General features: G+C 40.0%; 5 protein-coding genes and 1 non-coding gene across 25 annotated transcripts; 3 read left to right on the forward strand and 3 right to left on the reverse strand.

The window, feature by feature from the left end:
- The first annotated feature begins 7,009 nt into the window (after positions 1 to 7,009).
- GALNTL5 (polypeptide N-acetylgalactosaminyltransferase like 5) lies at positions 7,010 to 95,550 on the forward strand. The gene is made up of 10 exons (XM_058533832.1): positions 7,010 to 7,333; positions 43,683 to 43,759; positions 45,160 to 45,459; positions 48,687 to 48,807; positions 58,050 to 58,216; positions 60,888 to 61,010; positions 76,174 to 76,423; positions 81,782 to 81,899; positions 91,563 to 91,712; positions 95,350 to 95,550. The coding sequence occupies exons 3-10, from the start codon at positions 45,198 to 45,200 to the stop codon at positions 95,500 to 95,502; spliced, it is 1,344 nt and encodes a 447-aa protein (XP_058389815.1). The 5' UTR covers positions 7,010 to 7,333; positions 43,683 to 43,759; positions 45,160 to 45,197; the 3' UTR covers positions 95,503 to 95,550.
- A 4,316-nt stretch (positions 95,551 to 99,866) lies between these two features.
- On the forward strand, positions 99,867 to 165,972 carry GALNT11 (polypeptide N-acetylgalactosaminyltransferase 11). Of its 7 annotated transcripts, none has more exons than XM_058533783.1 (12): positions 99,867 to 99,989; positions 132,670 to 133,005; positions 138,489 to 138,612; positions 141,085 to 141,251; positions 143,513 to 143,638; positions 148,531 to 148,780; positions 155,743 to 155,860; positions 157,284 to 157,436; positions 161,071 to 161,289; positions 162,714 to 162,818; positions 164,861 to 164,998; positions 165,256 to 165,972. In XM_058533783.1, the coding sequence occupies exons 2-12, from the start codon at positions 132,708 to 132,710 to the stop codon at positions 165,382 to 165,384; spliced, it is 1,827 nt and encodes a 608-aa protein (XP_058389766.1). In that variant the 5' UTR covers positions 99,867 to 99,989; positions 132,670 to 132,707; the 3' UTR covers positions 165,385 to 165,972. The 7 variants fall into 7 exon arrangements, with proteins under 7 accessions (XP_058389766.1, XP_058389730.1, XP_058389776.1 ...); XM_058533747.1 differs by having other exon boundaries at positions 99,868 to 99,989; positions 165,253 to 165,972; XM_058533765.1 differs by lacking the exon at positions 99,867 to 99,989 and adding an exon at positions 101,224 to 101,317 and having other exon boundaries at positions 165,253 to 165,972.
- A 13,172-nt stretch (positions 165,973 to 179,144) lies between these two features.
- KMT2C (lysine methyltransferase 2C) lies at positions 179,145 to 461,054 on the reverse strand. 14 transcript variants are annotated; one of them, XM_058533674.1, is made up of 61 exons: positions 442,394 to 442,468; positions 432,653 to 432,776; positions 377,044 to 377,132; positions 362,131 to 362,272; positions 356,417 to 356,617; positions 352,729 to 352,877; positions 351,532 to 351,638; positions 317,555 to 317,717; positions 309,374 to 309,545; positions 307,350 to 307,464; positions 296,572 to 296,741; positions 295,959 to 296,110; positions 295,011 to 295,124; positions 293,754 to 293,831; positions 291,277 to 291,992; positions 280,183 to 280,302; positions 277,485 to 277,601; positions 271,837 to 271,938; positions 271,539 to 271,643; positions 266,754 to 266,935; positions 266,332 to 266,496; positions 265,195 to 265,304; positions 264,641 to 264,706; positions 263,219 to 263,431; positions 255,545 to 255,673; positions 254,643 to 254,762; positions 251,663 to 251,793; positions 247,546 to 247,726; positions 243,832 to 243,936; positions 242,313 to 242,450; positions 242,094 to 242,126; positions 241,870 to 241,995; positions 234,750 to 234,882; positions 234,291 to 234,505; positions 232,528 to 232,601; positions 230,887 to 231,069; positions 228,623 to 230,509; positions 227,293 to 227,585; positions 224,191 to 226,010; positions 222,962 to 223,073; positions 219,406 to 219,484; positions 217,794 to 217,857; positions 215,727 to 215,959; positions 210,167 to 211,885; positions 205,501 to 205,713; positions 204,625 to 204,789; positions 203,064 to 203,205; positions 202,768 to 202,915; positions 200,244 to 200,422; positions 199,973 to 200,109; positions 198,800 to 199,049; positions 197,397 to 197,536; positions 196,865 to 196,972; positions 190,957 to 192,076; positions 189,850 to 189,986; positions 188,200 to 188,342; positions 187,760 to 187,928; positions 183,089 to 183,205; positions 182,641 to 182,714; positions 182,276 to 182,384; positions 179,145 to 180,365 (listed from the first exon to the last, which is right to left on the reverse strand). In XM_058533674.1, the coding sequence occupies exons 2-61, from the start codon at positions 432,754 to 432,756 to the stop codon at positions 180,273 to 180,275; spliced, it is 14,871 nt and encodes a 4,956-aa protein (XP_058389657.1). In that variant the 5' UTR covers positions 432,757 to 432,776; positions 442,394 to 442,468; the 3' UTR covers positions 179,145 to 180,272. The 14 variants fall into 14 exon arrangements, with proteins under 14 accessions (XP_058389657.1, XP_058389699.1, XP_058389614.1 ...); XM_058533716.1 differs by lacking the exon at positions 442,394 to 442,468 and adding an exon at positions 430,955 to 431,038 and having other exon boundaries at positions 432,653 to 432,685; XM_058533631.1 differs by lacking the exons at positions 432,653 to 432,776; positions 442,394 to 442,468 and adding an exon at positions 460,655 to 461,054 and having other exon boundaries at positions 362,131 to 362,269.
- Positions 449,545 to 451,028, reverse strand: LOC131399491 (cyclin-dependent kinases regulatory subunit 2-like). The gene has a single exon (XM_058533817.1). The coding sequence runs from the start codon at positions 450,236 to 450,238 to the stop codon at positions 449,831 to 449,833; it is 408 nt and encodes a 135-aa protein (XP_058389800.1). The 5' UTR covers positions 450,239 to 451,028; the 3' UTR covers positions 449,545 to 449,830.
- Positions 461,055 to 469,107: 8,053 nt separating the features above from the next.
- CCT8L2 (chaperonin containing TCP1 subunit 8 like 2) lies at positions 469,108 to 470,972 on the forward strand. The gene has a single exon (XM_058570038.1). It carries the CDS (start codon positions 469,178 to 469,180, stop codon positions 470,846 to 470,848), a length of 1,671 nt encoding a protein of 556 aa, XP_058426021.1. The 5' UTR covers positions 469,108 to 469,177; the 3' UTR covers positions 470,849 to 470,972.
- Positions 470,973 to 508,124: 37,152 nt separating this feature from the next.
- Positions 508,125 to 508,197, reverse strand: TRNAK-UUU (transfer RNA lysine (anticodon UUU)). Its single transcript has one exon. It is a non-coding gene; the product is annotated as a tRNA-Lys (tRNA).
- Positions 508,198 to 576,716: the final 68,519 nt, after the last annotated feature.

The following is a 576,716-nucleotide window of genomic DNA, read 5'->3' on the forward strand; positions in this document are numbered from 1 at the left end:
GGTGCTGCTATTAATTCCGTTTTATAGATGACAAAACTGAGGCACAGAAAGGTTAAGTAAGTTGCTCAGGCCACAGAGTTAGCAGGTGGCAGAGCTGATTAAATCCAAGTTCTTCAGCACTGTGGTGCTTATGCTTCCTCCACTGAACAGAGGAAGAGGAAAGGCCCGCCAGGCTCAGGCGATGTCAGGGACGTGGAAGAACTGATTGACATCCAGAGAAATATACTGGACTTAGTTTTGCTTCTGACATGGCAGTTAAGCTGCTGAGAAAAGAATTTAAGTGAACAGCATGTTCATCACCACGTCTTCTTGAACAAGGACAGACATATGACTCTCTCCAAAGCCCTTGACACCACTCCCCATGCCAAATGCTTTGCGAAAAGGCCTATCTAAAGCCCGCCCACACACTGGGCCAACCTGGAAGGTTTGTGGAGCTTGGAAGAGGAAGAACTGGTTCCCAGCAGCCGTTCCCAATCCTCCAGTGAAGAGGAGAGGTCCTGGCGTCGGGACTCAAGGTTGCTCACTCATTCATGTACAACAGAGAAGTGTGCACGGGAAAGCCAAATGCCTAAGTCACGGACCCAGGCTGCAAGGTGAGAGTGTCCTCAGCAGCCACACTCGACTGTGATGACCATCTTGTCAGGGTCCACTGCACATATTTCAACCAGAGAGAATTTAATTAGAGCATCAAACCCAGCGCAGTCTCTGCACAGCTGCACGGCTGGCAAGCCCATGAAGCTAGCCCTGGCTGCTTCTGCTCTGAGGGCTGGGGGTCCAAGGGGAGGAGAGGTGATCTGAGGTGGTTCTACCAAAAGCCCCCAAACCAGGGCCATCTCACTGTCGCTTGGCCATCAAAGGAGGGCCATTCAGTGGGAGTGGAGCCAAGGAGGCAAGGCAGCTTCTTCCAAGGACACCCCAGAAAGCAGAGACAGAGCAGGTGAAACACTCTGGCCTCCTCCTACCTCCAGACTCTACTCCTCTTCCAGTGCCTCCATTGGGGCCAGTGCGGAGCTAGGGCTCAAAGGAGCCTGGGAAATGTAGTCCCTACAACGAGGATAGTGCAGGGAGCACAAGGATAGATCTGAGAGCAAATGGGGGTTGAGGGACATGCCATTAATCCCACATGGAATAGTCCTGGGTTATCCGGAATAATCTAATTTCAAATATACTGCCCTATTGTCCCCATAAACTGTTGACATTTCCTGAAAGTTTAAGTATCAGTCCCCCTTATGTACCTTTAGGGGAGGAAGAGATTTCCTTTACCCACTCTGGGTCCTTCTGGCGGGGCTATGAATTAAACTGGCATGAGACGGAATAAGAGGAGAAAATCAAACAAAGCTTTATAACATGTATACATGGCAGAGACTCAGGAAAACTGAGCAACTCAGCATCCTGGCCAAGGTTGTCATCTCAAACAGCACTTTCAGCTAAAGACAAAGGAGGATGTTGGGGGTAGTGGTTTGGGACTTCAAAGGGGAAGAAGGCAATTCACCTGGAAATGGAAAAGCAAATGTTTGGTAGATAAGAATGGGCTTAGCAAGGACCCTCCCAGTCTACCCATACCCAGAGTTATCCACGGTGATGGCCTGTCCTGGGGACAGGATTTTTATCTTAAATTCTTTTAGGCAGTTAGGGGGAAGGCCAAAGTTTCCTTCAGAGTCTTTTGTTCTTAAAAATAATCAAGCCAAGGCAAAGAGACACATTTTGGGGTGGCCAGTTCTAATCCCCCACACACCAGTATCAGATTTGTCTTCCTGATGCACAGCATCCCAGGCTCCACTCACTCCATGGGACCTGACTCGGAAGTCTGTCTGCAGAGTATTCATCTGAACACAGTCCAGCACTCTCCCCTGAATAAAAAAAATCCCTAGTAAAACAGTAATCAAATGTTATTTCCTTAACGTAATAAAAAATACCTAACAAAGTCATTGAAACAAAAGAGGTATTCTCATTAAATTTTGAATGGACCAAGAATTATAAACATTGAAAAGGAGACAAGGGGCCAGCCTGGTGGCGCAAGCAGTTAAATGCGCACACTCCAGTGCGTCGGCCCAGGGTTCGCTGGTTTGGATCCTGGGCGCGCACTGACGCACCGCTTGTTAAGCCATGCTGTGGCAGCGTCCCATATAAAGTAGAGGAAGATGGGCACAGATGTTAGCCTAGGGCCAATCTTCCTCAGCAAAAAAGAGGAGGATTGGCATTGGATGTTAGCTCAGGGCTGGTCCTCCTCACAAAAAAAAAAAAAAAAAAAAGAGAGACAAGAATTTGTTTGATGATATAATCACCTACCTAGAAAACAAAATCAACTGAAAAATGCTTAGAACTAGTAAGGTAATCCCATAAAATGACTAACTGGAAAATACTTAAAACTTAATGCTTTTCTTGTATAATAACAATAACCAGCTGGAAAATTAAAGGGAAGAAAGATGTGATTCACAAAAATCAATGTGCAGCTCCTATACAAAGAAAATGACGAAACCTCAGTACGAGACTTGAAGAAAACTAGAATGAGTGGAGAGGCAGTCACATTCTTGGAGAAGGAGACTCCGTGTAGCAGAGCCACCATTACTTCACAAAGTATATAGGAAGTGAGAAGAATCGAATCCTGTCACCCCCACAGGATTCTTAAAAATTGGAATGTGTACTTTTAAAGTGCCTCCAGAAGAATAAGAGAGGACAAAAGCCATTAATGGTTTTGGGGGAAAAATGCATAATGAGGGAGGCTTTCTTTAGCAGACTATACATATTACACAGTAATAATAAAAAAGACATAGCAGTGGTACAGCAGGAAACATGCAGGATGATGAAACCCCAAATGATCAAGTAACAGATGATGATTGCGACATTTTAAATCGTGGATGGTTATTTATATTATTCATTTAATAATGTGGTTGAGAAAGTTATACTTGCTGCTATCATTAAACTGCTTTCTCAGGCTAACACTGCTTTTCCAATTCTTTCCAAAGTGGATTATGGGAGGGGAGAGGAAGAAAAGAACATGAGACCTCTGGACCCCGGGAAGATGAAATCGACACCCTGGCAGGAACTCATGCTGGTTTCTTCCATTAAAACTAGTCTGCAGAAAGGACCACTGCAAAGTCATTACCAGCTCTGTGTGAACAGCATTACTGCCTCCCGGAAGGGTTTGCATTTTAATAAGCTTGAACCTGCAATGTGAAGAATCTGTGTTAAAAGATACAGAACAGTTTTGGGTGTGGGGTCTTTACCCCTGCACTCCATGCCATCGTCTTTGCTTAACTGCAGTATTCCCAAGGCCATCTCACAGAGGTATTCTTAGGCAAATACTACAAATACCACAGCAGATAGTAGTATAAGTCTGCAAAAAGGCAACATTTTCAGAAAGAATTTTAAACACATATTTCTAAGAAATGACTCCAGTATTTCAGATCTGCTCCAGGGAAACCTGCTATGAAAGCTTTCAGTTGTGAACTGCCATCATTTAGGTAATATCGAGTACCTTCCTAATACGAGATAGCTGGTCTCCATATTTAGTGCTTTAAAAACTGTGGCACCGCATCAAGTCACCAAATGTCAAACCTTGCAAATTGGATCAGTTATAAAATGTAGGGGCTCTTCACCTTGAAAAGCCACAGAGGTATGTGATATGGAGGCAAGCACCTAAGAATCAGTTAAAAAACTATTTTAAGTAGTTGCTTTCTAGAGAAAGTCGAGAGCAGACAGCTTTATTTATTTATTTATTTTAATAAGTCTTTGTCCAGTTTTTAAGTCCTTAAACTATTTGACCTTTTAACCAACTTGACTCTTGAAGCTATGTTTGTGTATAATTATGGTAAAAATAAAAACTAAATGAAATCCCCACAGAGCCTCATTCTCCCACTTCTGGCCTCTCACCTCCCAGTTTTCAGTTGCCTATGGTCACTGTCGCCAGCAGACAGCAGTCCCTGGCTCTTTGCTCTGCTGTCCTGGATTTCCTCTGACCACAGTGCCACGGGGACTGAAAGTTGGAGAAAAAGCTCCGGATTGTTCAGCCAAGGATGGAAGACTGGATGTTGGTGATGCCCTGTACCGCCAATGGGCTCAGTGAAAAAACTACATTTCATCACCAAAATGACGAGTAAAAATGGGAACAGAAAACAAACCTTTCAAGAATTCTAATGCTGAACTTCAGCAGTATAAAACTGGCAGACCAGAGGCCCTGCACCCAGTTCCGGGCATTCGAGCTACAAGGAGCTCCAGGTTGGGCTGGTGGGCTGCGGGGCGCTGAGGCATCGCTACTCCACTCCACGGAGAAATATTTGAAGGAACGGAGGCTGTTTAGCCTTGAGGAGAAAGGACTGGGCATGTGAGAAATAGCTTCAGATACCCAAAGGGCTGTCTGTGTTAGACACAATGGTGGCGTGAGGGTTGAGAAGCCAGGAATAGCAGATTCTGCTGCAGACCTTGGTCAACCCCTCCCCAGGAGGTTCCCAGGAAATATTGACTCACAAAGACCAGCGGCAAGATAAAGGAAAAGAGCTCTCTGTGATGGTTGCTCTCACCTGGTTTCTAACCCTGGTGCAGAGAATTTCTGTCAGCTGGGCTGGACCTCAGCAAACATTCCTTTTTCCTGGTTATTTGGGTTTCTGACTAAAGTAGGCCATGAAGCCTGCTCCTTTTCACCTCTCTGAGCCCAAGTCTAAATCTTTTTTTTTTTTTCTGCTGAGGAAGATTTGCCCTGAGCTAATATCTGTTGCCAATCTTCCTCTTTTTGTATGTGGGTCACCACCACAGCATGGCCACTTACAGACGAATGGTGTAGGTCTATGCCCAGAAACCGAACCCCGAGGTGGACCATGCCGAACTTAACCACTAGGCCACTGAGACTGGCCCCCAACCCTAAATCTTGATTGTACCAGGACCGGAGGCAGCAGAAGATGGTCATGAAATGCACAGGCTTAGAGCCAAACTTCAGAGCCTCGGCTAGAATCTTAGCTCGACCATTGAACTCATCGTATGACCATGGGCAAGTTTCTCAGTATCTCGTTTGTTAAACAGAGATAATAATAGTACCTACCTCATAGGGCTGGGGCAGGAACAAATGAGTTAACTCACGTAAAGCACTTACTGCAGTATCCGGTGCAGAGTAAACATGCAAAAATATTAGTTATGATTGTTAGTACTACCCTGTAGCAAGATGAAAGGAAGAGAGAGAGAGAGAGAGAGAGAGAAAGGAGGAGGGGGAGGGGGAGAAGGAGAGGAGTGAGAAGGGGAGGAGGAGGGGGAGGAAGGCAGGCAGGCAAGGCTACATCAGGCATTGCTTTTGCTGCCTAGCGGCACCACCCACCACCAAGAGTGGTCCTATTCCTAATTTTGAAAAGTCTGATTATTATTTTACCTCCTTGGGAAAAGCAAGATGGTGGACAGGAGAAAATCTGAGAACTACCTCCTACCTGGGCACCTACACGATGGAGAAGGGAACAGGCTTATTCTATGATGTTCCAGGGGCCTAAACTGGGCCAATAGGGGAAATATTTGTTCTCAGTGTAATTATGAACTGTCTACATTACAGTCGTTCTTGAGCAATGACGGGCAGGCAGGTTCAGGGCTCCCCTAGGGCGGCTCCCACCTGCTAGGAAACCAAGGAGGGGTGGTGCCTGGGCTAGACCTGGCCCCTGTCTCGGCACTTCCTCCCACACTTGTGAAACAGAACATGGGAAGCAGGACAGAGAGAAGCCTGTTCTACAGAAAGTCACCAGACTATTTTTTTGTACATAACATTTTATGTGTATTGACAGTGAACTTGTTCCAGGTGGTCGGAGGCACTTTCAATCTGTTATCGTACGTGATCATCGCATCAGCCCCAGGATGCAAGTGTTGTCTGTTCGTGAGGCTCACTGTTTCCCGAGTCCTCTGGGCCTCGGGAAGGGGGATTCTCCTTAACTGCCATGGGCTCATGCCTTATCCCTCTTCCTCCCATGAAGGAAGCAGGTTACCTGACATGTGAGCTCAGATCCTTCTTCCTCCTTTTCCCTGTGGGAGCCAGCTGACAAGAGGGAACATTCTTCCTGCTCTGCTCCTCTGTGCCAGAAGTTCTACTGGGCAGGCCCCCTGAGAGAGAGACCTTGAATGCCCAGCATGGCCTGTGAGGGCGTGGCCAAGTCTTCCTAATTCTGGGGCTTGGTATTAGCAACGCTTGGCCTACAGACCAAAAGCCAGGCCTTCCAAACTAGGTGTGTACCATGATCTGTTTCTATTCACAGAACACTTCTGATACCAAGTGTGTGGGTTCTCTCCACATCAACCAATCCTCCAACTCTCCAGGTACCAGCTGGGCGTCCTACAATTTAATTCAGTTCTGACACTAACTGCAGTTAATGCAGGTTAAGGGCTCAGTCCCACAAGACTGCCCCCACTTCAGATGCCAGTGGTAAGTCCCAAGTTGCCCCTTACTTCTGACTGACTGGCTATAAAGTCGAGGGGTTACCACACCCCCTCTTTGGGTTTAATAATTTGCTAGAACAACTCATAGAACTTAGCAAAACGCTTTACTTACACTTAGTTTATTATAAAGGATACAACTCAGAAGTATCCAAATGCAAATGAAAGAGATGCATAGGGCAAGAAAAATGAGTGCTTGGGGGGGCGTGGCACGGAGTTTCCACGCACTCTCCAGGCAGGCCACCCTCCGGGCACCTCAATGTACTCACCAACCCAGAAGCTCCCTAAATCTCACTGTTAAAAGGTTTAATGGAAGTTTCATTACGTAGGCATGATTAATTAACTCATTGGCCATTGGTGATTGATTCAATCACCAGCCCCTCTCTCCCTGGAGGTAGAGAGGTGGGGCTGAAAGTTCCAACCCTTTAATCCTGCCTTGGTCTTTCTGTTGACTAGCCCCCATCCTGAAGCTATCTAGGGGCCCCCACCCACCAGTCATCTCATTAGCATACAAAAGGTGGAGGAAGGGACCTTGAGCCGAGGAATGCAGGTAGCCTCTAGAAGGTGGGAAAGAGAAAGAAACAAAGCCTCGCCTTGAGCTTCCAGAGGGAATGCAGCCCTGACGTTTTTAGACTCTGACCTCCAGAACAGTTAGGTAATAAACTCGGCGTTGTTTTAAGCCACCACCTTTGTCATAATTTATTACAGCAACAATAGGAAACTGATACGCTCTCCATCCGTGTCTTTTACTTGGACAATTTACCTGTTGAAGAACTTTGGCCATTTGACCTGTAAAGTTTCCTAATTCAGGATTTTGCTGACTGCATACTTATGGTGCAGCTCTACATTTTCCTCCACCTCGTCGTGTCCTGCAAATTGGCAGCTGAGTCCAGCAGCTTGATCAGACTCAGATTCCATTCCTTTGGCAAAAACTGTAAGTGATGTACTTTTGTTCAGGAGGACTGGTTTTTGCTCTATTTCGATTTAGCAGCTATTGATGCTGAATGCTCAGATCTATTCATTCATCTGGAGTTGCAAACTGGTGATATTCTAATTATACAGTTTAAAAATCTTTGTTAGCTATAATAATTTAGAAGAGGATCCATCCTTCATCTACTATTTTGTTGTCCAGGGGTACTGTTCATATAGGACAGACAGGGTAAATGCTGGATTCTTTGCTTTTGTTTACTCAGTTTTCAAGATAATAAATTGGGTGCCTGTCCTCCTCAGAAGGTGATCAATTAGTTTTTATTTAAATATCATTATGAATTTATAGACTTAAACAAATTTGATGTGTTTCAATCCACTACAATTCCCACATTTATTGAGTTGCAAATTGTCCCATCTTTGGCCAGTGGGAACTCTTGAGTCATTCTGCCATGACCTTAATAGTCTTTGGTAGTTCTTTGCTATTTGAGATCTCAAGATATTCCAGACTCTTCTAGTACATTTCCTACCCCCAATCCAGAATCAGCCATTTCTCCTAGAATCTCTGGTTTCTTTTAATGGAGACTACAATCTAGAGGCTTTGGAAGATCATTGCATTCTGGTTGGTCATTGTTTCCAGAGTTTTGTCTATCTATGTATGAAATTTTATATGTTTATTTATGGAGATATCTGTCTATTTATCCACCATCTATCTGTCGATCTTGAGTTCATGCAGAATTTTTCAAGTCAAATTGAGAACAAGATTTTTACTTAACTGTTTCTATATTCCGTCTGTAACTTCTTTCTTCCACACTGAGAATCCTGGTTCTCAGTGATATGGAGAATAATAGAATTAGAATATCCCATAATTTCTCATTTCCTTAATCCCACAATGCACATACTACAGTCTCAGCACAACAATACTAAAACTGCCACATTAATTATGATTATTGAAAACACTTAAAAAGTTTGTCTGCATATAATGCTATCTCCATTCTCCCTGTATTTATGATTATATTATATTTATATTGTCAAATCAAAAGTCATCACATTCTATAATCTCTCCTTTTTAACTCTCACTTGTCTTAGTTTTATGAGTAACTATATATTTAATACTCACCACAGTCCTTATATTGATGTTTGCAGACACTTAGTTGTCTGAAGCTCATTCTCTAGTAGATTCCTTAGGAAGAGGTCAAGGGAACACTATTTCCTGAGTTCTTGCATGCTGACAAGAAGGTGTGCTCTTCATACATAAGAGTATTTTTGGTCAGTATAAAATCCATTGTTCCTATCTTTCCTTGAATACCTCAAATATATTACTCTGTGGCATAAAGAATTGCTGTTGAAAAGTCTGACAATAACTCAGTATTCATTATAAATCACTTTCTTTTTTTTTATCTAGATACTCAAGGTTTATTTTTTCTTTTTCCTTAAAGTCCTTTAATTTTACTAGAATATACTTTGGTATTGATCTTTTTGGGTCATTATTCCCAGGTACATTATGTTCTCTTTCAATATGTAGTTTTAAATCTTTCTTATTTCAGAAACATTCTCTTGAATTATAGTTTTTAGTATTTGTTCTGATCCCTTGCTTTGGTTTTTTTCTTCAGGGACTCCTGTTATTGATGTGTTGGATCTTCTTTGTCTATCTTCAATATTTTTCACACTCTCAAATACTTCCACATTTTTCTTTACTTTTTTTGGATTTTTCAAAATTTTCCTTCTTTTCTATTTTTTATTGTCATTATCTGTTATATTTATTTGTTTTTGTGTTTCTTATAATTTGGTCTTCATTTCTAAGATGGTTTGTTTCTAGTTCTTTTTCATTTCTGTCAACTTGATTCTGAGATTTTCTAATTTTGATTTATGTGGTTCTTTTTCATCTTTTGTCATTTTATTAATGTATTTTAGCTTTTTCTGAAATATCTTCCAAGATAGCCCCCAAGAGTCCAGCCACCTGGGGTATATGCCATGTATAATCCCCTTCCCTTGACTGTGGGCAGGACTTGTAAATATAAGGGATATTATTCCCATGATTAGGTTGCATTGTATGGCAAAGATGAGGGGATTTTTCAGCGGTAATTAAGATTCCTAATCAGTTGGCTTTAAGTTCATCAAGAAGGAGAGTATCCTAGGTGGGCCTGACCTAGTCAGTAGACTCATTTAAATGAGAGTCTAAAGGTCAGAGACACCAAAGTCAGAGCAATTCAAAGCAGCAAGTGACACACTCGCACTGGTCCTGAAAAGTCAAACTGCCATGTTGTGGAGAGGGTCATGTAGCTGGGAACAACAGGCAGCCTCTAGGAGCTGAGGTCTTAGTTCTACGCCCGGAAGGAATTGAATCCTACCAACAACCAGTGAGCTTGGAGGAGGCCTCTGAGCCTCAGATAAGATCACAGCCCCAGCCAACACCTTGATTTTAGCCTCATGAGACCCCGAGCAGAGGACCCAGCTAACCTGTGCTTGGACTTCTGGCCCATGAAAACTGTTAGATAATAAACATGTTTACATGCTAAGTCTGTAGTGATTTGTTATGCAGCAACAGAAAATGCACGCAGTCCGTTGCAGCCTTGCCCTGCTCAGTGAGCACCTCTTTCCAGGGTGCTCTACTCTTCGTAGGGATGCTGTTCTACTCCTTTCCCTCTTTTTCTAAATAGTAACTTTGCATGAGATTTGCTCTGGATATTTTTCTGCTGTTAATTTTTATATGAAGTTATTTTTCCTGAACTTTTACAAGAAGCTTTGTTCTAATTGCATTTTTTTTTTTTTAACTTAGAGATCCTTCTGTTGTTTTCATGTAGCAGTTGGCTTGGTGACGTTTATTGGCTTGCTTCTCAATTATCCGGGCATTCTCTTTTCTTCACTTCTGTTAACCCTATTCTCCTCAATCTTGATTTTACTCAGAGCAATTTGTCCTTAGTGTGGGCCCTGTCCAAGGAGGGAGCCCTGTGGGCCAGTTTCAAGAGCTCATAAGGTTGGATGATCTAGCCCTCTGAGGTTTTACTGCAGGACCCTCACATCCTCTATTGAAATGGGCGAAACCTCTCCTGGTTTCAGCCACTGTTGGCAAATTGGTCTGCAGGCTTCTACCTCTTGTTCTGTTAGGTGCCCCGTCACTTCCCTGCCTTCTCCCACACAGATGCTAAATCATTTAATGGCCTTTTATTTATCAGACTGGCCAGGCTCACAGCTTTGTTAACCAACCCTGAATGCATGGAGCTGAAGCAGCCTGCTTCCACAGTGATCACAACCACAGGTGGAGTCACATTGATGCACGTGTGCATTCAGCCAGCAATGTGCTGTGTCTTGCCAACATATTCCTCCAGCCTCCCTGGACCGATTTGAATCTAGACAACTTTGGCCCATCTCCCAGGGGACTCCATGGGCAGCTCCTCAGCTGCATCCTATCTGTTGTCCTACCTGGTGTGACACATGTCCCTCTTTCACTGGGGTGTCCCAATCCTTCTGTGACTCCTTCCCCAGCAGGCACCTGGTCTACAGGCTGCCGTGTACCTGTGAGGCTGAAGGAGCAGCCAGAGCCCCGAATGCCTGCTCCCTTAGGGTTTCATTTGCATTTCCACTTCGAAGCACTGGTGGTTTGTACACCGGCGGTTTGTAGTGGCTGTCCCGTGGGCTCTCATATATCCAGAACCTGCTTCTGTGCTGGTCACCTGAAGGCATATCTGTTCGGCAGACCATCACTGAGACATGTAAATATCACCTTCCATGTGCAAGACCTGTGCTAGGAGCTGCAGGGAATCTAAACAAGCATCGCCTTTCCTCGAACCTAAGACACAGTTGATTGGCGCAGTTATTTTATTTACCGCCACACAAGAAATGCCCTGACAGTTAAACTATGACATGCATCGATTTTAAGACATATCCCGATTTCAGAGTTCTTAAAATGCCAAAAGAGGTGTGTCTTAGAATTGACGAAATACTGGATGAGGCACTGTGTCTCCTTTTAAAGAGCTATAATCTTATTGGAGAGAAAATGCACACACACACACACACACACACACACACAGTCGCACTAACTGAGGCAGTGCCTGATTGACTGTCAACGGAGTTGTAGAGCTGAGACTGGAAGAGGTTGTTATTGGTTGGATCTTGAGTACAGATGGGAACAACGTCATCTAGGTGTTGTCGATGAGGGCACGCGAGAGGGGAGGAGAAATGTCAACACAGGGAGAGTGTGCAAAGGTGGAAAGGGGTCCAGGGGGAGAAATAGGAAATGATAAAGCAGGAAAGGCAATCTTATTTACAGATTACGGTCACCCCTAAGGAGTTTAGATGTTATTCCTTAAGCACGTGGAGCCACAGCAAGTTTTAGAGCAAGCGAGAAGCACACCAAGCAGTATTTTGGGAATATTAATCTAGTGATAACCATGCATCACACTGGGCAGAGTATATGGAAGGAATAGATTGCTGGCAGGGGGCCTGTGTAAGAGACAACGTCTGAAGTCCAGGACTGCAGCAAAGAGAAGAATAGTGGTATGAAATGAAAAGGAATGGGCAAAGGGACACTCACACAGAAAAGATAAACAAGTAGGACTCATTTGGAAGGAGGGCTGCGCCAGGGTACTTGAGTGTGGAGAGCTGAAGAGACATTGCCGGGGGAAGGGACTCCTGAGGCCCCGTCACTGCCACAAGCCTTCTTGATCAATGCGGAAGAAAGCCCTGCGCTCACCAGGTGACGAGGCACCCATGGGCACTCCAGCCTGAAATCAAATTACGGTTGCCATAGTTTTCTATTCTAGAAAGTGGGTTTATTGAAACTGACGTCTTTGGTGATACTATACTGGAACTAAAAGTACATCCTGTTATTATAAGTAGCTGAGACATTTCACAAACAGTCTCATTTGGTTTTGCAACCTCCCTGTGTAGTAAAGCAAGGGCAACTTTTACTCTATATGCATCAAGACATCCAACACCCTTTATAAAAATCATGTAAGTCAGAAGCCAACCTAGGAACAAATCCAAGGTTTCCTGATTCAACATTTGTGTCTACACATGTGTGTTTGCTCTGGACCTTGCCACCTTCAATAAAATAGAACAGAGTACTGTGTAAACATCAAGCACCCTATAAATGCTCTGTAGTGACCCAGAGAGATGGTTTATTCACAGGGAGAGAACTACCCTTGTTGACAGGGTCTACACCTACCCCTAATGCTGGGCAAGGTGTGGGCTGGAAGTGCTGTGGGCAGAGCTGGCCACCAGATGTGGCAGTGGTGCCCTTGACAGTGTACAGTCCCGGCTTTTATCTTGTTGGTTTTGGAGGCTCTCAGAGGAAGCACTTCTTGAAGTGAAGGTCCAGGGAAAACACTGTACAAGTGGAGTTTTTTCTTCTTGTTCTTCCAATGGAACTGTATATTCAAAGAGTAAGTCCAGTTTCATAGTATCTGCTCATAATGGACTTTGTCCTTCAGTGAACAAATGAATATTGAGAACCTTCCACCTAACAGAGTCCAGGCTCTGGTCTAGGGGCAGAGGTGCCACAGAAACAAAGCTGAGTCTTTGTCCCCAGGAAGCATCATTCCAGTAGACGGAGAGTGACTGAAGTAAGTAAAGAAGTAAGGAAGATCATTTCAGACACGGCCAGGGGCTATGAAGAAGACAACATAGGAACGTGGCACCGAGGGGCTGCTTCAGCTGCCTGCTCCGGCAGGGCCCCTCTGAAGACACCTGAGCAATGAGGAGGAGGGAGCCAGCAATGACCTGAGGGGAGCATTTGAAGAAGAATAAAGACCAAATACCTGGGCACCGAGGTTGGAACCAGCTTAACCTAGTGAGGAGACAGAGAAAAAACCATTATGGTAGTCGGGAGGGCAGAAAGTGGCAGCACATGGCCTGACATTCTTCATAAAGAGTTTGCCTTTTACCACAAGATTATTGAGAGTGGCCAAATCTGATTATTTTCTGTAAAACTAGCAGCTGTATCTGGGTGCCCTGTGTGTGAAGAGTAAGGGCAGAAGCTGGGACACAGGAAGTAGTTGAGGTGAGGGATGATGGTCAAGGTGAAGGATCATGGTTCACTTGAGGAATAACGGTGGTCTGGATTAGGGTTTTAGCATTAAAGATGGTAGAGCTAAGATATGGAGAACTTGGTGAGTTCGGGCTGAGAATTTGCATGGGTTTCATTTACTGAGTAGGGGGAAGACTTAGGGGAGCAGATTTAGAGGCAATCAGTAGTTCTCTTTTGGCCACGTTAAATTTGAGATGCCTTTTGACATCCAAGAGGTGACTCCAAGCAGACGGCCAGATAGTCCTGTGTGGGACTGAGATACCAAGTTTGGATTGGAGTTAGATATTTCAGAATCATAGTGCAGAGATGGTAGATGAAGTCGTGGGGCTGGCTAGGATTACTGTGTTAGTTTCCTGTGGTTGCCATAACAAAGTGCCACAAACTGGGTGGCTTAAAAAAACAGAAAAGTATTCACTCACGGTGCTGGAGGCCAGAAGTCTGAAATCAAGATGTCATCTCTGCCATGCTCCCTCTGAAAGCTCTAGGAGAGAATCCTTCCTGGACTCTTCCAGCTTCTGGCCAATCTTTGGCATCATTGGCTTTCCTTCGCTTGCAGCTACTTCACTCCCAATTTCTGCTGTAGTCGTCACATGACCTTCTCCCTTGTGTCTGTCTGTGTCCAAATCTCCCTCTCCTTGTAAGGACACCAGTCGTTGGATAAGGGCCCAGCCTACTCCAGTATGACCTCATCTTAATTGATTACATCTGCAAAGACCCTATTTCCAAATAAGGCCACATTCACAGGTTCCAGGTAGATGTGAATCTGGTGGGGACCCTATTCAACCCAGTACAGTTACCTAGGGACAGAGTGTAGCTAGAGAAGAAACCTGATGAGGCCAGAACCTTGGGGTCCCAATGTTGAGAGGACTGAGAGGGGAGGGAGCTGCCAAGTGAGGAGGGAGAGGAGAACACGGGCGAGAGCAGTGTCTCACCATCTGGAGAAGCGCTGTTCTAATGAAGGAGTGATCAACCATGGCACACGCTGCTGAGAGATGGAGGACAGAGGGCCTTTTGGGTATGGAAACATGGAAAATAATGGGCAACTTTAAAAAGGCTCTTTTCAGGGGCCGGCCCCGTGGCATAGCGGTCAAGTGCGTGGGCTCCGGTGCTGGCAGCCAGGGTTCAGATCCCAGGCACGCACCGACGCACTGCTTGTCAGGCCATGCTGTGGCGGCATCCCACATAAAGTGGAGGAAGATGGGCATGGATGTTAGCTCAGGGCTGATCTTCCTCACAAAAAAAAAAAAAAGACTTTTCAGTTAAACAGCAGGGCAAAAGCTTGATTAGACTGGATTGAAGACAGAGTGGGGACAGTGAAAAAAATACAAACAGTAAACGGAGACATCTTTTCCAATGAGACTTGGAAGTGGAGTACAGAAATGGGGTCAAGGGCCACTGGAAAGATGTGTGAAATTGCATGTTTATCTGAAGATGGTATACAGCAGAGTTTAGCAGGAGGGAGAAATTGACAATGTAGGAGAGAATGGGATGCCATCAGGAGTGAAGCCCTTGAGCACGTGAGGGGCTGGAATTCCGTAGACTTGAGATGGCTTCAGATAGGAGCAGGGACAGGCCAATCATTGTAACAGGAGGGAGGGCATGTTTCTGGGTACACGTGCAGGGACATCGGTGGGACCGTGTTGGGAAGATGATGAGTTCTCATTTGACTACATATATTTCATCTATCAATTTTGGTGAGAGTTGGGAAGTGGGGAAAGGATGTTGCAGGTTTTAGGTGAGCGTGGTTGTGAGGCAGACGACAGGAGAGAGGGAAGTGGATGCAGCAGTGACATCAGGTAGATGGTCAGGCTGTGTCAAGGGCCCATTTAAATTGATGTGGAAGGAGTGCGTTCAGCGGTCTCTCCAGTGATGTCTGGCAACGGATGTAGGGCGAGGGGTGGTTGGGTTTCATCATAGTTGGGGTTCTGCCAGAGGGAGAAATGAGCAAGGAAAGTTAGGGGGCTCCCGAAGGAGCAGTTATAGTGAAATTTAGGCTTGGCGAGGCAGGAAGTAGAAGTGTGGAGGGTTCCGGGAAGTGGAAAGACACAAGGCTGCAGATTAGAAGTCCCATTTGGGGAGGAGAGTTGTTGACACGAGAGTACAGAGCGAGCGAGCTGTGAGGCTATAAGGGGGTGCTGAGTGTGAGTTTGAGGTTTCAGGAGTGCTACAGTGTTCGCTTGTGACAAAGTCTAGCGTCAGGCCATGTGAGTGGGCGGAGTTGAGGAGGCGAAGGAACCGGGAGGCCAGGGCAGCATGCGGGAATCCACTGGGAATTGTGTTAGTGCAAGAAAAATATGGCTTATTTGATTTTCTTTCCCCCTAAATGGGGAATAAAAGACAAAGGAAAGAAAGCCAACATTCACTGCCAAGACCTGAGGGGCCAGAGGAAAAGGGGACGGTGGAGAAGGCAGCCGACACTCTGTTCCGCCTCCCAGGCTTCACGGCATCGCTCAGTCCCGACCGCATGGGGTGAGAGGCCCAGAAAGCAAGCAGAGGGCAGCTGCGCAGAGGTGGAGTGGACTTGCCAGCAGTCTCACAGAGCTGGGGGACAAAAAGGTGGAGTTCTGTGCCGGCCAGGGAGGAGGGCCCAGGGGGCACGTAAGCTTACCAGGAGGAAGGACCAACCAGAAATAGACCATCCCTCCAAAAGCTTGAAATGCAATTTGAGACGGGAGTGAGATCAGGAATGAAGGAGTCAGACATTAACAGAAGGAAATGGTTAACAGAAACAGGGGTCCAAATAATCCTCTAATTGCCCTAATAAAACCAGTGAGAATTTGCTCCCAGCTTAAAATTTCTGAGGCCCTGCCGACTGTTAATTTTAAGCTGGGAGAAAATTTTCCCTTGTTTTATTTGATCGTTAAGCTTGCACTATAAAAACATCTCACAGGATAAGATTTCCTCAGGTGAATCAGGGCTTTTCCAAGAGGTGGATTTGGTAAATATTGAACAATAAAGTGTTTGTAGAAACTAGAGGTGCAAGTGACAGATGTGTGTGTCTTGGCAAAGGGAGACCTCAGTCACAATTTCACTCCCTTGTCTCCTTCTGGTGACTCTGTCCTTTGTTTCTTTCCATTGTAATCTTAGACTTTCCTTGATCAAGAACTTAGCTTAACTTTTTTTTTTTTTTTTTCATTTTTCTCCTTTTCTACCTCTATGCAATTGCCTAACAAATTCGCAGGTAATAATGGCTACTGAGAATGGAGAGAGAGTAATGCCTGCAGGGTTGCAAGGATTAGAAACCCTGGGTAAAACCCCATAAGAACCCTAGCATCCTCATTTTGCAAAGAGGGAACTGAGGCAGAGAGATATTAAGTGACTTGCTCTTAAAACCTGGAAAGTATGTGAGCCATGAGTCAAATCCAAGTCTGACGATTCTCAAAGCCCAGCCCCTTTCCTGAGTAGCTGGTTGCCTCCTCACCAAGCTGGGGTGGCATATGTGGGCACATTCATCAGCACCCCTGGCGTTCATCAGAGACAAGAGGAATTCATAACACTGTGTTAGTATCCAGCCTTCGCTTAGCTGGCTAGTCACTCATTCATTTTTTTCTCCAGGAAATACTTGTTGAAGGCTCCTCTGTGCGACGAGCTGGGGCTTCAGAGATGAAGGAACTCAAGGAAGTCATGGTCTAGGAGGGAGGTGGACAGACAGCAAACCGTTACACTGCAGAGTGAGAACGGCTGTGAGAAAAGTACAGTGTGGTGTTCTGAGCAGACCCATTACCGAACCTAAGGGCTCAGGATGAAACACCAGAAACAACCCGAATGCTAAATAAGAGAATGGCGCATTGTCACAGCCAGATAATGGTATGTTAATCCGCCATTTGAAATAGTGTTTCTGGAGGCATGGAAAAATGTTCACACTATGACGTTCCCTGAAAAAGGCAGGCTGTGAAACTAAATCTAAGGTCTGCTACCAATGATGTCTTTTATAAACCAAATTCTATCGCAGGTTATCTAATGTGCTGAATATCTTCTGTTCGCCCCTCCAGATCCACTCTCCACCTTTCTCCACCTGTTCTGTGCCCTGGAGGCTGACCTATGTGGGCCTCTCGCCCTCTGGCTTCTGGTCGGCTTCCACCAATGGCAGGCGCGTGGATGGAGGGAAGAGAGTAAAGTCGCGAATGTGCTCCCCATGTCTCTCCCTGCAAGGCGGTCTCAGCTGGGTGGGTCCCCCCACCACAGCTCTCAGCTTCTGCAGGTTCTACCTGCTGCCCTGCACCTCTCCTGGCCTAGTGAGTAAAGGGGTCTTGCTGTTATCAACTCCAGGGGTCTGCACCATCTTTGGGGCTCCTCACATCCTGCCCACACCGTTGTAAATGGCCCGTGATTAATCTCTCCTCAGATGACTTGAGTTGTGCCAACTGGTTGGTGGGATTCTGGGTCATTTTTGTTGTTCTTTCATGTGTTTTGCTAGTTTCCTATAATAGTCACCTTTTGGGGCATCTGACCAACTTGTGACTCCTCATTTTCTTTGAGAACCATCTCCCAAATCACAAGGGTGGACCATAGCTGATTGGGCTGGAGTGGAGACCAGAGACCACTGGGCCAGCCAGATGCTCTTTCTCAGAATGCCCAATTAGGACATTGAAAAGAAGATGGTGGATAGACATCCTGGGGACAAAGAAAGAGGGATTAAAGAGAGCAAAAGGACAAGAGATGGCCCTGGACCCTAAAGTCCTTGCAGATCCTGTTCTAGCCCTTTCCTACAACCTGGCATCAAGGCTGTCTTTGAGGTCCTATAGCCTTGTAATAACCCCCCTTGTTAGCATAAATCAGCTTGAATTAGTTTCTGTTGCTTAGAGGCAAATAACCCCTAAAGATTACAATCATGAATTATTTTCACAATTAGAAAATAACTACAAAAGATCTATGTTTATTTTTGATAACTTTTTACTTTGAAGTAATTATAGACTCACAGGAAGTAGCTAATATAGTACAAAGAGTCTCATGTACTCTTCACCCAGCACCCCCTGGGGTGAATCCTGTGTAGCTGTAGGACCAGAGCAAAACCAGGAAATTTATGTGGCTGTATGATTGTCAACTAGACTACAGAAGCTCACTCACCATTTTTATACCTGCATTCATTTGTGTGTGTGTGTGTGTGTGTGTGTGTGTGTGTGTGTGTGTGTGTGCATAGTACTATGAAATTTTATCCCAAGAATAGATTCTTGTATCCGCCACCATGATCAAGGTACAGAACCGTCCTATCATCAAAAAAGAGCCCCTTAAGCTGCCTTTTTCTATTTGCACCTACCCCCCACTCCATCCCCTAGAAACCACTAATCTCTTCTCTGTGTCGGTATTTTTATTTTGAGAATGTGGTATAATGGAATTATACAATAGGTAACATTTTGAGACTGACTTTTTTACTCAGCATAATGCCCTTGAAGTCCTTCTAACCTGTTGTGTGTACCTTCTTATTGCAGAGTAATATTCCTTTGTGTGAATGTACCAGAGTTTGTTCAGCCATTCACCCATAAGAGGACATCTGGTTGTTTCCAGGATTTTGCTATTATCAATTAAGCTACTAGGAACTTTCACGTACAGGTTTCAGTGTGAACCTAAATTTTATATCTCAGAGATAAATGCCTAAGACTGATTGCTGGGTCATATGGTAAATGCATGTTTAGTTTCATAAGAAACTGCCAAACTATTTTCCAGATCGGCCATTGTGCATTGGCAATTGTTGCAACCATTTTGTATTCCCACCAGCAATGTGTGAGAGATCCAGATTCTCATTCCTCTGTTTCTCGTTTTTGGCCTTCGTGTGGGTTACTTGAACTTTTTTAGAATTCTGTTTTAATTTATCTCTGGCGTTTTTGAGGACTGAAAGACAGTCAGGCAGTTGGGTGTCAGCCTGGAAAGCAGAAAAGAACATGGATGTCGACAAGCACCTTGGAGACCTTGACATCTGGATGGTGTTTAAAATCACGGGAAAGATGAGGCCATCTAAGGAGAGAGAGGAAGGCTCAAAATGGGCCCTGAGTGAACAGAGCGCTCATGTCAGGGAGCCAAGGAGCGGGGAGCCAGCAAAGGAGCCCCAGGGCATAGGAGGAAAACCCCTTCAGTGCTTCTTCTGAGACACACTTAGAACTTTTTCAACCAAATTAAGGTAAAAGCATATACATTCTGTTCTGCCATCAGTTTTATAACTTGTGTATTGAGAATATTCTTCCTTGTCATCAAATATGGTTTTTCAACATAATTTTTAATGATTGTGTAGTTTTTCATTGTATGGACATATCATGATTTCCGTCTTTTAAAAGCTTCTCCTCGGGGCCGGCCCCGTGGCATAGCGGTTAAGTGCGCGAGCTCTGCTGCTAGCGGCCCGGGATCGGATCCCGGGCGTGCGCCAATGAACCGCTTGTCAGGCCACATTGTGGCCACGTCCCATATAAAGTGGAGGAAGATGGGCACAGATGTTAGCCCAGGGCCAGTCTTCCTCAGCAAAAAGAGGAGAATTGGCATGGATGTTAGCTCAGGGCTGGTCTTCCTCACACACACACAAAAAAAAGCTTCTCCTAGAACCTTGTCCAGGATCAAAATCAAATATTCTGGTCTATATTTTGTGGCAATACCTTCTGCTTTTTGGAACTCATGACTACACTTGCTTCTCCTTCATCCTCTTGCACTTTTGCTGGTTCCCACATTCTTTAAAGCACATCATACATTCCTCAGTGGCTTCTGTGCACTTTCCTCGTCCTGTGCAATATAATTTGTTCAAATCCGACGGTCATGTGGTCTCCTCAAGAAAAGTTAACGTTGGTTGAGCCTAGCCCCGTGCTAGATCCGTGTTACGTCGTTAATCCTCACAACATCCTCTTGTTTAACCTCGAGAACAACCCATGTGCTTGTTTTCGTCATCTCCCCTTAGAGATGAGGACACAGTCTCAGAGGGAGGGTGCTCCCGTTACAGCAGCTGGCCAGGGTAAACCCCAGGTCTTCTGACTCACAGTCTAGCATGACGCAGCCTCCCTCCGGCTGGCGTTTGCTCTGCCCTTCATGGTTTGGAGACCATGATCCCTGATAGAATAGAAGCCAAATACAAGTTCAGCAGGTCTGTGTTTTCATCTGTTCTATTTCACCATCTGTCCCACGCAGAGGCCCTCTTTCTTGTTGCTGTTGCTCTGAGCACAACGAAAATCCAGCACCATTTGTGAGCCTTAGTGCAGGGCAGCCGTTATTTATTGTCCCTCTTTATTGTGTCCTACCACCAGTCTAAGAGTCGTTGAGAATGTGAGTTTGAAGTGAGGCTGACCTGAGTTTGAATCTTGAATCTTGGCAAGGTACCAGCTCTTACTAGCTGTGTGAACTTGAGCCACTCCGTCTCTCTGTGCCTCAGTTTCCTCAGGTGACACTACTCCTCCCATTTTCCATGCCGTGTGTAGTCCCTTGCACTCTACATCTGGGCTGGTCCTGTGACTCGCTCTAGGAGTAGAAAGCGGCAGAAGTGATGCTGTCATTCCAGCTCTCGGCCATAAGGAGACCTGGTGGCCTCCTCTTTTGTGCTTTGGGGAGCTCTGAGCCATCGTGGAAGAAGTCTGGCTGCCCGCTAGCAAATTCATGTGGAAAAGCGATGTGGAGAAGCATGGAGAAGAGGGAGAGGCCCAGTCACTCCGGAATCCCAGCTTGGCCCAGCCCTCCAGCTGTCCCTGCCAGCAGCTGGAGGCTCCAGGGCAGGCCAGCCCCCAGGGGGAACAGAACGCCCAACTGAGTCTAGTCAACCCATAGAATTAAGACAGCGAATTGCACGGCTGTTGTTTTAAGCCACTGGGAGTTGAGATGGTTTGTACATAGCAATAGATCCTCAAAACATTTGTTAAATGTGGGGTGAATGGGGGGGTGAACTAATATAAGTCTAGTGTCCTGGAGCCAGGAACTTCTTGTAGGCTCTGAGCCACTGCGAAGGTGACCCTCTCTTGTGAGACACGCAGTCTTCTCCGCAGGACCCTGGGGAGATGCGGCCTGCCTGCCTGTGCAGGGGCGCTGAGGGGGAGGGTCTGCACTGTTCAACCTGTCCCTGTGCTTCACAAAGCATTTCTGTCTCCATCAGCGAGGTTAATTGTTCCTTGTCCTGCAGGTCTGGGCAAGGGAAAGGGTGGACCTGGGACTCCTGATCCAGCTCAGCCAGAGCCACTCAAGGAGAAGTGACAGGAAAAGACTCACTTTGTCTTAGTCCACTTGGGCTGCTGTAACCGAATACCATAGGCTGGGTGGCTTATAAACAACAGATATTTATCTCTCACAGTTCTGTTATAAATAATGGCCATAATAAACTCTTTTAAAACATAATCTTTGTTTAAATTTTAATATTTACTTAGGATAGATTTCTAAAAGTGGTCAAAATATGAAAAGATTTTAAGACTCTAAATATAGTAAAATGCATTTCAGAAACATTTTACTAATTGGCACTCCCACCAGCAGAATATAAAATTATTTAAATGACTGCACAATTTTTAACTATCCTGTTGTTGTTTTTTCTAAATTGATGCAAATCCATCTGGAAACCAGATTACAGTATTATAATATGATATATGATATGATGTAATATATAAATGTATGTGTGTACATAGCTACTCATAAATTTGTATATATACATATGTATATACCCACATATACATATAAATATCTTTCTCCAAATAATCTTAATGATCTGGGCACCAATGTAAATGCAAAAGACTTTTATCATCCCTTCTAAGGATAGTGAAAATGAAACGAATTACTTTTTCCCTTGCTTAGGGAAAGAGAAAAAGAAACTAACATTTGTGAAGCAAATTGTTGACCTGGTAGCCTGTGAGTTCTTAAAAATGCATCAATGAATGGTTCATTACCACCAGTACTTATTTCAATCCTAGAGCAACTGGCACATGATGTAAGTAATATTATCCCAAATTTACAAAGGAAAGAAACTGAGGCTTAATGAGATTAATTAACTTTTCTAAGACCATGTAATTAGTAGGTGGTAGAACCAGAATTCACACCCACTAGGTGCCTGTCTTAGTTGAAAGTCTGTGCTTTCTTTACTGTGAACTATACTGCAGTGAGACAGAGAGAGAGAGAGAGAGAGAGAGAGAGAGAGAGAGAGAGGGAGAGAGACGCCAGCCTTGGATGGCCAGGTCGTCTTGGTTCTTTCAAAGGACGACTTAGAGAGGGCTGGAGCCTGCTGTTTCCCAAGACTCACTCCTGGTTTCTGACTGCTTCTGTCTTGGGTGGAGACCCCTGACCCCCAGTAGGAAGCCCAACCTCCAAAGGCAGCCAGACACTGTCCCTCATCTCTGTCTGAACGTGTTTTAGAAAACCTCAGTCTTCCTCTTCTGTTTCTCCTTTACTCTCACACGGCTACCACGCTCACAACACTTTTGACACCAGATATGGGGGGGGGGGGGCGGGGTCCCACACCAAGCAATTCTCTGCGACATCAGCTGGGTGTCCTACAAGTTAACTCAATTCCAACACTATCTACCTGGAGATATCATCAGATCCACAGGCTAAGGACTTAGTCCCACAAGACTGCCCTCCACCCCCACTTCAGATGTCAATTGCAAGTCCAGGTTGTCACCTGTGCTTCTGACCAACGGGCTATACATCAGAGATTTCCAGAGCCTGCTCCTTGGGTTTGATTAATTTGCTAGAGCGACTTACAGAACTCAGAGAAAGGTTTTACTTACTAGATTACCAGTTTATTATAAAAGAACATAACTATGGAACAGCTCGATGGAAGAGATGCATATGGCAAGGTAGGTGGGAAGGGGTGAGGAGCTTCCGTCCCTCTCTGGGCTTGCACCACTCTCTCAGCACCTCCACATATCCACCATCCCAGAAGCTCTCCAAACACCATACTTTTGGGATTTTTATGGAGGCTTCATCGTATAGGCGTGGTTGATCATTAACTCCACTTCTAGCCCCTCTCCCCTCTCTGGAGAACGGGGAATGGGGCTGAAAATGCTAAGCTTCTTATCACTGCTATTGCCCAGGGAATTCCAAGGAATTTAGGAGCCCTGTGTCAGAACTGGAATCAAAGACCAAATGTTAGGACAAAAGATGCTCCTGGTTCTCTTATCACTTAGGAAATTACAAGGGTTTGAGGAGCTCTGTGCCAGGAACCAGGGGCAGAGACCAATATATGTATTTTCTATTATCTCACAGGGCGTCAGCCTGACATGTGTGGGATAAAAGCCAGCTCTCAGGTCATTGTTATTATATGACTGTGTAATAAAAACCCTTTACTAGTAAATTGGGTGGTTGGCAGCCTTCTGAGAATTCTGGAGGACTATGATTTTTCCCTGTGATACACTTTCCTTTGAGGAGGCCCTTTGTTCTGTGTCCTAGAATCTAGGACCTTGCCTGGAATCAGCATCTGAGTCACTAACGTATGGGTTGCAGGATCTGCCTTCTTCTCTTTCTGAAAATTAAGATATGCTAGGCCTGTAGTTTTTCTCTTTTTCTTTTCTTTTTTTTTTCTCTCTCTCTCCTCTCTTTTACTCATTCTTCCTCAGGTGTGGCAGGTGATCGTGTGCCCCTGGGAACCTGTGCCTTGGCAGGTCTGGGTGGCAGGAAGGAAGCCGTGACACGTGGCCTCGGCATAGAGACCTTTCTGTTCTTCCCTCACTATCCTCGGGCTGCTTGGTGGTTTCCGTGACCCCCCTTACCTGTGACACTTCAGCTCACCAGGCGGTTTCTTCCTTGGTTTCTGTTGGTCCCAGCTTCTCTTGCTGTTCAGCATGACTATGACTTGTGAGGGGCTGTGTTCAGGGAAGGCAGAACCGACGTGATTGACTTTGAGCCAAACCCTGATCTGACATTGGGGGAGGGCAAGCTTCAGAGCGGCTCCTCCCCGCTATGGAAGGGCCCATTAAGGAAACTGCACAACAGACCCCACATTACTTTGTAATTCCCATCATGTGGGCCAGGATGACCCACTTATCTAGTTTAGAACCATCCAGAGCCTTTCTACCCTGAACAGAGGCAATTTGACTCTCTGGTATTCTCTGTCTATAGTATTAATTTTTTTCCTCATCTATTTTTTAAATTGTGGTAAAATATATATAACATGAAATTTACCATTTTAATCATTTTTAATTGTACAGTTCAGTAGTGTTAAGTACATTCACATTGTTATGGGAACCGTCACTACCAGCCATCTCCAGAACTTTTCATCCTCCCAAACTGAAACTCTGTACTCCTTAAATACGAACTCCCCAGTCCCCCTCCCCCTAGCCCCTGGCACCCACCTTTCTACTTTCTATCTCTGAATTTGATGACTCTAGGTACCTCACATGAGTGGAATCATAGAGTATTTGTCTTTTCGTGAATGGTTTATTTTGTGTAGCATGTCAAGGTTCATCCATGTTGTAGCAGGTGTCAGGATTACCTTCCTTTTGAAGGCTGAATAATATTCCATTTATGTATAGACCACATTTTGCATATCCAGTCATCTGTCAATGGACACTTAACAAACATTTTTTGAGTGCCAATGATTTGGCCGGCACAGTGTTTGCTACTGAAGATAAGATTGCTATTGAGGTAGAATAGGTGGGTCCCTGCCCTCCCAGAGGTGAAGAGGCACTAAATAGTAATGGCCAAAAGTAATGGCAGTTTCTTCCCAGTTCAACAAGACACCAAAGAATAGACTATTTTTTTTGTGTGTGAGGAAGATCGGCCCTGAGCTAACATCTGCCAATCCTCCTCTTTTTTTTTTTTTTTTGCTGAGGAAGACTGGCCCTGTGCTAACATCCATGCCCATCTTCCTCCACTTTATATGGCACGCCCCCACAGCATGGCTGGCCAAGCTGTGCGTGGGTGTGTGCCCGGGATCAAACCTGGGAACCCCAGGCAGCCGCAGCAGAGCCGCGCACTTAACCGCTTGCGCCACTGGGCTGGGCCCCTAGACTATTCTTAATTTACGTATCCTCCACAATTTTTAATAAAACCATTGGCACTTGATTAAAAAATGAATAAAATAAGTAGCAGAAATATTAATGGAAAAGCTTGCAAATCACCATTCACAGTTTAAATCTTTGAGGGGGTGCTCCTAATGGCAAATTTAAGTGACAGCTTTAAGACAGCTGTGCTGTTCTACTGTTACATTGTTTCCAACTGCAGTGATAGGAATAGCTATCTCAGTATTTCTGTGTTCCACGGATACCCAGCGAGAGTCCCTGGTTTCCTGTGCTGCTCCAGGGAGCGGACACCAGCTCCTGGCCACGTTCCAGAGGGCGCCATCCGTCCCCCTCGTTTGCCTGCCCTCTGTTGATCTCTTTTCCTCTGGCTGCGGTTTGCTCTTCACTCTGCAAACATCTCATTAAATTGCATTTTTTAAACACTTCAGTTTATCACTGCATCCTGTGATGCGTCTTGACCATGAGTGGTTGCTACGCGTCGAAAGCGCCCCGCCTTAGACGGAGGGCAGACAGGAGCCTCCGACCATCCCTGGTCCAATGGCGCTCCGGCAAAGCTTCCCAAGATGCTGTTCGTCTTTATATACGTTTATATATTTATACATCTGGTTGCTGACCTGTTCTAGATCTCCCTCTTGTGGGCCATCTAGGAAATAAAACACACCAATTATTTTTAACAGATATGATGAAGAATCTTATAGATTACAAGGAATCGATTTCTGTGAATCTTGATCTGAACAGAATCTTTAATTGTTTTTATTACAAAATATTACAACATAACAAGTATACAGAAAATAATAAAATACCCATGCACCCACACACTAGCTTTAACAAATCTTAACATTTTGCCCCGTATTTACTTCAGATCTTTTAAAAAATAAAATACATACAGTTGGCAGGCCCTGTGTACCCTCTTTTTCTGCGCACGCCCCCTCCCCAAGATAACCATTATTCTGAATTTGTATTTATCACTCCGTACATATTTTATACTTCTCTACATGTATGCAGATCAGTACAATACAAATTCTTGTTTTACATTTTTTAAACTTTATGCGGATGTATCACACTGGATGGATTCTTTTCCAATCCGCTTTTCTCCCTTATTTTTACGCTGTGGACTTTTACCCTTGTGGCTCCGACTCATTCATTTTCCTCTTCTGTATCCTGTTGATTGTACGAATACCACAATCTATTTACCAATTCTCTTATGCTGGGATGCTTAGGTTATTTCGAATTTTCCTCTCGACAAACTACGCTGCACGGGACATTCTTGCGCTTGCCTCCCCGTAGCTGTGCGCGCCTTTCCCCAGCGTATACCCCACCGGCAGCTTGCTGAGTCATTGTGTTTGGTTTCCTCCGCTTTTCTGCATATCCTGAATTGCTCACGAAAGGATTCTATTACTTCACATCCCAGCAGCATCCAGCGCTCTTTATTTTCCTCTCTCTCGTCTGCCTGCCCGTGGGCAGCCGGGTGGAGGGAGCAGTCCCGCCATTAACTGGGCACCGTGTGATGAGCCTTGGCGTGGATGTCCGCGTTTAATAATGACAGCATCCTTATGAGGAGGCATTAGCATTTCTGTTTCACAGGGAATCAGAGAAGTGCAGGAATCTGCCCGAGGCCGCAAAGACAACAAACAGCAGAGCAGCCCTGAACCTGACACAGCGCCGCTGTCTGACCCCGGAGCTGCGCTGCGAAGGTCCTTAAAGACTCACACTGCGGGACACCCAGAGGTGGAGGGAAGACACCCCTTCCGCTGAAGCCTTTTAGCCTGGTTGCTGAGAGCTGAGAGAGAAAAGAACAAGAAAGGATATGCCGTTTAATGTTTTAAATTATGAAAATCATCATACGTGCAAAATATCTATTTAATGTTAAGGTATAATTAAGGAAAAACTAAAATTAACAGGTGGTAAGAAAGGAGTGAGAAAAACGGAAATTAAAGGCATCTAAGAAGAAAAGACTTCACTGTTAGAAAATAGCATTAGAAAACTTTATTTTTAAAATCAACTATTAGTTTTCCTTTTAATGACTAGGAATCGGCGATCATTTTATGACAGTGTAGGAACCTAAACGTGCTTCACCCTGTGCTCGGAACAGCTGACCTAAATACAGTGCGGTGGGAGAGAAGAGATAGAAACGAGAGAAGGTGGGGTGTGTATCTGACTAGAAACACAAGAAAAACAGAAATAGAGTAGGGCGGGAGAACAGAGGAAAAAGGAAGCGTCTTCTATAGCTGCTCTCTCCTCAGTCCCCAAAGGAGCGACAAATGGCTTCTGTACCCCCAGGGAGCTGTGTGTTGTGCGCGCGGTAGGTTTGACCAAGTCCTCCGGGGCACGTGGCTCTGCACGTTTTCTAAAGAAGCTTCCCTTCTTTATTTTTAAGAGGAGTTAAGTAATCCGCACATCAGCAGAGCCTGAGCTATCATCTAATGCTGACATCTACTTGGATTAAAGGAGAAAAACGCTAGGGTGCTTCTGGCTTTTGTTTTTACTAACACAAAAGCATGTAGGCTATATATTAGAGTTGTTAATGTTTGCTTTACTTAAAAAGAAAATGACATCCACAATAGAGCAGTCAAAGCAAACCAGAAGTGAAAGTTGACAAGCGGTACAGGAAGTCGACAGGAAGCAAGTGTGGGTATGGAAGTGAAACCTCTTTTTAAAAAGCGTGTGGAGAACACAGTGGGTGAGGGAGGAGGTTTTCCTAGCATGAGTCAAAGGATATAAATCACCTTATGTACATTTTTTCCCAATTTTTTTTTGTGGTAAAATACACATAACATAAAATTTATCATCTTAACCACATTAAACGTACAGTTCAGGGGTATAAAATACATTCATAATGTTGTGCAACCATCACCATCATCCATCTCCATGACGCTTGTCATCTTGTAAAACTAAACAATAACTTATTCCACCCCCACCACCCACCAGCCCCCGGCAACCACCATTCTACTTTCTCTCTCTATGATTTTGACTACTGTAAATATCTCATATAAGTGGAATCATACAGTATTTGTCGTTTTGTGACTGGCTTATTTCACTTAATATGATGACCTGAGGTTTCATCCATGTTGTAGCATATGTCAGAATGTTCTTCCCTTTTACTGTTGAATAATATTCCATTGTATGGATAGACCACATTTCACTTATCCACTCATCCATCAATGGACACTTGGGTTACTTCTACGTTTTAGCTATTATGAATAATGCTGCCTGAAAAGATTATTATTTGGCATGGAAACCAAGCTACCAACATCAAAAGCTCCAAATAAACAGTTTCTCATGAAATCATTAATATTTTGAATAACTAGCCTAGGGCCCTAGAGTGTACATAATTCTTGTCTTTAAAGCATCTTTGTCTGACAGATGTTCTTGGTATCCCAAAACCCAAGTTTTCTGGGTTTTTCATTAATTGAAGACAAAACTGATCTTTCACGCAAGAGGCCACTGATTAACATCTACCAAAAACAATTTTGGTATTATCCGGGGGAATTGGCCTCATTTGGCCAAATCCGTTCATGGAATTTGAGCCAATGTCTTGAACAATGTCTTTTTGCCTGTTGAAGACGTGAGCCACTCTAGGATAGGGACTATAGATTCTTTTTCTTCGTCCCTGATGTAGCCTAGCACAGGTCTCAGTACACAGTGCCTTTAGCTACCAGAAGTCACCTAAAGATGAAAAACAACATCTTCCCCCAGCCCCCAAATATTTACATTTGGCCATTGCTTACAAACTCTTCAGTCTTGTACTAAGTGTTATAACCTGAGTCAAATAAACAAAACACTGGTTTAGAATGGAAGCAGTCAGCAAAAGGTCTATCAAATAAGGTGGTCCATTTACTACCAGATTCTTCCTCCTCCCCAACCCCACACCCCAGCCCTGGGCCCACAATAATTCCCTCCCCCCCACCCCCAACTCTAAGACAATAAGTCATTGATTTCTAATGGGGAACCTCTTGAATTACAACCCTCCTTGTGAGTTTCCTAAGACAACTGCCCACTTCCATGGGAAAAGCTTACTACATGGTTATTGGGAGAAATGCTGCTTGTACCCTGAGATGATCAGATCCAAAATGATGGTAGCAATGGATTGTTTGAATGGTTGGGAACCAGAGTGGATGGGGACTGGATTCTTAGGAAGGATTTTTAAGACAAGGAAGAGCATAGGTTGGCAGGTTTGACCAATAGCATCTTGAGGATCTCGAGATAAGAGCACTGTGTTGGGAAGGTATGTAGGCCTTTTTCAGTGGAGCAAAGAATCAGACAGAATGGAGTTTTTGGATAAATGAGGCCAACCGGGCTGGTTGGAGGGAGCCAGGCAGGACTGAGACTAAGGTCACTTCATTAACTTCTAATTCCTTTTTTCCCTCCTCCATCCTTTTGTTTCCTTTTTCCCCCAAAAGATAATCGCATTTGGCATTACCATTTCCTTTGTCTTAAGTGTTATAATTATTTAAGAATTCATTTCGTGAATGTCTGCTAGCACCTATCACATGTCAGGTACAGTGTCATGGAACACAGAAATGGATGAGATGGGCCCTGCACTCCGAGAGCTTAGCACTCCCCAAAACACTTGGGATTGTTTGCAATAATTGGCAAATTTTATACTCAAGTGTTTTTGCTTGTTTTCTTTTAACTTGCATTCCCTATTTCTGCATCTCTGCACTTTGTTTTAAGCATTGCTTTTTCCCCTCAGGAGACACAGGACCAGAGAGAAGATGGTATTCCTGGCTCTCAGTTTGAAGTTTTACTGTCTTAACAAAACAATGCCTTCCCATCGTGTCCTTTCCTTTTCCTTCTCCATCTGAGAATAAAGCTCAGGGCTGCTTTGTTTCTCCTTGTAATTGTTTAATGAAAATCGAGCAGGATGAAACATGCCTACTAATTTGAGAGAAAATATGTACTGTTTCAGCCTCCTAATTTCCTTTTATCCACAGGGAAAGCTCCAGGCGTTCTGCTCACTCCCAAGGAGTTGACCTTCATTGTTGCACACGCACCTTGCTCTCTCCCCCGTGTCCCTGCCCTCCGTAAGTTTTACCTTCCTCCCTTCAGCTCCTGCCAGCCAAGTGCCTGCATCATGACTTTGTTCTATGCCTGTTGTTTTGTTTTGTACATTATCCTTTCCCCTTGTGAATTGATTCTGGAAACTGTACCCCTGACTCTTGGTCCAGTGTTCTTTCCTCAACACCAGCCTGTAGCAACTGAATGCACTTGTTATCTTGTGTCTTCCTCTAATTTCTCATGTGATTATTCTATCTCCCTGGTAACCCTTAAGCAACTCCTGGCTAGCATCCATGTCTTCTATGTCCTTTATATCTACAGAAAAATATGGAACATCTAGCATGTTCTCAGTTTGTACCTGTTTATTGTAACACTATTCACATCTTCTTTATCTTTATCCTTTTCTTTCATGTCTCTTATATTTGGGGTAGGCCAACCCCTGTTCAAGAATATCCAAAATACAATAAAACAACAAAATAAGAGTCTATTTCTTGCTCACTTAACTACCCAGGGTAAATATTCCAGGTTGCTTGCATGGTCATTCAGGAACCAGGTTGATGGGGCTCTGCCATCTTGAACATGTGGCTTCCAAGGCTGCATTGATTGCCGTCACCCCAGGCAGAGCATTGAGAGATGCTCCTGGGAAGCTTCTGGATCAGGCCTGGAAATGGGGCATATCATTTCTGCCCCATTCCTTTGGAGAGATCATAGTCATGGCCACATCCAACTGCACCAGACTGTGGACGAGGTGCCCAGCTATTACAGGAGAAGAGGAGAATAGATTAGGAGAGACAGATAGCATTCTCTTTCACACTCCTCATACTTTTCATTCCATCACTTTATTCCTTGCATTCTACAAAAGTATTATTCTTGAACTCAGTTCTATTGAGCAGAAGCATCTGAGATGTGTCTGCAATAGAGATGTGTATTAGTTTGCTAGGGCTGCTGTAACAAAGTGGTACAGACTGGGCAGCTTAAACAAAAGAGAGTGATTGTCTCATAGTTCTAGAGGCTGAAGTCTGAGATCAAGGTGTCGGCAGGATTGGTTTCTCCTGAGGCCTGTCTCCTTGGCTTGTAGATGGCCGTCTCTTCCCTGTGTCTTTACATGATCATCCCTCTGTATGTGTGTCCTAATCTCTTCTTATAATGAAACCAGTCATATTGGATTAGGAGCCACCCATAGACCTCATTTTAATTTAATCACCTGTTTAAAGACCACATCTCCAAATATAGTCACATCTGAGGTACTGGGGGTTAGGACTCTGACATATGGATTTTGGGGAGACACAATTCAGCGCCTAAAAAGATGATATCTAGAAGAATGAAATACAACTAGCATCAACAGGAAAAATGCTATTGACTTCTCCTCTTTCTCTCCTCCCTCTAGTCCTTTTACCTACAGACTACCTTGCTGATATTCTCCTCAAAGTTCTCTTTATGATAATTGTCCATAAGGCCCATTTAAATCAGCTTTGAAGGGAGGGCTGAGAAAAGAGCACACAGTCTAATTTACCCTGGCCATTCCTCAGAAGGGGTGGCAACTGGTCCTATCCCCAGGGAAGGCGAGGGGCCACACTACACCTTGGATTCTTTAGCGCCCATTCCCAGCGGGTGTAGAAGGAGATGACCTCGACTTCCATTACTCTGCTATTTTCAGGATTCAGGTCAGGATTCCTAGCTGTGTGCCAGAGTTCCAAGAATACAAAGATGAACAAGAGACAGTCTCTTCCCTCCTGGTGCTCACAGGCTGCTAGGAAAGAAAGATCAGCAATTACTATTGGTTTTGCAGTAAATTGGCAGCAATCACTCAAATCCTAATGGCTCAACAAACATTATGTTGGACCTTTTCCAAGTGTCCCCTGAAAAGACTGTCTTTCAGTGTTATTACATAGCCCTCTGTGATTATTCACCAGTTCCCCTTTTGTGGATTTTCTATGAATTATAATGTATCTGAAGACTTTTCCAAATGCTTCACCTACACAGCCACCTAGAGTCAACACTACCCTCCACCCGCAGAGATGAGCCAGCTGAGGCTCAGAGGGGATTACGTCACTCTTTTTCAAATGGAACGGAATCATATAGTGGTTCACTGGCTCTGCAGATGGCTTCTTAGATGAGGAATTTTTTCCTCAAATAAAGTCTTAAGTGGAAGCTGAATATGTAATCAGATAAAGGCAGAAGTGTTCTGGTTGAAGGAGGAATACTTTCTACTCTAAGATCCACACCCACTCCCAGGACCCAGAGGCACCCAGGAAAAGTCCCAAGCGACCCAAGGAAGGTTGGAATGTAGCCTCTAGCTGGGTGGCCATGGGCTAAGCAAAAACTATCATATTTTAGAGGTTTCATTTTAATTGGATTTGTTAAGTTTTGAGATGCTTCTTAGACAGTTGGATAAATTAGTTTGGAACCCAGAGGAGAGGTGGGACTTAGAGATATGAATTTGGGTGTCAGTGGCACACAAATGGTATCTTACTGTCTAGGGATCACTGAGGTCGTCTGGGAGGAAGTGTAGATAAAACATAATAGAGGATCCGGGACTGAACCCCACAGCACTCTGATCTTAGAGGTTGAGAAAACGAGGAAGATCCAGCAAAGAAGACTCAAAGGAGAGTCTGCTTCAGGCAAGCCAAGTGAAGAGAACGTTCCAAAAAGGAGGAGGTGACCGACTGTGCCAAACCTGCTGAAAGGCCAACAGATGAGGACATAATGGTGACTGTTGGATTTACACCTGTTCATTGGTCACTGTGATGAAAGCAGACTAGTGAAGTGGTCGGGATGGGAACTGATTAGATTGATTTGAGGAGGGTATAGTCAGAGTATTGCTAGATTGTGCTGGGGTAACAAATCACCCTTGAAATCTCAGGGGCTTAACACAATGAATGTTTATTTGTTGCTTAAATTAAGCCTGCTGTGGGTCTGGTGTCTTGTAATTATACCTTGTAGTATCTACATTCTCTATCTTGTAGCTACGCCATCTAGCATATTTCAAAGGTCACTCTGCAGGAAAAAAAAAAGAGAGAGAGAGAGAAAGAGAGAGAGATCTCTTACTTACTCTTAAATCCCCTACACCAGAACTAGGCCTTTGACCAGAACTAGTGGCACGGCCCTGCTTAACTGCAAAGGGCTGTAAATCTTCCTGTGTACCCAGGAATGAGAGGAGAACCAGCCCAGGAGACCTCTTGTAACTTTTACCACAGGGAGTAATGTATGTCAGAGATGGAGAGAGTGACCATAGAGGCTTCTTCCAAGATTTCCCATGAGGAGGACAGTGGCTGGATGGGGACAAAGAGTCAAGAAAGGGTATTTTAAAGATGTTCATGGAAAAGATTCAGTAGAGAGGGAGAAACTGATGGTGCAGGAAGACGAGATAAATGTAGATCTGAAGTCAGCCCTTGAGAAGGCAAGAGGATAGGATTCTGAGCTTAAGAGGAGGTTAGCCTACAGTAAGAACAGGGACCTTCCTTCTTTTTATTTTTTTATTTTATTTTATTTTGTGAGGAAGATCAGCCCTGTGCTAACATCTGCCAATCCTCCTCTTTTTTTGCTGAGGAAGACTGGCCCTGGGCTAACATCTGTGCCCATCTTCCTCCATTTTATATGGGAGGCCGCCACAGCATGGCTCGCCAAGCAGTACATCGGTGCGCGCCCGGGATTGAACCGACGATCCCCCAGCCTCCGCAGCGGAGCGCACGCACTTAACCACTTGCGCCACCGGGCCAGCCCCCTTTCTTCTTTTTAAAAAGAGAAGGCAGGGCCGGCCCCATGGCTTGGCGGTTGGGTGCTCGTGCTCGGCTGCTGGCGGGCCAGGTTCGGATCCTGGGCGCACACCAACGTACCGCTTCTCTGGCCATGCTGAGGCCGCGTCCCACATACAGCAACTGGAAGGATGTGCAGCTATGAAATGCAACTATCTACTGGGAAATAAATAAATAAATAAAATTATAAAAAAATAAAAAATAAAAAGAGAATGCAGAGAGTGTGCGTACAAATGTTGGTGGTTGGTGGAATAGATGGGGGGGAAAGATCAGGTAGTTCTCATCTGAGTGCTTCCATGTTCTCAGCCATCACCAAAAGAGAATGAGGGTGGGAGAGAGGGGAGGTTGGAGATTTGAGAAGACAGGTGAAGGTTGGCTGACTAATTTCTACCTACTCCTGGCTTGGATGTCATGATTTGAAACAGCCTTCTGTATAGGAGCCCTCTTCTGCCTCACTTTAGACACTCTTGGCCTTGCACAGTCTTGTCTTCGCTGCCGTGGAGTGATCGGTTCTCTGATGGGGTCTGACTGAGTTCATGTTAATGCACACGACAGAGCTCATCTCTGATCACCTCTCATCCCTCTTGTCTCCTGCCCTGAGGACTCCTCTTAGTGCTATGAATACCCAACTCAGAAGCATGGGGGAGCTACAAACATTCACCTAGTAGAAAACAAGAGCTGGTAGATAAATACTTTCCCTTTTTCTACTTGGACGAGCCTGACACGTAGTTGATGAGGGTTTATATATTTTCTCCCATTCTGTAGCTTGCCTTTTCACTCTGTTGATTGTGTCCTTTGATGCACAGAAGTTTTTAATTTTGCTGTAGTCTAGTGTATCTGTTTTTTCTTTTGTTACCTGTACTTTGGTGTCATATTCATGAACTCATTGCCAAATCCAATGTCATGAAGCTTTCTCCCTGTTTTCCTCTAAGAGTTTTTATGGTTTTATCTCCTAACATTTAAGTCTTTGATTCCTTCTGAGTGGAAACAGCCCAAATGTTCATCAACTGGTGAATGGATAAACAAAATGTGGTGTTTTCCCACAATAGATTATTATTCGAGTATAAAAAGGAAAGAAGTACTGATACATGCTACCCTATGGGTGAACTTTGAAAACGTTATGCTAAGTGAAAGAAGCCAAAAACAAAAACCACATATTGTATGATCTATTTATGTGAAATGTCCAGAATAGGTAAATCCATAGAGATAGAAAGTAGATTAGTAGTTGATGGAGGCAGGAGAGGAGGGTAAATGGGAGTGACTGTTAGGTGTTATGGGTTTCTTTTTAAGCTGATGAAAATATTCTGAAATTAGATAGTGGCGATGGTCGCACAACTTTGTGAATATACTAAAAAACACTGAAGTGTATACTTGAAAAGGGTGAATTTTATGGTATGTGAATTATTTCTTAATAAAAATTAAATAAAAATAGAATAAAATTCTACCTTGTCTATTGTCCTTGAATAAAGTCTATGTGCACCTTTCTCAGAAAGAAAGATTTGACTATTATAACAAACCAACCACATAATGCTTGCAAAACTCCCATGATAAATCTGTCCAAATATTGCACTAACTTTTTTCTCCTTAATTTTTTGAGTATATAACATACATACAATGAAGTGCACAACCTTTATTGAACAGCCCAATGAATGTTTGTATATGTAGGCTCCCTTCACCCGGATTGAGAGGATATAGAACGTTCTGGCACTGTGAAAGGCTCATCTTGGCCTCTCTCGGTAACAAGCACTCCCATCTCCACCCCCCCGCCCCAAAAGGTAACCACTGCTCTGTAACTCTAGACTAGTTTTGCCTCTTCTTGAGCTTCATAGAAATAGAATTATAAACTCTGGTATCTGGCTTCTATCGCTCAATATTATGTCTGTGAGATTCATCCGTGTTGTTGCGTGTGGCTTTAGCTCAGTCATTTCATTGCCTTTTTGCATTCTATTATATGAATAACCACATTTTATCCATTTTACTATTGATGACATTTGGGTTGTTTCCAGTTGGGGGCCATTATGAATAAATCTTACTTTTTAGTATTAATATTGTTATAAAAGGACAAAGAAGAATCTTCCCTTCGAGCCTGTCCAAAGGAGATTTGAACCTATGCTTGGAGGTCATTATTGCCCATCGTATCTGCCCCAGGAGAGGTATCAAAAGGCCCCAACCCACCCCTTGCCTCTCACATAATTTGAAGCAGGTGTCTGGTCCTAGCAAAACACTGTCAGCCTCTTCAACACGGGGAGGGACGAATCTGCTCACACATGTTAAGAAAGAAGAAATTTCACAAGCATTTGGCTGAACTCATGTACTAATATCTAAATGCTGAGTAACGTAGAGTAAAAAAATTAAAAGGCAGCCAAATAACACTTTGGCTCATTTTTAAGTCTCTTGAGGTGTTCTGAAAGCTCCTTTTTCTTAAGTTTATTTCAAACAAGGTGAACCTAGCAAGAAGGCTAGGATTTTGACTTGCCCAATACAAGGCTTTTCCTACTTATTCAGCTGAGGAGGGAGGATTCTAAGACTTTCTCTAAGGACCCTTTGAACTCTGGAAGTCCTAGCTTCCACCTGCTGATTGGAGCATCCAGGAGGGGCGTCTGGGAGCTGGCGACGCCCTGTTTGATGTCACAGGCCTTTGTGAGGCAGCCCGATGCTGCATTTTGATCTCTACCACACGGGCAGGGAAGCCAGGCACAATCAAGTATTTGCTCAGCATCCAGGCACCACAAAGTCAGCCATTCAGGAAAAAATCCACTTTTCAGATCATTTTGCATAGACTCCTGCCTTATTTTGCCTATGACTCAGCTTGGAAAATACGTCAACAACAAAGCAGCCAGCGCAATTGTCTCAGCGGTAGGGGGGTGAGCTCGGTGGGCTGAAAAAGTGGGACAAAGATGTCAGGGGGGCTCTTTCCACTTAGAATCAGTGGAAGCAGCGCATCAAATCACTGAATCTTGAATGGGAGGCTGGCTCTGGGGATCAGGATTAAGAAGATCTGATTTTCTGAAAGGGATTATGGCTATTGGGCTGGGTTATGCAACCCTAGAGGTGGACCGGGCATCATAATGGCTTTAGTTCTTGAAAATTGGGACCAATTCTCATTATAATCCCGTTTGTGCTTCTTAAGATTTATACCAAATGAATGTATTCCTTATTCAAAAACACTAAATAGAAAAAAGCCCTTCGTAGTATCAGAAAGTCATAGATCTTACATGGAGATCAGTATCAAGATCGCCCCAGGAAACCAAGAGGTTACAAATACTGATTTTCTCCAGAAAAATCAGTTATGACATTATCTAATGCATGGCCACGTTATCCTGACTCTAAAAACTCACATGTTAAAACAACCTAGATTACCGCAAATCCAGATTTAGTTCAGGGTTTGGGATTTCAGTGTGTGCATGTATGAGTGTGTGCGCATGTGTTAGTAATTACTAGCAGCATTCTTCTCTTCTTTCCTGGATTCTTTTAATTAACTCTCAGGGTTTTTTAATGCATTTAAATTTTCATTTGTACATGAAAGTAAATCATCATTGAAATGTGTTTTACAAATTAATTCTAGCATGTGAATTCAACATATTTTAGTGAAGAAAGTAATTGAACATGATCTCCTTCTGAGAATACAGAGTTGAAAGTTGCACCCCTCCTAGATCTATCTCCTCAAGATCTGTCTCTTGGTAAGAGATGTTTTCTGCATTTTGTGGGAGTGTGGGGGTGGGTATGGTGACTGCGGGAAAGATGAGGTGCATATTCCAGAGACCTAGGGGTCCTCTGCTTTAAGAAAATGTAATATAAGAAAACTTATATGGGGCTGGCCCTGTGGCATAGCGGTTAAGTTCGGGCACTCCACTTCGGTGGCCCGGGGTTCACAGGTTCCGATCCTCGGCACGCACTGACACACCACTTGTCAAGCCATGCTGTGGCAGCGTCCCATATAAAGTGGAGGAAGATGGGCACGGATGTTAGCCCAGGGCAAATCTTCCTCAGCAAAAAGAGGAGGATTGGCATCGGATGTTAGCTCAGGGCTAGTCTTCCTCACACAAACACACAAAAAAATAGAAAGAAAACTTATATTAGTGAAATAAGAAAATTGGGAGGAGGGGTATTTTCATAAGTGTTTACACATAAAGAGAATTTTCCCCTAAATTTTCTTTTTTTTAGGAAGATCAGCCCTGAGCTAACATTCATGCTAATCCTCCTCCTTTTGCTGAGGAAGACCGGCTCTGAGCTAACATCTATTGCCAATCCTCCTCCTTTTTTTTTTCCCCCCAAAGCCCCAGCAGATAGTTGTATGTCATAGTTGCACATTCTTCTAGTTGCTGTATGTGGGACGCGGCCTCAGCATGGCCGGATCCGAACCCGGGCCGCCAGTAGCAGAGCACGCGCACTTAACCGCTAAGCCACGGGGCTGGCCTACCCCTAAACTTTCTTAGTATAGTAGAAATCTTCTAAAGAATATGGATTTATTTTATTTTTCAGTAATAATCTTATCATACAAAGTCGTGTGTATATTTTGTGTATTAAATTTGGTTGCCTCCCTGTTATGAGAGGTTCGAGGATTCGATCGGAGACGTAAAAGACACTTTCCACTCCAAACAAACGGACTGAAGGTATATTTTATTATATAGAGGATAGTAAAGGCGATAGTCTGCAAACAGATCCAAATAGGTCAAATATTAAGAGGGAAAAAACATCAGCCCGACTGGAAAGGGAAAACACCCACATTGGCTCAAGAGAAATGACACAAATCAACCAGAAAGAGAAACACCAGGTTGACCGAAAAGAGAACACATCAAATCAATTACTTCATATCAAATCAATTACTTCATAGCAAATCAATTACTTACAACATCCACGCCCCACTGCCGGGAGAGCCCTGTCAATCGACGCGGCTGGGCAAGGATCACACGTCCTGGGCAAGGTGTCCCTTCCACAGGTGGAACTCTCACCAGGGCTCAGTTTCCAGCAGTTTTTATACCATCAGTAATTTTCAGAGTAAGCAATTACAGAGTTTGCAGAGCAAGCATTTAGTGTTCCCATGCACAAAATGGTTATCAGCGGCGTACGTGCACTGAGCCCCCTGGCTAACATCCCGGCCCAGTAGTTGTGTACGTGCATTGTTCTCTTTGGCTATCGTCCCAGCCCGGCACAGATGGCCAGTCCATCCCGTGCTACGACGCTCCAAGAGCCTTGAAATGTTACAACTTGCAACTCCCTCCGTGAGAGAAAGGCCAGTTCCCGGGAAAAGGCCAGTTCCCACCACACAGAAAGCAGCTTTTTTATATTTCTTTTTGTGCTGGTGGCTGTAGGTCAATGGAGCGGCCAAACATGGCTGTACTCATGTCAAGACACTCCCCTCACCTATTTTCTCCTTTAACTAGCTTCTAATTGCTTCTAGTTTTTGGAGAAAGTTAAAACAGAAGTCTCTCAAAATGTAGACATTTAATAGGAAGATGTGGTGGTGATATAAGTTAAAACAGCTTCATTCTCTTTTCAGCTGCTTTAATCCACCCATTTCCCCTAGTTAGAAGTTATCTTCCTCTTTTATACATTTGACACTTTTTCTTTGCATAATCAAAGATTTCATTTTTAAAGTGTTATTCATTCAATCAATGAGCCTTTACTGTGCAATCAAGATCTTGGTCAGGGTGTTAAATGCTGTGTCCTGGGAGAATGCCCCATATTCATAAACTCCACCTAATCCAACTTTCTATCCCATCCCCTCCTTGGATCCAGAATCCTCAGGACTCAGCCCATGCCCAGGCCCCCGACTCCTCCTGCATCGTGAGGCCTGGGTTCTACAGTCCCTTGGGGAACACTTTCTTTCCTCCCTGAGCAGGCTGTGCTGTAATCTGACCCTAGTCATTGATCTGGTGGCCAGGCAGGGACTTGAGGGTGATCCTGAGGGAAGATATGTGTTGCCTTGCAAATGCAGAGGCCTCTGTATCATCCTCAAGCAGAGAAGGAGAGCTAGCCTTTAACAGGGAGGAGTGGGCCATTTCTGTGGGCCCAGAGGGTCCCCATGGATCTCAAGTTTCAGGTGTGCCTCCACCCACACATCTCCATCGCAAGTCTCAGTGTCTCCCTCCTCCCCAGGCTGGAAGACTGGCCAGGGTTGAGAAGTCAACCTTCCCTGGAGCTCATCCACCCTCATGTCAAGCCCTGCACATGATTCCCAGCCTTCTCCACCGTTTGGTTGTAGATGAGAGTCTCTATAGGCTGCCCACTTACTATGATTTTTTGCCTTAAATTGGTGACTCATCACCCTCAGCCTTTCATTGCCTTTCTTAGCATCTAACAAGAGCCATCTGATTCCACGGTACTTATAATGACTCCTCCCTGCCCCCATTTCTCAAAGGCGCCAACCAGAACCTTCCTTTCCACCAGTATTCCCTCCCAGTTCACCACCAGTGAAGTTTTAACAAGTATACTGTCTCAGCATGCCGGGGCTATCAGAATGCTGCCTTTCCACCAGCAATGCGGGCCTCAGGGCCGGCTGCCGAGGGGTGACCCAGCAGCCCCCAAATCCCATTTTAGAGTCTGTTTCTCAGGACCACCCCCACTACCAAGTGTTGTAGGTCGAGTTCCCCAGGAAGCAGACTCTGAGACTGAGATTTGCAGGCAGGCATTTTACTGCCGTGGATTTGGGGACAACCTGCAAGTGAGGGAAACTGGATCAAGCAGAGGAAGAGGGTGGACTGTGAGTGGTTGCAAGAGGGGCCTCTGCCAATCCCATGGGCCGCCCTGGGCCTGATGGGTCTTCAGAGTCGTCCCACATTGAGACAAGGGGGTTGGGCCTATCGACCACTCTGAGTGGGAGTTCCCTCAGGGAAGGAGAACCTTGGGCAAAGCAGCTTGCCTGCACCAAAGGAAATTCTGGAGAAGGGACTCAGCTGTGAGCCTTCAGCAGCCCATACTCCGGGCAGTAGGGGGAAAGGGGGCCCAGTCCTGAGGGGCGACCTGGTGGCACTGCACAACACCACGCCTCAGACATTGTATCCAGGTGTGTTCAGGTCTCTTTGAGGGGCGAGGAGCTGTTCTGGTGGTTTGATGCCACGGAATTGTTCTGGGTACTGGGTTTTGTCGAGCGGTGCCAGTTTCCTGTGCGAGCAGGAACAGTAAGAGCTAGAACGCGTGTACAAGCTTGTTCCTAGGGAAGGCCTAAGGTCAAAACCGTAGAAGGCAGATTCTTTCCCCAGGTCAGAGAAAGAATGAAAACGGGAGACAACACTAAGTGCTCAAATGCCGGGAAGACTCTTGAAAGAATCAGGGCGTGAGGAGGAGGAGGACCAGGCCAGGAGGGCCTAGACGGAGGATGGAGCTAGACAGCTTGAGGCGCATTTCATTGATTACATTTTCCATGCGCTGGGGATGTCATGTGATCTAAAGGGACAGGGATGGGAGAGACAAACAGCTGCTCTAGTCCTGTGTTTACCAGTATTGATGCTATTGGATAGGCACAGCTTGTTTTCATTTTTAATCTTTGTTTTAAAAGTGTTTATCATAGTAATGCATACATGTAAAAAAAATAAAATCTTCAAAAGAAAGTCAGCAGGCTCCTGCCCAATTCCAGCCCTAACCCCCATTCTAGGAGGTATAACATTCAAGTAGGAAAAAGAGTTCCAAAAAATAATCAGAGAAAAATGGAGAAAAAATCCCTAAAAGCAATGACTTTGACTCTTTAATCTGTTTCTTATGACAATTACCTTCACATTGTAAATCATATTCCTTTTTTTTTTGCTGAGGAAGATTCACCCTGAGCTAACAGCCATTGCCAATCTTCCTCTTTTTGTATGTGAGCTGCCAGCATAGCATGGCCAGTGACAGACGAGTGGTGGAGGTCCGTGCCCCAGAACCAAACCTGGGCCACCAAAGCAGAGCACGCCGAACTTAACCACTAGGCTGCTGGGACTGGCCCTTAAATCTTATTCTTAGACTTCTATTTCTTGTTTTGTTTATTTTATACATCAACTTCATTTTTCTTACATGACTTCCATGTTTTTTTAGCTTTTTTCCCCAATAAATCTACGTGATTTTTTTGGTGAACACAGCAATCAGTGTTTAGATCTTTATCACTCTACTCCTTAATTTTTACCATCAGATGTGTCATCTACCTACACTTCTCCATCCCAAATAATCCACCAAATCTGATACTCTTTTGACCCATCTCTTTTTTGGGGTGGAGTTGGAGCCCCCACAGCTCACCAGCCTCTGTTCCAATCTCTCCGTTGCTCTCTAGGCCACTGCACAGCCGTCCTCAGAGACTTCTCTGCTTCTCTCTCGGGTGGGATCCACCATCCAGGGTCCTCGTCTTCTTTATTTACTCTTTGTTTCATTGGCATTTACAATCCACATGTAGTTTCCCAAAAAAGAACACAGGGAGTGTAATTTTTCTGAGTCCTTTACAGATCTGAAAATATCTTTATTCCACTCTCAAGCTTGATTAAATTTTGACTAGGTATAGAATTCTAGATGGAATATCATTTAGCTTAGAATTTTGAAGCCATTTCTCCATAGTCTTTCAGAATCCAGTGTTGCTGTTGAGAAGTTTGATATCATTCTGATTCTTTTCATATATGTCAGCTGTTTTTCCTGTCTCTGGAAGCTTTTAGGATCTTTTTACATTCATTGTGTTGGGCATTCTGTGGGCCCTTTTAGTTCTGGGGAAAATGTTTGTATTATTTATTTGATAATTTCCTCTCCTCCCTTTTTCTCTCATTTTTTGGAACTCTTTTTACTAGTTGAATGTTATACCTCCTAGAATGAAATAATCTTTCATTTTTTCTTGTTTTCCCTCTCTCTGTCATTTTGTTGTGCTTCCTGGAATATTCCTTTCACACTATTTTCCAACCTTCTAATGATTTTTAATTTTAACGATCATGTTTTAAGTTTCAACAGCCTCTTTTGTTCTTTAATTGTTCCTTTTTCATAGCCCTCTCTGGTTTTCTGAATGTAGTATCTTCCTAGCACTCTCTGAGCAATCAAAATCAGTGTTTTGATTTTTTGAAAGCTCTCATTTACTTGTTCCCCTTTTCTGGTTCTATTTATATTTTCTTTCTTTCTGGAGGCTTTCCTCAAATGCCTTGGTCAATCCTTGGTGTTTGTATTAGTTAACTGGGGCAGCCATAATAAAATACCATAGACTGGGTGGCTTCAACAACAGAAATTTATTTTCTCACAGGTCTGGAGCCTGGGACTCCAAGATCAAGGTGTTGGCAGGGTTGGTTTCTTCTGAGACCTTGTAGAAGGTCTTCTCTCTGTGTCTTCACATGGTCTTCTTCGTGTGTCTGTGTCCTAATCTTTTCTTATAAGGACACCAGTCAGACTGGATTAGTCTCCCACCCATATGACCTCATTTTAACTTAATCACCTCTTTAAAGACACTTTCTCCAAATATAGTCACATTGGGAGTTAGTACTTCAACATATGATTTTGGGGGACACAATTCAGTCCATAGCAGCATTCCACTCCAATTGAAAAAAGTGAGACACTAACCCACTGATTGGAATCTCTGCTGTTTGTCTACCCCAGCCGCAGGTGTGCTGCCTTCAAGGTGCCACTTGGGGAGTCGGCTGCTTCATCGGGCACTCCCACATTTAAGTATGTGGCAGTCTTTTCTCTGGGGCCTATCTTCTCTTCATAAAATAATTCTTCCATCTCCTCCCTCAGGGATAGCAACCTGGCTGCCGGGATCCCGTGTGTGAGGCAGGAAAGAGGATTGAGTGAGCCAAACGTTCCACATCCAGGTGACCCTCTGGACTTCAGCCCCAAGCTTCCCTCTCTAGAGGCTGGGCCTCTGCAGTCCCATTTCTCCAGAGAAGAAATTGCCAGGCTCCCATCTTGACTTTTCTGTGCAGGGAGGGGTGAAGAGAGCCGAGTGTTCTGTGTAGCCACTTGTCCTTTCCCAAAGCTCCCTGTGCGTCACCTGACACGCCTGTGCCTCCAAGCCCTGAGCTGCCCCAGACTCTGCTAGGCTTCTTTCCATCTCAGAGCCCTCTCACTGCACACTTGGAGTCGTGATGTCCTCTGTCCTTCCAAATCATTATCACACGTCTCATAGCTGCCAGTCTTCCAAACCTGTGTTGAAATCTCACATGCGTTGATGTTCCCTCTACCACTGTTTCCCCAGGAGGGTTTTTAGTTTTATTTTTATTTACAGTTGAGTCAAGAGGGAAAGGAGACAGACACATGTATTCAATCTACCGTCTTTGAAGGAAGCCTCTCAAGTCTTTCTTTTTCTTCTTTTTTGATAAATTATGAAATATTTCAAACATAAGGGAAATATAGAGAAAAATATCATGAACACTCTGTACACATCATCGAGCTTTATCAAACCTCATTATGTTGCTTCAAAGCTTTTTAAAAAATAAGTGTTGAGGACACAGTAGGAGCTCTTTACTCTCCTCCCCAAAGCCCTTCGCCGTGGAGGTCATCACTTTATTATAAAACAGACTTTGTGTAAGATGATTTTGCCCAACTGTAGGCCAAGCATGTTTAAGTCAGGCTAGACTAAGCTAAGATGTTCAGTAGGTTAGGTGTATTAAATGCATTTTCAACTTAGGATATGTTCAATTTATGATGGGTTTATCCAGATGTAACTCCATCATAAGTCAAGGAAGATCTATATACCATATGTATAAATTCCACTTAACTAGATATTGACAAAACGGCTGTACCATTTCACAGTCCCATTCGTGGTGCACCACAGTTCTCATTGCCACTTTCTTTCCAGCATGTGATAGTCTATGTTTTTACATTTTTAACAGTCTGATTGGTGTTAAATCAGATTTTTGAAATAGAGACCTATACCTCACTCCAAGATGGATTGAGCATGTATAAAGGATGAATAAGTCTTCTTTCCCATTATTTCCTTTAGCCGTTTGCTCAGGAGTAGGGGCCAATGACTTTAAATGATATTGTATGTTTTATAAGCATGTTATACATTTTGATGTTAAGTAATCTTATGAATATCAGTTTTGTTTTTGCTGATAGAAAAAAGATACACTTTATCTTATCAAAGTATATGATAAGAAGTGATATCAAAATGATTGTTCTCAAAGCACTGAAAATTGAATTTAAGCCAAATAGATGATCTACAAACCATTAAAATATCTAATATAGCTTCTCTTAAATCCTTCTGATTTAGGAAATTGAAAATGGACCTTCGAAAATCCTAGGTTTACAATGAGAAATGTCATAATTCAATGTTTATTCTATGGATCCTTGACATTTGGGATCTGGACAGCTCTGTTATCTATATATTTTCACCGTAATCACGTGAGCAACCAGCAGAAGAAAATACAAAAGCCTTCACCAATTTGGTCTCTTGAAAAAAAATTGCAACAAGAAATTAACCATGGCCCAAAGCCAATACCAAGACCGCCTGTAAGAGTTGAAAGGCCTACCAAAGAGGAAATTAAAGAACAGAGGCCATTTTTAAAATTAGGTGAGTATTTTTATTTTCTCTGTTAGCCATTTTAAGGGGAAAATATATCATAAATTTAATATTTAGAAGAATAAGAGAACGTCCTTTTTAGAGCAATTCAATTTTTAAATTATGAAATAATTCGTATATATACAGGCATACCTCAGAGATATTGGGGGTTTGGTTCCAGACTATTGCAGTAAAGCACATATTGCAATAAACTGAGTCACCTGAATTTTTGGTTTCCCAGCCATTATTTTCAGCCATTATTTCTTAGAGTACTTTTTCAGTCTCACTCTCTCTCCTGTCATCTGGGACTCCAACAATATCAATATTAGCTCTTTTGTTGTTAGTGCACAGGTCCCTGCGACTCTCCTCATTTTTTTTCAGTCTATTTTCTCTGTTGTTCAGATTAGGTGGATTCTATTGCTCTGTCATTGCCACTCTACCATTAAGCCCATTCAGCAAGTTTTTTATTTAGACTATGGTATTTTTTAGTTCTATAATTTCCATTTGGCTCTTTTTCTTTCTTTTTTTTATAACTTCTATTTCTTTGCTGAGATTTTTTTCATTTGTTTCCAAGCATTTTTCTGATGGCTGCTTTAACATCCTAGTCAGATCATTCTGACCTCTGATTCATCTTGGTCTGGGCGTCTATTGTCTTTTTTCACTCAATTTGAGATCTCCCTGGTTCTTAGTATGACAAGTGATTTTTTATTGTATTCTGGGCATTTTTGGTATTATGAAACTCTGGTCCTATTTAAACTTCTTTTTTAGTAGGCCTTGCCCTGTTAAGATGCAGCACAAGGGCTGGGTAGGTGAGTATGTTTGGCTTCCTGCTGGCCTGCCAAGACCACCCCGGCAACCATGGAGCACTGCCTCACTGTGGATGGTGGAGTGAAAGTTCAGCCCCTGACTTTGGTGAAATGGAGCACCAATTTGCATGACATTGTCACCTATGAGTTCAGCTACCTGATGAGCCTCACTGACACCAGGGTTATGTTACGGGGAAAGCCGAGTGTCAACTATCCTACCTCGCACAACCTGCTTCTCTCTTGTTGCCACGATGTAGGGGTGGAGGTTCAGCTCTCCACTGGGCCCCATGGACGTGAGGGGCAGGATGGTCATGGAGTAGTAACTAGCCCCACTTTGCACCACCTTGTTAACCCTTGTTGCTGCCAGGTGGGGTTGGAGGCTCAGCATGCCACTGACACGACCCTACCTTGGTGAGAATCTGAGCATCACCTGCTTCCATAGAGTGAGCTTATGGAGGACCAGCTCCCTGCTCAGTTGGCCCACAATGTTGGGTAATCAGAGCACTGCCCTCTTCTACCAGGAAGGAGGATGGAAGGGTAGGCTCTGCTCAGCACCACCAACACCACTGGGTGGGGAGAGGAGCACCGCCCTCTGCTCCCTTCAGGTGTGGTGGAAGACCTGCTCCCTGCCTGCCCCACTGAAGCTGCAGGAGGCAGTGTGGTTATCCCATTGGTGCTTGCCTAGAGTAGGCGCTGCCAAAGGTTTTCTGTGGTTGAGCCTCCCTTTTCCTGGCTCTGTGGTGAGCGGGAACAGGCTTGTCTTGGAGCTTTTTTGTCCATGCCTGTTGATGGTCCCACTGGGAGGCTTCTACAGCACCCTGTCTGGGATTTCTGGGAGGCAACAGGGAAATCGAGAGCTCCTTCCTCAAGTCCTCAGGCTCTGAGGTGATCTGCCTCCTTATTTCCACCTTTCAGAGCCCTCCTATGCTTATCTGTGCGTTATGTTCAGGATTTTTTAGGTGTAAGAGAAAGGTGCTAGGGGAAATGAGACTCCTGCTTCTTGATGGGAATCTCCTTTATATACAATATAGCCTTTTACATCAATTTTGGAAAACACTCCTTAGGCATTGGAAAAGAAAGTCTATTCTCTCAAAAAGAAAGCACAATATAAATCCACTAGGGAAACTTAACTAATCACATTATTCAAGCTCATTCTAACTTTTTCTCTGATTCAGAGTTGTTCTTAAAATAGTCCATTGCTGTTGATTTGTGGCAGTATATACCATTTTTCTTTAAGTATTTTGTCGCAGCATTATTTGATGTCTACAATCTTATAACTATTAAATCTTTATTGTGACTTATTCTTTTTTAAAATTAACTAATTAATTAATTTTTCTCAGCACCAGTAGTCTAGTTTTTTTTTTTTTCTTTTTTTTTTTTTTGTGAGGAAGATCAGCCCTGAGCTAACATCCATGCTAATCTTCCTCTTTTTGCTGAGGAAGACCAGCTCTGAGCTAACGTCCATTGCCAATCCTCCTCCTTTTTTTCCCCCAAAGCCCCAGTAGATAGTTGTATGTCATAGTTGCACATCCTTCTAGTTGCTGTATGTGAGATACGGCCTCAGCATGGCGGGAGAAGCGGTGCGTTGGTGCGCACCGGGGATCCGAACCCGGGCCGCCAGTAGCGGAGCATGCGCACTTAACCACTAAGCCACGGGGCCGGCCCAGTAGTCTAGTTTTTATCTGTCACCATACACATGTGCCCCTTCCCCCGCAACCTCCTTTTCCTCTGGTGACCACTAATCTATTCTCCTTATCTCTGTGTATGTTTGTTTATCTTCCACATGTGAGTGAAATCGTATTCGTATTTGTATTGTGACTTATTCTTAATGTGAGTATAAAATGACTCTCTGGATGCTCTTTCCAATGAATTCTATATTTTTTAAAATGATATTTTGACTCCCGTATTCTTTGACCATTCTTTCACTTTTATCCATTTTAATTCGTTCTGTTTATCTTTTATGATTACGTTTTGTTTTCTATTGCCGTCTGAGTTTTTATTTCTTATTATGAAATCTCCCCCAACTTCATTTATTGTTATGACTGATATGTTTGAGTTACCCTCTGTCATCTTGTTTTATTCCCTCTTATGGAATTTTGGAAGAGGGATTTCATCCTTTCACCTTCCCTAAATCCCTCAGTTACAATCATTTCACATGACAGTTGTGACTCATGATGGGACCAAGGAGGCTGAGCACTTCCTTCCCCGGAGAGACTCACTGACTGAAGACTAGCTCGTTGTTCATACTTTGCTAAGTAATCTGCTTTCATTTGTGTTAATACTTTGATTTTAAGTTTGTCATCTGGGTTCCAAGAAAGTGACTCAGACTCATTATAAAAGGAGTGAATTCAGGATATAGTTGTTCTTACTGTTCTTTATCAAAGTCGTGGTAGTAGTCTATATTTATGTAACTCTAATTACCTTTTCTTGTAGGTAAGGATTTTAACTTTTCAGACCCAGAAGTTTTTCATGGATTTTCAAAATATGGATTTAATACCATTATCAGTAAAATCTTGGGCAACGAGAGAGATGTGCCAGATACTAGGAATAAAATGTATGTTCCTTTTAATTATTTTATATTGAGGTATAATTGACATATAACATTATATTAGTTTCAAGTGTACAACAAAGTAATTTTATATTTGTATATATTGGAAAATGATTACCACCGTAAGTCTAGTTAACATTGATCACCATATAGAGTTACAAAAAAGTTTTTTTCTTATGATGAGAACTTTTAATATCTACTTGCTTAGCAACTTTCAAATATGCAATAGAGTATTACTAACTACAGTCACCACAGTATACATTACATCCCCATGATTTATTTATTTTATCATGGGAAGTTTGTACCTTTTGACCCTGTTCACCCATTTCACCCACCCCCTACCTCTGGCAAACACCAATCTGTTCTCTGTATCTGTGAGCTTGGTTTAGTTGTTGTTTTTTTTTCAGATTCCACCTGTAGGTGAGATCATACAGTATTTGTCTTTCTCTGTCTGGCTTATTTCACTTAACATAATGCCCTCAATGTCCATCCATGTTGTTGCAAACGACAAGATTTCCTTCTTTTTTATGACTAAACAATATTCCACTGTATGTATATATATATAACACATTTTCTTTACCCACTCATCCACTGATGGACACTTAGGTTGTTTCCATATCTTGGCTATTGTAAATAATGCTGCAATGAACATGGGGGTGCAGATATCTTTTCAAGTTAGTGTTTTTATTTTCTTCAGATAAATACCCAGGAGTGGAATTGCTGGATCATATGGTAGTTCTATTTTTAATTTTTTGAGGAACTTCCATATTGTTTTCCATAATGGCTGTACCAATTTACATTCCCACCAACGGTGTACAAGGGTTCCCTTTTCTCCACATCCTCACCAACACTTATTTTCTGTCTTTTTGGTGATAGCCATTCTGACTGGTGTGAGGTGATATCTCATTGTGGTTTTGATTTGCATTTCCTTGATGATTAGTGACGTTGAGCATCTTTTCGTGTACCTGTTGACCATCTGTATATCTTCTTTGGAAAAATGTCTCTTCAGATCTTCTGCCCATTTTTTGATTGGATTGTTTGGGGTTTTTTGTTTGTTTGTTTGTTTTGGTATTGAGTTGTATGAGTTCTTTGTATGTTTTAGATATTAACCCCTTATCAGATAGGTGATTTGCAAATATTTTCTCCCATTCAGTAAGTTGCCTTTTAATTTTGTTGATGGTTTCTTTTGCTCTGCAGAACTTTTTAGTTTGATGTAGTCCCACTTATTTATTTTTGCTTTGTTACCTTTGCTTTTGGTGTCAGATCCAAAAAACCATCATCATTTTAACTGCTAGGAATAACTACCACTATCTGGAGTCCAAGCAGATTTTCAGCCATTATTGTAATAATTGTATTATTCCATTACATGGAATTTTCATTTCAGCTTTGCCTTACTTTGAAGTTCACATGATTATTTTCACTAGCTATAGAAATATTTGATACAGATCTTTGAAGAGTAAATTTTTTGTGTTGCTTGGTCTTCTAATTTAATTTTTTATTTCTTAACTTTTCAATTTTGAAATAATTTCAGACATAAAATTGTTGTGAAAATATTTCAAAGAATTTTCATATAGCCTTTTTTTAAATTCCCTAAACGTTAATATCTTCCATACCTTCAGAACAAGAACAATGAACAAAATCAGGAAATTAACATTTATACAATACATTAGCCAATCTACCAACATTATTCAAATGTTTATATTGCCCAACTAGGGTCCTTTTTCTGGAAGGATCCAACCCAGGACCACAGGTTGCATGCAGTGTTCCCGTCCCCTTAGTTTCCTTTCATCTGAAACTGTTCCTAAGTCTTTATCTTTCATGAGTGTGACACAGTTGAAGAGATCTAACCAGTTATTTTCTAGAATGTTCCTCAATTTGAGTTTGATGTTTCCTCATGACTAAATGCATGTCATGCTTTTTTGGTAGGAATACCACAGAAGTGATGTTGTGTCCTTCTCAGAGCATCATGTTAAGAGGCACATGATGTCCACTCGTCTCATTACTGGTGAAGTTACTGGTGGTGAAGTTGCTTTTGATCACTTAATGAAAACAGCAGCTGTCAGATTTCTGCACTGTAAAATTACTATTTATCCTTTTGTAATTAATAAATGTGCAGATTTCTTTTAAATGTTAGTTACAAAAAACCTGAAAAATATTTAAAAAGCACAAAAGGGGAAAGTAAAAATACCCACAGTCTTACCACCGTTTCTTGTGTCATAATGCATAAAATATAACCTATCTTCTCCTGACCCAATACAGAGACCATCGTTCTCGATATTTTAGTGTATAGCCTTCCAGAATTTGTAGACACATGCACGTATTTATAAACAAACAGTAAACATACAGTATAATCATATACATTTTCTGATTTTTATATTTACTTTTTATATTGTTCTGCAATATGTGTTTCTTTCACTTAACATATCGTGGAGAACTTTTTCAAAGCATTTCACATAAAATTTGCCTCATTAATTTTAACAATTGAGAGCAGTTATCCATTGTATAAATGTACAATTTCCCTATAAGAGAAATCCTATTATTTCAAATTTTTCAACTTTTCAAAAATGATGTAATAAACATACTTGTACACATGTTTTTATGCATTCATGTCAATATTTATGGAGGAAAGATTTCTGGAATGAGATTTCTTAGTCATAGGGTTTGTTACATAGATTTGTTTTTCTTTTCCAGGATTTTTTATAAACGAAATTTGCTTAACATAATTATTTTGAAATTCAGTCATATTGTTGCAAGGAGTTCATTCCATTTTATTGCTGAGTAGTACTCCATTGTATGGATATACTACAATTTGTTTATCCATTCACTGTTGATAGATTGTTTCCAGTTTTTGTTACAAATAAAACTGGTATGAATATTCTTGTAAAGGTTTGTATGGACAGATACATTTTTCTTCTTGTGTAGATATTTAAAAGTGGAATGGCTAGATCTTAGTATGTATGTTTGACTTTTTAAGAAACCCACTTTTCCAAAGAAGTTGTATCATCTTACACTCCCACCAGCAAGGTATGATATTTCCAGTTGCTCCACATCTCCGCCAACATGTGGTATGGCCAGTCTTTTTAATTTTAGCCATTCTAATAGGTGTGTAGTGATATCTCATTGTGGTTTAATTTGCATTTTCCTGATGGCTAATGCTGTTGCAGATCTTTTCATATGTGTATTATCTTCTTTATTGAAGTTCAAATATTTTGCCCATTTTTAAATTGGATTGTTTTCTTATTATTGAGTGTTGAGAATTCTTTATATGTTCCAAATATAAGATCTTTGTCAGATATATGATTGCAAGTATTTTCTCTTAGTCCGTGGCTTGTTTTTTCATTCTCCTAACAGCGGCTTTTGAAAAGAAAAGTTTTAATTTTGACAGAGTCCAATTGATTAATTTTACTTTAAAAAATTTTTTATTTTGCTTTCACCTAACCCAAGATCACAAAGATTTCTCCACTGGATTTTCTATATAGATGGCTATGTCATCTGCAAATAAAGGTACTTTTACTTCTTCCTTTCCAATCTGGATGCTTTTCTTTTTCTTAACTTATTGCACTGGCTAAAACCTCCAATTCAGTGTTGAATAGTAGGAGTGGTAAGAATGGACAACCTTGTTGTGTTCTTGATTCTAACATTCAATCTTTCACCAGTATGATGTTATCTATACATTTTTTCATAGATGTTCTTTTTTAGGCTGAGGAAATTCCCTTCTGTTCCTAGTTTGTTGAGAGTTTTTTCATCAGAAATGGATGTTGGATTTTGGCACATCCTTTTCTGTATATATTAGATGATAGTATGGGTTTTCTTCTTTAGTGTGTAAAGATTGTAAATTACATTGCTTGATTTTCTAATGTTAAACCAAACCTCTATTTTGGGGATATCCTCCACTTGGTCATGATGTATTATCCTTTTTAATATTGTTGAATTTGGGGCCAGCCTGGTGGCATAGCAGTTAGGTTTGTATGTTCCACTTCGGCGGCCCGGGGTTCACTGGTTCAGATCTTGGGCACGGACCTACTCACTGCACATCAAGCCGTGCTGAGGCGGCATCCCACATAGAACAGCTACAACTCTACAACTATGATACACAACTATGTACTGGGGCTTTGGAGAGAAAAAAGAAAAAAAAAGAGGAAGATTGGCAACAGATGTTAGTGCAGGGCCAATCTTCCTCAAAAAAAATTACATTGCTGAATTTGGTTTGCTGAAATTTTTTTGGAATTCTATATTATTGTTCATGAGGGCTATCAATCTGTATTTTTCTTTAATGTCCTTGTCTGGTTTTGTTATCAGAGTAATGTTGGCCTTGTAGAATGAGTTGGGAATTATTCCTTTAATACTTAATTTTTTGATGTTTGTGGTTGACTTCTGATACATACTTTTGATTGCACTGAGGACATTTCTTTCTATTCTTTCACTTGAACTTTGCTCCCTTATTTTATTAACATTCATGTTCCTTTTCTTTCTTTAAAAACAATTCTTCTCGTGGGTGTGTCACATGAATGCCAGAGGATTCTGGCAGAGCAACAGAAGTGCTCTATTGGTGGGAAAGTCCACTTTTGGCATGTGCACTGACTGGCCAAAGCTGCATCAAGTGGGAGTGGGTTAATTTTGTTTTGGGATTTTATTTTAATCAGAAATGACTGCTAAGTTTTATCAAATGATTTCTCAGGACTGAATCAACATGATCATATGGCTTTCCTCCTTCCAATTATTGATAGCTTATGTTGAGCCATCCTTAACGTCCCTGAAATAAACTGACCTTAGTTATCCTATTCTCTTAAAATGCTGCTTTGTTTGATTTGCTAATATTTTAACTGTTTTGATCTGTATAAATGAGATTAGTCTGTATCAATGTTTCTCAAATTGAGATCCATGTATATATTCTCAGAGGTCTACAAATTCTCCAGGAGAATTTTAAAATTTTAAATATTACATAAAATTTTCCCATTTTTATGTAATATTTAAAAATTAATATATGTAGGGCTGGCCCAGTGGCATAGTGGTTAAGTTCGCTCACTCCGCTTTGGCAGCCCGGGGTTCACAGGTTTGGATGCCAGGCATGGACATACACACCGCTTATCAAACCATGCTGTGACAGGTGTCCCGAGTATAAGGTAGAGGATGATGGGCACGGATGTTAGCCCAGGGCCAATCTTCCTCAGCAAAAAGAGGAGGATTGGCAACAGATGTTAGTTCGAGGCTAATCTTCCTCACACACACACACAAAATTAATATATGTATATACAGGATGACAACCTTACTATAGGCACTCAGATTCAGTAGGTAATGAAAAAGAGTAGTGGTAGACTTAATAGATAAAGGATGTCAAACAGAGGCAGACTTAATACATAAATTATGTTAGTTATGCCAAATTACTTTACAGCGTGTTGTACCAATAAAGTCTTTTTTACAATATTTCAAACACAAAAAAAGTGCTGGGAGAGTTGAGCAGTCACATAATACACAGTAGTACAGTCTGGTCAAGTTTAAAGAAACTTTCCTGTAACAGGCAGTACAGAGGTTGTAAGTGGCGATTCATTTCAGCAAAACACAACCTGAAGTTAAAATTAGTTTATTAATTGGAATTTAACTGTTTTTAGCTGTATTTCACTATTTTAACTGTTTTCTTTATAGCTGTGTAAGAGCTTATAAACACAAAGAGATTCTACCTAATTTTGTTTGTTTGTTTAAGCACATTTAGGAAACATTCAAGTAATTTAAATCAACTCTGGAAGTTGAGATCTTACTTTCTCTTTAAAAGAAGTCTATGCATGGCTCAAGTTTAGGCAACTCGGGCTCATGTTTTTCTTTTTTGTGCCTCTGTATCAGATTTTGACATCAATTTACACCAGCTTCACAAAATGGATTTGGATGTCTTCCATTTATCTCTATGCTCTAAAATAGTTGAAATAATACAACTATCTATTCTCTATGTTGAAATAGAACTTGTCTGGTAATTATGTCACGGGTCCATTTTCTAGCGGCAGACGTTGAAAAACTTTTAGTTTCTTCTAAGGTTATTTATCGTTCTGCTCAGGCTTGCCACTTCTAGGGTCTATCTAGGACATTCTATTTCAATAAAAATCCATTTCACCTATTTTTCGATTTTATTGGCATAAAGTTACACATCCTAATTTCGTAATTCTTTTTATCTTCGCTGGTACCATAGTTTCTTTCTCATTCTTATTGTTGTACATTTTCCCTCTCTTTCTTAAGCTTATTAGGGGTTGGTCTATATTAGTCATCTTTTAAAATATCAACTTTTGGTTATATTTATCAATTTTACTTTTTTGTCTTCTAATTCATCAATTTCTAGCTACCTTTATTGGATCTTTGTTCTTTCTTTTGGTTCTTTTTGTAGTCTTTTTTACCAGTTTTTAAGGTTAAATAGTTTGATTATTTTATCTCTTTCTTATATAATAATAATACATTTATACGTATTCATTTTAATCTGATTAGGATTTTAGCCACATACCTTAGGTTTTAACATGGTGTGTTTTCATCTTTATTAATCTTTAAATAGTTTTCAATTTTTAATTTCCTCTTTGATCCAAGAATTATTTAGAAAAATGGGTTAAAATCAAATTTAAACAAATGAATAATACTTACAAATTTGTTTGTCATCTATGACCATGTTTTTCTAAAATGCTTGAAAGACTGTCATTTTGTCATTTTAAGTAGTGCCCCTGCCCACTAGACCCTTCCAACTCAAAGTGTGGTCTGAGGGCCAGCAGCACTGGCAGCCCTTGGGAGCTGGTTAGCCATGCTGAATCCCAGGCCCTACCCCAGATATACTGAATCAGAATCCGCATCTAGCAAGAAGCCCAGGAGATATGTATGCACATTAAAATTTAACATCCTTCTCTTGGTTTAGTAGGGCTGTTGTAACAAAGTACCATAAACTGGGTGGCTTAAATGACAGAAATGTCAGAAATCAAGGTGTTGGCAGGGTTGGTTCTTCTGAGGGCTATAAGGGAAGATCTGTTCTAGGCCTCTCTCCTTGGCTTGTAGATGGCCATCTTCTCCCTGTGAGCATCACCTTCCCTCTGTGAGCATCTGTCCTGGGTCCTAATTTTCATTTTTATAAAGATACCAGTCTTATTGGATTAGGGACACCCTAATGACATCATTACATCTGCAACAACCCCATTTCCAAATAAGGTCACATTCTGAGGCACTGGGGGTTAGGACTTCATCATATGAATTTGGGGGGGGACATAATTCAACCCATAATAGTCCTGTTTTATACTATATGGTTGGTAATCTATACAATCAGCAAAGAATAGATCAGCTAACCAACGACAGTCAAACTCAGGCCTTGTCCAAATTATTTTTACCCTGAAAAACGTGCTTATTTAGGTCAGAAAAGTTTTTCTATATAGATAGACCACAGCAACATTTGTCAATTAATTTTAGAAAAACCCATTCACACCGGGTTTCTCTTAGGGGTCTATAGAGTCCTCACGTGACATGGTTTCAGGCTACTTCACCATCCCTGTCTCATTCCTCCAAAGAGGCTTAGGTTATCTATAGTCTTCTTAAAATGATATACCCAGGACTGAATATAATATTAGAGATGTGATCTGAGTAGCACAAGTTCACCCTGGACCAGCATGTCTCTCATTCTTGGTGTTATCCTTTCATTCTCTTTCTCTCTCTCTCCCTCTCTCTCTCTGTCTTCCTCATTGATTTCCTCTTTGATAACTCAGTGATCTTACTGGAATTGAAGGCTTTTAATCATTTTCCTACATGTTTCTATGAAGCCTCATTTTCCCACTTGATGCTTTAGCCCCATGTACAGGATGTGGCACCCACCCCCTTTCCCGTGTCTCGGGTCTTTTATTGGTTTTCTCACCTCTCGTATTCTCATTCCTTCTAGCAGGATGTCAGCTTCTACTTGGTAGGCACACCTTCTATATTGTCGTCTCGTCTTGCATAAAAACGCTGACCAGGACAAGGCCCTCTTCTTCCTTGGTGACATCAAGCCATGAATACGCTGAAGGGCTGTCCAGGACCCCATTGGACTGCCTACCAGCACCTCCCTTCCCGTGCTTCCTGCCCCATTCCCCTTTCTACGTGGACGCAGTGGGAATAGTGACTTTCTATTTTGACCCCACTGTCTGGCCACAGTTGATTAGCCCAGGGATGGGCACCTGAGCCAGGTTGGGCTAATGAATCCTTTCCTGTGAGTTTTTGGGAAAGAGAAAATCTTACCAGTTTCTCCTTGGGTGCTGGACTCTAAGATATGCTGATGTCAGCCACATTTCCCACACTGGGGTAAAGAAGCGGAAACAAGCCAAGTTGCAGAGAGAGAATAAGAATCATATAATGAGCCTTATACAATACTTACTACCTGCCAGGCACTGTTCTGAGCATTTTACATGTATTAATTCATTGAATCCTCACAACCTATGAGAGGTTGATGTTGTTATTGTTATCATTATCATTATCCCCAGACATAAAGACAGAGCAGAAACGGAGAAAGTGTCCAGGTGGCTTTCAAGCCTCTAGTTCCAATCGCTCTCAGAGGCTCCGCCGCATGCCTGTCACTAGGTCCTGTGAGACATTTGGGTCCCCTTACAATATACCTCTTTTTCTTATGCTTAAGCTAGTTCCAGTGGATTTGTCATTTACAACCAAAATATTTCAAAATACAACAAAAAATGTAGCAATCCAAACAATACTTAACAGCTAATAACTAATCTTATTAGAATTCAGCTTCTATTTTTCTCTCAAGTCCACACACACAAAAAAACATTTTTATCATATCCTTGGAAGAAATCCAATTACACCATATCCACTACATTTCTTTGTTGCAACAGACTCACAAAATAAGAAAAAGCACATATTTTCTTTGAAGATAGTGCAATCAAGTTAATTTGAACCTTCTAATATGTATGTTTAATTCGTTTTTATAATAGAAACCAAAATATAGGTATAATTTGTGTTTACACTACGTTCAAAATAGAACTAATATCAAAACAGAGTCTTAAGAAGAGCAATTATCACTGACATTAAGAAGGAGGGAATGATTTAGAAAATATTAGAACAGCATAAGAAGTTAAAGAAATTTTTGTATCTTAATTTTTGTGTTTTTAAATATACTGTCACATTATTATCATAACCATCAATTAAAGAAATAAAGAGGAAAACCCTGCAAATAAAGATGTTTGAATGAGACCCCAAAACATCGAAGGCTTTTAGATGAATCTTTTTCTTCCTCTTATTTATGCCTGCAGGTGTCTTCAAAAATATTACCCAACCAGTCTGCCTACTGCCAGCATTGTCATTTGCTTCCACAATGAAGAATTTAATGCCTTGTTTCGGACAGTGTCCAGTATCATGAACCTCACTCCACACCATCTCCTTGAAGAAATTATTTTGGTAGATGACATGAGCGAATTTGGTAAGACAGAGCGCTAGTAATCCATCTAATCTACTTCGAAGGCAGTGCTGTCTCTGATGGTGCTCGAGTTATTTTATACAAAGGACGTTTTTCGCTGGGTTTTGAGGCAGGCGCTGTGCTGGATGCCATTGGTACGTTGGTGGATGGAAGAACTGGTCCCCGTCCTTATGGTATTGGGCTAATGGGGTGGTTAGTGCTTCCATGAGGTAGATGTAGGGCCACCAACCTGGTCTCTAGACATCATCAATGACGTTCAGGAATAAGTTACATCTAAACTGAGGTCTGAAGGGTGAGTTGGAGTTATCTAGATGGAGAGGAAGGAAAGGATGTTTTAGGCAGAAGAAGTAACATTGTAAAGGCTCAGAGGCAAGAGAAAACATGATGAGTTTGGAATAGTTCTATATATTATGTAGTTTATATATGAGTATAGTGTTGATGGGGAGGGGGTTGGCATAAAACCAAAGATATCAAAGGGCAACCACTCATGAAGGGCATTGTTTGAATTTTATCTGGAGAAAATGGGGAACTATTACAGGGCTTAATGCAGGTAAGTGACACGATCCAGGTACTTTATGTGAAAGAATTCTAATCAGACCAACCATAGTTAAGTGCTTGTTCCTCCATGCTCACTGGTTTTAAAGAGTCGTGAAACTGGTATAAAATCTGATTAACGACACAGCATTTGAAATTAGTTTTCTATTTTACATTTACAAGCCTGTGGCAAGCCAAGAGGATCCAGATTAGTGAAAAGATCTGTGGAGTCTGCAGGTCCCTGTGGGGTCCATTTCCCATGGAAGCAATGGATCAGTATTGCATAGGTTTCCTACCTAAAAGATTACCTAATCCACTGTGAATCTGATCCACTGTGGACTGGGAAAGAAAAAGAAGAGAGAAACAGTAGGAAGAGGAATAGGCAAGGGAAGAAAAGAAGACATCCCAGGAGGTTCACCCGTTGGGAAGTGACCCTAGGTGCATCAATTCAAAGGTGGACTGTAACTCAGCTAGTGTCAGCTATATTTAGGAATTTCACATGTTAGCCAGGCACTATCATATACGACATTATTTCAACAGGCGCCACCCATATTGGAGGGGTACAGTACTGTTTATTTCTAGTCCTGTGCATGGGAGGAGATGTGGAGAGATGATCAGAGTCCTTGTCTGATCAGTAGCACTGAGCAACACATTGGGCACATGCTGGGCGAGAAGTCCCCAGTGAAGCCATGAGCAGGAAACAGGGTAGGATCTTGTAAGAACAAGGGTCCTGCCATGGAGATGCAGTTCCAGGATGACCATAGGACACCTCCCCTAGCCTTTCAGAACCATGCCATGAGTTCAGAGACATACCTGCTGATCTGCTCATACTTTCTTTAGTCATCAGGGAAATCACTGCTGATGGCCAAGATATGGGTGTGCTGCCAGATCAGACACCTCTACTTCTTGATCCATGGTCACCTGGTTTGTGGTGATTTTACCCACCCCACCAAGGAACTTAGTCTTGGGCCCACATGGAAGCTCAAACACAGGAAATGCAGGAAGGGGGGTGTTCTGTGTTCTGATGGCACTCAGGATCAACACACTCCTGCTTATAATTCACAATGGTTTCATGTGGGCTCTAGGAGAACATTTTTGATCTGCAGCTAGTCTTTCCCAGCTGACACCAGTAGGCACTGCTGATGGACTCCCTCAGCCTAGGGAGCAGGGGATGGGGGCCCAAGGATCTGGCCCCATTGAGGGACACAAGAGGCATGCTCAGAGCTGACCTGCTGCCATCCACCTTTCTCATAGTCCTGGTCCCTCTTGACTACAAGCCAAATATGACCATCTTCTGAAAAACCCAAGCCCTCCACTTCATGTCAGCGATTACTGCTGCCAGAACTGCCTTTATTTCCTCCCAGATCTGGCTCACAGAGTTCCCCTGTGTCCTGGATGTTAGAGAGGTGTTTGCAGACATCTGAGCTGAGATCCTGCCCCCACTTTGCAAGTGAAGGTGGGCAACCTGCAGTCTGCCTCTGAGCAGGACCCTGGCACTCTTTTTAAAGACAAAGAAGGAGATCCCTCCTTCTGCCAAGATTACAATGAACCTGCTTCTGTTAATCCCCAACTTCCTGATCCAGAATCCTAGGACTTAGGAATTTATACTTCTGAGGCATCTGTATCCATCTCACCTGAGCCCAGCCTTCTTTATCATCATCACATTAACCTCCAAATATTGAGTGACTATTAGGTACCAAGCTCAGTGCTGAGTGGGGTATTTCTTCCTCTCACTACAGCACTGCAAGGAGTGTGGTGGATATCCCTTCTCACCAGTGAGGAAACTGAGACTCGAGTGGTCTGGTAACTTGCCTAAGAATTACTGCCAAGTTAGAAGCACAGTTGTTAGTAATAAAGTCAGATTGCTCCAAGGCACCATAACTCATGTTTTTTCTATTAAAATTTTAATAGTGATTTATTAAAATAGAAGTATTTCACTAGAAACATAGAAGAATATTTACAGTTCATTTCAATGCTGAATCACTTTTCTTTCTCTTTCTTACATAGGATAAAATTTTCTTTTTAAAGTTAGAACCTCTGGAGAATAGCATGATTTTTAGGAATCAATCAAAACTGTGATAAATTGTTTTAATTTCTGTAGTTATTGTCCATAAATAGTCAAGTGTTGGATTTTTTCCAGAGGATCTGAAAGAAAAACTAGACTATCACCTGGAATTTTTTCGGGGAAAGATTAAATTAATAAGAAACAAAAAGCAAGAGGGACTGATTCGAGCAAGGCTGATTGGAGCATCTCGTGCTTCAGGTATGAACTCGGGACAACGACCCAGTGTCTATGTCACAGAGATCTTCCTGCCCATGCAGAAATAATCGTCATGGAGGCCCTGTATGTCTCCACTGACAAAAACAGAAGAGTAGAAATATATTTCCGTCGTATGAGTCTTTAATCTTCTTTTGACTCTGAAAGTGTTCTACTTCAAAATGTCAATTTATTATTTCAAATAGAAGATACTCTTTTGCAGGGGCCGTAATGTCAGCCCCATCACAAGATGAGTTCCCCCAGATACAAACTCTGAGATGGAGTTGTACATGCAGGGAACCCACTGGGGTGCTCTTGGGAACCATGTCTGTAATGGAGTGAGGAAAGCAGGACGTTACAGGGAGAGTGGAGCTGTGGTGCAGCTGCCTATCCCACAGGAAACTCTGCCGCTAGGATGAGTGGCAGCTCAGGGCCTCCGGGAAACAGAGGCCAAGATGAAATGAGAAGAGAACAAGTTTACTAGGAGAAATGTTTGTGAAAGATAAAGGGGAGAAGAAGTGTGGGCCAGAAGCTTCTGACCTGACACCTGTCCAAGGACAGAGAGAAGGAAGGAGATTTGGGTTGAAAGAGCTTCAGTCTACTCTTTGGCTCTCAGAAAGGCTCCCTTGGGCTAGTGGGGAGCCCCAGATCACCCGTTAGAGAAGTCCTGCATTGGGCCCAAATGGCACAACTCTAGTCCTCTCCCCTTCCACCTCCCTCTCCCACTTCTGCCCCGCCCTCCCCAACACACACACTGCTTAGTCATTGGCTGGGAGCCCCTGGGGAGAGTGTGGCCTTGGTGTGAATACTGCAGTAGATCCCAAAGGTTTGGAAGCTGTCAGACCCACTCCTCACAGCAAGTTCTCTTAAAGGGAAATCTGAGCTCCCTGAGCCACCAAGAGCAGTGCAGAGAGGTCCCACATCCAGGTAAGAGGACCAGGCATGTATGAGGACACCCCCTGCCCCCTGGGGAAGGAGCATCACCTCCACCCAGGGCGGTTCCTGGGGAGGGACTCAGCTGTGAGCCCGAGCAGTCAGCACTGCTGGGAGATGAGTCCTGAGGGGGATCTGAGCCTTCCAACCATCAAGCTTCCTGGAAACTTGAATGGTCAGAAGGTCATTTGCAGAATATTAAACTACAACCAAAGGAGATGGGTAATGTTCAAGGGTATTTCATCAGGCCATGTTGCAATCTGACAAAACATCTCTGTTTCTTAGCAGAGGCACCTCCTTACTTAGTAGAAAGCCAAGTAAAAGCAAAATTCAGTTCTCTTTTTCTATGTTGGCCTGATCAATTGAGACATTCTCTTAACTACACAGATAATACATATTCATTGTGCAAAACACAATACAAACCGCTAACACAGCATGGTGTGTGTCTTTTCAGACTTCTGTTTTTATGTATTTATATACATGTGTGTATGTATGTATATACGCACATGTACACACATACATACACATATACATATCTTTAAAGATTTTTAAATGTATGGAATCATACTATCTTATTGTCCTGAGACTTACTCTTTTAATTTAATTTTAATGTTTTGGAATGGAATTTTTTCCATGATGGTACTTAAGACTTACCTCAATTTTTAATTGCTGCATACATAGTATGACATTCCATATGGATTCCATAATGGATTGTGGTCATTTGTTTAGCCATTTTTCAATTGGTGATTTTTATTTTATACTGTTACCATGCTGCACTGGCAATTTTTGTAATTCTTGGCAAATGTGTGCTTGTCCCTATGGGATAAATTGCTATAAGTGGAATTGCTGAGCAAAAGGGAATTCTTATTTTAGATTTTGATGGATACTGCCAAATTGTCCCAAAAACGACTGTACTAATTAACAGTCCCATCACAGTGTGCAAGAAGGCCCTTTCCCTGGAGCCTAGCCAGCACTGGATATTACCAATTATTCTAATGTTTGCCAAAATGGTCAAAATATGATATCCTTTATTTTCTTGGCATTTCCTTGATTACTAGCATTGTAGAGTATTTTTAAAATATTTTTGTAGGTTGTTGATAGATTTTTCTGTGAATTTTGTCTGTTCACATCCTTTGTCAATTTTTTGATTGGGTTGTTTGTATTGTTGTTATTGATTTCAAAGTGTCCTTTATGATACGAATCCTGTATTATATACACTGAGGATATCATTCCCCACTCTATGGCTTATCTTTCCATCCTTGTTGATGGTATCTTACGTTGAACAAAAGTCTTTAAGTCTTTCAGTTCACCAAAAAATCCATTTTCTCTTGCTGGGCACAGAGCTAGACTGAACTTTCTAGCCTCTCTTTCAGTAGCAATGGCCTCGTGACTACGTTTTAACTGCGGGATTTAAGTGCAAGTAATACATGCCATTTCTCCACCAAGGCTTTTAGGAGGTTGATTTGTCCCCCTCCACACTTTACGTCCCCTTCTGGCTGACAAGGGTGGAGATGACTAAGTAACTTTGGAGGCCATGAGGTTGAAGACGGAAGAGCCTCCATCAGCCTGAATGGTCCCATGGAGAAGAGCGCCCCTCAATCAGAAACACCTGCAAATGAGTAGAAATAAGCTTCTATTGCGTTTGAGGCGTCATACATTTTGGAGTCTTAGTATTATAATAGCAACTAGCTTTAACTTAAATAGTAAGAATCAGATTTATCAATATTTTTCTTCATGATTTTTGTGTCTTGTTTAAGAAATCCTTCCTTACTCTGAGATCATGATGATAGTCTATGTTTTAAAAAATTTTGCTTTTTACATCTTTAATTGACCTAGAATTGATTGTTTTGGGAATGCTGTAAGGTAAGAATCTAATGTAATTTATGGATAACCAGTTGTCCCCACACCATTCATTGAATAGTCCACTCTGTCTCCATGGATTGCAATGCTACTTCCATCACTTGTATCTATATATTCCTGGGTTTATTTCTGGCATCTCTCTTCTGCTCTATTATTGTGTTTGTATATTTCTAGGCTAATCACACCCTGTCTTGATTAGTATAGCTTGATAAGAAGTTTTTATATCTGGTAGGACAAATATTTCCACTTCATTCTGCAAAATTGTCTTAACTAGGATCATCTTATTAAGTTCCATGAAAAATCTATTGAAATTTTCATTGCAATTGCATTGAGTTTATAGTTAAATGTGGGAGAATTTACATCTTTTTGATTAGGTCTTCCCATCCATGGATATTTATTCAGATCTGCTTTCTTGTTCTTTCAATAATGTTTTATCATTTTCTCCATAGATGTCATATGAAAAGATTTATTCCTGTTTATCATGATTTTTTGTATTTTTTTAAATTGTGATCTTCCTGTTGTATTTTCTAATTATCATTGGTATATAGGAATGAGATACTTTTGTTTATTTGATTTTATAACCAGAAACCTCCATAAACTCTCTTAATTGTTAATGGTTAGTTGGTAGAGTCTCTTGCATTTTCTATCAACTGAAAATAGACAATTTTTTCCCTCTTCCTCTCTAACGTTGAATAGAAGTGGCGATAGTAGGCATCCTTTCCTTATTCCTAACTTTAATGGGAACAACAATACATTTTCACTTAAATATTATGTTTACCAGTATTAGTTTGCTAGGGCTGCCCTATAACAAAGTACTACAAACTGGGTGGCTTAAAACAAAAGAAATTTATTGTCTCACAGTTCTGGAGGCTAGAAGTTCAAAATCCAGGTGTCAGCAGGGTGGTGCTCTCCCTGGAAGCTATAGGAGAGAATCCTTCCTTGTTTCTTCCTAGCTTCTCGTGGTGGCTGTCAATCGTCACCTTGCTGCTGCATTACTCCAATCCCTGTCTCTGTCGTCACATGGCTTTCTCCCTGTGTGTCTGTCTGTGTCCAGAGCAACCTCTCCTTCTAAGGACACCAGTCGTATTGGATTAAGAGCCCACCCTGCACCAGTAAGACCTCATCCTAATTAATTACATCTGCAATGACACTATTTCCAAATAAAGTCACGTTCTGAGGTACTAGGGCGTAGGACTTGAATATATCTTTTTGAAGGACAAAATTCAACCCTTAATACTACCATAAAGTTTGTGTTTTTTTAAGGAGAAGGAGTAAAGAGTCTTATTAATTTTTTATTTTGAAAATTACCAAACACACAGAACAGTTATATAAACTCTCCCCTAGATTCACTAGATGTTAATATCTTACAATACCTACTCCGTACACACCCATACTCTCTCTCCCCCACCATCCTTACACACACACACACACACACACACACACATTGCATTTAGGTTTATAATTTTCTTTTTTTTCTACTGTTTTCTTATACTTTGTTTTACTAGACACATAGATTGAACTGTATGGTTTTCCTCTTTTCTGAATATCTACATAAAATGGATTATCAGTGTTTGGAAAGTTACACAAAATTGGCCTATAAACTGTCTAGGCACTGGTACCTTTTTGGTTTTCTCTTTAATCCAGGTATTTTTTAAGAAGTCAATTTTAAAGTTTCCAAACATAAGAAATTTTTTAAATTGTCTTTTAATTGTTGACTAGTAGCTTAATTGTATTGTGGTTAGAATCTGTGGTCTGTTTTGTTGAGATTTCCTTGTGTCTTAAAGTTGGGCCGATTTTTCAAAACTTCTATGCGTATTTAAAAAGAATGTAAATTTTCTCTGTTTGGTTGTAGGTTCTATATGTATATCATTTTGTTGTTCAAAGATTCTGTATTTTTATTCATCTAATTTGACTTGATTAATAAATTTCTGATAGAGTTATATTAAAATCTTCAACTAAGATTATAGATTTGTCCATTCATTTCTTCTTGTAATTTTGTCAGTACCCGCTACCTATCAATCTATCTATACTTGCCTGCTGCCCGCCTCCACGCCATGATGTGGGCTCCCTGGGCCAGGCATTGCTCCCAGCTTAGAAGCTGTGGGATCCTGTGGTGCAGGCAGGTGAGGCAGCAGCTGGTGACCCATCATTAACTCATTCATGTATTCACTCATCCAAACAAGGATTTATGTACTGCCTTCTATGGGCTGGCCGTGCACATTTATTCTTTTTTCATTTTTATCAACTCTATTGAGATACAATTTACATAAAATAAACTGTACCCATTGAACACAGACATGGGTTTTCATACAATGTTAATGTGTGCATGCACATTTAGAGTTGTGTTGTAGTTTGAGGAGTTGACATTTGCACTATCATGAAGGGACTCTCTTTATCTCTAGGAGAGCCTTCTGGATCTGTTCCCTCGCTATCACCTCTGACCTCCCCTTCACTCCACCCGAGATGCACTGACCTTCTCGCTGCTGCTCAAACTCACCACGTATACTCCTATCTCAGAACCTTTGCACATGATGTCTTCCCTCTGGAATGTTCTTCTTCCAGGTATCTGCATGACCTGCACCTCACTTTCTTCAGTTCTCTGTTCGAATGTCAATTTATCAGAGAGGTCTTTCGAAACCACACTGTGTAAGAGAGCAAGCCCCTATCCCTCTCGACCATCCTTACTCTCACTGATATTTAATTGTGGTATTTATTGCTGCCCGTCAACTTGTCTATGTTAGTGGTGCTGCCGGGGTGACTACTGAGGTTGCCCAGAAATTGCAGGAGCTGAGACAGAACATTGTGCCGAACTCTGTGCTGTGCCGAGGGAAGGAAGGAAAGTGACTGAGATGGGGAGATAACTCCATTAGGGAGAATTAGAAGGCGGGGGTTTTGCAAAATGGAGAACAGGTGAGAAAGAGAAAGCTATAAGCAGATGGCATGAATCTAAAGGAAAGGGGATTTTTTTTGCATGGAGCAGACATGTTATGGTTCAGAGGTAGCCATGAGTTAGGAGGAGACACTGATGTTGCCCAGGACCCAAGGACCCATGCAGCTTGAGGAGGAAGAGGAACTTTCTATCAGTAACGCTGCTGGGGAAGCAGCATGTTCTAGGGAGAGTCAGGGTTCACATAAGGCAAGAAGGCTGTAGGAGAATTTTGTGGAAAAAAATAGTGTAGGGAAATATGCTTCAAATGAGCGCCCTTTGGAAAGGGTAAGGGGGGGTCCACGGTGGAAGACAACGTTTGGGGGAATAAATACAGTGCAGTCTGGGAGGTGAGAACGCGGAGGAGGATCTTGCACTGAGTTAGCTCGGATGGTCAGCAGGCGGCCAAGAAGGCAGAGCTACGGGGCCAAGTTTAATCGACGTCCTAAAAGACAAAGCTTAACAAAACCTAACATGGCCTTGAGGGCTTGCCTTGTTGCTTGACAGTCGCGCGGAACGAGAGACTGTTCTGTTGTCTGATGTGGTAGACAGAACAACGCCCTCTCCCAAGGAGGTAGTCCTACTCCCTGCAACTGTTACTATGTTACCTACGTGGCACCTGCAGTTAAAGTTAAGGGCCTGGAGACGGGAGATTAGCCTGGATTAGACAGGTGGTCCACTCTAATCACGTGAGCCCTTAAGACTGGAGGACCTTCCAGGCTGTGGTCAGAGAGTCAGAGAGATGTGTGTGAGGACTCCATCCACTGAGGCTGGCTTTGAAGATAGAGGAAGAGAATCAAGGAATGTGGGCAGCTTCTAGAAACTGGAAGAGGCACAGAAACAAATTCTCCCCTAGAGCCCCCAGAAAGGAATTTAGCCCCGCCGACACCTTGATTTTAGGAAGGAAGACCTGTGTTGGACAGCTGACCTACAGAACTGTAAGAGAATACATTTGTGTTGTTTTAAACCACTACGTTGTGGTAAAGAACACTAACATGTCTAGAAAGAGACCTCTCTGTAGGTGGTTGACCTCGAGTTGGAGGGTGGTAATTATCTGACTTCCTGGCAGTTCACCTGCTGCTGGAACTGCAGCTGCTCGGGCTGACCAGGAAGTTTTGCAGGTGGGAGCAGAGAGGCCATGGTTTTGGGGAGAGGGGCTGTTGAGCAGAGCTCTCCAAAGGCAGCTGTGCAAAGGGCAGTGGCTGACTCTCCACCACAAACATCAAAGGGAGGAGACACAGGACAGATAGTGCAAGGAGCACTGGATTCTGAGCCAGAGCCTTGGTGTCAGGTTCTGTATGTGCCAATTACTAGCTATGGGATCTTGGGCAAGTCACTTCTCTGAGCCTCGGCTTCCTAATCCATGATATGGGAACAATGATATCTAACTAACGTGGTTGTTGCAATGATTAAATGAGGTAATTACAAATATTCTTTTTTTTAGCAGTAGGAAACAAATGCTTATTACAGAGTGATTAGTACAAGTAAATAAATAATTAAAATATAAACGTTGAATGCATATGCTTCAAAATGATAAACTACATAAAATAAAACTAGGAGAAATACAGGGCAAAAAAAATTTTAAAGATAGAACATTTTTATTTGGAAAATGTGGAAAGGCTCTTAGCGATTTTAGAACTCATCAGCCTCTTTTCCCAGTTAAAGAAGCTAAACTCCGGAAAGAGCAGGGACTTGTTACAGGTCACATGACTCAGGACGCAGACCCACGATTCTGATTTCCATTGCAGTAGACAGTGTCATCGCACCACCAGGTTATGGGAACGCAGCTAACAAACAAAAACGAGAAAGTCAAATAGTATACTCACTTGAACTGCTTTTTACAAAATCCAAATGGCTGTTTAACATTTATAGTGTGAATTAAATGGAAATACTTAGATATTTCACAGAAGTTGATCATACACTTAAGCACAAAAAGATTCTCTGTAAATTCCCCCCAAATAGATTTTGCACACCACATTCTTAAACATCAACACAAAAAAATTAAAAGATATAGCCAAAACATAAGGTGTAGGTTAATAAAAATGAAAACATTTTAAGACCTTAAAAATGATTGCTTTAGAAACCAAATCAAGGGTATTTTAATGTTATTTAGAATACATTAAATATAATGAGTAATGTTTAAATGTAAAAATATAGAAACTAACCAAAGAAAAGCAGAAAATAAAATAAGAAGAGAAAGAGACTGAAAATGTTAAGAGTGCAATGATACAGCATTTGTTGTTTTTCAAAAACAGGGCAACAAAACTTACAAACCACAATCTCCAGAGAAATTGTGCATAGATTGCTACAGAAACGCAGAGAGTAAGTTTCTACGCAGGGAAAGACACTTAGAGCACCCAACTTTTCACTTCAGTGAGCGATTGAGTTCTTTTGAACATTCCACAGATATTCTTTGGGAGGGAGTATGGAAAAGATCCTTTATCAGGCAGATTTGACCTCACGGGCCTCCACTCATTTTAGGCCTTAAGGCGAGGTTGGCTTATTCTGGGAAGACCCAGGGTTTTTGGGTAGGACACAGACGAATGTGTAACAGATTATCTCCATAAACAACAAATAGCACAATCCTTTCTATAACTGCTGAGGCCCACAGAAGTAGCACAACTGCTCCATTTCCTGGCAATAAACTTGAAATTCCTACAAAATACTCTTGTGAGTGTGGGAATCAGCCAAAGGGGACCCCAGTACTCCTTTGCTCTCATTATAGCATATAAATTTCCCCCATATAATGCTTTAAGATGAGTGAAAAAAATCAAGTTTTATTGAAATGCAGGTGCTAGGTGGCTTGTTCCCACAGGCTTTAGTTAGTTAATTCAGCTAGTTAATTTCAACTAATGCTCAGAAAAACTTGATATTATTTTGCATGTAGTATAATTTTAAATTATTTTGTGATTTATAATATTACATTTGTGATTGTGGGGGAAGAGGGAGAATCCTCTTCTGCCCTTTCCCTTAAGGTTCTTATGGCTGGCCAAATAATTAACAAGACAGGTTAGCAGGAGAAAATAATACCAAGTTTAATAACATGTATACATGGGAGAAACCAGGGACACTGCGTTTCTCAACACAATAGCATAAATTTTCGTCCTAAATACCATGTTCAGCTAAAGACAAAGGAGGGTCTTGGGGGTAGGGGGTGTCAGTTACAGGAGATTACCACCAAAGCACTGTAAACAAGGGTAACGTCATTATACAGATTTAAGGCCTCACTTTCCACATTGATAAGTTTCTAGAAATGAGGTCATCCCCCCTCTTCCCAATACAGAGAGGGAGATACCTTTACAAATGGAGATTTCCCTTATAAATGTAAATGTTTGTCTGGCAACTCCTCGCAGGGCCATCCAGAGAACGTGGCCAGAGAGACAGAACTTCAGATAAGATAGGCTTGTTGGTGCCTTTTCTATTGTAACATTTTACATTATGTTACAGATCTTCTATGTCAAATTCTTTAGGCAGTTAGTGGGGGAGGTCAAATGTCCGTCAGAGAAAACAATCAAGGTAAAGAGAGATATTTCAGGGTGGCCAAATCTTGATCTCCCGTATGGTCTTTCTGGGTCATTCAAATTGTCAGAGTTTAAAATATTTAAATCTTTAAATGCCATGTCAACGCAAAATAACCAATAACCATTCTATAGATGAGAGAAATAAGGTGAGTTTACTTGAGTCAAGACTGAGGATTATAACCCGAGAAGGCCTTAGATAGTGTTCCAGAGAAGCATGGTTTTCAGTACAGTCTTATATCTTTTTGGAACAAAAAACATATATTAAACACACCCAGGATACATTTTTATCCAAGTTTCAAAGAGGTATTTAGTTGCAAATTAGCAGGTCAACATGACCCTGATGTCAGGAAGGGAGCCAATCCAGGCGTTACCAAGAGGGTGTAGGAGGGGAAGTATGCATTCTTATCTTAATGGAGTGCATTCTTTACTTTAAAGCAGATGTGCAATGCATGTGTGATAGGCCATAAATCAGGCTTTTCATTTCAAGCCAAATCAATTTTAAATCCGGATAGTTCAAATAGTTTTGAACCCATATACCTAAACATGTGAAAATCTCTTATCACAAGGATACATCATATGTGAGAGAGAAGACACCATCAATCAGCATGGGAGGAAAGACAGTCTTTGTTTTTGTTGTGGTGGTGGTTTAATGGTGCTCAATTAGTTATTTGGGAAAAAATTTAATCTTCATCTCATACCACAACCCAAATAAATTCTAGCTGAATTAATAATTTTATTTTTTTAAATCAAACCATTAAATTATTATAAGAAAATTTTAAAAATAGAAAAAAAAACCCAAAAGATTAATACTTACCTGTTCTATGAATAAAGAAGAAATTTCAAGTCTTAAAACGGATAGATTTAAAAGTTCTCGTCACAAGAAAAAAAATTCTGCAACTATGTGTGGTGATGGATGTTAACTAGACTTATTTTTGTGATCATTTTGCAATATATACAAATATTGAATCATTATGTTGTACACCTGAAACTAACATAATGTTATATGTCAATTATACCTCAATAAAGAAAAAAACCCAACGGGAAAGACAGAGCTGACTACAAAGAATGAAAAACTCCTGTAAATAAAAAATGATAAAATTAAATGACAACAGACTAGGGAAAATAGTACAACTAAGATAGACAAAAAATTAATATTCTTAGTATGTATAATATATATACAAAGCCATTAAAAACATTTAAAAAACCCCCATGACTCCAATACCTAAATGGGCAAAGGGTATGAACATTTCATTTACAAATGGCTAATCACCTGAAAAAAGTTCAACCTCACCAGTAGTTAAAAAAAAATGTAACCAGATTAGTTATTTTTTTATTGAGGTGAGAGGTACATAACATGAGATTATAGTAAACAATTCAGAGGCATTTAGTATAGTCACAATGCTGAGCAATCACCACCTCTATCTGGTTCCAGAACATTTTCATCACCCCAAAAGAAAACCCCATACCCATTAAGCAGTTTCTCCCCATTTCCCCTTCTCCAGCCCCTGGCAACCACCAATCTACATTCTGTCTCTAGATTTACTTATTCTGGATATTTCATGTTAATGGAATCATACCTTTTGCTTCTGCCTCTTTCATTTTTCATGATGTTTTTGAGATTCATCTACCTGTAGCATGTATCAGCACTTCATTCCTTTTTATGGCTGAATAATATTCCATTGTATGGATATTGGCAATTTGTTTCTCCATTCATCTGCTGATGGATGTTTGGGCTGTTTCCACCTATTGGCTATTGTAAAGAGTACTGCTATGAGCATGTGCAAACGTGTTTGTTTGAGCTCTTTTGAATATGTACCTATGAGTGGAATTGCTGGGTCATATGGTAATTCTGTTTAACTTTTTGAGGAGATGCCAAATGGTTTTTCGTAGCAGCTTCACCGTTTACATTCCCACCAGCAATGTACAAGAGTTACAATTTTTCCACATTCTCACCCACACTCGTTATTTTCCATCTTTTAAATTTGGGTTTTTTTTTAATTCTAGCCATCTTAGTAGATATGAAGCAGTACCTCCCTGTAGTTTTAATTTGCATTTCCTTAATGACTAATGATGTTGAGCATCTTTTCATGTGCTTGTTTGGCCATTTGTATATCTTCTTTGGAGAACCAGATGTTATTTTTCACCTATCAAATTAGCAGACAAAATTTTTAAATGTTAATGTTATATAACATTATAGCAGCTATTTTTAAGTGAAATATGCAAAGTGTTGAACAGTGTGTGTGCTGCCAAGAGTATGAAAAATTATGTAAGTTCAAAATGGGACTCTTTTTAGCTCAGTTTTAATTGAGGCATGAAGACAACAGATGTATATTCCAGAGTAAGTTGTCAGACACACCACCACAAAGAAATTTTAAAATAGATATCTGAGAAGCAATGAGATAACTCAGCCTCGTTGAGTCAGATTATTAGACTTAGAGAGGATTTTTGGAGAAAGCTGCTCACTGAAGCCTGGTGAGAGGGACTTGATATGAGTTTCCTATATTGGGGATTAGGCATATTCTCAGACACCAATGCAACAAAATTAGAAACACCTTGGGGGTGAGGAGAAGTGAACTGATGTTGGCTTCTGCCTGGGAATCAAAAGGACAAAAGAAGAGCTGTAGCTAGCTGCAGAACTGAGGACACTTGTTTCTGTGTTAGTAGTTGTGGCCTGCTCTGGTTTGTAACCAAGGGCAGGGAAAAGACCATTCCTCCCTTTTTTTTTAAAGGAACAAAATAAAGTTGTTTTTCCCGAGTTCTGTCATTCAAGGAACTGGTAGAACAAATACACGTGCGCATTTGCTTATCCGTGTAGACACTGTTTTGGATGGATAGATAAGAAACCAGTGATGTGAGCTGAGGGATAAAGGTTATATGGTTTTTAATGATTTCAAATTATGTTATGAATTATATACGAGAATAGGTGTATTTTATAGTAAGATTTGGAGGGTGTACTCTTTCTTTCCAACGTGACTCTTTCTTTCTCGCCCCCCCCAAAGCCCCAGTAAATAGTTGTATGTCATAGACGCACATCCTTCTAGTTGCTGTACGTAGGACGCGGCCATGAGGCCGGAGAAGCGGTGTGTCGGTGCGCGCCGGGATGCGGGCCCGCGCCGCCAGCAGCGGAGCGCGCGCACTTAACCGCTAAGCCACGGGCCGGCCCAACATGACTCTTTCTTTCCTAAGGATTTTAACAGTTTTGTTGAGATATAATTCACATATCATACAATTCACCCATTTAAAGCATACAATGCAATGTATTTTTGTATATTCCCAGGGTTGTGCAACCATCGCCACCACCTAATTTTAGAACATTTTTGTCCCACTGCAAAGAAACCCCATACCCATTGGCAGTCACTCGCCATTCCCCCTCATCCCATTCCCCCTCCCCTCCATCACTAATTTAATTTCTATATACATAGATTTACCTATTCTTGACATTTCATTTAATGGAATTATACAATATGGGGTCTCTTGTGACTGGTTCCTTCCACCTAACATAATGTTTTCAAGGTTCATCCATGTCGTAGCACGTATCAGTACTTCATTCCTTTTTTACTGCCAAATAACATTCCATTGTGTGCATAGACCAAGTTTTGTTTATTCATCCCTTGATAGACTTGAGTTAGATTTGAGTTATTATCACTTTTTTACTATTAGGAATAATGCTGCTATGAACATTCATGTACCAGATTTTGTGTGATGCTGAGTTTTATTTCTCTTGGGTGTATGTATACTACCTAGGAGCAGAATTGTTGGGCTATATGGTAACTCTATATTTAACTTTTGGGGAACTGCCAAATAACTTTTGAAAGTGGCTGCAACGTTTTACATTCCCATCAGCAATGGACAAGGATTCCAATTTCTCCATAATCTCTCCAACACTTGCTATTGTCTGCCTTTTTGATTACAGCCATCCTAGTGGATGTGAAGTGATATCTCATTGTAATTTTGATTAGCATTTCCCTAATGAGTAACCATGTTGAGCACATGCTTATCAGCCATTTGTATAAGTTCTTTAAAGAAGTATCTATTCAAATCCTTTGCCTATTTTTAAATTATTTGTCTTTTTATTATTGAGACGTAAGAGTTCTTTATATATTCTGGATACAAGTCCTTTATCAGATACGTGATTTGCAAATAATTTTCACCCATTTTGTGGGTGTTTTTTTCACTTTCTTGATGGTGTCTGTTTTAAGCACAAAAGTTTTTTATTTTGATGAAGCCCAATTTATCTATTTTTTCTTTTGTCGTTTGTATTATTGGTGTCATATCTAAGAAACCATCTAACCCAGGGTCATGAAGTGTATGCCTATGTTTTCTTCTAAGAATTGCATAGTTTTAGCTCTTACCTTTTTAGGTCTAAGATCCATTTTGACTCAATTTTTGTGTTTGGCATGAGGTAGGGGGTCCAACTTCATTCTTTTTCGTGTGGATATTCAGTTGTCTCAGGACCATTTATTTACTTATTTGTATTTTTTTGAGGAAGATTAGCCCTGAGCTAACATCCCATGCCAATTCTCCTCTTTTTGATGAGGAGGATTGGCACTGGGCTAACATCCGTGCCCATCTTCCTCTACTTTATGTGGGATGCCACCACAGCATAGCTTGACAAGCAGTGCGTCGGTCCACGCCTGGGATCCAAACCTGCAAACCCTGGGCCACCGAAGCGGAGCGTGTGCACTTAACCGCTATGCCACTGGGCCAGCCCTTTAGGACCATTTATTGAAAAGACTGTTCTTTTCCCATTGAATTGTCTTGGCACCTTTGTCAAAAATCAATTGACTATAGATGTTTGATTTATTTCTGCACTCGTAATTCTATTCCTTTGGTCTATATGTCTATCCTTACGACCATATCATATTGTTTTGATTATTATAGCTTTGTAGTAAGTTTTGAAATCAGGAAGTCCTTCAACTTTGTTCTTCTTTTTCAAGATTGCTTTAGCTAACTCAGGTCCCTTGCATTTCCATATGAATTTTAGGATCAATTTCTGCAAAAAGAGCCAGCTGGGATTTTGATAAAGATTGCATCGAATCTGTAGATCAATTTGGGGATTATTGCCATTTTAACAATATTAAGTTTCTGATCTAAATATGGGATGTTTTTCATACTTTCATATGATTTTATGTTGGCTACAAGAAAAAAAAGCCTAAATTCTGTACCTGAATTTTGAGGTCCCTTCCAATTTGAGTCCATCTAATATACTTTAACAACACATGATCTTTATTTTGGCCTTGCATTTTCCTGTGTTCTCTAAGCAGAGTAGACCTTCATTAAATCTTGAACTCAAGAGCAAAAATAATTATGCATCTCTGCATCCCAAGCGCCAAACTAAATACCTAAGAAGGTATCCTCACAGTAAACATTTGGCCTTAGATCAAGGCCAAGCTAAAATTATATATATATATATATATATATATATATAATTTATAATAATATATAAATATACATATTTTTTTTTTTGGTGAGGAAGATTGTCCCTGAGCTAACATCTGTGCCAACCTTCCTCCATTTTGTATGGGACGCCGCCACAGCGCGGCTTGATGAGCAGTATGCCCGGGATCCGAACCTGCGAACCCCAGGCCACTGAAGCGGAGCGTGTGAACTTAACCGTTACGCCACTAGGCCGACCCCTAAAATGATATTTTTTAGTTGAAGGCCAGCTCGGTTCCCCTCCTTCTTCAAAATCTTCCCCAAGCCGCTCTCTAACCTACAGTTCACAGCTTCTTCTGAACATCTATGGCACATGAGCTCCTACATTTTTGGTACAAAACAAAGTATGTGTTTCTTGTCTCCCCAATGAAACTGAAACCACCTTAAGAGCCAAACACGTACTAAATGCTCGACAAATACTTGTGTTGAACTTCCATGTGTGTTGTTGGACATTTCATCCCTGTGCTCTAACGCTAGTCTGTTCCTGCCTCAGGGGATGTTCTGGTGTTCCTGGATAGCCACTGCGAGGTGAATAAAGTATGGCTGGAGCCCTTGCTGTACGCCATCGCCAAGGACCCCAAAATGGCGGTGTGTCCTCTGATAGATGTCATTGATTACATGACCCTGGAATACCAGCCCTCTCCTGTAGTAAGGGGAGCTTTCAACTGGCATCTACAATTTAAATGGGATAATGTTTTCTCTTATGAGATGGATGGACCAGAAGGACCCACTAGACCCATCCGGTAAGATTTCTTCTGATTATGGAGATATAGCGTATGTGTGTTGGGAAGTGTGAAGAAAAAAAAAAAGAAGCTTTCAGAGATTATTCCTTCGATTTCTTAGGCTTAATGAAGAGAATTTTGTTATCTATCTTGTTTCTAAAAATCTGTAATAATAGAATTTGGTAGGTTTTGAGTTTCTTCAATTGAAAATGAGCATCTCACCCCAGCTCAGAACACCACCATGGTTAGTATCTCTCTGATTCCAGATATCCATTTTAGAACGTGGGCTTGGTTCTCAGGAGCAAGTTGTATGTTGATCAATGAACAAAATAGCAGCTCTGTGGATAGCCCAGAAAAAGTAGGTATCTTGGCCAAATTCATTTATAAGATACTTATCCAAGTGTTTCCATCTGTAATTTTATGGTTGAGATGAACATGATTTTCCTAGATTATTTAGTCTTGGAAAATGTATTTCTAAATGTGAGAACAGTTTGAATGTTGTGACTCTTAACTGCATTTATGAGGCTATTTCTGAAGAGACTTCCTTCGGGTCAGTCCTTACATTGACTGATAACTTTGACACCAAGCTCACTTCTCTTCTTTTACTGTTACTCTCTTTGTTTCACAAACCACATGAGTAAACTTTCCAACACTATAGCCTAGCAAGTCCTGGATCTTCGCCTCTATTCTAATTTAGCTAGAGCTGTATGATCTTGTGCAAGTTACTTAAATTCTCTGTGCCTTATTTCTTTATCCGTAGAGTCTGGAGAATAATAATACTTCACAGAGCTGTTATAAGAATTAAATGACTTAATATATATCAAAGCTTAGAACAGTATCTGTCCATAGTAAGTGCTATATAAATGTTAGCTATTTTATCATTGTTAGCTATTATTATTCCTACAGCCATATCCTGCACCTTCATCTTCTAAATTACCAGATATCCCTCTCTTGGGCCACAACGTAGGAGCCTCCTGGCTTTTTCCTGCTCTGCCCCAGCTACACCTACCCTTGGACAGCATCAAGATCTCCAGTTCTTTGATTTCTCCTTTTACCCCTCATGGTTTTCTTTCTTCTTCTGTTGTCTAGACTTTCTAGTCTATAAATTCCCTTCTCTGCTTTCCAATATCTTCAGCTGCGGCATCCCACTGTACTTCTGCGCCCTATAGCGCGATAGCACCCCGCAAATCTCCACCTCTGGACCAGTTCCACCATCTGCTTTCTTTGTTCCTTTGTTCTACACATTGATGGTCTCCAACCTCATGCTGCTCTGCAATCCCTTTATCTATGCCTTCCCTGAAGTGAGTATCCCAAACCTTTATTACTTCCCTTAGTCCTGATACCTGCCCCTGCCCCGACCCCCTGCTCTTAGTAAGCAACTTGGCCTCCTAATTCAAGAATGAAATAAAGGCTAGCTAAGAATTGGGAGGAATAACTGGGAAATATTTACTACTTTATGCTAGAACTATAATGTGATACTATGCAGCCATTAAGCACGACCACATATGAACGCTGTATCGCCGTATCCAAATCTCCACTGCCTACTCTAATCCAGTGATTACCCAGTTCCCGGAGAACCATCCTTATGATGACTCACATCACCTCTGTCCATCTGTCTCCCTGGACCAGGTCCTCATTGCCCCAGGCTTAGACTCTACACCATAAGGGACAGTCTGGCCTACAGGCCCCCCTCCCTCATTCCAGTTTCTCTGTTGCTACATTAATTTTCTTAAAATCCTATTTTTCACATGTCACCAATCTTCCTTATTGTCTTTCCATTGCCTTTAGGATAACATACAGATTCCTTCACGCATCTTCCACTGTGTATGACCCTGATCTTTCCTCTGCTCCAGCCATTACTTGTTAGCTGTTTAGGACTGCCATGTACAGCTGCACAGGCTGTGCACTGCACATTTGCAGGAAGCACTGTTCACAGAGGCTATAGGTGATTAGCATCCCTGGGGTTGTGCATTAAGGCAACCCTCAGCTGGGCCAGTTACCTCTCTCATGGTGATGATAATAATAATATCTACCTCTCTAGATTATTGAGGGGATTAAATGAGCCAATACTTGTAAAGCATATAGCTTAAGGCCTGACAAAGAGGAAGTCATCAGTATAACAGTAGCTGTTGTTAATGTTACAGACTTCAGAATGAAAAAGAACAAAGATATACTTCATTTAAATAAAATGTAATATGTAAAAATCTTCATTTACTCAAAAATAACAAAAAATAAAGCATCAGTATTTTGAGTTCATTTCAAAATAATTTAAAATAAAGTTACTTTTAATAAGAAGTAGCTGTCATATTCCATTTACAAAAAAATTAACTTATAATTTTTGTAATATTTCCATATGTCACATATCAAGTATTTTCTAGGCTCTAACAACAGGGAAATTGCATTCTTAATATTTAAATGCTGAAAAGTAAAAGTTTGGAATTCTAATACACTGTTAGTGTATATACATTTGTACGTGATTTTGAAAACCATTTGGCAATATAAATTAAAAATCTTATAAATGTTCTTATTCTTTAATGCAATAATTTCACTTCTTGGAATTTATCCTTAAGAAGTTAATGAGAAATACGTACAGTCATGTATATTGTATCAGTATTTATATCAGGAAGAAAATCAAAACAACAAAAATGTTCAGTATTGAAATGGTTAACAAAGTGTATTCATGTTTTGTGGAATATCATATAGTTAAAGTTTTTGAAGGCTAATTAACTAAAAAGGAAAATTCTCACAATATGTTAAATAAAAAATCAGGCCATAAAAAACTTATGTCAGTATGATCCCAAATTGTGTGATTATACATGTGTGTGTATGTGTATATATATATATAGAATATATATTATACATATTATATGTGTTATAATATAATTTTAATATATCAATTATAATGTATAACAATATATGTAAGAAAAATAGGTTGTTTTAAAGAGTTAAAAGAAAAAATAAATTTTAGATATTAGCCATGGTATTAATTAGCATTCGTATCTGAAGGTACATTTTTTTCCCCACTTTCAATAGTTCTAATGACAAAAAAAAAAAAGTAGGTGCAATGAGTTTTGGAAAACTTAGAACAAGCAAGGAAAATTGTGGCGTTGCACGCACCCCATGGTGACTTGCGCTCCCGAAGAGAGGACAAGCAGGGTCACCACTACCAAGGGACATGCTGCTTCCGCTCCACCCAGGGCCTTGTCCAAGGACATATCACAGCCCTTTTCACTTTCTCCCTGCTGTCTCAGAGCTTTGCCCGAGTTACCACCACTACCCAACACTTCTGCCACTGAGAGACACATACACTTCCCAGGGATTTCAAGATTCTTAGGATAAAAGCTTTCTCTCTTGAGAAGAAGGTGTAACTTGAAATCTTTGAGCTGCATATATTTTTGCCCTATTTTCAATGGCACCTATGGCATAACTTTAAGAACTGTTTTGTGAAATTACTTAATGTCTATATTTAACAAGTATTTGTTGAGTACCTATTATGTGCCAGGCAGTGTATTGAAGATAGAAGACATGATCTCTGCCTTCAAATGTGTGTATTCTAGTGGGAAGGAAAGCAGGTAAAAATATAATTCCAATATAATGCAATGACAGGGGAGTAAGCATTTTCTACAAGGCCTTCTGGCCTGCCTGTAATCATAGTCTTCTAGTGTACCAGACAGGACGCACACCCTCCAGTGTACCAGACAGGACGCACGTCATCCAGTGTACCAGACAGGACGCACACCCTCCAGTGTACCAGACAGGACGCACGTCATCCAGTGTACCAGACAGGACGCACGTCATCCAGTGTACCAGACAGGACGCACGTCATCCAGTGTACCAGACAGGACGCACGTCATCCAGTGTACCAGACAGGACGCACACCCTCCAGTGTACCAGACAGGACGTACATCATCCAGTGTACCAGACAAGATCACTCCTATCAGAATGCAGACATGCTGTTATTTCTCGCAATTAAAAAAAGAAAATAACCTTATTTTATCAGCTACCTCTCTTTTCGTTTTCTCTAGAAAGCCCTTAGAAAGAGCTGTCTGTGTCACTGTCTCCAGTTCTCTTAAACTCTTAGTTCTTGTCTCGTAAACTCATTGTAATCAGGCTTTGCCCTTTCCTCTCCACCTCCCCACCCCCCGAAACTTGTTAATGGCCTTCACATTGTTAAATCCAATATTCTCCATCCTCATCTCACTTGGTCTATCAGCAGTGTTCCATGCTGCTGACCTCTCCCTTCTCCTTGACACGAGTTCTTCCCTTGGCCTGCAGACCACCACAGTCTCCTGGTCTTCCTCTTACCTCTCTGGTTGCTCCTTCTGATTGCCTTTGCTCATTCCTCCTCTTCTCTCTGACCTCTTACTGTTGAAGTGCCCAAGCCTCAGTCCTTTGTCCCCTCCTCCACTTCCCTCACTCCCAGAGTGATTTTCATTTATCTTATATTGATGACTCCCATATTTATGTCTCCAGCCCTGACCTCTCTCAGAGTGCCAGACTCATCTCTCCACCTGCCTTCTGGTATCTCCACTTGTATGCTGAAAAGACACCTCAAACATGTCCAGAACTGAATCTTCCCACCAAAAACCTGTTCCGCCCACAGCATTCCCCATCTCAGTGCATAGCAACTCCATATTCCAGGTACTCAGGCCCAAAACGTTGAAGGCAGCCTTGACTCTTCTCTTCTTCCAACATCACACATCCCACCCATAAGCAAATCCGCTGTCTCCGTCTTCAAAATATATCAAGAATTCGACCACATCTCACCACCACCTTCATTGCTATACCGTTATCCAAGATTCCATTGTTTTTCTCTGAGACCACTGCAGTAACCTCTGACTGGTGTCCCTACTTCTACCTTTGCCTGTTGATTCACTGATTTATCCTTAACACATCATAGATGCTTAATATATGCTTTTCGGAACAAATGAATGAACAAGTATTATTTTCAAACTACGTAGTTTGGTATTATTGAGCCCTGCTATTGGTGGACAAAAATGCTGCTTTGTAACATTACAGTTTTCCCAGAAGTCAATATTACGATTCACTTAATGCCCTTAGAAAGAAAGATCTCTAAACTCCTCTACCCAATTCAATTGTCATCTCCATGAAACTCACATTCTAAAGATAATTTTCCCTCTCACCAAGACAACATTTAGAATATATTGCTTACATAACTTGGTGAGCATTAAGTAAAAGTTATTGCCTACTTTTAGGTAGTTATAACTATATTATATTATATTATAGCTATATTAAGATAATTTTGGTATTAATATGATTTTTTAGTTTTTAACTGTTATCGCTAATATTCAATATAATTTTGGCAAAAATCCATAATGACTAAATCTGTGCAATTTAATATCTATGTGTCCTTTTTAGGTCACCTGCAATGGCTGGCGGAATTTTTGCTATAAATAGGCATTATTTTAATGAGATTGGACAGTACGACAAGGGCATGAATCTCTGGGGAGGAGAAAATTTGGAACTTTCACTGAGGGTAATTCAGACTTTGCTTTTTAAATAATTACCCTTGTACGTAGAGAGTGAAATGTAACTTTAAGTCACATAGTATGCTGTGGCAATTATGCCCTGTTTTCCTACATGAGCATCTGGTACCATTCTGGTGTCACATGCAATAAATGATTTATGGGACTCCTTACAAAAATTGAAAATATTTAATAAAATATTTTATTTTAAGAAAATAGATTTTCTTACCATGTTATTTCTAATGTACATATATCAAATTAATGTAATATTTTTAATCTATTTGTGGAATGTCTTTTTTATTATACTGATTGACTTGGTAGTCATGATGTGGTGGAGATAATATGAAATTCGGGGGTAGGAGACTTGGATGCCACTAAATATATGGGCTGTCTTAGGTCTCAGTTCTCCATCTATAAAGTGAGAGGATTTTGTAGAAGATGTGTAAGTTGTGTCCTAACTCTTAAATCCTGAGATACTTGCTTCACCATGGACGAAACTTGAAAATGTTACAGTGAGTAAAAGAAGCCAGACACAAAAGGCCGTATATTTATATGAGTCCATTCATATGAAATGCCCAGACTGAGCAAATCCATAGAAACAGAAAGTAGATTAGTGGTTGCCAGGGGCTAGGGGAAGGAGGGTGACTGCTAATGGGTACCAGGTTTCTTTTGGGGTCATGAAAATGTTCCAGAATTAGATAGTGGTGATGGCTGCACAACCTTGTGGAAATACTGAAAATCACTGAATTGTATGTTTTAAAAGAGTGAATTTCTTGTGGTATGTGAATTATATCTCAATGAAAAAAAATAGATGTAAGGGGCCGGCCTGATGGCGTAGTGGTTAAGTTCGCGTGCTCTGCTCCGGCGGCCCAGGGTTTACAGGTTCAGATCCCCGGTGCTGACTTACGCATCGCTTATCAAGCCATGCTGTGGTGGCGTCCCACATATAAAGTTGAGGAAGATGGGCACGGGTGTTAGCCTAGGTCCAATCTTCCTCAGCAAAAAGTGGAGGATTGGCAACAGATGTTAGTTCAGGTCTAATCTTCCTCACCAAAAAAAAAAAAAAATAGATTTAACTTTAAAGAAATCATGTGGTATAAGAACACTAGATATCAGCATTAGAATGAGTCCCAGCTCTACCATCGACTTGCTCTATGATCCTCAACAAGTCATTAATTTTTCTAGTCCTCACTTTCTTCACCTGTTAAATAGGAATAAATATAAATACCATTCTCAGAACTTTTTGAAGACTTAATGAAATAATTGGGGTAAAAAACAAAGTATGAAATAGATATTCCTGGAGAAAGTCCAAAGAAAACACTAAGATACTATTCAAGTGTTTATTGTATGTTTATCATAGGTAATTATTTGTTTTTGACTAAATTCAAATAGGTTTTTATAATGATCACTTTGAACTGTGCATAAAAATCTGGGCCGTGAGCTCATTATTTTCACCCTTCACATTTTTTCCTTACTTTTCTCTGCCTTGTTTGTCTCTTTTCCAAACAGAGACAACCTGGTGTAGAGAAAGCAGCTTTATCGATGACTAAGTTCATATTCTCTCTGAGCTTTAGTTTCCTTACAAGTAAAATGAAGAAAAACATGATGTCTATTCCAAGGTTGTTGTGAAGATCAGAGGTGATTTATAGGAGCTGACTGATAAGTGACAGCCACTACTCCTCTACTTGAACTGTTGCCGTCTGCTCCTTATGCTCTGTGAAGTCATCTGCAGAGATTGTACTTTTATTTGCATATATTATCTTAGCATGTATTAAAACGTTTACCATATTTGCTTTTTGTGTTTTCTTTTTCCAATTTTTTTTCTGTTTTGGATTTCCTCTCTCTCTTCCTTCCTTTTTTTGGCTGGTCACTTTCTGCATGTTTTAAAAGGTTATGTTAAACACAGACTTCTTTCATAATGCTTCCGATACTTTATTATGAATGCAGTAATATCTAGAGCCGTATCTTTTTCCTCCAAGCCTCTATTCGGCAGTATCCTGTAAGTTTGCTATTTTCATTGCTTATTTTTTTGTACTCATGTGTTCCCTTCTGATGCAGGAGTTATTACATTGCTCTCTGACATAGGGTATATGAGATTTCCCCCTTTCAGGACCTCATAACTTAATTAGCACATTCTCGTGTCTCAGAATAGGATCAATTTTGTGAATGATACATGCATATTTGAAAGTATATGACTGTATTCCTTTTCCTGGGTTTACATTCTCCGAGGTAGCAAACAATAGCTATCTTATTATTCAAATCTATTAATTATCCTTGCTTCAATATTTTCAGCTACTCCATTCCTAATGGCCCTTTCATATCTTTTGAGTACACTTGGGTCTCTCTCTTCATAAACAAACACGTAAATGAATAAACAGCTAGGCAGTCTCTTGACACTGGCAGCCGTCTCTAACCAAGATAAATAGCCCTGTCTTTCCTGAGAGAAGATCATCTACACCTGCAGATACTTCTTCATTTCCCACTTACTCTCCATCCCACTAACTCAGCATTCTGGGGGCCCTCCGCATCCTGTGACATCATTCAGGAACCTGTCACCAGTTTAACACCGATGTCCCTAATGACAGCTTTTGTTGTTCCATACACTTGCGGTTACTGCAGCATTTGACACTGTAGACCAGTCTTTTCCAGAAGTTTTCTTGAATTTTAGGACAGAATCCAAGAAAATCCCGTTCCATTGCTCAATCATGTCCAATTTCCTTCGCAGGAATTTTTCTTCTTCTGCGCTCTCTTAAACACTGTATTCCCAGGATCCAGAACCTTTTGCCAAACCTCTTCTCACCTCACGTTCTCTTCAGGGCTCAGGGCTGACACTCAGCCATTTTGTACCTGTGAAGCCATCCTGGTTGTTAATATAGTGCAATATTTCCTTATCTGGTGGGAAAGAACCTCTACTCTGAGCCAACCAAATAGCTCCCACGTGCAGCCCAAGCACCCCACCCTTCTCCAGGATCTCTGAGCCTTCGCTTGATCCATAAACTAAAGGGAGAGCACCTGGTGGGGCAGGGCTACCAGGACCTGCTGTAGTGCCTCTCTTCTGATCTGCTCAGTCTCTGCCATACCCTTGTTAATATTTTTCATAGCATACCTGCATCAGCTGCCACGGCCTGGTGACAAGACCCAAATCTATAGTTTCCATTTAGGACTCTCTCTGGAGTTCCAGTTAAGTTCAAAGTAGCCATCATTTAAGCAGCACCTCCTGCGTCAGGCTGTGCCACATGCTGGGCATTCAGAAGACGACACAATCCTCATTCGTTTATTCATTCAACAATATTTATTGTTATTCAACAATATTTATTGAGAATTTGTTGTGTGCCAAGCACTGTGCTGGGTTCTAAAATACAGCAGCACGCGACGCAAAAGTAGTTTCTAATGTCACGAAGCTTCTATTCTATTGAGGTAGAGTGGGATTATTAGTTATTTAATTTTATTTCTGATTAATGCAATGAAGGAGGAATGCAGAGTACTATAAGATCATCTAAAAGGGGAATCTAGCCTTGTCTTGGGGGTGGTTTGTGTCTTAGATGGCTTCCCTGCAGAAGTGGCATTTAAGTTAAGATGTAAAGGATAAAAATGTATTTCATTTATTTAACAAATTCTTATTATGTGTGACATGCACTGCTCTGAAATCTTACAGCTATTAAGTCACTTAATCCTCATAAAAAACCTGTGAGGTAGGTGCCACCGTTACTCCTATTTATAACGGGGAAACTAAGGCATAGAGAGGTTGAGTAACTTGCCCAAATGCACAGAATTCGTAAGTAGTATGCGCCAAACCTATTGCTTCTTGCCTTGTACTATCTACTCAACTTCAAGTCTTGAGACCCCCACCAGCTCAGTTCTACCCTATTTCTAAGTCACTTCTCTCCGGGGCTGGCAATGTATTGGAAGCCTCCAATGCTCTGGATTTGTTTTAGCTGCCCTGTGCTCAGTGGCTTCCATTGCTTGTGGAAAGTGGTGACTTGCTGGGTGCCCACGGAGCTGCAGTTTCACTCCCAACCTCAGAATGGTTCTCATAACCAGGCTTCAGACTGGCACTTCAGTTTCCCTGGCAGAGCAGAAGCTGGCCTTGAACAGTCCGTGACAACCTGCATCGTGGCTAGCCCCATCGCCCCAGGACCTGTGTTCCATCCTGGTGTCCCTGGATATGGGCAAGGTGCACTGCTCCAGGAACTGGGGCCCTGCCATACACTTCCAGGATCACCTGCCTCAAGAAGTCCATTTCTCTGCCTCACCTTCCAGCCTGAATCTCTTAGATATTGATGCTAGCTTGGATTCAGCCCAAGGTTGCTAAACCCCTTTGGACGCTATGATTTGAAAACAAACCACACGCTGGCAATAGAGAAAGGGTAAAGCAAACTCTGCTATGTCTACATAATGGAGGATTAGGCAAGTTCCTCAGGACCCCGCATTCCTGCTTGTGCCTCACTGGGTTACTTTCTTCGGCCCATCTGCTCAGAATTTCTGCTCCTTAGGGTTTTCCCCAAGTCTCTCTTTCTCTTCTCCCTCAACTTTATCAATAACTTTGTCCACTTTATGCTCCCGTGACTAACTTCATGCTGATAACACCAATTCTAGCTCTTTCCCACCTCCTTCTGAGTCACAAGCTTGTATGTCCAATTGCCTATAGGTTACCTTCATTTGGATGTCCCGTAGGTATGCTAAAACCAACATTTCAAAAACAGAATTATTTTCTACTCTCTCGAACCCATTCTTCCTCCTATGTTCCCTCTATGGGTGGATGACATGCTACCCCACCGACATACCTACACGCCTCACTCCCCGGCCCCGAGTACCTTCTTGGACTCCACTCTCCCTCTTATGCCCCATGTCACCTCACCATATCTGGTCAGTTCTACCTCTAAAACATCACTTGTCTCTGTCCACCTCCCTCTTTCACCACCACCGTAGTCCATAGTTACAGCTTAGATGTAATTTCTTAAGGACCACTTTCTTGACCTTGTCCTCCCTCCCCCTACACACACACACACACCCCCAAGTCCAGGATCAGTTCTCCTCCTATGCATGCTTCGCCTATTATAGCACTTATTGTGCTATATTGAGTTGTCTATTGACTGTGTGTGCAGGGCAGGTATGTGGTCACATGATCTGTGTGGTTGCACATAGTACTATGTTTATAAGGACGCTACACTTGGTTTAATGCTCTGCTATTGCCATCTTGAAATTTTTAATAATTTTTGAACCAGAGACTCCATTTTTATTTTGCTCTGGTCCCTGCCAATTGTGTGTTTCCACCTGGCTGTAAGCTCCATGAGGGCAGGGACAAGGTCTGACTTGTTCAAAACTGTCCTCAGCACCTGGTACACTGACCACGTAAAAAGTGGTCAAGCAATATTTGTTGAATGGTTGAACCACTCAGAGTCTAAGAGGCCTCATGTGTAAATGATCAGAATAATACACACCTTACAGTGTTACTGTGTGTGCGCACTGAGGCGACGTGCGTGAAGCCTCTGATACAGGGTCTGCCACCTCATGCACCCTCGGCCAATGTTTGTTCCCTTCTCTTTATGCTACAGCTGTGCAGAGTTCTAATTTAAAAAGGTGTCTTGCCAGCAGCTTCTCCTAGCTTTCTGCTAAAATGTTTATTGAGACAGGAAAAGATGAGATCCCACTAGAAATTAAAACTAATGGGCGGCCTGAATCTCGGAGGCACCCCCATAACTGCGAGGCCAATGGAAGGACTGAGAAAATCCTACCCCGGCTTTGTCACATGATGTATCCCTACTTCACCTCACCAATACAGATGACAGAAAAAGAGTAAGACAGTACTTAGTAATGCCCCGATTTCTGCCCACTGACTCAGAAAGTGGACAGCCTTCCAACTCCTATGTGTCAAGGGAGAAGGCCAGTGAGGATAGAACGCCAAGATAAGGCTGAAGAGAGACGCAGGGGCAGGACTCTGCAGGACCTTGTAAGGATTTAGATTGTATCTTACATGCAATGGAACCACGGATATGTTTTAAGTAGGGCAGTGACAGTGGCTGTGGAGACTAACATAGTGGAGGAAAAGCAGGGAGACCAGGAGTTTCCTGCAATAATCTGGTGACAGTGGATGGAACTAGAGCCATGGCAATGGAGGTGGAAAGAACTCGACAGATTCCAGGCATATTTATAAGTAGAAGGGACAGAACTTGGAGGCTGATAGGATGGATGTTGAGAAAAAGGGGTGTCATGGACTACCCAATTGTCAGTGAGTTAATGCCACGATGATGCTATGTTACAAAGTAGCTCAAAACTGAGTGGCTTAAAACAATAAGCATTTACTTTTTTCTTTCATATGTCTGTGGGTTGGCCAGGATGGCTCTGCCACAGAATTTAGATTGGCTGGGCTGGGCTCTAGTCTCTGAGTTTGGTTCAGGTCTGCTTATCACTCTAAGAGTAGCAGCAACTCAGGGCATATTCTTCTCATGTTGATGGGCAGAAATACAAAAGTCAGGCCAAATCACACAGCATATTTAAAGCTCTGCATGCGTTATGTCTGCTCACATTCCGTTGGTCAAAGCATATCAAATGGACAAGCCCAAAGTCAGTGCATCAGAGAAATATACTCTGCCCCATGGTGAGGGATGGGGAGTGAGATAATATTTGCTGAACAATATTTCAGTCTATCACACCAAGTTTCCGGAATGAGCAACTAAATGGATGGAGTTCTTAATTACTTAATGAGTAACCTTGCAGTTAAGAGAAAAATTTTCCCTCATGTATCAGTTAGCTTTTGCTGTATGACAAACTACCCCAAAACACAGTGGCTTAAAACAACAAACAATTGTTATTCCTCATAATTCATTGTGTTGCTAAAGTGGTTCTTCTGGTCATAACCAGTGTGGCTGATTTCTACCGGTGTTGCTTATATGTCTGCGTTCATCTGGAGGCTCAGCTGGTGCTGGCTAGCCTAGGATGGCCTCATTTATGTGGACACTGGCCCAGTGATAGCTGGGGCAGTGGGGATGATTTGGCCGTTTGTCTCTCATCTTTAGGCAGGCTAGCCCAGGCTCACTCACGCTGAAGTGGTCACAAGGTTCCCAAGAGTAGCAAGAGAAGGCGAGTTGCCAGCATGCTGCAAACACTTTTCAAGCATCTGTTTGCATCACATTTGTTAATGTCCCATCGGCCAAAGCAAATCATGAGGCCAAGACCAGATGCAAGAGATGGAGAAATAAACTTCACCTCTTGATGAAATGGAGTGCAAAGTTACATTGCAAAGAAGTGTGCATACAGGAAGGAAAAGAATCTGTGGCCACTCTTGCAACCTACCATACTTCACTACAGCACAGATACAGTCTCATTGTACAAAGACACCCTTGAAGCACTTTACAAGTATCAAATTATCTAATGCTCATAACAATCCCACGAGGTGGATTATTCTCATTTTACAGATGAGGAAACTGAGGCACAAATAGGTTGAGTAACTTCAGTTACTTGCCCCAGATCATACAGCTCAGGGAGGATTTGAACCATGCTGACTGGCCCCAGAGTCTGTGTTCTTTACTGCATTATATTCACTCTCAATGTGATGCTACTGCTAGTACTACTCTACTACTACTACTACTGCTACTGCTACTGCGACTGCTACTGCTGCTACTACTACTGCTACTACTAATAATAATACTAATAGAAACTGAGGGCTGGACAAACTACTTCCAACAGTATGTCTGAGGAAGAAAGCTAACTGTCACCTACCTGGACAATGAGCAGAGTAGAAGCCATGCCCAGATGGATCATATCCCTTTTGAGAACGAATCAGAGGAAAAGAGCGGCCACGAGGGCCCTACAAAGACTGGGTTAAATTGCTATAGTTTCCCTCAGTTGGATTTTTGAGAAAGTTTTTTAATAAAATTTTTATCTTTATTCTTCCTTTATCACTTTGCTTACTTGACTTTTGTTTTCTATTCTTTACTCATAACTAGATTTCTTTGTTAATCAAGAAACATTTCAAACATATAAGAATGTACCAAAAATAATAAACACTTCTGTATCTGTTCTAATTATTAAACAGATACTAATAATTTTCCAAATTTCCTTAAGTTCTCACTTTTAAGAAAGAGAACAAGACATTATAGATAGCTAGTATCAGTTAGTGTTTGCTGCATAACAAAGCACCCCCAAACAGTAGCTTAAATGAACAACTATTTAGTTCTCAATTCCAGATGAAAATGAGATCAGGAAAGGATATGTCTGATCGGAAGCATGTGGCAGAGCTGATAAAGGCACCTAATTCTTTGGACTTCTGGTCTAAAAGTTTTTCTACTGTGCCACCCATTTTAGAGAAAGAATTCAATGGATATTTTTCTAGACGTTCTGTGGGGATATTTCCGAGTATTTCTAAAGAACTCTAAAGGTTAGTTGCACCAGTCATTAGGTCTCATGTTATGTCAGATGTTCTGCTTTTCCATTTTCTGTAGCATAATCCCTCTGACTGTCTGAGTGATGTATTTCACCATAATACTTCTGAGTATTGTTTTCAGTGAGTCTCAATTTCCTATTATTGTTCCCTAAATGATTAGGTGGATTTCCTAAGAAAATATCTATAAAACTGGGATATATGATCTTGATCAATTAGAACAGTGGTTCTCAAACTTTAGCGTGCATCAGAATCACCTAAAGAGCTGGTTAAAATACAGATTACTGGACCCCAGCCCCAGAGTTCCTGGTTCAGTAGGTCCAGGTGTGCCCAAGGATTTGCATTTCTAAGTTCTCAAGTGATGCTGATACTGCTGGACTGGAGGCCATGCAAGAATCGCTGAATTAGAGTAAACAAAAAGAGTCATGGCAAGTACACTGTAAGATGTATAAATTGTGTGCATAAGATTTATATTATAAGCACATATATTATATGTGGTATTATTTATAATAATAAAAATTGGAAAATACCAAAGTGTACAAACAATATAAGGCTTTTAAAATAACTTCACATAACATCAAATAAAAAAAGAAAGTTATCTTAATGTTGTGTATATATGTGTATATATATACGTACCTGGATTAATATTGACTAACAAAGTGTTAAGAAGTGATTTTTATTTTCTTCTGTGTGCTTTTCTACATTTGCCAGTTTTTCAGTGGTCATATTTTACTTTTGAGTAATAAAAAAGTTATTAAAAGTAAGTGTTATAAAGTGTGTTAAGTACAAAAAAGATGAATAATTGAATTCAGCCATGATCAGCATTTCTCATTACTTACTTACATCCAGCGACACTTAATCATTTCAGAAAACATTACTCTCAGAATATTGTTTGAGAATATTTTAAGACAAAATATCTTGCCACTCTTCATACACAATCAGCATCAGAATTGGTTATGTGAGAGAGAGGCAGAATCACTTCAGAGCATTGAATCACTTCAGAGTATATTCAGAGTGCTGGCTATGGGGTCTGATTTCCTGGGTTTGAACACTGTGCCCTGCCGCTTACCAGCTCTGTGTCACTGGGCAAGCTTCTTAACCAATCTATGTATTAGTTTCTTCATCTATAAGATGGAGATAATCACAATATCTATATGATAGGGTTATTGTGAGGATTAAATGAAATAAGAAACTTAATAAACGTTAGGTCTTGTTATGTTTGTTAAAAAAATTCAGCAGTTGCCGGTTCCTAGCAAACATACATTAATATGTTTTCTGTTTTTCTTACATCTAGATCTGGATGTGTGGAGGCCAGCTCTTTATACTTCCCTGCTCTCGAGTGGGACATATTGATAAGCAACGTGTTGCAAAACAACCTGAAGTTACAAAAGCCATGATATATAACAGTCTCAGAATGGTGCACGTTTGGCTGGATGAATACAAGGTAAAGGATATATCTCTGATTTGGAAAGACGAGTGAGAGTACAGAGCAGGCTTGCTCTAAAGCAGCCTTCTACTGCCTTTCCAGATATTAATCTTTGTTCTTTTCTCTGTTTTCCTTAAATTAGCAGCACCCCTTCAACCACTCACCAACCCATCCCCAGACCCTATTCTCAATTAGTTAATTCTAAGCTGCTACATTTGCATCTTATTTTTTATTTTAATTTCTAGGAAAATCCACGTTTCTCGGAAGCAAATCAACCAACACAAGAAGTCCTTTTTTCGTTTGTTTTCCCATCCTCACAGGCAACTCTTTAGATTCTCTTCTTCCACTACCAAGCTCCCAAGTGATGTGGCTGCTGCTGGTCTGGGGACCATGCAAGAACCTCCACTACCTCTTTTCTACGCACAGCCAAAGATTTCTATATCAGAGCCATTCGTGCACCTCCCTAAGGTTAAAGCCCCTTGCCAGGACTTAAAAGGCTGCACATGCAGAGAACATGTAGTTGCAGTTCCATTTTAATTTGAAAGTCATTCGTCCAGAATCCATGCACAAACTAATAGGGACAGTAACCCCAATAAGACCTCATTTCAGATACATGGGTAGAAATATGTAAGAATCTCTCTGTGATATTATATGTCCTGGTCTTGACTTAATATTTCTTTTATTATTTTAAATTATAAAAGTAATAACACTCAATTTCTTTAGTAATAGAGGCAATGTGAATTAAAACCTTAATGAGATATTTCTACATAGCCACCTAGGTTCACAAAAAAATTTAAAGTCTGATAGGACCAAGTGTTGGCAAGCACGGGAATTCTCACACACTGCTGGTGGGAGTGTTAATTATTGCAGACTCACTTTGTAAAACAGTTTGGCAACATTAAGTAAAATAAAAAATATGAATATCCGCCGATCTAGCAATTCCATTCTAATTATACATTATAGAAATGCACGCTTTTGTGCACTAGAACACATGAACAAGAATGTTTATAAATAGCACTGTTTGTGTTAGCCAAAACTGAATACAACCCAAATGCTCATCAAGATTAGAATAGATAAATGTGATATATTTAATCAATATAATTATATACAGTAACAAAAATTAACCAACTGTAGATATACATACAACAGTATAGGTAAATCTTAAAGACATAATAGTGAACAAAAAGCAGCCAAACACTATAGAATATATACCGTATTATTCCATTTCTACCAAGTTAAAAATGGGTAAAATTAGACTATATAATCTTTGTATAATTAGATATTAAAGAAAGAAAAGCAAAGAAATGAATACATCATCAGGATAGCATTTAAAACTAAGGGCAAGGGTTTTGATCAGGAAGGGAAGGGCAGGGGGCTTCTGGGATGCTGGTAAGCCTCTATTTCTTGACCTAGTCAGAGTTACTGAGGTAGATTTTTCAACAATTTTTTAACTTGCACATTTAAGTTTTATGTATTTTTTGTATGTTTACTATAGTTCCTGATTTAAAAAAAATTATTTTAAAAAAGGTAAAACATACTCATTTAAAAAAGTCATACAATAATGAAGAGTATGAAGTCAAAAGTAAGCTTTCTAAGCCCATAATCCCACCCTCAGAAGTAATCATTAAACTAGTGTTTATAGTTTCTTATTAACACACACATACACACAAGTCAATACCCTTTTCTTTTACATAACTAGATTCCCACAATATTTTATTCTGCAATTTTTTTTTGTTAGTATATTTTAAAAACATACTTTCAAAGTCTTTCAAAATCAGAACATATAAATATATCATTCCTTTAAATATTTCCTTTGAGTGGGTCTACTAAAATTGATCCCATAAATAAATAGTCCTCCATTGATAAACATTCTGATCATCTTGGCTTTTAGTGATTCCCTAACACTGCTGAAATGAATATCTTTTACACATACCTTTTTGTGCATTTGTGCAGATATATCTCTGGAATAAATCTCAAGACATGGACTTGCGGGCCGGCCCTGTGGCTTGGTGGTTAAGTGCGCGCGCTGCGATGCTGGTGGCCCGGGTTCGGATCCCGGGTGCGCATCGAGGCACCACTTCTCCGTCCATCCTGAGGCTGAGTCCCACATACAGCAACTAGAAGGATGTGCAGCTATGACACACAACTATCTACTGGGGCTTTGGGGGGAAAAAATAAAATAAATAAAATCTTAAAAAAAAAAAAAAAAGACATGGACTTGCTGGGCCACGAGTTAGTGCATTTTAAAGCCTGACGAATAACGTCCAAACTGTTCTTCACTATCATCAAATGTCCATGAAAGTGCCTGTCTCCTCACAGCTTTTCCAACCCTGGCCTTAAACTTTATATTTCTTCTAATCTAATAGGTTAAAAATGGTATCTCATTGTTTAAAATTGCATTTATTAAATTATGAGAGATCTTGAGCTTATTTTTATGTTTGTTGATTTTGTTTTCTGTGAACTCTGGTCACAGTTTAAATGTTGACTTGAACACAGCCAAGACTGAGTAGTTTACTGAATTTCACAGAGGATATAGTGACAGAAAGTTTCATCTAACTTAAAAAGCAAATAACGTTTGGCATTAAATCATGGATTGTATGACACAGCACATTGGGAAATCTAGTGAGTGAGGCTGGACAAGAGAGGGCTTTGGGCCGGGAGATGTTGCCTAAGGTCTTCTCTGCCTTCACTCCAAAATGACAACACCCCTCCCCCAGCTCAGGCCCATCCCCTACGCCAATCTGCCCTGGGGAACTAGGAGTTGCAAGACATGATGGCAAAGACCTATAGTGGTCAAGGATTCTTGGGGAGAATCCAACATGGCATGCCATGTTGGATAAGCAAGCTTATCGAACAATTTGGATAAGCAAGCTCCTTCTCTCATTCAACAATATTACTATACTATATGCCGGGCACTGGGAATACACAGATGAAAATACAAGGGTTCTGCTTTCAAGGAGGCTTCCGTCTACCGCCTCTTCTAATGTGAGGCAGACTGATGTCCTTTAGACGCTCATACTTGGTGCTTCCTTAAATCAGAGGGCATAAAAGACTAACCAGGTGTGGTGATAATGACCAAAGCCGACCTGACACTTACTATGTGCCAGCCTTCGTCTCCCAAGGGCTTTGCATGTATTAAAGCGTTCAGTCCTCACAACAACCTCATGAGGGTAGGGACCAAGGTCACATTGTTAATAAGTAGCGGAGCCAGAGGCAGAATTTGAACCCAGGCTGTCTTCCTCCAGAGTCAATTTGCCTTCAGCCACCACACCATCCCCATTTCTCAAACCATGGAAGTTTTGATTGGGACTGGGGAGTGAGAGGTTTTGTTCTTGAGTATCACTGAGAGAACAGGAGAAAGGGGATATACTACAATAGGTGGCTGTGATTCTCGAGCTCCCGAGAAGCAGGGCCCAGCCTTCTTAGATCCCTCTACGACAGCCACCTCTGTTGTGGTCAGTCACAGCACATACTGTGAATATGTGTGGGGAAAATGCCAGGTCCTGTGTGTGTCTCTGCCCTTCCTACAGAGAGGATATCAGAGGTTTTTTTTTTTAGTTCCGATAATGAAAATTATATACTGCTATGTCAGATATCGTGATTTGATTACTAAAATTCATTTGGTTTAATAAAATGACTTTTTATTTCCATTTAGGAGCAGGTGTTTTTACGAAGACCTGGTCTGAAATCTGTTGCCTATGGAAACATTACTGAGCGTGTTGAATTAAGGAAACGATTGGGTTGCAAGTCATTTCAGTGGTATTTGGATAATATCTTCCCGGAATTGGAGACATCTAAGGGCAGCTGATGAAAGGAAAACAAACCATTTTCACTAATAAAGGGTTAAAAAGTCCCTTAGTCCTTCAACATAGAGAAGAATGCAAGTTTGGAACTTCATGAAATTATGTGAAATGCAATAAGAAATACAATGAAAGTGGTCTACAACAGGAGTGCCTTTTCTTTCCTCCTTTAATAATAGCTCTTAATACTTTGTTACTTGTCTGCCAGTAAATTTCTGGGGTGGCAAGATCTTGAACATTAGAAATATACGCTGTCACACAGTTAAGACTCTATCATACAGTTGATTGAGGTAAAGTGTATTATCTCCAGTTATTTGCCAAACTCACTTGGTCCTGGTAGACCATAGGCACTGCTCCACTCTTGGGGCCTTTGCCAACTCCATGCCTACTCCAGTCAAATGACATGGCCTGGTCGCCTTTCTCAGAAAGACCTTCACAGAGAGCATTGGTTGGTACACAATAACTTTGACTCAACTGTATCGAGCTCCTTTCTTGCTGCCAGTGTAGATGCTGGTGCTAACACCTTGCTTGGTTGGGTTCCTGAGTTTCTGATGTCCAGTCCACTTGCCTAGGTGTCCTGGTCCAGCTCTCCAGGCCAGTCTCTTTGTTTGTTCCTATTGGCTCTTCTGTCACTGGGAGACACTCCCTCTTCCCTGCTTCTGATTTTACCTTTTTCATATTTGTCCCCTCCTATGGCTCTGGCCTACAGCTCTCCTGACACTTCGTGGGCTATGTGCCTCGCTGATAATCTGACTCGAGAACTGTTTAGCTGGGATAGGGGAAGAAGTGGCTGGGTTCTATGTCTATCCCGTGTAAACACACTCCCAGATGTCTCAAGTACTTCTTTCAAGTTAGAGGGATGGCTGTTGCATTTACCCTGGTGAAGATGGCTAAGAAAGTGAAATATATTTAATTCACAACAAAGAGAATGACAAAATGAGGGAAGGAACACATTGAAAGGAATAAAAAGGAGTGGGGAGACTTAGGATAGGACCACTAAACATAGCCTATGCTGGAGAAAATATAAGCTGGTTTTTACAGCAGGAAACAACGTGACTCATCTATTATGCTCATTCAATCAATAATTGAGTGGTCATCCTGGGCCAGGTATCCTTCTAGGTGCTGGGATGCAGCAGACAATGGAGCAGACAAACATCCCTCCCTTCATGGATCTTGTGTTCTTTGAGAGAATATATACAATGTAAATAAAAAAGAATGAGTTTATAATCTCTGTATTTAACAAAATACTCTAAAATCTATTACTAGAAAGACATGGGAAAAACCTGTGCTCATATATTACAGATGGCCAGGATAACTTGATTGAGCCTTTAAAAGGTCAACTGGACAGCAGAAAATAAGCGTCACATTATGATTATACTCTTGGCCCATATTTATACCTTACCTGCTTCTAGAAAGTAATAAAAAAAATTATAACAAACCCATGAATCTATTAAAATCAGAGTGAAATACAAAATAGAAATTATGTAGCCAAAAGAAAAAAGAGAATTATAGTAGTACAAATATGGAGCATCTTCTTGAAGTAAACACTTTTTCTAGTTTTGAAATTTGAGTGTATATATATATATATATATTTTTTTTTTTTTTTGGTAAGCATAAAGAGGATGTTGTAAACAGCAGTTTTGTCAAAAGAAAAAGACAGAAATGTTCTTTTTCTTAGAGCCATGGGCCTAATATTGTCTTAGTTTTGTAATGTCGTTTAGTTCAGGTACTAGATAACATGGGTAAGTCGTAGAAATTATGTACCATGTTGATTAAACATCTCCTATTGAATATTGTGTCAGTTGACTCTGGAATAGAAAACAAATCAGAATCAACACCCAAGTATTTGGTATGATTGAAAAGAAGTCGATACTTGCCTGTAGGTGGCAATTTTTTGTTTTTGTATGGAAATTTAAAAATCTGATTTGTATTCTGGAGCTAGTTGAGAAGTATCTGCTAACCTGCCCAAAGCTTTTCACAAAACACAGTGTGGGTATGAACAAATGCTCAGATAAGTCTCAAATTAAGCCTGGGAGTTCTGTAACTAAAGCATACTTTTAGAAATTTATCCTAAGACATACCCGTATAAAATAATAATAATAGCTAACACTTATTGAGCTCTCATTATCCTTCATATCCTGTGGTAAGTACTCTGCACGGATTATCCCATTTCACCCACACAAGAGATAGGTCCTATTATTACCCCATTTCATAGAGGAGAAAACTAAAGTTAGAATTTGTCTGGAGTTAGGGTTGCCAGATTTAGCAAATAAAAGCACAGGATGTCCCATTAAATTTGAATTTTGGATAAACAATAATATTTTAGTATAAGTATATTCCACATATTCTACAGGATATACTTATACTACACAATTATTCTTTGTTTATCTGAAATTCAAATTTTAGGCCTATATTTCATCTGGCAACCACGTCTAGGGGTCAAACTAACATAGCCTACACTATCCTAATCAGTCCAGCCTCAAAGACCCTGGGTTTAACCACAAGGCTACACTGCAAAGAGCATAATATTGTCATTCTTTATAATAGTGAAAAACTATTTTCACTAAAGCTAAATCAAAACCTCAACTGCTAGAATTATACCATCGTACATTAATTTGGTGACATGGTATGAACTCACTTAAAATAACAGCTAGAAACAAAGAGATCCATTCCATACCCATCAAAATGGCAAATATTTAAATATCTGACACTATCAAGGGTCAGGAGAAGGTGTATTACTGAACCAGGTTTGTTTTTGCCTGTCACCCGGAAAGCCAAACACCAGAAATGACAAAATTGCAGCAGAGAGAGAGTTTTAATCACAAGGCAGCCAAGTGAGGAACTGGGAGAATGAGTATCAAATTCGCCTCCTAGAAAATGGGAACTCAGGGGTACTTATGGGGTAGGGGGCAAGGTGGTCTGAAGTGTGGACATAGAAGACTGGAGGCGAGGAGAGGTCAAACTTGATGGCTCTTCATAGGACGCATGTTCACAAAACTGTGGTATTAGTATGACCTGAGGGTGGAGTTTTTAGCCTCTCGATGTCAAAAGGTCACTTATCAGACATCTGCATGGGCCCAGTTGATGGGTTGGTGGTCTCAACCGGCCTGAACTGGACAAGGGTTTCTAATTCCTGAAAAACAGCTCAAACACTCATTACCCTTGTGAGCCAGGCCCCGGGGGGACATTATCTATAGGAACCTATGGGGAGTCAGATAGTATATTGCCTGAACAGCACAGTTAACAATGCACGCGGGCACAACTAAAAGCTATAATCAGTAATTGCAAAAAAGAAAAAAAACTTCAGTTACTAGCTACCTACTTATCAAGGGCTAACTGTTTACCTATTTCAGGTGAAGCAATGGAAGCTCTAATGCACTGACTGTACCCCAAGACTGATTTCAAACCTTAATTTGTATACTGACAAGAGAGTTTCACATATTGAGATATATGGGGTACCTATTCACGTTCAAAACTGATTCGGCTTGAACTAAAATGCCTGATTTATGCCCCGTTGCGCATGCATTATACATCTGCTTTGACCATTAAAGATAATGTTAAGATAAGAATGCATACTTCCTCTCCTATGACCCATTGGTAACGCCTATGTTAGTCGCTTTCCCAACATCAGGGTCATGTTCACCTGCTAATTTGCAACTAAATACCTCTTGGAAACTCTGAAAATGTGTCCTGGGTATGTTTAACTTATGCTCTTTGTTCTAAAAAGATATGACTGTATTGAAAACTGTGCTTCTCCAGAATGCTTTCTAAGGCCTTCCCAGGTTATAATCCTCACTCTGGCTTAAGTAAAACTCACCTAATTTCTCTAATCTATAGAATGGTTATTGGTTATCTTGCATGGACAATACAAATTGCCTGGAGATGTCAGTAACATGCAGGTTTCCGTTACTAAGCAGGTCTGCCTCGGGGCCTAAGCCTCTGCGTTTCTAACAAGCCCCAGGGACGCTGGTGTGGCTTCCCGTGGCTGTGGCTCCACAGGACTGCTGTACATCTGCACTGTCACCACCCACGTATGCGGTTTTCCCGCAGCTTCTCTGAAGAGCATATTGCCAAACCTTCACATTTTAACCTACATTTCTTTTATCACAAGTCAGGCTGAACATCTTGTAACATGTTTAAGCGCATTTGCCTTTCAAGAACTTCTTACATGAAGAAAAGACCCGAAGGCCACTCCTGACAAACCCCACGGGCAGACGCCACGCACAGAGCCTCGAGAACATTAGCCGCGCCAGCAGCGGACTGTGACGTCACCCACGACGGCGGGGGCGGGGCCACCCGTCACGTGACGCCGGCGGGCACGCGTGCTCGAGCCGAAGCTGTGGTGCGCGCACTGGGCGAGCCTGCGGCCGCCGCCGCCGCCGCCGCGCCCTCTGCTGCGTTTACTCTAATGCGGCTCGGACACGGGCTGTGGCGGGAGGGAAGATGCCACAGCCTGAGTCCCGGAAAGCCGGGATCCTGCGCTGCCGGCGTCGGGGTGAGTAGCGCGCGGCCCGGCGGCGTCTGAGCCCACTCGGCCTCCGTCGTTCCCTCAGCGCCTCAGGCGAGCGGCTCCGGCGCGCGGCCCCGCCCGAGGGCCCCGAGGGCTAGAGGCTGCGCCCGGGGCCGGGCGCCCTCCGCGGTGTCTGACCGGCAGGCGCGGCGTGCGCCCCGTGGGCGGCGGGGTGCGGAGCGAGCAGTCGCGGCAGACCGCGGCGCCGCCCCGAGGAACCGCCCGAGGGCCAGGGTCGGCCCTGGGGCCGGGGTGCGGGCCGCGCGCAGTGCGTGCGAGTGGCGGAGGTAGCCGTCGTGTCCGGCCCCGCCGCGCTGTCCGCGGGGGAGCCCAGCGCCGTGCGGCTCAGCCTGGAGACGAGAGCAAAGGGTAGTGGCCCGGAAATGATTGCGGAAAATTTCAGACCTGTGAAAAGCTGAGCGAATTGAGTAGTGCGCCTCCGGGACTCAACTCTCAGTGTCCGTCATGTTCAGGCTGTGTTCACGTTTCCCTGAAAGTCGCAATTTTTCTTTTTTATGATTGGATTGTGCGGGGTCAGGAGTTTGGCCGGGTCCGCACGTGGCTTTGGTCGTTGAGCCTTTCAAGTTTCCCTTTTCTTTTTCTTTGCAGTATGCTTGAAGAAATCAGGCCGTCTTGCACAGTTTCCCGCGTTGTTAAAATACCTGCCGTTTGGACGAATTAAAAATATCGAGTCTCCTCCCTCCAGTTCTGGTAGACGCACCCTTGCAGGAGTGTTGAAGTGCTCAGGACGGACTAGCTTTGCTTATTTTCATCTTCAGAGGAGATTTGGTCCAGCGTGCCTTTTTACTTTGTATGATGAAAATGGTTGTTTGGTTTTCCAAATATAAAATGAAATTGTAACTTGGAATGTGCTTTTCGAACGACTGCTACGTACCAGCAAAACTCGGTGCTGCTGCTCCTCCCCCAAAGCGCAGTGTTCCACCAGACTTTTCAGACTTTTTTTTTTTTCCTGCGCTCAGTTCTTTGCTTTTGCCTAGAAATTCCACATGTTGAGCTCTGCTCTGCCTTCAGAAAAATTGAAAGCAGAAAACTTCGCTCTACCCTCAAGATGTATCAGTTGAGCTTTTCAAGTTAAACGGTGGAAGTTTTCACGGCTTCTGTTGATAATTTCTGTGCTGCTCCTTGCATTTTGGGTTTTATCTTCTAAACTTAAACAAAATTATTGTGATAAAAAAAGTGTACAATTCAGAGGCGTGAAGTATATTCACAATATTGTGGCACCATCACCACTATTTCCCAAGAATTTCCCAATGTTTCTCATCAGCCCGCACAGAAACTCTAACCGTTAAGCAGTAAGTGCCCCTTCCTCCTCCCTCCAGCCCGTTCTGTCTTGTGAATTTGCCTATTCTAGATAACTCGTGGAAGTGGAATTAGACAGTACCTGTCCTTTTGTGTCTGGCTTATTTCACTGAATGTTTTCAAGGTTCATCAGTGTTGTAGCATGTATCAGGCACTATTCCTGTTTGTGGTTGAATAATATTCCGTTGTGTGGCCATATCACAATTTGTTTATCCGTTCATCTGTGATGGATAGTAGGCGGTTTCCAGCTTTTGGATACTGTGAATAATGCTGCTATGGACACGCGTTACATGTATCTGTTCGAGTCTCTGTTTTGGATTGTTTGGGGTATATACCTGTTAGCGCCCGAGAAGGGTAGGGGTCATCTGCCGGCCACAAGATGTGCCAATAGTCAAGAGGCAAGGAGGTAGGAAAGAAAGGACCTGACTACAGCTTGCAGTAAGGGGGAAGATGGCCAGCTAATGTCAGAAAGAACCATCTTACAGAACAAAGGCTACAGGCCAGTTGTATAGGTGCAGGTCTCCATGTGGGGCAGACATCTGCTCTTAGTTCCTGATAGTCTTCTGTGTTACTGGATATGCATCAGAGACCTGAGCGATGCACTACACCCTGATCTTTCAGTTGTCATTGATGGCTATCAGCATAGACTCTGCCCTGGGGTCACCACATTCTTAAGGAATGCAAAAGAACAAAGTTTATCAACTTATAGCAGCTGGGAGGGGCTGTAAAATCCACAGAGCATGTCTGGGTTAGTTAATCAGAGGTCATTCAAAGTTACAATATGGTTTCTGTTGTACAGTACGGCTTCCCTTGCGTCGACCTTGTGTTGAGCCGTGTCATGCCTAGGAGTGGAATTGCCGATTCATGTCGTAAGTCTATGTTTAACTTTTTGAGGAACTAACAAACTCTTCTTCACATTTGAAAAACTGCTTTCTTAAAGACTCTCGTGCCTTACTAATTGCTAAATCTTAGGGCCCCCCCTTCTTGACTCCAGCTGGCTTGATCTCTGTGTAAATCTTTGTGACACCTCACGTTGCTGGTCAGTGCACCCTCTTGAGGTTCTCTGGCTTTGTGATCCTTCTCATGTCCTTTATGAGCTCTTCCTTCTCCACACGGTCCTTAAATATGCATGTCCCTAGAGGTTCAGTGCTTGTTCCCTAATCTATTTTGAGCTCTTTGTTACTTAAACCCTCCTCTGCTATTATTTCCATGTAATTTAAACTATAATTTTGATGTCTATTTTTAACTCTGAGGCTTAGATTTGAATTTCAAGTAGTGGGCACCACCGTATCAGTATTCTCTGAATGCACCCTGTCCAAAAGAAAATTCATCTTCTATCAATCCTCCCAAACCTGTCCTCTCCCTGCTCCCAGCCCCTAAGACTTGAAAGCTGGGTGTTGTTTTTATTCCGCCTTTCTCCCTCAGCGTCCTGTGTCCAGCCAAGTTGCTGAGTACAGACAGTCCTGCCTCTGATCCTCCTTTCCACTGACGTCCACAGCTCTACATCAAGCTCTGATTGCCTCTTGGATGTCTTTGATTTCTTTTAATGTTTTCAATGTCTTTGTCTTATGTTTGTCTGTATAAAAGCTTGAATAATAGACTCGTTCTTAGTGAAGCAATTAATAAATTTTATATCAATAGGAACAGCCACCAGCTACTTGATTAACAGAGGTTGGCATTGGGGAATCACTAAGCTAAGATGGAACACTAGCAGAAAGGGAAGAGCTGAGAAAAGAAAACGAAGAACACTAAAAAAAACAACGGTAGGCAGGAATATCTTAAGAGCAAGAGAAAACTGAACAACAGAGGGGAAAAAAGAGTAACACAAAGGAGTTGAAACCATTTAATGACATATATTAACAGAAGTAAGAACCTATAAATCAGGCCAAGACAGCCTTGACATTCTCCTCAGCTTGACTAAGCTTTAGATAGGTTTCTTCCCGACTACAGGCCCCTGACCTCCCTTTTCTTAGAGAATTTAAACTTGCAATTATAAATACTTTCTCTGTTCCTTTGAGATGTAAATCTTCTCCTAGCTTGTTGCCAGCTTTACAACCCAACAACGTCTTTCTCAAGGATCTGGGAGCCATGTCTTTGAAATGCGATCATCAAGAAAAATAGTGCCTCTATTGCCCAGCCTCTGTGGGGGGGGGGGGGGGTAGGAACATAACTTCTGTGTGCGCCAATTAGCAAATATAGTTGTCCTAATCACAATGCCCAACCTCTCCCCTAATGTCCTCTAGTACTTTTTTACTGTTTCACCCCAGTGCTTAAAAACTCTCCCACCTTCTGTTTTAGTGGAGTTGAGTTCAATCTCTCTACCTTATTGCAATAGTCTTGACTCTATCACAATGTCGGATTGCCTCTTAGGCAATCAGTTTTCCTTAGGAAAACTTAGGTTTTCCTAACTGGACTCCCTGGTTCTAGATTTTTTTTTCTCTGTACCAAACCATTTTACACACTGCTCCTAGAGTTTTCTTCTTAAGACATGTTTGCTTAAAGACACTAGTTTTTGCGTGAAGAACAAGTTAATTCTCTTCCTCCGGGTCAGAGCCCCAGCCTGTCCACAAGAAATTAATCCCCTTCCACTAGCCTTATCCAGCCAGCGTGTGTTCATTATAGCCATCCATTCCACTTGCTATTCTATTTGGAAAACTAAAAACAAATACATGTTGCAGTTTCCCAAGGCCTGAGCTTTCTGTTTGAAATATTTCAGTATTTGGCCATTGAAGTCTTAATCTTTAAAGTCAAACTTAAATCTCAGCTTCTATGAAAAATTTTCTTCAAGTTTTTCATACAAAAGTAATTTCTCCTCCATACTTGTTTCTATATACTTTGTTTATATCTTTATTATAGCACTTTTAGAGTTTGCTTTAGGATATGCCCAAGTTTTTCACCCGATTTATTATTTCTTTTCTTTTTTTTTTTTTTTTTGAGGAAGATCAGCCCTGAGCTAACATCCATGCTAATCCCCCTCTTTTTGCTGAGGAAGACTGGCCCTGAGCTAACATCTGTGCCCATCTTCCTCTGCTTTATGTGGGATGCCGCCACAGCATGGCCTAACAAGCAGTGCCTCAGTGCGCACCTGAGATCCGAACCCAGGCCGCCAGCAGCGGAGCGTGTGCACTTAACTGCTACGCCACGGGGCTGGCCCCCGATTTATTATTTCTTTAGGGTTTTTGTTCTTAGAGAAAGTGAGATTACTGACTAAAGGGTATAAAGGTTTTTAAGGCTCCTCTGCCATTGTCAAACTGCTTTTTATTTTTATTTATTTATTTTTTTGGTGAAGAAGATCGGCCCTGAGCTAACATCCATGCCCATCTTCCTCTATTTTGTATATGGGATGCTACCACACCATGGCTTGATGAGCAGTGCGTAGGTCCGTGCCCAGGATTTGAACCTGCGAGTCCCGGGCCATCGAAGTGGAGTGTGCAAACTTAACCACTTTGCCTCCGAGCCGGCCCCTCAAACTGCTTTTTTAAAAGACCCTGCAATTTATAATTTCATCACTGAAAAATATATCATTTAACTACCGGTACTTCAGTGAGTATTAAAAACATTGCTAGAGCCAGCCCCTGTGGCCTAGTGGTTCAAGTTCAGCACTCACTGCTTTGGCAGCCCCCGGTTCACTTCCCAGTAGAGGAACCACACCACCCATCTGTCAGTCTGTCAGTTGCCGTGTGTGGCGGCAGCTCACATAGAAGAACCAGAACGACGTACAACTACGATATACAACCATGCAGTGGGGGGCTTGGGGAGGGGGAAAAAAAAAGGAAGACTGGCAACAGATGTTAGCTCAGGGCATATCTTTTCCTGCAAAAAAAAAAGTTGCTACTTTGAGAGTTAGAAAACAGTATCTTATTTTCATTTGCAAGTCTTTACCAATTTTTGAAACTGAAGACTTTTCCATATGTATTTCCAGTATTCATCCATGTTTTTCATTTATCAGTAGTTCGAAAAATGCTGTTTATAGGTAGAATCCCAGCCCTGGCATGACAGAATAGAGCAGGGTTTCTCAAACTTGGCATTGTTGACATTTTGGGTCAGATAATTCTTTGTTGCCAGGGACTGTCCTGTGCATTGTAGGATGTTTAATAGCATCCCTGACCTCTACCCACCAGATGCTAGTAGGATTCCCCCCAGTTATGACAACGAAAAACGTTTCCAAACATTGCCAAAAGACCCCAGGGGTTGCCAGATTTTCCCAGACATTGCCAGATTTTCCCAGACATTGCCAAATATCTCGGCCCCTGGCTAAGAACCACTGGAGTGAAGTATAGAGAGTGAACTTAGAGCTCCAACACTGTAACTTCACTGGCACAATCTACCCTTCTGACTACTTTGCATCTCTACACGCCTTTCAACACACATTTCCATGTGAACATTCTGTTATCTAGACTAAATTGTAAAGTTAACTCCAATGAAACTTGTATTAAATAATGAAGAGGAAGCAGGAGTGAGGAGAAAATAGTGCCTTTGACTCCATGGACAAGAATTAGTTGAGGACTAAATCGTATAAGGACATTATAGCCCCTAGAAGCCAACATATATACAGAGCTCAATACCTTAATATAAGAGTCGGAGCATTTTTTTGTTGGGTGATATATATGTATCTATACATCATGTGTGTGTGTGTATATTTAAAAGTTTTATTATGGAGAATTTCAGACTCTTAAAAAAATCTAATAGTCAATCTTTTTTCATCTATAACCCCACCTATCTTACCTCCTATTGGTTAATTAGAAGCAAATCTCAGATATCATAGGATTAGGTGACATTAGCAGGATAAAACAAGTTCCATTCTGACCTCCAATCTTTTTTTAATAAGCTTTTTATTTTAGACTTACAGAAAATTGCAAAGATAGTACTGAGAGTTCTTACAAATCCCATACTGAGTTTCCCCTGTTATTTCCAACTTACATTAATGTGGTACAGTTATCACAATTAATGAGCTAATATTGATACATTATTATTAAGTAATATCCATACTTACTCAGATTTTCTTAGTTTTTACCTAATGTCCTTTTTCTGTTCTAAGGACAATAGGTAATAACCAAGGGTCCCATCCAGGATACCACATTGCATGTAGTCATTGTGTCTCCTTAGACTCTTCTTGGCTGTGACCGTTTGTGAGACTTTCCTTGTTTTTGATGACCTTGACAGTTTTGAGGCATACTGGTCAGGTGTTTTGTAGAATGTCTGTCAACTGGGATTTGTCTGATGTTTTTATCACAATTGGGAATATGGATTTGGAGGAGGAAGACCACAGAGCTGCAGTGTCATTTTCATCACACCGGATACGGGTGTATACTATCATCATGTTGTTAATCTTTTTTTTTTTTTTGAGGAAGATTGGCCCTGAGCTGACATCTGTTGCCAATCTTCCTGTTTGTTTATTTTTTCTCCCCAAAGCACCCAATACATAGTTGTATATCCTAGTTGTAGGTCCTTCTAGTTCTTCTATGTGGGATGCCACCTCAGCATGGCTTAATGAACGGTAAGTAGGTCTGCGCCCAGGATCCAAACTGGCGAACCTCACCAAAGCGAAGCACTTGAACTTAACCGCTTTGCCACCAGGCCAGCCCCATCATGTTGTTAATCTTGATCACTTGGCTGAGGTAGTGTTTTTCAGGTTTCTCCACTGTGAAGTTACTCTTTTTCTGCTGTACTCTTTGAAAGGAAGTCTCTCTGCACGGCCCACACTTAAGGAGTGGAGGTTATGCTCCACTTTCTTGAGGACAAAGTATCTAAATAAATTATTTGGAACTCTATAGGGAGACATATTTTATTCTACCCTACTTATTATTTATTCAGTGATTTATGTTAGTATGAACTCACGGATATTTATCTTGTACTTTTGGTTGTAGTGCAATACCACTTTATTTTTGTTGCTCAGATTATTCTAGCTATGGCCATTGTGAGCTCTTTCAGTTGGTTCCATCTGTTCCTTTGGCATACCCCCATCATTGTGGGTTTGTATTTCTTTTTCTTTTTTTTTCTTTTTTTTGGCACTTCCTTTCTGGCAATACAGGGTGCTCCAGGTTTGTATTGTATATTTCCTGCCCCAGTCCTAGAATCAGTCATTTCTCCAAGGAGCCTTGGTTCCTTTTATTGGAGAATGCTATTAGAAACCAAGATTCGAGGGCCGGCCCGGTGGTGTAGCGGTTAAGTTTGTGTGCTCCAGTTCAGCGGCCCAGGGTTCCCAGGTTCGGATCCTGGGCATGGACCTACGCCTGGCTCATCAAGCCATGCTGAGGCAGTGTCCCACATAGAGCAACTAGAAGGATGTACAACTATGACATACACCTATCTACTGGGGCTTTGGGGAGAAAAAAGGAAAAAAGGAGCAAGATTGGCAACAGATGTTAGCTCAGGGCCAATCTTCCTCAAAAAAAGAGAAAAAACTTAAAAAAACAAACAAACCCACCCAGATTTGGGCACTCGGTGTGCTTGTTGTTACTGGGGTATCATTATTCCAGGACCTCTCAGCTGACAAGCAAGGAAATATATGTGTATGTACTAATCCTTGTATATACATATATGTAAATATTTATGTGTGTAACCATCTATATCTAAAGCTAACATATTAAGCTAAACGTGTTCATACTGATGTCTTGAACTCTAATTCATTACCACATGGATTATTCTAGCCTTCTGCCCTTGCTTATCTGTAACTTTCTACTCTATGGTGGTCCCATAAGATTAGTGCCACGTAGCCTGGGTGGGTAGTAGGCTACACCATCTAGGTTTGTGGAAGTAGACTCCGTGATGTTCGCATGACGAGGAAATCGCCTGAGGATGCCTTTCTCAGAACATATCCCTTTTGTTAAGTGACGCATGACTGTATATATATATAGTGTTTTCAGAATTGTTAACCTGTATTTTTTGGGGAAACAACTTTATTAACCTAGAGTACAGTGCATATGTACAGTTCTATTTGCCTTTAGTCTTACAGACTCCAATCATTTCCAAAGTTGTCAGTGCCTTTTCTGCCTACTCCCTTCAGTGAGGTTGTTTCATACATTTGTAATACAGTTAGTTTTTCTTTATCACATTTTGCATTGCATTCTAGGATCCCTTGAGCTCAGAAGTAATCTTTTCTTAATTTGCATATATTAAGGTTCACTCTTTGTTAGGTAAAGTTTTATGGGTTTTGACAAATGCACAGTGTCATGTATCCTCCTCTGGGATATCATACAGAATAGTTTAACTATCCTAAAAAAAAAATCTCCTGTGCTTCTCCTGTTCAACCCTCACCCTCCCCAGCCTTTGAGCCTCTGGCAACCACCAGTCTGTTCATCATCTCTGTAGTTTTGTCACAGCTAGATCTTAGGTTAGCATGAGGGAAGCCATCTCAGGGAAAGGAAGCAGTGTTGTAACTGATCCTGACTCACTAGTCTCTGAGTGCACTCTAGCCTGCACGTAGCCTGGATGATTAAACACCTCTCACTTTTGCAAAATACATGATCTGCTAGTTCTATGACTCTTGCTTATGTATATCTCCCAGCTGTGATAAGGATAACTGTTCTGTGAGTTCCCCAGGAATATGATGACCTCCAGAGAGAAAAACTCTGTGGTGGTACCTGTCACGAATGACAGAAGAAAGAGATAATAAGGTGGCTTAAAGTTTGTCACACTGGATGATGGACATCCCAAAACCCCCTCCTTCCCTGCCCATTTCCCCTATATAACTGCCTCAAGATTCTGTATGACTTTAAGATGGTTCTTTAGGACACTAGTCTAACATCTTCCGATTGTGCTAGCTAATCGTATAAATTTTCCCTTTTCAACCACTGACTCGTTTGCAGTTGATTGGCACTGGAATGCAGCAGGCAGAAGGGGGCCCTTTTTGCTTGGTTACAGTTTCACCTTTTCCAGAATGTCATATAATTGAAGTCATACAGTATGTAGCCTCTTCAAGCTGACTTTTTAATAAAATGCGCTTAAGATTCTTCCGTATCTTTGTGTGGCTTAATAGTTTCTTTCTTTCTTCTTTTTTTTTTTTTTGTAGAATAATATTCCATTGTACAGATGTACCACTGTTGGTTTATCCATTCACCTTTTGAGGGACATCTCGGTTGCTTCCAAGTTTTGGCAATTATGAATAAAGTTGTTATAAATGTGTGCAGGTTTTTGTGTGTGAGTTTTGGTAGTTTCAAGGAATTTGTTTATTTCATTTTAACTTATCATATGTGTAGGTATAGAGTTGTTTGTAGTATTTCTTTATTATCCTTTTAATGTCTATGGGATCAGTAGTGATGTTCCCTCCTTCATTTCTGATACTGGTGGTCTGCCCAGAGGTTTATCAGTTTCATTGATCTTTTTAACCAGCTTTTGGTTTCATTGATTTTTCTCTTATTGTTTTTCTGTTTTCCATTTCATTGGTTTCTGCTCTAATTTTTATTATGTATTTTCTTCTGGTAGCCTTGGGCTTAAATTGCTCTTTTTTCTCTGGTTTTCTAAGATAGAAGCTTAGGTTATTGATTTCAGATCTTTCTTCTTTTTTAATATATGCATTTAATGCTATAAATTTCCCTCTAAGCACTGCTTTTGCTGAATCTCACAAATTTTGATAAGTTGTATTTTTATTTCATTTAGTTCAAAAAAAATTTTTTTTTCTTTTTTGTGAGGAAGATCAGCCCTGAGCTAACATCCATGCCAATCCTCCTCTTTTTGCTGAGGAAGACTGGCCCTGGGCTAACATCTGTGCATCTGTGCCCATCTTCCTCCACTTTATTTTATTTTATTATTATTATTTTTTGTGAGAAATATTGGTCCTCAGCTAACATCTGCCAATCCTCCTCTTTTTGCTGAGGAAGACTGGCCCTGGGCTAACATCCATGCCCATCTTCCTCTACTTTATATGGGACGCCGCCACAGCACGGCTCCATGAGCGGTGTGTTGGTGCATGCCCGGGATCCGAACCGGTGAACCCCAGGCCACCACACTGGAGGGCATGCACTTAACCGCTTGTGCCACTGGGCCGACCCCTCTTCCTCCACTTTATATGGGACACTGCCACAGCATGACCTGACAAGCGGTGTGTCAGTGTGCACCCGGGATCCGAACCCGGGCTAACAGCAGCAGAGCGCGTGCACTAACCGCTACACCACGGAGCTGGCCCCAGTTCAAAAATATTTTTAAATTTCTCTTAAGACTTTAATTTCCACACATCTGGGGATTTTTTAGCTTTCTGTTACTGATTTCTAGTTTAATTCCATTGTGTTTAAGAACATACTTTGTATTTCTATTTGTTTAAATCTGTTAAAGTGTGTTTTATGGCCCAGAATGTGGTCTACATTGGTGAATGTGGGCTAGAAAAGAATGTGTATTCAGGTGTTGGATGGAGTTTTCTGTAAATGTCAATTAGATCAAGTTGATTGATAGTGCTATTCAGGTCATCTCTTTCCATATTGATTTTCTTTTGGCTTGATCCATCAATTACTGACAGTGTTGTTGAAGTCTCTGTAATAGTGGATTTGACTCTTTCTCTTCATTTTTCTCAGTTTTTGCTTCATGTGTTTCGATACCTTCTTGTTAGGTATCAGAGATAACGTTCAAGATTATGTCTTCTTGGAGGAATTGTCTTTATTGTTATATAATGACCCTCGTTATTCCTGATTATCAAAGTCTGCTTTGTCTCAATATAATTACTCCAGCTTTCTTTTGGTTAGTGTTAGAATGGTATATCTTCCCATCCCTTTACTTTTTTTTTTGGTTTCTTTTTTTTTTTTTTGAGGAAGATGGGCTCTGAGTTAACATCTGTTGCCAATCTTCCTCTTTTTTTTTCTCCCCAAAGCCACCATACATACTTGTATATCATAGTTGTAGAGTTATAGCTTTTCTATATGAAACACCACCTCAGCATGGCTTGATGAGTGGTGAATAGGTCTGCGCCCAGGATCCGAAGCGGAACGCGTGAACTTCACTGCTACGCCACCGGGCCGGCCCCATGTCTTTCCATCCCTTTACTTTTAACATATCTAAGTCTTTATATTTAAAGTTAGTTGCTTGTAGACAACATACAGTTGGATCATTTTTTGTTTTGTCCACTGTCACAATCTCTCTCTTTTGATTGGTGTATTTAGACCATTCACATTTGAAGTGATTATTGATATAATTGGATTAATATCTTCCGTGTTTGTAACTGTTTTGTATTCACTGGTTCTCCTTTTGTTTCTTTTTAATCAGGCATTTTATATTTTATAAAATTATAACTTTAATCTCCTCTCTTAGCCTGTATTAGTTTCCTATTGCTACTGTAACAAAATAACACAAACTTAGTGGTGTAAAACAACACAATTTAGTATCTTACAGTTCTGGAGGTCAGAGGTTTGAAATGGGTCTCAGTGGGCTAAACTCAAGGTGTTAGCAGGGCTGCGTTACTTTCTGGAGGCTCAAGGGGAGAATCCATTTCCTTACCCCTTTAAGTTTCTAGAAGCCACCCACAATCCTTGACTCATGTCCCTCTTCCTCTGTCTTCAAAGCTAGCAATAGTGGGTCGAGTTCCTCTTACATTGCATCATTCTAATCTTCTCTTTTGCCTCTCTCTTCCACATTTAAAGACCCCGTGATTACATTAGGCCCACCTAGATAATCTCTGTATTTTAAGGTCATATAATTAGGAACGTTAATTCCATCTGCTACCTTAATTCTGGGGGTTGGGACGTGGATATTTCTGGGGGAACATTATTCTGCATACCCCATAGCATATCAATTTTTATACCTCTCTTAAAAAACTTTTTCGTGATTGCCCTCGAGTTTACAATATACATTTTAAACTAATCTGAATCTGCCTTAAAGTAACACTGTGTTGCTTGACATATTGTACAGGTACCTTATTTTATTTTATTTTTTTTGTGTGAGGAAGATCAGCCCCGAGCTAACATCCATGCTAATCCTCCTCTTTTTGCTGAGGAAGACTGGCTCACAGCTAACATCTATTGCCAGTCCTCTTCCCCTTTTTCCCCAAAGCCCCAGTAGATAGCCGTTATGTCATAGTTGCACATCCTTCTAGTTGCTGTATGTGGGACGCGGCCTCAGCATGGCCGGAGAAGCGGTGCATCGGTGCGCGCCCGGAATTCGAACCTGGGCCGCCAGCAGTGGAGTGCATGCACTTAACCGCCATGCCACCGGGCCGGCCCCTGCAGGTACCTTATTAATTGAGTAGTCCCAATTTCTCCCTCCCATCTCTGTGACATTGCTGTCATTCATTCATTCACTTATCAGTATGCTGTGATCACCCAATACATTGTTAGTATTATTACTTTCAACAGATAGTTGTCTTTTAGATCAATTAAGAATAAAAAAAATAAAAGATATTATTTTCATTTAATTTATTTCTTCTCTGATGTTCTTTCATTTATGTAGATCTAGGTTTCTAACCTATATCATTTTCCTTTTGCTTGAATTTCTTTTACTGTTTCTTGCAGGGCAGGTCTGCTGGTGATGAATTCCTCAGTTTTTGTTTGGCTGAGAGAGTCTTGATTTCTCCTTCACATTTGAAGGATAATATCCGTGGATATAGAATTTTAAGGTGGTGGGTTTTTTTCTTTCATACTTTAAATATTTCACTCTGTTCTCTTCTTGCTTGCATGATTTCTGATGAGAAGTCCGTTATAATTCTGACTCGTTTTCCTCTGTAGATAAGGTGTTTTTCCCTCTCTGTGGCTTCTTTCAAGATTTTCTATTTGTGTTTGAGTTTCTGACTGTGGTATACCCAGATGAGGGTTTTGGGAGTATTTAATCTGCTTGGTGTTCTCTCATCTCCTGGAGTCTGTCATTAATTTTGGAAAATTCTTGGCCATTATTACTTCAAATATTTCTTCTGCTTCCTTTTTTCTTTCTTTTCCTTCTGATATGCCAATAATGTGTATGTAATACTTTCCGAGATTGTCCCACAATTCTTGGATGTGCTGTTTTTTTCATTCTTTTTCCTCTTTGTATTTCAGTTTGGGAAGTGTCTATTGACTTATATTCAAGCTCACTGATTCTTTCTTCAGCTGTGTGGAGTCTACTGATGAGCCCATGGCAGGCATTCTTCATTGCTGTTACAGTGTTCTTGATTTTTAGCATTTCCTTTTGATTCTTAAAGTTTCCATCTCTCTGTTTACAATATCCGTCTATTCTTGCATATTTTCTTTTTTCCATTAGAGCTCTTAATATATTATACAGATATTTTAAATTCCTTGTCTGATAATCCCAAAATTTGTGTCATCTGAGTCTGGTTCTAATGATTGCTTTGTTTCTTCAGACTGTCTTTTCTCTTGCCTTTTGGTATGCCTTGTATTTTTATTGTTGTTTTTGAAAGCCGGACATGTTCTATCAGGTGATAGGAACTAATAGGGATTTGGCTGTGCTGAATGTTTGCTGTAGCTGTAGGTGTCAGAGCCTTCAGATTCTCCTGGTGTCCTTGTTTTTATCTGCCCTCTTGACTTTGGGGTTTTCCAAGTACTCTTCCCCAGAGAGAGTCTATGTCTTGCAGCTCTTTCAGCTGTAACCCACCTTTATTATATTTGGAGCCCTGTTGGTGTGGTGCTAAAGTGTGGGGAAGTAAGAGTTCTATAATCTGATCAGATCTCAGCCTGTGTCTCAGGGCTATAACCTTCACAAGTGTTCTCCAGTGGTGTAGCTTGTTTTCCCCTGCAACCTACTCCCTTGCCTAGCTGCAGAGTTTCCAATCTGTTTCCTGGAAGCCTTGACCTTTGTTGATTAATCTTTTCCCCCTTAGGTTTGGCTGGAAGGCTAGAAGGGGCTGGAGTGGGAGGAATGCCTTTTCCCAACCAGGAGAAAGCTCTGACAATATCTTTTCCCCTGGAGCATATGCCTTGGTTATGGAGAAGGCTGTGGGTGTGTTTCACAATGTTTACTTTTCCCCTTCCCTAACAGTCAGGAGGAGCTCTTTCTGGGATCTTCACCTTCACTGTGAGGACCTGGTGGGGTTCGTTTAGGTAAAGTGCACAGAACTGTGCCCCCCACCCCCATCCCTGGCGTTCCTCTCTCTCACACCAGTTCCCACCCAGCCTCCAGCACCGGTTTATGGCTCCACCAGCTTCTGCTCCAGGTAGGCAGATCTCAGCGTGTCTCCAGATTTTCGGTGGCATTTTGCCCTATAACCTCAGTTCTCTAAGGGGTCCAAAGTGTCATTGATTGTCAGTTTGTCCAGCTTTTTCTTGCTGTAAGGATGGGAGTCACGGCTTCTAAGCTCTTTTCATGTTGGAGGTGAAAGCAGAAGTCACCCCCATTCTTTTTAACTTAGATTTTATGACTTATCATCTTGAGTGAACTAGATGCAGAGGTCCAGGACTGTGGTGTTGTATCTAGCTTTGATTATGTAGGGTAAATTTGCTATTTTATGTTTATCAGCTGATTAATAATGATTTCAAGCTACATTGCCTGATAGCTTTTGCTTTCCTTAGAAAAGCTTATCACTTTGAAATGTTCTTTTCTTGCAGGTATAAAAATATCTTGCAACTCTTCAGAAAAACTTTTTGTATGCATGCATTATTTTGTACTTTATAGGCAACAAAAACTATAAAAGCTCCATCTTTATTAAATTTTCTATTTACAAATAAAAAATTAGTACGTGTAAGAATTTGTCGAGTTGTCCTTTTTCTGCTGAAACCTGATTTTATGAGTTTGAGTTCCTCCAGAAGCAAATCTTGAGATAGAAATTCAAATCCAAGTTTATGTGTGAGGCAATCCCAGGACACACCAGTAGGGGAAGGAGTAAGTGAGAGAGGTAGGAAAGTCAGCCAGTAAAGGGTACGTTTTAAGCCAGTTTCCATTGTGGGCAACTAAAACTTAATCATGCTGGGGAACTCTGGGAGCCAGTGTAGAATACAGGTGCCAGAGTTATCCGAAGGGGAAGGGTATGGGGGAGCTGGGTGTTTTTACCAGTCCATTGTTGAGGGCTGCCTCCAGGGAGGTACATTCTCCCACACTTGTGGGCCTGCCCTGAGCGTGGGCAGATGGGCTCTACAGGCCAGAGATACGGGGGCTGGCAGTTGGAAGCCAGACCTGTGCAGGATGGTAAGGCTCAGGAGGATGTGCAAATGACAGTGTCTGCCATACTGATTTCCTGCAGCTTGATTGAACAGAATGAGCTAGGATAGAAATTGACCGTTTGCCAGATGGATTAGGTTTGTCAATTTTCTAAACCTCTTGAGGTGGTAGATTGCATTCAGAAATGAGTTTACTAAAAAAGGCCCAAGATTCTGTCACATTATGATTGGCTGATGGTCTCTTTTTGGCAATAACTAGCCTGTTCACTTTGTAATGCAAAATCAACAGTTTAGAACATAACCCTGGCCTTGTGCTTCTGGTAATGGCAGGCTGGATAACCTAGTTCAAGCCCGTTGATGCTTCTGAAAAGAATGAGAATTTTCAAGATAGTAAAGAATTACTGGGCTAAGATTTAGGAGATGATAGAAATCTAGAGAGCTGGACATCTTGCTTGGGGCCACTCTTGCCATTCATATTTGCTATTCTGGAAAAGCAGTTGAGAGGCTGAGCAGTGTAGTTGACAGACTCACAGGGTAGGAGAACAGAAGCTAGAGTCTAGGACTTGCCATAGGTGAGAATCCTGGTGAACCAACCATGGTTAATGTTGAAATCTTGAAAGGCTGCAGCCTGGAATACAAGTGGAGTGGGAGTACACTAGCCTTTGCCTGAACTGGAGCCCTGCTGAGTCATTTAGGGGAGTTTAGCAAATTTCAAATGCTGAATTGCATTCACGTGATCTCACATTGCTGGTGACCCCAGGTACCTAACAGAAGCAAATGAAAATCCTCTCTAGAGGAAAATAACATCATCTTAGGCCTCAAGTTATTTCTGAAATGATTTTTCAAATACAGTGTCCAGCACACAATCAAATCAGTGTAACTAGGCATGCCAGAAGACAACCTGAACAAGAACCAACACAGATAACAGACGGTAGAAACAGGCATTTTAGACAGTGGGAAAAGCACAGACCATAAAACATGTTTACTATGTTCATGGAGATAAAAGCTGAACTTAAATATTTCAGCAAGGAACTGGAAATTATATAAAGGGACAGAGCAGATTTGAAAAGGAATCAACTAAATACTAGATCTAAAAAATACAGCTGAAATTAAGAATTCAGTGGATTAATAGCAGATTAGAAAAGTAATGAACTGAAAGATCAGAAGACTTCCCTGAATGAAGTATGAGAGAGAAAAGGGATGGAAAACACTGAAGAGTGTGTAAGAAATATGGAGGATATAGTGAGAAAGTGTAACGTATATTTGATTGGAATCCTAGAAGGAGAGGAAGGAGAATGGAATAGAAGGAATATTTGAAGAAATAATGGCTGAGTATTTTGAAAACTGATGAAAAATAAGAATCCACAAAATAAGAGATCCTAAGCAGGATAAAGTGTTTTGTTTTTTTTTTTAAGTTTTCTATTTCTAAATAATAGTCTATGGCTCATTTTCTTTAGAGTGAGTTAGTTGCTTGCGTCCTGCCTGCCTGCCTGCTTTCCATCCTTCTTCCCACCCTCCCACCCTTCCCTCCTTCCTTCTCTTTCTTTCTTTTTTTTTTTTTTTGTGAGGAAGATCAGCCCTGAGCTAACATCTGCCAATCCTCCTCTTTTGCTGAGGAAGACTAGCCCTGGGCTAACATCTGGCTGATCTTCCTCCACTTTATTTGGGACGCCACCACAGCATGGCCTGACACGCGGTGCCGGTGCGCGCCCAGATCCAAACCCTGGCCGCAAGCAGTGGAGCGCGCGCACTTAATTGCTATGCCACTGGACTGGCCCCTCTCCTTCTCTTTCTTTCTGATTTTAGCAGTGGTTTTCAGTATTCTGCTGAGGATGTGTTTTTCTAACATGAAGAATTACACAGTCTTTTATCACATTTCTATAATTTATATATTGGACTTCCAAAGATTTTGATTGGAAAAAATGATGTAACTGCTATTTGAATTGAAATTCATTGAGATAGAAAAATATTAAAGACAAGATAGGCTTTCCAGACCTAATGATTCTATAATACAGGAATTTCGGGCAGAATATTTAGGGGACAAAGCCCCTCGCTAGCACCCCTCAGTCATGGTCACAGGTCGTCCCAATTCTGTCTGCCCTGGACAGCTAGGCAGAAAGCCTCTCACAAGTGAGGGGCATACTTAGGAATGGCAGAATGCTTAGGTTGCAAATGAGGACCTTTTAGAGTACAAGGGGGAACTATTAATAATTATGAGCAATAATTATCGATACCTGGACATGTGGTCATTCTAGGTAACCTCAAGGGGTGGTTACCCATATCATTAACCTTGTGGGAAACAAATTAATGTTAAAAAAAAAAAATCACTGGATGACTTATATTTTTTAAAGAATGGCAAACAGGAAATCATTGGACTCTTCCTATCCAGGTGGTATAACGAAGTGATTAAGGACGTAGGTCTCACGTCAGATGGCCAGGATTCAAATCTCAGTTTCTCTCCTTCTGGCTGTGTGTCCTTAAAGCAAGTTACTTAATTTCTCTAAGATCAAGAGGATAAAAAGATGAGAAGACTTGTTCTTTCTATTTTATACCCTGGACTAGTATTTTGTTCTTTTTTGGTTAGTTTTAATTTGCATATTTGATGTAAGCCACTTTGTCAGCACTCTGTACCCCAAGAGACTCATGACATGTTAGCAGAACACTCAACAGCCATTATTTAAGGGTAATCAACTCCACCAGTATTTCTTTGGGCGCTAGGACCAAGCTGGCTGTAAAAGGCCTTGTTGACCATGGATATATATTTGCTTGTTTATGTTAGCTGTCCTTAAAGCCATTTTAGTTGCTCAGTTCTTTGGATATCTCAGAACACTTATTTCTAGCAACCGTTTTTTTTTCTTGTTCATTTATTTCATCTTCATCTTATGTACTTTGGGTTTAATCCTTTTTATGGCCAGAAAGGGAACAAGAGATAATAGTTTCATAGTTTTTTGGGTTATAAGTGATTAGTACTGTTCATTTTATGCACCTCTCTCGGGAGTTGCAATCTGGAGGCTGATCAACAGAGCTTTCGCAGTTTTTAAATTTGAATTTCTTTAGGTGGGGGACATGCCCTGCCATTTCCCACCACTCTTATGTTTCCTCTCTCTCTCCTCATTTGTCTACTTGTCTTCTGACTGCATTTGATTTTATGACTCTGTGTTAACATGATATGGGCTGTTCTTGTTGGAACTGAGAAAAAGACAGTTGCAGTCAGGCCTCTTCCTGAGAATGCTTGACAATCTCGAGTGGACACATGGGGACAGAAATTAATGAATTAAAATATGACCGATCACAATAAAGAAGGTTTAATATATATAGTAGAATATATAGCTAGAAAGGTCTTGAATGGAATGATCCCATGAAATGAATGTTTGTTGCGCAGGCCCTTATGAGGCTATGGTCACTTTCTCCTTATTGTCTTCCGAAGGTCTTAACCAGGGAGAGCTGCTACTTTCTACTTGGGCATTTGATCAGAGAGGATATTAAACAATAATGGTCAGCCTCTACCAGCCCATATTCACTGGTCAACCAGGTGTCCCAAGTTTGGTTATTTTAGGTGCTTTGTCATTTGTCATGTTGTCTGTCCTTTTAGTTTCCTTTAGAGTTTAATTAAATTTGCTTCTTTCTCCCATCAACATTACCAGGTGGTTTTCCTCTGCATTTGAGACATAATATGTAGACACTATGTGCGTTTATGTTCTTCTTGATTTTCTTGTAGAGAGGACATTCATAAATATCTGAGGGATGTCAAAAGATTATTCCCAGGGAGCATATGATGTCTGGAATTTGTTCTGAATCTTTCCTAATTCAATAATCTCCTTATTTGTAATTATGAAATATGTTGGTGACAATGTTTTCTTCTAGTCTTCCGGTAAATAAGGAATGAGAAAGAATAACGTGTGTTTTTGTGTTGTCATCACCTGGTAATTTCACAGGGGTATGTAGGAAGGGCACTGTTGTAAATCAGTATTTGTACTCACATGACTGTAGCTGAGTGTGTCTCTTTTATGGAAAAAGCTAAAAAAGTTTGCTGTTTGACAGTTTGGAATATAGAGTATACTGATGAGAAAATAGCTGGAAACTACTGAAAGGTAAATACTTAACATTTAAAGAAAGACATTTTAAACTTCATTAAATATTATGAAAATTATTTTGTACTGAAGAAAAATGAAAGCTGTTCTGTTTAGTTAAATAGAATTGTCTTACTAGTCTTTTAGTAAAAAAAGATGGACCTTAAAAGAGGCATATGAGTTGCAGACTAGATAATTGTTCATAGAGGAAAAAGTTTTTTAATTGTGCTTTTAGAATATTTGTTCAGTGTTCAAATTTTGTTCTCAAATTTTTGACAAATTAATAGAATTAAAATATTTCTTCCTTTTGGTATGCTAAAATCCCATTTGCTTCTGAGATTAAAAGTAAAGGCCATCATATTTCTTCATTCAAAGCTTTAGAATATTTAATCATCTCCAAATTTGTTCCTATATTTTTAAATTAGGAAATTTTTTACCTTGATTATTAAAGAAATACATATTCTTTGTAAAAAAATGTTTTAAATAAAAGTAAATAGAAAATTATCCATAATGCCAGTAACCTGAGTCTGTTAAATTTATTTTTTGGTAATTGTCATTAGCATTATAACATTTTATAGATAGTGTAGAAAGATTAAAAATAAGTAGCAGGATTTACAGCAAAACATTAATAGTGGTGAGATTTGAAGTAGTTTTTAATTTTTAACTTTTTGCTCATCTGTATTTTCTGATTTTTTAGTGTAATAGCAGAGTTTAAAATACTAATCTCTAGCATCTTGCATGGTATCTAGCATATAGCTCCTACTGTGTTCCCAGTATTAGCCTTTTGTTTAGGGTTATTTAATGATTTTCAGAAGAAAAATGTTGGGTTGTTTAGTACATTTAATAAGCTATGAGTGGAAGACGTATGGAATGATTTAAAATATCTATAGAGTGACATTGCATAACAGGTATTGTCTTAGTGAACTTTACATAATTCACTTTATGGAGCATAATTTAGTAGCTAGTGTGTACTTTGTTTTTTGTTATTAGGAGATTACCATGAAAAGCATCTCAAAATGGGTCGTCTTACCACAAACTATTGTGCTCTTGAGAAATACCCCTCAATCTAATCTGGTAATGATGATGGAATTTAAATTGGGTGAGGTTTTGTGAGATTTTAGACCTCTGGGACCTAAGTAATTTGCCACAAAGCATTTTTGATATAACAACAGTAGATACTAACAGTAGCAATAGTAAGTTTGGTTTTTGAGTCGACTAAAGCTATGTGCTTAAATTGTTATTTGCATATTTTTGTATACACATTTTTCTAGTTTCCTGTGATTGCATAGTAGTACAGAGCTACTTGTTGCCTATAAAGATGAAGTCTAGCTTTTAATCCTGCCCCTCTGTTCTATTTTCTCCCTCTCCTAATGGGTATCAACTTTTTTATTTTTTATGGTTCATGGGAGAATGCTAGAAACCAACTCAATATTACGCTTTGTCCTTCCTTTGCTTTATCCTTCCTTTGTTTTATAATACGAGCAGTTGTGTGCGTGTATGTAGATGTATTTATATGGAGCATTCTGTATATACTCTTCTCCATCTAACTTTTTTCACCTGACAACATATCTTAGAGATTAAGCCACAGTAATATATAGAGATATTTCTATAGTGAGTAGCCTGGTACATACACTGTTTCCTATTTTTACCCTTTGTGGGATAGACTCTGAGGAGTGATATTGCTAGGTCAAATGGTAAATGCATATGTGATTTTACTAGATGTTGCCAGATTGCCCTGCATAGAAGCTATACCACATATAAGAGTTTCTCTATAGCCCCACTATCAGAATATGTTGTCACACTTTTAGATTTTTATAAATCTAACAAGTGGAAAATGGTATCTCAGTGTCATTTTAATTTGCATTTCCCTTATTATGAGCAAGATCGAGCATTTTTTCATATGGTTAAGAACCATTTGTATTTCTCTTTCTGTGAATGGTCTATAGGGCTGTTGGTACTTTTCTTTTCTGTTAGAATCTCTTTATTCGAGACTGGTGAGACCCTAAGGTGATCCCCAATAATTTCCTGTCACCTGATTCCCTTACTTTGTGTTATTCCTTCCCTGTGAGTGGGGGTGGGACCTAGGGCTTGGCTATTTAAAAACTTTTTTAATATATATATATTTTTTTATTGATGTCATAATAGTTTATAACATTGTGAAATTTCAGTTGTACATTGTACATTATTATTTGTCAGTCACCATATATGTGTGCCCCTTTACCCCCACCCCCCAGCCCCTTCCCCTCTGGTAACCACTAGTCTGTTCTCCCTGTATTTCTTTATCTTCCACATATGAGCGAAATCATAATAGTGTTTGTCTTTCTCTGTCTGGCTTATCTTGCTTAACATAATACCCTCAAGTTCCATCCATGTTGTGGAAAATGGGATGATTTTGTCTTTTTTTATGGCTGAGTAGTATTCCATTGTATATATATACCACATTTTCTTTATCCATTCATCATTCGATGGGCACTTGGGTTGCTTCCACATCTTGGCTATTGTGAATAATGCTGCAGTGAACATAGGGGTGCATAAAAGTCTCTTTGAATTGTTGATTTCAAGTTCTTTGGATAAATACCCAGTAGTGGAATAGCTGGGTCGTATGGTATTTTGATTTTTAATTTTTTGAGAAATCTCCATACTGTTCTTAATAGTGGCTGCACCAGTTTGCATTCCCACCAGCAGTGTATGAAGGTTCCTTTTTCTCCACATCCTCTCCAACATTTGTTGTTTTTTGTCTTGGTACTTATAGCCATTCTAAGAGGTGTAAGGTGATATCTCATTGTAGTTTTGATTTGCAGTTCCCTGATGATTAGTGATGTTGAACATCTTTTCATGTGCCTGTTGGCCATCCGTATATCTTCTTTGGAAAAATTTCTGTTTATATCCTCTGCCCACTTTTTGATCGGGTTGTTTGTTTTTTTGTTGTTGGGTTGTATGAGTTCTTTATGTATTTTGGAGATTAACCCCTTGTCGGATATATGATTTGCAAATATTTTGTCCCAGTCAGTGGGTTGTCTTTTCATTTTGTTCATGATTTCTTTTGCCTTGCAGAAGCTCTTTAGTCTGATTAAGTCCCATTTGTTTATTTTTTTTGTTTCCCTTGTCTGAGTAGATATGGTATTTAAAAAGATCCTTCTAAGACTGATGTCCAAGAGTGCCTATATTTTCTTCTAAGAGTTTTATGGTTTCACATCTTATCTTCATGACTTTAATCCGTTTTGAGTTAATTTTTGTGTATGGCGAAAGATAATGGTCTGTTCTTTTGCATGTGGTGTAGGACTTGCTTTTAACTAGTAGAACATGGCAAAGGTGATAGAATGTCAGTTTCTTGATAAGTTTAGGTTATATGGCAGAGATGATAGGATGTCACTCCTATGATCATATTACATTATATAAGACTCCATCGTAAGCAGACTGGAGTAGGGGACTCCTCATTGCCGGCTTGATGAAGTTAGGGGCCATACTGGTGAAGCCCACTTGGCAAGGAACTGCAGGTAACCTCTAGGGTCTGAGGGTGGCCTCCAGAAGACAGCCATTAAAAAGCCAGGTGCCCCCCACCGCCCCATACGGCTATAAGGAAATGAATTCCGCCAACAAATCTAGGTGAGTTTGGAAGCAGTTCTTCCCCAGTCAGGCCTCCAGATGAAAATGCAGCTTGACTGACACTTAGCTTGAAGCCTTGTGAGACCCTGAGCAGAGGCTCCCTTTAAGCTATGCTCAGACTCTTGATTCTCAGAAATTGTGAGATAATGAATGTGTGTTGTTTTAAGCCACTAAGTTTGTGGTAATCTGTAGTACAACAATAGATAACTGATACCAAGATACTACCTTTTTGTCTGTGAGACAAGTTGCAAGTATTTTTTCTATTTTCTCATTTTTTCTATTCTCTCGTTTTCTGTTTTCTCGTTTCTTTTAGTGTTTTTTGCTATCAAATTTGTTTTGTTTTGTTTTTATATAATCTAGTTTATCTGTTTTCCGATATTGCTTCTGAATTTGCAGTCATAGCTAGAAAAGTTGGCCCACTTCCATATAATAGAGGAATTTACCCTTATTTTCTTCTAGTACTTGTGTGGTTTCATCTTTTATATTTGAATACCGAATTCACATCAGATATATCTAGGTGAGTGGTGTGAGGGATGGACTCTAGTGTATCCTTTTCCATATGGCTAAGCAGTTGTCCCAACACCATTTAGCAGAAAGTCATTCATTTCCTCACTGGCTTGTGATATTATATTTATTTATACAATAGTCCCCCCTTATCTGCAGTTTCACTTTCCGCAGTTTCAGTTATCCTGGGTCAACCATGGTCCAACAATAACACTACCTTACAATGCCTACGTCATTCCCCTCGCTTCATCTCATCACATAGGCATTGTATCATCTCACATCATCACAAGAAGAAGGGTGAGTACAGTATAATAAGATATTTTGAGAGAGAGAGAAAGACCACATTCACATAACTTTTATTTTATTTTATTTTTATTTTTTTTGTGAGGGAGATCAGCCCTGAGCTAACATCCGTGCTAATCCTCCTCTTTTTGCTGAAGAAGACTGGCTCTGAGCTAACATCTATTGCCAATCCTCCTCCTTTGTTTTTTCTTCCCCAAAGCCCCAGTAGATAGTTGTATGTCATAGCTGCACATCCTTCTAGTTGCTGTATGTGGGACGCGGCCTCAGCATGGCCGGAGGAGTGGTGTGTCGGTGCGCGCCCGGGATCTGAACCCTGGCTGCCAGTAGCAGAGCGTGCGCACTTAACCTCTAAGCCACCGGGCCGGCCCTCACATAACTTTTATTACAGTATATTGTTATAATCGTTCTATTTTATTATTAGGTATTGTTGTTAATCTCTTACTCTGCCCAATTTATAAGTTAAACTTTATCATAGGTTTGTAGGTATAGGAAAAAAACATAGTTTATATAGAGTTTGGTACTCTCTGTGGTTTCAAGCATCCACTGGAAGTCTTAGAACATATCCCCCAAGGATAAGGGGGGACTACTGTCCTAGATTTCTAAATGTAATTGAGTCTTTCTCTCAGATTTTCTCATCCCATCCCATCAGTTTGTCAGTCTATGCATGTTGTCATGCTGTGCTATTTAGATATAAAAGCCCTGGAGTTTATAAGTTTGTTATCCAGTAGGGCTCACCCCCTCCTTGTTCTTTTTCAGGGTTTGCCTAGCTATTCCCTGCTTGTTCATTCTTTTCCAAGTGAACTTTATAATCAGCTTGTCTAGCTCCAGAAAAAAAAAAATCTGCTAGTATTTTTAACATGATTGTGTAACATTTATAAGTTAACTTAGGGAAAGCTGACATATTTATGATTTGAGGTCTTTCTATTTAAGAGTATAGTACATCTTTCCATTTGTTCAAGTCTTCTTTTGGGGCTTTCAGGAGTGACTCGTGGCTTTCCTTATACGTGTTTAGACATTTCTTGTTAAATTTGTGCTTAGTATTTTAAGATTTTTGCACTGATCTTCATAATGAGTTCTGTTTGGGCGGGGAGGGGAGGTTCAATCTTCATCAGGTTTTGCGATCAATATCATACTCATTTCATAAAACAAATTTGAAAGGTTTTTTTTTATGCTCTGAAATGCCTTAAGTAGCATTAGGATTACTAGATCTTTAAATGACTGGTAGAATTCCTCTGTGAAACTCCCTCTGTGCCTGGTGGTTTGTTTTTGTTGATTTTGGGTTTTTTTGAGGAACTTTTGTGACATTATTTCTTCTGAATATTAGTGATTGGTCTATTTGGATTTCTATTGGGACTGGGATCAGTTGGAGTAAATTGTATTTGCCTTAAAAGTTATTCTTTTCTTCTAGGTTTTCAAATTGATTTGTAGAGAATTGTATGAAGCCATCTCTTAATTTATAAAATTTCCTCTTGCAGTGTTTTCAAATTTATCAGTAAGAAATCATAGACTGAGAAAGGAAGACTTGGGACTTTTGCTACATGCTGAATATTTTGCTTAGTACTGACAACATCTAATGAAACCATCTGTTTAAACCAGTTAGCCATCTTCTCCTTCTTCCTCTCCTCCTTCTTAACAATAAACATTTATTTCCCAGAATGTGCTCTGCTCACATATTATATTCTTTTCTAGGATTTCACATTGCCCAGAATCTAAACAATGTCCTGTAACTTTTTCTGGAACAGAAATATACTTTTAAAAATTATACAATTATTTGTTAATTGTTAGTACTAGACACTGTGCTAAACATAATGAGTTTGAAAAGATGGAAATGACGCCTGTCCTCAGGGGATTTGCTTATAGTAAGTATAGCAATGCTTATACTATAGGCAGATTGTTTATTGGGATATTTCCAGTTCTTGGATCTGGAAAGGATTCTTTTTTTTTTTTTTAAAGATTTTATTTATTTATTTTTTCCCCAAAGCCCCAGTAGATAGTTGTATGTCATAGCTGCACATCCTTCTAGTTGCTGTACGTGGGACGCGGCCTCAGCATGGCTGGAGAAGCGGTGCGTCGGTGCGTGCCCAGGATCCGAACCCGGGCCACCAGCAGTGGAGCGTGAACACTTAACTGCTAAGCCACGGGGCCGGCCCTGGAAAGGATTCTTTTACTGTCACTAACTGTACCTCTCCAAAATATGAGTATTGGCATTTCATTTTCCAATCACAGCATTCAGTCTTTCCATGTAACTCTCTTTGGCAACATAACTCCAACAATTATTTAGCCACGCCAGGACCTCTAATCCATTGGCCCATCCACATTTTTTCATCCTGTCTCATTCTTCCACATCCTCACATTTCTCCTTGCCTGGCTTAAATCTACGGTCTGTCATTCTAATCATCACATTGCATATACCTCTCCCTATTCTTCTCTACCTCCCTGGCAAAACCCTGACCTCAGCTTACAAGGCACCTGTCCCTGAGCAGTTAGCAGACCATGACTAGAGAAAAACATAAAACCATATTGCCTTGTCTCAGTGAAAATTCATGTACACAGCTGGTTAGCCTTTTATTCATTTAACTTTTGAAAAATATATTACGTTGAAATCTGACTGCTGAAGTTTTGGTTTTATTAACTATTGAAGTTTATGATTGAAAGAATTTGTTCACTAGTTGTTTTGTATTAACTAACCTTAAATATTTCCTTTGACCCTCCTTTTAAAGGCTTTTAAAGGATATTGAAGCCATGGGTAATTGCTTATAGAAGGAATAGCAAGCAGTAAAAACAAAAAGACTTTATTGTGTAGTTGCTGGATTTATTATTTGTTAGCATAGATTAGATTAAAATTTCAGCTTTTGATTTTTGTTTGGATGTTTTAATTTCTTAAGCAATTAAGAAACTGTTATTTTATTAAATTGCTTTGCACTTCATATTTGGGTGTTAACTTCTTGACGTTGTCTAAAAACTGATAGCATCTTTGTTGCTTCTGAGGACTATTGTGGTTAAAAAGAAATGACCTGATTTTATAAATTTCTCTCATTTTTTGGTACTTTAATTTAGTATAATGATTCACTACATAAAAAATGTTCTCTAAAGAATTATCATAATATGGCTTGAGGAAAATAATCATATTTACTTGATAGGGTTGTTGAGAATTAATTACAGTTCAGGAAACAAGGACTCTTGATGTTGAACTGTTACAGACAGGTTGAGCCAGGGGTATTCTGTGAAGAATCTGAACAGAGTTGGCCATATCCCATGGGTAAGGTCTTGAGGAGAAAACTTTCATTTTCCCCTTAGGCGCTGGCAGCCAAGAGGGAACCTAAGATTGTGCAGTGACAAAATGGAAAGTAGCCTTCTGTTTCTATCACAAAGACCTTTATTTAATTTGTGAAGTTGGACAATGAGAGCCTGTTGTTTTTTGTACAGTGCAGATCATTGTGTTTGTGTATTAATCATCTCATATAATTCTAAGTATTTCATTTAAATCTAAGTATCCAATAAGCTAGACAGTATTCTTAATTTGGGATACAGTTGATGAAAATAAGGCTAAGAAAATTTGGTAATTTTTCCAAAGTTGCATAGCCAGTTTGTGCAGAATGGGATTAGAACTTAATCTTGTCTTTTCATTATACCATTGGTTCCCAAATCTGGCCGTTTATCAGAGTTAACTAGGAAGCTTATTAAAGCTACAGACTCCTTAACTTTACCTCTGCAAATTCAGGTTTAGCATATTTGGCACAGAGCTCCAGGAATCTGTATTTTTAATAAATACTCCAGGGATTCCTGTGTTTTGGAACTCTTGCGTCCAATATTATATTTCTGGTAGTGTAATACAGGTAGTGATATGGGCATCCTTATCTTGTTGCTGTTTTTAAAGAAAATAATTTTATCATTTCACCATTGAGTATCATTTTTGCTGTAAGATTTTCGGAGATTCTTGTTGTCAGGTTCAAGATTTCCACATTCCTAGTTTGCTGAGAATTGAGTGTTGAATTGTGATAAACTCTTTATCTCCACTGATCAATTCATATGTTTTTTTCCTTTAATTTTTTAAGATAGTGGATAATAATAGTAATAGGTTTTCAAATATTGAACCAGCCTTGTATTCCTGAGGTAAAGACAACTTGTTCGTGATGTATTCATTTTTAAAAACATTGTTGGTTTCAGTTTTAATGTTTTCGTTAAGATTTTTGTAATCTCTCTGAGATTGTCTTTAATATTGCTTCCTTATACTGTCCTTGTTTTGGTATCAGGGTGATAATAGCCTCAGAAAATGAGGTGGAGAACGTTTTCTCTTTTTCTGTTCTTTGCAGGTAGTCATACAAGACTGGAATCATTTGTTCCTCAAATGTTTGGTAGAACTCACTTGTAAAACTGTCTAGAAATGTTTTTGCAATGGTTTAATATTCAAAAGGACTATAAAGCCTTCCAAGTTTCCTGATTTTCCAGTCAGTGTTGTGCATTTATATTTTTCTAGGAGTTTATCCATTTTACCTAAATTTATGAACAACACTTTTATTTTTAAGCTACATCTATATTTATGCCCTCTTTTTCATTTTCAGTTTATTTCTGCTTTCTCTCTTTTTTCTCGATTAGTCTTGCCAGTGCTTAGTTAATTTTACTGATCTTTTAAAGAACCAACTTTTTGCTTATGAATAATACTTTTTATTTTTAATCTGCATCTATATTTATGTCCTCTTTTTCATTTTCGGTATTGTGTATTTCTACTTTCTCTCTTTCTTGATTAGTCTTGCCAGTACTTTCTTAATTTTATTGATCTTTTAAAGAATCAGCTTTTGCCTTTTATCATCTTATTTCATCTTTATTTTCTGTTACTTCCTGACATCGTTGTTATTGTTTTTGTCTTTCATTTTTGTTGGGTTTATTCAATTATATTTTTCTAAATTCATAGTTTGTGGGCTGTATTTTCTAATATTAGCATCCCAGGCTATAAATTTGGCTTTTGCTGTATCTCACAGGTTTTGAAAAGTAGTATTTTCACTATTTAGTTCTAAATACTTTCTAATTTCCACTTAGACGTTTTCTAATTTTTCTAGTTATCTTTTTGTCATTGATTGTTTTTTAACTTAGTTGTCTTGTGAGCAGAGCACATGGTCTATATGATGCAAACTCTTTGACCCCACTGCACACTGCTTCTTGAGGGCCTTTGCTTTTGCTCTGCCCTCTCGTGGATGGCTCTTCCCCAGATATTTGCAGTGCTCACTACTTTATTTTGTTCAGGCTTTGACTCGATTATCACTTTCTCAGTGAGGCCTTCCCTAGCCATCTACCAAAAATTTCACACACCCTCTTCTACTTCATATCACTCTTCCCTGCTTTATTTTTTCTCCTTACCACTTATCACTTTCTAATATTATCCAACATCACGTTCCAAACTGGATCTGGAAGGAAGTACAGTCATGTGCCACCTAAAAACCTTTTGGTTAACAACGGACCACATATACAATGGTGGTCCCGTAAGATTAGTGCCATATAGCCTAAGTGTATAGTTAGCTATACCATCTAGGTTTGTGTAAATACTGTAGGGGAGGAAGAAATTTTCCTCTACCCCTCCAGGTTCTTCTGGCTGGTCAACGGATTAAATGGACATGAGACAGATTAACAGGAGAAAAATGAACAAAAGTGTAACAACATGTGTACATGGGAGAAACCCAGGAAAACTGAGTAACTTGATAAAATGGCCAAAGCCCTCACCTTAAATCCTCAGCTAAAGACAAAAGATGTTGGAGTGGGGAGGGTCAGGGACTTCAAAGGGAAGGAAAGCACTTCACAGGTAGGTGAAAAGGAGCAAATGTTTGGAAAACTAGTGACTGAGGACACAAAAAAAACAGAAGAACAGAGGGGAGCCCAACAAACAGGCTTTTCTAGGTTCCTCCCTGTCTACCACCTAGTTCATGTTAGGCTAACTAAGGTGATAGCTTGCTTCCTGAGATGGGTTTTTTTATCTGAATTCTTTTAGGCAGTTAAAGGGGAGTTAATAAGAAAAACTTTGAGTCTTTTGTTTCTTAAAAATAATCAGCCTAAAATAATCTTCATGTTAAATAAGACACATTTTGAGGTGGCAAGTTTTGTTCCCCTTCATTGCACTCTGCTGTTCACACAAGGATGCAATCACCCAAAGCATATCTCAGAACATTTTCCCCTTGTAAGCAATGCATGACTGTAAAGCCACTAAGGGATTTGTGGCTGGGGACAGAAACGAAATGTAAGCTGTAAGAGAAGGGAAAGTTGAGTGTCCAGGCTTTGCCTGCAGTGAGATTGAAAAGTAGTGGTAGTGTGAGTAAGAATGACACAGCTGGGAAGTCAGGGTTGTGGTCAGATAGTGAGGTTTTAATTTAAGACTTAAGAGGTCATTAAATCATTTCTGGGTGATGATGAAGTCCAGGGTAGGGGCAGGGTTACTTAAGTAGAATATGGGTGAAAGTTATAGGAGGAACATGAATCAGATTTTGAAGCTAGGGTTTTGAAGGGTTCTGGACATTGCCCCACATGCTGGTGGGATTTAGAATGAAGAAAAAGATGTGAACCTAATGTCCGAGTGTCCACCTGTTGTTCAGAGCTGCTTGATGGAATAGCCCCTGATTTAGCATCCTCTGGCTTCCCAGTAATTGGAGAGGGAATTGGCTGGCTTTCTCTCTTGGTCCCTCTTGCATGGTTCCTTTCTGTGTTCAGGGTTAAGGAGGCCAAGATGGAAGTGGGAAGGTCTGGAGTTGTTTGAGGAAAACAATCTAAATAGAAATCTCGTTGTATATATGTTGAAGAGGGGATGGCTCCTTAGATGCTCAGTTCTTTATGGAATTGAGCAGCCTCTACAGTTAGTCTTGAACTTCAGGATTTCATGGCCTTTTGAGAAAGTAGTACTTTTATTTTTGATGTTCGTTTGCTTGGTTTTTGCCTACCCCCAAGGCAAATATTTTAGGAAGTTGTAATGTCTGTTTTAGGTGAAATCAAATGTTTTACCTAAATGTCTCTACTCTGTATTCTTTGCAACATTTTTATTGCAAGTTGCAAATTTGCAACTTTTTTTGTCCGTTCATTTGCTATCATGGCTCCATTCATTTTGCTTAGAGAACATTTTCTTCCACTTCTGCAGTTTTTGTGTGTGTGCATGTCTTTAAAAAGTGCTAACAGCTGACATGACAGCACTTTCATTGGTGTCTGACTTTCCCTTTGTGCTGTGGTCATTTCCAGCTGCCCCTCTGGTATTATTGTAGTGGGAGTTTTTGTTTGTTTGGGTGCTGGTGGTGGTTTCTTTTGTTTTTGAAGCTTTTGAATTGATATGCAGTGAAATCAATAATAGGGTTTTTTCTTTTTTTTTTTTTTTTTAAGGAAGATTGGCCCTGAGCTAACATCTGTTGCCAATCTTCCTCTTTTTTTTTTTTCTTTTTTCTCCCCAAAGCCCCAGTACGTAGTTGTGTATCATAGTTGTAGAGTTGTAGCTCTTCAGTATGGGACACTGCCAAAGCATGGCTTGATGAGCGGCGAGTAGGTCTGTGCCTAGGATCCGAACCAGGGAAACCCTGGCCGCCAAAGCGGACCATGAGAACTTAACTGCTACGCCACCGGGCCAGCCCCTAAATAATAGTTCTTGGTTGTCAGACAGTTAAGAAATTGAGCTGTTTACTGTCTTCTAGGCTTATGGCATAACATTGTACAAAACAGCTTAATTTTTGAAGTGGAGTTTACTGATGCTGATTTGCTTTGTCTTAACTTTGAGGGGGTGATAATATTTTTTAAATTATTTCATAGTGTAGAAATAAGAAATAATGTAGAAGCATCGCTTTGTACATTTCTTCTGTGTGTACATTACTTATATACGGTTTCTCTGCCTTAATGTTCAGTGAGACTATTTTATATGTGCATTGGGCTCTTTACAAAGATTCCTCAGGAAGTTCTGTGAGGCCTCTGTGAAGACCAAATATTATCAGAAAACATCGGAAAAAATTGCTGTTCAGTGCCACATTGTTTACAGGGCATCATAAGGAGAGGGAAAATAGAATTGTTTGAAGTCTTTCAGTTATAAATTTGAAATGTAACTCTAGATTTGTTGAATTGAGAGTAGGCATCAGGGCAGGTTTAATGTTTGATTGGAAAGTAGAACTATTTTTTCAAGTTACTTATTTTTAATGACAGATTTTAAGATCCTTGAGTTAAAAGAGTTGTAATTTTACAGTTGGAAGGGACCTTACATGTACTGTCACGACACATATATACTTAAATTTTCCTCATGAAAAGTTAGAACCTGAAAAAAATTACTAAACTTTCTGAAAGCAATCCAGAACAAAGGTGAAGAATTATCCATTAACATGAGCAAATGAATAAGTCAGCTGTTTTGCAGCTATTGGTTTTCTGAGCATTAACACATTGGCCTGTGGTTTTAATTGTTGAATCCTTTTTTTTTTTTTTTTTTTTTTTTGTGAGGAGATCAGCCCTGAGCTAACATCTGATGCCAATCCTCCTCTTTTTTTCTGAGGTAGACTGGCCCTGAGCTAACATCTGTGTCCGTCTTCCTCTACTTTATATGGGACGCCGCCACAGCATGGCTTGACAAGCGGTGCCTCGGTGCGCGCCCAGGATCCGAACTGGCGAACCCCGGGCCGCTGCAGCGGAGCGTGCGCACTTAACTGCTTGCGCCACCCGGCCGGCCCTTATTTTTTTGTTCAATGCTATCCGTATGTCTTCTTACATTTGAATCTTTATTAACGGTATGTATGCATAGGGGTCCTAAGTAAATAGTTCAGAAGTGCTACTTGGTGGTTTGGAAAACAGTAAATATGAACTTGGTGGATGATTTGTAAGTGTCCTAAAGTGTCTAACATATCTCTCCTTCTCTTTTAGGAAATTGAAAATGGCCCTTCAGCTATGCTAAGTCTATAATGGGAAGTGTCACAGTTCGATATTTCTGTTATGGATGCCTTTTTACATCTGCAACCTGGACGGTTTTGCTTTTTGTTTATTTCAACTTCAGTGAAGTGACTCAGCCACTTAGGAATGTGCCCATCAAGGGGTCTGGGCCCCATGGACCATTCCCCAAAAAATTCTATCCCCGTTTCACTCGAGGCCCAAGTCGAGTATTAGAATCACAGTTCAAAGTAAACAAAATTGATGATGTGATAGATAATAATCATATTGAAGATTCAGAAAAAGGCAATGTGAAATTGTCTTCTGAATTGGGTAAGTGTACTTGATTTTTACTAGTAGTATGTCAAAGTATTTAATCATTAGAAGTTTAATTATTCTTTAAATCATGTGTTGCTCAGGGGATTAGAAATGTATCATTTTTTTCCCCACTGATTTATTTCATTCATGAACTAGCTGAAGTCTTATGATTTTTGCCCTCAGTGGGGAGTTATATTCTAATTTGTCTCATTCTGACTTCAATATTTTATGACCACTTGGGAGAAACTAATAAGGTCCAGAATAGAAAAAAAAAAATGAAAAATTAAGTGGCTGGAAAGAAAATGGAACCTATGGGGGAAGATTTTAATAGCTAGCATTATTTCATAAGGGAAAGAAATGGTTGAAAGGTTACTTGACTATATTTAACATATTTTGAAAGGCAGAGTTAATTAAAACAGAACATAAACCAGGTTTAGAAATAAGCTGAGATTACTTATATTTGATAAGATTTCTACTCATAAGAATTATTAAGGTGCTGGAATATATTAAATATAGGAGTTTGTAAAATTTTAGTATAAAACAAACTTTTTTTTCTTCAAAAATATATTCTGTTCAATTTGGAAGCAAGAATCTACTGTATATGTCTTTGATTACTATAATAGTAGAGTCCTGGTTTTAACATATTTTAAGAGATAAATGAGCCATTTTGGTTCTTTAAAACTTAAAAAAAAGAACTTTGATCTTGTCATAAAAGCATCAAATAATAAGTAATTTAGGAGCAAAAGCGTATAGTAAGAGATTTTGAGGTCAAAAGATCCATAGAATATGAAGAAAGTGTTAAAACAGATTTTTAAAATTTGATCATAGTTTCAAAGAAATAAAATCAGTTTCTAGGGGCCGGCCCGGTGGCGCAAGCGGTTAAGTGCGCGCGCTCCGCTGCGGCGGCCCGGGGTTCGCTGGTTCGGATCCCGGGCGCGCACCGACGCACTGCTTGGTAAGCCATGCTGTGGCGGCGTCCCATATAAAGTGGAGGAAGATGGGCACCGATGTTAGCCCAGAGCCGTCTTCCTCAGCAAAAAAGGAGGAGGATTGGCGGATGTTAGCTCAGGGCTGATCTCCTCACAAAAAAAAAAAAAAAAAAAAAATCAGTTTCTAGGACTTAATGATTTTCTAATCCATGCAGTCGAAAGTATTTAAAATTATATGAGGAAATGGAAGCTAATACTTCAATTTTCATAAAATACACCTTCCAATCTTTTTCAAACAGCCATTTAGACATTTAAAAAGCATTAATGGGAAAATTTCTAGTTTTTTAATTTATTCATAATGATTTTGCTAAAACTTTTATAAAGAAATAACATTGAGTTTACCGTTTTGAATGGACTTTGTATTTGCCTTTGAAAGTAGTAATGAGAGAATTATAAATATTTGAAGTGACAAACCCAAATTGCCTAACTGAAAAACTAAATTCTTTATAAAAGATCCTAAAGAATACACAAAAAAATTGATTACAGCTAATAAATGAATTCAGCAAAGTTGCAGGGTACAAGATCAACACTCAAAAAGCCAGTTGCCTGTATACTAGCAGTACTTACCCAGAGCAATCCACAGATTGAATGCAAACCTTATCAAGATCCCAACAGCCTTTGTTGAAAAGATTCTAAAATTAATATGTAATTGCAAGAACAGCCAAAACAATCTTGAAAAAGAACCCAGTTAGAGGACTCACACTTCCCGATTTCAAAACTTCCTACAAATCTACAGTAATCAAAACAATGTGATACTGGCGTAAGGACAGACGTATAGATCAGTGGATAGACCAAGAGTCCACAATCTATGACATCTATGGTCAAGTGACATCTGTGGTCAATTGATTTTCAAAAAGGATGTAAGACCATTTAATGGAGAAAGAATAGTCTTTTCAACAAGTGATGCGGGGACAACTAGATACCTACATGCAAAAAAATGAAGTTGGACCCTTATATCATTCAAAAAAAATTAACTCAAAATGGTTCAAAGACCTAATTATAAGAGCTAAAATCATGATCATAGGGATAAATCTTCATGTCCTTCGATTTGGCAATGAGTTCTTAGATATGACACTGAAAGTACAAGCAACAAAAGAAAAAATAGATAAACTGGACTTCATTGAAATTAAAAATTTTTGAACATCAAAGAACACTATCAAGAAAGTGAAAAAAGACAACCCACAGAATTGAAAAAAATGTTTGCAAACCATATCTCTAATGGGTCCATTATCCAGAATATATAAAGAACTCTTACAACTCAACAATAAAGACAAATAGCCCAATTTAAAAATGGACAAAGGATGTGATAGACATTTTTCCAAAGAAGATATGCAAATGGCCAACAATCACATGAAAAGATGTTCAACATAATTAGTTATTACAGAAATGCAAACGAAAACCACAATGAGATACCATTTCGCATTTGCTAGGATGGTTGTGGTTTTTAAAAAATGGAAAGTAACAAGTGTTTGGTGAGAGTGTGGATAAATTGGAACCCTCATACATTGCTGGTGTGATTGTAAAATGGTGCAGCCACTGTGGAAAACAGTTTGGTGGTTCCTCAGTAAGTTAAACATGGAATTACCATATGACCCAGCAATTCCACCCCTGAATATATACGCAAAAGAATTGCAAACAGGTGTTCAAAACAAAAATTTGTACACAACTGTTCATAGCGCTATTCTCAATAGACAAAGGTGGAGACAACACAAAATGTCCATCAGCTGATGAAAGGACAAACAAAATGTGGGTGTATCTGTACAGTGGAATATTTCAGGCGTAGAAAAGAATGAAGTTATGATATATGCTACAACATAAATGAACCTTGAAAACATTGTGATAAGTGAAAGAAACAGGACACAAAGGTCAAATATTGTGTAATTACATTTATGTGAAATGTCTAGAATAGGGAAGTTCATAGAGACAGAAAGCAGATTCGTGGTTACCAGGGCCTTCGGGAGGGAGGAATGGGCAGTGACTGCTTTATTGGGTACAGAGTTTCTTTTGAGGGGTGGTGAAAATGTTCCGCAACAAGATAGTTTTGATGGTTGTACAACATCGTAAGTGTACTAAAGGTCACTAATGGTAGATTTTATGTTATGTACATTTTACCAAAATCCAAAAAGTGAAAAAAAAAACCCCACTAAATTTCTTAGAAAACTTAATTTAGAAGGAATTAATATAAATCAATGTAGTAAAAGTATGCTCATTTCTGAATAGGGCATTATCCTTAAACAGGGAAAAGAACCTGTTAAAAAGTACATTTTAGAGGGGCCGGCCCGGTGGCGCAAGCGGTTAAGTGCGCGCGCTCCGCTGCGGCGGCCCGGGGTTCGCTGGTTCGGATCCCGGGCGCGCACCGACGCACTGCTTGGTAAGCCATGCTGTGGCGGCGTCCCATATAAAGTGGAGGAAGATAGGCACAGATGTTAGCCCAGGGCCGTCTTCCTCAGCAAAAAAAGAGGAGGATTGGCGGATGTTAGCTCAGGGCTGATCTCCTCACAAAAAAAAAAAAAAAAAGAAAAAGTACATTTTAGAAAGATTATCAACAACAAATTTAAAATTAAAAATAGATTCTCTGATTTAATCTACAGTTATAAAATTAATTGAAATAGCTCCTCTGGCATGCTAATTAATTGAAATTTGTCTGTAATTTTATTTGAGCAGGGGAGGGAGAAAAAGTAAGCTAAAGTGATCTTTTTTCCCCAGTTTTATTGAGATACAATTGACTTATATAACATTCTATTAGTTTAAGGTGTACAACATAATGATTTCGTATTTGTATATATTGTAAAGTGATTACCACAATAGATTTAGTTAACGTCCATCACCTCACATAGTTACGAATGTTTTTTTCTTGTGATGAGAACTTTTAAGATCTATTATCTTAGCAACTTTCAGATATACAGTACAGTATTGTTAGCTATAGTCACCATGCTGTACATCACATACCCAGAATTTATTTATTTTTTAACTGGAAGTTTGTACGTTTTGACAAACTTCACCCAATCTGCTGCTTGCTGCCCCTCCCGCTGGCCTCTGGCAACCACAGATCTGCTCTGTTTCTATGAGTTTGCTTTTTTTAGATTCTACATATAAGTGAGATCATACAGTATTATAGTATTTGTTTTTCTCTGTCTGACTTATTTCACTTAGCATAATGCCCTCAAGGTCCATCCATGTTGTTGTAAATGGCAAGATTTCCTTCATTTTTATGGCTGAATAATATTTCACTGTATATATACCCCACATTTTCTTATTCATCTATCAAATGGACATAAACTAATCTTTATGGAATAATTTTTCAAGAGGTCTGTATTAGAAAATAATTCTTTCATTATTCAGTATGAGACAGTCCTCTTTGATATTCATTGAATCAAGGAATATTTATTGAGAATCTAATTCGTACAAGGCACCGTCCTAGGTTCTGGGTATTAAGCAATTTTTGTTTTATTTCTTTTATGTTTTGAACATAACCAAAGTCTCTGCTCTCATGGATTTTCCATTCTCATGTAAAATGCTAATAGAGCTTTGTTCTTTTGTATTTAAAAAAGGATGTCCACCAGCTTTAAAAGTTCCAGAGAGAAAGCATATTAAGAGGTGGGTTTCCCAAAGTGCAACTGGGGGCTCTAGTCGTCTGTGGTCAAATAAATTGGGGAAACACTTCATTCTGTATTCCATCCCCTTACACCTGGATATCCATAAAACATTATTAAAGGATCAGAGTTGTCCTGCCATAAAAAAAAATACCTTTTCGACTTTTAAAATCCGGTGTTTCCCTGCATTATTTGATTGTGAAATCCTTTTTCTTTTTAACGTCTATTAATGTCTGGTGGAATTAGTTTTCCATGACCAGACTTTGAGAAATGCAGTTACAAGGGAGTCATTCTGTGAGGAGAGGCTAAAGATTTGATACAGGAAAGAGAAAGCAAAAGGAGACTTTATTGTTCTATGTAAAGGTAAGATTTCTGACAGAATATTAGAGCAAGAATGTTAAGTTATGGTGATTTTGATTACATCTGTGGAGAACTTTCTTGACTGTGAAGCTGATTAAATTCTAGAGCCAGAGATTTTTTATAGAAAGATTTATCAATAGTCTTTTTTAGGGGAGGGGTTCATATAAAAGGTTGCCTATAATTGGGGCCTGTTGAGGTCTTTGTGGATTCTATAATCTATTGCTTTTATGGGAAGAATCGTCATTAAGTCTCTCTGTTCTTAGTCCTAGGTAAGCTTTATCTTGAAAATATTCTTAAGATTATGGCTAGTGAGCAGATGTCATTTATGGTTAAGGTACACTTGCTTACTTGCTTTTTGAGCTAGACTGATAAAAATATGACTTTAAGCTCAATTTACTTTTTTGAAACTAGAGACAATCTAGATTTGAGAAACATGGCTATTATCTGGTTATAAGAGGTTAAAGTCAGGATTTTCTTAAGATCATAATATCGTAATAGTAATTGTAGTAATCCTTTCTCGGTTTAATGCACTGACTGTAACTTCGCTCTTTTGCAGGTATGATTTTCAATGAACATGATCAAGAGTTGCGAGACTTGGGCTATCAGAAACATGCCTTCAATATGCTTATTAGTAACCGCTTGGGCTACCACAGAGATGTGCCCGATACAAGGAATGCAGCGTATGTTCCTTATTAGTTTCTGCTAATCCTTTTATAACACAGTGCTTTTAGTGCCAGTATAACAGGTCATGAGGATGGTGTTGATATTTTGCAGTTAGGCTTCATTATTCTGGATACTAGAAAACTTGAGACAGATTTCCATTCTTATAATTTTATTTATTTATTTATTTATTTTTCCCCCAAAGCCCCAGTAGATAGTTGTATGTCATAGTTGCACATCCTTCTAGTTGCTGTATGTGGGACGCGGCCTCAGCATGGCCGGAGAAGCGGTGCGTCGGCGCACGCCCAGAATCCGAACCCGGGCCGCCAGCAGCGGAGCGCGAGCACTTAACCACTAAGCCACGGGGCCGGCCCCAGATTTCCATTCTTACTACCTGAAGCCACATATTCTGAGACTGTACTGACAAAGTTCTAGAGCTTGCTGCGTCTCTTTTGAAATTTAAAATTGTAGGAAAAAGGAGGAAGGTGCTAACTGCACATAATTAAATAACCTTCTGAGCATAAGTTTGTTTTAAATATTTATTGGATTCAGGGCAAAAAGGCATTAAAATCAGTGAAGAATTTATTCATCATCTCGCTTTTCTGTTTTCATTATTTTTGTTTATTCAAAGGCTTTTCATTCGTATGCTTGCTCAATCAGTCACTCCCAGACAGATCTTTTTGAGTACCTTCTGTTTGCTAGACACTGTATTAAGCCCTTAAAATAAACAGAATAAGACATAGTCCCTGGGTTCGCAGGGCTTCGAGTCTAGCAGGGGAGGTAGATAAGGAAATGAGTAATTGCAGTAACACAAGAATGAAGGCTGTGATAGGAATTAGAGAAATGGGGCCTCCAAATCAGAGTGGTCAGGAAAGGCTTCACAGAGGGTGGTGACTGAGCTGTAATGCAAGGGAAGGTTTTTCCATGTACAGGAGTCCCCCATCTGCGGGGATATGTTCCAAGACCACTAGTGGATGCCTGAGACCGCAGAAAGTATGGAACCCTCTGTATTCTTACGTGTGTTCCTATACGTGCATATTTGAGGAGTGACAGCAAAACTAGCATGAATTTCTTTTTCTTTCTTCCCAGTTTCACGGGTAGAAGATTTGTTCTTACTGTAGATCTTAGCAACCTCAGCATACAATTCTTTTTCTTTACTTATTAAGTCAAGAACTTTCACCTTTTCACTTAAAGGAAGCACTTTATGGCTTCTCTTTGGTGTATCTGAATTGCCAGCATCACTACTCTTGCGCTTTACTTTTACTAAGTAAAATAAGGGTTACTCGAACAGAAGCATGATACCACAACAATCGATCTGATAACTGAGACAGCTACTAAGGGACTAATGGTTGGGTGGTAAATACAGTGTGGATACACTGGACAAAGGGATGAGTGGATACGCTGGATGTCCGAGGTGGAGAGCGATTTCATCATGCCACTCAGAATGGTGCTCAATTTAAAACTTAAGAATTGTTTATTTCTGGAATTTTCCATGTAATATTTTCCTACCATGGTTGACCATGTGTAACTGAAACTGTAGAAAGTGAAACTGTGGATAAGGGAGAGACTACTGTATAGGGAACAGATTCAGGCATAAAACTACAGTCATGTATTGCTTAATGATGGGTATATTCTGAGAAATGGGTCAAACGCATTGTCAGGTGATTTCGTTGTCCTGTGAACATCATAGAGTGTACTTACACAAACCTAGATGGTCTAGCCTCCTGTACACCTAGGCCGTATGGTACTAATCTTATGGGACCACTGTCGTATATACAGTCCATCGTTGACTGAAACGTTAGGTGGCACCTGACTGTGTATGGTTTGTCAGAGGGACTGAAACAGATCTCTTTGGCTGTAGTGGAAGAATGGCAAGAGGCTGGAGGTAGGCAGGGCCCAGACATTGGAAGAGTGTATGCCATGCAAGAGAATGTGGAATTCCAGATTTTAGTCTTTAGGTTAGTGTTTTTTTATTGTTGCTTGAAGTCACCTAACCCTTTTTATCAAACAGTGCTTACGTGGAAGCTCTTCCATTATCTTGATATATATCGTAGTTTACTCAAATCTTTTTCTGTTATTGGGCAAAAAATAAAATTTTCAAAGAAAGTTTTATATTTCTGTTATTTCCTTTTGAAACCTCATTGAAGGGAAGCTGAACATCAGCTTATGAGTGCTGCATTATAAACTTGCAGTGATTTCAGTAAAAAATAACACATTTTTATGTAACTTATGTACCGAAAAAAGAAAAAAAATTCAAAATTTTTAAATGTTGACCTAAAAAGAAGCAGAGTAGCAGGTATTGTTGGGGGAAATTATTGACAAATGTAAAACTCTTGAGTGAAAAACCACATTGTTTTCTTAAATCCTTTTTAAACAATTGTTGTTGCCGTAATGTAAAGAAGAGGCTGAACAAGGGGGCAGTTAATGTTTGGTGAACGCTAACACTTGAGCCTTTGAAAATGTTGGAATTTTCTCATAATGTGTTTTTACAGATGTAAAGACAAGTCTTACCCGACAGATCTGCCAGTTGCTAGTGTTGTTATCTGTTTCTACAACGAAGCCTTGTCTGCCTTGCTCCGGACCGTACACAGTGTCCTAGACCGCACGCCAGCCCGGCTTCTTCATGAAATCATCCTTGTGGACGATGATAGTGACTTCGGTAAGGAACGTTGTAACTGGTAACGTTGGATCGAGGCTGTTGTTCACTGTAGCATTGACAACATCAGCAGAGCTGACCATTCAATACATAGTGGATAGGAGGACCATAATTATGCGTGCAGTTGCAGTGGAGCCACCCACAAATAAATGCCTGTCCATTGATTATAGGATGATTTTGAAGAAACTGCAATACCTTTGTAACCTGTTTACAAACTGTGCTACCCAAATTTAGTCCTTGAAATTTTTTCCTTGGCTTACCTTTTTTAAAAAAATCTTTCTATTGCTAAATAACTGTAGATTCACAGTAAGTTACAAAGAAGTCCTGTGTACCCCTTCACCCAGTTTCCTCCATTGGTTACATCTTACATAATTAATAGTACAATATCAAAACCAGGAATTTGACTTTGGTACGATGTGTGTGTACAGTGCTCTGTCATTTTATTCCTTGAATAGATTCGTGTAGCCACCACTGCTATCAAGATACAGACTACGCCATCATCCCAAAGATCTCCCTCGTGCTACCCCTTTATATTCACACCCACCTCCCTCCCCCAACCACCCCTAATTCCTGCTAGCCCTAATCTCTATGCATTTTGTCGTTTCAAGAATATTATATAAATGGAATCATTCAGTATGTGACCTTTTGAGATTGGCTTTTTTCACTTGACATAATGCCTTGGCTTATGTTTATCTAGTAAGTCTGTTACACTGACTGTCCTCAGATAAAAGTGGATTGCATTCTGAGAGCTCTTAGATCTCTGAATGCTGCCAGTATTTTATGATTCAGTACATATTTTATATACCTTTCTTTAATTCAACATAGACTCTTCCTAAGAGTGGTTTCATGTACACACAGAAGGATAGAGGAGGGCTTTTTATTTAGGCTCTTCTCAACCTTATGAGATAGGTTGTATCGCCGTTTTATAGAGAAGGAGATATTAAATAATTTCTTCAAGATCCCATAGCTGTTAAGTGGTAGAGTTCAAATTACACCCCTTGTCCACATAGCCCCAAACCTTCTGCTCTTTTCATTACAGCAAGCTGCAGAGATACACTGATAAATTGTATGCCAATCACATATTTTTTCATAACTCTAGTTTTTATTAGGCACTTATTATATCAACAACAGAATTGGTATGCCAGTATACTTAAATATACAAAGTGAGGAAATGTACACTGAGACCATTGGGAGTAAAATTCTCAAACCTTGGTAAATATTGAAACCTCACAAGAGAAAATTTAGAAAGGTTAATATAAAACAAAACTTGGGGCTGGCCCTGTGGCCTAGTGGGTAAGTTCAGCATGTTCCACTTTGGCCGCTGGGTTTTGTTCCCAGGCATGGACCTACACCATTCGTCAGTGGCCATGCTATGGTGGCGACCCACATATAAACTAGGGGAAGACTGGCACAGATGTTAGCTCAGGGTGAATCTCCCTCAGCAAAAAACAAAAACAATAACAAAACTTAATTTCAAAAACGAATGATTAAGAAAACCAAGAACCTGAGTCTTGACCAAGTAGAAGGTTGGTTAAATATTAAATTCTAGAATTTATGGTGTTGAATTTTTTTTTTTATGTCAACTTGTATTTTGTTTTTCATTTAGTGGATATTTTATCTAAAAGGGAAAATTCCTGATAATTTACAATGGTGTATATACTAACTATGGAAAGAATTACTTCTTATTATCTTATATGATCTTTGCAGTTGTTATGAAATTTAAAGGTAAATGATCTAGAATTTATAAAAAATATTTAGTGCCCTTGGAAGGTGCTAAATTAATAAAAGGACATATTTACTGCTGCTAGTATGTAATTCTTGGTAGGGGCAGTAGAAGTTCTCTCTCAACTATTCTGAAATGGAGTAAGTTAATAAATTACTTTGAAGCAAAAGACATTTACATCTCATTTTCTTTATTTTAAATCTGATTTATATGCAGTCAGTTGAACATTCATTCACTCAAGATATCAATTTCAAATATTCTTTATGCAAAGCGTTGTGTTAGTTGCTATGGAAATGCAAATAAGTCTATAACTAAGGTAACTATTCCTCTTGGCTAGTAGTCCAACTCTTATCCTTCATCTCTTTCCTTTTTCTTCCTTACAGGATAAGCTGCCATCTTTTAAAAGAAAGCAGAAGAAGATTCTATAATTTACTTGATGATTTCTTGTTGCAAGTACCAGATACAACTTTAGAGTAGCTATAAAATGTCTTTTGTACATGTCTCCTGTGGTTTGAATAATTATGGGACTCTTTATTTTCAGATGATTTGAAAGGAGAACTAGATGAATATGTCCAAAAATACCTCCCTGGAAAAATTAAAGTAATAAGAAATACAAAGCGTGAGGGATTGATTCGAGGAAGAATGATCGGAGCAGCTCATGCAACAGGTATAACTCCCCGTTGGCTTTTCTCGGTGAGTGTTATGTGATGAGGGCTGTGTCCTTGGAGCCTTTCCTGAACCTGCAGAGGTCTGTGAAAAGTGGTGTCTTTTGTTGTTGTTGTTGTTGTTAGGAAGATCAGCCCTGGGCTAACATCCATGCCAATCCTCCTCTTTTTGCTGAGGAAGATTGGCCCTGGGCTAACATCTGTGCCCATCTTCCTCTACTTTATATGGGACGCTGCCACAGCATGGCCTGACAAGCAGTGCGCCGGTGCGCGCCCAGGATCTGAACCCGGGCCGGCAGCAGTGGAGCACGCGCACTTAACCGCTACGCCACGAGGCCGGCCCAAAAGTGGTGTCTTAAATGGGCATTGCCAGTAGGAGAGATTTGGCTTGTCCAGTTTGGGAAAGGCCTTTTCATAACTTTAACCCTGCTCTCCCAAAGTACAGACTCCAAGGAGGTGAAGTCTAAATTTAGTCCTCATTGGTGTATTTTCATAGTGGCCCTTATTGTCACTTATGGCCCCTCAAATGGGCTTATATCTTATTCACTTATATAAGCAGAAGAGTCCAAAATATAACTGAACTTTTGTAATTTTTTTAATACAAAATGTAAAATGTATGTGCCCAAATTGATTGAAGTATGCCAATAATTCTTAAAGTGCGAATGCATCTACCACTGGTGATATGAATCATGATTTTAGTTGGGTAAATGGACATAAGGTTAAAAATTGACTTACATAACTATAAAGGTATTTTCTTTAAAATTTCCTCAAATCTTCTGATTCCATCAAGGAGAAAGTCTCCATTATTACTAATATATCTTTAAAACCTTTCCAACATACGCTAATCTCCCCCTTTAAAAAGAAAGAATGAGTATCAAATTCAGAGTCTTCTGCTGAAAACTATATCTGGTTAGTCTTCAGTTTTTCCTGGTCAGGGAACCACACCACCTGTTTGTCAGTTGTCACCATCTGTGGAGGCTGCATGTTGCTATGATACTGAAAGCTGTGCCACCGATATTTCAAATACGAAAAGGGTCACCTGTGATGGACAGGTTTCAGCAGAGCTTCCAGACTAAGACAGACTTGGAAGAAGGACTTGGCCACCCACTTACAAAAAAATTGGCCGTGAAAACCCTATAAATAGCAGCAGAGCATTGTCTAATATAGCACCAGAAGGATGGTGCAAAAAGACTGGGCAAGGTCCCGTTCTGGGTCCCGTTCTGCTGTGCACAGGGTTGCTAGGAGTCGGAATTGACTCCTTGGCCCTAGCAATAGTAGTTTTCAGTTACATTATATCGATTCCATTGTATTTCTTTTTGTGGTTACCTCTATGTAAGGTTGGTGATTGTGATTTTCATTTATGATCTTGTTTTTTTCAATTTTTTTAAAATTTATTTTTCCCCCAAAACCCCAATAGATAGCTGTAGGTCATAGCTGCACATCCCTCCAGCTGCTGCACGTGGGACACAGCCCCAGCACGGCCGGAGAAGCAGCGCATCGGTGCGCGCCCGGGACCCGAACCCGGGCCACCAGTAGCGGAGCGTGTGCACCCAACCGCCAAGCCACGGTGCCAGCCCTCATTTATGATCTTGATAAAAAATTTTCCTTTTAAAATAAATTTAGAACAACAAAATGGACAGTATTGAAATTTCTGGAATTCTTTTGTAAAATGGGATTATTTAGGAATTTCTGATAAATGTGTTCTTATGTTTAAGCCTTTTCCTATTTTAAATATCCATTGCTCCATGTGAAAGAAACATTTAAAATTTCAAATTAATAAAAAAATGTTCTTCAGTAAACTATGAGCAAAGATGGATTGACATATCTCACTATACTGTCTACTGAACATGAATATGCAAAGAAGATCTATTTTAACAATGTGACAAATTTGCAGAAGCCTTGAAAACATATGGAAATTGTAATGCTATTATTCATTACTATGACATATAAGTTTTTCTTTTTTCAGAAAACATGTTAATGCAATCAATATGTTTTTTTGTTTTTGTGAGGAAGATCATCCCTGAGCTAACATCCACGCTCATCCTCCTCTTTTTGCTGAGGAAGATCGACTCTGAGCTAACATCTATTGCCAATCCTCCTCCTTTTTTTTTTTTCCCCAAAGCCCCAGTAGATAGTTGTATGTCATAGTTGCACATTCTTCTAGTTGCTGTATGTGGGACGCGGCCTCAGCATGGCCAGAGAAGCGGTGCGTCGGTGCGCGCCCGGGATCCAAACGCGGGCCGCCAGTAGCAGAGCGCTCACACTTAACCGCTAAGCCATGGGCCCGGCCCCAATCAATATGTTTTATCTATAGTTTTTCTCCTTTTGTACTATAATACTTAATTCATTCTTTAAATTTTCAATTTTATGTTTTTGCTGGCATGATTATATATACCAAGTTCAATTTAAAAAAAAATAAAATTAAGTTAAAACAAGTGAATTTGTTTAAAAATATTAGGTATATCATACTACATGTAGTCCATGGATATGGCAAAATAAAAATCATGAAGGTAAATTGAGAATTCTAGAACTTTAGGGGGGTATTCCCTAGTAGTGACAACATCTCCTACCTTCCTGTAGCCTGCTTTTCTCAAGATAACCAGTCACTGATGTTTAAGGTGGTTGGCACTGCTCGCTACCACCACCTGTCCTATACACCCACTATCCCATTTACTGGATTTAGCTGGGACTTCATTTTTAGAATCTTTCTTCTTCCTTCCTTTCTCTTAAACCTACAGGTTTCTGAAGCAATTAACAAAAAATGAGAAGGAGCTCCTCTCCATCTAGTCTGCAGTCATATGCAGTCTGAATTCAGGCTTATGATTTTTCTTCTTTAGAATTCTAGTCAAGTAAAGACTGACTGACTTCGCTCTATTGACTTACTGAAGGCAACGAGATAAAGAGAAAATTGTGGGGAATGGCAAGATTATGCCATTTGAAACATTGTACTGTTATAATATATTATTACTGAGAGTTTACTTTTTTTCAGATAACAATAGCCATTTAGCTTTTTTTTTTTTTTTTTTTTTTTGTCATCTGCCGGTCCTCGTTCAAATATAGTTTAGGATCTTTCAGAAACAAGCCAGTTTTGGGGAAGTCAGTCTCAGGTTCAATGTGACCATGTATAATCTTACTTCATGTAGTTAAACTGGCTTTAATTGGAAAAAGTAACAGTTTTAGAATTAAGAAAAGCTAGGAATTTATTTTCTCTTTAAAGGAACCTTGATTGAATTGACTTTTCTTCACATTGAATAGTGTACAGGTTGAGCACTTTGCCCTTCTGCATTAAATGACGTCTGGTGAGCTGTCTGCTGTTTACATCCTCATAATGTAGTTTACAGACATTGAGTAACATGACTAACTCACTGTCATCATAAAGAGCTTTCTTGTGTGAGGTATTTCTGCTATCATTAATTGAAAAATAGGATGCATCTGGTGTTTTAAGTAATTCAGGTAAAGTCTATATCGATACATTTCATGGATAAACCTTTTTGAATAATAATAATGCTATCTGATGATGAGATTCTAAGTTTCTCAGCTGCTCAGAATAACCATGAAGTTATCAAAGAAATTTGGAATTATCAAAGAAACCCTTATTCTTGCTACCATTTATCAAGAGGAGTTAAAAATGCAAGATAAAACCTTTATGATTTTTATTTTACTAACTGGAAGAAAAGTGTCTCCCATTGGCTGAGAGCCACTACAGCCAAGCAGGTTAGGGGAATTGGAAAGGAAAGGTGGAAGATGGAAGGAAAGACAGTGAGCACGTGGCAGTCCAGTGGTAAATCCAGGGGAGAGGGGAGCCGCCTCACTGACGTGACAAGAGGGGTACCTGCTTCTCTCACTCCTGAGAGAATTGCTGTGTTGTAGCAATAATCGATAATTGCAGTCATGTTTCTGAGTCACCAGTGAAAATGGAGTTATGCTCTCTATCCTCTGTTTACTAAGGCAGGGAAATGTATACTAAATTTAGAAATTGTGTGTGTGTGTGTATGTGTGTGTGTGTGTGTGTGTGTGAGGAAGATCAGCCCTGAGCTAACATCTGTTGCCAATCCTCCTCTTTTTGCTGAGGAAAATTGGCCCTGGGCTAACATCTGTGCCCATCTTCCTCTACTTTATATGTGGGATGCTGCCACAGCATGGCTTGATAAGCAGTACATAGGTCCGTGCCTGGGATCCGAACCTGAGAACCCCACGCTGCCGAAGCGGAGCATGCGAACTTAACCACTGTGCCACCGGGCACAATTTAGAAATATTTTGATTACAATAATTGTAATAAAAATATTAACACACAACTAGCCACTGTCATTGCACCACACTCTGTACTTGGCTATCCAAACAACTGAATTGTTCCTGTGAGACTTGGAATCTTTTTTTTTTTTTTGTGAGGAAGATCAGCCCTGAGCTAACATCTGTGCCAATCTTCCTCTTTTTTTTTTTTTTTTTTTTTTTGCTGAGGAAGACTGGCCCTGGGCTAACATCCGTGCCCGTCTTCCTCCACTTTATATGGGACGCTGCCACAGCGTGGCCTGGCAAGCAGTGCATCAGTGGGCGCAAACCTGGGCCTTCAGCAGCGGAGCTCGCACACTTAACTGCCACACCATGGGGCCGGCCCCTGGAATCTTTTCACTGAAGAGAATCTGAATTGTCTGTAGATTTTTTCAAGAGTTGTGCAGATTAATTCCTCAATCATAGCAGTACACTTCAGGCTGAATTCATGGCTAAAAGACTTCCCCTGTTTCTGATTGGCAATAAAGTAATGGTTTAATTATTTGGACTAGAAGGGTGGCACTTATATTTCATGCCATGTAAATGCATCATCCAGTTGAACTGGCAGCTGTACCTAAATTGAGTGCTGTGACACTCTTGGGGCCTATGTTGTTTGCCTCCTCAGGAGAAGCCCTGGTGTTCCTGGACAGCCACTGTGAAGTGAACGTGATGTGGCTGCAGCCCTTGCTGGCTGTCATCCAGGAGGACCGGCAGACGGTAGTGTGCCCGGTGATCGACATCATCAGTGCTGACACGCTTGCCTACAGCTCGTCCCCTGTGGTGCGGGGAGGATTCAACTGGGGGCTACACTTCAAATGGGATCTTGTTCCCCTTTCTGAACTCGGAGGACCAGAAGGAGCTACTGCACCAATCAAGTAAGATTTCTCCTGTGTATTTGAAAAATTCCCACCAGTACTTCTTCAGAAGAGAAAAAAATATTTTAAAGATAGTTTCTTCTTTGCAAGAATCAAAAGCGTTGGCTTAATTTGTTTGTCCATTAAAAATTCTCAAGTGCTTACCGAATTTTATGCACCCTGCCGAGTCCTAAGGAAGGATATATGAATGAGAAACTCCACACCCTCAAAGATTTATAGCTTAGTGAGAAAGGCAGACAAAGTCAGCAGTATCCTGGGATAATCGTTGCATGGGATACCATGGGAGTACCCCATGTGCTGTGTTATTCATGTCAAATGCCATGGTTTATTGCATTGGTTATTAACTTATCCTCAGTTGTTTGCTAGTATAAATTTAATATTTTATTTATTTATTTATTTTTTGTGAGGAAGATGAGCCCGAGCTAACATCTAATATACATCTGCTCTTATATGTTTTCTCCTTTCTTTTCTTTTAAATTTCTCGTGTAGATTTCAGAGAGGTTTGTTTGTATTTCTACTTTTTAAAGTTCTTGGACCTACTCTTTTTTTTTTTTTTTTAACTTTTTTACTGTGAAAAATAGCATACATAAAAAGTACTCATATACATGTATATATGCACACAATTTAATAAATGGTCATAATGTGAACACCTGTGTAACCACCACCCAGATCAAGAAACAGCACCCAGATGCCCCCTGTACACCCCTTCCTGGTCACAGCCCCTGCCCTTGTCCCTAGAGGTGTCATTACCTTGACCTAGTAATCATTTACTTGCTTTCCTGTAGAGTTTTACCACCTATGTATGCGTCTCTCAACAATATAGTTTAGTTTTGCCTGCTTTTGGACTTCATACAAATGAAGCCATGGGACTCATTATTTTGTTTTGCTTCTTTTACTCAATATTGCTTTAAAAATTCATCTGTTTTACAGTATATAGCTATAGTTGATTCATTTTCATTGCTGTATAATATTCTGCTATATTAATATATCATAACATCCAGTTTACTGTTGGTGGGCAATTGGGTTGCTTTAAGTTTTTTGGGGAGATTGCTTTAAGTTTTTTGTTTTCTTTTATATTACAGACAGTGCTGTAACCAACATTCTTGTTCATGACTTCTAGTTTACAGGAGTGAAACTGCTGGGTCACAGGGTATGCCTCTCTTTCCCTTTAGTAGATAATGTTTTCCCAACACTTCAGGTGACTAGAATGCGATTGGCTCCTCAGCTGGCCTCTGGGTCCTTTCCAGCTTCCCTTCATCTGAACCAGACATGGAGGGGAGGCTAATAGAGACCTTGGCCAGTTCCAGGTGCCTGATGTTATCTACTGGCAGGGCGGGGTCGTCTTCTGCTCTCTCAGGCTTTGTGTGGGAATCTGTTGCAGTTCTGTTTGAAGTCCATTAAAAAAGCACACCCAGCTCTCAGTTGTCTTCTTGTCTTCACATGCTTGCGGCTCTTCTTCTCACGTCACCTACCAGGGGATTCAGCGTGGGTCAGTACCCACCCTCCCCTCCCCAGCTCTGCAGATGGGAGTTGGGTGCTGAGGCACGTCTCTCAGGAGAGCAGGGCTGCCTCTGGGGACTGTCCATCTGTGTTTCTGGTCTCTATGACCTCACATCCTACAATTGAAGGCAGACAGTAGAGGTGACTCCATTTTTTCCTATCTCCTTTACGACTGCCCATGTTGTTCTTTTTCAGAAAGTGAGATATGTGTAGTCCAGTAAAGTATTTTTTGTTTTCCTTTGCTAGTGCGAGAAGAACATACCCCAGACTGTGAGATATATTCTCATTCTTAGCTTCAGTGCAGTTGCCAGTTTTTGCCTATTTCATTATCTTCATGGGTATTTGTTTTTCTTTGTTTATTTTATTTTATTTCTTTGGTGAGGAAGATTGGCCCAGAGCCAACATCTGTTGCCAATCTTCCTCAGCAAAAAGAGGAAGATTGTCTCTGAGCCAGTGTCTGTGCCTATCCTCCTCCATTTTGTATGCGGGATGCCGCCACAGCGTGGCTTGATGAATGGTGCATTGGTCCACGCCCAAGATTCCAGTCTGCGAACCCCAGGCCATCGAAGCAGAGCACTCAGCACGTGAACCCAACCACTATGCCACCTGGCCCATCCCTCATTATTTAATTTTTAGCAAATCAAATAGTATGGAAGAACTGAGGTTGAAAAGTAGCTGACTCCACCCCTTTCCTCCCTATTCTCAGTCCTCCCCAGAGGCAGATTCTTTTAATCATTTTTATTTTTGGTCCTCCGTTTCTTACTTCTTCCTTAACTCTAGATGATACGCATAGAGCTCTTTTCAGTTTCAAACCAACTTTAGGCCCTCTCTATGGGAGAAATGAAGAGTTAGCTCATTTACATCACTCCCTTGTACTCTATCGCCTGGTGTTGTGGTATGGTTTGTTTTAGTTATTGTATTGGTTCCTTTTGATACTTGAAGTCTGTTTCCTGTTCTACTGACTTTTGAGAACTTTTGACACCCCTCCTTGTACAGTGAGGACATTAGCACCCCTTTCTCCTTCCACTTTTTTCCTACTTTTTCTGCTCTTCTGTGAGCTGTTTCACTTTTACAATATGGCTGCTAACTCCTTGAGTTGAATGTTTAGATTTTTAAAATTTTCAGCCTTTTTTCTTTTCTAATACTTGTATTTAAGATGATAAATTTTCTTCTAACCACGGCTTTAGCTGCATCCCACAAATTATGATATTTTATATCATCATTTATTTCAAAATATTTTCATTATGATGTCTTCTCTGATGTGTAGGTTATTTAGCAGTGCATTTATTATTTCCCAGACATATGGAGATTTTATAGTTGTTGTTTATTCCTAGGTTAAGTACACTGTGGTCAGAAAACATTCTGTGTGATTTTAATTCTGTGGGAATTGGTGAGATTTGCTTTATGGGCTAGCATATGATGGATTTTTATAAATGGTCTTTGTGTGCCTAGAAAATTTGTATTTTCTGCTGTTGTCGAAGATGAGGTTCTGTATCTGTTTGGTCAAGTTTATTGCATTATTTGAGTACTCCATATTTTATTAATTTTTAATTCACATGTTCTATCAGTTTTTGAAAATGGTATATTAGTTTCCCACTACAATTGTGCATTTGTCTGTTTGTCCTTATAGTTCTTTTTTTTTTTTTTTTGTGAGGAGATCAGCCCTGTGCTAACATCTGCCAATCCTCCTTTTTTTTTTTTTTTTTTTTTTTGCTGGGGAAGACTGGCCCTGGGCTAACATCCGTGCCCATCTTCCTCCACTTTATATGGGACGCCACCATAGCATGGCCTGACGAGCGGTGCGTCGGTGCGCGCCTGGGATCCAAACTGGCGAACCCCGGGCCGCTGCAGCGGAGCGCGTGCACTTAACCGCTTGCACCACCGGGCTGGCCCCACCTTGTAGTTCTTTATATGTTTTCTTCATCTGTTTTGAGGCTGTGGTAATAGATGCATGAAAGGTTAGAATTATTAAATCTTCTGGTGAATGAAACCATTTATCTTTATGAATTGTCTCTCTTTTATTCTATACGTTTAGAATTGTGAGACTTGCTTTATAGTCTGACATTAATATGGCTGTTCCGGCTCTGTTTTGATTAGTATTTGCATTGTGTAACTTCTCTTCCCTTTTGCCGTCAATCTTTCTAGGGTCTTATATTTAGACATGTCCCTTGTAAGTAGCATGGAGTTGGCTTTTGTTTTATTATGTTTTGTTTTTAAACCAGTGTGAAAAACATTGTCTTAATTAGGGCATTTAGTTGATTACATTCAATAATATTGCTTATATTTTGTGTTTATGATTACTGTAGTACTATTTGCTTTTATCTGTTTTATATTCTTTTTTCTCTTCTCTTGCCTTCTTTTGGTTTGAGTTCCAATTTATTATTATTCTGTTCCCAATTGCCGCCCCATCACTAGATGTTAAACATTCTTACATACCGTTCTTTCGGTGGTTACCCTAGAGAACACAGCATTCATCCTTGACTTATCAAAGGGTAATATAAATTGGTACTTTCTCCAAAATGCAAGGATCTCAGAATGTTCCTACTCCAGGTATCCCCCCATAAGTTGTATTGTTGAACTATATATGTGTGTGTGTGCATGTATTTTTTAACCCTACAAGACATTTTTCATTGATGTCATAATAGTTTATAACATTGTGAAATTTCAGTTGTACGTCATTATTTGTCAGTCACCGTATATGTGTGCCCCTTTACCCCTTATGCCCACCCCCCAACCCCCTTCCCCTCTGGTAACCACTAATCTGTTCTCTTTGTCCCTGTATTTGTTTATCTTCCACATATGAGTGAAATCATAATGGTGTTTGTCCTTCTCTGTTTGGTTTATCTCACTTAACATAATACCCTCAAGTTCCATCCATGTTGCGGAAAATGGGATGATTTTGTCTTTTTTTTATGGCTGAGTAGTATTCCATTGTGTATATATATATATACACTGCATCTTCTTTATCCATCATTCAATGGGCACTTGGGTTGCTTCCATATCTTGGGTATTGTGAATAATGCTGCAGTGAACATAGGGGTGCATAAAAGTCTCTTTGAATTGTTGATTTCAAGTTCTTTGGATAAATACCCAGTAGTGGAATAGCTGGGTCGTATGGTATTTTGATTTTTAATTTTTTGAGAAATCTCCATACTAGTGGCTGCACCGTTTGCATTCCCACCAGCAGTGTATGAGGGTTCCCTTTTCTCCACATCCTCTCCAACATTTGTTGTTCTTGTCTTATTACTTATAGCCATTCTAAGAGGTGTAAGGTGATATCTCATTGTAGTTTTGATTTGCAGTTCCTTGATGATTAGTGATGTTGAACATCTTTTCATGTGCCTGTTGGCCATCCGTATATCTTCTTTGGAAAAATTTCTGTTTATATCCTCTGCCCACTTTTTGATCGGGTTGTTTGTTTTTTTGTTGTTGAGTTGTATGAGTTCTTTATGTATTTTGGAGATTAACCCCTTGTCGGATATATGATTTGCAAATATTTTGTCCCAGTCAGTGGGTTGTCTTTTCATTTTGTTCATGGTTTCCTTTGCCTTGCAGAAGCTCTTTAGTCTGATGAAGTCCCATTTGTTTATTTTTTCTTTTGTTTCCCTTGTCTGAGTAGATGTGGTATTCGAAAAGATCCTTCTAAGACGGATGTCAAAGAGTGTACTGCCTATATTTTCTTCTAGGAGTCCATACAAGACATTTTTTATGTAACGAGTATTCGTTTAGGTTTACCCACTTATTTCCCCTTTTACGTTACTCTTTATTCTTTCTGCATCTACAAACTTCCATCTGGGGTTATTTTCATTCTGACTAAAAAACACATTTAGTATTTCTTTTGGTTGGACTTTCCGGTGATTTCTCTTGCCTTTTTCTGAAAATGTTTTTATTTCACCATTATTGTGAAGGATAGTTTTACTCAATGTCCAGTTCTAGAGTGGCAGATACATTTTTCAGGACTTTGAAGGTATCATTCAAGAATGCTCTGGATTCCACTTTCTCTGGTGAGAAGTCAGCAAGTTTTATTTTTGTTTCGTTTCAAGGGAAGCTCTTTCATTGGCTGCTTAAAATTTTTTTCTGTTTTTACTTGTCAGAAGTGTTTTTCAGATATGCATGAATTTGGTTTCTTTTTCTTTCTTTCTTTCTTTTTCTTTTTTTTTTTTTTTTTTGCTGAGGAAGATTCGCCCTGAGCTAACGTCTGTTGCCAATCTTCCTCTTTTTGCTTGAGGAAGATTAGCCCTGAGCTAACACCCATGCCATTCTTCCTCTGTTTTGTATGTGGGTCGCTGCCACAGCATGGCCGCTGATGAGTGGTATAGGTCCGCGCCCAGGAACTGAACCCGGGCCACCGAAGTGGAGCACGCTGAACTTAAAACCACTAGGCCATGGGACCAGCCCCATGGTTTCTTTTTTAATAGTATCTAATTATCTGCCAAATTGTCAATTTTATCTTTAATGCTTGAACATATTGAACAGTTATTTTAAAGTCTCTGCCTACTCACTTCATTATTTGAAACCCCTGTACATCTGTTTCTGTTGTAGATTGTTTCTCTTGTTTTTCTTTCATGTGATTTATCTTCCTGATTGCCTGGTTATTTATTTGTTTGTTTGCTTATTTATTTTTGTTTAGCACCAGACATTGTATATGAAAAATTATAGAAATACATTCCTACCTGGCATGATGTTTTCTCCCTGCAGAGAGAATTTTGCTTCACTTTTGGCAGGCAGCTTGGGACGCTGGAATTCATGATCACCTAATCCAGTTACAGGAAGTGAGATGACTGGAAGCTGGGCTTGAGTCTCTGAGGGCCAGTCTACTTCAGACTCTCTCAACAATGCAGGGTTCCTCAACCTTCTCAGTATTGACATTTGGGGCCAGATAATTCTTTGTTGTGGGAGCTCTCTTGTGCATTTTAGGATATTTAGCAGTATACCTGGCCTCAACCCATCAGAAGCCAGTAGCACCCCCCCCACCCAGTTGTGACAGCTGAAAATATGTTCAGACATTAATGAAATGTTTGCTTAAAGACAAAATCATCCTATTTGAGAGCCACTGGTCTAACACATTTGAGTCCAATTTAAAGTGTGAAGTTTGTCTGGTCTCCCATTGGCAGGCCCTGGAGTCCATTTTTTATCCCAGTGGCTCTGTGATACTGTCAAAAGGAATTAAATAATTCATTTCAGGTAAATTTCTGTCAACAATGGTTATAATAAATAAGTACTTTGGATACTTAGAAAAAGTAGCCTTCATTTGCCAGGTATCTAGCATATCATTACCCATCTAGAAAATTCAGTTATGTGGCCCACTTCATCCCCTGATATTAGATAAAATATATTTCATAATAGTTAATCTAGTTTTTATTAGTAATGTTGCAGAGCGTCACTGAATTGTTTAAAACAAAAAGAGTAGATAAGATAATTACCTCTATAGATTCAGTGCAGTAATTATTTTCCTTTTCTAGGTCACCTACAATGGCTGGAGGATTGTTTGCTATGAACAGACACTATTTCAGTGAACTTGGGCAGTATGACAGTGGCATGGATATCTGGGGAGGAGAAAATTTAGAAATATCATTTCGGGTAATTTTATTTTTTTGCATGCTTAATTATTAACTGTGTGTAGTGGAATATAATTTTCATCCATGATCCCATATTTTCTGCAAATTCTCTTTGATTATGTTTATTAACAAATTGTCCTTAATGCTACTTTACCATAATTTATGATATGGATAATATCCATTCAAAATGTCAAAAGCATATAAGAAGCTTTATCTTCATTTTATAAGAATTTAAAAGGGATAGTTATAATGAATGGTTGGGTATAAATTTAGAATTCTTAATGTGCATTTAACGTAGAGTTTTGTTCTTTCTCTGTCAGTTTATTAACCTTATTTGATAACCCTGGATATATGTAGTTGGGGTGATCACATTTCCCTGATTGCCCAAGAGCATCCTGGTTCACACCTGTTCTCCTGGAGAAATTATTAATAGCTCCCCATTTCACTTTCAGAAGTAGCCCAGTTATATGATAAATTATATCATCACCCCATGTAGAGCTTGCTGAATCCTTTATATATACAGGCACCTCCAACCTGAGGAAGAAATTTGCCTTTCATAATCTCTCCTCTTTTCCAATTGCTAAGATTGGAAAGGTGACAGAATGGGTGGGGTCTGTGGCTCAGGGAGCTGTGGTGGTGGTAAGACAGTCTTTGGGAAAGGCAGAAAGAGGGCGAGGGAGAGAACTCAGACTGCTCCTTTCTAGCAGAGGTCCCCATTCCCTGCCTCCCATTTCCTGGTCTAGACAGCAGAATCCCCATTCAGATAATACCACAATACCTTGTTACGTATGTTATTTTGTATTTTTGCAAATATATTAACCACAGTGTTTTTAAAAGGTAGTTTTTCCTACATAATCTTTATAACTTTAACATTGAAAGGAATAATAGATATCATTAGTTCAGTCTTCTTATTTTGTAGGTAAGGTAAGTGAATCCCATGGTAATTGGAATAACTGTATAACGTAACTCAGATAGTCAAGGGCAAAATTTAGACCAGAACAAAGATCTTTTGAATCTTCATCTAGAGTTATTCTGTATATTTTATAAAAAACTTTTTTCTTAAAAAAAAAGTATGTATACATTTTATAAGAAAGTACCCGTAAAACTGAAATTAGAGGACCAGTTAGTAAGCGTTCCTTGTCCCTAAGTCTTGAAGATCAAGTCCCTTGATCTGTTAAAACAACAATGTATGGTAAGTGATTTTAGACACATGGTAGTAAAAGAATATTACATTGTTTTAGAATTTAGTTTCTTTTTAATCATAAAGATAATTTTTAAAATGTACCCTTTGACTCTCTTCTATTGAATAGTTATATCTAATAGGATAAAACATCTTGTGAAGTTTCACGAACACCTGCTTAATGAAGATAAGTTGCATGAAAATTCATACATTGATTTCACAGTACTGTGAGGCAACTATTAATACATATTTTGCTTCTGACCAGATTTGGATGTGTGGAGGTAAACTCTTCATCATCCCTTGCTCTAGAGTTGGACATATTTTCCGAAAAAGGCGACCATATGGTTCTCCTGAAGGCCAAGACACCATGACACACAACTCCTTGAGGCTGGCATATGTCTGGCTGGATGAATACAAGGTGAAATTCAATTTCTTACTGAGAAGGATGAACAATAGGCTGGTCAGTCCTTTGGGGATGGGGCTTTGGTTGCTTTTCACTCTTGCATATCTCTGTTTGGGTGACCTTCACTTTAGGGCCATCTCTTCCTAGGTTTCTTTTCTCTCTCTTCACCCAGTATTTCACTCATTTTTTGTTCTGACTCTTTTATTTTATTATTATTATTTTTTTTTTTGAGGAAGATTGGCCCTGAGCTAACATCTGTTGCCAATGTTCTTCTTTTTCTTGTTTCTCCCCAAAGCCCCAGTACACAGTTATATGTCCTAGTTGCAGGTCCTTCTAGTTCTTCTATGTGGGCCGCCGCCTCAGCATGGCTTGATGAGTGGTGAGTAGGTACATGCCGAGGATCCAAACCAGCGAACCCCGGGCTGCCAAAACGGAATGCATGAACTTACCCACCGTGCCACTGTGCCAGCTCCCTTTTCTGACTCTCTTAATTTTCCAAATGACCACTCTATAAAAGATGATACAGCCAACATCAGAAGAAATTGTTTCTCTCTAGTTTTTTTACTCCTTCACATCCCTCTCCTATGACTCCCACAGAACCTGGCTCCTTTGCTCATTGGGCTTCGCTGTGACCCAATCCCACTGCTTCCCCTGTTAGACTCTGCACATGTCATATTCCTTCCTGCCTTCTCTTCTGTCATACACGACTTTCAATGATGTTTTCTTTGTAACAGCTTTGAGATACAATTCACAAATCATTTTTAGAACATTCTGTCACCCTAAAAAGAAACTGTGTATTCTTCAGCTGTCACTCCCCTAATCTTCCCCAGCCCAAGACAACCACTAATCTACCTCCTGACTTTATAGATTTGCCTATTCTGGACATTTCATACAAATGGAACCATATAATATGTGGTCTTTTGTGACCGTCTTCTTTCTAAATTTAGCATGATGTTTTCAGGTTCACCCATATTATACCATGTATCAGTACTTCTTTCTTTTTTATTGCCAAATAACATTCCATTGTGTGACTATACCATATTTTATCCATTCATGAGTTGATGGACATTTGGGTTGTTTCCACTCCCCCCCTGCCAAAGCCCCAGTAGATAGTTGTATGTCATAGCTGCACAACCTTCTAGTTGCTGTATGTGGGACGCAGCCTCAGCATGGCCAGAGAAGTGGTGCGTCTGTGCGCGCCCGGGATCCGAACCTGGGCCGCCAGCAGCAGAGCGCACGCACTTAACCGCTAAGCCATGGGGCCGGCCCATCCACTTTTTAACAGTTACGAAAAATGCTGCTGTGGACATTTGTGTACAATTAATTTTTTTTAAACAAGCCTTTATCGAGCACCTATTATATTCCAGGCTCTGTGTTAGGTTTAGGGGGATACAAAGATGAATGAGGGGGAGCGCACAGTAATTTTTAACACTATAAGGTAAATGTAAGTGGAGGTACGTACCATGTGCTCTGGGATAATGAGGATGAAGCAACTAACTGTGCTTGGGGAGTTGAAGTGGGGACTCTATCACACTTCTCCTACAACATTGTTTATGTCCTCCCTTCTCCCTGTACTGGACTGTGAGCTCCTTGAGGAGCTAATCCTGTGAGATTAGCTCCTTCAACTCCATGCTTATCATCTTTGAATCATCACTGTCTAACAGCAGATCTCAAAATGTGGTCCACAAACCCATGGAAGTCCTGGCTAGCCTTTCAGGAGGTCTGCCAGGTCAAAGCTGTTTTCACAGTCAGATCAGCACGGTATTTGCCGGTTTTCACTGTGTTGACATTGCACCGAGGGTGCAAAAGCAATAGAGTAAAATGACTGGTGCCTTAGCATAAATCACAGCATTGGCACTAAATGGCATTCTTCACTGCCAGTCCATTCAGAAAAAAAAGAAAAAGCCAGTTTCATCTAAGAATGTCATTGATGAAGTAGTAAAAATAATTGTATTAAATCTCAACATCTCTTAGTATTCTGTGTGAGTGTGCATATCAAGTGTACACAGAAAGCACTTTTGCTGTATCCTGAAGTACAGAGAGTGAAGGAAAAACATCTGTGCAGTTGTTTGAGTTGAGAGTTGAAGTAATCACTTTTCTCCATGGAACACTCTTCATGTAAAAGAATGTCTCACAAACCATGGTTATTTGTATTTGGGTGTTAGGCAGACATTTTCTCAAAAATGAACCAACTGAGCCTCTCACTTCAAGGAGAACAACTGATTGTACTTGTTGCAAATTCAAACTTTCAAGTGAAAATTGGAATTTTGGAAAGCTTGTATCCACCACCATAAGCTTGATAGCTTCCTAGTACATAAAAACTTTTCTGATGAGCTCAGTAGTGTTATTTATGAATATGATTTTTTGGATATTGTATAGTGAAATTTGTCGATATTTGAAAGAACTTCACAGCCCAGTGGACCAGTATTTTCCAAATGACTAATGCATGATGTTGTAAAAATCTTGCATAGGTAAAAGATCCATTCAAAGAGCAAGGTAGACCAGAAGTTTTTGGGTTTTTTTTGTTTTTTTTTTTTGTGAGGAAGATCAGCCCTGAGCTAACATCCATGCTAAGCCTCCTCTTTTTTGCTGAGGAAAACCGGCTCTGAGCTAACATCTATTGCCAATCCTCCTCCTCTTTTTTTTTTTCCCTTTTTCTCCCCTAAGCCCCAGTAGATAGTTGTATGTCATAGTTGCACATCCTTCTAGTTGCTGTATGTGGGACACGGCCTCAGCATGGCTGGACAAGCGGTGCGTCGGTGCACGCCCGGGATCCGAACCCAGGCCGCCAGCAGCAGAGCGTGCGCACTTAACCACTAAGCCATGGAGCCGGCCCAAGACCAGAAGATTTTAATACAACAATTCAGAAAGCTCAGTGATATGATTTCATATTCCACATTGGAATTAACCTTTAAAAGCTACTGAGTTTGGTGCAGTATCAAAAAAGAAGAGCCGTAATTTTCTGAAACAGCTATTAAAATAGTCCTTCCATTTTAAACTACGTATTCTCATGAAGTTGTATTTTTTAAAATGTATTTAACCAAACAACACATAGTAACAGATTGAATGCAGAGACGACATTCAAGGTGACTTCCTTTCAGCCAGCGTTGAGAAGATTTGCGAATGTGAAAGCTGTGTCACTGTTCTCACTAAATGTTTTGTTTTTGTTCAAAACGTGTTCTTTATATTAATAGGTAGTAAGTTTATTGTTTTTAATGAATTAACAAATGTTCAGTTTTAACGTCTACGTGGTAAATGTCAGTAGATACAGCTCACACAAACAGAACCTCCTTGGAGTCTTCAATAATGTTTAAGAATATAGAGTCCTGACACCAAAGAGTTGGAGAACTGCTAATCTCATATGTAACCTGTTTGATTCTAAGATGCACATTTTTACATGTTTTGCCATTTTGGAAATTGGAGTGTATCTTACAATTTAAGTTGTCTCATTGTTAATGATGTATTAGGTAATTGTGTGAAACTTTACATTGACATTTTCTGGCAACATCAAGAAAACACTGGTGTAAAAAATATTTTTGCTCATGATCCATTTTTTCAGTTGTACTTTAAACCTCAGATATAATTGATAATCTTTATTTTAAACAAAAAATCCATTCTCTTGTTTTTCATTTTTCTTTTTTAAATTTAGGAGCAGTATTTTTCCTTAAGACCTGATCTGAGGACCAAAAGCTATGGAAATATCAGTGAGCGTGTTGAATTGAGGAAAAAGTTGGGTTGTAAATCATTTAAATGGTATTTGGATAATATTTACCCAGAGATGCAGATTTCTGGGCCCAATGCCAAACCCCAGCAGCCTATTTTTATCAATAGAGGGCCAAAACGTCCCAAAGTCCTTCAACGTGGAAGGGTAAGAAAGTAATCTTACTAAAGTGTGTCATTAAGAGTTGTGTGGTACAATAAGTGACACTGTAGACTTAAAATATTTAATGATAGACTTTAACTTGTTTTCCATTATATTCATTTTATGGGAATTTACTCAGGTGTAACGCCTTAGAAATTTTAATATCTTTATCTTCACTATTAATATTAAGATCCTTTACCTGCCGGTGTTAAAGAGAGCATGACTTCTCTAAGTTATATGCTAGATTCCAAGAGGATAGATGTAAATGTGAATATACAAATAAAGGCAATATAAGTGAGTGTAAAATTCACTGGGCAGAGACCAGTCCAAAAAAGAAAACAGAAGGAGAAGTGGGGCAGCTGTGTGCTGTTTGGCTACAGCTCTGGGAACTGACTCCAGACAGGAAGTGAAAGATGGTTAGGGTCTAAGTGGTGGCATGAAGTGAGATTTCACACTCAATGTTCCGAGCAATCATCTGAGCTTAGCAGAAAAGCCATTGATCAACCACATTCTTTAGATGTTCCTTTTTGTTTCTTATAGAATTTCTTCAGTTTTGTAATCACACTTAAATTTTAGGGGTCTAGCCATAAAGTCATAACTTTTTCCTGAATTGTTTCTTAGAATTTGCTTTCCGAAAGTGTAGATGTTATAATTGTTGCCCAGTTTTCCCTTCTTTTGTGTTACAAAGAAGGCACTCCTTTCAAAGTTCTTTCCCAATGCCAACAATTCTTCAGTGGTTAGAATGGAGCCTAGAGCTTTCCCCTTCTTGTTCTCTCTACTTTATAAGATATAAAAAAATCATTAATATATTTATTATTGTTTTCTCTTTAAGTGAAAATAGGCACCAGTGTAGGTGCACATAGTTGAAATCCTTTACCATTAGTATTCTTGCCTTGCACATCTAATCTCATTTAATACTTAAACTAATCCTTTTACCCAGACTAGACACCCTTTTCTTCTTTTATGTATCTGACCTTTGGAATTCCTATGGCATTTATCATCTGTATTTCTCTCCAGTTTAGCATGTATATTACATTTAATTAGGTACTGTCTGGTTTATACCTTTTGTTCTTATTTCCTCAGTTTCATTTTAAGGTTCTTTAGTGCAGGGGTGATATTTTAATTTCCTTCTTCCCCTATAGTAGATTAGTAAACTTGTAGATAGTATTAAGTAGAATTTCTCCTTGACACTGCTTGCATATATTGTTAAAATTGCCTATAACCTTGAAATCCCTATTGTGATGCTCCTGTGTACTGAAGCTAGAGTTTAAGAATAAAAAAATGCTTATCTTTTTGTGACCTTGGAATTCATACCTCTGGAACAATATTTTCATATTTTATCCAAAACCTTTTCTGGCATTCTAAGGCATCTTCTGACATTGGTCTCTCTTTGCTTGCTGGGTTGTCAAGAGCAATTTCTTCTTTTACAGCTCTATCACCTCCAGACCAACAAGTGTCTGGTGGCCCAGAGCCGCCCAAGTCAGAAGGGAGGCCTAGTAGTGCTTAAGGCGTGTGACTATGGTGACCCAAATCAGGTGAGTGATGCCTCTGGGCACAGCCAGTCCTTGGAACGTGTCCTTCAGTAAAGGGGAGCTGCCAGCAGTCGCTCCTGAGGAGGGAGGAGTAAACATCAAGATTTTAATGTGATTTTTCTTTATTATATGGTTTAAGTTGGGAATGATTTTAGAGATCATCTAATACAACTGTTTTTGTCTCCTTTGTATATTATTCCTACCTCTACTTATTATGTTTGTCATAGTAGCAATTATATAGAATGAATTTGAATTATATGGAATGAATTTGAATTATATAGAATGAATTGAAAGCTATATGAATTTGTTAGGAATGACAAAGAAAGTGTACCTTCTTTCTGGATAAGAACGTTAAATCTGCATTAGATGAATCAGAATATCTTTGGTAGAGTTTTCTCTGAAATTGTATTTTCCTAACTGACTTTTAGGAGTTCATCAGAGGAAACCACAACAAAATTTAAGTTCATTTCATTCACATAATTTAATCTGTTTGTACGTGTCTTTTGAATGATATTAAATGAACTTAAAAATAAGCGAAACTTACTTTGGTTTGGAACTGTAATTCAAACTGATTTATATCTGATAAAACAGCATAACCTAACAGCAATCTAATCTCCTAGCTGTAGTGCCTCAAGACTGCAGTGCTCAAAACAGGTCCTAAGTAAGTAATTTTCATTTCCACTTGAGTGGTGGGATGCTGTCATCCAAGAATGAAAAGAACACTTGGGCTTTTGGGATAGAGTCTCTCCTTTGAAATTTCATAGAACACATTTCTAGGAAAGTTTATGCACACTTTCTAAGATGTTATACCTACTGGAAAACATGATTTTTTTGTGCCATGTCTGGGGATGAGAGGCGTTAGTGTTGTAGACACTGAAGTGTTAAATTGTAGTGACATTTCGGTGGTTTAGATCACAGTGGCATGAGATTGTTGAAGTTCGTTCCAGAAAGTGTAAGAAGTTTGAGGAGATGGAGTTAAACTCTCTTATCCGTATTATGTTGTGACTAAACAGAGTCCCAGTGGCTAATACCGTAGCCACTAGCCACATGTGGCTATTTAAATTTTAATTAATTAAATGAAATAAAATTAACAGTTAATTTCCTCAGTCATACTAGCCACATTTCCAGTGCTCGATAGCCACATGTGGATTGTGGCTCCCATGTTGGACAACATAGATTATAAAACATTAGCATCATCACAGAAAGTTCTATTATAGCACCAGTGGAGAGTCTCGTCATGTTAATGGAGACAGCACACATACATTTTGGGCCTGTAGGTAGAAGTAGCAGTGAGTAAAATAATTCACAGAATAGAAGAAAATGTATTCCTTTTGGATTTGGTGATGGTACATGTTGGAGAATAAGTTCTTCATTGCATTTGACCACTTCAGCCGACTTCAGCTCTTTGTTCCTGAAAATAATCTGAGAGACCATGAAGAAGACTATCCTGTAAGATCATTTGTACATCTAACGAAAGTCCTGCTTCTGGGCTGTCAAGATGAAATCATAATCTCTGTCCAAATGTTATTATGATCTGGGGTTAGAGTCTAATATTCCACAGGATAATGTGATGTGACAGCTCCTGCACGTCATCACTGCCCAACATGAGGGAAATATGAACGTGAGAGCCTTGTGTGTTCTGTCTACAGAAGGCAAACTGGCAGGTTCATTGGGCTCCTCCAGTTCTTATGCAGTCTAGGAATTAAGAGCATTGTATGATTGTGAAATCTGAGAATTAGAAATGATCTACAATCATGTGCTCAATTAAATTCAGTCAATTACGTTAAATTCAATTAACAAAATTCAGCCACTGCTTAGGTTTCTTCCTGGAATTGTACCTTGCCTTTTCCTGCCTTCATTCCACTTTTGGATAACTAAGCTGATACTGCCTCCATGTAACTCTAGTACGTGAGTCTGTTCCCACTTTATGAGGCCATACAGAATAAATCCATTCTTCTTCCACAAATATATGAAGTGGTGTGCAGTCTGAATTTCAAAAATCTAAAGCAAAATTTGGGGTTTTGATCTTTTATTTTCTTCCTTAGATCTGGATTTATAATGAAGAGCATGAATTGGTTTTAAATAATCTCCTTTGCCTGGATATGTCAGAAACTCGCTCATCAGACCCACCACGTCTCATGAAGTGCCATGGGTCCGGAGGATCCCAGCAGTGGACCTTTGGGGTGAGGAACTTACATAGTGATGATGGGAGGATGTGAAGACACCAGCAAGGCTGAGTGAGGGAACATGGCAGATGGACTCATTCTGCCTTGTAGAAGGGAGTTCTGAGTTGGTAGTATCCCTCAAGTAAGTAATCTTAAATGTGCCAGATCTCTTCTGGATTTCTGTGTCGTCTTTACCATATTCTGGCAGTAAGTTTTTTAAGTTAAAGCAAATAATTGGTGGAATTTTTTTTCTTGCTACCTCTTTGTTTCAGAAGAATAATCGGCTATACCAGGTGTCAGTTGGACAGTGCCTGAGAGCGGTTGATCCACTGAGTCACAAAGGCTATGTTGCTATGGCAATCTGTGATGGCTCTTCCTCACAACAATGGCATTTGGAAGGTTAAAGTGGACACCATGGCTGGAATGGTGACTCATCATGCTTGTCCTCCTGTGGAGATGCCTGGGAAGATTAGCAGAGGTGAGATATCAGACAGCTCAAGATTGGAGCACCGAGTAACCATTAGGAGGTGAAGAAGTATGTTTCACCAAGGGATTAAGGTCATTTCTGAGCTGCTGTTAAGGAATTTCTTGCTTATGGTAGGAAACCAGAATTCAATTTTAACTCTTTATATAGAGTCAGCTTTGTACAGAAGGATGAAACCCAGGAAATTGAAATGTCTAATAATGTCAAATTTATTTATGCATCTTTTTAATCTCCTTTAATAATGGAATGGCATTTATCTGATCAGGAACTTGTCATGATTTCCTTTCTTAGAAGACTATGTAGGAGACAGTTAATTTTTTTTTACTTCTATTATCATGTTCTAAATAGATAATTTTAAACAAACTGGTTGAATCCACGTTACTTTTAACTTCAGAAGGCATCATTTATAAGATTATATTTAAGAGGCAGTTAACTATTATAAATTATTTTGATGAATTATGGTACTATCTACATTTAAAATAAAAGATCCTTTTGATTGTTTACCTAGGAGTTTTTTGTCTGCTCTTTTATCTTGTATTCGGTCCTCTGGTCTGAGTTGTCCTATGTATGTGATACATGGTAAGACATATACTTGGATTTGGCTGATGAACCAATAAACTAGGTAGCAGCCCTAAACTTAAGGAAGTTTCACAGTTTCTTAGCTTAAACTATGTGAGTTTGAAGCTGAAGGTATGTGAATTTGGATACTTTACATTAAACTTGCCTGTGGACCATCCAAGTAGAGTTGTTAATTAGGCAGTTGGATATAGAGATCAGGATCTCAGAAGATATATCTCAGCTAGAGAGATAAATTTAGGAATCGTCTGTATTTATTGTAAATGCCCAAATATAATGTGAGTTTTTCACCAAAATTACATCTCAGAGGAGACATAATCTCATGATATAGGGTACTTTCTCAGTTATTTTACCTTGAACCACAAAGCAGTTTAAGCATCATATAAAAAACATGTTGAAGAATAATATATCCTATATCCTAAGCATTTCATCTATCATTCAACTTTGGGGCCGGCCCCATGGCGCAGCGGTTAAGTGTGCGCGCTCCGCTGCTGGTGGCCTGGGTTCAGATCCCAGGCGTGCACCAACGCACCACTTGTCAGGCCATGCTGTGGCGGTGTGCCACATAAACTGGAGGAAGATAGGCACGGATGTTAGCTCAGGGCCAGTCTTCCTTGGCAAAAAAAGAGGAGGATTGGCATGGATGTTAGCTCAGGGCTGATCTTCCTCACATACATACATAAATACATACATACATACATATATACATACATACTCATTCAACTTCAAAGACCAGATGGTACATATAGAAAACAAAAAGCAGCAATATGGTAGATTTAATCCCAACAAAATCAATAATCACATTAAATGTAATTTGATTAAATGTAAATGGATCTAAATGCTCTAGTTAGAAGGCAGAGATTGTTAGAGTGGATAAAAATGCAAGACCCAACTGTCCTGCCTACAAGAAATTTACTTTAAATATGAAGACACGAGTAAGTTAAAAATAAAAAGATGGGAAAATATATGCATGTTGAATACTAATTTAAACACATCTAGAGTAGTTATATTAATATTAGACAAAGGAGATTTCAGAGCAAAGAATATTACTGGGGATAAAGAGAGTTGTTTCATAATGATAAAGGGGACAATTCATTAAGAGGAAATAATCCCAGACATTTATATACCTAGTAACAGAACTTCAAAGTACATGCCATCAAAATTGTTCTGTCAGAACTGCCAAGAGACATTATCTACAATTATAAGTAGAGATTTTAACATACCTCTCAATAATTGATAAAACAAGTACAGTCATGCGTCACTTAATGATGGGGATACGTTCTGAGAAATGCATTGTTAGGCGACTTTGTCATTGTGCGAACATCATAGAGTGTACTTACACAAACCTAGGTGGTATAGCGTACTACACACCTAGGCTCTGTGGTACTATTCTTATGGGACCACTGTCATATATGCAGTCTGTTGTTGACTGACATGTTGTTCTGTGGCACATGACTGTAGACAGAAGATCAAAATCAGTAGGTTATGGAAAACTTGAACAATACTGTCAACCAACTGGACATAATTAATATTTATGGAACACTCCCCCCAACAAGAACAGAATACACATTCTTTTCAAGTACACATGAAACGTACCAGGATAGATCATATTCCAAGATATTAAACAAGTCTCAATAAATTTATACAAATTTAGCTCATGCAAATTATATTAGAAATCAATAGCAATGATAACAGTGGTAGAAATCAATAATAAAAATATACCTGGAAAATCTTCAAATATTTGAAAATTTACCAATAACACACTTCCCAATACCCTGTGGGTTGGGTCAAAGAACAAATCAAAGCCTATTTTGAACTGACTGAAAATGAAAACACAACGTATCAAAGATTGTAGGATACAGCTAACTCAGTACTTGGAAATTTTATAGCACTAAGCACCTATATTAGAAAAAAATAAAAGTTTAAAATCAGTGACTTAAGCTTCCACCTTAAGAAAATATAAAAAGAAGAACAAGTTAGAAGGGCAAAGAAGCAGAAGAAATATTAAATATCAGAACGAATGAAATAGAAAACAAAAATAGAGAAAATTAATGAAACCAAAAGCTGGATTAAGAATATCAATAAAACTGATAAACCTCTAGTCAAAAACAAAAAAAGACAGAAATTATTAACATCAAGAATGAAAATGGCAAGTTCACTAGAGATTCTACAGGTATTAAAAAGGATAAGAAGGGGGCCAGCCCCGTGGCTTAGCGGTTAGGTGCGCGCGCTCCGCTGCTGGCGGCCCGGGTTCGGATCCCGGGCGCGCACCGACGCACAGCTTCTCCGGCCATGCTGAGGCGGCGTCCCACCTACAGCAACTAGAAGGATGTGCAACTATGACATACAACTATCTACTGGGGCTTTGGGGAGAAAAAAGGAGGAGGATTGGCAATAGATGTTAGCTCAGAGCCGGTCTTCCTCAGCAAAAAAAGAGGAGGATTAGCACGGATGTTAGCTCAGGGCTGATCTTCCTCACAAAAAAAAAAAATTGAAAATAATGGTATTGTAACTGCAGTTAACAATAGCATCAAACATATGAAAAGTATAAGACTTGTACAATGAAAAGTACAATACACTGCTAAGAGAAATTAAAGAAAACCTAAATAAGTGGAGAACTATCCTATATTCATGACTAGAAAACTCAATATAGGGGCCAGCCTGGTGGCTCAAGCAGTTAAGTGCGCGCACGCTTTGCTTCGGCACCCGGGTTCGGATCCTGGGTGCGCACCAATGCACCGCTTGTGACACCATGCTGTGGCGGTGTCCCATATAAAGTAGAGGAAGATGGGCACGGATGTTAGCCCAGGGCCAGTCTTCCTCAGCAAAAAGAGGAGGATCAGCATCAGATGTTAGCTCAGGGCTGATCTTCCTCACAGAAAAAAAAAAACAAACCTCAGTGTTGTTAGGATGTTGATTCTTCAGAGTTTGATCTACAGGTGTAATGGTATCCTCCATCAAAATCCCAGTAGGCTTTTTGTAGAAGTTGACAATCTAATTTTCAAATTTACATGGAAATGCGTAGGACTAAGAGTGGCCAAAATAATTTTGAAAAGAATGAAGTGGGAGGACTTGCGCCAATTCAAGACTGACTGTGGTATTGGCTTATGGGTAATGAATTGATCGGTGGAACAAAAATAGACCCACATGTGTATGGGCAATTGATTTTCAGCCAAGGAACCAGTACAATTCACCAGGGAAAGAGAGATATAACAAATGAGTGCTGGAAGAAGTTTATATCCCTGTGGACAAAAATGCAATCTGACCACTGCCTTATCCATACACAGAAAGTATTTCAAGATGGGTCAGATCTAGACAGAAAAACAAACTATAAAGATTTAGAGGAAAATGAAAGAGAATATCTTCATGACTTTAGGATAGGCAAAGATTTCTTAACTCATTAAAAGAACTAGTTATAAAAGTTTAATGCATTGGACTTAATCAAAGTTAAAGGCTTCTGCTCAAGACACCATTGAGAAAATGAAAAAGTAAGCCACAGACTTGCATCCAGAGTGTATAAACACTGCTTAAAATTTAATAAGAAAACGCAATTTTCAAAACGGACAAAATACTCAAATAGACCTTTCACCAAAGATGTATAAATGGGTCAGCATTATGAGGAGAGGTGTTCAGTGTCACAGTCATCAGGGAAGTGCAGATTAAAGCGACAGTCAGATACCACTTTATACTCATTAAAATGGCTAAGATCAAAAAGATGGACATGAGGGACTGGGAGGAAACAGCAGAGAAGGTTGTTGCAGCATCGCTTCTGGATCTCCCCACTCAATACCCATTACAGTGAGAGCAGCCAGACAGCCAGACCCAAGGGGAGCATTTTCAAAGTAGGTGACAAGGTAGCCTCACACTCTCCAAATTCAGTGGGCAGGGGAAACTCATAGTCTTAAGACCTGTGGGTTACTGACACGCGTGTGGCAGAAAGCAAAAGGAAGCACAACAGAGCATCTGTGATCCAAGAATAAGAGAACCCAAAATGGCAACAGGTATTAACTGGAAATGAGGTGGGTGAGTCTGAGACCAGCAACTGAGCCTGGGAGGATTTCCCCACCTGGGAGGAGTGGATGGGCGTGAGGGGCCGAAGCATCAGTTCCTCTGAACTCTTGAAACTTACTACCAGGGCTTCTTTCTAGCTCAGGGCCCCAGGCTGAGGAGAAACTTCTGGGAATGGAGTACAACTTGAGTAGGATAGGGATCCTAGAGAAAAAGGACAGATGAAACTTGGCCAGTGGAGGAGGGAAGCAAAGCCAGGCAGTCTCCGCAGCAGGCTACCGTGTTGAAGATCACACGAACCGGAGAGGAGGGAGCTCTGCGGGTTAGAAAGGCTGGATACGCCTCCTTCGAGTTCAGGAAAACTAACTTCTCATCACATGGGCAGTGGAAGAGGATCAAGGTCGAATCCCATACAGTTACTATGAAAAACCCAGTTGGGTCCATCTCCCGTGTAAGGAACAACCCAGTTCCTCCCTGCTGTATCTGTCCCTCCTGTGTGTCTCCTTGACTACTCTCGCAGAACACTTCACTTCCGACACTTCTGGTCCCCAAGTGTGGGGGCGGTTTTCCCCACACCGAGCAATTCTCTGTGACACCAGCTGGGTGTCCTACAGCTCAATTCAATTCTGACACTGTCTCCCGGGAGATAGCATCAGATTGCACAGGTTAAGGGCTCAGCTCCACAAGACTGCTACCACCCCACATTAGATGCCAGTCGCAAGTCCAGGTTGCCACCTGTGCTTCGGACCAACCAGCTATAAATTGGAGGTTCCCAGGACCCCCTCCTCGGGTTCGATTAGTTTGCTAGAGCGGCTCATGGGACTCAGACAAACAGTTCCCTTATGCTTACTGGTTTATTATAAAAGGATATGACAGAGGATACAGATGAACATCCAGACGGAAGAGATGAGTAGACCAAGGTATGTGGAAAGTGGCCTGGAGCCTCCATGCCCTGCTGGGCATGACACTCTCCCAGCACCTCCACGTGTCCGCCAAGCCGGGCCTAGTCCTGTCGGGTTTTCATGGAGGCTTCATGACGTAGGCCTGACTGATTAAATCACTGGCATTGGCAAGTGATTCAACCTCCAGCCCCTCTCCCCTCCCTGGAGGTCAGGGGGTGGGACTGAGAGTTCCAACCCTCGAATCACAAGGTTGGCTCTCCTGGCAACCAGCCCCCATCCTTAGATGGGGTCTAAGTCACTACATGAACATAACAAAAGATACCTTTATGGCTCTCTTCACTTAGGAAATTCCAAGCGTTTAGGAGCTCCGTGCCAGAAATGAGGACAAGACCAAATATATATTACTTATTACAGGACGAAGACCAAACGTATATTTCTTATTATAAATCACAATATCACTTACCCCCTGGTCCTCAAACATGGATCCGTAATAGCAAAACAACCATAAAAGTCAAAAGATGCTTGCACATTACTAGAATCTGATTCAGTCATTAATAACTATCTGGTCCATCATCGTATCGTATATAATGTCTCCCAGGGCGAGGCCACTCAGGTTTGCAGGCTTCTGTTCCATCTGATCAGGTTCCAAAAGCAGGAGTGGTCCCAGCAATATATGGCTTCTGTCCCTTCAGGCATCTGGTATAATCGAGCTAAGAGACAGTATCATCTCTTGCTCTGAGCCTCTTTTGAGGTGTTAATGTAATATTGGATTTCCCTCATTATATAACCATTATTCATTCCTTTACCCTCAGCTACTATTTTTCCTTCTTTCCATTTATAACCAAACTTTTTCACCTTTGGAAGGGTCATTAGCTCGGTCACTGTGCTGGTCTGCACTGCACGCAGCAATACTAGTCTAGTAAGTCCATCCCCCTCTGCATTCCCATTCACACAGGGTAAGGTTACACAGGTGCAGAGCTAGTGGGCTATCTTTAGCACCAGGCAATATAGCCGCATTCACTGTTAGCCCCACTTTTGCTAGATGGGGTTGAAGGTACATCCTGCCTCGGCAGGCCCTTAGAAATTCTGACGTAAAAGTTAAAAATATAGTTTCTTGTTTAGAAATCATCCCTGTTTACAGCCCTTGTACTTGCTACCACTGCATCAAATAGGGGGAAAAAAAATTGAGGTGATGTGGGGAAGAAAGAATGAAAGTACCCCAGAAAGATATGCTCACAGAACTGATCAAAACCGTAACATGCTTGTTCAAAACAAACCAAAAGACAGTAAGTAACATGAAATGATAATATAAAGCAGAATTTGAAAACAGAAACGTGACAGAACTCGAACTGAAGCAAAAATGTGAAATTTAAAAAATAATTTCAGAAATGAAGAATAAAGAGGAACACAGGGGCAAAGAAACATGATGAATAATGCTTTTAAAGAAAATAGACAAGAGGGAAGAATGTTTAAGTCAAAAAGAAAAGAGGAAAATTCTGCTTCTGGCCAAAAGGGAGTAAGAGGATCTGGGCTTGTCCTCCTGGGGTAAACTAGAAAAGTAGAAAAAAATACATGAAACAACTCTTTTCAGACATGGGATCACAGGGACTGCAGGACGGTATCCTGAGAAACAAAGTGGCCCAGACTCATCCCAGCTTTCTGCCCAGAGACAGTTTGCAGGCTACTGTGCAGGGAGGGGAACCCAACAAGAGCCTGGTGGTCTTGCTGAGTTGAGATGGAGAACAGAGATCAGGAGGCCCAAGTGGTAGAATGTGCAGCACAGAATGTAGGGGCGGAGGGGGCTACACAGAGAAAGGGCCCAGAAATGTGCATAGGGGTCTCCATTTGAGTCTGGCTGTGTACCAGTGTGTCCACAGGTAAAGTGTGACTCCATGAGACTGGGCCGAGAACAAGTTCCAAGGACAGAACAAGTACTGGGAAGCTATAAACTGAGCAACTCCCAGAGATCACACAGGCTAGGAATCATTTAAGCTACCACTAGCCAAGTGAAGACTCCTCACTGAAAACCCAGGGCATCCAGTGTGTTCCCCCAAAGGGCCATAACCTCAGAGGTGGGGCTAAATTAGACTCATCCTAAAAATGCTCTGAGAACAAGCTTCAAAAGGAGGAAACTGATTTTCAGGTAACTTTGCTGCCAGAATAAAGTCTAACACTCTAAAGGAATACAGCACAATCCAGCACTCAACATAAAAGCACAAATTCTGGAATCCAATAAAAATTACTAGACATGGAAAAGGCAGGAAATGTGACCTGTTACCAGGAGAAAAAGATCAATCAATTAATTAATTAAACAGGCACAGAGATGAAAAAGATGATAGAATTAGGAGACAACAGTATTAAAAAGAGCTGTTATAACTATGTTCGATGTGCTAAAAATTTTAAAGGAAAACGAGCATAATGAGGAATGAAACTGTCAAATCAAAACTGTCAAGTCACAGCAAACAAGGCAAACCTGAGTCACTGTCACATATCAGGAGACTAAGGAGACATGACGACCAAATGCAATGTGGTGTTGTGGAATCAATCCTGGAACAGAAAAGGGACGTTATCAAAAGAACGGGTGAATCGGAACAACGTCTACTTGAGTTAGTAGTGATGTAACAATGTCAATTTCTTAGTGTTGACAAATGTCCTGTAGTTATGCAAGATGTTAACGTTAGGGCAGATGGGGTGAGGGGTATTTGGGAACTCTGTATTATCATCTTTGCAACTTTTCTATAAATCTAAAATTATCCCCAAATAAGTCTATTTTCAAGTCCAGTAAATTTCTCTAATGCAGTTTACTTAATGTACATATCTGAAATGTTCATCACAGCATTATTCATGAGAAAAAAATTGTAAACTACCTAAACATCTTTTAGAGTTTTTTTTCTTTGTTCTCTTGACCTCTTTTGTTTTTAAGGATAAATATGTATATTTTAATCACAAAACATTAATCAAGTATTTTTACACAGTACTGTATTAATTTATACTGTGAAAAGTAATCTATTAATTTGCTTCAAGAATTGAGAGTCTTTCCTTCCTCTGTCCATTGGGGTCCCATCAGGAAACAGAAGGCATGCTTCTCTGGGATTTTGAAGGGACTTCCTGAGGGATGAGCGATGGTGGGGGCAGTCACCACTCAGCCTGAGGGCAAGAGGAGGAAACCTCCCCTGAGCCTGGGGGGAGATGGCGCCATGGGAGGCGCTGTAGTCCTGACAGGAGGCTCTCTCTCTCACACCAGCCAGCAGCCCTCCTGCCTCCCGCAGTGCTGCCCACTGGCTGAGCCCAAGCAGAAGCCAGGAGCCCGAAGCCCGGAGCCTCAGCCTCTGGACACAGCAGGGCGGGGAGGACTGCAGGGAGGGAAAGGTGACTGACTAACGGGCACACCTCCTTTTCTTTCTCTTTCTGTGCTGGAGAGACAGCTGGAAGATACAGTCCCTGCCCTCAGAGGAATTTTAGTGGGTGAGATTGTCAAGTAAAACGAAAGTTAAAAATGTACTTGTTGCTCACTCAGTGGGGCAAGAGGGTGGGAAGGACTTCCTGGGCAGTCAAGAAAGTCCGTGAGGGGAGGATTCCGGGCAGAAGGCACAGCCCACCGAGAGGCACCAGGCCTGCTCGTGCACGTCCAGTCAGGGAACAGCACATAGTTTTGTGCTGAAGGTGAAGGGTGTTCCCGGACCAGGACGGCAAGATGAGGCTGGGGCAGGAGTTTTAGAGCATGTCGGGTCTCTGGCTGGGCACCTGGGTGGAGGAACTGCCCCTGGGAGTTAGGAAATATTGGGGGAGCAGCTTTGTGGAAGAAGATAAAGATTGCGTCTTGGAAGTGTAGCTTTATGGTAATATGAGCAAGCTGTTGTAGTAATAACGAGTAGGCTGCTGTTTGTACCTGGGTTTGGAGCTAAGAGGGAAAGTTGTCACCATATTGGCTAAGTTGTAGGTTTGGATGAGGTCAGCTTAGAGAGCACAGAGGGTAAGAGCTGAGGATGGAAGCTTGCAGAGCGCTGACGTTTAAAAGGCAAAAGGAGATGAAGCTCTGGCTGGCAGCAATGGGAATGTTGTGAGCTGTGCGGGTGGATGTTTGGGGTGGCAGGAAATCGTGTATAAATGGCTCTGGGGCAAGAGGGTGAGTGTGCGCCGTGTGTGCATGACTCTGCTTTATGAAGCAGAGTAAGGAACGCTGCCATCAAAGAACAGGAAGTGAAGTACTTTTTACACTGCAGTGGTTGGAATAAGAACTGGGTTAAAAGAATTTCTGGGGCCCCAGAAAGCAGTCTTCAAATACGAGAACCCTACTCTGCAGGAATAGCGAGAACTTGAGAAACCAGACTGGGAGCAATCTGTAAGGGGGCCCGCGAGAGGCCCTGCTGGGAAAGGAGGGGTCCGGCCCACAGCAGAGAAACGATGAAGGGTCCTTTTCAGAACAGATGAATCTGACTTTGGAGATCTCTGCAATAGCAGCGTGGGGAATGAAACAGAACCCTGGGAAACGGGGGTGGAGCTGGCCAGTGAGACCTCACCCACCCCTGAAAGGCTTGAGTGGAACCCGCCACGGGGACTGAAGATTCCTGAAGAACTAACGAATGGCTCTTGATGACGGGGACTTGATTATGGGGAGAAGGAGCTATTCTGTCTTCCTACCAAGTAGACTGTGGGTTCCATTTTAGATTATGAAAAGTTTTAAGACACCTTCCGGAACTACAGATGAGGAGTGCGCTGTTCATGAGCTCAGGGCAGGAATGAAACGGTGCTTCCTGTGATGCTGGGCGTCCCGGCCAGCAGGAGGCTGAAGCCTGGCGCCGTGCTCCAGTCTGCGGAGCGCATCTGCCAGCGGGAGCGACGCTGGTCTACTCACGTCTCCACGAGAACCACCTTGCCTCGTTGCTTATTAGTCACCCGGTTTCCTTAGGTATTTGGCAAAGAGTTCTTCAGCTTTGCTAGAAGACGATGCGGTGGCTCCCCTTGCGCACTGTTAGAAGCCTGTGGGAGAGGCTGACAGCCGCCAGTCACCTTGGGAGCACGTTTGTTAAGAAACGCTCACCTCCTTCTTTGTAATAATGTACTTACAGAGTGCTAGGGCATAACAACAGAAATGAAGTTGTTTCTTTTCTATTTATTTGAACAGAAAATAAATGTAGCACTTCTCATTTCAGAGTTGTTGCCAGTGTTTGTGATGATGGACGGGGAGGAAACAGACCATGGGAGAAACTGCCTGCTTACGAAGCTGCTTGAACGCGGGTGACCGTTTTCGACACCGTACTTTTATAACACAATACGACAAGATGCTCGTGTTCTTAGTGCAGAGGGATTAGTTCAGTCTCTGTAACTTGGCTCTTTTCTTCTCATAGTGTTTGAAGTAAACAGGCCACTCTTCGGAATGTCTGTCTATATTGCTTTTGGGCATTTAAAAAGTTGAACTTGGGTGTTTTTTTTAGGGTGTTGGTATCTGAGCCTAATACATGTTTTCACATCGTAGAAGCCAAGGACTACCGCATAGCAGGGGCGTCCTGAAGAGTGATCCCTTAGAAGTTGTTTTTCAGAGTGATAATACGTACCTTTCTAAATTTAAAACAAGGTCGAGTCCTTTTAGGGAAAAGATTAAGCCCGAGAGATGGGAAGAAAACCAGGAAAGAGTGGACGTCCACAAAACAAGGGTTAGAGCGAGTTTCAAAGTGATCGATAATGGTCAACAGTCACCTGTGACAAGAAAACTCTACTGGCCAGAAAAACACCTGCTGCATCAGGAACCCCACGACCAGGCGAAGGGTGTTTCTACTTGGGGAGGGAGAAACTGAGAGGGGAGGGAGCGCACAGCCAGATGACAGTAGGCTACCGAGGATGGACAGGAGAGGCCAGGGACGACAGGGACCCGTCAGGAAGCAGGAGGGGGCTGGAGGGCGGGGGCAGGGGGCAGGCGGGGAGATTGTATTTCAAACAGCTGAGCGAGTCTATCTGCAGGACATGGGCCCATCGTCATGGCCATTGCCTCAGTCAGGCCACCACCAGCTCTTTGGACTAGTGCACGGCCTGCTCAGCCTTCTTCCCGCCCCGCAGCCCCACCATCGACCCTCCTCAGCAGCAGCACAAGTGTCTCTCGTTGGGTCAGGTCACAGCACAGGTCCTCCAGTGGCTTCCCACTGCACTGAGGTCATCCGAACCCAAGATGTGCTCCAGCCACGCGCGCCTTAGTGTTTCCCACACATCAGCCCCTCTCAAACCTCAGGACTCTTGCAAGTGCTAGGAAGGCCTTGCCTTCGTCCCTCCGTGGCTGTCTCCTCTTCATTCCTCAGGGCTTAGCTTAAACGTCACCTCCCCAGGGATGCCTCTCCTGACTCCCAGCCCACCTCATTAGATTTCCATCTAAAAAATTGCCTGCTTTTTTTGTCTCACCTCCAGAATACAAGTCAGTGATGCCAGAGGGCCACAGCTGTCTCGTTTGTCATGTCTCGGTAACTTGCAAAGGGAACCCCCTGCCACTGATTTTTGGTGTCACAGGTACTTCGCCCTATGCTGGTTCCCCCTCCAGATTCATGACCTCCCACAGTTCCTCTGCCCATGCCCCTCTCCCCGTGAGACCACGCGCAGACCAGGAGATCTGACGGCTGGGACGGCCGTTCTTGCCTCTCCTGGCCTTGCTGTGGGATGAGGAGTTGGCACCCGCTCCAGCAGAGAGCAGGTCCCAGGCTCTATGATGACTCAAAGACATTTCCTTCCTTGTGTGTCTGATCCTTGGAGATCAAGTACAAGGTCAAAGAAAAGGCTGCACTGAGCAACAGCTTTGAACCCGGTGCAGACCGTGAACACGCTCCAGCCTCAGCCAGACAAACCATTCCCCAAACAGGAAATGTTTTAGAATAGTATTTAAAATTCTTTTGGTCAGATGGCAGGCGCTCTGAGAATTTCTGTATTATTTTAGGGTGTTGATGAAGCACAAACTAAAAATCTAATTAAAAGCACAAATTAGAAATTGATGGGGATTTTGAGCAATTTTAATTCTTAGCAACCCCCTTAAATGTTAAACACATTGAATATGATACAAATAATCTCTCTTTCACACTGAATAAGTCTAGGAGAGCTGCCTCAAAAAAAAAAAATCAGGAGACTAAATTTAACAATTAAACAAAAATAGACTTGAAACAAGGGAATAAGGCACTGTGAATATTTTTTAATTTGGACTTGTTAAACACCCTAAAAAGAAACCCAAGTTCCCTTCTTCATTCAACTGCAGGGAAGAGAGAGTCTCTATTTGGAATGAGTTATAAACTTACATCTAAATTTTTTACTTGAAAAGAAAGAGAACCAAGTTGATTACATCAACAGGCCAGTCACTCTGAAAGGCGGGCCCGACCCTGGGACTCACTGGCGACCGCTGGTTCCAGGGCTCCCATCGGAGCACGAGAGGGGCTCACAGAGACGCGGGCAGCTCTTATAGATGTAAAATATTTTATTTGTAAATGGTGATCTTCTAAATCTGTGTCCACAAATTCCAAAACCCATAACACTCTGTATACTTCAAAAAATTCAATTTTTGCCAACATTAGATACTATTATACAGAACAGAAAACAAAACAAAAACCCGGTAGGACAAATACTGGTAGGATGTCAGAATATCATACAAGAGAAGAAAAATATTCAAGAAACAAATTTCATACAGCTATTTATCAAGAGAAAAATATATACAATTGATTTATTCTGTAAGATAAAAATACATCATGCCATATACATTACAAGTTCAGAACTGCGTCACTGAATATACCGACAGTTTACAGCCCACTGGAATTGTGCACACGAGAACTTCATTTTATACTCAGCCTGTGAAGAGTCAGTACCAGAATTTTAAGTACAAAATAAAAAGCTAACCTGGTTCAAAATGCCGATTAAGTTTCTACAAGCAAACACAAAACAGTGTGTTTTTTTAATTAAAGAAATGTAAACAAACAGTTCATACAAACACATTTTAAAATTACATCTTCCAAAACCCTATTGCCAGAGTCCTGCAGCTGCAAGCATAATCACATCTTTTTTTTAATTTTTAAAATTTCTGTGTTAAATAGAAGGCTAGAGAGTTAGATTTGAGTTCCTGCTACATGATCCTAGTATGTTTACATGATTCTTTGCGGTTTGAAACAAAGCTCTAATCAAAACTACTTTTGCTGAAGAAAAATTCAGCCTCCATTTGGGTATATTTTTAAGCAGTTATTCACAGTTATCACAAATTGTAAGCACAAAAAACCTGACTGAAGAAGTAGGGATGCAACAATATAATATGAAAAAATTAGTTTAAATTACCAAAACAGCTATAAAAGTTGTAGTCATAGCCTACGCTGTTCTATCAGAAGTAAGGTGTATAAAACAATTAGGTACTAATAGACCATAGTTTCCAAAAAAGCCCAAACACTCTAGGTTGAAGTTTTGGTTATTCCATAATTATAATGGCATATTTAATACACGGAGTCATACTGTCACATCCCTAAGAACGTTTTATCAGCACCAAGCTGCTGCAGCACCGGGAGCATTTGGTCAATAACTATTTTCATACTGTATTTTCTTCTCAAAATATTTACATATTTGTACAAAGTGACAGGGTTTGTTAGTTCTGCAGGTAACAGCAGCAGCTTGGCTTTCTTCTAACGTTTATTTAAAAATAGCTTCATTCACTTATTCAATAATAAATACAAAAAGTTTCTCTTATTTTACAGAAATCAAAAACTACAATAAACTGACTCATGGAATCAAGTATTTAAATGTATTTTAGTGCAAGTTATTATCCCTTAGCTCTATCCCTAAGGAAGTCATCTCAGTACATTCCTTGTTCAGTGGTGTCTACTTTTATTTTAAAAAACTTTTAAATAGAGGGCCTGCCCCTTTTTCAGATAAGGCCGTGGCCAGCACTTTGGACATCTCCCTTTCGCTGGTGATTTCAGTCTTACATTCATAGGAAGGCCCCTGCCCTGGGGCAGGGCAGCCATCGGCTCTTTGCCCCAGTAAAAGTTTCTCCTCAGTGAGACTAAACTAAACAAAACAAAACAAAACAAAACCCACCCACAAAAAGAAAAAAAAAAAGAAAGAAAAAGAACACAAAAGTGCTGGACCATTCTGTAATTCTGGTCAACCTCAGCAAGTCCAGGAAAGCTGCTCTAGCCAGCTTTCTCCTGGTGCTTCTTTAACCCAAAGGACTGAGGAAATCAGAACTCCCAGAAGCTAGTTTTCAAAGTCATAAAACAGAAAACAAAAATATCTTTCTGTCCGCAAAATTCAAATGGTGTGTTGAATCGCTTCTTCCTAGGGACAAGCCGCCCGCTGAGACAGCAAGGAATGCATTTCAGTTCATCCACTTGCGGCAGTTCACAGCTCCACAGTGACACGGGATCTTGTGCTGGTCGTCTTCAAAGTCAAACTTATAGTCATAGCAAAGCTGCCCACAGCAAAGACACAGTGTAAGAAAGGCCGGAAGGGGGAAGAAAGGAAGGGGTTTCCTGCCTCCGTCTGCCTAGTATTCAAAAACCCAGCAAACAAAAGAGATGCAAATTAAAGGAAGACCTGATTTGCTGAGGTTCCGTAGGACCCTGGCGGGAGATGGGGAAACCTCGCAAAGGAGTGGAGAGACTAGCACGGCTGTGCTTCACCCGGGGATCGCAGAGGGACAAATGAAATGGGGAGGCAGTGTTTTTAGGGTGAGCCAGATCTAAGAAAGGGGCATTTCTCCAACTTCTCCCAGTGCGGCCCCGCAGATGGATAGGGCGTCGGCAGGCCCGCTGCTCTGGGTGGGTGAGGGCCCCCCGCAAGGCCTCCTCCCCACTACTTGCTGAATGGGGCATGCAAGTCTGACAGAGACGAACTGCCCTTTTTTTTTCCTCCTCCATCTTTCCTCACTTCAAGGAATATTTACAAGATGTCTCTCTATTTAGGGGTTACCCAATTATTATCAATATCTCAGACCAACCCTGCTGTCAAGTGGGTGGGAGTCTGCACGATTTCCACGGGACCAGCCTCACCTCAACCCCTGAGAAATCTGACCCTGCCAAATGAGGAGAGGACCAGTCCTCTGCAAGGTCCTTCCGATTCAAATATCCTAGGACACGATTCGGAAAGACTTCCTTTCTACACTCACGTGGAATACACCAATACTTATTGAGTAGCTGCTTCTCTTAGTAATGATACTACTACCTTTTATTAGATAGTCACTGAGTTCTTAGAGGTGCTTTGTGAGGAAATTATGTTCTCCACTTTACATAAAATGAAGCAGAAGTTTGCAGAGGTTAAGCGACCTATTCCACAACACTCAAGCAGGTAGCAGGCAGAAGGGCCTGGAACTCAGCGAGGTCTCCATCTGTCCGGGGGCCGGGATACCCCCCCATGATCACTGGCATCATGCTGGGGTCCTCACATCTTTCTCTTATGTACTCATCAGGTTACTTCGAGATGTGCAAAATGGGCCTTGGGTCAATTCTTGATGCAAAAAAAGGAATTCCAGAAAGACCAAAAAATACAGGTATAATCCCACTCGTCTGTTCATGAAGAGGTGGGGGCTCCAACAAAGTGCCGACACCCAGGCTCCAGCCCCTACCAGGGGAGTGTGCTACAGAAACCCACCCGGCCGCCCGCAGGGTGTGCAGTGAATGCCAGCTCCACGTTTGGGCACCTGCACCCCTCGGATTGTGTGCCGACCACATCACGAAAAACAAAGTCGAGAACCATAAATGAGGCAACCAAGACTAATGCTAATCCTAACAGGCGTCATCTGTGAGACCAAAGAAACAAATGTCACGTTCAGCGTTTGAAAAAATAAAATAAAATAGCCAAACTGAAAATCTGTTGATGTGAAAAACACGTAAGCTTGTACTGACCGTAGGCGAGTGTGCAAGCAATCTGCCACACGGCATGGCCAGGTTTGCTGCCCAGGCCTTACGGTGACCTCACGTGAGCCCCAGTGTTCCTGGAGACCACAGGGCACAACCCCATGATCCTCTTCCACATTAGTTCAGTGACAGGCCCACTCTTTAAAGGGAGGGATCCTGCCCAACTGTGACCAGGATGAGCGGGGGGGAAGGAGGAGCCTAAGACAGGAAATGACGCCACAGGAGGGACGCAGGGACGCGGACTCTGTAACAGAGGAGGGCTGGGGAGACCTGGTATGTAACACTTTTGATGCTGTCACGAGGAAGAAGAGTGTCGGAAGGAGAAATACGACAGGATAGCAGAATCTGACCAACCACGGGATTTTTTCTGGCAATGAACTGGAAAACAACTGAGCAAGTCATGGGTACAAAGGAGTGAACTACACACAGGGATACAAACACCGCAGACACGATCCCACATTCTCACCTCTTCTCCTTTCTGGATTCTCCGATTGGAGCTGATGATAATTTTGTGTCCTCTCTCAAAAGTCACCACTTCAGCCACACAATTAGGTGCACATGAATGGTTGATGTATCTGCAAGCCGTCATTTCAGAAAACTGTTTATTGTAAAACAACTGGAAGAAGCTTTAAAAACCTTTAGTTCATAAGGAATACTTTTTCCTAATTGCATTTCTATTTGTCCATTAATAGAACAATAACAAATATACAGTTTTAACTAAAAATTCTCTTCAAAACTTATGTGCCCTGAATTTTCAATCACTAAAAGACTATCGAGCACACTGCCCCATCGAGCGAAAGATCCTCCCTGACCAGATTCCTTGTGTCTCACCTTGCAGGCCCTCCTGTGAGCGTGGCGTCGATCACGTGGTCGTTATCCATGCGGAACATGTACACGCCGCGGTTCTGGAAGAGAAAGAACGCCTCTCCTCGTCCACATGCACACCAGGAAGGCTGAGTCGGAAGTGACCCGAGGGAAACACACCCTGACCACACAAGCCGTGGACGTTACATTAACCAGTCACGACCTTTACATGGTCTGAAGGGAAATCAATGAATTGGTGGGTAGAGCCAGGCTCATTAATCTACAGTTATATCTACATAAATAATAACACTGATTGAAAAAGGTAAGACTGATGGAAAAAACCAGAGGAAAATACAAGACCATCCAGATATGGCTTTTGTTCAAAAGTGAACCTAGCAGGACAGTCAGCTTTGGCCCTGCCTTTCAGGGCATCTGGATGACACAGGGACAGAGAGAAGACGGCTGTGGCACTTACCTGAGACTCATAAAGTTTCTCTTTTCTGTTTGCTACCTCATTTCGAATGATAGTCCCAATATATTCAATGACCATGGTGTGCTTCTCGATGTCTCTAGCAGCATACAGCCCCAGTCCCTGCAAAAAAAAATGTGTCTATATACCACAAAAAGCACTTCAATTCCTTGGACCACAAATCTGCCTTCTCTTTCATACAAAGATAGTACCCTTGGGTCATATCAAAAGCCACAATGAAGATTTCACCTGAACGCAAATGATCTTTTTTTTTGCTGAGGAAGATGCACCCTGAGCTAACCTCTGCTGCCAATCTTCCTCTTTTTTAGCCCTGAGCTAATATCTGTGGCAATGTTCCACCACTTTGTACGTGGGTCGCCACCTCAGCATGGTTGACGAGTGGTGTAGGTCTGCCCCCGGGATCTGAACCCCCAAACCCAGGCCGCAGAAGCAGAACACACAGAACTCAACGACTATGCCATGGGGCTGGCCCTCAAGTGATCTTTTTAATTGAATATGCTATCCTCTGAAACTTGAAGACTAGACAATCTTACTACTGAAAGCTGTGCCATCACTACCTTGTTTTTGTGTTTTTTTTACACTAAATTCTTAGGGCATATTTACAAAGTAATACTGTTGACTGGCTGGCCACATTTTCTATCAGGATACCTTCCATGTAATATCATGCTGAGATCCCACCAACTAAGCAGGGTAATGACTTCTGGTATTTATTTTATCCATTATTTCTAAAAGGACTGGACATTAATAAGCCAGAAGTAAGGCTTACTATAAGGGATTATTAATAATACTACACACAGGTTACAGATTTGGCTATGAGTTCCTGTAAGCCAGGGCAAAAAGGAAAAACAGGGAAAGTCACTTTGCTCTAATTATCAGGTAAGTTGGAAAGAAATGAAGTTCTTGGGAAAGGCAATATTTTTCCCTAATTCTTTTTTTTTTTTTTATAATTTTATTTATTTATTTTTTCCCCCAAAGCCCCAGTAGATAGTTGTATGTCACAGCTGCACATCCTTCTAGTTGCTGTATGTGGGACGCGGCCTCAGCATGGCCGGAAAAGCGGTGCGTCGGTGAGCGCCCGGGATCCGAACCCGGGCCGCCAGCAGCGGAGCGCACGCACTTAACCACTAAGCCACGGGGCCGGCCCCCTAACATAAAATTCTGAGGTTGCTAAATAAATGTATAGGAATCTGAGTCGGCTAAAACACTGAAGCATCTCTCATTCGGCAGCTTGTACCGTCTATGCTAGTAGCCTAATAGATCACACACTATACGTACCAAACTGTTTTGCATTATGAATTCTGGAAAGGGCCGGCCCCATGGCTTGGCGGTTAAGTGCGCGCGCTCAGCTGCTGGCGGCCTGGGTTCCGATCCCGGGCGCGCACCGACGCACCGCTTCTCCGGCCATGCTGAGGCCGCGTCCCACATACAGCAACTAGAGGGATGTGCAGCTATGACATACAACTATCTACTGGGGCTTTGGGGAAAAAATAAATAAATAAAATTAAAAAAAATAAATAAATAAATAAATAAAATTCTGGAAAAATAACGTACTGAAAAAAAATATGGATAATTTCCATGAATATTTGAGCTTCTGCATTCTCAACCAAAACCGACAAGAAGGTAGCAGTGGAGAAGGAAGGAAGAAGAGCATGTGCTGCCTGGGGAATCCCCCCAGGTCCACTCCTCCTCAACCACCAACCTGGAGCACACAGTACAGAGGGCCTACCGATGTTAGAGATTTTGCATGTGGACTGAATTGTCTTCTGATGAAAAACATTTATGTAGTTTATCTGTTCAATTCCAGATATGACTCAGAGGTGAACAAACCAGAACCCCAAAACAGAATATGTATGGAGCTGAGTATAATCGGTATAAGAGATAAGAAGACCAGTGGTAACCAACAGAGAACCCAAAGAGATCATGCACACGTGGAAATTCAATGTACAGTCATAGGGTGGTGTGAAAATTCAGTTTAATGTGGATGGGTTATTTACTAAATGGTGCTTCAACAACTGGTTATTCAATGGAAGAAAAAATTGTCTTTAACATAAAAAATAAAATCTCTGAAAGAAAAAAAAAAATCTAAGAGACTACATATACAATCTAGTCTTAACCAAGACAAGAAGCTATAGAAAATTACACGTTTGACTATATAAAAATTAAAACTTTTGTAAGAAAAGATACCATACTTCCTGGTAGGCAAAGGATGTTTTGTAGGGGAAAATATCAAATAGTGCAAGTTCTTACAAAATGAAAAGTGGGCAAAGGATATGAATATGCAATTCACAGAAGAGCAAATCCAAATGGCAAACGTGAAAAGCTGCTCATTCGTCGGTAGTTAGGAATGGCAGTTAAGATAGTATCAGTCTACAACTACCAGGCTGGTGAAAAGACAAAAGGGTGGGAACACTTACTGCAGATGGGAACCAAGGAAACAAGAGATGCGCATCGCAGCCTTTTTAGAAAACTGACAATGTCTACTCAAATGAAAAGTGCAAATACTTTTGTACAGAAATCTTACTGTTGGAAATATACCCCAGAGGAGTGAAGCTATCAATACATGGGGCTATTTGTACAAGATATTGATGGCAACACTGTTTGTTTTGGGAAAAATTATAAACAAAATAAATGCTCATAAGTGGTGTAATGGTTTAATTAATTATAAGTTATCAACATCATAGAACATCACACAGCCATTAGAGAATGAAATAGAGCCACCTTAGTTGATGTAGTGGACTCTGAGTACTAGCAGAGAAGTGTATGTAACATGATTCCACTTTTATCCATATACACAGATGTGTATGTATTGTTAAGACAGTAGCACAGAAAAAATATAGGATACAGACTAGATGGTCAGCATGGTTAGCTGGGAGGTGGGTGAAAGGGAGGCGGACAGAATGAAGGAAGAAAAAGATGCTCAAACAACGAAAACTCACAAAAATGCTTCAGGTTAAAGATGACAGACTGAACACAGGTAGTGAAGAAACTATGAAAATGATAGTAAGGGAATAAAACCAACACTGGAGAATAGGAACGGTAAAGAGTCAAGGAGCTCTTTGGAAACCCTTAACATGGAAAAGTAACAGATGTAGCAAAGAAGACAGACACACCGCCAGGAGCAGAGAGCACTCATTTCCCCAGGAACCTGAGAGAGGCCCCAGTCTCAAGGCAACAGCAGAAAGAAAAGAAAAGATATTGTATTCGTACTGTGAAAACAAGATATCAAATTAAAGGATCAAGACCAGAAAGGGCTCTTAGCTGATTTTTTTAAACACAAAAGAGAGATCAGCAGATAAAGTAGAAGTGTCAGAATGAGGAAGAAGAAACCAAAAACAGGCGGAGGAAAGAGGGAGGACTGCTGGGAGACAGAAATCTTCTCTGGCCGTGCGTTAGAACCATCTGGGCTCCCCTCAGGGGAAGGAGTCAGTGAGGTTTGCCCCCAGGCCTGTCTCAGCAAGTCCCCAGGAGGTGCTGATGCTGCTAGTCTGGGGTCCACACTGAGAGATCCCGGCTCACAGGGGTGCACCCAGAGAGAAAGAGAGAATTCATACATTCACGAATTGCCAAAGAATTCATACAAAAGCCACGTCGCTCCAGGTTGAAATGGCTCAAGTGAGGAAGGTAATAAACAAAAATGACCCTAACCCAGGCACATTTTTGTAAAATGCCCAAATATAAAAAATAAAGAGAAGACCCTAAAATCTTGCAGAGAGCAGGAAAAAGGTTCCAAGGAAGGAACAAGAATCTGAATGAGTACAATGGAATGTAGATGGATGTATATTTTGAAGGGATGGCACTGGCTCTGAGTGAGACTGGATGGAAGGAGACAGGCAGGTCTGCAATGGTGTAGACAAGTGAGATGCTAGATTAAATCAGGAGTGGCAGAGCCTGAGAGTGGATCTCAGACAACTTTTCAAAGGAGAGGGGGTAAAACAAAGGCAACAGAACGTGATGACGCCTTGGATCTAGGCGTATTGAGGCCAGGGTGCACTAGTAGGTGGTGAGAGCGCTCTGTAACCTGAGGAGCCTGAAGAATCATCAGGCTGAGGGACTGAAGAAGTGTGGCCAAGTGAGAGCTTTATAATTCCATTCTGGGACATCCAAGGGGAGACACTGAACAGGCATTTCGTTCTGCGGGTCTGAGCTCAGGAAGACTGGACTCTGGATGTAAATTTAAATGCCTAGCCTATAGATGGCTTTATCTATAAGGTATTCCACTGTCTATCCACCAGAAAATATATAAGGATTTCATGAAAAGAAGGCTTCCAAAAGGTACCTTTCAAAACTGAAGCACCTTTTGAAAATATTTTCATCTGTATTTTTCACTTCATAAGTGCTTGAAATAGCTCTAGTGAGCTCTCCACAAATCCAGTGTGTGCAAAATACAGTGCCATCTGCTTCCACAAGCTCTCATCAAGATGCAGAGACTGGACTCCAAGGGTGGTCTCTCCAGTCGTGGAAGTAAAGCACCCATGCTCTAGGACTACACATTGAATTGCTAGTGTTATAAGCAAACACGATATGATATGATTTTGAAAATGTGATTCTATTCCTGCGGCCATGTGAAATCTTTTTTCACATACTGGATGTCAGTATCTTCCGCTTGTTCGATCCCATCTTGTCTCTCCTCTTCCCGAAAGGAAAGGATTTCCTCACCTGAATCCGAGACCGGGCTAGATACACATTGGATTTCCATTCAGTCTTCATTTTCCGGTACTGTGACGACTTGGAGTGGACGAACTGCTTACTGTAAGGTGCGTTCAGTTCTCCAGTGACTGTGCTCTGAAAGGACTTTGAGGTGCTGGTGCTATTCAAGGTGTGAGGCCTGCAGACAATGGCATATCAACAGAAAAATATAAAAGGAAAACTGAAGATATCTCTGAATAATGCCCAAAGCCAGGCTGATTCAAATTCTTACTGACAGGAACATACATGGAAAGCTGCCTAGCAGAGCCACACGGCAAATTCTCTGATGTGGTCAGGCACAGACAAGACCAGAGACAACAGGGTTTGTAAGCAGCAGACAAATCAAGCACAGAAACCACGAATACGCCTAGAAACCCTGGGCTGTACTATGTGAAGTTAAAACAAAATACCTTAACACAAACCTCTTGACATGGGCACTCATTTTAGGTTCAGAACGGGCACAACCTGTGGGGTTAACGGCAAGAGGAAGTTCCATGAGAGGATTTCGGCCATATCGAAAGGTGTAGTTTTCACACGCCTCAACCCCAGGTAGCTGGAAAGAAGCGAAATGGACAAAACGTTAACTCATTTGCTCAAGACCACAGGCAACCTGAGCTGGCCAAGGGTGGTCCAACCGGAATTATATGGAAATAACTTGTCAACATTTTCAAAATGTTGGTAACAAAATGGTCTTCACATAACCAGCCTGCACTCAGATCTTTTTAAGTATGAATATAGAAAATTCAGTTTCAAAACAGAACTCAGTCAACTCTGGCAAATGCTCCTTGAAGAAAAAGATAAACCCACAGAACTCCATACCAACCAATGTACATGCCTGTGGGATCTTAAAATCAGATTCTTCCAACATTCCCAAACACGAAGAGTGTAGTAATTCACAACTTAGTTCTTTCATCTAGGTTAACACCAACTTTTATATCTTTGTTTGGAATTTTAAAATTAAGTATAGTTAAAAATCATTAAATCATTTATATGGTTTATTTTCTTGATCATTTCTCACTTGCTTCCATTTGACTATGATGTGATGATGTTATCACTCTCCAAGTCCTGGGAGTACAGGTGGTAACTTAAGGTTTACTTGTAAAATTATCTGTATGCTTAAAGTCTTTTCTAGAATATGTTTCTTGTGAACATATTTTTCTATAGACATAAAAGATACATATCATTTAGGCAGGGCTCTACCAAAGGAAGCAACTGGGCATATTACTCAGTGGCTTTTGGGGTGTCCTCTGCTTCTCCAAAGAGAACGCATCAATGATTTTTCATTCTTGAAAATAATGTCTTTGGGCCGGCCCCGTGGCTTAGCGGTTAAGTGCGCGCGCTCCGCTACTGGCGGCCTGGGTTCGGATCCTGGGCGCACACTGATGCACCGCTTTTCTGGCCATGCTGAGGCCGTGTCCCACATACAGCAACTAGAAGGATGTGCAACTATGACATCCAACTATCTACTGGGGCTTTGGGGGAAAAAAATAAATAAAATTATAAAAAAAAAAAGAAAATAATGTCTTATAATCATGCAATTTTCTAAAAGTATTGTGTGTAGACTCCCTGGCAAATGTGCTTGTAATCATGTAAGATCACAAAGAGATGTCGAGAAGACATGAGTCTACTGTAACCCAAGTGCCCTCTGGTGACTAGCCCCAGGATGAGGGCAGGAGAGCAGCCAGAAACGCCCCACGTCAGGGAATGGCACGCTGACGTTTGGGAGTGCAGGATGGCTTGTGGGAGCACAGGTGAGAGGAGGACCCTCACCCACCCAGCACAACCAGAAGACAAAACGGTGTGGGGTCTTCACCCTTTAAGAGAACCTGAAGTTTGCGGACCACCTCCCTGAGTAAACATTAACATTTACTGAGTCCCCCGATGAATCACAAGCGCCTCGTTTTCTTTAAGAGAGAGAGAAGTTAATCCACAGGCCAAGTCACTACCCCAAAGTATCATGACTGGTATGGCACAAGTTGACGTGTGTTACAGCGGTCACACTGAGAAACACCACGTGCAACAGGAAAGCAGCCCACGTTGAATCCCGCTCTGGCACTCACTGATTCAGCTATCCGTGCCACCGCAGAGACAGTTAAGCCAAACAGGTCTTCTCCTTTCAAATAGGCTGGAAAAAGCTGGAGCATTTCAGATTTTTTTCTCACACATGCCACAGGTTCCAAAATTTTATCCCAAACACCTGCACACGAGCAAAAAAAATATTTTTTTATGACAAACTTGCTCGTAGCTTAGTAGAGAGGAAAACAGGATGCAGTATAAAAACAGGAGCAAAATGAAGACACCACTCACAGAGACTTACCCGTTTCCAATAAAGCCTTGTGGGCCATGACCTGACAGGCCTGGCACTGCCTGCCTATCAGACGGCAGCAGTTTACTTTAAAGACTTTATGAAATTTTGGGGAAAAGAATATGTTACACTAAGGAAATTAAATAGTAAAAGTGAAAAAGAAAGTTTAATATAACTGAAATTAATGCAAGCAGTTACTTCGTTTTCATACTGGCCATATAACATATTAGATTTTCAAATGATTAGTCCAATTAGTAATTTCTGTAGATATATTCCCTTCCTCTCAGATTTATATTAAAATATGAAATTGATTTTTCCATTCGAATTACCTTTAGAGCATTTTCATATATTTTTTAAAAAACTGCTAAGCTTTGAAAAAGCAGTCCCCCGGTATTTTCTGCATCAATAAAAATGACAATCTAGGCTTAGCTCTAGAGGTCAAAATTAAGTGTCTAATTTCTCCTCTAAATTTGTTTAATTTCTGATGCTCCTGAGAGAAGACAATGTATACAATATGCTCCAAAGATGGTTCCTGCCTTCTAACTGACATCAAGAGGAGGGTCCCCAGTGCAAACAACAGGCAACCTTTATCTACAAGTTGTTTTAGTTATTTTAACAACTCTATGTTCGAATACATATTCTGATTTAGAGTAAGTCTACCAAGTGTTTGGAAAACTGAACAGCAAAGAGAGCAAGGTACAATAATACATGAAGATACGCATTTGTAAATGAAAAATCCACATCTGTTGTTATAAAATATGAAAGAAACATGAGAAAAAACATGGAAATACTGACATAACACATTCATTAGCCTCACATTAGAGTAACTAGCTCTGCAGAGCATGCCAACCGTGCATCTTACCTTTAGGTGAGGTGTCACTTAAGACCAGATCTTCATGGCCTTGCTCCACAATTCTGATCACGAACACCGGGCGCCCGTCCTTCTCCTCAATGGAGCACAGATAGCGACAGCGCCTGTTGGCATAGCGTGTGCTCCAGTACAGTCGGCTGGCTTCATAGCCAACAGGAAAGAGCGCTTTAGGAGAATGGAACGCTTGCATCTGTTGTGGCAGCAGCTGGCCAATCGTGTGGAAGATGAGGCTTCCAACACGAAAGGTGTGGTCACGCTCTCCTCGCTGCACGATGCTAGCGATCTGTCGCACCTCATCCCGCTGAACGTAGACCCGCCTGAAGACTGCAAAGTAACTTAATTCCTGCTCATGAATGCCCTTGGGTTTGTGCAGGGGACAAAGCATAGTTTTATCCTTAAAAAACATGCATTGTGCTTTAATGGCGCAAGTAAAGTGATAAATGTTGGTGCACCGAAATCTGTGACATCCACTGGTGGCACCCATTTTATGACAGAAGACACATTTCATCTGCAGGCCTCTCCTTAGTGCCAGTTCCACATTTATTAAGGCACCAGCCTGGGTCTCATAGACTTCCGTGGACCACAGAGCACAATTCAAGTGGACCCACAGATCTAAGTCAAGGTTGAGCAGCCTTGCTGGTCCATCTGTCAATCCATCACCTTCCTCATGACAAAAGCAACACTTGCGATAGTCTTTGGGCACGGGATCAGGTTTAAGGGAAGTGCCTAACTTCTTCAGAAATTCATCTATTTCATCCTCACAGGGTGGTTTGAATGTCCCTTTGGGGATTACAATGTGAATGCTCCATTTCTTCCATTTCATTCCTCTCCACTTTTTATTTATCGGCCTACAATCTTCAAACCCACCATGGACAGTTCTTAGCCGAGGCTTTAACTTGACTGTCACCTTAAGCTCATCTGGCTTTGCCTCTACCTGGGCTGCTTCAAAAGCAGGAGGGAAAGTGATGGGAGGTGATGCTGGGGGAGAAGCTTTCTCCTGGAGCTGCGGGAGACAATGCACATCTAAAGCGGAGATGTTGTTACTGTACTGATGAAATGCTTTGGAAGGTGTCTCTTTTATAGGTGACTGGGGCAATGAAGGAACAGATTCCTGTGCAACAAAAAGAAACATAAAAGTAATTCATAAGCCCTAAAAGCAATTCTTATTAAAACAAGAAGCCAAGCAATAGGGTTTCAACAGGGTATGTGACTCTGAGGGGTAGGAAAAGGGTCTCTAAGTAAGTGGTGAGGATTCACACACAGCAGAAGTCCATGCTGAATGGCCAAGTTGTTTAGGTATCGATAGAGGGCTGATGAAAGCAGGACACTGTGGGGGGATCCTTCCCAGGCCTTTTCTGCAAAGCCATAATTCCAGAGAATATTCTGCTCTTAAACCTTCTTGGACACCCCTCTTTGTAACCCTAATAAAGCCAGAAAAATCAATGCTGCACAGGAGCTGGCTTATTTAATTTGTACAGTGGAACAGTGTTTTTTGTTAAACCAAATAAGAATTTTGGAACATAATCTCCTATGAGTTTATCCCCACTCTCTGAAATTTGTCTGTTAATCTCAGGCTCAATTAATCGGCATAAACGTGACAGAAGGGGAAGACATCTCCTGACAACAAGCAGATCATGTTCCATTTTCTCTGAGACTGCCCCCTCCTGACCCAGCCGCCCAAAGAGCTGCGCTGAGGGAGAAGCTCCAGCAGTTTCTATTTAGATGCCGAGGGTCGTGAACTAGTCAACAGCAAACCCACAGGTTGCCCTCTTCTCATGCGCCCCCATCCTCCAAGGTCCCTGAAGCAACACGCCTCCTATAAGACCAGCAGCAGGCAGACACTGAACTCCGGCTGACCCTCTCCAGGAGCACAGTTCCTCCTCTCACATAGGCTGGCCCTCTCCGGGAGCACAGTTCCTCCTCCCGCATAGGCTGACCCTCTTCAGGAGCACAGTTCCTCCTCTCGCATAGGCTGACACTCTCCGGGAGCACAGTTCCTCCTCTCACACAGGGTGACACTCTCCGGGAGCACAGTTCCTCCTCTCACACAGGCTGACACTCTCCAGGAGCACAGTTCCTCCTCTCACATAGGCTGACACTCTCCGGGGAGCACAGTTCCTCCTCTCGCATAGGCTGACACTCTCCGGGAGCACAGTTCCTCCTCTCGCATAGGCTGACCCTCTCCGGGAGCACAGTTCCTCCTCTCACACAGGCTGACACTCTCCGGGAGCACAGTTCCTCCTCTCACACAGGCTGACACTCTCCAGGAGCACAGTTCCTCCTCTCACATAGGCTGACACTCTCCGGGGAGCACAGTTCCTCCTCCCGCATAGGCTGACACTCTCCGGGAGCACAGCTCCTCCTCCCGCATAGGCTGACCCTCTCCGGGAGCACAGTTCCTCCTCCCGCATAGGCTGACACTCTCCGGGAGCACAGTTCCTCCTCTCGCATCGGCTGACCCTCTCTAGGAGCACAGTTCCTCCTCCTGCATAGGCTGACCCTCTCCGGGAGCACAGTTCCTCCTCCCGCATAGGCTGACACTCTCCGGGAGCACAGTTCCTCCTCCCGCATAGGCTGACCCTCTCCGGGAGCACAGTTCCTCCTCCCGCATAGGCTGACACTCTCCGGGAGCACAGTTCCTCCTCTCGCATCGGCTGACCCTCTCTAGGAGCACAGTTCCTCCTCCTGCATCGGCTGACCCTCTCCGGGAGCACAGTTCCTCCTCCCGCATAGGCTGACCCTCTCCGGGGAGCACAGTTCCTCCTCTCGCATAGGCTGACACTCTCCGGGAGCACAGTTCCTCCTCTCGCATAGGCTGACCCTCTCCGGGAGCACAGTTCCTCCTCTCACACAGGCTGACACTCTCCGGGAGCACAGTTCCTCCTCTCACACAGGCTGACACTCTCCAGGAGCACAGTTCCTCCTCTCACATAGGCTGACACTCTCCGGGGAGCACAGTTCCTCCTCCCGCATAGGCTGACACTCTCCGGGAGCACAGTTCCTCCTCCCGCATAGGCTGGCCCTCTCCGGGAGCACAGCTCCTCCTCTCACATAGGCTGGCCCTCTCCGGGAGCACAGCTCCTCCTCTCACATAGGCTGGCCCTCTCCAGGAGCACAGCTCCTCCTCTCACATAGGCTGGCCCTCTCCAGGAGCACAGCTCCTCCTCTCGCATAGGCTGACCCTCTCCAGGAGCACAGTTCCTCCTCTCACACAGGGTGACCCTCGCCGGGAGCACAGTTCCTCCTCTCACACAGGCTGGCCCTCTCCAGGAGCACAGTTTCTCCTCCCACACAGGCTGGCCCTCTCCAGGAGCACAGTTTCTCCTCCCACACAGGCTGGCCCTCTCCAGGAGCACAGTTTCTCCTCTCACATAGGCTGACCCTCTCCAGGAGCACAGTTTCTCCTCTCACACAGGCTGACACTCTCCGGGGAGCACAGTTTCTCCTCCCACATAGGCTGGCCCTCTCCGGGAGCACAGTTCCTCCTCTCACATAGGCTGGCCCTCTCCGGGAGCACAGTTCCTCCTCTCACATAGGCTGGCACTCTCCGGGGAGCACAGTTCCTCCTCTCACATAGGCTGGCACTCTCCGGGGAGCACAGTTCCTCCTCTCGCATAGGCTGACACTCTCCGGGGAGCACAGTTCCTCCTCTCGCATAGGCTGACACTCTCCGGGGAGCACAGTTCCTCCTCTCGCATAGGCTGACACTCTCCGGGGAGCACAGTTCCTCCTCTCGCATAGGCTGACACTCTCCGGGGAGCACAGTTCCTCCTCTCGCATAGGCTGACACTCTCCGGGGAGCACAGTTCCTCCTCTCGCATAGGCTGACACTCTCTGGGAAGCACAGTTCCTCCTCTCACACAGGCTGACACTCTCCAGGAGCACAGTTCCTCCTCTCACATAGGCTGACACTCTCCGGGGAGCACAGTTCCTCCTCCCGCATAGGCTGGCCCTCTCCGGGAGCACAGTTCCTCCTCCCGCATAGGCTGGCCCTCTCCGGGAGCACAGCTCCTCCTCTCACATAGGCTGGCCCTCTCCGGGAGCACAGCTCCTCCTCTCACATAGGCTGGCCCTCTCCAGGAGCACAGCTCCTCCTCTCACATAGGCTGACCCTCTCCAGGAGCACAGCTCCTCCTCTCGCATAGGCTGACCCTCTCCAGGAGCACAGCTCCTCCTCTCGCATAGGCTGACCCTCTCGAGGAGCACAGCTCCTCCTCTCGCATAGGCTGGCCCTCTCGAGGAGCACAGTTCCTCCTCTCGCATAGGCTGGCCCTCTCCGGGGAGCACAGTTCCTCCTCTCGCATAGGCTGGCCCTCTCCGGGAGCACATCTCCTCCTCTCGCATAGGCTGGCCCTCTCCAGGAGCACATCTCCTCCTCTCGCATAGGCTGGCCCTCTCCAGGAGCACAGTTCCTCCTCTCGCATAGGCTGGCCCTCTCCAGGAGCACAGTTCCTCCTCTCACACAGGGTGACCCTCGCCGGGAGCACAGTTCCTCCTCTCACACAGGGTGACACTCTCCAGGAGCACAGTTCCTCCTCCCACACAGGCTGGCCCTCTCCAGGAGCACAGTTTCTCCTCCCACACAGGCTGACACTCTCCAGGAGCACAGTTTCTCCTCTCACATAGGCTGACCCTCTCCAGGAGCACAGTTTCTCCTCTCACACAGGCTGACACTCTCCGGGGAGCACAGTTTCTCCTCCCACATAGGCTGGCCCTCTCCGGGAGCACAGTTCCTCCTCTCACATAGGCTGGCCCTCTCCGGGAGCACAGTTCCTCCTCTCACATAGGCTGGCACTCTCCGGGGAGCACAGTTCCTCCTCTCACATAGGCTGACACTCTCCGGGGAGCACAGTTCCTCCTCTCACATAGGCTGACACTCTCCGGGGAGCACAGTTCCTCCTCTCGCATAGGCTGACACTCTCCGGGGAGCACAGTTCCTCCTCTCGCATAGGCTGACACTCTCCGGGGAGCACAGTTCCTCCTCTCGCATAGGCTGACACTCTCCGGGGAGCACAGTTCCTCCTCTCGCATAGGCTGACACTCTCCGGGGAGCACAGTTCCTCCTCTCGCATAGGCTGACACTCTCCGGGGAGCACAGTTCCTCCTCTCGCATAGGCTGACACTCTCCGGGGAGCACAGTTCCTCCTCTCGCATAGGCTGACACTCTCTGGGAAGCACAGTTCCTCCTCTCGCATAGGCTGGCACTCTAACTCGCAGTCTAAACTTCTCCGCATATAGCATGGATTTCATTATTCTGGGGACCACTGCCTGTTAAAAAATAAGACTCTCCAGAACATTCTTCCAAGAAAGGCCCAGGAGAGCAATGATCTGGAGGGAGGAATGACTGGCAGTATCTCTGAGAGAAAAAAACTTCCTTCAATGCAAACAATTAAAAATATATCATCCACATCAACTAATACTTAGATACATTTAAGTTACATAAAATCAGGTAAAGTAGAGCTTTTCTACCACAGCATGAGCAAAACACTTTCTCCCCAAAATACATTTATAGACTTAAATTGTGTTTGTGAACAGCTTTTCCCATTGGATTAAGATCAATAAAAGCAATATTTTATGGTTGTGCTAAACTAAGATATTTGTACTTAAATAAGTAAAATTAAAGATTTTACTATTAGTGTTTTATTCAATCCTGAACTTTTAAGATATAATTCAAGTCTAGCCGCTCTTGTCAAATAAGTTGAACTTATTTGAAATGGCAACGTGGATGGAAGATTTTTATAACTGCTCTTACTCAACCTGAGTAGCATCTGCTTAGATTCCCCATACAGAGAGCTCTGTGAAGGCAAGGGACACACCTGTTTGCTTCACTAATGTATCCCTAGAACACACAAGTCACTCATTATATATGGTTGATTAACTAAGATTGTCCTAATTTTACCTTGCTTTCTGAGTTTTTTGCTTGTGCAGTTGATGAATAAAGAATAAAGCAGTTATTACTACAGAAGACAATGTCCCTCTCCATTCTATTGGAGCTTTCTCGAGAATCCTGAAAAGCAAAGAAAAATGCGTGGGGATCTCCACAAGTCAAAATTTAATAAAAACAAGATCTATACATTGTTGGTTTTTATGTCATGTTGAAAGTGAAAGTAGCTCTTTATCTTAAAAGTAAAAAGGTAACTATGTGCCAATATTTACCATATAATAATTTAGCCACACAGAAATAAATTTACAAAAATTAACTTTACTACCCATATTTCACTCTATTTAAAAAACAGCGGTTCTCATAATATTCAATTTAGCAGTCTGCTGTAGCTCTTTGGTTTTATGCTCAAGCACATCAAGTATATGCTGATGTTACTCTCAGGAATGTGTCCCATGGAGCCACCCTGAACAGACTCTCTTCCTGATGTCGGAGCAGAGCACTGCCCAGGGGAGGCAGGCGGTGCGCTCAGAGAAGGATATCAAAGTACCTTGTTCACAAAGGTGAGATCTCTGAAAGATTTCCGCACACCACTTCCAAGAATAACCACTTTGCAGTGACAACACCACTGTGGTCTGAGTGCAGCGCTGTCTGCGACCCCGTGACTAGGATCCCTATATCCAGACAGACCTAAAGGCAAAAGACCTTTGTTAGTGATTAAAACTGACTAAGAACACAAGGTGGCACATGGTGTAAAACTGTGCTGTATCAACTTATTATAACGTGGTTCATTTAACTTACCTTGTATTATTCTTTAATAATTAATAAAAACTTTATCTGCTAAGCAATGGTTATGGGGCATCGATTACACGTACGGCAGTGGGGTACAAATTACACGCCTATTCTCAAACAGCCGGGAGAACAATGTCAGTATATAAGGAGTACAGAAGAAAACCAAAGCACCGCCATATGTTAACATTCACACTAAGTGCAAAGTGAGATGGGGGGAAAGAGATATTACTTTTGCTTGAAGGTTAAGACAACACAAAAATGTTTTGTGAAAGATCAAAAGGTATGGGTTCAAGAGTCTTAAATAAGTATGATTTCGAAAGTCAAAGAGGGATGAGGAGAGTTCCAGAGCCAAGATAAAAAACGTAAGCCAGGACTCAGGATTAGAAAGTCTGAGGCATAGTCAGGGCGCATCACTCATGTAGGGTGTGAAGGCAGAAAGGGAGAAGCAGGAAAAAAACGAGTGTTTCAGAAGCAGCTAGAGGCTAAGAGTTCAAAATCCAACACAGGCAACTCTCAAGAAGCATTCAAAGCTGAGAACTGAGAAGCTGCTAGGGTCTAAGAACAGGGTAAGGACAGAAACAAGTGCGAGAGAGAGAGATGGGAGGAAGCGGGACAAGGATGAGACAGACCAGTGAGACAGGAGGGAAGCCACATGAGTAGGTCTGAGCAACCGGCCCTCTCTCTGAGCCAGGAAGGCCCGAGCACATCCAGGGGAGGAGAACGGCCCTGCGGAGTTGGGGCAAAGGCAAAACAAGGGGAAAGTAAAGATGGAAGGCAGAGAAGAAAAGGAAAGGAGAACAAGTAAAGATGCTGGCCTCATGTGCACACTGTGAAGCAGGCAGTAAGCAGGAGGGGAGGTCTAGGGGATGCAGAAGAACAAAAGCTGCCCAAGGGTAAAAAGTCCCAGGCTGCTTCTAGCAGCCTGCACAGAGAGTGGGCACTCAAATACTTCCTGGTTGACAGCATGATATAACACACATCCCAAAGCAGAGAAATCACACCACAGAAGACAGAGCACTCACAGAAGGTTAATTTACCAAGGGCTACACACCAACATGTGACCTGTTATCTGTTAAAAATTAAAGTTAGATTTTAAAGAGAGCAAGCTTAACTTTTGAATCAAGAATAAATTTGCCGTTAACAAAACATAAACTAGCTCACCATTGCTTGTTGGAGGAAATGGTACATTAGGCTGCTTCAGCCGGTAAGAGCTTGCTAATCTGGGAGGGTTTGCAGATCCTGGTGGAGGCCCACGAAGAAATAAATGCTGTCGATACTCCACACCTGGGTTTACTCGGTGGCTATTGACCAAACCCATGGATGGAACATCTGGAGCATTACTAACCTCATAGCTGTTAGGAATTCGGACGTGAAGAAGGTCGGAAAATGCAGCCACAACACTGCTAATGTTCTAAAACAGAAGTGCAAACACTGTTACCCACCCAGAAGGCAACAGGGAATCACTGAAGAAAACTTCACACTTAGGGCAGACATCATTTGCATGATACGTACATTGCAAGCAAATCCAACAACTTTTACTTAGACTTCAGAGAGCCTCTGGGAAAGAATTTGTTTTAATGGACCAATATCCAAAAAAAGCTTTCATAAACAGAAATCTTCATAAAAGGATTCTAATTAACATTAAATATTTGAGAGAGCATTAAAATATTTTAGATATCTTAATATCTGACAGGTGTAGAGGACACAACCACAAGAAATGAGCTAAACCTTATCAGCTTTTACAGCTGGTCAGAAAGCTTGCTTCCAGTGGATTCTATGTGGCTCTGGGCAGAAGTCTGAAATCGTCCACGAAAACACACAAGTGTCACACTCCTGCTATGTTCTGTTCATGACCAAAATGTCACCACTGGACTATTAGTTTGGTTGCCAATGAAATGTCTTCACAGAATTAAGAATTAAAAAAAAGAAAAACCTCAGACTCGTGTTTGATGTCAGCAGCTGCCACCTGAACATTGACATTGCTTCTGTAAAACTTCTATTGTTGATAAAGTTCTTTTTCACTGCTTAATTTTCTACGTGCAAACAGTTATCAAAAAGTTTCTCTCTGAAGAGTTCTCTGAAGTACACAGCCTTTAATACAAAAATGAGAACTCTAACTTCCCTTTGCCCTTTTTGCCTTGAGGTAGGCTGAGATAACTTAATGCGTATTTATGGTACTCAAAAGCAGCCTACATGTCTGAAATGACTATTAACCCTACCCCTAACTTCAGTCTTTTACCCTCAATGACCCTGCACGTTTCATCGTTAAGCCACCTGATACAACTTTAAACTGGGGACGTGTTCTATCACATAAAAAAGCCATTTCCTGTTTACCTCAGCAGCGGTAGGATGCAGGGTGATGGCTACAGATATAAGACCCGATCTGGCACCATTTGGGGATGAACCAAAGGGTGATGTGAAAAATAAAGTGCCTGGCTCGGTTTTGATGTCATTCCTTCTAGGTTCCGAACCTTAAAAAGGAAGACAATAAAAAAGAGGAGGAGGAAGGATTAAGTGAGTGTTAATGGCTTTTCAAAATCAAAATATTAACATGAGCAAATCGGCATATGTGAAGAGAAACAACGTGGCCAGGCATCTTCTCTACCTTTCCCAGTACTGCTGGGAAGAATTGGAATGATGGGAGACGGCACAGGCTCTGGAGGCTCCTGTTTGACCAATGACAAATCTGGATATCTTCTCACTTCCATCCCAACCACACTTTCAGGAGATGATGAGGGAACAAAACTGTCAGGAGTGTCCCGATCAGCACCGTGATCCTGTATCCTGAGAGAAGAACAGACACAGCCCATCAACACGTGCAAATCCACCACTGGGGTCTCCTGCACCAACCCAGCCCTATCCACGAGTGTGACTGGAAGGCACCTTTGGACAATGGCAATGACATAAGCCAATGAATCAGTTCAGAGCCAAACAGGAAATTTCTTGGGAAAAAAATAATATATTTAACTATAAAGTAATTTAAATGGTATGTTTCCTTCTGACTAAAGCTTCAGCAAAAATGTTTTAAGACCTGCCAAAGAAGGAAGATGTTCAGATTACAACCTGGCATAGAAAGGATGAATACCCACACCTTTGCAAAGTTCCAGATCACTGAGATGACGGGAACACTCCTGTGGCTGGAAAAGGAAGGAGCAGTTCACGCACAGACCCAAGTCACACCTGCAAGAACTCACTGTGTCGCTGACAGCACAGGCTCCTGCGGCTGCTGTTTACAGTGGCAGGACGCAAGAAAACCTGGTCACTGCGGCTTCATAGGCCTTTATTTTTCTTAACTGATACAGCAAGGGGAAAAAAATAAGAGACTGGTCTAGTCCAAGAAGCTAGAGATTACCAAGGAGACTGGGGTTGGAGGGCAAGTGTGGTCTCAGCCCAACCAGGGTAGAAGGCCCTGTGAACCTGGTGTCTCCCACTCCCCTGCTGAGAGGAGATGCTGTCATGCTGAAGGAGAACGTGAGAAGCAGCATCATTACGAGACCCAAGAAAGGCTTCCAGACAGTCGCTGTGAAATCCAGGAGTGGAGCAGATCCCTGCCCTAGGGCACCAAACACACATACGTAGGAGGCTGCCTCCCACACCTGCCCCTGATTCACAAATTTGGCAATTTTAGCAGAAAGGTACAGGAGAAAAAAAGAAGACCTAGATTCTAAGTCTGGACAAGTGACTTCTCCTCTTTGGTCCATAGTTTTCTTATTTTTTTTGTTGTGAGGAGGATCAGGCCTGAGCTAACATCTGTGCTAATCCTCCTCCTTTTGCTGAAGAAGACTGGTTCTGAGCTAACATCTATTGCCAATCCTCCTCCTTTTTTTCCCCCCCAAAGCCCCAGTAGATAGTTGTATGTCATAGCTGCACATCCTTCTAGTTGCTGCATGTGGGACGTGGCCTCAGCATGGCAGGAGAAGCGGTGCGTCGGTGCGCACCCGGGATCCGAACCCAGGCCACCAGCAGTGGAGCGCGTGCACTTAACCACTGAGCCACGGGGCCGGCCCACATAGTTTTCTTATTAATAAAGTAAGCAACTTAGTCTAAATGACGTCTCATCAGCGCCGGCCCCGTGGCTTAGCGGTTAAGTGCACGCACTCCGCTGCTGGTGGCCTGGGTTCAGATCCCGGGCGCGCACCGACACACCGCTTCTCCAGCCATGCTGAGGCCGCGTCCCACATACGGGAACTAGAAGGATATGCAGCTATGACATACAACTATCTACTGGGGCTTTGGGGGGAAAAAAAATAAATAAATAAAATCTTAAAATAAAATAAATGATGTCTCATCAAATAGAGGATAGTTATCAGATTTTCCAAGGAAGAGAGAGTATTTGAGGAAGTCCGTTAAGAACCGCTGCTGGATCTGACTACTTGATTATTTACGAAAGGAACTGATTCTCCCCAATCAGAATCTTGGGGCTAAAGATCTGATACAAAGAAGTTACAAAACTCTGGACAAGACAGTCCTTAAATTCTCTTCTACAAAAGCCTTCTCTGATACCTGTGACTACTGCACTTTCATGTCAGGCATCTGCAAACGTCAATAAACCCAATAAATCACATGAATTAGCTTACAAAGGACAATGATCTTTGAAATGTTTTGCATGGAGACTCCCAGGCAAATGTCCATTCAATTATTATCACGGCTTGAACTTCCTATACCATTTAAGACTTTAAAAATGCACAAATTAATTATATTTAATAGTAAGAATGTTTTACAGGGGCTGGCCCGGTGGTGCAAGTGGTTAAGTGCGCGCGCTCTGCTGCGGCAGCCCGGGGTTTGCCGGTTCAGATCCCGGGCGTGTACCAACACATCGCTTGTCAAGTCGTGCTGTGGCAGCGTCCCATATAAAGTGGAGGAAGATGGGCATGGATGTTAGCCCAGGGCCAGTCTTCCTCAGCAAAAAGAGAATTGGCAGATGTTAGCTCAGGGCTGATCTTCCTCACACACACGCAAAAAAGAATGTTTTATAAACTTTAAATTCTGAAGAAAATTATTCACCCAATTTTACCCCTTAAATATTTTTTACATGCTATTCCTACAGACATTATGCTAAATACATATGTATATACATACTTAAAAAAATGAAATAACTAAAAAATATTTGAGAAAAAAGGAACATCTACCTTAATTCTTCCTGATTATTATGAGGTGGTGTTGGAAGTGAAGCTGGAACATCGACTGTCTTTGGGCCTTGAGCAATAGCTCTGGCTAACAAGTCATCCTGTGGTCTGAAGGGCAACTGAAATGGTTTAGGTCCTAGACTTTTGGTAACTGGAAAAGCAAAAATACAAAACCATAAATACACGTAGTCAAAACTGATAAATAGGTAGAACTTTACAATGTGACTGCCACGCCACCACACACAGCTGGCAAAGCCACGTTCCTCAAAGGCGTCAAATCTGGAGGCGTAACATCATACCTTCATGGCTCACTAATACTCCAGCTTTTCCAGCAAGTTCTTCAGTTGTCGCAAAGCCATTTGCCATCTTCTGACAAGCCATAGGAGGTGGTGTAGGAGGAAGAGAGGCAGGGGGTGTTGGAGGATTACTTAAATTATTCTGCTGCAGGAGACCAAAAAATTTTAAATTATATGCTACTGAACAAACATGCCATGACCTTGCTACAACTTAGTTCTGTGAATTTTTAACACACAGAAGCAAGGCTACAGAAACATAATCAAGATGCATCTTCATTCCTAAACGCACACCAAGAAGAAAAATAACGTACGAGGCCAGGAGGCTTTTTAGTGTAGCAAATACTCATGATTATATGGACATATTATCCACTTGCTTATTTTGCCCAGTTTGAGTACTCAGCTTTGAAATTTTAAGAAGCAAATTTACATTATGCCTGACTCTATTCTACACAACTCTTCAAGTTTCATTGTTATAGCTGTGAAGGCTAGCTTTAAGATTCAACCAATAAACTGTATAAAGCTCTCAAAAATTCCTTTACTAAATTCTCATTAAGATATGCCCCAGTTCTATAAAAAACTTGAGAATTTGTGGTTCTAATCCTATAATTGCAACTCACATCCTAGATATTAGAATTTGGATGGTCCAAAATCTCTACAAGAAGCAAAAGTTATACCAATACTACTAAAATAACTGAATCATTAACAAATGTAGTTCCCTTCCAAACATTTCTCCCTGCTTAACATTTGTCATCAATTTGTCATTTACTGACTAATTAGTCTCTCAGGGATCGTTGGAATCTACCAGTACCACCATGCAAATCAAGTGCAAAGTAAAATTACACATGTTGCAAAGATCTAGGATTTCATGAAGATGATGAAGTTGTGTTGGAGAACAGCTTGCAGCAGAAGAGAAGGCATTTACAAGACTTAGGACAGGTTCTAACTAAAGAGAAAAGCCAACAACGATAATCAACGGAGCATCACAAGAGAATGATCTCAATATTAAAGTCAGAAGAGAAGCCCTCAGGAAAACTGACGATCTTCTCAAATATTTTTGTAAAAAAGATCATTTTACCTAAGTCAGATGTGAAGTAAAGAATGTTAAAAAAAAAAATACCAAAAAACATCAAACTAAATCAAGTTTACCATTTTAGAAGCCTAGGAATTAATGCATAGTCGCAATTAGTACCTAAATTATTAGACAAAATACATTTTTAAATTTTTTCATTTCATTTCTGGGTATATTCCTAACTACATTTTTTATTCTCACAATTTACTATGAATTTGGATTCATTTTAAGAGTTAATAAAGGTTACAGGGAAATAAATATTTTCTCTACCATGGAAATAGACAATGAATGTTTTTCATAATTTGTCTTCTTATCTATACAAAAATTTCAAATGCTCATGTTAGAAACACTTCACCTGGTAAAATTTTAACCTTTTCATTGAACTAAAGTTTAAATGAAACTTGGAGGATTAGATGGAAAAACAAGACAAGCTCTACCAATTTCGATATGGTATCCAAAGAGGAAGCAAGGTAATACCTTGGCAAAGAAACATACCTTGTAGATCAACTGAGAATAGTAATCCGAAACCCCTTCAAGGGTAGCACTGCCAAAAGTTCCTAGAAGTCGATTCCCACTATTAAATTGGCCACTGCCATAAGGAAGAAAGTGCGCAAAGTTCACTCCAATGATTGGTTCCATTAGAGGGAGCAGAGAGAGCTGCTATTAAAAAACACATTTGAGAGTAATGTACATGATAAACAAAACAGAGAGTTTCTCAACTTTTCTAAGACCCAGGGCAACTTAGTCAAATAAGGCTTGAAAAAAGTAAGACTTAAAAAATCAGGTATCAAAATGCTGGAATAAGTGAGAGAGACTACAGAATCTTTGAGATATACTTAAAAATGAGCTTTATTCTTATCTGTCTTAAAGGGATGCTGCCAGGCATCTAACAAGAAAAACACATTCCTTATCTCTGCTCAGCAAGAATCAGGGCGCGAATTGAGGCTAGGTACCACGGATGGCACTTAGTGGCTGTCTCCTCCCTTCCGTAACAACCATGAAGGTGTAAAGTAAAGTTCACTATGCAGAGAGACCAGCAGCTGCATTTCTTTGCATCCAGAGTCAAGCAATGCGGACAGAGTTTTTCTTGGTGCTGAGGCTGCTCCTTTTGAACATAAGTAAATCTTGATCATCACCTACCAATCCATCTATTTTACTGTAATTTTTGGATGCCAATAGGATAAGGTGCAATTTTGCTTGCAAATGGGAAATCTATTAGGTTCCTTGTTGAGATGTCTTTTATCCCTGTAACTCTCTACTTTAATTAGGAAATGATCGCAATAAAGAGAAAGCTTCAGTTTAACAGGGCTGAAAAGGCACCTGATGTCTCGCTTCCTGGTATCTGTAAAGGGGCTGCTGTGAAGGACCCACCTGTTTCAGGTGTGTGAAGGTGTCCGTGGTAGAGTACATAGCTTGCTTCTCTTCTTCATCCTTTTTCCTTTTCTTTGAGCGAGGCGCTGCCTTCTCCCCAGTCCTCTGAGTCCGCTTGCTTCGCTGTTTCTTGGTTTCACTTCCTCCATCTGTTTTTGGCAAGTGGTTGTTGCCACATCCAAAACCACCTTGCATTTGAGCCCCCAAAGCTTGCTAATGTAATTAGAAAGGTTAAGAAATAAGTGAACTATTCACATGTTTGATTTTCAGTTCATGCAAATCCAGTTCCATCCTATGACACATTCCTAACATGGGTACTAAAAGTTAAGGAGAAAAGATGGCAGCATCAAAAGGTCTGCTTTCTGAAAATATCATCTTTTTCAAAAATTATTCTCAACTATGGAAATCAGTAACCTGCAAAGCCTGAGCAAAGAGCAGAGCTCTTAAGTGTGACTATTTTCCTTTTCAGAGGAAGCACTGCTCCTCAGGCCTGAGCACACTGGTGCCGGCAGCAGCCCAGATCCCTTACTCCTGTTCGTTGGGAGCTGTGGAGGAAGAGGTTGCTCTTAGCCAGGTGGCTGTGGGGGCCTCTGCATAGTGGTCTGGGTGAGTAATTTCGGGTCCCCGTTAGGAGTGGGTGAAATTCAGGTCTGCAGAAATGACGGACAGGCACCTGAAAAGCTTCATAGCTGATGCGTTTTAGTTGAGAGGACCAGCTAGCCTCAGAAATCAATAAAAAAACAATTTTGGTCTTTCAAATTAGCTTACAATCAGACATTTACCTGAATAATAACTGCTTATATACTCGAAGTCAATGAAAGAGGACCTACATGATAGCAAGTAAACCTTTACTTTTGTCTTTCTTTACTTTATGGTTAAGAAGTGAGAATATACCAGTCCTTGAAGAGGTTTTTAAGGGTAGTGCTATCAATACCTAAAAATATGGGAATATTGTTTAGGGGCCATTAGTTCTAAACTTGATAGCTCCACTTTGCTATGGGCAACTTTAGCTGAACTTATTTTAATGTATTCTGCATTGAATCTTGGAGAGTTTGAAGATTATAGTTTCCAGATATATTCTAAATGGCTTAGAGCATGGACAACAAAATTTTTCTGTAAAGGGCCAAACAGTAAATATTATAGCTTTGTAGGCCATATAGTGCCTGTCGTAACTACTCAACTCTTTGCTCTGGTACTCCAAAAGCAGCCATGGACAATTTGTAAATGAATGAGCTTGGCTGTGTTCCCATAAAACTTTCTAAATTCATGGACACTGAAGCTTGAATTTTGTTAATTTTCACATATTGTAAAATATTACTTTTCTTTAGATTTTTTTTTCAACCATTTAAAAATTAAGAACCATTCTTAGCTGATACAAAGAAGGGAAGAGGTGGAAGCAGGCTCAAACTGCCCATCCTGGAGCTAGATCAGTGGTTCTCAAAGGGCAATAAGTCTCCAAAGCAGCATAAGGAGTAACACCTGGGACTGGTCAGAAATGCAAATCCTCTGGTCCCACTCCAGACCTACCGAATCAGAAACTCTGGGAGTGAGGCCCAGCACTGTGTCTTCACAAGCCCTCCTGGTGATTCTGAGAACTGCAGGCTTCTCCATATGCACATGTATACGAATCACCTGGGATCTTGTTAAAACACACACTCTGACTGGTAGGGCTGTGCTAGGGCATGTGATTCTGCACGCCTTAAAAAGCTCCCAGGTGAGGTCCATGCTGCTGATCCCCAAGGACTGTCCTTTGAGTAGCAAGGGCCTGAGAATCTCTTATTGGCATATAAGAGACTTACAATGCAATCGCTCATTAAGTATGTATGGGCCAGGCACTGTAGGTGCTCTACAGACATTATCTCTAATCCTCGCCATCACCCTAAAAGGCAGATATTACTACGCTTCAAAGAATACTTTTAATTATAGAAGAGCACAAAAGATTAAAAATCATCCGGAAAGTCTGCCTGAGATAAAAAGTCAACATTTTAAAGTATCTGTTTTTAATCTTTTATCTATGCCTACATATATTTTGTTAAAAACACAATGGACCATACCTTGTACTCTTTTATTTTGGTGGCTGCTTTTTAAACTTGACTTATGGTTGTTCCCCATGACATTAAACATTCTTATATAGCATAAATTTTAAATGCTGGAAAAACATCTGTGTGTCATTCAGATATAGATCTACAGAAATAATAATTTAATCAACAACTGCTGTAGTAGATTTACGTTGTTTTCTTTCTCTCATTTTTTCTCTCAGGACACTAGCTATTCAGGCAGTTACATCTTTGCACACATTAGAATTTCACATTCCTATGCCAGGTTCCTAAATATGTCATTTCTAGGTCAAAGGTATGCACCTTTTATAAAAATACTTTTTTATAAAAATATTACAAGCACAATGTGTATTTTAACTCCTTTAATCCTTGTGGCAACCCTACATGATAGGAAATATTATTAATCCTGTTTTACAGATGAGGAAACCGAGGCACAGAAAGGCTGACCTGCCCAGGCCACACTGTTGGTCAGTGAGGCAACACGGATTTAACGCAGGCTGAGTGGTTCGACCTCTCACAGTTTCCAAGAAGGCTTTACCACTGCACTACAACTAGGAGGGTGTTCTCCTAATTGCAATTTATGTATGAGAAAACAGACTCAGCATGGAGAAAAAGTGGGTCAATCCAACTATTGCCACAATTATTTTGCCTTGAGTATGACTAGAAAATAAATAAACTTCATCATTTGTAAAACAGGGATAATAAATGTACCTGCCATATGATTAAATGGTATCTTAGGGGCAAATGCTCAGCACAGCATAACACCTGGAATGTGGTAAGGAGACATTACCCCTAGTTATCAAGTGCCTCTACCCTATGTTGTCATACCAAACGGATACGAGAACATTTGCCGGAGTCCAAACTTATATATATATACACATACACAAGTGATTTCATCCCTTTTTCTATCATAACACCCTCTCTCCATTTTTTTAACTATATAATCACCAGTATTAGGACTTCAATTCAATACACTGAGTACTTACCATGTGCTAAGTACTGCATTAGGTACTCAGGATACAAAAGTGCTCCAGATGCAGCCTCTGCCCTTTAAGGAGCTATTTATGGTAAGTGGCACTACAGTAACTGCTATATGAACACATGGGTACCAACACATATTTGAGATCAGTTGAGCTGAGAAAGGTATCTGGAGATGATTCCAGAACAGAGTTTTAAAAGATAAGATATTGACCAGATGTAAAAAAGAAGGGAGAGCAGAGCAGGCTGAAACAGCAGCACATGGCTATATATGGAAGGGTGAAATCAGAAAGACACTCGGGGGATTGCAAGTAGTTCCGTATTCCTAGGGGCATAGGATGCAATGGAGAAAGTGACTAGAGATGGGGCATATTTGCTGGTGACAAATATGACTAAGTATTACCACTAAAATTTTTAAAAATGACATAACTCTATTGGGTAAACACTCAACCTCTACTGAATGGTCATACAGACAAGAGAAAACAGAGTAAGCCAACACTTGCAAAAAGAACGGCTTCATTAACAATCTTATATATGCAAATTTGGACAACTAAATATACTACCTCGCCCCCATTCAATTAACAAATGAAGATTATAAAATCCAATGTGAGAAGCACTGTAGGGAAAGCTTTATGAATATACTAGTAATGACACCGCAGCTTTTGAAAGATAAAGAAGCAAGAGTAATCAAGCAGACCAACTCCTATGATCCAGGAACCCCAATCTGGGAAATATCGCAAGGAAGTTCACTGAAATGCAGAGGAGGAAATCTTGTAAAGGTATATTTAAAAGGAAACTCTTTTTTATTTTTTTTGGTGCAGAAGATCAGCCCTGAGCTAACATCTGCCAATCCTCCTCTTTTTGCTAAGGAAGACTGGCCCTAGGCTAACATCCGTGCCCAACTTCCTCTACTTTATATGGGACGCTGCCACAGCATGGCCTGACAAGCGGTGCGTCGGTGTGCGCCCAGGATCCGAGCCCGGGCTGCCAGCAGCAGAGCGCGAGCACTTAACCGCTACACCACGGGGCCGGCCCCAAAAGGAAACTCTTCATACAAAGGAAAAGACAAAATCATACCCAATGTTTTATAACTTAAAAAGGGCAGAATATTGATACATGGAAAACTACAAAGATAGAAGAGTATCTACATGTAACATTGAGTTTGTATAAGTATTAATACATTGCAACACAATGGATTCCCAATATGGGTTGTCCCTGAGGGTCCCCAAGCGTATTAACAGGGGTGCAGGAGCTATTTTCTGTATTTCAAAGAGGTTAATGGAAACTGCACACTTATTTGCAATAAAGATACATAGACATTTACTTCTTTGCTTTGGTTAGATTGACTCAATGTGGCAATAATCAGCTGACAGGCAAATGTTACATACGAAATGCATTACTACGTCTTTGATTTTGAAAAAATATAGTAAATGATTATGTAATATAATGTATGGGTATAAGTCAAAACACGGGGTACATGGAGGTAGAAACAACAAAATAAAAAATGGTCCTTTAGAGTAAAAAGGCACAAAATAGTGTTGAAATTAATACAGTGGTTGGTACTAATCTGCTATAACTGTAATTTAAAACAAAAGGAAAAGCAATTTGTAGGTTTCATGAGTCACACTTACCAATCCTTCAGCTGGGTTCTGCCTCTCAACTAGTTTGTTATCCTTTATACAGTCGTCATCTGAACAAAAACCACCTTCAGGTTTTTGATTCAAAAGGGAAGATGACTTTTTATTTTTCAGCAGATGCTTCAGAAGTTCATTGCCTGAATCTCCTTTGGTAGCAGGGGCCCCAGCAGAATGGGGAGGACTCTGCCCTGAGGAGACAGGACCAGCCACGGCTTTCTCTGCAGCCTTCCCGGTTTGTTCCTCCCATTTAGGCGCTTCTTGGCCTGGGCACTGCTCCAGCTCAGCTGTCTCCAGTTTTATCTCTTCAGTTGTGGCAGGCGTTTCCATGGAGAGCTTATCCACCTCCAAATGTGCACAAGTCTGTTGATTTGGAGTTCCTTGTGAGAAATCACTATTGGGCACTTTGTTTTCTAATTCTGTACACAGCTGGCCTGCTGCCATGTTAGCGGTTGATGAGTCAACTGGTCCCACTGACTTGGGTTCTGCTTGGTGAGGAAGCTCGCTGGGTGTGTTCACTGTAGGAGTGGAGGTAGTTTCTGAGATACTCGGAGTCAGTGGAGCAGTTGTATCTGAATGGGGAGTTGATGGTGCCTTGGTGGATTCTGCATCATCATCTTTCTTCTTCTTTCTTGTTCTTTTCTTTTTCCCTTTTTCTTCTGGGATTATATCAGAATACAACTGAATGAGAGACTGGGTTGATGCTGGATAACTTTGTCCATGGGTTACAGCAGGGTCCTGGCCACATGGGACACTGCTATTAGCTACTGGAGGTGCTGCAGGTAAAGCAGGTGTAAAAGGAGGCCTCACTGGGGACTGCTGGAAGCTGGTCCCAGAAAGACCTCCATGTACCTGCTTAACAGAATGGAAATTTGGGCTTCCACCAGGAATTGATGGTGAATCAGGAACAAATGACGGAGGTCCTATCTGCCTTCGCTCATTGGTTTGCATGAAAGTTTGGGTGGGGGGTGAATTAACAGATCCTTGTTGTATATTCTGTTGCTGTAAAACCTGCCCCATTTGCTGTTGGTGTTGTGGAGACTGCTGAAGGGGTCTTGGAGGTTGCATAAAATCACAAGGCAGGTCAGAACTGTAGAATGGAACCTGGGACACAGACGTCCTACTGCTTAGCTCTGAGCCCATCATGCCATGTTGCTCCATTTCCATCCTCTGCTGCAAAGCTCTTTGTCTGTCTACTTCTTGCATGAGTTGGATTCGTTGTCTTTCCTGCTGTTCTCGTAAACGTTCCTTACGTTCCCGTTCTTGAAAACTTTCACTAAAAGGATTATTGTCATCAAATTCCACCCGTGGTGGTGGTCCACTCGGCGGATTTGCATTTGACACTGTCCCTGGGGTGGACGTGCAAGTTTTTATTGGTAACTGGGCAACTGGAGGCTGAATCCTAGGAGGATTGAGGGAGACGTGAGCAGGAGCCCTGGAAGGTTGCCATCCAGGTAAACTGGGCATTCTAGCAGGGCTGGCGTGGCCGGCAATGACCGCTGTGTGCTGCTGGTGCTGTAGCTGCTGTGGCACCATGGGGAAGCTGGGCTGGCTCATGGCGGGTGGGGTGGCACCTGGAACTAGGGGCTGTTGTGGCTGGACACCTGGCATGACGGAAGGCGGGGCCAGTGCACACTGCTGCTGCTGCTGCTGCTGCTGCTGCTTGATCCGATAATCTTCAATCAGCTCTGCATGCTCCTTCTGTTGTTTACGGATCTGGAATAACGAAATTAAATCTTACTCGTTTATATATACTACAAGTATCAAACTAAAACACTTACTGATGATTATGGTGGGGGGTTAGAGAAGGCAGTTAGATCTTGTAGAGGCAAAAATATTTTGCTAAGGCAATAGCAAAAATTACAAAAAATTAGATTGATAAACATTAACTAAAGACTGCCAATCTTTTTAACAACAGAATTTTTCTGAAGTCATCTGTAAAACTTCTTCACACACGAAATACCAAAAACAAATTCAAAATACATTTTTCTGAAATAAATTTTAAGAAAAATCTTACTGTGAACGTCAAACTACACATCAAAAAATAAGATAAAAGAATAACCAAAGGCTACACAGGATGCCTTAGAAGTTACATTAATATATAAGGTTAGAATGTGAGATTTAACCCAAACTTTAACCATTTAAACATGTTAAGATTTCATTTCTTAAATATACAAAATTGACAACATGTTAAAACAAGATGAACTACTAGCATATATACCACACCCTCCCCTCCAGGTTAAACAGATTAGACTCTTTGAATTTCATGGGTAACATACCAAATTATAACTTCTGAAACATATATAAGCTCTAAGGTAATATTTTGAATAGTTCCTAATAAGCTCCTAATATAATGACTGACTTATGTCAGTTAATTCATTCCAAAAACCTTTGTGCCCCAATGTGCCAGATGCTACAAACCAATCTCAGTAAAAATGCAACCCATGTCTTGAGGATGTACCACCTCACGTGGGGATCTGCGGAGGAAGGGATGCATTATGATGTACATATCCTTCAAAATCGTTCTATTTTTGGATATATATTATACTAGTATACTGAACCCAGTAGTTCTAATAGTTTTTCAGTTTATCTTCTTCAGTTTCCTAGGCAGACTAGCATATTCTCTGCACGTAATGGTTTTGGCCTGTTCTCCAGTAGCTGTATAACTGCTATCTTATTTTCTTGTCTTTCCTGACCAGTTGACTGGTTAGCACTGAGGAATTACCACTGGAGTGATGAAGCAGAATGAATATACATAAAGCACCTAGAACAGTTATCTGGAATATAGAAGGTGGTCATCCATACCTTTCCTATGACATTTTAAAATACTTTAAAAAATGTTATCATCAATTGCTTAATGAGATTACAATGGATTGTTGGCAACCATATAGTAACAGATAATGTGTCCCATTTTCCAAGTACAGCATTAGCTTTTAAATAGGATCGATCCACAGATATGCAAAAACTAGGCCCTCATCATAAAGAATTTATAGAAATACACCAGAAGGCAATAACAGTGTTAAAAATACTTTACAAGAAATACCTATTCTTAAAAGAATATTTACTTGCAATAAACATGGATCCAGAGAGTAAATTTAAAGAGAAAAGAAACCTCATTCTGGAATAGTCCTAGTTTTAAACAATAGGAATTATAATCACTTTATTGTTGGTACATTATTGTGGAAGCTTCAGCTTGGAGATAAGACATGAGTCCAGATCCCTAATCAAACAATCAGCTATGAGCAAACATGTTACCCACCTCTACACTGACTCACCAGATTCGTCATGTGTAAAATGGTGATAATACTGACTTCTTCAGAAGGTTGTAGAGAAGGTTACATCAGATAACGTACGCGAATGTGTTTTCCAGCGTGTTCATTATACAGACAGCACTCTGATTTTTAGTGAGTTGATCTACTCTGAACTCCTCCCTTTCTACTATCAACATTTGGATTACTTTCAATTTTATTTTAAATATTACAATTGACAATTAAAAAGCAAAATTGACTTTTGTTGGTGTACAATTCTCTGATCTTTAACACAGAGATTAGCGTAGCCATCACCACAATCAAGATACAGCAAAGTTTTATCACCCCAGAAAATGCCCTCATGCTACCCCTTTGTAGTCAAACCCTCCTCCCTCCACCCCTAAGCCCTGGCAACCACTAAACCTATTGTGCATCTTTATAATTTTGCCCTTTCAAGAATGTTACATAAATGAAATCAGTATATAACCTTTTGGGATTAGCTTTTACTCAGCATAACGCTTTTGAGATCCATCCAATTTGCCGTGTGTATCAAGGATTCATTCTTTTTTATTGCTATGTAGTACTCCATCGTATGGATGAACAGGCATATTTCGTTTTATCGTGCTTCGGTTTACTGTGCTTCGCAGATACTGCATTTTTTACAAACTGAAAGTTTCTGGCAACCCTGCATCGAGCAAGTCTATTGGCGCCATTCTTCCAACATCTGCTCACTTCGTGTCTCTGTCACATTTTCGTAAGGTGTGCACATTGTGTTTTTAGACATAATGCTATTGCACACTTAACAGACTACAGTATAGTGTAAACATAACTTTTATATGCACTGGGAAACCAAAAAAATTCGTGTGGCTCACTTTATTGCAATATTTGCTTTATTGTGGCGGTCTGGAACCAAACCTGCAACATCTCGGAAGTGTGTCTGTACCACACTTTGTCCAACCACTCACCACTGAAGGATACTGGCGTGTTTCCAGTTTTTGTGACTAGGAATAGAGCTGCTATACATATTCGCGTATAGGTTTTAATTCACTTGGGTAAATACCTAGGAGTGTGCTGTTAACCCATTTTGAACACTATTATTTATTTATTTTCCTCCCCAAAGCCCCAGTGCATGGTTGTGTATCTTAGTTAGTGTCCTTCTAGTTCTTCTATGTGAGTGGCCACCACAGCATGGTAACTGACAGACAGGTGGTGTGGTTCTGTGACCGGGAAACGAACCCGGGTGGCTGAAGCGGTGAAAGTGCTGAACTCTAACAACTAGGCCATCAGGGCTGCCTCAAAATAGCTCCAACTACTATTGTTTTATTTTAAATAAAAATTTAAAATTTTACTTCTTTTTAAGTATAATTGTTATTTCAGTATGAGCATTTTGAGAAACACCTGGTTTATAAGGAAGATAACAGCAAAATGATTTACTTTTTCAGGAATGAGTCCTTTACATAAGATATACCAATTTTTTTTTTTAATATTTTAATTATTTTTGTGTGTGTGTGAGAAAAGACCAGCCCTGAGCTAACTAACAATCCCCCACTTTTTGCTAAGGAAGATGGGCCCTGGGCTAACAGCCGTGCCCATCTTCCTCTACTTTATATGGGACACCACCACAACATGGCTTGACAAGTGGTGCATTGGTGCCCACCCTGGATCCAAACCTGCAAACCCCAGGCTGCCGCAGCAGAGCATGCGCACTTAACTGCTACGCCACCGGGCCGGCCCCTTTACCAATGTATTTTAAACCAAAATACTGAGAAGAAATAATAATAAACACATACCATGAAAAAGAACCACCAGAATGACTCAAATGCTATTTCTGAAATTCCACTAGAAAACAGGGAACCAAAGGATACAGTAAAGAAAAGGTCAATTTCAAGTTAAAAACTACTTCTCGGGCCCTGGCTCTTGTTCCCACCTCAACCCAGGATCTGCCGGGAGCTCTGTCCTCAGGAAAGCTGAAGACTCCACAGACTGATTTCTCAGTGCAGCGAAAGTTACTGAATTTCCCCAAGCTATATCAGCTACACCAGAGTTTCATACCCGAGTGTAAAAACAGTTCTTCTAAGTCAGGATTATGAGAATTAATCTATCCAGCAGCACTTATGGAGTATGTGCTGTGCGACTATCACTCTAGGGAAAGGACTGGGGCTGTTATGTCTTCAGTTAGTAAGAGGTCTCAGGGCTGTCACTTTTGTATGCCATTTAACACTAATCAAAATAGTCTATCATTAACGAATGACAGACCAAAACATTCTACTCATTAACAACTATTTCTATTTTGCAAACCTATTTATTACCTGTTCTAGCTGTTTCTGAACCATGCTTTGCTGCTCAGTAACATGCTTGAGCTGTTCCGCATCCTCCTCCGGAAACTCACGCCCAGCTTTCTTCGCAGTACGCTGTTTAGCTGAAAGGGCCTTCTTAGATTTTCTGTGTGCACCAATTTGTTCTTCAAGGTATTTCTGTTGCATCTGAAGAAGCTGCTGGGTGTCCTGAAGCCATTCTTCATACTGCTTACGTTGTGCATCATCTGAGGAAAAAATTAAAAATTCATCTGTGTTAATTTTCTAAAGAGTCTAACAATATAAAAGTTACACAAATCCACTTTATAAGGAAACGCAGTTTCACAAGACCTTGTAATAAATATTTTGAAAACACAATACTAACTATTAGACCAGAATGTAACTATAAAATAGGAGACTTTGGGAAAATATTTATTTAAGAAAACCAAAGAATGCATGTTCTTAGGACATGGGTTAACTTCATAGTTAAAAATACTATATATCCAATCTTTGAAAAGCAGAAGACTGTTATCTAATGGAATGCTTTTATCTACTGAACTATCAAATTCTCTAAAACACAAGCCAAACTACATATTAAATTATATGTGTGTTTTATTAATTCAACTTTACAGATTTTGAAGAGACAAAGTAAGACATCCTTATTCAAAGTCCAGAGCATGGATTAGGTATCATTTCCCATGCTAATTTTCCTAAGTTTATAAGGTTTTCCCTATTTCTTAATAGTAAAAAAGAATGTCCTAAACTGAGAAGGAAGGAACATAGAATGTTTTAGAAAGAACCAACATGAAGTCTATGTTTTATAAAGGAAATCCACAAGTTAAAAACACTGGTAATTTTTATAAATTTTGTAATTTATCCTTCTATAAATAATCAAAGGCAGGGAATAATTAACCAAGTAAAATCTTTTCTACTTTTATGACTGTCATTAATATCTCCCCAAATAGTTGTATCTCTTCATCTTGTACCAATATTCCTTCTTTATTCTTTAAGGGCACTTTACTTCACTGATGCCAAGCCCCCCCAAAAAAAGTCATCTTATGGTAGTGAAATTCAGAATATACCTTTTTGACTCACTATAAGACAAAGAAATGAATAAATACAATTCCAAGAATATTAGCTGAAAAATTACATCAATGATAACAGAATATTGTCATACAATAAGAATCCAACCAAAGCCAATGGGCACAATAAAGCCAGAAAAAGCCCGTTGGTTATAGTCGTTACTTGTTTTTAATGCAAATAGGTATTCAAATTATAATAATAATTAATACAGGGGTAATTTCAAAAGGTCAGACTTTGGGTTTGTTCTTAAACCCAGAAGTTCCAGTACATGTATGAACTTGAAATCTAGTCTACTAAATTTGAAGGGCATTTTTCAAGAACAGGCTTTTTCACAAGATTTCAGAAGTTCTGCTTCTGGTAGAATGAGACCTACCGCAAGGAAAGCCTTTCTGGTTTCTGGAACCAGGAGAGCAGAGGTGAGCAAAATGAAAAATAATGGTGAAAAAAAAGTTAGCTAAACAGTCTGAAGATTTCAGAAAGGTTCAGTTTGGGGAGAACTTTAAATACTATCCTGAACCACCTTGGGACCCCTGAAGATAGCTAGAAAGGATTCAGTGGCGTCCTGCATCCTCGACCTTCACACCATGCTGCTAACCCAACTTATTTCTAAGCATATTCCCTTTGTTGTTCCCATTTAGCGTCCTTGTCATTTAGGTAGACAGTCAAAAGCGCAAGAAGCGGTTTAATTCTACAGATTGTAAAGTGCCCGATCTGTATACAAAAACAGCAACAACAATATTGAAGAGACTGGGGAAGATGATTTTTCTGTATTAAAATATTTATTTCTAACTATAATTCTTCATGCACAGAGAAAAAAGCAACGAAAATACATGCCTTGAGGAAAAGACGCCTAACAGGGCAGTGATGTTTCATAAAAGATGAGGGCACTTAAGACTTAAAATAACACACCTAAACTAACTCCAAGTTTTTAGAAGAAGACAAATATAGTGCAAACAAGCAATCCCCAGAGAATATGTAACTTATTAGATTTATACTTACTGACAAAGCCTGGACCAAAATTTGGAGGATTAGGCCTAGAAATCTGATGTGTTATACTGCCATCCTAAAATAAGTAAAATTTACAAATAGGTTTATTCCACATTTCAGTTAACGGGGAAAAAACTTAAAAAAGAAAAAGAAATGGAAGGGAAAAAAAAATCCTTAAATTTCTTAAGACATCTTTAAAGCTTTGCTTTTTATTTAAAGTAGACTAAATTTAGTGGTGACAACCTAATTTCTGAAAATTTACAAATATCTCTGAACTGTTATATTTTCTAGATTTCAGTTGAAAAGCAATTATGTTTGAGGTAAGGGATTATTCATCAGAAATATAATAGTAGGGCAAATCAAATACTGTTAGTATTTAGCTACAGATGCACATAAAATCCCACTTTTTGATGAAATCTACCTGGTTTCTTCTGCAATTAAAGATATAAATATGGGTGCCAGATTTACTAAATTCCACCTCACAATATAGTTATATATAAACAAGAACCAATGTGTTTAACATGCATAAACACTAAAACAAATATACACTAATTAAAAATATTAGTCTTATTTTCTAATTAAATGTCTTGTTTCTTCCCAGGTGACTGAATAAATAGTTGTTAATCTCACAATTCTGGGGTAACAATCTGATAAATAAAATTAACTTTGAAAAAAACATTTACTCAGTTGTTACAAGTTCTGTTAGACATAAGATGTATACAAGGCAACAACTGCAGATGATACTGGCAGCCAGAATGTACTACATGTCATCCTTATAATATAGGTGGGGTAACATTTGACAGATCAGAAAACAGAGGTTAAAGAACTTGCCCAAAGTTGCACAGTAAATTCCTATTGGAGCTGAGATTTTTTTTTTTAACTCAGCTATGAAGCCTGTGCTTTTTCCACGTATCAGATGATGTCTCTCTCTTCTTTTAATAATGAAAAATAATCAGCACAATAAATCTAAAGCACAACTGGAAGGGCAAAAAAGAAAATTCTAAAAGGACATATAGTAGGGAGCTTTCTCTCTCTATTTTTTTAGGCAGATATTTGAGAAAAAAATCATTGAAGAAAACCCTACACGAAATGAGCAGTTCTACTTTCCTGGACATTGCTTGACATCAAATATTTAAGTATTTACACTTAAAGCTGATTATTACGAATGGCAAATATTCAAAAAACTAAATTATTCCAAGGAATAAATAGTAGAACCTGACTATATCTAAAAAGAATGATTATAATCATTATTTTCTACTCTTTATAGCAGTCTTACATTTAAAATGTAATAGATTAATTCCAAAATGTAGGAGAAAATGTCTTTGCAGAGTTAAAAGTAAATAAAAGCAAAACCAAACCCTAAGCATTTGGTTTCCCTCCAAGTGACTATCTACCCTTAAATATATAGGGCCTATCCAGAAGTTACTGTCAATTCTTTAACCTTAATTTGTCTTTCCCTTAAAAAGTAATAAAATGTCTTTATTTCTGCTGAGCTGATAATATATTCTGGCCGTGTCCTAAGGCTTGTACTACTTTCTAGAAGTGGTCTCATTATAGAGAGTAAGGCTGGTGAGAAACATAGGAAAACGTGCATTCTAGAGTGACTAATTACAAGCAGCAATACCTGAGTAATTGCCTGTGGTAGGAGATTCTGGCCTTCACCAGTTTGTGTTCCAGTCACCGACTGGCCCATAAAAGGGAACCTGTAAAAAGGAAGTACTAAGTATCAAATGATGAGCATTTAGAAACTAAAACTATTTTAAGTGGTTAATAATTTTCTCTTCCAAGGAAGAAAGAATAATTAACAGCAATGTCTTCCTCATCAAAAACGTTTACTAAAGTTCTATTTTTCGTGTACCAACCACGTTTAATCCTCACTACAACTGTACGAAGCCAGCCCCGGTGATCTAGTGGTTAAGATTCAGCACTCTCACCACCATGGCCCGGGTTCGTTTCTCCGTCAGGGAACCACACCACCGAGCTGCCAGGTGTCATACTATGGTGGCTGCATGTTACTGTGGTGCTGAAAGCTATGCCACTGGTATTTTAAATACCAGCAGGGTCACCATGGACGAGTTTCAGTGGAGCTTGCAGACTAAGACAGATTAGGAAGAAGAACCTGGCCACCCACTTGCAAAAAACCTAGCCATGAAACCCTATGAATGGCAGCTGAGCATTGTCTAATATAGTGCTGGAAGGTGAGAGGATGGCACACAAGACTGGGCATGGATCTGCTCTGCTGTGCACGGGGTCGCTAAGAGCCAGAATCGACTCGACAGCACTAACGAACAACTATATGAGGTGTGGACTCTTACTACTCTCATGTTACTTATGATGAAAGGAAGATTCAGAGAGATAAGTAACCTTTCCTTACAATGACTACTGAGACTGCGACAAGCAGCCAGCTAGGCTACTCCAGACGTTTTACCCTCTGCTAAATGCCTGAGTACACCTTAAAATAAATTCAAGTCTTTTGGATTAAAAAATATAGTGAAGACACAGTTTTACTAAATAAATTCTAAGAAAATTATTTCTTGTTCCAATCTTTACTTAAAAATAATTGGCAGACGGGCTGGCCCGGTGGCGCAGTGGTTAAGTTCGTGCGCTCTGCTTCATCGGCCTGGGGTTTGTGGGTTTGGATCCCAGGTGCAGACCTACACATCACTCATCAACCCACGCTGTGGCAGCGTCCCACATACAAAATAGAGGAAGACTGGCACAGATGTTAGCTCAGGGACAATCTTCCTCACCAAAAAAATAAATAAACAAAAAATTGGTAGCCTATATATTTTGTGTTCTAAAACAAAAGATGTATCTCAATTAAGAAGTTTCATACATTTTTGTACATTTCTATATCTAATGTTAAAGCAAATCAAAATTGGTCTCTGACCAAGAAAAAGTCTATATGGTTAAAAATATTTAGCAAAATGTTCCTTATCCTAATTAAAGCTATAAAAACTTCACAGAAACATTACTTCTTTAATGAAAACACTTCCTCTAGAGTTACCAAATGCTTCAACATAATAAGATATACACACAGCACAACTTCCAAATTATATATCAAATATTGTATATTAGTATTTACGTACTATTAGAATTTAGAACATATGCTTTTTAATTTTTTTACTCAGGTTTTTGATTCATCTATCCCCCTGCCCTCATACAGCCCTGGTCTGGAATGAGCTCTTAATCTGAATATCATTCACATCATCCCCATTGAACATAACACACTACTTTAAGGAGGGACCATCACTTCCACTTCTGCAAAGCGCTCAGTAAAACAGCAAACAATGAGCTTAGGTGACTAAGATATCACTGTTCTCTAACTGGTAGAGGTACGGTGCTGAAAGAGCAGGGTTTCTAATTCTGAGGCCCATATTTTAAACTAAGTGCTAAAAGAAATTCAGCATTTCCTTCTATTTTGACTATAGGCAGCAAACTTCAATATTATTGGCAGTGCCATGACTTTGTCACTGATAGACTCACATTATTTTCATAACAAAAGTTGTAGCACATACCAATAGGTCACTTCATCATTACTTTCAAATTTAAACCTACTGCTAAATTTGTTAAATGCATTAAGAAGCACATAGACCACAATTTTAAAATTTAAATAATTATATTTCAAATATAATTGATTTGCTTTGTAATACTATAGTTTTGGTTTTGCACACAAAATGTTGTGAGAAGGAATTCAAAGGCTTCACTGGAATGTCAAAAAGGTTCATAACATAAAAAAAGTTAAGAACCCTTATGATAGAGAAATAGTGTTAACAGATGCTGTTCAAAAATGAAAATCGTTAGAAACTACTGTTCTCTCCTTTGATCGCAACAATGCTCCTTAACCATTTCCAAAGTATCTAAACAAATGAAAAGAGCTATACCTTTATGGATTCCCAATTTAGCTGAAGTATCATGTTTATCTTTTTTTTTTTTTATAATTTTATTTATTTATTTATTTTCCCCCCAAAGCCCCAGTAGATAGTTGTATGTCATAGTTGCACATCCTTCTAGTTACTCTATGTGGGACGCGGCCTCAGCACGGCCGGAGAAGCGGTGCGTCGGTGCACGCCCGGGATCCGAACCCAGGCCGCCAGTAGCGGTGCGCGCGCACTTAACCGCTAAGCCACGGGGCCGGCCCTCATGTTTATCTTAAATTCATGTAGATTTTATATTCAATTCTATAATTACTCACATTCCTTCTTATAAAAAAAGTTTTTCAACAAGATAATTAGGCTAAATTGAGGTTTTATGCCTACCCTATTGACAAGAGGTTCTCAAACAGCAGTACACGTAAGAAGCATTCATGGTACTCGCCAAAAATACAGACACACAAGCACCATCTCCAGATATTCTGATTCAGTAGGTATGCGGTTGAGTAAATGAACCTGTGTTTTTCTTTTGAAACTACCACATAATTCTGAATGACCATAATCCTGTGGTTATTTAATACGCTTTACGGGGCATAAATACTCTAATTTCAGAAGTTCAGATAGTCAAACACAACTCTTATAGTCTTTCATGCATAATTTCCATTTTTCTGCTAACAGTGAAAAAGCTTACGAATTCTCTAACTGTTAACTTTCAAATGTCCTCTTATCTACTCCAAACGACTTTTTCTGATTCAAATTCAGTTTGGGGACATTTTATTTTAGAGCTGAATTCACAGTTGCCTTAATACTCAGTATCTTCACTGAAATGTCCCACTTTTTTCTCTGCATTGTTCCTTTGATGGAAAAAGATGATTCACAGCTTAAATAAACCATCTTCTTTTCTTGATACAGAACAGTTTAATTTTTATTTTCCTGCTTATCTTCTCATCTTCGTCTATTGAGGATGAAAGATCTCCGTCCTAAGCAGCTTTTAGTTAGCATTAACTATTCTAAAGGTATTTAAACGAACGTACACTTAAATACTCTGGATTCCTGATTTAATCAAGTCAATCTTCCAAACCTTCTAATGTTTTATTATGTTTACCCTGAAACTAATGGAAATTAAATCCTTACATTGGTATATATTTTACATTTGAGTCTATCCAGCTGACATCACAACCAATTTAAGTATTTATTGTTCATTCCTAGAATATAGGTTTTTGAGTCACTAAATGCCCTTTCTAGGAACTAGCAATAATTTCGTGCACTTCTTGATGTACAGTAAGAATGAGAAACATCTTCACCTACCTGTTCATAACCATTGGTGGCATGCCCATATTGTTTTGTGCCATTACTTTATTTATGCCTTTAAGGGCCACCATTTTGGCTTTCATTATAGGATCTGTAATTGCATCAAAATCTAAAGAAAAAATATATTTTAAAGTTACTTATTTCATAGTACTTGGTTCAAGTTACAGTAAGAGGAAATGTAACTATCACAAACATTATATAATTCATAGACTCTTAATTCCTTATTAATTAATAATCACTATTATACGTTTCTATCCTAGGTAAGGAACTATGAGATGCTAAGAACCTTATCCTGAATTTAATCCTATCGCAGTGATCCATAATTGAAGTATGCTTTAACACCTTAGTCCTGCAAGAATCAAAACAAGAAGCTTGTCAAATTTAAGAGAGATTATAGCAATCTAAAGCAATGCAATTCCTTTTCATCCAAACTTTTACAATGCTAATCAGAATTGCTTCTTTAGTGATGTAAAACCATGAATGAGAATTTGCAATTATTTCCAAAACTAAGGAATGCCACTAAATTAGTTATCACTCTTTAAGAGAAAAATATATCACTTTCTCGAGGGTATATTCTTGCAATAAGGATAGGCTACCGAGAAAAGGCATCTTGGCATATAAATGAAAAAGAAATGGGCCAATATGATGAAATTGGTAATGTATATGGAACAGAATGTCAACTTTATTGTTCAGACGAAAGCATTCCTTAGACATGTGTCCTCTGATTGCTAATTCTTACTCTTAGGGGCACTCAGGTATTTTTACCACATTGCTGTTTGGTGGTTTTTGTTTTTCAAAATTAGTAAGCTATTGGAAATAAGTTAAAGAGCTTTATATGACAAAAAACTGCCAAGCATTTATCATACACAAAAGGACAGTAAAAAGTTTACTTCTAACAGAATTTCTTTAAATTCACCATTCAATGACTCTGAAAATACATAGTAGTAATGGTTAAAAGGAAGGAATTAAAAAGAAGACTCTTGTTTCTATTAAATGATACCAGAAGTAACAGAATTCAGAAAGTCTGAAACTTGAGCTTTGAATCTCTTGATTTGCCTGGAAGGAATCTAAAACTCTGTTTTTCATTTTAAAGCCGAAGGAGGAACAGAAATATGACCCTCAGTGCTCTAGTCCACTGGTAATTTTAATACTGAAATCTTATAACCCTACCGCATACCACCCTAATGCCCACAGTAATTACTATTGAAACTCAAGGGAATTCCTACCGATATTGGGAAAGAACGGCTCTGACCGCTGACGAATCATGGCTTGCATCTGTCTCTGCTGCTGTTGTTCTTGCCTCTCTTGATCCAAAAGATCCTGCAGAAGTAGAGGCTGTTCTTCTAGAAGGAGGGGCCTCTCTCTGTTCTGATGGGCTAATGTTTGAGGAATCATTAGCTGCTGGGGTCCAGACATGGTGCCAGACTGACTGGTTAGAGGCACAGTTTGATTTGTAGGTTTTCCTGTCCCAAAACTGTGATTAACCGTTGACTGACCCTGAATGAATCCAGGATTTACCTGCACACCCTGAGGAAAAGTATGATTTACCCTAGAGACTGCTGTCATGTTAGAATTCATGGTATTATCCAAAACATGACCAGGCGGTGTCATTAAAGGAGGAGGCAAATTTGACACATGACTGGATGGTGAGGCTGGCAAAGATGGTGGTGGAGACCCCAATGGCCTAATGTCTGAATTATCAGGTTTTTCATGAGCAAGTAAACTTGAGAGAACTGGAGTTGATCCACTGATGCCACAAGAATTTATTACATCTTTAGCAGGCAGTTGAGTGGGTCCACAAACACCATTTGTGTCAGAACCAGCAGTTTCTCGATTAGTTCTTGTCTCAAGTAGATCTGTATCACAAGACTGCAATGAAGGCTTTTCTCCATCATTTACATCTGTGTGAGCAGACGCCTGTGAGCAGGGGGTGTCAACATTATCTTTACCCTCATCACTTTTCTCACTTTCACATTTGGTTTCCCCTTTAGAATTTGGAGATAGTACTTCTGTTTTTATCTCACTGGTACCAGCGGATTTTTTCCAAGGAGAGTGTTTATCAGAAGGAACCACAGCTTTGTCCTCTTGCTCCTTTTTTTTTGGTTCAGTAGATACACACTGATTATCTAACTTATCATCAAGTGGAACATTAAGATCTAGTTCCTCATTAAACATACTTTTCTTATCCCCTAGGTCAAGTTCTGGATCTGTATATGCAATGATATCAAATTCTCCTGACCTTAAAAGGTCATCCAGATTGGGATCATTAGTTTCCAAGTTACCTAAAGTATCCAATTCATCTCCCTTGCCATCCTCTGTATCTAGATTTAAATTTTCAAGATCTTCGTCATCCAAGTCTTTGACTTCAACTCCTTCAAGGTCTTTAACATCTAGTTCTTTTACAGACGGGTCATCAGAATCAAGTTTTTCTTCGAGACCATCAGAAGACTGGGTGGTTATCTGTAAATTATCAGATGTTGTTTCAGCTGGTGTGGATGTTGACAAAGTGGCCTCTGAAAATTCACCACCTAAGGGATGACTCAAAGACCTCATGACCATAGAAGATGAACGGACAGGATGACCTTGCTCTTGCTGAGATGGTGGCACTTGTTCCAAATTTGGATGCACAGGTAGCGGATTAGGTAGACCCTGGGAAGGGCGTCTCATGGGGTCTGTGTGTCTAGGGCCTGGAAAGTCTGGCCGAGGAACGAAGTTTCCATGTCTTGGATGAGAAGGTGCCTCCATAACGTTGCCAGGAGAAGCACTGAAGGGCAGCCGTGGCCTTCCATCAGGGGCCCTATGCCTCAACTCTATAAATGCTTGGCCCAGTATGTTATGCTGCTGAACTGGCAGACTCTGTGGTGAAAAGTGCTGAGGGAGTCCAACTGGATTACTCATTTGTGAGTTATTTAAAGGCGTGGGCATATCTACAGATATTGATCTTCTCAGCTGTGGAGGAACTCCAGATCCTTGTATTTGTTGAGGAGGCACAAGGAAGCGTTCTTGACCTGACAGAGTACCATGACTACCTCCTGGAAATCCAAATCTAAAAGAAAAAAAAAGCAAATAGTTAATATTATTTTGTTGAATTTAGAGTTAGGTTGAAAAAAAGGAAAAGTCTGAGATTAAACATATAAAAAATTAATTTTGCCAAATACAATGACTTAGCAAACAAAATTATCACCATTAGAAAGCATTTATAAAGTATCAATATGCAACTAAATTTTTGCTAAGTACCCTATAGTGAACACCATGTCTGAGCTCTAGAGACATATGATCTAACAGATAACATACACAGAGACAAAGGAAGAGCCACCAAGCAGATGGAAGCAATTATTTAGAAATAAGCATAATACTATTGGAGTTGAATAAGAGTCCATTTCTTTTTTCTATATTTAGCAGGGCTTTATGGAGGAAGCTGATTTGGGGGGATGCTTGAATGAAGGTAGGAGGTCTAACTGTCCCAGAGAGACTGACAGGCCTCTGCAGTACATGAGAAGACAAAGACACAGGCATGACGACTGGGTGGACCAACCTATTTGCTTGAAAGTAATGAGGACAGGAGGTAGTAAGAGGTAAAAAATGATAGGCATCATCTGTTAAGATTTAGTAAAGGAATAAATTATAGGACTATTTTATTATTTATATTGTACCTTATTTTAAAAAGAATTAATTTACAAATAAATATAAAACAACAACAGGCATAAATAACTAAGGAGGAAGATAAAAGGAAAACAAGGGTAAGACTGTAAAATGGAGGTAGGTATTAGACTAAAAAAATATATCTGAGAAAACTAAAAACATCATAGAGAACTATTTCCTTATTACAATAACTAAGCATACATTTGGCCTTGACCTTTCTACAGCCACTTCAAAAACGGAAACCACTAACTTTACAAACCTACCACATCACCAAAAGTTCCTAAAGGAAAACCACCTTTCTATTTGGAAACCTCCACAAATATTTACAACGTAAATTAAAATCGAAAATTTGGGGAGAGGACAATTCTCACTCATCACGTCACAGGAGGCTTTGACTGAATGTGGTAGTTACATGTCAGAGATTTGGCTGGTATGACAAATGACATCATTGTGGCTGTAATGTAATGCTAATACAGTCAATACTTACTAACAAAGGGAATATTTTTAGAGTTCTTAGAGGAAAAAACAAATCCATGACCTCTCATTAGCGGAAAATAACATTGATTATGTCTCAAAGGGAACAATAAGTAAAAAGCAGTAACAACTTCTTGATTAAGAGTAGCTTCATTTGCCTATTCCCTTCTTCTAACAACAATTTAAATCTGGCTTGAAATTAAAAGCATTACCTAAATCCATGAGGTCTCATCCCCATACCAGTAACACCAGGAGGATAGGGTCCACGTGGATCTTTTGGGAAAACAGCATATCTAGGTCCTAGAGGAGGGACAACAGGCGACCTGATACTCCCAGGATAGGGGGGTGGAGGCCTAGTAAAAGCCTGGCTGATACTCTCCGGCTGCCAGTGTTGCAGGGGCCCTGGATGAGGCACTGCGGCTGGATCCTGTGATCCTTTCTCCTGACGACCTGCCATCTTTTTCTGCTGTTGCTGCTGGAGAATGATTTCACGTAACTTCTGCCGCTGAACGGAAAGAAACAAAAATCACTGGGATTCCTGAAAACTAATGGCTTTTTGAATCCTAATGCTTCCAGTACGTGCCTATGGTAATGTTTAAAATATCTTGATGTTTCAGGGGCCAGCCCCAGTGGCCTAGTGGTTAAGTTTGGCACACCCTGCTTCGGTGGCCTGGGTTTGGTTCCCAGGAACAGACCTACACCACTCATCAGTGGCCATGCTGTGGCAGCGGCCCACATACAAAATAGAGGAAGAGTGGCAACAGATGTTAGCTCAGGATGAATCTTCCTCAAACAAAAAGAGGAAGATTGGCGAGAGATGTTAGCTCAGGACCAATCTTCCTCAAGAAAAAAAAAACAAATCTTAATGTTTCAAAGTTTGATAAAACACTAGTTGCACTTAACTATTCAATAGGTTATAAAAAATAAATTGAAGATATAAAGAATAGATATAAAGAAAGATATATAAAAAAGATACAAAAGAATATAAAGACAGACATAAAAGAATAAATTACCAGATGATAATCACAAAACTGAAAGCTTTCATATTTAAGAATTCCCCTACAAACTCATGAAGATCGAAATTAGATACAGAATAAGTTCATTTCAATTGGTGTTAATTTTTTTTTAATTTATATTTTATTTTTTTTTGTGAGGAAGATCAGCCCTGAGCTAACATCCATGCCAATCCTCCTCTTTTTGCTGAGGAAGACTGGCCCTGAGCTAACATCCGTGCCCATCTTCCTCCACTTTATGTGGGACACGGCCACAGCATGGCCGGAGAAGCGGTGCATTGGTGCGCGCCTGGGATCCGAACCCGGGCCGCCAGCAGCGGAGCGTGCGCACTCAACTGTTACGCCACGGGGCCAGCCCCTCAACTGGTGTTAATTTTATCAATTTCATTTTCCTTCTTTATAGTATGACAAATTCTACAGAATAAAAAGATAAACTTTAACATGGATGTAGAAAGTACTCAGTTTCATGAAATAAATAGCTTTCTCAAATAATACATTTAAAATATCTGAGAACATACAACGTGTTTACCTGTCTCAATTTCTCTGTATCTGCTTGAGATATATTTACAGTATTCTGTGTATCAGTGACCCCTGAAGTTGGTACAGGTCCAGGATGTTGGGTGACACTAGAAAACTGTTGGCTTTGAGAATTCATTGGAGAGTCTGAAGGTGCACTAAAGTTCCCCTCTGATCCGGGCCTTGGCTGATCAGCAACATCATGAGCGACTTGACTTGTTCCAAAAGAGTCAGACTGAGATCTTGGAATCATTGGAGGCTGATCATAAGCATCACAAGTAGCAGACGGGGAAACGCGGCTAAATGTGTCTGAAAGACCAGGTCCAGGTGGCCTAGGTGTTTGGGAACATGCATCAGGTGGTCTTATCAATGAGCCAGGTAAAGCTGCTCCTGGATTTTGTGCTGCCTGCAGGAAAGGATCTTGATGTGGCATGAGGACTGGTCTTGTCACTGAGGACCTAGTAAAACTCTCTGAAATCCCTGGCCTTGGTGTTGCTGGTGGCTGAGAGTAAGGAACAGAAATTCCAGGTCTTGGTGTTCCAGGAGGATGAGCATATGGATCAGAATGTCTCTGATTAGTTGCAGATGTAACGAACAAGTCTGCTTGTGTAGATGGCCTTGGGGTTGGTGGCTGCGGACTATAAGGATCAATCGTGGTGGGCCGGGGAGTTCCAGGAGGTTGAGAATAAGGGTCTGGATTGGAGCGAGATGTTCCTGAGGGTTGGGAATAAGAATCTACAACAGGTCGTGGAGTTCCTGGGGGCTGGGAATACGGGTCCTGAGATGCTGGCCTTGACATGGTTCCAGGCTGGGAAAAAGCCCTTGAAGGATGGGCAAAAGATTCATTCATTGCTGGATGTGGGGTTAGGGGAGGCTGACTGTATGCATCACTTGATTGGTTATGAGAAAAGTTATCTACAGGTCTTGGAGTCAAAGCAGGCCTTTCATAAGGGTCAACAGACAATCGCCTTGGTGCCTGTGACACTGATCCATAAGGATCCTGGGAGGATGGAGGGGGCTGCATTGGAGTCTTAAAAGGTCCAGGACCACTATCAAGAGGTGCAGGTGTCAACAAGGGTCGTGCATATGGGTCAGGTATCCGTTGTCTTTGAAACATATCTGCCCTAGGAGATGGTTTTGTAAAGTGATCACTGGTTCCAGCTGCTAGAGGACCTTTTGCAGTTTGTTCCGAAACTACAGGAGACCGGGGTAGGCCCAAGGGTTTGGGAAATTGTTCTGGCATCACAGGCCTAGGTGTGTCTGGAGGCTTTGCATAGGTGTCACTATTTGTCGTGGAGGAAGAACATAAATCTCTGACTGGGGATGGCCTATTTGCTGTTGTCTCACTCACTTGAGTGGGCCTAGATACTGATGATAAAGGTGCACAGTTTTCCACTAGTGCAGCAGAATTTCTTCTGGAAAAACTATGCCCCGCAGGCGGTGGTCTTGGGGTACCAACCATTTTCGCGTAAGGATCCACTGGAGATGGTGGGCGGGAGTTAGAAGACCCAGGTGAAAACATCTGTGGTGAAGGCGGCTGAGAAGTCTGAGACTGCGACAGACTCTCCTGAATGGAAATCCGGGATGGGGCTGGAGGAGGGGGTGGAGCCTGTGGTTTTACAAACACATCATCTGAAGATGCAGAAGTAGGGGTGCTGGGTAGTTGCTTTGTAAACAGATCTTTATGGAATGTCTGTGCAGGAGACATATTTCCATTGCCAGGCTGAGGGGTCAAGGGGCTCTGTATCCCGCTACTTGGTGTATCTGAGCCAGACTGTGCCAGGAGAGGTTGAGAAGCAAATTGCTGCTGCTGCTGCTGCTGCTGCTGCTCATTCTTAACCTGTTCAAGTTTCTGTGTGGCTTCAATTTTAGCTTGCTGCTTACTTTTCTGACGCATTTGCTGTTGAAATAGGAAAGAAAAAGCAATCATACAGTTAAGCAAAAATAGAACTGTCATGGGGGTAAAAAAGCAACAGAAAATTAATTTGTTTGATGTTATCAGCTACCAAGGTGCTCCCATATTAGACTACAAATCCCTGAAGAGGAGAGATTATTATTCATCATAGTATACCCCATTTATGCCTCAGGCAGTATATTGTTTACAATATTTCAATAAACTTCCCAAATCAACTTAAATATATTTTACTGAGAAAAAAAGTCTCTTTTTAATCAAATTTTTATATTCTAATAAGAACTATATTCTGAAATGACAAATAGCCCTCTTCTCAAAAAGCAAAAACGCAATTTAAAAAAGCAGATTATTAAAAAAAAAAATACCTGTCTAAATTTCCATTCCTGTTCATGTTCCGATTCTCTTTGCTTTAATGGATCTTTAAAAAGATCTGAATCAATACGAGAGCTGGGATCGATGCTATCTTGTTGTTGCTGCCTTTTCATGGAATCATTTGACATCTGTACTTTATTAATACGTAAAGCAGCTCTGTTATCTCTGGCTTTTTGCTTTGAAAAAAGGAGAAGAAAATTATTTCCCAGTATATTTTAACATGTTTTAATAAATAAAACTATGGTGAACTTTACAATATAAAAGTAAGAAAAAGTCAGGTTCAATAGTTGAAAATACTTGAACTACTATCCTTTAGAACTTACAGCCTCGTGTGTGAAAACATGTGGACACTACCTCATCTGCTCCCCCCCCCTTTTTTTTTTGTGAGGAAGATCAGCCCTGAGCTAACATCCATGCCAATCCTCCTCTTTTTGCTGAGGAAGACTGGCCCTGGGCTAACATCTATTGCCAATCCTCTTCGTTTTCTCCCCAAAGCCCCAGTAGATATTTGTATGTCATAGTTGCACATGCTTTTGTTGCTGTATGTGGGACGCCGCCTCAGCATGGCCAGAGAAGCGGTGCGTCGGTGCGCACCCGGGATCCAAAACCCGGCCGCCAGTAGCGGAGTGTGCGTACTTAACCGCTAAGCCATGGGGCCGGCCCTCAACTTCTCCCTTTTATAATGCATGTTACCTCAGTTGAGAACATGCTTCCACCTCTCTATTTGAATCAGGCTAGAGAACCCAGTATAATCTAGTATTGTCAATCCTAATTTTCTTAAGACCCTTCAAAAATGAAAAATTATCTCAATTTACAGAAAAGGAAAATATCAAATCAATCCTCCAAATCTAAAATCTGGAATTTGAAGCTTAACATCTAAGGAAATCATTGAGAAATACTAAAAATATCCTGCCATTACCTTACTACAGTCAGGGTAAAACAAAACAAGCCATTATCAACACATCAAAAAAAAACCTTTTCTTTTATCCAAGCAATCATTATCACCGACAATGTGTGTTGACAATCAAATTGGAAAAGAACTGTATATATTGTTTCAAAACAATAATGTAGATTTACTATGCTTTAAAATGAAAGCAAGTATTTGGATCCAGCTGACAATTTTGGCTCTTTGGGAGAAAACAATTCACCATCTCAACTATGAATCTTATAAAATACTCTAATAATTCCTCATAAAGTTCACGTTTCAAAAGCTCCTTAAAGGTATCTAGATATGTCTCTATCAAGATATACGAAGATTATCTAACTAAACCTAATACAAAAAGAGCTTAACATGGAACAAAGGCTTAACGTGAGGCACCCTAATGCAGCCTCAAAATTTAGTACTCTTTCAAAGAGATAAAACAATTTTAAAGTGAAATGAATTAAACATACCCCTAAAATAACTGATTTCAATCTTCAGTATTCTGGTTCTCTTACTAGTTTATAAAAATGTCACATGCTATATGAAGACATTATGAGGTAGGAAATCACTATATAAACAAAGCTGTTTATTAGTTGTACAAGTATTAACATAGTTCTCTGCAACAGAAAATCTTTTTATTAACCTAAGATAATAGAAATAAGGTTCAGGTTTTGTGTTTAAGACAGAAGACGCAGGAGTTTTTTTAAAATACCACATATGGTGCTCTTTCCTGTGAGCTTGCTTTTCTCCACAACTTAGCAATTTGCTTCACTCTAGTAGTCCAGTCTGCAACAAAAGAACATAGTATACACATTGACAGAGCCATGGCAGTGACGTGTCCTAATAAAAAGGCTGATGAACTGCTGACTATTAAACTTATTCTGGTCATGTTTTCGTAAATGAGTAGTCTTGTATTAAGCTTTTGTACAGTACCAAGTTCCTGGCACACAGTAGGCCAAACAAATATTTGCTGAATGAAGTGCAGCCTTATCAACAATCTCACTTGCAGAGTTGGGAAGTTTTTACATCAAATGGGCTAAGGAGCCAAGACAAATTTAAGCCCAAATAACAAATTCCCTCGACCATGCAAGATGCTATCAGAAGCAAAGCTACAAGTTTTGTAAAACATCTATACTCAAGAGAAGTCTATCAATTTGACCAAAAGAAAGTAATCATAATTATAAATAAGCATCTCACCAGCACTGTGCACAACAAAGACACGGAAAAGTAATGATTTTAAGCCATTTCTATGAAATTCACAATGTCAGGACAGTATACAAAATGAAGCTTGAGTAAGATCAACAGCTAGTGATAAATGCAGAAACAATTTAGTCCATATTAAAAAAGCTAGCTAGCTTCGAAAAAGCCATTGAAAATGGAAATCAATTGACAGACCAACAGCCTTAACATGGTATCTTATGAGGTTCTAGAATCATATAGTAAAATTATTAAACAAAATTAATTTTAAAAAAACCCACAGTTCTCCAAGCACGATTTATAGTGACACTAAGTGACTTAACATACCAGATACACTCATCTATAAACAGTAAATAAAAGTGAGGTAAAAAGTACTTGAAGAACGTGTATACTGCTTTAACAGACATCCCTGCACTAAGCCACTAAAGGCACTAAGCCATCCCTGCACTGAGGATAAGCCAACATGGCTTATCCTTATATGTTGGATACCTTATGTTGGATAAGGTAGCATTTACTTCTATACATAATGAAAAAAGTTCTATAATGAGGCTGACCCAAAAAAGGTACTATAAGACAGGGTTCATCCATAACAAAATCAACTTTTAGGTTCCCCTCTAGTAATTTAAAAGAGCTATGTGTTGAGAGCTGGGAAACTATTACAAGACAGAATTTGAATGACCTTTTCAATCCTGGTTTGTCTTGCAACGTGAACTCAAGATAATAAACCAGCATTTGCTTACAAATATTTTACAAATGACATTTCATTATCCAAATGTTTCATCCTCTGGTTAATCAAAATTTTCAAAAATGGTACCATTGTACCATCTGCTTTTTCACATAAGCTGGACAGTTGGGGACAGAGGGAAATAATATCGAGTTAGTTTCGATGGGAACGATATTTAGAATTGAGTCTGATATAGCCTAACTTAATACTTTTGATTAAATGATAAGTTTCTGTTCTAGGAACTTTTTTGTAGAATTACACACATAACATAACACTGACTTCCATATATTTATTGACTGCTAGGAGCTGGAAAACAGGTCATTTCATTAACTAAAATTAATTTTGGGGAAATATGCAAATGAGTAGAGGGCCTAGGACTAAGAAAATGCAAGATGTTTCTACATATCTAGGGAGTTTTCAAATTATGCATAGTCATACTAGATGAAAATTAGTGATGATACACGAGCTCCTATCTTGTAGTAAAAAAACAGTCATGACACATGCAAGAAAGTTGGTAACATAATACGAGGAGCAATAATATACCCATGACTTACCAGGGAATTCTTCCTTTAGGTTGGGGAAATTGATATTTGTGTAGAGAACGGGTGCTACTGTTGCCATTTCACCCAGAGCCTCCTCTTTCTCCCACTTCAGTGTACTTCTCTGGGCATTTGACATTGTATCATTTTCTCCTTCCATAGTGGGAGCTGATGATGTCCAAGAGCTGTTAGGATCACTTGCCATTGGATTAAAAGCTGGATTTTTTTCCCTGGCAAATAATAAACAACTTTACTTCGTAAACATAAATTAATTTTCTAAATACTATGGTCAAATACAATTTCATTAAAACCTATTATTACAAACTAGCTAAAATGTTTGGTGATTTTTAGCAAAGATCATAATACATGCAACATAGCACTAATATCATGCACAATGACTCAGACAAATTAACATTTATATAACAAAAATTAGTGTAATTTAAGTTTCCATAGAAAGTGAAGGCTTTTAAATACCTGGCATCAGCGTAAGGGGATTGTGGTACAGCCGAGAAAGTTCCCAATCCACTTCCAGGAGGCAAAGAATTATGTGGGAGATGAGAACTGGGGCCAATAAGCCCATTCATGAGGGGCATCCGTGAAAACACATCTTAAAAGAAGAAAACAACAATTCAGGTTGCATATTTTCATAAATAACAAAAAAGCAGCTAAAATATTTCTAAATAAAAATTTATAATGACTAAGTATGATTATTTTTTCAATATTATATTGTAAAACAATGCTTAAAGAATAACTTTTGGTTCCAGAATTTTGAAATACGGTCTTTATAATTCTGTTTACTTCATCATGGTGTACTGGAAACAGCATGTGTTTTGGAGTCTGACAGGCCTGAGCTTCAATCTTAATTCTGCTACTTGTTAGAAGCAGGACCAATTACTATTTTACAAAATGAAGGTATTCTGTAATGAGACTGACATACTCTATGTACAGTTCTCAGCATAGTGTCTGGGATGCAGTAACTATTCATTACATATTAGCTTTACGAAAAGAATCTCAGTAAAGGCTAGTAAGTTTTATCAAATATTTTCTCTTTTTCATTCAAAATTTACAAATAGGTGTTCCATATATTTTACTCTTATTCCTGGTAATACAAAAAACCACCTATGATTCTTAAGTTGGCACCTTCTATAAAATAGTTCAGAACGAACAAGCAATATTTCATCTACCATTATCAATTAGATGATTACTGTTAAAAATATATCAATTCTGTTTTTGGCCTAATTTTCACTACTTGCAGTTTCAGCGCCAAATACATTTTAGCTCTCATTCCAGCTTATTCACAAGCTTCAAATACCTGATCATCTTCTTTCTACACAGTGACTAGGCAAACCATAATAAGACTACCCTGTGCTTCCCCACAACTCTCCTCAAGCATAACTCCAATTCTTATTGTGATCTTCTACTCTTCTAAACCATGTGGACAAAAGCCAACTGTCCTTAGCTGAGCAGCTTCCCAGCAAATAAACTTTTTTGTGTACCTTCAAAAACCCCTCCCAATTTAGAGACATACTCTAAAGTAATAAATACATGGCCTCTGTTACTTGTTTTAACACTCAGAACACCACTACGAAATCCACATCGTCAATGAATTATGCAAAAGGAAACACAGTATGCAGTTGGCTAATACTTGGCACACTTGGTTTAACTGTAGAGAACTCCTAACCTGATCACTCTGCCAAACTGCTAGGAAAAAGAATCCCTAGGAGCAGTGTCTCGCCCACACAATGTTTTACGTTGCATAATGTCCTCTCACCTAAACCAGATTCTCTGACTGGTACAACTCTGAAGTGCACAGAGCTCCAATTCCTACGTGAGGACATGGAGATTGATGGCTGGTAGGTTTTCAGGATTTTGTCTCAAGGACTTCCTAGAGCCATCTGACTCCAGGTTAGGGCTTATCCTACTAAATGGCAGAGCAGGGTCCACTGGATCAGGATTCCACAACAACAAGTGTCTCAGGACATTAAGTTCACTTCAAGGATTAGAATGAGGAGCAAGATTTCTGCTTTTACTCCAAGTAGAAAGCTACTTCTATTGTCGACTTCAGCGAAGGTAGGTTCCATTAAGGAATATGAGATTTTATTGAAAAATATCAAACGTCTTTCATGTAACTAGAATAAACAAAAGCTTCTTTATTGGTAATGAGAATGTGATCCATCCCGTAGCTGTCAGCAGAGTACTGTAACCATAATATGACCATACTAAAACCTTTCATAATAATAATAGCTATTACTTATTAAGCACTTTACCACATGCCAAGCACTGTTCTAAAAGCTTTACATGTATGAACTCTGATGCTCACAACAACCCCATGAAATGGGTTACTACACGTAGCTCCATTTAAGTAAAAAGACCCAGGGAAGTTCAATAGCTTGTTCAAAGCATTTTTTCCTTTAATTAAGAGTTGAGGGGCTGGCCCTGTGGCGTAGTGGTTAAGTGCATGCGCTCCGCTGCTGGCGGCCCGGGTTCGGATCCTGGTGCGCCCCAACGCACCGCCTGTCAGGCCATGCTGTGGCGGCAATCCCACATGAAGTGGAGGAAGATGGACACAGATGTTAGCCCAGGGCCAGTCTTCCTCCGCAAAAAGAGGAGGATTGGCATGGATGTTAGCTCAGGGCTGATCTTCCTCACCAAAAAAAAAAAAAAAAAGTGTTGGTCTTTTTCTCCCTCTCTTACAAGTCTACTATACCTACTCAACTTGGTCATGCTGGTTTATAAAATAATCTTTTTCAAGGCATGAATCATGGTAAGAATTGAAAAGTTACTTCACTTAACTTTCATGTAAAGTGATTTCAAGTTACTCTATCTCAATCTTCTTGAAATTTCCCTTCTCTGCCTTCTGACCTTCTGTGTTATTATCAACACATTACACTCTGCCACCCTTCCTTACCACTCCTATTGACGTTACTCTATTGAGGATTATCACTAATCTTATAGTCCAACGAAACAACATCTTTCAAGTACTCATCCTCCTTAACTTTATGACCCATCTCCAATGATCATCGTGTCTAAGATCCTATACCTCTCACTCAGTGTCTCACTGGATTTTTCACTTTCACCTAACCCTTAAAAATGAGAAAGAAAAGGAACATATAATTACACACCTAATATAAATCAGATGAGTTAAGCATATAACTCACTACACTTACTTAAAGAGCTCTGCGAGATTCTGTACCCTACGGGCAGTATACCCTCTTAAGCAATCTCACCTTCCCACAACTTCAATTAGTACACTACACTCCTAATTCCTAAATTTTCATCTATAGCCTTGAACAACTGCAACTGCCTGTAAGTCAGAACAATGCATATGTCTCATTCTAAAAAACTAAAAATGGTCTAAAACTAAATTCATTATGCCTCCATCATGCTCTATCACACAAACAGAGTCTCCTTTGCTCCATGTTTTTTGTTTACAGTATGATGAGTCATCCTCTAGGCAAGCATGGCTGATATACAGTCTAATTCAATTTATTTCCCTCTTTTTCCTCACACCTTACATCCATTCAGTAGCACAATCCTACTTATTCTAACATCATTGTCTTTCATATCCATTAGCATTGCAGATATATTTACATGGAACACAAATTTTCACTTAGTCCCAACCACAGTAAATTCATTAATACAACTCTTCTTGTCTCAAATTCATTTCCAATACAGTCATGCCACTGCATAACGATGTTTCCGTCAATGATGGACCACATATACGACAGTGGTCCCAAAAGATGAGTACCGTATAGCCTAAGTGTGTAGTAGGCTATAACATCTAGGTTTGTGTAAGTACACGCTATAATGTTCACACAACAACGAAATCACTTAACGACACACTTCCCAAAATGTATCCTCATCATCAAGCGACTCATGACTGTATTGACACCAGAGCTACCTTGGCAACACATGTAACTCATCAGGTCATTTCACCAGTGTGAGGTCTTCAATGACTCTCAGAAGCTGGGAGAAAAAAAGGCCAAGTGTCACTCCCTATTTCCATAGCCATCTAATACAATCTATGTGCTCCAACGTGCATTTTCTAGTGGTACCTCCTTAAACACTGCCCATTTACTTCTCCTGTGCCCCAAAAAACGTTAAAGTTGCCATTCTTGAATATCTATGTCATTCTATACGTGACATGATCATGATTCATCCTTAAACTAGAATTATTCTTCTAAACATGAATGTTGAAATCTTAGTGACTGTTAAGGCTCTACTTAAATTATGCTCTATTATAATATAAATGAGTTGTAAACCTGGAAGTCTACAATACTAGGATTATAAACTCCTGTGGATAGGCAGCCTTACTCATCTACATGTAAGCATCTGGCCAAAAAAAAAAAGCCATCCCCTCAAAAAACTAAAAAATGAGGCTGTAACATGCAAAAGAATGAAAGTAGACCACTATCTTACACCATATACAAAAATTAACTCAAAATGGATTAAGGACTTGAATGTAAGACTTCAAACCAAAAAACCCCTAGAAGAAAATATAGTCAATACACTCTGACATTGGTCTTCGCAGCATCTTTTCGAACACCATGTCTAGTTAGGCAAAGGAAACAAAAGAAAAAAAACAAATAGGACTACACCAGACTAAAAAGCTTCTGCGTGGCAAAGGAAACCATGAAGAAAAAGAAAAGACAACTCACCAACTAGGAGAAAATATTTGCAAATTATATATCTGACAAGGGGTTAATTCCCAAAATATATAAAGCACTCATACAATCCAACAGCAAAAAAGAAACCAATCCGTTCAAAAAATGGGCAGAGGATATGTACATACATTTTTCTAAAGAAGACATATAGATGGCCAACAGGCACATGAAAAGATGTTCAACATCACTAATTATTAGGGAAATGCAAATCAAAACTATGGTGAGATATCACCTCACGCCTGTTAGAATGGCTATAATTAACAAGACAAGAAATAACAAAGTGCTGGAGAAGATGTGGAAAAAAGGAAACCCTCATACACTGCTGGTGGGAATGCAAACAGGTACAGCCACTATGGAAAACAGTATGGAGATTTCTCTAAAAATTAAAAATCAAAATACCATACGATCCAGCTATTCCACTACTGAGTATTTATCCAAAGAACCTGAAATCAACAATTCAAAGAGATTTATGCATCCCTATGTTCATCACAGCATTATTCACAACAGTCAAGATGTGGAAGCAACACAAGGGCCAGTCAACTGATGAATGGATAAAGAAGATGAGGTATATGTATACAATGGACTACTACTCAGCCATATAAAAAGACAAAATCGTGCCATTTACAACAACATGGGTGGACCTTGTTATGTTAAGCGAAATAAGCTAGACAGAGAAAGGCAAACACTGTATGATTTCACTCATATGTGGAAGATAAACATATGGATAAGGAGAACAAATTTGTGGTTACGAGGGGAAGGGGGTGGGAGGAGGGCGAAAGGGGTAAAGGGGCCCATATGTACGGTGACAGGCGAAAATTAGACTATGGGGGGCCAGCCTGTTGGCACAGTGGTTAAGTTTATACACTCTGCTTTGGCGGCCCAGGGTTCGTGGGTTCAGATCCTGGGCGCAGACCTACATACAGCTCATCAACCCATGCTGTGGCAGCATCCCACATACAAAATAGAGGTGCTAACAGATGTTAGCTCAGTGACAATCTTCCTCAAGCAAAAAGAGGAGGGTTGGCAAAAGATGTTTGCTCAGGGCCAATATTCCCCCGACACACAAAAAATTAGACTACAGGTAGTGAGCACAATGCGGTCTATACAGAAATTGGTAAATAATAATGCACACCTGAAATACACAGTGTTGTAAACCATTATGATCTCAATAATTGAAAGAAAAATAAAATTAAATTAAAAAATAAATTAAAAAATGAGGCTGCAGGGGCCGGCCCCACAGCTTAGCGGTTAAGTGCGCGCGCTCTGCTACTGGCGGCCCGGGTTCGGATCCCGGGCGCGCGCCGACGCACCACTTCTCCAGCCATGCTGAGGCCGCGTCCCACATACGGCAACTAGAAGGATGTGCAACTATGACATACAGCTATCTACTGGGGCTTTGGGGGAAAAAAAAAAAGGAGAAGGATTGGCAATAGATGTTAGCTCAGAGCCAGTCTTCCTCAGCAAAAAGACGAGGATTAGCACGGATGTTAGCTCAGGGCTGATCTTCCTCACAAAAAATAAATAAATTAATTAATTTTTTAAAAAATGAGGCTGCAGAGTGAAATGATTTAAATGATTGTGAAACCTTTTATAAAGGAATACATCTTTAACTGATTTGATTTCTAAAATACATACTTTCAGTTTCAGAAAACATGGAGATAGATCTTTTTTTACATGTTGAGAAGAGAAATATTGAAGAATTCTTAAGCATTAAGAAAGCATATGGTAATAATTAAGGCAAGAAGTACTGATGATGTGTCTGTTTTATCCAAATGTAAATCACACATTTAGTCTAGCAAAAATCAAGGTAAATTTATATTTAGAGGCTAAACCAGTAGAAACTAAAATATTTTAATTATGTGCCTTATGGAATTTTTCATGTATACACAAAATTGGTAGTAAAGATAACATTAAATGACTGTGCATTTCAGCACTTATACAAAAACAGTGTAAGAGTTTATAAAGTATCATTAAATTATTCAATTCAGTATATAATCATGAAGCAGAGATAACAGAATATAGAGAAATGACCCCACGTTCAAATTATCAAAAATACACAACACCACAGGCCTCCAAACTCCTTTCTATAGGAGATTTCCCTACCTGCAGCACTATCTCCTTATCGACTCCCACAAATTTTAATTCTAGGCTATCCAATTTCAGCTCTCCAGAAAGAGGGAGAAATTAAAGCCTTAAACTTACTTTATCCAGCAACTAGTTACAAGTAGGTAGAAGAAAACTGATTAAACAAAATAGGCAAATTTCCATAAAATTAGAAATTTCATAGCTGATAGTGGTAGAAAGGTCACTGATTTACTCTGAAAGTACATACTAAGCACATATTCTGTGGCAGGGTACAGGGTGATGAAGACAGATATCACCCAGCCTTCAAGGAGCTCACTATCTAAAGGGAAAACCATAATTACCCAAACAGGTATTTATATATAAGTGCACCACATGCCACATATGAAAAGCATGGGGTAGGTGTGAGATGGTGATTTGCTAACCACTGAGGAAATGCCAGCGAACCTGAGACCAGATCAATGAGTCCAGGCAGCCAGGAGAGGGGAGGAGTTCTCCAAACACGTGTGCAGGAGGGACTGGGTACAAGTGACTGGACTGACTGGGAAGGGAGCAAGGGCAGGCACTGTTACGTTCTCCCCACTGCCAATACAGTGAGGAAAACAATTCTGGTCACAAAGTGGATCACCGATTTCCAGAGAATTTCAGGGAAGTAGGTGTCTGACTGAGATAAATTCAGAGATTAGTATTTTTCCATTGTCATAAAAGAGGATTTTCTCCTATCAGTTTGTATACGTTGTTACTAAGGCACAGGGCTGAATTCGCTTTAGTGAACACTCACTCACTCACATACACAGACCCACACACTGCAGAACCATACTCATGAAACTGTTCTAGAGGTGACATACCCTGATTGTGTATGGGCAACAGCTGTGGTGCAGGAGGAGGGGGAGGCTGTGGTAATGGAGTTGGCTGAGTGGTCGCAGGACTGAGCACAGCAGTAAACAAGTCTTCAACGTCCTTTCCTCCAAGCTCTGAGATAAAATTATTACGATAACAAGATTAAAAGTCTATTAGAGCCATAGTATAGGGAATGCCATTTTCATAAACCAAAAAGTCAGAACACAAATACCTGGAATTTTATATAACTTTCCAAGAATTGCTCCTAGAATAAAATAAAGAAATAGAAATATTAACTACTTCCATTTCAATCTACTGATACAAAATAGCATTTGACACAGAAATTATCAGAACAGAACAGAAGTTAAATTATAAATAAGCATGCAGAAATCTTTAAAATCATATTTACTCAGGTCTTTTAGAAAGCCTAGATGTAGGGCAAATATTTTACCATCTGTGACCATTTTGTCTAGTTCTGGACTGAGGATTCCGTCTAGTTGCTCTTCACTTAATGGCCGTGAACTCTGATTGACACTTGGCTGAGGCAAAGAGGAAGGATCATCAGCGACGGGACCAATATCTATTCCAGCTAGAGGAGCAAGGTAAATACATTAAAAAGTGAATTCTGAAATACTCATGCAAAATGCACAACACTATTTACCTGCATTAATATATAACCATATCATTAAAATAGAGCAATACAGCACAAGTCTGTAATTCTGAATTAATCAGGATTCTTATAACAATCTGGATAGTCAATCAGTAAAAATTAGGCACAATGTATTTGTAAATTTAGGTGCCACTTAAAGTTATATTCTGATTAATAATACATTTCCTGAGGAACAAAAGACCACATCTGGTTGTAATTTCCACAAAAAATAAGCATCATATTATTAAGATAGGAATCTATGAGAAGATTCAATATACAATATTCAATATATGAATAATTGCTTTAACTTGGAAAACTGGTTTCAAATGTGTAGTTCAACTATCATATGCAGTATGTGAAACAGGAGGGATAAGTTTCACATAAATTAATAAAAGGCTCTAAAATTCTCAATGTTTAGCAAACATTATCCTTTTGTGACTAATTTCTACTACAGATCATATTTTTAAAATATTCTGTAGCCAGAAAACAAGATAGAGATTATAACATAACATGCTTCATTTCATAAAAATTGGTTTTTAAGCAAGAGTCACATTTAAAAGCACTCTATCATCTACTTTCTTTATCATGCTTTTTCAATATTACTACTATTAAAAAGTAAAATTTAGTCTGCTCTTATTTGATTTTATATTAGGAACTAACTCTATAACATTTGGGTAATATTATAAATTACATATTAACAAGAATAAAACCAGTCATTAAAAAAAACGCACTACTGAGAAAGTCATCCAAAGCACAGTACAGCTGTACCACGCTTTAGCTGCACACACAAACGGAAGAGCGAAGTACGGGTTAGGGACAAATTAGCACTAGAACAAATATGCATGCACCTACAGGCTGTTTCAGCTGAAATCACTATAAAAAAGAAGACTACTTCTAGCCAGCCATCATCCATGGCTCAGTTTCTTACCAAATGGAAAAGGTGAGCTCTCAACCTGGAAAGTGCATAAATCAAGACCTACAAGACCCAAACCAAATAAAATGGATGATCACCACAGGGCGGGAAGTGGGAGCAAGGCACACAGAAGAAGAGACAAGATACAGCAAGGCCGTAAGGCAACAAGCCTTAAATCTGATGCATTAGAAGGACAACAGAAATTAACTCATTTGCTATTTCCCCTCCTAAAACAGGAAAGCCGAGATAGATCAAATAAAATGATGAGTTCTTTGACAACGCCAAAAAAATATTTTTTTTCAGTTTCAGAGAAAAGACTAAACTTGTTCCACACACATACACCTCTCACTCATATCATAAAACATAGACACTGGGCAAATAGTATATATTGTGTATACCAGTATATACCTGAATTATCAACTGATTTTGCAAGGTCATCTGAAATTATTCCAAGAATGTCATCATCTGTGTTTAAGACTTCGGAGATATCAGCTAAAGGGTCATCAGCAGTACCTAAATACAGTAAGTATATTTTTTAAGTCTCAGTATTTTCCTAGACATCAAATTCTAAAACATTCTCACTCATTCAACCATTTACTAAATATATAGAGGATAGCAGATGCTGAGGTAAGTGTTAGAATCATAAAAAGTTACGATTATTACTTCTGAAGTAAGGGATTTTTCATAGAAAAGGCACTCCAATGTTTTGAGTAACAAAACATTAAAAATTAGGACTATTTTTGTTCTGTGATTAATGTATATTAACAATTAAAATTTAAAATTAAGACCTACAGGTAATAAAAATGAAATAGAATGCTTTAAGAAACAAAGCAAAAAAAATTCATTAAGAAAGCAGCATCTCTAAAAATTACATCTAGAAAATAAAACACAGAAGATAAATAAAATATAAAAGAAATCCCTTATTTAGAAATTCGTTGTAAAGTATAAACCAGATACCATCTAGTTAGATGCCTACTTCCAGCTTTGCTCTTAATGCTGATTACTTATTCACTTATTTATTCAAAAAACACTTGAGTATCCACAGAACCATGTCTCTGGATCACGTTAACAGGCATTATTCCAGCCCCTGGGAATACAGAAGTGACTGAAACAAAGTGTATGCCCTCACAAAGCTTCCTTTCTCAGAGGGAGTTAGACAGTAAATAAATGACATCAGTATAAGTGCTATAAAGATAGAAAATAAGGAAAAAGGACTAAGATGTGGGGATGATGTATTTGATAAAGTGGTCAGGGAAGACCTTCTAAAGGATATGACGAGCATAATCTAAATGAACTAAGGGAGTAATATTCACAAAGATGAGAACACTCCAGGAAAGGGAAAAGCAGAAGCAGAGACTGGAGCAGGAAGGGTTCTGCCAACACGAAGGCCAGTGTGGCTATAGTAATAAGGGAAAGAATGGTCAGAAATAAAACAGGCAGCTAAGCAAGAGTATGTATGGTCTTAGGAGTCACGGTGAAGACTGAGCTTTATTCTCAAGTATAAAGTACAACGGGAAGTTGTTGGAAGGTTGATGGCTATGAGGCTATGATTGATATTTTAAAGGAAACACATGGGCTGCCATGTGTAGACCAGACTGGGGGTGTCAATGGGAGTAGGGAGTGTTGGCAAGACTGGAAGCCTGGAGATCAGTCCGCAGGCTACCGCTGCAGTCCAAGTGAGAGCTGATGACAGCTTGCACTAGAGTGGTAGGGAGCACTGAGATAAGAAATGGTTGGCTTTGGGATATATTTTGAAGGGAGAGACAAATTTGGGAATGTATTTAGAGGTGGAATGTGAGATAATGAAAAGTCAAGGAGGACTCTAAGGGTTTGTGGCCTAATCAAGCAGAAAAATATTTAGGCTAGCTTTAATAATTATATTAGTCATTTAAGTTAAGGAACATCTGAATTTTTTAATCCATTTAAACTGTATTTTTACTTAAAAAAAAAAGGGAGGGGGACATAAAATTTATAATTCAGATCTTAGATCAAAAACCTCTGTGAAACACAAATAGTCTTGTCCCATTAAATGTATACTTCTCAAATAGAATTCATACATACTTAAGAATATTATAATATTTCAAATTGAAAGGTAAATTTTATATGCCCAAATATTCATAAGATTTTTGAGAAATAAAATTATTTCAATAATGTATTCTCTAGACAACAGTACACTTGAAAGAAAAAAATTCTGAATAATTCTCAGCAGTCATCTAGTGTGTGTGTGTTTTAAATGAATGGAATTCTACTACATGAATTATAAATAACATTTTTTTAAAAGACCATGTTTAAAAAGTTCACCTCTACCTGAAGAAAGAGATTTTATATCTTATCAACAAATCACTAAAATTGATGCAATGGACTATACTGAATGAAACGTAAAAAAACAAAAGCCATTACTTGTAAATTTCCCACTATAAAGGCAAAAGAGAGGTTCAACTGCAAAGAACATTACATTTAATCTAGGTTTTGAAACAGGTGTTATTCTAGTCTTCCACATCTTGGCTTTATCATTCCCCCCCCCACCAAAGCCCCCCAGTAGATAGTTGTACACCATAGCTGTACATCCTTCTAGTTGCTGCATGTGGGACACGGCTTCAGCATTGCCGGAGAAGCGGTGCATTGGTGCACACCCGGGATCCGAACCCGGGCCGCCAGCAGCGGAGCGCGCTCACCCAACCGCCAAGCCAGGGGGCCAGCCCTTGGCTTTATCATTAAACCATTCTCTCTTCAGCAGTTTTATGGAAAAAACAACTTCAAAAAAAGGAAACAGGAAGAAAAATAATGTAATCAATGTCTTCCCTGTCACAGTATGTTTTCCGTCCAACTTCTCTTTCTTATAAAAACTCAAGTGCAAATAACTTCTGTTTAAGGCTTTAAACAGCTAGTCAAAAGTTTTATAATAAGATATCCTTCACAGTAAGATATCCTTTGAAAGACCCTCAGGTCTTTCACTATACCTTATTTTAGTAACATATTGACATGGTAAGAGCAGGTAAATACTTGAAACAGCAGAATTAAAGTAAAAGTAAAATGATCTGCTAAGATTAAACAAACAAAAAGCATGGCCTTCAGTACACTGCTTTAATTTCCTCACTGCCAACAGGAAGACTGGACACGTACACGTACAAGAAGGGGATAAGATTGCTTCTAATTATTTCAAGAAGTTAAAATCAAAAACAAATGCCTGTATTTCAATCCAGGATAATGCCAAGTTAATGAGGCTGTAACTATTTAATCTATCAAGTCAACTTTCAGTGGAAGGTTGTCTTAAGATTTTTCTAAATTGAGTGTACAAAATCAAGTGAGCAACAAATGTAACTGATGGCAAAAAGGAAGCTTGTCAGAAGAACAATAATTTATAACTGACAGTAAGACAAAAATCTGGAAGCGGGGGGAAAACTCTGATCACAACTCTTACATATTGAACGAGTTCAACTCCTGGAATCTTGCTGATGTTAATATTACTTCATAAACATGTTAAGCTCTCTTACCTTTCTCTGACTGTAAGTAGCCCCCATATTCACTGCATCTAGGGCAGTGGTTCTCAATCAGGGGCAGTTTTGCAGGGGACATTTGGCAATATCTGGAGACATTTTTGATCATCATGACGTCATGAGGACAAAAGATGCTGCTAAACAGCGCACTAGATGGCCTCCCTCCTCCAACAAAGATTTATCTGGCCCCCATGGTCAGTAGTGAGAAACCCTAATCTAAGGCAATATATTTCACTTTATTAACACTGTCAGCCAGTTCTCAACTACAGCAATCTTTTTTTCCTCCTTTGAATTTCTTTGGGCTATGCAACTAACAAAAATCTATCTTACTTAAGTTGAAGATTACTATGGCCAAACTACACTCCCTTACATTACCCTCAGCAAATTGTAAACTGAACATTTTCCTTCGCAACTCTTGATTTTGGCGGTAGTTACACAGATAAATTTATTTGCCAAATCTTATAGACCTGTGGACTTAAAATAGTTGCATTTACTGAATGCAAGTTAGGCTTCAATAAAGTTGATTTTAAAAACGTATATGAGGCCAAACTAAAGCATTTCAAAGGTTTAATTAAAACGAAGATGAAAGTCATACGATAAAGCATTTGTGAATTATTCTACATACCGTGAGTTCCAGGTTTTGCTGGAGTTGAGGATGAACTAAGTAACGGATCTAAGGAGGGATCCAAGAAATTTGTGTTCATGTTTGTTTTATATGAAAGCTGAGCTGTATCTTCTGATAGATTATCTAAACTTAGCCTGTTTTGTCTGCTTGTATCTAGAAGATCTTTTCCAAAGAAAGCTTCCTGAAGAGATAAAGATAAGCACAAAAGAAAAAGACTGACTTAGTTATAAAATTCTAAAATGACAACAGATAATTTTGCCATTGTTTCTAACAAGAAGGCAGAAATAACAGAAAAGCTTGGTATTTAACAATATAGAAAAGGAATATAGAAATACATAACACAAAAATAGCCTGTCAATTATTTGATTCCCCTTATTATAAAAGACTTTTTTTGTAGTTTTACTAGAGATAAATAAAACTATGCAAATAAAAACCATACAATTCTGTCAAATGTGTTTCTAGCAACTGCAGTATAATAATTTAATAATTTCAGGGGATTAGGCTACAATTAAATTTAAAAATGATAAATTTACAATATTATTGGCACCTTAATTCATATTAAAAGAAAAACTGAAGCTTCATGAGTATTACTAATATTTATAGATTACTTGCAGACGATAGCACAAGGATTTGATCCACAGCCTTAATATGTACATACCTCAGGTAGATTTAGTAATCTCATATCAATTCACATAACCACATTCAAGACTTAACACACTATAAATCTGAAAGAGGGTTTTTATAGTCATTTTAACTATATTGTGTGTACAAAATTTATTGCTGTTAAAGGCTTTTGGCATTTTATTCATTTACTCATATTAACATTTCTCCATTTCAATATAGTTTCTCTACTCTAGAGACCAATGTTTCAAGCTGGGTTCCTTACAATGTGAGGATTTCTCCAAACCTTCTCTAGGATCAATAAAGGGGACAAAAGGAAGCTCTTGGGACCCCCTTCACTTACTTCAACCCAACAACTCTGCTTTAGTGTATTTTCTATAATGTGGTCTCCCTGGAAAAGGGATCCTTTGTAGAGGACAATTTTGCAATAACTATCAACATTTAACACACTCTTGCCAAAGATACATACACAAAAAAGGCTCACTGCCACATTTTTTATAATACCAACAAGTAAAAATAGCCTCGATGTCTGTCAAAAGGCATATGACTAAATAAATGATAGATACCCATACTATGAAATACAATACAGCAATTTTTAAAAAAGATATAGAGCTATGCTGTCAAAGAAAAGCTCTGAAATACAGTATTAAAAGAAAGCAAGTTCGGGGCCTGCCCAGTGGTGCAAGCGGTTAAGTGTCTATGCTCCGCTGCGGCGGCCCGGGGTTCGCAGGTTCAGATGTTGGGCGCGCACCAACACACCATACGTCAAGCCATGCTGTGGCGGCGTCCCATATAAAGTGGAGGAAGATGGGCACGGATGTTAGCCCAGGGCCAATCTTTCTTAGCAAAAAGAGGAAGATTGGCATTGGATGTTAGCTCAGGGCTGGTCTTCCTCACAAAAAAAAAAAAAAGCAAGCAAGTTGATTGATATGTCAACAAATAAAATACAAACCAAGACTATTATGACTATGCAAAAATAAATTATAAAAAATGCTCTGAAAGGATAAACACCAAACTGTTAACAATGCTAACTTCTGAAAAGGGATATGGAGGAGGTATGTGAAGTCTGGTAGAGGTGATGATATATTTGCTTTGAAATTTTCACAGTTTTCAAATGAACAAGTTGATTCACTATGAAAAAGAAATTTGAAAACCCACAAAGCTGGTTTTTATGCCAGAAATCCTTTCATCATTAAGAAAAATGTTGAATAGCAAAAAGATCTTAGAAGTTGAGAGATCATTTATTTAACGCCAAAGGCATTTTTACTTTACAAAGACTTTTTACTCAAAATTAGCATTAGCAAAAATTTTTTCATTAAATGACTCATGAGGACTTGAGTGGCATTTATCAAAAACTATAATTTGGTGGCTTTTCATTTCCTATAGTTAACATAAAGGAGTGGCTCCACATGGTTTCTAGCTTGATAATCTTGTCAGTGATTCCAAGGACCAACTGGAGACTTTGGATCTACTCCAGGGATTCCTAAGGTCACAAAGCACCACTAGCTCTTAGTAGACTGCATAAAATATTTTGACTGGGTAGATTATACAATTATTTATAGGTTATCTTGAGACTGCTGTGATGAATAAAGAATAACTGGAAAAAATTGTTATTGAATTCCTAGTGGGTTTTCATCACTATGTATTTCCCCCAGTCAATGGGGGGAAAAATACAACTGCTATCACAAGATGTCCAAGGGGTACCACTACCAAGGCTTCCTTCACACCCAAAAAGAAAAGTTAGGTATTACTAATGTATACCAGAGGAATTACACCTGTACACCAGAGGAAACAATCTAGCCCAACAGATTAAGATCATAGCAGTAATCAGGAAATCAGATCCACTACTTTCAAAGGCTCTCGTGCCAAAGTATGAAATGGTCAGTTTTCATACTCTTATAAACTGCTAAAGAAAGCTTCCTAAATATAGATTACATTTTACAGAAGGATCGATGCAAGGAGGAGGAGGAAGGGCACCTCACCCACTCAATAATCCCAGGAAAAGGACTATTAAGAAGGAAGGTGAAGGGAACAGGAAACAACAAAAAGGATGCAATTAAAGGTAATAATCCAAACAATAAATGGGTCTATTTTCCGATCAATACAATTACTGTTATATATTTAAAAAAGCTACAAAACCAGAATGAATGGGAAGGGAGTAAGGGGAAAATAAAACATTTCTTAAAGATAGATAACATGTAAGGCAGAGTTAAACACTTCACGTACATAATGCTTGTTTCATCTCTCAACATTTCTGTGGAGTAGGTATTATCACAATTTTACAGGTAAGAGAACTGGGTGTTTAACATAAAGATGTTAAACAGCACAAGATCACATAGCTAAGTGCTAGCAGAGCAGTATTTAAACCCAGGACTCTGACTTCAAAGGCAGAACTCTCTAAAAGGGACACTGTCCTTAAGATGTTAGCTGTCTAAAAAAATTTACACTCATAAATATTACTATATTCTTAAGTTACTATATTTAAAAGTCTTATTAAATACAGAAGACTTTTTACTGAAATTAGCATTTGATTTTTATAGTTCTAATTACTAAAAAAGAAAACTGAGGAAGCTGTATGTTAATTAAAAGGAAATGTATTTTAAAACCAATTAAACTTGTAACAGCTAACTGGAAAATTTAGGTACAAAAATAAGTACAATTCAAGCAACGAAGAGGTATTCATGTAGGACACAGTTCTGTGGGAGGGATAGATGAGAAAAACACTCACAGAAACTGAAATTAGGATGAAGACTCAATGATAGTCCTAGTCCAATTCAGTTTTTACATATAAAGATATAGAAGTCCAGGAAGGATGAATACCATGCTCAAGAACCTAGAATCAGCTAGTGGCAGAGCCAGATGTGTAATCTCAGTCCTATTCTAATACAGGGCTCTCTCCAATGTATCACATGGCCTTGAACTCTTCTGTGACAATGTCTACAAGATGAACTAGAAGGATTTCTATTTTCACATAGTCTACATCTATCAAACATAATTTCTTCATATTGAGGGATATCTGTCTAATGTATATTTTAGAAAACAAAAAATTCTGCTTATATCTTTGGTTCACTAGGCCTCTAAAAGCGGTAAATGATTATTAAAGCTATAACTTTGGCTGCTAAAAGCTCGTTTTTATTCAGTGAACAGAATTACTGTAACTTGTGCTGGCAAAGGGACCCGCCCACAGGACTTGGGTTTCAGGAGTACTGGTTTGTAAGAACGAGCTTTTCCCAGCCCAAAGTGTCCTTGTATGTCTTACAGATTATTTAGAAGTGAAAAACTAGAATAAAAAACAGCTTTGTGAACTGTATCAAAGCACAAAAAGGGTAAATGTTAATTTTTATGGGGGCCCTGGAAGGTAAAAATGCCATTTATGATGACTAATTAAAAACAAAACAAAAAATTTAAAAAAACAACAAACCTATTTTTCAAAACTCAATATGTTACACTTCTTTCATTAACAAACTACATGATATGATGTAAAGCAAAACGTTACTTGTAAATAGGCAGGGAAAGTTTCTTCAAGCTTGTTTTTCCTTTTTCGGTATCTCTTCTTTATTTTTTCAGTGTTTTCAGTAACAGAAACAGATTCATCAACTAGAGTATCTGGTAACTGCTCATTCCAGCCTGAAACAATAGTCACATTTATAAATACATGGTATTTAAAATTTTCAGACAAATCCACCCAAAGTAATTTTATTGCTTACCAACATAGACAGTTCCATATACATAAGCTTTTTCTTTTTTCTTCCAGTTTTGAGATATAATTGACATACAACACTGTATATGTTTAAGGTGTACAGCATGAGTTGACAAACAAGCTTTTTCACAAAAAGATCTCTAAGTTTATTTATAAATTTTTAAGTATCATAAAAATTTCATTTCATATATATTTACTATCAGCATATGTTTCTTATTGACTCCTAATGAGTATTTCCTACTCACAAAGCAGAAACTTGTTTTTAACATTTTGTTATAGATTAAAAAAATGAAAATACCCAACACTCTTACTTATGGGTAAATAGCTACTTACACGCTACATTAAAGGGAATTTAGAATTTAGCAGGTACAACTTTTTCGTAGAGTTTATTAAGACTACTCAACAAGTCTTTTTAAAAATGTGTGTCCTTAGGGGCCGGCCCGTGGCGTAGGGGTTAAGTGTGCGCGTTCCGCTGCTGGCGGCCTGGGTTCGGATCCCGGGCGCGCACCAACGCATCGCTTGTCAGGCCATGCTATGGCGGTGTCCCACATAAAGTAGAGGAAGATGGGCACAGATGTTAGCCCAGGGCCAGTCTTCCTCAGCAAAAAGAGGAGGATTGGCATGGATGTTAGCTCAGAGCTGATCTTCCCCACCAAAAAAAAAAAAAAAAAGTGTGTCCTTCAATCCAGGAATTCCAAGTTTGGGGATTTATTGCAGATTAGGTATTTGTAGTACATACATATGGTGATAATAATATGACTATCCTAGAATATGCTCATAAATATGAGATGAATGCTCAACCTTAAAATCAATCAGAGAAACGGAAATAAAACAAAATTCTGGACTATGAAATTAGCAAAGAAACAAGTACACTACCTAAAGCAGGTAAGTGAGCAATCAAATGATACTCTCTAATACTTCTGAGAGCAAATGGCACATCCCTTCTGAAAATCAAGGTGGGCACTTCTGTTACCAGACTACACAGGTGGACTCACTCTTCTGAGAACAACTAATAGCAGATAAACATTTTTTAACAATCTTTTTAATGGACCAGTAATCTAGTCAGAAAATAAAGAACGCTCAAAGACCAAAAACTAAGGCAAAACAGAAATAAGCAAAGAAATAAATAAAGCTCTCTGAAATTTTGCTAAAATCCAGTGCCCTTGAAGTCCAGTTTTCAGAGCTTTATGAGCGATGGGGAATAGAAGACAAAGCTTAGGCCTCTCCCCTAGAGGGAGAGGTTAACCAGCGCCACTGTGTATAAAGGTGGAACCCTGAAGGACTCCACGCTGAGGGCTGGTTTAACAAGAAAGACACCTGCCACTCCCCTCCATACATCCATACATCACTCGCCTATCCCTCCCCCTTTCCACCACCAACAGCAAAGAAAACTGCAGGGCAGAAATGCAAAACGTGAAAATCGTCACTGAGAGTTCATAAACTCAATACGGCCCTAATGAGTAAGAAATCTGAATTTATATAACATAGGTGGACCAAAAAACTTCAAGCTAAGAATTCAGCTTAAAGAAGTCCTGGGGTAGTAGCACCTCATATTCCTGGCAGTAACAAATGCAAATATTCTCTGGAAGAACACACCTTCAATTCAGTCCTCAGAACATTCTAAAGAATATGAGCTCACAATAAAAAAAATTTTTTTAAATATATATGTATCTATCTCATACAATAGGAGACAGGGCCAGGAGACAGAGTAAAATCAGAAGTGCAAAGGGTTTAGATAGTCTATATTCTAAATCAATTTAGATACATGAAAAATTAAAGATGATTGAAACTAGGAGTAAGCTGTCAAAAGAAACTACAATGTGTTAAAATATCAAAAAGGCAGTTTACAAAAGGAAAAAATGTATAATAAATTAAAAACTCAACAGATGACTTTGGATGATATAGATGAAGGAACAAAATACTGAACTAGAAGACAGAACTAAAATTATTTAGAGGACAGAATAGACAGAAAAGGAATACAAAAAATAGTTTCATTAAACATATCACATTTCTTAATTAAGGCTTATTAGAGCCACATTAAGTCACATTAGAAACTTCTTTAAAACCATTATGGTGCTTCTTTTTAAAAATGTGCCACAACTTCTAATTTTTATTAATTCACAGATCAAAATTCCATCCCACAGTAAAAGAGGAACTGTATTTAGAGCTGAAAACATCTCATTTTTCTTCACATCCTATATACAGCATTTAAAATACATAAAGCATACAGATCTTGACTATACTGACCACAAAGTCTTCATTAGAACCAATTCGTAAGCAATGGCTTATACAATGATTTTACTTTCTTTGAAGCTCTGAGGAGTACAGAATATTAATTGAAATATGTATTTCTACATCTTTCTACAATCAAAATACAATTTTGTCAAAAATTGTTGGAGAACCCTGTCACTTTCAACTAAATAGTCTCAAAGTTTCCAATTTTATGCAAAGTAGCTAAGGCAGGCAAACAAAGGCCTTTTGTGACCAGAAAGAACCAGAAAAAACCTAAGTGATTCAGTCCCTAAACTGTTTAAAATATATTTAACACAGGAAAAAAAGTAACTTGTTAAAAAAAAAAATCAAAGGAATATAATCTATTGGATTTAAATTATTTCCTTATCAAACTTAATTTCCATATTACAGGTATGAACTCTATAGGCACTCAAATCCTTTGACCAATAAGAAGCAAAAAGGTTGTGACTGTAGCATTACTCAGGATAGTTCTTTTCAAAGGGGAAACAAGATAAACGGGTTAAATCCAATAGTCAGTACATACCATCATCTCTGCTGGGTAACTGCTCAGAAACAGAGCCTGAGGAATCTTTTCTGATCACAGATCTTTTGGTTTTTCCTTGCCCAGTTCGACTTCTTTGCCGTACCATAAATCCACCAATACCTATCCAAAAAAAAAACTGGGTAACCTCGTAAAAAACTAATTTACCCTATATTTCCAAAGTAAGTAGGGTGAGATTGCTTAAATAGTGAGGCATTTCCCAAATTCAATATGGGCTAATTTAAACCAATAACCTCATTTTCATGCAAAATATACGAGTTTGGAAATAAACAAATTTATTACCAATTCAACAATTCTTTTTCAATAAGGCAAATAAAATTTGACAAGCAAGACACTTTTTCTCTCCACCCCTGAGGCAGAGAGAAAATAAAAGAGCGTTGAATCAGCCATAGTATTAACTGGACTACAAATTTTAGGAGACACAAGAATCCTGTCATGTCACTTTCATGTTGTACACTCAATGGCACTCCCATGTAAACAGTGAAATAAGTTTTAAAAAACATAAAAATATTAGAAAGTGAACGCTGAAAATTAAAAGAATTACAGAAGTACACATCATGGGAAAACATATAAATGGCTTTGAAAGTCCAAGTACAAATAAAAGCCAATCTAGTAAAGCATTTAATAAAATGGACAACATGTTGGAAAAGGTATTAAATAATGATTTCCTGGGAAATATTCAAATATTGAACCCAAGGAATCTGTCACCTAAAAAGCATATTCAGATAGTTCAGTTCTTTAATTTATTCATATAAGTTTTAGAGAATTGTTAAGAAGCTATATTCCATTCTGAGTATTTATTTATAATTGAAGTCCTTGACATTATATTTTTCTTAAATTAACTGAGTTTTGATTATATTAAAACGTTGGCTCAGGCACTATACCTGGTCTGTATGGTTTCCTTTTTCTCTTTTTGACACCCTCTGCTCCTTCTACTACTTTAGTTTCATCATCCACAGCTTCCCGTTCAGGACTAGATTCTGATTTTCCATCACAATCCATAAGTTCTCCTTCTGGAAAAAAGTAAATGTACAGATAAAACCAGAAAAACTTATCAAATACATAATTCCTATGTAATAGGAAATACAAAGCCAAGTGGCTGCTGAGCCATTCTAATCATGCATCCCAGTTGGTAGGGAAAGTATAGAAAGAGACGGAAAAGGCCCCAGAATGGTTATAGATCTCACGCTACTTAATGGATTGTTTTCAGTGAATGGAAGATAAGAATCAGGAAAGGGGAACATGAGAGAGGAAAGGGGAAAAGAGAGAGAGAGAGAGAGGGAGAGAGAGGAGAGAGAGAAGGAGAGGGAGGGAGAGGGAGGGGGAGAGAGAGGGAGGGAGGGAGGGAGGGAGGGAGGGAGAGAGAGAGGGAGGGAGAGATAATCCATTATAGATTAGATAGATGACATAATCCATTATGTCATCAGATCCAGGCTCCTAAAGCTGTCTCTCTAGCCTAGAACTCTCTTCTGAGCGCCCACCATAGCTGTAATTGGATATTATCTAGTTACTGAAAACTCTATACCTAAAATTGAACTAATTTAAGATAAACCTTGGGGCCGGCCCCATGGCACAGGCAGTTAAGCGCACGCGCTCCGCTGCGGGGGCCCGGGGTTCGCCGGTTTGGATCCCGGGCGCACACCGATGCACCACTTGGCAAGCCATGCTGTGACGGCATCCCATATAAAGTGGAGGAAGATGGGTATGGATGTTAGCCCAGGGCTAGTCTTCCTCAGCAAAAAGAGGAGGATTGGCAGATGTTAGCTCAGGGCCGATCTTCCTCACACACAAAAAAAGATAAACCTTCTCCCTTTCCAGGTGTTACCTATCATCATTAAAAGGCATGGAAATTAACCTGGAAAAGCCAGAATCCTGGGGGACAGCCTTGACAATTCCTAATCTCTTTTCTCCCACAATCACGACTCTTCACTATCTCTCAAAACCATTTTATTTCTGTCTACTACCATCTTTTTTTTTTTTCTTTTTTTTCCCCAAAGCCCCAGTAGATAGTTGTACATCATAGCTGCACATCCTTCTAGTTGCTGTATGTGGGACGTGGCCTCAGCATGGCCGGAGAAGCGGTGCGTCGGTGCGCGACCGGGATCCGAACCCGGGCCACCAGTAGCGGAGTGCGTGCACTTAACCGCTAAGCCATGGGGCCGGCCCTGTCTACTACCATCTTGTTCCAATCTTGACTTACTGCAATACCCTCCTCCTATCTAGCTTCCCTGCTGCCAAGCCTGCCCTCCTCTCAAATCAGTTCTTTAAATTGCAGCCTAAATGATCTTTCTATAATATGTATCAATTTTCTGCTTAAAATCCTTTAATGTCTTCCCAGTGGCCTCAAAATGAAGTTCAAATTTTAAGCCCAATTATAACAAGCTCTTGTAAACTCTCTGGCTTCATCTCACTCCAACCACCACGAGCCATATTCAGTGCCTTGAACACATCAAGTTCTTTCTTCCACTACCTCCCCAACCTCTGCCTGCCATCTACTCATCTTTCAGGATTTATTCTAACCATCACTTTCTCAGAGAATTCCTGATATTTAGACAAGGTTACATTCCACAGTTATTTGCTCCTGTACATTAGTATTATGCTTCATTTTAATTGGTTCGTTTAACGTCTGTTTCCTTGATAGACTATATTTTCCTTGAAAACAGGTATTAAGACTCTGATTAACAGGTGCATCCTTAGCATGCTACCTAACAGGTATTCAATAAATATTTCACTGAATGAAGTAAACAATGAAATTAACCAATGTATACAAAAGCTCAGTTCTTAGAGAAAAACGCAATTTTAACACTATGGTAATCAAACCTTTCTAAGTTGTACATGCTTTACACTGTGCTATAGGAAAAAAAAGTTATCAAATACATTTATTTGTTAAGTCTTTTCTTCACTATTCTAAGTATTATATACAACATATTTCTGTAATACCACAGTCTATTTGTTTTTGATGATATTAGGTCAATGTTTGAGACCAATTCCATAACAATCTGATAACTACTCTCTATAGCTAAGACTAAGCCACAAAAACAAATATTTACTGAAACTTAGCAAGCACCAAAGATAATCAAATACCATTGTTTATCTTAAAACAAACTCAGTGAAAAATAAATGAGAGGGAATTTTGGGTTAAGATGGTAGACTAAATTCATGTATCTAATTTCACTCTCCCAAAATCCTATTAAAAACACAGTGAAGCAATCTAGTTTTAAAAGATAAACCAACAAAGACAGAGAAAACAGGAAATGAGGAAAGCCACAATTTTGGAAGGAGAAGTAGAAAGATGAATAGCTGACTTGGCAAATGAAAATTCTCAGTTGAGAGCGGAAGGACCAAGAAAAAAAAATCCAGTTTATAACACAATCCTCAAAAGGCCGAGGAACTGGCAGAACTAGGTCCCTTTGGAAATAGGTTGAGGAAGCTAAAACAAAGAGAGACCTTCATTTCTATTAACCACAGAAGTCACACTCCCTAGGGTCTTCGTCCCGACTTCCCACACGGGGGGCTGCTGCTCTAACTCAGAGGACTCAGGACTCCTGGACGACCTCACACATGGGGGCTGCTGCTCTAACTCGGAGGACTCAGGACTCCTGGACAACCTCACACACTGGGGGCTGCTGCTCTAACTCGGAGGACTCAAGACTCCTCGACAACCTTGAACTGAACACTGGGGAAATGGACTGAAAACAGGATCACGTGACCACAGGCAGCCTAAATGCTGACCCTCTCACTCCCCTAGGGCCTTTCCACCCTGAGCTTCCAGAAAGCCAGCAGCTAAGTCTCTACTCTTGAAGCAGGAGACTTGAAAAGATTCTTCTGGGAAACCTGACCAGTCCAGGGGAAATGTCTAAAGATACTGACACTAGAGGATCCCCCAAATAGTGAACAGAGATCACAAAACCTTAGTCAACAAAGACCACCCACATACTTGAAGCTTTCCATCAAGTTTTTAGTCCTTCATTCTTCATTTTAAGAAAAAACGATTATCGGGGCCGGCCCCATGGCTTAGTGGTTAAGTGTGCGCGCTCCGCTACTGGCAGCCCGGGTCCAGATCCCGGGCACGCACCGATGCACCGCTTCTCCGGCCATGCTGAGGCCGCGTCCCACGTACAGCAACTAGAAGGATGTGCAGCTATGACATACAACTATCTACTGGGGCTTTGGGGGAAAAATAAATAAATAAAATTATTAAAAAAAAATACAATTATCAATTTATTTATCCAATCATCACTGTTAGTTCCTCACTTTTAATCATGCATGGACAATCAAGTATTATCTGATGAAAAGTCTATAATATGAAACATAGAGATCTGAAACCCCAAAAAGCAACTTGGAGTTAACAGACTATGTAGGAAGAGAAAACTCAAAAAATTAAAATCCTCCGAGAGGTAAGATAAAACACTCTTGAGGCAAGAACATGCTCAAGTATGCTACAAAAAGGAAAATTCAAAGGGAGGAAAGAAAGTTCTTGGAAATTAATATATAATATTTGAAAAGCAAAACAAAACTGAAAAGCAGTAGAGGGGTAGGAAGACAAAATAAGGAAATTTACTTTAGAGTAAAGCAAAAAGACATGAGCTAGAAAGGAGAGAAAAGACAGGGAGAACCAACTGAGTAGGTTTCATATCTGAACAGCAGGAGTCTAGAAAAAGAAGAGGGGAAACTGAGGGGAAGAATCATCAATGATGGATTTAAAGAACATTTGCTGGCACTGAAGGAAATGAGAGGGCAGACTGAAAGGGACCACACAGCGCCTGACAAAATAAAGAAAAAATATCCAAAATAGATTAAAATAGACATATCTCCATAAAATTTCAGAACACTAAGGACAAAAAATTTCCTAAAATCCTAACAGCTTCCAGACAAAACATATGTCACATACAAAGAATCAAGTTCTCTGTATACTACAAACTAAAAGATAATGGATCAACGACTTCAAAATGCTGAAGGAAAATTTAATTCCAACCCGGAAAAGATCAATCAGGTAGGAGGATAAAATAAAAACATTTTCAGAAGTATACAAGCCCTAAAATTTACCTTCCATACGCGCTCTCTCAGGAAACAACAGAAGATATGTTCCACCACAATGAGGGAGAAATAAGAAAGAGAAATACATGAAATCATAGGAAACACATGCCAACACAAGAGAGAAGAGATGATGATCTTCAGAATGATGGTGAAGAAGGAATTCCAAAATTAATCACCTTGAATGATTTGTGGCCTAAGACAGCACTAGATCTGGTACACAAGACCCCCTTTCCCTCCAAACACAGCACACAGGGGCAGTGAAAGCCAATGGAGCCACATTTATTGATGAGACTGGTAGTGATACCAGTGAGCCTACATGTGGAGATAAATAGTATAAAGTGGTTTGTAAAGTGGCTCAAACATGACTAGTGTCACTGAAACCTAAGGTCTCTTTTAACCAATATCTTAACAATGGCATTCTGATTCCCACAGACTGCAATGAAGGAAAACACTCCTTATTTCCCAAATGTGAGAAATTCTCCCATAAATACATACTGGTCTATAGATAACCTCTGGAAGGTCATAAGAAAAGAGTGACTCTTGCTGGGAAGGGGAACTAGATGGCTGGGAGTGATACTAACTTCACTGTTTACACTTTGAACCCTTTGCATTTTTTATATCATGCACAAACATTACCTACTGAAAAACCTCCCCTACCTACCAAAAATAGTTACAAATGCACGCACCTCTTGATTTAGCAAGGAATGCATCTTGCAGGGCCACCATTATAAATACCAGGTTATTCACTGTAGATAGTAAAAGACTGAAAAAAAACCGAAGGTCTATCAATAGGGGAATACGAAAGGAATACGAAAAATGAGGCCGTGAAAAGTGAAAAACAGTATAAAGGCAAAGAAAAGAACAGTAAGACAAAAGCAATGAAAAAATATACCCATTTGCTTGTATCTGAATAAAACACCTCTGGAAAGATATACAAGAATGGATGCCTCTCAAGAAGTGAACCGGCATGAGGACAGGGGAGAGGGGAACACTTTTCACTGTTTCCCCTTATTCCTTTCCAATTTTAAATGATGTGAATGTATTACTTGTCCAAAAATCAAATTTAAAAAGTTGAGGGAATTAGCACTAACATTACAGGAGGTAATAACCTATCCACCTGGCTGCTTCCACGTGGCTTACCTCCCCCCCATCCCTATCGTAAGTAATACCGTTCTGGCTCCACTCTATCTGCCCAGCCCCTCTGCCTGCCAGAGACTAAGTGTTCTCCTACGCCACACCTCCTGTGCTGGGGCGGCAACAGAGAGGGAAAGGACTGTGCTCCCACTCGGGAGACACACAGAGTGTTTTTGTTTTCTTCAGGTTGGGATTTTTTGTACTAACAGGATATATCCAGATCCCAGTAGGTGAATTAGAAGAAGTCTGATTTTATTGCACAAAGAATCTGTTTCTGATATGCTAAGGTGATTGTTTATGGCTTATTTTCCTAAAGAAATATTTATCAGAAGAGTTAAAAATCAACAAAAAAAACATGGGTATTGTTGCAATATTTCAGGAGTCTCACAAGTTCATTTGGACTTTGTAGACTCCTGTGGAATCTAACACTGTGTATGTATTATGTGTATAATATAATATATAATATTACTTCTATGGGGATTTACCTTCTGACAGCCTCAATTGGGAAACAGCACAGCTGAAAAAATATCTACCATTTCTCATACTGCTGTTCTAAAGAACAGTCACAAGGAAAACTTCAGGTCTTTTTGTTGTTTTATTTTGTATTAAAAGGTTCTATAATCTCATACTAGGGGAATTAATGTGTACTATCAAGAAACTTTTCCAATTTTGTGAAACGCAGCATTTCCCAGATTTAAGTGACTACGGAACCATTTTTCAGACATTTTCTAATCTCTTCAGAAACTAGAATTCTTCACTGTACTCTGGCTGATGGTAATCTGATCAATTCCTCCTAGATATACAGACTACTTCTTCACAAGCCCCACACAAAACTTCAAAATCAGATTTTCTGTTCAACAGTATTTAAACATCAGTTATGCATGAGCATCAGAAAGCTTTTCTTCCAACCACACAAACCCAAAACCACACTACTACAAAAGAAACGTGAGATAAATTGATAAAATTTCAGGAATACACAAAAGACGGATCCATTCTAAGCCATGATTATCTCTCACTTGGACTACTGCAATAGCCTCCTAACTGATCTACCTGCCACAACTCTTGGGCCTAACAGTCTATTCACATCACAGCAGAGTGTTCCTTTTAAAATATAAATAAGATTATTTATATTCGTCTCTTCAGAAACCTCCAATGACTTCCCATTCCAGTCACAGTAAATGCAAATTCCTTAAGCATCACATTATGGTCCTGCCTGATCTATCAAGTCACCCCTCCTCTCCTTACATCTCTCATCTCATCTCCTTCCATTATCCCCTTGCTCACTCTGCTGGACATGTTGTCTTCACAACATTCCTCAAACATGCAAGGCACACTCCCACCTAGGGCCTCTGGATTTCTCACTGTCTGAGATGCTCTTCCCTCAGATATCAAGTGGCTCTCTCACTGAACTCTAAATTGAAAGTCTGCTCAGATGCTACTCTCAGTTCATCTGATCCCTCACAGCAGTATGCACTCCCAACTCCTCTTACTCTAGCTCTATTTTTTCCATAGCACTTGCCCAAGACATTATAATTAACCTACTATGTTTTAATTATATTTTATTACTTTCATGTTATTATTTTTATTATATTTTACTATAATATTCTATTTTAATAGTCTATTCTTCTAACATTAAAATATAAGTTCCATGAGCAGAGAATTTTATCTGCTTTGTTCACTGAAATGACTTCCATCGTCTGGCACACACTAGGCATTCAATAAATACTGCTGAATGACAAGATGTGATGGAACAAAAATAATTATTACCTTATTTCTGAATCAGCTGAAAAGAAATAACTACCTTAAAAATAAAAAAGCCTATGGTGATCTTCTTCAGAGATAAGCAAAAATATAACATATTAAATTGAATACTACTAAAACTATTTTGTCATCTCAAGAATTCAGCTACAAAACCCTTGATATTTATTCTGATCAAGAAAACGTCTACAAATGGTTTATGATGAACATTTGTGAATATAAATTTATACTTAAAGATTAATGATTGTTTTTCCATTTCTAAAATGCATGATCTGAGTTCTATTTTAACTTAACCATGGCATCCAAGCTTACAGCATCTGAGAAGATTTATTATGCTATCTAGCAAACTAGAGTTAAGCCCTCTGAATTTTCCCATCTGTGATCCTCAAAGATATGGGGCTCCTGGAGATTTCTGTAACACAAGCCTGTTCTAAAAGGATATATGACAGGAAGACAACCTGAAAAGATAAGGTCCAAGAAGACCACTCGCTTAGAAAGGACAAGTGTCACATCAAGGGTTATCTCTACGTCAATAGAATTTACCTCAGATAAATCACACATTATTTAAAAGCTATTTGAAATGCTTTAATTCTTGCAAACATTTTCTATGGAAAATAAATTAGTATTACCTCGACTATCATCCATTTCACCATCCCTTGAATGCTCTGATTGGATGTCTGGAGGGGTCTGAAGGACAGCCACACTATTCTGATTTATAATCTTCAATTTCAACTTTGGTTTTGACCGTTTTCTTCTTGGAACTGTAACTGTGAGGCTCTGTAACTGAGTCATCCCTGATTCGGTCAAACACACACCATCCTGGGTGTAGGTCTTGGGTGGATCTAAAATTACAATATCCCAAGGATACAAATTACAACTCTCACTTTAAATTTGATTGATAAGTTGATTATTGTTCCAAAATACCCACGTTATGGGAATGTAACTTCTATAAAGCAATTATCTCTGAAATGCACAAATAATTAACTTAACAGTACTCAGTCAAAACTAAGAATAACTGGCCAAACTTCCTTGGCAGAAAGGTGGCAAGTTTTGAAAAAATGGTCTTCCTGGCATTTATATTTTCACCTAGTGATACGAAGATTTAGAAAGAAAGCACCGAAGCTAAAAGCAATGCTTCAATTACTCGACTACGAGCCTTTTCCTGGAGTATCCTTTCAGAATAAAAGGTGAGGATCAACTTATATGATAAAGAAGAATACTCCAGAGGCCCATCTGGAAATCAAATATCAACATAATCACTTCCAGGGAGAGGTAGTAAGTAAATAGAAATCCTGCAAATTTTTAAATGTACAAAATTGCTGTTCATTAGAACAATTTCTGTACTATCCGAACGTTTCTGTATCAGAGGATAACAAATAGAAGCAGGCAAAAGAATGATAGTTAATCTAATTAATATGATTAATAAGAGTATCACTGGGGCTGGCCCAGTGGCATAGTGGTTAAGTTCACATGCTCCACTTCGGTAGCCTTGGGTTCAAGGATTCAGATCCCAGGTGTGGACCTACACATTGCTTATCAAGCCATGCTGTGGCGGCAGCCCACATACAAAACAGAGGAAGACAGGCACAGATGTTAGCTCAGGGCCAAACTTCCTCAACAAAATAAATAAATAAGACTATCATTATTAATCACCATTCCAGGCTTATGTGTTACAGAAAAAATAGGAAGAGACTGAATTAATTCTAAAGGAATGTTTGCTAACTAGGCCTTCTTTCCTGCTAACTGATAATTAAGCACAGTAATATATCAATGAAACCAAAGCAAGTAGGGAGTTAATGGTTATTTTAAGAGCGGTTATTTTCATTGCCAATTTGCTGAGATTCATAGGAATACTGTCTCACTAAAACTGCATAAGGTGAACATTTTATATATCAATTATAGAAATGATTACCAACATTAGGGAATTTAGACTGAACACCTATATGATTAAGGCAGGTTTCATGTAACATGTGGCAAGTCAGTTATATAAAAAATTAAGCATTTACATGCTTTTTCTAAAGAACAGTCAAATAAAGCATTTTCAATTTTACCTAGCTCTTTCACTTTTGTGACAATCTGTGCTACAAGTGAAGATTCACAGCAGTCTGAGGAAGGCACTAAAATGAAAAAAGAAATTCATGTAATTTTTTGAGAAAAGGTAAAGTGTATTTAAAAACTTACATACGATTAAAATTTCTATTTATGTACCCATTTTACTGAAATAAATGCTTAAACACTAGAGTTGAAACAACAAGGAGAAGTGGTGAAGGAAATACACATAAGGGAGGAAAAACTGGTCAAGATAAAGAACTGGATTTCTACATATTGCTAATAACTAAGATTATGAGTCTTGAAAGCAAAATTACATTATATATAAAATATATGCTTAATTTACTTTCTTTATGTAGGTAAATTGCTTTAGTATATTAAGTTGGGATAATAAGAGTTAATTTCTAACAAAAAATAACTTATTTTTCAGAAAATATTTGTCCAAATAATAGTTTCACTAAAAGAAAAAAACATTAGAGTTAAGCCCACTCACTGGTTACGGTCAGCAAGGCCCCGTGAGTGTAGAAGACAGACTCTGTTTAAATTGTTTTCTTACCATTTGACGTAGGCATATAGGGTCTGCACATGCTACAATCAAAACCAATGTCTGCTACATTTTCCACTTCCTCTTCAGTATTTAAGTTTTGACAAACTGCATGCATCCATCTAAAAAGACCATATTTGTACATTTAAAAAAAAAAAAAAGAAAGAAATATCCTGAGTATGGTTTCCTTTTACAGACTACAACAGAGCTGACAGTCTCCCAAATCAGAGCCCTAATCCTCGCATGCTCCTCCTATCTGGGCCCTTTCACCCTTTCTCCTAGCCAGTCCTGTTCACCCACACAAGGTTTTACAGCTGAGAAGGAAAGGAAAAGGAATGAGAACAAGTACTAGGAAGGAAGCAAAAGCACATTACATGAGGAAGATGGGATAATCATGTTACGATCACATACTGAATATTTCAGAGACAGCAAGGAAGCCAGTCAAGGCAAGCAGAAAGGAATTCAGAAGAGTGCAAACGGTGTGGGAGGGACGTGCTCCATGTAATGCGTCTACTGTGGAGCAGACACAGCTCATGTGAGGGATGGCGAATGGTAAGTGGGAAATAAAAGGAGTTATCCTGCCTTAGAACAAAGAACTGGTAGGCAGAGTCCTGAGAATCCGGTACTACTGATGAAATACCACTACCCTACTAATATTACATGTGTACTGTGCTGAACTGTGACAAGAGCACAATAATATACCACTGAAATGAAAGAAAACAGTCTTGATTTTGAAGCTGCACATATACTACTTGGGGAGAGCAGGAGCTGGCATCTGATACCTGGATATTCAGTATCTAGAGCTTGAAGAAAAAGTGGTTGAAGGAACACAGAATGTGTGAGATCCTTTGTAGAATCTAATTAAAAGATTCAGAAATTTTCCATAGAAAAACACATATACACAGGCAATAATTCTGCATCTAATTTCAAGGGATTCATAAAACCTCAAAAAGCCCCAAGTTAAAAATCTTTAGTCTGGAATTGAGAATTCAAAACAGAAAATTTCCGTAAATTTCTAGCTGACTAAAAATCTGGAAAGCAAAAAGTCTTGTTTCTTAAATTTAAGATGGAAGAAAGCCATTTTCCAATTTCCTTTTGCTACATTTAAGAGAGAAAAGTTTGCAAAAGATGAAAAAAACAGCACAATACCTATCACATTGTCTACATTGCAGAATAAGATCTTCTTCTCTATAGTTTCGATAGCAGACCGGGCAGGAAGATAAGCTTGCACAGGGAGCACACTGTGTGTAATTGTTTTGCCATTCACATCTTAGACCTGCAGATGTTGCTCCACAGTGTCTGCACCAAACACACCTGAAATCCAATACCCCCCACAAGTCTCAATTTTATTTACTTAGTTATTTAGTTACTGTAATTCAAGAAGCTACACATGAACAGAACAGGGGAAAATTATTTAACGCATACTTGAAAATTTTTCTGATTAGTGATATCCATCATAGTAAACATGTATTATGCAATTAAGCAGATGTGGCTAATTTTTAAAAACTAAAATAATGTGGGGAAGTTCTGAACTTGAAAGACTAACAAGGGAAACGTAAATCCTAGAGTACCATTTGCACTTCCAGCCTCCTTTGGGAACTGTCTGCAATGGAGGGTCTAGGCAGTAGGTGTGATAACTTATGTCACAATCATCACACAGCAGGAGTCTTCCTGGGTCAGTCGCCTTCCCACAGGCCTCACACACAGTGCACTCAAGACACCTCCAACCTTTGCTAAGAACCACTTTAGTGATCTGTAAAAGAAACAACCAATCCATGTGATTTATACATTAACCTACACCTCATTTTGCATGATCAAATATACCATATAAATGAATATGGCGTTTTTGTACCTAGTAGCAGAAGAGAGGCAAGCAACCAACACTTACTGAGCACCAACAGTGGCCTAATACTGGAGTGGGCACATCCATATACTTTTAGGAGTCCACTTATTGGACAGAATAATGGAAAGTGGTACATATTTTAATGCCTTTTTTAAGTCCACATAACTACCTTGTGCTATAAGTTTTATGTGCACTTTACAGACGTAGTGACTGGATTTTAAAGAAATCAAGTAAACTGCCCCATTATTGTTAACATAGGATTTGAAAATGTACTGACATAGTTTCCACCTACGACATTTTATGAATCATGCTTCTGAAACTTGTGCACACTGCATAGGGACTCGTTTATTAAAATCAATATAAAAATGCAAAAAAATTAAAGTAAAATAGGAGTTCCCAAGGATATTTTATGGTCTTGGAGGATTTTAGGCTACGAAACTAGAACTTTTGAAGTTCACATTTACTCCCTGTTTATTCTCCTCTGCCTCAAGAGTCTAAGTTAGTAGGAAAGTTTAAGAATCGCTATACTTCTGATTAAATTCCTCAAAGCAGACACAAAATGTAATATTAAGAATTTGGAACCAACTTAAAGATCTCAAAAGACTAGGGACTACAGATAGAAAGGACCACAAAGTGTCTGTGTTAGAATGAAACAGTAAGCAATCATGATACAGAACAAAAATTCAGACCATGAGGAATAAGAAAGTCTAAAAGCTATCTGAGAGGAAAATAAAAGAGTTAAGTCAAGGAACAACTATCAAAATGGCTTCAAATTTTCAACTCTGGATGCTCAAGTAGAGTAACAGTTTCCAGTTCTACAGGAAAATATTTGTCAAGGTACCATTCTTAGCCTAGCTAAGCAAGCAGTTAAATGTGAAAGTAGAACACCTTTTAGACATAGAAGGACTCAAAATTCAGCTCCCAAATACCCCTTTCTAATGAAGTTACCTGGAGATATGACGAACAAAATGAGGGTGTATACCAAGAAAAAGGAAAACATGGGATCCAGAAAACAATGAACCCAACAAAGGACATCAGCCCAGACAAGTTTAAGAATGAGAGCTGAGCAACAGACCTAGAAGCTACTGACACAGACTAGAAGAGGGAAAGGAGAGTGCAGGAAGGGGTAGGATGCTTCCCAGAAACCAGGTACTTGCCAAAATAATCTGACACGATCGTGCTTCTACAATAGGTAAAAACAAATAACAACAAAACCTAATGGAGAATCATGAATCACTGTTTCCTTCTTGCTATTAAAAACTCCATGAAAAACAAAAACAAGTCGTAGTACACTATTCAGACCTCCAGTGAACATTTACTGAGTCATAACCACTACTACCTATTAACTAAATGTAGTAAAACAAATGTATTGGGAGGATGCTGGGAGAAGGCAGGGGGCATTATTTTAAGAGCTAACTCAGCATTTATTTATTCACAGCAGAAAGTCAACAAAATCTAACATAGATAAAGCAGTAGCACTAGCACATTATTTAGAGCTATAGAGTTAACTACAAGAAGCAGGACCTAAAAGGATCAAAAGTGGCTGGCTGTAGGGAAGAAGACTCAGATATAGAGGCAGAGTAAGACAAGACAGGGGTCAGTCAGTCATATAAGGCTTTTATAGCCATTTGATTTTTAAGCATGTACATATATTACTTTGATTAGCCTACTGATTCTTTTAAATTAGCCTTAGATTATCAAGTTATATTATTCACCCAAATGGAAGAGAGCCTAGGGTAGGAAGAGCAGGGTGGCTTAGAGCAATAGCCAGCAAACTTCTTCTGTAAAGGGTCAGATAGTAAATATTCTAGACTTTGCAGGGCATTTGGTCTGTTGAATTACACAACTGTGCCATTGTAGTATTACACTCACTGTAGATATGTAAACAAAAGAGCATGGCAGCATTCCAACAAGAGTTCATTTACAAAAACAGGCAATAGGCTAGACAGATTTGGCCTGTGTGCTGTAGTTTACCAATCTTTGGCTTAGAAGAAAAGTAAAATGAAGATAAAGTGGGAGACAGATCCAAGGTGTTTAGTGATAGAAATTTTTTTTACTATATCTCCACTCCTACTAAGTTTTCCTATTTCACAGATACCTATCCTGTGGTTCTTTACAGCCCAAATCTCAAGTTACTCAGTTTATATACACTCTTAAACACACTACACTCTGGTCACTATGCCTGTCACCATTGAAACTGCTCAAGTCAGTCAGTCGAGACCCCCTTACCCTCAAATCTAATTGACATGTTAGTGTTTGTGTTACGTGACTTCTCTGCAGTACTTCAACATTTGAACAATTTTTCCCTCTTTGAAATTCCCTCTTAGTATATATTTCAGGGCTCTACTATCAACTCTTTTTTCTCTACTAAACTGCTTTAGTCTTTATTTTCAAGAGCTCTTTCAAGTAAGGTATTACTCAGGGTTCTAACCACGGTACCAAGTCTAAAGTTTTAATAAAATCTATAATGAAAATCTGCTTCAACCATGATGGAGTAACTGGGATGAGATCTTTTCCCATCATAAAATACTAGAAAACTGAGCAAAATGTATGAAACACTTGTTTTCAGATATTGTACAACAGGCAGCACAGGACTGTGGTTTCTGAGAGGAGGGAAACAAGTGAGGTGAGTCCTGTGATATTCGGCCTGCAGATATTTTCCAGAATGCTGCCCAGGGAGGGAGAACCCCAGCAGAGCACAGTGGTCTCCCTGAGGTCAGGACACGTGGTGGAGTTCAGGGAGGCTGAGGTAGCTGGAATCTGCAGGACAGAGGACTAGAAAGGGTGCGGCAGTAAAGACTAAGAGCTCCAGAAATCTACAAAGGACTTCCCTGAAGTCTTTGGCTGAACACCAAGTGGCACATCTAGGAGGCCAAACAAAGACCCACAACCCGGGCAAAGAAGAGCTACTGGGAATTCGTAAATTGAACACTTATCAGAGCTCACACAATGCTGGAAGACATTTGAATCTCAACCAGTCAGACTGAAAAGGCACTGGTGAAGGAGGGCGGGGCCGGGGGGATTCAGTAGAGATCTCATAAAGGCCGGGCCTCAAGTATAGGATTAAACTAGTGCTACAACAATGTGGTCTGGGGAGCCCCAGCAGGTTTGCGAGGTTAAAACTATTTTCATAATAATACTAAGATGTTATTGGTCTTTTTCACTTAAATTCACTCACAGTGATGTTTTGCAAAGGCTACCTGATATATAAAACATCATTACATTGACATCATACAAGCTGTGTTTACATATTCCTGTTTTAAAATATCCTCAGTTTTAATTTCTAAAATGGTAAATATTTAATAATTATTATCCTCATAAACAAAAACTCTACGGGATCCTCAATAATGTTTCAGAGTGTTTAGGTTTAAGAACAAAAAGTCAGAGAATAGCCACCTCAGAGTGAAGGCTCCAGAAAGCTTAAAAAGAAGCTTCAAAAGGTTCAAATTATCCACAAATAACTACATGCCAAACAAAAACTCAATACTTTCTAAAGGAACAACATCTAGACTCCCAAGAATATACTATCACAATACACAACGTCCACACTCAAAAATTACCAGATTAAAAAAAAAAAGAAATGGCAGGAAAACCTATTCTAATGAGGAGAAAGACTGATTAGTATGAGAAATGTCAGAGACGATAGAATTAGCAGAAAATTATAAATATATATAAGGACTTGAAAGGAAAAAACATAATGAAGAAAAAATTTAAAACTAAATTTAACGTTAAAACAAGACAACTATAAACAATAAAATGAAACAAACTAAAAAATACAACTATCTGAATTAAAAATCCACTGGGTAGGCTTAAAAATAGCTTAGATACTTCATAATAATAGAGAGTTGGGGAATGTAATGGAAACTATACAAACTGAAGCCCAGAGAGAAAAACAACTGAAAAAAAAAAAAAAAAAATCAACCCAGTGATCAGGGGACAACATCATGTAATTTTGCTCACACACGACCGAGGTGGGGTGGGGGGGTGGGGGCAGAAAAACATTTCAATAATGGCTAAAACTGCTCCAAAATTGATTAAAAGTATCAACCCACAGATGCAAAAAGCCGAACAGAAAATGTCCTTTTTTATAGGGTCAAGGTTGAGAAGAGTGAATGTGGGGAGAGACCAGGGTGGGCTAATGAATTTTTCCTAAGTACTCTAGTTGTTCTCAACTTTTATAATCAATAGAAAGAATGCATCAACTGAACCTTGTGCCTTAGCAAATAATAGTATAAAGTATCCTTTAAATTAAATGCATACATTTTTATGTTTTACTTTCTCAAGACAGAAGCAGGATAATTACTCCAATTTAAGACGACAGATTCATAGGAGTTAATTTCTTGAGGTAACACACAAAAGGCAATATTTAAAGTCCTTAAATATGGTCATATATGTATAATAATCCTCACAAACAATACTTGATTAATTATAAGAACTGGAAGCAGCATGTACTACTCAAATCAAATCAAAATTCAATACATTCTTGCTAACTCATTTAAACAAATGTATTTACCTTAATACTGACACAGTATGGATGGTAACACTGACCACACTGAGAACAGGCAAGTAATCTTCCCTCTGTTCCTTGGCCAAAACTGCCACAAACTACACACATATCCTGAAATTAAGAATACATGAATATATTTTAAATTGGAGACTAAGCTAAGAATATACTCATTTTATAATTCTTAAAAAATACCTTCTTGGCTAATAAAGCTCTAGAGCTAACTATTAGATGACTTCCGTGCATACGGGATAAAGTAGAAATGAACAAGGAATTCAAAAGTGGAAGATAATAATTTAGTTCAAACCTGATGCAAAGTGAACTTGTCACTGCTAGAAAACAACACAATGGTATTGTGCATAGAGTTTTCTTCTTCATCCTTATTTGATGAAAGATCTGCAGCAGACACCTATAAAAAGGAAAATACACAAAATGTGAAGTTATATTTTTCACTTGTATTCTACGTCTTAACTGGAAAGCTTGAGAAGATTCATATTCCAAATACAACTTTTGCCAGGGTCTAAGAACAACGATTCCAAATTAGATTATTATTGCCAAGATACTACCATAAAAATGTATAAGTCATGACATTTTTTATTCACCTAACTGTTTCTTCATAGCTACAAGTCCCACAGGTCAGGAAGCAATGAGAAAATATAAACCTGCCTTTAGTAAAACTTGATTACCCAGAAATTCTAGTCAAGAAACTGTGTGTGTGTGTGGGTATATATGCGTAGATATGCATACATATACATACATTTACACGTATCAATCACTCTATTTAGTGACTCTTAAAACTTGCTAGGGCAAATTGAGATATGCTATAAGTATAAAATACACACCAGATTTCAAAGACTTAGTACCAAACAAAAAAGAATGTGAATACAGCTCATAAATAACCATGTATCTTTTATACATTACACGTTAAAATGGTAATATTTTGGATATATTGAATCAAAAGACATAGTACATTAAAATTAAATTTCACCTGTTCCTCTTTCCCTTTTTTAATGTAGCTACCAGGAAGTTTTAGATTGGATATGTGATTCACATTTTATTTCTTTTAGACAGCACTGCTTTAGAATATTATTATTTTGAATAACTTATCAAAATTTTAGTATTAGCCAAAGGATTATCAACCATAGATGTTCATTTCTGGAGGTGGTTAAATCTGACCAAATCACCTAAGTACACACTGGTTTATTAATAATTATTTCCAGAGTGCTTATCATGAAAAAAGCTCTGAATTAGATGCTAAAAAAGAAAACAAGGAGGCCAACGCCAAAATTATAAAATACGATCCTCTTCCCTTAAAAAGCTTACAATCTAGCCTGGAAGAACAAAGACGAAACATAACAGGTTACGGTCAAAATATAAAGTAAAATAATTATTGTTTTTGAGGAATGACTGAAATGATAACTAAACAGAAGCAATATATTACAGGAATAATATTTTTCAATATAAATAAGTTCAATGCAGTTTTAGTGGACAGTACTACTGTTTCATGATAAGTCAACAATGAGAATAATTTACAGTAATAAAAAGCCTAAAGACTACAAGAGAAAACTGTAAGCAACCTAAATAGTCATCACTAGGGAACAAGTAAAACTACGGCAAATCCAAACTTTGGAAAATTATGCAGCATGTAGAAAATAGCAAGATAGAAATTTCTATGAATTTCCATGCAAAATATCACCAAGCTACATTGTTGAGAGGAAAAATAAGCTGGGGAATAATGTCTGAGGTAGAGCACTATGGTATAAAAACATACAAAGCAACTATATGTAGTCTACTGAAACATTTATAATAAGTTGAATCATAAGAAATTGCTGTTTTGCAGGTTAAAAATGGTTGAATGTTGGCAATTTCATATGGATCAACCTAATATGTAAAGACACCAAACTGTTAAAAGGGAGAAAATCAGGACTGAAGGGGTAGTGGTGGTAGAGAAAATTTTGATCCACTTATGTTTTAATTTTTTTATTAGAAGAAATGTATTCATATATTATATGTGTATCTCAAAATTAGCTTTTTAAGATTTTAGAAAGTCTAACAAGATGATTCATAAAAGCAAAATGGTCATTCCATCAGGAATAATTAAGTGCCTGATATCAAAACCAAAGACATTGTAAGAAAATAAGACTATAGCCCAATGTCCCTCATAAATACAGACATAAAAAGTCTAAAATTTTTAGCAAATTGAATCCAACAATATGTAAAAAAGATAAAACATCATCACCAAGTAGAGTTTACCCCAGGAATGCAAGAATCCTTTTGCATACAAAAAAGCTCATCAATCTAAAAATTCACCATATCAACGAACAAGCCATATGATCACCTCTATAAATACAGAAAAAGCATTTGACAAAATCCAGCGTCTACTCTTGATTAAAAGAAAAAAAATCTCAGCAAATTATGAATAGAAAGGAGCTTCCTCAAACTGATTTAGGATGTCTATTAAAAAAACAAAACAAAACTAAGTTAACACCATACTTAACGACGAAAGACTAAATGCTTTCTCTCCAAGATCAAAACAAGTTATTTGACCTCATCACTTCTAGCCAACACTGTACTGAAGGTTACAGCAATGCAATACAGAATAAAAGTGAAAGGCCTCCAGATTGAAAAGAAAGCATAAAACTTTATTTGCAGACAAGATGATCATATATGTAGAAAATCCAATGGATTCTACAAATAAGAAACTAGAAGTAATAAGGGAGTTTAGTAAGGTTGTAGGATACAAAATCAATACACAAAAATGAATAGTATTTTCTTTCTTTCTTTATTTTTTTTCTGTGAGGAAGATAAGCCCTGAGCTAACATCCATGCTAATCCTCCTCTTTTTTTTGCTGAGGAAGACCGGCTCTGAGCTAATACCTATTGCCAGTCCTCCTCCTTTTTTTTTTTTTCCCCAAAGCCCCAGTAGATAGTTGTATGTCATAGTTGCACATCCTTCTAGTTGCTGTATGTGGGACGCAGCCTCAGCATGGCCGGAGAAGCGGTGTGTCGGTACACGCCCGGGATCCGAACCAGGGCCGCCAGTAGCGGAGTGCTCACACTTAACCGCTAAGCCACGGGGCCAGCCGAGTAGTATTTTAGATACTAGCAACCAACAACCACAATCTGAAATTAAGACAACACTACCATTTACAATAGCAAAAAAATATAGAAGACTTAGAGATAAATCTGAGAAACTGCGTGAAAGACCTGTATGTTGAAAATTAAAGAACATCACTGAGAGAAATTAAAGACCTAAGGAATGGAGAGATACACAATGTTCACGGGTTGAAAGATTCAGTATGGTTAAAATGTCAATTTTCCCCAAATTAATCTATAGTTTGAATGCAAACCCAATTAAGATCCTAGCAGGCTTATTTGTAGAAACTGACAAGCTAATTCTAAAGTTCATATAGAAATACGAAGGATTTAGAATAGCCAAATTAACTTTGAAAAAGTAGAAAATTAGAAGACTAATAGTGTCTGATTTCAAGGGTAGTTATAAAGTAGAAGTAATCAAGATAGTGCAGTATTGGCCTAGATGGAAAAATGGATCAATGGTATAGCACAGACATTCCAAAATTAGATCCACAAATATACAGATAACTAATTTTCAAGAATGATTCAAGGGCAATTCAGAGAAATGGTGCTAAAGCAACTGGATATTCAGTATGGAAAAAACTAAACTTCGATCCATATTCATATCATACATAAAAATTAACTCAAACTGGATCACAGATCTAAATGTAAAACCTAAAACCATATAACTTCCAGAAGAAAAGACAGAATATATTTGTGACCCTGGGTTACAGAAATATTTCTCAGAAACCAAAAGTACAATAAACCAGACTTCATCAAAATTAAAATATCTGCTCTTTGAAAGACATAGTTAAGAAAATAAAAAGAAAAACCAAAAAAATCCAAGAAAATATTTGCAAATTATATAAATGATAAATAACTTGTGTCCAGAATACATAAAGAAATGTTAAAACTCAGTAAGTTAAAAAACTACTCAATTTTTTAAAATGTACTAAATGAGCAACTTTATCAAAGAAGATATACAGAGAGTAAATAAGCACCTGAGAAGCTGATCAACATCATCAGTCATCAAAGAAATGCAAATGAGACACTGTTAATGTACCTGTTACAATGGCTGAAATTAAGAAGACTGACCATACCAAGCGTAGGTGAGTGCGTGGGGGAAACAAGAACCTCAAATACTCTTGCAAACATAAAACGTTACATCCAACTTGAAAAAGTCTTTTCTTAAAAAGCTAAGCATATACCTACCATATATCCAGCCACTCCACTCCTAGATATTTACCCATGAGAAAAGAAAGCATATATCCATATACAGACTTAAACATAAAAGTTCATAGCATCTTTGTTTCTAATAGCCACAAAATGGAAGTAAACATAATGTCCTTGAACAGGTGAAGAGATATACAAAGTGTGGCACATACATAATACGGAATACTCTTCAGCAACAAAAAGGAATGAACTATTAACATATGCAATAGCATGGATTAATCTCTAAATAATTATGTTGAATGAAATCAGACCAAAAAGAGTACCTTCTGTATGATTCCACTTATATAAACTCTAGAAAATGCAAACTAATCAACAGTGATAGAAATCAGATCAGTCAGTGCCTGGGGCTGAGGACTGGTGGCAAGGAGGAAAGCAGAGGGATTTCAGAGAGCCATGAAGAAACTTTGTGGGATGGTGCAAACGCTTGCAGAGCAGAAGCCCAGTCTGAGGGAGAGCCCACTGTGCTGTAGCAGCCGGCCCTCGAGGACGCAGAGCAGCGAACCAGCACAACTACAAGCATGACGGGGTGGCAACAGAAACTTTGGGGGATGAATATGTTCACTGTCTTATTGTGGTGTGGTTCTCAAGGGTGCGTATGTCAAAACCTACAAAACTGTACACTTCAGATATTCGTACCTTGTATCAATGATACCTCAATGTCAATTCTGTGGGGGGATTGGTTTTTTTAAAAAAGGACCAGAATCCAAGTTTCTTTACTCTTTTAGTATTAAAATTGAACAAACCCACCTGTCTCCTGAACTTTAAATGACAACTAGAACTTGAAAAGCAGGATTTTGGTAAAATAATAAAGTTACTCCATAAAATATCTGCCATTATTTGTCAAATACAGCTTTTTCAATACACATTCAAATAAAGCCTCTTAACATGCCAATGAGCAAATATTTATCAATCTTAAATTAAAATATGTCAAAGATAATCATAAAACCTTCAATGTTTTTAGAGTCCACACTAATGTGCAACCTTTCTAGTTTCTTCTTTAGCCATATTACAACACAGAGAGCAACCACAATCAAAAACTTAAGGGGTCGGCCTGGTGGAGTAGCTGTTAAGTTCACGCACTTCACGGAGTTCACAGGTTCACATCCTGGGCATGGACTGACGCACCGCTTGTCAGGCCACGCTGTGGCGGCATCCCATATAAAGTAGAGGAAGACGGGCATGGATGTTAGCCCAGGGCCAGTCTTCCTCAGCAAAAAAGAGGAGGATTGGCAACGGATGTTAGCTCAGGGCTGGTCCTCCTCACAAAAAACAAAACAAAACAAAACCAAACCTTAAAATGCCAACATAATTAAAATTTTTAAATAAACTCAAGAATATACCAGGAGTTTATTTGCTTTTTTCCCTTTTAATAAAAAAGCAAATATATTACATATTGAATTTTGGTGAAAGATTGGAATAGAAAGATCAAGGTCAAAGAGGAAGGCAAGAAAAGAGGATGAGAAAGTAGAAAATATAAAAGAAAATCTGATCAAAGGTTTAAAACAAATGCAAAGTAGAGATAGAATAAAATAAAAATTTTAGCCTATTTATGTGACTCTCAGGATCTAACTAATTTGCTAGAAATGAGATATCTCCATCTGTCGACACACGAAGGATTATAGCAGAGGTAAAGGAAGTGAGCCTTACCCCAGGTAAGACAACTGCCCCAATTCCACTTTTCAGTTTTGACCTGCCTCTGCCGCCTCGTCCTGACAGTCCTGCACCACGAGGTCTCCGCTTTCCTGGAAATCCCGACCCACGGCCCTACACAACAGATAGGGAAAAGTCAGCATTCTGAAAACATCCAAAAGAGTTTTAAAATCCAAATGTGAGATAAAACATCTTACTAAATGTTACACAAATACTTGCTTCTCTCTTTTATTCTGACCAGATTATAAATATTAAGAGACCAGGCTTATTATTTGTATATTTCAATATGTATTCTGAGACTTAAAAATATAAATACAAAATGCCTCTAAGCTTAGAATCAAACTTCACGTCTGTCACTGTGAATGCCTTGCATCAGCAAACCTTGGTATTATTTTTCCATTTCCTAATCCTACATTCTGATGGCTACAACAGCCACAGCCCCATCCAGGTATCTCCATGTGCAACAACAGAGCAAGTGTAAGGAAGGACTCTTGCTAACTGGTCTCTCAATAATTACAGTAATAGCTAGCATGCACTGAGCACTTACTATGTACTGCTCTCAGCACTTTTTACTCTCAACAATCTCATAAGGTCAGTACTATTTTATTATCCCCATTTTAGAGATAAGTGCTCAAAAGGGATAAGAAAGAGTTAAGTAACTTGTTCAAAATCATAGAGCTAGCAAGTCTGGTTCCAGTGTCCATATGCTTAACCATTACTCTGAATGGCTACATTGCATGAAAGCTAACTTGAGGGAGTGTACAACGGTATTTTTCCTGTCACTAAAATTGTCAGTTTCCTTTACTATTCAATAGCTATCTATATGAACTCAAATGTGTACCTCGTTCTACCATAATATTTAGAGGACAATTTATTTAAAGATTATAGGAAAGCTGATGTGGTTTAAATCATTCAGATAATAATTACTTGAAATGGAAATAATTTATCTGAATCTTTACCTAACACAAGAAAAAATTCCATGGGAAAACATGTTAACTTCCCTGATATTTTAACAAATAAGTACTAAGGTTATTTGTTGTTGTTTTTCTCTTGTTTATAATCAGACTAATGTATGTATTACTACCTGAAAAAACCTGGCATCTACACATACTTACATTATGTATATTTAAAACTATTAAAATAGGAAAAAAATTTCCTAACAAGTTAAATGTATGTTTTATCTTCAATTGACGTCACTTATCATAGTTTGAAATGCTGAGCTCATTACCTATGATTATGGTAGCAGAACGGTTTCCCAGTCAATAATTTATGATTATATTGTGAGCATGAAATAGATACACATGAACAAAAGGGAGGGGGGACCTTTTTTTCCCTTCGGTTTTAATAAATAACAGCCAACTTCCAGTTTTCAAATGACCTCTCCTTGTCCTCTTAAACTGCTCTCCTTTAGATCTCTTCAGCTTCTTTGAACAAGGGAAAAGGTAGGGTTGAACTGGATAGTTTCTGTTGTTTTTTTAATAGGTAGAAAAGACTTTTTAAAAGTTAAGACAATGACTAAATCAAGACTATAATGATCTCTCAATTTATTTTCCCCCAACATCCAATGACACAGATATGAATAAGTAAAAATCAATGGTATTTGCTTCAAAATTGTCAAACAAGCCATCTTTCATACTCTTAAAACAAGTGTTTATACTTTTAACACCTTGCATGATACATCAGAGTGAGTTGAAAATAGTTCTTCCAACGGTGATAGAAAATAAGACAGTGGAGGGGATGGGTCAGTGGCGTAGTGGTTAAGCTCGCGCACTCAGCTTCGGCGGTGCGGGGTTCGCAGGTTCGGATCCCGGGTGCAGACCTAGGCACCACTTATCAAGCCATGCTATGGCAGGCGTCCCACATATAAAGTGGAGGAAGATGGGCAAGGATGTTAGCCCAGGGCCAATCTTCCTCAGGAAAAAGAGGATTGGCAACAGATGTTAGCTGAGGGCTAGTCTTCCTCACACAAAAAAAAAAAGAAGAAGAAAAAAGAAAATAACAAAGTGGAATCTAGAACTCCTTTGAAATCCTTGATTAGTCTAAACAGCCTTACTCCAGAATTATATTAAATATAGAAGGTGAAGAAAAACTGTGTTCTCTAGTCAGTAAAATATTTTAACTTTTCAGATGATTAACACTTTTTCGAATTAATTTTTTTACCCTTCAAAATGCAACAGACTACTTAACTTCAAAGACTAGCCGAGACATCCACCAACGACATGGAAAACAGGCCCTAATGCTCTGAAGTTATTAACAGACAGTGAAATCTGCTGCAATTCTGGTATTTCTTCTCCATCAGTACATAACAGATTAGTGTAGTTTTCTTTTATTCTTTTCTCAGCAACAAAATTTTATGATATCATAAATGAGCAAGTCCTTAATTACTTCACAGTCTGTGTGACAAGGATTCCCCCCATAGTAATACTGGTAATTACAACATAAAAGGAAGCAATTATAAAAAAGGTATTAAAAAAAATTTATACTTGAAGTCAGTCATGTAAAATTGCAATTAAATTTCCTCCTAATCCAGATTTTTAAGTGCAAGCATGCTGCTTATTAAAAATTTTTAGATTAAAAAAGTGGCTGTGGAAGCTGAACTATTTATCTAGAAAAGAAAGGTTTAATTCTTAATTTCTACTCAGACAAAACCAACCAGAAAGAAATGATATATGAATGTAAATGCAATTTTATTTACCACTTTGATGCTCCAAATGGCACTGCCAGGAAGCTGCCTGGGTTTAAAAATTTCCCGACCTTCTGAAATGTCTGGGGACCAGGAAGGTGGGCTCACTGTATTATGGGTACTCCAAGCCCCCTAGGATATGGCAGGTGAGAAAATAGATGTATAAAACTCAGCAACGTAAAAGGTCCAAGCCAGCAACCAAGGAATTTTAGAACAGCAAAAACAAATGTAGACGTATGGAAATTTAGGACAAATTGCTTCAAGGTATGGAAAATAAGTTTATCACTTACGGTGACTTTATACTTAAACGTTCACAGCTACAATTTACATTAAATATTTTATTCTGGTTGAAACATTGGTACAATGAAACATATTAAAAATTAAGGTTTATATGACATCAACATTGGCTCAAAAACTGCAATTATAGCACCAAGATATAAATAAAAGTCAATCAAACTCTAAGAATTAACACTATAAGAAACTATTTGGGAATTATTTTCTTCTAACAATTATCACTCTATTGGAAAGCAGAAGTGGTTAACTTTAAAAAATGTTATGCTATAAACAACCATACATACCAGTAGGCCAAAAATGCAATCAGAAACATGAGCAATCAATAGATGTGTTCACTTTAAATTGTGGAAAGTTAGTTTGTAACCTTAAGATGCAAAACCATTATAATCCTAGCATTTAATTACTCTTCCTTCAGTGACCATCAGTTGTTGAGTTTTGGGTTTCATTTTTATTTAGGAGACTATTATACTAAATCTCTCCCTTAACCAGATTACATCCCAGGGCCTAATTTGAAAAGTGAAAAAATGTTAAAGCAAATTGTCCTAAATTTGCAAATCAAAACGCCTAAAGTACCTGTTTATTTACACAAGAAATAGTATTTATTAAAATAGTTAAAATAAAACGAAAACATTTCACTTTCAAATAACCACATTCAGCAATAAAGTGAACTAGTCTGATGAAGATGCTAAGCAGCATAAAGAAAAATGTTTACTCCACAAAGATAACATTTTAAAGAAAAACACAAAACAAATGTCAAACAATAAAGAACCTATTTTGAATTAGGTAATTCAACAATTCATGCTATAATTTTACCAATTAAATGACCAAAACTTAAGACAAGAAACACAGTACTTACCAGGTTTTGAGAATATTAACAAACTAACAAGTAACAGCCTATTAATCACATAAAAATGCCACTGGGAATTTAAATAATCAGCCAGAAATAAGAGCTTGACTACCCTTTGGGGAGGACATAGTTAATGGAATAACAGTATTTTAAGAAACACTACACCAAGGTGAGACTGGTATCACTTCTAATTAACCTACCCTCAAACTCAGCTAATGGCTGTGGTGATTTCACTGACAACAGCGTTACCACACTTTCCCACTATCAGATCAACCTGCATCTACACCTATGTCTTTCCTACTGCGTCCAGGGTCTTTGGGAACCTCAGGGTCTTTGATCTCAGCTTGGATCAAAAAGAACCTACACAGATCATTCAGAGGACATTAGCTCCCCCTGTCTAGTGCTACATGGTTTACATCACGGTTACACTTGAATTTACACTTACTACACTTGTACTTATTTGTTGCCATTGGACTATAAGCCTGATGAGAAATGACCTCATTTCTCTACTCTCATTTTACTCCAACTCTCAACATCTACATACAGCTCTGCTGGATTCGGTGCAGCACACCTGTGAATGTTTCTCTGCCCTCCCTTGCTGACCTTGCCCAGCCTCCCACACAAGTTCTTCCTCCACCTGACCTCTAAAGCCCCAGTGTTTCCCAGGGCTAAAGCCTGGACAACTCTGCTCCTCTGTGTAGTCTCATCCTAAATGGTATTATCTATAATGATGCTGTAAACACCATTTTGGAAGGTGGTGTCTCCCAAATTCACATTTCTGGTTCTAAGGTATTCTGAGAGCTCCAAGTTAGCATGATTTTCAACTTCCTTCTTAGCATTTCCATTCTGTCACACAAAACCTCTCAAGTTTACCAGGTCTAAAATCTCTCCCTTAACCCAGTTCCATCTCATAATCTTCCCCATCTTTAGAAACAGATTCCAGTCCTTGCGTCAGAAAACTGGGAGTCATTTGATGTGTTCTTTTCCCTCATCACTCTCCTCTGCCCCTTCAGTCCTCTCCCCCACCATTCGTTCAATCCAAACCATCAGAAAATTCAGTACATTTTATCTTCAAGTTTTGTCCCTGATCGTTCTACTTCTCTGCACTCCCACGCCAGTGGACCAGTCTTGGCTACTACCGTCACCTCTCACCTAGCCTGTTCTAACAGTCTACTGCTCTTTACGCTTCTTCCTCGCCTGCATCTCCTCAAGCATTTTTCCACATAGCAGCCAGAGGGACTCTTCAAAAATGTAAATCTGATCAAGCAAGTCACTACCCTGTTCTAAACCCCTCAACAGCTCCTCAGTGCACTAAACATACAAACCTGTCCCACCACCTCTCTCCAGCTTCATCTTGTCTCACTCTCTCACTGCCGGTGTGCCCTAGCCACCCTGCCTTCCTTGCTATCCTTCAAATATGTCAAGCTCTTCACCAATGGGGCCCCACAGACTCAGAACGGCTCTAACTCTCCCATGGCTGGCTTCTTCCAATTCTTCAGGTACGGTCTTAAATATTTCCCCATCAGAAAGGTCTTTCCTCAGTCCTCTAAGTAAACCATCATCTCCCTTAACACACTTTTAGCAACTTCTCATTGATCACAATTTGGAGTCTTACGTTTCATTGTTTATAATTATTTAGTGGTAGAGAGTGGGGGCAAGAGATCTCTAAATGTAGTTCTCTCAATATTTCCACTGGTTTTTCTCTGAGGATATTTGGCCAGTGTACATCTTAAATTCCTTTTGGTAGGTCATTTTAATGTTGTCAGTAGACAGTTCTTAAAACATACCATAAAAAGTCATACTCTAAATAAAATGTTACTTATTGTAATTTAAAAGTTGGCTTTGTTGCCAAAATTATATCGCATTTCAAAAAGCATTCACACTTCATATAGCATGGGCGAACAAAATGAAGGGATTTTATAGAGATTTTAATCTCTATAGATTAAGAATGTTTGGATGCCATTTCTGGAATAACTAGAAAACTACTATGAAGAACTTATATACTAAAAGCTTGGGTAATTACATTATGAATTTCAATAAGTCTATTATCATAAGACATTGGAAGATTGTGTGCAATTTTATAGGAACTCAAGAAAAATTGATTATACTTAGATATTTTGACAAAGAAGAAATTACTTAATATATTCTTTACACCTTAAAACTAAAATACAGCTATAATTATCAACTTTAGTTATAAATTATCCTTCAGATCTCAGCTTGGATCAAAAAGAACCCACACATCACTGAGAAGACGTTAGCTCGCCCTGTCTAGTGCTACATGGTTTACATCGTTACACTTGAATTTACACTTACTACACTTGTACTTATTTGTTGCCATTGGACTATAAGCCTGATGAGAAGAGACCATGCTCTTTTTACTCACTGCTATGTTAAGCATTCTGTTCAGCACATATTGAACATCTATTTTTTTCTACTGAGCATTTATTATCTTTTCTGCATGCACGTATGCATAAATGCACCAATAAACACTGTTCTAAGATATGAAAATACACTAATTCCCCCACCAGTTGTGGCCTAGAATCTTGGACTTCCTCACCTATTAAAAAAACTTACCAAGCTATCCAATACACTGTTACTCTTAAACTATCTACCAACTGAATTAAAAGCAAAAGGCTGCAAAATGTAGGCACCAGGAGACTTGAAATTGTAAAGAGAGCTAAAGAGAACCAACTTGCTATCAAATCCTATATGTAGGAACTTTTAAAAAACACTACTTGGCAGAGATTGAATTAGGTTCCAACAATAATTACTGAACCCAAAAACTATTTAAAGATAGTATTAAGCTTCTTTCTGCTTTGAGGCCAATTTCTCACATAAATTTGTCAACCTAGTAAATTATACAGCTGTTACAAGGACTGTAGGATAAGCAAATGGAAACAATCACGGCAGGTGGAGGACAGGCTATTGTGGGCAACCTTCTATTAGAAGTCAAATCCTGTTGCTGGCTGTTAAATACGATAATTGTCACAATTAGAGCCCAAGAGTATCCTAATCTACTGAACCAGTTTTAAGAGTGGCCAGAGAAGGTTTGATGTCTCCTGGGCAAACGTCACACCTCCAAGTCCTAAGTCAACCTCAGGTCCACCCTCTCCTAACACAGTGTGCAAAACCAGGATGCTATTAAAAGGTGAGTCTGATTTAGAGAAAGTGAAAACCATGAAGAGAGAGCAGAAAGGAGGACAACTAGTGAGAGAAACAGAAAACATAAGAGTTTATAATTTGTCTTTTTGGTACATATATTAACTCATGTACGTTACAGCTACTGCAGGAAACAACTCACTTTTAGGACTTACGGAATTCTTTTCACATAAGTCTCCTATACAAAACTGAGTTCAACATCAAATAGAACAAGAAATTCAGTCCTGATAGTGACTTGATAAGATACTATAGAAGTACAGAAATAGCTGTTACCAGATTTAGCCTTCAGTAATTTAAGATCATGAATTTGGCTGATGCTGTAATGGTTTTGGTAATGGCTTCAGAAATAAAATGAGAGGCACAAGGAAACTAAGAGGAAAGTCTGAGGCCTCTAATCTGATGTATTTGTAGCTTGACACCCAAAGGGCTAGACATTTTTTAGGTTTAAAACTAGTTTCTCAATGGTTTAGAGCAATGTTTCTTAGACTTTAGCCTGCATGGGGATCTTCTTAAAATACACATTTTCACTCAAGTTAAGTGGAGCCTGAGATTCTACCTAACAAACTCGCAGGTGATGCTGGTATTCCTGCAGGTCTGCAGGTCATACTTTGAGTAGCAAGGGTTTAGTCTTCATTTCTCCTAGAAAACACGCCTAGGCCTGCAAGGCTGAGGTGAGCTTTCCCTCTTGCCTCCTCTGCTTTCCCGCAGTACCTGTGGTGTCTTTTACTGCAGTGCATACCACACGTAGTATTAGTAAGAGGCTGCTTAGATCTAAAATCTGTGCAACCATTATGTGGCTTTGAACATAAGAAACCTACTACAGATGGTATTTACTGTGACCAGTGTTTGACTTGCTCAAGGCCTGCAGTTATTTTTATCGGCCCATTTTAGCACAAATACTTATTAGTCAATCTGTTTGGTTTTAGGACCACCACTCCAGAGCTACATTTAATACACGATACTTATATCCTTCTCAAGTCTCTGTTTTCACAGAATAATATCTGCATTATTCTGCAATTCAAGAAAGAAAACAAGGCAGCACTACCATTTTGCTATGTGTCAGGCGCTTTACAGGCGTTATTGTTAAATTCTTACAACAACCATATGATATAATTTGATAGAGGAAGAAATCAAGACAGTTCACAAGGTAACTTGCTTAGTGTCACACAGACAATAAAGGAAGAACAAGGGTTTGAATCCAAGCAATTGCACTATGGAAATGTTCATGCTGAATTTATATTAATCAGTCTTTTCTAGTATCAATTCACTAGAGTATAAATAGATATAAATAATACAAAATACTTCTTAAAAGTCATTTTTTAAAAAGGCAGCATAGTATTTAGACTAGAATGCATGTGGAAAAATCACTGTTGGCGTCTACATTGCATCTTTTATTCCTCATAAAGAATAGAGAATATGTATCTATCTACTAATGAAACCTTCTTCAATAGGTTCTAAGATAAAGCTTCAGATATGTAGGTTTTACCTTGTAGGTATCCAAGAATGGACAATGACAACTACCTGCATGATTTCTTTCCCTTCAATGAATATCACTGTGTATATACTACATAAAGCAACATTTCAAAATTCAAACTTATTTCAATTAAAAGCTGGATGTGAAATAATTTATCAAGAACTGAATCTCCTTAAACAATATGATTTACTGATCTGCCTTTTTTATCCTAAAAACAAAAACCAAAAAACGTCAACAGTGCTTCTTGCTTAACAGATTTGCATTTATAAGCCAGAAATGGTGTCTACTATTTAAAAAAGAAAAAAGAAAGAGATTGCTTATTTATAACTAATTGTTAACAAAACTACAATCCTCTACAGCTCACCACTCTGGAGGCTTGTTTTTCTCTCACAGGAATAGATTATGAAATTAATAGGTTAATTTGAAACACTTCATTTAAAATGCTATTGCAGAGCTGGCCCCGGGGCTTAGCGGTTAAGTGCGCGCACTCCGCTGCTGGAAGCCCGGATTCGGATCCCGGGTGCGCACCGACACACCACTTCTCCAGCCATGCTGAGGCCATGTCCCACATACAGCAACTAGAAGGATGTGCTTCTATGACATACAACTATCTACTGGGGCTTTGGGGGGATAAATAAATAAATAAAATTATAAAAAATAATAAAATAAAATGCTATTGCAGTACACAAATGTTATAAAATTCTATGGTTCATAATAAAATTACTTAAATTGATGAAAAATAAGAAATTTAGTTCACAATGTAATGGGAAAGTAGTTATGATCTAATGAAGTACTACCTTTGGAAACCTACTATATTGAAGAAATTTCACCTTCTCTATGAGAACCTCTCAATGGATATCAGTCTTAGAATTTACAGTGAGTCCTAAGCTTTCTAAATAAAGACATGTGCCCCATTAACAATGTTTCAGTCAATGATGGACTGCATATATGATGGTGGTCCCATAAGTTTAGTACCATATAGCCTAGGTGTGTAGTAGGTTATACTATCTAGGTTTGTGTAAGTACATTCTATGATGTTCACATAACAATAAAATCACCTGATGACACATTTCTCAGACTACATTCCCTTCATTAAGCAACGCATGACTGTATACGACGTTAGCAACAAAAAATGGTGTAAAGGTAAAATCAAAAATGAAGAAAAAATCCTTAGAATTTGAAAGTTACCAAAATACTGTTAAGAGTACTTGTTTTCTTTATGAAATTTTCTTGAAATATTTAATAATATTTCATGAAAACATTTCTAAGAAAACATATTTCACAGAAAGTTTAATAAAAACTCTTCCAATAATATCATGAAAGCATTTAGTACATGAGCATCTCAAGTAGATCATAGTTGGGTGATTACATTAAATCTTTTCCCATAAAATGAGATGACACCAATAGGGTAAATAATAGAAGATGAGCTAAGATTACTATTATCTCAGAATTTCCAAATTAAAATGGATAAATAGAACTGTGGATGAGAGAAATGGAATAGAAACCAAAAAACACATATGATTTGATATGATAAAAAAATTTTCCATCCTATTTTCCACTGTAAATTTTTTTAAGAGCATTTCTTATAATACTATATTTAATGCACAAAAATAACAAAACAATGAGTAACACATTTCTCTAACCCTGGACTCTACTTCCAGGGTTAAGGTAAAAGAAGACTGTCAGAGGCTGTGTTTTAATTGGTGTAGGGTGGGGTCATTGCATTGTAAGTTTTAAAACCTCTCAAGGTGATTATATTATGTTGTAAGGTCAATAACCACTTTTCTAAACCCAACGTCCAACGTGGGCATATCTATAAAAATAATGAAAAATAAAACACTAAAATATATACAAATGCATAACTTCAATAAAGGATGAGAGAAAAAATAACGGGTCTCATTGGGACAATTTGTATGAAACCATGTCCAATTTGCTGCCTGTCACTGCTCCCACCAATTTCCTTCTCCTACTACCAATCATGTCTATATTTTTCCTCCTTATCTTTGTGAAATCCTGTGTCTGAAATGAGCAAGAAAACAAAAAAGAATCTTTTTCCATCCAAAACCATCAGAAAAAAACTAACATTCTATTCCTGGAGTTAGCAACGTTTTGAAGCATACATTAGAGATATATTTGAAACATTTCATAAGAAAACAGCATATTTCTTGCTAAATAACACCTAAAATTTTCCATATAAAAGGTACAATATAAAACACCAAACTTCAATTAGTGACCTCTTCTAAAAGGAAAATAATCCTATACAAATTGCCATTTGATGACGGACTTTCAATACTTGAGATACAGATTCCACTTTGTGTCCTGATGTCACAGATGCAGGATAGTGATATATATTTACATAAATCTATATCCATCCATACCCCAATATCACTACACACGAAACTCATGTATGTACATATCTGCATGTGTACATGTACTCATATATGTGTGCATATATGCATATATGTGCATATATGCATACATATGAGTGTGTGTGTATCTATATGTACGGATTGTATATTGATTAATATACACTGAAAATACACGGTGTGATTTGTTACTGCAACAAATGGTTTCATTATCATCTGTTTTAAAGTGTCCTATGAGCAACTGGAGAAGGTAGAATATTTCTACTTCAGTCTTTAAAAACAGTAAAAGCACAGCAACATTCTTAGTTTATCAATTTCAAATTCATTTGATATTTCTTTTAATTTCATCAATAACTCTGGAACTGAAGTTTTCCTATTTTCAAAAATGCTTTGCCTTGCACTGTCCAATAAGGTTAGCCACTAGTCATATGAGGCTACTGACCACCTCTAACGTAGTTAGCCTGAAACCAGATTTTGAACACTTAGCGTGAAGTGAATGTCAAATGTCATTAATAATTCTTATGAATATTAAAGACTAAAATATTTTGACTATATTGGGTTAAATAAAACATTAAAATTTATTTCACCTCTTTCTTATTTTTTAAGTGGAACTACTAGAAAATTTAAAATTAGATATATGAGGGCTTACATTATATTCTGTTGGAGAGCACCAGCCTACCCTTGGACTGGCTAATTCACATCTCCAGATAATACTCAATAATCCAATCACTAATTGTCATAAACTTTAAAGCTTTCGGATTTTCTCTGTTTCTAATCAAAGTATTCATTTAATTTCTAAGTGAATTCTTAGGAAAGCTCATGTAATATTAGAAAATGGTTAGGATAAACATAAAGATTTGACCACTATGAAACAGAATTTAACCAGTGAAATGTGCAGTTCCTTGGTTAGGAAGGTATTCACTACACTGGTAAAGACTACAGAACTGATGACATTCAACAAAATATGGAAATGCCAGTGATGTTAATCAAAAAACAGCTGGAAATCAAAGAATCTTGCTTACATCACAGTCACTGCCATGAAAATCCATTTCATTTTATAGTCAGTCCCTACTGCCAAGAATACGCAAAATAAACACTAAATGAAAACAAAAATATAACACAGAAATGCCTGAAATCAAAGAAACTACTATAATAGAATAATGAACTTCAGGATTTCAAATATCAGTATATACACACTCTTGTTTATGTACAAACTATTCCTTGGAGTTATGATCCCAGTACCTCAGCAATGATAAAAAAATGCAAGAGCTACCTTGTTCTATCCAATTCATACTCTTCACAAAAAAATGGGAGTATATTAGCAAGCTATGAATCACCAAGTGAAGGCTGTTTGCTACACAACTAACACCCAGCTAATGGGGAGGAAAAACATGGCCTACAAACTGCTTATGAGATTAGCAGCAAATTATGAAGTAGTAATGAAATGGTGGCAGCTAAACAGAAAACAGAATACTACCAGAATTGGGAACTGAAGGGATCACAGCAGAAGCAATAGCAAATGTTAGGACATGACTCACATAAAATGCATGAACCTGGAAGAAAAAAAATACACACTTTCATACACATACACAAACACACACACTCAGACACACACACACTATTCTGGAACATAAATCAACAGAAAAATAATCCTAAATGTTGCCAGTTGGAACAGAAGTCTCTAAATTAGGGGAGAGGCAGTATAATTTAAAAGGAACATTTATGATGCAATATCCTTAAAGAAGATAAATATCTGAAACAAAATTAAATTTGAAATTCAAATTTCCATTGCTAAAGGAAGAAAAATCCTTCTAGTAGAATAGAAAATAAATATCAAGGGAAATACTTAGAGAAAGGCATATATAAGGTGTTTTAGTTTACTGCAAATGTCTTTGCCATAGAGAAACAGTTAAAACCCATGTGGCAACTATTCTGCCTTTGGTGTGACTTGCCGCCTTTAGAGAATAAAATATATCTGGATTATATTTAGAGGGGACTAATTTTCACGTTAAAATAAAATTCAATTTTATTTTTCTACTGATCTTATAATTCCAAAATTAGACGATCAAGATATTCCTTGATCCTTATTCCTATAAAAAGTCAAACCTTAATCACTGAGAGCAATTTAAATTATGAGACTTAAAATTCCAAATTACTATTGTGACTAAACACTTCTGCATGGTTTGATATCTTATCATTTTATAAAAACTTCAGAAAGTAGGAATTTTGTAGGAAAAAATAATTCTGAGGTACTGTGTCTTCACTTTGCCTTACAGTTTCACTTAAATCTCACTTAAAAAGAACTGGAACTTACCCTTAAAGGGTAGAATCCACACTACTTAAAACAATCATAGAAAGAGCTCCCTTCACTTCCTGAAGACCAACAATACAATTCTAAGCTTTTGCCATGAAATCACCGAAGTAAGTCCTAACTTGAAAAAAAAAACCCCACAAAAAAGTTAGTGATGAGTAGAAAAATCAAAATGAGAAATCCCCTAGCATGAAAAACTCTTAGTAAATTTTAATGCTTAAGCAGTTAAAAATATATACAATGAATAATATCAATAAACAAATATATTAGAGGGGAAAAATAAATGTTAGTGTATACTCAAAACTTTACTTTTTTTTTTTAGAGGCTCTACTGTTATTGTGGCACAGAACTAAAAACTTTTTTAAGTGTTTTCTATTAGAAACTATAATCAAACTACAAAATGCAACTACAGGTTGCATTTGTACGTCCCAACTAGGCTAACATTCCAAATAAGATCACTTCGAGTTTAATAAATTAGTCTTCATTAACAGCTTTTCTTTTAAAAAAACGGCCAAAACTCATAAGTCAACATTACATCTAAGTTCTACTTGAAGATAGAAAAAATTATCCTCCAAACCAAAGCTACACATACACTTTCTTACTTTATATAATTGCTCCAACATCTTTTCTGTCAACATCATTAAAATCACCCTACCTGTTTGGATCGAGGTCTACCAGGAGAAAATTTTCTTTTGGTAATAGCTGGTTTACCCATGCCAATTTTTGGAGTGACTGAGATGTAAGTTGTGGGCATGATGCTTCCAAGAGAAGCATGGAGAGTTGAAGGGTAACTTGGCAGCATGTCATGGGAAGGCAACTCTGAAGAAAGTGGAGAGGAAGACACATTTGCCTTGCCTAAGTCCGCTGATGATGAAAATGATGACTCTGTCTCAGATGATAATTTTATAGATTTCTCTTCTTGGCATAAACTATCTTTCACACAACTCTCAATTGCAGGAGTCATTTCAAAGTCCATAAATGCAGCGGAAGATTCCAAGTTTTCTTTCTGTTCCATTTTTTCTTGTACCCTTTCTATAGCCAACTGTTCCCTGGAACATAAAGAAGTACTTTCCTCACATGGGGACACTAAGGTTTCTGGTGGAACAGTGATGGATTCAGTGATTACTTTTGGTGGCCTTGATTCTTCTGTGGATGCCATCATTTTAGGTTCACCCAACAACTGCAGCTCCTCTTGCTGCACAACAATCTGGTGTGCAAGGACTTCAACATTTTCTGTCACTTCCATTTTGTTTTCATTTTGATCTTCATCACAAATATGCATCACTTTAGAAGACATTTCCATTTTTTCACTATCAACTTCATGAGAAATCTTATTTTCCAATTCAGGATTCGTTTTATCTTGGGATGAGTCTACAAAATTTGGAATATTTGTTATGTTAATCTACATATGAATTTTAAAATCTCTAACTATGAGTAGGTATAAGACACTAATGTCTTATATGTGTATAACTTTGTGGCTTAAAAATAATAGGCTTGGGCAAAAAAAGGAGAAGGGCAGTGGTTCTCAAAATAAACTTTTAGTTAAACCGTTACTTAAACCAGAAGGTATTCATCAAGAAAAGCAATTATTAAGTTAATAAACACCAAAATACACCAGGGTTTATGGATTAGACCAGATCAGACCAGAAAAACCTACAAAAACATCACCTTAATAGATCCCCAGAGTTGAAGGTAATTTCTGGTAAGAATATTAAATCAGAATTAATTTCTAATATAATTCTATTATACATATATGATATTTTACAATTTGAGCACTTACACAAGGATTTAAAATTTTGTAGGTGAAGTTATACTCATTTCATAGCTAGGAAAATGAGGCTCAGTGATGTTAAGTGAGGAGTCCAAGTTAAAAAGCGAAGACTAGTCTAGAATATAAAGATATTTTGCAATATCTTTGCAAGACACCCCAGATGTAAACAAACCTTCTGTAGACTCAAATGAGTAATGACCACAGATAGAAAAGACTTATTTTGCTTAGCTGTACCTACTAACATACTCAATACGTTTTTTGGATACAATCTTTTTTTCTTCCTCATCATCTATAACCCAAGAGACTAATCTTAGCAAGTCAATAAACATTATTAAATATCAGAAATATATATAATCATTGACTAGTAAATTTCAAATCAAGGTACTAGTTAACCTTTAACCCAGTCTTACTTACGACTAAGTTAGAGGTCCAACTGACATGAGCCCTAACTGGCTCTATAAAGTAAGACCACAGAAGATAATCTATAAAGTAAGACCACAGAAGATAAAAGCACTTATTTCAAATACCACCAACATAATTTCTAAGTTACATTAATAGAGACACTAATTTCCTCATTTGCTATTTACCATAGTGACTGAAATTTATTTACATTCAGATATCAAAATGAAATCTCACTTCTCATTCCTGCTTTATTGAAAGAACACAGTTGGATAAAAGAAAAAACGTCAAATAACAGATCTGTGTCACAAATGTGAATTTGATCACTAAATATTTTTAAACACAAAAATGCTTCAAAAATACTTAATATAAAAAAGGGACAAAACCAGATTTTTATAACAGAAAATTAAATACACATAAGTGAAGAGTGAACACTTAATGGTTTAAAACCGAAAGTACCATCATTTGAGTGACTCAAGTGAAACAAACGTATCCTAATACTCTATGAAGCCTAAATGTGCTAAAAGAAGACCAATTACCTCAAGTCTCACTGGCAAGTAGGAACATGTGTAATACACCTATAGACCACAAGTCTATTGTGTCTATTCTATGCTGGGCAAGAAGTATTAAGATAAAAATGTAAACATACTTTACATCCCAAGCAGTTCAATTACGCTCAGCTACTATGTAGTCTTATACAATGATTTTTAACTTGCCTAATAATGAACATTTGACTTAGCAACTCTTTATAGAGAATGTAACCTCCCTTAGAAATCCATTGCCAATTCTTTTCAAGAAAAAGATGACTTTAAAAGATTTCACTACTGTAATGTAAATAGCAATAGCAAACAATTCTTTGGGATAATTTGAAAAGTTAACAGACAATGACTCAAATTTTGCATAGCAATTATAAGAGCGTAATGTTGTAACTCAAATTACGACAATATGAACACACTGCTTACCAGAAATGAGAAGACCACGTGTGTCAAGACTCTCCGGTGGATTACTCTTCTGCTGCTTTCCAGTGTGTATCTGAACTGCTGTGAATAACACATTCATGGAATCGCTATCAAGGAATCAAAATTTCTCTAACACTGCTCTCTCAACAGTAATTTGAGTAAGTAAGATCTTTATCCTACTGCCAAATGCCAATTTCCAATAAAAGCACAAAACATACTGTTGCTATTTATTAGTAAGTAGGATATGAAGATTAAATTAGGAATCTGATTATGCACTATGATAAGATTATTATAGATAGCTTTGTCTTATTTTTCTTCACATTACACCTTTATGAAGTATACTGCTTTTTTTTTCTTTCTTTCTTTTTTTTTTTTTTTTGCTGAGGAAGATTGGCCCTGAGCTAACGTCTGTTGCCAATCTTCCTCTTTTTGCTGAGGAAAATTGGCCCTGAGCTATCATCTGCACCCATCCTCCTCCACTTTGCATGTGGGACGTCACCACAGCATGGCTTGACAAGCAGCGTGTAGGTCTGCGCCCAGGATCCAAACCCACCAACCCCGGGCTGCAGAGAGCGTGAACCCAACCACTACGCCACTGGGCCAGCCTCTGAAGTATACTTTTTAATGAGAGTTGTTAAATATAAACAATCTCAAAAAAACTCAGGTCTGTTCTATATATACTCAATCTATATAACATAATTTCACATAAAATCCCACAGACTGTCAGATGAGCCCAAGAATAAATTTAATAAGTAGTTTTCCCCCAACTTATTCTCTCATTAATTCCAGATTCTCAAATACAGTAAGAGCTATTATCAATACTGCAAAAAGCTTAGTTGAAATATCACTGAAATAACTAAAATAACCCTCAAGAGGACTGCAGAGATGGTTAAAACAAATTTTTCATTATCTCGTGCAACATCTCACAATCCGCAACAGCTCTACTTAGTAATTACAAGTATAACAAAAGAGAAAATAATCAATTGCTTTTTAATGAAAATGTGATCCCTAACAAAGTATATATTTCTGATTAAGTCTAGATTACAGTGGAACTGCAAATATACACATGCCCTTCCCCTATTAATTTTTGCCTAAGTGTATTTTACCAAAATGTTCCTCTCTAAACAATTTCCTAAGTGACTATATCTTGGCTAATTTTTATTTAGGGGTACTAAAGTTTTTGTAGATGTTCACCTATTCACTGTATATACACCTTTTCTTCAGAAAATAGACTATATCCATTATCAAAAACATTCTTACCATCTGGAACAATTCCAGGAGTGGACTCCTGACGATCGACATCTTTATTAGCTGCTTGCTCCAGAAATACTACATGGTCTTCAAGTCCTTCAACTTCCATTTCATTGTTATAATCTTAACAGAAAATTATTTATTCTTTAGCTCAGAATGAGTATTTCTGTTTTTGTTAACCAAGTCAACAATTATTATTTTGCTATAGTGAGGGTAAATTGTCATCAAAAATGCCATAAATTCTTCACATTTTTCTATTTTGAACCAAATATATATTTACATTTTAAAAAACATGAAAAGTATAATGAATTAAAAGGTAACTGGCATTTTTATTATTTTAAAAGGATACTCCACTACTGTATACTGATGGTATCTTAGAAAGAAAAATATTAGTAATTAAGATGTGTCTACTTAAACCCCTTGCAGATGATAAAATAAGATTTGTATAGAAGTTGTCATTCATACTGATGAAAATAAAAAACAATCTGGTAAGTAGGTCTGTTTTCTTTACCATCTAAGAATCTTGTTGTTATGTTTATAACCAACAGTACACTACTAAAAATACCTAAACGAAACTTTGGGCTCAAGAGGTGAGAATTAACATTTAAGAAAGATATGATAAAACTAAAACTTGTTTGGAGTGACATAACAGAGATTATTAAGTGCAAACTATTAAATGCATGTGGCCAAACACTGAGTAACTTCCACTGCGGCTCAAAGAACACAACTGGAGTAAAGCACACTAGTCCTGGGATTCAAACATCAGGAGAACGGTTGTAAAGAAGCTCAATGAGACGTGAGCCATCAGATTCAGAGATGACACGATCACATGTATATTTAAAAGTCAAGAAATTAAGAATAAGATGGGATCTGATCCACAGGATTCCCTCATTATTGCTAAAGTAATATATCGGTGACTGGTTGGCACAACATCATAAAAAAAAAATCTCAGGTTACCTGTAGTGACGTCAGCCATCTCCACTTCTTCACCTGGCTGTAATGGATCCATGCCAGCTGCCAAGTGCTTACAATACATGCAGATATACTCTTCTTTGAACTGAGAATCCAGTTCATGATCTGTTGGTTTGTCACATTCTAAGTGAACCCATCTGCAGTGATAAATATATTTAAACAAAATTTTCTAACTTAAAGTCAAGTTAATATCTAGGGAAAAGAGAGGTAATTGCTGAAAAACTGGATATAGGAAGGGTTAAGAGTTATATATATATATATAGAAGAGACGTTATAGGGTTGGCAATTGGTGGAGGTTCTAGAAAAGGAATCGGCATTTTCTGATGTCATTAGAGGTGTTGACATATTTTCACACTATTTCCTTTTTAGTATTCCCTCTTACTGCTCATTTCTGGTCTTATTATCTTTTGCCCACTCACTTTCTTATGCCTTTCAGATTAATAAAAATGTAATTTAATTCCATCTATAAAAGTACTCAGTACTAAAAGGATTACAGGAGTGATGAAAGGTTAGAGCTCAAAGATAAATGGTAGAGCAAATGACCACATGGACAGAAGAAGTGATGAAACACTTAAATGGAATAAGTGTATCTTCTTACCTTTTGCACATATTACAATGAAGCATGTCTTTCTGCAATTCTGGATGGTAGCACTTTCCACAGAAAGGACATAAGTTATCCTGCTGTTGGTAACAACTGTCACATACCAGGCAATTGTGGTGCCACTGAGAACTAGACCGTGTGCCACACTCTACACATATTCTGCAATTCTAAACACCAGGAAAAATGAAACAAAAACAGTTTGGTATGCATTTGTATAGTAATTTCGGTGTAAACCTCTTTGAAATCAATGAAACATTCGCAGATCATACATTAGGCTTTAATTTTCATGACACTAATTTAGGGTATATGTTTTTGAAAAAGCAGTTTGTTTTGAACATCTGATGAGACATCACTCAATTTGCACTAAAATCTGCAAGAAAATGTAAATAGGGGACAGCAACATCCAAGAAAACAGAAATAAGGAAGGAAGAAAACTGAGAACATAGCAACCTAAACTTCAAAAAAAGAAACCTATTTCAAAATCAGGAAGTAGCTTGTGTGGAACAAGTCTACTCAACCCCTACTGCAGGAAGCAAAATGGTGCTAGCAGGGTATTCAATTTGCTTATGGGTAGCTTAGGAACTAAAAACAAGAATTTGCACTGAAGAAATATCATGACCCTCTCCCAATGACTTGGTGTCTGAAACTGTGAAAATAATCACTCCACATCAACATCCAATTATAGCTTGTCATATTTTCAGAACAGAGAATGGCACTATCCACGTCAAAAATATCCACTATCCACATATGTTTATGAAGTGCAAGACCTGCCAGAGGCCAGCCAAAACCCTCTTCTATGCCTGTGAGCTAGCCTGCCCTAAAATCCTGAGCACAAGGCCAATCAACTGTGGGGCCCTCATTATCCAGCCCAACTTTCCAAACTAATATACCAACAAAAAGGACTGTATCTTTTTCAGCTGCTGAGTTGATATGAAAGATCTGCTCATAGAAAAAGAGAAACTAGCATGAACCATAGATCTGCTGAAGTTTTACAGATTTAAAACAGATGCACTCATAAATACTGATGAAAAAATCCTGAATAAAATATTATTAGCCAATAGACTCCAACAGCAAATTAAGAAAATAATAAATCATGTCCAAGTGGCAATTATACAAGAAATGCAAGGGTGGTTAAATATTAGAAAATCTATTAATAAAATTTAACATATTACTAGGTTTGAGGAGAAAAAATACTATTTCAATAGCTGCTCTAAATGCCTTTGGGAAAAATCAAAACCCATTCCTAATCAAAATCCTTGAGAAAATAAAAATGGATGGGTATTTCCATAATGTGATATATATACACACATATCTCAATTCTAAAGCCAGCATATTATTTAACTGAGGAACCCTAGAGGCATTCCCACTAAGGTCAGGAACAAAGCAAGGAGGCCTGCTATCTTCACTACTATTTAAAATGGTTCTGAAGCCAATGTAAACACTGAAATAAATGAAAACAGAGGCAGAAGTATAGGAAAAGAAGAAACAGAACTCTATTTGTAGATGACAAGACAGTATACTTGGAAAATCCTGAAGAATCATAAATTCAATAAAAGAATTTAACAAAGTAGCAGGATATGAATTTAGCAATGAAAAGTCAATAGAATTCACATATATAAATAATAACCAGTTAGAAGATACAATGAATGCAAAAATCCAATTTATAACAGCAACAAAACAGATAAAATATTTAAGAATAAACTTAAGAAATGTCCAAAATCTATACAAAGAAAATTACAAAACACTCCTAGCAGACAAATTATAAAACACTCCTAGAAGACATTAAACTAGAAATGAACAAATGCAAAGCATATCTTGTTCTTATTTAGGATATCTTATCATCATTAAGATGTCATTTCTCCCTAAATCAATTAATAAATTTAAAGCAATCCCAATAAAAATCCCAATGAGGTTTTACATGGAGCTAGATAAGTTGACCCTAGAGTTCACAGGGAAAAATAAACACGCAAGAACAGCTAAAAAAAATGTGAAATGGAAAAGCTCTGAAGGGGGATCAACACTATCAGCTACTGCAACACCTCTGTAATTAAAACAGTATGGTATTGATTCATGAATAGAAAGACAGATAAATGGAACAGACAAGAAATTCCAGAAATAAACCCAACCAAATCTCAAATTCTAGTCTGGAATCTCAAGTCATCGGGGCAAAGACAGTCTTTTTAGCGAATGGTTTTTGGACAACTAGGTAGCCAATCGGAAAAAAACACTTCACGCCATACACAAGCATTAACTCCAAATGGATTATAGAGCTAAATGTAAAAAATAAAACGATGTAAAACCTATAAGAAAATATGAAGTCCTCTATAACTCAGTGTAGGGAAAGGCTTTCTATTTTTAACTCAAAAATCCAGCAGCAATAGAAGATTGATAGATCTGACTACATAAAAATAAACTTTTGCGTGGCAAAAAATAACATAGGCTAAGTCAAAAGGCAAATGACAAACTGGAAGAAAATATTTACACCATATAACAGAGATAGAGGGGTTATATCCCCAATATATTAACACTTAAATTGGGGAATAAGGGCCGGCCCCGTGGCTTAGCGGTTAAGTGTGCGCGCTCTGCTGCTGGCGGCCCAGGGTTTGGATCCCAGGCGCGCACCGACACACCGCTTCTCCGGCCATGCTGAGGCCACGTCCCACATACAGCAACTAGAAGGATGTGCAGCTATGACATACAACTATCTACTGGGGCTTCAGGGGGAAAATAAATAAATAAATAAAATCTTAAAAAAAATAAAATAAAATAAAATAAAAAATTGGGGAATAAAAAGTCAAAATCTTCAAGAATAAGAGGCAAAACATATGAATAGACAACTCACAAGAAGAAGTAAAAATGATCCTTCAACATTTGAAAAAATCAACTTCACTTAAAAGAGAAATGAAAATTAAACTACACTGAAACACCACTTTTCACCCATAAGACAGGCAAAAATTCAAAAGCTGAACATGACCCTCTGTTGTCAAGGATGCAGGAAAAGAAGTTCTCTCATACATTACTGGTGGCAATGAGAACTGCCACAAGCCCCAAGAAAGGGAACCGGACAATATCTAGAAAACTACATATGCATTTGCCCCTGAGCCAGTAATCCCACTTCTAGGAATTTATCCCAGAGACTCACTCTCAACAATTCAAAAACCCATATGCACAAAGTTACTGACTACAGAATCATGTGTAATGTAAAATATTGGAAGTACCTAAATATCCAAGAATAGGACATTGGTTGAATCAACTATGGTACAGATACACAATGGAGCAGCTGTTTAAGAAAAAGAAAAAGGAATGAGGAAGATCTCTATGAAGTGATGTTCAGATTTTATTAAGCAACATGCAAAACAAAAAGAACATATATAATATGCTACTCAGTGTAGGAAAGGGAAAAATAACATAAATACATCTGCTTATCATTACAAAAAAATTCAAGAAGGATAAACCAGAAAATAAGTTCGTTACCTACTAGATAGAGGAAAGGGGGTAGAAGTCATATAGGAGGAAATGATAATTCTCTTGAGTAGGAGTTTTTATATAACTTTGACTTTTAAAAGCATGTTAATGTCCTATATATTTTTAAAATTAAATCAATAAAATCTGTTACTGAGAACAAATTGAAGTAGGTTTGTTTCATTGGATTGAGCAAATGAGTAAATGTGTTGGTGTCGTTGGACCCAAGATTCTTACTATAGAAGAATGGATATGCAAGAATGGGAGAAGGAAAAGAACTCAGTCAGAGAAATTGGAATTGGAGGTATCGGTGTAAATTCATATTTATAAATTAGGTATATGAGTGAATATACGTATATTTATATGTGTATGTATGTGTGTATTTCTACATATGTATATGCAAATGTAAATATACGCATACATTTCCTGCTTCATCTGCCAAAAGGGTAAAGAAGCAAACACTCCCACGGCAATGAACACACCTAGTGCCCATTCTCCGCTAAAGGAACTTGACCCATATTTACAGAAAAGACGACTGATTCCAGGGCTGGGGCAGGGGAGATACAAGATGAGCCTGGAACATCTTATGATGCCAAAATGTAATGAAGTGCTCAAATAAACGATGAGGTGATGTCAAGGGCACAGAAGTCAGCTTGGAGAGGCTACCAAAGGCAAATATGGGACCATTTGAGCACAAAATGAATTAGGTACAGTAATGAATTATAAGTTATTGAAAATAATAGGATTTCATGAGTCAATACTGCAATAGATAGATAAATAATTTTACCATGTGAAAGAAGGGAGTGTTCTTGCTTACAACAGAACGCGAAGGGCTGACTGGTAAATGTGAAGGGAGTGCCAGAGTTAGAAAAACATCATTTTACAACCAACAGGTAAAAACTGCATCAGGCAATGATTCCTAAAATCTTGGAGGAAATTTTGAAGAGGAGCAAGATATTCGCGTGGTCTTAAAGTGTCTCCTCACATACTGCCTTACTAGATACAAGGGAGAAAAAGAAAAGAGTGGAGAAATTTGACGGCAGCTTGACCAGATTATCAGAATCACGTCACCCATGAGGGAGAGATGAACATCAGCTGTGACACCCTGAGAAAGGCACATCATCACCTATTCAGTATTCTGGCCAAAAACACATAACTCTATACAATCATGAGGAAATATCAAAGACAAAATTAAGAAAGTTCTATTTGGGGGAAAAAACCCAGAAATGTGGGGAAGAACTCTATTCTCTATTCTTGAAAAATGTCAATATCAAAAAGACAAAGAAACACTTAGAAAATTTTCCAGATTACAGGAGTCAAAAGAGACATGACAACTAAATGGAACACCTAACACTAGATCTTGGAATCTACATGGAGGAGGATGCTATATGGGACATCAGATCAAGTGACAAAATTGAAATATGGATGGTAGATGAGACGAAAATATTACATTGGTGTAAACGTATGAAGTTGATAACAGTGTTGTGATTATGTAACAATATCCCAATTATTAGGAAATACACAGTGAAGCATTTAGGAGTAAGGGGGGCACAGTGCATGTAACTTACGCTCGAATGGTTCAGGGCAAGAAAAAAGAAATATATTGGAGTGGAGGGGAGGAAGGAGAAAGGGAATGCACAATGATACCGAAATCTTAACAACAGGTGAATCTAGGTAAAAGGCATATGGGTGTTATTTTTACTTTTCCAATTTTTAAAGTTTGAAATTATTTCTAAATAAAGTTTTTAAAAGTATACCAACACACAAGCATTCTTGAGAGAGAAACAAGGAAAAAAACCTAGCTGACAATGACTGTTCCTGAACAGGTACCCTTACTTCAGTGTGAGCAGCCTCACTAGACTGACATCCCCCCAAGGGCACACCTATTTGCCCCTGCATCTCCAGCCTCCACCACAGTGTTTGACACATAGTAGGCCTTCAAATGTTAAACAAATGAAAGAATTAAGACTAAAGACTACAGAGATCTATGAAACAATTGAACAGTCAAGAAAGAAGATCATTCTTCAAACTGCTCAGAGGATAAGCCTTCCTATGGAAAACTCCACGATATTTGGGTACTTATTTCAGGCATCACACTGGGCACTTTATAGGCATCATCTCACTAATCCAAAACCCCAGTGAAGTAGGAACTATTAACATTCTCTACATGAGGAAAATTGGCTTAGGGAAGTTAATAATTTGCCAAAGATCCTGTATTTAGTAACTGAAAAAGCTGAGATTTTACTCCGCAGCCTAATCTTAACCGCATTCTAATACTGCCATAGAACAGAATTATTTAAACAACACTATTCAATCATATTCTCACCAATATTATAAATGACATGGTCACTGTGAAAGAGAACAGCAGATTCTATAGAGAGTAAATTCATAAGAGTAAATTCATAAGAGAGCAGGACAAAGGGATGTCAGAGAACAACCTGGAGAAATAAACCCGGAATTCTGAAGATGTTTTCCAAGACAATGAAAAACATAACAAAGAAGACAATGAATTAAGAGTAAGACACAAAATTATCTAGATGTTATTAAAGAGAATGTAAAGAAGGTAATTATTTACATTTAAAAAAAGGTAAAGTTACACCAACACTTCTCTGGACCTTTCCAGGAGCCCAAACGGAGACTGAGGGCGATTACCGTGTTCTAGACAACACTAATTAGTGAATGTAGAAGTACGATCAGATACACCCTGGAAGCAAATCCAAAGAACTGACAAAAATGAAGATCCCAAAGTTTTCAAGCAGAAAAAGTGATTATAAATAAGTAAACTTAAAAAAAAAGAAAAGAAAACATTTTTTTCTTCTGTGGTACCACAAGCTGGGAAAACTCTGAAAAAAAAAATGTTTCCAGAGCATGAAAAAGAAAAAGTCGGAACGCAAAACTATACCAAACCAAGTCCTTGTGGTAGTCTGAAGGCAACAGTCTCTTTCAGATATGTAGAATTTCAGATAATTTACAAGAGTCTCAAAGATTGGGGGTGAAATGAGATTGGAATTTACAGAGGAAATATTTTTTTTGCAAAGAATAAGCGACAAGGTTTATGGTCTGGGTTAACTTAATCAAGACAGAGAGGAGAGAGGAAGGAAAAGGAAAATTTCTCATTTATTTACTTGCAATGGGAAGTGGGAGAAGAAAAATTTATAATTTCAATACTTAAAACAACATTCGTAAGACTCTGCATTGCAAATCATTGCAGATAATAAAAGGAACAGAAAAACAAAAAGGAAATCAAAAGAACAAGTTTCTCTTAAAACAGCCAAGCATTTCAATTACAACCATTAATTTAAATAGTTAACTCTATTAAGCCTTTCAAAAGGCTTAAATTTAAAATGACACAGAAAGACCCCAAATAAAAACACGTGAAAAGATCACTTTCAATTGGTAAACTAAAACCCCTTGTAGCCACATTGTCAGGCAAAGCAAAATATCTGGCTAAAAAAAAGCATTACACAGGACAAAGAGAGTAGTTTGACATTGATAAGAGGCACAATATATCAACACTAGCCTGACCTACTCGCTACACTGTAGTGGTCAATTTTTATCCACCTTCTAATACACTGTGGAATGAACTTGTGAAAAAATAAGGAAAAAGAACTTTAAATAAACACAAATACTACACCTTAAAAAGTCACTATTTCAGGTATCAAAATATTTTTTAAAAAGAAATCTACAGTGATTAAGTTATCTGAGTAAATGCAATTAAAGTAGAAATTGCCCTGCTTAAGCACGCCCTAAAAAAGAAAGGTAAAGTTACTAGGTCAGACGTATACAAAGTTACAAATACAGCAAATTTGGATGCAGCCAAATCTATAATCAAAGGTAAATTTATAGTCTTAAGATATCCTTTTTTCCCTAGGAAAATAAAGAAAACGAATTACAAATTCAACTTCCTACTTTAAAAAAGTAAAAAGACAAGTAAGGGGCACGGTAGTGGAGATAAAAGTAGTATAAACATACAAATCTGTCCGACAGCAGGCTTTTCCCTTAGCCCAGTAATCAAGCCCAGAGAGAACACGCGAAACCACCTCGTCCCGCAGACTGGAAGGAACCGGAACCGGGGGGAGGCCGGCCGCAGCGCCGACCCTCCTCAGCCCCAGGCCCCTCCTTCCGGGCGGCCACACCTGAGGGCAGTTACGCGGAGGCTCTCCGGCCGGGGGAGAAGGCCCCTCCCCTCGCGGACCGACCCTCGGAACTCACCGCCCACTGCCCTAGAACCGGGGGCGGAGCCTCACCTGGGGCGGGGGCGGGAGTGGGGCGCAGGTGCGCGGCCCCTTCTGCGTCTCCTTCCATCCCCTTAGCCGCACTCCATCCCTGAGGACCTGCCGGCGCGATCGCACCCCTTTCCAAGACCTTCCCTAGAAGGCAAACGACCCCCGCCCCGCCCCCGGCCAGTGCCTCCCTCCCGCAGGCCGCCACGCCTCTCCAGCTCCGGGAAGACGCCTCGGGCTGGAGCTTCCTTGCCGCGTGGGAACCCCCCAGGCCGGGATGCCTCCGCCAGGAGGCAGTTCCGCACCTCGGATTCCAGGGACCATCTCTGGCACCCCACACCACCCCACCCCTCCGGAGGGCCGACCCAGAAGAAGCCGAGAACACGACACACCGGGCGGCAAACAGAAGGGCCAGGGCAGAGGTGCCAGCGGCGCGTTTCTGTGCCAATGGGAATGTGAGGATGCAGATGGGTTCTTGGAGGGTTATGTGTTTTCTGAGAACTTGAAATTTTTCATAGAAATGCTAACCTAAAAACATTAACATAAAATTTAACTAGCCTTCAAAGGTACCCAATGCAGATTCTAATACCTGCATTTAGCGTTTGTGTTTATTATTATGTTAGTCCCAAGTGCTGTCAAAGACGTGGGAAAGATGCAAGATTTTACACAGTAATATCGTGGTAAGGAGGAGGAGATGACACAGGGGTATGCACCAGTCAGCAGCTGCACCCGCAGAGCAGCACAGGACTCATCTCCACACACATCAGCTGACAACAGTTCAACTGCAGACAGCACACCAGACACCTAGTCAGGAGTTCCTATTTTAGAAATAACTGGATTGATACCCCATTTATTACAGATTTCAGTTGTGCCACAATGGTGCACCTGTGTACAAAAAGCCTTCTAGAGTTAGAGTGACACTTCATTACATCCAATGGTCGAGGACTGCTTGTTGACACTCTGAGGTCTGATTACTTGGAACTAGTAAACACGGTCGTGGCATTATCAATACTATTTTTATAGGAATACTTATACAAAAGGCATTCTCTGTATCAACTTTATTAAAGCCAACAAAAAGCTTACACACTGAACTGGACCTGAGAAAATATCTATTAAACCCAGTCTTGGCAATTTAGTTTCAAAGGAAAATTATTTGTTAGATTAAATTAATATTTATACATTCTATTTAGTTTTATTTTTTAAAAGCCAGTGTAATTACTGTAGATAAAAGAAGTTTATGCCTAGCTTCATGTCTGTTCTATAAAATTAAGATTATAATAAAAAAATAACCTAGGGGGTGTGTAGAGATGGCTTATAGATCTAGCGTCTTCAGTTTCTTAGGATCTACATCCTAATATGAAATGAAAATTAGATCAATAAATATTTCTTAGTCTAGGGAGAAAAGCCCTGTTACTCAAGTAAGTATAGCATGATAGCATAATATATTGGATAAAACATTACATTATAAGACAGGAAATCTGGGTTAGTCTCTATTCTGCATCTACAAACAATTAAATATGGACAATTTACTTAACCACTAGGCCCTCACCAGCTCTCAATCTAGAATTTATTAGTTTACCTATGTAGATTTCAAAAGAATCAAATGAACTATTTTTATGATTGATTCATTCTAGAGAACATTCAAAGAAAGGTCATAGTAAATATTGTTTGTAAATATCTTCCAAATGGGAAAAAAAATTAGTTTTATTCAGTCATTTGAGAATTAAAGATAAACTTCAATTATTCTTACCTTCTACTTTCATTTTAAGATTTAAGTATTTTGTGCTTCCATGGACAAATAATTCTAAAATTTGTTCTTGTTTACCTGGTACTTACTATACTGACTCTGCCCAGTAGGTAGAGTTGCCAGCCAACCTACAGGGTTTAGAGACACAGACAACAGAGCCTCAAGAATCTTAAAGAGACCAGCATGGAACACCGCAGGGTCATCAAGATGCAAATACCAAAATAAATGGAAGAAGGGAGAATCACTGACTAAAAGAATATCCAGAAAAAATTTAAAATAACTGCAAATACATCTTAAAAGTGTCCCAAACAAAAAGACTAATATCTTAAGCAATGAAAAAGAAGTGGAAAAATGTCTATAGATCACATCTAACTCTCAAAACCAAGAGAAACTTTAAACAGTATCTAAAAATTAAATATCAAAGTCAATAATCACTTACCAAAACTACCACAAGGGAGGTACAATATACGTAATACATATGCACATACAATATGAATACAAATATTTAATACAAATGTAAACATAAGTACATACACACATTAGTGTATGTACATATAAAATCACTATAAAATCAGCTAAAAGCCAGTCAATCAAAATGTAATGTATTTTATCTCTGGATTTTAAATTAATGGATTTAAAAATACATCTCTGTGTTTCAGTATCCTCATATGGGAATACTACCTAGTTCAGAGAGTTTCTGGGAAGATTAAAGGTAAATCATTTAAAACAATTTCTAAGCCATAAAGCACTATACACATACTAGTTAACAGTTTCACAGCAGCATTTTTTATAACAGCCTAAAATTGTGAACAACTCAAAAGTTCACCAACAAGTGATTCAATAAGCAAACTGTGGTATCTCCACTACTCGGCAATAAAAAGGTATGCACAACGATATGGATGAATCTCAAAATAATTATGTTGAGTTTAAAAAGCCAGACCAAAAAAAAAATAGTATATACTATATGACATCATTTATATAAAATTCTAGAAAATGCAAACTAATCTATGGTGAGAGAAAGCAGACTGTCTGGAAGACAGGAGGGGAGGGGCAGTGAACAGTTGGAAAGGAGAGATTCCCAAGGGGCACCAGGCAACTTTTAGGGGCAATGAATATGTTCATTATTTTGAAAGTGATGAATGGTTTCATGGGTGTATACATGTGTCAAATTAAATTATAGACTTTAAATATGTGCAGTTTATTGTATATCAATTACACATCAATAAAGCTGGTTTTTAAAAAGTTGATGGTAATGTGTAGATTTGAATAGGTATCCGATTTGTCTGCTCTATATAAAAAACATACAGATGATGATATTTTTCTTAAAAAAACAAACAACTTACTTTGCATTTCCAGCCATTGGTTGGTACTGATTTCATAACTGGTTGAAGACAAAAAGTATGATACCCTTTGTCACACGTATCACACACTAGCATCTTGCTATCTTCTCCCGATTGTCTAAAAAATAAGATAGCATTAATGATGCCTTATCTTTAAACTTATGTTTGTAACATAAGTAATCATGAAAAGAATCAGTTCTGGGAACTGCCCAGTTCATAAATACCTCAGTGTCTGTTTTGTCTATGCACCGATAATGATAGAGGTAATCCCCTAGAGGATGAGACAGACATCAAAAGGTCCCTAAAGGATTATCCTTACTGAATGCTCACCTATGGTGAACCTGCTTTAGTCATTTTAGGATTCCTGCAAAGACGGAGGGGTTAAGGCAAGATGAATGACTCTGATCTTTACTTTTTAAACATCTCATAACCCATCCTTTCTTGGGGAAGGTGCTATAACTGATAGGTGAAGCTACATGAAAAGGAACAAATCTTGGCACAGTGAACTGGAAAGACGTTGTCATATAATAAAAAGAGGATCAAATTTGGCATCAGACCTATACTTGCATTCTGACTGCTGTTTTTCTAGCTATGTGACTCCTGACTAACTTAGACTTGAGTCCTCTTAGTTTCAGGTATAAAATGTGAATTATAATCAAAGATTACTGTGAGAATTAAATATAATTCTAGTTGAAGAGCTTAGAATATCCATTAAGCAATAAGTGCTAAATAAATAGGTATAAGAATAATAATCTTGTCAATTATTAAAAATTGTAGTCAAAAACCTAAAATCTTTCCCTGAACGCTCTTCTGTCTGAATGATTGGGCCCCTGCCCTACAGCATGCTCTCTGCCTTGACTGTTGGCTACTAATCACGCTCAGATACTAAGAATTTAATTCAAGAGGAGGGGAAAAGAAACACTGGGGAATGCAAGAAGAGCTAAGAGAGGAACCGCTGAATAAAACCTGGGGATAAACAGAAGTAAAAAGGAAGATAGGTTAGTTGGCCTCCAGTTATTTCTTACTCAGTTTAACATATTTTACATGTAAAATTGTATATTTTATCTCTTTAGCTACATGGAAAGATCTTGGAGGAAAAACACTCTTCAAGTTCTCTTATTCCTTCCCAAGAAACTAGGCACAGATACAGGGTATCAAATAAATGTTTACTGGTATTTTCTTTAATTACCAAAATATAAAAGCATGTGGTCCTATTTATTCCACATAATTCTAAGACAGTGATGATGATTGTTATCAAATTAAATTACAAATAAAACAGACTGATCATGGCAGTGCTGGGCATAATTTCTCCTGGTTACAAAAGTCCTCGGCTTGTAAACAATTTGAAGACTGCTGTAGATGCAGGTAATATCCCCAAATTCTCATGCTAATTAATAACATGAGAAAAAAAATATCACAGAAAAGACTGGAGAAATGACCAAAGGATGGAATACACAAATAGGAAAAGATCACCCCATTACAAATGTTTAAATGCCATACAGTACTTCATTTCAGTATTATGGTGACAAGGATCTACCAAAGGTCACTGTTTTTCAGACAGACATAAAGGTTTTTTTTAAAACAGTATTCTTAGGATTAACTGTTCTTCCTGGAATGGAAATTCAAACATATCACCAATTCTTTGGCTCACTATAAGAATTACCTTCCATAGTTAGAGGTTTATTTTCCTATTAAATCTCCTCCCCGGTCTCCCTCAAAAAAAGCTGCTTTATTTTTCTGTTTGTTTATTTTAAATTGTTAATATCATTCATTTAAAAATTGTTGGCAAATTTAAATTAGCTTTTTAGGCAACCAGAGGAATTTAAATTATTAAAATTAATTTTTGTTTAGACTTGTTTCAAAGTAATATAAATGTTAATAAATATCTAGCAATTTTTTTTAATTGAAGTCAGTGTGAATGAATATAGCTGCATTATGAACCTTTATCATATTACACAAACCTTTAGCACCTAATAACAGGGTCTCTCAAACTGAATACACACCTTTGAGTTGAAATTAAAACTTACTTGCAGTTCTGGCACACTTTGCACTCAGGACATTGCCAACCTGCACGTTTTAATGGAGTAACCGCTATATCCAGGCACATTCCATGATAGTGCTGACCACAAGTAGTACAAAAGAACTGATCTAAGAGGTCTCCCGGGCTGTCGCACACTGCACAGTTTGCATCTTCCTTTGCTATAATTAACAGTAAAACAATGAAATTGTTGTATAAGAATTTAATATTTTTCTGACTTTACAGTTTAAAAATCACTTGAAGGGAATTTGCATGATAAATCTTTCAGACACTTGAAGTTATCCACATTGAATTGATATCCAATCAGAATAAGGTCTCAATAAAAACACTGTAATATATTTAATCTAAATTTAATCACATTAAATGTAATCATATAGTTTTGCAATTATTTATGCCTACATCTACTTGAGACCATAAGCAGTTCTTATTTAATTTTGTATCTCTAATACCAATGATAATGCTGGGCACCTAGTTAATGCTCAGTATATGGTTGCTGAAAAGAACCAAACAGGAAAATAATAACTGAGAGACGCTTTGCAGTGCAAAAATAAACATTTTATGTGGATGTTAAATATGTTTTGAAATTAACAAAATCAGGTAATTCAAGAGACAAAATTAAGAAATGTTAATATCAATTAGATTAAGATGCTTCTTTAGCATAAACAGACTAATTTTTATCCATATCAAATAAGGGTTTTTTAATACTGGAAAATACTGCATGAGAGAGAATGTTAAAGATGGAAGCTACATATTCATAGACAAATACAATACTTCATATACTAATTCTATATTCATCTATATTACTTGCCAGTCCTAAAAAAGCATTAAAATCTATATAATTATGGACATCATCTATCCCTAAATGTGGATCAAGAGAAATGGCACTTCTTTTACCATCTAAAAAATAAATAAATAAGAATAAACTGCCTTGCCAAGTACACAAATTCAAGCATATTACAATATAACAAGGAAAATAACGTATTCTAAAGTCATACCAATTTGATGATATAAATAAATATGCCTATGTCTGACACTTATGTTCTCAACTAAATGGTTTGATTAGCTGATTATCTTAGGACTGTTTTAAATTGTATATATGAATTTTTCTTCTGTTGTTTTTTGAAGCTTTCGTCAGTCCTCTCTGGCTATAAGCCCTTTCTACCTTCTTACTTTCCCAGTCAAGCATCTTGAAACAAGAGTAATAATCTATTCCTTTTCCTTATACCAGGAAGCAAACCTGTTTTGTGGGCAATAAAAGTCTCTGGCATACAGACTTTTTGTTTTTACTTTAGAGTGCTTTTAAAATGGTAAAAACCATTCAGAGCTTGAGGGCAGTACACAGACAGGCCCTGGGATGTATTTGTATACTGTAAACTGGACCCCTGGTGGCTCCACACCCACCATTCATCCGAAGCTACTTTAAGGAGGCTATCAATAACCTATGAAATCCAGTGGTTACTTTTTAGGCCTTACCTTATTTGCACTTTACAGCATTTACATTACTATCCACGCCCACATTAAAATTTCCCTTCCCTTGGCTTCTATGATGGCAGCTTTCTCCTGATTTCTCCTCAGGTTCCCCATGCCTCCATCTCATCCTCCTGTGTTAGCTTTTGTACCTCCACAATCCCTCTAAATGCTGGAGTCTCTTGGGATTTCATTCTGTTCCTTTATTCTAATTCCCCATGGTTTCTCTTTGTGATCCCATGTCATAATATACCACCATGATTCCCAAATCTGTATCACCAGCCCCAAACTTCCATCCTAACCCCAAAACATTACTTTCAAGTCTTAGTGGACCTCAATACCCAGATGTCCTAAAAGTACTCAAACTAAACACCTCTAAAATAGAGCTTTTTTTGTAATCTATGCAGAAATAGAAGTATAATGATATACACCTGAAATTTATACAATGTTATAAACCAATGTTACTGCAATAAACAAAAAATTTTAATAAATAAATAAAATAGAACTTTTTAAAAAACTAAACCTCTCCCTTTTTTCTCAACCGCTGGGTAAAGGCAGGAACTTCAGTATCACTGCTGACTCTTAACTCTTCCCTGAGCCAACCGGACACGAATTGTTATTGAGTAAATTTGCTTTACATCCTTCATCCTTCCATTTGTGCAGTTCAGTCCATCACACTTTGTCTTGGTAACTGCAGTATCTTCTGAACGGAATCCCTGCTTATGGTTCTGACCTCCTCCCTAAATCATCTTCTACATATCCAGAGCAATTTTTCAAAATGCCTGTGTGCATGGATACATTCTGTTCCCTCTGCTTGAAATTTTGTTCCTTTGTTGGGCCTCTAGCCCATTCCAAAGAAGTCTTCAAAACTGCTCAAACATATTCCCTGAATATCTAATGTTGCCACACCTAAATACCCATTTAGTTGTTGAACACTCCTTTCTCCATATGTTATATAATCAATTAATTATAACACAATACAGTAAACCCTTGAAGGATAGGGACCTTGTCTTTTTCAACTTTGTATCTTCAATTGCCTAGCACAAATCAAGTCTTATTAAACATATTTTAAATAAAGGACTTACTTCTAAAATCACTTTAAAATGGCTCCTTAACTGATAGGCATTTTAAATAAATCACTAATTGAAAAATAGATATGTCATATATTAGTTCATTTTTGACAGTAACAACATAATAGGGGGAATTATTTTTCTTAATACTAAAAGAGTACGAATATTTACTCATTCAAGCTATGTAAATTTAAAAACTAATCTTGGTTTTTCAAAACTTCTAGAAATTGAGGCAAATACTGAACTCTGATTATGAGATATTCAATTCATCTTTCTACTGTAACTTGCCAGAACACCATCTAAAATGCTTCTGTGAAATTTTCTAGAGTTTGCTACTCTGACACTTCAACTTAACATGGAAGCTACCAGCCACATGTGGCTTTTGAACAATGGAAACATTAGTCCAAATTGAGATGTGCTGTATGTATAAAATGCAGCCCAAATTCCAAAGGCTTACTAGGCAAAAAATAATGTCAAATATCCCCAAATTTTTTATTGACTACATGTTGAAATATTAATATTTTGGATATATTGGGCTAAATATTTTTAAAATTAATTTCAAAATTTTTTACCAGGACTACTAGAAAAATTAAAATTCCTTATATTGCTCACATCATATTTCTTTTGCATAGCACTGTTTTATAAAATATAGCAAAGGCCATTCTACAACAAGATAACTGTGTGTATCACTAGGGGAGAGATCACTTTTTATTCTATGACAGTTTCCAGCAATTCCTTAATGACAATACTGTCACATTGTTTGATTATTATGGATCACTAGTAATAAATTAGGCAAAGAAAAACATCCACATGATACATTTGGTCCAAAAACATTTAGCATGCATTATGTAAAAATAATAATAGAAAAAAGTACTACATAAAGAAACGAGGTTGGTTCCAACCATTTCCCCAATCAGGGAAAAGATACATGTAGAAATACAAAAAGCCTTTTGCAGGTCACGCATAAGATGATGCTATTACTGGATAGCTTAAGTGTCATGTCAGATATAAGTATATGTACATATACATACACATACGTCTGCAAGCCACAGACATTCAGTTTGAAGCAATAATCAAACAATCAAGTGAAGTTTTTCTTTAAGCAGTTGGAAAAGCAAGAGAGATTGAGTGAAAGACTAAAGCCAAAGGTAATCTAAGAGGACAGGAGTAAAATCTAGGTCAATCTGGCTCCAAATTCATGGTCTTTACTAGTAATCAATATCGACTCCCACTGGAAGGGCGAAGAAGGTGAAGAATGTCTGAGTATGTACAAAAGGAGAAAGGAAAGTGCCAGCAGAGGCATAGAATAAAGAAACTAAATGATGTAGCGGGAGCAAGAAAAGAGTGGGAGAAACAGAAAAATAAGCTTTGGACAAGGTCACTTCCTAAGTGACAGCTGTGACAGAAGAGACGGAGGAAAAGACTAAACCAGTGAGCTTAAATTAGAAGGGAGCTTATCATAGATCCTTACACTTGGTCAAGCTGGAAGGTGAGACTACTGCTTAAGAAAGTCTAGACAGCACATAAGAATAAAAGCGCTGGTGAAGAGCAACAAAAGTCAGGTTGCCGCCAGACAACATCAATTTGAGAAGGACTAAACCAGCACAGCTTTGTAACTTCCATCAACATCACAGCACCTATCATCTGTGTTTTCATCAATGGCGGGACACTGTGCTGGGTGATTTGCCTATCAAATGGAATCTCTAGAAAGAAAAAGAAAGCCATGGATGTTGTCCAGAGAGGCTGGCCCATATAGTAGGCAAGTAGGTAAGAAAGGCCAGGGGGCCGACAGAATTTAGGGTAACAGAAAAGTGGCAGGACCTGGCGTCAAGAGATACAAAGACAACCAAGAAAATGGGGTTGAAGTTAAAAGCTTAAATGAAGTAAAAGGAGTCAAAGTTGAGTGATGAAAGTAAATACATTGGGGGAGGGGGAGTGGATTAAGAGATATAGCATTCCCATGTTAAACCCTGCAAAGGCTTCTCACTGCAGGCAGAATAAAATCCAAACCCCTTCCCTCGCTTACAAGGCCTACACGACCTAGTCTTGGTTCACCTTGATACTGTCTCTACTATCCACCTACTAGACATTATGTTCCAGGCACAATGACTGGCTATCCGTCTCATAATCATGCCAAGCTCATTCCTCAAGGCCCGTGCAGTAGTTGTTCACTCTGCCTGGAATGTTCTTTCCTCTGATCTTGCACGGCTGACACCTTGCCATGCAGCTTCCCCTGAGAGGCAAAATACTACTTAGAAACTATATCTGGCTATGTCTCCTAGATGGACATTTAGTGTAAAATTTCCAGACAAGGTTAGTGTATACTTGCATCAACATGAAAATGATGCTGGAGCTATGACCACCAACTATCTATGACAGAACACCCTAAAACTGTTTTCTAACAAAAATCCTGGCCCACGGGGCCGGCCCAGTGGCGCAAGCAGTTAAGTGCGTGTGCTCCACTGCGGTGGCCCAGGGTTTGCTGGTTCAGATCCCGGGCGTGCAACGATCCACCATTTGGCAACCCATGCTGTGGCGGTGCCCCATATAAAGTAGAGAAAGATGGACATGGATGTTAGCCCAGGGCCAGTCTTCCTCAGCAAAAAGAGGAGGATTGGCAGACGTTAGCTCAGGGCCGGTATTCCTCACAAAAAAAAAAACTCTTGGCCTTGCTCACAGACACTCTCTTTGCTGGGATTTCTTTCTAATGAGGTCCGTGTTTTTGTTAGATTTTTCAACTTTCATAAAAAGATGTCAATCTTACTCTAACTCAGCTAGCTATCACAGCATATTGCTCTACACTTAGCCAGCAGCATAAAGTATTATATTCAATATACACATATAACTTGAGACTTAGGTAAGAGCTAAAACAACTACCTTTTTATAAAGAAATTAATATACAGTCATGCACTGCACAATGACGTTTTAGTCAATGATGGACCACATGTATGATGGTGGTCTCGTAAGATTAGTACCATAGATCCCAGGCGTGTAGTAGGCTGTACCATCTAAGTTTGTGTAAGTACACTCTATGATGTTCGCACAACGACAAAATCGCCTAATGACGCATTGCTCAGAACATATCCCAGTTGTTAAGCGACACATGACTGTATACAAGGTACAATGCTACCTGATTTTCAGTGTCATTTAAGCTTCATAATAACAGTCATTTAAGATATCCCTATTTTTAAAACATATAAAGTTACGTGCCTTGTGCTATGACTCACAATAGGACAGATAGAAATATTTATGAAAGATTTTATGAAGACCATTGCATAGTCTTGTATATTGTTATAATATATTCTATCTGCAATATTCTCTATATCCTTGGATTAAGACAGATAGTCAGAAAGCTGTGTATTTAGACTGCATTGTTTAAGATCCCCAAGGAACAGAATTTACTCAATTGGGCTTTGGTTTTATACCACTGGCTCATTTTGAGGGCTGTTATAAGAGACTGCACTGTGGGATTTGTTTTTTATACTGCAAGGCAGCTACTTTAAGACAATTTTTCACTGCAGTATATAGTGTATTTTATAGTCTCAGTATCAAGTGAATTCTTGTTATATTACTACAAATCAGGCAACTGTTCATATTTCCTTCTTTGTGTTGACTGCTGGAAAGCTCTGGAGCCAAATTTGTGGCTTGGGTCTAGGAAGTATGCATTTATTTTGGGTATCAGTCTCACGATTACCTTCACTTTATCCTATCTTTATTTTCCCAAGGCCAAATTTTCTTGCTTATTTTTGGTTTTATTTTACCCTGTTCATGTATTTTTATGAGTCTCCATAAGTCTATTTTGAAACAAGGCACAGTACCAATAACTTCAGTGTATCTGTTAGCTTTATGTGGTCAGCATGAACCTTTCACTATATGCATGAAAAATGATATCAAATCATGTCACCTCAGTTCCTATACTTCATTATTTCACAAAATGACTCATGATCTCTAACATATAAATGAAGTATACACTATTAGAACATAGTCTGAAGTAGGAAGTAGCACTGCAACTAAGTAAAAACATTTCTAACATTAGAAACACAGTCATAGAAAAGTCGGCATGTTGTTTACTGAGGTCTAAAGCACAACTAAGTACAAAAGGCTGCATAAAATTTAGATTCTTAAACACATACACACTTGTTTTATTTGACTGGCAAAGTATATCATACCCAGAATATAACCACTCTGATGACTGACATGGTAGTTTGTGCACTTGGTGCAGTAACTTACTAAACGAGGTCTTAAAATAAAACCCATAACAGTTGCTATGCATGAATGTTCTTTTCTTCCCAGATTTAATAGTGTATAATCCAAAACATTTTTAAAATTTTAAATCCCTTATTAGCCTAAATACAATTTGACATGCAGTTTGCCTTACCTATAATTTGCATCTGTATGATAATTAAGGGCAATATGATTATATATGTAAACACAAAATAATGTTAACTGAAGATGAAATTATGGTACTGAACAAAGATAAAATAATGATTATGAAATCCAACTGTATTTGAGATTACTTTAGTTTATGCCTGAGGTAGCTACATTTATGCTTCACAGAGCTGGAAAAGATAGAAAAAAGCCTTTATCAACATTGGTAAGAAACAGGTAAAAGCTAACAATTAGGTAACTAAGAGGTGACTGAATAAAGCATCACCGAGATTTCACAATGAGATTGGAAACTCAATTTAATAGAGAAAAAGATCCCAAAGTATACATGCTCACTGGAAATCCACATACAGAAATGTGTCACTTAAAGATGGGGATATGTTCTGAGAAAAGATGGGGATACGTTCTGAGAAATGTGTCGTTAGGCGATGTCATCTTGTGGGGACATCACAAAGTGTAGTTACACACACCTAGATGGTCTAGCCTACCACACACCCAGGCTGTGTGATACCCATCTTAGGGGACCACCATCGTATACGTGGTCCGTTGCTGACTGAAACAATGTGGCACATGACTGCAGTAAGAAAAAGGTAAGATCTCTATTTAACGATAAACATAGGAAAGAGTTATAATTTTCTGTATAACATAAATTTCAACATTTAAACGTTTTCACCTAATTTTAAAATACTGTTTGGAAAAGAAAGAAAAAAAGCACAACTGAGGATTATAGATAACCAAGATAGGTGAATCCAGAAGAAGCACTAACAGATTTCTATTATGACTATCAGGGCTATACAATCTCCAAGAATTTCAAAAGCATATGGTAATCCTATTAATGTACATCCTGAAATAAATCTGAGTGAATCTCTTCTAATTCTCCAACTGGGTGTTTTTTTAGTGTAAAAGACACTGAATATTAACTTTTTAAATGACCTACTTTATAGTACATATTAAAATATTATATACTCAATATTTCTATATTTCTACAGTAGTTTAAAATTTTTTAAATTAGAATAAAAAACATGCAAACTATCCTTGAACTTTTGAAGAAATAACTTTTTGGATTTAACTTCAATGATATTGTTGATAATAGATTCCCACCAAGGAACTCTGGCAAAGATCACAGAGATTACCAAGATTATGTAATATTACCTTTTAAGTAGAATAACATTTACGGAATTTATAACATTTGTAATTTTAGGTAAATTTGCTGATAAATATTTAAAAACACATCTGTATAAACTTACATCTCTCAGGAGCTTGGTCAATGTGTTCTGGACAAAGAAGGAAGCAGTGACTGGAATCCTGGAAGGTGCCAGCTCCAGCAGCACAAGGATAATGGTACATCTGGGTACATTTCTCTTCACAGCATTTGATAGTGGCTCCAAGGTGCTTACAAAATGCACATCGCTGAAAGGGGCAAAGGGGAAAGAAATCTCTTTATAAAACCTGGAAAAGGAACATTCACATGCGGGGCTAGGCAGCTATAAAAAAGTCTTTACACATTACTAGTACAACAATTTGAACCTGCAGAATACCAGATAAAGGATCGGTTAAAAATAATAAAACCGGGCCGGCCCCGTGGCTTAGTGGTTAAGTGCACGCGCTCTGCTGCTGGCGGCCTGGGTTCGGATCCCGGGCGCACACCGACGCACCGCTTCTCTGGCCATGCTGAGGCCGCGTCCCACATACAGCAACTAGAAGGATGTGCAGCTATGACATACAACTATCTACTGGGGCTTTGGGGGGAAAAATAAATAAATAAAATTATTTAAACAAATAAATAAATAAATAAAAAATAGTAATAATAAAAGGTAAGGTACCCAGTTCAGTGCTTGGTGTAATACAGATTACTCCTTCCATTCAAGTTTAGCAAGTTAGCATTTCACTTTTTTTTCTATTGACTTTGTCAAAACCATACAATTAATTTTTTTAAATTAGTAATACTGTTTAAAAAGCAGGTTTCTAGTTGAGGGTTAACAGTGTTTAAATCCCACCAATAAACAGATAATATGAATATATATTATTTACAAAATCTCTTACTATTTATCACCCTGCCTAAAATCAATATGAAGTAAACTAGTCAATCATAGCATAAATTAATGAGGGACACCTATATGGTTAAAGGAACACACACAAATCTACACATTTCACCGTAGCAAACAGTTTCAACTTTCTCTTTTTTTTTTCTTTGCAGGGGAGGATTTGCCCTGAGCTAATATCTGTTACCAATCTTCCTCCTTTTTCTTCCTTTTTTCATCCCCAAAGCCCCAGTACATAGCTGTGTACAGTTGTAAACTCTTCTGGTTCTCTGTCCTCTGGTTCACCACTGACAGACGAGTGGTGTGGTTCCACAGCCGGGAAACAAACCCGGGCTGACAAAGCGGTGAGAGCACCGAACTTTAACCACTAGGCCATCAGGGCTGGCTCTCAAGTTTCTTAATAAAAACTGGGAATGTGTAGAAAAATGAAGTCATCCAGGTATCTCCTTTTTCCCCCCATTTCAATCTGCCTCTGCTACTCTCTTAACAAGTGGTACAACCAAAGAAATAGCTCCAAACGAACCACAGGGGAAGTCAAGGACAACCGAATGTACGAGAAGTCAGTACGAATTCTCTACAATGCTGCATTTACTTACCCAGCTTTCCCTAAGGATGATTAATGAACTCATCCTTATCCTCCGAAGCCCATTTTGGGTATCATTTTCTTTGTGGAGCCTTTCTGGGTGGCCTGCATCACACAGTATAAAATCTGTCTCTCTATAGAAGATGCCTACCTGTCTACCTTGCATATACTTCTATTTTAGTATTTATGCCATTGCATGGTAATTATTTATTTCTTTTTTTCATTCTAGTCCAAGATCCTTGAGTAGGCACCAGACTGAACTATCTTTGTATCCATAGCACCAAGAATGCTGCTTGACATAGAAAGACCCTAATAAACAGGTGTTCGTATTTATATTCACTAAATGGACTTTACCTTTGGCAATCTCATTTGAACGTGTGGCTCAGGAATAGCATAGCTGAAACAACTGAAGTCAAATGGGACAATCTGTGGTCAATGGAGCCTCATGTAACAGGAAGAGTTGCTAACGTTGCTGTGAATATCTTCACGTGCTAATATACTGATTCTATATTCTACTAGTCAATCACAGAATACAACAGTTTTTAAATTATAATTGATTTCAACATTTCATGTATAAATTTACAAAATATGTCACATGCCATCAAACTCTTCCTCATAACCACCAGTCCATTATACTGAACCAATATCAGGAAGCCTAGTGTCTCTTGGCGTGTCTTCTACACATTTTGAGTGCAGTAAGCAGACCACTATAGCTTCTAAGTAACTTGTAAACACTAGTTATATTTGTGGCATTTAGTTTTATATGACGTCCACAAAACCACAGACTAACACACATTTCAGTTCTCCTTTTGTACTCAAGGGTGTTACTGCATTAAAAAGACAGAAAAAAAGAAATAAAGCCTTATTTCTCTTCATTGATAAGTGTAATAACCATCTTTTTCCAAACTGGATACATTTTTATGTTATAAACTCCCAAGTATCTAAATATGTTTTGTATGTTAACAGAACCCAGAATTTACACATATGTAACATGTAGGTAGTCTTGAGTATCCTTTTGTCATACTGGAAAGGCCAAGAAAATGTTGAGGGAAGAAAGTACATTTATATGTCCAATCAATCACTAAAAAGTTTTTATATTAATTCGTTAGCATAACAAAATAATTTCTGCTAAACTGTTAAAATATAGACTCTTTTATTTTTACAGCATATGGCAAGTTGTACAGAAGCACTAAAAATAATTTTGGCAAATAAAATATAACGACTTTTATTTAAGTGCATAATAAGGAAACAAAATAATTTAAATTGATCCTTTTCCCAATGTCTCTATCATTTTAGAAACATTAACACGTTCTCTTAATCACATTTGCAATGGAAAATATTACATGACATTAGCTCAATTACTATGAGAAGTCCTGGAATGTATCCAATGGACCAATTTACAATAAAATACAGATATATCAGGGAATGAAAGAAGGAAAATAAAATACTAACTGCATTTATTCCATCAGACCAATTTACAATAAAATACAGATATATAAGGGAATAAACAAAGGAAAATAAAATACTAACTGCATTTAAGTGAATGCTTCACACCCATCTGTTATAATTACTTAGCTAATGAAAGACATTTGGCATTGAAAGAAAATGTATATTTTACATATAAGCTGGAATACATCTTTTTGAACCAAATAAAAAGCATTTGTAAAACTGTAGAAAATATCAAAGAATAAATTTCCACAGGGAACTTCTGTAACATCAGCACTCTCATACACCACACATTAGAAATCGGGGCGAGAAAGGTAAGATAAGTAGCACTTAAAATGGTTTACCAACTAAACAATTTATTTGAATCAATATTTAAAACTCCTAAATAGCATTTTTTCTACTTTTTTTAATCATTAAAGAAAGAGAAGGAAAGGAAGAAAAAAAGTGCTTTAATATCTTTTGACATTAGTCCAAGAACACATTAAAAAAAAAAAAACTCTCAATGAGAATTCATATTGCCAACTGTAAGAATGGGTCTGAGGGCCGGCCCCAAGGCTTGGCGGGTAAGTGCGCGCTCTCCGCTACTGGCGGCCTGGGTTCAGATCCCGGGCGCGCACTGACGCACTGCTTCTCTGGCTATGCTGAGGCCGTGTCCCACATACAGCAACTAGAAGGATGTGCAACTATGACATACAACTATCTACTGGGGCTTTGGGGAAGAAAAAAAAAAGGAGGAGGATTGGCAATAGATGTTATTAGCTCAGAGCCGGTCTTCCTCAGCAAAAAGAGGAGGATTAGCATGGATGTTAGCTCAGGGCTGATCTTCCTCACAAAACAAAACAAAAAAAGAATGAGTCTGAGGGAACTTCCAAAATTTTATTTCATTAGACTGAAATAAGAAAGGATCTCTCAAAATGAATCTATATCACAAAGCAAAACAGAATCAACAAAATTTCAGAGACTGAGGTAACAGATGAGTTATGAAATAGTAACAAGAAATCTGAGGATATTCCAAACCTCATTCAATTAATTATCAAGTATTTATTCTGTATTAACTATGGCAATGGGCTAAGTGCTCTAAGAAATATCAAATATTATTAAATTTTCCACACACCAAACTATTTTGAATCTTTAACAAAAATTTCTTCTTACTAGTCAACTGGGATTCTCCCAGAATGTAGTAATAAAGAATGAAGACAGAAAGTAAAAGAAAAAAGTAAAATGACATAGGAAATTGATCTAGAAGGTCCAATGTCTGTTTAACAAAAGTACCAGGAGAGAAAATAGAAGAAAGATTACAATCAGAGAAATTATTCTAGAAGAAAATTTATGAAAATATTTAGTAATAAGACCTACCATCTATTCAGCATAATCTCCACTTAGATGAAGAAGCTGAAAGAGTCTTTATCTCTCTTCCTTTATCTCTGTATAACAACAAAAGCACCTACTCTTAATGTGTGTCACATTGCCTCACTACACAGAAAATACCGGCTTCAGATTAAGATGTCTTACAGCCAGAAACATTGGCAAGATAACAAGGCAAGAAACATTTTTAAGATAAGGATAAAGGAAAAATTCTAGGAGCCTCACAAAAAAGAAAGCAGGTCATTTGCAAAGAAAGGAGAATTACTTCTCATTAGCAATATCAAACTCAAAAGCAAAAAAGAGCAGTATCTTCCAAGGTCTACAAAAAAACTTTAAAACTAAAATTTAAATACCTGCTAAGTTAATATTCAAGTCCATGGATAATAAATGTAAATAAGTTAAATTTCCTATTATAAAAGCAACTTTCAAAATGTACAAAATATACTTTATACACACACGGTATATATAAATCTACATACACATTTTATTTATGTATATGTACACATATACACACACATATATGTGTGGGTATACATATATGTATATGTATTTATATGTGCATGAGGCACAGTGACACAGGAAATTCAAAAATAAAGAGCTAGAGGAAAAAGCACAGACAGGGCCGGCCCCATGGCTTGGCGGTTAAGTGCTCACACTCTGCTGCTGGTGGCCCGGGTTCAGATCCCGGGCGAGTACTGACTCACTGCTTCTCCGGCCATGCTGAGGCCACGTCCCACATACAGCAACTAGAAGGACGTGCAGCTATGACATACAACTATCTACTGGGGCTTTGGGGGAAAAAATAAATAAATAAATAAAATTATAAAAAAAAAAAAAAAGAAAAAGCACAGACAAATGCTATCAAAAAGAAAGCAGGTATAGCAATAGTGATTGCAAAGAAAATAGGATCCAAACCAAAAAGCAGTGAACAGGGCAAAGATAAAGTTCACATTAAAATAAGTCTTATGTTATAGTGTAAATTCCAACAGAAGAAAAAACAGTTATTAAAGTTTATGTACCTAATGAATTTCTTTGACATATAAAAGTAAAACTGAGTAGAACTACATGAATAGATTAGACTTTAACATGGCTCTCAGAAATCACGAGATTAAGTAAATACGAAATAAAGAATTTAGTAACAATGATCAAGTTGGATTCAAGCTTACACACAGATACACAGATCTCTGTATTCCAAAAATAGGGAATGCATACTCTATCCAAAAATAGGGAATGCATACTCTATTCAAATATATGAGGGGCTGGCCCGGTGGCGCAAGCGGTTAAGTGCGCGTGCTCCGCTGCGGCAGCCCGGGGTTCGCTGGTTCGGATCCCGGGCGCACACCGACACACTGCTTGGCAAGCCATGCTGTGGCGGCGTCCCATATAAAGTGGAGGAAGATGGGCACAGATGTTAGCCCAGGGCCGTCTTCCTCAGCAAAAAAAGAGGAGGATTGGCAGATGTTAGCACAGGGCTGATCTCCTCACAAAAAAAAATAAAAAAATAAAAAAAAATTAAAAAAAATAAAAAATATATGTACACAGAATTATTTTTAATTCACCATATTTATGGCCATTAAAAAAAGGCCACAAATTCAAAAAATCAGGTATTTCCTAGGCCATCTTCAAAAAAAGCAGGTATGTCCTCAACCTAACACATTAATAATTATAAATTCACAATATAAGGATAAACTCCCAAATCTATCCACTAGAAGCATTTAAAAATCCTTTTAACAGATTTTTTAAAAACAAAAGAAAAAAACGTATTATTTTTTGAAATGATTAAATAAGAAACATGTCAAAATCTTTGAAATGTAGGCAAATTTGGTTCAAAAGAAAAAAATATAGCTTGAAAAATGCAAACCTCAAGACCAAACAATAAAAATAAATGAAGCTAGATTTAAAAGCTGAAGCCAGTAACAAAGAGCAAATAATGTGTGAGAGTAGCCATCTAAGGAAGTAAACCCAACCTAACATAAGTGTTCAGGAAGATGTTATTAATGAGACTCAGGTGTTTAAGTCTCTATCAAAAGAACTAGTGCATACTTTAGAAAGACATGCCTAAAATAGAATTGATTGAAATAAAAATCAATCTATCAAACTATTTTGTATATGAATTGGCCTGAAGTAACGAATATCTTGATCAGTGATTGGTTGTTGTTGGTCTGGCCCAGTTAATTATTCTAGCTTGTATACTATTTTTGTGTGTGTGTGTAAGATCAGCCCTGAGCTAACATCCATGCTAATCCTCCTCTTTTTTTTTTTTGCTGAGGTAGACCGGCTCTGCGCTAACATCTATTGCCAATCCTCCTCCGTTTTTTTTTTTTTTTTACCCCCCAAAGCCCCATAGATAGTTGTATGTCATAGCTGCACATCCTTCTAGTTGCTGTATGTGGGACGCAGCCTCAGCATGGCCAGAGAAGTGGTGCGTCGGTGCGCGCCCGGGATCCGAACCCAGGCCGCCAGTAGCAGAGCGCGCACACATTTAACCACTATAGCTTGTGTACTATTAAACATACATTTCTGACTGAAACCTCTGCTAAAAAAATAACATTACAAAATCAAAATGGACATTGCTAAGATGTTTCTCCTGCCAGTATCTCTCCTTTCTGACCCAGTCTCCTCACTGCTGTCACAGTCATCGATCTAAGGGAATCCCCGACACCTGTGGATCAGGTCCAAACTCCTCAAGACGGCATTTGTGGTAGGCAGACTTCTGAAATGCCTGCCCCTAACCAAAATGTCTCATCATAATAATCCAGAGACTGTGAATATGATGAAATATCATGCCAGAGACTATGCCACATAACATGGCAAAGGGATTCTGCAGATGCGATTAAGGCTACTGATCAACTAATTTTGAATTACTCAAAGGGAGATTAGTCTAATCTAATCACACAATTCCTTTAAAAGCAGAGAGTTTTCTCCAGCTGGTAGAAAAAAGGAAAATCAGAGAAATTCAAAGCAAGTGAAGGATTCAATACATCATTGCTGTCTTTGAAGATAAAAGGAGCCACATACGAGGACCAGGGGGTGGCCTCTAGGGGCTGAGAAAGGACAGCAGCCAATAAAGAAACGGGGACCTCAGTCTAACCACTGCACAGAACTGAATTCTGCCCTCACCTAGTAAGCTTAGAAGAGGGTGCTTCCTCAGGGCCTCTAGATAAGCACTGAGCTTAGCAGACATCTTAATCTGAGCCTTGTGAGACCCTAAACAAAAAGCACAGTTGAGCCTGTCCAAACTTCTGACCTACAGAAGTATGATCTAATAAATGGGTGCTGTTTTAGGCCAATAAATTTATGGGAATTTGTTATACAGCAATAGCTAACAAATAGAGCATGTCAAGGCCCTCTGTGGTTTGGTCTCTGCCAAATCACTATTATATTTTTAAGAATTTTTTTACATTATACTTACATTACACAACATCTTCCTTACTCAACACTATGAAGTAAACAGGGTAAATATTTTAAACTCAATCTTAGAAATGAAGGAGCAAAATTTCAGAGAGACTTTCCTAAGACAAGCATTCCTGAACCAAGCTTTCTAAGCCCACAAATGTGCCCTCTACCTATTCGGTCAAATTGTAAATGCTCCAGTTGATAGTAACATACATAACTCAGAAGCTCTAAACAACCAGACCTAACAGCCACATAACTATAAATAAAAACATGAATAAATCTAACCACATAAAACTTTTAAACTTTTATATGGTGAAAACACACACACATCTCAGAAAAATCAAATGCCAAAAAAAATTTTTTTTAGGGGCCAGCCCCGTGGCTTAGCGGTTAAGTGTGCGCGCTCCACTACTGGCAGTCCGGGTTCGGATCCCGGGTGCGCACTGATGCACTGCTTGTCCGGCCATGCTGGGGCCGCGTCCCACATACAGCAACTAAGAGGATGTGCAACTATGACATACAACTATCTACTGGAGCCTTGGGAAGAAAAGGGGAAAAAAGGAGGAGGATTGGCATGGATGTTAGCTCAGGGCTGATCTTCCTCACAAAAAAAAAAAAAAAAAAAATTTAAATAACCTGCAATTTGAATTACAAATGTCTAGTATCCTGGATATATAAAAGTAAAGCTTATAAATTATAAAAATGAGTATGACTTAAAAATAGACAATGACAGTTTATAGAAGCATATAATTTAGGGAAGACATAAAGGCCAATTATACTTAATATATAGGATTTAGTGAGCACTTTTATTTTCCAGCAACTAGGCCAAGTACTTTACAAGAACTACCTTATTCACGTCTAACCACCACCACTTTCGGTAGCTAGCATTACTTCTCATTTTATAAATGAAGCACAGAGAAGTTAAACTCCTTGCCCACATTCACAAAACAAGGAAGTGAAAGGGGAATTGAACTCAAGGAGTTCATAACTAGTTAGATACAGGTAACTTATGCAAATTCCATTAATTGACTATAAGAACATACTGAGTATTCTGTCTTGTTTAACATAATCACTCTCACTTAGGTTATAAGAAGGCAGCCACTTTTGGATTAGAATTTCGTAATATATTAATCCTCAGTGCCTACCAAAAGAAATATACTGAAATATTCATAAAATACAATAATAGTCCCAAATTGAAAAGCCCCCAAATGTCCAACGATAAAATGGATAAATTATGGTACTCTCACGACAAAATACTATACAAAAATGAGAACAAATGAATGACAATTACAAGTAATGACAACTACAAGCAACAGTTTGGATGAATCTCACAAACATAATGGTGTGTGAAAAAAGACAGACAGAAAACAGTACTTACTGTATGAGTCCAATTATATAGAGTACAAAAACAGGCAAAACCAATCACGGTGTTAGCAGTGATAACAGTGCTTGCCTATGGGGAGACAGAAGTGACCAAAAGGAGGCAGGAAAGGGATTTCTGGGGTGCTATTATTTGTTTCCTGATCTGACTTCAGTGTTCTTAGAAATGTACACCTATAATAAGTGCATTTTGCTGTATATGCATTATACTTCAGCAAGAAGTTTTTTAGAAAATTAAGAGAATTTTAGGTAAAGACCAAACTTTTAGAGGAAAATATTTGCCCTTTTCTTTCTCACAGGAAATTCTATATAAATACTAGTACTCTACATGATGTGTTTCTAAAGGTGGATTAAGATTTCTTATTCTTCTCAAGTAACTTGTAGTATATTATACTAAGATATTAACTAGGAGAATCATACAGATGAATACACTGTAAATCTAATTCCAAGATATTTGTCCCTAGTCAAAAGAAAAAGGATACACACAACTACCACATGAACTACCCATTATTTGGTTATTCCTAAAAGCACAAAATGAAGTAGTAAACGTTATGAATCACGCGTTATAACAAGAAGACTGTTTGAAAATTAGGGTTTTTAAAAATTAAACATTTTAATTTAAACATGTTCGTTTAACACGATACTAAAGTTAGTAAGATAACATTGCATATTAGAGAAAAGAGTTAAAACTTCAAAAAGAGAGAAGGAATTTAAAAGCTTTCATATGAGGACAAGTAAATACAGACATAGTAAGATCAAATTTCATTAGATGCATTTAAATCACGTCCTTTAAGAACATAAGAACAGATACATTTGCATGGTTTTTGATCCAAAACCTTGATGTCAATTGGCAGTTAGGCTACACTTAAAACTAAAAGAAGGGTGTCCATCTTCTTAAAAGATTCCAACAATAATACAAGAACTTCTATTCTTACGAACAGTACACTGATAGAATGAGGTTATCCAAACAGAAGTTATATATATGAAAAGCTAATAAATATATCCACACATGGAGTCAATACAGATAAACCAGATTCTGGATGAATGAAACTCTTGTATATGACTCTGAAAATCAAACTGTGGTTTCCATCTGTCTCATAGAGAGAAATGATAGAGCAGACTTCCATTACTCTCCACAGACAAAATGTTACTTACCAAGTCAGAACAATTAGTAAAAATGATTATCACAGAGGTACAATCAGTAAAAATAATTAATATTAATACCATAAATTAAAATACTTGTAGCAGCTGAATTATGTATCAAGAGTATTTACATAATCACAGCAAATAACTTAACTCAAAGTATCATGTACACCACTAGTGGGCTCAAAAAATGATGACAAAATACAAAGAAAATATTAAATCTCATTATTGATCTACTAGCTTTGAATGTTTAACACTAGTATAGTTATTTTCTATTTCTTTTAAATTAATGCATAAACAACTTTTCTTCTTTTAATAACTTTTTCAGTTAGAGGAAAAATTAATTAAAATTAAAAGATACAATTATAGATTGGGTAGGGGAATTAAAAAATATGCTATAAAGAGCTATTGACTTATATTGAAAAATAACAATACAAACTCATGATTTTGAAAAAAGTATCTTGGGCTGGCCCCGTGGCTTAGCTGGTTAAGTGCACGCGCTCCGCTACTGGCGGCCCGGGTTCGGATCCCGGGGGCACACCAACACATTGCTTCTCCAGCCATGCTGAGGCCATGTCCCACATACAGCAACTAGAAGGATGTGCAACTACTATGACATACAACTATCTACTGGGGCTTTTGGGAACAAAAAAAAAAAAAGAGGAGGATTGGCAATAGAGGTTAGCTCAGGGCTGATCTTCCTCACAAAAAAAAGAAAGAAAAAAGTATCTTTTCTATGTGTGGTTTATTTTTGACCATGAGTCAAAATAATTCGAGAGAACGATAGTCTTTTAGGATGATGCTGGAACAACTTAATATCAACATGGAAAACAAAGAAACTTGAACCTTATCTCATATTCTCATATCATACATGTAATTTAACTATAAAATGGATAAATAATCTAAAAGTAACATTGGAATATGCAAAGATTTTTTTATATAAGGTATAAGGAGCATAACCCATAAAAGAAAAAATTTACAAAACGACAAACTTTATCAAAATTAAACCCTCTGCTCTTCAAAAAACACTAAGCAAATGAAAACAAGACACGGACTAGGCAAAAATATTTACAAATCACATCTGTAATAAATGACTTCTATGAAGAATATACAAAAAAACTCTCACAACTCAATAGTAAGGAGAAGACAAACAAATCAATCGGAAAAAAGGGGTCGGTAGCGGCAAAAGATTTGAACAGACACTTCACTGAAGATACGCAATGGCAAATAAGTACACGAAGATGTTCCATTTCACTACTCATCAGGAAACACAAAGCAAGTCCACAATGAAATACCACTAAATACCAACCAGAAAGGCTGAAATTTAGAAACACTGACAATATCCAGTGCTAGCAACTATGCAGAACAATTGGAACTCTCACACCTTACTGGGGGAAACGGAAAAGTACATAGGCACTTGTGAAGAAACTGTGAAACTCTTTTCCGAAGTTAAACATATACTTTCCAACAAATCAGCCAATTCCAGTCCTCATTATTTACACAAGAAAAATGAAGAGATACATCACGCTGCATAAACATTCATAGCAGCTTTACAAATAATAGCCAAAAACCAGAGGAAATATCTCAGCTGGTGAATGGATGAATATCAAAACCATTATGATAAGTACAGACAGAAAAGATGACATACTGTATGATTCCACTTATATATCACTCAAAAGGCAAAACTACAGGGAGAGGAACAGATCAGTGATTGCCAGGAGCCAGAGTGGTGGGAGGGGACAGACCTCAAAGGGTCATGAGAGAACTTTTTGGGGTGAAGGAAATATTCTCTATCTTGACCATGAGATAGTTACACACGTGACTACGTATTTCTGAAAACACGTTTAACTGTACCCTTAAAAGTGGTGAACCATATTGTATGTAAAATATACCTTAATAAAAGAATAACTCACACAGAAAAAAACAAATTTATTTATTTATTGGGTAATGGCAGACAGGCTAGTATCAGAATAACTCTCTTGAAAATAAAATTTGTAAAATCTGAATAAAATATAAAACCTACTACTTGAAGTCACTTATGAATAACGAAAGCAGGCTGGAATGGAAGGACATTGGACCCTTGAAAGAAAAGATCACTTGCTTAGATTGGTGTTTAAACAGATTTCAACTAAGGACATTTCCTAGTGTGCATGGCATGGGGAGAGTGGTACTTCTAGACCTCAGACAAAAAAGCTTCAGCCTGGGGCTGGCCCGGTGGCACAGCGGTTAAGTTCCCATACTCTGCTTCTGCAGCCCAGGGTTCACTGGTTTGGATCCTGGGCAGGGACCTATGCACCGCTCATCAAGCCATGCTGAGGGGGCGTCCCACATAGAGCAACTAGAAGGATGCACAATTATGACATACAACTATCTACTGGGGCTTTGGGGAGGAAAAAAAGGAAAAAAGGAGGAAGACTGGCAACAGATGTTAGCTCAAGGCCAATCTTCCTCAAAAAATAAATAAATAAATAAAATTTAAAAAAAAAAAAAAAGCTTCAGCCTTACTGGTGTGAGAAGACAGATTAAGTTCAACAATACTAGAAAGGATGGAAACTGAGGGGAAAGCCACCGAGAAGGGAGCTCCTAAACCTGAATAAACTCTCAAATCTTTGTTACACCCCCAATACGTACATTCCCAGACTCTAAGCAGCTCAGGGAAAGCAACAGCTGAACTGCTAAAAGAACTGAGCAGATATTTCTGATGTTGCCAACAGCTGGAATGATGTACTCTGGAGTGTAAGTCCAGCCATAATAAAAGCTCTCAGAAAAAAGAAACTTGACATTGAACAAAACAAGATAATAGAATCTAGTATCTACAGCCTGTCATCTAAAATTTTCAGTATTCAATAAAAATTCCTAGACATGTGGAAAAAAGTAGGAAAATGGGACTCACAATGAAGAAAAATAATATTCAATAGAAAATGACAAGATAAAGTCTTTAAGCAGGAGGAGAGTAATAGAAGAGACATGAAAATTACAAAGTAAAACCCAATGGAAATTCTACAAGTAGGAATTATAGAAATTTAAACTAAAAATTTCAGCGGATGGGCTTACCAAGAGCTTGGACATGACAGAAGAAATGGACAGTGACCCTGAAAATAAATGAATTGTTTATCCATTCTGAGGAACTGAAATTATTGAAAAATAAATTAACAGAGCCTCAGAAACCTATGTGACAATAACAAATACACTAACATGTATGTAATCGGCATTGCAGAGGAAGAAGAGAGAGAAAATGGAACATAAAAAGAATAAGAAATAAAGGTCAAACTTTTCACAAATTTGGTGAAAAAAATCAACTTAGAGTTTTAAGAAGTTCAGCAAACTCCAAGCAGAAAGAATATCACACCTAGGCACATCACAGTCAGACTGCTGAAAACCAAAGATAAAGAGAAAATCCTGAAAGCACCCAGAGAATATCAAAACATTATATACACAGGAATAATGATACTATTGACACCTGACTTCCCATCAGGAACAACGGAAGACAGGAAACAATGCAAGAACATCTTTTAAGTGCTGAAAGAAGAAAAATACGTCAACCCAGAATTTTAAACTCAGAAAAGAAAAATAGTCTTCAAAAATAAACGCAGACTTCCACTTCCAGACAAAGTAAAGGAGATTCACTTTTCCCTGTATTTTACACTAAGTACAGCTAAAACCCACACAAGACAAACACAAGAAGACACTAAAAGGTAGAGAGAAGGCAGTAGACCAACATGGGCCTCAGGTGCTAAAGAACGAAAAAAAGCACCAATTCCCTAGCTTTGCTTTCTAATTCGTATAGATAAGAAGAGGTGCTGAAGAAGCCAACAACCCAGAAACACTAACAGGTACACACATCAAAAGAAGCCTAAGAAATGCCTGCCGTCTCTAACCAAAAGAGCAGGAAAGTGGCAGGCTAGCAAGACAGAAAACTGTTAGACGATAACCAACATATGCAAGCCAAACACCACAGAAGAAGTCCAAGCCACACACTCATCAGCAAAGGCCAAAGGGCGAACCTAGATATCCCCTGCCCCTCACACACAGGGCAGCATCACAGAGGCCAGGACATTCATACCCACTGGACAGGACAAAGGCCTCCTCCCTCCACAGTGTCACTGGAGGAAAAGTGGGGAGCCTGAATTCAACATCCACCCAATGATAATGAGGTGTCCCTACGCCTATCCCTCCCCATGGGGTGGTGGCAGGGGATGCCTACTAAACAATCAGAACTTAAGCCACTGCCCAGAGGTAACACGCCACCCCCACTCCCACCGCAGGGTCAGTGGGGCCAAGTGAAGAGCAGGAACCTTCTGAGCCAGGGCAACACCTGCGAGGCATAGAGGAGAGTCTGCATTTCACTCTTGCCCAGCATTCACCAGAGGCTCCTCCTCAACAATGTCAATGGAAGCCGATTATGGAAGTGGAGCCTATACACACATCTGGGAGTAACAAAGAGGTACCATCCCTTTTGTTTTTTACCCCAAAAGCACAGTTTCAGACAAGACCTGATAAAAAAGGGGGGAGGGTAAATAAAATACAGACTTTCATAACATAATAATCAAAATGTAAAGGATTCAATCAAAAAATAACTTATACTATAACAAGAACCAGGAAAATCTCAATGGGAACGAGAGAAGACAGTACATATGAACACTCAGAAGACAGATGTAAGAATTATCTACCAAATATTTTAAAGTATACACTATAAAATGGCTTCAACAATAAATTATGAACAAGCTTGAAGCAAATGAAAAAAATAATACAGAGTTTCAGCAAAGAAACAAAGTCTTGGCGAAGAAATATACACAATGGAATACTACTCAGCCATAAGAAACGATGAAATCCAGCCATTTGTGACAACATGGATGGACATTGAGGGTATAATGCAAAGTGAAATAAGTCAGAAGGAGAAGGTCAAATACTGTATGATTTCCTTCATTAAGTAGTAGATAATAACAACAATAAACAAACACATAGGGACAGAGATTGGATTGGTGGTTACCAGAGGGGAAGGGGGGAGGGAAGAGGGTGAAAGGGATAATTCGGTACATGTGTGTGGTGATGGGTTGTAATTAGTATTTTAGTGGTGAACATGATGTAATCTATGCAGAAATAGAAGTACAATGATGTACACCTGAAACTTTTACAATGTTATAAACCAATGTTACTGCAATAAACAAAAAATTAAAAAAAAAAAAGAAACAAATGGAAAGTTTAGAAGTGACAAATACACTAACTAAAGCACTAACTGAAAAGGCTTAACAATGGAATGAAGAAATTACTCAGCCTGAACAAGTGAGAAAATAGACTGATAATGATTTGAAATGACATCTTCATCACAAAGTAACCTTTTATTATGTATTTGGTCTACATCTGGACTTTGTGTTCTGTTCCAGCAATCTGATTATTCAGGAACCTAATGCCACAGTTCTAATTGTAGTTTTCCTGATATGTTTTTAACATCCGTAAGGGCTACTCTCTCTTCATTTTTCTTTAAGGATAGTTCCAGCTGTTTTTATTCTTTTTTTCCTATTGAAATTTAAATCTTACAAAAATTGCATTAAGTTTATACATTAAGTTAGGCGATATTAGCATCTTCCTATACAAGGACATGGCATGCTTTTATTCTTTTTGCTTCTTTATTGTGAAACATATCACACACATAGAAGAGTGTATTTTTACAATTTAAAGAATTCTCAAGAGAACATCTATGTACCAACACAAAGGATAAGACAAGAATCTTGCCAGTGAAACCATTCTTATGATTATTCCTGTCCTCTCTCCATAGGTAACTACTATCATGGGTTTTGTGGTAATTAATCTTTTGCTTGTCTTCAGATTTCTTACTAGCTACATATATATCTCTAAGCAATATAATTTAGTTTTGTTTGAGGTTCATTTAAATAGAAACATACTATAGGAATTCTTTTGTGACTTAGCTTCAATTCAACATACATTCATGGGAATCAACCATTTGATTTCTGTAGCTGTAGTCCATGCATTTTCATTGCTATACAGTATTCCCTTCGATGAATACATCACAATCTAGTTACCTAAAAATTTGCATTGCTTCCAGTTTGTAGCGTAGCTATCATTTAAAAAAAAAAAAAAGCTACCCTATACATTCTTCTACATGTATCCTGACACACATGTGCAAGTATTTTTCTAAGAAGTTCTCAGAGTGATCCACAGGCCTCTGAGGCGTGTTGGTCCCTGAGACCTTTTCAAGGGGTCCATGAGGCCAAAGGTTTGTTCATAATAAGACATTATTTACCATTTTCACTGTGTTGATATTTGCACATGCTGCAAAAGAAATAGTGGGTAAAATTGCTGGTGCCTTTGCAGTAATCAAGGCAGTGGCACCAAGCTGTACTAGCAGTTATTACGTTCTCAACTAGCTCTACAACTGCAGTAAAAATAACGCTAGTTTCATTTAAAAATATCACTGATGAAGCAGTATAATTATTGATTTTTAAAATCTCAATCCCTGAATACACCTTTTAAAGATCTGTGCAACAAAAGAAGCATGAAGTAACTCTGCTGCACCAAAGTATGAAGGTTTTCTTGAGGAAAGGCACTTCTGTGACCATTTGATTTGTAAACTGAAATAAATGCTTTTTCAGAGAATCCCATTTTTACACGGCAGAAAAAGGGACAAACAACGATTATTCAGGCTTGATTATCTGACAGACATTTCTTCAAAAATTAACAGTGAGCCCGTCACCTCAAGGAAAACAACTGATAGCATTTGTGGCCAATGACAAAATTTAGAAAACTTATATCTACCACATTGAGTTTGATTGCTTCCCAAAACTTCAAGACTTTTCTGATGAGATCAGGGTCATCAAACCAAATGCGACTTTTGTTATTAAAATGTGTCAATATTTAGAATATCTAGAATATTTAATGAACCAATATTTTCCAAAAGATCAATTAATAACGTTATAAAATCACACATGGGTAAAAGATCCATTGAAACTGTAAGATAATGGATTATAATATTAAAGAGTAAAGAAAAGTTCATTGATAAGGTTTCAGATTCCACATTGGACCAAACCTCTAAGAAACTACTACTTGTCAAGTTTTGGTGTAGTATCAAACAGGAATATTCATAATTATATGAAATGGCAATTAAAATTTTCCCTTTTCCTAATATGTATCTTTTTGTGGCTGGATTTTCTTTTTTTCTTTTTTTTTTGTGAGGGAGATCAGCCCTGAGCTAACATCCGTGCTAATCCTCCTCTTTTTTTGCTGAGGAAGACCGGCTCTGAGCTAACATCTATTGCCAATCCTCCTCCTTTTTTTCCCCAAAGCCCCCCAGTAGATAGCTGTTTGTCATAGTTGCACATCCTTCTAGTTGTTGTATGTGGGACGCGGCCTCAGCATGGCCGGAGAAGCAGTGTGTCGGTGCGCGCGCGGGATCTGAACCCGGGCCGCCAGTAGCGGAGCACGTGCACTTAACCGCTAAGCCACCGGGCTGGCCCCTGGATTTTCTTTATATGCTTCAAGCAAAAGAGCATACTTCAACACTCAATGCAGAAGCAGATATGAGAATTCAGCTGTCTTCTATTAAGCTAGACATTAATCTTTCAAAATAAGAGTGTAAAGGCGTCCTAAGACTAAAAAGTTTGAAAACATTATGTCATAAAGGTACATAAATAGGAGTGAAACTGTTGGGTCAAAGAATAGATGTCTCTTCAACTTTACTAGATAATTACAATCTGTTTTCCCAAATGACTGTTCCAATTTTCACTCTCTCTCACCAGCAGAGTGTATGAGTTTCCACTGATCCAAATCCACACCAACTCTTAACTGCATTCAGGCGTAATTTTTGCTGATCTGATAGGTATGTAATGCTATCTCTGTGCAGCTTCAATTTGCATTTCCTGATTACTAACGGCACTGTGTACCTTTTCATATGCTTGGATTATTGCTTTTGTAAATTGCCTGTTTAAGACCTCTGCTCATTTCTCTATTGGGTTGTCTTTGCTTTTCTTATTGTAGTTATTTTATATACTCTAGAAATGATTCCTTTCTTGGCCATATTTGTTGCTATTATCTTCTTCCTCTCTAGGGCTTGTGTTTTCACTCTTACGGTATCTTTTATTAACAGAAGTTATCTTTCTAATGTAGTTGAATTCTTCAATATTTTCCTTTATAGTCAGTGCTTTCTGTGTCTTAAGAATTCCTTTGCAAATATATTCTCCTATATTATCTTTTCAAAATTCTATAATCTTATGTGGAAATAAATGCAAAAGGCCAATAAGGACTCGATGACATTTTCCTATTATTGTTCTTTCTCTTGATTTTCAGTGATTTGCTCTTTTTTTTTTTTTAAAGATTTTATTTATTTATTTTTTTCCCCAAAGCCCCAGTAGATAGTCGTATGTCATAGCTGCACATGCTTCTAGTTGCTGTATGTGGGACTCAGCCTCAGGATGCACGGAGAAGTGGTGCCTCGGTGCGCACCCGGGATCCGAACCCGGGCCGCCAGCATCGGAGCGCGCGCACTTCACCACCAAGCCACGGGGCCGGCCCTCAGTGATTTGCTCTTATCTTCTAGTATGTCTGGTAATTTCGGACTTATTGCTGAAATTTGTTTTTGAAAGACTGCAGAGATATTTTGAGGCACCAGATGATGTTATTTTCCACCAGAGAAGATTTATTTTTTTCTTCAGACAGGCACTTAGGCTAGAGAAGATAACTTTAATTCAATCTGTACATGAACTGATTTAAAGCTGGGTTTCAAGTCTTTGTGAAGACAGATTTTTTTTTTTTTTCAGTTTTCCCTTATTCTGAGGGTGTAGCCCAGAAATCAGCAAACTTTTTCCGAAAAGGGCCAGATAGTAAATATGTTAGGCTTTCTGGGACGTGAGGCGAATTCAAGGATATTATGTAAGTACTTATGTACCAAGAGAAAAAACAAATTTCCACAAATTTTTAATAACTACTGTTGCTATTCAAGATATAATAATCAAGTATGATTTTTCTGTAACACAGGCTACTAACAAAAAGAATGGAATTTGGAGGGAGGATATTATTTCACTTAACCAGAGTTCAAAGCTACTCTTCCCTACCATCAACATAGATTGTAAATGTTCATCTGTTCATTCTGATATACAATGAAATTTTACATATCCATCTTTGAAAAAAATCTTTTCACACAGAGGTACTGCCAAATACTGATATCAGTTCACAAGCATATAATTTTATCTGCACATATTCATCTTTAAAAGGCATTTATAAATTAGAGTCTTCTCTTGATCTTTGCTTTTAGCATGTCATTATATTGCAGAACGATCACTTTCAATGAAAGATAGGCTAAAGCTCCTCAATTACACAGTTAAATGGATTTGAAATATGGAAATTTCCTTTGTACTTGCCTTGAGGTCCAAAAACTGCAACTGTAACTATAGTATGAGCCTGGATAATACTTCTGTACCAAATTTATGTGGGAATGGAGATCTTGCTTTTCATTTTAAATTTTGATAATATGAAAAGAGTATATAAAACAGCCTGACATTACCTGTGATTCAAACAACACTAGCTGTAGAAAAGACTTTACTACAGTGTAAGTTTCACATAAAAGCAGTGCTTCGGGGCCGGCCCTGTGGCTTAGCAGTTAAGTGCGTGCTCTCTGATGCTGGCAGCCCAGGTTCGGATCCCGGGCGCACACCGACGCACCGCTTCTCCAGCCATGCTGAGGCCGCGTCCCACATACGGCAACTAGAAGGCTGTGCAACTATGACATACAACTATCTACTGGGGCTTTGGGGGGAAAATAAATAAATAAATCTTTACAAAAGCAGTGCTTCACCTTGTAATTTTAGGCTGAATTCACTAGGAAATATTATCAAGTCTGCAGTAAAAGTTAACTTCCTAGTCCATTAAGTATTTGATTTAGAGGTTGAGGGTAATCTTCTTATTCAGAAAAATTTTAATCTGAGCCTTAAATTTGAAAAATTACAATAAAACTTTACCACTGCTAAGTCATCAAACTGCTCCATGATGGGGCAATTCGGTATATTCAGCTTCGACTTCTAACCAAAATTCTTAGAATTGAGATGGTGACATCCATAACAGTGAATGAAACTCACCATTACACTATTAGTTTAATAACCCATGGCAGATTTAAATATCTTCTGCAAAGTACCTGCTGATAAACGAATGCAATGAATAAGCACAGGTTTTTAAACACCATCATGTTTTAACAAGTTTTGTAAATTTGTCCAACTAAAGCCTTTTTCTGCTCCATACTTATTTTTACCACTATAAGTTGTAACATATCTTAGCAGATCTCACTTCAGGTTGTACTGAATTAGTGTTTTCGACTTCTTTGATAATATGTTCTCTGTAGTTGTTTCATGCAGACTATTCAGAAAAACTAATTCTTCAGTAACTTCATACTCAGCACTAACACCTAGAGTAAACAACGGAGCAGTAACATCTATTGACTCATCAAGAGCCTAGGAAAACCACTAGAAATCATTTGCTTTGTTTTTAAAATGACTATTGATATTGCTCACAATGTCCTCAACTTTTAAAACAACTATTCTTGCTGAAAGGCTAATAATCTTCGACAAGTTTATTTCCTGTGCACACACTTCTTCAACTGTTGTAGTCAAACACGATTTAATTAACTCACCACTGATAAATGGTTTTCCTTGCTTCATTAATAAATCAGCCACTCACAAATTTACTTTAGTTGTAACCTCGTTTTCATTTTTCACTTTCATATATAATTTTTGCTGTGAAGAGACAGTCCATTTTAATTTACTATTTTTTCTGATCATTACTTTCCTGTGAGTTGGGAATAGTGCGATGAGTACTCAGTCTGGTAATGTTGACAGGTATTGTTTTCTTTTAGCATAGCTATATTGTCCCAGCATAATAAATATAATGCTTTGCCAACTAATGTGGTAACAATGGAATCCACTCCACCATGCCTTAAAAGCACTACAGATGAAGTCCACTTTCCTCTTCTTTTCTTAACATGATAGGTGTGCACCAGTAATAAAAGGAATAAATAAGATGCCAGGACAATATATGTGGCAATCAAACACCGATGAATTATAATTGTGTCACTGTGATTTGTAGCATGCCCACAGCAATGCAAAGCATATGTGGTCTCTGCAGCAACAACTTAACTCTGTCACGTTGGTGTAGTAGAAGCCATAGATAATATGCAAATGAGCGGGCGTGGCTTTGTTCCAATAAAACTTTATTTATGGACACTAAAATTTAAATTTCATATGATTTTCATGTGTTATGAAATATATTCTTTCAATTTTTTTAACCAATTACAACGTAAAAACCATCCTGGCTTGTTGGGCCATATAAACACAGGTGGTGGACTGGATTTGACCCACAGGCCATAATTTGCTAACCTCTGATGTAGCCTTTAGGGGTCCCAAATGAAAGTCTCTAGTACTAATGGCCCCTAAATCCTGTTTTTGTCTTCCCACTTCTATAGGCTACCAGAAACTCTTCTCAGCTTTCCAGCCTCTCAGCTGGTCTTTTATCAGTTGGACAAATGCCTCAAGGGGAAAAGGATTTAAGTTAAGGTCAGGCTGATCTCTCACATAACCCTTTCTTCTGGACTCTCACTCCCTGAAGTCCTCACCTCTCTGACCATTCTCCAATACCTGTAAGAATTTCTTGGAAAAAATATTTTATCCAGCTTTTCTAGTTCTTCTCAGAGGAGAGCTAATCTAACATAAGTTTCTCTGCTATGGGTGGAAGGAGAAGTAATACCTGCCCTACCAGATATTGAGTTATATTTTATCATAAAACTATAGCACTGGGTGTGCTATTGTCACTGGGATATATAAATATACAAATGAACTAAAATAAAGAGCTTAGAAACAATCCACACATATATTGAACATTTGTTAGATGACAGAATAATATTTCAAATGAGTGGACAAAAGAAAAGAGGTTTCAATAAAGGATATAGTAACAAATGGCTCTCCATATGTGAGAAGATGAAACTGGACTCCTATATCACACAATACATAAAAATCAAAAATATTTAAATTTTAGGGCAAAACTATAGAAATGAACTTTCGTTCATTCGTCCCACATGAACAAGGATACATTAGAAACTACTAAAAGTGTTTTAGTTTTTTAAATAAATACATTATCATGATTCAAAATTCAAAACTTTCTAAAGGGTATACAATGAAAAGTTACCTTATATAGAGCAACACAGGACAAATTACCCACAGGCAAAGAATTTTACCAGTTTCCTATGTGCCTTCAAAAGGTATTTTATGCATATGTAAGTTCATGTTATTCTCCGCCCCCACTCCCATGCTTTACATCAAAGGGATTCTTCACAATATCAAAGAATACCACTCAACTCATCACAAAGGTAAGTTTATTTCTTTAAATCAAACTTAATTAAAACTAAAATGAAAGATTAAAAACAAATTATGACTTTTACTGAGAAAAACACTAAGGCCAAAGACATCTTCACTGAATAGGCCTTCCAAATTTAACCGTATTTTACCAAATACGCATATCAAACTCTTAATTTTCCAAAACAGAAATTTCCATTTTCCTCTTAGCTTCTACCCAACTTAATTTCTAATAAAAATTTAAGAATCAAATTGGCAGGGTGAAAGAAAACAAACATCAATTTTTGGGTATCAGTGTACCTAACAGCATTCCAAGGTCAAATCTTGGATTTTCTTGCTGTATCCAGACTTTGTATTTAGCATTCTGATGGAATAATCCATAATTGATCTTTGATGCCTTCCTTATAGTCTTGCATTTTAGAGTGAAGTGATAATATAATTTCTGACTACACAAAATGAAGAAACTGAGTATAGACAGGTAGCAGGACTTGGTGAATATGTCACAACATTAGCTAACAATGTCAGACACAGAATAAGTCAAAACTCCTAATTCTCCCCCATTAAATATGTAATTATGTTTTACTTAGAAAATCTTACAGTACAAAAACACATCCGAAGTCATTGGCCATACCTTCTTAAATTTATTAATCCAGACTCAGTAATTCCTAGTACACTTCCTATAACTTTCATTCTATGTCGCATTCATCTCTTTACTGGACTTCTTCCTCTGAACATTGACTACAGGGTCAATCTTGCATCTTCTTTTCTCCTCTTGTTTAATGTTCTCCATTGGCAGTATGATTTGCTGTCATTGCTGGTTAGGAAATTGTCTATGATTCCAACCCTAACACTAGTCCCATAGACATTTCATGGGGTTTAAGGCTCACTACAGCCAAAACAAAACTCCTAATCCTCCCACATACTCAGGCTTGAAACTACAGACATCTGCAACTCCATCTAATTCATAGAGTCCAATACTACTCATTCTATCCCAGCAACATTCTATCTTTATATATCCCACATAATACCTAAACTCAGAAACTTACATTCATTGACCTTTAATTGTAGCAGTAATCCTAAACATTTTTGTCTTTAAGTAAACCTCTTCCAATTTAACTACAAAAGGCTAGACGAGTTCACATCTGTTAACGCTGCTCTTCTTATTGAGAAACTTCACCAATGAAATTCCTCAGCTTAGCATACAAAGCTAAGGACCTTTTCCATTCCTATTTCCGCTCTTTCCCACCCTCCTCATTCTCCAGTCATTCCCATATATGTGCCATTTTTCCAAAATCCACATACTCTCATACTTTAAAACTTTATTCAAGATGACGCTTTGTCTAGACTTTCTACGTCAACCTATGGAAACTTACCCATCCTCCAAGCACCATCTTAAATCTTTCCTACTTTTTAAATATTTTCAGGTTCCTATAGTCAAAATGTGTTTGCAATAACAGACATCATTAGTTAACTATAAAACATCCAACCCATCTGCTTCCTTCCTCAGGATCTCAGTTTTGTTCAGATATCCACCCCTCCTCTAAGCAGCAATGTGCTTCAGAAGGGGTAGGTACCGTCCCTGGCCCCAGAGGAGAATCATAGTCTAATCAAATGGTGGCTGTCTCAACACTTTTATTGGTTATTGGTTTAAGGCATGAACATAGGAAGTAATTCTACTTAATGAGATGCTGGGAGAAATCTGCTAGGGTAGAGGAAAGCATATAGAAAGAATTTTCCTTAACTAAAAGAATAATCAAGAAAAGGTTCTTTTTTCTTCTATTTCTGAATGTTATCATGAGCGTATGACGCTTAGGGCTCCTGTCCACCATCTTTTGACTATGCGAAGAACTGGACCAAGGAAGAGACCAGTATACTGTGGATGTACAATAAAGAACGTAAGAACCTGGCAATTTGGCATGATGAAGCCACTTAACTACCCATCAATCTAATTCCTGATTTCCTACTGTAAAAAATATCCAGCACCCAACAAGGTAAAATTCACAATGTCTGGCCTCCAAATAAAGACGACCAGGCATACAAAGAAGCAGGAAACCACAATCCAAATTGAAAATAATCAATCAACCAAAACTGACCCAGAACTGACACAGATATTAAAATTAGCAGAGAAGGACATTAAAACAGTTATTATAAGTATAATATGTTCAAAAAACTAAGTAGAGACATGCAAGAGACCCAAATCACATTTCATAAAATAAAAACAATATCTGAGATGAAAATTACACTGGATATGATTAATAGCAGATTAGAAATTGCAGAAGAAAAGATTAGTGAACTTGAAGACATAAAAACAGAAACTAAAACTAAGCACAGAGGGAAAAAAATCTAAAAAAATGAAAAAAAGCATTAGTGAGGAGTGAGACAACTTCAAATGGCCTAATATTTAGGTAAGTAGAGTCCCCAAAAGAAACGAAAGAGAGGAGGAACAGAAAAAATATTTGAAGAAACAACTGCCAAAAACTTTCTAACCATAATGAGAACTATAAACTCACAGATCCAAGAAACTCAACAAACCCCAAGCATGAGCAACATACAAAAAATTACACCAAAGCATAACATAATCAAATTGTCCCAAATCAGTGATACAATATTAAAAGTATCCAGATAAAAAGACATGTTATGCACAGAGGAACAAAGATAAGGACGACACCAGATTGTTCATCAGAAACAATGCAAACAAGAAGATTGCAGCACAACATCTTTAAAGAACGGGAGGGAAAAAAGCCAACTAGTATTCTATACCTGGCAAAAATATGTTTCAAAAATGAAGGCGAAATAAGGGTACTTAAGAAATACAAATGCTGGAAGAATTCATCACCTGCAGACCGGCACTGCAAAAAATGTTAAAGGACGTCCTTCAGGCAGAAACAAAATGATACCAGGTGAAAATACGGATCTACACAAAGGAATAAAGAGCACCAGAAGTGGTAACTACATGGATAAATATATTTAATTTTTTTTTTATTACTTAAGTCTCCCTAAAAGATATCTGACCTTTTAATCAAAAATAACAATAATATCTTACAGACTTTATAACATATGAAAAAGTCAAATGCATGACAGCAATAAAACAAAGTCCAGGAAGATAAAAATGGAAGGAAACGGAAGTATACTTTTATTACACAAGAAACTATATAATATCACTTGAAGGTAGACTATGATAAGTTGAAAGATGTATACTATAAATCCTAAAGCAACTAATAAAATAACAAAACAAAAAGTTATAGGTAATAATCCAAAAAAAGAGATGAAAAGACATCATAAAAAATGCTCAATCCAAAAGAATGCAGGAAAAAAGAAACAAATAAAGAGACAAATGGAAAAAAACAGGAAGACAATCACATTCAATGTCCATGGCCTAAACACCCCAAGTAAAAAGCAGAGATTGTCAGATTAGATTTAAAAAACCAAAACCAGTGCCTGAAAGAAATGCACATTAAATATAAAGACATAAATAGGTTAAAATATAAGGATGAAATAATATATACCATGCTTATACTAGTCAAAAGACAGCTGGACTGGATATATTAATATCAGACAAAGTAGTCTTCAGAATTAAATGCAGGATTTTTCTGTTACACACAGTCAAAAGTATCCTAATCAATACCTTTCCTCTGATCAAAGTTACAAAGTTCTTTTACATAACCACTACGGCACTTACCACAGCCTCTCTATGATGGGGCATAATTCAACACTGTATACTAAAAAGCACCTACTATAGTCCTGTAAACAGAAATATGTTGAAATTGAAACACAATCCAATTTTAGTACTGTGCAAAAAAGAGTTAATATAGCAGGTCTGCTACTATCCTTAGAGAGGCCTGCTTATACAGCTGGCATCTGGGAATTTGGATTTCTGGAGGGTTCCCACAGTTCCCTAAGTGATAAAAGTAGTTTACTGTACCTAGACTATCTGCAAACAATGTGGCTTTCCTTCTGGCATGTGCTAGGCAGAGGGTGCCTATGTGACAGCCCCCAGTAAAGACCTTGAGCTTCTCAGGGCAGGAGCATCTCGCACACACGTTGCTGCATTTCCATTGCTGGGGGAGGAGGGTGCTCTGTGTGACCCCTCGTGGGATGGAAAGTGCCAGGAAGCCTGCACATGGATTCTTCCAGACCTTGTCAGTGTCTTTTTCCATTGAGATCCTTCCATTATATACCCTTACGACATCCCAGCAATAAGTCTCAGCCATAATTATAACTCTATGCTGAGTCCTATGAGTCCCTCTAGTAAGTCTCCATGTGGAGTTAGTCTTGTGAACCCCCAGCACAAATACACAATTCAGACCTGTGAATGTTTGCTCCTTCCTCTTAAAAAACTAAAGAGGAAAATGAACAAAATATACTTTGATAATTTTTTAAAATTTACATTGCAAAGCACTAGGATGGTATAAAAAAATAAAACAGTACCAGACAACATTATCGATAAAATAGGTACCTGCAAATCACACCTTACACAGAGATGCAGACCAAAATATTTTAAATTATCTTATATAAATCCACTTTCAACTGGTTAGAGGAGGGGTGTGGAGAGAGACTTTTACTGTATACTGATTTTAACTTTTTTTTACCAAAATTACATTTACATTACATTGCTTACCTACATTCTTAACGTGTACTACAATTTTATTACAGAAAAGCTATTTATATTGCTCTCTTTTGCAGTCTACAAAAAGAACCCAAAATACAAAAAACTTACAACTCTTCCCACAGAATTCAGTTGGTTTTACATAGACACCTGGCACAAAATCAGTACAATACAATGGAATTTCAATATGGAGTTGTGGCAGGAGATGAGGGTGGAGAGAGCATAAGAAATTATCAATTCTGAGCAGGGAGACAATATGAGTAATATTTTAATGTTCTACTTATAGAGTAAGGCACTGAACATTTGATTCAGAACTAGTTAAAAGAACAGAAATACAAGTTGAAGGTTTACAGGTTCTTTCTTTTGGGGGGCAATGAGCGGAGAGCAGGAAAGAGGGGCTTTAGGGAAATAAATGATCAAACATCTGTAGCATGCAGAATTAAACAATTCCCTTGGTAATATTCAAATTATCCAGACTTCCAAGATGTTGATGGCACCCCCAGGGCTCCAAAGAGGAAATTAAAAGAAAAACACCATTACCTTGCCTGAAACACAGGTTCATGGGTTAGCACACTCTTCCACCTAGCAAAAGATCAAGCTCCCCCGGAAAAACTGAAAAACAATCTGAAGGAAATTCCAGAAAAACTAAATTGCTCAATAAAGAATGCCATTTAACAATTAACGAAATTACAGTAAACATATTAATTTTATAATAGGAATAATACTATTAATTAAACTAGGATTTCTCAATCTCAGCATCATTGACATTTTGAGCTGGGTAATTCCTTGTGGGAGGCCGTCCTGTGCATTGTAGGGTGTTTAGCGGCAGCCACTAGGTGCCAGTAGCACATTCCTCTCCATTCAAGCTAATGCACTTCACATTCTCCTTCACTGGCAAATTCCATTCATGCACACATTTATCCCATAAATGACTTTATTATGTTCCAGATACTTTGTTAAGCAATAGAGATAAAATAATAAACCAAAACAGATATTATCCATGCCCTCATGGTGCTTACAGCCCTAGTTGGGGGGACCAAAATTAATAAAAGACTCACACAGTGTAAACTTACAAATGTTGCTAAGTGACATAAAGGAGAGATACATATTCAAATAAGAATGTATAATACAGATGCATGCTCCAATATTTCTTATTGAAAGATGTGCACAATCAAAAAGTTTAGAGAATACTACAACCCCTCCATAAGAGCCTTGTACTTTGTTCTCTTCCTCCTCAGACTGAAAGGCCTGATTCTTACTTCACTTTATTTCAATATCTGCCACAGGTTTGGGGTTCTTTTTTTAAGGATTCTCACAAAAATAAGGAGATCTAAACAGAAGTACTACATTATTTCCACAACCATTTTTCAATCCCAACCAAAATTATCAAAATTTAGCTAGTAAATTTTCACCTTCCGTAATCAAAAAGTACTCATTTTTGAACAAATGAGTTTAAAACATACCAAAACTCTTTAGAATATTTTAAACAGATCAGGAAATTCTGTATCCACAATTTTTTGGCAAAAAATGTGAGAATATTTTGTTGTTTGTTTGTTTGTTACCAACTTTCATTGTTTCTGGCAATAAAACATCAATAGAAATAGTTCCAACCAGCTGTTTTCAAAATGCTCAGCCCCCTGCACAGGTTTCTTTGAAAAGTCATTACGTTCCCATTATTGAAACGTCACCTTTATCTTAAAGAGGCAGATGAAATGTTTATTTTCTTTAAAAACAAAGGTAGATATCATGATACATTCAGCCACATGTCATCAAAATAAAGGTCAACAAATTTCGAACATCTCTCTTTTGGTAAAATACAAATGTATTCTAAGTTCAACAGCACTTTTACACACTTTGCCCCTAGGGACCTTTTGAGGTATCACAGATTTTCATTGTCACTGTCTGTCTCCCCCACACCCTTTGGCTTATGTAGAATTGTGAAGATTAACTCTTAAGATTTTTTTAGGCAATTATGAATTTATAAACTTGTATAAAATTAACCACATTGGTGACCTCCTTTAACACTTCAGCACTTCAGACTTCCTTCTTGTAACTAGGCATGATTCCATGAATGAGCTTTGGTTCTATTCATTTAGGCTACAAATATTTATTGAGGAATGACCAAAACAGAAAAAGATCCTTGTAGGAATGGCACTATTATTCTAGTGAGGGGAGATAAACAAGGTTATTAAGTAAATATACACTATGCGAGATGGTGATAAGTGCAAAGGAAGAAACAATACAGCAGGGATATTACGGGAGGAGGAGGCACTTGACATTTTCAATAGGGAGCCCAGCAAAGCCCTCACTGATAAGCTAACTCTTGAACAAATACCTAAAGGAAATGAGGGAGCACGCCATGCATATATCTAAGAAGAATATTCACCAGAGAGGGAGCAGGAACTGCAAAGGCCCTGAGGTGGACATATGTCTAGTGTACTTGAGGAAGACCAAGGAGGTCAGTGTGGCTGAAGGAAGCAAATGAGGGGAAGAGTTATAGCGGGTGCTATCTTAGAAGTACTAGTGCTGGGTGGTGAAGATCATGGAGAGCCTTACAGGTTAGTAAGAACTGGCTTCTTTTCTCTGAAAGAAATGGGAAGTCACTGAAGAGTGTTAGGTAGAGGAGTGGTGTGACTCGACATACGCCACTTATTTATATCAATACAGACTCGTGTACTTATTTTATTCTACGGATTAAAACCCAATACCATCATTATTTTTTATGGTTGCTCAAATTGGTGCAGCTCTTAGGAACTCCTTCAGGTTGGCTCCTGTGCTTTTAATAAGTCCACATCTTTTTGAGCACTTTCTTACTTTCTGGCACCTCATCTCATATTTTCCATGCACCATGAACTACTCTCAAGGAGCCCTGGTTCCTTTTATTGGAGAACAGTGGTTAGAAACCAAGATCTGGGCACTAGGTATGCACACTGCTACTGGCGGTCATCGCTTCCAGGCCTTCACAGCAGACAGAGCTAGGAAATATATGTACTCATACTAACTCGTGCATATACACATCTGTATTTCTGTATCTGTCTCTATAAATATTAAAAACGACAAGTTTATACTGATATCTCTGATTCCATTCCAACACCACAAAACTCATTTTAGCCTTTTTTTTATTGGTAGCTCCTTTCTCCAATGTGAAAAACCTAGTTCTCATTAACTACCATATACTTATTTGTTCACTTATAGTATAAACATAAAGTAGTTTCAGAATTGCTAACCCGTACCCCTGTGAGAAACACATGTACTCACTAGATTACACATGCATGTGCAGTTCTTTTGTCTTTAGCTTCATGGGTACCCAGTCAAGATACTATCTTCCTGTTACTTAGGTTAGCTCTCTTCTTCCCTATCCCCTTCAGTGTGAAATTTTGCTATTCCTTTTTGGGTTCCTCCATATTCTAGATGGTTGTAATTGCTTATTTAGAGGGTATGTGAAACATTCTTATGGTTCTAAGAGTCAGAGCTATACAAAAAGACATATATGAGAAGTGTCTGTCACTCTTCATCCCCGCTATACCAATCCCATTCCTGTCTTCATCCGACCACTTTCCCACTCACTCTCCATAGGTAACCGATCTCTTTAGTTTCTAGTTTATCCTTCCTGTATTTCTCTTCTACAAATTAGCATGTGCATGTATATTTTCTTCTATCTCATTCTTTCTTACACAAAGGGTTGAACACCATAAATGGTCTTTTGCACTTTTTTTTTCACTTACAAGTATATATTGAAACCACTTCACATCAGGTTGTAGAGACATTCCTTGATGTATTTTACAGCTGCACAGGATTCCACTGTATGAACCATACCATAGTTTATTCAACCATTCTACTATGTGTAGTCATTTAGGTTGTTTCCAGTATTTTGCAAATTAAACAATGCTGCAATTATTAACTTGGAATAGCACAAGTATTTTGTATTATAGGAGGCATATTTTCAGGATAGATTCCCAGGAAGGTCAAAAGATAAGTGCATATGTAGTTTGTTAGGTATCGCCAAATTTCGCCCCAGAAGATTTATACCAATTTGCATTCCCACTAGCAAAGTATAAGAGTACCTATTTCCCCACAGCCTTATCAACAAATGTGTTGTTATATGTTTGAATTTTTGTCAGTGAGACAAACTCTTCTTTTCTTAGGGGCAAACAAACAAAAATAGTTCTAGTTAACTGATCTGTCCTGTGCCTATTTGATAACGGAGAAAAACAAAAAACAGTAGAAGTCGCAATAAAACACTGACACTACTGTAAGTTTTGATTGATTGAATCTAGTGGAGAAGTAAAGGTTTGATAACACTGCCATTGGTTTCCTTCTAATCTCATCTCTCCATCTACTCCAACAGTTGTGCGTCACTTAATGACAGGGCTATGTTCTGAGAGATGCGTCATCAGGTGATTCTGTCCTTGTGCGAACATCATAGAGTGCACTGAAGGGAAACAAAATCTGCTACCCCAAAATGCATCTCTTTAACATGAGGATTATTTTAGGCTGATTATTTTTAAAAACAAAAGACTCAGAAAGTTTTTCTTATTACCTCCCCCTTAACTGCCTAAAATAATTCAGATAAAAAAACCTGTCTCAGGAAGCAAGCTATCACCTTAGCATAATACGATCTACCTGGTAGACAGGGAGGAACCTAGAAAAGCCTGTTTGCTGGCTCCCCTCTGTGTTCTTCTGTTTCTACTTGGCCAAACACTTGTTTTCCAAATGTCTGATCCTTTTCATCTATCTGTGAATTGCCTTCCTTTCCTTTGAAGTCTCTGACCCTCCCCACCCCAACATTTTCTTATGTCTTTACCTGAGGATGGTATTTAAGTGAGAGCTTTAGTCATTTTGGCAAGTTACTCAGTTTTCCTCGGTTTCTCCCATGAATACACGCTATTAAACTTTTGTTTGTTTTTCTCCTGTTAATCTGTCTCATGTCCATTTAATTCTTAGACCAGCCAGAAGAACCTAGAAGGACAGAGGAAAATATCTTCCTCCCTTACAGTACTTACACAAACCTAGATGGTATAGCCTACTACACACTTAGGCTATATGGTACTAATCTTACGGGACCACCATCGTGTATGTGGTCCGTTGCTGACTGAAACGTCACTATGCAGTGCATGACTGTACTCTATCTGCGTTCCATCTGCTTGGGCCCACTCACTACTAACCCCTAGATAAAGTAAAGGAATGCATGTCTCCCATGGCCCTTGACTCCTCTGTCAGGGGTAGGGTATAGCCTTAATCTCTAAATTCCATTTCAATATTAATCAATAAGTATTCAAAGAAAAAAAATGATATCTTCTGTCCAAAAAGGATAGGATGAGGCAAGCTTTCTTTTAAGTAACCTCTTAGCGAACAAAGCTAGGAAATATATGTATACATACTAACTCACGCATATACATACATCAAGTTTTCTGAATTTGTATAAATATTAAAAACCATGAGTTTATATTGAGTCCTCTGATTCCAGTCCAACACCACGAAGTTTATTTTAGCCTTTGTTCATTTCCTTTCCTATAATACTTTTCACTGCCACAAAATAATCCAAAGCTACTCCGGAATTAGTTCATGGAGAAATAGCTCTCATTGATCTACCACAGTCTTGATCTGGCCACCTAAGTATATTCAGACTGTAGAATTTACTATTATGCATCATATTGCTCAAAATTTGGTAACATAATCATTTAAATGTAATGCTGCATTTCCAAAACAAGCAGTCTAACTTGACTAATCTTGAGGTGAGAGTTACTCATTCATGTAAATTAGATCATTTTGATAATTTGAGTAAAGCTAATGTTATAATAATTGAATAATTACTTGAATCTAAGTCCTTGTCCCAACTATATTTTTGAAAGTTTTACCTATATTCGATCTATTAAAGCCCACAGTTTCTACGGTCAAAAATTCCATTTTTAATATTCCTTTGGAAGGGCTGTTTCATTTCTCCTGAATACACTTGTCAAAAACCAAAGTGGGGGTGGGCAGCCCCATGGCTCAGTGGTTAAGTGCAAGCACTTCGCTACTGGCAGCCCGGGTTCGGATCCCAGGCGCGCACCGACGTACCGCTTGTCCGGCGATGCTGAGGCGGCGTCCCATATTCAGCAACTAAGAAGGATGTGCAACTATGACATATAACAACTATCTACTGGGGCTTTGGGGAGAAAAAGGGAAGAAAAAGGGAAAAAAAAGGAGGAGGATTGGCAATAGATGTTAGCTCAGGACCGGTCTTCCTCAGCAAAAAGAGGAGGATTGGCATGGATGTTAGCTCAGGGCTGATCTTCCTCACATACATACATACATACATAAACAAAAAACCAAAGGGAATTTGTAAGCAGCAAAGCAATTTCACTTCAGAGAGTTTGTTGCCTTTATAGATGCAAGGTAAATGTTGCATTTATTTCTGTGCTCGTTTCAAAATTACATGAAAATCACAGTGAAAGCTTTGAAAGACAGGAGACTGTGTACATGATATTACTTTGGGATAGTGCCAAAAAGACAAACTGAACTGCCAACTTGATTGAAAAGAAACATTTTAATCAATTTTTAAAACATCAAACAAAGCTAGTCTACATTGTGGACTAAAGATCTCGTCAAATCTGTCTCTCATTTTAAACCTTCATCAAATAGTTTTGTCTTAAAGAATAACAACATGGACATAAGTATAATTAGTAATTTTCATTCCTAAAAATTTTAATTTCTGATTTAAATGTAAAATATTTTTAAAGATTTACATTTACTGCACAACTTAACATTATATTCTAGTGGTTTGTACAAACTATTCTTGGATATAAATTAGTAATTTCCTATTTGAAGAGTTTTTACTTTATAGTAATCATTTAATAAATAATTCTTGCAAGTGAACCTTTATGTTAACTAGAGTAAATTTATAAAGCTGTTGTTTAATCTTTCTTCTACTTACTTCTGTGCTCCCTGAGACAACAGCTTTGTCCACGTTCACTAATGGTTCTTCCATCTGGCATACTCCCAGTGACCACTCCATACAACGGTGATGAGCCCAACAAGTGCCTAAAATGGTTCAAGTGAAAAGGAGCAAATGAATAAACATTAAATACATTAACACTAATAAGTAAAGACATAAAACCCCCAAATCAACTCTAATGTGTAAATACACAACGGTATCCCATATCTGTGGCACCACTACAGCAGCCCTTCTAAAAAGGTGGTCCAGTCTCTGGACCACAGCATCGGTATCATCTGGGAACTTGTTAAAAATGCAAAACCTCAGATCACAACCAAGACGTACTGAATCAAAAACTCTTGCAGTGGTGTCCAGAAATCTATGTTTTAACAAGCCCTCCAGGTGATTCTGATGCAGATAAAAGTTTGAAAATCACTGAATTAGTGATTATTTCTTCAACAAAAAAAATTAGTTTTTAGTCATTTTATTTAAATATTACTATAAGATATTTTATTTGGTATCTTTACATAAAATAGAAAGAACATTATTTAATACTTTGTTCATAAGCAAGAGAATGTATGGCAAATAAGGTACATATACACCCTCTATTCTGCTCCATCCCACACCAAAAGCCCACATCAATCGTTAATAACAGCTCAGTCCTTAAATTCTCTATCACATAGCACTTGAACCACTATCAATCAACATGCAGTTCAACTGCAGAATGAAATTTACTCAAAATCCCAACAGCACCGTATCAGGAGTATGGGTTACTAAACTGTTACAACAGAATACCCACATGGCTAAGATCTATTGCCCTTTACCCCTACATTAAACAGACCCAGACTGCCATGTTCCCCAAATTCTCAGAGATTCCTTTAAAATTTTGTTTCCTCAATTGTCAGATCTCCATGGCATTGCTATCTACGCAAGAGTAAATGCAAATATTTATAAAAGCATCCAGCCCAGTATTGGCCCTGTGCAGCTAGTAAATAAATTAGGTAAACATAATTAGACAATTTATTTAACCTAAGCAGGCATACTTAACAATGACATCTTTGACAGTGTGATTGTAATTATTTCTAAATGAAAAGTATTTATTCTAAATGAAAAGTATTTACTATTTACTTGAGAATTCACTAAAATTAAAATGCTTACAGAATCAAGAGGTAGTTATCACCGAAGATCAATTCATACCTGTAGGATCAAATAAGGCCTGGACATCAATGGCATCTGGAAGGCCTACCAGACTGAGTTCATCCCATAATTTACCAGCCTGATCATCTGAAGCAGTCTGAGTGCTGACGCTTACACAAGATACTATATTCTGCTGAAGAGATCGTTCTCTGGAAAAATAAAATAAAATAAAATAGATATGAGAGTGATAACAAGTAGAAAATGGTTTTGTTTTATCACAACTCAAATATAATGAATTGTCAAATCAATTTTAATTTATTAGGCATAAATGTCTTAAAACAACTTTTAGAATACATCTGTTATCATTCATAGTACAATATAACAGTGGATTGCTACATTTTATCATGTAAAACTTTAAAAAGTCTTCAAATCCATAAGGAAGTGTTAAAAATTACAGTTGCAAATTTATTTTGCCATTCTATATATTTTTTAAAAAACTGACACTCTAATATTCTAATAGGAACCATATTTTAATCACAAAAAATGAATATTTCCTTTAGCCTTAGTTAAATGCTTACAAAACATAAATCAATCAAATCAGAAATTTTCATTTGCTTTATTGTGAGGACTACCACAGTAGATCTGGCCATTAATTTTACGTAAAGAAAGGTTATTTCCCAGGGGAAATGAAAACCCACTACAAAGCGTGAAGAGGGAGGGAGTGGGAGTGGGAGTGGGACGTGTCAGCTGGAGCTTTCTTATGGTCCTCTCGACAAATCTCGACAGCTGGTCTGTGGCATGACGATGCAAGAATTCTCTACCAAGACTTTACCTCACAAATCAGAAGCAAAAAGCAAAAACAAAATAGCTACTAGTGGCTTGGGGAATAAGGAAGATAGTGTAACAGCAAAATCTACAATTTAAAAATGAACACTGAATAAGGTATACAACATACGGAAGATTTCAGACTTTCAAGGCCCTCTACTTCAGATATTAATTGAGATCATTAAGTAAACAATGACTACTATTGTGTTTAAACATTCAATATGGGAAATCAGATGACTGGCACTTAAACTTTAATCTTCTCCTGATATCATAGTATTTAACCTGATCATAATTCTGGATTAAATCACTATTGAATATAGATCATAACTCACTGCACTTCTGTATGCTGGATATTTATCATGATTCCTATTAAGAGAAAATCAGCACAATGACCAGGGTACTAAACTTTTTTATACCTGGAATCATTGAAAGAAAAAAAGTATTAACATATTTCAATAAGTACATTTAAATATCAAACCATATAAAAATAACCAGTATTTTTAAAGTTCAGCATTAGAAATGCATAGACTCACTTTTTCAAAAAGTTTGGCATGCTATGCTAACTTTAAATTCGCATTTTTATAAATGCCCACAGTAAAATGAGAACAAACTCCTTCCTATAAATATAATCTCCATTCCTATGAATATATTCTTCATTACTAATCATTGTCATTTTATTGGGAGGGAAAAAAAGACTAAGAGTTCATCTATAAAGACTAATGTATTGTTTTAACATATTTTCTTTACACCAGTATTTGATGGGGGGAATGGGTATAAAAACCAATGGAGGGGCTGGCCCAGTGGTGTAGCGGTTGGGTTCGCATGCTCTGCTTCAGCGGCCAGGGATTTATGGGTTCAGATCCCAGGTGCGGACCTGCACTACTCATCAGGCCATGCTGTGGCAGTGTCCCACATACAAAATAGAGGAAGATAGGCACAGATGTTAGCTCAGCGACAATCTTCCTCAAGCAAAAAGAGGAAGATTAGCAACAGATGTTAGCTGAGGGCCAATCTTCCCCACCAAAATAAAAAAAAACCAATGGAATGATTAACCAGTTTTTTACTAACCAGTTCCTAACCAGCAGCTTAATCAAATATCACCTTCAAGTTTTACAACCAGTTTTTATGTATATGCCATATCAGTAAGATGCTGGTGTCAACTCTTAGGATGACAGTAGCCCAGCTTAGGAAAGAACATCAGGAGAAGTCAGCAGAAATATATCCCCCCAAAATTTTAAGTCTAAAACAAAAGGAAAGAGAAAAAGAATCCTTGATTATATATTCTTATATTTAGTGCACCAAGAGAGGAAAACTATTTTAAAAATCTCCTTTTCAAATTAAAAAAATTTTTAACTAGCTGTTTATCTGGTTTATAATTCATTAGTAACATACTTTATAAATATTTAAAATCATTACCAAGCTAAATTAATTGTCTACCCCTAAATGATTTCCAAATTTTATAAATGTGCTTTATTCCTAAGGTCCACCAACTGGCTTGTTATCATTACTTAGTAACTTGGTAAACACTAAGTGTATATAAAGACTTCCATTAAACCAAGCCTAGTTTTACATAATTATCTTAGCTTATAAAAGTTTTCACTAAAAATTCACTTAATTTATAAAGTAAGTAAATAAATGAAGCTCAACTGTATTTCCCAGAACAAGTGTTCATATAATTGCTTTTATTCAAGGCAGCACATGAGGATATAAGATCTAACCCCGTGCAGGCCATTAAATTTGCTAATTACTGATAGACATTATAAGTTTGCTGGACTTTTGATACATTTTATTAGGATGTGAGCACTCAATCGATCACAAAAGGTAAAGCTCTTATATTTAATCTGGCTATGGCCTTTAAAACATTACCACTCTCTAAACACAGTACTTCTAAACTTCCTTAAGCTGTTCCACCTTAAATTCTTTCAAAAGATTCTCTTTCTTATTATTGTTTCATTTCCTACTTCAGGTCTTCAAGGCACAGGCAGCAGCCCAAAAGAAGGAGCCAATCAAATAAGTACAACACAACAATGCCTTAGTACTTAAATTTGGATAAAAGCCACATAAGCACTTGGATGATTACATCATCATCCTCAAGGAGCAGAGCTGGTTAGCTTTCCAAGCTACATTTTTTACACTTCTCTCATCGACTACAGAAACTTCTACTCCCTCAACTACCAGAGCCGGTCCACATATCAGGATGGCCTTTAAACAAAACTCTACAACATATAAAAAAAATTTAACTCCAAAAGAAAACATATTAGATAAGAGTTTTGGGTGATAATAATGTCCATGAATATAGACACACGTATATAGTTATACAAATATCTTAGTAAATTCTTATTTCATTAAAAAAAGAGCATCTTCTTTAATCTTAGAAAAGGCATTCTCAGAATACAATTACTTAGAAAGAAAGTTAACATTGTATTATGATAAGAGTTTACAGCACAGCTCAACATTTTCTGAACCACAAAAATAAATAAATAAATGACACATAAAGAATACGAGTAGTGAAAACCACTTTGCTATTGCTATTCTGTTATGTTATACTCTTACAAACAATTAAAAACTTAGAGGAAGAAAAGAAAGACTTCATTAATCGTTTTATCTTCTTTCCATTAATAGTAAATTGCATGAACTGCGTCTAGGTTTATGTTATGTTGTTTAAAGTTTTCTTCTAAAAGTTAACTTTTGTGATTTTGTTTATACACTTATACGATAAACTTTTTCTAAAATAAGAAATCTTGAGAAAAAGTGTGTTTGTTGGGTTAATGGTGAGTCATACAGCATCCGTACGAACCTATGAATGTTGAAAACATGAGAAAATCCTCATTAACAACTCCTTATATATTCATGAACATTGTGGTGAAAATAAATTATATCAAGTCTTATTCCATTCCAACCATTTAATTTCAAAATTGCTTACTTTCTCTGTCCTCTTTGTTTTCGTGGTGCTGAGTTTGGTATTTTCTCACAGCTTCCGTCGCTGTGGTCATCAATGTCCTTCCTGTTAGAAGGTTGGTTTTTCCATGGCAAGATAAATCCAGGCGTCACTCTAAATTGTTTCAAGTCTCCTTGTCCTAAGGAACTTTTTTCACCACAGTAACAAAAAGCACAGAGCTGTTCACTGGTAGAAATGAAACGTAAGGAAGACAGAAAAGGAGAAAGCAGTTTTATTTAACTATTTTAAGTGACAGACAACTACAGATATTTGTGCTTTAAAATTAAATACTATGTCTTTAGTGCAAGCTAAGCTTTTATATATGTCTATACCATAAGAATAACTAAGTTTAATAACAATTATACATTTGAAACTCTACTTTTCCACAGTATGATTTGTAAAGTAGTAAACATACCAAACTAAAAAGATTCTAGTTTGTACTTAGAAAAACAATTTTCTTTTAAATCTGATTCAAGGGGCTGGCCCGGTGGCGTAATGGTTAAGTTCGTGCGCTCTGCTTCAGCAGTCCAGGGTTCACAGGTTTGGATCCCAGGCACGGACCTACACACCGCTCATCAAGCCATGCTGTGGTGGCATCCCACATACAAAATAGAATAAGACTGGCACAGATGTTAGCTCAGTGACAATCTTCCTCACACAAAAAGAGGAAGACTGGCAACAGGTATTAGTTTAGGGCCGACCTTCCTCACCAAAAAAAAAAAAAAAATCTGATTCAAAAAACTGAAGTATTAAAAAAGAATAAAGAAAGTAAAGCTAAGGCTGGGGAAGAAGGCAGAGTTTAATGAACACTCAATTACATACCAGCTCTGTAAAACAAGTGGTGACAAAGTTCTATTTAACCAGTGGATGGAATGTTCTTTATGCATGATATATATACCAAACACACACATACACACATGGAAAGATATAAAAATATAAATTTAAGTGGTTACTGGGTTAAACAGTGAGTGACTAACGGAGTTAGTGAAAGTGTTTAATAGGGGTAGGAAAAGGATGAATGGGTGGAGCATAGGGGATTTTTAGAGCGGTGAAACTATTTCGTATGATACACCGTAATGGCATATACATGACATCATGTATTTATCAAAACTCATAGCAGTATATAACACAAATAATGAACCATAATATAAACTACGGACTTCAGTTAATAATAATGTATCAATACTGGTTTATCAGATGTCACAAATGTACCACACTAATGCACAACGCTAATAATAGGGGAAATTGAGGGGTGGGGGGGGATGGAAACTCTCTGTACCATCTACTCAATTTTTCTATAAACCTAAAATTGTTCTAAACAGTAAAATCTATTAATTTAAAAAAAACATTTAAAAAATTAAAGGACAAAAAACAATATACACTTATAGAATATATGCCTAATAAGGAACCCTTATAAAGTACAGAATTTAAAGAACTACTCCTCTTGGATATATTTTCTCTTCACAATACATTCATGGCTGCTATACCCAAATCTTTCTTCTCAGGCATTAAAGTTTCCACCATTACCTCTGTAGTATCTACTCCATGAACTTTCATAATGTCTTACATTAACAGGTGATAGAAATAATCTATAATCTTTTTAGGTGATTTTTTTTAACTTAAATTCATGTTGAGCCTCTCAACTAATGCCCTATTGTTTATGAAAGTTACCTATTTAAGTTTTTCCGATATTACCTATTTCAATTTCATAATAAACTGTTGCCCAGTGATGCTAAGACATACACAAACACAATTAAATGTGGTCTACTTCAAGAAAAATAAGGCCAAACAGGAAAAAAAATTTTTTTTCTTGCCTAAAAGATACTACCACCAGTATCCTTTGCCAGTATCTTATTAATTTTATAATTTTCTTATTTATAATTTTCTCTAAGCTATTAAGTTTACATTTCTTTCAGCATATCCCATTTCTGGTTTGTCTCCCCTAGAAACATTATCTTTGAGGAGCAACAATCAGACTAACATCACGATCAGAAAATGAAGCAATACTTTTAAAGTATTGACAGAAAATATCTTACCTTCAATTTCATATCCAAAACCATCACTCAAATGTGAAGGTGTAGTAAAATTATTCCAGGCTTATAAGACCTCAGAATTTTTGCCACACAACAGACCCACAGTGAAAATATTTTTAGACAAGTACTCAAACTATTAAAGAATTAGGAAAGGTTGCAAGAGATACAGGAAGTAAGGATAGTCAAACATCTCAGAGTAAATTATATTGTTAACTTTAAAAGGGGGAGGGAAGAGAAATTTCTGGCTTCTGCTTTGGATGTAGAGAGCTACAAAGAGCACTGTTCCCACCTTCACAACAGAAACTCGCCAGACAATCTACAAATTCACTCTTCTTGAACCCATCAAATTGCAGAAGGTGCAGGGCAATCAATTCACCTGCAACTGAATGAAAGGCACTTCCAAAAGAGACGAGACACAAGCACTTGCTTAACCTGGAAAAGAGGCCACTGGACGTCATACAAGCAGGACAAGAAGAATTCAGGGAAAATTGTTAACAAATTGCTAAAGGCCAAGCGTGAGACAGTGTGAGAATACAGACCATCCGTGACCCACTGACACAAAGGGAATCCTAACCCACTCACAGGCTTCTCTCCGTGTACCTCCCCGGGTGCTCGTGCACCACACTCGGGGCATAATAAAGAGCCCTGAGGATGTGCCAGTCACGGTACAAGCCTGGAGAGGGAACAGGAGTGATATGGGGAAGACACAAAGACTCATCCTGATCTTTCTCCCTCATTTTCCATGGGGAACAAAAGCCTTAGGCAAGTAGGAGAAAGACAGCAAAACACCACCCTGCAATGGTAAAGACCAACTACGGATGAGGACTAGAATGGAGGGGTGGGGGTAGAGTGACCTTTAACTCTGGAGGAGGAACAAGACTATGTCCTAGACCCAGATCATTACAGGTCTCCCATAGCTGGGGCAATGGTGGGATCACTGAGAACACCAACCCCAAGACCCAGGGACATAGTGCCTACTAAGAGAAAAGCTGAATCAGAGCAAGAAATGTCCTGCCCGTCCACTCTCCCTCAGGAACTCTCATACACGGCTATGGGAACGTAAAACAGTACAGCCACACTGGAACACACTTTGGCATTTTCCTTTAAAATTCTCTCTCTCCTAGGTATTTACTCAAGTGAAATAAAAACCCTATGCTTACAGCAAAACTTGTGAGTGAATTTTCATACCAATTTTATTCATAATTGTTAAAAACTGGAAACTACTCTAAAATCCCTTAACTAGGAAATGAATAAACAAACTGTGGTAGGTACCTCCATAATGTAGAATCCTAATCAGCAATAAAAAGGAAACAACTACTGATATATGCAATAACATAGACGCATCTCAAATGCATTATGCTAAGTAAAGAAGGCCAGAATCACAAGGATACGAACTTTAAGATTCCATTTATACGATGTTATTGCAAAGGTAAAACTTTGCAACAGGGACAGAAAATAGGTAAGTGGTTGCCAAAGGCAGAAGTTGGGGTCAGAGGTGACAACAAACAGGCATCAGGAATTTCTTTAGTATGATGGAACTGTTCTTTATCTTGTGGTGGGAGTGGTTAAATGACTATGTACAATTGTCAAAACTCACTAAATGGGTGAATTTTACTGTCTGTAGAATAAACCTCAATTTTTTTAAATGTGAAAAAAAAAGTTAGGGGGCCAAGACAAAGAAAACAGAAATAAGAAGGATATATTTAAAACTATTAGAAAATGAAATGCTAGACGACAGATGCAAAGAGATAAGAAAGGATGACAAAGCGCTAAGACTAAGAAATCGATCAGACCTGTAAGTTTGAAATTCTTTCAAAATTCAATTCAACAGGGTAAAGAAACACGAGGTCTGAGTCTTAAGTTAGGTAAACAATCTTAGAAACAAAATATAATGTATAACCAATGGAAAAAAATATCAATCCAATAGAACGCAGAAAAACATACTGCCTTCACAGAGCTCACAAGATAGCAAGGGAGACAATAATCAAATGAGCTGTTGGGAAATAATAAGTGCTACAAAGAAAAATAAAGCAGGATTAGGGGGTAAAATGTGGTAGGGACTGCTGTTTTACTTCTTTTTCATCCTACTCTTTTATTTTGAAAAATTTCAAACCTTCCCTCACATAGGAGGGGAGGGGTAGAGAACAGTATAAGAATACATGTACACCCTAACCCAGATTCAAATCATGTGCTCCCTTCCTAAACTGACTGAAACTAAGTTGAGACAACATGACACTTTGTTATAAGCAGGGTCCTTAGGGAAGGTGTCTCTGGGGGAGGTAAGCCACATGAGAGAGAGTCCAGCAAGCTCTAAGGCCCTCAGACAGAAACACAATCAGTGTGTGTCATCAGAGGCAGCGAGCAGGCAAATGTGATGGCAGCACAGGAAGTAACAAGAGAAGGCAGAGAGGCAGCCCGGGTCAGATCACAACCTGTAAAACATGGTGTGGATGTGAATGAAATTTCCAATATCATTTAAATATTTAACTTAAATATAATAGTCATTAAAGAGAGTTGGGGGGAAACCTGATTTACATTTTAGAATGATCATTTTTGCAACTGTGCTAAGAACAATCTGGACTGAGGAAGTAAAGAGAAGAAACAGAGCAGTTAAAAGGTGACTAAGGTTAACAAGGGCTTGAACGAAGATGGTAGGCAAGTTAAGAGGTAAGTACTTGTTTACAATATTTTCTAAAGTTGATCTGTGGACTTTAGGATATAAGATATGAGAAAAGATAGAAATCAAGGATTAACTCAAAAGTTTTTGGCCTAAGCAACTGCGTGAATATTGGTATTATGTATTGAAATGGAGAAATCCTGGGGAGTTTTGGGGCAGGGGTGGGTCAGAATCAAGAGTGGTTTTGGATGTGTTACAGAGGTGAGGTGTCTAGTACACTTCCAAATGGAGATGTCAAGCAGAGAGTCTGGAGTTCAGAGAAAGGTCAGCCCTGGAACTATAAATGTGGGGTTCATGAGCACACAGACAGGATTTAGCTATCTGATTGAATGAGAGTTCCCAGGGAGTGAGTAGAGATAAAAGCACACAGGCTGAGGACTTTGACCTGAGGACTCCAACATTATAAACGTGGGGAGTCTCGCAGAAGCCAGCAAAAGATAAAATGAGGAGGGGAGGTGTGCCAAAGCAAAAGAAAGAAAACACTTCAAGAAGATGCGAATATTCAACTGATGGATGATTTCATACTTTTATTCATGTCTTTCAAATAAGGTCTAAAAAAATACAAGAATTCAAAGCTGAATTATACACGGATTATAAGGTCCTGTATTTCTTTTTTTAAAAGAATGAAGAGAGGGTAAGAGGCAAGTGTATAAACTTAAATTTACACGTAAATATCAAAAATCAATCCGTATGCTAAAAGTTCAGAGTTATTTCTCCTACTAGGAATAGCATACTGGGAATGTTCTGTGCTGGTCTGAGGAGAGTAGAGGAACATGCTAGGCTATCGCTCTGTTCTATATCACCTAAGCCCACACACATACTCTACCCCAACTACACACAGAGGTATCAGCCTCAAATTTAAAGCTACAAAATAATAAAATTCCATCCAGATTGACATCCTAAGCTCGTACTCTGGATTTTCTCTATGGTCAACTCACTACCCTTCTTCCTGAGGCTAATCTCCAATCCAGCTGTGTTCACTCTCTAACCTGATTTTGGCTTCTACACCAACAGAGACCAGGGAGCTTGCAGATTCCTCAGACACAGAACGCTGAAGGACTGGGATTGGCTGTTTGCTGTTGTCCACTTCTCCTTCAGCATCCTCTTCTGCAGACTGTTCTTTGATTTCTGCTTAATAATAAACAAGAGAATATAAAAAGTCATTTTTATGTTTATATCAATCTTTGGTGAATTTATCTACAAAACATATATCATAAAGGAAAAAGAAACAACAAATGACAATACTTCACCAATACAGGACAAGTACGTACATAATTAATGGCACCGTTTATATTTATTCTGTATTGTAAAATGACAATCAAAATAGTGTAAAATGTGGCATACTTTTCCCCAAATTACAATTGACTCAGAAAAGTTTCATCTTAGTAATAACTGTTAAGAACCTTATCTTCAGGATTATAGCAGTTAGTCTACAGAACAAATGTATTTCAATGTGACTCATTAAAAAAAAGTTTCCTCATAATTTATCAATTGAAATTTTCATTAATTTAAAACAATCATTACACCCTCTAATTATCAGCCATTCTAAAAGCTAAATAATTGAAAAGAACACACCTTGACTCCCTCGCCTTTTTCAATTGTCCTCAAGACTCCAACCCCAAACGTCTCACACATACTTTCTTAGGAGGCAACCTCACTGCTGAGAGGATTTTCAAACACCATCACCCCTAATATTATTCTTCTCTTTAAATAAAAATGACATAGTCACTCTGTCTCTCATACTGTATTACTAGACATTAATGGACATTATCCCTCCACCATGCTCCTGATGCAATCCCATGCTCTTGACTTGATTCTTTTTTTCTAACTCGAAATTTACTCAGACCTTTCTGCACCACCCCCAAACCAAAAACAAAATAACAAAAAAAACAGTTTATAGTCCTTCAAGCTCGTCCTCTCTGTCTTTCTTTCCTTTTACCACCAAACTTCATGAAATAGGACTTTGGAGTGACTGCACTCCATGACCTTCCCCCTCAACTAACCCTTCCTAATGCGCATCATCCTCCCACCACAGCACTGTTCTCTCCACCACCGCTGACAGCAACAGAACTAACAATCCAGGGGCCACCTGCAGGCCTTCAAACATTCTAGAAATTCATTTAGCACCAAAAACTACGTACTCTTTAGTGAAATGCTGTTCTCCCTTTTGTAAGCTGGGAGATATAACAGATTACTACAGGCTTTGAAGTCATCAAGACCGGTCTCAAGTACCCGTTGTACCAACTACTAACTATACAACTTTATGTAAAAGTCATCTCTCTCAGCCTCGATTTACTCACCTGTAAAATTAGAAAACTAGCATATATCTCATGAGGTTGTTAACAAAGATTAAATGGTCTAATATCTGTGTCTTCAGCTGTGCCTTTTAGACTTCTAAAGGTGGGTACAGCCCTCTCTCTGTCCTTTTGTGCTCTTATTTGAAGAACTTAATTATTATCGAGGTTTCAACAATCTTCTGGACTTAATGATTTTCAAATCAACATCTCTAGCCCTAACTCCTCTCTTGAGTTCTAGACCATATTTTAACCACATACTAGACATATCTAACGGCTTGAACACCGACTTTCACACCAAATTTGATCTCATCTCTCAGATTAGCACTTCAATCTGACTTCTCTATTTTCGTGACTATCAAAAGTCTTCTAGATTCAAAATGAACTCTAGAGAACTATTTTGACAAATGAATAATTCTGAGAACTATTAATCATTTAATTAGAAAAACTACAAATAATTATAAATCCTGTCAAATCATAAAATTAATGATAAGATGAGGCAAACCGATGGTTTTGGTTTTCCTATTTAAAATAAGATATTTCTTTTTTAAGAAAAAGTTGAAATAGAAAAGTTGACCATAAATTAAGTGCTTGTGGAGCCTATCAATCATGGTGTCTATCCTGTCTACTCCTAGCCATAAAAAACTGATATAGAGTACCTAGAATCAAATCTACAAATATAAAATACATTTGTATCAAAGAAGGATTATAAAAAGATTTACAAATTTTACTATATAAAAATATTAAATTTCTATATATATGACAAAAGATCCCATGAACAAAATGAAAAAATATGCCACAGACTGAAAGAAAGCATTTGTCTTCCCAAACAGGTATTCAAATCCAGAATACACAAAGAACTCCATAAACAAGGCACAGAACCCTGTAGAAAAACGGACAAAACACAAAATCCACACTTTCTTTTATATTATTCAAGTTTTAGTAGGAAACATAACTGCTCAGCTATAGATTTTATTTGCCAACCTTCTTTGCAGCTAAGCATGGCAAGTTCTCACCAATAGAATATGACCAAAGCAACTTCTACATCACCTAAAAGGAAGAATTTGCTCTGGACTAAATTATGTTCCCTCTTTCCTATGGACTGGAACACTGACACATTAGCAACCCAGCTGCAATGCTGCAGGTAAGAACAACACTCTAGGGGAGGCCAGAGAAACAACATGGAAGGAAGTTGGGTCCATAAACAACCATAAGGAACAAAGACGCCCCATCAGCCTGGACCTCTCATTCTCAGAAATAATATATGAAAGAAAAATAAATTTGTTTTATTTAAGTCACTGCTGTATTTTGGGGTCTCTGTTACAGTAGTTTAACCCGTGCCCTAAATAATACAGAAACTAGTACCAAGAGTGAGGAACCACCATGACAAAAAACTTAAAACAGGTGGATTGGTGATCAGGCAACGAGAACAGTGATACTGGAGTTTAGAAATCAACTGACCCTTTTTATGCTGTATAGAAATATTTGGTAGAACTGTGACCTGCAATAACTTGGAAAGCAGACCAGGTACCTACAGAGAGCCTCTAGCTCTAGGGAAAGCATCCGGAAAGAACCAGAGTTATTTTGTGTTGCCTGCCCTCTAAGTGCTTTTACAACCAAAGATAGACAGCAATACAGTTCGGCTAGAGAGATTCCCTCTGCCTATTGTATTCAAAGTACTATAAAATGACCATATACAAAAACACCCTTAAGGAAGCATTTCATTTCTACCCAGAGATGTCCAGAGCACAGGTGGGATATGTTCTTTTTGTACCATTCTTATTACTAGGTAACAAGAAAGGGTAAGAGTCAAGAGAAGAGATGACAAGAACTTTAAAGGAAGAATGAGAGTGCCTCAGAAGCTTACCAACAATGAGCCAAATGCACCAAGGTCGCAGGCCATTACATGCCCCTGGGAACACTCTCCTTCTAAGAGCCAGCTCCGTTTAGCCTCCACCCCAAACTGTGTTCCCTCCAGAGGGAACAACCTGTCTGCTCCCTCTTATTATGTTGCCATGCCCACTTAGGGCCACTTCTCTTCTTCTGGCAAATTGTAGCACAATCCCAACCACTCCCTTATCTTTGTCCCCTCAAAAAGAAAATAGATAACACTTTCAACAGTTTTAGGGGCTTTTTAATTGCTTATAACTAAGGGGAAATAAATAGGAAGGCAGTCTGTCTCTGTCTCTCTCTCAAATTAAACCTAGAAGGAAATGGGAAGGTTAAACATGAATGCTAACAGTAAGTTTTCAGGTGTACAACCTTTTGAAATTACGTTCCCTGCATTTCAGAGGGGAAAAAATAGCTTCAGACTACAGGAAATTTTTTTTTAAGAAATGGAATCAGGAAAATGCCATATCCACAAAGAGGAGAATAGTAAGGCAGGCTTACTGGAAGGTGAGGGGATGGAGCACAAAGACTAGGCAGGGTTCTGCTCTGTTATACACAGGGTCACTAGGAGTCGCTCGTTATCAACTCCACGGCACTAAGAACAAAGGCTTTAAGAGTTCATCCTGTTCTCTCCTTTCTCCTCTAGCTATTATTACTACTGGCTCTGCCCATGATCCTAACCTGGATCTGCTAAAGAAACAGTAGGGATTGGTGGGTTTTGGTTTTATTTTTGGCTTCGATTTTGTTGTTTTGGTCATTTGCTCTTTAAGGAATAAGGAGGAATCTTATGACTGCTTCCCAGGGAACAGTTCCACAAAATAGGTATACCTAAATATGTGAAACTATATATAATAATAGAACCTATCTTTTTTAACTGTCATTCTTCATTTAGCAGAATAAGTTAGATATTACTATCCATCAAAGTCAAGGAAGGACAATTAAGCCAGTGTTTATGACTCTCTCTTCTCCTAGCCCAAGTCTTCAAAAGATTGCCAAGTTTGGCAGCAGAATGTGAAATGGACTGCTCTGGTTGAAAACAACATCCAAATATCCAACCAGAGATGTCAACCAGAGAGGCTCTGAATGAAACGACTGAACCCAGTGACAATTGCGGGAATAGTTCTAATGCCAGTACTTGGTTATCTGCAGTTTACTTCTAAGAATACACTCTTGAACACCATCCTGTGCTTGTACCTAAAGCAAGAAAGCTAGCCATTCAACAACAAAAAAGTCCAGGCTCAGCTACTCTGCCATTTAGCAGAGTTTTGGCCTTTTATTAGGTTCTAGTCGTTCAAATGCCTACAGTCCAAAACTGTGGAAATTGGAGCAGGCAGACTTTTTACATTTTAAAAATTTCAGTGTTATATTTTTCTTTGATATAAAATCCCCAGTGTATCTTTCCCCTTACTTTGAACCTGACCTAAAATACAGGCAATGCTGCTTGGTCACTAAATGCTCTAAAGCCAGAAAGGCGGAGTCCGCTCTAACCCTGGGGATGATTGGGGCGTGGGGTGGGGGGTGGGGGTGCTGGAGAGAGATTTCATCTGTAGCACCTACCTGTGTTTAATCTCGAACCACTAGGTGGCACAGGTGCGGTATTAACTATACTAAAGAACCTCATCATGTGTAAGGAAGTTCCTAAGAGAACTTGGATAGCCTATGCACTTCATTCAATGGTACCGCCTATGTGCTAGGCAAATCTTCAGGGATACAAAGGTAAATGGGATATGGCAGTAAATTAGCTCTAACCTTGCCCTTACACAATGCATTCTACCTCCCATAACATAACTCTTACTTAATCCTAAATAGCTGATTCTATGATACGAAAAAGTTTAAAATTAACAGCAAAGCCTGTTTTGCTGTGTTAGTTAAAAACAAAGGCTTGTAATCAAACGGTCCAGAATGTGCATCCTAGCTCGGTCATGTGCTAGCAGCGTGACCTTGGCAAGTTACTTGACCTCATTTCAATCTCAGTTTGCTAATCATTTAAAAGATAGCATATATCACCTAGTATAAAGCTGCCTTTGGGATCAAAAAAGATAACAGATGTAAAGCACTTAACTCAAAGCTTTAAGTATATAGCAAGTGTAGGTATATGGCTGCTATTCTGATTATCTACATTCACAGACTATATTCTAACCATGTATTTACTTTCCCATCTAATTGGATATCACCCACTAGATAGCGAACTCTTGGTGTCACATCACACATTATTAAATTGTATCGTGGGAAGTAATAGGAATAAAGAGAACATTTATTTAGCACTTCCTGGCTCTGTGCTAGGGAGTTAATCAATCATTATTTTAGAATGATTTTTCACCAAAATTTTGAGTACCTACTACGTACAATACATTCTATTCCAGTGGTAGCACAAAAATAGTCAGGATCCCTATCCTTAATGGATCTAGTCAGGAGACTGCAAATGATGACAACAGGATACAATAAGTGTCATGATGAAGGTATAAGTTCTGATGGGAGTTAAGGGAAGAAGTGGGGAGTACAGCTTAGAAAGGCTTCAGAAAGGTATTAAAAGTCCAGCTAAAACTAAAAGGACACACAGAAGTGTGCCTAATAGTTCTCTCACTTACTTCTCCTCTTTTAAAAAAGAATAATATCTGACAAATTATCCTCTTTGAAAGATAAAGAAACTAAAGTCTGAAAGTTAAACAACAAGCTTAAGATCACACAGCTAACAGGAAGCAAAGCTGGGATGCAAAATAATATGAAGAGAATATTTAAAAAGGAATATTCATGGCTAACTTTCAGTAAGTAAGTGTTTACTATGACATGGGCAATGTTGTAAGTGGCTAACATGCATTAACTCACTTAAACTTCACAACAACTTTATGAAAATGGCTGCCAGACCTGGGATTTTATACAAGCTTGTAAGTTAGTCTGTTACTGTTTCATAGATGCTAGCAGAAGATACAAGACTCCTGGATCAAACACAAAGGACTGTATTACTGTATTACTCACTGCACACCAAGTAGCACAAGCATAAGGTTATTGCTGCCAGTTCCCGTTTGGCCCCCAAGTCTCATGGGGCGTCACCATGGGCCCAAGAGAATGCCTGAACTCACAGTGAATTGCATTACAAGGAAGGAACAAAGAGCGAGGGGAACCCACTGCTTTTGTAGTAAGCATTAAACAAGCCTCCTGCTGGTCCCAGAGGGAGACACTGCCTCATTCTTGAAGGCTGCTCACTGCAAACACAACCCTGCGAAATGGCCCAGATAAGGAGCAAAGGCCTTCCATTCTTGTCTTACCCAATAAGATGTGTAGGGTGCAAGAGATCCACGGAAGAGTATGTCCCAAAAGTAGCTACTATCATCATCTCCATTTTACACATGAGGAAACTAAGAGGTTGAGGAACTTTGCTCAAGAACACAATTAGCAGAGGAATCTGGATTCAAACACAGGCAGTCTGGCTCTAGAGCCTAAACTGCTAACCGCTCTTACTTGAAGAGTGTGAAGAGTGTGAGTGGAAGTGAAGAAACTAAAGAAAACAAAGTAACTGCAGAACTGAAAACAAGAGGAACCACATGAAGCAACAACAACAATTCTGAAAACAACGTTGGTGATGTGGAGGATGGACTAGAGAAAAACACACAGAAGAATCTAAAACAGTGGAAGTAATGAAAGAAGATTAGTCAAGGAAGACGAATAACACATACAACAAATATGCATAATTACTATCACTTAACAAAGAAAATAGACTGAATAGAAAAAAATATTCAAAGAATCTATGGAAGGAAACATTCTTGAAACAAATAAAGATCGAATCTGCAGATCAAAGCAGCTCAATGAGCTGCCTACCTACCTGTCCCAGCCCTTAACAGAGACAGCAGATAAAAGGTAAAGAAGCAGACGGAGGATCTCCACAATATAATCTATAAGCATGACCTATGTAGTAAACATCATGGTTGCCTCTTGGTATCCATTCTATGCCTCTGCCATTGAAGCCATCACGCTATTCCTATTCCTATCTCTAGGAGTGAGCTCTGACTATTGTAGTGGGGTTCCAAAGATTGCTTTACTTTTGGAACAACTGGGTCAGCGACAGACATATGATCTAAACTAGTCCTAGAATTCTGTTTAGCTGCTAGAGACATGCTCCCTCTGCTTGGATATGGACAAGAAATCAGGTAGCACCCAAGACTGCAGGCAAGCATCTTCCATCAAAGGGAGTCAGCCACAGGATAAAGCTGACTCAAAAATATATATATACATATAGATGCAACAAACTAGGCACTTTGTGACAACAGTGACCCTGAATCAAGCCAACACAAACCCATCTCACCTCTGAACATGACAATACATGACCCACAGATTTCCTTCTTTCTTGGGATTTGAGTTATTTTACTTTTAATAACAATATCCTAACTGCTAAGAGTGCAGATTTCAGATCAAAAGAAAGCAGGAGAAGCTATATTAATTTCAGACACAGCAGACTTCATAGCAAGTAAAGTTATCAGGGATAAAGAGAGATATTACATAATGATAAAGGAATCAATTCTCCAAGAACAATCCTTAACACGTATGCGCCTAACAACAGAGTGTCAAAATATATGAGGCAAACATTAATAGAACTACCAGAACAAATTTATGAATTCACTATTACATATGGGGATGTTAACATTCATCTATCAGAAATAAATAGACCCAGCAGGCAGATAATCAGTAAGGACATAGTTGAACTCAACACCACCATTAATCAACTGAATATGGACATCTATAGACTACTTCGTCAAACAACAGCTCACATGGAATATTCACCAATAGACCACATTCTGGGCCAGAAAACAAATTTGAAATAATAGAAATCATACAATATCTGCTCTCAGACCACAGTGGAATTAAATTAGAAATCAAAAACAGAAAGATAGCTGGAAATTCCAAAACATTTGGAGGTTAGACAACATACTTCTAAATAACACATGGATCAAATAAGAAATTTCAAGAGAAAATTCTAAATATTTTGAACTAAATGATAATGAAAACAACTTATCAAAATTTGTGGGATGCAGTGAAAGCAGTGCTTTGAGGGAAATTTATAGCATTGAATGCATATATTAGAAAAGAAGAAAGATCTAAAATCAATCAGCTAAGTTTCCACCTTAGGAAACTAGAAAAAAGAGGAGCAAATTAAATCCAAAGTAAGCAGAAGAAAAGAAATAATAAAAATTAGAGAAGAAATCAATAAACAGAAAATCAGTAGATAAAAATCAACTGAACCAAAAGTTGGCTCTTTGAATCAATAAGCCTCTAGCCAAGTTAACTAACAAAAAAAGAGAGACAACACAAATTACTAATATCAGAAAATAAAGAAGGGACATCACTACAGGTCCTGTGGACATTAAAAGGATAATAAAGGAATACTATGAACAACTCTCTGCCCACAAATTTGATGACCTAGATGAAATGGACCAATTCCTCGAAAGACACAATTTGCCAACACTCACCACAAGATGAAAGAGAGAATCTGAATAGGCCTATATCTGTTAAAGAAACTGAATCAATAATTAATAAGCTTCTAAAACAGAAGGCAGCAGCCCTTTTGGCTTCACTGGTGAATTCTACCTAACACTTAAGGAACATATTATACCAATTCTCTACAATCTCTTCTGGAAGACAGCAACAGAAGGTATACTTCCTAACTCATTCTATGAGGCCAGTATTATCCTAATATAAAAACAGACAAAGACATTACAAGAAAAACAAAAAATCCCACAAAACTATAGACCAATATCTCTCATGAACATGGATGTGAAAATCCTCAACAACATATTAGCAAACCAAATCCAAAAATGTATAAAAAGAATTATACACCACGAACAAGTGAGATTTATCCCAGGTATGCAAGGTTGGTTCAACATCTGAAAATCAATTAATGTAATCCATCACATCAATAGGCTAAAAAAGAAAAATCACATAATCATATCAATAGATGCATAAAAAGCATCTGACAAAATCCAACATACATTCATGATAAAAGAACTCTCAGTAAACTTAGGATAGAGGGGAACTTCCTCAACTTGATAAAGAGCTGCTGCAAAAAACCTACAGCCAACATCATATTTAATGGTGAGAAACTAGAAGCTTTCCCACTAAGATAAGGAACAAGGCAAAGATGTTCCCCTCTTACCACTCCTTTTTCAACATCATACTGGAAGTTCTAGCTATTGCAATAAGACCAGAAAAGGAAATAGAAGGCATCCTGATTGGGAAGGAAAAAATAAAACTATCTTTGTTCGCAGATCTCATGATTATCTATGTAGAAATCTGAAAGAATCGACAAAAAAAATTCCTGGAACTAATAAGCAATTACAGCAAGGCTGCAGGATACAAGGTTAATATACAAAAGCCAATCACTTTCCTATACACCAGCAAAGAACAAGTAGAATTTGAAATTAAAAAAAAAAAAATACCATTGCATTAGCACCCCCTAAAATGAAATACTTAGGTATAATCTAACAAACCATGTATAAGATCTATATGATGAAAACTACAAAACTGATGAAAGAAATCAAAGAATAACTAAATAAATAGAGAGATATTCCACATTAATGGATTGGAAGACTCCATATTGTCAAGATATCAGTTCTTCCTAATTTGATCTATAGATTCAATGCAATCCTAATCAAAATCCCAGCAAGTTATTTTGTGGATATCGACAAACATACTTTAAAATTTATATGGAGAAGCAAAAGACCCAGAATAGCCAACACAATATAGAAAGAGAAGAACAAAGTTGGAGAACTGACACTATCCAACTTCAAGACTTACTATAAGCTACAGTAATCAAGATGGTACAGGCATACCTCAGAGATATTGTGGGTTCAGTTCCAGACCACTGCAATAAAGTGAATATCACAATAAAGTAAACAAGTCACACAAATTTTTTGGTTTCCCTGTGCATATGAAACTTACATTTACACTATACTGTAGTCTATAAGTGTGCAATAGAATTAAGTCTAAAAAAACAATGTACATACCTTAATTAAAAAATACTTTATTACTAAAAAATGCTGTTGGAAAAATGGCACTGAGAGACATGTTCAACACAGGGTTGCCACAAACCTTCAATTTGTAAAAAATGCAGTATCTGCAAAGCACAATAAAGTGAAGCCCAGGGCCAGCCCCGTGGCTTAGCGGTTAAGTGCGGGCGCTCTGCTGCTGGCGGCCCGGGTTTGGATGCCGGGCGTGCACCGATGCACTGCTTCTCCGGCCATGCTGAGGCCGCATCCCACATACAGCAACTAGAAGGATGTGCAGCTATGACACACAACTATCTACTGGGGCTTAGGGGGAAAAAAATAAATAAATAAAATTATTAAAAAAAAAAAAGTGAAGCACAATAAAACAAGGTATGCCTGTATAGTATTGACAAAAGAATAGATAAATAGATCAATGGAACAGAAAACAGAGCCCAGAAATAGACTCAATAAATACAGTTAACTTATCTTTGAGAAAACAGCAAAGGCAATACAATGGAGAAAAGACAGTCTTTCCAACAAATAGTGCTAGAACAACTGGACATGCACACATACACAAAAAAATCAATCTAGACACATAAGTAACCAACATAACTAATTCTCAACAGAAACTATATGAAATGCATCCCTACAGCCTAGATTTTTATCTCAAATACTATTCTCCCCTAAAAAGAACTAGGAATCCTTAGAGAATAGTTGATTTCATACCCTGGGGCAGAGAGAATTAAAAATGGGCCTGAAAAATACTGCTGCCAAAGAGCAGTGAGCTTTGAAATATTTTGAGATGATGTTAAAAAGGACCCAGAAGCTTACTACTCTTCAGGTAAGAAAAAATTAAATGTGAGAATTTTAATTTTGTGGTGATAGTCCAAGAACAGTAGTAGCTTAGAAAACACAAAAAGGAAAAAATAAGAATGTAACACTGCTTCAATTAGTGAATTGATGCTTACTCTGTGCTTGGAAGTATTCTAGGCACTAGGAATGAATGAATGAACAAGACAAATCCCTGACCTCATGAAGCTTACATTCTAGTGCAGAAGGCACACAAACAAATATGCAACACAATGTCGTATCTGTTAAATACTAGGAAGGGAAGTAAAGCAGGGGAAGAGGATAGAGTGACAAGTGTTGCATTTAGGGCAGGTTAGTCAGGAAAGGCCTCTCTGAGGAGAGAGCAATGGAGTAAAGACTTGACTGAAGTAAGGGGAATAAGTTATATGAATATCTGCAAGAAAGGTCTTCCAAGCAAAGAAGACAAAAAAGTGCAAATGCCTGAGAAAGGAACACAGTTGGTGTACTCAATAGCAAGGAGGCCATATGGCTGGAGCCCAGTGAGCAAGCGGAAGAGTAGAAGATGTGGCTGGAAAGGTACCCAAGGTCAGATTAGTAGAGTCAAGGTATGAACTTCAGATTTTAAGTATCACCGGAGGCTTTGGATGGTTGACAGAAGGGAAGTAAAAGACTCTTAGTTTGGGTGTGAAAAGATCACGCTGGCTATTATATGGAGAACAAGACTAGAATATAGAATAGGGCGAGAGTAAAAGCAGGGAAACCAGTTAGGAAGCTCTTGCAGCAGTCCACCCAAGGAGTGGTGGTGGCAAGTTCTGGAGTGACAGCAATGGAGGAGATGAAAAGTGTTTGAAATCAGAATATATTGTGAAGGTAAAGTCCAAAGGATTTTCCAATGGGCTCCATATTTTAAGCCTGAACAACACATGATATCATTTACTGAGGTGAGAACAATGGAAGAGGAGAAAGTTTCAGGATAATAATAAACAGTTCCATAGAGAACACATTATGTTTGAGATCCTCTATAGACATCTCAGAGGAGATGTTATCAAGGAAGCTGAAGATAATAGGTTATGTTCAAAGCAAGCAAAGAGCTGGTAATATAAATTTTTAGAGTCACCAGCACATAGATAATATTGAAAGCAATTAAACTGAATGAGACTACCTAATGTGTGAGAAGATGAGCAAAAGAGAATGAAGAGAGACCAGTGAGGTGGGGAAAAAACCAAGAGAATGTGATGTCCTAAAAGTCAAGTAAAAAAAGAGTTTCACTCCTAAAAGTGGTGGGCTGTGTGAAATGATACTGGACAGATAAGGCGGACAAAGAGTAACAGCTGCTTTTGACAATATGAGATCATGGGTCACATGACAAGAACAATTTCAGCAGAGTGGGAGGAAGAAAGCCTAATTGGAGCAGGTTCATGATAAAATGGTCAAAAATAAGTAGCAACCATAAGTATGGACAATTCTTTCAAGGATTTTTGCTATAAAGAGGAGCACAGAAGCAATACAGTAGATGAAAGGGGATGTCTGATCAAGAGAAAGTTATGTGTGTTTCAGAAGGGCGATGCTGCAGCACGTTCAAATGCTAATGGAAATGACTCACTGAGAGAGGAAATTCATGATGTGGAAAACCGAAGGCGTAAAGTCCATAATACAGTCATGCGTCACTTAACGACAGGGATACATTCTGAGAAATGCACTGTCAGGCAATTTTGTCATTGTGCAAATATCATAGCGTGTACTTACACAAACCTACATGGTACAGCCTACTATATATACCTGGGCTCTATGGTACTAATCTTACGGGACCACCACCGTATACGTGGTCCATCATTCACCAAGATGTCGTCATGCTGCACATGACTGTAGATGCAAGGGGACAGAATCCAGGACACAAGCAGAAGGGTTGGCGTTAGACAACCACAGAGACTTTTCATCCCATTTTAACAGTAGGGAAGGTAGAATATATGGGCAGAGGAAGAGATGCAAGCAGGCAAGAAGATCTGATGGTGGGTGAATGTGGAGTTTCTTTCCTGATTGCTTCTATTTTTTCATTTTTCACTGAAATAAGCAAGATCATCAAACTAAAGAATGAAAAATGGGAAGTGTCTGAAGTTTGAAGGGAGAAGAGAAGGTGGTGAAAGAATCCTTGATAATGAGAGAAGGAATTTCTAAGTAAAAGTAGAATGAGTGGAGGGAAGCAATCATGATCCACTTGAGATTTGAGGTATAAATTTAAAATGAAACCAGTCAGCAAGTTTATGTTTTTCTCCAGCCATTTTCAGCTGCTAAAATGCAGACTTTAGGTTTTGATATGAAAACAAAACAGTGAGAGGATGGCAAAGGAAGTTTAGGGTGTATAAGAGAACGACTGCAACGATGGGTCATAGAATCTGAACTAGAAAAGGGGGGTAACAAACCCCATCAGTAAGATCACTGACTTGGAGGACTCAATGTGGTTGAAGAATTATTGTGGCATGGATATTAGGAGAAAGTGAGTTGGGAAAAGAAAAGGTAGTAGTCAGAGGGTAGGACAGTTAAAACTGAGATTCGGGAAGTGAAATAGCAATTGTCGTAGTAAGTGATACAATGACAAAGGCTAAATTCTGACCATAAGAATGAATGGCTGAGGTAGGCTGGAAAATAGGATTTTTGAAGAAATCAAGGAACCAAGAGGTCTGGGTACTGAATAGATTATCAAAACTGACAATAGGAGAAGCAAAGGAAAATAGAAAGGCAGGTGTTAAATCTTCAGAGAATGAGGGAGAGCACTCAGGAAGATTGCTGGTAAGTGCAACAAAAAGGGACCTGTGGTACAGTCTGAGAACACTGGTTGAAAGGAACTTGGAAATAATCATTAAGTTGAAAAAGGTCACTTAAAACTTCAAAAGCTTTTCACTAGGAAGTAACAATATACAGTTCAGAAAAAACTAAATTAAGGAAGAACATCACATGAAGAAGAACTAATGGGGAACTTACATATAAATTCAAGTTGTAACTAATGTGGTAACGAATGTGCACCAAAGGGTGAAACATAGAATTGTGAACTTCCAAGCTTCACTCTTGTCAATCTACCTAACTAGACCCTACTGGAAAGAGAGATGAGAACTGTAGGAATTTGAAGGCTTTCTAATAATTATAGCTGCATAATAGCAATACACTAGACAACCACAAGTATATTATGGAAAATTATATTTTAAAAGACATAGCAATTTCCAACTTTTCTCAAAAAACTATACGACATTCTCTAAGCATGAAGGAGATGGCATTCAACTTCAGAGAAAAATCCTATCACTACGTCTAAACTCTATCCAACAGCTATTTAAAAACACTGCCAATGAGAGATCGTCTCACATAGATATCCTCTGAATATAATACGAAACCTAATAATGTTACGAAATATAATGTTCCTTTGACAACACATTAAATCTCTAATTTGGTGAAAATTTTGGAAACTACTTTGACCAACCTACTCTATCTTCCTTTTGCAGGTGCACAATACACATTAGCTTATTTAAGGCACCTAAAAGTCCAGCAGACCAGAAAGTATTTGGTCTGGTTTAACCCAGCATTTCACAATACTATTCGCTAATGGAACATATTTTTTACCCACACACATGCTAACACAACAAGCTTTAAACAAATACTAGATGGTTCTTAAGCCAGAAATATACCATGAGCTATCATACTAATGGCCTGGAATTACTGTTTATTCCAGTTTTAATTTTGCTTTAATAAAACATTTCTCTTCAGATATTAAACAATTTCTACTAAATCAGAGCTTTAGGGAAAAAAGAGAACTCCATTTTTTCACTTTGTCATTACTTATCAAACTATTTCAGCAGATGGAAATTTTAGAACTCAGTATATAGACAAATGCTAATTGTGCAAATTATTCCATACATTTAAATATTTTTAAAAGTTTTGATACCTGTTTCCACAATATGTTCTGTTTCTGTTGTCTCCAGCCCATCCATGCTGTCCTCATCTTCAACTGTAGTTTTTCCTCTACTTCGAGGCCTACAAAGAAATAAATACATATGTTTAAATGTTAAATTTTAAGGCTTAGAATTATACTCAACATAAAGCACAAGTTGAAGGTATACAAAACAAAATAATTTAGGCAATTTTTCCTACATTTTAACATATCAAATAGTAAATATCACACTTTATAATCATTTTTCCCTCAAATACAGTCCTTCCTTATGCCTAATGTGAGGACAGGTCCACATTAATATATGTGTTATCACAAACCACTTCTTTAAGTGCTCTTCATTGGAGCTGGCCCAGTAGCATAGTGGTTAAGTGAGCACACCCCGAGCCTGGGATTCACAGGTTCGGATCCCGGGTGCGGACCTAAGCACCGCTCATCAAGCCATGCTATGGCAGCAACCCACATACAAAATAGAGCAAGATGGGCACAAATGTTACCTCAGGGCCAATCTTCCTGACCAAAAAAAAAAAAAAAAGAAAAAGTACTCTTCATTTTAGGCTTTGTGTCTTTTAGCTGACCTTGAGATGGTTCCCTCTGTCTACAGTAAAGGTTTTTATCATCTAATCAGGTCTTTTCAAAGTTCACACATCAGGTTATACGTCTATATCTAACGCAATTGAGGAGCGATCCCCAGACATACGTATTTTTAAGATGCTTTCATAGGTGAAAGTGATGCACACCCCTGCAAACCACTCAAAAAAAAATTCTAAATATTAAGCATGATCTAACTGCATCCACTTTACAAGTGTAATGAAATTAAATTTATAGACACTTCAATAAAGTAAAATAAACATAGGAATCACAGAAAGGTGCAACTCTTTAACCCAATGCAATTTGAAAAAAAGAAACTAATGCCTTTAAGTTTTTGAAGCCTCATAAATAAGGGATAGAAATGAGTCAAAAAAAATTAAAAACATATAAAATAATAAAAAAAAAGCAAGACATTATATATAAAAAAACTTAGAAATTGAAAAAGCAGTATTCAGATAATTTCAGAGCTTTAAATTATTTCATCACTTGAAAAGACACAAATGAACTCAGTATTGAGATGAAAAACAATGAAATAGAAAAAAATAAGAAATAAAGGCTTAATAATACAAAAAATAAAGCAAAAAGTTGTTTTAAACACCAGAAAATCCACTTAGATCTTATTGTTAAAAGGATATAAATCAATCAAAACCAATAAAGGAGACAAAACACAAGAATTTTTTAAAGTTAAAGTGATCAAAGTCCAAATGGTTTTATAAGTGAACTACTGCAAACTGTCAAAAAATCATCTGTACCCCCCCCCCAAAAATTAAAAAGGAACATTTGAACCAAAATTCTTAACAAATACATCCAAAAACTGTGGATGGAAAAAAATCTAAATAAAACACTACTAAGTATAATCAGAATGCAAGTATGATTTCATATTAGAAATGTCAATATAACATACCAGATCAAACAGTCAAAACAGCATCATTTCAAACTTCATGAGGGGAGGGGGGAAAGGAGGCAGAACTAAATAAGCAACTACAAAGACGTGATGGGAAAGGGTGATTAGGACTAAGCATTCTATGGTTGATTTTATTGTTCATGGAAAAAGAGGGAGAATAATTATCTTCAGAATTTATTAAGTCAAGTAGTTATGTTTAAATTTAAAAGAAAACTTTAAAATAATCAAAGGAAAAGAAGGGATGAGAAAAGTCTGACAAATCCAACAGCAGGTAGAAAAAGAGAGAAAAAATACATGGTAAATAGAAAATAAAATAAAAGGATAAAAAATAAATACAAATATGAGTTTTTACAGTAAATATAAATGTCTTAAACTTTGCTGTCATTATTTAATGATAAAAAGATTAATTCACCAGGATAACATAAGTCAACACAACTTCAAATTATATAAAGCAAACATTTAGAGAACAAACAGAGATTGACAGATTCACAATCATTATGGGACATTTTAACATCTCACTCTCAGAAACTGATAGATGAAATATAGTTAAAAGCATTTTAAGCAAGTATTTGGACAACATATTTAACAAGCATCATCAGATGACTCCATCAATCCTTCTTGTGTCTGGCTCTGTTAAAATACAGGATTCAGAGGTAAACAAAACAAAACCCCTGCCTTCACCAAACTACATTCTAATGAGAAGAAATATTTGTTACTCTTGTAAACAAATAAAACACACATAACATCAAGAAAATACTAAGGAAAAAAATAAAGCAAAGAATGTAGGACTAGCTACCATTTTAAATAGTAGATTTATAAAATAAACTTTATAAAATAAAATTTCATATTAGTAGGAGACACTTCAGTAGAGATGTGAAGTAGGAACCAAACCATGCAGATACGAGGGAGAAGAGCACGGCAGCAGACAAACAGCAAGTGCAAAGGTCTGGAGATAAGAGGGTGAGAAGGACAGGAAGGGTACACCGTGGCTGGAACAGAGTGGGGGCCGTAAGGAGATATGAGGTCTAAGAACTTCTTTTAAAAAAGGACCAGTTTGTTTAGAAACCTGTAGAGCAACAGAAGGACTATGTACAGGGAGACTGGAAATAAATTCTTGAAGTAATCCTAACATGACTGCTACAATGGGATAGACAATGAGAAACTGATTCAAGAGATATTATGGAGGTAGAATTTACTTTTTTGTGTGTGTGTGTGAGGAAGATCAGCCCTGAGCTAACATCCATGCTAATCCTCCTCATTTTGCTGAGGAAGATTGGCTCTGAGCTAACATCTGTTGCCAATTCTCCTCCTTTTTTTTTTTTTTCCCCAAAGCCCCAGTAGATAGTTGTATGTCATAGTTGCACAGCCTTCTAGTTGCTGTATGTGGGACGCGGCCTCAGCATGGCTGGAGAAGCGGTGTGTCGGTGCACGCCCGGGATCCGAATCCGGGCTTCCAGTAACGGAGCGCAAGCAGCTAACCGCTAAGCCATGGGGCCGGCCCAGAATTTACTTTTAATCTTTCTTTCATGATTCTTCATATTATGAACACTCATTGTTAAAGAAACTGGATGGCTTAGCTGGCTTTGTCAATTAAACTTCCAAATCAACATCTACTCTAAGTTTCTCTCTCTATTGTCCTGACCACCAACAAGTTATTATTTTTTGGCATGACTGGCTTTATTTCAAACTTGTTTTATCTAATTTATATATATATCAATATCAGTATCTCAATATATTGGTTGTCAGTATTATGGTACTTATTCCTTAAAAGGAAATTTTTAATTCTGGCTTTGCTTTTTTTTTTCCTTCTTATTTCTCCTATTCTTGGTTTTCGTAAGATAATAAGACATGCTTCTTACATCCACCAATCCATCAGAATTCTTTTGCTTCTGGTCAATGGATCAACGTATCAACATTATGTCATTTCCAACATTTCATTCACCTCTTTTTACTGCTGCTCACTGGCTTCTGGGATGTGATTATTCTGACCAATCAAACGATAAATTTGTTTTTTCTGAATGCAAAAGATAATGGTCATACTTGTCAAACCAGTATCAGTTGCCAATTTCCATATTTAAATGGAAAAATGGATGCATACATTTTATGTTTACATATTGCATTCAGATGTTCCTAGTTTTGGTTTTTAATAGAACTTTGAAGTCTAATTACAAATGACAACATAAAGATTATTTACTTTAATCTTTCCTTGGTTTTTCTTCTTTTTTCTCTTTTTCGTTTGTATCTCTTAACCCTTTCATTTTAGTTTTCTTTTATTCACTTCGTTGCAAAGAAATCTAAAGTAAAATAGTACTGGAAGTCCTAGCCAGAGCAATCAGGCAAGAGAAAGTCCTTAAATAAAAGGGATCCAAATTGGAAAGGAAGAAGTGAAACTGTCACTATTTGTAGATGACATGATTTTATATATAGAAAACCCTAAAGAATCCACCAGAAAACTTTTAGAAGTAATAAACGAATATGGTAAAGTTGCAGGATACAAAATCAACATACAAAAATCAGTTGCATTTCTGTACACTAACAACGAAGTAGCAGAAAGAGAAATTAAGAATACCATCCCATTTACAATTGCAACAAAAAGAATAAAATACCTAGGAATAAACTTAACCAAAGAGGTGAAAGATCTGTACACGGAAAACTATAAAACATTTCTGAAAGAAACTGAAGAAGACACAAAGAAATGGAAAGATATTCCGTGCTCTTGGATTGGAAGAATTAACATAGTTAAGATGTCCATACTTCCTAAAGCCATCTATAGATTCCATGCAATCCCTATCAAAGTTCCAACAACATTTTTCACAGAAATAGAACGAAGAATCCTAAAATTTATATGGAACAACAAAAGACCCCGAATAGCTAAAGGAATCCTGAGAAAAAAGAACAAAGCTGGAGGTATCACACTCCCTGATTTCAAAATATACTACAAAGCTGTAGTAACCAAAACAGTATGGTACTGGCACAAAAACAGACACACAGATCAATGGAATAGAATCGAAAGCCCAGAAATAAACCCACACATCTATGGACAGCTAATCTTTGACAAAAGAGCCAAGAACATACAATGGGGAAAAGAAAGTCTCTTCAACAAATGGTGTTGGGAAAACTGGATAGCCACATGCAAAAAAATGAAAGTAGACCCTTACCTTACTCCATACACAAAAATTAACTCCAAATGGATTAAAGACTTGAATGTAAGACCTGAAACTGTGAAACTTCTAGAAGAAAACATAGGCAGTACGCTCTTCGACATCAGTCTTAGCAACATCTTCTCAAACACCACGTCTGACTGGGCAAGAGAAACAATAGAAAAAATAAACAAATGGGACTACATCAAACTAAAAAGCTTCTGCACAGCAAAGGAAACCATCAACAAAACGAAAAGACAACCTAACAATTGGGAGAAGATATTTGCAAACCATACTTCTGATAAGGGCTTAATCTCCAAAATATATAAAGAACTCATGCATCTTACCAACAAAAAAACTACCAACCCAATTAAAAAATGGGCAAAGGACCTGAACAGACATTTCTCCAAAGAAGATATACAGATGGCCAACAGACACATGAAAAGATGTTCAAAATCATTAACTATCAGGGAAATGCAAATCAAAACTACAATGAGATATCACCTCACGCCCGTCAGAATGGCTATAATTAAGAAGACAGGAAACAACATGTGTTGGAGAGGATGTGGAGAGAAGGGAACTCTCATACACTGCTGGTGGGAGTGCAAACTGGTGCAGCCACTATGGAAAACAGTATGGAGATTCCTCAAAAAATCAAGGATAGAACTACCATATGATCCAGCCATCCCACTGCTGGGTATTTATCCAAATTACTTGAAAACACCAATTTGTAAAGGTACATGCACCCATGTGTTCATTGCAGCGTTATTCACAATAGCCAAGACTTGGAAGCAACCTAAGTGCCCATCAAGGGACGAACGGATAAAGAAGCTGTGGTATATATACACAATGGAATACTACTCAGCCATAAGAAACGATGAAATCCAGCCATTTGTGACATCATGGATGGACATTGAGGGTATAATGCAAAGTGAAATAAGTCAGAGGGAGAAGGTCAAACACCGCATGATTTCCTTCATTAAGTAGTAGATAATAACAACAATAAACAAACACATAGGGACAGAATTGGATTGGTGGTTACCAGAGGGGAAGGGGGAGGGAGGAGGGTGAAAGGGATAATTCAGTACATGTGTGTGGTGATGGGTTGTAATTAGTATTTTGGTGGTGAACATGATGTAATCTATGCAGAAATAGAAGTACAATGATGTACACCTGAAATTTTTCCAATGTTATAAACCAATGTTACTGCAATAAACAAACAAAAAAATAATTAAAAAAATAAAAAAATAAAAAATAAAGTAAAATAGTACCACTAACTTTATTGGAGAAAATTTTCCACCAAAAATTGAATGTTCCATATTAATCTTATAAGTTAAAACTAATTTGAGTTCCTAAAGTAAGATAGGAGACTTCTACTTAAAGCCACATGGGAGTAAGAAGGTTCAAAATTACCCTCGAGCCGTAAACAACTAGAAAACCAGACAAAATATAAGAAACAACCATTATCAGACACTGGACAAAAAGGCAGGCACAGGACTGTAATCTCTGAACAAAAGGAAACAAACAAGGTGAACCCTACCATCACAAAGGCTTTCTGCATGGAGTTAACTTACAAACTGTAGCACAGAGAGGGGAACTCAGCGACTGGCAATTGTGCTGAAATGAGGAGACAGAAATTATCAGTTCAAGAGGCCAAAGGAAGCTAGAAATTCTGGGACAGAACACAAGAGGAAGGAACTATGCAGGAAAGAGCTTCAGAAATTTGCATAAGGCTACCCTTGAGTTTTTATCTGAATACTAATCCATATAATTGTGGTGTAAAACCCATAAGGCTGAACAAGAACAACAGTCAAGGAAAGAACAATTAGAGAAGCGTTGCAACACTCTTGTTAAAGCATTACAACACTTGTTAAAGCATTACAACAAAATATAGCTATCAGCAACAACAACAAAAACAATCACATGTGGCATCCAATAAAAATTTACAAGGTATACAAAGAAGCAGGAAAATGTGAGTCATAACCAGAAGAAAAATCAAGGAATAGAAACAGAAAAAAGAGAGATGAGAGAAGGGACAAGCATGGCTATTAAACCAACTATTATCAATATTCCTCATATGCTCAAGAATGCAACAGGAAATGAATATGAGGAGAGAAAGTGAAGACAGTAAGAAAATAAACAAAATGAAATTCATAGAGGTAACATTAAAAGATGACATCAGGGGCTGGCTGGGTGGTGCAAGCGGTTAAGTGCGGGCGCTCCACTGCAGTGGTCTGGGGTTCGCTGGTTCGGATCCCGGGCACACACCGACGCACCGCTTGTCAGGCCATGCTGTGGCGGCGTCCCATATAAAGTGGAAGAAGATGGGCACGGATGTTAGCCCAGGGCCAGTCTTCCTTAGCAAAAAAAAAAAAAAAAAAAGGAGGATTGGCAGATGTTAGCTCAGGGCCGATCTTCTTCACAAAAATAAAAAAATAAAAAAAAAAGATGACATCAAACGAAAATTTCACTTTCAAAGATTAACATCTGATTAGAAATGGCAAAAGAAACAGTGACTGACCTTAAAGACATAGCAAAAATACCTATGCAAAACAATAGACCAAGAGAAAAAACACAAATACAGCTGCAGTGCCCTATGGGACATGAGCAACCAGTCTAACACTTGTGAGGTTGGAGTTAGAGAGAAGGGAACGAAAAAAATATTTAGTGAAATGCTAGCTGTAAATCTTTTTTTTTGGGGGGGGGGGGGCGGGGTGAGCAAGATTAGCTCTGAGCTAACATCTGTTGCCAATCCTCCTCTTTTTGCTGAGGAAGACTGGCCCTGGGCTAAGACCCATGCCCATTATCCTCTACTTTATACGTGGGACGCCTGCCACAGCATGGCTTGATTAATGGAACATAGGTCCACGCCCAGGATCCAAAACTTCAAACACTGGGATGCCGAAGCAGAGCCTGCGAACTTAACCATTAGGCCACCGGGATGGCCCCAACAGCTGTAAATCTTGCAAACTGTATAATTATAAACCAAAGATGCAAGAAGCACAACAAAAGGCCAAACACACACACACACACACACACACACACACACACGTCAACAAGGCACTTTATAGTCAATTTGCTGAAAAAGTAAAGAAAAATCTTAAAAGCAGCCAAAGAGAAGACATAGTACTTACAGAGTAACAAAAACTAAGAAACACTACAAGCTTCTCATCTGAAACTATGTAAGCCAAAGGAGAGTGAAATAACATATCCAAAGCGCTTGGAGGAAAATTAAAGAAAAAAAACGTGTAAACCGTGAACAAAACATGCAGCAAAAAGCATCCTTCAAAAATAATAATAATCTAAAAACTTTTTTGAACCAACAAATGCTGAACAAATTCTTTACCAACAAACCTTCATTTCAAGATACGTTAAGAAAATTCTTCAGAAAAAAGGAAAACGATATTCAACAAAAATCTGGATAAAAAGTCCTGCACGCAAAGGAATAAAGAGTGATGGAAATGGTAAACATGTAAGTAAATGTAAAAGACATTTTTTTCTCCTATTTAATCTCTTTAAAACTTAACCCACTGTTTAAAGCAAAAATAATAATTTACTGTGGAGTTCATAATATATATAAAATTAAAATGTATGGCAACAATACTTCAAAACACAGGAGGGTAAAAGTTAAAAGTATACATCTAAAGTGATAAAATATTACTTGAAGATAGACTCTGACGAGTTAAAAATGTATAATGTAGGTGACGTCAGCATCATGGAGGAGTGAGCTTCCCCCCACTGAACTCTCTCCCACCAAGACACAACAAAAAGGATATTGATATTGCAACAGAAGCTATTCACAAAACACAGAGGACGTGTGAGGCACCCAGGCAGCCGTACACCTGAAGACTGAGGTGCTGGAATCCCCAGAGTAAGTGGAAGGAGGTAACAGGAGCTCCCTTCCTTCCCCAAGGACTGAAACCATGAGACTGAGACCACACGGCTCTCAAAAGGAGGGGGAGGGGAGGCTCGCCGAATGAAAACTAGGGTTCTCCAAGACCCTTCACAGCCTGCGGGGATCCCGCTACGGAGGGAGCAGAACTGTAGCGAGGGTAGTTTCAACAAACTAGGCCTTCAGGAGAGCAGACAATGACAGGGAATCGAGAAGCCTCTGGGATGGGGAGGCAAAAGTAAGCGCCCTTCTACCACCCGGCCCACCCAACCGGCACTTCAGCACAGTGGCGCTTCAGCTCAGCCCCGTCCCCAGAGGCAGCAGCCCCCAGGCACCCGGGCACGACCAGCACTGGGGCGAGCCTGCGGCCCTGCACCAGAGGCAGCAGCAGCTCAGGCCCCACCACACCACAGCCCCAGCTGCTCCGGCTGGACCAAGCCATGACCGCAGCTTCCTGGCTCCACCATGCCACAGCCCCAGCTCCTTCAGCTTGAGCCCCCCACCCCAGCTCCAGCAGCTGCAGCTTGGCCTGTGCTCAGGCTCCAGCTGAATTGGTGCCAGCAACTTCAGCCCACCCCACTCCAGTTCCAGCTTTTTCAGCCCTGCGGCGCTCCAGCTACTGCTTCTTCAGCCCAGCGGCACTTCAGATGCAGCTGCTTCAACCCACCTGCACCCAAGTTCCAGCTGCTTTGGCCTAGCTGTGCTCCAGCTCCAGCTGTTCCCACGCTTCCCCCGAGCGGCCTCCACTCAGCCATGCCTCAGATGAGCCAGGTGCCAAAAAAAGTGCCCGAGGATTGAGGAAGGCCAGAATACACAGCCCTTGACCCCCACCCAGCAGCAGCAAGAGGAAACTGTGACCATATATATTCACTATGAAGAAAAGTAAGCCAACACCTACAGGCACTATGCAAAAATATATTAAATCTCCAGACCAAAAATAAAAATGACAAGTACTTAGAAGTCAACGTGGAAAGCACAGAAATGTAAAACCTTAGTGACAGATAATTCAAAATAGCCATCATAAAAAAGTTTAATGAAATACAAGAAAACAGAAACAGACAATTCAATGAAATCAGGAGTTTCTTCACAAAAGAGATTGAAACTATAAAAAAAAAAACAGATGAGAAATCTTAGAGATGAAAAACACAATAGAGGATATAAAGACAAATCTAGAAGGCTTAAGCATCAGAGCTAACAATATGGAGGAAAGAATTAGCAATACTGAGGACAGCAATGCAGAATGTTCCAGATAGAGAAGGAAAGAGAACTAATACTAAAAAGAAGTGAAGAAACTCTCTGAGAAATATTCGACTCAATTAGGACATCGAACATAAGGATTATAGGTATTCAAGAGGGACTAGAGAGGCGAAACGGAGCAGAGAACCAGTTCAAAGAAATAATAGCTGAGAACTTCTCAAACCTGGGGAAGAAACTGGAAATACCAGTGAATAAAATAAATATATATACACAAAAAGACCCTCTCCAAGGCGTATACTAGTAAAGCTGGCAAAAGTCAACTACAGAAAAAATATTAAGGGCAGCTAGACAAAAAAAATAACATACAAAGTATTTCCTATCAGGCTCTCAGCCGATTTCTCGACAGAAAATTTACAGGCTAAGAGAGAGTGGAACGATATATTCAAAATTCTGAAGGACAAAAACTTGCAGCCAAGAAAACTCTATCCAGTGAAAATATCCTTCAGATATGATGGAGAAATAATAAGTATCCCAGATAAACAAAAGATGACGGAGTTCATTGCCACAAGATCCCGACTGCAAGAAGTGCCCAAGAAGGCCCTCATGCGTGAGAAAAAAGAGAGAAGGGGGATTCAAAGTTTTAAAGGAGGAAAATAGGTCCACAAAACCAGAAAAATGGCAGTCCTCTATCAAAATAGATTAGCAAACTCTTAATGATAAAACCAAAGATCAAGGGAAGGTAAGCACCAAGCATAAACATAAGCTCATCATGTTAAACACGAACTCATAACACAAGGAATAAGATGTGACAACAATAACTTACAAGAGGAAGAGGAAGGAATCGAATCAACTTAGTCTAAAGGAATAAGAGGCCATCCAAAAATGGGCTATCACATCCACTAGATTTTTTATACAAACCTCATGGTAACCACTAATCAAATAATCAGAACAGAATCACACACGATAAAGAAAAGGAAAACTAAGAGAACCCCCATACAGAACTACCAAACTGAACTGGGAGTCCGAAACACACGGGATGAGAAACAAAAGAAATGCAAGAGAACCGGAAAAAGAGCAATAAAATAACAACAAGCCCCAATATATCAATAATTACCCTAAATGTAAATGGACTGAACTCTCCCATCAAAAGACACAGAGCGGTGGGATAGATGAAAAAACAAGACCCGAGAATATGCTGCTTCCAGGAAACACATCTCAGCTCTAAAGACAAACAGACTCAGAGTGAAAGGATGGAAGACAATACTCCAAGCTAATGGCAAACAAAAGAAAGCAGCTGTTGCCATACTTATATCAGACAAAGTTGACTTCAAGATAAAACAGGTAATGAGAGACAAAGAGGGGCAATATATAATGATAAAACGGACACTCCACCAAGAAGACATCACTTTTAAATATATATGCACCCAATACAGGAGCACTAAGGTACATAAAGTAACTATTAACAAACCTAAAAGGAGATATTAACAACAACACAATAATAGTAGGAGATCTTAACACCCCACTCTCATCAATGGACAGATCATCCAGACAGAAAATCAATAAGGAAATAATGGACTTTAACAAACAACTTGAGGGGCCGGCCCCGTGGCTTAGTGGTTAAGCGCGCGCACTCCGCTACTGGCGGCCCGGGTTCGGACCCCAGGCGTGCAAAGACGCACCGCTTCTCCAGCCATGCTGAGGCCGTGTCCTACATACAGCAACTAGAAGGATGTGCAACTATGACATACAACTATCTACGGGGGCTTTGGGGAAAAAAAAGGAGGAGGATTGGCAAGAGATGTTAGCTCAGAGCCAGTCTTCTTCAGCAAAAAGAGGAGGATTAGCATGGATGTTAGCTCAGGGCTGATCTTCCTCACCAAAAAAAAAAAAAAAAAAAAATTTGATGAGATGGACTTAACAGATATTTATAGAGCACTCCATCCAAACACAGCAGATTACACATTCTTCTCAAGCGCGCATGGAACATTCTCAAGAATGGACCACATGTTGGGAAACACAGCATGCTTATATAAATTTAAGAAGATTGAAATGATAACAAGCATCTTTTCTGACCATAATGCCATGAAGCTAGAAATCAACTACAAGGAAAAAAACGGGAAAGTGACAAAGCTGTGGAGACTCAACAACATGCTACTAAACAACAAAGGGATCGTTGATGAAATTAAAGGAGAAATCAAAGCATATCTGGAGACAAATGAAAATGAAAATACACTGTACCAAGTCATATGGGATGCAGCAAAAGTGGTCCTGAGAGGGAAACTCATAGCAATACAGGCCCACCTTGACAAACAAGAAAAAGCACAAATAAGCAACCTCAAACTACATCTAACAGAATTAGAAAAAGAAGAACAAACAAAGCCTAAAGTCAGCAGAAGGAAGGAAATAATAAAAATCAGAGCAGAAATAAATGAAATTGAAATTAAAAAAAACACTAGAAAGGATCAATGAATGAAACAAAGAGCTGGTTCTTTGAGAAGATAAAAAAACTGACAAACCCTTAGCCAGAATCACCAAGAAAAAAAGAGAGAAGGCTCAAATAAATAAAATTAGAAATGAAAAAGGGGAAATTACAACAGATACCACAGAAATACAGAAGATTATAAGAGAATACTACGAAAAACTATATGCCAACAAATTGGACAATCTAGAAGAAATGGATAAATTCTTAGACTCATACAACCTACCAAAACTGAATCAAAAAGAAATAGAGAACCTGAATAGACCAATCACAAGTAAAGAGATTGAAACAGTAATCAAAAACCTCCCCAAAAATAAAAGTCCAGGACCAGATGGCTTCTCTGGAGAATTCTACCAAACATTCAAATAAGACTTAATACGTATCCTTCTCAAACTATTCCAAAAAATAGAGGAAGATGGAACACTTCCCAACACATTCTACGAGGCCAACATCACCCTGATACCAAAGCCAGACAAAGACAATACTAAGGAAAATGGCAGACGGATATCCCTGATGAACATAGATGCAGAAATCCTCAACGAAATATTGGCAAACTGAATACAGCAATACATTAAAAAGATCATACACCATGATCAAGTGGAATTTATACCAGGGACACAGGGACGATTCAACATCGGCAAATCAATCAATGTGATACACCACATTGACAAAATGAGAAATAAAAACCATATGATCATCTCAGTAGATGCAGAGAAGGCATTTGACAAGATCCAACATCCATTTATAATAAAAACTCTCAACAAAATGGGTATAGAAGGAAAGTACCTTAACACAATAAAGGCCATATATGACAAACCCAGAGCCAACATCATACTCAATAGGGAAAAACTGAAAGCTGTCTCTCTGAAAACAGGGACACAACAAGGGTGCCCACTCTCTACTGGAGGTTCTGGCCAGAGCAATCAGGCAAGAAAAAGAAATAAAAGGAATCCAAATAGGCAACGAAGAAGTGAAACTCTCGCTGTTTGCAGATGGCATCATCTTATATATAGAAAACCCTAAAGAATCCACTGGAAAACTGTTAGAAATAATCAACAACTACAGCAAAGTGGCAGGGTACAAAATCCACTTAACAGAAATCAGTTGCATTTCCACATACCAACAACAAACTAACAGAAAGAGAACTCAAGAAGACAATCCCATTTACAATTGCAACAAAAAGAATAAAATATCTACGAGTTAATTTAACCAACGAAGTGAAAGACCTATACAATAAAAAATTTTAAGACATTATTGAGTGAAATCAATGATGACATAAAGAAATGGAACAATATTCCATGCACTTGGATTGGAAGAATAAACATAGTTAAAATGTCCATACTACCTAAAGCAATCTACAGATTCAATGCAATCCCAAGGACATTCTTCACAGAAATAGAACCAAGAATACTAACATTTGTATGGGGCAACAAAAAACCCCAAACAGCTAAAGCAATCCTGAGAAGAAAGAATAAATCTGGAGACACCCAATCCCTGACTTCAAAACATACTACAAAGCGATAGTAATTAAAACAGCATGATACTGGTACAAAAACAGACACACAGATCAATAGAACAGAACTGAAAGTCCAGAAATAAAATCTCATATCTACGGGCAGCTAATCTTTGACAAAGGAGCTAAGGACATACAGTGGAGAAAGGAAAGTCTATTCAATAAATGGTGCTGGGAAAACTGGACAGCCACTTGCAAAAGAATGAAAGTAGACCATCTTCTTTCGCCATACACAAAAATTAACTCAAAATGGATCAAAGACCCGAAGGTGAGACCTGAAACTATAAAAGTCCTGGAGGAAAATGTAGGTAGTACACTAATTGCCATCAGCCATAAAGGGATCTCTTTGAATTCCATGTCTACTCAGACAAGGGAAACAAAAGAAAAAATACACAAGTGAGACTTCATCAGATTAAATAGCTTTTACAAGGCAAATGAAACCAGGATCAAAACGAATAGCAAACCCAATAGCTGGGAAAAAATATTTGCAAACCATATATCTGACAAGGGATTAATCTCCATAATATATAAAGAACTCACACAACTGAATAACAAAAAAGCAAACAACTCAATCAAAAAATGGGCAGAGGAAATGAACAGACACTTCTCCAAAGAAGATACACAGATGGCCAATTAGGCACATGAAAAGATGCTTAACATCACTAATCATCAGGGAAATGCAAATCAAAACCACACTAAGATATCATCTTACACCAGTTAGAATGGCTATAATCACCAAGACAAAAAACAACAAATGCTGCAGAGGCTGTGAAGAAACAGGAACCCTAATCCACTGCTGGTGGGAATGCAAACTGATGCAGCCTCTATGGAAAACAGTATGGATATTCCTCAAAAAATTAAAAATAGAAATATCTTATGATCCAGCTATCCCACTACTGGGTATCTACCCAACGAACCTGAAATCAACAATCCAAAGAGGCATATGCACTCCTGTGTTCATCGCAGCATTATTCACTGTAGCCAAGACATGCAAGCAACCCAAGTGCTGCTCGACTGATGACTGGATAAAGGAGATGTGGTGTGTATAACCATGGACTACTACTCAGCCATAAAAATAGACAAAATCGTCCCATTTGCAACAACACAGATGGACCTGGAGGGTATTATGTTAAGTGAAATAAGCCAGGAAGAGAAAGACAAACAGTGCATGATTTCACTCATATGTGTAAGATAAACTAACATCCAGACAGATAGAACTGTTTGGTGGTTACCAAGGGCTGAGGGGCTGGGGGATGGGCACAAGAGGTGGAGGGATGCACTTACATGGTGACTGACAAACAGTAAGGCACAACAAAAATTTCACAATAAAAAAAAAAATCACAGATAGACATCAAAAATAAAACAAAATGTAGAATGTAAACCCTAGAGAGCAACTCCTTCATAAACACACACACACACACACACACACACACACACACACACGTAGCTTATTAATCACATGGAGATAAAACAGAATCCTAAAAAAGTATTCAAGTAACCCAGCAAAAGGCAGAAAATAAAACAGAACAAAGGGAAAAAAATGGGACAGAGATGGAACAACAGCAAAACAAAGAGCAACAAGACAGATTCAAACCCATCCTCATCAATACTTATGTTAAGTGTAAATGGTCTAAGCACTACAACTAAAAAGCAGAGATCGGGGCCAGCCCGGTAGTCTAGTGGTTAAATTCATGCACTCGGCTTTGGCAGCCTGGGGTTCACAGGTTTGGATCCCAGGTGCAGACCTACATACCGCTCATCAAGCCATGCTGTGGCGGCATCCCATATACAAAAAATAGAGGAAGACTGGCATAGATGTTAGCTCAGGGGAAAAAAAAACAGAGATTAACAGATTAAATTTAAAAAGCAAGGGGCCAGCCCCGTGGCTTAGCGGTTAAGTGCGCGTGCTCCAGTACTGGCAGCCCAGGTTCAGATCCCAGGCGCGCACCGATGCACCACTTATCCGGCCATGCTGAGGCCGCGTCCCACACACAGCAACTAGAAGGATGTACAACTATGACATACAACTATCTACTGGGACTTTAGGGAGAAAAAGGAGGAGGATTGGCTACAGATGTTAGCTTAGGGCCAGTCTTCCTCAGCAAAAAGAGGAGGATTAGCATGGATGTTAGCTCAGGGCTGATCTTCCTCACAAAAAAAAAAAAAAAGAACTTAAAAAATGGGTAAATCAAACCCATAATAAGTAGAAGGAGACAAATAATAAAGAGCAGAAATCAGTGATATAAAATAACAATAATAGGGGGCCAGCCCGGTGGCACAGTGGTTAAGTTTGTGCACTCCACTTCAGTGACCCAGGGTTCTCGGGTTCAGATCATGGGTGCAGACCTACACACTGCATACATATCAAGCCATGCTGTGGCAAGCGTCTCACATATATAGTTGAGAGATGGGCACGGATGTTAGCCCAGGGCCAACCTTCCTCAGAAAAAGAGGAGGATTGGCAATGGATGTTAGCTCAGGGCTAATCTTCCTCACCAAAAAAACAACAACAACAACAAAAAACAACACAATAATAATAGAGAATGTTTTAGTCAATGAAACCAAAAGATGGTTCTTCTAAAAAATTAATAAAATAGATGAATCTCAAGCAAAAATGATCAAAAAAGAGAAAAAAAACACTACCAATAGAAACATTCAAAGAAGGGTCATCACTAGAGAGACTATATAAATTAAAAGGACAATGAAAAAATATTACAAGTAATTTTATGTCAATAAATCAACAACTTAGATGAAATGGACAAAATCCTTGGAGGTCAAAAATTACCAAAAATGACTCAAGACTAGAAATAGAAAATGTGAATAACTCAAAGTCTATTTAAAAAATTGAACTTGGAAGTATAAACCTTCCCGAAGAAAATTCCAATCCCAGATGGTTTTATTGATGAATTCTATCAAACTTCTAAGAAATAATATTAATCCTGCATTATCTTCAGGAAATAATGAAGGAACACTTCTGAACTCATTCTATGAGGTCAACATCACATTGATAGCAAAATCAAAGACATTATATAAAACCAATATCCATGATAAACATTGACCTGTTCCATAGAATTAAAAAAGGAACACTCCTCCGCCCATTTTTTGCAGATATTACAACTGTCATTCAAAATCAAAACAAGGATAATCCAAGAAAAAAAAATACAGCCTGTTTTTTCACTTTAAAAACACACATAAAAATCTCAAACAAAAGATTACCAGGGGGCTCCAGTTCTGGAAAACATGGAGGAATATATGCTAAACTTTTTCTCCCACTGAATGCAAATATAAATGTGGTAATAAAGCATGAAACAACTATTTGAGTTTCCTTAAAAATATGTAACAGCAGGTTGATCAGGAACAGACACCAAAATTCAAAGCACTGCAAAATTGTCACTAAGTGTACTATTTTACCTCTCCAGTATCTCCCGGCCTGAACTCAACACAGTCTGAAACCCAAGAGTCCTGAAAGAGAGAGCTCGCCTGAGCTAACCCGCAACCTCCGCATGGGTAGACCTGATCTAGACCATGATCCTAATTAGTATAACCAAGACTTTGATAACTGAGCTAACAGACCTCTGGCCAGGTCCCCACTTAATCTCACACATAGTACAGATACAAACAGTACTGCAAAGGCTTTCAAAACTAAACTGACCCTACCATAGCCCACAGAAGACTGGTTGAAACCTATAGCCTGTACCTACCTAGGCCAAGTGCCTGCTAAATCAGAAATACCAACATTCTCTATAAGATGTTTTTAAAACCCACAGTCTCAGGGCCGGCCCCGTGGCTTAGCGCTTAAGTGCTCGCGCTCCGCTGCTGAAGGCCCGGGTTCGGATCCCAGGCGCGCACCGAGGCACCGCTTCTCTGGCCATGCTGAGGCCGTGTCCCACATACAGCAACTAGAAGGATGTGCAACCATGACATACAACTATCTACTGGGGCTTTGGGGGAAAAATAAAAAAAATAAAAAAATTAAAAAAAAAAAAAACCCACAGTCTCATTACATCATATTCAAAATGTTCAGGAAACAAATCCAAAATTATTGGTACACAAAGAACTATAAAAATAACAAACCCTATGAAAAAATACAATGAACAAAGAGCCAATGACAAAATAACACAGAGGTTGGAATTATCTGATGAGCACATTAAGGCAACTATTATAAAATGTTCAAATGAGCAATTTTGAACATTTATAAAACAAACTTTAAAATAGAAAGTGTTACCAAATAAATAGAAGATACAGAGAAGAACCAAGTGGAAATTTTAGAAATAAAAATTACAAAAATAAAAATAAAAATCTCACTAGAAACAAATAATAGATGGCAAGCCTAAATCAAAACAAATGAATAATTACATTAAACATATGTGGTCTAAACACTCCAATTAAAATATAGCGATTGTCAGAATCAAGTAAAAAAACCATGACCCATGGGCCGGCCCCGTGGCTTAGTGGTTAAGCGCACGCTCTCCGCTACTGGCGGCCCAGGTTTGGATCCCGGGCGCGCACCAACGCACCGCTTCTCCAACCATGCTGAGGCCGTGTCCCACATACAGCAACTAGAAGGATGTGCAACTATGACATACAGCTATCTACTGGGGCTTTGGGGGAAAAATAAACAAATAAAATTAAAAAAAAAAAAAACCATGACCCAACTATATGCTGCCCACATGAAACTCAATTCAAATATAATGACATATTTAAGGAAACAGATATATCATGCAACACTAATCAAAATTAAGCTGCAATGGCTATGCTAATATCATACAAAGCAGACTTCAAAACAAAAAAAAAAAATTACCAGGGATAAAGAGGGATATGACATATTGATAAGGTCAATTCACCAACAACACATAATTCTAATTCTAAATGTATATGGACCTAACAAGAGAACTCAAAATATCTGAAGTCAAAGAAACACTTAAAGCACATTAGTCTCGCTGAATACTCTTAACTGTCCCATTGAAGCAGGTATTATTGTTCCGATTTTACAGACAAGCAAGTTGAAATTCATAAAGGTTAAATAAGTTACTCAAAGTCACTTAATTGGCTGGAGCTAAAATCGCATTGAGGACAACATACTGCGGAGAAGATCCATGAACTTCCCCTGTTGAGATCTGTAAAACTACTGGTTCCTCCTAAATTTCAATTAAAAAAACATTTGTTGGAAGTGGGGGAGCTAGCTCTCTGGAACAGTATGTATATTTGCTACCAAAAACCGCAATTTTAGTCAGTACCTCACTACTCAGCCTCTCACATATCAAAGTGGGCAAGAGAAAAATCCTATAAGCTCAGAGTTCATCTCTCCTCTAAGCATCTCAGGATTTCACTCCACTGGCCTGGGACACATTAACCTACATACTCTCAAAAAACAAAAGGTTGAAAGCAGGAAATCAAACAGAAATATTTGTACACCCATGTTTATAGCAGCAGTATTCACAACAGACAAAAGGTGGAAGCAACTCAAGTGTCCACTGACAGATGAATGGAAAAATGAAATGTGGTATATACATACACCAGAATATTATGCAGCCTTAAAAAGGAAGGATTCTGACACATGTTACAACATGGATGAACCTTGAAGATGTTATGCTAAGTGAAATAACCCAGTCACAAAAAGACAAATACTACACGATCCCACTTAAATGAGGTGACCCCAGTAGTGAAATTCATAGAGGCAGAAAATACAACGGTGGTTGCCAGGGGCTGAGGGGAGGGGAGAAATGGAGAGTTATTGTTTAATGGGAATCAAGTTTCAGTTAGGGGAAGATAAAAAGTTCTGGAGATGGAAGGTAGTGATGGCTATACAACAATGAGAACGCAGTTATGCCACTGAACTGTACACTTAAAAATGGTACAATAAGGGCCGGCCCCGTGGCCAAGTGGTTGAAATTCATGCACTCTGCTTCGGCAGCCCCAGGTGTGTGGGTTCGGATCCCGGGCACAGACCTACACCACCTGTCAGCCAGGCTGTGGTGGCGTCCCACATACAAAATAGAGGAAGACTGGCACAGATGTTAGCTCAGGGCTAATCTTCCTCAAGCAAAAAAAGAAGAAGATTGGCAACAGATGTTAGCTCAGGGCGAGTCTTCCTCAGCCAAAGAAATGTTAAAATAGTAAGTTTTATGCTATATGTATTTTACCACAGTTTTTTTTAAATCAATGAAACCAAAATCTGATTCTTCGAAAAGATCAATAAAATTGATAAACTTTTAGCAAAACTGATAAAAAAAGAGAAGACGCAAGTTACAAATATCAGGAATGAAAAAGGGAATTTCACTATAGACCCAATAGACATTAAAAGGACAATAAAAGAATATTATAAACAACTCCACACACATAAGTTTGACATCTTCAGATGAAATGGACCAATTAATTACTCAAAGATAACAAACTACCAAAACTCATCCAAGATGAAACAGTAACTGAAGAGCCCTATAACTATTAAGGAAATTGAATTCATAGTATAAAATCTTTTGAAATAGCAATCTCCAGGCCCAGATGGTTTCACTGGCTAATCCTACCCAACATTCTAAGACGACAGAACACCAATTCTACAGAATCTCTTCCAGAAAATAGAAGAGGAGGGAACACTTCCCCATTCATCTTACAAAGTCAGCATTACCCTGAAACCAAAACCAGACAGTACAAAGAAACAAAACAGAGCAATACCCCAAATCAACAGTGACACAGAAATGCTCAAGAATCCATTAGCAATTCAAATTCCAGAACATAAAAAGAACAATACACCACAACCATATGGGGTTATCCCAGGAATGTGATGCTTGTTCAACATCCAAAAATCAATCAATGTAATCAACCATTCTAACAACCTAAATCACAGGTCAGCAAACTATGGCCCACAGGCCAAATCCCGCCCTGTACCTACTTTTGTAAATAATTTTATTGGAATACAGCCATGTACACTTATTTACATATTGTCTACATATGCTTTCATGCTACAACAGCAGATATAAGTAGTTACAATAGAGACCATATAGCCTGCAAAGCCTAAAATATTTACTATCTGATCCCATCACAAAAAAATGTGCCAACTTCTGGTCTAGAGAAGAGAAACCACATGATCATATCAATAGATGCAGGAAAAAAGCATTTGACAAAATATAGCATCTACTTGTGATAAAAACTCTCAGCAAAATAGGAATAGAGGAGAACTTCCTCAATCTGATAAAGGGCATCTACAAAAAATCTACATCTAAAATCATAGTTGATGGTGAAAGACTGAATGTCTTCACCTAAGATGGGGAACAAGGCAAGAATATCCACTTTCACAACTTTTATTTTCAGTCAGAACATTTTAGACAGTGTAAATAAGGCAAGAAAAGAAAAGAAAGGCATACAAATTGGGAAGGAAGAAATAACATTGTTCTTATTCTGAAACAACATAATTGTTTATTACATAGAAAATCAAAAAAAAATCTACAAAAAAAGCTCCTATTTCTAATAAGTAAGTTTAACAAGGCCCTAGGATACAAGGTCTGTATTCAAAAACCAAGCATATTTGTAAATGTTAGCAACGTACAATTGAAAACAGAAATAAAAAAACAATTCCATTTACAATAGTTACAACAAAAATGAAACATCTGGGGCTGGCCCAGTGGCACAGTGGTTAAGTTCACGTGCTCCGCTTCGGCAGCCCAGGGTTCGCAGGTTCGGATTCCGGGCACGGACCTAGACACCGCTCATCAAGCCATGCTGTGGCGGCATCCCATATACAAAATAGAGGGAGATGGACAAAGATGTTAGCTCAGGGCTAATCCTCCTCAGCAAAAAGAGGAAGATTGGCAATGGATGTTAGCTCAGAGCCAATCCTCCTCACCAAAAAAAAAAAAAAAAAGAAGAAGAAACATCTAATTATAAATCTAACAAAACAGATACAGAATGTGTGTTGAAAACTATAAACCACTGATGAAAGAAATCAAAGAAGTCCTAAATAAGTGGAGAGACAGGCCATGTTCTTAGATTGGAATACTCAACATAGTAAAGATGTTGATTTTTCCCCAAATGCATCTGTAGATTTAATATAATACCTATCAAATCCCAGGAGGCTATTTTAATATATAGACAAACTGATTCTAAAATGTACATAAGGGGCCAGCCCTGTGGTGTAGCGGTTAAGTCCTCGAGCTCCGCTTCAGCAACCCGGGGTTCACTGGTTTGGATCCTGGGCAGGGACCTACTCACTGCTCATCAAGGCATGCTGAGGTGGCATCCCACATAGAAGAACCAGAGGACCTACAACTAGGATATACAACTATGTACCAGGGCTTTCGGGAGAAAAAAGAAAAACAGGAAGAACAGCAATAGATGTTAGCTCAGGGCCAATCTTCCTCAAAAAATAAAAAGAAAGAAAGAAAGAAAGAAAAAGAAAATGTACATAAAAAGCAAATGGAACTAGAATAGCTAAAACAATTTTGAAAAACTTAAAGGAATCTCACTATCTGATTATAAAATCTACTATAAAGCAATAGTATTCAAGACAGCATGATACTGGTGAAGGTACAAACAAGAGAATAGAGTCTTTTGATAACAGTGTAAAAAAAATTTAATAGAAGAATAAGACTGGACTTTTCAACAAAAGGTGCTGGAAAAATTAAACATTCATATGCACACACAAAAAAATGAACCTTAACCTAAAACCTCACATCTTACATAAAAATTAACTCAAAATGGATCATAAATGTAAGTGGAAAACATAATACTATAAAACTTTTAGAAGAAAACATGAGAAATCATCACGCCCTGGGGTTAGGCAAAGAGTTCTTACATATGATACCAGAAGCAATCCATATGAACCAAACACAATCCATAAAAGAAAAAACTAGGGGCCTGCCTGGTGGTGCAAGCAGTTGAGTGTGCGTGCTCCCTTGCGGCGGCCTGGGGTTCGCCAGTTCAAATCCCGGGCACGCACCAACGCACCGCTTGTTAAGCCATGCTGTAGCGGCGTCCCATATAAAGTGGAGGAAGATGGGCACAGATGTTAGCCCAGGGCCAGTCGTCCTCAGCAAAAAAGAGGAGGATTGGCATCACATGTTAGCTCAGGGCTGGTCTTCCTCACAAAAAAAAAAAAAATAGAAAGAAAAAAATAATAAATTGGACTGCATCCGAATTTAAAACTTTTATTCAGTGAAAAGCACCATTAAAAGAATGAAAACACAAGCTACAGATTAGGAGAAAGTATTTTCAAATCACATAACCAACTTGCATCCAGAATATATAAAGAATTCACAAAAAACAATAAAAACAACAGTATTTAGGGGCCGGCCTGGTGGCGCAAGCGGTTAAGTGCATGCACTCTGCTGCAGTGGCCCGGGGTTCACTGGTTCAGATCCCGGGTGCAGCTTGGCAAGCCATGCTGTGGCGGCATCCCATATAAAGTGGAGGAAGATGGGCACGGATGTTAGCCCAGGGCCAGTCTTCCTCAGCAAAAAAAAGAGGAGGATTGGCAGATGTTAGCACAGGGCTGATCTCCTCACCAAAAAAAAAAAAAAAAAAAACAGTATTTAAAAATGGGCAAAGCACTTGAACAGACACTTCATCAAAGAGGATATAAAGATGACAAATAAGCACACACAAAGACAGTCATCAGTCATTAGGAAAATGATCATTAAAACCATAATGAGGGCCGGCCCTGTGGCTTAGCGGTTAAGTGTGCGCGCTCCACTGCTGGCGGCCCGGGTTCGGATCCCGGGCGCACACCGACGCACCGCTTCTCCGGCCATGCTGAGGCCACGTCCCACATACAGCAACTAGAAGGATGTACAGCTATGACATACAACTATCTACTGGGGCTTTGGGGGAAAAAAATAAATAAATAAAAAAAAACCATAATGAGACACCATTACATATCTATTAGAATGGCTAAAATGAAAAATACTGACAATACCAAGTGTTGACAAGAATAAAGAGCAACTAGAATTCTCATACATTGCTGACAGGAACAATATGACCATTTCTTACAAAGCTAAACACACATATATACTTACCAAATGACCTAGTAATCCCAATCCTGGGTATTTACCCCAGAAAACTGCAAATTTATGTTCACACAAATACCTGTAAAAAATGTTTGTATCATTTATTCATAATTACTAAAAATAGGTGAATGGATAAACAAACTGTGGTACAGCCATACAATGGAATACTACTCAGCAATAAAAACACAAAAACTAACGATAGATGCAACAACTTAGATGATCTTAAAGACACTACATGAGTTAAAGATGCCAGTCTCAAGAGGGTACCCACTGCATCATTCTATCTATACGACATTCTCAAAAAGATAAAACTATAATGATGGAGAACAAATCAGTGGTTGCCAGTTTTAGGGGCATGGTAGGGTCTGATTATAAGAGGAGAACACAGGGTCACTAATGAACAGGGTAACCATACACACAATTGGGTTTGCCTGGACAGTTCCAGTTTAGGCCTGTCATCCTGGCATAATGATTTACTGTGTTCCTGCCACATTCACAAGTGTCTTGGTCTGGCCAATAAACTACCTAATTACTCCACCAAGGACTACAACTTGCCAATTCCAATGGGTAATTCTCAATCTCTCAGATGCCCAAGAGACAAGTGATCATTTTCTCCTTGGCTTCTTGAACATAACTCTCTTGATTCTTCTATCACACTGGCTGCTGCTTCTCACTTTCTTTGCCGGTTCCTCCTCGTCTTTATTGACTTCTAAATAGTAGAGTGTCCAGGCCTTGGTCATTACACCACTTCTCTAATACACAACAGGCTCATTCCCTGGGTAATCTCACCTAGTCTCTTTATGTACCTGCTGTTAACTCCCAAATTCCTCCATTCTCTACCTCTCCAATGAATTACAACTCATATTTAATTGTCTACTCAACATCTCCACTTGGAGTCAAACAAGCATCTCAAAGTTAACATGTCAAAAACCAAATCTGATCCCACACCGTACCCTCTGGGGAAATTTGCTTTTTCCCGTATTTCCCGCCTCAGTAAATAGTGGCACCAATCACCAGAGTAGCTCAGTTCCACAACTTTAGGTTCCTCTCTCTTATACCTCATACATCATATCAGTAAATCCTGTCAGCTCTACCTTCAAAATACATTCCAAATACGAAAACTTCTCACTAGTTACACTAACAGCCTAAAGTCACCATCATTTTTTCTGTTGCTGCTACAATTATGAATTATACAACTAACCTTTACTGAGCAGTTAGTACATAAGAGGTACCATTCTATTCCTATCTCTGTTCTACAGATGAATAAAAGGAAGCTCAGGGAAGATAATGAACACGCCCAAATTTAATAGGTCTAGCTTCACAGCCAAGATTCTTAACCATTGGCTGTTTTGCTGTCAGTGGCTTCCCTGTTTCCACTCTAACTTACCTACAATGCTCTCCAGACAATTCTGAATGATCTTTTTTTTTTTTTTGTGAGGACGATCAGCTCTGAGCTAACATCTATTGCCAATCCTCCTCCTTTTTTTTTCCCCCCCCCAAAGCCCCAGTAGATAGTTGTATGTCATAGCTGCACATCCTTCTAGTTGCTGTATGTGGGACGCCACCTCAGCATGGCCCAACAAGTGGTGCATCGGTGCGCGCCCGGGATCCAAACCCAGGCCGCCAGCAGCGGAGCGCGCGCACTTACCCGCTAAGCCACAGGGCCGGCCCCCCGAATGATGTTTTTAAATCTTCAATCAAATCAGGTGGCTCTCTTCATCTCAATCCTCCAATGGTTTCTCTTCCCACCTAGAATAAATGCAAAGTCTTTACGTCCTACAAGGCCCTAGATGCTGTGGCTCTCCTGGTCACCCTGATCTCAAATGCCAACATTCTCTCCCGCACACTGCTGTTCTGCTACACTGACCACTATGCTCTTTCAGGAACACATCTAAGACGCCCCACTTCAAGGCCTGCGTATTTATGGATTCCTCTGCCTAGAGCACTCTCCTCCCAGACATTCACATGCTTCTCCTCCTTAATTCAGGTTTCTGATGAACTGTCACATCCTCAGAGAAGACTTTTCTTACCAGCAAATCCACAAACTAGGACCTGTCACTCGCTGTCCATTTCCTTGCTTCATTCTTGTTCATATCTGACATAAATTATATTTATTTGTTGTTTTATTAATCTGTCTCAAACTAGAATGTAATCTCCATGAGGGCTGGAACTTTGTTCTATTCACTACTGCATTCCCAATACCTAACAGCACTAGACATAACACAGGCACTCAATACATGCTTTGTTGAATGAATACAATAGTTCTATAACTCAGGAGAAAAAATATGGATTTAATAACTAGAATTGAGATAACTACCTAACCATTCTGAAGATAAGCAAGTTATTGTTTTGCCTCCCACTGAAGAGAAAAACAAAATTTCATATGGAGTCAAACTTTAAAAGAAAGCCACGTAACATAATACTGAATGTTGTGTCATTAAGGTAAATAAAAAGAAATAAGTTTTAACACCACAAGGGAGACAAAACGGTCATCGTTAGCAGATAACATCACCAATATCTACTCAGAAAATATAAGTTAATCAACTAGAAAGCTAAAAGAGTTCCATAAGATTGTCAGATCAACATAGTAACATATAAACATCAATAATTTTCCTACACATCATGCTGAACAAACAGCAGCAATAATCAATTTAAATGTAATGAAAAGAAATACAACAACAATCAAGTTACTAGGAATAACTTTAATGAGAAATATATAATTTTACTATGGACATAAAGGAAGAATGAACTAAACTGAGAGACAAGCCTAACAGAAAAAGGGATAAGGAAACAAACAATTCATAGACAAAATGAATCGACCTATAAAATATGACAGTGTTCAACCTCACCAAGTAATTGGAGAAATCAAACACTGACATGGAAAATGAAAAACACTGATAATGTTCAGTGACAGTAGGAATACAGGACAAAGGCTCACACATAACAATTAGCAAGGATGTAAATGGTACAGCACATACTGTAAGGCAATTCAGCAATATCTATCAAAATATAAAATATGCACACCATTTGATCTATCAATTTCATGTCTACAAATCTATCCTACCTCGTGTGCATAAATACATAAGTAATATAGATATATATGACATTGCTCACTATAGCATAAAAAACATAAAAGCCAATCATCAAAGGGAATATTTAAATAAAGTATGCTCTATCCATTCAATGATTTTCAGTCTCTAAATAGTCACTAAAAACAATGAGGTAGATCTATTGTACTAATATAAAAAAATCTCTAAGACATGTTTTCATGAGAAAAAGTACATTACAGAATATATTTGATTCCATGAGTGTTTCTAAGTGTACACAAATGTATAAATATGCATATATGTTTTATAAGTGTGTATATTTGTTTTGTGGTTTCCTCCAGAGTTATGAAAGAAAATTGAGGGCCAAGGAAGAGCCTTTCATTTTTTACTCCTCATGAGTTTTTTATAAAGAGCACATATTCATCTATAATTTAATAAACGGGAGAGGGGTTAAAAAGATGATGTTTTCCCTTGGGAACCACTGGGAGGGTGTTTTATCTTTTATGCTTCAGTAATTCAGGGGTTATTTTTTATCCTACTCTATACAGCAAACTTTCCAAAATCAGACAGTTAATGCATGTAATGATACTTCTTAGGAGTCATATGCAAAAATAAAGAAATCGTTTACAGTGTCTGGGGTTTGTTTATAATGACAGTTAGAAATGCCTCTGTGATTAGAGCCTATGACCTAATTTTCAACCTCTGATACTTCTAATCATTACTGAGTCCATATAATGCCAGAAATTACCTGGAAACTGAAAATTTGTACCAACTATCATTTGGATTATAACAAGCCAAAAAAATCCTTGTGACTGTTTTGTTCAATAATTTGACTTATGGGGCCACCCGGTGGCGCAGTGGTTAAGTGCGTGCACTGCGCTGCTGGCGGCCCAGGGGTTCGCAGGTTCGGATCCCGGGCACACACCGAGGCATCGCTTGTCAAGTCATGCTGTGGCAGCGTCCCATATAAAGTAGAGGAAGATGGCACGTATGTTATGTTAGCCCAGGGCCAGTCTTCCTCAAGAAAAAAGGGGAGGATTGGCATCAGATGTTAGCTCAGGGCTAGTCCTCCTCACACAAAAAAAATAATTTGACTTATATCTACATAAATGAATATATACATATACATACACACACAATAAAAATCAAGTCACAGCATTATTGTTCTATACCATTCAGAGTATAATTTGACCCTTAAGCCACCTCAAATATTCATAAATAATTTTTCTTAAAAATATTACTAATACAGTAATATTTTTAAAAGAGAAAAAACAAATTCTCAATAGAAAAACAAAGAACATGACAAGCAATTGAAAAAGAGAATGAAATGGTCTTTAAACATGAGACGTTCAACCTCACTAACAATTTTAGAAATGGAAATTAAAGCAAGGAGGTATCATTTTACATATCAAATTAGCAGAGTGATAACACCTTCACCTGAGCACATTACAGGAAAAGAGACACTAGTAGGAGTGTAAATTGGACAACCATACCAAAAATATCATATATGAGCAGAGAATACAGCTCTTATTTAGTCTCGTGTCAAAAAGGTTTTGAAGAAAAATCCAAATTATAATTATAAAGACTAAAACATGATGCAAGTAATTGTCAAGGCAAATTTATGTAGTAATAAGGACATTATAGCCAAAGCAAAGAAGGTAAAAATCAAGCAAAGAAAAATCAAGAGTAATTTAATATTCCCATTAAATAGCCAGTAATCATCACAGCAGCTCAAAATGGGCATAGTCAATTAAACTGGCACCACCCCTCCTACATAATAAGTGTGAAATCTTCATAGTCAGGTGTTCTGATAGCTGACAGTTACAGTAGTGTCTACATGTGTGACTGTTTAGCTAAGTTCAAAGACTAGAACATTTGGAGTGAGGGGGAAGTATGTATCATAATTACCATAAATAAAAACAAAACCTTTTAAGGAATACCTAAAGATATTACTTTTTTATTGTTGTTTTGTTAACACTTTGCAATCAAAGAGTTGACAGGAGTACGTACAGAATTTTCCAATGATGGATAGTAGTGAAGTTTGAACATTTGTTAAGAATAACAGTTCAAAAACAGAAAAAAACACTAGGAAGAGATCTATACAAAGATCAATTTTTCAGAAGGTCCGAAGAAGGTTCAGAATTAAAAATAATGACAAACTTTAAAACTAACATCCATTTTGTTTACCTAAAATTTCCTTTTAAATAAATCTTCTTAGTGGGAGGGGTCTGTGGGAACTGCACATTCTGTACAATTCCATAAACCTAAAACTGCCCTAAAGAATTAAGTCTATTAAAAAAAAAATGTATTGACCCATTAAAGAAAAATCTTGTATTCTAGTAAACTACTTTCAAAAGGATAAAGGAAAGTACTAAAATTATTGTGGAGAAGGGAAATTAATTTACAAAAGATTAAGAATCAAAACTGCACTAGGGGTGACATCAGCATCACGGCAGAGTGAGCTCTCCCCTTAGACTCTCCCCCCTTAAGATAAAACAAAAATGACATTTATATACCAACAGAAGACATTCACACAACACAAAAGACGTCTGAGAGACCCACACAGCCTTATACCTGAAGGTAGAGGTGCTGGAACCCCTGGAGGAAGTAGAAGGAGCATTATTCACTACAGTCAAGAAGCAGAAGCAACCCAAGTGTCCCTCGACTGATGACTGAATAAAGAAGATGTGGTATGTATATATATACACACATACACACACACACACACACACACACACACACACACACACACAATGGAATACTACTCAGCCATAAAAAAAAGACAAAATCATCCCATTTGCAACAACATGGATGGACCCTGAGGGTATTATGTTAAGTGAAATAAGCCAGACAGAAAAAGACAAACACTGTATGATTTCACTCATATGTGGAAGATTAACACACGGACAGCGAGAACAGTTTGGTGGTTACCAGGGCAAAGGGGGGTTCGGGGTGGGCACAAGCAGTGACGGGACGCATTTATATCGTGACTGACCAACAATAATGTACAACTAAAATTTCACAATGCCATAAACTATTATGACATCAATAAAAAAACTGCACTAAATTTCTCAATAGAAATATTGCAAGTGGAAATTCAAAATAAAAACAAACACGGAAGGGGCAAAAAGAATTTGACAAATAATAAGTATAAAATAAGATGGTATAAAGAAATCCAAACATACATTAATAACTATAAAACATGTAAAGGAACTCAAGTCTCCAGTAGAAAGACAAAATACCAGACTAAGTTTATAAACAACACACAGTTTTAAGCTATGAAGAGACATCTAAACATAAAGAAAAAAGAACAGTTGAAATAAAGTCAGAGAAAAAGACTGAAAAGGTGTTCAATCTCACAAATAATCAGAAAAATGAAATCTAAAACAATATTATTTCTCACTTATTGTATTGGAAATTTTTTAAATCTGATAATACCAACAGCTGGTAAGAAACTAAAGCAACAGAGTCTTTCAGACTCTAATTGATAGGAGTGTGAATTGATATAATTATTTTGAAAAACACTCAACACTACTCAGTAAAGCTGACCTATGTATATATGTACCTTAGATGCACTGGCACGGCTTTTAACCATGACTGAGAGTAAGAAATATATTTTAAATTGTGACCAAGTACATACACAAAATACTACACAGAAGTAAAGGTATCTTTCAAAGAGGTGGGCGAATTTTCAGAAAAACAAAACTGAGAGATTTTTATACCACCACAAGACACCAACCAATTACCTTCTAAAGTTTCAATAAGAAAAACTTTCCCAGAAGGAAAATCTGAGATGTAAGAAGGAATGGTAAAGAAAGAAAAGCGTGAACTTGTCACTCTTTCTAAACAAACACTGGCTGCGGAAAGAAGACTAATAATAATGTCTGATTTATGAGGTTATACAGAGGACAAAGACGCTGGACAACAAGAGCACGCAGGTCAGAAGGCAGGGTGATCAGAGGTAAAGCATTTTAAGATCGTTACTGTTCAGGAGTAAGGTGACTGATTCCTGTTACATTTTAGATGAATATTTATGCTAATTATTTCTAGAAGAGACACAAAAACAATACACATGGAATGTATAACTACCAAAGGGGAAGATCGAAAATGAGATGGAATATGGAAAAAAAACTCAGTCCAGAAGTAGAATGAATAAACTACAGTTATTCACATAAAAGAAAAAAGCAAGTTGGAGAAGTCTGTATACAGTATATACAACATATGATTCCATTACGATAAAGTTTAAAAGCAGGCAAATCTAAACATACATTATATAGGAACACAAACATATATGGTTTTTAAAAACTATAAAGAGAACCAAGAAAATGTTAAACACAAACTTCAGAGTGATTACTCTGGAAGGGAAGGAGGGGTGTGAGCACGGAGAGGCATTTAGGGGACTTCAAAGAATACTGGGTAATATTCTATTTCTTAAACTATAAGGTAAGTTACATAAATGCTTGTTATTCTTTAAGCTATATAAAATTACATGTAGAAGAAAGGAATATGAAATTTCACAATTTAAAAAATTAACTTAAAAAGGAATCTCCTTCCACTCCAAATATCCCAGATTCTTCCAATCCTTAATTACAGACTTCTAAAATGTCCTTGACTACATGTCTCCTCCTCTTTTGCCAGGGCCTATTCAACTTAGTACTATTAATTAAGTCCTACCTTGACATCTCTTTTACAGATGCCTTTCATTATTATCTAAACTGTGATTTGTTAATGAACTATTCAAGCAATGTGTTTTGTTTTTCTTTTCTTTTTACTTTTTGTTTCCCATCTATACTGTAAGCTCCCTAAGGCAGACATACTTCTTTTGAGCTTCTCACCCTGCCTAAAACCTGCCAGACTTTTTTTGTTCAAAGTAGATATTTAGATATTCATTCATTTTCACACTCAATTCTAGATTTACATCAGCATATAACTGGATATTTACTTCCCTGTCTCATGTTCCTTAACCAGTTAATATGAAACAATAACCATGAACCATGCAGCCCAATCAACAAACTCAAGTTCCAATATTTTCTTCACTCTGAAACAAATATTTTCTTCAGTAAATTAAGTCAGAAGTCTTGGGTTTTTTGGGAACTGCATCTTAATTTTCGTGTGTTCTATTTTCAACTTCAGTGAAATACAGATACAAACTCACTGATCTCCTTTAAAAACTTACAAGGAATCAAATAAAATGAAATATATAAAAGTTGTTCAGTTTCTCCCTCATCGAAGAAACCCCTCCTGAACTCTTCCTTTCATAGCCTAGCTACCAGAAAGAATCCAACACACTGTCTTCCTTCACTTTCTCATCTCCTACTCACTCCTCAATCCAAGGCCCTCACACCACCAATGAACCTTCTTTCAAGGCCACTCTTTGAGCAGTTTCTAAACTCCATCTTCCCATTCTTCCAGTTGAACCAGTTTTCCCAAACCATTTTGCAGATGTAAAAAAAAAAAAAAAAAACCTATTTACAAACTGAAATATATATTGATAATTTGAAATCTAGAACTTGTTTCAAAATAACCAGGGAGGGGTGGGGAGACATAGGAAGGTGAGAAGAGGGGAGGGGAATAACAGGCACAGATGAAACACGACTGATTAATTACAAGGGGATAACTGTTAAAACCAGGTGATGGGAACATGGAGGGGTTCAATATAAAATCTACTTGATCACAGTTGCATGACTAAAAGTGCATCTAAAGTAGTATCATAAAATCTTGATATTAGCAGGACCTGTTCAACTTGTTACCCAATGGATGAATTCCTCCTATAATATCCCAAATAAGATATCCAGCCTCTATTTCAATCTATACACAGTATATAACAACAACCCCCAGATGGAGATACAAGCATGAATAAGAGACATTCATCAAACTTTAGGAATGTGTACATGGGAAATAATAGAATGTCCCAAGTGCAGAGAAAGCAGACAAATAGGTTAGCTGGGAGAGGGGAGACTACTTCATGATTAGTCAAGACTTCACAAAGGATGGGTAGGATTTCAGACTGGAAAATTGGAAAGGAATGAAAGTGGGGAAAGCCAGGGGAGGAAAGTAATTCAGGTAGCAAGAATGGCTTGAGTAGGCAGAAGTGAGGGTAAAATTCAGCCATACTCAGAGGAGTACAAATAAGTGTTGACAGGTAAGGTGGACACAGGATATAGAAAGGACTTGAATGACAAGCTAAGAAGTTTGAACAAAATTCAGCAGACAGGCTCTGAAAGTTTTACAGCAAAAAAGCATCTGAACCAAGGGATATGATAGAAAAAATAACCTCATCAATTTAATAATCCAGATTAGAAAATGAGACCTGAAAGAACCGTTCAATGGACATCTCACTCTGTGGTAAAGCAGCTTGAACAGTCACAAAGTTTTGTTTGGGTTTTAATTCAAAGCCAAAATCCAATTATTCATTTATTCAACAAATATTTGAGTGCTGGGTATGTGCTAGTCACTGTTGTAGGCATGCCAATAATTTTTATTTAGTAGTCCTGGTTTTGTACTGTAGAGCAGTGTCTCCCCCAGGACAATTAGCAATGTCTGAAGACATCTGTAGGTAGAGTTCAGGGATGCTGCTCAACATCCCTCAACGCACAGCACAGACCCCCACAGTGAGGAATTAGCCAGCCCAAAATGTCAACAGTGCCAAGGATGAGAAACCCTGCTCTAAAGCAGCACATTCTATTCTCTCTTCCTAAGTAACTGTTTAATATACGTTACCTTCCATTTTTTCCTACTTGTGTTCTACAATAGAGACCTTAAAATATCTTAAGAAATGCACAACACCATTTTAATAATTTGGCAAGGGGAATTAAACATACCATGAATCTTGAGATTTGGTTTAAAATTTTTTTATAGGCTAAATTTTACAATAACATTTAGAAATAAAATTGTCTTTCTCTCCTGACATCTGTTGTTCTTAAAAACTCAGGCTAAAATCTTCAAGTAATGTCTGATTATTCCTTTTCCTTTTGTGTCCCTGCAGCAATCAATCACCACATCCTGCCACTTCTTTCCATGTGATGTCTCACATCTCAATGTATCCCTTTCTACTCCCAGTGCTGACATCTGAAATATTTACTCACTGTTTACTCTGGAGCTCTCAGGATGTCTGTGTCTGTCTCCCTCCCTTCCAAGCTATCCTACTCACTAACACTGCACTTTTCACCTGCTCAAAATTCCATAAGATTGTCTAGAACATACCAAGTAAGAACCCAGTATGGAAGCTTGGCGTTCAAGGCCTGTTTTCAATAACTGGCCACAATCCACCTTTCCAATTCCTCTTCCCACTGCACCCCTCAGGAATATCCTTTCTCAGAAAAATGAGTTATTCTGGGGCACACAAGCAACTTTTCCAGGTCAGAGAAATCAAAAGCCACTCAGGCCTCATTCAGGCAAAAGATATGCTTTCAACTCAGAAGAGCAAGAGGGATCAACTTATAGGGAATCCTGATCTACCCACAGTTCTTTTTTAAGCAAGACAACCCCTCAGCTCACGCCACTGTCCTTACTAACATTTGCCTTTCCACCTCTCTGAACTCATCTTACTCTTCAAATCTACCATCTTTTCAAACAATTCTCACAACATCATACAGTCATCTCTACCACCACCATCTGGCCCACTGCACCCCAACCTCCCCCATACCTGTGGCTCTCAGGCCATTTTACTTATTGGCAATGAACGTGTCATTTCCTTTTTACTAGTTATCTTTTATACTCAGACAGTTAAAATTATGATTGATTTGGGGGCCAGCCCAGTAGTGTAGTGGTCAAATTCGCATGCTCCACTTCAGCAGCCCAGGGTTCACGGGTTCAGATCCTGGGAACAGACATACGCACCGCTCATCAAGCCATGCTGTGGCGGTGACCCACACACAAAATAGAGGAAGATTGTTAGCTCAGGGACAATCTTCCTCACCAAAAAAAGAATTATGATTGATTCATTTGTAAGCAGAATGGGGGGCAGGAAGGGTATTTACATTCCCAAAGCAATCTTGAATGCTCTTTTATTATTTTTTCTTTTTTATAATTTTATTTATTTTTTTCCCCCAAAGCCCCAGTAGATAGTTGTATGTCATAGCTGCACATCCTTCTAGTTGCTGTATGTGGGACGCGGCCTCAGTGTGGCCGGAGAAGTGGTGCATCGGTGCGCACCCGGGATCTGAACCCCGGCTGCCAGCAGCATAGCACGCGCACCTAACCGCTAAGCCACGGGGCCGGCCCTAATTTTATTTATTTATTTTTCCCCCAAAGCCCCAGTAGATAGTTGTATGTCATAGCTGCACATCCTTCTAGTTGCTGTATGTGGGACGCAGCCTCAGCATGGCCAGACAAGCCGGTGCGTCAGTGCGCGCCCGGGATCCGAACCCAGGCTGCCAGCAGCGGAGAGCGCACACTTAACCGCTAAGCCACGGGGCGGGCCCCTTCAATGCTCTTTTATTAAAGACCTTTTTTTTTTTTTTTTTGCGAGGAAGATCAGCCCTGAGCTAACATCCATGCTAATCCTCCTCTTTTTGCCGAGGAAGACTGGCCCTGGGCTAACATCTGTGCCCATCTTCCTCTACTTTATATGGGATGCCGCCACAGCATGGCTTGACGAGCGATGCGTCAGTGCGTGCCAGGGATCCAAACCTGGGAACCCTGGGCCACCGAAGCAGAGTGCGTGCACTTAACCACTGTGCCACCAGGCCTGCCCCTAAAGACTTTTTTTAAAATCACAATTCCCAGAATTGGCAAGGGAAGAGATAAACAAGTATATTCATATATTACTGGTAGAGTACAAATTGGTACAATTATGTTATAGTGATATTTGTCAATATTAAAAGTCTTCAAAAATCTATATAACCTTTGGCCCAGGAATTCCACTTGGGAATTTATCATGAGTAAACCATAAAGTACACAAAGATTTAACTATACAGATAATCATCTGCACATTGCTTCTAACTCTCAAAGACTGGAAAAAACTACCTTGTCCAACAAGAAAAGATTTCAAATGAATCGTTTATTTAAGCCACATAATACTTTGCAGCTACTAAAATCTCACAGTACTGTGGTTACTGACGTGGAAATCTTTTTATGACTATACTCCTTAAGCGAAAAAAATATAAACAACATGATCCCGTGTACCTTATTTCATATATTTTATATAGTACGAATTTTCTATTTTTCCTAAATTTTTTCTGCACATGTATATACGCACACATAAATTGTGTGTATGTGTGTGTGTATGTGTAAAAAATATATACCACTAAGTGTTTGTAAACTTTAAGACGGTGGGACAAAACATGTTTATTTTCTTTTATTGATGAATATTTATAATTTAGCTGTATTAATTTTTTCTGATATAATAAACATTTTTAAGGCCTATTTATAGTTGAAGGTCAATCTTACAAAACCTAGGAAACCTTGGTTTACTGTATCTGTGTAACATTTTCCGTAGGAATGCTAAAACATCTCCTTACAGTTCAATGATCAAATTGTCATCAGCTACACTGGGGGTTCTCATTTTGATAGAGGCAGGATGGCTACTGGATCAAAAACCCTAGGAAAGACTCTGCTGATATAAGACTAAGAGAAAAGAAAGGAGGCCAAGAAACCCAGGGAGAGCAGGGATTATGTGACACATGCTATGGGGACTGGTTTGTGTGTGTCAGAGAACTGAGCATGAACTCAGATGAGAAGGGTGTCATCAAACCAGAAAGGCAGTATAGTGGAATGCTATGGGAATGAGCTCCAGGGGCCGAATGCTTAGTTTCCATGTCACCTCTGCCTCCTACTACAAGTATAATCTTGAGTAAGTCACTCTTCCCCTGCGAGTTTGCTCATCTGTATAATGGGGATAATGGCACGCTGAGAACAGCCAGGCACCACAGTGAAGTGCTCGTTAGTCATCTACAGTTATCATCTTCACTACTCCTATGACTATGATATGAAGGGCTGTGCTGCTAGGACACAGCAGTGACTTCTCAACCATCAATCGCTTTTTTAGACAGCCTCCTTTCTAGCCCTGCCAGCTGCCTAAGCTCTGAAAAGAACAAGGGCCAGGACTCTAGAAGGAGGCCTGAGGCTGTTTGTGTGTTGGGGGGGGCAGGGGGTGTAACACCAAGAAAGAAAATCAAATCTGTGTAAGCAGTTCAGGAAAAGGGCACCATGAGTCACTCTCCACAGTGCTGCCACAGCAATCTTCATAAAACATGTTGCTTATGTCATTCACCTAGATAAAACCTTTCAATCTCTCTCCATGGCCTTCGGAGTTAAATCAAAACTATTCCTTAAACTGACTTAAAACCCATACTACCTCTGCAGCCTCATCTTTTGACTCTCTTACACCAAGCACACTCGGCTTCTAGCCATAACAAACTCACTCCTCAGTCTTCGCGTGTGCTGCTCCATCTGTCTGGAAAGTAACCTCTACCTCCTCCAGTAGAAACAAACTGCCATTCAACCTTCAGCACAAGATCAACTCCAGACCCCTTTCCTGACCTTCAAGCTAAGTAGCTCTGCTATGTGCTCCCCACTATGTGCACAACGCTATGTCTGCCACGCTGCACTGTTCCACCACCAGCCCGTGACTCCGCGGAGGGATCTTGCCTTTATCTGTGAATCTCCATATACTTTCCTGCACAGTGACTGAAAACATAAGAAAATAAGAATAAGACAAACTTAGTAACCAGTCGAGAAAGGCCCGTGAACCAACTAATTACATTGCAAACTGGTAGAGAAAGAGAAAGAATCAAACATTTAATATGTTACACTGGGGAACCAAATAATAGGTGAGGAGCATTCTTCTCCTTATAAAAAGTATCCCAGCTAACAAAATGAAGGAATAACAGAATTAGAACATCATCATTTCACAACTCCTAATGAATCAATGGATCCAGGCACTGGTCATCAGCAGCTGCTGGTATCACAAAAAACAACCAGACAGGATGTGCCTCCTGATGAAAGGACACACCACACATAAGACGCAGCATGAAAAGAAAACTGAACCTGAATCAGATCAGGTCTCTAGTTCCAACTACTTATGCGGAAACACAGAGAACAGAGAAACACATGAAACCTCAGGGAGACAATCAGCAACATCCAGACTGTGGGAAACTCCACGGGACAAATGACCTGCTTCTTCAACAAATAAACCACAAGAAAAAAAGGGGGAGAGTAACCTATAGATTAAGAGAGACTTAATCACAATGTGTAGGCCTTGTTCAGATCCTGATTCAAACAGTTTGTTTTTAAAAAATTGAGGCACCTGCTTAATCTGAACACTTAATATTTGATGATACTATGAATTTAACTGTTAATTATTTTTAGGTATGATGGTGGTACCAGGCCCTTTTTTTGTCTATTTTTTAGAGATACATTCTCAAATATTTATAAATGAAATTACATTATGACTGAAATTTGTTTCAAAGTAACACAAGAGAGGAGAAGTGGGTAACAGCATAAATGAAGCAAGGTTGGCCATCTGCTGATAACTGTTGAGGCTAGGTGATGAGTACTTAGGGGTTCATTATACTATTCTCTACACATATGTACATGGGCAAATTTTCTACAATAGAAAGTTAAAAAAAAAAAAGGTGGAAAGGGAAAAGGAGTGACCATAAGTCTACTGAATATCAGGGCAAGTGGAGGGAAGGAAAAAAGATCACAGGTGGAGGTGGCAATATCTGGAAAGAAATTATTTTAGCACAAAGAAGACCTTTGCTGAACTAAAAACACCAAGAGAAGAAAGATTCAGGACACAGCAGAGCGCAGGGGGTTAAGTGAAGCCATGCGTGCAGAAGACTTTCAGCAAGTTGTTAAAAGCACAGACCCCACATTCGGTGGCCCGGGGGGTTCACTGGTTCGGATCCCGGGCGCGGACCTATGCACAGCTTATCAAGCCATGCTGTGGCAGGCGTCCCACATATAAAGCAGAGGAGGGTGGGCACGGAGGTTAGCCCAGGCCCAGGCTTCCTCGGCAAAAAGAGGAAGATTGGCGACAGATGTTAGCTTAGGGCTGGTCTTCCTCACCAAAAAAAAAAACGCACAGACTCCACAGTGAACACTGCCTGGGCTCAAATCCTGGCTCTGTGACTCACTCTGTGCCTTAGTTTCCTCAGGTGTTAAAAAAGAAAAAAAGTGGGGCCACTGTGGTGGTGCAGTGGTTAAGTTCACACGTTCCGCTTCTGCAGCACAGAGTTTGCTGGTTCAGATCCTGGGCATGGACCTACTCACTGCTCATCAAGCCATGCTGAGGTGGTGTCCCACATAGAACTAGACGGAACTACAACTAGGATATACAACTATGTACTGCAGGCTTTGGGGAGAAAAAAAGAAAGAAAGGAAGACTGGCAACAGATATTAGCTCAGGGCCAATCTTCCTCAAAAAAAAAAAAAGAAAAGAAAAGAAAAGAAAGAAAGAAAGAGGGCCGGCACCGTGGCTTAGTGGTTAAGTGCGTGCACTCTGCTACTGGCGGCCCGGGTTCAGATCCCAGGTGCGCACGGATGCTCCGTTTCTCCAGCCATGCTGAGGCCGCATCCCACATACAGCAATTAGAAGGATGTGCAACTATGACATACAACTATCTACTGGGGCTTTGGGGAAAAAAAAAAAAGGAGGATTGACAATAGATGTTAGCTCAGAGCAGGTCTTCCTCAGCAAAAAGAGGAGGATTAGCATGGATGTTAGCTCAGGGCTGATCTTCCTCACAAAAAAAAAAAGAAAGAAAGGATAATAATAACCTTTATTTCTGAGGAATTCTAAGAATTAAATGAGTTAATACAGTTATAATATACAGTTTTCCTAAAACAGTGCTTTATAGAAGTTCTGAATAATGCTAACTGTTCTCCTTCCTCCTCACCACCCTCCCCATTTTACAGATGGAAACACAGACCCCAGAGGTGAAGTGACTTACTTAACAACAACTTCAGAACCATCTTCCCGGGAGTACTTACGACTGACTGGCTAGCTAGTGACCAAACGCATTTCCCTTTCCTCCTGGGGATGCAGCCAGGCTACATTTTCCAACCTCCCTTCCATGTGTCTCAGTTCCAGACAATGAAATGTGGGCAAAAGTGACAGATACCTCTTCACTACTCCCAGGCCTCACCCCAAAACCTCCCACGCAATCCTGCCCCCCCCACCGCTCCCCAATCTACCAGGTGGATATGAATGCCCAGTGCAATCTTGGAAGTCATGTGTTGAAGACAGCAGAGAACAGATTATCTCAAGCCTCAACAGAGTAAACTATTAATGTCTTAAGCCGCACAGATTTCAGGGTTTATCTGTTAAAGCAGCCGACACAACTTCAACTAACACAGTACTTTTTATGGACCCATCACAAGGATCATTAGTCCTCATTTTACAGAGGGGAAAACTGAAGCATGGAAGGGGCCATGGTCACAGAATTATGAAGTGGTGCATTCAGGATTTGAACCACCACTGGCTTAATACAGAATGTGCTCTTAAGTGTCTTCTAAGATCTTAAGACCAGTAAGTGGAACCAGGATTTCTAATTTATAGTAGATACATTTAATATAGAATTTTAAGTATTCCTAAAAATATCACTTTAATATCTCAGAAGAATAACTACAGAATAGTGTTACCTTCAAACAGAAAGATATGAATAGGCCCCCAAAAGTTTAAGTGGGGTCTTACAATAGAAAAGAAACATCAGAATAAGATATTTTTAAATACCATATTAAAAAAAAAAATACCGGGGCTGGCCCCGTGGCAGAACGGTTAAGTGTGTGCACTCCACTTCAGCGGCCCGGGGTTCGCGGGTTCGCATCCTGGGCGCGCACCGACACACTGCTTGTCACACCATGCTGTGGCGGCGTCCCATATAAAGTAAAGGAAGATGGGCACAGATGTTAGCTCAGGGCCAGTCTTCCTCGGCAAAAAAGAGGAGGATCAACATCGGCTGTTAGCTCAAGGCTGATCTACCTCACAAAAAAAAAATTCTATGTACATTAAAGAGACCATACTTCCTTGCCCTCACAAACTGCCATTTAGTACAAGTTTTAATTTTTTTTGTGAGGAAGATCAGCCCTGAGCTAACATCCATGCCAATCCTCCTCTTTTTGCTGAGGAAGACCGGCTCTGAGCTAACATCTATTGCCAATCCTCCTCCTTTTTTTTCCCCAAAGCCCCAGTAGATAGTTGTATGTCATAGCTGCACATCCTTCTAGTTGCTGTATGTGGGACGCGGCCTCGGCATGGCTGGAGAAGCGGTGCGTCGGTACGCGCCGGGATCCGAACCCGGGCCGCCAGTAGCGGAGCATGCGCACTTAACCGCTAAGCCACGGGGCCAGCCCACAAGTTTTAATTTTTTAATCCAACTTTTCCTCTTTGATCTTACCTGAGCCATCCCTATTTATTGACAATTATATAACATAATTTTATAATACTAGTAATTTTTAAAAATAGAATTCAATAAATGGAAAAATCACTTTATTTCAATCATCACTCAACTGCATCTACATTATTAATCAAGATGCACCTATGAACAGATGTACAAGATATACTGTTAAGCAAAAGAAGCAAGTTATGGAACAGTGTTTATAGTATAATTCCACTTGTTTTCAAAAAACATACATACCTATGTCTATATGGTTTTTTTCTATGCACATACGTCTTATCTACAAACCAAAAGTATCAGGAAAAAAATATAAGAAAGTTTCCCTACCTGTAGGCAGTAGAACTGAGCCTGTGATTGACACCTTTTGTTAGAGTTTGAATTTATGATGAGCATGTATACTTTTAGAATAAGAAATACTTTAAAATAAAGATATATCTATGATTTACAGTCAAGTGATCCAACTCCCCAAATCCCAGATTACCATGATATATAGTAAAGCATCTAGATTGGGAAAAAAAATGTAGCCCAATCTCACTCATATATATGGATATATATGTGTTTATACATCCATAAGTAAATCTATTTAAATAACATATACACACAAATAAGCATGTTCTAATCAGGGGATTTTGATAATATTTAATCAAGCACATTCCTTTTTGTAAAATTTAGTTCTAACCTGAAGAATACCTGGGATTTTATCAGGAAAAAACAACATATTAGGGCCAGCCCCGTGGCTTAGCGGTTAAGCGCGCGCGCTCTGCTCCTGGCGGCCCGGGTTCGGATCCCGGGTACGCGCCGACGCACCGCTTCTCCGGCCATGCTGAGGCCGCGTCCCGCATGCATCAACTAGAGGGATGTGCAACTATGACATAAAACTATCTACTGGGGCTTTGGGGGGAAAATAAATAAATAAATAAATAAATAAATAAATAAATAAATAAAACATATTAAGACAGATCTCATTTTGGGTTCAAACTTTATAATGTTTTGGGGACTATTTTAGTCTTTAGGCTCTCTTCAAATGTTTCAGACTTTCCAACAGAAAAGAGCAATTCAAAATTAAATATCATTTGTCAAGGACCTCACTGTGTCCTAAGCACTATTCTAGATTCATTAATATAAGATTATAGCACATTCATCAAAACAGCATTTGTCAAGAACCCAGAGTTAGTTGTTATTGTAATTAAAGTATATTAAGATAAATGTTCCTTAACCTAGAATTTTATACAATTGTATGATAGTGAACTGTATCATAGTGAAACAGGAAACAAATTTTTATTACCCACATTAATAGAATTGGGGGAAAATTATGGTAAAGATAATGCAAAATAGCAAGCATTCAAAATAAATTACATTTGGCTTTAAAATGCTTTTAAAATTCACCAAGCATGAGAAACTGATAGTTTGAAAATTCAAACTAAAAATATGTCTAAAAATAAAGCCATACTATGAAAAGATGATGATTAGGAAAAGGTATAAATTATAATATGGTCCTGACCCTGCTCCCTGCTCAAGTAACTGAACTGATGCGCGAACTTCAACTGAGCTTCCCTATATGAAATCAGTTTACCTGTGTGACCTTCCTTGAGTTAGACGGGTTAAGGCTTCCTGTGTGAATTGAAAAAAGTAAGTTAGTTAGTTTGAATTTGAACCCCATGAAATTGCCAATATGTGACCATTTTATCCTTAAAAAAAGGCAATTTCATATGGCTCAACCTAACCCAGTTTCTTTTATTCTACTAATTATTTGAAAAAAGAAAAAATTTTACTTGCTTCCATTCTACCTCCATCCTGCTCCCGCTCCCCAAAAACACAGTTAATCTAGGATTGGGAGTTTTAAACTTTAAGGTTATATTATTATAAGTTAGTAGGAAAAGCATCTGCCTGGTTATTAGAATTGGGTGCCATCACTCAAAACTAAGTTTCACTGAAAAGAAGTAATAAACTCTGATGTGAGTTTTAATTCAAATGAGCAGTAAACTCATAGGAAATAACAAAGATGAGAAAGTAAAACTAAGCCAAAATATAAGAAATACGGAAGACTACTCCTGATTTATTTAAATAAGTCTCGTAAAGAGGTTCATATCTTAAAATGAGTGATTTCTACTTTCATTATTAGATTTTAATTGGAATTAATGATCTCCTATACCTAATCATCAAGTTAATACACATCATACACTAAAAGTGATGAATAAATATTAATAGCAGAGGAAATTACTGACTGAGAAAACAAACCATCCAAGCCAGAATACTGAGCAACCATTAAAAAGGATGAGGGAGTTGAGTTCTATGGATCCAGAAGGATGTTTAGAATACATCAAAGTGAAAAACACAAGCTGTAGATTAATGTACAGAATGTTTATATTTTTTGTTTTAAAAACAGTATATATTCAAATATGTGCATTTATTTCTTACATATGGACAAAAAAACACTGGCAGAACAGACACCAAACTAATAACAATGACCACCTGAAAGAAGAGGGAGGCCGGACTAGAGAGCAAAAATGGAGAAAAGTCTAGAATTGCATGGGGCAATACAAGAGCCACTAGCTACATGTGGCTACTTAAATTTAACTTAATTAAAATTAAGTACTATTAAAAGTTCAGTTCCTCAGTTCCACTAGCTCCATTTTCAGTGGCTACCACCTTGAAAAGCACAGATACAGAACATTTCCACCACTACAGCAAGTTCTTTGGACAGCACTGCTCTAAAATATAGCAGAGAAACCCGGATGAAGCCTGACATAAATTTTGAAAGAAGGCAGAACACTGAAGAAAATCTACCCCTCCACCATCCCTGAAAACTGGAAATACAACAAAAAGCAGAAATTATATACAAAGAAACTCAAGGAAAAACAAGGGGTGCAGCTTCAGGTGATATCTATATGGACTAGGTTGAACTTCTTTTTACTACTACATTTAAAATAAAAAGTATTATTATTTAACAAACCAATCCGGTATTTGGCAGACAGAGGGGAATCCCACTGCAAGCATTTTATAACCATCTACTTAAAAGCATGCAATGACATTTCTCATCATTTTCTCATCAGAAAAGATTATCCTCAATGATCTCTCCTTGGTAACAATGGTATTCTTATACTTTAAAAAAAAATTACAGAAGTTTTAATTTATAATTCAGATTTATGAATCTAGACAGGATTTCATCTGAATTGGCTTACAATTTTTAAAATTACTAAAAACTTGTAATCACAGAGACGTTAAGTCCTTAATAGGTTAAAACAATTCTAATGGGCCTGCTTAAACAATTCCATTAGAAAACTTTCTATACAACTTTAGTTGATGCAGGAAATTCATGAAATTTCACTTCAGAAATTCATTTCTAAAACTACCATATTGGGTCGAATAGTGTACTCAAAATTCATATCCAACTGGAACCTGAGAAATAACGCCCTCATTTGAAAATAAGGTCTTTGCAGATGTAATCAACTTAAAATAAGGTCATGCAGGAGTAGGATAAGCCCTAAATTCAGTATGACTGGTGTCCTTATAAGAAGGAAATTTGGACACAGAGACACAGATATTCAGGGCCAAGTCCGTGTCACAATGGAGACGGAGATTGGAGTGATGCAGCGGTAAGCCAAGGAACACCAAGGATTGCCAGCAACCACCAGAAGCCAGGAGAGAGACACAGAACAGATTCTCCATCAGAGCCTCCAAAAGAATCCAACCCTGCCAACACCTTGATTTCAAATTTTTAGCCTCCAGAATTGTGAAACAATAAATTTCTATTGTTTTAAGCCACCCAGTTTCTGGCATTCTGTTGCAGTGGCCCTAGGAAACTAATACAACTACCTTCTTCCCCAGTGCAACAGGCTGACTCAGAGTGCTAGAACCCTTTCCCCATCACCAGAAAAGCATCTCAATGCTATGTAACAAATTCATTAATTCAGCATTTCAGATTCATTAACTCAGCCTTTCCTATATAAGTGTTAATTGCAGATGAAACAAAAAACCTGGTTCCTGATACCAGAATATCTTTGTCCCTCAGAATATCTTCCAACTCACACTCAAGAAATTATCCAAGAAAATCATTTAGTAGAGGAGGAAAAAACAAAGAATAAAAGCCGACCAAAATATTCACAGTAGTACCATTTTAAAATCAAAGGACTGCGACACGGAGGATTCCATCTTTACAGGTGCTTACATACTTACCAACCGCATGTGCTCTGAATCTCAAGTCAACCCTTTATCCAAAATGCCCTCCCTTTTTTATCTTCAACCTCTCCCCACTACCACCACTCCTGCCACTGTCCCCTCTGATAAATCTATAAATAAGTCACAGCCTTATCTACCTCTAAATGTCCATAACTCCTGAACCCTGCTTCCTTCCTCTCTAGACACCACATACTTGACCTTCAGAGCCAAGCACCTTTAGAAAGTCTAACCAATCATTTATGCCCACACTTTCTCTTATCTCTAACGCACCACCGAATCTACTGCAATCTGGTTAACAAACCCACTATTCCACTGATATCAGATAGATTGTCAAACCTACCAGACACTCTATAAGTTGCCTTTACCTTCCCCCACACTTACCTCTAGAACTGATGCTGTATATGATATATGCTTCCGCTAGAAATCTCTACCTCCTGGCTTCTCTGGCTGTTCTTCTAAGCCTCCTTCACAGTGTTTCCTTCTGACTACCCGTGAAAATATTAATGCTCCCTGGAGTAAAGTTCCCAATGTCTCTCTTCACTAGACACATTCTCCTTCCCTCAACCGCCACCTTTATCCTGACTCTCGCCTCTCTAGTCCACACCCACTATCCACAAATCCAAACACCCAGTGACCATCTTCACCTGGATGTGATGATACAGGCACTTTAAATTCAAACAATCCAAAACTGAGTCTGTCATCATCTGGCTTCTACCCAAATTTGTTCCATCCGCCTAGAAACTTTAATCATTTTATTTTTCTCCTCTTCCTAAATAAATCCTATTAATCCTACTTTTGAAACCTTTCTTCAATCTGTTGCCTCTTCATTATCCCTCAAACTGTCTTATTTCAGGCACTCATTCCTCTCTCACCTGCCAACACTCAACTACTTCCAATCTCCCTCTGTTTATCCTTCCCACTAATGCCAGAGAGAGATCTTGAAAACGCAAATATGATGCCACTCTCCTCCCTTCATCCTTCAATGGTTACATACTCCAAGCCTCAGAGACAGAAATATAACTTCTTAATATAGCATAAAAGACCCTTCGTGATGCAACTTATGCCAACCAGTTTAGCCTCTCTGCTGTCACTCCTCTACATGTTGTACTTTTATCATATTTAACCTTTTATCATCTCCTTCAAAATTCTTTGCCTTTACATGTGCTATTCCCTCTGCCTAAAATACCTACTGGACAGTCCTCACAAGCTTTGTTACCTCTTCCAGAAACACATCATGTAAGCCTCAGGGGACAACGAGCTCCTCCTCCTTTTCAGTACTCAGAAGTGTGTCCATATCTCCACACTTGCCTCTTCAGCCAACTTTAGGATTTATAGGCAGGGATCTCATCTTCCTATTCTGCATACTTCCAATGCCTAGCAGAGTACCTGACATAGTAGTAGGTGCTCAGTAAGTACCGAATGAACAAATCAAATTCACAGATTGACACATACAAAGTTTTAGTGCATCAAGGACTTAAGACAAAAAGGACACTAGTCAACTTTATATTGAAGAGGCTTTAATATATTGGTATTTACATACACACACATACACTATATACACACACATCCATAAATATATCATCATGTCTGGCTCTATATAACAAGTTCATTTCCCCAACCTAGCACAATCCTACAGTGATTCTTTGCTGCTATGTATACTGCTCACATTGAGTTTAATTTAATTACTCCTAATCATATAAATTCATATGCCCACAAATATATAGACAGGAAATTTTTCTGAAAACATAAATTAAAAGTTATTAGTGGTTGTAAGGAAAGGGCGGTTTTATGGGCTGAACTGTGTTCCCTCAAAATTCATATGTTGAAGCCTTAACCCCCAGTACCTCAGACTGTGACTGTATTGGGAGATAGGGCCTTTAAACAGGTAATTAAGTTAAAATCGGGTTGTTAGCATGGGCCCTAATCCAATATGACTTGTGTCCTTATAACAAGAGGAGATTAGGTCACAGGCAACACAGAGAGATGACCATTGAGGACACAGTAAGAAGGCAGCCATCTGCAAGCCAGGAGAGAGGGCTTAGAAGATATTCAACCCGCCAACACCTTGATCTTGGACTTCTAATCCCCAGAATTGTGAGAAAATAAGTTTCTGTCATTTAAGCCACCCAGTCTGCGGTATTTTGCTATGACGCCCAAGCTGACTAATAGAGGGGGCTTCTATAGTATTTAAATTTCCTAGTCATATACACGGAATTTTTTTTAAGCCAGCTGGGGTTACGTGAACAGTGGGATTATGGATATCTTCATTTTATTCTTTATGTTGGTCTGTATTTAAAAACCTAAAAAAATGCTATTAAATTAACCTATATAGTTGAATATCCTAGACATCAGAGTTTACCATAATCTGGCCACAAAAAACACATTGATCTTACTATTTATCATTTGAAACAAAATAATATACTACGTTAAAATAAGATATTTTTAATTTTTCCACAAAGGAACTGGCAGAGGTAGAAACTAGAGAAGAATACTGTTGTTAAACACTTTCTGGAGATTAGAGAACTAACAGTTACAAAGTACAGAACCTTCTCATAGAGTGGTAAAAAGTCATTATGGCAACTAGGTACCCCATATCAGACCCCTGTGAGTTAGGCATCTTATATACATTATCATTTAATTCTCATAACAACTCAGCACAGCAGAGATTAATTCTCCCATTTTTCAAATAAAGAATCCCATGTTCAGAGAGATTAAGTAACTGGCCAAGGTCATACCGTTAGGAAGTAGAGGTGCTGAGACTGAAACCCAAGTCCATGTGTCTTAAAATCCCATGTCGCTTGATACTAAGAGCCCTTGAATGCTTAACAAACATTTATTAAACACCTGCTATATGCACTTTGCTGAATGTATGCGAGAGAGCCATGACCCAAGAAACAGTCACTATTCTCAAGGACTTCGAATCTCCTCCTAAACACTCTGCTGCATGTATGTTTTTCCTATCTCCGTAACTAGATTTTAGAGCTCCTCAAAAGAGCTGTAGTATAAAGGGAAAAACAAAGAGCCTGAGTGAAAAACCTGGAAAAATTCTGCTTTTTCACTTACATAAATTAAAAAATTGGATTTCTCATTAATAAAAGGGCTGTGGATTAAGCACTATATGTGAAATTCCTAGGAAGAGTGCCTGGCACAGTGGATACTAAATAAATGTTAATAAAACACGAATAATCACTTACAACCTTCAGAGAGTTAAGCAGACCCAGAACTCGAACTTTTTATTTCATCAATGCTCTGATTTCTCCAATGGCCTCTTCAGGATTCAAAGATTCCACTCACCACTCACTCTATCCCATTCTTCTATATTACATACTACTTAACTCTCAAAGCCAAAAAATGAACATTGTGAAGCTTCTTTACAGCATGGTCTTTTAGAGTACTGGTCTCCAAAGTGGAGTGCACACAAGACACTTAAATGTCCTAATCATAGGCCTGAAAATACTAGAATTTAAGATTAATAATAATAAGGAATATGAAATTTAGCTCTCCTAAAAATTTAGCAATCCACACTTATTGTAAGGCTTGATTGTGACACATGTATACAATTTATTTCAAAAAGAAAAATAAAAAGGCTACAAATGCTGAGGCCATGGATTTCAAATTCTTACTAACGGAGGAGTGATTCAAATATAAGTTTGGAGACTACCGCTTTAGAGCCACAATTACATCATTAGTTATGGTTAAATTCCATGTGGGAACAATGACATACAGTATATTGTATTATTAACAGTGAACACGAGGGCCGGCCCCATGGCTTAGCAGTTAAGTGCGCGCACTCCGCTGCTGGTGGCCCGGGTTCGGATCCCAGGCGCGCAGCGACGCACCGCTTCTCCGGCCATGCTGAGGCGGCGTCCCACATACAGCAACTAGAAGGATGTGCAGCTATGACATACAACTATCTACTGGGGCTTTGGGGGAAAAATAAATAAATAAAATCCTTAAAAAAAAAAAAAAAACAGTGAACACGTTACAAATAGGCCTAGCAATTTCCCACTTCTGTGCCACCCATCCTTAAGTTGTTCCTTCTGTCTGGGCATCCAGTAACATGTAACTCCTACCCTTCTCAGCAAATATCCATTCACCTCACCCTGTCGTCTTTCCAGATCCACATAATGACAGGTGGTTAGTAACCACTCTATAAATCTAAAGCTATGAGTTTATAGGCCAAATTATAATACAAGGCTAATATAAGGAAAAATGTAGTACCTTTCTCTTGCTCTAAGACATAAATTCATTATGAATAAAACAATCTTATTTATCATTATACTCCCCTCTGCACCTCCTGGAAAAACATTCCTCTTGGCAAACTTTGGTCAAAAGGAATACATTGCATACAATGCATACTGAACTGATTTTCTTCTTAAATCTATACTTAAACCTTTCAAAAAAACGTGTTCTGCACAGAAAGGACATAAGTGAATGTGTATTTATTTTGAGCCTTCTAACTCTAGATACCCTACAACTACTTTAACAGTGTTGTAACTCTATTCACATCATGGTACAGAAACCAAACCAGGACTTCTTTAGAGAATACCCTGTTTTTAAGTACAGAACTTAGAAACCATTCTAATATCCTATGAAAAGAAGATTAAAGTGACCACTTTGAAAGAAGAGAACTAAATATATTTTTACTTGCCTCCACTGAATTCTCTCTTGGCTATGCCTAGATAAGTTACCAAGCAAAAACTGTAAATGTATATCACCTATCTGTGCCCCCACAATCCTATCTGTCTTCAACAGGACTGAGACCTGGAGAGGCCTCAGAGCACACGTATAACTGTAGAAATGATCCAAACTCATACACTCACAATTTCTTCTTTAACAATGAAGTGTGTAGTTAGAGGGGGAAAAATATAGCTTTTTAAAATATACCTTCCATAACACCTCACAGCTGCTTCACAATGACCCTACCTCCCCACTTGTAACTCACCTAGTTAGTTACTAGTAACCAACCCTTAGTCAAAGGTAAAAATGAAGGGCTATGGAACTGTTCATCATTTCCCCGTAAGTGTCCTAAAGGCACTATGCTTAGCATTCCCCATGCATTATCTGGTTGAAAGCTCAGGGTTTAATTAACTTGACTAAAGTCACATCAGAACCACCAAATTGTACAACTCCAGGAAGCAGCATCTGCACTGTATTTTATGTGAATGCCATCCCCAGCACAACATGAATGGAGCTGTGCAAATGAAGTGGTCTGGATCCCACAGCTAATAAACAGTAGAGTTGAAGCTCAAAAACTCTATGTCTGAAGAGAAAGAACACACTCAAAATCTTAAAGCTACACTGCCTCCCATCTTGAAATAGAAGGACGAACAACAGGTCATACAGTGAAACAAAAATCTCTTGTTATATAATAACACAGTTATTAGTCTTGTTGGTGAAGTAAGAAAGGGAGGAGGGAGGAAGGGAAGTCAAGTCAATAGATAATGACTATTGAAGAAAGAAGCGAGAAGAAACTGTGAAAAGAAAATCTTACTGAAGAATTGGCCTCAGGTGAAAATGTATATCTTTAGCGATAGAAGGCAGTACCACAGAGAGATCTAAGGGGTACAGAGGAATCAGGGTATTTTCGTTTTTCCCACTCACCCCACTGCTGCCCTTATAAGACCACAGTGATAGTTTTATAAAGAATGACTAGCCAGCATTCGGGTTAAAATGACACTTGCACCCAGAGTAGGAAAAACTATAAATTATGCATTGAACTCTACATTCACCTGTCCCTACTTGTAACCTTGAAAGGATTCACTTATTTCAAAATTAGAAAATTGATCTCAGAGTAAAAAACTTCATTAAAACATATGGCTTGGAAATATTTAGAACCTATTATAACAAGAGCTTATTTTCTTACCATGCAAAGAGTATTTACAAATCACTTAGTGAAAAAAAAAGAGGCTCACCAACCTAACAGAAAAGACAATACACAAAATACAATGACATACAGAAGTCACTATTTATCACTCAACCAACAGCCACACCCCCTCACATCTTGTTCTTGCTCTCAGAGGCCACCTCCCATTATAAGGCCTGAAAGAAACAAATTTTTGCTTTCCTGGCACCACGTGTACCTACAACATGAGTACATGACCAACCACAGCTAATAGGATCTGAGGAAAAATCTGCTGAGGCCTTCCAGGAAAAGTGTTTTGTTCCAAATAAGAGATGCACATGAACTAACACACTTTGTCTTCACTGGCTGTGGTCATACAGACTATTGGATAAGCGAACTATGACTCCTCTCTTTCTCACACCCCACATCCAACTCCTCAACAAATCCTTTCAGCTCTACCTTCAAACATGCAGAATCTCTTCTCTGACTCCTATCTTTTTCCAAATCCTCTCTCTTGGCTGCCTGCAATATTCTCATAACCACCTACGCCTGTTTCAGCCTTTATCCCCTTCATTCTAGACTCAACACAGCAGCCAGCATGATGAGCCTTTTAGAGTCTCAGTCAGATAAGGTCAGCCCTCTGCTCAAAAGCCCCCAAAGGTATCTCATCTCACAGAGAATAAAAGCCAACAAGATCTCACAATGGTCCACAAGGCCCTGGATGATCTGACTCCCTGCTACTCTCTCCCTGCACCACTGAGCTGGGCCACACTGGCTCTCCTTTAGTTCTTTGAACGTGCCAGCACACTCTTGCCTTGGGGTCCTGTGCACTCACTATCCCCTCTGTCTGCAATGCTCCTACCCCACACATCTGCCCTTGCACTCTTACCACCATTAAGACTCTACTCAAATGTCATCTCACTGAGGCCTTCCGTGACACCCCAGTTAAAATAACCAACTCAGCCCTGCCCATCCCCTTCGCTGCTCTGTTTTTCTCTGAAACACTTAACATCTTCTGACATACTATACATTTTACCTACCTGTTTGTCTCCTCCCTCAGCCCCACCAAAACATAAGCTCCCTGAGGGCAATAAACATAGTCTGTTTTGCTCAGTGCTATTATTTCCCTTACTTACAGAATACTGCCTGGTACATTGTAGGTGCTGAGTAATTACTTAAGTGAATTAACCTAGCAACCATCAACAACAAGCTGAAGAGAAAAGAGCAGGAAAAGGGAAAGGGGGGGCCAGCCCGGTGGCGCAAGCGGTTGGGTGCGCGCGCTCCGCTGCGGCGGCCCGGGGTTCGCTGGTTCGGATCCCGGGCGCGCACCGACGCACTGCTTGGTAAGCCATGCTGTGGCGGCGTCCCATATAAAGTGGAGGAAGATGGGCACCGATGTTAGCCCAGGGCCGTCTTCCTCAGCAAAAAAGGAGGAGGATTGGCGGATGTTAGCTCAGGGCTGATCTCCTCACAAAAAAAAAAAAAAAAAAAGGAAAGGGTCCTTGATGATTTCACTGAGCTAGTGAATTACATCTGGACTTCCATGCAACCTCAAGTTTTACTCAACACTTCTGCCATTTTATTTTATTTTTTTAATAATTTTATTTATTTATTTATTTCTCCCAAAGCCCTAGTAGATAGTTGTCTGTCATAGCTGCACATCCTTCTAGTTGCTGTATGTGGGATGCGGCCTCAGCATCACTTCTGCCATTTTAAATTAAGGTTTTTGTTATTTAAAGCCAAAAGGTACCTGATACAGGACATAGGCAGGCAGTTTGCAAAAAAAGAAATTAGTGGTAAATATACTCAATTTAACTCAATCATAAGACATGCAAATTAAAATAACGACGAAATAACGTCATGCAGCAAAAACATAAAAGTTTAGGGGCCGGCCCCACGGTTTATCGGTTAAGTGCGCGCGCTCCACTACTGGCAGCCCAGGTTCGGATCCCGGGCGCGCACCGACGCACCGCTTCTCCGGCCACGCTGAGGCCGCGTCCCACACACAGCAACTAGAAGGATGTGCAACTATGACATAGAGCTATGTACCGGGGCTTTGGGGAAAAAAACAGAGGAGGATTGGCAATAGATGTTAGCTCAGAGGAGGTCTTCCTCAGCAAAAAGAGGAGGATTAGCATGGATGTTAGCTCAGGGCTGATCTTCCTCACAAAAATAAAAAATAATAAAATAAAAGCTTATTTGGGATATACTCGTATATCCCATTCAACATGACTCACTAAAACACTAATAGTATTTAGTATTTTTAAAATTTTATACATAAACATACATAACTCAAAAGAATGCAATATTCCATTGCCTGTATTTTTTTCCCCATGCTTTAAGCACTAGCCAGGACTGCCCACTCTTGGCCAATAATGTAAAAACAACAGTCAACTCTGATGAAGTACTTCCTCTACACCTGGCCACGTGTTATCCACTTTTACATGCATCATTTATTGCCTGCAACGACCCTACAAAATAGGTACTATTGTCCTCCCATTTTAAAGTTGATGAAGCTGAGCTACAAAAAAGATCAATGATTAGCCCCAAACCAAGTAGCTACTAAGTTCTGAGGCTAGATTTGAACTTAGGCAGTTTGACCACCAGAACCCAACACTCTACAAACACTATGGCTGAGAAGCAGAGCATTCTCCCAAACTGAATGTGCTCTGCAACACATTTATTCCTCCAGTGCCTTTTTTTTCCTGCCATTTATTTTGTGTTTGGGTTCTGACCCATAAAAACTAACAAAAGGTATTCAAGTGACAGTGCCAAACTTACTAGAAAGAAACACTTTGACAGAAAAAGATAAAAATGAAAAGACAATCAAAGATTGGTAGAAGTCCTTTGTCTCAGTTTTCTCAACTGAAAAAAATGGAGATAATAACAGTATTTACTTTTTAGATTGTTGTGAGGATTAAATAAATTAATACAGCACATGTGAAGCACCTAGGATAGTGCCTGGCATACACTAAACAATCAATAGTTTTTATTTTCATCATTATTATCATAAATATGTTGAAGGACTTCATAAATGTCACGGAAGATGGGACTGACCAATAGCTATATGACTGGTAGCTGGAAGAAACTATGGCGAGAAATGTGTTATGACTTCAGGGATACTGAAAAGGACAAGTTCTGATTTTCATTCTGGGAACAGCATGCTTAAATGATTTAGGTAAGAAAAAATTCTATTAGACCTACCATTCCCGTTTTCAGAAATGTATGCCCTGTCCCCATCTTCTCCCCCGAGCACATGTTGTTGGTGAGGATGCAAAGGAAAAGACATGCTCTGTTGTGGCAGTCTAAGTAAATACCTCATTTTAGAGGCCAACTGGTCAGTATCTATCAAAATTTGAAACATATGTACTCTTTGATAAAAGAACTCTACATCTAGGAATTTACCTTCTAGAATATGCCCCCAAGTATTAATATACAAACACAAGGATGTTTGCTACAAAGATAATAATAAAATTGAAAATCAACAAAATGACCATCAATAAGGGAATGGTTAAATAAATTAAGGTACCTCCAATCTAGTTTAGAACCTGTTTCTCCACTAGGCTCTCTAATCTAAGTAAACGACGCTACTGACCACTCAAGCTGCTGAAGGCAAAAATCTAGAAGACAACTTTAATTCTTCTTTTTCTCATACCCCTCTCATCAAACCCTTTAGCAGATCTTATCACAGTGGCTTTCAAAACACACATGAAACCTAACCACCTGTCACAAGCCTATTCTGAGCCGTATCTGCCAAAGATTGCTTCAACAGCCTTACTGGTCCCCCAGGTTAAAATTCTCCAATGGCTTCCACTGCACTGGGAATAAAACCCCTGCTCCTCACCATGCCACGTGGGGCACTATACAATCAGGCCCCTGCTCACCTCTCAGACATGATCTCCTAAGCTCTCCTCATTGTGCATTAAGAATAGCCTTTTTGGGGCCCGCCCCGTGGCGTAGCGGTTAAGTGCATGCGCTCCACTGCTGGCGGCCCAGGTTCGGATCCCCAGCGCGCACCGACACAACGCTTGTCAGGCCATGCTGTGGCAGCGTCCCATACAAAGTGGAGGAAGATCGGCATGGATGTTAGCTCAGGGTCAGTCTTCCTCAGCAAAAAGAGGAGGATTGGCATGGATGTTAGTTCAGGGCTGATCTTCCTCACACACACACAAAAAAAAAAGCCTTTTATTCTGGGAGGCAGGAGCGTCCCTTGAGTATGACATACTCATTCTTGTTTTGGAGCCTTCACAATGAAGCATGTTCTTCCTAAATTTTCTCATAACTGCCTCCTCATCATTCAGGTCTATTTCAATGTCATCACTTCAGAGAGACCTTCCTGACTACCCTACTACACGCACTGTTGTCTCTCAGAATCATTAGCAGATACTCTCAATACCATTACCATAGTTTGTTTTCTTTATAGCATTTCTCATTATCTGAAATTAATTACAAGGAATGCATTTATTTTATATCTCTCACCATGGAAATACTGGTCCAGTGAAGGCAAGGGCTTGTCTCTCTTGTTCACCACCGAATCTCCAAAATCTAGAACACTCCTTGGCATAAGCAAGCTCTTGATTCATATCAGCTGGATGAATATTATCTAGTTTTTGAAAAGAATGAGATTGACGTATATATGCTAAAACAGAAGAATGTCCAAGATAGACTATTGACAAAAGCAAACCACAAAACAATACATACAAAATGATCCCATCTGTGATAAGCACATTATATACAAATAGAAAAAGCACATGTGGGGCCAGCCCCGTGGTGCAAGCAGTTAAGTGCGCACGCTCCACTGCGGCGGCCCGCGGTTCGCCGGTTCGGATCCTGGACACGCACCGCCTGTCAAGCCATGCTGTGGTGGCGTCCCATGTAAAGTGGAGGAAGATGGGCACGGATGTTAGCCCAGGGCGAGTCTTCCTCAGCAAAAAGAGGAGGATTGGCAGATGTTAGTTCAGGGCCGATCTTCCTCACAAAAAAAACAAAAAGAAAAAGTACATGCATAGAAAAGTCAAGGATACAAAATAAAGAGTTAACTAATTATCTATGAAATAGGCTGAAGAAGACGGAGAAGAGGGCCTTTAAGTTATGCTCTCCTGAGCTATTTGAATATTTTTACCAGCATGTATTACATTCATAACTTTTTTGTGACACTTTCCTAATCCTCCACCTGGTATAAAAGGCCAAACACACCCAGTGGGTACTCTCTTTTCCAAACACCTACAACACGTCATACACAACTTACAGCTCCTATCATATTTCCACAACCTGACACACTCTGAAACACTGGATAAGTAAACACCTGAGTGTGGGCAGGCAGGTGGCGTAAACACCTGAGTGTGGGCAGGCAGGTGGCGCGGTGGTTAAGCTCGTGGGCTCAGCTTCCACAGCCCGGGGTTCGCAGCCCGGATCCTGGGACGGACCTACACACCGCTCATTAAGCCATGCTGTGGCAGCGTCCCACATAACAACAACAAAAAAAAAAATAGAGGAAGATTGGCAAAGATATTATCTCAGCAACAGTCTTCCTCAAGCAAAAAGAGGAAGACTGGCAACAGATGTTAGCTCAAGGCCAATCTTCCTCACCAAAAATAAAAAATAAAAATAAAATAAAATACATGCCTGAATATTTATTAGTTTTTGGTCTAGTCCAGTTTAAGGTTCAAACAGCAGATCAAACATACACATTTATCTCCCTCCAATAAAAGATTTTTTTAATAATAGTAAAAAGAATTTTTTAAGAAAAAGAAAAATTATTATTTAAAAAATGAAATAAAACAGAGAGACCTTTTCCAAACAAAAGAACTCATGGGCTGGGGAGAGGGAACCAGTAAACCCAGTGAGGGGGCTGGGAATTTGGGGTAAAATGATAGACTCCTAATGCCAGAACACAAACGAATAATTACCAGGTTCACCTTAAGCCACTAATTCCCACCCAGAGCTCCCTGTGAGTCCTTCTACTAGTTCTTAAATCAGAGTGACACCAAGGATCAGCAGATGTTTGATAAAAAGCATACAATATAAATGAAGCCAAGATCAACAACAAAACACCCTAGAGCAAACAGATACGGGGGAGGCTGATGACTTTAAGGAAAACTCTTATTAACATTTTCAGAGAGATTTAAGAAGATTATGAATTCATAAAATGAGAATAGGATGATGAGTGGGTGGGGACGGGAAGAATTCTTGAAAATTTAAAATATGATTGCCCGAGTAAAATTAAAGAGCCGGAGAATAGAGTAGAGGAAATGCCCAGAAGAACAGAAGAAAAAGTCAAAAGGATGGGGTGGGGGAGTGAGAGGCGGGGGTAATTCAGGAAGTCCAATAACCAACTAAAAGAAGTTACAGAAAGAGAGAACAAAGAGAGAATTACAGCAATAATAACAGGGTTCCCAAGAACAAAAAAACATGAATCTTTAATAGTAACGTGAAAGTTCCACCTAGACATCTTTGAGAAACATCAATTTAAAAAGGATAAAAAGAAGACTCTAAAGAGCTGCTATGGGGGAAGACAAAACACATCACCCACAAAGGAACAAGAATCACACTGTACCAGACTTCTCCTCAACAACAATGGACACTAGAAGACACTGGAGCAACGCCTTCAAAGCTCTGGGGGGAAATAATTTTCAACTTAGTTGGGCTTGAATAAAATAATACCAGTCAACTATAAGGGCTAGTGAAGACTTTTTCAGATATACCAGGATTCAAAAATCTATGTCCCCCACATTCTTTCTTAGAAATTTATGTGAAGGATGTACTGCATTAAAACAAGGAAGTAACTCAAGAAAGAATAAAGATCCAGTAACAGTAGAACCAAAATGCAAAAGCAGTGAAGCAAAGTGCAGCACCAAAAGCAATACGCAATCAGTCTAGATAACACCCAGTCCCAACCGAACAAAGAGGACTGGCAAAGCCTCTCCTCAGGGGGGAACGTATCCATGTACATAAAATAATAGTGACAAAAACCAACCACATGGAAAGTTGATAACATGGAAAAAGAACAGTGACCTATAAGGCAAGAAAAAAGGCAACTACAGACTCAAAAACCAAGAAACAATACAGGAAATGTAATCATATTCTCCTTGCCTCTGCTGTGAACAATATTTATATCATCAAAATAACGTACAAACTATTCATTGACTTTCAACTACTAAAACCAAGTCATAGGCAAAGTATAAAGGAGTACACCATAGAGTATGAATGTTCTCAACCTTGACAATGCCAAAATAGAAATGACAGACATAAGGGCATAAAGGGGAAAAGAGAGGTGAAAAGAAAAGTAGAAGTGCTAATATCCTCGATTTTACTACTGGGGAAATCAAGAGACAATAATCCATATCAACATGAAGAAAAGGTCTATTACATTACATAAATTGCAAGACAGAGAAACTAAAAGGATACATCTATTGGGGAAGTAACTATAAGGGAGCCAAATCCTCCTTTATCAGAGCAGAAATCAATCTAAAATTGATAAATCATAAAATAAGCTTATTATTTAGTCACAATACCACACAAATAACAATTTAAAAGTTTCCTCTGCAAAGTGGCACTAAAGAGTGAGGAAGGGTTACTGATCTTTATTATAAGCATTCTGGGCTATTTGACTTCTTTCAACGATGTGCATATATTTATTACTTTGTAAAATTTTTAAATGGACTTAAGGAAAAAAATCTCAAACAATATTGATCTTCTCATGAAAAACACAATGAATAACACACCCTGCCTAATTGTTCCCCATAATATAATGGATAAAATTTCCTCTTTTTTCTAATATTCCTAAATACCAGGTTAAATAATTTCTGAGGCTTCACAACCATCTTTAGAGGTATTTACAGACAACTAAATAAGTCAAGTTACAGGATTTATACTACCATCATCAAAATTATTGGACCATCACTCCACATATTACAGCAAAATATAACTACAAATTTAATTCACAGTACTTAACCAAGCCAAAACATCCATATTCATCCATGGTTTCTCAATTTTAATACTTATTTTACAATATGGAAATGTATCTTTAACAGCTTTTTTTAGATTGCTTTGGGTTTTACTGGTGTTAGTGACATATACAACAGCATTTTGAATACAACGGACCTAAATTTACTTCAGTTTTTATTCCATCTTTTCCTTTGTACTTTTTACAAGAAACTTTCGGGTAATATAAAGTTTATTTCATTATTTTTTTCATTATTTTTTAATCTGTCAGAACCTGAAAGGGGAAAGCTATTTCTTAAAGTTTATATATAACACAAGATGCAAAAAGGAACAAGATATCATTTATTACTACTCAAAACAGACAATTTAGTTAAAACAAAGAATGCTTATGCAAAACTACAAAGTAATAGGTCGGTAGCAAGACCAAATATAGAAATAAAACCAAATTCTAGGAGAAACATACTCAATTTTAACCTATGATAAGATTCAAGTGAGATATCAAAACTGGTTATAGGAAAATCTTAAGCCATTAGTTTTCCCAGATAAAAGGGGGTTTTTGTTCTTGTTTCTGTTTTCTGTTGTTAGAGGTGGTGGCTTTCTTTTTGTAGGGAGAAGGCAGTTGAAGGGGAATGCTACAGCATTATGGTTTATGGTGTTTACCATTTTAACAATATTCTACTCAAGAAACAGAGTTTTTTTTTTTTAATAAAATATCTAAAACCAAACTGGGATTTATTTCTTCAAAATACAAACTACATTGTGAGGCAGCTTCCATATGATGACAACATTTTTTTTTTTTTAACATTACGGAGTGTCACCAATATCATCAGTTAAACAACATAAATTAGTGCAACTGTTCGTAGGAAAAACAATTTTGGTTCCACATCACCATCAAGAGCCAAGTGTCTATGATAGCCACAAGATGAATGCATCATACATCATATTTCAGTCACATCACAGACCCACTTTTCCATTATCCATGAAATATAACAAAAAGCTAAGAAACATTAAAAAATAATTTACCAAACTCCTTTCAAATCAATATAGGAAGCTACAGCATAATTTAACACTTAAGAGAAATTACATTTTTGTTGTCATTAAAATGCAGGAAAGAAAAAAATGGTTCAGTGTTCTTTAATAAAGTATTAGGTAGTTTAGAAATGACACAACTATTCATATTAGTCTTTTATTTCACATTTTGAATAGGTCTAGAAGTTAAAAACGTGCACAAAAAAACTATACAACCAGAACAATAATGATTTTATGACAAATAACGACACTGTACATTGGAAGCAGCAATTGTTTATTCTGAAATATACACTATCGAATAGTTAAAATTCAAATTTATCTTGTTAGAATACATTGTTTCCAAATCAACAGTCCTTACAGCAAATAAAACATATACTTCCGTATTATTTAATGTTACTTTTAGAAAAGTGGCCAAGCAGGATTATGTGCCTTAGTTAAAAAATATATATATATATATTTCTACTTATAAATTAAGCACTGCTGCTTCAACATATAATAAAAATTATTCTAGAAGAGACAGTTTATCATACTTAACATATACTACAAGGTTTCGTAATAAAGACAGACGTAACGCCTCCTGAGGTTAAATATATTAAATATTATATAACACACAAATAGTATAAATATTATATCTAAATATTAAATAGAATAGGTAACAGTCTAAATATGAGTTTAATTGTGAACATAAGGAGATTAACTATAGCCTATACTATCATAGTTTTACTTAACAAAAAGAGACCATGTATTTATCAAATTGTTTTTCTCTCAACTTGAAACAAGTTGTCTAGAACACATTAGCTACATAACAGTTTTTTTTGTTTTTTCCCCCAAAGCCCCAGTAGATAGTTGTATGTCATAGTTGCACATCCTTCTAGTTGCTGTATGTGGGACACAGCCTCAGCACGGCCAGAGAAGCGGTGGGTCGGTGTGCGCCCGGGATCCGAACCCGGGTCGCCAGTATCGGAGCTTGTACACTTAACTGCTCAGCCACGGGCTGGCCCTACATAACAGTTTTGAGCTTTAAGTTTCTTCTGATCTAATTAAATTCTAGCAGATTACCAGAAGAGACATGTTTAAATGCTGGCTAAGGAACCACAGATTTTACTTCTCATTTTTTTCTTTTCTAATTATAACTGAAATTAAGCATACACAAAGAAATACGTTGAAAATTCACAAACCTGTAATGGAATACTTCAAAGTGTTTTTTCAGAGAGTTTTCAAATTAAATAAATATTTCAAAATATGTTAAATTCGTACTACTATTTAAATATTTTATGAGGACCAGCCCGGTGGCTTAGCAGTTAAGTGCGCGCGCTCTGCTGCTGGCGGCCCGTGTTCGGATCCCTGGCGCACACTGACACACCACTTCTCCGGCCATGTTGAGGCCGTATCCCACAGACAGCAACTAGAAGGATGTGCAGCTATGATGTACAACTATCTACTGGGGCTTTGGGGGAAAAAAAATAAATAAAAATTTTAAAAAAATAAAATATTTTATGAAAGTATATCTACTAAGTACACAATTTATACAGAATTGGAATCAAAATGCTGTATTATTCTAGAATTAGCTAATACAACTACTTAAGAAAGTAAATGAAAAATCTTGAGAACTAAAGACAAGGGGTTAAAGGTACTACTTTATTCTCATTACTCTTCTATCAATCAACTTCCAAATCTAGAATATAAAACTTTTATGATCATTTGTTTTTTTCTTATTTACAAACCTAGATTTGATTCCACGATAAAAACACACACTTCAATATCTAGTGTCACCACATTTAATGCTTTATTACAGTTAAATACATAATAGAGAAATACAATACTTCTGTTAGTCTTGTCTTTGTTTATTTTTAACAGTAACAATCCAAGCCAAGTCACCCTCCGGAACCAGATGCAAAAATATGATCCTCTGAAAACAAACAAAAACTTCTTACCATTAGGGCCTTCGAGGTTCTAGCTCTTTTTGTTGTCATTTTACATTTTTGTACCTAAATCGCCTTACAGAAACTGCTACCAGTGTCAGATCAGCCACATTACCCCGCCAGATCCAAGGCCACTCGCTAAGAACGCTGCGTCCCCTCCATGCAGGCAGCTCCCCTCAGTAGGGCAGGCTCCCCGGCTCCCATCCCAGCGCTGCCCACCGGACACCGGACACGACAGAACCACCGAGCCGTAAGGTTCTGTCTCGCAACTTCTCCTAAGCTCCGGGAACACACAGACACACACAGACACACACAGACACACACACAGACACACACACACACACACACACTCTCTCTCTCCCTCTCTCCCTCTCTCTCTCTCTCTCTAGGGGGGGGGAAGGTAGGTGGAGGAAAAAGCACGACCAGAGAAAGTACATCCGTGTGTAGCAGGCGCCTCAAAAAGGTGGGATGGATTCCAAAGCCCAGACCGGGAACTTGCTACAGAGCGCCGACACAGAAAGCCCCCAAGGTTAACTCTTTGCTAACCGTTTACAGGAACTTTCCCCTCTATTGCTTAATTTCAAATAAACCGAAGTCCATTTTATTATTTTATATTATTTAATGAAATTTTGTTAGGAGCCGAGAATATAAAACGGAGAAACAAACATTTCGCATCACAACGTTAAAACCTTATGTTATCCCTATCGGTCAACTCCCAAATCCTTTCTAATCTAGTATCTCTGGAGTGAGGAGGTCAAAACTGAAATGTTAACTACCTAAAATGGTCTTCAATGCCTACCAAAAATGTCCTACTCCGGTCGCACTCTCCCAAACCAGGGCTTTTTCCATTTAACAAAGGGATTTTTCATGAAACAAGTCTACTAAAGATGCTATGACCATTTCTGCCAAACTTTTCTTCCTCCTTTTATTTATAGAAGTTTATCATGGTGTTTTTTTAAATGTAAGTTTTTTTAACCACCTTTTCCAAACCTCAAAACAAGCATCTATAATTATGGACAATTACCCTGCTGCTCAATAAACAAACAATTCTACTTTTCCTCCTCAAACTTTATAATCCTCTATGAAGCTGGCCAAGTGTTTTCTACTCCTGGCACTGAACAAATAAAAAGAAACATTATGTAACTGTCGTCTACTTCTGTTGTTCTAATAAACTAGTTTAAATGATGATTTAACAGTGCTCTTGGTTACCAAAGAATCCCTATTTTTAAATAAATAAATATTTTAAAGATTCTCAATAAGGGTTGGGGGGAGGGGGGAGAAGGGCAGGGCAAATGGGAGTCAAGTTCTTGCCCTTGATTCGAGATGCCAGGTCAAGAAATTTCTTTTTTCAGATCTGGTACCCTGTAAAATCTTACGAACTGAGAAGTTTGATTTATAGATCATCATCTTACGTGCAATATTCTCCAAACCTAAAATGTTATAGTAGTCACACTAAAATTCAGAACAATAAAATTAAAGGAGTTAAGATTTAAGACATAACCAAGAAAGCAGCCCTTCTACCAAAATAATTACTGCATGATTGATGTTTGTATGCAGACCAACAGACTAGGGACAAACCCAGGCTTTTTGGTCAAAAGAAAACTGAAAAATACAAGTCTCTTCTTTTATTATAACAAAGTTAAACAATGTCATTCCAAAGAATCATCCATAATGAACTGTGAAATTATTTTAAATGGTTTTAGAAGACATAATGCTAAATAGTTTCTAGTTTTTATTTCCACTGTAATGTAGTACTTAGTTTCAAATATGAATAAAATACTATACAAGTTTTAATTCCAAGATTTTTATTCTAATTAAATTAAAGTTACAAAAGTCTTTTGGAAAATGTATATGAAACACAAAGATTTGCCAATGGTGAAAACTACTCAATAAGATTTAATAAAAATACTGTATTTGGAGAAATCATTTCTATTATCATCAATTAATACACTTCCTTCACTTAATCAATTTTGGTTTTGTGCCCTTCCACCAAAGCACAAAGATGTGTACAACGGTTTAATCTGTATAACAGAATCTTGTCGGCAGCAGCAAGATTCATCAAGTACTATTGGCTTTAATTAACTTATCACTTCCCCTCACCCACACTCCATGGTTCCTCTTACTTCCCCCACAACTTCCCCTAAAATCCTAAATATCACCTACAAAAGAAACTACAGACGCTACAGGCACAGGGCAGTCAAGTACGCTGTGGAAGCATGGGGGCTGCTCTTGAGCAGCTGCCAACGTAAATATTAAAGGAGAAAAAGCACTAAGGGTTAAAAGAAATATAGCAGATGTGACAGTAAATAAAGAAAAAGAACCACTCTGCATTTATGTAACATGGTTATCTGTGACTCTCAAAATGTTTAACCATTTTTCATTGCTATGAAATAACTTCTCAATATTTTCATCAATAAAAGAGAAGATTCATTATTAGTCTTAGGTTATTGGGGAAAAAAACAGGAACAATACCAGAATTAAAACTTAAAGAACTTTCTCCTCCCAGTATTATGCCCTACTAATGAGACAAAGAATGAGACTGAACAAAAAAGGACACTAAATCTAAGGTTTTGACTTTCCAAAAAAATCAAAAATCCTAATGCATTGTTATCCTAATCTACAAATATTTTTCTTTATTCTCTCCTTCTGCTAAGAATTGAATTAAACCTTAATGCACTAAAAAAAATAAGACAACCTAACAACAGAAAAGATAATTTTTTATACAGGCAAAGGAGGCAAAATAGAGCAATTAATCTTAAAATAAACGTTATTTAAAGAGATTAAATTAATGATATGAAAAACATTAAGAACACTCCCCCCTCCAATAAACTATGGACAAACATGATTGAGCAATTCACAAGAAATACAAGTACTAGTAAAATTCAAGAATGTTCAATAGTCCAACTAATCAAGTAAATAAAAATTTAAAACTAAAGTATTGTTTTTCAATTATTAAACTAAGAAGTAAGATAAAGGTTTTAATACATCATGCACGACAAAGGTTCAGTGTAACTGGTCCTAACACATACTGCTGTTGACCTAATTAGATACAGCTCTTTTGGGGAGCATTTTAAAATTTTAATAAAACTAGGAGTTCTTATTTAGTAGGAACTTACTGAGTAACAGGCATTGTTCTAAAGGCTTTCTGACTATGCACCTTCTCTAATTTTCCCAATAAGCCTACGATCGGGATTGTATCATCAACCCCATTCTACAGATGAGTAAACAAACACAGAGAGATTAATAGCTTAGACAAAGTCCAACAACCAGAAAGTGATAGAGCCCGAATCTGAGACCCAGCAACTGGACTTTAGAGCCCACTCACCTCTAAATATTTGTATCAAGAATCATAAAATGCTTCTTTCTTTCAACCTAGTGATCTTGCCTATGGAAATCTGTCCTATAAAAATAAACCAAAATATGAAAAGGACTTTATCTACAAAAATGTCTGCCAGATCAATTTACATGGCTATATAATAATAAGCAAAACAATAATAATAATATTAATAGAAGTGGAGGAATAGGGGTGATTGGGGATGTTTACATCAGTTTACTCAATGGAAAATTAAGCACCTTTCAAAAATGTTATGAAGATTAACAACATGGAAATTTTCTTTTACATGTTACTGGGAAAAGTAAACTACAAAATTCTATATATACCATCAGTAATACAATGAAAACAAAATATGCACATGAAAAAAAAGAAAAGGGATCAAAATAATAATGTCTATGTTAGAGTGGTATAAAAAAGGGGTGAATTATTTTTTTCTCCATGTTCCACATTTTCTGTAATAAAAATATAATTTTAAATAAAGTTTAAGTTTTTTTGCAATAACAGATTTGTATAATTAGAAATCCACAGGTTACATAATGATAGCAGAAGAAATTCAGGCTCAAACTCAAAAAGACAACAATGTTCTGACATGTTTTAGTAAGTAGAAGGATAATCTAGTAATATTTCAAAAATTTCAGAAAAGAATTATATCATAATATAATCCCAGTCATGTTAATTTTAGACTAAACAAATTCTATTTTAACCAAAACTCAGATTAATGCCAACCTATCACTATTATCCCAAAGACCTTGAAAGAAAAGGCCTACATTTGACAGTAGCCTCTTAATAACACCAATAAATAAACATTACCATGAACTGGATTAGGATTCAAAAATACTGAGACTGGAAAGTATAATGAGATCTCATAAATAGATATTTGATATGGAATACTGGCAATAAGGAGAGCCTAAAAATAATTTTTTAAAACTTAAAAGGTTCATAAGTTTTTGACCCAGCATCATTTTCCAGTAGCAGCACTGGCAAGCAGCAAAGATCTCAGGACACTTGCTACACCACTGCAATGCTTCCACTGCTCAGCTACTTCTAATGGAACAGTTCTCCCTGCCACAGGAAGAATGAACCAAAAGAATAAAGGGGCTAAAAAAGAAGGGTTAATTGGAGGAGTAAAGGGTCACTAAAGAGGCTAATAAGTGGCCTGACGGTAAAGACAAAGGAAAAATAAAAGCCGAGAAATGAGGCTAGCCACGGAAAGGGAGAATAATTACTGATATAAATTAGTTACTTTGAGGGGAAAAAAAATCTCCTCTTTTTGATTTATTCCCAACCTTCATCACTCTTAAAAAAAACCAAACCCAACAAAAATGTAGGAATATCAAAAACTCTGCACTCTTGTTTACCGGGGATACAATGTTGCAAATCCAATGGCACCATCTTCAAGAAGCCTGTAGTCGGGTCTACCATCTCCCTCAGCTGTGTCCTGGCTTACCTGCGAAAACTTGAATCTTAGAGGAAGTTTCTCAGTCTCAATACTGCAACATAAGGTTTGTCACAAGTACCTTCTTATTAACTGTATTTGAAGTACTGAAGTTTGTGAAAATTTACTTAAAAATAAATTTAGGGCAGTTTAAGGTTATCCCTGTAACAACCTCCCTCCCACTCACTCGTCTTTCACCATGCTTTCTTGGGTACAATCCTAATATAAACTCTGAAATGCACATTACCCACAGTCTACTGAAATCTGATAATACTCATAAGGGAGTAGCTTCCCTTGAACTTCATCTGTCAAGTTGTCTACAAGAAGAAAGCACTGAAGCTGTGTTTACTTCCTAAACTGTTCCCTTCAAGAACTCAGCTTTGAGGAGAAAAAAGTCTCCATCCCCTTCTGCATCCAAGACAGTTTCCTTCAGAGGGCACTTTATTTTTAGAGGAAAGGTTCTTATTCTGGGGGCTATGAACTCCTAACAAAGCTTTTGGACAAGCTTCAGGAAGTCACTGAACTCTTTCCTTTAAATTATATAAAATCTGTATGTCTATATTCATGTATGCATTCCTCTGTGGCAAGTGAGGATATATCCAAAGGGATCTGTAACCCCAAAAAAGATTAAGAACCACCCAAGATTTACCTGAACTCACTATGATGATCTGACTCAGACCAGGTAGGCAGTTTTCCTCTCTTAATCCTCCTGCTTAATTCCTGCCTATTTAATGCTAATAAAACTTACAAACTGGGCCAGCCCCGTGGCTTAGTGGTTAAGTGTGCGCGCTCTGCTGCTGGCGACCCGGGGTTCGGAACCCCGGGCGCGCACCGACGCACCGCTTCTCTGGCCATGCTGAGGCTGCGTCCCACATACAGCAACTAGAAGGTTGTGCAGCTACGACATACAACTATCTACTGGGGCTTTGGGGGGAAAAAATAAATAAATAAAATCTTTAAAAAAGAAAAAAACTTACACACTGATAAAGTGCTTACTGTATGTCAGACACCATTCTAAGTGCTCTACACACATTAATTGATTTAATTCTCAAAACAATCCCATGAAGTAGGTACTATTATTATCCCACTTAGCAGAGGAAGCAACTGAAGCACCCAGAAGTTAAGTCATTTGCCAAAAGTCACACAGCTGTTCTGTTTAAAAATGTAAAACTTCCCAAAATGAAATATGGCTATTTGCTTGTGTACACATTTCCTACTTCTCTTAGCTAATGTCTTTCTGTTTAACCCTCACCTGAGTCAGATAAAGAATTTAGTGATTTTGTTGTCAAAGACTCTCTGCAGGCTGCCCATTGCACAGATGAATCACTCAACTCGAGAAGGACCTTAAGTGCCACAAGTGTTGAAAGAAGAACTTGAAAGACATTGTCCCAGGAGAAAACTTGGTTTGGGATTTCTAAGGTAAGCACCTGGTTAGTTAAAATGTAACTAATTTGGATGTAGAAAATCCTGAAGAACCTACAACAAAATACTAAACCTAGTGAGTTTAGCAAGAAAACAGAGTATAAGACCCATATATAAAAACCCATTATACTTCAGGAATTGAAGTATATCTCTCTCCTCTAATGCAAAACCGCATTGTTGTAGCCCCCTCGAATAAAGTCTTCCTTATCATCTTAAAAAAAAAAAAATTGTATTTCTGTATACTACCAACCATTTATAAATGAAATTAAGAAAACAATTCCATTTACAACAGCATCAAAAAGAATTAAATACTTAAGAATAAATTTAACAAAAAAAGAAAAGCATAAGACCTATACAATGAAAACTGTAAAATATTGCTGAAAGAAGTTAAAAGACCAAAATGAAGAGATACATCATTTCATGTATTGGAAGAGTAAGGTATCAATTCTCTCAAACTTGATCTACAGATTCAATATAATCCCTATAAAAATCCCAACTGATTTTTTGTAGAAACTGGCAAGCTGACCATAAAATTTATATGGAAATACAAAAGACCTGTATCAGGCAAAACAATTCTGGAAAAGATCAAAGTTGGTGGAATTATACCACCTGATTTCAAAACTTACAATAAAGCTGTAGTAATCAAGATAGTGTAGTACTAGCATAAGCATAGACATACAGATCAATGGAACAGAAGAAAGTCCAAAAATAAAGCAACACATTTATGATCAAGTGATTTTCAACAAAGGTGCCATGACAATTCAATGAGGAAAAGATAGTCTTTTCAACAAATGGTGCTGGAACAATTGTACATCCATATACAAAATAATTAACTTAGACCTTACCTCACACCATACACAAAAATTAACTCAACGTGTATCACTGACCTTAACTGTAAAACCTAATACTACAAAAGCTTCTAGAAGTAAACACAGGAGATCTCTGCGATCTTGGGTTAGGCAAAGAGCTCTCAGATATGACTCCAAAAGCACGATCCATAACGGAAAAAAAATGATACATGGGACTTCATCAAAATTAGAAACCTTAGCATTTCAAAAGACACCACTAAAAAAATGAAAAGAATAAGCCAAAAACTGGGAGAAAAAAGCTGCAAATCATATAAGTCATAGAGGATTTGTATCAAAAATACATAAAGAAGGCAAAACTATGGAGACAGTAAAAAAAAAAAAAAGCAGGGGTTATGTGGAAGGGAGGGAAGAACAGGAGAAGCAAAGAGGATTTTTAGGGCAATAAAACTACTCTGTATTCTATAATGGTGGTTACATGACATCATACATTTGTCAAAACCCATGTTTTGACGTACAACAAACCCATACAACACCAAGAGTGAACTCTAACGTACACTATGGGCTCTGGGTGATAATTATGTGTCAAGGCAGATTCATCAACTGTAACAAATGTACCACTCTGGTGGGTGAGGTTGATAATGAGGGAAGCTGGGGGCAGGGGGGTGCGGCAACAAAACGTTTATGAGAAATCTCTATACCTTCCTCTCAGTTTTGCTGTAAACCTAAAACTGCTCTAAAAAAGTAAAGTCTAGGGGGCCGGGCCAGGCCAGTGGCGCAGTGGTTAAGTTTGTGCACTCCACTTCAGCACCGGGGGTTCGCAGGTTCGGATCCCAGCCCGGACCTACACACCGCTCATCAAGCCATGCTGTGGAGGCATCTCATATACAAAACAGAGGAAGACGGGCACAGATGTTAGCTCAGCGCTGATCTTCCTCACCAAAATTAAACAAATAAATAAATAAAGTCTAATATATACATACATACATAAACAACTCTTACCACTCAAAAATAAGACAAAAAAAAAAAACCAAAATGGGGAAAATATTTGAATTGATGCTTCATCAAAGAAGATATAGAAATGGTAAACAAGCATTTTAAAAGATGCTCAACATGATACATCATTAGGGAAATGCAAATTAAAATCACAATCAGATATCACTACACACCCACTAGAATGGCTAAAATCAAAAAGATACAATTTCAAGAATAAGCAAAGATGTGAATCTTCATACAATTCTAATGAGAATGTAAAATGGTACAGGCACCTTGGAAAAGTTTGGAAGTTTCTCAAAAAGTTAAACATACACTAACCATATAACAAACCAATTTCTATTCCTAGGTATCTACCCAGATAAATTAAAACATTTGTCCAAAGAATGTAAGTAAATGTTCATAGCAGCATTATTCATAGTGGACAAAAAACTGGAAACAATTCATATGTCCATCAACTGATCAATCAATAAAGTCCGGTACATCCATACAATGGAATACTAATCATCAACGTCAACAAACAGTTGATACATGCAACAACATGGACGGAGCTCAAAGACATTCTTGCAGGCAAAGGTCTATGATTTGGTTGTGAGCTAATGGAACCTAGGATAAATAGCAGTTACTGGCAAAAAGACTACCGTCTCCTGATCTTAAAGTGTAATCTCAGGTGTCCAACTTGCCAGTTGGCAGTTAATTTCCTAATCCATAAATTGAAGACATTGGAATAGATGACTGTGAGGTTCTTTCTAGTTCTGGGGTTGGATAATTTGAAAATCAAAGTTAGGCAAGTATTATTTCTTGATGAAAAAGAGTATGGTAAATCAGTTTGGGTTCTCATTCTGGTCCCTGTAACATGACAAATGGGGTATATACTCCCCTCCACACCATCTTTCCCGGTGTTGCCCAGGTGATTTTTCTAACTCATATATAATGTTACTCTTCTGCTTAAAATCTTCAATGGCTCCCTAATGCCTACAGCAAAAATTCAAAATTCCCAATTTATTTTCCCTTCCCCGTTTTCTCACATACTGGACTGGAGTTTCTTTATTCTTTTTTTGGCTCTTGAGCATTTTGTTATTTTTTTCAGCTTTATTGAGGTATAACTAACAAAATTGTAAGATATTTAAAGCGTACATCATGATGATTTGATATACATATACATTGTGAAAGGATTCCTCCCATCTAGTTAATACATCCATCACCTCACATTTTTTTTTTTTGGTAAGAACATTTAAGTTCTACTTCTTAGCAAATTTCAATTATGTAATACAGTGTTATTAACTATAGTCACCATGTTTTACATTAGATCCTCAGACCTTATTCATCCTATAGCTGAAAGTTGGACTAGAGTTTCTTAAAAAGCAAAGAACAGAGGGGCCGGCCCGGTGGCGCAAGCGGTTAAGTGCGCGCGCTCCGCTGCGGCGGCCCGGGGTTCGCTGGTTCGGATCCCGGGCGCGCACCGACGCACTGCTTGGCAAGCCATGCTGTGGCGGCGTCCCATATAAAGTGGAGGAAGATGGGCACAGATGTTAGCCCAGGGCCGTCTTCCTCAGCAAAAAGAGAGGAGGATTGGCGGATGTTAGCACAGGGCTGATCTCCTCACAAAAAAAAAAAAAAAAAAAAAAAGCAAAGAACAGAGCCAGACACACCTGGATTCAAATTCTGACTCAATCACTTACCAACTATGTGATCTTCCTGAAACTCAGCTCCTTCATCTGTAAAACTGAAACTAAAGATTCTACTGCACAGGTTAAGTATTAAATGAGATAACTTCTGGTACACACTAGGAGTGCCTAACCCATAAAGGCCATGTACTAGTTCCTCACCTTCGCCATTCTCTTTAGGGAAGTCTGTTCTCATTCTTCAAGACTCAACTTAGATGTTTTGTTTTGTTCAATTCCTCTGTTTTAGTTCTTCCTTCTCTAAGCTTCCTCAGTACTTGGAGCAATCCTCCATTGCAGCATTCATCATTTTGCATTATAGTTTGCACGGAATTGGTAGAAACTGAGGGTAGGGACTGTGTCTTATTTTGGTTTCTCCAGTGTACAGGGCATAGTAGATGCTTAGCAACACCTCCTTGGGTGGTTACTAATGGGTTACAAATGGGCAAAGTAACCCTGATTGAAAATAAAACATATGCTCTAATAACCTACTTTGAAAAAAAAAGATTTTGTCACCTATAATCTCACTAACATTACAGACCAATTTTAATATTTGATTCCTTCCCTCCTTCATGTGGGTGAAAGGAAGAAAGCATGAAGTACAGTAGAGAAAGAATCAAGAGCCCAAGCTCTATGCCTCCTATATTATTTCTACCTCTGGAAAATGTCTGTTATATCTAATAGTATTATTAAACACATCCCCTAAATTAATATGTTGTAGTACAACAGTCCACCAGATGGTCATATACAATTATAGGTAACAAAACATACTCCAAAGTCACATATGAATTTTGAGGCTAAAATAAATGTTACCTGGTGTGGTTTTTTTTAAATGCAACATACAAACTTTATTTAACAAAATTAACAGGTAAAGTCAAACAGGCACTTATATTAAGAGAAACACTGACTAGAAGAAATTTAAACACCTTACAGTAAGTAACCTACTTGCAGTTGCATTTAACTGAGCTCCGCTGCTGTGAAGAATACAGCTCATGCACAGGTACGGATGAACAATTTGTACATTTTTCAAGTATTCAGTGAATACTACTTTATATACACATATATATTAAATGTGAAAAAGATTTAATTGACGATGCCCAGATATACTTCATTTTTGCTGATCTTTTGTAAGAGGCCGTCTAAAGAGAAGAATATATGGTTCTGGCTCATGCATCATGTAATGAACCCAGCCTAGACCCTGCTGGACACCAAGTCTCCTCCAATCTCCTTCAGACATCAGATGGGTTTTGAGTACTTGTTTGGAAAGTTCTCTGGGTAACATTACATGCCGGTACTGGCAGTGCTCGTCAAAGTACTTGTCCGAGCAGTAGATCTGCTGGTGGGCCATCCTGTGGTGGGGCGCGCTGCGGGGTGGGACACGGGGCGCCAACAGTGGGGCAGCGGGCCGCATGTGTGCGTCCAGCCAAGGCAACGGCTCGACTGCTATGAACTGACCGCAGGCCCAACGAGTCTGGTTTACGTGGTGTTTATTAGTGCTCTTCACCAAATATTTCATTTCCAGTTCTCTCTGACCCCTTGAAGTAAGGTGCCCCGACGAGACTTTCCAAGCCAATGAAACGTACACAGAACTGACTCTCCACTTCTGGAGAGTCTTTAGGAGCCAGAGCAGAATCTACCATGCTCTCTTTTTCCTGCCTTGGCAATTGTGGAAGGACAGGGATTGTCTCCCTCGGCCTGGGTGTAGATGTTGTGGAGTAAAGCTCCCAAGCCAGCCCACGATGAACGTGTGGATGAGCAAGAAATAAACCTCTGTTGACTAAAGCCACTAAGAATTAAGGTTGTTTGTTACCCTAGCATATTCTAGATATTCTAACATACACCTAAAAAGGAGTTTAGTATTTCTCTACACCATCCCCATCTCCAGTTTTGAGAATGTTCTGCACAAAGTTAGGACTCAGGGTTTATTAGCAAACTTTTTAAATACAGAATGAATTTTCAATTTTTGTGTGTGAGGAAGATTAGCCCTGAGCTAACAACATCTGTTGCCAATCCTCCTCTTTTTGTTGAGGAAGATTGGCCCTGGGCTAACATCCATGCCCATCTTCCTCTACATTATATGAGATGCTGCCACAGCATGGCTTGACGAGCGGTGCGGCAGTGCGCGCCCGGGATCCGAACCTGCGAACCCCAGGCCACCGAAGTGGAGCGCACACACTTAACCACTACGCCACCGGGCCGCCCCTCGAATATTTTTCAGGAGGAAAAAAAAAGACAGTGCAAAGGTTAGCAGAATAATCAAATATTTTCAATGAAAAAAAATTTAAAAATGAAGTAACTGCACATAAAAAAGGCTAAGGTGTACAGGGTAGTACATTAATGGCAGCATGCTATTACTCCCAACGTAAATACTTCTATTTTTTCACCCTGCTGAGACCAAAAACTAGGGACTCAGGGTTCAACAGAGCATTGCAAGCAGTCACTACCAATGAACTGGGGCCGGCCCTCAATATGAAACCTATCTGCCACCCCAAGTGATTCAGTGTCATCCTTCCCACACAAGAAAACCTAGGCCTATGAAGAGAAACCAGTTGCTCAAATTGGCAGAGACCACTGGCTGCTTCTGCAACATCCACTCCTACCCTTAGTAACAACACTACAAATCTATTCTAGGCAGCAATGTACTCAGCTAAAGGATTATATTCCCAGCCTCCTTTGCAGCTACATGTGGCCATACGACTAGGTTCCAGCCAATTACACATAAGCTGAAACATACTCATTAGAAGACTGTTTTCAAGGGAGGGATTGTGCCCTTGGTCTACTCCTCCTCCATTCTACTTCACAGAATGTGGATAGAGCTCTAGCAGCCATCATGGAATCTGAGGGTGAAGGCCATATCCTAGAAAGGTCTGAACAGTGAGATAAAAGGAGCCAAGTCCCAGATGATTTTGCAATGCAGAGGCACCACAGCCCCAGCACCTGCCTTCCAGACTCTGATGGGAGAGAAATAAACACTCCTATTCAAGTCACTATGATCTGGGGGGTTTCTATCACATTAAACCTAATCCAGACCCAAAAATAGAACCCAGGTATTCTGACACAGAGTCCATGACACTCCAAATATATATGAGATCTCTGTTAATGCCATTTAAATTCCCCAATACTAAAAATCAATCTCTATTTCAAAATACCTTAGCAAAATGAGAGGCAGAGGGTAGGGGGCAGCCTCATTTAACCCTCTCAATGAAAGAAGTTAGAAAACAGTAACAATTTTTATCATTTGTATCTCAAATATTTTTTGTTCTTAAGAGTCCTTACTTAACTCACAAAACTGCTTCCATTCTACATTGCTGTATAACAAACCACCACAAATTCTAACAGATTAAGACAATAACCATTTTACTTATTCATAATTTTGCAACCTATGCTGGGCTCAGCTGGCTGACCTCTGCTAGTCCTACTGGTAGTCACTTTTGTAGCCGCATTCAGCAGGCAGGTTGGCTAGGGCTGAACTCAGCTGGGACACTGGGATAGCTGGGCATCTCTCTTTCCATGTAGTCTCAGAATCCCTCCTTCTCCACAAGGTCTCTCCAGCAGGGTATGACCTAGCTTCTTGCATGGCGACTCAGGGCTCCCAAGCGTGCAAAACTGGAAACTTTCCAGGCCTAAAACTTAGGCCCCAAACTTGCACAGTGTCATTTTTGCTGCATTTAACTGGTTGAGGTGAGTCACAAGGCTAGCCAAGATACAAGGGGAGGTGACCATACAATACCATGAATACCAGGAGACATGGTTCATTGGGGGTCACCAATATAATAGACTATCTACTCCTCTTTTAATTACAGTACAGGTTAACACCTTGATGTATGACCTCTAGCATGCTATAGTCTCTCTGGGGCTCAGCTGTCCGCAGAATGAGGGATTAGACTAAATTTCTCGGAATTCTCCTCCTGTTTTAATATTCTATCACTCTATAAGTACATAAGTCCAATATGAAAAAAACTTGGCCATACTAACCAATGCTTCAACCCTGGCAGAACAATTCAATGATGTGAGCTTTAAGGTAAGGAACATAGTTATTCTTTAACATACTTCATATTGTTAGTTTATATGCAATTGGGTGCTTACTCCAAACATGTAGTACATGTCATTAGGGCCCCAAAGATCAGGAAATGGAGGACCTTTTTTTGCTGGGCTCCACTAAAAGATGGAATTAAGAACAAAACCACACACACTTCATTCACTATGACCATCAACTATGCTGCTTCTAATGTAAATGGATTACACTGAGGCATAAAGACTAAAAGTGACAGCATAAAAGACATAAGAAATTATTTTAAAATCACCTAATAATGAGTCTCATTTAGGGAGACCTACTAATAAAACTGTGGTCAGCAGAGTTGTAATATAAAAAGATCACCAAGACAATATTCACAAGTTTGGGTAATGAAATTTTTTTAAATGATTTTATAATAACATTACTACATATACAGCTTCTAGGGAATTGCTTTGGTTGTTTTTCATGTGTTACTCATAACAAGAAACATTCTATAGAGATTTCTGATGACCTAGCTTTTTTATCTTTCTTCTTTTTCTGTTTATTAGGAACATCTTTACAGAAAAGAAATCTTCATCACTCCCTCCCCCCCAATAACTACTACATTATTTTATACCATGGCATTTTTAGAGTGAGTCTGGCATCTCATTACATGTCTGTCACTAACAAGTTCTACAATATCAGGCAAATGCTTGATTGACAATAACTGATGACAGCGGCAATAACAATAATAGCAAATTCTTATAATAGCACTTAGTTTGTGCCAGACAATGTTTTAAATTCTACACATATATAAATTCACAACAATCCTAAACTAGGTGTGCTATTATGCCCACTTTGCAAACAAGGCACAAAAAAATTAAGCAATTTCCAAGTTTAAACAGTTAATAAGTAGTAGAATCTGGATTTGAATTCAGGTAATCTTGACTCCAGAATCTGTGATGTCCCCAGAAATTGGTTTTCTCATTTGTAAAACAAGATTATGGTTTCAAATTATTGGCTTTTTAAAACTTGCATAGATGTACATCTGAAAGTACATACTCCCCAGATGTATTCTTTTGTTTTTTGTGAGGGAGACCAGTCCTGAGCTAATATCTGATGCCAATCCTCCTCTTTTTGCTGAGGAAGACTGGCCCTGGGCTAACATCCGTGCTCATCTTCCTCTACTTTATATGGGACACCGCCACAGCATGGCTCGACAAGCAGTGCATTGGTGCGCGCCCGGGATCCGAACCGGCAAACCCCGGGCCGCCGCAGCAGAGCGCGCACACTTAACCGCTTGTGCCGCCGGGCCAGCCCCAGAAGTATTCTTCATTATGCATCCTTCCAAATCATTTTCCATGCACAAAATACACACATTGTCTGGGTTTGCATGCTTTTTACAAAATAGAGTTAGTACTAAACTTACTGCTTTGCAACTCTTGGAAAATTTTTCCTCAAGTCAATAAATGCATCAGAGACATTCTCCCACTTGGGTACCCACTGGTCTACCTCTCTGTCCTGATAAAACTATATGGTTGTCCACTGATGGGTACTTTGCTGTTGCCAATTTTTCTCTACTAGTTTTCTACTTTTCTCTGCTGCCGTGAGCATCTTTTCACGTATATACTTGCCCATTTGTACTGGGAATATATTCTGATTTCACTTGTTATTTTGATGGGCTTTCTTGGTCTCTTTTTCCCCCATTCCCTAAGGGTAAGTAAGCATCCTAACCCTTGCACTATTTTCCACACACTCTCCATATTCTCAGTGATTTCAGGTAAATCACATCTTTAATCACATATCCTAATCTAGCTCCTAAACCCCAATCCTACACCCCCAAACACTCCCAGACATTTCTATCTTCTAGACATCTATGCCAGAAACTCCAAAATTCCTCCTCTGCACTGACTGAAATCTCTCTTCTTTTCCATCCACACCACCAAAGCTCCCCTCTGCCTTGATCACCTCCGACCTCCACTATTGCAAAAGCCTATTATCTCTGCCTCCAGGTAACTCCTCCCTTTATATTATTACCAGGGTGGTTTTCCTAAAATAGCCACCATCAAGTCCCCTATTTTCAACTGTATAAAATGCTACACAGAATACAAATTCAGGAATTCAATAACATTCCTGTCCTCAGGAAAACTGCAAATATCTCCTTTTAAAACTTTATTTTTAATTTAAAAAATAAAATAACCTGGGCATAAAGCAGAAGTTGAAGACCTGGAGCCCACTGGTGTCCAAAGATTAAACCTAGCCCACAATGTATAGTCCCAAATAGATCTTAATTGATTGAAAATACTTAAAAATCCAGAGATTTCACATAAAAATCCAAGTCCGTAGCCTCCGTTGAAAAACCAGAGTATCTGGAAACAACATCTCACAGTGTCACAGGGGAACCATCAGCCACAACTGTCTATCAGTTGCACCTAAGCAAAGCAGAAGGACGCCTAGGAATCTCCAGGCTGTTTTTACTCACCATTTTCTCCCAATCCAAGGCCTTAGGTGTTAGCTGTCATTCAGGATCTTATAAGCTGCTGTAACTCATTTAAATTATCTACCTGGTTCCTGTAAACAGTTTATAACCTCTGGACTATAAAGCCAAAACTCATTAGCCTGGCATTCAAAGACCATCACAGCTTGGCCCCAACCCACACATTAAGCCTCTGTTTTAGTCACACTCCACCAAGAAAACACCTTTTACACTTCTCTCCTCAATAATTTTATTCATATTGCTACCTCAGAACACTCTTTCACTTTCTTCTCACTCTACTTGGCCAAATCCTATCGATCCTTCAAGGTTTAATTCAAGTACTACGTCCTCCAAACCTCTGTGGACCCCTCTTGGCCACAGCGAACCTTCTCCCAGAGTTGACTGTCCACTCCAGCATATATTTAGCACTTACTCGCTCTTGGAATAACATGTGCCAAATGGAAAGATCTAAAAAATTACAGAACAGTATATTTCTCAGACTTCTTAAACAGTTTCCGCGTTTGTGCATCATATGTGGTTACTGGTATCACAAAATTAACAGCAGAAGCAAAGTCAAACAATTTCCCTATCTTTTACAGGAGGCTTTTTCTAGAGAAAGTGCAAAAAGAGCTGTGTCATTCCTGCTTCTCTTAACTTCTGTGTTTTTTTTTTGTGTGTGAGGAAGATCAGCCCTGAGCTAACATCCACGCCAATCCTCCTCTTTTTGCTGAAGAAGACCGGCCCTGAGCCAACATCTATTGCCAATCCTCCTCCTTTTTCTTCCCCAAAGCTCCAGTAGATAGCTGTACGTCACAGCTGCACATCCTTCCAGCTGCTGTATGTGGGACTCAGCCTCAGCATGGCCGGAGAATCGGTGTGTCAGTGCGCACCCGGGATCCGAACCCGGGCCGCCAGCAGCGGAGCGCTCGCACCCAACCGCTAAGCCAAGTTAAGGACCGGCCCCTTAACTTGTGTTCTTAAATCCTTTAAATTCTGCAAATAGAGAGAATGACACTTCCAATTACAAATTCAAGATTGGTCTTTCTACTAAATGTTCACACTAACCACAAGCATACATTTATACGGAGACCATCAAAAAAAAAAGAAAAAACCATTCTTATTTCACTCCATAACTTTTGCAACTTATGCTGCCAAGAACTTCTGAAAATAGCTACTGCAGCACAAACATGATACAGAAAATTTTAAAAGAGACGAGGAAGGGATTAATCAGCTTGTTAAAATTAAAAGATGAGCCCAAATAAAGAAAAAAAGGGAAACACACACACACACACAATGACTGTAAAGTTTATTCTATAGCAACTAAAACTTATCTTCAGTCCAAACGTCTCATAGATTAAAAACTACGTCAAATCATATGAAGGGTAACACACACCTCCCCACCAGGCAAGAGCACAGAGAGAGCATCTAATGTTCTCTATAACTCAAAACTGACCACTTTCGTTTTGGCAGGTCTGTGAGGTTTTATGGAAGCCCCCCCATCATAACTGTAAGTGGCTGAAGGATACACAACTGGACAATCACTATCTGCCCAGGGGTAATCTGATACAGGCCTGAGGAATAATGTGCAGTTTTGCAAAAAGGCTGGAGGAGAGGGGGAGGAGGGTCAAGCAGCATGCCTAGCCACCCTGCAAGCTGACTACAGGTCTGGCATGGTAGAACTAACTGAGCTAACATAAAAATATATTAAATCACTATTTTCATAATATGAAAATAAACCGATGCTTTTAAATTTACATGGGAACCCATGTTCATCAAGTTTACATATTAGTAACCAAAACACTGAATATAAAATTGTATATAAGACTAAAAACATCACATTCTCAAAGACTAGAAATTTCATGAATAAAACCAACATGACAGCAGCTAACTACAATGAGATCAGATTAGAGAACCATCACCTAACAGATTAGAGAGGCTGCCATTCCTGGACCAGCTTTTCAAGTAAATTAAAACATTTCAGTGCCCATTAAGTGCCCAAGACCAGTAACTACAGAAAATTTCCATTTATCTAATTTCTTGAAAAATAAGAAAGACAATTACTATCATAAAAATTACAAATTTGCATTATCTCAAAAAGCATGAATAATATTTCAACTGTAAACTGTTTTCCAAAACTGCATATATTATAATGCAATACAGTTTTTTAATCACTTATTTCAGGCTCACAGCTATGAAAATGAGAAATTCTGTTGGTGGAGGGGCCTTACAAAAATAGAAAAGCAACAGTCACCCGCAGCATAGCCATTTTTTGGTGATCCCTTGTATGACATCACTGGTTGTGCCTGATTTTTCTACAACAATAATGCTCAAGGTGGCTTTCTAGTAACACTAATTGCCCTCTGAAAAGAAAGTGGTTCAGAACATAAAGAGTTTATTCAAAAAGGGTGAAGGACAGTGCCTCAGAAATCTTATCCCCACCACCCACCGCTTCTGCACCACCTCCACACCCATCCCACCCTTAACATCAACTTTGTTGACTTGGTAAGAAATACAGTAGAATGTTTCCTTGGCTTCCCAACTTAGGAACATGAATATATATTCTAAGGAAAAAAAAATAAAATCAAAGCTTCAAGAAGAGCTTCCTTAACATCAATAGTAAAATAACTAGACATCTAGTACATGCCTACTCCAAGACAGAAGTTTCTTCACCAATGGGAAGACCTGTACCTCCCATAAAGATGATGACCTGCTCCAAATAATTAGACAGTCCTACTGTTAAGGAGAACTGTTAGACAAATGTAAATTTTACTGTTCCACTCCACATTTGTACAACAGGAAATCCCTATTTATATACCTGCTTTTCAAACTCTACCTCTAAGATTAACAGCTTCAGTTCAAAATTCTTGATTTTAGGTAGGAAACATAATTTTAAAATAATAATAGTTAATGTAAAACCAGTAACTACATAACCTATGCTTTTTAAATATGCTAAAATATAAAAATTATCTAAATAACACTATAAAACAAGAAAATGCTTATTTACCTAATTATTAAAAATTTAAAAATTCAAACAAAGTGTAATTAGCAGTGCATGGTTACCTTTTTTTTTAACCCAAAGACAAATATACAAATCTACTTTTAAAAAATAGTTTCATAAGGCATCTTCCCTAGGGTAAAACAACCCACTTAGTGACCATCTAAATGACAATGACAATTTAAAAACTTTTATCTCCACTGCACTTCACAAAGAATATTAATTTTCATTTCTTAGATAACTATTTGCAACTCCACATAATTTTAGCATTTACAAACCTAATTTACATTTGTTACACATCAGTTTCACTTTCAGGGTCTACACTACCCAACTAACTAAGGGGTCTTTTCTGCATGTATCCTAATATTGTGTACAGATACACAACTGAAAACCCTTCTCTTTGCTTTCCATTTGACATATTAGTTTCCATTTACATGTTTCTAAAACAATTGGAGATTCCATTCCCTTCAAAATATACACATGATTTTAAAGAATTCACTAAACAGTTTGGAACGATCAAAGTCACCACTAGACTTAATTTCCTATAAGGAATGCTGTACCAGTTTTCAAATCTAAAAGAGAAAACACTCAAGATTTAGAATTGTTCTAAACATTTTCCAAAGTGTTAATGTTTTTATACCGTTAGATTACCGTCATTCTGCAGAAACTTTTTACTTTCTGCAAGGGCTACCTTCTTCTTCACTCATAATATGATAAACATTAAAATAATAAAGTGGTATTACCCTAAATCAGCCCTTCTTCCGGTGCACCCAGGAGTTGCACTAATACAAATGAGCTCATTTCAATCTCAGGGGAAGTGGGGGGGGGGGGTGAGGGGCGTTGACAACATTGCTAGGTCTACTCTTTCTAGAGTAGGAATTTAAAACATGATAATCTCAAATCAACGTTCAGAAAAAAACAAGAAATGCTTTCCAAATAGTGAAAATGGGAAGCAACCAAGTTAAAACCCTAATGTGGCTTAATATGTGTCGCTTTAAAGAATACAAAAAAGTGGCAAAAAAGTTTAAAGTTGCCTAAAACTCCACCTTCCTTCTCCCAATTTCAGTTAATACAGAAATAATAATGGCATTTTACACCAGACGTTACACTACAACGCAAGTGGCCTAACAGACCCTAACTCTGTCTCACAAAGGAGCTAATGTAATAATGTTTACATCCTGTACTTGTTTCCCTCACTGTTTGTCACAGCTAGGTAAGAGCTGGCAATAAAACATGGAGGCAAGTTGAAGGCCTGAATCATTTTCATAGCAAAAGGACAGCAAAGAAGGAGAGACTACATGCAGCCAAGGGTTTCGCGGGGTTCCCACACCCCGCTCTCTCTGCCTCGGTTAACACTACATTTTTACTATATATCACCAAACGCAACAACATCATTACTAAATGAGCGCACCCCAACAACAACAAACACACCCGGACTGTCCATAAATTGGCTGCTTTCCTCCGCGTGCGCCGCACCGTTCCACTACCGACAGCTCAACGAGACGATCACATAATGAAATGAGTAAGCAATCCACGCCATTCTACAACTTGGCGAGACACTCACAGGTCCTCCACAGCACCCTCGGGAGCCGCAGGAGCCGGGCGACTCACTGACACCGCCGCGGGCTTCTTCATCTCCAGGCAAAGTCGCCGGATAACCATTTTGCAGGAGGACGGCTCTAGCCATCGAGCGACCTCGGCACTCCGCCCTAATGTGTGCTCGGACGCAAACGAAACCTCCTCCTGCCGCAGCCACGGCGCGGGTGGCCGCTTCCACGCCGGCTCGGGCCGCTCCCGCCTGCACTCGCCCCGGGCCAACGTGCTCTCACGGCCGGCCTGCGCCTCCCAAACTTCCCGCCCTCCCACCCCCGGCGGCGCGGTGCCCCGGAGGTGGGCTTCTGGGTGCGGGGCAGTGCGGCCCGGGGTGGGGGGAGAAGTCCAACGACTTCCTAATGTCCCCTTCAGGGATGAAGGGGAGGCCGGGCAGCAGGAAAAGTTACCGGAGCCACTCGCCGACAAAGAGGACCGGTGCTCGCTCCGCCGGGTCCCCCCGCCCCCGGCCGGAGCCCCCCCGGCCGCCGCGTTTGACAGCTCGGCGAGGGTCCCGCGCCCGGGACTCCCTGGCTGTGCTGCGGGCTGGCTTTTTAAAGACCCAGCCAGGCGCAAGGCTCGACGAGAAATCGCTCCGAACACAGAGGCCCCGGCGCCGGGGCCCAACTTAAAAGTAAAGTGTGGCGGCGGCGCGGCCGTCGAGCGGCGGGCGGAGTGCGGGCGGGCGGCGCGGGGCCGGGGCCGGGGCCGGGGCGGGCGGGCGCCGGGCCGGAGACGCGCGGCGGCGGCCCCACCCCCACCGCGGGGGCGGCCGGGGGCGCGCGGGGCCGGGGGCGGCGGCGGCGGGCGCGCCGGTGACAGCTCCGGGCCGGCGCCGCGGCTGGCTCCCGGCCTGGCTCGCTCACACTCAACTTACTTCTTTCTGGCTCTCTGGAAAGGGGAAGCGCCATCTTTGCGAGGCCGGCCCCGAGGTCTTTTGTCTGCGGCTGCGGGGCTCGGGGCCGGGGCTCCGGGCTCCTCGGGGGGTGGTGGCGGCGGCTGCGGCTGCTCCGCGCTCTTGTCCTCCTCCGACGACATCCTAGTCACCAGGAAAGACACATGGATCCCGGTCCTCCTCCGGGGGGGCTCCTCCCGCCGCCGCCGCCGCGGCCGCCGCCGCCGCTGCTGCTCGGGTTCCTCCTCCCCGGCTCAGCCTCTCGCATTTCCCGCAGCCCCGGGAGCAGCAGCAGGTACCGGGAGAGGCGGCAACATGGAGCGAGCAGGACACGCACTCACACACATAGGCGCGGGCGCGCGCACCTCGGCGCGCAGGGGCCGGGCGGGGGGCGGCGGGCGGGGCGCGCGGAGGGAGGGGCCGGCCGGCCGGGGCGGGGAGGTGCGGGCGGCGGCGGGCGGGGCGCGGGCGGGGGCCGGGCGCGGTGCGGGCCACGCCGGGCGGTGCGGGCGGGGAGGGGCGGGCCCTGAGGGGCGGCGGGTGCCGGCCCGCGTCCCCGCGCGCCCCTCCCCCGCCCGCCCGGCCGCCCGCGGCGGGGAAGGGAAAAGGGCCGCGGCGCGGGGAGCGCAGGGCCCGCGGGGCCGGCGCGGGGCGGACGGGCGGGCGGGGGTCGCGTCTCCGCCGGCTGCCCTCCCCAGCGCGGGCCGCGTCAGGCGGGGCGGCGGCGGCGGCGAAGTTTTGACAGCTGCTCCAGTTGTTGTTGTGGGTTCCGGGCTGCGCGAGCGCCGGCCCCTCCGCCCGCGCCCGCCCTCTGGGCAGGGGAGGAGGAAGTTTTGCGAGTGTGCGTGTACCACACACAGACGCGCGCACACACGACCGTGGCCAGCGCGCGGGGGCCGCGCCGGGTCTCCCCCGGGCGCCCGGCACCACAGACCTCCCAAACTGGCCGGCGTCTAGCCCACACACGGCCGCTCGACGCCCCCTCCCCCTCCCCCACCCGCGCGCCGCCGCTGCCACTCACGGGGCTCGCTCCGCGCATGCGCCGCCCGCGGACGCTCGCCGCCGCTGACCTCACCGCCCCTCCCCCGCCCCCGCCCCCGCCCCCTCCTCCTCTGACGCGGCGGCCGGGCAGCGGCGACTCCGGCTCCGGCTCCGGCTCCGGCTCAGGAGAGCGCCAAGCTGCGGAGGAGGCGTCCGGGATCGGGGTCCAGGCAGTAGGCGGAGGGCGAGGGAGGAAGAGGAGGGCCGCGTCCTCGCTCCGGACGCGCTCGGTCTCCCGGGACGCGCGGGGGGGTGAAGCGCAGGCTGCCCTCGGGCGCGCCGCCGGCGGGTGCCCCACGCCCACCCCGAGTGTGGAGCCGGCGCCCGGAGGACCTCAGCACGCCGCGTGCAGGGCTCTTTGGGTTTCGTGCGTGTCTGTGGAGAAAAAGAAATGGAGTGCAACTTCGTTGTAATCCAATTCCAGCGATAGTTTCGTTATTACAACGTCATTTAAAAAATGATCCAGAAAGGGCTTACCAAGCTGTCAGACAAAAAGAACCAAGACATTTTGAGGAATAAAACGCTGAAAGACATAATAAACCAGTAAAAACCCCAACACTTGATTTTAACGTTCAGTGTGTTGTGATGAAGAGTCAAAAATTGAAGTACTTATAAGCCACCTCTCATACTACGTAAAAATGGTAAGAGAAAAATGGGGTTAGAATAAGAAATCTGAAATATGCACTTTCTCAAGAAGAACAGTGACAGATGTGGAATTCTAGATTCCTTATTCTAATAGACAATGTGCTCTCCTTTCCATTCACTATTGATTAGTGTATGGGAATGAAAAAATTATAGATTTGAATTGGGGAAAAATATTAAGACTTCTCAACTGCTTGCAAAAGGATTAGGATAAACTATCATCTAATAAGCATACACTCTAGGCCGGACACACTAGGCACCTTCTGATTATGATTTTTTTCCATCTTCACAACACAGTTTTAGTATAAAGTGAAAAAAATATGCTGGTTATCCAGCTATGTTGTTCGCCTTCCTTTCCTTCCAATAACCAGAATACACACTTTGCATTGTGTTTCCTATTTGGGCAAAATATACACAGTTTGATTTCCAGAGCCTATTCTGACTAAAAGCATAGTTTTTTGAAATGAGGACTATAATAAGACAGTCATTTGAATTCCTTCAGGGTTTAACCCCTGCTGGATTTTTCAAATTTACTAAATTTACAGCCACGGGAATTTTCACACTGGGGAGAAACTGGCTTGGTAAATACAAACAATAAATTAAAAGTGCCTAACTATTATACACAGAAATACAATATACACATGACTAATGATAAACTTATGCAGTGGTATATTTAAAGTTTATTATTACCCTTTCTTTTTCAATTTTTTTCTGCGCATTACACTTTAAATAAAGTACACTTTCAAAAATTGCATTATTGATCCAAATGTTTATCTGTGTTCAATACTGAAATTAGATCAGTCATTTCCAACTGTGAGCTTCCCATGCACAAAATTATGTATCAGGATAATTTCCTTCAGTCTACTTCTTCAGCACTTGGGAGAATTTAAGTGTCAGTATGTGCAATTTGCAAGTCACTCCTGCTGGAGAGAGGTTTTAAAAGGAAATGACTGGGGACTGAGAACAGAAAAGTGGGTAGAATGAATGGTAGGGTAGAAATAGAGCTTTGTGGAGTGATGCTTCCGGAAAGATAAAAGATGATAAAGGTGACTACCCCCGGCCTTAAATCTCCATTTCTTTGGCTACTGAGAGCAGACAAGTAATGGGATCTGTTTTAAAAGGATCGATAGGCTCATCGGCATGAAGTTATCATAGGCAGAGCAGATCAAATATAACCCAGGATGCAGAGGAAATAGTCAAGGAATACTTATTCATCATAAATAAATGTTTTCACATCTCCGTTATCCAAATCTCACAGCTCTGAGTCCACAATGGCAAAAATCCAGGAAGCAGGTAGCTGAATTTCCTCAAAATTATAAAATCAGAAAGGCATGAGCATCTGGAAGGACCAAATGCAAAAAAAAAGGAAAAAGTTAGAATGTCTACTTTATAAGAAGTACACATGTGGGGCCTGCCCGGTGGCGTAGCCGTTAAGTGCGCTCACTCCACTATGGTGGCCCAGGGTTCTGATCTGGCGCGCACCATTGCACTGCTCATCAAGCCATGCTGTGGCAGTGTCCCATATAAAGTGGAGAAGATGGGCACAGATGTTAGCCCAGTGCCGGTCTTCCTCAGCAAAAAAAGAGGCTTGGTGACAGATGTTAGCTCAGGCTGATCTTCTTCACCAAAAAAAAATAATAAGAACACATGTTAAATAGGCATTTTTAAAATATGGTAGATGTGCACCAAAGTGATAACAGCAATCACCTCTGAAGGGCTGGAATACAAGGGACTTTCACTTTCTATATTACATTTTCCTGTAATATTTGAATCAGAGCACACGTAATATAATCAGAAATATATATTAAATATTTAAAATGTGGGTAGGAGGTGAGGGTTCTTATCTGCAACAAAGAAAAAGCAGCATCTCATGAAACTAAGCAAAGGAGAGTCTCAAAGAGTCTAGCAAACAAGTGACAGTGAATAAAAACTCAAAGTACAGTACCCATTCTTACTAATTGCAGGCCTAGAATGTCATTGATAGAGTCTTTATTTAGAAGGCCTCTCTATTGCTTTGTTTTAGTGAATGTAAAAATATTTAAAAGGCTCTCCCATAGGTTCACTACTAAATGTTGTCCCTCTCTTTTTGTTTTCCCATAAAGTCTTAAATTCCTTAGAGTTTTTTGGGAACCAAACTTCTATAGTTGCAGAAGGAACACTGAAAATGTAAATTCTAGATCTTATAATTTTTGTGTTCATATTTTTACTATTAAAGTTACACTTTAAAAAGTTGCCATCATAGGCTATCATTTTTCATCCTTTATTTTTCAGTAGAAAAAATGTTTTAAAAGAATTTCTAGGGCCGGCCCCGTGGCTTAGAGATTAGGTGCGTGCGCTCCGGTGCTGGCGGCCCGGGTTCGGATCCCAGGCGCGCACCAACGCACCGCTTCTGCGGCCATGCTGAGGCCGTGTCCCACATACAGCAACTAGAAGGATGTGCAGCTATGACATACAACTATCTACTGGGCTTTGGGGGAAAAAATAAATAAATAAAATTATTTAAAAGAATTTCTATCACTTAAAATTAGTTCATATTTAGTCCATAGTGCGTTTTTAGCTATAAAAATTCATATATTGCTTTATTTATTTCAGTAGTGTATACCATGTACCTGTGTGACAGAAAGATTAAAGGAAGAAACTAAGAAGGAAATAAACAGAACAATCACCTTCAAAAATAATTTCTGTATAAGAGCCTGAGGCATCAGTAGATGTTCTGCTGCACATTTTATGTAGATATGATCTTGCCCTGTAGGGGTCTATACTTTGAGCCTGGCACTACTTAACAAGATAAATACAAAAAGGGCAAGCAGGCAACTGAAAAATACACATGGAAAAACGTACAAATAGAAAGATTAAATATTTACATCCATTGTGTACAAGACCATAGTTTTAAAAGAAGTGCATCTGGGGGTTTAGGTGGAAGGGTAGGGGTGAGAGGAGTCCGCCAGCTATGTCTATTTAGAAGAGGCATAGAAAACATTCTGCCAGAAGTGTTATAAACTCCTAAAAATTCTCTTCCTCCCTCCCTCTATCTCTCTCTCATTCACACACACACACACTTTCTTAGGTTCCTCTCCTTTATTCACATACAAGACTACTGTATTAGATTCTTAGGGCTGCCGCAACAAACTACCACAAACTGGGTGGCTTAATACAACAGAAATTTTTTCCCTCACAGTTCTGATAGCTAGAAGTCCAAAATCAAGGTGTTAGCAGTGCTGCTTCCTTGTGGTAGGCTCTGAGAAAGAGTCCATTCTAGGCCTCTCTCAGCTTCTAGTGGTTGCCCACATTCCTTAGCGTTCCTTGGCTTGTAGATGCATCACTTCAATCTCTACCTCCGTCATCACATGGCCGTCTTCACTGTGTGTCTGTGTGTCACATGATGTTCTCTGTGTGTGTGTGTCTCTTCTCTTCTGGTGAGGACATCAGTCATATTGGATTAAGGATCCACCCTACTCCAGTATGACCTCATCTTAATTAATTACATCTGCAACAATCCCATTTCCAAATAAGGTCACATTCTGAGGTTCCAGGAAGGCTGTGAATGTTGGGGGGACAATATTCAACCCAGCATAACTACCCAACAGCCTATCTTGATACCTAGCCATTTTAGCAGATCAAAATGTATACTGTTAGAAAATTTTACATAATGGGTTCACTGCATGCAAACTCTTCTTGGCACAAAAATTTATTTACAGTTATTTCACATCTAATCAATTTATCTGAAGGATAAATAAAATCAAAGTGAATTTAACAATGACAATGTCCACACAGTAAAAAGTGAAACTGAGATTTAGTAGTTCCTTGGATAGTTTGATCTATGTAAGGGTTGATCAAAAAATTCCAGTCTTGGGCCAGCCCCGTGACTTAGCAGTTAAGTGCGTGCGCTCCGCTACTGGTGGCCCGGGTTCGGATCCCGGGCGCGCACCGACGCACCGCTTCTCCCACCATGCTGAGGCCGCGTCCCACATACAGCAACTAGAAGGATGTGCAGCTATGACATACAACTATCTACTGGGGCTTTGGGGAAAAAAAGGAGGAAGATTGGCAATAGATGTTAGCTCAGAGCCAGTCTTCCTCAGCAAAAAGAGGAGGATTGGCATGGATGTTAGCTCAGGGCTGATCTTCCTCACACACACACACACAAATTTCAGTCTGAAATGTACTATTTGGGGCCTGTTTTATGAGACTGATATCTTTAAGGGTCCAAGACAATGATCAGATCCTGACTTTCTCCTCTACTGTGTGGTTAAACAGGTGAGGATTTCACAACTTAAAATTATATACTTTTACAAGGGAAATAGAACTTATAGTCCCATCCATCACCCTTCAGGTTGAAGTCTAAATTCCTGGGCATGGCTCACCAGGTCCTGGAGAGCCCCCGCCACTCTCTGGCCAAAATGCTCATCTCCTTCCCTCACCCTCCCTTTCCTCCTCCCCAGGAGCTCCAGCCTTCAGAACTCCCATTAGTGGACTACCAACTTCACCAGGCTGTCCCAGTCCCCCTTTTCCTTTTCACCTGGCCATTTCCTACTTGTTTTTTTCTTCAGCTCTCGCTTTAGACTTCACTTCCATCCCTGGCCACCGCCTCCCTGGGACGATGGTCCTGTGTCCCCCTGGATGCTTCTACAGTACCTGTGTTTTCCCCATCACGGCTCTCATGGCCTGTAATGAATTGCCCGATTGGTTGTCTTTATCCCACCCTAAGCTCAGTGGAGACAGTGACAGTTATCTGCCTTATTCACCCTTTATCCCTGTTATTCAGCAGCAGCTCAATAAATAGTCATAGAATAAGTGAAATAAATGGAAAATGTATGTCAGATGTAAGAAAAAGAACTAAGATGATCCTTTACAGGAGTGTTTATTTTTTAAAAGAAACTGTATCTTTATAGGCATTGTATACATGTATACTTTGCTCATTTTATGTTGGTCGTTACATTTTCCATTTCTGTAAAGACACAGGCAAGTCATCTTTGCCCCCTATAACCAACATTTGTTATGTAACACTGTTCTTGGTGTTATAGGCTTTCAGAAGCCTGGGCATAGGTGGAAGATCACACCTGTTTTTAATGGAGTCTCTAAAATCAAAAGAGGTCAAAATAGTTGTCCACAGTCTTCAGACAAAATAATATGTCCTTAGAAATGTCTCAGCCAAGATAATGTTGAGGGGAAATGATTACAGAATCCACTTATGTAAAACTGTGTAAATCTACAATTATCTATATATGCATAGATGTGTAAAGTAATAATGTTCATCAACATATAAACAATGATTATCTCTGGGCTGGGATTCCAAATGACATTTACTTTCTTTGTATTTTTCTTTTTAACTTTTATAATAAATAGCTATCATTTTACAAAAGCTATCAAGTTGTTCAAAGAAAAATCATTTTCTCCAAAATTATCTCCTTTTTAGCCTTAATTATATTTAACTTTCACTGTGATATTTTTTTCCTTTTCTTTCTCGCTATCATCTTGTCTGTGGAAATATTAAAACAATGCCCACCATACTATCATGACTCCTGACTGGTATAATCGGTTTGACAGCTCTACTTTTTTCCTTAGGAACATCTGCCATTACACTAAGTAAAAAAGGGTTTTTCCAAATGAAAATGAATGGTATTGCTCTGTCTTTCCCCTAATCTTAATAGACGTAGTCATCTCTTCCAGCCGGTGCTCTGACTAACAGCTATCGGAAGTTATGTTCATTTGGTACAGGTCTCTTTCCCTCACTAGTCTCTATGTTCTTGTCATCTTTGTATCCCCATCACATTGAACCTAGTGGGTGCTCAATAAATATTTGTTAAACTAAAAAAGAAGCAATCATTACTCCAATACGCTGCATATGAGGAAGGGAGGGAGCAAGGAAGGGAGGGAAGGAGGAAGAATGGAAGGAAGGAACTTAAATTCTAAGGGTTGAAGGGAAGGGAGGGAGGGCTCCAACTCCGTTCACTTTGGTTTTCCACCTTCCGGGCCACTAGGAGGCTGATCACTTTCACTCCTCTGCGTCCATTTCTATTAGTCTGTCTGTAAGTTGTCGGCATCTTTCCCTCCCCTGTCTTGACCTACCGTTGCCAGCTCAGTGACATCATTGTCAGTGGCAGAAGTTGTCGCACACTGTGCAGCCTCGCATGCCTGCAACCTGAAAGACAAACAGACCAACAGACACTTTAGGGAACCTGATGAACAGCACAAACGGATAAGGTAGCCCAAGAAGCAAAGGCAGGCAGATAACAAAACATGGCTAGTATTACAGTACCGCACAAGAAAGGGAGACAAAATAAAGCACAGACATCACCCCTCTGTTTCCCATTCAAAAACAAACAACAGAGGAGCCACAGCTTCATGGGGAATTTGAAGTGGGCAGGTAGTTTCTCCTGATTTCCTCTTCATTGTTTCCAAAGTTTAAAGGAAACTCTGGGGCCTGGCACACACGTGTGTCCCCTCATCTGCTGGACAACGACGCCTGAATTCTGCCTGCCCAGGGCGTCGCCTACTCTCACCACCCTTCTGTGACCTCATTCCCTGCCCCCGGTTCCATGTGCCACTCTGTGACTTCATCAAGATAAGATGTTTCAGTTACAAGCTCCCGAGGCCCCAGGAGCCCTGTTCCTTTACAGACCAATTCGGGGAGGGTTTAGGGCTGAGCTCTCAGTACAGCATCCTTGCCCCCAGCCCAGAGCTCCTGCTTCTCCAGATACCAACTCATGGCCATTTGGCTCCTTCCACTGGCCCCTTGAGTAGTTTCAAAGTGTCCAGGTGCCCCTGCTGCTGTTTCCAGAGCGCCCCTGCAGCCCGGGTGGCGCCACCTCTCCGCGGGCAATGGGCAGCAAAGCCCCTTGTGCGCCGGGGCTGCCCGAGCGGCTGGGGCCCGGCCCGGGGCGGCGCCCGAGGACTCCGGGAGCCGAGGAGAAGCACCTGCTGAGCAGCGTGGCCGCGGCGCAGGCCCTGGCCAGAGTCATCCGGCCCTGCTACGGCCCCCATGGGCGGCAGAAGCTGCTGGTGACCGCCCGAGGAGACACCGTGGTCACGGGGTACGCCGCCGCCATCCTCCGCGCCCTGGAGCTGGAGCACCCGGCCGCCCGGCTCCTGCGGGAAGCCGCGCTAGCGCAGGCGGAGCACAGCGGCGACGGCGCAGCCTTCGTGGTCCTCCTGGCCGGAGCCCTGCTGGAGCTGGCCGAGCGGCTGCTGCGGGCCGGCCTGCCGCGCTCGCAGCTGCGGGAGGCCTATGCCGCCGCGAGCGCCGAGACCCTGGCCCTGCTGCCCGCCCTGGCCGTCCGCTCTCTGGGGCCGCTGGAGGACCCGTTTTGGGCCCTTCATTCGGTGATGGATACCCACGCTCCGGCCCAGACGCACTGCTTGACCAAGCTGGTGGCCCACGCCTGCTGGGCGACCAGGGAGCTGGACGGCAGCTTCCAGCCCGAGCGCGTGGGGGTGTGCACGCTGCCGGGAGGAAGGCTGGAGGACTCGTGCCTGCTCCCGGGGCTGGCCGTGTCCGGGAAGGCCTGCGGGCAAGTGACCACGGTGCTGAGAGGCGCCAGGGTGGCTCTCTTTGCTTGCGACTTCGGTCCTGCCAGTCCAAATGCTCCGGCAACTGCCCGGCTCTCTAGTCCTGATGACCTAACCAAGTTTAGGAAAGGCAGCGAGCAACTGAGAGAGAAGCAGGTGGCCCAGCTGGCGAGAGCGCGTGTTAACGTGGCGGTGGTGTGGGGGGAAGTCGATGAGAAGACCCTAACACAGGCTGATAAGTGCGGCATCATGGTGATTCAAGCCACATCCCGGCGGGAGATGGCTTACCTGAGTGAGGTCCTGGGCACACCTTTGATGCCTTACCTGCTTCCCCCCCTGGAGCCAGGGAAGTGCCAGAGGGTGTACGTGCAGCAGCTGGGGGCAGGTTTGGCGGTGGTTTTTGAATGGGAAAGTCCAGGCAACCCTGCCCTCACCTTGGTCCTCAGGGCGGCCACGACTGAGGGGCTGCGGGGTGCGGAGCAGGCTGCCTATCATGGCATTGATGCCTATGCCCAGTTGTGTCAGGATCCCAGACTGCTTCCAGGAGCTGGGGCCACGGAGATGGCTCTGGCGAAAATACTGTCAGATAAAGGGACCAAATTGGAAGGGCCTAATGGTCCTGCATTCCTAGCATTTGCCCAGGCCCTGAGGTCTCTTCCTGAGACCTTGGCAGAGAACGCAGGCTTAGCTGTCTCAGAAGTGATGGCAGAAGTGCATGGAGCTCACCAAGCTGGGAACGTCCTAACAGGAGTAGGAGCTGAAGGGATAATTAATGTGGCTCAGGAAGAGGTGTGGGACACCCTAATGGCCAAAGCCCAAGGGCTCCGAGCCGTGGCTGATGTGGCACTACAGCTTGTGACCATAGATGAAATTGTTGTGGCCAACAAAAGTCCCACAATTCAGCAGGACTTGAATCCAGATCCTAAGAAGGCAAAGGAACACCCATCTCCTGTGAAAAAAAAAGTCCTTGGAACAAATAAGTAGCAACATCCTCAGTAAAATAGGGATTGCCTCGGAGTGCACAATCACCCCAAAAATGAATGTTTGCTTTAGGGATTCCCTCCATGTTTGTTACTATTAGAGTCCGTTCCTTTCAATAAAAACAACATAAAGGACCATACGATCAAAGTCCTTTTCATTGATTTACTTCCTTTCAGATTCTTGGCTTTTGTCATTTCCTGTTTCTCTCCACCAGATTCTGTTCCTTTCCTCCAGTAAGAGCAGGATTCAATTCTATTACAGATTTTTAAATTGAGTACCTGCACTTTGGGGATGCAAAAAACAGTGCAGGAATCTCTTCCCAACTATCTCAGTATTCCCTGCCTGCTGTTCTAATATATGTGAATTTCTTTCTAAATGTCACTTTACAATCTGAGAACATTTCATTTTCAGCTTGCAGGAGTGGCTGCTCATTCCTGTTGTGATTATTTGGAAAAAGAAGGGAATATTATTTTAAGGCAAAAAAAAAAAAAAGGGAAGGAAAATGAGCTGGCAGCAGGCAGAAATATAATTTTTTTAAAAAAGCATCTTTGGCATAGATAACAAAAGAAAAGAACACACACCTTAGAACTTCACTAAGGTTGTTGTGTAGGTGAGGAGAGCTGGGGCACACCTGGCACCAGGATATCCCAGGCGGGGCTATGATTATGACTGGAGACTCCTGGGCATGAACAAGGGTGGTTGAGCAGAGCTGGGAGCAGAGCAGCACACCTTACCTGAAGCCTTTTCCACTTTAACTATCCAAGTTACTTTGCCTCTGGGAAAAGAGCAGAACCTAGAGGCAGGATCTAGGAGATGGGGAGCTGCAATCTCTGAGAATCAAAACAAAAATCTTAAACATTTGGAGAGAGAACCAGACTCGAGGAACAAATGTCTTATAGTGGGCAAAGCAGCTGCAACAAAGCAAAACAAATTTGCAAAGATTCTTATGAAACTCAAAAGAAGTGAATCCTGAAAAGCTGTTAGTGAACAAAGGATGGCAAATGGAAATGTATAGAACTATACTCATGATTACTAATTTAAGATCTATAAAACATCCTGGAAGTGTCTTTCCTTGTTTTGTCCTCATTGTTATATTTTAGTGACTATAACTAAATGCTTTCATATTTCTCTTCTGCCCTCAAGTTCCCTGTTGTTCTCATAGAGTCTCAAATTTCACAACAATAGTAATGATGATAGAAATAGTCAACTTTTTAAACTAGTTCAAAAGCACTTTATATAAATTTTATTTAACCATCAAAACAAACAAACATGAGAAAAAAGCTTGATTATCTCTCAGTTGCAGGAGACACAATTGAGCTTCAGAAAAACTAATTGGCCAAAGCTACATAGCAAATAGAAGAGAAAAACCCACATTCTCTTATTTGTTGTTTTATTGCCCCATTATAAATTCCTCTGTTGTGATGTGTTCGGAGATATGATTACAAAGAAAGTATGTCTTAAAATGGCCCTTTGAAAATTTACAATTAGTGGGTTTTTTTGTTTTTGTTTTTGTTTTTTGTGAGGAAGATCAGCCCTGAGCTAACATCCACGCCAATCCTCCTGTTTTTTTTTCACTGAGGAAGACTGGCCCTGGGCTAACATCGATGCCCATCTTCCTCCACTTTATGTGGGACGCTGCCACAGCATGGCCTGACAAGCGGTGCACCGGTGCGCCCCCAGGATCCAAACCAGGCCGCCAGCAGCAGAGCGTGCGCACTTAACCGCTATGCCACAGGGCGGGCCCCACAATTAGTGTTTTTTAAATTAGACGAAAAGCCATGTTTATTTTGTAAAAAAAAATAATAAAGATGGCTCCTGCTCACAGAGAACATTTTAGTTATAGATTTATAGGCCAAACAATGTAACATAGTATATTTTAAATGTCCTAAGTCTGATACAGAAGGGATTTTTTGGTAATTTATTTGGGGAAGAATCATATTGTAACATTTCGTTACCATCTCCTTTTCCCCTAGACAGGCAGATACACAAAACTGTATATATGTAAATGCAAATTAAAATTATTAAGGACAGTCTTACAAGGGACAAAGAAATGTATGGTAGACACAATTTTAACTGGCCTATGCTGAGAGCTTGAAAGGTAGAAACAGCTGACCCAGAAATGAAACTTGAAGACACAGAGAATTCAGGCATCTTAGGGGACTTGCTGGGGAGGTCCTGGAGCTTGACTCTCTGAATTGCCTTGCTTCCCATCTGTCCCAAGGCTGGTTGGTCAGCTCTTCAATTCTGTGAACTGCCAAGTATCCTTCAAATAAATCTCCCTGAGTGAGCAGAGCTGTAATCTAAGGAGCATTAGCTGCTCCAGAAGAAAGGAAATGTCATACATCAGTTAAGGTGACTACCATGGGCAGCTAGCTGACAGGGCTTAGGGAAGAGGACCAGAATGGAGAGGTCATTTTAAGCTGAAAGTGTTTGGGTATTGAGTTCCTTTTAGCATTAGTTGAGGATGATCTCCTTTCCTGCAGCCTGCCTCTAAGCTCTTGCTACTTAAAGTGTGATCCATGAGCCAGCAACACCAGCATCATTCAGGAGCTTGTTAGAAATGCAGAATCTCAGGGTACCCGCCTCCTGCCGCCCAGACCTACCATGTCAGAATTTGTACTTTAACAAGATCCCCAGGTGCTCGGGTGCATATTAAGGTTTGAGAAGCACTGATCTAAGAAATAATCCCAATTAGCTATATCTTGATTATGCTTAGAAATCAAGTATCCTCTTTAGTATCATTTTGAAGCACTCTGTTTAAGTGTCAAAATATATGACTCGGACATCAAGTTGTTTCTTTTCTCCTACTGACTATGGAGAAGTTGACCAGAATTTGACATCAATTTTACTAGATCCAGATCCTGCTTCCAAGTTTATAGGATCGAAGTCTCCTAGTAAGCAGAATCTCACGTTCTCCAAATGCCCACGAAGTTGGCTACATGTATCTCTTCCAAGATGTGTTCCAGAAGCAGCTGAATGCTGAATTGTCAGAAATGACAATTTCTAGAGCACATTCTCTATGAAACTTGCAGCTGGTGGACTTGTCTGTTTTTCCATCCCAAATCTCTTCCAGTTTAGCGACACTGTTTTATGGGGCTCTGATCTGGCAGACAGAGAACAAAGAAATAAGATCTAGTGAAAATAGGGAAGGAAAATGAGAATTTCTGAGTCTTGGGGAATGAAGGAGATGAGTGCTGGCTTGGGTGTTGGAGCCCAGGGCTGAGTCATGAGGACCGTTCATCCATTTTGGCACTGGAGAGCACAGACCCAAGACTGGGACCTGCAAAAATACTAGAGTCCTAAAGGAAAGAAAGTCATTGATTCCAAACTGTGAAAAGAAGATTCAAGCAATGGGAAAGAGTTGTCGGTAGTTTGTTCCACTCCTTTGTCTGTATGGACCTCTTCCCAAGAGTCCTTTCTGAAGCGAGCCCCTTATGACAGGAGCTTCACTTTCTAGGCTTTCAAGTCTGAGGTCCCTTTACTGCAGAGGCTAAGGGATAGAGAGAGCTAAGATTCAAGAGAGAAAACTCCAAAACTAGGACATCTGAATCGGAGGAAAAGAGAATATCGAGGCTCAGGGACCCAACAAATTCATTTGTGTATAAGCAAAACTAGTTTTAAGAAGACTTGCTCGTAATCCTGCAGCTAGATTGACAGAAATCGCACACGGCCGCAGCCCCAGACCACTCCCATTTCTGCTTGTGCCTTTCTGGAACAGTGATCAACTGTGGATGTTACTTCACCATGAATGTGAGGGGCATAACATTGTTAAGTAATAACTGATGAGCTATTTCTCATTATGATTGATTGAAAACTTCCCCTCGTACTCAGTGATGTTAAGGTAACTACTCCAGGCAAAGTTGTCCCTGTAGCGCAAAAAGGCCAAAACCTGCAGTAGACACAGAGCTCTCAGAATCTCTGTGATTCCAAAAGTAGCCGAGCCAACTTTTCTCCCAAAACGTGCCCCTCCCCACCACACATGCTAAAGATCCCCCTTCCTAACTGGGGAGGGAGAGGAAGGTTAGGTAGAAACAAGAGTGATGCTGGCAGGAACTGTGAGAGAGGCTCTGCTCACCTCCCAGGGGGTTCTAAGGAGTGAGATGGGGAAAGGACAATAGAATCTCCAGGAAAGTTTGGGGGCCTGAGAACACAGGAGATTCTCTGCTTCCAATCTGGAATCGTGGAGCTCCCTGTGCCAACAGGATGGAGCAGAAATGGTTGTGGGGGAGAGGCAGGGAAGAAAGGGCTGAGGAATCTTCTGTGGTGCCTGAGTGCCTGGTCTGGGAGAGCAATGAGGTTTCCCTGTGCCCTGAGAAGGAGATCAAGAGTTGACTTGGTCGAGGTCTGGACGGATCAAGAAAAACCATGAAGGGTTGCCTCTGGCAACCACTAATCTGTTCTCTGAATCTACGGGTTTGTTGCCCCCCGCCCCCGCCCCCGCCACATATAAATGAGACCATACAGTGTTTGTCTTTCTCTGTCTGACTTCAAGTTCCATCTATGTTGTTGCAAATGGCAGAATTTCCTTCTTTTTATGGCTGAATAATATTTCACTGCGTACATATACCACATCTTTATCCACTCATTGGTCAATGGACACTTAGGTTGTTTCCATATCTTGGCTATTGTAAATAATGCTGCAATGAACACAGGGGTGCAGATATCTTTTCAAGATAGTGATTTAGTTTTCTTTGGATAAATATCCAGAAGTAGAATTGCTGGATCATATGGTAGCTCTATTTTTAATTTTTTGAGAAACTGTTTTCCATAGTGGCTACACCAATTTACATTCCCACCAACAGTACACAAGGGTTTCCTTTTCTCCACACCCTTGCCAACACTTATTTCCTGTCTTTTTGATAATAGCCATCCTAACAGGTGTGGGGTGATATCTCATTGTGGTTTTGATTTGCATTTCCCTGATGATTGGTGATACTGAGCACCTTTTCATGTACCTGTTGGCCATTTGTATGTCTTTTTTAGAAAAATATCTATTCAGATCCTCTGCCCACTTTTCACTTGGATTGTTTGGGGTTTTTTTTTTGCTATTGAGTTGTAAGAGTTCTTTATTGAAATTTAAAGTCTTTATTCAGATGTTCAGCATCACACCACAAAGGTACAATCTATAGAGATTTGTGTGTGTGTGTGTGTGTATGTGTGTGTGTGTGAGAGGAAGATCAGCCCTGAGCATCCATGCCAATCCTCCTCTTTTTGCTGAGGAAGACCGGCCCTGGGCTAACATCTGTGCCCATCTTCCTCTACTTTATATGGGACGCCACCATAGCATGGCCTGACAAGTGGTGCATCGGTGTGCGCCCGGGATCCAAACCTAGGCCGCCAGCAGTGGAGCACGTGCACCTAACCGCTACGCCACGGGGATGGCCCCCAATCTATAGAGATTGATGTGTTGAAGCTGCAGTCAGAAGTTAAGCTTTCCTATTTCTGTGTAAATTTTTATTTTGCCATATGCTATGCTATGCCCTATTTTACGCTATGATAGGCACTATGGAATACAGAATGACAGCATCATTAATGATTTAAAATATAAAAATATTAATGCAATAAATATTCAGAGAAAATATTCCTATTTGCCTTTTTATTACATTTTACTTCATTTTCTATTATATTACAAATTCATTAGGTATAATTGCTTTTCTCCTCCATCCCACATTTTATTTTCTGGTGTTGTTTTTCCATTGGTTTATTTCAAACCCCTAATCGTATATTTCTCACCCATTTCTTTATTTCTTTGCCCACCATTTCTACTTTTCCATCAATTTCTATTGGTTCTCATTACAATGAGTAATTAGTCGTCTTTGCCTTTTATTTCACCTATGGCTTCTTCAAATGCCTGTTCAACCTTATTCTTGGATAAGTTTATTTTTTTCTAACAGTTTCAGAACAATAATTCCCTCTGTTCTTCCAAAGATCTGGATTTCTTTTTCATAAATTAGATTTCTCTTCTTTCATTTTTTTTCACTCTCTACTGATGTCTTCAGCTTTTTACCTTCATAAGTTTTCCCTCTTCTTTTATCTGCTGACCCCTCATAAACTCTTATTTTGGACTTATCCAAATAATGGGGTTCTAGAACTGCTGATAGTTAAAAATTTCTCTCCTTCTGCATAGTAGACAGTGGAGAGTTCTGGAAGTAAATGTAACTATATTTTGAGTCCTAGTGGGGTGCAGTTGGATTTATTACTACAATTTGCACATTTATATTAAAGTGCCAACCCAGTGTTAAGAACTACCCAGATACCAGAATTCAACTTGGTCAACGGGCAAGGAACCTCGATCAGGCAAACTTGCCTGGCATGGGACTGTGAAAAGACCCCACTTAGACCTCCTGCTACAGAGGATGTAACTGACTGAGCGCCTTGGCTACTGTCCTCGGAAGCCACTACCATATTCTTTGCTCTTCGGAAGGGAAGTTGGGCTTCAGCACTCGGGTTGCCCGACGAAAACCATCCCAGGGCTGCCCCAGTCAGAGACCTTCCTCTCCACTCTGCACCCCCGACCCCTTCCCAGGGCTCAGATCTCCGTGCCTCCTCCAACTCTCTCCCCCTTCTTCCCTCATAGATATTTCCTCCTATAAATCTGTTGCATGACCATCCTGTCTTGGCATCAATTTTGCAGAGGACCTGAACTAACACAGGATGGTGAGACATACATATGACTCTGAAACAGGCTGCCTCTTCCTCTCACTAGATTTGCCCTCCCCAGGGAGTGACTCTCCTCTTCTCAAAAGTCACTCAGATTGATAACTTCAATTTATCACTAACTACCACACCCCACCTCCCACCCTGAGAGCCACTCCCTGCGCCGCTCCCTATGGTATAGCCAGGGCCACACCTGAACTGTAGCCTACACCTTCCCCATCTCATCTAACACACACACACTTTGCTCTTTCTCAAGCATTATTATTCATTTCTAGGAGCCAAGTAAGCTTATCTTTTGAATGTACTCTCCCTTTCTCCTCTCAATAAGGCATTATTATTACATTAGTAATAATAAAAATAAAATGCCTTGCATAAGAATAGCATTTTTGTTACTTTCCAAGCCCTCTGTAGAAACATTACCTCATTTGATCCACATAATAACTGCGAGTGTAGACTACACCAGTATTACTAGCCCCACTTAACAGAGGAAGAAACTGAGAGCCAGACTAGTCTCTATGGGTGTCAGTTTCCAAGTCTGTCCAATGAAGGCTTGAACTCTATGACCTCTAAGTTCTCTTTCACTTCTAAAATTACTATGATTTCCATAATTTGTCTGAAATCACAGAGGTAGTGGTCAGTAGATTAGAGACCTGAGATGAATGCCTTTGGTGCCAGGCTAATCCTCCCACACTGTGTTATCTTTGCTGACAAGACCAATGGCTGACATTTAGTAGCCGTCCCTATTTGCCATGCACTGTGCTAATTACTTACAGGGGCACTGCTGAATACCTACTGAGCATCCATCCTCCCCTTCCCCCCTGTCTAAAAGCATTTAGACTTCAGTTCCACACACACTTATCAGGAGCTGACCCACCCCTGCTTTAAGGATATGCTCTGCTTGGTTTAACCTGATCAACACTTTCCCTTCTTCTGACCACAGTCACTGGTCTAGGGTGGGCCCAGGCCCAAATGGTCCAACCAGGGTGAACTGGAGGATTCTGGCCTGGAACGCAGGACCAGAAGTGCATTCTCTCCTCCTGGACATAAATTAGCTTTAATGCTCCTGGCAGCCTCGTTGTGGCCCCAAGGGGAAGCCACAGGATCCTTGTTGAGCTGATAGTTTTTAGCAGCTAAAATCTATGAGATGTCTATATGCCTAAAACTACGAACAAACAATATAGGCAAAGACAGATGAGGTAATTGAGACCTAGAGAGTTCCTAGATTTGGCTAGGCTCACACTGCCTATTGGGGTGGTTAGGATTAGATTTCAGCTTTCCAGCAACTGACCCAGGGTTCTCTTGGCCTCAGCAGTAGAGAATGCAACCCTGGGCAGGGATTCCTGAAAAAGATCAGCGGTCTAGCTGGGGAAGAGAACCCCAGAAGCATGTCCAAGGAGGAGGAAGAGGAAACTGGAAGGGGCTTCCTTCTGTTCTGCTTTCCTGCCTAAGGTAGAACCGGTAACAGGGCCCCAGGTACATGTGATGGTAACAATGAGTCAAGATTCCTTCCCTTCCTGCACCCCACCCTCTGCCAAGCAAAGAGCCTTTGAGACTAGAGGAAGAAGGCTAGAGGAAGAAGGTGCTGCCTGCCAAGGATCTGCACATCTGGGGTCAAGGCGAGGGCAAGGCAGTGATGACGGGCTGTGACCAGCCAGAGAAGAAGTGGGCAAAAGGGTGGCCTTGGGGCAACAGGCCTTGTTTCTCACTCTCCTTGTCAAAGAATAGCCAGAAATAAAGCACACAAATCAAAGAAACACAAAATATTTACCAAGAGGATAGCTATTTTTCCAACTCTCTTACTTTTATAGTCTATAAAATTTTGGCAGAATCAGCCATGAAGGACAGTTTGGTGAGTCCATTTGATCACAGCTATTGTACCATTCACTTATTCATCGAGGATTTATTGAGTACCTACCTAGAGATACAGCTCTGAAAAAACACAGAAAAACCCCTGTCTCCAGGAGCTCACATCTTAATGGGGGAGGGGTGGGGGAAGGGAACAGACCATAACAGGTAAAAAACACGATGATTTCAGACTGTGCACCTGCTCTGAAGGAAATCACAGGATGATATGATAGAAAGTACTTGGTCAGGAGGGAGGGGTCCTACTTTAGATACAGGGCCGTGAGAAATGCCTCCCTGGGGTGACATGAGAGCTAAGCCATGTGAGAAGTCTGAAGAAAAGCCAATTCAGACAGGTCAGGAAACAACAGCTGGTGCCAAGGCTCTGTGGCAAAAAGCGCTTGGTGGAGGGGCCTGCCCGGTGGCACAGCAGTTACGTGCATGCACTCAGCTTCGGCAGCGTGACGGTTCACAGGTTCGGACCCTGGGGCCAACCGGGGCACTGCTTTCAGGTCATGCTGTGGTGGCGTCCCCTATAACGTAGAGGAAGATGGGCATGGATGTTAGCCCAGGGCCAATCTTCCTCAGCAAAAAAGAGGAGGATTGGCATCGGATGTTAGCTCAGAGCTGATCTTCCTCAGACACAAAAAAAGTGCTTGGCAGAAAGGTGGTGGGTGTGCCTGGAGTGTAGGGAGGGGAAGCTGGAGAGGCAGCTGGAATCTTGTAAGGCAGGGCTTGGAGGCCATGACCCGGGCTCTGTAAGGACCCTGCATTAGGTAGGAACGCAGCTAGAAATACCAGTCTGCCATTCTTCCCCACACATCAATGAGCCCTGATGGGTTCTCCTGTTGGACCTCTGGAGTCTGACCTGGGCTGAAGTTTGAGATCTCCCACTTTAATGACCCTGGGAAAACTTGAGTTTCCTTGTTTGAATAATCAAGGGTTGTCTCGTGTTTGAAGCCAAAAGACTTGTGTGGGGATTAGCACTAAACCTCAGCCTTACCAGTTGACTTATCCTTATAGTCAAAACAGCCATTTACAAAAGTAGCACAAATTAAAAAAAAAAAAATTTAAAACTGTTAGAATAAGGATACTTCGTAAACAACTGACTCCCCGGCCCGCCCTGTGGCTTAGCGGTTAAGCGTGCATGCTCTGCTACTGGTGGCCTGGGTCCCCATCCTGGGCTCACACCAACGCACTGCTTGTCCCGCCATGCTGAGGCCGCATCCCACATACAGCAACTAGAAGGATGTGCAACTATGACATACAACTATCTACTGGGGGTTTGGGGAAAAAAAAAAAGGAGGAGGATTGGCAATAGAGGGTAGCTCAGAGCCTGTCTTCCTCAGCAAAAAGATCTTCCTCAGCAAAAAGAGGAGGATTAGCACGGATATTAGCTCAGGGCTGATCTTCCTCACAATAAATAAATAAATAATTAAAATAAACTCCCCAGGAAAAACTGACTATGTTGCTAGGACAATCAACTTTGTCATTACAGTCTCACTTGGTCCTGTAAGAACTCAATCTTGATCTTAGGTCTCGGTTGACCTGGGTGTCCCAGTTCCCTTTCCATTTCACAAACCCAGCGCAATAGCCACCTTAACAGACAGATATTCATCATGTCTATCCCTGCCCTCTCCCTGTCCAGCGGGGAGATCCGCTCCCTCCGCTGAGCTCAGGGAGACAGGGTGGGAGGGGAGCCCGGGAGAGGGAGAGCAGTGAGGACCTCCACCGGGAGGAAACCCGGCGAAGGCATTCGTGCCTCTTATATCAAGAAAGAAAGGGAAACGCCAAGCAGCGCAAAGAGGAGGAAAGAGGCAGCAGGCGAGCGCGTGGGCTGCGCCGGGCGCGAAGCCCCAAGGGCAGGCGGAGCCGGGTGCCGCGGATGCGGGCTCAGGCTCCCAGAGCGGCGGAACCAGAACGGGGAGAGAGAGAGTAAGTACTGGGAGTGGAAAAGAGGCGGAGGAGGGAGCGAGGCTCGGCGGCGGGGAGGCCGGCGACTGCGGACGCCAGCAGGAGCCGCGAGCAGAGAACCCAGTCGCACTCGGCTCCCCGGAGGGCCCGCGGAGGGGCGGGGCGCCGGGCGTTGAGCCAATGGGAGGGCGAGCCGGGGCGGGGCGGGGCGCCGGGAGCAAGGCCAATGGCAGGGCGAGCCAGGGTGGGGCGTGGCGCCGGGTGGCGAGAAGGCCAATGGGAGGGGACAGGCGCCGGGGCGGGACGCCGGGCGGCTCAAGGCCAATGGGAGGCCGAGCCAGAGGCGGAGGTGGGGTGCCAGGCGGCGGGAAGGCCAATAGGAGGCTGAGCCAGGGAGCGCGGGCGGCCGGCCGGGCCGGCGCCGGGGGAGACGGACCCGGAAGGTGGTGGGGGCGGGGAGCCGGGCTGACAACCTGTCAAATCCACTTCGGGATGAACTAGGTCACGCGGCTCTCGGAGCCAGGGCGCCCCCGCCCCGCGAGGCCCGGCGGGTGGCCCGCGGGCCCGGCCTGGCTTCCTCTTCCTGCCAGCGGTGGGGGCGGGGCGGGCGGCCGGGACACCTGCTTCCCCGCCCTGCGGCCCTGGGGCCCCGCGCCGCCCCGCTGCCGCAGTCGCGCTGCCGCAGTCGCTCTGCCGCGGCTCCCAGGCGCTCGGCCGCACGGTCTCTCCCTGACAACCGGGCCCACTGCGGCTTTGCAGTTGAAAATGTGGCCCGCCCGAGTGGTCCCTCAAAATAGAGAACTCCCCACCCTCTCGGCGTCCTCACATCGCTGATTCCTGAGAGACAGCGGACCCGTCCCTGCCGCCCGCGTCCGCGGAAGCCGGCCGGCCGGCGCACTACTTGGCGCGGAAGGACCGCGGGCGGCGGAGGGATCCGTGTGTCGGCCTGAGAGCTGTCGGAGCCCGCTGCTGCGGGGGCGGGCCCGCGGGGAGTGGTGGCGGTCGGCGGCCCGGGTCCCCGACGAGCTGCGCGGGGTACAGCCTGGGGTCCGCCCCGCGCCCATTCACCCCCGTGACCAGTTTCCCCCGGGAGAGGGGCGCGGCCTCCCTCACCGGGCGGCGGGCACGAGCCACGGGCCCTGCCTTGTGGAGGGCTGGGGACGACGCTTTGTGTCTCGGTGGTGCGACGGCTGGGAGGGCGGGGGAAGCTCTTCCCCGGCCGTCCAGGCCCTTTTCGTCATCCGGAGACTTCTCCCGACTTCGGCTCGACACGTAGTTCTCTGTTTCCAGGGGAATGAAATGCAATAAAAGCCTCAATTAGAAGTCAGCATTAACCCAAGTCCCGGAGATTGGAGAATTGCTCCAACATCATCTGGTGGGATTTCTGCCCTTTACTTCTCAGTGTGGATCCATAATAGAGCTGTATCCGTCTTTTTAAGGTCTTTAAATTGGATGTTGATGCACAATCTCTAATTAAGCAATACTTATGTTAATATATTGATTCTGTTCATTATTTCTGGATGCACATTTGCTTAGGACTTTTGCATTGAATGGACAGTAAATGTGAAGCTTTAGTTTTTACTACTTGGCCATTCACATTATGTTAATTTCCCCCCACAACAAGGTGACGTATTGTTTTAAGTAACAATGACCAAGTCCTCTACTCTTCCCCCAAATTGTATACAATCTAAGGGAAAGTGTAGATTAAAAACGCTGAAATTTGAATGCTAAATTTAAATTTTTGACAAAGTAGTTATTTGAAGAGTTTCTTTGCAGTATTACAGGGAATGGAACAAATAAACATTTCATTTTCATTCAAATAACATTTCTTTAAACAAATATTTCTTGAATACAGTATATGCAGGCATTGTGCTCAAACATTTGCATGTGTTTATATGCAAAGCATTGTGCTCATTTTTATTACTTTACCAAATGCATATTTCATCAGTAAAATAATTTTATTTCGGTTTGAAGTCCAGCCTTTAATTAAATGAATTTTAGTACCACATTGGGAAGAAAAAAATGTATTATATCATCTGTGTCCAGAATGTACAGATGTAAATTTTTCACATTTACAAGCAACATGGCCATCAAGAACGTAAACTCTGGATAAAGTAAAAAAAAAAAAAAAAAAAAAAGTAAAATGGTCCTTTATTTTTTTTAATAATTTTATTTATTTATTTTTTTCCCCCAAAGCCCCAGTAGATAGTTGTATGTCATAGCTGCACTTCCTTCTAGTCGCTGTATGTGGGACGTGGCCTCAGCATGGCCAGAGAAGCAGTGTGTAGGTGCGTACCCGGGATCCGAACCCGGGCTGCCAGCAGCAGAGCACGCACACTTAACCGCTAAGCCACGGGGCCGACCCTAAAATGTCCTCTACATTCAACGTAAACATGGACCTACTTATTAATTAGCAGTAGCATCATAATACTTGAGGAATCACCATATTTATTACTCTATAATGTAGTATTATCAATAAAAGGGGTTGAGATAGACGTCCAACCTTTTTTATAAAAATTAATATCTAGGGCTGGCCCCATGGCTTAGCGGTTAAGTGCGCGCACTCCGCTGCTGGTGTCCCAGGTTCGGATCCCGGGCGCGCACCGACACGCCGCTTCTCCGGCCATGCTGAGGTGGCGTCCCACATACAGCAACTAGAAGGACGTGCAGCTATGACATACAACTGTCTACTGGGGCTTTGGGGGAAAAAATAAATAAATAAATAAAATTATAAAAAAAAAATTAATATCTAAAAAAACAACAACAGACCTTTTATATGTTTCATTATAGCCAATTCCTTACTGCCAGCTAATCCAAAGAGAACAGTAGTTCTCTGTTTTGACCAATTAGCCCCCCAGCAGTGTTAGAAACTCTTATTGGGGATATAAAAAAAGTAATATCTCCTATTTCTAAAGTTTTGTTATCAATTCCCACTGAAAGGGTTTTTATTTTTGTCATCCTTTTAATGTTAATTACTACTCACTAAGAAGATGATAAAACCATAAGTGTTTTTCTTCAACAAACAAACCACAAGATTGTGAATAACAGAAAGTCAACACTCAAAACATGAGAACGCATTGTATATCCTCACACAAAAATTGCATGCTATGGGCTGGCCTGGTGGCATAGTGGTTAAGTTTGCCCGTTCTGCTTCAGCAGCCCAGGGTTCTCAGATTTGAACCCTGGGCACAGACCGATGTGCTGCTCATCAAGCTGTGCTGTGGCAGCATCCCATGTACAAAATAGAGGAAGATGGGCATAGATGTTAGCTCAGAGCCAATCTTCCTCAGCTTAAAAACAAAAAAATTGCAAGCTGGAATTTAGCCACTAGATATCTTATATTACATTAATAAGTAAAACTAGAGATTTTTTAATTTAAACAAAGTATGATACTAAAACAATCATCTTGCTACTTTTGGGTATATTTTCCCTCTTTTAACAAAGGGTAGAAAATAGCATTTCTTAAAATGAGTGTTTTGATATGATGTGTCATCTTTTTTTAACTCCTAATTTCATAAGAAAGCTAACTCCTTCCATTTCTCTCCTCAAATATGAAAATTAGAAACATTTTGCCTTAATTATTTCTTCTGTTGCGTCCCTTGCTAGCAAATTCCTTTGGAATAGATTTGGGGAATTAATTACCTTTGAAATGGACTTAACTGTTTTGCCTAAATACTTCATGTATAATTCCCTCCAGTACAGATCCTACCAAAATGTCTTGGCACAGTTTTATTTCTCGGTCAGTAGTGCATTTCCTGGACTAGAGGAAGGAGCAGGCAACCTCTTGAGTTCTTTTGAGCAGGAGGGCGGTGGCTTTACCCAGGGTAAATATGTCTTCCTGGCAGCTCGGCCTGGGCTATGTGGCATGGCAGCTTGAACCAAAAGAGGTAAAAGATTCCGTGAAGGGCAATTAAGCGTGCCTTGAGTCAGAGGTCTACAGATGTGTTTTGTTTGCCTCTCACAATGTTTAGAAATTTTAAAATTAGTTTCCAAGATTTAAAAAATGGGAGACTTCAGATAGAAATTCAGAATTGTAGCTTCTCTTGAAAATTAGACAGATATGGCTCATTTCTTGCCTAAACGCTGCTGTAGCTGACTAGCTGCCGCCCCCTGTAGACAGGGTGCACGCTCTATACGTGGGCTCAATGCAATCATTTACTTTAGCCACTTGGCCACTGGAGGAATCTGTGTTTAGAATACCTGCTCTAGGTTATATAAAATTGTGAAAGACTTCATCACTGAGAGAAGTTAGACCTAGGAAGAAGAGATGATCTTAGGTTTTTGTTCTAAGTAAATATGATGAGCTCAGAAATGGAAAGTTATTGGAATTATATATGGCAACTGGATGTATCCCATTATTTCTCTCATCAGTCCCTGGCACAGGGAAAGGTCAGGTTGTATCAAAGTGAAAACTTTAATAAAAAATGGAAATACTGTTTTCGTGCTATACTTTCCACTTAGAAAGTCATTGCCTTGTTTCCAATGAATAAAGCTGGAAATCTTGGCTAGTAGAACCTAGGAATAGTAGTCAACTGTGAAAGACGCGCAAGAAAGCGAGGATTCCCCAAAGGGCTACAGAGGAACAATGGTAATGATGATGGCAGCAATAACTATGTGCTGGACGTTGTTCCAAGTGCTTTATCTGAACTGAAGCATTGTTATATTTTACTTTCCTGTCTGCTACCTTGCCTTCCTTCTTGCAGCTGCCTTGGACCCCCTAAAACCGAAGCGTGAGGTGAGTGCTGTAATTTGCTGTACCTTAGGATGGTGCTAACATTTGGCCATTACTGGTCCTAAAAGTGCCCAGATGTTTGTTCTTTCCTGCTTTCCCCAAGCTTGTCCTCTCTTGGGGCTCTTCCCGTCGTGGTCTGTGTGTCCTTTCCTATTGGCATCAGACTTCTCACCTCAGCAAGAAATGTTCCCTTCCTAGGGCAGAGAAGAGAGAAAATCAGCCAAGACTGAGGCAACAAATGTGGTAGGAAGAAAAAGAGAGATGAAAGAGAGAGATAAACAAGATAAATTGCACTGAGGACAGATAAATGGAGATAGACACAGAAACGGCCACTGCCCACCCTCCCCTCCTCCATGAACACCATCATCAAAATCAGCAACAAGCCCAAGGAGAAGAGCAGCCCCCTAGAAAAGCTTCCCAGTTGGTGTCCAGGTGGGTTAGGTATTGATGATTGTTGGGAGTGTGAAGTAGACCAACTCTGCAGAGTTAGATTCAGGTCGAGTCCAGATACGTCAATGGGGGAAAGTTAAAATGTGTACTCTCATATAATAGAATGTTGAGGAAAGTTTTAATAAGATGGCCCAATACCATATTAGATGAAGAAAAAGCAAAAACTAAAATTACGTATACAGCCAGCCCTGATGGCCTAGCAGTTAAAGTTCGGGGTGCTCCTCTTTGGCAGCCAGGGTTCGGTTCCTGGGTGTGGAACCACACCACTTGTCTGTCAGTAGCCATGCTGTGGCAGCAGCTCACACAGAAGAACTAGAAGAATTTACAACTATACACAATTATGTACTGGAGCTTTGTGGAGGGAAAAAGGAGGAAGATTGGCAACAGATGTTAGCTTACAGTGAATCTTCCCCTGCAAAAAAAAAAACTACATATAAAAACATATTTAGCAGTTAAAATATTGTTTTAGATTTTTTATTAAAGTATTATATAAAGATATTTAAAAGGCTGGAAGAAAATATGCAAAACAGTAGTGGTTCTGGATTTCCAAAAATTTTCTGGTGATCATAAAGTACTGATATAATAAAAAGAAGATAAAATAATTAAGAACCAGGGGGAAAACGAGAAATCCAGCTGAGAATGTACTTATTGAGTTTTAGTTTCTTGAAAGAAACTAAATATACTGCAGCTACAGATGTTACCATCTCCAGATTTCAAAAATGTTTTCCAATGATCTCAAGGGGACTGGGCAGGAGAGGACAGATGGCTGAGCAGAACCTACTCCCAGTGCTAGAAAAGTAACTCAAAGTACGCGTCGTACTGATGCCACACCTGTGATGTCAGCTTTGAACAGAGAAGGATGGCGTATAGTATTTTCCCCTACTGCAGCTCTGAAAGCCTGTCGGTCCCCTACTTCCTTTGAGGAGCATAAGTATAGGATCCATAGCATCTAAGAAGGTGTATTGGTTTCCTGGGGCTTCCATAACCAAGAACTGCAGAATGAGTGGCTTAAACAACAGACATTTATTTTCTCACAATTCTGAAGGCTAGAAATCTGTGATCAAGGCATCTGCAGAATGAGGCCGTTCTCCTTGGCTTGTGGATGGTTGCCTTCCTGATGTGTCCTCACATGTTCTTTCCTCCGTGTGTCTCTCTGGCCTCATCTCTTCGTATAAGGACATCAGTCGTATTAGATTAGGACCCACGCTAGTGACCTCACTTTAACTTAAGTACTTCTTTAAAGACCTCCTATTCATATATAGTTGCATTCTGAGGTACCGGAGGTTAGGACTTCAACATGAATTTTGGGGGACACAATGCAGCCCATAATAGAAGGTGAGGGCTGGTGGAGAAGGTGGCTCTTTGAGTGTGGCAATATTTATCACACTTGTGTGATTGTCCTTGAATCAGAAGGATGGATATTAGGTTGCTGAGGTACTGGTAAGAGAAGTGATGTGACTAGAAAGATGAACAGCTTTCCAGAGGAAAGAAGGAAAGGTTTGGTTAGTAAAACTGTAGTTAGCTGTGTTTTCAGAAACTTTCCTCCAGCTGGCTCTATGTAAATTTTGTAGGATTGAAAATTTTAAGGCCTACCTCTAGATAGGATTTTCCAGCAGTGTCATGAAAACTTACTTAAAAGACTATTAGAACTGAGGAAGGTAAGATAATAGCAGATCTGTTGAATATCTTTTTTTTTTTTAATTTATTTTTTTCCCCCCCAAAGCCCCAGTAGATAGTTGTATGTCATAGTTGTACATCCCTCCGGTTGCTGTATGTGGGACGTGGCCTCAGCATGGTCGGAGAAGCAGTGTGTCGGTTCGTACCCAGGATCCGAACCTGGGCCGCCAGCAGTGGAGCTCGCGCACTTAACTGCTAAGCCACGGGGCCGGCGTGTTGAATATCTTAAATGAGCTTTTTTATACTTTTTAAAATTTAAGATATATGAATTATACCACGCCTTCCTGGGGGATCTACTAGAAGGTAAATTTATACCACCAGCCAACAATTGCATGTAATGAAGGAGTATCTACATGCCTGAATGCAAAGAAACAATATGCATCCTAGGACATTTCTTGCATTGCCTCTATTGAAAGATGAAGTAGGATCTTGGGAAGGTAAAATAAAAATGAGGAGAGCCAGTCTGGCAGCATAGTGGTTAGGTTCACATGTGCCACTTCGGTGGTGCTGGTTCCGATCCTGGGCGCGGCCCTACTCACCACTCATCAAGCCATGCTAAGGCGGCGTCCCACATAGAAGAACTAGAAGGACCTACAGCTGGGATAGATGACTATGTACTGAGCTTTGGGGAGAAAAAAGAAAAAGAGGAAGATTGGCAACAGATGTTAGCTCAGGACCAATCTTCCTCAAAAAAAAAAAAAGGACACATATAGCAATAGCAAACAAGGACAACAAAACAAGTTCCAACCTACCTTGGCTTTTTTTGCAGGAAGAGAATTTTGAATTTGAGCCAAAGAATTCTCTGTTTCATTTTGTAGCAGGCTCTGGTCCCTTTCGGAAAAGGTGAGGGTACATATAATGAATAAATAATACCACCATATTTTGCGTCAGTAGAAAAAACCTGCATGTGGAAGCAACAATCTCTTCCTTGTTTCAATTTTAAATTGCTTAGTTGGACTAAAGCAAACTTGTAAAAGTAAAAAAACTTCTTGGCATCCATATCAGTTAGTAGAAATGCAAAGGAAATCAATCAGCATGAGCAAATGACATTGGGTCAACTCCGACTTTCTCTCCTACTGTACTTCTTTTTATTTAGGCTTCGTGGGAATTATATTTTGGGGAAGTCCTGAGGCATGGAAAGTTTAAATGCTGCTATGGACTGAATTATGTCCCCCGCAAATTCATAGCTTGAAGGCCTAACCTCCAATGTGAGTGTATCTGGAGATGGGGCCTTTGGGAGGTAACTAAGGTTAAATGAGGTCGTAGGGTGGAGCTCTGGTCTGATAAGATTAGTGTCCTTATAAGATCAGACACCACCATGTGAGGACACAGTAAGAAGGCAGCCTTCCGAAAGCCAGGAAGTGAGCTGTCACCAGAAACCAAATCTCTTGGCACCTGGATCTTGGACTTCCCAGACTCCACAAATGTGAGAAAATAAATGTCTCTTGTTTAAGCTGCCGAGTCTATGGTACAGCAGCCCAAGCTGACTCATACAAATGACCTGTCTAAATGCCTGACTGTCTCCTTGTCATCCTCCAGGTCTTCATCTTGATTTACCTCTTCATTACCTTCTTTCCTGAAAAAATGACACCCAATCCACCCTGGCTAAAATAAGCCCCTCTCTTTCTGTGTCAGAGCACTTTCAGAGGAGCATTTGTCCCAGTCTGTACTTATTCTGTTTATTCGTTTACTTGTTGATTTTCACTTGCACTAGGAGAAAGGATCCATGGAACAGGACGCCCCTCTTTCTCACTCTCTGTCATACCCCACTGCCAAGCAGAAGCCTGGCACACACGGGGCAGAACAAGTAAGTGCGGTTTTACTACAGCTGTGCCCATTTTGGTGAGCAAAAGGGCCTGAGGACTTTCTTAGTTTTCCAGTCACAGTTTAGTTTTCCACACACAGAAGGACATTTGTCAAGTGAGGACAGTAGCAAATATTTCTAACGTAGGTTAGGCGATTAACCTATTAATTCAATAAGTCGAGGCTGTCTTGAACTGGTTCTCTATTTCAAAACAGGCTCAGCCTGAATAGGAAAGAGAATCTGCTCAAAGGCTGGTCACAGTTCCACTTGTTAATAGATGACGATGGTGGACAAGCAGAGCGTACGGCAATTTACTAAGTGTTCATTGTGAAAAGCGTTCGGAGCTTGGATCCAGGAAATTTGTTCTCCAATTTGGATTTTGCTGTGGCTAGTTGTGTGAGCTTGGGCTAATCACTACCACTTTCCACACCTCGGTTTTCTCTGTTAGGTGAGACCACACCAGTACCGGCTCTACATGCTTCTCAGGGCTGACGTGGGGAAGAGGATGCTGAAACAAGATAATAGAGTTTTAAAAGCTTATAACAAATTTAATCCAGACGGATTAAAAGTCTGTAAACATGAGCCATCAGTGAAATCTTAATCTTGTTATCTGGGTCCCAGAGAAAGGGCACAAATGTCCCTTTGGATGACAGAAATGGATCAGATACTGTTGTCCTTCATGGTGTTTTTCACTGCTGCACCCAGGTCAATCTTTGGCAAAACTGACTTGTCTTTTTTCAGCCATGACGGGCTTCACTCATAATCATTGCTATGACCCCAAGGTGCTCCTTCGCCCCCTGGGAGGGTGACGAGGTGGCAAGTAGTCTTCCTTCTCCGTGGCTAAAGATGGCACACTCCCTTCAGAACCAATCCCTTCAGAAACTCCCTGGCAGAAAATTAATAAATGTGGTTGCCCATAAAGAAATCACTGTAAAAGTGAGGACAGCATGAGTGTGAGGCCAGGTCTGGCACACGGTCCAACACAGCCCTAACAGGAAAGTTAGCAGAGAAGGGGAGGGGTGGGGCTCTTCTCAGTGACGGGTTAGTGAACTGACTGTATGGCCACTAGACAACTTACAGGCCAATGTTTTCTCAAAAAGAAGTGAATTCTGATCTCTGTGATCAAGCCCAAGAACTTGTTGGATTTCTTTTCACCGCGCTTCTGAGAAGTTAATTAGTTCCAGTTGAGTCCTAGCCTTTCCTGGCCAATGTACCTGGCGATCTCCACAGCCAATTCCACACCTATAGCAAATAGGATTTTTTCTAACGGATGGTGTAATGTTTTGGGAAAGCCAACCCAGGATGGAGGCCAAAGTGGTCCAAGTTGGGGACTTAATTATATAAGTGTATAACTCACCACTTTCTATTTTCTACTTTTCCTAACATACAAATGAGAGAGAAGTAAATTAAGGAAGGACTTAAACATTAAAATGGTCTACTTTCTTGAGTCCCTACTTGTAGATAGTCCTCAGGTTCTAGCATTGGCCCGTCTTTGTCTCTCTCTGTCTCCCATGATAATTTTGTAACTTACTTACTATTTGCCAAATACCCAATCTACCTGCAAACAAGATTCAGAGCAGCCGTTTTCAATTATTACCTCTACACAGTGAATTCTTAAATCTACATTTCTAATTTCACCTTCTCAACGGCTCCTAGTCTGTATTTCCAACATTTACTGGGCACTTCCGCCTGGAAGTGACACCAACACTTTGGACTCACTGGGCCTGGAAGGACTTTCTGTTTCCTCCCAAACCAACATTTCCTGCATTCTCTATTTCTGTTCATGACTGGAATTCTGACACTTCTGGTCACTCAGGCCTTCAGTAGGTGGGTCTCATCAGCTGCACACTGGAATGGCATGGGGGGACATCTTATAAAACATGCACGGGCCCCCCCCCACACCAATTACATCAGAATATCTAGGAGTGAGATCCACCTCAGCATTTTTTAAAGCTCCCCAGGTGCCTCAAACATGCAGCCAAGGTTGAGAACAACTTATCCAGGCCTTGAGGCCATTCCTGACTCTGCCCTTTGCAACCAAGCAGTTGCAAGTGCAGGCTATGACTTACCCTAAAGGATCACAGGGATCCTCCTCCTCCTTTCCAGTCCTAGTATTCTCCCTTTAGCTTAAGCATCAAGAAAGCACCTCTCGGCCTCTGGTTTTCTCTGCTTCTATTCATGCTAGACAGATTCTCCCAATGCGTGGTTCTGGTCATATTAGCCCTCATTTCAGAACACTTCCAGCTGCCAAGTGCCGTAATCACACAGTTGTGTCTGCCCGTGATAAGGCTCCCGCTCTTCACCAAGCTTATACCCTCTTTTTAAAGAACCTTTGTGACAACCAGAGCAAACTGCTTGCCCCGCCTATACATGCCCCCAAATTTCCGGCCCCTGTGCCTTTGCTCACGCAGTTGCTGCTCCCAGAAACACCCTTCCTTCCGTTCTCCACATATCTACATCCTATAGATTCATCAAGAGCCTTCCCTGATCTTTCCAGCCAGGAGTAATTTCTTTCTCCTCGGAATTTTCGAACTTATATTTGCTGTCGGGGGCCCACTGCAGGGAAAACAATTTGCAAATTAATGAGTTATTTTTCTGCTTTTACTTTAATAGTCAAAGCTAATTACTTGCTTTACTAGGACAATGGTGCTGAAAATTGTGTATATATAAGGATCACCTGGGGAACTTGTTTAAAATGCATATTCCTAGGCCTACTTCCAGAGATTCTCAAAGTTGGAGAACTAACGCTCTAGCAGAAACATACACCAACCTGCAAATGTTTTTCAGATGGTGTTCCTGTGGACCATACTTTGAGAAATATTGAGGGAGGAAGTTCTTTCTAATTTCATGTCAGTTTGATCCACGAATACATTGACTTTTTGGAATTTCATAATGTAAATCCAAGTATAGTAGCCTATAGTAGCATATTGTTATCATTCCTGAAAACTGTGTAAAGTTTTTCTTACACCGTGGGTTGAAAAATCACGTGACTATAAGGACAGGCAGGTTGAGTAAATGAGTGCAACAGGCCAAACTCATCCTCAGTGTTGGGGGTCACAGAAAGTGGTAGGAACTACAATGGACTACAGAGGGTCCCTGCTATTCACCTCTGGGTAATTATTTCCATTTCAGAATGTGGAACAAGTAATGCCTGACCTTTCAATTTTCCCATCAAGCTGGAAATCCAGACTTTTATGTGGTATTTTCAGACTATGTTGTTAAAACACTGTGAGGTTTGATACAGTCCATAGAGCCTTTGTAACTCTGACTTAAACCAACAATTTAATAATTGAAGTATAAATAGAAGTACACATTTGTTCTTTTTTCCTTTGCTGTAGAAATGACATGCAACATTATCTCATTTATAAATTAACAAATACAATCCACAAAAGTGAAGAGAGAAGCTCATTTCAGGATTTCATAAATCACTAATCTTTTTAGAGATGGGTCTACCCTCTCAATTTACAGAAGTAAAAACTGAGATCCCAAAAAGTTAAGTGAGTTATATGACTTTAAAAAATATGAACCTAAATGAGCACTGTGTTGGGAGGCAGTGCAGTGTTGTCCTGGGTAAGGATTTGGAAATCAGAGGGACATGGCTTCTTCCCTTTCAGGCTGTGTGACCATGGGAAAATTGCTTAAACTTATTTAAATTTACTTTTCTGATCTGTAAAATGAGATAAATATATCTATATTGTTATGGACTGAATGTTTGAGTCCCCCCAAAATTCATATATTGAAATCCTTACCCCTAATGTGACAGTATTAGGACGTGGGGGCTTTGGGAGGTGACTCGGTCGTGAGGGTGGAGGCTTCATGAATGGGATTCATGCCCTTATTAAAGGGGCCCGGAGAGTTCCCTCACTGTCCTTCCTCCGTGTGAGGATACGACTAGAAGACTACCATCCACAACCAAGGAGAGGGCCCTCACGAGAACTCGACCATGTCGGCACCCTGATCTCAGACTTCCAGCTTCCAGAACTGTCTAAGCCACCCAGGCTATAGGTTATAGCAGCCCGAATTGACGAAGACATATGTTAATTGGGTTCTTGTGAAAACTGAATAATATGCTGTATGTAAGATTCCTGGCACGACTAAATATTAGCTATTACTGTTATTGAATTCAAAATTAACCTCATAAAACTCTCACGTAAGATTTTCCCCATTGGCTTTATCTACCTCAGCCCTTATGCAATGATTTTTATTAAGCCAACTTTTTTTACATTATTATTTTTTTATTGATGTTTTAATAGATTATAGCATTGTGAAATTTGGGGTTGTACATTCTTGTTTGTCCACCACCATATATATGTCTCCCTTCACCCCTTGTGCCCCACCCCCCACCCCCATTGCCCCTGGTAACCACAGTAGTTTTCTCTGTCCATGTGTTGGTTTATATTCCACATATGAGTGAGATCATACAGTGTTTGTCTTTCTCTTTCTGTAAGCCAACTTTTTTTAAATAAGCTGAGCTTCAACTAATTTATAGATTAAATTGGTCAAGTATTGGAACTTTGCTGAGGTAGTTTCTTTATCTGCTGAAGAAGTTGCCCTATTTGATCTTTAAGATCCTGTTTAGTTCTATAATTTTATTTTTATGATTTAATTCATATATTTAATTAATTAATTTATTTATTTATTAGTGAGGAGATCAGCCCTGTGCTAACATCTGCCAATCCTCCTCTTTTTTTTTTTTTTGCTGAGGACGACTGGCCCTGGGCTAACATCTGTGCCCATCTTCCTCCACTTTATATTGGATGCCGCCACAGCATGGCTTGCCAAGCAGTGCGTTGGCGCACGCCTGGGATCCGAACCAGCGAACCCCGGGCTGCCGCAGTGGAGCGCACGCACTTAACTGCTTGCGCCACTGGGCCAGCCCTAATTCATATGTTTTAAAAATAAATGTTGAAACCGTGAATCACAGTTTTTATGTGTCTGAATATGTCTTACCTACCAATTTACAGGTTGAAAAAAATATATATATATACATTTATTCACATTGTCAATACTTAGAGAGATGATTAGATACAGTTTCTCTCTCTATTAAATACCAACTACTGTATTTTAAATTATAAATTTTGCCCTTTATTTCATTTTACTATTTAAGTTATACTTTTATGCTGTGTTGGAAATGGGCAAGAATTGACAAGTACAGAATTTTCTAACCTCTAATTGTATTCTCATGAAAATGACTGAATTGTGAACAGTTGTTTCGCATTAATACAAAATTCTCAGAGTAAACATTTTCATTCCCCACCGCTGTCCCACCTTTATTCCGATGTGCCATGCTCTGGCACAGTGGTTCTCAATGTGTGCTCAGGGGACCTGAGGGATCCTGGGTACCGTTTAAGAGGGTCTGGGAGATCCTCCCTTTTCCAACTATGTATCTGTGTGAGGCCAGATTTTCTTGCTATAATTCAACCCAAAACGTCATATTGCCATAGATTGAATGCAGATAGGAGAATCCAGCTGTCTTCTATTAAACCAGATAGCAAAGAGATTTAACAAAACTGTAAAACAATGCCACTCTTCTCAATGTTTTTTGTTTTGGAAAATATGATTATTTTTCATACAGTGCGTTATTCAAATTAACATGCAATGGATTTATTATTATTCCTTTAAAATGAATTAATAAACAAGTGTTTTTAAATTTTCTCAATTTTAATTTCTAATATTGATAAATATAACCTACATAAACAAATCTCGTTGGGGACTCTTAGTCATTTTTAAGAGCGTAAAAGTGTTCTGAAACCAAAAAACTTGAAAACTTTACGTTGAGAACTTTCTGCTGCAGCAGAAACATATACTACGTTGCAAATGGTTTTCATATTAGATGGAAAGAAGTCAAAATTGTCAAATGAAGAGTTCCCCTCCAGCTTAAACATCATCCTAGTGTGGTGTAGTGTACAGTTGATCTAGGCCAGTGGTTCTCAAACTTGAGCATGCACCAGAACCACCTGGAGGACTTGTTCCACCCAACTTTCCAATTCAATAGATTTCAGGGGGACTGAATTTGCCTTCCTAATAAGTTCCCAGGTGGTACTGATGCTGCTGGTCCAGAGCCCACACTTTGAGAACCACTGGTCTAAGTTATTGCTTCTAGGATTTTTTTCCAAACCATTTTGCCAACTCCATTAAGTAAACTAATTTTTATCTGAAACATTAGTCAGAAACAAAAATTTGGCAGACATTTTAGTAGGAAACTAAATCATTCACAGAGCCTTGATGATGGGGGCTATAAATGGAGTGATAAAAGAAGGGGGACTTTCTGTCCATTCAGATGGATCGAAGTTATCCATGTGAGCAGTGGGTGAAAGGTGATGTGACCAAGTCACCTTCACATCCAATGAGAATTTCCTCTTGGGAGATTTGTGTTTCTGCAACGTTCTTTTCATTTCAATTTTTAAAATACTGTTGATCAGTTTTTAAAATACAAAAACATAGTTGTACTGTGTTGAACAGTGCTCCTCTGCCCCCAACCCCAATTCATGTTCTTCCCAGAACCTCAGAATGTGACCTTATTTGCAGGCAGGGTCATTGCAGATGTAATTAGTCAAAGTAAGATGAGGTCATACTGGAATAGGGTGGGCCCTTAATCCAATTTGACTGGCATCTCTGTAAGAAGAGAAGAGACACAGAGACAGACACACACAAAGAGAAGGCCATGTGAAGACAAACACAGAGGGAAGACAGCCACATGATGACAGAGCGGAGATTGGAATTATGAAGCTGCAAGCCAAGGAACAGCAAGGATTGCTGGCAACCACCAGAAGCCAGGAGAGAGGCGTGGAACAGATTCTCTCTTTCAGCCCCCTAGAAGGAACCAACCCTGCTGACACCTTGATTTTGGGCTTCTGGCCTTCTGAACTGTGAGAAAATTAATTCCTGTTGTTTTAAACAGCAGCCTTTGGAAACTAATACACATATCAAGAGGACAATTAAAGGAGACTCATGCATCAGACACTTGTGCACGACCTCCAATCCTTCTGACCCGTCTGCTTCTTGTTCAAGCTCCTGCTGCCACCACCAGGTCCGTGAGGGCTCTGGTCAACTTCATGCCCTGACCACGCGCCTCCCAGCTTCTGTCCTAGGGGCTCCTTATTGATGCTGCCAAGTGGGCTTGCTCAGCACCAAACGCGTGCACAGTCCTGAGGGTGAAGCACTTAATGTCTCTCCGGACAAACCTGTGAGCACCGGGATACTGGACTCAATGAACAAATGCCATGGGAAGATTATCCTGAAATGTAGGGTATGTAGCTTTCCAGAGAATGTTCTGTGAGACTGAACAATCCCTCACTCTTAGCGGTTGGTGTGATAATACCCACTGACATGAGCTCCGCTCCTTCCCTACCTCCTTCCTCTGTCCCTCACTCCCACTCTCCTGGGATTGCATTCCCTGCTAATGCCTTGGCTTCAGGCTCTGCAGGGTAGGACAGGTCTTAAACAGATAGTCCTGCTGACATGCAATAACATAATAATAAAAATTAAAATAGTAACACAAACATGGTAAGAAAATTTAAGTATTTCAGAAATGTTAAAAAAAAAGTAGCCACAGTTTGTTTATCCTTTCTAAAAGGATATATATATACTCCTGTTTGCTTACATAAATTGGATCATACTACACTTTTTTTTTCGTTTAAAATATATCTTAGAGAACTTTCCATGTCAGCAACTCCAGAGCTACCCCTTTTTCATTTTTGCAAAGTGCTCCAATGTATGCGACACCAAATTTTATTTAACTAGTCCCCCAAATGATGGACATTTGAGCTGTTTCCAAAATGTTGCCATTACAAAAAATACTGCCGTGACCGTCCTTGTAAATGATCTTGGTGTACCTTTGCAAGTATATAACAGAGTAAACTCACAGCAGTAGAATTTCTGGGCCCACCCCAACCAGAAGCCAGAGGGCAAGTGAACCTGTTGATGCAGTCCAGACAAGCCATCCTCGTGGGGCCCTGAGCAGCAGAGGACAGACCGTGGACCTGAAGAGGCAAACAGAAAACATCTAGTATAGTGAGGAACACGTTTGGCTGAAAGCAACAGAAAACCAGACCAACATGTCTTTTTTGTTTTTTTTTGTGTGTGTGAGGAAGATCAGCCCTGAGCTAACATCCATGCTAATCCTCCCCTTTTTGCTGAGGAAGACCACCTCTGAGCTAACATCTATTGCCAATCCTCCTCCTTTTTTTTTTAAATTTATTTTTCCCCCAAAGCCCCAGTAGGTAGTTGTATGTCATAGTTGCACATCCTTCTAGTTGCTGTATGTGAGACTCGGCCTCAGCATGGCCGGAGAAGTGGTGCATCGGTGCGCGCCCAGGATCAAACCCAGGCCGCCGGTAGCGGAGCACGCGCACTTAACCACTAAGCCACGGGGCCGGCCCAAGACCAACATGTCTTAAACAGAGAGAGAATGAAAGATGCTGGAGGTGAGCAGTCCAGGCCTGGTGCAGGTCGAGCAGGATGTCACAAGTTCCAAACTGCTCCTACCTCCTGCTCTGTCATCCTCAGCACTGGGCTTTTGTCTTCAGGTCTGTGTTCTGGGCTGCCAGACCTTGAGGTAAGGTGTCCTTGTTTCAAGGCAGAGAAAGGGTGAAGGGTAGAGACCAGGGGCAAAGGCTGCAGGTGCAGGCAAGCATCTGTCTCTTTTCAATTCAGATAAGCATTTGGCGAGCCCTCTTTGTGCCTCAAAGTCCGGAAATGTCCCTCTCACCCAAGAATTTGGAAAGGTCAATTACCCTCCACCCTCTCCAGGATAGATGCCTCACTGAAAAATGCATCTCCTAGCTGGGAACCCCATTCTGTAATACTTCACTAATTTTCTAAAGAACAATCAACTCTATTCTGTAGGCATAGGGTTCTGAACCTCAGAATCTTTTGGAAAGTGGTGGGTAGCAGGCTATTGGTCTCTCTAATGGAGCGCTTACTTCATTTCCAGGATGATTATGGTGATGTTGATGCTTCCCTGGAGATGCTGGTTTCCTCTGCTGCTCTAATCAGTGGCTCTTTTAAATAAGCCCTAGTTACTTCAACTGCTCGATCTTCATGCCAATGTTCTCTGCATGAATGGCGTCAATTTGACGGTGGCCTCTGTGGCTGACTCATCAAAGGTGGGAGCCGTGGACTGCAGCAGTGGAGGATTCAGTTGCCTTTTCGATCTTCCCCAAAAGCTCTGATGTGGTTACAATCCAGATTAGCATGGGAAGTCACCACTGAAAACAAAGGTCATGCCTCCTGCATCAGTTCATCAGAGAAGGCAGGGAGGTGCGTGCGGTGTGGCCAAGTGAGTCCCTTCTAAATAGCTTTCCCAGAGACCTTCCTTTCCTTACTGTCCGTGGGTAGAACATTGGCATAGTGACAAGGCCAACCCAGCTGCTGGGGATCTGAGCAGATGAGCATTTCTGCTTTCCCACCTCTGGAGGAGAGGAAGGCAAGCGGTAGGGACACCAGGGAACCCATCCACAGCGTCTGCTACAATTAAAAAACAAATAAATGTGATTTCCTGTCCCTAAAGGATAAACACTAATAGCATTTTCTTGTGATTCTTTCTAGGGAAAAACCTGAAAACTTTAAGGTATATATTATCATATATGAATTTCTATGATGTTTAAAAAATTGTAACAAGAGAGAGATCATGCTAAACATGCTGTTTTGCATTTTGCACTATTCATCTAATAATATATCTGTAAGCATTTCCAAATTAGCATGTACAGATCTACTTCATTGAATAGATGTACCTTACATAAATTACCTAGGCAGTGCCATATTGATGGATACTTTGCTGGTGTCCAGGGTTTTATTGTTACGGTGAACACCCTGGTGGAATTTTGATAACTGTTACCCAACTGATCTTCACTAAGGTTGCACAAAGTTGTAGTCCCACCAACACACTATCGCCAGTGCTAGCTATTGTCAAGAGCTGACATTTCTGCCAGGTGAGCGTAAACATGTCAGTTCCTTGTCCGTCTTCAGCATGGTTGGAGTGAAGCATTTTCTAGTTCTCATCCTTTTGCATCTCCCCCTGTACACTGATGCTGGAATGAAGCTCCGTGACAACAGGGATGCCTGCATTCTTTTGTTCACTGCTTCATCCCAGAGCCTAGAAAAGTGCGTGGCACAGAGTAGGCACTCAGGAAATATTTGTTAGGTAAATGAATGGAAACTTCCCCCACACATCCTTTGTCCATATTCTATTGAAGTTTGCTCTTTTGCATGATGATATACCTATAAGCACCCATATCCATTCATAATTAAATGACTAGAAAATTTCTAGTATTTACCTCCCAAACTTCTGAACTCCTGAGTAGTCAACTACCAATTGGACAGATAAGTGTAAACTGTAAATAACAGACAATTCAACTCGAAAGGGCTTAAACAATAACGGGATTTAGAATCTCATCACAAGAAGTCCCAAGCTGGGGTGACTCAAAAATGTCACCAAGAACCTGGGGGCTGCCATCACTCTTTTCTGCCATTCTCAGTATATCGCCTGGCTGCCTCCAATCATGGCATCATCATACACCAAGATCCAGAGGAAAAGAAAGGATTATTGTTTCTTGTGTCTCTTTTAAGAGGTAAGAAACTTTCCCCAGAAGCACCTTCAGCAGACTTAGCTCTCACATTTCATAGAATTGAGTCACACGCCTTTTCTTAATCCAATCACTGAGAATAGGAATGCAATTATCCTGATTTGCTTAGGCTAATTAGGATTTAACTTTTAGGAGGTAAATGGGGCCAGAATTTAGTGAAATACATAGCCAGAAGACAAGAATGGAGACCTGAACCCAGTGAAGTTATATTAACAACAAAAAAAGGATGGCTGCTGGATAGGAAACCTGTGGTTCCTCTGCAGTCCCTTATCCAAGCCAATTACTGCATTGTAGGGATTTTTAATGTCTCCTGGAATGTGTACTTCTTTCCATCACCACAACTGCCTATTCTGGTTATATTTGAAGCATAACAAACTACCTCAAAACTTGGTAGCTTAAAAGAAATACCAAAAGTGTTCAATTGTCCCCTTCAAATTCATATGTTGAAGTCCTAGCCCCCAGTTCCTCAGAATGTGACCTTATTTGGAAATACGGTCTTAATAGATGTAATCAAGTTAAACTAAGGTCATTAGGGTGGGCCCTAATCCAAAATGACTAGTATCCTATTAAAAAGGGGAATCTGGACACAGAGACATGCATAGAGGGAAGATGATATGAAGAGATGGAGAAGACAGCCATCTGTAAGTCAAGGAGAGAGGCCTGGAACAGATTCTCTCTCACAGCCCTCAGAAGGAACTAACTCTGCTGACATCTTGGTTTCAGACTCCTAGTCTCCAGAACTGTAAGGCAATAAATTTCTGTTGTTTAAGACGCCCGATTTGTGGTAGTTAGTGATGGCAGCCCTTGGGAACTAATGCAATTATTACCTCTCATGGCCCGTGGGTGGTCTGGGCTCAGCAGGGCGGTTCTTGCTCAGTATCACTCATGCAGCTGTAGTCAGAGAGCAGCTTGGGCTACAGTCATCTGAAAGCTTGACAGGGTTGGTCTAAGATGGCACACTCACATGGCTGTGGGCTGGGAGCTCAGCTGTTGGTGGGCGTCGCTACACGTGCCTCTCCATGGGACTTGGGTTTCTCACAGTATGGCAGCTGAGTTCCAAGGGCAAAGATTCCAAAAAACAGGAATTGGAAGCTGCCAGGCCAGTGAAAGTTTTGGCCCATTAATGGCAGTGTCCCTTCCATCATACTGTATTAGTCAAAGCAATCCCACTGCCCACCCAGGTTCAAGGAGGTGGAAAAAGAAACAGACAAGTGAACAGCGCAGAAGAACGTGTAGGATGGGAGATACTACTGACCTCATCTTTGCAAAATATAACGTGCCGCACTCTCGAGTCCTAGCTACTGCCCCTTTCCTTGACTGCTATGAGGCTCCCCCAGTGATTCCTCCAATCTCTTCTAAATGCAAATGTGATCACTTCCTCTCTACTTTAAGCAGTTCAGTGGCTCCCCATTGTGTTTAGGATAAAAATAAAAATTTTAACACAGACTGTGTGTCGATCAGGTTCCTGGTGGGAAAGCATGGTGCACTCAAAGTGAGCAATTTGAGGCGAGTTTAAGAAATGTGCTATTTAGAAAGCCATCAGCAAGATTTAATAATATTACCCTTCAACTGTGTGACATTTTATATATTACAAACATCTTTATATTCAAACATTATTTCTTTTGAGTCTCAGGACAGCTCAGTGATCTAGTCAGGAACTCCTACCCCAATTTTAAAGTTGAAGAAACCAAGGCTCAGAGAGGTTACTGTCTGACTTGTCTAAGATCATCTTGTTAGTAAATAAATAAGTCAGGAATTAAAAGTAATCTTGTGGATCCTCCACTACAACTTGGAAGTCCTTTAAACACACTCCTATCCTTTGGCTTTCCTTCCTAGTATTATTCTTTCCCCTTTTTGAACATGACAAAAAGGGAACCGGATGATGGAGACTACTGGCAAACACAGCATGTTTTCTGAACCCTTTGCCTTGGCCCCCTGCTCAGTGCTACTACCATTTCATCATTAACTAAAGGCTATGGGGCAGATGTCCTTGGGCTGTCATTTGTTGCTGCTGCTGCTCTTGTTTGATGTTTATTTGAGTGTTTATAATGGGGTTGATACTATTCAGAACATGCACTGACAAATCTTGGCTTCTATCTTATTGCAGCAGTATTGGTCAACCCAAAGTGTCAGCTAATCCTACCATTATGTATCATTAGCTTATAAAGTATTCTTGTAAATACACAAGAATCTGGGTCTGTCTAAACTTCAAATAAGATAATGAACTCATATGTGGAGGGTTCACACAGGAGGACTTCGAGTACTGTTGAATTTTCCCAAATTGACCCCTCTTCTCAGCTCCTCCCTGCTACCCTCTCCATGCTGGGGAAAGCTATCAATTCTCATACCAATGCAAGGTAACACTCTATTTCTCTCACAGGAAAATTACTTTCTTTCAGGTGTCCCTGGGGCTGAAAAAGGTAATTAAGAATTTTTTCAAGAGAAGGAAATCTCAAACTTCTCTCCTCTCTATCTTCCTCTGGGCTGCTGCTATCCTATAAAAATAAGAATTCAACAGAGATGATAATACCTTAAATTTTTTTTTAAAGAATTACTAGGTGAAGCTTTCCTTACTTTTTTCAAATATATATTCTTTGCCATAATGCCTATTCAGTTTTCAGAAAATTGATGGGTAATATTGTCAAATTGAGATAGTAAGAAAGGTTTTCCAGGGGCTGGCCCGGTGGCGTAGTGGTTAAGAGCATGCACTCTGCTTCAGCGGCCTGAGGTTCGCAGGTTCGGATCCCGGGCGCCCACTGACACACCACTTGTCAAGCCATGCTGTGGCGGCATCCCATATAAAGTGGAGGACAATGGGCGCAGATGTTAGCCCAGGGCCAGTCTTCCTCAGCAAAGAGAGGAGGATTGGCGTCAGATGTTAGCTCAGGGCTAATCTTCCTCACACACACAAAAAAAGGTTTTCCCAAGATCTAGATTATAAACCACCCCTCTGTAACAGGAATGGGAGAAGAAAGAGGAGGTTCAAGACCTTTTACTTTTACTTCGTACCTGAAAATTACCTTAATTTTTATGCAATAAGCATGTCTTGCTTTTGTAATTAAGATTTTTTAATTAAAAAAGAAAAATTTCCCCATTGCTCAACATCTGGGAAAAATAATCTTAACTTCAAAGTGCTAGCTATTATATTATATTATTTTAGTAGAGACTTTTTTTGTGTGTGTGAGGAAGCTTGGCCCTGAGCTAACATCTGTGCCAGTCTTCCTCTATTTTGTATGTGGGTTGCCACAGCAGCATGGCTTGATGAGTGGTTTTAGTCCGTGCCCAGGATCTGAACCTGTGAACCCAGGCTGCCAAAGCGGAGTGTGCAAACTTAACCATTGCCCCACCAGGCTGGCCCAAGTAGAGATTTTTTTGAAATAAATCCTATTCCTAGCTGATATTTTACAATCAAGAATCAGATCTTAAAGCAGGTACAGATCCTAAATAAAGCAGAATCTCTTTCTTCTTGGAATAGGTTAACACTTTCTAGATTCTACAGCTATGAATTACCAGACAATATTTTGAAATAGTAACTGGAATCTCCTCCACAGTTTATTGTACTCCTTGTCCTTACCCCCATTAGGGGAATATCTACCAATAAATTTGCAGTAGTCTAAAGGAGAAAAACCTCAGGATTATCTCAAAAGCTTCAGAAAAAGTATGTGAAAAAATTAAACACCCATTCATGATAAAAAATTATTAGAAAATTAGGAATAGAAAGAAACTTCCTTAACCTGGTACCAAAAATCTATAGCAGATATCATAGGCGATAAAGAAACTTTAGATGCATTCCTTTAAGAAAGGGAACTTGACAAGGATCTGAGCTGTCCATCATCTCCAACACTGGGCATAGTATTGGAGGCCTTGGCCAACGTAACAACAGAGGAGCTGGATATAACGATATAAGAATAGGAAGAGGAATATCAAATCTGTCACTATTTGAGATGATGTAATCATCTCTATTAAAAAGCCAACAAAATCAACAAGCTATTGGAACTAATGAGACATTCAGCAATGATGCCATGTTCAAATTGACTTATGAAAATAATTAACATCTGTATCAATCTAGGTCCAAGTAGGAGACAGAAACCACACAGTAGGGGGCCAGCCCCGTGGCTTGCTGGTTGGGTGTGCACGCTCTGCTACTGGTGGCCCAGGTTTGGATCCTGGGCGTGCACCAACGCACCGCTTTTCCAACCATGCTGAGGCAGCATCCCACATACAGCAACTAGAAGGATGTGCAACTATGACATACAACTATCTACGGGGGCTTTGGGGAAAAAGGGGAAAAAAGGAGGAGGATTGGCAATAGATGTTAGCTCAGGGCTGGTCTTCCTCAGCAAAAAGAGGAGGATTGGCATGGATGTTAGCTCAGGGCTAATCTTCCTCACAAACAAACAAACAAAAAAGAAACCACACACTAACTTAAGTAGGGAAAATTAATGTAAGGGATTATTAAGCTATGATGGGAGAGTAAACTGTAAAGATGGAAAGAGAGCTCTAAAGGGTACCCTAAAAGACCAACTTGAAAGGGGGCTTCAGACCTCATTGAAGAAGGTGCAGTTGTAGCCCACTGGATGGTGGAGAAGTTCTTGGGTGCCTGGGCCGGAGCTGGTCACAGTCTCCAGACAAGCAGTAGAAACCCTGGAGGGCACAGGTGAGCCAATGCTGGTGTGCGAGTGCACAGGTGGGCACAAGGGGTGCATGCCCATGCACAGAGAATCAGGGTGCTGCTGTAAGTACGAAGCCTGGAGTGCCTGGTGTCTTGTCAGGAGGGCTCTGGGAAACAATCTCCAGGAGGCAGGCAGGCTGAGGCTGGTGGGCAGATGTCCAGAGAGGGGTCAGATGTGCAGAGAGCCTGCTATGAGTACTGTTGGAAACGGGAGCTGGAGAATTTGGAGGTCTCCCTAAATTGAGAAGATAGAGGTGGAAGTCCAGAGAAGCCAAGACAGAACTTCAACACAGAGCACTGGAGAGAAGATTGCTGCACAGAGCAAGACCTCCAGGGATCTGCAGAAGGTACCCCTCAGCTGACCAGTGCATGCAGGTGAGACAGCCACCCAAGGCCAGGGAAAGAACTACCTGAAAGGAACAGGCAGAAGAATCAAGCCCACATAGGGCTGGGAATAGTTGGTATTCCCACCAGCCAGTGAGAAAAACATTATAATATAAGGGGCACTGTGTAGAGAACCCAGAGATTGCTTCAGTAGTGGAGAAAAATCAGCCTGAGGCTAAAGGCTGCTCCGGTCCTCTCAGATAAAGCCTCAGAAAGATCAAACTGTTGCAAAATAACTTACCTGTGTCCCAGAACAAAGCTCAAGAATATTTTTTTAAAAAATATAAGAATATCCAGCACCAAGAGGGTAAAATCCACAATGTTTAGCATGTCATAAAGAATTATCAGACATGCAAAGAACAGGATAAAATGGCCAACAGTGAGGGACAATTACCAGTAATGATGACACAGATGTAGACAAGCACATTAAAACAGTTACTGTAGCATGTTGTTTACATTCCAGAAGGTTGAGAAAAACCAAAGCATAGGGAGAGACATGAAAGAAATAAAAAAGACTGAAGTTGAATGCAGAGAGATGAGAACTACAATATCTGAGAAGAAAAACACACTGGATGGGGTAAATATATTAGATGCTACAGAAGAAAACATTAGTGAACTTGAAGATATCTATAGAAACTATCCAAAATGAAGAGAATACAAAGAGAAAAAAGCGTTAAAAAAATGAACAGAACATCAGTAAGTGGGACAACTTTGAATGGCCTTGGAGTGGAATTGGAGTCTCTCAAGGGGAGGGGAGACAGGAGGGAACAAAAATATTTGAAGAAATAATGGCCAAATTTTTTCTGAATTTGATGAAAACTGTAATCCCACAGACCCAAGAAGCTCAATGAACCCCAAGCAAAGGAAACGAAAAAACTACACTAAGTGCAAACCATAATACACATACACAAAACTAGTGTTAAAGAGAAAATCTTGAAAACTGCTAGAAATAATGATATGGTATGTTCAAAGCAACAAAAACAATGACAGCTGACTTCTTGTCAAAATTTTGTTACATGAGACAATGAGTTGTGCTCACTTGTTTTTCAACTGAGTTTTCCATTTCTAAGAGCAGAAAGCATCCTAACTCATGTAAGAGTATTTTATATATCCCCGGTATATAATCTGGTAAGTTATGTAGAATACATATTTTATTTATTTTACCTTCTTTGTCCCTTGTCCCTACTGCATAGGAGGAAAGAAATGGTACATTTTCTGTCAATCATTTCAGAGAAATTCTGACTTATGGAAATTAGGCAATGATTCTTTTAAGGGCAACAGAAATACATGTAGTGATGATAATAATCATTAGTGTTTTGTGACTGTCTTTGTATAACACTGTAGCTGGTATTTTACAGATGTAATCTAAATGAGTTCTACCCAATTTCTGTCTTTCTTTTCTTTCTAGCAACAGAATCCCTGATTTTTTGCTGAGCACATGGCTGTGAAAACTACAAGAGTGAAAACTGTAAGAGCTCAGCTGCTCTTACAGCTAGTGTGCGCAGCTTCTGGAAACTGGCGTTTCTTCTCCTTTCTTCTAGCCAATATTCAGAGGAGAAGGCAGGAGCTGAAGCAGCCAGCTTGGACCATTGAGGCCAACTTGGTAATGCTCAGCAGAGAACCTGGAAGAACGAGTCTGCGTCCCAAACACCATGGAGCATTGCACCTGCCTTGAGCCTCCACCTGAGATTTTACCTGAGAGAGAAGCGAACCTCTATGGACTTAAGCCACGGTCTGGGGCATTCGCTATCACTTGCGGCTGAAGCCAACCCTCACCACTACAAGCGGCTGTCACTATCTCTATTTTCCAGAGACATTACGCAATTTCCTAATATGTGGCAAAGCTTGGATTTGAACCAGGTCTGTCTTTCTCTAAAACCCTTGTTATTTTCAGTAAATTACTCTTCTTACCATTAATATTTAGAAAAATGGCATCTGGACTATTAAAGGATTTGCAAAGGTTACTAAATCAAAATGTCAATAGCCACTAAGAGCTTCAACTGAAGCTCTCAGATAAATAAATATTTAAAAACATCTAAAGACTTGGGGCTTTTAAAGGGACTATTTACATTGGAACAGTGACATAACTGAATTCTTAAAAAATCAGAAAATGTAGGAGAAAGTATCCTAAGGGACTAATATTTTAATTTCAGAAGTATTTTGGTCCTTTGTGACCTAATATTTTACACATACACAGTTTAGTGAGAGGGGTTAGAAAAAAAAAAATAACATTTACTTCCATGGCTTACAACACCAGTTTTACAATGGAAGTAAAAAATCATATTCTCATAGCACAATTTATTGTTACCATTTCTTTTTTTTTTTTTTAATTTTTTTTTGTAAGGAAGATCAGCCCTGAGCTAACATCCATGCCAATCCTCCTCTTTTTGCTGAGGAAGACCAGCCCTGGGCTAACATCTGTGCCTATCTTCTGACGCCGCCACAGCGTGGCCTGACAAGTGGTGCATCGGTGGCACCGGGATCCGAAGCTGGGTGCCAGCAGTGGAGCACATGCACTTAACCCCTATGCCACGGGGCGGGCCCCAACAGTAAACCTCCAGTGCCTGGACAGGGGCTTGGACCCTGGACCCTCAGATTAAAAGTCTGATGCCGTACCAACTGAGCTACCCAGGCTCTTCTTGTTACCATTTCTAATAAGAAGACTTAGGCTGAATGGCAGTCAAGGCCAACAAGCAGCAAATGCCAATGAGCTTCCTCTTGGGCACCAGCTCTGACACCAGACAAGTGTCGGCTGTCTGGGGTGCTGGGTTGAGGAGGATTCTGGAGAGTTCTCAGGAAAGTGCTGTGACAGGTGCAGGCTATAGAAATGGCTGCACACGCACCTCTTGTTCGACATTCCTGCCACGTGATACCTGCTGGTCAGAAATGTAAACCTTTACCTCTGTTTTTCAATCCACAGGATTATGTTCCCGCTTGAAATATGCATATATATATATATTTTTTATTGCTAAGGACAAGGTGATGAACCAGTTATCAAAATAATTTGGTTTATAGTGTTCATATGTAACAAAAACGGGGAAGAATTCAGGTCTTAATTTTCCTTCTGAAGACTCCTGTGTACACGTAAAAATATTAAATAAATTTATGTGCTTTTCTCCTGTTAATGTGTCTTAATGTCAGTTTAATTTTTAGGCCAGCCACAGAACCTAGGAGGGTAGAAGGAAGTTCTTCCATCTCTACAGTTTAATACTTTAGATATTAAGGAACATTTAATTTATCCATGTAGAAACTCTATTACTTTAGAGCTATGTTTAATGTATAACCATAATAATAAAATACTAGGACATCCCAGCGGGTCGATCTGTGGGATTTTTATCCTCTGCTGTCCAGGGCTCTGACCTGCTCTGAGACACAAGACAGAGGTTAGGGGCCGGCCTGGTGGTGTAGTGGTTAAGTTCGTGTGTTCCACTTCCGGCCCCAGGTTCGCCTATTCGGATCCTGGGCTCGGACATACTGGCGGCTCATCAAGCCATGCTGAGGCGGCGCTCCACATAGAAAAGCTACAACTCTACAACTATGATATACAACTATGTACTGGGGCTTTGGGGAGAAAAAAAGAAAAAAGAGGAAGATTAGCAACAGATGTTAGCTCGGGGCCAATCTTCCTAAAAAAACACACAAACAAAAAAGACAGGAGTTAAATAGCTCCACTGAGGGTCCAACACTCTGCCTTTTATGACAGGTTTTATGAGCTGTAAAGTTTACAAATTTACTTATTATATGTCAGAAGAGGCATGTCATCAGTCTCCCTGAATCCCTCCCACGAACACTCTCATTTTGGTTTTTGTGCCTGTCTTCCTTATTCCTTCTGCATGAGATTGCTCTCTTCCGCACCCGTCATCTAACCGTGTTCTCAAGTCTCAGCGTTCCCCTCCACGAAGCTCTGGATTTCTCTAGGCCTTTCCGACATGCGACTCCGTGAGGAACATCCGTATTACAACAACTGTGAGAGCTAACTTTTACTGCGCTCCTATTAGGTACCAGGCACTGTCCTCAGCAGGACGGCCTACATAATTTGCAGGGCCCAGTGCAAAATTAAAACAGGCGGCCCCATGTTCAAAAAGCAAAGTGCTGTTAAAGGTACTAAAATATTAAGTATTTTCCTTTCTTCTGTGGTCTGTCTCTGGACCCGAATGGTGTTTTTTATTCTCTATTTAATGTCACTCTCCCTGGGGGCACAGGGATACTCCCGGGGGAGTGCCTGGGGGCCCTGTCCTGCCGGTCAGCGTTCACAGCCACACCCACCAGCTGCTGCATCCCCCTCGACAGGCTCCGGACCAGCGCGCCACGCCCCGGCCGCGGCCGCGGAAGCTGCCGCCCAATCCCGGGCAGACAGTTGACCCCCGCAGGGCATTGCAGCCTCCGCACCTGGACACGCCTGGTGCCGGGGTGGGGGTGGGGGCGCTCTGCCAGCGCTGGGCGGGGCGGACGCTGCCGGGCCCTGACCCGAGACGCCGCGGGCCACACGCCCGACCCCGACTCTCCCGCGCCCACACCCGGCCGCCGGGGGCGGAGCGCGGCCACGGTCGCGGGGCGGGGCGGGGCGGGGCGGGGCGGGGCGGCCAGTGGGCGAGGGCGGGGGAGCGGGCAGCCGGGAACCTGCCCGGGGGAGGCAGGAGGCGGGACCAGGCGTGAGCGCAGCCAGCATGCCCGGGAGCACGTTCCGGTGTCCCAGGGGCCCTCAGTTACAAAAGAGAAGTTCAGAAGATAAAATTAAGAATTGCAAGACGATGACCAGAGAACGTTCATTCCCAAGTGTGGGACCCTTGACCACGGGGCCCTGTCACTGCCCTCACTGCCTGCCCCTGCAGCCAGCCTTTTGTGGGATTTACTTCTTTCCTCTTCACAACAAGCCTGTAAAGCTAGGTGTTATTATTGTTTCCATTTTACAGATGAGGAAGTTGAGGCACAGAGGGAGTAAGTATTGTGCCGGACAGAGATTGTGGAGCAGGTGGAGGGGGTTCTAACCCAGGCCATCTGACTCCGAGCCCACATTCTGGACGTTATCCACGCCACCGCTCTGAAAAGGATGTGTGCGCAGCAGGTATAAGTTAAGAACAGACAGCCAAACATTTACGGTTAATTCAGGTCCAGCTGGCGTTACAGCCCTGTCCTCGCTGTAGTTTCTTTCTTTTTCTTTTTTTTCCAACCTAAAACTGTTTTGTTAGTCCTCTCCCAAAGCAGAAGTAGCAACATTAGGACAATGCGAGGCATCAGTTAGGAGATTAAGTGCCTATGGAGTTAACTGAAACTCCTAGGGCTGGTTGGAAGCATGCCCCTCTGCTGGTTGCCTTCCATAATTAGCTCAAGAAGCACACTTTGTTCCTCCTGTGGGTTTTATGGCTTGGCACGAAGTGAAGATCCTGGTCAATTGTGTTAAGGAAGGACTTCAGGAGCAGGTGCGAGTGTCAGCCAGGACTCTGAGGAATCTTCTAGAACATTACAGTAGTTCTTTTCAGTGCCCACACTTCCTAGCTTGCTTCTCGTTTGTTTCATTGAAAGTGGGTAGGATCTTTGAAAATACAGTCTCAAAAGAATTACTGACTCCCCTTATCCACCTGTATTTCCATTTCGTCGTAGTTATGGTTGAGACGCAGTTAGAAAGCTGCCTCAACGATTTAGACATAGCCAGTGGTTTGCTGGTAATTGTTTAGTGAACAGCTCTCTGGAATATAATTTTTAAAAGGCTGATTTGTAGTGTTTGATGATTTCCATGGTGCAGACGCTACACTCTGACTGATTTCAGGCTACCAGGGTGATGTCTGCCTGCTTGCGCACATTTTAACGGTCTGCTCTTGCAGGCTGTGAGAGCCAGCACACCTCCAGCTCCAGCATACTGTGGACATAGCCTTTCGTTCAGGCATCCTAAAGTGCTTTGACTGTCCTAATTGTCACAACGATTGGGGAACAAGGAAAAGGAGCTACAGTATAGTATTATTTTGTGGTGGAATTAACTAAGATTCCAACACAGAATATTTGGCTGCAAGTCCCCAGCAAAGACCCAGACTTTAGAGAAGAGGGATGTGGACAGTGTCCAGCTGCACTCGTGCTGGATGAATCCGGCTTGGGGATGGCTGAGGTTTGCCGCCCTGGAGGGCCACAGTCTTTAGGAAGGAAAGACCTTGAGAACAAGAGGCAGTAGTGACTGGATGGCTAAATGGTGTGATTTGAAAGGTGTGGAGAAAGTCCCAGAGCAAGGATAGGGCCTGGGACCTCCGAGGGTGCTCAGGGTACGTAACTGTGGGGAGGATGGCAAAAAAGAACCAAGGGACTTAAATTATTTAATTTAGTTGTAGAAAAAGTATAATAATGAAAGAACCTATTTCTCTCTACTTTGTATTAAAATTCCGTTTGACTGCTAACTGAATTTCTCTCAAATGTTTCTCCCATTGCCCCTCCCCCAACATCATTACTGCTGTCGTCATCCTCACTAGTATTTATTGTGTGTATCCTCAGAGTACCAGAGTTTAGTTTAATCAGGCTCGGCCTTACTAACTTGTGGAAGGAGTTCCCATTAGGCGACATCTCTGCCAATCTCTCTTCACCGAGTCTGGGATGGGTGAGAGGGACCCATTTGATGAAAGTTCTGTTATGCCTTTGGATAGATTCTTCGCAAGCATGTATCTCTCTGTGGGGATAACCTCATAGGGTAGCTCCATTCCTTTTTCTGAATGGGCTAGCGTGGAGGACAGGGCAAAGTCTCATAAACCTTCTAATGTCAAGGAGGGTAGCAACATTACAAATGAAAAGATAGAAAAAGTACGAAAATATATATAAAAAAGGAAAATGTACATAAATAAAAACTTCATTAAATAACATTCACTGATTTTAAATGTGTATGATGTTCTTGTTGCTACTTACAAATAGAAAGATGAAAGATGGTTTGGTGGGAGTAATTGTTTGGGGGAAAAAATCAATTTAACAGCACTTTGCTTTCAATTTCTGCTGCCAAGAGAGCTCATGCTGTATCTTCTAATTCAAACATAAGTGTCTCCAGAAACCTTTGGATCCCATACTACAAAGCCCCATCTGTTTTACCCTCTCCAAATTAGCATTTTAGCTTAATTCACTTATGAATTTTCTGACATTTGCTTGATTTCCCCACTCTTGTTATCTAAAATCACAACTGGCATCTTTTAGATTTGGATTCAACTTAGAAAATAATTTTTAGCTTTTTAAAATCCTTTTTAGTAGTAAGCAGGGTGTAAATAAAGAAAAAGTAAAACATAATGATGCAAATATATATGTACAAGAATGTGTATTTGAGCATTGTTTGCCATAGCAACAACTGGAAACACATGTCTAGGAATTGACGGGTGGTGAAAGCAACCATTGCTCAAAGGAGTCAAATATCTATTGACCAATCCATCAATCCATCGATCAATACATCCTGATATGGAAGGCTGATTGTAATATATCAAGTGGAAAAAAGCAAGTTGAAAAATCAGTATACAGACAGTTTTATGTATAGAAAAAAGCAAAGCTATATACATGTGAGGGCACAGAAAGCAGATTGCAAGTCAATCCAAGTGAGGAGTGTCATGATCTTGGGGGGTTGGGGACTGGGCAGAGCATGGAGGTAGCACAGGGGACAGTCACAATTTTTTCCCACAGGTTTGTGTTGTGTTTGAATCTTCCACAATAAGAATGTGTGGATTCATGTTATCTTGTAATTAAAAAGTCCAAACCAAAGCAAAAATTCTTGAATTATTAAGCATATATAATAAAATAGCAAATGACACAAGTAAGGGTCATCAGAAATTTTGAAGATTTCCTTTCTATTCCTATTTTGAGTAATTTCATCTCTATACTCAAGGCGAAATAAAAAGGAGAGAAATTTAAAACACATGTAAGATAAAATTATTAGAGTCGCAGATAACAACCAGTGTATGTATAATTGTCTGTCTAGTAGTGTAAACAGATTACAATTTTAGGTAGGATACAGGACAGAGGCAGATATATATTTGCGTGTGTAAAATTTTGTTTTGGGGGAGGACATTTTCCTAATAATAATGATAAAATTGCTATTACTGTATGGCAAGCAATGTCTTAAATAATTTTACTTTTGTTAACTTGAGTAATCTTAATGACAACCCAGTTAGGAAGATTCTGTAGTTATTCCCTTTTACAGATGAGAAAGGGAAGCAGAGAGAGGTGAAGGAACATGGCCAAGGTCGCACAGCTTGTAAGTGGCAGAGCTGGGATCCAAACCCAGGCAGAATGAAGCCAGAGGTTATACCTAACCACTTCCCTAAAATCGTAAAGCCAAATAAATACAAGCATCTGTGAGGCAAGTGCATCCATGGGCTGGAGAGCGAGCGTTGCTCCCAGGAGCTGGTCCAGCAGCACCACCCTTCCTCTGAGCTCCCCGTACCCACCCAGGCTGCCCTTGGCAATTTCTCCCCATCTATGCAGCCAACTTTTTCTTTGGATGCTTATTTTCTGGTATTTTTGTGTTACTGCACTTAGTTGAGGGGGCTAATGTGCCTTGGGAAGCAGTTACAGAAAGAAGACAGCAGAGAAGTTGGGGTACTCTGAGTTGGGGCGATGGTTAGGCACGAGGAATAGGAAATAGGGCACAGCAGGAGAGTGTGCTGGTGGAGGCGCGGGGGCTAAACTAGGGTTTATTCACTGCTCAGCAGCCAGGACAGGAGCGTTCCTCAGGCTTTCTCCTGCGCTGCCTGTCGCACTAGCTGTAGGGCGGAGGCTGGTCTGAATCACTTTTGCAGTTAAAAAGGAAGGAGGAGTCAGAGCCCAGACTCCAGGGATTTATAAACTCTGGTAATGTGAGAAGGGCATCCACAGATGAACACAAAAGAGAAACACATATTTAGCTGAAGATTTGGGCTTTGGATCACATGCAGGTGCCAGCTGAGTCGTGTGACTGCGGGTAGGTGACTTAATCTCTGAGAGCCTCTGTTTTCTCAGCTTTAATACGGAGGAAGTGCACCCATGCCCTGGGGTTGTGGTCAGGGTTAGAGGAGACAGTGTATGCAGAAGAGTGCGGCTCTGGGCTCCCTGTCAGCCTGGCGGGGACGCTCGGGGCTCACTTCCTGCCTGACGGCTCCTTCCTGCCTCTGTCCACGGGCGTCAGACCTGCATGTGACCTGGAGACTCTCCCTGCCGACTCCCGACCCCTCTCCCCTTCATCTTTCACAGACGTTCCCCCAGGAAGTCTCTCGGACTTCAAACTCCACCTTGGCATGTGCTTCCGAGGGCATGTGCGAGAAGTCTGGCGCTGGCCCAGGGGCTAGAGAAGTAGCAACACGCTCCCCACAGTGAGAAACAGGGTGTTGAGGAAAGAGGTCGAGACGGAGGGAAGATGCAGGCCACTCTAGTGACGGGTCAGCCCGCGTGAGATGGTGGGGAGTCAGCTCCACGTGGCGCACGGTCTCTGTCTCCGGGAGACGAAGTTCCCAAGCAGGAAGTAAACTCTGAGGCCGAAGGTGGCGCTGACAGGGAAAAAGAAAGCTGGGGACTGATGTCACCTGGGATCTGTTACCCTCAAAGGGGCCCCAGAATCTGCATCACTCGAGACCGGGCACAGGGCGTAGATCCTTTTGGATGTACACAGCCCCCTTCTTTGTCTACATCTTTTAGTCTCATTCTCTCCTCAGAATTTTCCAGTCTTATTTCAAGAGTTTACTCGCCCAGCCAGTGAGCTAGAAGCTGTGAGGCGCCGCCCAGATTCCCTTCTCTGGGCCAGTGCGCCCACCCCAGCCGCTGTGAGGAAGGTGGTTGCCAGCAGTTTACCGCTGCCCCTTCCTCCGGGATGTTGTCCTTGGCTCAGGGGAGCCAGCCGGCTGGGGTGTTTGCTGTCCCACACCCCCAACCCAAGGGTGACCCACAGCCAGTGACCACTGACTGACGTGGAGGTAGGAGGGCTGCCCTTGTCTCAAGACTGTACTTCCAGAAACCACATCTCTGCCCAGCTCATTCTCCTTCCTGCCCTGCCTCACTGTCTCCCTTAGGGTCTCCCTGAAGCACACTCCCTCCACAAAACGCGCCACCTGAGTCCCTGCCTCAGGCTCCGCGTGAAGGGAGCAGTGTCTACAGGGACGCTCAGGGTGGGATTCTTGGGTTGGCTCACTCATCCAGCCGTGAGGACCTGACCTAAAACTGTCAGTGTATCCCAAAGTGTGACCCATGGAAGCAACTAGAATACTTGCTTAAAATGCAGAGTCCTGGGCCCAACTCTGGTTCCACTGAACCAGAATCAGCTGGTGGGCCAAGAAAATTTGCATTATTGATAGGCTTCCAACTGTACTCAAAAATACTCAAGTTTGCACACCACGGAAGTTTGCTGTCTTCTTCATTCTTTCCATCACTCCTTCCATTGTCACTTAGCACGTTCTTCTTCCTTCCTTCTATTACCATTGCCCTAAACTAAGTGAAGACTCTTGCACCTCTCTGTTTGCACAGCCCCTGCTGCCCCTTGCCCAGGGCTGACTGTCAGATGGGACGTTCTCCCTCCATGGAACCACCTCAATTCCTCTCCTTCACCTTGCAAAGGACTAAACGCCTATACTGTGCCCTGGACACTTTCTTATATTCTTCTTTACATCGTTGGGAACCCGTCTTCCCATGACATTTCCCCTGATCTGTACTGCAATCTGTTTGAGGACCCTGATTGTGGCTTAAACTTCTTTGTATCCCCCCATTCAACATTATGCAAGCATTTAATAGTTTCACTCATCCATTCATTCATTCAATAAATAGTTATTGACTATTATGTGCCAGACACAGTATTAGACTCTGGTGATACAAAGATAAATAGACTGTTCTTGTCTTGGTGGAACACGCAATCCAATTGATTAAATGCTTTCAAGGGTGAATTTATTGTAAAGGTATCTCTAAAGACAGCATAAAAAGGCTTTCGTTCGTTTATTTACTCAATAAATATGTGTTAAGCATTGATTATGTACCAGGCGCCATGCTAGGTACAGGGAATATGAACGTAAACAAAATAGAAATCGGATCTGTCCTCCAGAAGCTTATGGTTTAGTGGAGGAGACATACCAATTATATGATTATACAAATGTATAATTACAAAATATGTTAAGTGCTCTTAAGAAAACATGCAGGGTGTTAAAGCACCTGGCCATATTGAAGGTTAGGTAAAGATTTAATGAGGCAACTTAGGGAGAAGAGATGAGAAAACTTTCAAGGCACAGGAAACAGCATGTGCAAAGGCCCTGTGGTGAAAGGGAGCTTGGCTTCTGGGAACTGAAAGAAGGCAGCAGAGTGAGCAGCAGAGAGTGATGGGGAGACGTGAAGGGTGGCGTGAGATTAGATGTGGGGTAAGCAGGAATCAGCTCTGCAGAGCCTTGAAGGCCGCATGAAAGATTTTGCTCTTCATTCAAAGAACAATCAGAAGCCAGTGAAAGGAGTCAGTCAATGTGAACTTAGCAAATGACAGGGCTCTCCGTGTGGAATGCAGCAACGATGCATGATCCGGCCCCTGCTTAGCCTCGGCCTCACCCCTGAAGCCCTTTTCCACGGGGACCTCTGCCCAGGCTGGTTCCTCTGCCTGGGGTGCTCTTTCCCTACCCTGTGTGGGCAGGTTCACAGGGCGGAGCTGGAAAGCATCTCCTCCTCGCCGTCTGCTCAGCCACACTCTCCTCCGTGATGCCCCTCTCCATCTGTCTTAGCCCTGGGATTCCTTCCTTCCTCGTGCTTATTGCAACTTGCAACAATGTTATTTATTTGACTTGTTTTTGTTTCTGATCTTCCTCAGATAAGCTCTGGGAGGGAAAGACCAGACTGCCTGGACTCTCCCTGCCTGATAGCGGGTCGATGCAGGGCAGCTGCCGACAGGCTCTGTGGGGGGACCGGGCCGTGGGGTCAGAGCGGTGCCCAGTGCGGCCCAGCGGGGGACTGAGCGATGACCGTGCCGGTGAGTGTGCAAGAGACCAGGGGAGAGCGGGACTCACCAGCAGTCCTCAAGCTTTTTGGTCTCCGGACGCTTCTCACTCTTAACAGCTGTTGACAACCGTCATGACTTGTCCACCTGGGTTATGGCTTTCAGGATTCGCCGTTCCAGAGACTAAAGCTGAGAAAACTTAAAAATCTTTATTAATTGATTTTAAATAAGCAATAATAAGCCCATAATATAGTAAGTTATTTTTTATGGAAAATAGCTGTGTTTTCGCAAACAAAACAAAATTTAGTGAGACGAGTGCCGTTGTTTTACATTTTTATGAATCTCTGTAATGTCCAGCTGATCGGCAGCCAGCTGGATCAGCTTCTGCATGTCCTCTGTTGGGGCATCTCCTGCCAGGTAGCCTCTGGAAGTCTCTGCTGTACACTCATGAGAGAGTGAGAATCAAACAGGCAAATAACACCTTAGTATGAAAATAGCTTTGGGGGCCGCCTGGTGGCGCAGCAGTTAAGTGCGTGGGCTCCGCTGCGGCGGCCCGGGGTTCACAGGTTCGGATCCCGGGCGCTCACAGACGCACCGCTTGTCAAGCCACGCAGTGGCGGCGTCCCATATAAAGGAGAGGAAGATGGGCATGGATGTTAGCCCAGGGCCAGTCTTCCTCAGCAAAAAGAGGAGGATTGGCAACAGATGTCAGCTCAGGGCTGGTCTTCCTCACAAAAAAAAAAAAAGAAAAGAAAATAGTTTTGGCCTGTGGACGCCCTAAAAGGATCTCAGGAACATCTCCTTGCCCGCAAGGGACTGGGCCAGGCTTTGAGAACTGCTGGATTAAGGAGATATTTAGGAGGCAAGATTGACAGGCCTGAGTTGTGTTATTATCATGGCTAATGGTTCCTGCGTGTTTGTGATATGCCGGGCACGTGTGTGACCTTCACAGCAGCTCTATGTGGCAGGCACTGTTAGTGTCCCATTTCACGCAGGAGAAACTGATGACTTGAGGATGTTAATCAATACAAATTTTGCATTTACGTACATATTTGCCTGTGTAGACTTTTTTTTACGATGAAATTGGACATTTTTAAAGAAAGTGACCAAAACAGCTAATGACAGATTTTAGAGTTTTTGGATGGTGAGGCTAAGCCCGATTCCAAACTATGAGCCTCCCACACGACAGTGCCCTCTGTTACCATCTATAATTCCATTACTTTTGAAATCGAACTTTGATTTAAATGTACTTTTGAGCCATTTCATTTTTAAGAGCCCATTTGGGGATCTTAAAAATTAATTAAATCTTCTGTCTTTGAAGTTTAATTCTTCCACTTTTGGCATATTATCTATGGCTGTAAGAAAAATTGCCAATCACTTGGGTAATTTGCACCTAAAATAAAGGTGCCGAGAAGTTGAAATTAGAAGCAGCGAGAATAGTAGTTCCTTGGTTCCTCCTGCTAAGGTTTTGGACCAGAATTCACAGATCCTTCCTCTGCTCTCACAGCTTCCTTTTTCAGGCGCTGGGTTCAGTGCTTGCTTATTTTCACCGTGTCACATTTCAGCTCCTTCTGTTCCATCTCTCCTTTCCTGTCTGCTGCCTAACCGCTCTGCCTCTGCTCCTTCCTCTTCCCCGTATGGATCCCACTTTGCATCTCCCTGGTCTACACCTCCCCAGATTCTTACGCAGAGTGGCAACCATTTTTCCAGAGATGTCCCATGTCCCGAAATTCCCCTGAAACTGATCAAGCCCAGATCCCGTGTCAGGTACTATAGTAAGCATTTTATATGGGTTATCTCGTTTTGTGCTCACAAGAAACCTATGAGATTGGTCTTACCCACTTTACAGAAGGGAAAATGAATTTGAGAGTGCTAAGTAACTTGCCCAGAGAGCCATGGCCAGCACAACCCGAGAGCATAGAGGCATTACTGGAACCCAGGTCTATCTGACTTGAAAGATTTGTTCTAAGTCACTGAGCACTCTTTTACCTCTGTGCCTTTTTAAATGCCATGTCCTCTGCCTGCTTTTCTTAAACTTCAATTCAAGTATTCAATTCAATTCAAGAAAACCTCCCTCGCCTGTTAGCCTCAGGAGGCCCTCTCTCTGCTCAGGGCACCCCGGGCAAACCCCGCATGCTACATTTGGTTCTTGTTTGCTTTCTCCCTGGGGTAAAGACTCTGCTTTTCATCTCTGAGTCTCCACCTCTAGCACTAGTCCCTGGCAAACAACAGGTGTCTCCTATTAATAATTGATATTCTTTTTTTTTTTTTTGCTAAATTAATTAACAAATGAATGAAGTCCATTTGTAGTCTGGAACCTGGACTAAACATAGTGATTAAGTGTTGTTGAAGTAGTGTGCTTTCAAGGTACACTCTAGGTTAACAGATTAGTGGGTGGACCATGGTGCTTTCCACAGTTTTACTACAGTGTTTCTTTGGGAAAATACCATCCAAATTTAAGGAATGTGCTTAGACCATCACTCTACCAATTTATGGACTGCCCTTGAAGCTGCCTACTTCTTATTGTCTATTTAGAATTTACCTCAAGGATAACTGGCTGTCTCCCTGTACATTTTTTGTCATTCATTCATTCATCCTGCACTCATTGTTAAGGGCTTACTACTCGCCAGCCACTATTCTAGGCACCAGGGCCCCTGGTGGACAACAGGGTCCCTGAAATCAGAGGTTCAGTGTAATGCAGACGAGCAGTTACAGCCATGAGAGAAGAGAAACACGACAAGGTGCTGAACTCAGAGCGGGGACACTTAATTCTGCTCAAAGAGGTTAGAGGAGGCTTCCAACAAGAAGTGGTACTTACCCTGAGTCTTGTTGAAGGCCCTGCTTTCTCAAGCTGCCTGGTAAACACCACTGTCACTCTATCTTGAATAGGGATGTTTAAGGATGTTTATGAATTTTAAAAAGTTTATAGTAACAAGTGTCTATCGAGGGGCCTGGGATTACATTTTAAGAAAAATGGCCACCCCAGTGTAGACTATTGCCCTGATAGTATTGATCAGTTGTCTAGTTGGTCCTAAATGGCAGGCACACACCTGTCTGCAACATCTTAAAAGAAAGAGGATGAAGTCCATTCAGTTGGCTGTGTTGTGAACATTTCATCACGCCGATTGTGTGTGGTCATGATGATGCTGGCCTCTGCTGAAATAAATAAATAAAGGTTTCTGGCAACCAGTGTACTCTGAGGGCCCCTCGGCTAAAGTAGTTTAAAATATGGGTAAAGGAATTCATGCTGCATTTGACAAACCCTGAGTCCTACTCTAAAACCTGATCTAAATAAGAAGTTTTCATGGGGTTCTAGAGCTCTGCTCCTGGAGGGCAGAGATGAGTGCCTGCCTGACACATGGGAAGTGCTCAGCAGGTCGGTTTCTCGATGCTTTGATGCCTGGCACCTGCATGTCACTGCTTTCATACCTGAGACTACACACCTAGATGGAGGGATTTCACCTGGAGAGGTGTGTATGGGGAGGAAGGGCCCTGCCGTGCCCATTAAGTCTGGAAATATCTTTGATTGTCTCCTGGGCCCTGAGTGATGGTAGGAATGAGTGTATGGACAGGGGATGCTCCAGCTGTCCCACACGTTTTGGCTGAGGCTCTGTAATTACTGTGACCTGTGAGCTGTCTGGGATCAAGACCAGAGCAGCCCCCTCTTGGCTTGTCTTCTGAAGGAGGGCCAAGTAGTGAGGTGGAAAAGCATAAGACCTTTCCGGTGGACTCCAGAAATCTGGGTTTATATCTTTACTGGGTATAGTTATCTATTGCTGCAGAACAAACTACCCCAAACTCACAGCAGCTCAGAACTACTTTCAAAGACCCTCTCCTCGAGCAAACCTCAGTCAGGATCCTCTGAGCCCTCTTCTCGATGAGGCCTCAATCTTGGCCTATGAGAACTGCAAAATCTTGGCACAATTTTTTGTCCAGCCCTCACACTAAGTGACTTGGACAAACACTAACCTGGTTTCTAACAGCTCAGGGCTGTTTCCCTGGCGTGACCCAGCCCCCTTGAGCTCCTGCCTGGGAAAGCTCAGGCTGCCAACAGAGTTTTCCGTTTGAGATTTAACCTCACCAATACCTCCCTTGCCTAACGATTCTCATTAAACAGCCTCCCTACCTGCTTTTTGTAATTTTCCACTTCTCTGACTCTGCTCAAGCCCTCGGTGGTTCCTCTTCCCTCCTCTCCCATTCTTCCCATAAAACACCCCGTCTCTCTGGACAGATCAGAGTGAGCTCAGCTTATGCTGAAGTCTCTCTCCCCTGCTGCAGTAGTCTGAAGAAAATCTGTCTTGCCACCTTTGGCAAATGTCCAGCTCTGTTTCCCACTGACACTATAATAAACACTTACTAACTCACACAGTTCCAGTGGCCCAGGAATTCAGGAGAGCCTCAGCTGGGAATTGCTGGTGCAAGGCCTCTCAAGATGTAGACTGGGGCTGCACTCACCTGAAGGCTTGACTGGAGCTGGAGGGTGTTCCAAGGTGGCTCCCTTACAGGGCTGACAAGTTGGTGCTGGCTGCTGGCGGGAGGCCTCAGCTTTCACCGTGTGGACCTCACCCAGGGCTGCTTGAGTGTCCTTGTGACATGGCAGCTGGCTCCAACACAGTGAAGAGAGAGAAGATGGGAACCGCAATGTCTTTTATGACCTAGCCCTGGAAGTCACACAGTCACTTCTGCAGTATCCTGTTGGTTTCACAGGCCAGCCCTATTCACTGGGAGAGGGGATTCCAAGGCTGTGGATCCCGGGAGGCAGAAATCATTGGGGGCCATCTTGGAGGCTGGCTGCCATAACTCTGCTAGTAATCCGTGTCATGACCTAGGGGAGGTCACTGAACTCTCCGGGCTAGAACAACAAGGGGAGGGCTAGGCTTGATCTATGAGGTCCCTCCTAACCCTGATTTTATCTTCTATTAAATGAGAGAGTTGGTTAGTGAATGAAAGAGTTAATGTGCCTACAGAAGCATTTCTCACAGAGAGTAACTCATCTGCCAGGGTCTGGCCCAATTCCTAGATTCTGGCGGCTTGTTTTGGGGGGTGGGGGTCGCAGCAGCTGTCTGGGTTTCCCGTCATTTCTCCTCTCACTTCCGAGGTCAGGGAGTTGGGAGGGGACGTGAACAGGTGGCTCCTGACTAGGCTGGCTTGGATCAGTCTTGATACAAAGACACTAAGGATTTGGAAAGGAAAGCATAAGTGGGGGAAATTGGCAGGCTTCCCCTTGGAAGGAGCTGGTCCTAGTTTTGCTCCTTTTAGGAGTTTTGCACCTGATTAATGATTCTGTTCAAGATCTGCTGGAACCTTTCTCCATTCAGCAGTGCCAGCTCTTTCCTCCTCTCTTAACACTTTTTTTGGCTTAGTCTCAGTCTCCTCCACCCCCAACTTGTTCTTGGGGCAAACCATTGGTCCAGGGGTCTTCCTCTGGAAGGGCAGGAGAGGCTGAATGGCAGCCCCGTGGACTCCTCCTGAGTTAAGGGGCTGAGAAGCCATTACAAGTGAGGGGAGCTCAAGTTCAAATCCCCCTGGGCCCTTGACTCTGAGCTGCTCTTGACTTTCTCAGCAAGTTTCCTCTGAGCAAACGTTGTCACTTTCAGAGAACAGTTCCTGGTTCTATTCTGCCTTCCCCAGAAATGACAGGAGGAAGACAGGGAGCAGGCACCCAGACCGGGAAGATGAGAAGGAGTTGCTGTTATTCGCGATGTGAAAAGAAATCCCGCAGCTGCCACCCCCTTTCTTCTGTCCTCTTCCCCATTCCTTGCACAGTCTTATACAGGAAGGCAAAGCCTTGACATCAGGTCTCGTAATGGACCGTTACAGTGATGGAGTCTAAGTTTCTTTCGTATTCTCCCCCTTCCCACAAGAACAGGTTTTTAACACTCGTTGACTGGTCGTTTGGCAAATCGCTCTTCCTGTAGACAGCTGTCAAGATGATTGGACTTTGGTTAATCCGGGCGGTAAGGATGCAATAAAAAGATGCGGGGTCTGTTCCCACCCTGTGCTCCAGCCCAGCCCTCCTTCTCACTCCACTTTCCTCTCTGCTCTGCCTGTCCCCTACTCTCCTTGCCCTCCTCCCACGCTGCTCTTTGTTCAGCAGGGATCCGAGGAGCCCCCCCCCCAGAAAGCGGACGGTTGTAGGCTTGGCTGAGTCGGGGTGCCAAGTCCTAGGCGGCCCGAGGAGCCAGCACAATGCTCCTTTATGCCTCGCTGCGTGCCCTCCTTCCTGGCCCTGGCTGCCAGTGCGCTGTTTTCCCTTAGTCTTTCTTCAGTATTTCTTTTCCAGTTGACTTAGTCATTACGGGACATGGGCGGGGGAGGAAGGACTCCGGAGGCCGGGCCTGGCGTTGGAGTCTGAGTGGAAGTGGGGCTCCCTGGCCCTGCGGTGACATCACCAGGAGGTCATTGGTCACATTCCAGGGGCCCACCTTCCTGGGCTTGCTTCCGCGGTCACGGGTAGACGCTGGGCCTGTGTCCTGGTAGCCGGCTTCCTGGTAGGGGGGGTTCTAGCCGCCCCCAGCCTAGAACATTTCTCAAAACAGTAGTGATTTGGAGGCGGGTGTGTGTGTGTGAGTGAGGCCCTAATTGCTCAGCCCTAGCCTAGGCGCAAAGTAGACTGACACACTTGGAAAAGAAAACTGCTGCAATTAAAGGCAAAGGATTGATGTGGGAGTGGATGAAGGCAGAGCTGCCAAGATCAGGGCCTTGGGGAGGAGGGGGCGGCTTTTAGTCTGTGGATGAAATCACGAGCAGCTAGGTGTACCCCCTGGGCCCTAACCAGCTCCATTAGTCCAGCCTGGAAGTGTGGACCGGGAGGCCCCCTTCCCACTCACAGATTTGAGTCCTCCTTCAGTCACATGTTCAAGGGGCTACTGGAACTTCCAAGAGCTACGTAACATGGCATTGACATTAAACATCTGCTTTACGTTTTTTAAATTTCAAATTAAACTCTTTAAATTTATCATGAGACAACTGGAGTTTCGTTTGTGAGGTCCTGGGTTTCGTGGGGAAAATATAAAAGTTAATATGGAGAACAAAGGTCAGTCCTGGCAAGGAAGACAGAATTCCCCGGCCTCCGGCTTTCCTCGTTTCCATAACCTCAGACAAGTGCATATCTGCCGGATATGTTGCTGAGGACGAGGAGTAGACAACCGTCATAGTTTGCAGTTGACACAATGGAACGGGGCAGAGGGGAACCGGGGGCAGATTTTCAGGTGTGGTACTGTTAAGGAAAGCTCACTCAGAGCGTCGGACAGAACCAACGACAACGCGATTGGAGAGGTGGCTCCGAGCCAGGTGTAGGAGACGCTGCTCCTCAGACCCTGGGCTGCTCCAGGCTGGGTGGGTGGTAAGCACCTGCTCCAGGCCACATACTAGACTATTGAAATGCGTCTCTGCCAGCCTTTAGGTAGATGCTGCGCCCACTCTCCCCACCCTGCTCCCCCCCCCAAAATCTGCTCCTACCCACTCTAGGCCCCTCCTGGAGCTTCCTAAAATCTAGCTGCTAAAGGGTTAGGACCAGCATAGCTGGCATCCAGGACCCTGTTTCAGTGTTACAGCTAGTATCCGTTGTCAAACATTTCGAATATTACCCCTGGTTATACTGATGACTATAATATGTGTTGGCAGAGATATTTGGAAGGAGCTTTGCTGTGGCAATGCTTGAAGTTCTGATTCATTGAAACTGAGAGTGAGTTCTGGTACATGGGGGGGCCCATGGCATTAAACTTGTTCCTAGACATCAAAATTTGATTTATTAACATTGGCAACAGTTACAGGCCATCTTGCCAACAAAGTTTCTGAAATTGAAATCGCATGAAACTTTCCTAGTTCCTGCTAGTGCCACATACGCCCTTTCCTTTCGAAAGCAGCAAATTCACTTAAAAATAATTAAGAAAAGATTGATGGGATTTTGGAATTATAATGAAGAATATGATCTCATTAGCAAGTCATGAGTTGGGGCCAGGCACTGTCAGATGTGTGCACTTCTGCATAATTGGAAGAAGCCAATGTAAGGGGAGCTAATAACGGCATGGATTAAAGAATTAAAGTGGTTTCCCTTTATACTTCTCCGCTGTGCTGAAATTCTCCCTTTTGCAAAGATTCAGAAAGATCTCTTTCTAAAGAACCCTATCAAATGTAACTGAGTTGGTGAAAAAGAAAATGGCGATAACAGAATTGAAAGGACTAAGTAGAAGGTATCTTTCCACTGAATCTATCATCAAGTATCATTTAGGTCACTAGTCCATGACGAGAAATGTTCTCATTCTCTTATTTTCAAGTTCACACCTGAGGTGAGCATATTTTGAAAAGAGCCAGTAAATTTATTGTAAATTTCATGTACTCTCTGATTTGTACCATAGAATAAACAGAACAATTACCTTTCAGAAGAGAGACACAAGCTTTGAAAAGGCTACAATTAGCTTAGAGACAAACAAGATGGCGGTCTCATTTCTGCCACTTCCAGCTGGGTGACCCTGGACCGATGAATAAGTCTAAACCTTGATTTACTCATCTGTCAAATGGGAATAGGAAAACCAACCTCTCAGGTTTATTGTGAGAATAAAATGAAATAACATTTACAGAGCGGGTATTCATTAAACATTATTTATTTTTTCTCTTTTCCTTAGAACCTTACTTTGTTGACATTTGAAAGTTAACAATTTCCCTTTCTTCAATTCAAAGGAACAAACATTCACTGAGAGTCTGCAAAGTGCAGCATGTCGTGGAGGAGTACAGCAATGAGTGGGACAGTCTTTGAAGGGACTTATAATCTTGTTGCAGGCGGGATGAAGGAGATGGACAGGTGTGCACCACTTATACACAAAACAGAATGGGTTAGATGCTGCAGAAGTCCAAGAACACTGGAAGTTGCCAAAAGAGGATGATTGCATGAGGGTGTACGAGGAGCTGATGCTCAGCTGGTATGCACTATTATGCCCATTGTTAAATACTGAAATCCTTTTGCCCTGAGCCCCTCACTGTCCTCCCCCTACCCCACCTGCCTTGTCTCCCTCCCCTGGAAACCACAGACTACCCTCAATCCAGCAACAAAGGGTTAACACCCATCATGGCAGAGACCTAGAGGCTGTTCTCTGTCAACAGCTAGTTTTTGTTCTGATTGGATGGTGCCTATGGTGTGGCAGTGGTGAAATATTTCAGTATCACCCTTGGATAGTGTGCGAGGGATAAGGGGCTTCATAAGCTTGCTGGTGTAAGAAGGGAACCCGACAAGAAGAGTGGGGTTTTGACAAGTAAAAATCAGGAGAGGACATTCCAGGTAGGAGCAACAGCATGAATGAAAGCAGAGAAGAAATAAAATAAGACACTGATTTGGGGAACAGTGAGTTGGAACTGGTGACATGGTAGAAGACAAGGATGAAAATATTATCAGCATATTGAGGAAGATCTTGACCTTTAAGTGAGAAGGCAACTTTAGTTGAGAGGCACTGAAGATTTTGAGCAGGGAGATGATGGAAGATTAACTTTGAATTAGTATATAAGAAATAATACGGAGGCAGACAAAACAGTTGGTAGATTCTGTGGTCCAGGAAAGAGATCATAGGAGCCTGAATTAGGATACTGTTAATGGAAACAGAAAGGAAAAGTGGGATATAAGAAATATCCTGGAAGGAGATACTACAGAACCTATCAACTGACTAAAGATATGGTCCCTCACAAGCTCCTTGGAGAGATAGAATCCGACCCCAGAATCTGACCCTCCAGACATTATTCCAAAAGAGTCTGAGCATGCTAGGAACCTGACATTAGGCCAGATGATGACACTGTGCTTCACATCCCTGTCATCCTCACCACCGCGCAAAATGTAAGCCTCCGCTCAACTGTATTCTCATTCTTCTACTGTGAGGGCCTCCCTCCCTGACCTGTGTTTGCATCATGACCCCTCCTCGCTTTCCATGGAGCCTTCTAGCTAACGCTTACTGAACATCTCCCATGTGCCAGGCACTGCGGAGGGTGCTTTGTATATATTATCTCATGGAAAACTCTTTACCTCCTGGTTTAACGAAAGGCTCCCTGCAGAGCTGTGGTGGTTGGGGTGGTTTGTTTATGCAAACCCCATACAACAAGGACTCGAGATCAGTATTCTCGCAGTTCCTGGTTACCCACCACAGTTTCCAAATCATTAAACCTCTACCCTAGTATAAAACTCTTCATGCTCTAAGGTTTACCATTTGGCTGTATTACTTTTTACCCCTCCTCCATGCCATCTACTCAAATCCTGGTCACTTTTCTGTATTCAATGAAGGCTTTGGCACAGGTTTAATACTCCGTCCTGTCATCCCCAGTGACTTCAGTGCCCGTCTGAATAATCCTTATAAAACTCTAGCCCGAGGTTCCTTTACCTCCAACTCCCGTAGTCTTCCCCTCCTGTCTCTTTCAGCCACCTGTTCCAAAGGTACACCTAAATGTTGCCATCCCTGGAACAAAGCATCCTTATCAGAGATACCAGTATCGAACTCTAACTTCTTATCTTTCCAGGTCCCTCAGACCACAAGCGCCACCTCCAGTACAATGTGGATTATGAGTGGTGACAGTGGGCATCTTTCCTCATTCCTAATTTCCAAGGGAAAACTTGCAACATTTCTCTATTAAGTATATTTGCATAGGTTAATTTTATCAAATATTTCAATGCATCTATTAAAATGATTTTTCTCCTTTATTTTGTTAGTGTGCTAAATTATATTGTCTTTTAGTGAACAAATTTTACATTCATGGTATACACTCAAATTGGTTATGATGTGTTTGCTTTTTACACATTTTCAGAATCAGTTTGGCAACATTTTATTTGGCATTTTTGCATCTATGTTTATGAATGATATTGGCCTGTAAGTTTTTATTTTATTTTTTTCATGTAATGTCCTTGATAGGTTTTGCAACAAGGTTATGATAGCCTCATACAATGAGTCAAGAATATCCTCTCTTTTTCACTTATCTGGGAGAGTTTGTGTGAGATTGGTTTTATTTCTTTCTTACATGTTGACAGAGTTCACAGGAAAAGCCAGTTGGGCTTGTGGTCTTCTTTGGGAAGGGATCTGAGCTCGGGCTGCCAGCAGTGGAGTGTGTGCACCCAACAGCTACACCACGGGGCCAGCCCTAGGAAGGTTTTAAATTACAGATTTAACTTCTTTTATAGTTATAGGACTATTCAGGTTTTCTATTTCTTTTTGTGTCAGTTTTTTCATCAAAATTTTCAAATCTTTGACAAAGTTATTTATAGTATACTCTTATTATCTCTTAAATGTCTGCAAGATCTGTAGTGATGTCTCTTTTTCCATTCTAAATATGCTTTCTGGTTCCTCTTTTCATCTTGAGTGTCTCATCAGAGATTTATCAACTTAAATTCTTTTAAAGAATCAAATAAATGAATGCTCCTAAGTTTTAGCTTTTCACTTTGAATTTTTATCTATCTTTTATTTCTGGCTCTTTAGTCACCATATAAGTGTATCCCTCCACCCCTTGTGCCCACCCTCTACCCCCCTAGCCCCTGGTAACCACCAAACAGTTGTATCTGTCCATGTGTTGGTTTACCTTCTACATATGAGTGAAATCATGCTCTGTTTGTCTTTCTCTTTCTGGCTTATTTCACTTAACATAATACCCTCCAGGTCCATCCATGTTGTTGCAAATGGGATGATTTTGTCTTTTTTTATGGCTGAGTAGTATTCCATGGTATATACTTACCACATCAGCTTTATCCAATCATCAGTAGAGGGACACTTGGGTTGCTTCCATGTCTTGGCTATAGTGAATAATGCTGCGATGAACATAGGGGTGCGTAAGCCTCTTTGGATTGTTGATTTCAGGTTCATTGGGTAGATATCCAGTAGTGGGGTAGCTGGATCATAAGGCATTTCTATTTTTTTTTGAGGAATCTCCATACTGTTTTCCATAGAGGCTACACCAGTTTGCATTCCCACCAGCAGTGGATTAGGGTTCTCATTTCTCCACAGCCTCTCCAGCATTTGTTGTTTTTTGTCTTGGTGATTATAGCCATTCTAATGGGTGTAAGATGATATCTTAGTGTGGTTTTGATTTACATTTCCCTGATGATTAGTGATGTTGAGCATCTTTTCATGTGCCTATTGGCCATCTGTATACCTTCTTTGGAGAAGTGTCTGTTCATTTCCTCTGCCCATTTTTTGATTGGGTTGTTTGTTTTTTTTGTTATTCAGTTGTGTGAGTTCTTTATATATTATGGAGATTAATCCCTTGTCAGAAATATGGTTTGCAAATATTTTTTCCCAGGTGGTGGGTTCCGTATTCATTTTGATCTTGGTTTCGTTTGCCTTGTAGAAGCTCTTTAATCTGACTAAGTCCCACTTGTTTATTTTTTCTTTTGTTTCCCTTGTCTGAGTAGACATGGAATTCAAAAAGATCCCTTTATGGCTGATGATGAGTAGTGTACTACCTATATTTTCCTCCAGGAGTTTTATAGTTTCAGGTCTCACCTTCAGGTCTTTGATCCATTTTGAGTTAACTTTTGTGTATGGCAAAAGAAGATGGTCTACTTTCATTCTCTTGCAAGTGGCTGTCCAGTTTTCCCAGCACCATTTATTGAGGAGACTTTCCTTTCTCCACTGTATGTCCTTAGCTCCTTTGTCAAAGATTAGCTGCCCATAGATATGAAGTTTCATTTCTGGACTTTCAATTCTGTTCTATTGATCTGTGAGTCTGTTTGTGTACCAGTACCATGCTGTTTTAATTACTATCACTTTGTAGTATGTTTTGAAGTCAGGGATTGTGATGCCTCCAGCCTTGTTCTTCCTTTTCAGGATTGCTTTAGCTATACGGGGTCTTTTCTTGCCCCATATGAATATGAGTATTCTTTGTTCTATTTCTGTGAAGAATGTCCTTGGGATTCTGATTGGGATTGCATTGAATCTGTAGACTGCTTTAGGTAGTATGGACATTTTAACTATGTTTATTTTTCCAATCCAAGTCCATGGAATATTTTTCCATTTCTTTATGTCATCATTGATTTCACTCAATAATGTCTTATAGTTTGTATTGTATAGGTCTTTCACTTCCTTGGTTAAATTAACTCATAGATATTTTATTCTTTTTGTTGCAATTGTAAATGGGATTGTCTTCTTGAGTTCTCTTTCTGTTAGTTCATTGTTGGTATATGGAAATGCAACTGATTTCTGTAAGTGGATTTTGTACCCTGCCACTTGGCTGTAGTTGTTGATTATTTCTAATAGTTTTCCAATGGATTCTTTAGGGTTTTCTATATATAAGATCGTGTCATCTGCAAACAGCGAGAGTTTCACTTCTTCGTTGCCTAATTGGATTCCTTTTATTCCTTTTTCTTGCCTAATTGCTCTGGCCAGAACCTCCCGTACTGTGTTGAATTAGAGTGGCGAGAGTGGGCACCCTTGTCGTGTGCCTGTTTTCAGAGAGATGGCTTTCAGTTTTTCCCCATTGAGTATGATGTTGGCTGTGGGTTTGTCATATATGGCTTTTATTATGTTAAGGTACTTGCCTTCTATACCCATTTTGTTGAGAGTTTTTATCATAAATGGATGTTGGATCTTGTCAAAAGCCTTCTCCGGGCCGGTACCGTGGCTTGGCAGTTGAGTGCGCACACTCCGCTGCTGGCGGCCCGGGTTCAGATCCCGGGCACACGCCAGCGCACCGCTTCTCCAGCCATGCTGGGGCAGCGTCCCGCATGCAGCAACTAGAAGGATGTGCAACTATGGCATATGACTGTCTACTGGGGCTTTGGGGAAAAATAAATAAATAAATAAAATTATTAAAAAAAAAAAAAGCCTTCTCTGCATCTATTGAGATGATCATATGGTTTTTATTCCTCGTTTTGTTAATGTGGTGTATCATATTGATTGATTTGTGGATGTTGAACCATCCCTGTGTCCCTGGTATAAATCTCACTTGATCATGGAGTATGATCTTTTTAATGTGTTGCTGTATTCGGTTTTGCCAATATTTCATTGAGGATTTTTGCATCTATGTTCATCAGAGATATTGATTATTGGTCTGTAGTTTTCCTTCTTAGAATTGTCTTTGCCTGGCTTTGGTATCAGGGTGTCAGGGTGATGTTGGCCTCATAGAATGTGTTGGGAAGTGTTCCATCTTCCTCTACTTTTTAGAATAGTTTGAGAAGGATTAGTATTAAGTCTTCTTTGAACGTTTGGTAAAATTCTCCAGAGAAGCCATCTAGTCCTGGACTTTTATTTTTTGGGAGGTTTTTGATTACTGTTTCAATCTCTTGACTTGTGATTGGTCTATTCAGGATCTCTATTTCTTCTTGATTCAGTTTTGGGAGGTTGTATGAGTCTAGGAATTTAACCATTTCTTCTAGATTATCCAATTCATTGGCATATACTTTTTCATAGTATTCTCTTATAATCTTTTGTATTTCTGTGGTATCTGTTGTAATTTCCCCTTTTTCATTTCTAATTTTATTTATTTGAGCCTTCTCTCTTTTTTTCTTGGTGATTCTGGCCAAGAGTTTGTCAGTTTTTTTTGTCTTCTCAAAGAACCAGCTCTTTGTTTCATTGATCCTTTCTACTGTTTTTTTTATTTCAATTTCATTTATTTCTGCTCTGATTTTTATTATTTCCTTCCTTCTGCTGACTTTAGGCTTTGTTTGTTCTTCTTTTTCTAATTCTCTTAGATGTAGTTTGAGGTTGCTTATTTGGGCTTTTTCTTGTTTGTTAAGGTGGGCCTGTATTGCTATGAGTTTCCCTCTCAGGACCACTTTTGCTGCATCCCATATGACTTGGTACAGTGTATTTTCATTTTCATTTGTCTCCAGATATGCTTTGATTTCTCCTTTAATTTCATCAATGATCCATTGGTTGTTTAGTACCATGTTGTTGAGTCTCCACAGCTTTGTCACTTTCTCGGTTTCTTTGTGAGTGGTTTCTAACTTCATGGCATTATGGTCTGAAAAGATGCTTGTTATCATTTCAATCTTCTTATATTTGTATAAGGATGCCTTGTTTCCCAACATATGGTCTATTCTTGAGAATGTTCCATGAGCACTTGAGAAGAATGTGTAATCTGTTGTGTTTGGATGGAGTGCTCTGTATATGTCTATTAAGTCCATCTCATCTAGTTTTTCATTTAGGTCCATTATTTCCTTATTTATTTTCTGTCTGGATGATCTGTCCATTGATGAGAGTGGGGTGTTAAGATCCCCTACTATTATTGTGTTATTGTTAATATCTCCTTTTAGGTTTCTTAATGGTCACTTTATGTACCTTGGTGCCTCCTGTATTGGGTGCATATATATTTAAAAGTGATATGTCTTCTTGGTGGAGTGTCCGTTTTATCATTATATATTGCCCTTCTTTGTCTCTCATTACCTGTTTTATCTTGAAGTCAACTTTGTCTGATATAAGTATGGCAACACCTGCTGTCTTTTGTTTGCCATTAGCTTGGAGTATTGTCTTCCATCCTTTCACTCTGAGTCTGTTTGTCTTTAGAGCTGAGATGTGTTTCCTGGAGGCAGCATATTGTTGGGTCTTGTTTTTTAATCCATCCCACCACTCTGTATCTTTTGATGGGAGAGTTCAGTCCATTTACATTTAGGTTAATTATTGGTATATGGGAGCTTGTTATTGTTATTTTATAGCTCTTTTTCAGGTTCTTTTGCATTTCTTTTGTTTCTCATCCCATGTGTTTCAGACTACCAATTCAGTTTGGTAGTTCTGTATGGAGGTTCTCTTAGTTTTTTCTTTCTTTATCGTGTGTGATTCTGTTCTGATTATTTGGTTAGTGGTTACCATGAGGGTTGTACAAAAAAATCTCGTGGATGTGATAGCCCACTTTTTGATGGTCTCTTATATTGTTGTCACATCTTATTTCTTCTTGTGTTGTGAATTAGTGTTTAACATGATGAGGTTAACTGGAGTGTGCTGAGCCAAAGAAGGAGGAGCTGGAGCACCGCTGGGCCAAAGAAGCTGGAACTGGAGTATGCTAGGCCAAAGAAGGAAGAGCTGGAGCACCGCTGGGCCAAAGAAGCTGGAACTGGAGTGTGCTGGGCCAAAGAAGCAGGAGCTGGAGCATCTCTGGGCCAAAGAAGCTGGAACTGGAGTGCGTTGGGCCAAAGTTGCTGGCGCCAAGTCAGCTGGAGCCTGAGCACAGGCCAAGACAAAGCAGCTGGAGCCAGGGGGAGGGGGGCCAGTCCAGCTGAAGGAGCTGGGCCCATGGCACGGTGGAGCTGGGGAAGCTGGGGCCATGGCTTGGTCCAGCTAGAGCAGCTGGGGCTGTGGCGTGGTGGGCCGTGAGCTGCTGCTGCCTCTGGTGGGGGAGCAGGCTTGCCCTGCTGCTGGTTGGGCCCGGGCACCTGGGGGCTGCTGCCAGTAGGGGTGGGACGCAGTCACACTGCCCCTGCTGGTGGGTCCCTGGCGCCTGGGGGCTACTGCCTCTGGGGGCGCTGCTGAGCTGAAGCGCTAGTCGGGTGGGCCAGGTGGGGGAGGGGCGCTTACTCAGAGGTTTCTTGCCTCGCTGTCGCTCTCTGCTCTCCTAAGGGTCTAGCTTGTTGAAACTACCCTTGCAACAGTTCTGTTCCCTCTGTAGGGGGATCCCCTCAGGCTGTGAGGGGTCTTGGAGTGCGCTGGTTTTTACCCAGTGAGCCTCCTCTCCTCCTCGTCTGAGAGCCGCGTGGTCTCAGTCTCTGGGTTGCAGTCCTTCTGGAAGGAAGGGAGCTCCTCTTAACTCCTTCCACTTACTCTGGGGATTCCAGCACCTCAGTCCGCAGGTGTATGGCTGCCTGGGTGCCTCAGACGTCCCCTGTGTTGTGTGAATAGCTTCTGTTGGAATATGAATGTCCTTTTTGTTGTGTCTTAGAGGGGGAGAGTTCAATGGGGGAAGCTCACTCTGCCACCATGCTGATGTCCTGTTTCTGGCTCTTGACTCATTTTCACCTTACATTTCCCTGAGCCTGCTCTGTTTACTACTATACCTAAGTTTGAACCTCTAGGTCCTCCTTGCTGTGGGGCTGCCCATTCCAAATGATCTCACCAGATGCCTCACCTCTGGTCTGTGAAACGTTGAGAGTCTGCCCTACTTTTTTTTTTTTTTTAATTTTTAATTTAATTTAATTTAATTAATTTATTTTTAATAATTTTATTTGTTTATTTTTTTCCCCCAAAGCCCCAGTAGATAGTTGTATGTCATAGCTGCACATCCTTCTAGTTGCTGTATGTGGGATGCGGCCTCAGCATGGCCAGAGAAGCGGTGTGTTGGTACACACCTGGGATCCGAACCCAGGCTGCCAGCAGCAGAGTGCATGCACTTAACCACTAAGCCACAGGGCCGACCCTGCCCTACTTTTCAATCCACGTACTTTCTATATCTAGATGCTACTGTGTTCTTGCCTTTGATCACAGTCCCGAGCCTGGCCAAGACTTTGGATAGTTTCTGTCATGGCAGGAAGACTTTAGGAAGCATCTAGGTGGGCCTGGGATGGGCTTAAGAATCAAAGTTTCTTTGGAGTTATTGCTTCTCTTCTGTTTCTGCCTTTAGCCTGCTTTCTTGATGCTTGATGATGGCCTGTTTTCTTGTTTGTTTGTTTTGCTCATATATGCCAATTCATCCTTCTGTATCTGCCACCTTGCTCCTATGACTTTATGGATTTTGAGCCATCACTGCATCAACCCAACTTCACCCCTGGCTCTCTTTTGGCCACATCCTCCTAAGTGTTACTTGGGTTTGACCCCCTTCTATAATCTCCTACCTTGAGGCGTATCTAGCCTTCCTGCTGCTCATCTTGGTTCCTTGCCTAAGTTTGTGATTCAGAGCAGCACTTTATTGTTCCCATTTTGGAGATGAAGAAGCTGAGGGATGATGACATTAAGTAATTTGCCTAAGGTCACACAGCTAGTTAGTGCCACAACTAGGCAATCTTGCTCCAGAACCTGGGTCTTCACCATGACTCCATGGCCTATTCTGACAGTTTTTCTCTCTCTTCCAATAATGACTTTCCTCTGTCTTAATTGAGAAAAGCTTCTGATTCACCTAGACACACTCAGGAGTCCTTTGTTTCCTGGAAGAGCCCAGGAAATGCTAGGCCTTCTCTTTTTTGTTTTCATAGCACTTCCTTTCTTCCTCTCTCCCTTACGGTGCTTACCCTGTTACATTGTAACGATTTGTTTATGGGTCTGTCTCATCTCTTGATGTGACCTCTGTGAGGGCAGGGTTCATGTCCTGTTCATCTTGGTATTCCCAGAAGATAGCCAGTTCCTGGCATGTAGTAGACTTAATAAATGTGCTCTAGTCTTGTTTAATCAATAGTAATCCAAAGAATCTGAAAGATAAGCAGCCTCTATTGGCGTAAACTCAATGCCAAATATCTGTTGATTTTTTGCTTTAATAATGGGTGATGGATTGGTTTAGCTGATCCTTGATTGGCTCAAACAATTAGAAAACAGTCATATATAGAGGTAGCCTGAGTAGACCCTCAGTGAAATTGCAAAGTTGGTGACATCTATCTTTTGTTTTTGAAATGTGTCTTAGAAGCTTCCTATCTTGCTTTCTGTCCCCTCTCACAAATCCAGGCACCCTGCACACCCTTTCACACTTTAGTCATTTCTCAAAAGGTCTTTTTCTCAGCTTGCCTTCAAGGTTGGAAAACCTATGACAAACGGGTTTAACTTTAAGGTTGAAAGAGCATTTAAGCGTCTAGTCTGTAATGTGTCCTAGAAGGAGTTGGGAGTTTTGAATGCTTCCTTTCTCAATTTGGCAAAATAAGGGCATGGACAAGGTAATCACTAGGATTATAGTGCCACTATTTATTGAGCTAGACACTGTGTTAATCAATTTACACGCATTGTTGTATTTGCAGTCTTCACAACATTTCTATGAGATAGATATTATATCACTTCCATTCACAGGTTAGGAAATAAAGGCTGTCATGAGATGGCTATAGCTCCACATCTAACAAATGGCAGAGGTGGAGTACAAACTCCTAACTGTCTGGCTGAACACTTGTTCTCTTAACCACTACTGTAAACCTCTGTGGCCAAACCTTAACCCAAGTTATTGAAATCTTATTGTAGAATATAGTAACTGAGGAAAATAAGTAAGGAAATATTGTTGGACATAAGGGCCAATTTGTCACTTCTAAAATTACATCACCTGATCTCTTATTTATTTGGATTTGGCAATTATGAAGGTAAGAAAATTGGAATGGATAGGTGAGAAAGAGTCCCTCAGGCCTTCTGTAGAGCGGTTCAATACTCTAGTGACCAAACCAATTATCCCTCTTCAGTTTTTACCAGGAAAAGTCCAGACGTTTGTCAAGGATCATTCATCCTTCTGCCAGCAAAACAAACCTCCCACCATTCCCTGGAGAATAAGTCAGTTCCAGAAGGGAATAGATATAAGTTCTTCTGAGCTTTCGAAGAATTTAATCAGGAGCCAAAAAAAAAAACAGGTTTCTATAATATGTAAGAAATACTGAAGGGAAAAATTCCTGGATAATCTGATTGTTAAAGTGATGGTACCAAAGTTAAAAATCCCTCAGACATTTGAACATTTCTGTTCTTGGAGCTAATAGTATTAAACACATATCTGTAATATAGTTGTTGGTATTTTCATTATAGGTTAACAGTGGTGCCTACATGCAGCGTTGGCTTGCTTTAAGAAGCTGCTTTACGGTAAGTAGAGTAGTGTCAGTATATAGTTTAAAACAACCCAACCTGGTTGGATTAGTGCCACAGCATTAGGTATTATTTTAGGGAGAGTAGTCATAAAGTACCTTCATGACTAACTCAGTCCGTGACCTTGGGCAAACCACTCAATTCTCTATGGATCTCAGTTCCTTCAACTATAGAATAAGAGCTGGAAGAGATGACTTCTAAGAATTTCTTAGACGAAATTCTCTCAGCTGGGAGTCTCTAATATTAAGGGTGATATTTATCCATTAATTTATTCATCCCCTAAGCATCGATTAATTAAATTATTAATTCCTTTAAGCATTTATTTATTAAGAGTGTGTAGTAGCTACCAGGCACTCTGCTTCATGCTAGGAACAGACAAGTAAGGATGAAAAGACACAATCTCTTCCCTCAAGGAGCTGACACACTAGTGGAACTGAGCCTATACCAAACCAGGGCTGACTAGGGGGCACGTAGACCTGTGAATGTGATGTGAAGGAGTAGTAAGAGGCCACCTATCCCAGAGTATATCTCTTGAATTTTTTTTTTTTTTGTGAGGAAGATGAGCCCAAGTTAACATCTGTTGCCAATCTTCCTCTTTTTGCTGAGGAAGATTGGCCCTGAGCTAACATCCATGCCCATCTTCCTCTACTTTGTATGTGGGATGCCGCCACAGCATGGCTTGCTAGGCGGTGCGTGGGTCCACACCTGGGATCCGAAACGCCAGGCCGCTGAAGCAGAGCAGGCATACTTAACCACTACGCCACTGGGCTGGCCCTCTGAATTTTTAATTTAATATTCCTATACTACTTAGCGCTTTGGTTTAAAGCATCATCTCCCAATGTGCATTCTTTGGAAGGTTCATTTAGTCATTCGACAGCTGTTTACGGAGTGCCTGGGTACCTGGCTAAGTATTGCCTTCACAAAGGTTTCACCATCAAGTATTGAGAAATATTGGATTGAACAAAGCCAAGGTTTCTTACACTAGTTAATACGTTAATATGACTCATGCCTTGCAGAACTTCTCGCCATGGAGAACTTATTTTGGGGGAAGAGCTCATAGCACCAGTGTTGTGCAGTTCACGTTTCGGGTTAGAGGATCAAAGGTCCCTTTAAAATGTAAGCTCTGGGGGGCAGAGTGTGGGAAATAAAATGGAAAGCTATTCATGCATGTACCATTCAACACCTGAACTAGAATTAGAATATCATAGTTCCATCAAAATATTCTTCCCAGAAACTTGATTTAAGGTAACCTCTTTCTTGAGATGGCATCGATTTCAAGATAGAATTAGAACACTAGATTAACTAAAGTTGATTTTTAAGGCCTTGGAGAAATGGGGCTGGAGCTCACCCTAAACATCAGTGCCATCTGATTTATTAGAAATAAGGCTGTTATTTCTGTGTGGGTGATGTCTCTGTTCCGGGTCTGCTGGAAGAGAATGGGCCAAAATATACTAATTGGATGAAGTGGAAATTACAGGAATTTGGAAATGGAGCTGATGAAAATGCAACCAGTGCTAATCAAAGTCTAATTATTCTCAAATGGCAAGACGGCCACCTGGGGGTGTGAGTGACGTAGACAGGCCAGCAGAGGAGAAGCTGCAGGGCCGGGGCCAGGCCCGGATGCCACCGGCTGAGGGTGGATTTTTCCAAGAGATTGTTTTCTGGGAGTGTTTCGGATTAGCCAGGAATGTTTTGGGTTTGTATCCTCTTGTTTACCAGATGAAGGGCTGCCCTGGGGGCCCCAGGGCTCCGGGCCACAGCGATGACTGTGGTTAGGAGATGATGGTTTACATTTGCATGGCTCTCCCTGGAGGACTCCAGCTCCAGGAGCAGTGCTGTTTGCTTCCTCCCTTCCTGACTACGTTCTAATGCTACATGATCAGCTTAGAATGAAGGAAAAAGAAATTTACAGAAGGGCCTTGATAATGTGACTGTGAAAGGGAGGGAGGGATGGCCCTGCCAGTACCTCTGGACAGTGGTGGGGAGGCACTTTTCACCATCTCCTCCCCAACAGGCTCCTTCTCAATTTTGGACCCAACTCCCTCATCGACTGCCTCACTCGTGGGTTCCAATCCGATCACCCCATTTCTTATACAGTAGGGAGAGCTCTGTCCAAAGCTCTTCCTAGGACTTGATGGAAGGTAATCCATTCCTTGAGATGGTATCCATTTTCAGGAGTTCTAAATAATGTAAGAAATAGCAAACCACAGCTATCCCCACGTAGGCCCTGGAAGTCAAGGTGGGTTATGGTGTAACAGGACCCCACCTAGAATTCACAATAGTGAGGTGTTAGGAGTGACTCATATTTACTCTCAGGTTATCCTAATTCAAGATAGGTACAGAATACCATCTAGGTTCTGGGATTTCTATCCACATGTACATAGAATGTAACTATGTACACCTATAGAGAATGTAACTACTCCAACTAATCTTTCTGAATATTTCTGCAAATAAATTACTTGGCTTGTTATGTGGCCGTTTTTTTTTTCAGGCAAATACTGAAATCATTGAGTTTCAACAATAGTAGGAAGGGAGCTCTTTGGAATAACAAGGGGAAAACTTTGACTTATGGAGACAAGAGTTTGGGATAATGTGGCCACATACAAACGGCTAAAAGCAAAGCCAGTGCTCCCCTCTTCCATCTTGGAAGATGGGAGGCATCCCGCTGCCTCAGGAGTTCCTGGGGAATCTGGTAGTCTGGTGGAAGGAAGAGGGAGAGACTAGACAAGGGGGCTACAGCTTCTGATCAGGCAATTGAAGAGCCAGGAATATTACAGCATAGATTGAATTTAAGGGAAAATAAATCTTAAATTACGAGGAGACATCGTGTTCATTTAACCCAGGCTTCCACCCCCTCAGTAATCTCTGCTGGTGTTCAGCCCCGCTTGAACGCGTCTATGCAGATGGAATCACAGCCCTCCAGGCAGCTCGCGTCAGTGGTTAAAAGGTTTCTTCTTAGATTAGGCCCAAACCTACCTCCTGGTAACTTTTACCCTTTCAGATAACAAAAGCAGCTGTATATTCCTTTCCTTCTACACCGTTGCCTTTCCAGTGGTTGAAGACAGTCACTAGTCCCTGTAAAAATCTCTCCTGAGATGAAGGGAAGTCAGGAAGAAAAGAGCGCCTCACTGAGTCCACTTAGGGTGGGCCCCCCCCCCAACCCCCCAACAATGAGGAGAACCATTCCAGCTGTAAGTCTGGAGGTAACTTTCCTGACCAAACCCTTTCAGAGACACAAATATTACACTAATAGTGATAACATTTTAAAGACCTTCTTCCCTAATCTCGTCAGGCCTCTCTAGTAAAGATTTTATTATGAAAAATCCTAAAAAAGGAAGACAAGGGATAAATATTGGCAAAGATTATGGTAAAGGTACACTATCCTTAATAAAGTCTCTTATACATCTCTCTTTTTAATGGGCAAATGATAGCTAACACTTATGAAGTGCTTATGGGCGACAGTGCTTTGCACGTATGAATTCATTGAATTTGCACAATGACTCTGTGAGTTGCACGTGATCCCCATTTTACAGACACGGAAACTGAGGGGCAGTTACTTGTTTGAGATCGAACAGCCGACGAGTGAGACAGAAGTGGGACCAGCTGGTCCCTGAACACTGTGCTGCCTCTTGTGAACAGTGACAGAGCGAGAGAAGAGGAGCCAACAGGGGGGAGAGAAAGCTCGCCAGCAGTTAGGAGCATCGGCAGGAGGCACCGAGATGCTATTTTCAACCTCCAACCTAAAAAATCCAATATTTGTGAAGTCGCAGAGAAATAGGCACTTTTCTGTGTTCTGGTGGTTTGCAGCCATTCTGAAGGAGTGGTTAGCACCCGGCGCCAAAAATTGTGCATGTTTTTTGATTCAGAAGTGCTATTTATAAGAACTTACGCTGAGGAAACACATAAGAATGCACACAAAGGTTTAGTTACAAAGACATTCAGAGTTGTTACGGTAGAGTCGCTGTGACATAGAAAAGTTAGAAAAAAATACAAATTGTCGGCACTAGGAGATTGACTAAAGGAAGCAGGACACACTCATAGAGTGAAATACCAGGCAGTCAATCAAAAAATGCACGAAAGAATTTTTAATACATGGCAATGTGTTTATGATATAAGTGAAAAAAAAAAACCCAGGTTTCAATATAAGAATAAACCACTATTTTCTCCTTTTTGATAAATAAGAATTGCATATGTATGCAGTGAGAAATGAGCAAAAAGATATATACCAAGTTGTAGCTGATGATTCTGTCTTAAGTAATGGAGTAATGGTGATTTAAATTTTCTTCTTTGAGTCTATTGTATTTACATTTCTTTCTAAATTCAATCCATAAAAATCGAGTAATAGGAAAATAAGTTATTTTTAATTCAAAATAGAAGCAGAAAACTCTAAAATGAATAATCTATTGGGACTCTGCTCTCCCCTGTGGTACCTTGTTGTCATTATCCACAGGGGTCCTCTGAAAAAATGATGATTATAGTTTCGTCTCACCATTAAAACAAACTCCCATCAGAATACAGTAATTTTCTTGGAAAGGTGAGAGTTGTTGGTGAAGGAATCACAAGTAGAAATTAGTTTTCATTTTCCTTGAACATGTCCATGAGAATTTCATACCCGAGGATGGAATCCCTTGAGAAGAATAAGGATGTGCTTAATTTCTGTCTCATCCAACATTTCTACAGAGGTTAAGACACTTACTTTGCAGTTTACATCTCTGTAGCCCAGGACAGCCCCCTTCATGGGGACTGAGGGTCTCCAGCCAAATTCTGTTTTGAAATGAGACGTTTTCTTCCTTTATCAGATGTCCCCTAAACTGTCAAGTCTTTCAGTTAATAAAGTTGCTGATGTTTGAGTCTCGCCTCCAAGATCCTGTTTGAGATGTAAAGATGTGAATGGCTCTTCAAGACACACATAAGGGTCAGGGTGCGTCTTGTGCAGTTGAGCAGGGCTGGTGGCAGTTTTCTTTTTTTTCTTTTTTTTGTGAGGAAGATCAGCCCTGAGCTAACATCCACGCCAATCCTCCTCTTTTTGCTGAGGAAGACCGGCTCTGAGCTAACATCTATTGCCAATCCTCCTCCTTTTTTTTCCTTTTTTTCCCCAAAGCCCCAGTAGACAGTTGCATGTCATAGTTGCACATCCTTCTAGTTGCTGTATGTGGGATGCGGCCTCAGCATGGCCGGACAAGCAGCATGTCGGTGCGTGCCAGGGATCCGAACCGGGGCCACCAGTAGTTTAGCGGGCGCACTCAACCGCTAAGCCACGGGGCCGGCCCCAGTGGCAGTTTTCTGGACAGCTTGGGGCAGCAGGATGCACACTCGGTCTGTGCTGAGACCTGCTGGAGGAGTGCTCTTTCTCCCTGGCTAGAGAAGAAAGACCAGTTTCCCGGGGGGGTTGAGGGGTGTCCACACAACTCCTGTGCTCCTTCTCCAGAGCACACAACCCTGGAGTGGGGAGAAACCTTAACTCACAACTCTTCTCTTTGCCTAGGCATCCTTCCCTTCTTTCCTCTCTGGCTCTTCGGAGGATGAGATATGACATTAAAATGCGTGTGTGTGTGTGTGTGTGTGTGTGTGGCACGCGCGCACATGTATATGTTTTAAGCCCAAATACGGTAATTTAACGGCATTCTTCAAACGGACATGATCTTTTTACAAGCCTCAGGTGACTATCAATACTATTTGATTGTCCTGGGGCAGGAAAGTCAAATCTATAGATCACATCGTCTTCTTGGCAGATCATCTGAATGGTTCTCTTTCTTGGACTTGCCATGAGCAGAAAGAAACCTGGGGTTTGGATTTTTCGATTAGGTTATAAATCTCTTCACTGATCCATCGTCTTCCTTCCCACTCTCCCATCTGCGTGGCCAGGTCCTGTTTCCCTTACTCATTGCCCACTTCCCTGTGGGTATCATTGTCCTCACAGTTTCTCAGATTAGAAACTCAGCCTCACTTCTCAACAACCCCAATTCCAGCCCCAGGAACCCGTCCTGCCACGTCTACCTCCAACGTCCTGGGGACCCAGCACTTCTGTCCTCCCACTGACACTGCCCTAGTTCAAGCTTCATTTTTGTGTTTTATGCATCTATAAAATATAAGTGTAAAGGCGAACTAAGAAAACAAGGAAGCTGCTTCTAGTTCATCTTCAAAACTAAAGCATTTGTCCTTAATCAGAGTAATATGTCTTGCAGCAGAGACTTTCTATGGCTACAAAATTGGAGATGGGAGAGCAGTCTTGCAAACAGATGAGTAATTGAGGAAGATAAAGTAATAACTGGCGAACAGCAGTAGGAGATAAAGTCCAATAGCATCATTTAAAATGGACCAAACCAATGCGTTTTGTAACTTACACATATTTGTCTCATTATGACAGGACGCTGTGCTGGGTTCTATGTTTAGCAAACAGAGCCTCAAGACGAGAAAAAGGCTGGCCAGCGTGGAGGTGGGTGTGGAAGGAGGTGAGGAGGCCAACAGAGTTCAGGGTAGCAGAAAAGCAGAGGCCTTGGTGCCGTGAGTGGCAGAGAGAACCAAGGAGATCAGTCTGGAACTACAAGGCCAGCTTTAATGGAAGAGGTTAAAGTGCTGAGATGGAAGGAAGCACTTGGGGTAGGGAGGAGAGAACAGGGGCATTAAAATAGACCTCAGGTGGCAGAGATCAGATCCGTCCAAAGGCAGCCTTGCCCTGGCTGTTCCCTCTGCCTGAAATGCTCCTCCCCCTGAATTAGGCTTGGCTGGCACCTTCCTGTCCTGCCACCTCCTCCATGAAGTCCTCTGCCACCACTCTGTCTGAAATAGCCCAGTCACTCATCCATCACTCTGTTTGATTTCTCTGCCAAGCACTTATCACCTCCTGTGATTTTCTTGCTTCTTTGTTAGTTTATTCTCTGTCTCCCCCAACAAGGATGTAAGCTCATCTTGGGCAGCAGAGACTGGAACTGCCTGGCACACAGTAGGTGCTCAATAAATATTGAGCTGAATGACTGCTTGAACCCATGCCTGCATCCACCCTTCTCACTTGTCCTTGCACTACCATGTGGTGCAGCAGGTTATGAAGCAGGGAACTCTTGAATTACTGACACCCACTTCATCTCATGTACATTTTCATAGTAAATATATTAACACTGCCATATAAATCTCAAGTCCTTCCACCACGTACTTGTCAAACTTGTATCTCTCACTCTTCTCCAACAAATTATCCTAGTCCTGCCAGCCTCATCACCTTGTCCTTTCAACACAGGCCACGCTCAGCCTGACTTCTCTCCCTTCACACACAGTGTCCCCAGTCCTGCGACGCTCTCTCTTTTCCTTTCTGTCTGTTTACATCCAACCCAAGCTTCAAATTCCAGTTCAGGGCTGGCCCCATGGCTTAGCGGTTAAGTGCGTGCGCTCCACTGCTGGCGGCCCCGGTTCGGATCCCGGGCGTGCACCAACGCACCGCTTCTCCTGCCATGCTGAGGCTGCGTCCCACATACAGCAACTAGAAGGATGTGCAGCTATGACATACAACTATCTACTGGGGCTTTGGGGGGAAAAATAAATTAATTAATTTTAAAAATTAGAATTAAAAAAAAAATTCCAGTTCAAATTTTCCCTGAAGTCTTCCCAAATACTCCAGCCCACAAGGATTTCTCCTTTCTTTGATCTGTAAAACTTACTGTGTATTTCAAACTATATATACTCTCCTATTTAATGCTTTTACAATTATGTCATGGAGGCTAGTGCTGTTTCCTCAGCTCGATTCCCCAAGTGCAAGAATGGCACCACAGGTAACTAACTCTCTTATTCCCCAAAGCCCCTGACACAAAGCTGGACACAAAAGCAGACTTGTGGCATGGAGATGGCTGTGGAAGGAAACTGCTCAGACAGAACGTATAACTTCCCACCTTGGTCATTCCACCCACAGCCCAACTGGCACCAGCCCCCACTCCCACCCCACCACACAGCTTAGCTGAGAGTTGTTGTAAACTTGATACAGAATTTACCCAGGGCAGTAGACATTTGTTGTTTTTTGACTGCCCCAAACGTGTTTACCTTCTGTCAGTTATAATTTGGAATTTGGAATTTAGGAATCCTCCACTTCTCCATTCTCAGCCTATTTGATTCCTATACTAGGGTGACCACAAAATCTTATTGTTCAAACTAGGACACTTTTGAGAGTCAAAAGGGGGTCTATTCATAATTCTACCAGGTCCAAAGGTGTAAGCCAGGCTCATCCCAGGCAAGGTGGGACATTTCATCCTCCTATTTGGAGCTGACTCTACGCCTGGGTCTAGGAGTAGCCTGTGGCTCAAGTCTGCCCAATGTGAGCCTCACATTCCCCAGCTCAGTGCTTGGTTCAGGGATAGGCACAGGGCTCCTTACAGCCAGTGAGGCACCAGAATTTTGCTGATAATTTTGGGATTATGACAGGTGATCCTCTCTACTGTACTTGCTTTGAGTGGCTTTAAGGCGTGGAGGTACACCACCATCTGGGGAGCCTAAGGGGAGGATCTTGCTCTTGGGATGCTCCTTCTTGGGTCCCTGCCTCTGTGTTGTAAAAAGCTCAGCCACAAGGAGAGACCACAGCTAGGCACCCTGGCCAACGGCCCTGGCTGGGTTTCCAGTCAACAGCAGCACCACTTGCCAGCTGTGTGAGTACGCCATCTTGGACATCCTGCCCAGTCAACACACAGAACCAGGAAAGGTAATAACACATAGTTTTGTGTGTGTGTGTGTGTGTGAGGAAGATCAGCCCTGAGCTAACATCCATGCCAATCCTCCTCTTTTTGTGCTGAGGAAGACTGGCCCTAAGCTAACATCTATTGCCAATCCTCCTCCCTTTTTCCCCCTTTTTCCCCAAAGCCCCAGTAGATAGTTGTATGTCATAGTTGCACATCCTTCTAGTTGCTGTATGTGGGACGCGGCCTCAGCATGGCCTGACAAGCGGTGCGTCGGTGCGCGCCGGGGATCCGAACCCCGGGCTGTCAGTAGCAGAGCGTGCACACTTAACTGCTAAGCCACAGGACCGGCCCCAATGATACATGCTTTTTAAGCCACTAAATTTGGGGGTGGTTTGTTATGCAGCAGCAGATAACCAGAATAAAGGAGATGGAGGAAGAATAAGCATGACTCCTTTTTTTTAAGGAGGCTTCCTGGGGTAACCCCACAATACTTCTACTTTCTTCTCATTAGCCAAAACTCAGTCCATGTCCACACCCACCCGTAAAGGAGGCTGAGAATTGTAGTCTTTCAGCTGAGCAGAAATGTGCCCTATTAAGACATTTGGGGTTCTGAGGCACTAAAAGAAGGAGAGAAAGAATTTGGGGAGGCAAGTAGCAGTCGAACACACAGCTTTTCTTTCTTTTTTTTTTTTTTTTAAAGATTTTATTTATTTATTTTTTCCCCCAAAGCCCCAGCAGATAGTTGTATGTCATAGCTGCACATCCTTCTAGTTGCTGTATGTGGGACGTGGCCTCAGCATGGCCGGAGAAGCGGTGCGTCGGTGCACGCCCGGGATCCGAACCCGGGCCGCCAGCAGCGGAGTGCATGCACTTAACCGCTAAGTCACGGGGCCGGCCCAGCTTTTCTATATTTAAAAGATTTTTCAAGTGTTCAAATTTATCTTCATCCACACCACTCTCAGCAGATGAGAATATTGAGGTTATCTCATGTGTGGGCTCTCCAAATTCTCTTCGTCTCAGGCTTTTTATATCTCCACTCTCTCTTTCTCTTTTCCAAGGCAAACTCCCTTACCTGTGTTCTTGGTCCTATTTCCCCGCACTCTCTGGTACTTTCTCCATTGATTATCCCTCTCTCATTCTCTGTCTCGTATGCTCTAAGATGTGAAGGGGGCAGTGATAGAGAAAACAGTGGGGGACCTACCTAATAGGGTGGTTGAGGAAGGCCTTCAAAAAGTGGTAACATTTAAGCCAAGACCTAGAGTATAAGGAGGGTCCATCGTGTGAAGAGCTGCACTGGCCAGTGTGGAAGTGGAGGCAGGGAAAAGTGTTCATGTAGAGTGAATAGTATGTTTGAAGGAAAAGACTTAGGATTTGGGGGGACATGAAAGAAGAGGCGTGTATGGAATGTTGTGTGCAGGTGGGAGTGGGGAGAGGCTCTGTATGAAGGAAGGGAGGCAAACAGTGGCCAGATCACTCGGGGCTTTGAGAAAACTAAAGGAGGTTGGATTTCACTTGAAAGGTGATGGGACCTAGTGGAGATATGGTGAGGAATAAAATGGACACTGTTCCTCATTCCCGTTGAGCTTACATTCTAGGAGACTCCTAGAATCCTACAAGTTAGAAAGGGTCACACTTGGCGCTTTGAGGAATATGGTCTTTGAGCTCTTCGAGGAAGGTTTTCGAGCTCCTGGAGGAATATGGATGTGTTCTTGGGAGTTTGAAGGAGCTCTGTGAGAATTTTATAATTTTTTATTTTTGTCTTGAAAAACAACATGACATTTTGTAAGTTATCTGATGAGCACCTTATAACTGAGTGTTACTGCACAGTATTAGGGCTAGTGCGTGTGTACGCTCCTGGATATCTTCCATTTGCCCTCCTCCCTCCCTGGTATCCATTCTGCACCCTCTCCATTCCGCTCCCTGCCTGGGGGAGCTGACCTGCACGGACTGTAGAAACAAGCTCCCTTGCCTTTGGTGTCTGGTTTGGTTCAGCTAATGAGAAGCCCAGGCAGGAGAGGAGAGGGAGAGGAGGGGGTCAGGTTACCTGCTGCTCTCTCCCTTCAAGGTTGTCCCTGGCCACCTGTGCCCCAAGGGAGACCAAGGGTGACATCTCCTCTCAAGATGACTTCTCTACCTGACTCCCTCCTTCTGTTCTGGTAACCTGCCCCCGTCCCTGCCTCCTTTGAGCCCAGCAGTTCCTCTGCTGTTACTGGCCCCCGGCTACTGTACCACCCTTGAGGTCCCCACACACCCGCCCACACCTTTAAACAGCTTCTTTGTAAGTATGCCCTCCTCAGCTTGCCCAGGCTGAGCGTGCCCTCCGCCTTCTGGCGGGATCCTGACTGCTACAGGCACCAGGTAGGGGGACTTACTTTTCCAGGCTAATTAAGAGACAGACAGACTGAATTTGAGAATGATTCACCCACAGCCAGTGAAGGCTCAACATCAGTGGACCTCGTGCCTTGCCCTGTTCATGTAAAGACACCGAGTAGTGTGAAAAGAGAAAAGCAGAGGAACAACTGGCCTCTCACAGCGGTGGCCGCGACATGCCAGGCAGTGGCCAACTGTACTATATGCTTGTATGAAGAGTCATTTTGTTTCAGCAAAACCATACCAACTGTTACATTCAATTAAAGCTGTTCTTCTGACTTTTATTTGCTTTGTACTTGTGTTTGTATATTTTTTCAATTCTTTTTTTTTTTGGTTTTAGTGTGGCATAAGATTTATAATCATAAGAGTTTATGCCTAGGTTTATGTTTACCATTTTTAAATAATACTATGATAAAATAATATGTTCACATTGGTGATTCGTGAGAATTTTTTTCCTTTAAAATGGATTCATACGTTACTCAGTTTGAAAACACAGACGTAGTCCAACATTTCATCCACTGCAGGAATGCTTCTGGCCCACAAGGGGCTTGACACCTATTTGCCAAAAAGGTTTGACATTAAACTGAAATTTAAAATTTTTAATTATTGGTCCTCGTTTTATCCTCTACAATGACACTCGTGAAGAGTCTAAGGCCTCCTCCGTGCAATAGTTTTCCATTCCCTGATAGCCCATGATAGCTTTCCCACCTCCCCATCTGTGCCTTTAAAAAGCTTACCCCTCCACCAAGGCTCGAACCCAACACATGCTCCTCCGTGAAGAAGTTCTTGGTGTCCTTTCCTAAGCAAAGCTGAGCTCGCCCTCCTGTGAACCTCCAAAGCGCATCACATCCCGCTGTGCATTCTGGTCATTGGTATACATCTTTCTTCCTCCTATTAATTTTTGCTTTTGAAAGCAGGTTGTGTGTTTCATTCATTTGTATTCTCCTTAGCCCTTACCACAGTGTCTTACATATTATAGATGTTTCATAAATATTGAGTGAATAAATCAGTGAAAGATATGAGGATATATTATACATACATACATATATATACAATAACACTGAAAAATAGGAAAGTTCTGCATAATTGTAGAATACACACTTGCCTAGTGTTTTGAATATTTGTATCCTCTGAATCAGGAACGTAGTCCAGGCTGCTCTCCGGCAGCCGCATTAAATACTATCTCTTCATCTGCAGCCTCAAGCTTCTGCTGTGCCAAGGGTTCTGGCTGGACATGCTTTCTGTTTGTATAACATACCATCCCCTTGGGCCCCTGCCCCTTGTACCACTTCTTCTACTAATGGAGTCTGACATAATCAATCTCTTTTTACTGAGTATCAATCGTCAGAGTGGCATTGTTCTTATGATCATGGGGGAAGTTTGATGAAACAGTTCAAAGACAGAATATGCCCTACAGGAATTTACATTGTATAGAGAAAAAGAAGGTGTATCCATGCCAAATCAAATGAAAATATGTAGATATAAGTAAACTCATCTACACTTAGGATGCATGTGAAAACATTTAAAAATCATACCCAGGAACAACGTGACTACAGTTTGCAATACTGTGTTGTATATTTGAAATTTGCTAAGAAAGTAAATCTTAAGTGTTGTTACCAGACACAGACACAATAGAAAGAAAATGGTAACTGAGGGGATGAATATGTGAATTAGCTTGATTGTGGTGAATATTTCACAAAGTATGTATCAAATCATCACTACTGTACATCTGAAATTTATACAATTTTTAATTGTCAATTATACCTCAATAAAGCCAGGGCAAAAGTGTACCCACAAGAAAAAGGGATATTCTATCAAGGAAACTGAATGTGTAAAACTCAGAATGTGAAGAGAATAGATAGGGAGTCATTGATTATTCATTTAACAAAAGATTTTTTGAATATCTAGCTTCCTGACTATGTTTGAATTATCCCAGATTTTTAAAGCTGGCAGGACCTTAAAGGTTATCTACTTTAACACTTGCATTTTACAAATGAAGAAATAGAGGGCATCTGTGTTTTTCACTCGTATTCCAGGACTCTTGAACCCTGTGGGAGAAAAAAATCACAGAGCAAAGCAGATGGATGTCACTGGCGAGTTGAGGGCCAACTCCAGGTGGGCTCCCAGCGCTCCTGGGTGATTTACTAACCTTTTAATTTCCTTTGCTCACTGCCCACCTTGCTCCCCTTCAGATGATATCCAAGCCCTTTGCGTCTCCTTTCCTTTTCTACCCCTTTCCCCAAACTCATTCTTCAAAGCTGACCTGTCTTCACTCAGCAAATATTTATTAAGCACCTATGCTGTCTCAGATACGGGTCCAGATGCAGTGGTTAGAGCAACGCATTAGGCTAAGGTTTCTGATCTTAAGAAGCTTCTATTCTTGTTGGAGGCTGGGGGGAAGCCAGACAACAAATAGGCAAACAAACACATTTTAAAATATTGATGGTGAAAGATAATAAAAAAGAGTGATGTGATAGAGTGATGGTGGCTATTTTACATCAGGTCGTCTTACGAGGCCTCTAGGAGGAGGTGATGTTTAATCTGAGTTCTGAATGAACAAAAGGTCCACTTCTTCAAAGTTCAGGGAAGAGCATTCTAGGCAGAGCGGTGAGGGGGAAATAGCAAGAATTAAGTCTGGAAAAGCAGGCAGGTGCGAGGTCATGCTCAGCTTTTTAATCTACGGTATGAAGTTTAGATTTTATTCCCAGTGGGGCTGGAAGCCATCGGAATATTTTAAGCAGGGTTGTGACAAACTTTGACTTATACTTAAGAGGTAACTTGCTGCTGTGTGACCGATGGATTGTAGAAAGGGAAGAGAGGAAACAGGGAGAGCAGTTACGGTGCCATTGCAATAGTCCAGGGAGATGTGAGAAGAGATGGAGAGAAGCGGATTGACTTGGAATTTGTCTTAAAAGTTGCACTAATAGGGCTTGTAGATGGATTAAAGATGGGGAAGAGAGAAAGTTAGGAAACATGGATAAGTAGGGGAAGAGCAGGTTATTAGGGAGGTGGGAAATGAAGAATTCTGCCTTGCCCAGGCTATGTTTGAACAGTTTATTAGACACTCCTACGGAGACATCCAGAAGCTGTTAGGTGTACGAGTCTGGAGTAGTGAGGGGCAATTAGGGATGGAGCTGGACTGACGGCCATCAGCATCTGGATTGCTTTAGTGCCCTGGCAACAGGTGGCAATCCCACAGGAAGTGACTGCACGGCAATGTGGAACGGAGTGGGGGAGTTCACCTTTGGTGGGAGTGGGGGGGATTATTTCATCCAACAGGAGGAAAGAATAAATTTCTAAAGAGCTGGGGTTTTTGAAGACGGTGGGAGGAGAAATGGTTGGAAGAGGTAATGGGAAGCAAGGAGGGCACCTATCCCTCCTTCACAGAAGAGGGTGACTTCTCATTAATCCTTCCACTATTAACTCATCTACAATAATTGTTCTTACATCATCTCAGATGAAGAGGCTCTTCCCACGGCTAATGCCTAGACTTGAGTTCATAGTCTCACTCCCTGCCACCTCCTCAATGACTTTCCTCAATCATTATTCCTCTTCTCTTACATCTTCAAAATCCACCTTCCCATAAGCCTGTAAATACGTTCAAATTTCTCCTTACTTAAAAAGTCCTCCTTTGACCCTGTCTTCTCCCTCTAGCCTTCTCATCCTGTCTCTTTTTTCCCTTCATTGCCAAGATTCTGGAGTGTCCCTCCCTTGTTTTCTCCATTTTCACCTTTCATTTCCTACTTAATCCACTAAAATTTGGTTTTACTCCCCAAAATGCACTACAACTATTCTTGTTAAGGATGTCAATGCCTTGTAGTTGCCAAATGTAATGCATATTTTCAGCCTGTATCCTATTTGTTTTCTCTGCATCACTGACAATGTTGGTCACTCCCTCCCTGAACTCCCTCTTTCCTTGAATTCTTCAGTATCACTTTCCTGGTCCTCAAGCCTTTCTGCCTTCTCTTCCTTGAATCATCCACTGAACATTGGTGTCACCCAAGTTTCTCTCCTGTGTCCTCTTCTCTTGTCACTCTACACATTCTCCCTGGTTGACTGACTCCACATTGAGGACTTCAGTTACAGTATGTGTATGGATGATTCCCAAGTTCCAATCTCTGGCTCAGATCCTTGTTTCCAACAGCCAGTTAGACATTCACAGATGGATATCTGTACTTATAGGCACCTCAAACTCAAACTTAATATGTCAAAAACTGAACTTGTATCTCATCACTGCTTTTTCTTCCATATAATTTTTCTCAGAGAACAGCATCACCATTTACCTTTTGGGATAAGTCTGAAACCTGACATTTATCATACAATCCCCCTCACTCCTGCCTTCCCAACCAGGCTCCCAGTCTTGTCATTTCTACAGTTTTTGAGTCTGCTCCCTTCTCTCCGTCCCACTGGCATGGCCTTCATTCAGACCACCATCAATTTTATCTAGGCTATTGCCACAACTTCCTATTTCAGGACTTTATGCCTATCTTGAGTTCATCATCAACACCAACTGAGTAATTTTTCAAAAACACATATATGATCATTCCCTCCTCAGCTTAAACTTCTGTGATGAAAAAACCCCAAACTCTATGATGGACTTTCTGTTTCAAGAAGTTGGAGTGAACACACACTGAAATCTCTCCTTTCTGCTTCATATACATAGAAATAATGGAAAAGATAAAAATCAGTAAGTATGTAGTCACTCTTGAGGAGAAAGGGAATACTTTCTGATCCCTAAAAGAAGGAAAGGAGACAGGAGGCCATAGCAATAGGTTGAGGTGGTGACGGGAAACTCCCCCCACCCCCTCCCCACAGAGGGAAGCTGCTGAGGTTACAGCAAGAAGTGCCCACCCAGGACAAGCTGGGGGAGGGAGAACTGCTGCTGCACAAGACAAGCCCTCCACCCCACTCCACATCACTAAACTTTTGAGGAACACCAACACTACTAAAGAGAAACAATAAGCACTACACATAGCAGATCTTGAACCCCAGGGAAGAGTTAACACAATAGGAAGAGGACTCTAGAACAAGTATATTTAATGTTGTCAGTATGTGAAAGGTTGGAATCATATCCAATAAACAAAAACAATAAGTTACAAAAAAAACTATTATTAAAAAGAGAACTGGGGCCAGCCTCGTGGTGTAGTGGTTAAGTTCAGCGTGCTCCGCTTCAGTAGCGCGCACCAACGCACCGCTTCTCCGGCCACGCTGAGGCCGCGTCCCACATACAGCAACTAGAAGGATGTGCAACTATGACATACAACTATCTACTGGGGCTTTGGGGAAAAAAAAAAAAGGAGGAGGATTGGCAATAGATGTTAGCTCAGAGCCGGTCTTCCTCAGCAAAAAGAGGAGGATTAGCATGGATGTTAGCTCAAGGCTGATCTTCCTCACAAAAAAAAAAAAAAAATTATATTTTTAACATAAAAAATACAAATACAAAAAGTCAGTAGATATGCTAAATAAAAGATTGAGAAGGGCTGAAGAGTGAATTAGTGACCTAGGAGATTTTATTGAAGTATTCTCTTGGACTACAGTATAAAATAAAAAACACTATTATATGGAAGGTAAGAATCATGGAGGAAAGATACAGAAGTTCTAACATTCCTTTAATAGGAATTCCAGAAGGAGAGAAGGGAGGGGTGGGAATTAAAGACATAAAGACCACAGAATGTCCCAGAACATACAGTTCTCATATTAAAGAGCCCATTGAGTCTTGAAAAGAATAAAAACAAACAAAAAACTCCACATCTAGACATGTAGTAGTTAAGAATAAAGAGAAAAGTCCTAACGCTATCAGAAAAAGACAGACAGATCACCTACCAAGGAACTGACTGACAACTTATCAGCCACCTGGCCTGTGGGAAGACAACGGAGGGATATCATCAAAGTGCTGAGGAAATCATCTTTGATCTTAGAATTTTATTCTCAGTCACTCCTATTCAGTATTAGGAGAAAAATAAAGACATTTTTGGACCTGCCAAGGCTAAGATGCTTTATGACCTACAAACTCTCTCTGAAAGAAAGAATGAGTAGAAGACATTCTTCAAGAAGAAGAGAAATGAATCTTGGAAGAGATAATGGGCTACAAGAAACCAGTGTGTGCAAATTGTTTTGAGGTTCTAGAATTATAATCTGTTACTAGAAGGAAACTGGGGCTTAGAGAGGAAGAGTAGCTCAGAGTCAAGCTTCTAACCACTTATTTGTAGAGCTTTGTTCCCCAGTATCCAGCATTGGGCTGGACACAAAACAAGTGCTTAATGGTTGCTTGCTGCAAGAATGAATAAATGGATTGATGAATGGTCCTGTCAGTATGTGGCCTTTCCAGAATATTAGCATTTTCATAGAGTGAGATTTATCACCTCCAGGAATCCACTGAGGTCACTACAGTCGTGAGATGGGATACGGGCAGCCAGGGAGGGTTTCGCTGCCTGACTATTCTAGAGCCAAGTTTGGATTGTGCTCCTTTCAAGGGCTTCTGGGAAAAACGCCTCTGTCTGGCAGCTCTGCCCTTAGGTCTGAGGCCAAGAACCTCTGAACAATAAGCTGCTGCTGAGTGAGAGCAGGAGAGGACAGCCACATGTCTGGAGAGCACACACTTCCTGTTTGCGGAGTGCCAGTTGGGGCATTCTTTCTCTGTATTCCAGATCAGGTCTAGATTCTTGACAAAACAAACAGACTAATCCTTCGTGCAAGCCTCACTTCTTGCCTCGTGAAAATAAAAGTGTAATGAATCATAAGTCTGCTGTAGTATCTCCTCACTTCATTTAGTTCTGACACTCTGAACCTGAGCCTTCACGGAGAAATAACCACCTGGAGCCTAGAGAGGCTGCACTTAAACACCATTTATTTCAGGCGGAGAGAAGCTTTACAATGCCAGGCACAGACTAAGCAGTCACTCACTCACATTCTTCCAATGTTGGGGTGGAATAAGCCAAGGGGAGGGCAAACTCCACTCATTATTTCCCAGGAAGAGATCACTGTAATCTTTTAGAAAGAGTGGAGAGAAATCTTGAATATCCCAACTAATTTCTAAAACAATTAATGAGTTTCCAAAAAAGTTCAAAATCAAGGGAAGGCAAATAGAAGATCTGGTCCGACTTGGTCACTAACTGCCAGTGTGAATGGGCCATGTCATCCACCTTTCTGGAGAAGACTCCATTTTCTTTTTTTTTTTTTTTTTGCCTGGGGAAGATTGGCCCTGGGCTAACATCTGTGCCCATCTTCCTCTATTTTATATGGGACGCCGCCACAGCACGGCTTGACAAGCAGTGCATCGGTGCGCGCCTGGGATATGAACCTGCAAACCCTGGGCCACCAAAGTGGAGCATGCACACTTAACTGCTGTGTCACTGGGCCGGGCCCAATTGACTCATTTTTAAGTACACAAGTGATACCTGAATACACTCCTGCAAGAATTCTACAGTTCCACTGCCACTTTCAAACCACATTCCTACTTCAACTGAACTATCTGCCCTCTCGTTTCCTACACAGCTGCCAGTCAACAAATATTTATCTACTGCCTATCATGTGCCAAACAGTGTTAGATCATGAACAAAGTAAGGAACTTACATTCCATGGGGAGAAGACAGACAATAAACAGGTAACAAACAAATACATATATAGAATAATTTTAGGTACAATAACTACTAGGGGGAAGATTTGACCCGTGAGAGGGAAGCAATCACGTTGGAGATCCAGGGGAAGAATATTCTAAGCAGGAAGATCAGCAATCGCCAAAGTTCTGAGACAAGAAAGAGCTTGGTGTGTCCGAGGGATGGAAAGAAGGCCAATCTGGTCGGAGTGTAGCCAGTGAGGGAGGGTGTACGGAGGGGAGCCTGTGGGGTAAATGAGCCCAGATCACGAACGCTTTGGAATTTCATTCTAAGTAAGGACTTTGGGTTTTATTCTAAGTACAATGGCAGCCACTAGATGGTTTTAAGGAGGGGAGTGATATAACCTGACTTATATTTTAGAAAAATCATTTGTCTGGTGTGCAGGAGGTGGACTGGAGAGACCATGGCAGGAACCTAAAGTTCACGGTTGCTTGGGCTAGTGATAGTATTGAGGAAGGCAAGAAGGATCTGATCTGGGATGCCCAGTACAAAAAGGCTGTTGAGTGCTTCTAAAGAAAATTACAAGATTATTTTCAATCTCCAACAAATTCTCAGTAAATGCCAGCACTTTTTTTCTTCTCTCTGTTAAGGACACTCTCAACACATTCTTCCTTCAAGCATTCTATCCCGCCTCTTGCCTCTTCCCTGCAGGTGACCTCGCAGCTTCTAGAGAAAACAGATGAATCCACCCTGTGTGAGCTCTCTCCACTTACTGCCCCACAAGTTGTCCACATTTTAATTCTACATGTTCAGGCTCAGAAGAAGCGGTTCTGGGAAGCTCGTCTCTTCTCCCTCACTCTGGTCCCATCCTGTTGGTGTCCTCAGAGCCGTTGCCTCCTCAACTAGACCTTCTCCTGTGTAGGTTCCACCTCTTTTACTCTACTGGTTCCTTCCCCTCATCTTAGGAACTTGCCCAAGTTTCTCTCAAAGCAAAACACCAACAACCACTTCCTGAGGGACTGTGTCCCTTTGCAGTGCGCTCTCTCATTTCCCATATAGCCAAGTCTCTTGAAAGGAATCCATGCTCGCTGTCTTCAATGCTCTCCGCTTCACTCACTCCTTGGCTGGCTTTTCCTCAAGTCATTCTTGCTAATGATCATCAGCGACCATCTAATAACTAGCCCCACAGGACTTTGCTTTGCTCTTATCTTATTTCAACTCTCTGACTAGTTAGCCACACTCTCCCTTTTGAAAAAGGCTTCTCTCTTACTGCTGTGACCCCAAGCACCTCTGGTTTCCCTTGAGCCCATCAGTCTGTCTGCTTCATGGCAGATTCTCTCTCAGGCTCTACTTCCTTCACCTTCACTGTGTTCCCAGAGTTCTGGGCTTGGGTCTTTAATATTCTTAGTCCTAGGGATCTCTCGAGGAATGTTCTCTGCAACCAAGACTTCAGCTACCACTATTTCTGATGACTCAGAACTCTCGGTCTCCATCTCAGATCTCTCCCGCCCTCTCCCACCCCCCACTTCCCCTCCTTAAACATCAACTGCTTAGTAGACTTCCTGACCTAGAACACCCAAAGACACCCCAACACGGTCCCAAACTCAATTAATTATCTTTCTTTCAAAATCTTCTCCTCTTCCAATTCGGTCTATAATAGTGATGCTGGTCTCCTCCATTAAGTCCACATCCGATGGGCCACTAAGTCCTGCTGTTCTACCTCCTGACCCGTCCCTCCTCTTCTTTCCCATGGCTACTCTTTTATTCAGGCCTTCCTATTCTTTACCTGGACTATTATGGTAGCTGCCTCATTGATTTCATTGTCTACAACTGATTATCCCCCCAATTCATCCTCTATCAGCCACCAGAGTAATCTTTTAAACAGTAAAATGCCATGCCATCTCACTCTTAAAATCCTTCCATGTCTCCACACCTATAGAACAATTTCTTAGCTGGAATGTTAGATTCTTCATGTGGCTATTCTTACCTTTTTAACTTCATCTCATACCATTCTCCTCCAAGTACCTATGCCTGCCACCTATTGGGAATTCTCTGAAAAATGCCATACTTCTCAGGACTGGCTATTGAATTTGCAAGTGCAAAATGAAAACACAGGGCCCTTGTTAAAAAATTGTTAAGAAGGTCAAGGCAGTGACAGCCAGGCCTTAAATTGCGCACAGGACCCTTCTGAGCCTGGGGTTCTGTGGGACTGCACAGCCTGCACATCTGTGAAGCCACTTCGCTTCTTCATCATGTCTGTGCTTTTTGTAAACTATTTGCTCTGCTTGAGATGAGCTTTCCGCCATTGCCCACCTGGCAAACTTCTAGTTATACTTCTAGACCAGCATAGGTGGTTCTTTTGAGGTGATCATTAATCCTTTTTTTTTTTTTTTTGGTGAGGAGATCAGCCCTGTGCTAACATCTGCCAATCCTCCTCTTTTTTTTTGCTGAGGAAGACTGGCCCTGGGCTAACATCCGTGCCCATCTTCCTCCACTTTATATGGGATGCCACCACAGCATGGCTTGCCAAGCAGTGCATCAGTGCATGCCCGGGATCCGAACCGGCGAACCCCGGGCTGCCACAGCAGAGCATGCGCACTTAACCGCTTGCACCACTGGGCCAGCCCTCATTAATCCTTTTAAGAATAGTTGAAAACTATGGACCCTCTGCCCCTCCAGAACTACATATGCATACAACATAAAGTTAGGAATACAATTTTAGAGGCTTCATATCCTCTCTGAGCCTGTAACCTGAACTCCGTGGAGGCCCATGAACGCGAGATTCAAACCTTATTTGAGATTCAGTTCAAATGTTAGCTTCTCTACTGAGCCTTCCTAGCTCCTGCAAGCACTCCTTCCTCTGTAGGCCTCGTCCATCCCTCTGCTGCTGTAATAACCATTATAAGTGACAGATGAGAGTTACCCACCATATACTAGACATGGTTCAGAACTTACCGTAACTCGACCAATTAGGTATTTCATTTCTACTTTCACAGATGAGGAACCTGAGGCTCAAAGGGTTTAACTACCAGAGCTTTAAAAAAGGAGGGAGTGGGAAGGAAATCTGGCTTCTGGTCTGTATTTACAAAGACCGGCTCTAGTGCCCCCCTGTCTTTTATCCTTCTGCTGTAGTTATGCATCTTTGCCTTTACTGACTGAGCCCTGAGAAGGAGCAAAGATTGTATTCTGCATTCTTGCATTCGCTGAGCCTTTCCAGTAGATAGTTTCTACTAAATAATGATTGTTGAATGAATGAATGCTTGATTCCATCCCACAGCTTCTTTTTGTAGTCACAGCCCAGTTAATGCCTGGCATCCACCAAGCATTGTTTGAGAAAGCCAGCACCTTACTCCACAGAAGAGGCCACATCCCCATCTCTGGGATTCTCTTTACTTGAGCCAGCACAGAGTGACTGCCCACAGTTAGCTGCAAGTCAAACTGCATGAACTGAACTATGGGGTTACCAGGCCCAAGCAGTTCTCTTCCCTAAACAGAGAGTCTTCTACTTGTCCATGGGCCTGACAGCTCTTCCATTTGTCCTTCAGGCATTTCTGATAAGATGTTGGTGGTTTTCCTTTTTTTTTTTTTTTGTGAGGAAGATCAGCCCTGAGCTAACATCCATGCTAATCCTCCTCTTTTTTTTGCTGAGGAAGACCGGCTCTGAGCTAACATCTATTGCCAATACTCCTCCTTCTCCCCCCACCAAAGCCCCAGTAGATAATTGTATGTCATAGCTGCACATCCTTCTAGTTGCTGCATGTGGGACGCGGCCTCTGCATGGCCGGAGAAGCGGTGAGTCGGTGCACACCCGGGATCCCGAACCCGGGCCGCCAGTAGCGGAGCAAGTGCACTTAACCGCTAAGCCACCGGGCTGGCCCCTTGGTGGTTTTCTAACAAGTTTTAAAAACAAAACTAAACAAAAAAATGCAAATTTCAATCACTTTGGGTGAATATTTACCCAATAAACATTACTGTGCTGTTTACTAAACGTCTGAATATTTAGATTGAAATGATTTAATGATATTTGGATTCTTAGCTGATGTTTCCCCCAACTTTCTCTGAATGCCTGGTGCTAGCATTGGTGTAAACCAGTCTACAGCTGGAATTAGAAATGGTTACCTTTTTCAGCTTTGGAAACAGTCCCTGAGCTGCTGATTGGAATATGCGACGTGTAATTGACGTAGCTGACTCTGGTATATCCATCCATTGTTCTGAGATTCAGGAAGAGAATGGACATTCAACCCCCAAATGTTTGTGAAACTAATGATTTCACCCTTCTCCCCCAGACTTGCAAACCTGAACCCCTGTTTGAGTTTTCCTAGCCAGCACAACTGCACAAGCTTCCTCCTGGAGCTCCCGGGAGCCTGGGGGCCCAGCTGGTGTCCAGGCCTGACCCGCGCTTCAGGTCTGCTGGTTTTCAGCCAATGCAGAGGGCTGCTCTGCCTGCTGTTTGAGTCTTTTCCAGGACAAACTCAGAGTCGGGGAGGACTGAGCTGTGGTTCACAGTAACCAGGAAAGGACCAATACAAATCTGTGCTTCCTTCTAATAGAGAGCTGGTATGAAAAAAGGAGATTCTAGGTGGGTGTGTTTTGGGAACTTTTTTGTTATTATTATTAGCAATATCAAGAGACTTTTCTAAGGTTTTGCGTAATATCACAAGTGACACAGTAGCAATCATAAGCAGCTCTCCTCTGTTTGAGGGTGTACCATGTTCCAAGTACTGTGCTCAGGTCTTTAACACTTATTCTCACAATAAGCCTGGGAGAGAGGTTTTAGGTTTTATTATCCATATTTATGAAGGAGGAAACAGAAGCACTAGGTTAAGTAATTAATTCAAGGTCACATGATTAGCAAGGGGAACAGCCTGGTTTTGAACCCGGCTTTATTTGGTTTCAAAGCCCATCCTCATCATTGTTATGATATATTGTCCCTTTACAGTAGAAAGAATACGGCCCTCGAGGGGGGGCAGTGGCCTCCAGATTCACGCTCCTGCCTCTAATTTCTCCCCCTCCCCACTTAATCTGTTCTATAGACTGAGGCAGGTTAATTTTTCCTAAAATATTGCTTTACTCCCTTCACTGCCTACTCAAAACACTCCCGGTTGCCGACAGGAGCAGGATGATGTTCAAACCCCCTCTGATACTGGAGATTTTCTGTCACTCGTCCTTGTTTCACACAGAGTGTCCCTTCTGCAGCTTCTACTGCCTGCAGCAATGAGGAGAGGAGGGATGTCAACTTTGGATGACCCTGTATAAAACCTTGTGACTATTTTCTACCTTCATTAAAATGAAGCATTAAAGGAAGCATTTTAAAGAAAGAGAATATCAATGACATTTTCCACATCTTAAATTACTAATGGTGGCTAATGTACAACTACATTCTCTTTACCATCTGTTGCTTGCTAAAAACTTTAGTATTTCTTTCCAAGGGAATTTTAATGAAGGGCTTGTAAAAAGAAGACAACTTTTTCCCTCCAGATATGTACACCAAATTCTTTCCTATCCAATTGTTCACTGTTGCTTTGCATGTAAGATGTGTCAGGAGAACCTCACGATTTGAGTGAATTTCCTTTAAGTCCTGCTTGTGTTGCACAAAAGTAAGGGGAAGTAAGTGGATGCCTTCGCATTTGCTACATTGGGGCTCATCAGTTTCCTGTTACTAAACTCTCTTCCCAATAATCTATTAATTAGCCTCTGCGTTTACTAAAAGTCATTTTTATAAAGCTATGGAAAATTATGTTGAAAATAAATGCTGGGGCATATTTCAGGGTTTGGAGTTGGGGGGTTGTTACCTTTTAGATTTTTAAATTTTGCCTGAGTTTCAGCTGAAGGGAAGAGAACACGATATGTTTTCCCAGACAGGACTGGACTCAAACCGTCACTCTTTCATCTCCCGCAGGGACCGTGCTGAGACAGGCCCGGCCAGGCCAGCACCAACGAGGAAAGCAGCCAGTCTCGTTCTTGCTGTAGAGGGGCATTCCTGCATCAGGGAGGAGGCCAAATCCTAGGTTTCTTTCTCACTCTAGATTCTATGATGCTGGTCCTTGTCAGCCACTGGGCAAGGGACCAAGGCAAAAGGGACCATGGTCATGTCACTTACTTAGGCCTCAGTTTCCTCATCTGTAAAATGAGGGTTAGCCCAGGGTATCTGAGATCTAAAAGCATACGGCCATAGAAAAACGCTGCATGGATGCTGACAACAGTGACCTCTGGATGTGGGTAGTTTTACTTTTTCCATCAGGTCTCCTCCCTTTAGATATCTTCCAGATTGCCTATAATTTATACAGTGAAACAACAGAGCCGCAGTAAACACTGTTCAAATGGGAAGAAAGGGAATATTGAGGCACTCTACCCCGGACACAGCTGTGCTGTCGCTCAGTCTTGGCTTTGTCCCCTCCCTGCAAACGGGAGGGTTGTAGGTTTTGCATCGTTCGAAGAATAAAGTGCACGTGGAGTCCTATCTTTCTTTATTACTCAGAGCAGCTTTCACCATCCTAGAAAGCTTGGCCTGTGCAAAGTCTCTAACGCTGCTCCTGGAGCCTAGGCTGCTTTCCCTTATGAACCAGCTCTGTGACCTGGGGCTAGTCAACCTCTGGGCCTCATTTCCCTCCTCTGTAAAAACCAAACCAAACCAAACCAAGGGTCACTCTATCAGAGGATCTAAAATTCAGTGGTTCCACGATTCACGTGAGGCCAAATAGAAAAACAGTCTAAGACACCTAAGCACCACCTTGACCCCAAGGACCCTCCTTGGCCCCACAGCTGCCCTGGAGGGTTCAGATCCCGGCTCCCCGGCTCTCGGGGTTGACAGCTTAGCGAGGGCTGCCCTGGGCAAGTTCATCCTGCCCCAGACAATAGGGAGAGGTAATCGCTGCCCCACCGACTTGCAAGCCCAGGGTGAGCCCTTTTCTGCAACCACAGAGAACCCCATAAATGTTTAATTCTGGTCACAATAACCTGAAACAGACTCTGAGCTTCTCCCTGTACCACTCCTACTCAAGCAAAATGGGAAAAAAAGTACTTATGTTCAGCTGCAATTTACTCAGCAGAGTGATTAATCAATTAATTCTTCCATTCACTGAGCTCTTCAGCAGCGGTTCTGAGTGTTTACCACGCGCTTCCTTGTACTGGAGCGGGAAGGCCTGCCATGAAATGGGCCCGAGAGATGGACAGATACGCAGTTACCATGGCCCCGGGCCAGCCTCAGGACTGGGCAGTCATCCGGTGGTCCTGCCTCTCTCACCCCCAAACATCTGCGAATCCATACTGTTCCTAAGCTTCTGTCCCCTGCTCGACAACTGATCTTGCCCCCTCGGACCCACTTTCTTTCCCTCCATCACCAGTCGCACAGCCGCCTTCCTCACGTGAATTTTCTACACAGCCAACACAGTGATAATTTTAAAGTAAAAATCTGTCTAAAGCTTTTCCTTGCTTAAAATTCTTAAGGTTTCCCCTGCCCTGAAGGAAAAAGGGCTTAACACGGCGTAGAAGGTCCTCGTGTGCGGGTCTTCACCAGCCTCACTCCTGCCGCTTCCTGCTTCAAACATCCCCCAGTAACAAATGGTTAGCCATTCCCCAGCACCTAAACGCTGTTTCTGCTCTTCATCATTTCCCTTAGGCCCTTCCCCCAACTGCCCCGCTCCAACACAGATGGAACCACTGCCACCTCAAACAATAAGAAGGCCTGGCTAAGGCGTCTTCATCCTCTAAGATACCCGGACCTTCACAAATCTTCCCTGAGCGCCTACCTAGCTCTGCCCACTTACTCCTCCCATTGTATCACAATTCCTTGCTGATTTTTGTGTCTTCTCCAGTGACTATAAGCCTGGAGAACTCCCCTTGTTTATATTTGTAACTCCAGTGCCTAGTGTAGGGTTTGAATTAAAGTGAGCCCTCCATATGTATTGGTTGACTGAATTAACTTGGGATGTGTAATTACATGTCTGTGGTTATAATGGCTTTTGGTTTGGAGAGAAGGCGAAGTCCACACCTCTGTATCAAGAAGATAAGCAGAGAAACTGAGATTTTTAGAGCAGAAAGTAGGTCAAAAAAAACCACACCAGTCCATCCTCTCCCTTCCATCTCACCAGGTTTTATGACGTCAGATAAGAAGATGCCTATTTGCCTTTTAAGAGCTTGCAACTCTCTAAAAATGATGTCTATTATTATTATAGGCCCGGGCCAGGTTGTCCTTAACTTCTCTGGAATCTGGGTTAGAAAAGCTATCTCAATCTTTCTTGTGTTTCTTGTTCTTCATTTAGATATAGAGCTGGAGATGTCCTTTCCATTGATGCCCACACCATAGATTGTTAGGATCAGATAAAAGAAAGTGTTCGGAGTGTTTAGCATGTCTGGCCTGCACTAAGTGCTTAGTAAATTTTAGTTTTTATTATTGCTATTGTCATTAATCCTCTGTGACAGCAATTTGTTCTGACTCTATAGCCGCAGGCCCTCTAGGACCAGTTCAACTGACCCCATCTCTTATCAACAGAGTGATTAAGAACTGTCTTTCAGAAGAACTGCAAAGTCATGTAGCTAGGGCATGCACAAAAGAAGAAATCGCGACCTGAAACGACCTCGGAAAGAGATTCTCCTCCCCACAGAACCCAAGGACTGGGACATGATCAGAACTTGAAAGTCAGGCTCTTATCAGAAGCGAGGGGGTCCCTCATTCAGGAAGATCCAGTGTTCATGTTCCTCTCCCACCTCATCAAAAATGTTTAGAACCCCATCATAAATGTTTAGAACCCTGTCATAAATGTTTAAAAGCTTACCACAAATGCTTGAAGCCCACCAATCAAAGTCTATCCCACCAGCGTTTCTGTGTGCCAACCTGTTCTCCTTAATCTCTTAAATTTTGCCCCAAATCCTGAATCAGGGAGACAGATCTGAGGGCACACTCCCCCTGTCTCCCTGCAGATGGATCTCGCAGAATAAAAGCTGATTTCTCCCGCCAAGGGCTGATGTCATAGTTAATTGGCTTGTTTATGCACATCAGGCAGAGAACCCCAATTGTGTGCAGTAACAACTCTTTTCCAGGATAGTGCTGCTCTGGGCTTGGGGACTTGTGCTTTTGTAGGGAGGGAGAGACCCTGGTCATCTCGGGGACTTGAAGCCTGTTTGCCATGGGAGCCAGTTTGCCTGATCCCCAAAGTTCTCTGTCCCTGGGTGGAGCTAATAGAGGAATCGCTGTCTAAAAGACTTCATGATGCAACTTTACCTGCTTAAGGGACTCAGCTAGCTGCTAATAATATGGAAGCGTTTCTTTGACACCCTAACCCTGCTCTTTTGGTGACCTCATTTTCACTGTCTTAAGTAACTAGACCTTCCCTCTTCATTTTTACTCCATTTGGATATTGAAATCTATCCTTGTTGACTTCTTTAAAACCTCAGCTTAGCCACTTGGATATATGTTTTGTGTGTTTTTTCTGTTCATGAATGTTACAGACAAATGGAAGGGTGATTAGGCTGCTCTTTGCCTAACTTCCCAAATTATGCATGGGTCGGGGAGGGGGTCAGGGAAGGAAGACGAACTGTAACTTGAAGTGGGGGTAGATTGTGTGGCTATCATGTGGTTTCCCAATCTTTTCATGGGAGGGAAACATGGCTAACACGTACATGAAAAAGCACAAAACTTAAAGAGAGCAAGTCAGTCTGACAGGTATATGTAGAAAGGAGGTAGGGCTGGTACCACCCTTTTATCTTGGTGACTGTGCAAATATTATGGGCTGATTTTATATCAAAGAGGCTCAAGTTTAAAAAACAAATTCCAGCTGAGCTCATTCTTCTGCCTTGCCAACTGGTACCATTAGCCACCTCCCAACTTCCAAAGGCATGGAAGTCTAGAAAGTCTCCCAAGCTTGGCACCTGGGCCTCCTCATTCCCCACCCAGCACTTCTCGTCAACAATCTCCATCTGGACAACGGTGGCAGCTGCCTTGGAGAACTCCTGAAATTAAGGTGCAGTCCCACTGTTGACCAAAAAACAGTCCTCCTCTATCAGGGAAGATTCTTCTCTACAGACGAGTGCTTACAAGAGTTACTGCCCCAGCAGCAAGAGCAGCCAAATATACCCAGGAGACCAAGGCGGGAGCCACATTTGTGCTCAGGCCATCCCTACCCAGAAGCTGAAGTACGTGCTGTTCTGGATGATGACTCCAAGAACACTCCGTGCTTTGGGGGACGGCAACATGAATCCAGTCTCAAAGACAAGGAAATGGAGATGGCGTTGGGATTTGGGACTAGAGCTATCCATTTACATTCAGGTTAACTGAAAGCAAGCTTCCCAAACTGCACCATGGACTGGAATGGCAACCTAAATTGCATGAAAAAGCAATAAAGCATTCCAACCATAGATTTTATTTAAAAATAGCTTTATTGAGGTATAATCGGCATACAGTAAACTGCACATACTTAAAGGGTACAATTTGATAAATATTGACATATGTATACACTCATGAAACTGTCAACACAGTCAAGATAATGAGCATATTCATCCCCCCCAAAAGTTTTTTCATGCCCTTTTATAACCCATCCCTCCTGCCTCTCCCCACCCCTCACCCAGTACCACACTCCTAGTCGTGTCCCAAGATAACCACTGATCTGTTCCTATAGATTCATGTGTATTTTCTGGAAATTTATATAAATTGAATCATACAGTATGGATTCTCTTACATCTGGCTTCATTTAACATAGTTCATTTAACATAGTTATTTTGAGATTCATCCATGCTGTTGCCTGGAATTCATTGTACAAACGTACTAGTTTATCCATCACCTATTGAAGGACATTTGGGTTATTTCTAACTTTTGAAGAGAGCAGCTATGGATATTGTGTACAAGTCTTTGTACGGGCATATGCTTTCATTTCTTTTGGGTCAATGAGTAGGAGTGGAATGGCTGGCACATACGGTCAGTGTGTGTTTAACTTTTAAAAAAACCACCAAACTGATATCCAAACTGATTTGTGCCATTTTACATTCCCACTAGCAGTTCTAGTTCTTCTGTACCCTCACCAGCACTTGGTATAGTCAGTCTTTTTAAATTTTAGCCTTCTAATCAGGGTGCAGTTGTATCTCATTGTGGTTTTACTTTGCACTTCCCTAATGGCCAATGATTTGAACATCATTTCATGTGCTTATTTGTCATCTATATATCTTCTTTGGTGAAGTGTCTGTTCAACTTTTGCCTAATTTTTTAAATTGGGTAGTTTATTATTGAGTTTTGAGAGAGAGATATATATATGTATTTTTCTAGACATAAGTTCTTTTTCAGATATATGATTTGCAAATATCTTCTGCCAGCCTGTGGTTTTTCTTTTCATTCTCTTAATATGTCTTTTGAAGGGTAGAAATTATTCAACTTGATGAAGTCCAATTTATAAACATTTTTTTCGCTTATAGATTGTATTTTGGTTTTCCATCTAAGAAATCTTCAATTAAGTCAAGGTCAATAGGTTTTCTCTTGTGTTTTCTTTTAGAAGTTTTATAGTTTTAGGTTTTACATTTAGAGTTAATTTTTGTGCATGGTGTGAGGTAAGGGTCTAAATTATTGTTTTTTGCATGGGGATATCCAATTGTTCCAGCACCATTTGTTGAAAAGAATATCTTTTCTCTAAATTGCCTTTGCATGTTTGTTGAAAATCAATTGATGTCATTGATGTCTATATATATGTATGGGTCTATTTCTGGACTTTTATTCTGTTCTATTGATCTGTTTGTCTATTTTTACACCAACATCACATTATCTTGATTAGTGTAGCTTTATGATAAGTCTTGAAGTCAGGTAATGCAATTCCTCAAATTTCTTCTTTGAAGTTGTTTCAGCTATTCTAGGTCCTTTACACTTCCATGTGAATTTTAAAATCAGCTTGTCAATTTCTACAAAAAAGCCTGCTGGGATTTTGATTGGGATTGTGTTAACTCGAACAATACTGAGTCTTCCAATTGATGAACAAATTTATTTCTACATTTATTTAGGTCTTCTTTAATTTCTCTCAGCATTGTTTTTTTAGTTTTCAGTGTGCAGATCTTACACATCTTTTTTCAGATGTACCCTAAGTGTTCCATATGTTTTGAGGCTATTGTAAATATTATTATTTTTCAAATTTCAAATTCCAACTGTTTATTGATTGGACATAGAAATACAATTGATTTTTGTATACTGATAGTGTCTCCTACAATCTTGCTAAATTCTTATTATTTCTATCAGCTTTTTTGTAGATTCCATCAAATTTTCTACATAGAAGATCATTCATCTATGAATAGAGATAGTTTTATTTTTCCTTTCCTTTCGTGCTTCCTTTATTTCATTTATTTATTTTGTGGGCCTTATTGCCCTCGTTGGAACATCCAGCACACTGTTGAACAGAAGTGATTCGAGAGTAGAAGTCCTTGCTTTGTCCTGATCTTAGAGGGACAGCATTCCGTCTCTCACCGTCAAGTATGATGTTAGTTGTATGTTTTTCATAGATGCCCTTTTTCAGGTTGAAGAAGTACCCTTCTATTCCTAGTTTGTTAAGAGTTTTTATTAGGAATGGATGATGCAGTTTGTCAAATGCTTTTTCTGCATCTATTGAGATGATATTTTTTCTTGAGCCTATTAATATAGTGAATTACATTGATCGATTCTCGAATGTTTAAACCAATCTGGTATTCATGGGATAAAGTCCACTTGGTCATGGGCCGGCCCCGTGGCTTAGTGGTTGGGTGCACGTGCTCTGCTGCTGGCAGCCCGGGGTCGGATCCCGGGCGTGCACCGATGCACCGCTTCTCCGGCCATGCTGAGGCCGCGTCCCACATGCAGCAACTAGAAGGATGTGCAGCTGTGACATACAACTATCTACTGGGGCTTTGGGGGGAAAAAAATAAATAAAAAATCTTAAAGTCCACTTGGTCATGATGTATTATCCTTTTTATATATTGGTATATTTGATTAGTTAAGAATTTTTGCATCTATATTCATGAGGAATATTGGTCAATAGTTTTTCTTCTGTGATATGTTTGTCTGGTTTTGGTAACAGAGTAACGCTGGCCTCATTGAGTGAGCTGGGAAGTGTTCCTTCCTTTTTGATTCTCTGGAAGAGTTTGTGTATTACTTATACCTTCAATATTTGGGAGTATTCAAGTGCGAATTCTTATAAGTGTAGGGAAAAATTTTGAAAGACTGAAATGGACCCAAAAGATTACTGGGTGTATCCTATCTACCTCATGCTTCTAGGCTATCTCAGCCTTTGTCTTTGAGCTGTTTTCAACTCTGTAAATTGTAGAAAACTGATAATAATACAAATGATTCTTGTCTATAGAAATGCAAGTTAAGGGTCAGGCCTGGTGGGTAGTGGTTAAGTTCATGCGTGCGTGCGTTCTGCTTCACTTGTTCGGATTCTGGGTGAGGACATACCACTCATCAAGCCATGAGAGGTGGCGTCTCATATAGAAGAGCTACAACTCTACAACCATGATACACAACTATGTTCTGGGGCTTTGGGGAGAAAAAAGAAAAAAGAGTAAGATTGGCAACAGATGTTAGCTTAGGGCCAATGTTCTTTAAAAAAAAAAAAAGAAAGAAAGAAATGCAAGTTAATTGTGCCTGGTGGAATGCAATTTATTATTGCCCTGAGGACAGACCTATTTTGCATATACTGTAAAATCATTTTACATCATTGCCTGTTCATTGAATTATCTTTGAATCAGTCGTAACATCTTACTGGTTCCCTCATTAGTTAATGAGTTAAATAAAATCTTTGACATATGTTCATTTTATACTCACACAAGAATAATAATTTTACCTTTAAAGTTATCTTTTAACACAGGAATGATGAGAACTCATGGTACAGGCTTTGTTTAATCCAAGTGTTATCAGGTTGGTTAGTGGCTAACGATATACAAAGTCATTTACTATAAATGGTGAAGATGATGATATCTAGAGAAAAGTTATTTTAAGATAAAAGACAGGATTGGAATTTGTCTCCTCATCTCTAAAAAGAGATGTTGGAATAGATAATTTCTAAGGTCCCTTCCTATTCTAACCATCCAACTCCAACTTGGTGATTTCATGATGAACTTATTTCAATTTCCAGAGTTCAGTTTCATTATCTGTTAAAAGGGGATACGGATACTTTCTGTACCCATCTCAGATAATCAAATAAGATAAAACATTTGAAATGTTGAAAGTGCAATATAAATCTAAGGGGTTATTATCTGTGCCTCATGATCCTAAGACTCATTCCCTCATTTCGGCCAATAGTTTAAAATATGAAATCTTTGTAATCTTCCAGGAAACCTGAATGTGCTGATTTGAATTTAACCTTATTTTTTCTTCACTGAAGAAGAGTCATCATCTTGAAATTAATTTCATCATGAGTTTTAAGTAATCTAGAATGATGTTTAATTCTAAAACCAGAGACTCTGAAATAGATCAGATGCCTCTGGGGCTGCTCTCAAACGCAGGGGCAGCTGCATGGATAGTGCTAAGATGGGGCCATTCTCTGGGGCCGGCCCAATGGCTTAGCGGTTGGGTGAGCACGCTCCGCTGCTGGCGGCCCAGGTTCGGATCCCGGGCACGCGCCAACGCACTGCTTCTCTGGCCATGCTGAGGCCACGTCCCACATACAGCAACTAGAAGGATGTGCAACTATGACATACAACTGTCTACTGGGGCTTTGGGGGGAAAAAAAAAGGAGGAGGATTGGCCATAGATGTTAGCTCAGAGCTGGTCTTCCTCAGCAAAAAGAGGAGGATTAGCACAGATGTTAGCTCAGGGCTGATCTTCCTCACACACACACACACACACACAAAAAAGATGGGGCCATTCTCATTTTTACTGTGTTATTACTCAGAAAGGTTTATAGAATTCTTCAAAGAGCTGCAAGTCTCATATGTCCTCATAGCCAGTGCTGCCACGAGCCAGGGTACTCTTCTGTAAATGACCTTCCCACACTTCCCAGCCACTTCCTTATTCAAGTTCATTTTCCAATCACATCCTGAAGGAGTCTCAGTGCATCCAGCTAGCATGAGCTACCCAGAATCATGCAGGAGCTCAAGGGAGGTGGACCATGCACTTTTCTCTACTGCAATAGAACCGAATTTATGGTCTAGTCTATGTTCCTAATAGCTGAGGTCATATATATAGTCTCTTAATCTGTTTTCTTAGCCTTAAAATGAAATTAGATTGGATGATATTAAGTTCTCTTCCAATCTAAAGTTTAAAAAAATTTTTTATGAGGTGAGAGAAAAATAGGAAGTATGTCATATATTTTCATGTGTCCATCTATTCATCCATTCATCCATCCATTTCCTCTACAAGTGTCTTTTGTGTGCAGGGCACCACGCAAGCCACGAAAAAAATGTCTAAGATGTCGCTCTGCTTTCAAGGAGGTTATGGAAATCCTTCTCCCACCAGGGTGTAGGCGGAGGGAGTTGGGGAGAGAACGCCTTGAAGAGGTCTTTACTAGCCAGTGCTAGAGGAACTGCTAATCGATCAATTAATCAATCAATTAATTAACTAACAATCAGCAAATGGCATCCAGTGGGAAAGTGTGGCTTAGCTTCCACATGCTCATTATTGGCCCCTTTCTGGAGCTGAGACAGTGAGGGTAAACCACTGCAGGATCCCAGATGAGCTGGCACACAGGCCTTGCAAGGAGGCTGTGATTCTCATTTGTACTAGCACACTTGCCAGTTTTTATCTAGTGAGATTAATTATAACACTTAGAAGTGCAAGCTAGAGCCAAAGAATATTCCCACTTGTGTCCCTGTACTGAAATAGCCCGGGGCAGTTCTAGGGTCTGCTGCTTTGACTGGTATGTGGAGGTGGAGTTTTCCACCGCCTTTCAGGTAAAGGCTCCTCAGTGGCCTGCTCAATGGCTCTGGATAGTCACCAAACTGATCTTTGCCCTTTAATCTCCCTTGCCTCTGTGTGTTCTTGCATTTATCTGTCTCATCTCTTTTATGCCTCCCAGAAAATGTAATGTTATCTTGATGCATTTGTCACATACCTATAGCTGGAATTCTAGCCATGACGTCTCTAGAAAATTCGCTGGCTCAACGTTCCAAGTTGTTCCTCCATCATTAACACGACCTGTGATTCTCTATTAACTCAGGGGAAAAAAGTATTTATTTCCCCTTAGCCTGCAACTCCCATCACTAAATGCTCTGTCAAGGTGATGTTAACGATGAACCAGTCTATTTTCTTACACCTTTGCACAATGCATTTCCCAAGGGTTCCTATCTAGTAATTATTGTTGATCCCATGTTTGCTTTGGACAAATTGCACAGTTCCAGGGGCAGTGAGGTGCAAATAGTGGCTTGATGTTTCTTCCCTTCACAGTTACAGCATCATGGATTTACACTGAGAGTACACAATATTAGAACTTTGATATGTGGAGATGATCTCATTAAGATTTCTCATGAACTCTCTCAGACAGCGAGGTCAAGTACCCGCCTTCCAGTGCACTGCTGGTGAGAAGCAGGACCTCGAGGCACTTCCCACCAGCCTGCTGTCTTCTAAAGGACAATACGACCTGGGCATAACCAGAGCCCCACAGTGCTGACGTGTGCTATTCCAGTTCTGTCCTCGTAGTCGACAGTTATATTTGGTACTTCCCATCACTCTTGGAATGTTTTCCTATAGTTGATAAATTCCTACACTGTGAAATCTGCCTCTCCTACCCAGAGTCAAAACTCAAATTTCTAGCCTCTCTATGAGGAAAAATGGAGCTATTTCCTCTGCTGCGCCCACCAGATGCACCTGTGCAGGCTTTGACTTGACAGTGACCAGTTGATAAAATAGGCTCTGTGTGGGGATTCTGCTTTGCTGATGCTGGTGGCAGCGTGACATCCAGCTTCTGGGGGCAGCAGTGGTGGCGAGAGTGAGGCCCGGATGCGGAAGTGGCATCCATGTTGGAAGCAGTTATGCCGGGGGACGTCGAGTTTCCATCATTTGGTTCTCAGGAGAGGCCCTGGCTGTGGGGTGGCTTTGAGAGTTGCTTTAGGAATTTCAGCCTCAAATCCATTCCTCTGGCCCTCGCAATGAGTCTGTGAATTACCTAATGTCTCTAGTAAATCCTGTCCTGCTTATGCCTTTCTGCTTAAATGAGCCATGGTGGGTTCTGTTTTATTTTTTGATTTTGTTAATTAAAACCCTGACTCTTATAGTATTGGTACCAGAAGTGGTGCCAGGCAACAGATCTTTGAAAAAATGGGACCCTAAGGTGTAACTGATCTGTGGCCTGAGACAGTGAGAACGCGTTTAGTGTTAAAGGGCGAGGCTCTGGCAGGCCACAGCATTAGCGGCAAAACTGTTCATCCAGTGATCACTCTGCGGTTCACTGGAATGACATCCATTGAAGGCAAGGCTTTGGGGGAATGAATGGTCACACCAGGCAACAATATGATAGGAGCAAGACGGTCAAACCCTGTGAGGTTGTACAGTTGGTTTTAAATACACTGGAAATAAAAGAGAAAGAGATTATAAACTCAAAGCCTTAAATTTTGGCTTAAGGCATTTTCAGAGAACTAGGGAATTTCTGATGATTCTGAGTGGGAATCTCCAATAACTGCAGCTCGGAGCTGCCAGGACTCTGCAGCCTTGGCTCTCGTCCTATCATTCACGACCTTTCATGGGCCGAGCACAAGCACTGTTATTGCATGAGTGTTAGGACTCCGGTCAGGAAAGAGAGGATCCTGTGCCTTGGAATGGGGCCATGTGGGGAGATTTGGATAACTCAGAGTATGCTGAACCCTCTAGCCCACTGAGTACCCCTTCCCAGAAGCTGCACTTCTCCTCTGCCTGATGGACCTGGAAGACCCTGTAATAGACTGACACGAGACAGTCACGTGCAAAAAGAAGCTAGTTCTCCTCAAGCTAAAACCTCACTCCCAATATTGCCTCTAAACCAGTAAATACATTCAGATTCCAGCCCGGCCCTAATTGAGTTGGTTTATATTATCTTTCATAGAGTCAAATAAGAGGTCCATATAATAAGGCAGAAGTGATCCCAAGATAAACCATCTGCACACCCAGATAGTTGCTGGACACTGACTATGGATGTCCTGTTTGATTCTCAGCACTGTGGAGATCTCAGGAGGAGCAGATAAAAATAGTACCTGGTCCTCCACCACAGAGAGGATTGGACCCCTCAGATATGACCCCTCAGAATGAACTGCCATTGGTATTTCTTCATTGAGTTTCTAATCACATGCTTTGTCCACTGTACTAATGATTTATCTATTGTCTCCTTAATTAGTAGGTGGAGTCTTTAGGTACCATGCATATTGTAGTCTAAGTGTCAGATAATCCTTCTAAATTAGCTTAAGAAAAGAGGGAACTCATTGACTCCCATAATTGGAAGCCCAGGAGTAGCTCTAACTCAGACCCAAGTGGGTCCAGGGACCCAAACAATTACGTCCACACTTTTCTCCATTCGCCTCTCACCTCTGCCTGTCTGTGTGCCTGGACTGATCCTTCAGGAGTTAGGTTTCATTATGCAGCCACATTAATGGCCACAGGAAACTTCAAATTCACATCCATCAGGGTTTCTAAACCCAAAGGTAAGGTCCATTCTCCTCTAGCTCCAAAGCCATAAAGACTCTAATTAGCTGACTTGGTTCACGTGTTCTAGGAGTGATGGGGCCAGAGAATGGGGGTCCTGACCAATCCAAAACAACAAATGCCTATTACAGATACCAACATTTTTAGCATGTATGTGACCTTTCTAAGCCTCACGAGTTTCCCCACTCATAAAATGGAATAATAGTAATAATAATACCTATCAATTGTAATCAGACAATTCATGTAAAATGATTAGCATAATTCCTGGCAGATAACAACCCCTATATTAATGTTGGCTCTTATTATTATTTTTATCATTATATGCTTTTCCTCAATGGCCATTTTTTAATTTTTATTTATTTATTTTTTTTGTGAGGAAGATCAGCCCTGAGCCAATCCTCCTCTTTTTTGCTGAGGAAGACTGGCCCTGGGCTAACATCCATGCCCGTCTTCCTCCACTTTATATGGGACGCCGCCACAGCATGGCTTAAGAAGCAGTGCGTCGGTGAGCACCCCGGATGCGAACCAGCGAACCCTGGGCCTCCGCAGCGGAGCGAGCACACACAACTGCTTGTGCCATGGGGCCGGCCCCCCTCAATGGCCATTTTTAATTTTATTGCTGGTATCTCCCATTGAACAGAAGCTTAAATTTTTTTCTATAGCCAAATCTAAAAATCTTTTCTTTGTGGCTTCTAGGTGGCGTCTTGAAGGAGAGGAGCCTTCACCACACACACAAATTACAAAAATATCCTCCTACATTGCCTTCTGGTATTTTTGTAGTGTTTTTTTTTTTTGGTGAGGAAGACCAGCTCTGAGCTAACATCCGATGCCAATCCTCCTCTTTTTGCTGAGGAAGACTGGCCCTGGGCTAACTTCCGTGCCCATCTTCCTCTACTTTATATGGGACGCCGCCACAGCATGGCTCGACAAGCAGTGCGTCAGTGCACACCCGGGATCTGAACCTGCGAACCCCGGGCCGCCAAAGCAGAGCAGGCACACTTAACCACTGTGCCACCGGGCAGGCCTGTAGTTTTATTTTTAATGTTTAAATCTTTACTTCATGAAACTAATATAATGTTATATGTCAATCATACCTCAACAAAAAAAGAGGAGGGAAAAAAATCTTTACTTCACCTTCTTTTCTCCACTAATTTGCAGTTTAATCTTTATCAGATGCTAAGTTCCTACCATAAACTGACTTGTTTCTAATTTATTGTTTGATTCTTTATTACTTTCTACACTAGTTTTATTTATTGTAGTTTTATAGTAAATTTTGATGTTTCAGAGTTTCCCCCACCATCATTCTTCTTTTTAAAAATATATTTTTGGCTGTTCTCCCACACTCTACTGTTTGAAATAAACTTGGGAATCAACATATAAATTAAATTAAAAATTAAAAATTAATTTTCAAGGGCTGGCCCAGTGGCGTAGTGGTTGAGTGTGTGAGCTCCACTTCTGGGGCCCGGGGTTTGCTGGTTTGGATCCTGGGCACGCACTGACGCACCTCTTGTCAAGCCATGCTGTGGCGGCGTCCCACATAGAGCAACTAGAAGGATTACAACTATGACATGCAACTATCTGCCGGGGCTTTGGGGAGAAAAAAGGAAAAAAAGGAGGAAGATTGGCAACAGATGTTAGCTTGGGGCAATCTTCCTCAAAAAAAAAAATTAATTTTCAAATGTATTGATACAAAGTTGCAACAGATTTCTTTTCCTTATTTACTTGATCTTTTAGTTGTTTTCAAGAACTTAATGTCTCTATTTGTCATTGCCTTGTCAAATTCTAGTAAATCTAACAGTTTTTGCTTTATGATTCTAAAGCTATGCTGCTCAATTCACAAACAATCCTTATTATTATATCTTCTTAATGAATAGCTTTTATTAACATAAATATCTATTTTAGTCCCATTATTGGTTTTTGCCTTGACTATTGCAAGTTCTGCTTTCTTTATTTTTCCTTGTCACTATCCATCCTTGTGAAATTTCAACCCTCCTATGAAATTTTGTTTTGGATGTACTTCTTATAAAAAGCATATAATTTTTAAAAATGCAATCTAAGATTCTTTGTGTCTTAATAGAATTCAGTCTATTTAATTTTTTACTTAGTCTATTTAAATTTTTAATGATCCTTGACATGGCTAGTCTGATTTTTAATATCTTCATGTTTTCTATTTAGATGTACATCTTGTAAAAAGCTGATAATTTTTTGAATGCAATTTGAGATTCTTTGTATTTTAATAGAATTTAATCAATTAAAATTTTTAATGATCCTTGATATGGCTGGTCTAATTTTTAATATCTTCATGTTTTCTATTTATCTTGCTTTTTATACTTTTGCTTTTTCTTCCTGCCTTTTGCTGCATTGATCTAATTTTCTTTATTCCCTTGCCCCTTCACTTCAGTAATTCCACTTCATTTTGTTATATATTGACTATATTGGTTTAGCTTGTGTTTTGTAATGAAACAGAAAAACACTCTGTACCAATAAGTACTTAAC

This window comes from Diceros bicornis, chromosome 3 (genome assembly GCF_020826845.1).
Source record: "Diceros bicornis minor isolate mBicDic1 chromosome 3, mDicBic1.mat.cur, whole genome shotgun sequence".
NCBI classification, from domain to species: Eukaryota; Metazoa; Chordata; class Mammalia; order Perissodactyla; family Rhinocerotidae; genus Diceros; species Diceros bicornis.

Excerpts from the sequence above, each read along its gene's own strand:
- GALNT11 (XM_058533747.1), top strand. The coding sequence starts at position 132,708 with ATGGGAAGTGTCACAGTTCGATATTTCTGTTATGGATGCCTTTTTACA. Across the intron at positions 141,252-143,512 it reads GGACGATGATAGTGACTTCG|ATGATTTGAAAGGAGAACTA; the intron begins GTAAGGAACGTT and ends CTTTATTTTCAG. Across the intron at positions 161,290-162,713 it reads AAGTCCTTCAACGTGGAAGG|CTCTATCACCTCCAGACCAA; the intron begins GTAAGAAAGTAA and ends CTTCTTTTACAG.
- LOC131399491 (XM_058533817.1), bottom strand. The coding sequence starts at position 450,238 with ATGAAATATTTGGTGAAGAGCACTAATAAACACCACGTAAACCAGACT.
- GALNTL5 (XM_058533832.1), top strand. The coding sequence starts at position 45,198 with ATGAGAAATGTCATAATTCAATGTTTATTCTATGGATCCTTGACATTT. Across the intron at positions 76,424-81,781 it reads GGACCCACTAGACCCATCCG|GTCACCTGCAATGGCTGGCG; the intron begins GTAAGATTTCTT and ends TGTCCTTTTTAG. Across the intron at positions 91,713-95,349 it reads TTTGGCTGGATGAATACAAG|GAGCAGGTGTTTTTACGAAG; the intron begins GTAAAGGATATA and ends ATTTCCATTTAG.
- CCT8L2 (XM_058570038.1), top strand. The coding sequence starts at position 469,178 with ATGGGCAGCAAAGCCCCTTGTGCGCCGGGGCTGCCCGAGCGGCTGGGG.
- KMT2C (XM_058533622.1), bottom strand. The coding sequence starts at position 460,815 with ATGTCGTCGGAGGAGGACAAGAGCGCGGAGCAGCCGCAGCCGCCGCCA. Across the intron at positions 295,125-295,958 it reads GATGGCTGACGTCACTACAG|ATTATAACAATGAAATGGAA; the intron begins GTAACCTGAGAT and ends TTTTCTGTTAAG. Across the intron at positions 231,070-232,527 it reads AGGAAAGAGCACCATATGTG|CAAAAAGCCAGAGATAACAG; the intron begins GTATTTTAAAAA and ends CTTTTTTCAAAG.